Source organism: Tursiops truncatus, chromosome 15 (assembly GCF_011762595.2).
Source record: "Tursiops truncatus isolate mTurTru1 chromosome 15, mTurTru1.mat.Y, whole genome shotgun sequence".
NCBI classification, from domain to species: Eukaryota; Metazoa; Chordata; class Mammalia; order Artiodactyla; family Delphinidae; genus Tursiops; species Tursiops truncatus.
This window is the reverse complement of record NC_047048.1, coordinates 21,658,882-22,147,118: the sequence shown is the minus strand read 5'-3', so window position 1 is coordinate 22,147,118 and position 488,237 is coordinate 21,658,882. Positions and strand designations below refer to the sequence as shown.

General features: G+C 41.3%; 12 protein-coding genes and 1 pseudogene across 67 annotated transcripts; 7 read left to right on the top strand and 6 right to left on the bottom strand.

Moving 5' to 3' along the window:
* The first annotated feature begins 9,976 nt into the window (after positions 1 to 9,976).
* LOC117308160 (14-3-3 protein epsilon pseudogene) lies at positions 9,977 to 10,747 on the top strand (annotated as a pseudogene).
* Positions 10,748 to 12,355: 1,608 nt separating this feature from the next.
* LOC101321995 (acyl-coenzyme A synthetase ACSM4, mitochondrial-like) lies at positions 12,356 to 19,749 on the top strand. Its single transcript, XM_033840160.1, has 8 exons — positions 12,356 to 12,376; positions 12,529 to 12,794; positions 15,182 to 15,325; positions 15,724 to 15,816; positions 17,400 to 17,518; positions 18,168 to 18,214; positions 18,350 to 18,469; positions 19,669 to 19,749. Exons 1-8 carry the CDS (start codon positions 12,356 to 12,358, stop codon positions 19,747 to 19,749), a joined length of 891 nt encoding a protein of 296 aa, XP_033696051.1.
* Positions 19,750 to 20,468: 719 nt separating this feature from the next.
* On the bottom strand, positions 20,469 to 30,551 carry THUMPD1 (THUMP domain 1 NAT10 acetyltransferase adaptor). The gene is made up of 4 exons (XM_019921842.3): positions 27,848 to 30,551; positions 26,123 to 26,297; positions 24,893 to 25,141; positions 20,469 to 24,438 (listed from the first exon to the last, which is right to left on the bottom strand). Exons 1-4 carry the CDS (start codon positions 28,076 to 28,078, stop codon positions 24,017 to 24,019), a joined length of 1,077 nt encoding a protein of 358 aa, XP_019777401.1. The 5' UTR covers positions 28,079 to 30,551; the 3' UTR covers positions 20,469 to 24,016.
* On the top strand, positions 28,175 to 69,419 carry ACSM3 (acyl-CoA synthetase medium chain family member 3). Its single transcript, XM_004321305.4, is given in 17 exon segments — positions 28,175 to 28,256; positions 41,223 to 41,446; positions 42,028 to 42,098; positions 42,100 to 42,243; positions 53,245 to 53,445; positions 56,054 to 56,197; positions 56,316 to 56,472; positions 56,745 to 56,833; positions 58,768 to 58,894; positions 59,808 to 59,853; positions 59,856 to 59,887; positions 64,029 to 64,118; positions 65,106 to 65,160; positions 65,163 to 65,232; positions 65,337 to 65,436; positions 68,327 to 68,446; positions 69,336 to 69,419. Coding segments are annotated over 17 exon segments (1,836 nt in total).
* On the bottom strand, positions 68,300 to 81,588 carry ERI2 (ERI1 exoribonuclease family member 2). Of its 9 annotated transcripts, none has more exons than XM_073792229.1 (10): positions 81,474 to 81,588; positions 79,109 to 79,176; positions 78,939 to 79,022; positions 78,245 to 78,372; positions 77,460 to 77,616; positions 75,982 to 76,082; positions 75,435 to 75,516; positions 71,987 to 72,075; positions 71,681 to 71,786; positions 68,300 to 70,966 (listed from the first exon to the last, which is right to left on the bottom strand). In XM_073792229.1, the coding sequence occupies exons 1-10, from the start codon at positions 81,560 to 81,562 to the stop codon at positions 70,452 to 70,454; spliced, it is 1,419 nt and encodes a 472-aa protein (XP_073648330.1). In that variant the 5' UTR covers positions 81,563 to 81,588; the 3' UTR covers positions 68,300 to 70,451. The 9 variants fall into 9 exon arrangements, with proteins under 9 accessions (XP_073648330.1, XP_073648331.1, XP_019777395.2 ...); XM_073792230.1 differs by having other exon boundaries at positions 68,300 to 70,939; XM_073792231.1 differs by having other exon boundaries at positions 70,656 to 70,939; positions 71,604 to 71,786.
* An 88-nt stretch (positions 81,589 to 81,676) lies between these two features.
* On the top strand, positions 81,677 to 162,191 carry REXO5 (RNA exonuclease 5). 10 transcript variants are annotated; one of them, XM_073792221.1, is made up of 20 exons: positions 81,677 to 81,812; positions 82,028 to 82,172; positions 86,864 to 86,976; positions 87,943 to 88,069; positions 89,381 to 89,477; positions 92,664 to 92,807; positions 95,133 to 95,221; positions 96,176 to 96,291; positions 97,753 to 97,891; positions 98,034 to 98,128; positions 99,067 to 99,169; positions 101,778 to 101,881; positions 102,639 to 102,759; positions 115,239 to 115,343; positions 115,839 to 115,976; positions 119,154 to 119,246; positions 119,878 to 120,094; positions 120,328 to 120,512; positions 121,443 to 121,561; positions 161,760 to 162,175. In XM_073792221.1, the coding sequence occupies exons 2-20, from the start codon at positions 82,032 to 82,034 to the stop codon at positions 161,944 to 161,946; spliced, it is 2,433 nt and encodes an 810-aa protein (XP_073648322.1). In that variant the 5' UTR covers positions 81,677 to 81,812; positions 82,028 to 82,031; the 3' UTR covers positions 161,947 to 162,175. The 10 variants fall into 10 exon arrangements, with proteins under 10 accessions (XP_073648322.1, XP_073648323.1, XP_073648326.1 ...); XM_073792222.1 differs by having other exon boundaries at positions 81,699 to 81,816; positions 161,760 to 162,177; XM_073792225.1 differs by lacking the exons at positions 81,677 to 81,812; positions 161,760 to 162,175 and adding an exon at positions 154,321 to 154,339 and having other exon boundaries at positions 82,032 to 82,172.
* Positions 128,987 to 166,983, bottom strand: DCUN1D3 (defective in cullin neddylation 1 domain containing 3). Of its 7 annotated transcripts, XM_033839192.2 has the most exons (5): positions 166,733 to 166,983; positions 162,292 to 162,383; positions 161,228 to 161,398; positions 135,711 to 136,246; positions 128,987 to 134,420 (listed from the first exon to the last, which is right to left on the bottom strand). In XM_033839192.2, exons 4-5 carry the CDS (start codon positions 136,139 to 136,141, stop codon positions 133,937 to 133,939), a joined length of 915 nt encoding a protein of 304 aa, XP_033695083.1. In that variant the 5' UTR covers positions 136,142 to 136,246; positions 161,228 to 161,398; positions 162,292 to 162,383; positions 166,733 to 166,983; the 3' UTR covers positions 128,987 to 133,936. The 7 variants fall into 7 exon arrangements, with proteins under 7 accessions (XP_033695083.1, XP_033695082.1, XP_033695087.1 ...); XM_033839191.2 differs by lacking the exon at positions 161,228 to 161,398; XM_033839196.2 differs by lacking the exon at positions 161,228 to 161,398 and having other exon boundaries at positions 166,806 to 166,983.
* Positions 166,984 to 167,272: 289 nt separating this feature from the next.
* LYRM1 (LYR motif containing 1) lies at positions 167,273 to 193,900 on the top strand. 10 transcript variants are annotated; one of them, XM_033839202.2, is made up of 6 exons: positions 167,285 to 167,412; positions 169,690 to 169,792; positions 185,793 to 185,813; positions 187,088 to 187,246; positions 192,049 to 192,141; positions 193,269 to 193,900. In XM_033839202.2, the coding sequence occupies exons 4-6, from the start codon at positions 187,088 to 187,090 to the stop codon at positions 193,383 to 193,385; spliced, it is 369 nt and encodes a 122-aa protein (XP_033695093.1). In that variant the 5' UTR covers positions 167,285 to 167,412; positions 169,690 to 169,792; positions 185,793 to 185,813; the 3' UTR covers positions 193,386 to 193,900. The 10 variants fall into 10 exon arrangements, with proteins under 10 accessions (XP_033695094.1, XP_033695093.1, XP_033695092.1 ...); XM_033839201.2 differs by having other exon boundaries at positions 185,774 to 185,813; XM_073792247.1 differs by lacking the exon at positions 167,285 to 167,412 and adding an exon at positions 168,788 to 168,964.
* Positions 193,785 to 392,069, bottom strand: DNAH3 (dynein axonemal heavy chain 3). The gene is made up of 63 exons (XM_033839481.2): positions 391,873 to 392,069; positions 390,895 to 391,132; positions 386,395 to 386,444; positions 382,189 to 382,293; positions 381,424 to 381,646; positions 378,564 to 378,636; positions 378,122 to 378,296; positions 376,111 to 376,300; positions 374,442 to 374,637; positions 370,272 to 370,397; positions 368,892 to 369,087; positions 367,008 to 367,187; positions 362,668 to 362,804; positions 359,872 to 359,977; positions 359,502 to 359,680; positions 340,625 to 340,809; positions 339,298 to 339,421; positions 332,483 to 332,636; positions 331,549 to 331,693; positions 320,137 to 320,348; positions 316,046 to 316,137; positions 311,844 to 311,958; positions 308,517 to 308,633; positions 307,395 to 307,574; positions 306,580 to 306,716; positions 305,397 to 305,598; positions 303,672 to 303,764; positions 301,709 to 301,819; positions 298,223 to 298,337; positions 296,053 to 296,251; positions 294,671 to 294,779; positions 294,329 to 294,442; positions 293,386 to 293,562; positions 291,230 to 291,321; positions 289,218 to 289,437; positions 288,494 to 288,628; positions 285,530 to 285,641; positions 283,682 to 283,923; positions 280,577 to 280,677; positions 278,811 to 278,916; positions 276,447 to 276,576; positions 271,379 to 271,624; positions 256,902 to 257,005; positions 254,445 to 254,739; positions 252,708 to 252,887; positions 245,087 to 245,210; positions 244,849 to 245,005; positions 244,460 to 244,603; positions 242,606 to 243,272; positions 241,219 to 241,384; positions 239,095 to 239,311; positions 236,720 to 236,902; positions 232,615 to 232,813; positions 219,662 to 221,803; positions 214,426 to 214,651; positions 211,236 to 211,480; positions 209,547 to 209,663; positions 206,017 to 206,171; positions 204,986 to 205,153; positions 202,918 to 203,060; positions 200,344 to 200,548; positions 199,493 to 199,630; positions 193,785 to 198,069 (listed from the first exon to the last, which is right to left on the bottom strand). The coding sequence occupies exons 3-63, from the start codon at positions 386,431 to 386,433 to the stop codon at positions 197,716 to 197,718; spliced, it is 12,219 nt and encodes a 4,072-aa protein (XP_033695372.1). The 5' UTR covers positions 386,434 to 386,444; positions 390,895 to 391,132; positions 391,873 to 392,069; the 3' UTR covers positions 193,785 to 197,715.
* ANKS4B (ankyrin repeat and sterile alpha motif domain containing 4B) lies at positions 391,244 to 454,927 on the top strand. Of its 22 annotated transcripts, XR_012326088.1 has the most exons (11): positions 392,166 to 392,280; positions 393,796 to 393,987; positions 401,019 to 401,187; positions 403,457 to 403,595; positions 409,113 to 409,245; positions 409,570 to 409,814; positions 427,154 to 427,337; positions 428,503 to 429,428; positions 436,979 to 437,164; positions 444,716 to 444,785; positions 446,462 to 446,756. XR_012326088.1 is itself a non-coding variant. In XM_073792241.1 (9 exons), the coding sequence occupies exons 8-9, from the start codon at positions 446,763 to 446,765 to the stop codon at positions 453,536 to 453,538; spliced, it is 1,239 nt and encodes a 412-aa protein (XP_073648342.1). In that variant the 5' UTR covers positions 409,110 to 409,245; positions 409,570 to 409,814; positions 427,154 to 427,337; positions 428,503 to 429,073; positions 429,235 to 429,428; positions 436,979 to 437,164; positions 444,716 to 444,785; positions 446,462 to 446,762; the 3' UTR covers positions 453,539 to 454,927. The 22 variants fall into 22 exon arrangements, 15 of the variants coding, with proteins under 15 accessions (XP_073648334.1, XP_073648333.1, XP_033695371.1 ...); XR_012326085.1 differs by lacking the exon at positions 409,113 to 409,245 and having other exon boundaries at positions 392,164 to 392,280; XM_073792241.1 differs by lacking the exons at positions 392,166 to 392,280; positions 393,796 to 393,987; positions 401,019 to 401,187; positions 403,457 to 403,595 and adding an exon at positions 452,464 to 454,927 and having other exon boundaries at positions 409,110 to 409,245; positions 428,503 to 429,073; positions 429,235 to 429,428; positions 446,462 to 446,926.
* ZP2 (zona pellucida glycoprotein 2) lies at positions 417,556 to 428,801 on the bottom strand. Its single transcript, XM_004326587.4, has 18 exons — positions 428,740 to 428,801; positions 428,566 to 428,654; positions 427,638 to 427,721; positions 427,138 to 427,232; positions 425,459 to 425,611; positions 424,658 to 424,699; positions 424,341 to 424,505; positions 423,477 to 423,573; positions 423,203 to 423,384; positions 422,358 to 422,484; positions 421,331 to 421,518; positions 421,159 to 421,250; positions 420,935 to 421,059; positions 420,587 to 420,776; positions 419,299 to 419,434; positions 419,126 to 419,222; positions 418,615 to 418,698; positions 417,556 to 417,754 (listed from the first exon to the last, which is right to left on the bottom strand). The coding sequence occupies exons 1-18, from the start codon at positions 428,799 to 428,801 to the stop codon at positions 417,609 to 417,611; spliced, it is 2,154 nt and encodes a 717-aa protein (XP_004326635.1). The 3' UTR covers positions 417,556 to 417,608.
* Positions 454,928 to 458,186: 3,259 nt separating the features above from the next.
* Positions 458,187 to 475,438, bottom strand: CRYM (crystallin mu). Of its 2 annotated transcripts, XM_004325718.4 has the most exons (8): positions 475,169 to 475,437; positions 474,513 to 474,666; positions 472,546 to 472,608; positions 469,236 to 469,337; positions 464,871 to 465,054; positions 461,381 to 461,502; positions 460,584 to 460,668; positions 458,187 to 458,524 (listed from the first exon to the last, which is right to left on the bottom strand). In XM_004325718.4, the coding sequence occupies exons 1-8, from the start codon at positions 475,336 to 475,338 to the stop codon at positions 458,460 to 458,462; spliced, it is 945 nt and encodes a 314-aa protein (XP_004325766.2). In that variant the 5' UTR covers positions 475,339 to 475,437; the 3' UTR covers positions 458,187 to 458,459. The 2 variants fall into 2 exon arrangements, with proteins under 2 accessions (XP_004325766.2, XP_033696222.1); XM_033840331.2 differs by lacking the exon at positions 469,236 to 469,337 and having other exon boundaries at positions 475,169 to 475,438.
* An 11,174-nt stretch (positions 475,439 to 486,612) lies between these two features.
* Positions 486,613 to 487,906, top strand: LOC101322010 (apoptosis-associated speck-like protein containing a CARD). 2 transcript variants are annotated; one of them, XM_033839268.1, is made up of 2 exons: positions 486,613 to 486,915; positions 487,504 to 487,906. In XM_033839268.1, the coding sequence occupies exons 1-2, from the start codon at positions 486,638 to 486,640 to the stop codon at positions 487,904 to 487,906; spliced, it is 681 nt and encodes a 226-aa protein (XP_033695159.1). In that variant the 5' UTR covers positions 486,613 to 486,637. The 2 variants fall into 2 exon arrangements, with proteins under 2 accessions (XP_033695159.1, XP_033695158.1); XM_033839267.1 differs by having other exon boundaries at positions 486,613 to 486,968; positions 487,548 to 487,906.
* Positions 487,907 to 488,237: the final 331 nt, after the last annotated feature.

The following is a 488,237-nucleotide window of genomic DNA, read 5'->3' as shown; positions in this document are numbered from 1 at the left end:
AAGGTAAAGAGATCAAAGGATGGGCATTGAGTAAGGAGATGTGATCAAAATCATTCTCACTATAGGAGAAAGATAAAATGTCAGAATGATCAATCTGCTAGATTTAGAATTTTGGGGAGGGTGGGAGGGAGGCTCAAGAGGGAGGGGATATGGGGATATATGTATACATATAGCTGATTCACTTTGTTGTACAGCAGAAACTAACACAACATTGCAAAGCAATTATACTCCAATAAAGATGTAAATAAATAAATAATCTTCAAATACAAAAAAAAAATTTGGAATGTGTCAGTTAAAAATGATATTCCCTTCAACAGTGATAAATCCAGATTGTGAAAAAGTTTTGCTATTTGATTAGCAGATTATGTTTCTCGACTAGGACAAACATAAAACTCTGGTGAATTTTAGTGGACTCCAGGAGATGAGTATATCACAGTATATTCACATTCTGGTGGATATTTTATTTTATTTTATTATTGATTTGTAATTAACATACAATATTATATTAGTACCACAGTGAACTGATATTTTTATACATTATTAAAAAATCAGGATTTCCCTGGTGGTGCAGTGGTTAAGAATCCACCTGCCAGTGCAGGGGACACAGGTTCGAACCCTGGTCCGGGAAGATCCCACATGCCATGGAGCAACTAAGCCCATGGGCCACAACTACTGAGCCTGTGCTCTAGAGCCTGCGAGTCACAACTACTGAGTCCATGTGCCTAGAGCCCGTGCTCTGCAACAAGAGAAGCCACCGCGATGAGAAGTCCACACACCGCAACAAAGAGTAGCGCCCGCTCGCCCCAACTAGAGAAAGCCCGCGCGCAGCAATGAAGACCCAACGCAGCCAAATAAATAATTAATTTTAAAAAATGATAAGATGAAAAAAAAGATAAAATGATCAACATAATAAGACCAGTTAACATCATCACCATACAAAGTTGTTACAATATTTTGACTACATTTCCTATCTGTACATTACATCCCTGTGACTTATTTTATATCTGGAAGTTTGTACCTATAATTCTGTTCACCTGTTTTTTTCATCCCTCACCAACCCTCATCCCCTCTGGCAACCACCAGTTTGTTCTCTGTATCTATCAGTCTGTTTCTGTTTTGTTTGTGTGTTCACTTGTTTTGTTTTCAAGTTATTATATATTATTCTCAAGTTAATAAAGTCATTCAGCAGTGAAGTGATTCCCTAAGATAGTGGTATCCCGATTGAATACGTACACCCCTCAGTACAATATTTTTTAACACACTCCCCAATACACGTTTATTTATTTATAAATTATACATATGTATTTATGTGCATCATACAAATATCAAAAATAATTTTAAAGAATGAATAAAAAGTACAGATAATTTGAAGTTCTCCTATTTTCTTTCCCATCCCAGTTGCCCTTCTCACCCTCACTCCTAAGCCTCCTGTCCTTAAAAACTCAGCAACAACAACAACAAAAAAGAAAACTCTGCAACATTCTACAGAGTTCCCAAGAAACTATAAAGATGCCACAAAATTGACAAGAGACAGAGACTTTGAACTCATGTGATTTTCAAATTGAAATTTACACATTTGGGGTGACTTTTTCAAGATAAAGGGAATCCTCAATTTAAACAAACAATTTTTGAGGGTCATAACTCCAAAAATGCCATGGATTATTTCTCTAAAAGCTAAGTAAGTAGCTTGTAAGAAACATCTACATAAATATATGGTTCAGTCAAATCTTTAATGCAGAACTGGGGAAGATACATCCTTACCTGGTTTGAAAGCTAAGATTTTGAGCTTCAAAGCCATCTTGGAAACACTGGTGTTCTGGGCCTAACATTCACTGTATGCATGAAACTCTGAGTAAAAAAAGCTTTCCAGAAAAACCATACAATTATTTTTAAGCAGCTTATCACAAACAACTATTTATCTAATGTAGAAACAAAACTTTCCCTCTAACCAGAAAAGAAGGTACAGATTTTCCCTGCTGAAAAGTGAGGCTTTTTCAGGTCAATGGAGACTTAGAAAACCTAGTGCTACAACTCTGTTATAGAATTCACTACATGCATGACTCAGTGAAGATAATTTTCTTTCACTGGAAAAAAAATGTGCATCAAATTTCTCTCATGGAGCTAGTTAGAAAGATCTAAGTAAATGTAAGGTGAAATCAAGTCTTTAAAGTAGAATTTGGGGAAGATACAAAGTTACCTCATTTGAAAGCTAAGATTTTTGCCCCTTGAAAGCTGCCCAAGAAATACTATTTGTGGGTCTACCACTCACTGTATGCATGACTTACTGAGTCAAACTTATTTTTACTGTGAAATTTACCTCAAATTGTCTATTAATACATTATATTTTAGACCTGCCCTGAATGACAAGACTCTTTGTAGACACTTAAGCATGAAGAAATGGAGAACAAAGGAACTAGGCATCTTTTCACTATGTTCTCAGTGAGTGTACTGTTGTATTATATATATTCAAGTTTCTTTCCCCATAAAATTGCAGGTTCCATAAGAATGAAGGGCATATAAGAAATTATATGGACAAGACAAGATACCTAGGAAATCCTAAATATCTGTCTCCTTGAACTGAAAGCTCAGGGCAAGGCTTGACCAAGCCCCACCTTTCGGCTTTATACTGCAAATGTAATTTGGTTCATTTTTCAAATTAAACTTTTATTTATTTTTTTTATTGGAGTATAGTTGCTTTACACTGCTGTGTCAGTTTCTGCTGCACAGCAAAGTAAATCAGCCATACATATACATATATCTCCTCTCTTCTGGATTTCCTTCCCATTTAGGTCACCACAGACCACTGAGTAAAGTTCCCTGTGCTATACTATAGGTTCTTACTAGTTATCTGTTTTATAAATAGTAGTGTATGTATGTGAATCCCAATCTCCCAATTCATCCCAGGCCCCCCATTTCCTCCTTGGTATCCATACGTTTGTTCTCTACATCTGTCTCTATTTCTGCTTTGCAAATAAGATCATCTATACCATTTTTCTAGATTCCACATATATGTGTTAATATACAATATTTGTTTTTCTCTTTCTGACTTACTTCATTTTGTATGACAGTCTCTAGGTCCATCCACGTCTCTGCAAATGACACAATTTCATTCCTTTTTATGGCTGAGTAATATTCCATTGTATATATGTACCACATCTTCTTTATCCATTCCTCTGTCGATGGACATTTAGGTTGCTTCCATGTCCTGGCTATTGTAAATAGTGCTGCAATGAATATTGGGGTGCATGTATCTTTTTGAATAATGGTTTTCTCTGAGTGTATGCCCAGCAGTGGGATTGCTGGGTCATATGGTAGTTCTATTTGTAGTTTTTTAAGGAACTACCATACTGTTCTCCATAGTGGCTGTATCAGTTTAAATTCCCACCAACAGTGTAAGAGGGTTCCCTTGTCTCCACACCCTCTTATATGGAAAAGGCTAGGATCAGCCATACGGTAATAGGTTACAGGTGGAGTCATCTGTATGAATTCATGTTTGCCATCATATGCATTCAACTTGTTCCATACAGATAGTGGTTGTTACATGTATATACACAGATTAGTATATAGACACACTCTTCTTTGCACTGTCTGCTGAGATGGCGAAGAATCAAGAACACCTTAGTAGTGATGAGCAGACTGAACTCCCTGATTTAGGTTTTAAATACCATTCTCCAAAAGGAGAAACAAGGGCACTTTGAAGAACTGGCTGATACTAAGACTGAAGCAGGATATGCAAAGTGAGTGCACCGCAACTTTCCTTAGTGCCAGGAAATAAGGTAGTTCTCAAAAACCAATAAACAAAACAACAAAAAACAAAGACAGGGTGCACAAGCAGGACACTGGAGCTACCTGAAAGAGAACCCAATGGCTAAAGCTGGAACTATTTGAGCAAGAAAACATATAAAGAAGTACTGCACTATTCTAGAAAACATAAAAGAAATTTCAAGGAGTCCATATGGAGAGAAATAAACATTTTCCATAGAGAAAAAATCTGCACGATTACATAAATACTCAGTCCTCAAAGACAAGAAACATAACTTCCCACTCCTTACGATGTGCACATAGTGATTTAATCAAAGAGAAGGTACTCTGTGGACAGAGGAGAAACCAGACCAACACTGCCTCAGCCAGGTGATTAAAGGCAACATCAACAAGTCATCTCGAAAGTAAACACCCTAGAGATGAAGTGATAAGAATGACATTTTGCCTCGTGATCTTCACCCCTCCTTGCTCCAGAAAATAACCCCAGTCTAAACATCTGAAATATCATAAGATATATACCAACTAGGACTGTTATACAAAATACATGAACAATACTCCTCAAAACTTTCCAGATTATGAAAAATATGCCAAGTCTGAGAAACTGTCACAGCCAAGTGGAGCCTAAGGAGACATGATGACTAAATACAATGTGCCAGCTGGGCTGGGTCCTGGAACAGAAAAAGTTAAAACCCACCCAAGCAAATCTAAGTAAAATGTGGACTTTAGTTAATAATATTGTATCAATTTTGGATATTAATTGTGACAAGGTACCAAGTGTTATGACATTCACAATTAGGGCGAACTGAGTCTTAGGCATGTGGAAACTCTCAATACTGTCTTCACAATTTTCTTTTTTTCTCGCAAATCTAAACCTATTATAGGGAATTCCCTGACAGTCCAGTGGTTAGGACTCCACGCTTCCACAGCAGGGGGCACAGGTTTGATCCCTGATCAGGGAACTAAGATCCCACATGCCATGCAATGCGGCCAAAAAGAAAAATTTAATTTAATTTAAATTCAAAAAATAAATCTATTATAAAATTAAGTTTTTAATAATCATTGTTTTATCTTTTTACATGTGATTGCCTATTTACTCCTACTATTAGTTAGTAACTAGTAATTGACACAACTACTCTCATTGTACCCGTTTTATTTAAATACTAGCATTTATGCTGCCATTATGTATACATTAGATCAAGTACTACACAATAATATATAATTCACAGAAACATCCATTTTACCTATTTTATGTTAAAATAATACATATATGCATATAACATTATATTGTGTATTATACAATTATGTGGTTTTCTGGTTTTGAAGTGTCTCTGTAAAGTTGGTCACCATGGATGGTAGACAATATTGAGATTTTAGAGAGTGTATTTCACACCATGGCTGAACATTTTCAAAAAAGGAACAAATAGCCAAGTGATTCATTGTGACTGGCTCAGTTCTGAATAATCCTTGTTTTTATTTTGTCCCCATGAATACCTTTCAGCAGTAACAAACAGAATCAAATATTTCCAATTCAAAGAGATATTCAAAGATTGGCAGAATGTACAGTGAGTTTGAGGGGTTTCAGGCTGAAGGAGAAAGAAGTGACCATGAGGTGGCAGTAACATGCAACAAGCTTCATGTGGGCAACTCTGACAAGGTTTGCATGAAGAGAAGTCCACCACAGCAGGAGACCTTCCCATGGCTACTACCCAGAAGCAGAAGGCGGCCAGGCACCTCTCTGGGAAGAGGGGAACTGGAAAGGAAGCTGACGTGCCTAAATTAGGTCCCTGCGCAGCCAGGCTGGGAGTCTCAGAGCACTCAGAAGGGCAGCAGTAGCTTGGGGTCTTGCAGAGCTACAGGGTTGAACTTACCTACAATTAGCAGATGTTGGGCACAGTTTCACGGGATATGAAAATCAGGAACGTAAATGACTAAAACTCTCTTACTGAGGCTATGTTTTAAAAAACTCAGTGTATAAAAATTTGAGTTTAGCACCAGGAGGCTTTTGAGCTAACAGGGGATACCAGCCCGCCAATACACCAGAGCCATCTTTGGCTCACTGACAGAACATAAGTAGAATTGGTTACGCCAAAGATACAGTTTCACATCATGGTCTTTTCTAAAACAGAAGGGTTTAAAAGAATTATTCAAATTCATAATTTACTAGATGATGTTTTCCAGCAAGTGATAAAATCAATTTAAAGAATAAAAGAATATTTTATCTAAGTGACTTAGATTTTGATAAGTTTAATGCAATAACTAATTTACTTCTTAGGAGATCATAAGAGTATACTGAAAGCTCAGAATGTTTCTGAGTTAAGAGGAATTATAGGTTATTATACTGCTGATACACAACCATATAGCTAATGATGGATGGAGATATGGCCCTTATTTATGTAATAAAATTCAAAAGGAATTTTAAATGTTACTAGGAAGTTAGGTTAGACCCGGAAAATATTGAGAATATAAGAAGAAAAAATACCTCTCCTTTTTCAAATTCGATGAACTGGTGGGATAGTCTCATGTCTAATATACATATATTCAATAAGTACATACACATAAATATCAAATGAAGAAATACACTATGATGAAATCAAATCATCCTGATGCAATGAGATTAGATTATATATATTATAGATAATAACTTGTCATTACAGGATGATATTTTCAACTCAGTTGAAAGTTAATAAAGATATATAAAAACCAATTCTGATATTAAATAAAGCCACATGCTCAGTACAAGGCCTATCTCCTTTCTTACAGCAAATGAAACAAGCCTTGAATGTATGGGTGATGAATGTAAAATGTAGGAAGACATATGAATATAATATCTGAATTAGAAAATACGCAAAAAAGAGGGACTTCCCCGGTGGCACAGTGGTTAAGAATCCGCCTGCCAATGCAGGGAACACGGGTTCGAGCCCTGGTCCAGGAAGATCCCACATACTGCGGAGCAACTAAGCCCGTGCGCCACAACTACTGAGCCTGCGCTCTGAGCCACAACTACTGAGCCCACGTGCTGCAACTACTGAAGCCCACGTGCCTAGATCCCATGCTTCACAACAAGAGAAGCCACTGCAATGAGAGGCCCGCGCACTGCAACGAAGACCCAACGCAGCCAAAAATAAATAAAAATTAATTTAACCAAAAAAAAGAAAATACGCAAAAAAGAAAAATATAGAAATTGGAAATGTATGAAGGTAAGCATCAATGTTCACATATTTAAAAACACCATCATGCTGCTGCTTCTAAAACTCATGCGCAGATTTTGCTTAGTGCCATATTAACCAATTGTAATGTGGTCTTGATCATTTAATTAACAATAAGTAACAGTGGGGTCCTGTGTATGAGGTTTTAGTAAGCTGAAATCATTCAAAATTATTTAAGATCGTCATAGCATGAAAAATTATAAAACACAGCAAAGTCTCTCAACTGAAAAGGAGACAAGCTAACAAGTATATTCTTAAAACATTAGTGACCTTGCTTTTAATAAAGACAGTAAAGTAAAATTACAATAAATTCTGCTTGGGTATATATGAAATATTTAAGTTTAAAATAACGTAAGTTTTATTACACTTACTTGTCAGGTTCTCCATAGTTTTCAGCTACTTCAACGCTGTTGGAAAACTTGAGCCATTAAAAATTAGTGAAAGCATGTATGCACTGGAGTGCGTTTCCGCCTTTTACCTGGAGTTCTGGTTCCAACATGACTCGGAAAGCGGGTCCTCAGCTCATTCTCCTCGAAGGTCCCGATATTGAGTATTGAGTGTGTTCACGTCCCACTCAACGGAATCTCCCCTTCCTCTGAGCTCGTGCTGGGATTTCTCCCCGGAAACATCCTGGAATCTGTACAGAAACAAGGAAACAAGCCACTGCAGCTCCGATTTAGAGTCGTCAAGCCCTCAACCAACGGATACTTCAGTCAATAAGCCTTGTTCAGGGCTTCCCTGGTGGCGCAGTGGTTGAGAGTCCGCCTGCCGATGCAGGGGACATGGGTTCGTGCCCCGGTCCGGGAAGATCCCACATGCCGCGGAGCGGCTGGGCACGTGAGCCATGGCCGCTGAGCCTGCGCGTCTGGAGCCTGTGCTCCGCAACGCGAGAGGCCACAGCAGTGAGAGGCCTGCGTACCGCAAAAAAAAAAAAAGTAAAAAAATAAGCCTTGTTCAAACATTCTTAAAGAAAGTAAAGAATAAAACACCAGGAACAGCGCGGAAAACGCAAGGGTCCCGGGGAAGCCGCACAAACCTCCCCGCTCAGCGCTCAGCCAGCTGAGGAAGGTTTCTACGCACGGCGGTTGGTCCAGGGCCTCCGCAGTCGCTCCTTCAGACACGGAACCTTTGGAAAAGGAGCTGCGGTTCTCACTGCAGAAGCACCGCCAGAGGCCGTGGGGCGGGAACCGGGCCCGCCCTGCCCTGAGGCGCCTTTGGTCTGCGAAGACGCGTGCGCCCGTCCCCTGCCGGCTTTCGCTGCGCACTGCATGGAGGGAAACCGCCCCGTGCACGTTAGCCGTGACCGCGCGCCCCCTCCTGGCCGTTCTGGGAACGTCCTGGGAAATTCTCAGCGAGGTGGTCACTCAGCTGGTGCACCGCTCCAACAAAGACTTTCCTCTACCAGGCCGTGTCTTACCCAGGGACTGGAAAACAAAGAAATCTTTGGGGTTTTTTTTGTTTTGTTTTGTTTTGCGGTACGCGGGCCTCTCACCGCTGTGGCCTCTCTCGTCGCGGAGTACAGGTTCCGGACGCGCAGGCTCAGCGGCCATGGCTCACGGGCCCAGCCACTCCACAGCATGTGGGATCCTCCCGGACCGGGGCACGAACCCATGTCCCCTGCATCAGCAGGCGGACTCTCAACCACTGCGCCACCAGGGAAGCCCAGTCTTTGGGGTTTTTGAGTGTTGAATGAAGCGTAGAATTTATGCATGTATTTGCATAATTTGTACTGCTGTAAGCACTGGCCGCATAAATACAGACTACTACTTACACATGCTAAACGGCAGATGATTGTGTTTAACCATGAAAATATTTCGGTGAAACCAAATTTTCACATTCTTTACACTAGTTTTCCATTTCTCTTTCATCTTCTTCATTTAAAAAAAAGCATTTCTGGTCATTTTTAAATATGTGAAATTCAGTTTATACCAGACAATTTCTCTAGCATCACCATCTTGATTGTGAGAGCTTATTTTAAAAGTTGGCATTTGGTGACATACACATGACAGGGTAGAATGCAAACCTAGAGGAAGCTACATACCTGTTGTTAACTTACTGCGTGTATCCTTGGCTGCTGTTTTCCATGAAAAGTGCTTTAGAGATGGCAGATGGATGAAATAACTTCCATCAGTCCCACAAGTAACCAATTTTATTACCTTCAAATAATAACTTCCATCACTTCACAACCAGAGGAAGACTTGGTAAAGCAAGAATTTGCTGCTTTGATGTAAGAGAAGGCTGTGGTGTTTCAAACTGACCACCTACCATCCCCAGATTGGCGGTGGGCATGAGGATAGCAACCCAATACCCTGGTGCATGTTGCTGGTGTCAGAGAGAGCAGTATGGACCTTATTCTAAAATAATTTTGGTTGTGGGTCTCAACCAGTCTGTAGGCTCCCTCAAGGAGCAGTGGAAAGGCTTCCTTTGTTTTGCAGGGTTAAAAGTATTCTGTGGGCTGAGTCGACTTCACACGCACCTTTTCCCAAAAGCATTTAAAGGCATGCATATGTTCTGGCCTAAGAAGCCTGGACAATTTAAGGCTAATGGGTTGAGGTGCAATTTTTCATAAGGAAAATAGAGCATTTGATGCTGTCTGCAGCATGGTCACGTGTGTTTATGTCCACACTACTCTCAAGGAAAATGTGACCCACAATTGTTCAGGAATCACTGGTACAAATGTTTCACTGAGAGTAACAAAATGAATACACGTCCCTGTGTTCACTCATTCATGCATTCGCTCATTGACCAAATATGTTCCAGATCTTATTTTGGTTCTGGGAAGTAAATGGTAATTGACAAAATGTCCCTACCCAAAGAGCTCCTTTCTAGTGAAGAGGGCCGTGAAAAAAACAAGGAAAAGCCAAGGAAACAATCAAACAAAATAAAAGAAATTGTGGGAGAGTGTCGGAGAAGCTATCCCCTTCCATCCAAGGCCCGCAGACCCCGCGGGAGCCGCCGCCGCTGTGGATGATTGGGAGGTGCACCATGTGAAGCTAGCCGAGCAGGCTGGGCGACACAACACAATGGTGGAATCAATGAAGAAAGCAGCAGGGATGGATGTGGAGTTGACAACTGAAGAAAGAAACCTCCTATCTGTTGCATATAAAAATGTGATTGGACCTAGGAGAGCTTCCTGGGGAATAATCAGCAGCATTGAACAGAAAGAAAAAAAAAAGGGAGGAGAAGACAAACTAAAATGATGGGAGAATATTGGCAAATGGTTGAGACTGAGCTAAAGTTAATCTGTTTTCTGGACATTCTGGGCAAGGTTTTCTAATTATAAAATCAAAGAGGACTACCGCAGGTATCTGGCTGAATTTGCCACAGGAGACGACAGGAAGGAGGCTGCAGAGAACAGCCTAGTGGCTTACAAAGCTGCTAGTGATATTGCAATGGCAGAACTTCCAACACATCCCATTCACTTAGGTCTTGCTCTCAATTTTTCTGTATTCTATTATGAAATTCTTAATTCCCCTGACCATGCCTGCGGGTTGGCAAAAGCAGCTTTTGATGCTGCAGCTGCAGAACTGGATACACTGATTGAAGAAAGCTACAAGGACTCTACACGTATCATGCAATCGTTATGTGATAATCTGACACTATGGACTTCAGACATGAAGGGTGATGGTGAAGAGCAGGATAAAGAAGTGCTGCAGGATGTGGAAAATGAAAAATCAGTGAGACACAGAAGCCAACAAGAGAAACCACCTCTGACCACCCTGCACCATTTCACCCCTCTTGGAAATTCCCCCATTGTCACTGAGAACCACCAAATCTGACTTTTACCTTTGGTCTCAGAATTTAGGTTCCTGCCCTGCTGTTTTTTGTTTTTTAACAGTTTTCAAAAGTTCTTAAAGGCAAGAGTGAATTTCTGTGGATATTACTAGTCCTCTTGACCCCCAACCTATCCATTGAATACATTCACATCACAAATCCACCAAGAGTACTAATAATTTCTGAGCCACTAAGAACAAGCGGTTTGCAAAATAAATAATCTTATATTTTTATATTGAGCGAATGATAAGAGATGTTTTCTTGATTAACTTCCTTATCATCACATATTTATTCATTTTCTCAAGAGGGGATGACATGTAAGAGTTTTTAAAATATATGCAGTAGGGCTTCCCTGGTGGCGCACTGGTTGAGAGTCTGCCTGCCGATGCAGGGGACACGGGTTCATGTCCCGGTCCGGGAAGATCCCACATGCCGCGGAGCCGCTGGGCCTGTGAGCCATGGCCGCTTAGCCTGTGTGTCCGGAGCCTGTGCTCCGCAACGGGAGAGGCCACAACAGTGAAAGGCCCGTGTACCGCAAAATAAATAAATAAATAAAATAAAATATATGCGGTAATTAAAGTTTCCTTCCTAGGAATTCAATTCCACATCTCCCTATTTAGCTGGCTTTAGGAAACTCACCAAGAAATAAGGAGTCTGGTATATGACACAGGTCTTTGGAGTCTGGGAAGTGTATCTTTGAATCTTGGTTCTGCCACTTACTCACTTTGCAACCCTTGGGCTGGTTGTCGTCTACACACTGGGATTAATTTTAAGTGAGACAGCAGGCACTTATCAAGTACTCAATAAATGGTAGTGGTGGTTTGTAATGCTTTACATACATTCCACTTTCTTTCCATTGATTTGCTTTAGAAAGTGCAAACCGTCTTCCCTCTGTTTTTCATCTAATTCTGCCATATATGTTCTTCTCATAAGGAACTAGTACTTTAAAATCAGGCCCATCTCAGGCCAGTGTTTAGAATGAAGTGAGAAGGTGGGATAAATTAAGCATTGCTGAAGTAGTGTAGGCGAACTTTGATGATGCCAGACCACCGGGGAGACCCAGGTTTGAGGGCTGACTCTGCCACTTGCCAGCTACGACCCAATCTCATATTCCATCAAATGGCAACAACTACATGGACCTACATGGTTGCTTAGAACAGTGGTCTCCAAGCTTTTATGGTTACACAGTCTATCAATAAAAATATTTGGGACACATATACTCCCATCTGGATATAGTTATTTAAGTTGTTCTACTCTGCTAATATAGTATGTATATTATAAAATACATACGAAAATGAGATAAAGCCATAAACAGAATTCTAATATCTCAAATAATTTTTTTTTTAATTCTTATTTCTTCTCTCATCCCCAGTGGATTCTCTTGCCAAACTCACTTTGGAGACCACTGATTCAGAGGATTGAATGAGATGATGTTCATGAAGTGTGATATAACCTGTAAAATGCTATTTAAGTGTTACATAATAATGACTCAAATGTTCCACAAAAATGATACATAATAATAGGCCACCATTATAATGCCTACTTTATACCAGACACTATTATTTTCCCCATTTTACAGAGAAGGAAAGGAACACACAGAAAGATCAAGTAAGATGCTCAAGGTCACAAAGCTAGTAAGTGGCAAGGACAGGATCAGATCCAGGGACTGTCAGACTCTGAAGCCAGTGCTCTAAGGATCTCCCAGGGATCAGGGTCCTCTGGGATGTCCCTGGGGACCAAGGCAAGGGTAGCTGAAGGCTAGATTTCGTAGCTCCTTGCCACCCAGGCACGAAGTCCAAGTTTCCACAGTCCACAGTCTACTCAGGGCCCTCCCTCTTTCCCGGGGCTTGTCTTCACGCCAGGAACAACCCAGCTGACAGCAAAAGACATCCTCCATTGGCTGCAAGCATCCAAAGCCAGGTGCACTGTAGCCAGTGAGGAGGTGATCCCAGCAGTGGAGTCCATTGTTTCAGAGTGTCCCGGCTTGAAGACCAAATTCCTGTTGTCTCCACACAGCCAGAATCGGTGGCTCAGCTTCCAAGAGTTATTTCAGTGAGTATTTTCCCTGCCTCACCTGCAGTGCCAGGAATAACACCAGTCACAACTACATCTCAGAGTCTCCTTGATTCCAAGGACTCAGCATACTATGGGTTGATCTAGGCTTCTTCCCAGGAAAGAATCACCTAATAAAAGGTGTTTAAGGGACTTCCCTTGTGGCGCAGTGGTTAAGAATCCGCCTCCCAATGCAGGGGACATGGGTTCAAGCCCTGTTCCGGGAAGATCCCACATGCCGCAGAGCAACTAAGTCTGTGCACCACAACTCCTGAGCCTGTGCTCTAGAGCCCACGAGCCACAACTACTGAGCGACATGCTACAACTACTGAAGCCCCCATGCCTAGAGCCCGTGCTCCGCAACAAGAGAAGCCACCGCAGTGAGAAGCCCATGCACTGCAACGAAGGGTAGCCCCTGCTCGCTGCAACTAGAGAAAGCCCGCACGCAGCAACAAAGACCCAACACAGCCAAAATAAATAAATAATTTTTTTTTTTTTTAAGTGTTTAAGGACAGAAGGAAGGGATGTAGCTCTGCTTCCATTTCTATGCTTCCTACCAGGGCCTGAGATGAGTATCCTGCCTGGCTTGGCTCTTGCCTAACTCCCAACACTCTCACTGCCTTGACTGCCTCTGGCCACCATTTTATTCCTGGAACATGGCCCATCTCGGGGCCTTTGCACCTGCTGTTTCTTCCATCTGGAATGCTCTTCCTTAGTCCTTTTCACAGTTGACGCCTTCCTGTCAGATTTCAGCTCTAGTGTTTTATCCTCAGTGAGGGTGTCCATGACCAACCTGTCTAGAGTAGAGTTCCAAGCCACTCTATCACATCCTGTTGTTTTCTTCATGGTACTCATCACTATCCAAATATCATATCCATTCATTTGTTCCTTTATTTACTGTCTATTTTTCTCCTCTACAGTAGGGGTTGACAAATTAGGGCCCATGAGCCAATTCTGGCTTGGTACTCACTTTTATAAATAAAGTTTTATTGGAACACAGCCACACCCATTTGAGTACACATTGTCTATGGCTGCTCTCATCTTACAAGAGCAGAGTTGAGTAGCTACAGCAGAGACTCTATGACCCTCAAAGCCTAAGATATTTACTGTCTAGATCTTTACAGAAAAAAATTTGCCAACCCCTGTCCTAAATTGTAACCTCCCAGAAGGCAAAGGCACTGTTTGTCTGTTTGATTGATCACTCTATCCCCAGTTCCTACATTTAGTTGGTGCTTAAGAAATACTTACTGAGGAATGAATGAACAAACAGATCACTTAACCTCAGGTTTCCTCATATGTAGAATGGAGATAATTATACTGCACATATATCGTGTTGTTTTGACGATAAAATAAGCTAATATGTGAGAAAGTCCTTCCTAAACTGTAAAAAAAGGGAGTAAAATGTTAATTAATAGTATTATCCTTCAAAGAGCTGTTAAGTAGCTTACATTTAAAAAAAAATTCTTCCAGAGAAGCTTATAAAAGGAAGCCATCTAAACTCTGTTGAAGGAAGGCAGTTTCCTTTGTTGGAATAAAATTTTATCCTACTAGTTAATGTAAACCAAATCCTATTGGTCAATCCCAAAATTCTCTCCCAAGGCCTTGCCAGAGAATGCTGCTTGTGTCTTTCATAAACTGAGTACCTTTGGATAAGTCAAGTAACATCTCTAAAATTCTGTAACTTATCCGTAAAATAGGGATAGCATAGTATCTACACAACTGAGTTGTAGAAGAATCAAATGTGATGAAGCATGTGACGTTTTTAGCATAATGCCTGGCACAGAGTAATCACTCTGTAAGAATTATAGTAATTATGATTACTAGTATGATTATTCTCAAGTTAATAGTCATTCAGCAGTGTAGTAATTCCCTAAGGTAGTATTATTCAGATTGAATATGCACATCCCTCAGTAAAATATTTTTTACCACACTCCCCTAATACATGTTTATTTATTTATAAATTATATTCGTGTACTTTTGTGCATCACACAAATATCAAAAATAAACATTTTAAAGAATGAATTCTAAAATACATATAATTTGAAGTTCTCCTATTTTCTTCTCCATACCAGTTGTCTTGCACATCCCCTGGGTAGCAAGTTCCCCCACTTCTAAGACCCCTATCCTAAACAACTCTGCAACATTCAGCTGAGTCCCCAAGAAACCTTAAAGATGCCACAAAATTCACAGAAGACAGAGGACTTTGAACTCACATGAATTTCACATTGAAATTTACACATTTGGGGAGTATTTTTCAAGATAAAGGGAATCCCCACTTCAAACCAACAACTTTGGAGTGTCATAACTCCAAAAATACCATAGAAGAAATATCAGAGCTAGACTGGTCTGCCATGTTCAGCCACCATCTTGGGGCCCATACTTTGCAGGACCACCTCTGCAGAGCACAGCTGTGTGGAGACAGGAATTCAAGAACCAATGGCCATTTATTTCGCCAGTGGGACCACAGGCTCTCCCAAGATGGTCCAGCACTCTCAGAGCAGCCTCAGAATTGGGTATACCCTCTGTGGAAGGTAGGCAGGAAAACTGTTTTTTTAAATTCTCCCATGAACTACCAACATGTGTATCCAATTGCCTAGTTGGCACCTCTACTTAGATATCTCCAGTGAAACATCTACAAAATAGAACTCTTAATGTCTTAGCTCAGTAAATGATACCATCTAACCAACTGATCAAGCAAGAACTTAGGAACTCACCTTGATTCAATCCCCACAGCAGCATGTCTGGCTCCTTCTCCTTTTTGCCAAGTAAATTTACCCACCCAGAAAGGCCTAAAACTATCATATTACTGTATTTTCTTTCTTACTGAATGACCATGAGATGAGCACATGTTAATGGATGAGAATAAGAGGTTGTAGACATCACCTCCAGTCATGACCTTTAATTAACCACTGCTGACATCTGTGTCTTTCTCCATCATCCAGCCGCTTACCACTTATCCCATCACGACCCTGTGCAGCGCTCCCACTGTGTACTGGATGCTTGTGCTAAAAGACCTTAAGAGGTATTTGGGCAGAAATCTCCACTTGAACCACAAACAAAAGTTATAATCCAGCATCACAGATCTCCCCTTTTCGGCACAGGATAGCCCAGAGTTTCTCAGTCTCACCACTACTGACATTTTGAACCAAATAATTCTGTGTCATGGAGTGCTGTCCTGTGCTTTGTAGCATGTTGAGCAGCATTCTACCTGGCCTCTACCTACTATATACCAGTAGCACTTCCCTCTCCACCAGTGATGATGACCAAAAATGTCTCCAGACATTGCCTAGAGTCTCCTGGGGGGCAACCCACCCCCCACATCCCCAGTTTAAGAATCCCTGGGAAAGCCTCTAAGGGCAACTGAACATTTTTCCAGAGACAACCAGAGCTCTACAATCCCAGCACTCCCATCACCCCCACCCTAAAAGAACCCACAACTACATTTATACTGTCTTGAAGTTAATAAAGTCTTATGACTTGAAGCTTATATTCAACTTAGCCAAATCACCTGAACATTAGGTGAAGTTACGAAGTATATTTATTTAACTAATATGAATTCAATACATAAGAGAAAGGAAGAGAGAAACAATTTAAGTCATCACAGTCACCCCTTTCTCCCCTAAACGTGGATGCTTCAAAGCCAAAACAAAACAAACAGAAAAAGGACATCCTTTGTTTCCCCAAGGTGTAGACATCTAGGAGGGAGAATTCTATGAGAAACAGAATAAAGCAGATAGGAATCTTCTCTTTTCCTGATCAACTCCTTGTGGCCCTCAGAATGTGAACATCTTGCTCACACTTCAAGATTAATTCAAGGGCTATTCTATTTGGAATAGACACAATTCATGTCCTACCAAACCCTAATACCCATTTTGGGGCTCACTGTATCGGTCGGGCTGTTCCAAGCTTTCTCACCTGAGTCCTGTTGGGCAGCTGAGTAGTAAGACACTGGTTAAAAGCTCAACCTCCAAAGTCAAACAGGCAGGGCTCTGCTACTTTCTAACAGTGGACCTTGCTAAGCCTGCCTTACCTCCATCCATAAGAGATAGTTAAGAGCTACCTCACGAGGTTCTGGTAAGAATTCAATGTCAGCAGCATGCGTGGTGAGTGAGATACTTGACAAGTGATAAGTGCAGAGTACAGATTATTCAACTCTGTTCTTTATTATTTGGGAGGCCTTGGAAGAGTTCTTTAACTTTTTTCAGCCTCAATGTCTTCATTTAAAAAATAGGGTTTGTGAAGATTATGAGAGTGCTCCAAAAGCCTTTGGAACATAAAAAATGTTCAATTAATATTAGCTGCCATGTTTCTTGGCTCATAATAAGTGCTTAATATCCTTATTAGCATTTTCTCCAACCTTTTCCTCTCTTGAATAACCTGCTAAAGTGTAAACTCCACCAGGAATCTTTGTTTTAATCATAACATGCCCCACGTGCCTAGAACAATGTCTGGTTAGAGAGTAGGTGCTCAACAAATATTCACTGAATGAACTTTCCTAAGACTTGCCTCTCCTAGCTCTTTGCTTGTTGCTAATGTCCTAGTTATCTGGCAATGAAAGCCACTCATACTTCTCTCCCCAAAGACCCCATGCAACTCTCTCTTCAGATGTAAATTCAAGAAGCTTCCGCATTGCCTGATGGGAGGGGAGCCACTCAATCCAGAGGTGCTGGAACAGTGGAAAGTGCAAACTGGGCTAATGCTGTATGAGGGCTACGGACAGACAGGTGGTATGTTTAATGGACAAAGCTTAAGTTTAACCCTTCAACCCCAAGACTGCCAGCTGAGCCCCTGAAGTGCTCCCACCATGCTCTAAATTGTGATGGTGTTTCCCAAAACTTCTAAATTGCCCAATTACGTTTGATTGAAGGGGAATTATTATTACTCGGTGTTCCTGCCTCCTCCTCACACAGGATAAGTCTCAGAGGTGTTAGGGGTTGAAGAGGTTCAGAATTGAGTAGCTCATCTTTCCAGTGCACTGGGAAGGACCCCAGAGAGCCCCAGTGGGGAGTTACAAGGTGCACTTAATGGCACTCTTAGTCAAAAGGAGTGATTTTCAAAGTGTGGTCCTCAAACCAGCAGCATCAGTAGCACGCAGGAATTTGGCAGAAATACAAATTCTAATACCCCTGCCCCTTCCCTGACCTACAAATGAGAAACTGGGATGGGGCCCAGCCATCTGTGTTTTAACAATGCTCCAGGTGGCTCTGATGCACACTCGAGTTTGAGAACCACTAGTCTCAGATAATATATTTCAGAAGATGAGACTGAATACTGGGAAAATCAGTCAAAGCTGGGTCTTGGATTTCATTGTCATGATATAGCTACAGAAAATGAAATTTTACATAGTTATATAAAACATGTCCTCTTAATAAGGAATAATTTGTGCCAATCAAAAAGGGCAAGAAATTAAACCAGGCTCAGTGGGGAAAGGGTAGTCCGGGTGGGTAATATCTAACTGGTTCAATAAAGAACCAGTTAGTGTTCAGCATTGGTCCAAATTCTTGATGTGTCTGAAAAGCAAATCTATCAATATAAATTGATTTTTTTTCCTGCAGGTAGTGAAAGCTTTTGTTGTCTTATCTGCACCCTTTAAATCATCCAACCCAGAGAAATTAACTCTTGAACTTCAGGATCATGTAAAAAAATCAACTGCACCTTACAAATATCCAAGAAAGGCAAGTATTGTGCGCAAAAGTTAAGTGTGTGTTACCAAATAAGGATCTAAACTAGTAAGTATATAGATTTTATTAGCTTTTGACTTTATAGTAACTCATTATATAAGTAGAAGACAACTGTTTCAACTTTAGCCCTAAGAATTTTGCTTTAAAATATTTTATATTAGGACACTACAAATGTTTGAAGAACTAGAATCTTTGGTCAACTCTGCAATACTAAGTAAATACTAAGGATCCTTATCAGACTAATCAGTCCCATTCCATATGAGGGAAAAAAATTGTTTTTTTAAGACAGCAAATTGTTTTTAAAGACAGCACCTAACTTATCTATCATACTACTCTTGGGCCATTACACACTCATAAATTCAAAGCATGTGCCTTATCAAGTGACCAAATTTAAGGCTCCGGATGAAGATATTATCCAAAGAAACTGTGGAATCTTTCCTGAAACCTTCTTCTTCAAAGGAGGGATTTAAGCATAATTCTGTATAAAGACACACAGATGGCACTGCAATTTCCTTCTAGTCCTAGAATCCTATTAGTTGATACTGACTGATCCTCTACATGAGAATTCCATTTCCACTGGCATCATTTCAGCTAAAATGTAGTTAATTTCAACCTAAGAACTAGTTACATTTTCTCCATTCAATTCACTAAATTAGTGACTAGTTGCTTTTCAGAAATGTTTGAGGACATTTTAAAATACAGTAGTCATATCCTGAGGGAGAACAAAAATAGTTTACTGTCAAGTCAGGGCATAAGGGGAAAATTGTATAAACTCAAAATTATCTCTAAAAATCTCCTTGGTAACCTCCAGGACCCAGCTCTTTAAAAGGTCAAAAGCCAAGAATTAACTTGATGTTTCTCTTTGCATTTAGTTGTGGCCTCCATTTCACTGGGGCAGTAGAGACCCAGGTCTGGTTCGAACTGGAGGAAAGCAATAGAATAAAGGGATTGTTCTTCTGTCAAAGCATACAGGTGAATTTGCACTAAAAACCAGTATGATGGAGCTCCACTGTCATCTTTATATATAAGTGGAACAGTTTCTGGTGACCAAGACATCCAATTAGCTTCAGTTAAGACAACACCCAGACCCTGAAACTCAATAGAGTTTCATGAAAGCTCTCCCCTATTATACTGACAGCTGGGAGAGTAAAAATGGAATCAAGTGTCTCATAATATGTTTTTCCGTTGATTAGGTGGAATTTGTTAAAGAACTCCCAAAGATGATCACTGGGAAAATCAAACGCAACGTTTTAAGAGACCATGAATGGGGCTGAACATAGCCTAACAAGAACACTGTGTTATTAAGTAGTTAACAGGGCTGCTTTCTTTTAGTCCTTGTTTCCTGATAATTCAGTGACTACTCTCTTAAAATGCTTAAGATTTTTCCTGGTTGAAAAATTCAACTGAATTTTTGTTTTGTACTTTGCCAAAAAATAAATAAGTAAAAATCTAAAAATATTTGGGAAGAAAATTGTTACGCTGACCAAACAACAACTTGTAGTGTTTAAAACAGCAGGGCTCAAATGATTAATTAGAAAAGCACAATAGACAATGAATTTATCTACTACCTGATTAATTCAAAATAAAGATTAGAACTATTCTAACAGAAATGCTCAAGACAGAATTTCTTCTGCTTAAAATCTTTATATGCTACTAATTCTTTAAGGTGAATTAAAATATTACTGTTAAAGTGAGGAATGTACAGAATTCAAAAGCCAATTAAATGAACTTAATTAAGTACTGTACTATACATTTTGAAGCAAACTCACTGTAAAATATCTAATGCTTGAATAAGATACAAAACGCTTAAGAGTTTTTAGTTATTCAAGAGCAATTAATAAATTTTTGTATCTTTACTTTTTGGACAATGTACATGACTTTTGATACATAATTTGACATAAAAACATCTTTTATGATACATCTACTTTATGACAATAAGGCAAGAGATTTACTAAGAGGCAGAAAGAAAAAGGAGAGATAGAGAACACCAGTCTTTAGGGAACAAATTTATTTTGATTTTTCTGAAAACATCAGAAACTGAAAAACAAGCTGAATATCTGGCCATACCAAAAGCAAAATACAAGTAAAAATAACATTTAGAAACCATGTTTAACTAAAGGGAAACATGTTTTAAAATATCAAATTTAACACTCTTTCCTCCACAGAGCAAAACAAGTTTTACTAAACCACAACACTGGAGTTTAACTGACATAATTTTTTTTTTTTTTTTTGCGGTACACGGGCCTCTCACTGTTGTGGCCTCTCCTGTTGCGGAGCACAGGCTCTGGATGCGCAGGCTCAGTGGCCATGGCTCACGGGCCCAGCTGCTCCGCGGCATGTGGGATCTTCCTGGACCGGGGCACGAACCCGTGTCCCCTGCATCGGCAGGCAGACTCTCAACCACTGTGCCACCAGGTGAAGCCCTGACATAATTTTTTTAAATAAAAATTAAAAGGACAAAAAGCACTCAATTCCCACCCTGGAATCTTGTCATTTATAGAGTAACATGCTCAGATGTCAGTGAAAATAAACAGTTAGTAAACCTGAAAACAAATTTTTCAATGACTGAATTCAGATTCCAACAGAACACCGTACTACCTTACATTTGGGGAAGAATAGCTTTTGTCACACTAAGGTCTTACCAAATATTGATAAAAATAAATACAAAAGAGGATTAAAAACAAACTACTAAATCAAAATCTTTCTGTAGAGTAGCAGCTTTCACAAATAAAAGGAACCCAGTTCCACAGGGTTGTACGTTCTATAAGTACACAGCCAATTTTATTCCCAGAGTCTTGTACTATCAAAATAAAAGTATCTTTGTCTTGGAAAAAGTCTGATGAAGGCACCAAAATCCTATCATCCGTGTTCCCCCAATGATAGTTACAATGCTTCTATCATCCTTTCAAGATAACTTCAACTTATTAAGAGTTAACATTCTAAATATCTAAAGATATATAAGGAAGTTCCAGCCTCATCTGCATCAGCAAGGCCCTTTCTATTCTCTTTGCTCCTCCCAAATCCTTCGTTTTACCAGCAGGACCACTAGCTAGGAGGATAAAAATATATTTCCATGTTCACTAGCCAATAAACAAACATAGCCATTGGTGCAGGAAGACTTAACATTTACAATACTTCCGAACTTGTTAAAACTTAATAAAATCCAACTCCAAAAGCTAATTTCATGACCCCTTAGTATTCTCAATCCGGACATTTAATTTTGCAGCCCTCTTTGGTGTCTGTCTCTTCCATCTTTTTTCAGTTTTACCCTGGAGGAACCCTTGAAAAAACTTTCAAATTAAGGGGATCCTCAATGTATATGAGTGTGAGCACTAAGTTGAAAGATACTCTTGTTTCACAGAAATCCAGAACTGTCAGAAGAGGACTCTGAGTTCTTCCTCTTCTCTCAGTGAAGAAATCCCAGGCTGAGATTTTGGGAAAGGGTTCCTCACCCAGTCACACACCAGTGCTGGGAAAAGGAGGGGAAATGTTATTTAATTTGGTTTTGCAGTTCTGCAAGAGGAGTTTAAATAAGACCTGAGACTTGTTGCTTTCTTCATTCTCAAACCCAAGTGGCTGTGGGAACATTTCAAGAGTGCCTTATGCAACATAATTATTCCAAAGAGTCAGTTTCTTTTAATCTAAGACTCCTGTCACTTTTAAGAAGAAACATTTTTCTCCAGGCCCTTGCAGAAAACTGTTCATTTGTTCTTGCAATGAAAAAAATGTCTTCTAAATAGACTAGTTTCTGTAGCCATTCTTCGTCTTCAAAGCATTTAGCAAAATCTGGCCTAGTATTTTATTGTACTTATAATTTACTGGTAATTCACCTTTCAACTCACATATCCTGTAGAGAACTCTTCCTCTGGTAAGTACTGGATTTCTGTATGTAGGAGATTTATGTGCTCTTTGTTCAGGTTTTAGTTTGTTTTTTTTTTTTAAACATTCTTGCATAAAATGGATCTTTAATTAAGTTAACCATTTTTGCAGCATTATTTAAAACTTTCTTCATTTCATCTCCAAGTTTTTAATATCAGCACTTCTCTGTGAAGAAAGCAGTGTGCTGTAACATCAACGTCAGGATTTTCTTTTACTAAAATGAGGCAAAACTTGTCATGGAGCCAGCCACTGATGGGGCACCAGGAGTACAGATGGCAGACTGTTGTTTTTCAGATATGAGGACCTATTAAATTTATACTGACCATTGTTTTGGGAGGCTCCTAGCAGGCGAAAGTTTCCTTGAATTTCCTCATAATTTACAAATCTTGCTATAGCATGACAAATATTCATGAAATCTGTTGATTCATCAGCAACTGCTGCTTTTAAACAAAACCTCTTTAGTATCATGTGACATAAGTCAATTTATTACATTGAGAGAAAAGTCTTTTCAATTTCTTGTACTGCTTCTTGACCTAGCATTTTAATGTTAGTACTGTTAGATTCTTACCAACTATGTGAATTTTTCTTTCCTGGAAAAAGTTCTGCTACTACATAATTTGCTTCCTAAACCTTTTCACTGAACATGATTTTTTTGAACAAAAGCTTTACTGTCTTGATATTCCAAAGCCATTAAAATAATTGTCTTTATTTGTCAGGGAGCTATGATTTATAGTTACAACTGCTGAAGCAAATGTTCCGTTTGTAAGTTGCATTTCACAAAGGATATGGAATGGAACAGCCTGAATAAGTCCATTTACATTGTAAAGTAGCTTACACTGTAAAGAATTTGCATGCCTTGCTGCACTAGTATACTGTAATAGCTCAGAAGACTAATTCTTCATAACTAACCTCATCAGAAATATCTGTAATTTTATGCCTAGAATGAACACTTCTATCTCACACCTTGCCTCCAAAAATTGCAGCAATGCACCATCAGATTTGGTTGTAACAAATGTTACGAAAACATAAAAATGGGCATAGCTTCCACTGCAGGGAGCGCGGGTTCGATCCTTGGTTGTCGAACTAAGATCCCACATGCCTCGCGGAGCAGCCAAAGAAAAAGGCAGGCGGGGCATAAAAACTAAACAAGAAAATCACAAAAGGTACAAAAACTTCACAAAACAATACACTTCTAACCTATATGGCCCATGTTTCTGCAATGTTTACAACAAAGTGGCAGGGGACAGCTGAGCTGCAAAATGCAAAAATTCCTTCCTTAGAATGAAAATTTCCCTCTGAGTTTTGATTCACAGAGCTTGCTCACTCCCATAAGTCAGCTGGCAGTGCAGAAGTGGGGGAGTGGGGAAGGTAATCAAGAGGGAGAGGCCAACATCATCCTCCCGCCACCCTCCGCTCTGTGCAGTAGTGTTCACCAATTTATCCATAGCCTCTTCTAGCTCAACCAAATGCACACTGCCATATAGGGCTGAAAGATCTCTAACAAAGCTATTAACGGGGCTGCTCAATTATTATGAGTACAGCATTATGCAGCACACAAACTCAAAAACAATATTTTTAGTAACAATTTTATATAGAATCCCAGCAACATCTCACAGGACCGCAGTTGAGAAATCCACCTCCAACACCAAATGATCTCTTTTCCTATGAAAGGTCATTTCCATGTGACTCAGATCCTTCTGTGACTTGACTTCCAAGTTCAGGTTTAGCGGCCCCCTCACTCACCACATGTGTCTCAGATACTGGTTCTGTCTGACCCAGCTCCTCACTATCCTCTGGTACCACCTGCTGGTTATTTTTTCCTTCTGCTGCGTCCTTTTGATTTGATTTGTCACCAGATTCCAATTTAGCTTCTTTCCCATTTCCTGTTAGCGCTGCCTGCTTTGCATTAAGCTGTGACGAGTCCTTGGCACTCTTCACCACCTCCTGGAGATTGTATTTTCTGAACAACGTGTAATCTTTCACAACACTCAGGCAACAGACAGCTTTAATGATTTCTACTACCACTGTGTACTGTGGATTGGTAAGATCTACTTTATTTTCCGAATTGAGGCTGCCTACTATTCCTGTAACAAAAATAACAGGAAAACAGGCTAAGAAGGATACCTTTAAGCTTGGCGGATACAAAAACAATCTTTCATCTCCTCCTATTTAGAATTTGTTAAAACAATATGTATATACTAGTCCACTCATCAAATTCTACTCTTCTACATGGACTTCCATCAAATTCCCTGAATGCTTTCAATAAATAAATACAAATAAAATCCTGAGACATTTAACAACAGCACTTTTTTCCCCAAAGAAAATTCAATCTTGATTTGGAAAAGACTTTAGTATCTAACTACCAAAGAAAAATCTCATACCCAACATATTGAAAAGTTAGGTTTGATATTATTTAAGAGCATTTTAATATACTTGTTCTACACTCAAAAATGTAAGCCTTAAATCTCAAAAAAAAGAAATCTTATAAACAAGTATTTACCGTGGCACACCTATGTAAAATCACTAAGAGAAACATACCTGCCAATTCTTTGATAACTTCTTCTCTATTCATGTGACTGTTATTTCGAGATTTATATACAATCTGAAATGTCCCTTTGTTTGGAGCTTTAAACCAGGGTTCCAAAAATGTTTCTGCATATTTTTTCATATCTTCTAAGAAAGCCTTGCATGTGCCTGAGATGGGTAACATTCGTAGAATAACCCGAGTCTTCTTTTTCTTGGTTTTGTATATATCTTGGAGAATATGATGCACCAATTTCTCAGGTTCTAAAATAAAAAGAAAAAAATCAGCACAGAACAAACAGGTAAGTTTAAGAGTTCTCATTTTAAACTCTTCAAACTCTCTAAAATGAATTTTCATTGGCAGTGACATAAATTGACAGTAGAGTAGAAAAAATCATCATAATGAATTTTAAACAAGTTTAACCAACCATTTTTCCCAATTAATATTTCTTTGGTGCCTAGTATTAATACTGTATCTCATATTTTAACTCTGCTTTTATCAAAAACAATTGTTCTTGAAGACACTGGAGTTAACTTATTTGTGATGTCTAATTTATCTGATGGCAACACCATGCTGTTGTTTTCCTGTATCAGCAGCAACTATCGAAGTAATAAACATTAAATAGTACATGCTTTTTTTACAAAAACAAAACAAAAATCTGCAAGTCACTTAAAAAGATTTAATCAATCCATTAGCTAAGTTTGTACAGAAGTCTAGATTTCAGATCTCAGAGGAGCCCCAGAGCCATGAATGCACAAGATCATAATGTAGTACTCAGGAGGCATCCTGACTATATACGAGTCTATTTTGGGCTGCTCAGTGTTTTCAATATTTTTAAAGTAGTTAGCTACATTTAAAAACCTAGAAACTTCTCCAGATTTCCAACTTCTTTTGAAAAATCAGAAGATCTGCCTCCCCTAAGACTACATTCCCAAATGACTGGAGCCATTCCAAACTGCCTGGGGTTGAGTAGCAGCTGCTCCTTTTAGACAGAACCGTGTATTCTTGTTTTGCCTAAAGTTACATACAGATAAAGTGGCAAAGCCAGGTTTCTACTCCTAAGCCCTATGTCCACCACCCCATTCTACCTCTCCATATGCCTAGTGCTAACACAGTGTAGAGAGGATGCAATCAAATGATTAACTGAGCCATGCCCATCAAGCCATTTTGTAGGCAGTGTTCTCGGAGACAGGTGTCCAGATATTACAGGATCAATCATCTTAAAACGTATTAGTCAGACACACCTATCCCAAGTGTCCTGATGAAGACGACATTATTTGCTCCACTCTCCACTGACTGGAATCTTCTCAGCCTCATCTCTGTAGATGCCTTAATGTCACCAACTTCTTTCTTCAAGGCGGCCTCCACATCATCATCTTCTGCCTCACTTCCAGAGGGTTGCTGATCCTTGTCTGCAAACTGTTTGCGTAAAATTAATGAGCAGAAATGCCACAACAGCTTATGTTAAAAGCTCTTAATTAACTACTCATGTGAAACCCCCAGTGGCAGATGATTCAATATTGACAATAAAGCTTTTTATTCAGACACCATTCCCTCCAAAATGTGGAGGAAGAAGGAAGTTCACTCAGACTGTGGTACATATCATTTGAAAATGTTTTCTAAAGCATCTTGACAGTCTGGGGCAGAGGGAAATGTGCTCGTCAGATGAATCATTTCAGGGTGGACCTTAATCCTATCAATAGATATGACTGCACCTGATATGACACTCTCCTTTCATGAGACTGAACCGAATAGTTATGAAGTTAAAAATCCTTACTCCTGTTCTACTGAAATAGTTCAAGAACTTGCTCAAGCTGTCGGTGTAGACAAGACATGCACTTGTTGCCCACTCGGCTCCACTAATGGGATTGCCAATCAGGCACTAATGGTAATTTTACACATTTATGGAGATTTTATTGTATACCAGGATGTTATTTTATGTACATATGAAATTTTTTTTTTTTTTTTTGGCGGTACGCGGGCCTCTCACTGCTGTGGCCTCTCCCGTTGCAGAGCACAGGCTCCGGACGCGCAGGCTCAGCGGCCATGGCTCACTAGCTCAGCCACTCCGCGGCACGTGGGATCTTCCCGGACCGCGGCACGAACCCGTGTCCCCTGCATCGGCAGGCGGACTCTCAACCACTGCGCCACCTGGGAAGCCCCATATGCAATTATTTTAGCCAACCTTCTTAAGTCCTATCATTATTCTCTTTTTTACCTAGCTCAGCAGAATTAATAACATGCCTATCCCCTGAGCTAGTAAATGACAGTACGTGAATTTAAATGCCCTCTGTACTATGCTCCTCCACTTAATTCCTTGGGGTGTGCATGTGTGTACTGGTCCAAATCCTAAGCCAATAATATAATTATTTCCAAAATGGGACAATGAGACTTTATACGGTATTGTTTCAAAAAGTTCTTACTTCTTGAAATGTATTTTTATATGCATTTGAGAAGTAACTAGCACTAGTAAGTACTAAAAACACTATTTTAGAGATGTTATTGCTTAGGACAAACACAGTACTACGGCCATAATGTTCAAATGGTGGTAAGGTATGGCAAAAACCTTAAGGACGAATGAAGTGTGCCCTTGTGAACTTGGACCAGCTAGTACCTACCTAACCTACTTCAACCTCAGTGTCCCGGTGAGCAACACTTCACAAAGCTACGATGAGAAGTAAATGTTTCTGAAAGAGCTTCAGAAACAAGGCCTGAACCGCAGGAAGCAATCTATACATGGGAGCAACCGTGATTAATGATGGGGGAAAAAAGCCCAAAGTGCAAACATTTAAGCACAAGACCGGGTAGGGGTCGGGAGCCGAGACCTTGCGGGGGGGCGGAGAGGACACAGAGGCAAGGACACGCCCCCTCACCGCCACTCAAGCTGCCAACCTCGCGCATGCGTATACAAGGAGCCGGCCTGCCACCCTTCCCTCCTCCCTCAAGCCCGCCCTCCCCGGGGCTGGTACCTTTTCTGGACCATACATGTCGTCTCCGTATTCGTTGAGTAGGCTGTAGGCCTCCTCCACGCACTTGCGCTCGTTCATGTTACAGGTGATGAGAATGCCCTGTAGCCCGGGCTCCAGCTGCCGGGGCCCGCCGCCATCGCAGCGCCGAGCCCGTTTGGCCTGCACGTACTGAGCCTTGCCTTTGCGCTTCCCGCCGCCAGGCTGAGGAGACTGCTGCACGGGGGACGCCATGGTACGTGAGAGCTGAGGCAAGCAAGAAACGGGCTTTTCCACGGCCCTCGCGCCCTCACTTTTGCTGGCGCGGGCTGATTACGTCAGGTGTGCGCGATGACCTCACCTAGTCCCGCCTCCAAGCCTCATTTCCGGCTCCGCCGGGTCCTAAAGCCGGTGGGCGGCAGGCTGCCGAGAGGTGGCGTGAGGTCCGACCCTCGCCAGGATTGACAGGCACTCGCTTTCACCTCACCGCCGGAAAAAGGTGTTTCCCTAGGGAAGTGGCCTGCCTGCCGCAGGTGGAGGCGGCTTTGCGCGTCCAGTATCAGCGGCTTTGCAGCCATTCCAAAAGTGGCGGTAGTGGCACTTTCCAGAACGTTGATGCCGGTTCAAGCCTCCTAGATTCCGCAACCATCCTTGGCATCTGTTCCCCCAACCTCCCCTATAATTCTGTCAGCTTCCCAAAAGTTCCCAATAAATTCCTTTTCACCCTAAACTTGCCAGAATATGTTTCTATGTGACTTACAACCAAGAATGGTCGTTTGTCCCACTGCTTTCTCTGGGGGTTTATCCCTAGTCTCAGCAACTATCATGTTAATATATTATCTTTCAAATACCGTTGAAAAGATGCCACTCTTGAAGAATGTGTTCAGGAGGAGTAAGTGGTCCCCACACTCAGCCCCAACTACTACTCAGGTACAAAGTTGTTGCCAGATTTCAGTTACTACGAATCCTAGAGGAGGTGATCTGCAAAAGGGGCACTGACCTGAGAGTCAATAATCTTTGATTCTAACCCCAGATTTACCATTATTTCCAAAAATCTTATCACCATCTCATTTTGTCTTTCATCTTTGCTTCTGCCTTTACTTTTCAGAGTGTCATCTGTGGAGATTGCATAGCATATATTTCTGGAGGTCCTGAGTTGCTTGTGAAAGGCAGTCTCGTTACGCTGGCCTTGCTGTGGTGTCAGGAGGCATAGAGAGAGCTGGCTGGAAAACTTTTTTCTTTTCATCCTCAGTGCCTAGCATAATGCCTTGCCCATAGTAGGTGCTCGAAAATGTTTTTGAATTGAATTCCACCCAAAAAATGTTCAATAAACAAAAAAGGTTAAGACTCATGCTGTTGAAAGGGAAAGTACGCCCCAGTCCTGATCCCATTAAACCATGTCATAGAAGCTGGAAAACAGCATTGGTCTCCCCCAGAACCTCCCTTTCACTAGGTGAATTTCAGTTGCCCATACACTACCCTCTGTCGTTAGGATCTTAGAAGTTAGCATAAGATAAAAGTTAAGATATGTAGTTTGACCCCTAAGCATATTTGAGTCCTACATGCTGGAGGTGCAAATCAGGAGGCAAACTTGAAAACCAAACTCTGTTGTATTTCACGTTTGCTATATTGGGAGAAACCCTATTAGGTGAGAGAAATATGCAAACTTCCAACCCCCACTCTAGATATCAGAATTATATAAATTTCCCCCTCATCCAGTGGCAACTTTACATTGACACTTCCACTTTCTTCTGAACTAGGCCCTTAATCCAGCTCTAAATAACTCAGCCTGTGTTTATTCTTGATTTTTCTTTATTCTTTTTCATTTTTTTCTTCATGACTATGACTTCATTATTTCATTTAGAGAGAGATTTCCTTGGCAATGCTGGAAACACAATTGTACACAGTTTCTGCTTATGTGAACTTTCACCTCCTTAGGGCACCAATCATGGTCAGTGGACTAATATCTATCACTGGACACTACGGGCTCTATGATGTGCCTTGTAAACCCCTCTTCTGACTCCTGTATTTGTGTTTTTTAAAGAAGAAATGTTGACATTATAGAAAGTGGCACTTGACATCTTGTGGAGTGTATAATGGTGCTCTGAGGAATTTGCCTTTTATTCTAACTAACCTATTTGCTTCACATATTCAGGAGGGCTTACAGTCCAACAAGTGAGGGGTTGGTGTAAGACATTCTAAATTTCCTTTGCTTTATCTTCCTAACCTTCAAAGTTACTACCATTTAACTTATACTTGTATGTTCAGTACAGAATCCGTTCTGGCCCTGAGCACCACACTCTTAGATACCCTTCATGTTCTGACCTCGCTATCCATCCAGGGTTTCCTGCCTTATTCTCTTGATACCCAGCATCTTTAGATAATAGATGTTCTGATACTGAACCCCAGTATCCTCCTGACTTGATTGCTCAACACCTGCCACCTTCAGAGTCAGTATCATGTAAGATTTAAGAGCCCAAATTCTAAAGTCAAATCAAGTTCAAATCCCAGTTCTGCCATGCCCAGGCTGTGGAAGTCCAAGCAAGTTACCTAAGTCAAGTTTCTTCATTGACTTTAATGGAAAAACACTTTAATGGAAATGATAATACCCACATCATGGGCTACTGGGAAAATTCATTAAGGTCAGGCATGACAAGTGCTAAGTTCACAGTTACTGTTCAACCAATGTGGACTTGAAAACAGTTGTGGCTCATCAAAGCCTAGTTTTTTTTTTTTTTTTTGGCACTAGTATCCATTCCCCAATCCAGTCTCCTAAATTCATTATTTATTTCTTAATCTCTTATTTCAATGTTTCTTTTGTATGTGTAACGTATTGAAAGTTAAATTTAATCCTTTTAGGAAAGAAGCTAGAAGGGAAATAAATCAAAAAATAAAATAGTGCAAAGTAAAATAAGATAAAATACATAACATGCCCTTACCTCTGCCAATTGGCTCCTGCCAGTATTTTTTTTTTCCTGCCAATATTTGATTGAATGACACCCCAGGTGTTTCACTGGATTTGTCTCCTTAGCTGACAGCGCTTGTGTCATACTTGCACTTTCGTTACACCTGCAAGCTACTTAAGAAAGATGTCCAACAGACTCATCCCACAGGCTGGAACCTAAATTTGAACGCATGTGAACTTGGGTCTATCCCTGGAGAACCACATTTGGCCTGGCTCTTTGCTCCTATGTGTCTCTTCACTCAGCCCTACTGGGTGTTCAAAACTCCTGATCCTGGCCTCCCCCAGTTTGCTTCATCCCACCATTGCTGGAGTCTCAATTTTGACAGGTATGCTTCTCTAAGGCAAATTTTGCATTTTGTGGACCTAGGTTCTTAAAGGCAAAAGTGAATGAATCTTTTTTTTCCTCCAATTTTCTTCTCCAATTTTATACCCTATACATGTATGAATCTTTCTTAAAACTTTTCCTGACGTTTCATGGGTACTTTCTCCCTACTCATTTGAGATTTTGTTTAATAATCTACATTTAAATTTAGTTGTTTTATTATTTAGTTCTACTTCTTTGAGTATTTCTAGATCCCCCTCCTGCTTCTTACTTCCACTTTATTATTTAATTTATTTTTATTTTTGGCTGCATTGGGTCTTCGTTGCTGCACACGGGCTCTCTCTAGTTGCAGCGAGTGGGGACTACTCCTGGCTGTGGTACGTGGTGCTTCTCATTGTGGTGGCCTTTCCTATTGTGGAGCACAGGCTCAGTAGTTGTGGCACGTGGGCTCAGTAGTTGTGGCTCACAGGTTCTAGAGCGCAGGCTCAGTAGTTGTGGCGCACGGGCTTAGTTGCTCCGTGGTATGTGGGATCTTCCCGGACCAGGGCTTGAACCCGTGTCCCCTGCATTGGCAGGCGGATTCTTTTTCTTTTTTTTTTTTTTACATCTTTATTGGAGTATAATTGCTTTACAATGGTGTGTTAGTTTCTGCTTTATAACAAAGTGAATCAGTTATACATATACATATGTTCCCATATCTCTTGCATCTCCCTCCCTCCCACCCTCCCTATCCCACCCCCCAGGTAGTCACGAAGCACTGAGCTGATCTCCCTGTGTTATGCGGCTGTTTCCCACTAGCTATCTATTTTACGTTTGGTAGTGTATATATGTCCATGCCACTCTCTCACTTTGTCCCAGCTTACCCTTCCCCCTCCCCATATCCTCAAGTCCATTCTCCAGTAGGTCTGTGTCTTTATTCCTGTCTTGCCCCTAGGTTCTTTAGGTTCTTCATGACCTTTTTTTTTTTTTCTCAGATTCCATATACATGTGTTAGCATACAGTATTTGTTTTTCTCTTTCTGACTTACTTCACTCTGTATGACAGACTCTAGGTCCATCCACCTCACTACAAATAACTCAATTTCGTTTCTTTTTATGGTTGAGTAATATTCCATTGTATATATGTGCCACATCTTCTTTATCCATTCATCTGTTAATGGACACTTAGGTTGCTTCCATGTCCTGGCTATTGAAAATGGAGCTGACAGGCAGATTCTTAACCACTGCACCACCAGGGAAGCCCCTTACTTCCACTTTAATCAATGCTCCTAAGAATGAATCCCTAATGGTAGAATCTCAGGCAGTTTTATAACTTAGAAATGTTTCCATTGGCAATTCCGATCATACTATGAACTGCACATTCCACCAATACATAACACTAGTCTTGAATAATACACTAATGCAAGAAGTATAAATTCAGAGTAGGTATAGTATGTATTGGGTTGGCCAAAGTAAAATGTTACGGAAAACCCTGAACGAACTTGTTGGCCAGCCCAATATTTAGGAGCCCAGGGTAACTCGGGTATAGAGGATCTTTTAGCACAGATGAGGCCAAATAAGAATGATCTACATGAGTACTCAGTTTGAATAATTTGTATTTAAATTAAAAATTGGAGGGAAGTTGGAACTTCCTTGGTGGTCCAGCAGTTGACTCCATGCTCCCAATGCAGGGGGCCTGGGTTCAATCCCTGGTCAGGGAATTAGATCCTGCATACTGCAACTAAAGATCCCACGTGCTGCAACTAAAGATCCTGCATGCCACAACGAGGATCCCACATGCCACAACTAAGAACTGGCACAGCCAAATAAATATTTTTTTTAATTGAAGGGAAGTCAATTAGAATACAGCATTCAGTGTACAGATGAACAGAGAGACAAACTGATTGGGAACACACTTTGAAAGTCCAACAGTCTTGGGTTTAAATACTAACTCCACTACTTTGCTAGCCTTATGACCTTGGGAAAGTTAACTGCTCTGAACTTCATGTTCCTCATCTGTAAAATGGGAATAGCTATAATATACACCTTATAGGTCATTGTGAGTATTGACTAATTCATGCCAGTCTCAGATAAAAATATTCAATAAATGTTAGCTGCTGCTGTTTCATTGTAGCTGTTGCTAATTGGAAGGTTTGATGAGGGTAATTTTTATCAAACCAGAATTGAGTTTAAGGCCCAGGCTTTTTGTGTTGGTCAGTTGGCCCTGAAGTATCTCCAGTCACCATTTACTGATTCCCAGGACCTGAGAGATACCTTATTATATCTTAGTGTGTGAATATGGAAAGATTTACAAGATACATTGGAAACTGGGGATAAAAGTCAAAGTGAGGTATGTGTAGTATGAACCAATTCATGTTTTAAAAGGAAATATATATGTGCATATAAGATGAATGGATAAAGAAGATGTGGCACATATATACAGTAGAATATTACTCAGCCATAAAAAGAAACGAAATTGAGTTATTTGTAGTGAGGTGGATGGACCTAGAGTCTGTCATACAGAGTGAAGTAAGTCAGAAAGAGAAAGACAAATACCGTACGCTAACACATATATATGGAATTTAAGGGGAAAAAAATGTCATGAAGAACCTAGGGGTAAGACAGGAATAAAGACAGACCTACTAGAGAATGGACTTGAGGATATGGGGAGGGGGAAGGGTAAGCTGTGACAAAGTGAGAGAGTGGCATGGACATATATACACTACCAAACGTATAATAGCTAGTGGGAAGCAGCCGCATAGCACAGGGAGATCAGCTCGGTGCTTTGTGATCACCTAGAGGGGTGGGATAGGGAGGGTGGGAGGGAGGGAGACGCAAGAGGGAAGAGATATGGGAACATATGTATATGTATAACTGATTCACTTTGTTATAAAGCAGAAACTAACACACCATTGTAAAGCAATTATACTCCAATAAAGATGTAAAAAAAAAAAATAAATATATATATGTGTGTGTGTGTGTGTGTGTGTGTGTGTGTGTGTGTGTTTAAATGGAATACTACTCAGCCATAAAAAGGAATGAAATCCTGCGATTTGTGACAACATGGATTGACCTTGAGGGTATTATGCTAAGTAAAATAAGGCAGACAGAGAAAGACAAATACCATATGATTTCACTCATATGTGGAATATAAAACAAACAAATAAAATAAATGAAAAGAAACTCATAGATGCAGAGAACCAAATAGTGGTTACCAGAGGGTAAGGGGGTTTAGGGTGGGTGAAATGCAAAAGGAGTCAACTGTGTGCTGATGGATGGTAACTAGTCTTATGGTAGTGATCACTCTGTAGTGTACACAGATGTTGAACTATAATACTGTACACCTGAAAATTATATCATTAAAAAAATATCAGGGCCCCAGAGACCTGTGGGACTATCACCAAAAAAAAAAAAGAAAAAAATGTAACATTTGTATCATCAGAATCCCAGAAGTTGAGAAAGCTAGGGCAGGGCTGCAAAATTACTCCAAGAAAGAATGGTTAAAAAGTTCTAAACTTTGGCAAGAAAAATAACCTATAGAATTTAGCAATATATAAAAATAATTATACACCAGGACCAAGTGGGGTTTATTCCAAGGAAGCAAGGCTGTTCAATATTTGAAAATCAATCAATGTAATCTACCTTATTAACAGGCTAAAGAAGAAAAATCACATGATGGTATTAATTGGTGCAGAATAGGCATTTGCCAAAATTTAAGACTTACTCATGATAAAAACTCTCTGGAAAATAGGAATGGTGTAGGAGAACTTCCTACACTTGATCAAGTTTTTTGTACATGCTCTTTATCAAGTTGAACATGAAAGACTGAATGTTTTCCCACTAATATCGGGAACAAGGCAGGGATGTCTGCTCTCAACACACTTAATCAACATAGTGCTGGAAATTCTAGGCAGTCTAGTAAGGCAAGAAAAGGAAGTAAAAGGCATATAGATCTAAAAGGAAGAAGTAAGCCTGTCCCTATTTGCAGATGATATAATTATCTACATGGACAATCCCAAGGAATCAACAACAAAAAAACTCCTAGAACTAAAAAGGGGCCAATAAATTCCTCATTTTGTTTAAGTGAATTTGACTTGGGTTTTTGTCATTTGTAACTCAGTCATTTATTTATTTATTTACCCATCAAATATTTATTGAATGCCTAAAATTTGCCAACAACTGTTCTAGGCAATAGTGATACGTCCGCAAACAAAACAAACGCTTACTCATAAGGGTGGTAGTAAGAGATGTAAAAAGTTAAAACAGGTTAAAGAGACAAACATGAGGGATGCTATTTTAGAAAATGTGATAGGGAAGACCTCTTTGATTGGACATCTCATTCAATGAGGGATTTGGTAAAGGGGATATCCCAGGGAAGAGTGTTCTAGGCAGTGGGAACTGTAAGTTCAAAGATCCCAAGGCCGGGACATGTGTATGCTGCAGGAAAAGAAAGGGGGCTGTTGTGGCTGCAGCAGAGTAAGGGAGAAGAGGAGAGGGCAGTGGGTCAGAGGTGACATTGTGCCAGATCATGCAGTTTCTTGTAAGGACTTGAGTTTTTACCCGGAGTAAACTAGGAAGTGCTGAAGGATGTGAGCAGAAGAGCAACCTGATAGCATTTATGCTTTGTCCTGACCAGTTCAACAGGCCAAAAGATAAATACAGCAACTGGTTCACTGAGACCTAAAGCAACCTATACCTTACTTTCTTTCCTTTCCATTCAAAACAGCTTTATGTCTTCTTCCATCCCTTTTTCTTTCCTTCTTCTGAGAGAAAACTTCCTCAATCCCTTTACCGGACTAACCTCTCCAGCAACTTCACGGACACTTTTCCTCCTGTAAATACATTACTTTCCCAGCCCCCCAGAAGCTTATGGTGTATGTAAATCATTAACTATAAAAGGGATAACCTTGGGGGATTGTGTAAACTTCCAGCATAAATTTAGCCCAGAACTTCTGCTCCTCCCTCCAGAATGTCTCCACCAATCCGGACAAGGCACTCTGGGTATATCTTACTTCTTCCAACTGTCAGACTACTTTTCCCTCTTCTTTTGCTTACTACCAGGACCAAAGCAGATGTGAGAGGTCAAGTTTCAGGGATGCTCTCCTAGGAAGCAGATCTGCCATCATCTCCAGCTGTGTCGGAATCTGTCACTTTAGCGAGTATCACCTTATTTGTCTCCTATGTAAGGTTTTCTGGGCTGGCACATGTACTTTTGAGCAAAGATAACAAACAAGCAAACAAAACCAACAAATCGAATGCGCTCACTGAAATCTTGGGCGGCTGGGGTGTTGCTATCAGAATTTCTCAGTTGTTGTATAATACTATCTAGTAAGTAACCAGGAGTATGTACACACAAAAGCCTATAAACAGAGCAGCTGAGTTTTTTCATTTTAAGCTTTTTGTGCTATTTAATTGTTTAAAAACTATGTCCATATGTTAACTTGTTAAAATGTTTTAGAGGGGCTTCCCTGGTGGCGCAGTGGTTGAGAGTCCACCTGCCGATGCAAGGGACACGGGTTCGTGCCCCAGTCCGGGAAGATCCCACATGCCACGGAGCAGCTGGGCCCGTGAGCCATGGCCGCTGAGCCTGCGCGTCCGGAGCCTGTGCTCCGCAACGGGAGAGGCCACAGCAGTGAGAGGCCCGTGTACCGCAAAAAAAAAAAATGTTTTAGAAAAAAATTCATTTGAGTCCAAGTAGCAACTGAGTTTTTCACTGTACTGTCTACTTAACTCCCTACCCTGCTCAGTGGCAAATAGGAATCCATCTTCTGCATCATCCAGAAAGTATGCAAACTACCTCTAGGAAACTTTGAGAAACATATGCATGCAAACTCAGGGAAATAACCTGGGGGCAGCCACTTTTCTCCATTAGGTGGTCAAGCGTAGATCTAAAAACTCTGTATAGAAGTTTACATCAGGGTCTTGTTAGGTTGGGGAGAATAGTAGGGGCTTTGTCTTGCTTTGAGGCCATATATGCCAAGCCACTGTTATTACTTGGATTACTTGATGGGGAAAGTATTTATGGAGATGTGGGGAGGTGAACACCCCCTTGGCACTGCTGTTTAGATGGATGTAGAGGTTGCATTTCAGGTGAGACCTTAAATACATTCAAAAGCCCGTCTGACCAGTAGTGGTACTGTTTCTATTAGAAGAGTTTTCTGTGACTCAGTATAAAAATCTGGACTTACACTGGGAAACTTGTCTCAGCTCTTTCACCTACAAAGAATATTAGAAGCCTGGAAAATGTATGTTATGAAATGCTAAAATCACTGAAAAGACAGGAAAAGAACTTTGTTGGGAAAAAGGCAGTCTTAACAGTTTTGATGACAAGGATGTTGAGATTTTCTTTTCGGTGGAACAGAATGGTTAGGCTCGTTTTAAGCTCCAAATGACTGGTCAGTTTTCTTTTCAACGTATGTTTGAAGGATTCTGAATGCAGTGGAGAAAATAGTTTGAAATTTTCACTTTAATTGCAAAATAATGGAAATAATTCAAATGATGATTGATAGGGGACTGGCTTAAGATATTATGGTACAGCTGTTCAATGGAATGCCATGCAGCTGTTTAAAAAACAAAACAAGAAAGCAAAATGAGGACGATCTCTGTGTACTGATATGGAAAGCCATCCAAAGTTTTATTCTTAGAAAAAAAAAATTTAATGGACGAAACAGTGTATATTTTAGGCTACATGTTATATAAAAGTGGTGGAGAAAAAAGAAACTAACAGTCATTTACTTGAATACACATAAAGAAACCCTGAAACGATACATAGAAATAATAGTAGTTTTCTGAGGAAGTGAGGGTGGGATGAAACTGACCAGCTGTGAGACTGGGGGTGGGAGGCAGATTTTTCACTGTGTACCTTGTATGATTTTTGAAGCATTTGAAGATATTATGCCCCAAAATTAAAAACAAAGTTACAACACTAAAATCTTAGTGGTGACTACTTAACTTCTTCTTTCCCACTGAAGTAAGTTGTTAATTCTGTTAAGAAGGGAGAGACCTGCCGAATGTGCAGGATGTAACTTGCCATCAAAGAGCAGAGAAGGGTGGTCCCTCTTACTCAACCCCCACTGCCAAAAAGAATGATGCTTGAAGATTCAGGGGCTTATTTCTGTTCTAAAGAGCAGCCTCTTCTAGAGCCTGAGAGAACTGCCAAGGGATCTCTGGTTAACACTTTTCCTCCCACGGCCCTCAGATAAGAGAACAGTGACGCGTAATACTTTACTAAACCTGAACTTTTAGAAAAATCTTATCTTGGGAATGCTTCCTCTCAATTTTCCTGCATATTAATGTTTCATATCACTCCAGTTCTGAGCTGTTATCAATATAGATTAGCACTATCCACAAGAATTTTCTGCAATGATAGAAACGTTTTGTGACTGCAACTGACCTGTATATTGGTAGCCACTGGCCACATGTGGCTATTAAGCCCTTGAAATGTAGCTGGTGTGGCTGAAGAACTGATTTTTAAATAGTATTCAAATTAATCTAAATTAGCCACATATGAACAGTGCAAGTAGTCATACATTTCTGGTTAAAGCAGGAGAGGCACTTCTCAGGTCTGCTATAATTCTGAGTTATTGGAAAAAAACCCCAAAAACTGTGTGCAAAAGTTCTGCCTTCTGAAAAAGTCATTTACTGATTCAGCAAATATTTATTAAGCACTTACTATGGGCCAAATGCTATTATAATTCCCATGAACGTAACAAACAACGCCCATACCCTCAAAGACTTTACATTCTAGTGCAAAGATTAGCAAACTATGGCCCGTGGGCTAAATCCAGTCCTCCCCTTGCTTTCGTACAACCAGTGAAACAAGAATGATTTTTGCATTTTTAAATATTTGGAAAAAATCAAAAGAGGAATAACAATCCATGACACATGAAAAGTACCTGAAATTCAAGTCTCAGTAGCCATAATTCGTTTTTTTAGTAACACAGTTACGTTTATTTATTTATGTGTTGTCAGTGGCTGCTATCTCAACCAGAATGGAGCTGAGCTGTTGCAACAGAGATCAAAGGGCCCACAAAGCCTAAAATATTTATTATCTGGCCCTGTACAGAAAAAGTTTGCTGACTCCTGTTCTAAGGGATAGTAATATGCTAGGCACCATGATAAGCACTTTGCATGCATTATCTCATTTAATCTTTGGGATGACTCTCTGAGGGAGGTTCTATTAGTCTCTACGTTGGTAAAATGTAAAATTGGGGCCTGAAAATGGGTATTTCTAACAAGTTTCCAGGTGACGCTGTTGCTGCTTGTTCACGGATCACAACCTATAGATCAGTGATTCTCTGCCTTGGTTGCACATTAGAATCCTCCGAGGAAATTTTTTAAAATGTGATTCCCAGGCCCTAACCCCAGAGATTCTGATTTAATTGCTTCATGTCCCAAGCATCAGTACATTTATAAAGCTTTCCTCATGACTCAAATATATAACCAGGGTTGAGAATCACTACTCTAATGAAATCCTACTGAACTATAGTAAAGAGAAAATTCAAAGACCAACGGTCTAGTTCTAACTCTCATATCACATTAAAGCAAGTTGCTTCCCCTCTCTGGGGCCGTGTTTTCTTTGCAGGTGAAAAATGAGTAGGCTCAAATCAGATGATCTCAGAGGGCTCAATCTCACTGCCTTGTCAGGTCCTCACACAAATAGGTTGGAGAGTCAGAAGAAGTACCCAGGTCTCCCCATGCATTGGGTGCAACAGAATGCTGCCCAAATGCCAGGTCCATTTAGGCTAAAATTTATGGCTGGTGTCCATTATTAATTATTGTTTGGCAATTTATCAATACAGAAATGCTTCCACATAGATACTCTGCCTTACATACCATACAGTTAGAATTGCAGTTAAAAATGATGATTTAATGATTGTGAGAGTAGTGTTTCATTGTAGGAAATTCAGAAGATTACAGAAAGTATAAAAGAGAAAACCCTATAATCCCTAGAACAGTGTTTTTAAACAGCCTCATTTATGAGACCTCAGCCAACTAAATGCCATTGTGATCAAATGATTTCCCACAGAAGCCGGGAAGGCTGGGTGGCCCAGAGAGGCCTCCCCAACAAAAGTCCTGAAGGCTAAAGCCCTATTACTATATCTCTGGTAAAGAAACTCCAAGCCTGGACTCAAAGATAGCGTGGGCTCCTATTTGGAGTATGGGAACCGTACCCTATAAACTAGAGGATCTTTGACAGTGCTTTCATGCATAGTTGGTACTGAGCTACCTCAGTTTCTTCATCTATGGATTATCCACTGTGAAAAATTCTCCTAAACATTTCTGCACTCCTTTTGAAATCTGTAGGTGTAAGATATTAGATTAAAAGCTTAACCCTTTGCTTTCACTGAGAGTAACTGGGTAACCCAGATCTTTACTTCTTCAGAAATGTATATGGGAGGCAATAGCCTTAGTAGTCAGAAGAATGGGCTGGGACCAGACAGTTCTGGGTTCAAAGCCAACCAATGCCTCTGTTACAGACCGAATGCTTGTACCCCACTCCAAACCAGTTCTTATGTTGAAGCCTTAACCTCCAATGTGATGGTATTTGGGGATAGAGCCTTTGGAAGGTATTAGGTTTAGATGAGGTCATGACAGTGAGGCCCCTGATGGGATTAGTATCTTTCAAGAAGAAGAGAGACCAGAGCTCGCTCTCTCTCTACCATGTGAGGACACAGAGAGAAGGCAACAATCTGCAAGCCAGGAACAGAGCCCTCACCAGATAACTGAATCAGCCGGCAGCTTTATCTAGGACTTCCCAGCCTCCAAAACTGTGAGAAATAAATGTCTGTTGTTTAAACCACACAATGTATGTTATTTTGTTATGGCAGCCAGAGGTGACTGAGACAACCTCTTACTCATCATTTTCTCTATCTGCAAACAGACGATCTTATCCACTTCACAGGGTTACGCTGAAGATTTCATGATAAATTGTATGTAAGTAAGACACTGAGCAAAGTGTTTGGAACATAGTGAGTTCTCAGAAAATGGTACTTTTATGATGATTAACAATAATAAAACTTAGCTGTTTGGAGACATGGCTACCTTCAAGCCAGAAACAAATGCATGTCTTTCTGCTTGTCTTTCAGATGAGTTGGTCTCTGTAGAAATCCTGAGTGCTAAAACATTCAGCAGGACTGAGGCTAGCTCTTGTCACCATGCAGATATTACTTCGTGCCAAGTATTTTCAGTGCCTAGCAATTCCTTGTTCTTTGAGAGCATTGCATAAAGATTATAGAACAGTAATCCCTCAGGATTTCTCCAACTATGCATCCATGAAGCAGGACTTTAAACTAGAGATTCCAGAGTATTTCAACTTTGCTAAAGATGTCCTAGACCAATGGACCAATATGGAAAAGGTTGGAGCAAGGGCCAGTCAGACTGCAGTTTCTTAACTGTGAGTGATTTTACCCCAAGGGACAGTTGACAATGTCTGGAGACAATTTTGTTGCCATGACTTGGGGGAGGGTGTGTGCTAATGGGTAGAGGCCAGGGGTGCTGCTAAATATCCTGTAATGCACAGGACATCTGGTTCAACATGTTAAGAGTTCCATGGTCGAAAAAGCTTGGGTTACAAAAATGTACGATTATAGGTTAATTTTTTAAAAAACAAAAAGGAGTAGAGTGAAAAGTGAATCCAAGAGTAAGAAATGGTAGGAAATGAGGCATAGAAAGTGCATTGAGAGAAATACAGAGGGATGCAAGAATTCTAACTTTATGGAAAGAAAAAGGCTAAATGAGAAATGATGTATGCTGGAGGAAGTGACATGGCTCCCAACATCTAGAAATAAGGACTCCAGAGTTATTCCCAAATACTACAAGTATGTCCTAACTAATGACCTGTGAATTTTCTTCAGAGAAAATATACCACTAAGGCAGCTGAAACAGAATTTAGCTGCACAACCACCTTTAAATCTATGACTGATTTGTCTTTCCGCAGGCTGGAAAGAGACCTTCCAATCTAGCCTTCTGGTAGATAAATGGAAATGGAGAAGAAGTGAGATGGAGTTTGTAGAATGGGATCTTTTTCAAGGAAATTTGCAAATATACTTACAGAAGCCTGTGCCCTGCAAAGGGGAGATCGAGTAATTGTGATTCTGCCCAGGATCCCCGAATGGTAGCTTGCATATGTAGCCTGTCTGCAAACAGGCTAGTAGTGTTTGCGATCTGATCATATTTAAACTATGGTGGATGAGAGATTTTCCAAAACGTGTAAGTAATCACGAGACATTTGTTTTGGCAAATTATTTGAGGAACTATACAAAATATAGTAGTATTCTCATGAACCTTGGAAATGTGTTGGAAACATGCCATGTCTTTTAACCTAAACTATGAGTTGGGTTTTTCATAATGAAACAAGTTTAAGTGAATGCCAAGCAACAACTGAACACCCTTATACCTACTGCTTTTCTCCTCCCATAGGACCCAGGGTCATCTGTAACTCAATCAGTCCCAAACTCAAGGAACCCACCCTAGTTTTTGTTTCAAACCTTTATTTGTCTCCTGGTTAATTACCATTAATCTGGTGCCCTAAGCCAGGCATCTGCTACTCCTCCTTCCTAATCAGTTCCTACTTGTAAATTTGACTTCCTACATGCCTCCTCTTCTCCAACTTCATTGCCATTGCCTTACTTCATATCTTTACCGTCTCCTGAGTGCATTTTCCCAAAAGAATCCCTAATTCTGGTCTTGTGTGTGTCCACACCCCACCTCAATCCAATTCATAGCCAGTGTTCTTTCTAGAGCACATATTTTTATCCTTTTATTTTGCTGCTTGATATTATCTAATAACTCCCTGTTGCCCACCAGATAAAATCTGAACTTCCTTAGGTGTGTCATGGAAGGCTCTAGCTATCTTCCCTTTATTTTTCTCATTTCCCCACCCTCATACTCTTTGCTCCAACCACGTCAAATGGTTTCCTATAAAGTTTGTGATCTTTCTCATCTCCTTGATTTTGTGCACACTATTTCCTATGCTTAGAAAGCCTTTCATTCACACCTAACCACCTGGACAACTTCTATTAGACTTTAAAGTCTCAGCTCTAATGTCACCTCTCAGCAGCCCCACCCTGATGTCCCAGTCTAGATGCTTTCTTTTTTGGGATCCTCCAAAGAAATACACATGTGTTTCTATTTTAACCTGTACAGTATTGTCTGGCGATACTATTTGTTTATAAATCTGTCATTCTCATAGGACTATGAAAGCTCCTAAAACGCAATGACTGATATATTCATCTTTATGTATCCAAAGATTGGCATACAGTAAGTCTCAGTGAAATATCTGTTGAATTAACATCCTTATTATCATAATAAATCATTATGTTAAGTAACCATTCTTAATTTATTATAATCATTGGCATTTGAGGAGAGCTATATGCTCTAATCTCATGTGTACATATAAATTATACACTGGAGTTGCACAGTCCTCTTTTGCATGGTTTTTTAACAAAATGACTGCTTTCATGAATGCTGCTTAAGCTCACTGTCTTAGTAACAGACTACTTGATTGCCAGGACCAGAAATCCATTCATATTAATTCAATAATGAAGGAAAATTATCGAACATCTACTGGAGAATCTTACAGGGGAAAAAAGTGCAGAAAGAAAAACTGGCCTCTACAAGAGAATAGGCTATTTGTCAGGCAGCTTCTATCTGTCTCTTTCGCTCTGAAGCCACAGGGCCTCTTGCCTTGCCTCTGCCTTTCTCAAGCACCTGCTCCAAAAAAAAAAACAATCACCTGCTCCTTTGACCTCTTCTTTCTTGCTAACACATTGTTTCTCTTCATTTTGGTTGGTGCATGGCTTTGATTTTCCAGGCTAATGTCTCAGGCCTTAACACTGTAGGTCGTGTCCACTAATCCACTCAGTCTCTTAAAATTTAAGGCAGAATCTGATTGGCACAGCTTGGCTTAGGCCAGTCAGAAGTTATCAGAGGCAGCTTCAACTGATAAAGCTTGGTTACTGGGGCTGTGGGCAGAAGGAAGGCAGATTCTCTTAGAAGAGAGAATGAGAGGGAGGCAATAAATGGTAAATCTAATATACTAATAGTGCTAGTCTTCAGGGCAGAATAAGAAATGAGCTCATGGGCTTCCCTGGTGGCGCAGTGGTTGACAGTCCGCCTGCCGATGCAGGGGACTCGGGTTTGGGCCCTGGTCCGGGAGAATTCCACATGCCACAGAGCGGCTGGGCCCGTGAGCCATGGCCGCTGAGCCTGCGCATCCAGAGCCTGTGCTCCGCGACAGGAGAGGCCACAGCAGTGAGAGGCCCGTGTACCGCAAAAACAAAAACAAAACAAAACAAAAAAAGAAATGAGCTCATAGTTGGAATTTCCTAATAATTTTTCCCTTTTAATAAACCTTAGCTAATTTAAATATTTGCAAGTTGTTTATGTATTACATAGGGCTATATACATATGTGATAAAATGATAAAGAAAGGCAAAGGAATGGTTAACACAATATTCTGGATCATGGCTACCTGATAATTTGGGGTAGAGCACACAGAGGGCATCAAACATATTGTTAAATTCTCTTTTTTAAGCTAGATGGTGGATAATTCTTATTTTCATATTTTTTAAAGGAAATTGTAGATATACACTACATGAATTCTGTTGCACAGTTGGTATTTTTTGCAATAAAAAAAGAAAAATGTATAATTGAACAGTGTCTTAGGAGGAGTCTTAAAATGTTTGGAAATGCATTACTAAAGGGGAGAGTAGTGAGATAACTGTTACTGTGCTTTCAAAAAAGAAAAAGTACATAGTACTAAAAGGGATAATATTAAAATATAGCATTTGAAATCAGAATTACTGGGAACTTGGAGAAATGTAAGTTCTTCAGCTCTGCCCAAGATTTACTGGATCTAAAACTAGGGTAGAGATATACAAAACCCAGAGATCTATGTTTTAATAAGCCCTCCAGGTGATTCTGATACATGTTCAAGTTTGAGAACCACCGAGCTAGAGGAAGTGAGCCTCTATCTTACTGGGGGCCCGGAGACTGACGAGACCTTGGTAAACTGAGGAGATCTGGCCACTGGTCACTAATTGGCTTATGTTAGTGTGTGGAGAGTGGAGCTCTGCATCTTGAGGGAGGCCTCTCATTACCATGTTTATGATACAAGGTATATAAAATGATATTACCAACTTATTAATTTGCCTGAAGGGCCAAAAGACTGGCATGAGTAGCCCCCTCTCTCCCTGTTAACAGACCTACATGAGAAGAAAAAACTTAGCCAGAAGTTTGTTTAGTGGACAAAACAAGTAACTTTCATAATTCAATTTATTGGCACTGGGGTTTGAAAGCCCAGTTCATCCACCCATCTCTTTATACCCACAATCCTTTCAAGCAATAAGTGTTTACTGGGCACCTGCTATGTTTTAGGAGCTGCGGGGTTTAGGGTCCAGTGGGAAAGAGTCATGAGTCACGTAAACACATAGTGTGACAAGTGCTACAAAGAAAATAACACAGGAGCCATCAGAATGCATAAGAGCAGTATCACTATAGACTGAGAGAAGGTCAGGGGGATATTTAAGCTGAAACCTGAGGGATGAGTCAGCCAATGGGAGAAGGCATGGGTAATGGGAGCATTCTAGGCAAATGGAAAAGTTTCTACAAAGGTCCTAAGGCAAGAGAGAATTTGTAGATTTGAGAAAACCAAAACCGTCCAGTGTGAATGTAGGTACTGGCTAGGGGCCGCCTCATTCCAGGGACGATAGTAAGTGAAATCCCCTAACAGAGACTTCTCCTCCAGACAGGCTTGGATGAGTACTGTCGGGATTTGCCCTAGTAAGTCTCCTTTTTCTATGTTCTGTGGCTGCAATATCCCTTTCCGAGACCAATTCTATATTAATATATCATATATCAGGGTATGGTTTAATCTTGCTTCTCTGTGAATCATTACGTCTGTTTACACGGACTATGAATATCTCTGTTCTGATCTATTTTATGTTGAGTTTAAAGTTTAGCTCCTGGAAGTCAATCTATTTCCGTTATTTCCAAGTTCTCAAAGAGACATGCTCTATAGTCCGTCCCCAGTGCCAACAACAAGCTCATATCACATTTTAGTTTTCAAACTCTTTTGTATGTATCGTAGGCCAGATCCCTTTACAACGGAGCCCTCAGTATATAATTATTAAAAAATATTAATTGCCAAGAATTGGTTCCTTTAAGTAATATTTACCACAAAAAGCTAGTATAACACCCAATCTCAGCCTACAGGTCTTGAAGAAGTTTCTGTAATGTACGTGGTCCCTCTGGAATTATAATAAACGTTCACTCATTTGTTCATTTTATCTTCACAAGAGCCTTATGATTAGGAAGGGGAAGTCTCATTTTATAAACAGGGAAGGCAAAGCTTTCATAGATGGGGGAAAAGGAACATTGTCATTTGCCCAAAGGCATTCAGAAAGTCAGTGTAGAGCCCAGTGCACTCTCTAGAACTTTCTAGAAGTTTTACAAAATTTTGAAATAGGAACAGTTCTTAAAAATCAACTATACTCCAATAAAAAATTTTTAAAAGTCATCTAGGTGGGGGAAGTCAGCATCATGGCAATGTGAGATGTTTCCTTTGTTTCTCCCCTTCAATTTACAACTAGTAAAACATATATAACTCTACAAAGGTTCCTCTGCTCAGTACACCGGAACACCAGAGAGATCCACACATCTGTACATCTGAAGGTGGGTGGAATGGCACATAGGAGGTGGAATCGAGGGAACAGTGGAGGGGGTGCCATAACCCTGGCCCTCTGGCCCATCAGTGGATGAAGAACCCAGTGGTAGCAGGGGAGGTGGTGCACACAACTCCAGCTTCCCAGCTGAAGCAGCACATGCAGCCAAAGGGACCCAGGCAGCAGCAGCAGCAGCAGGGCCTGCGACCCTGGCCCCACCAGCCACAGTGGTGCCCAAGACTCCAGCTGCCCTGCCCAAGGCCGTAGTGCCCGCAAACCTGACAAGCCCAACAACCCCAGATGTGGCCAAGGTGCCTGCCATCCTGGTGCCCCAGGGGTGACCTGAGCAACAGCAGCAACACTGGCAGCAGCAAGGCACCAAGGACCCCAAAGGCACAAGCAGAGACAATGAGGGCTCCAGTGACACCTCTGGCAGGGGTGGTGAAGGGTGGAAAATACTGATTCGACAATACAGTCACGGGCAGGTCAGGTTAGGGAAACCAAAGACTTGTGCTATAGTGCCACCTACTGGAAAACAAAAGAAAGTCCTCTAATTACCAACCTGTTGAATCGTTAGAATCAAAGTAAACAAATCTTACCTAATAAGAAAGGTGTTCACGCCTTCAAATGGTTGGGCAGAGGAACAAGTCATCAGGCACTGTGAAAAAGCACAGTGGCAAGGTATCAGGAAAGAAAGTGACAGTTCTCTAGAAACCAAACTTAAACTCACGGAAGATTGCAATCTGATAGAGAACTAAAAATAGCTGTCATACAGAGTGAAGTAAGTCAGAAAGAGAAAAACAAATACCGTATGCTAACACATATATATGGAATCTAAAAAAAAAAAATTGTCATGAAGAGCCTAGGGGCAAGACGGGAATAAAGATGCAGACATACTAGAGAATGGACTTGAGGACACAGGGAGGGGGAAGGGTAAGCTGGGACAAAGTGAGAGAGTGACATGGACATCTATACACTACCAAACGTAAAATAGATAGCTAGTGGGAAGCAGCCACATAGCACAGGGAGATCAGCTCGGTGCTTTGTGACCACCTAGAGGGGTGGGATAGGGAGGGTGGGAGGGAGGGAGACGCAAGAGGGAAGAGATATGGGGACATATGTATACGTATAACTGATTCACTTTGTTATAAAGCAGAAACGAACACACCACTGTAAAGCAATTATACTCCAATAAAGATTTTTTTTAAAAAATGATCTATAAGAAAACTCAGAAAGTCATTTCAATGAGCTCAGGAATAAAATTAATGAGCAGGAGGAATATTTTACAAAAAGACTGAACCTCTAAAAAGGAAACAAATAGAAATTCTGGAGGCAAAGAACTCAATAAATGATATAAAGAATACAATAGAAAGCATTGAAAATAGAGCAGACAATATGGAAGAAAGAGTCAGCAAGCATGAGTACAGAAATCTAGAAATGACCCAGGATGGAGAAGAGAGAAAATTAAGTTTTTTGTTGTTGTTGTTTGTTTCTTTAATGAATAATTTCTAAGAGAACCATCTCATTCCATTAGGAAGGCAACATAAGGAGATGAGAGCGAGAAGCGAACAGAGAGTTTATTTAAAGAAATAATAGCTAGAACTTCCCAAACCTGGGGAAGGAACTGTATTACAAGTCCAGGAAGCTAATTACCTTAATTACGTACAAGTCCAGGAAGTTGATTACCAGGAAGCTACTTACCTCAATGCAAAAAAAAAACCTTATCCAAAACACATTATAGAAAACTGTCAAAAGTTAATGATAAAGAATTTTAAAGGCATCCAGGGAAAAAAGACAGTAACCTAAAAGGAACCCCCACTAGACTATCAGCAGATTTCTCAGCAGAAACTCTACAGGCCAGAGGAAAGTGAAATGACATACTCAAAATATTTAAAGATACAAGCTGTCAGCCAAGAATACTCTATCCAGCAAAGTTTTCCTTCAGATACAAAGGAGAAATAAAAGCTTTCCCAGGCAAACTAAAGCTGAGGGAACTCACCACTACACCTGCCTTAGAAGAAATGTTGAGAACTTCTTGAAGATGGTGGAGTAAGTGTACCCGGCACTAATCTCCCACCTGAACACATCAAAAATACATCTACCTGTGGAACAATTCTCACTGAAAACTAATTGGAAACTGACAGAAGGACTCCTATACAACTAAGGCTGTAAGAAAGACACACACACAGTTGGGTAGGATGGGAAAAAAAGGGATTGGGTTGGGACCTGTGCCCCTGGGAGGGAACTTAGAGGAAAAGGGAGATTCCTTGGGTGGACACCTGCCCTAGGGAGTGAGTAGGTCAAGCCACAGACTGGGCAGCTCAGCCCTGGGGACCTGTGGAGGAGACAAGACCCACTGGCTGCTTGGAGAGCCACTGGGACAGACAGAAAGCCTGGAGAAGCTTGGATTCCACTTGTGAGGAGCACACAGGGGCTGGTTGCCCGCAGGCAGGGCAGAGAGAGGTCTACCCTGGTGGCTATCAGGTTTTGGGAGACCACCTCACCGTGCACCCCAGCCCAAGCTGACCAGCTCCCCCTCACTCCACACCACAGCATGGCACTACATCTAGGGCAACCATAACAGGGAAAAGACACAGTGATGGGCTGCATCTGAATGAAGCCACAGACACCTACTTATATTAATGCATATATGTGGAATCTAGCAAAAATGGTATAGATGACCTTATTTGCAAAGCAGAAATAGAGACATAGAGAACAAATGTATGGATACCAAGGGAGAAAGGGGTGGGGTGGGAGGAATGGGGAGATCGGGACTGACACACATACACTATTGATAACTATGTATAAAAGAGCCAATGAGGGGAACATACGGTATAGCACAGGGAACTCTACTTAATGCACTGCGGTGTCCTAAATGGGAGGGAAATCCAAAAGGCAGAGGATATATGTATATGTATGGCTGATTCATTTTGCTGTGCAGTAGAAGCTAACACAACATTGTTAAGCAGCTATACTCCGATAAAATCTAATTTAAAAAATCAAAACAACAGTAAGACATCACTGTACACCTATTAGAATGACTATTATCAACAAGACAAGGAATAACAAATGTTGGAGAGGATGTGGAGAAAAAGGAACTCTCATACACTGTTGGTGATACTGTAAATTGGTGCAGTTACTATGGAAAACAGTATGGAGATTCCTTCAAAAAATTTAGAACTACCATATGACCCAACTATTCCACTTCTGGGTATTTACCTGAAGAACATAAAAACACTAATTTGAAAAGATATATGATGTCTATACATTTATACAAAATAACAACTGTGAAGCAGAAACGGGCATTTCATTTCTGGAAGTTTTGAACTTTTTTTTTTTTACATGAAACTTAAATATTAGTAGGTATCCTCCTCAGAGAAGCCATCCCCAGCCAACCTATCTAGAACAGCTCCTCCCCCACCTTCACCCAAAGTGCTCATTCTTTATTTTTTTTAACAAATTTATTATCATCTGATATTGTATATGTGTTTCCAGTCTGTCTAGAATGAGGGCAGGCACCTCTGTCCATTTTGTTTTCTACAGTATCCTTAGCACTTAGAAAAGTGTCCACCACATAGTAGGCTTCAATATACTTTTTTAATGAATAAAGGTATCCATTGTATTTATAATTGTTACTGAGTCCAAGCTCGCTCTGCTCACTGCAGGACAGGCCAATAAATCAGGAGACGAGGTGTTGAGGCAACTAATAGAGACTTTTTTCGGAAAGCTGGCAGATGGAGAATATGGCGGGCTATGGTCCCCAAAACACCATCTTATTGGGGTCTGGATGCCAGTTTCTTTTAAAGAACAGGGAGGGGGATGAGGTGAGGAAGTAAAGTAAAAAGGCCATTTATCTTGCAAAACATCTCCTCGAATGGCCTGCATTGGGGAGGGGATGTGTTAATTTCTTCTTTTCTGCAGCCATTCACAGGTGGGCAGGGTCAGAGTGTCTCTCTGTGCGCTGAACAAAGGCACTTTAGTTTAACAGTCAGGCAGGGGGGCAGGGTTCCCTGTGGCAGGCCATTATGTGTGCTTACAGCTATAGACAGTGATTATAATAACAAAAGCAACGAAAAGCAAAAGTTAAAGAAACAGATCCAACAAGGAGTCAGAATTGGCTCTTCCCTGTTACATAATCATCTGGGACATCACTTCAGAGCAATACCAGAAGATTGTTTTATATTTAAAGTAAACAGTGTAATGCTTCCCAAATGATAATTTGGATAGGAAGATGTTTAATAGGTAAGACTGATCACTGTTAATAGATTCCTTTAAAGATATTTTAGGAATTATGTATTGGCAGAACTTAATTATCTAAGGGTAATGTGTTTAAATAAAGTACTTCTCCTTGGTCATGAAATGTCAACAGTGGGTTTGTTGTAAGTGCCTTTAAATTATGGAAAAGTGTTGGCCATGGCAGGCTTACTACTTATCTCTAGGTGCAACATCTCTAAGGAATAACCTTGGAGTTAAAGCCTCATAAAAATTGCTGCATTGCTTTGATTAGAAAGGGAAGATATTCTAAAGAACCTTATGTTTTGGTCCTGGTTGTCTGTTTCTTGAAGGACTCCATGGGAGGGACTTGTCCTTTCCAAAATGGAAAGATGAGCCAGTGTCAAGAGTCCAAGAATGGGACTTCCCCAGTGGCTCAGTGGTTAAGAATCCTCCTGCCAGCGCAGGGGACATGAGTTTGATCCCTGGTCCGGGAAGATCCCACATGCCACACAGTAACAAAGCCCGTGCACCACAACTACCAAGCCTGCGCTCGAGAGCCCGCAAGCCACAACTACTGAGTCTGTGTACCACAACTACTGAGTCTGTGTACCACAACTACTGAAGCCCGAGGTGCCTAGAGCCTGTGCTCCGCAACAAGAGAAGCCACTGCAATGAGAGGCCCACGCACTGCAACGAAGAGTAGCCCCCGCTCACCGCAACTAGAGAAAGCCCGCACGCAGAAATGGAGACCCAACACAGCCAAAAATTTAAAAATAAATAAAAAGTTTTAAATAAATAAAGAGTCCAGGAATGACCAGATATATGTTCTTCAAAATTCCTTGCCTGCTGTGTCACTAGGAAGAGGAAAAATCATTATAAACTAAATGCCTTCCACCCCTACTTGAAGGTCTGGAATTTGAGTGGTGGAATCTGGAACACAGATAGAGACAGAGATAGAAATATGATACAGATATAGATATATTCTTGGAAGTCCATTAATCCTTAGAGAAAATAATAGCTAAATTTTATTCAGTACTGTTCTAAGCTCTACATGCATTTTAACTCATTTAGTCCTTAATAATCCTATAAAGAAGGTAGTGTTATTATAATCCCATTCTACAGATGCAGAACCTGAAAATCCCAGAGGTGAAGTAGTCTTGCTCAAGGCCAAGCACTAAGAGTGTCTGGCTCCAGGACACACTCTTAACCATTACAATACACCTTACAGTGTAATTTACAGCAGGTGGGGAGCAGAAGCACAGAAGAGATAAATGCCTCAATCTTTCTCTTTGGAAAGAAACCATAAAATATTCATGTATGTTTTAAGAGGCACTGAACCGAAGTGGTTAAATGTACAGCTCTGAAGTCAGGCTGCAGGGTTCAGTCCATGCACTGCCACTTGCTACTTCAGTGATCTTGGGCATATTATTTATAGGGTGGACTAAGAATGCCACCTGCTATATCAGCAAACAAAGGATGTTGTGGCCATCAAGCCATCAGCCACTGTAGCTGCCCCTGATGGTAATGCCCTGAGGGAACTCAGGATGGGAAAGAAGAGGATCTTGGCCCTAGACAGTTGAGGTGCCTATCAAAGGAATGATTTCAGTGAGCCCAGACTCTTGCATCTTCCCATACACAGAAAAGCACTAAATTCATTAACTTGAGATGTCAGGTTTTCTTTAATTAACAGTAATCTTTTGATGTTCCAACTACCTGGTTTTTGTTGTAAAAACCACCCCTATATATCCCGGCTTCTCCCTTCACTCTTCGGAGCAGTCCCTCAGAGCTATCTGAGACGCTGCTCCCAGGCTTACATCCTGAGAAAGTCCTCCCAATAAAACATAATTCTCAACTTTTATGTTGTGTATTTTCTTTTTAGTTGACAATAGCTTTTGAGTTTTGTGTTTTTGGGTAGGGATTAAATGTTAAAACATGCAAAACACGTAAACAGCACCTGGCACTCAAAGTACTAAATAAATGTTGGGTAATATTACTTTTCAATCAAAACCCTCTTCAAGCTGAATGTTATGAATGGTCTCCAGATAGAAGATAATTATCCAGGATTTAATACCCTTTCATGTTAGGTCAAAAGGGTCATAGACTTTGAGATCCCTTGAAAGGCAAAAGCATAATAATGAAAGGAAGACAGACACCTTGCCTAGAAAACCAACTAACTCACTCTGAGAAATACAGAATGTACATGAGTTATCTACACTACCCTAACATGGTGAAGGAAATCCTTTCTAAACATTTTCTTTTCTTCTCCTTTAGGGACAGTTTTAATCCAGGAACCACTCAGATGACCCAGAAAGACATCCTCTACCGACTACCATCTTCAAAATCAAAGTGCATTATTACCAATGATGTTTTAGCTCCAGCAGTAGATGGTGTTGCATCTAAATGTGAAAATCTGCACTCCAAGATAATTGTGTCTCAGAGCCCCAGAGAGGGATGGGAGAACCTCAAGGAGATGATGAAGTGAGTAGCCATAATTGTTGTAGAACAGCTTCCCAAGAAGAAACGCAACATTGATAAGACAGTCAATCCATGACTGACCAGAAAAATGAAAATTAAAACGATAGACAAAAATTTAATTAAATTCTTGGACTCTTGACAAAGGGAACAACTGGTGATTATTCCTGCACTTATAGTGCAAAGCTCTGAGGCAATAAGGAGCTGGCAGTGTTTTTCATAGGTTGGGATCTCAAGGAAGCACACCCTAAGACAGAGATTAGTTGTGTAAGAAGTTTGCTGAGGAGTTATCTTGCATTAAACACCTGAGAAAGAAAGGGAAAGATGTGGGATTGTACTTCCAAAAAAGCCCTCAGCCAGCCTACTGAGATCTGTGGAGTTTGGATAGCCCTTCAAAGCTCTGCCCAGCTAAAGCAAGAGGTCCTATGCTGATCAGTAACTGGGTATGGGCTGTCCTTAGGAGGCATGACCTTGAGCAAGGCAGCTGTCTTCAGTCAAGGTAGTATCTAAAGAAGGATCCTAGCTCCTGGAGGGAGTATGTTTTAAATCCTGAAGCAGGATCTAGGAGGTGCATCACAGCATCAACCACAGAGCTGTTATCTCCCAGGGAAATTGATCACAGTCAATCCTTCTTTGTAGGCTGCATCATTCCCTTGATGACAGTAACATTTCTATCAGGTTATAGTATGAAGAATATTTAATGGATGCAATTACAAAACTGAATTATACTGACGTTCAAGCCCGGCTCTGGGGTGCTTCCTGGGGTCACTTGGAAATCTCGCCAAGTATTGGTTATACTTTAGCTTTAGGGTGGCAGCAAATTCCCTTTCTGGAATGAGCTTTCTACCTTTACTCAGTGATTTTGGAGCATGCTGGCAACTATGGACTTGTTCCTACCTCTTCTAAAATAGTTAACATTTATTGAGTTATCAAAGGCCAAATTCTGTTCTAATAAAAATGTTATAATTGCACAATAGCTAACATTTATATGGCACTGATTATGTGCCAAAAACGAATCCAAGCACTTCAGATATATTAACTCATTTAAATATCACAACAACCTAGGGAGTAGGAACTATAATTATACAGATGAATAAGGTCAAATGCTAGGCTCTGGCAGAACTGGGTTTCAAACTTAGGCAGTCTGGTTTCTGAGCCCACATACCTAACTGCTATGTATAATGCTTCTGAGGGACTGGTACACTAAACCTGCCTTAGGTTTCAAGAGTAACCATATCTATGATAGAAGGATAGGTACACAGCTATAGTACTAACTTTTTTTAAAGAAAAAAATTATGGAATTATAGCCTAAACATTTGGTTTATCTTTGTTAGGATTTAAAAATAGCTTTTCTATATTTCTCATGGCTGGATATTTCTGATTCATTCATTCTCAGCTCAATATTCCCAAATAAAATTCTGTATGCTTCTTAGACACTCAAATGTGCAGAGTTTACCTCCTCTCAGCTGCCCTGATGTATGACATGTATCAAAGCCCAATTATCCTTTGGAACCAAAATTTTTTTTCTCTTTAACTGAGGCCCTTCCTTCCCTAGGTGGATACTTAGATCCTCTTCAGTCTTATTGTTTACTATATTCAGAACTATGTAGACTCTTTTTTGAGAAACAGAAAAACCATCCTTTTGAGGGGTCAGCAAATGTTTTTTATAAAAGGGATGGATAGTAAATATACAGGCTTTGCAGGCCATGCAGTCTCTTATCATACCTACTCACCCTTGCTGTCATAGTGTAGAAAGCAGTCACAGACAATATGTAAAAGAATGGACATGGTTGTGTTCCAATAAAACTTTATCTGCAAAAACAGAAGGCAGGCCATATTTGGCCTGTGGGCTATAGCTTGATTATCCCTGCCTTATACCATTAGCCATGACTTCTATTAACATACCCATTTTTTTTAAAATCACATTTTTCTTCACATATCCATGATGATAAGATTATAGAATCCTCTTTCTGTTGGAGGTATGATAAAATTCTTGAGTTTTTAAACTGCTTCAACTCTTCCTTATACAGTACAAAGCTATGAAGTCAACTTGTTATAAATGGGCTATTGACAACAAAGTTTAGTTTGCTTCTGGAAAGCACCTTAAAAGATGCAGAGAGAGATGGCTTATTTTTTTTTTTAATATTTATTTATTTGGTCATGCTGGGTCTTAGTTGCAGTGTGCTCCTTAGTTGTGGCATGTGAACTCTTAGTTGCAGCATGGATGTGGCATCTAGTTCCCTGACCAGGGATGAACCTGGGCCTCCTGCACTGGGAGCACAGGGTCTTAACCACTGTGTAACCAGGGAGGTCCTGAGAGAGATGGCTTTTACCTTGGAGTTCACCCTAAGTCACTGGGACCTGATCAATGAGATGAAGAGGTCTGAGTAAATCCTTCTCTGTGGTAACAGTCTGTGACGCTGTGTTTGGGACCTCCCTGGTGGTCCAGTGGTTAAGACTCTGCGCTTCTACTGCAGGGGGCATGGGTTCGATCCCTGGTCGGGGAACCAAGATCCCTCATGCTGTGTGGTGCAGCCAAGAAAAAATCAAAACTAAAACAAAAAATATGATGCTGTGTTTAATGTGCAGAATCATTGTAATTCTTTCTTCATAGACATGCCAGTGACAACAACACCTGTGTGAAGACAAAACACAATGAGACGATGGCCATTTTCTTCACCAGCGGAACAAGCGGATCTCCTAAAATGACCGGACACACCCACAGCAGTTTTGGTTTAGGATTATCTATAAACGGAAGGTACTCTCACAGGACTGTAGCTTGAAGTGTCAGTGCTACAAAGGTGATGATTCCTTTATTGGTATCTTAAATTTCTTTTCATATATATATATATAAAGTCTATTCTTTGTTTACCCAGGTTCTGGCTGGATTTGACCCCTTCGGATGTCATGTGGAATACCTCAGACACAGGCTGGGCAAAATCTGCATGGAGTAGTGTTTATTCTCCACGGATCCAGGGAGCATGTGTACTTGCACATTATTTGCCACGGTTTGAGCCAACTTCCATCTTACAAGTAAGGCAGAGCAAAAGAGGCCAACATTTAGAAATGCATTAGTACTGTCACTGACAGGACTGGTGAATAAAGTAACTTGCGGAAATCAGAGTAGACAACATGATTTAAAGTATTTCATGTCTGTAAAATCAATAAGCCTGAAAGGATATACAAAGCAAAGGTGTGAGCGAGTTTATGTTAGAATAAACAATGTTTTAAGTTGTGCTGTATCTACCACAGACATTTAGGCACTTACTAAAAATTGTGGTAAGACCACTTCTTCTAAATTGCAGACACTTCGCAAGTTTCCCATCACAGTCTTCTGTTCAGCACCAATTGCAGATAGAATACTTGTGCAGAATGATAAGACCAGATAAGAAAGGTTGGTGAATGGGCACTTAGTGGGAGGAGGGGAGAGGAAGAAGAAGAAATATTATAAGAAATATTATAAAATATTTTTATTTTATAAAATAAAAGATCTCTCTGCCTAAAAACATAGCTCCAGGCCAGTAGGTATGGGGTTTAGCAATCTCTTCTCCCCTTCCTTCTTGCTTACATTCTGTAAATGATAATTACTATATCCAGGGTGGTTTCCCTCAAGCAAGGAGAGGAAAGGGAGGGTTCAGCCCAGTGGTTATGGATAAGAAGGTGTTTATCCTTTGTATGATGACTGCTACCTGAGCTGAGAAAATATATGTCACCCCTATTTAAAACCCTATTCCAGCAAACAGGAAAGATGAATGTCCTTTATTACTGATTCCATTTGAAAGTGTGGATTGATCACTACTTTTAATTGACTTTATTTGATTTTTGAACAGGAAACAATTCACATGACATAAAATTCAATAGGTATATAAGAATATATTAGTGAAAGTCTTCCTCCATACCTTGTCCTCAGTCTCAGTTCTCCCTCTCCCTGAGATCTATGCATGCACAAGCCAATATGCATATGTTCTCCCCCTCTCTTTTATAATGGGAACATGATATGCACACAATTCTGACCTTCCTTTCTTCACCTACAATACATCCTGGAACTGTGCTGTCCAATTTGGTAACCACTAGCCACATGTAGGTATTTAAATTTTAATTAAATTAAAAATTCAGTTCCAGACTATAGCTAATAATACTGTACAGTAAGTCCCCCACATACACGAATGAATTCCGTTCCAAGAGCACATTCGTAAGTCCAATTTGTTTCTAAGTCCAATGAAGTTAGCCTAGGTACCCAACTAACACAATTGGCTATATAGCACTGTACTGTAATATGTTTATAATACTTTTCACACAAATAATATATAAAAAACAAACACAAAAAATACAGAAAACATTTTAAATCTTACAGTACAGTACCTTGAAAAGTACAGTAGTACCAGCTACATCACCACTGCTTTTACACTTGCTTCCAGACATCCTGAGCTTGAAATAAAGATACTGTACTACTGTCCTCTACACAGTACTGCACAGTAAAGTACACAAAAGCACAACCACTTGTAGAGGATGGCGCACGTGACAATGTATGCCAGACACATGAGCTAACTTATGTGACTGGACATGCAAACACACATTCACATCTTTGAAAGTTTGCAGTTTGAAGGTTCGTATGCAGGGGACTTACTGTGTTGCATATTTGAAGTTGCTAAGGGAGTAGATATTAAAAGTTCTCATCACAAGAAAAAACAGTCTTGTAAATACGTAGGGTAAGAGATGTTAACTAGACTTGCGCTGATCAGTTCACTATATACAAACATCAAATCATTAACGTTGTAAACCTAAAACTAATACAACATTATAAGTCAATTATACCTCAATGAAAAAAACTCGGGGCCTCAGTTGCACTAGTCATGCTTCAAGTGCTCAACAGCCACACAGGGCTAGAGGATACAATAGTGGACAGCTCAGCATAGAAATTTCTATCATAACAAAAAGTGCTATGGAAGAGTACAGTCCAGGAGCTTCTTCTTTTTTCTTAACAACTGTAGAGTGTTCTATTGTATAAATACTCCACAATTTAACCAGACAATTGGTAAACCTTTCATCACTGATTTAACATATTATGTGGTACCTTCCCTAGGGATGGCATGGCTTTTCTCTGCAACAAATCACGCCCCCGCCCCAAATAAAAGGGAGAAAAAGAAAAAAAAAAAAACTGGTGTTTCGGGAGTCCATTTATGGTAGAATGTTTTGTTTATTTTGTATTGGAGAAGGGAGTTGGGGGAAAAACGAAAACACTTTGTATGAAATTTCACTAGAAATAACCCTAATTTCCATTTTTTCTCCATTTTCCTCCTAAATTTAACTCGTTATCTGTCTTCTGAGAAACTATAAGTTCAAAAGCTTAAAGCACTGTGTAAGTGCTGGGGAGTCAGTCAACTCTGAAGTGACTGAACAATGGAGAAACAGGACAGGTCTGGCTATCCACGAAGGATATGGACAGACTGAAACGGTATACAGACTTCACTGAAAAGACAGGGCTGGACTCAATTCAGTCAGATGAATAAAAAACCAAAGTGTTTATTGTATCTTTGTGGTTGAGGGATAGGGAGGGAGTGGCGTGATTAGAAGAACAGTTAAAAAAAAAAAAACTTGAGGGAAGATAGTTGCAAAAAAGCTCTGTAACAGATACAGTTTAAATAGCCATTCATTGAGGAAAGCCACTATATAATTGATCAGGACCAGGGCATTAAAAATTTTTTTAATTAAAAAATACTAGATCTACAAAAAGATCTCCCCTTATGTAATGAGGAAATTTCTTAGGGCTACTTTAAAAATAGAAAATGCTGAGCTCCTTGTTACTTGAAATATTAAGTTTGCTGGAAAACTCCTTGATAAGCACACTCTAAAAAGGTTTATCTAAAGAGCTCGTAGAAATAAGAAGAAATTCTAGAGGAAATGAATGACATAATAACAAAAGTGGTTATTATGTAGGAAAGGGAGGGATAAAATGGAGCAGATAAGGGAAAGGCTGAAAGAAATTTTTCAGTGTGTCTTTTTATAATGCTTCAATTTATGAACCATGAGAAAGTAGTACCTGGTCAAAAATTAGAATACCAAAAATAAAATAAAAACAAAAATTGACGTATTAAATAGAAACAGCATAACAAGTATCATGCGAATATGAGTACAAATGTTTTCATAAATGTGGATATTTTAGCAATTATAAATTTACTTAGTGTTATAACTTTATTATATTTGTCTAGTGTCTATCTCTATACTTCATGAGAGCATAGAATTTGTTTTATTTTGAGCCTGATTCACAGTAAGTTCTGAATAAATATTTGTTGAATGAATGCATGGTGGATGAATGAATAATTTAAGTTATTTGCCATGTTACTTTACTCTTTCTTCTTCTTAACTAGGTACTAATCTGTGGAAATTTTAAGGGAATGAAAATTAAGCCTGGCTCAATGGGAAGCCTTCTCCTGCTTTTGATGTTAAGGTTTGTACATCCCTTCCCAGGAAAATATTTAACAACCCAATCTGTTTACCACCTACCCCGCTTCTACTCCCTTACATTCCTAGTTTTGGTGATGATCATGTTACTTCTATGATATCTTAACTTCCATATAAAGATGGAAATGGGTTAGAAATGTTAGTTTGTCTCTTTTTTCTCTCAAAAGCAGTTCTTATGCCAAATAGTTCTAAGCATTTTATAAATATTATTTTCCAGAAGGAACCTATGAGAGACATGGTAATATTAGAACCGTTTTACAGATGATGCCCAGAGATGTTAAAAGACTCACCCAAGGTCACACAGCTAGTAGCTGCTAGTGCTGAGATTCAATCCCAAAGAATCTGGTTCCAGTATCCATACTCTTAACTGTGACACCACACTGTCCCTTCTGGTTAGGGAGCTCCAGACCTCCTAAAAGGGTCAAGTAGGTCAAAAGAGGCTACAGTTTACAATGGTTGCAGCGTTCTCTCTCTCTTCCTAAGCCTGCCTGGCCAGTTCCTGGCTGTCATGTAACCACTGCCATTTTCATCACTTGATCCCTAGGGGGCATCTTATTATCCCATCAGCACATTTTGTACAGGGTTAGACTTGTTCTCGGATCAACCCAGCCAAAGCTAAGTATAGCCAAAGGAACTTACACTAATACCTAAAAGAAAACAATAGCAACAAAAACACAATATGGATGAGTTTACAGAGACCTCAGAATCAATCTTAACTGAGGGTTAGTCATAGATGAGACCAATGTTTCCCAAGTTTATCTGATCATAAAGAATTACATGGGTACTTGTCAAAAATACAAATTCTCAAAAAAAAAAAAAAAAATACAAATTCTCAGGCTCCTTCTCTAGAGAGCCTGATTCAATAAATTTAGGGTGGGATGCTGAACTCTGTGTTTTAATAACACCTCAGGTAATTCTTATAATCAGGTAAGTTTGAGAAAGTTTAGATGAGATTGGTTGCTGATGTCACTATTTATGGAATAAACCAGATGCTGGTTCCTTTCCCTCACTTTCACTTTGCTATGGAACCTTGTCTAAAGGTAGGATTGCCTGATGGTTTTGGTCTGGCTCTGCTATTCACTAGCTGAGTATCTTTGGTTAAGCTGTTAAAGTCTGTTTCTTTATTTGTAAAACAGGGACCAGGGTGAACAACTTGTCCCAGTTTGCCTGGGACTTATTTCGTTTTAGCCCTGAAAGTAGCACATCCTGAGGATACACCCCCTGCCTTAGTCACGGGCAAATCAAGATGGTTAGTAACCCTAATAATAACAGAACTGATTTCACAGGTTTCTAGTGAGGATTAATGAGGTAATATTTCTAAAGAGTATAGCAAAGCGCTTGGCACATAATAAAGGTCCAAAAGATAGGCACTGTTATTCACCTCTCCCTGGAATTCCTTTCCTCTGAAAAACTTTTCTAAGAAGAGATGGTAGAGCAGCATTGGTTACATTCTGTAAAAAGACGTAACAATAGTTCATTGGTTAATAGGCTGCCTTAGGTCAGAGAAAGAAATACTGATAATTAAGCATTATCATATATGCATTACGAGTAATCAAAAATTGGCATTTCACATAGATGTTTTCTCTTGATGACAATTCCCAACATGCATGGCTATCAGAGTCTCACGGGCATAGCTATACTCACAGCCATCCCAACTGCAGTGTACCACCAGTTCCCCACTCATTTAAGCCCAGTGATTTATTGGAGTAACTATCTTTGAATGCAAAAATCGTGTGGCCAAGAGGATTGGCCCCATGAGCCATGCATGGCCCCATGCATCCCCCATGAGCATCTCCACTTCCACTTATTTATCCAGATTTCTTTTTTTTGTGGTAAAAGACAGATAACTTAAAGTTTACCATTTTTACCATTTATAAGTACACAATTCAGTGGTATTAAATAATACCACATTAAATAATGTGCAGGTGTCACCACTATCCATCTCCATAATTCTTTTCATATTGTAAAACTGAAACTCTATATCCATTGAACAATGACTCCTTAATTCCTCTTCCCACCTGCCCCTCACAATCACCATTCTACTTTCTGCCTCTATGATTTTGACTACTCTTTAAGTACTATGTGTAAGTGGAATCATACAGTATTTGTCTTTTTGTAAATGGCTTATTACATTTAGCATAATGTCCACAAAGTTCATCAGTGTTGTAGCATGTGTCAGAATTTCCTTTCTTTTAAGGCTGAATATTCCATTGTATATATATATATATATATATATATATATATATATATATATATATATACATACACACACACCCCACATTTTGCTTGTTCATTCATCTGTTGATGAGTGCTTGGGTTGCTTCCATATTTTAGCTATTGTGAATAATGCTGTGATGAACATGAACATACAAATATCTCTTTGAGACCCTGCTTTTGAGTCTTTTGAGTACATACCCAGAAGTGGAGTTGCTGGATTATATGGTAATTTTATTTTATTTTATTTTTAATTTTTATTGGAGTACAGTTGATTTACGACGTCATGTTACTTTCAGGCGTACAGCAAAGTGAATCATTTATACATATAGTAATTTTAAGTTTCTGAGAAACTGCCATACTGTTTTCCACATTTTACATTCCCACCAATAGTGCACAAGGGTTCTAATTCCTCCACATCTTTGCCAACACTTGTTATTTTGGTTTTTTGATAGTAGCCATACTAATAGGTGTGAGATGGCATCTCATTGTAGTTTTGCTTTGCATTTCCCTCATGCAGCCACCTTCATTTTTAACTCTTTCCCATGGGCCCCTCCCTACCTAGCTAAGAGCATCTTTAGTGACATTCTGACATTCGGGGATGTACTCTATCCAGCTGGATATCAGATTTTTGCAACTTCAAAGATCAAAGCTCATAATTTTCATGTTTAAACGTTCTAGGACCCCCTTGAACAATGAGGAATTAGATTCTCCCCAGAGATAGAATATTTTATCTATTTTCCCATCTATTAAATAGTAGTCTGTGTTAAGTAATTGGAACTCTTAACATATCTCTTCTTGATACCTGAAACCAAATAATTCTTTAGATGACTGGGTGGGAATTTATACTTTTTATTTGCAAGAATTTAAAAATAAGTTCTTATCATTTAGAATGCCTTTCAAGTTTCTCGTTAGGGACATAAGCGCTTTTCCTTCTGGAAAGGGCCAGATAAATATCATACCCTTATTTTCCAACAAGCTACATCTCAGGTTTGAAGGGTGTGTATAAAAGCAGAGTAGAGTTTTCATATTTAGAAACAGCTAAAAGTAAGAGCAAAAACTGGTCTATGAGATGAGCAATCAATCTGAGAAATGCTTATTTGGATTTTTAGAAAATGGATTGAACTCCCTGGAGAGATTCCACAGAGAAGTATAATGATGAAAAGCATAGGATCTAGAGTGTGATTGCTGAGATTTGAATTCCAGCTCAATCATGCACTGCGGCGCTATGTAAACTCTCTGCGCCGCAGTTTCCTCATATACAAAATGAGAATAATACTCCTAACCAGATATGGCTGTTGTAAGGACAAAAGAAGATAGTACATATAAAGTAGTTAGAGCATTAGCATTTATTATTTAGGATGCTAGCTACTATTAGGTACCAGAGAACGAGAGGATAAGAGAGCAAGGCTTCGGATTACCCACCACTGTCTCAGCCAGAGAACATTCCCCTTTTCCTACTTACTCATATTGGGCTTCTGAAGTAAGATTTTGTTTGTTTCACAAAGTTTGAAAACCAGTAATGAAATATTTATTTGAAAGGAAAAGACAATTAAGATATATTGCTAAATGATAAAAGCAGGTTGCAAAACACTAATATTATAAAGTGATCCTATTTTTTTCTATGTCTATATCATCTCAAAGGATATTACCAAAATGTGATTATTGCTGGATGATAGAATTAAAGAAAAATTTTATTTTTCTTTCACATTTTGCTAACCTGCATTTTATAATATATTTTGCAGTAAGAATTTAAATAAATACATTTCTCTTAGGAATTTAAAGTATACTTAAAAATTTTCTGAAGTCTGCATTCTTAAATGGCAAAAACAAAACAAAACAAAACGTGCAAAGATTTCAGATGTGGCATTAAATAAAAATTCCCTTAAATAAATTATTCTGTTTCATTCTAGATTTTAGATGTAAATGGCCCACCTAGACAAGGAGATATTGGCATTTGAGTTCTACCTAACCGACCATTTCGCCTTTTTACACATTATGTGGTAAGAGACTTATTAAATAACATCTCATTTTCTATTTATTTCTCAAAAGTGCTTGGTAACGATCTCTATTTGCCACAAAATACACCTAGGATAGGTATTCGGCCTTTTCTTGAGAGATTCATTGTCCTGAACGGTAATCCCTCAGACAGGGAACGAAGAAATACTCAAGCGCTTATTAGAGAAGGGCACGCTGGTCCCCCCAGGCTAGATCACTGCTCCAAGCCCGTGAAGGTAAGAGGAAGGGGGCCCTAGAAAGAAGACAGCCCTCTTAATATCATTAATCCTCTCTGCTGTAAATCAGCACCCAATAATTTTCCTGAAATCTGATTAGTGGTTTCCCTTCATGCAAGGAGTGAGAGAGACAGAATGGTGCAGTGCGCTTAAGTAATTTTCTTTCTCCCAAGCTCCTTACTGTTTGCAAACAACTTTCATCTCTAATTACAGTATACAAATTACAGAAAAGTTTACATCAGTATAATCAAAGGCCCAGGTTCTAATTGTCAGTGGATTTTACATAATGTAAAAATACTTCCTTTTTCTTTCCTTCTACAGAATCAATTCTCTACTTTTGTGTAAAACGAAACCAAATACAAAACAAACACACAAAAAACCCCTCTCTGTTGACTCATTTGGTACTTTCTTTTAACGCTGAGTATTGACTTCTCTTTTTTCCTGCAAGTGTTTAGATATTAACCAATTAGCAAAAGACTTATTTAGCCTTCTCCTCTGAGCACCTGCAATATTTACTTTGTGACCAATCTAAGAAAATTCTCAGGATGGCAGCATGCCTAGTCTCTGTAATTACAGTTTACCTCTCTGATTATTGGGCTGGCTCAATGCTAGACTTTCATCCCTATTTCCCATGCTTGCTCCTCTTCATTCTAAGGATTCTCAAAAACACCAAACTTTTCTTTCTCCTTAAATATTTAAAAATCCAACTGAACAGAAGAGTCACATTCAAAATAATATTAATTATGAGTTTTATAGGATAATCCTACAGAAACAGCTTCAACTCTATGAGGCAATTTCTATATCACTGGGGACGGGGCTATATGGATGAGGATGGACATTTCTGGTTTGTTGCAAGAGTGGATGATATCATATTATCCTCTGGGTAATTTTCATCTGTGGATATGTTTGTGTTAACAGACTGTAGGTATTCTGGAGTTAACCTTTTGCTCACCTTTACAGAGTCCTGCCATATGTTTTGTTTCCCAGTTACTGAATTGGACCGTTTGAGATAGAAAGTGCCCTGACTGAGCATTCTGCACTTGCAGAGTTAGCTGTCGTCAGCAGTCCAGACCCCATCAGAGGAGAGGTAAGAGAACTGATTCGTCTCTATCTTATAGTTTGTTGGCAGTCTAACATACCTCTAAACAGTAGTTCATTGAAACAGAATTATCCAAATGATTCATTCACTATGTTACTAAATATGCAAGTCAGATAGAAATATGCTGATCAGAGAGAACTGCTACAGAATGAGACGGAAAATATATACTATAAAGAATTTGAATCCTTTCCATGGAGCGCTGGGGCAAAGATGGTGTGAATGCCGGCAACCCAGGCTCACACCAGGATAGGGCGCCAGAAGTCAGCTAGAAGGCTCACGTGTTTACCCAGAAGGTCTGGAAACCAACATGGACTTTGGTGTAGCTGAGGAGGATAGGCTGGCATCAGATATCAGGAGTGGGAACGAGGTCTGAGACAGGAACTAAGTAACCAGAAGTAGTCTGGCTCGGTCAGTAAGTAGAGGGTTCAGGAAATAAACTATGAATAAGACAGGAGTCCTCAAAGCTCACTTCTGTTGGGCTGATCACGTGGTAGTTTGGGTTTAAAGGTTCCATGCCACTCTTCAGGCCCCCTTTGCCAGGCAGGGCCTCCAGTATTCCGGGTAATGAGAGTAGGGAACAGATTCAATGATTATTGAAGTTTGTCCCTTTTCTCTGAACTCCACCAGTAGGGTTTCATGAGTCTCTCTCTCTCTCTCTATATATATATATAAAAAAATATGAATCACTTTGCTGTACACCTGAAACTAACACAACATTGTAAATCAACTACACTTCAATAAAAAATTTTTAAAAAAGAGAGAGAGAAGGATTCAAAGCTGTAATGTATAGCATGGTTCCATTTTTAAGTATAAATGTATTGGGAAAAAACAGGAATAATTTATACCACTTTACTGGTTTTCTCTGGAGAATAGAATTAAAAATGATTTTTAATTTCTTAAAATGAAAGCTTGTGAGGATTAAATAAGTTGACATAGGTATAGGCCTTATAACAACATCTGGAACATATTAAGTCATTAAAAATATTAGGTATTAGTTTCAGTAGTAGAAGTACAAGATTTTTTTTAACCTAAAATCCATAAGTGGGCTTCAAAGTTTTTCTGAAATTCTGTGCAAAAGAAATTACTACAACTAATACCTAATATTTTTAATGACTTAATATGTTCCAGATGTTGTTATAAGGCCTATACCTATGTCAACTTATTTAATCCTCACAAATTCCTTTTACAGAGAAGGAAACTGAGGCAGAGAGAGGTGTCCTAACTTGCCTGAGATTACACACAAAGTGTGACTTGAACCCAGGTTGTCTGACTTCAGAGTTCATGCTCTTAACCATGTTAGATTGTTCCTTAATAATTTATCATTTTCTGTAATGGTTTATAAAGACTTTTATAAAGATAAATTAGACTTTACCCAAGGTGTACAAGTCATCAATATGCAAACCAGTATTTAGACACTAGTTCTTAAAATAATTTGCCTTTGAACAATTCACTTATAGCAAGGATAATTTATTTTATTCATAAAAATGTTGATAAGAAATAGAGCAGGCATAAATACAAATAAATTCTACGAAATGTCAAAAAATGGATAGGATAAAATTATATACATGCATACACACACAACTGCTCCATGGCACATGTAATTTAGAAATTTTCAAGGTGTTTTGGTAAAGACAGAAATATTTGCTCATAAAATGTTGTAAAACTGCACACTTGTAAGCAATGACCAAAATGTGAAAATTTTATAACTGCAAGTCTTCACTTCTCACTAACTAGTTGTCCTGAGTGACTTAGTCTCTCAAATAATCCATTTTTGATCAACTATTTACTTCCAGACCAAGGTAGATAGGTAATGTTGCCAACTTATCTTCAAGCTATATACATGAATTTGTAAATTCAAAAAGATTTAAGCCTCTTAAGTGCTGAATATTTAATCATAAAATTTACAGGTGACTCTCCTGAACTATGCCCACAAGGCAGCATCATTCCATGGCAAACCCTAGGCTGGTATTCTGGATTTGGTGGTGCATACTAATTGACTCACCTAGAGTTCTGCCTCTGGGGAAGGCAGTAAATCGCAGTGCTGGCAGTGCCCCAGGAGAGAACATTTAGAATTCCAATACACTCTTGAAGGGGACTACACATGAGGAACGGCCTCTGTCTTCTCCGGTAAAGGTCCAAAATTTCTGGGCAGGATTTCCTAAAACATTTCAAGGAAGGGTGAACTTTGGGGAACAGGATTTGTGAGCATGAAGTGATGAATTCTTCCCTGTCTTCTGCCAATTATAGAGCAAGGACCATCACCACTTTTACCCTTATCACTGAAGGCCAGGTAAATGGGTCAGAGCAATAGCAAAGTGACTGCTGGAATCTTCATAGCCTCGCATCAGCAGAAATGTCTATGGAATAAAGAGTGGACGGTCTCACTCAGTGAACTATTCCCTTCAATAAGGATATGGCAAACCCATGAGAATACTGTTTATTAGGGCCACACTGAGGGTGGTGACCTATGAGCTAGACTATATCAGGCTGGGTTGTTATATAAAAGACTGTGCTTAGTGCATTACCAAGTTTCCAAAAGAAAACTTTTTTGAAGGAGATAAAAGATGAGGCACGAAGTCAAGAGCAGAGATGATCAGAAACAGGTCAGAAAGTAGAGTTTAAGATGTAGTTAGATGAGGTTCACGTATAGATCATAATCAAAGCAGGGGTTCCAGAAGCTCTCGTATTAGATACAAAATCTAGGTGTGGGAGTCAACTGGCTGGCTTAAGGGCATAGAGCTGGGATCAGACCCTAATAAACCCTGTGGCCCACTGCATCAGGTATTTAGATTAGATTCCCAAGTTAAGAGAAAGAAAAGACGCACTAAAACATAAGAATATACAACTCATCTTCCTGGTGTTCAAATATTTATTTTAGGTAGTAAAGGCTTTTATTGTTCTGAACCCTGATTAGAAGTCAAACGATCAAGAACAACTGAAGAAGGAGAATCAGGAGCATGTAAAAAGAGCTACAGCACCTTACAAACATCCCAGGAAGGTAGGTATTCTGATTATGAACAATATTTGCTTAGTATTCTGGAAATTTTCAGCTGTTTATTTTTTCCATTTTAATGAACATTCTCCTCAAACATGCTATACCAAATATTCCAAACTAAACTAATGACACGGATAAGAATCAGAATCTTTGAGATTAAAATGAAACCCTTAAACTAATTTGTTGGGTCATTTGGCTTACCTGACTTATAGTAAATACAGTAAGTCCCCTATATTCGAACAAGTTCTGTTTGGAGAGCATGTTCATTAAGTCTAGTTTTTTCGTTAAGTCTAACAAAGTTAGCCTAGGTACCCAACTAACACAATCGGCTATATAGTACTGTACTGTAATAGGTTTATAATACTTTTCACACAAATAATACATAAAAAACCAATACAAAAAATAAAGAAAACATTTTTAATCTTAAGTACAGTACCTTGAAAAGTACAGTAGTACAGTACAACAGCTGGCATACAGGGGCTGGCATCGAGTGAATAGGCAAAAAGAGTTACTGACTGGAGGAGGGAGAAGAGGTGGGAGATGGTAGAGTTGAAGGATTGTCAGCAATAGGAGGCAGAGGGCGAGCATCAATGTCACTCACGCCTGATGCTGATGGCACAGGTTCGGGTTCCTTGCTGGAACCAGATGCATGTTCGCATCTTTGAAAGTTCACAAATTGAAGGTTCGTGTGTAGGGGACTTACTGTACTAAATATCAAGAAAAATATCAACAATACCCCTCTCCCTTTTTTGGTTGTTACCAAAAACTCACCCCAATGGGTGTCCTGATTCTTCCACCTAGAGTTCATAATAGAACTTTTATATAATTGACTTTTACTAATTGTCTAAAGATGAAAACTTCTGGGCTAATTTTCTTCCCTTGATATCTACAGGTAGAATTTACTCAAGAGCTGCCAAAGACTATTAGTGGGAAGATAAGAAATGAACTGAGGAAGAAAGAATGGGAAACAATTTAAATTCATTACTTATCATGGTATCTATAAAATAAGGCTCTGTAAAACCACAAGATTATGAAAAGGTGATTTCAAAATGTGACAGTATGCTTATAAACTAATTGATTTAAAATATCTTGTGGTTATAACATCATAGGCTGAATTCTGAACTAAAATATTCAGTAAATTCCTCTGCATTAGTGTCAATGTTCTTATAATTTGGCAATATAAACAGAATACCATCAGCTGCCATGGAACTTTTAAACATACAGTACAGAAGCGTTTCTGAACCGAATCTCTGACCTGTTGGATTTCAAACCTTAGTTGAATAATTCTCCTGATATGTTGACATACAAATCAGAACCAATTTTCAAGGGTTGAAATAAAACTAAGTAAGTTATAAAAGTTTTTAGAAAAACTTAAAATGTTAGATTATCATAATTCTCAAAGTACAAAAGCATCTACCTGAAAACAGTCTAGTGATTTTTATTGGTCACATTTTTATTCAAATAATTAAAAATAGTTTAAAATTTGTTTCAAGGTCTAACTGCAAAAGAAGGGTATCATATGTTGTACACCTGAAACCAATATAATATTGCATGGCAATTATAATTCAATAAAAAGAAACAAGGATATCATATACTAGTATTGCTGCTTATTACATTTAATCTAATAAATACAGTTTACCAAGTATTTCATTTGTGGCTCTTCAAAAAAGTATGATAAATTTGGCATGGGTTAATATGTGAAATATAAATAAAATAGTATAAGACATTATCAGAATACTCATAATGTGTGGGAATTCAAGGGGCAATCAGGATTCATACATGAACAGAAGACAAATCAGATAAATGGTGAATGAAATTAGAAGCCTGTGAAATTCTTTTTTCTATTTTCAGTGTGTATATGTGTGAGAATGTGTTGAATAGCCCCAGTGTAGCTTACAGAGCTCAGATACACTATGTCCTCACAACTTGTAGCCCTATACAAATCTTTTTCTCTTTACTGTAGTAAAAGTCACATTGAGGTAAAAACATAGTTTACATGTAAAAAAAGTCAATTCCTCATTGAAGGTCTGAGTCTCAATGAATTTTTAGTAGAAAAATCTACATTTCTGTCACAAATATGGCTTGTTTCTGGAGAGTTAAAAGTGTGTCCCCCTGGGGAATGAGACAGAACTATGCTGTTGGCTGTCTCCTTTTGAAGTGTTTGTTCCCATTTGAAATAACCACAACATTTTCTCTTTTCTTGGTACTTCCCAATAGGACAACAATAGAAGACTTTTCCATGGTTCGGTCCATTATTAGAAGCAACAAGTCTCTTAGATCTTCGGCCACACTTGCATAAAGGAGGTGTTATTTTCCCACCCTTCCAAGGATCTTGTACATTAACTGTAGAAGTTAAGATAGAAGGGAGAACCTTCCTGGAAGAACTTCCCCCTGGGGAGCCATTAGATGATGTAGGCTTTTCTTCATGAATAGTGAAGGTCTGTTTTTTTGCTGGTGGGAAAGGTAGGGGACTGGATGGATTCCTCTTAGCACCACCTAAATGAAGAGGAAGTTTCCCCAAAACTAAAGGATGAGACATATTGGCACTAACACTGTTGAAGCTACTTGATTTACATTCAGGTAACTTAAAGTCAAAAGCATCTGAACCTGGATCTTTGGCTTCTTTTATATTATAAATAGTAGTATGTGGACTCTTATACACAATAGACTTAGAGGTATCAGATTTTTGAGGAGTTTCTTCTGTGCCTCCAAAATTTTCTTGACTTAACATTTCAGATTTTTCTAAAACCATTAATCTTTCTCCAGAATTAAATGAAGTGTCTAAGTTTGAGTCACTAATAGGAGGCATACAATACATATTCTGCTCAGGTTGAGATGATGGCAGTAAAGCTACATCCTCCCAATCAGCCAACATAGGTAAACTGTCAAGAGCAGAACTCATTTCCATATCAGAAACATTATTAACAGATGAAATGGTAGTTGAAACCAGTATCAATTCTGAACCAACTGTTGAAGACTCAGAATTGGTATTAAATGCAAGATGTTGGTTTATTTGCTTCTGCATAGGTGTATTCAAACTGGAAGACTGTAACTGCCCCAGAGAGGTCCAGGACTCAGTATTAAAAAGAGATAAACAGCTTTTGACATTCTGACAGCCTGCTTTTACATTGTCCTTTAGTTGTAAATGATCTTGCTGTACCTTTATAGGAAAATTCACATCAACTGACTTCATTTGCACTTTCTCGTAGGATTTTATTGTATTTTTAGGTTCCGTACCATATATGCTGGGATCATGAATGCTACTGTTGCAGGCTGATATTTCTTCAACTTGATCCATATTCAAATTTCTGGTGAAAATGTTAGGATTCCTCTTAGTGGGAACCTATGATTTCACAGACAAATCCAACAGCTTTAGACATTCTGCATTCATAATTTCTTTAGTACGCATTGTATGACAAAAAAGAAAAATGTCATCATTGATTGATTTATAAATGATAGCATACATGACATCTACATTTCAACTTGCCCATGATTACTTCTGGAGTTTGAAATAACAGAATAAAGAGGTAAGACACTACTAACCTTGTTCAAGGACCTTGTAATTTTCATTAAGCAACCATCCCTGATCATTTTCCAAGCAAGAAGGGCAGTATTCCTAGAATCATCCAACCCTGAGAAAAGAGATATCAAACACTGAATTTAGTGGTACCAGTGTAAAGAAATATAGCAAAAAAATACCACCACTTAAGCAGAAATTGGAACATACTGTTGGTTTTCTGATCATCTACTAATTTCATTGGTAAGGCTACTGGCAGCCTTACCAATGAAAGATTTCCCACATTTACAGGGGAGGAGGTGAAATTTTGTTAGACAGTTCGAAAATATATGACCGAGTCCTGCACACGCTGTCCTGGGAGTGCACGGAGAGCGGTTGCCCATAGGAGACCTACAAGCAGATGCCAGGCCCAGCCCCTTTTGTCCCAGGAGCGCGCGGATAGCCCTCACCCCTAGGAAATCCACAAGAAGCCACCAAACCTGCCCCTGCTGTCCCGGGAATGCGTGGAGACCACCTGCCCATACAAGATCCGAGAGCAGGCACCAAGCCCTGCCCCCACTGTCTCGGGAGTGTGTGAAGAGCAGTCACCCATAGGAGACCCACGAGCAGGTATTCACCACTGGTACTGGCCTGTAATTTTCTTTTTTTGTGGTATCTTTGTCTGGTTTTGGTATCAGGGTGATGGTGGCCTCACAGAATGAGTTTGGGAGTTTTCCTTCCTCTGCAATTTTTTGGAACAGTTTCAGAAGGATAGGTGTTAGCTCTTCTCTAAATGGTTTTTTTTTTTTTTTGCGGTACGCGGGCCCCTCACTGCTGTGGCTTCTCCCGTTGCAGAGCACAGGCTCCGGACGCGCAGGCTCAGCGGCCATGGCTCAAGGGCCCAGCCGCTCTGCGGCATGTGGGATCCTCCCGGACCGGGGCACGAACCCGTGTCTCCTGCATCGGCAGGCGGACTCTCAACCACTGCGCCACCAGGGAAGCCCTTCTCTAAATGTTTGATAGAATTTACCTGTGAAGCCATCTAGTCCTGGACTTTTGTTTGTTGGAACTTTTTTAATCACCGTTTCAATTTCATTACTTGTGATTGGTCTGTTCATATCTTCTATTTCTTCCTGGTTCAGTCTTGAGAAGTTGTACCTTCCTAAGAATTTGGCCATTTCTTACAGGTTGTCCATTTTATCAGCATACAGTTGCTAGTCTCTTATGATTCTTTGTATTTCTGTGGTGTCAGTTGTTAAGTTCTCCTTTTTCATTTCTAATTTTATTGATTTGAGTCCTCTCCCTTCTTTTCTTGATGAATCTGGCTAAACGTTTATCAATTTTGTCTATCTTCTCAGAGAACTAGCTTTTAGTTTCACTGATCTTTGCTATTGTTTTCTTCATCTCTATTTCACTTATTTCTGCTCTGATCTTTACGAATTCTTTCCTTCTACTAAGTTTAGGTTTTGTTTGTTCTTCTTTCTCTAGTTGCTTTAGGTTCCTGAGGTAAGATTGTATTGCTATAAACTTCCCTCTTAGAACTGCTTTTGCTGCATTCTGTAGGTTTTGGATCGTTGTGCTTTTGTTTTCATCTGTCTCTAGTATCATTCTTTAACACCATACACAAAAATAAACTCAAAATAGATTAAAGACCTAAATGTGAGACTGACACTATCAAACTGTTAGAGGAAAACACAGGCACAACACTCTTTGACATAAATCGCAGCAATATCTTTTTTGATCTGTCTCCCAGAATGATGGAAATAAAAACAAAAATAAACAAATGGGACCTAATTAAACTCAAAAGCTTTTTCACAGCAAAGGAAACCATAAACAAAACGAAAAGACAACCCACAGATTAGGAGAAAATATTTGCCAACAATGTGGCTGAGAAGGGATTAGTCTCCAAAATTTACAGACAGCTCATGTGGCTTAATATCAGCAAAACAAACAACCCAATCAAAAAAGGGGCAGAAGACCTAAACAGACATTTCCCCAAAGAAAACATACAGATGGCTAAAAGGCACATGAAAAGATGTTCAACATCATTAATTATTAGAGAAATGCCAAGTCAAAACTACGATGAGGGCTTCCCTGGTGGTGCAGTGGTTGAGAGTCTGCCTGCCGATGCGGGGGACAAGGGTTCATGCCCTGGTCCGGGAGGATCCCGCATGCCACGCAGCGGCTGGGCCCGTGAGCCATGGCCACTGGGCCTGCGCGTCCAGAGCCTGTGCTACGCAACGGGAGAGGCCGCAACAGTGAGAGGCCCACATACCGCAAAAAAAAAAAAAAAACTACGATGAGATATCACCTCACACCAGTTAGAATGGCTATCATCAAAAAATCCACAAACAATAAATGCTGGAGAGGGTGTGGAGAGAAGGGAAACCTCCTACACTGTTGGTGGGAATGTAAATTGGTGCAGCCACTGTGGAAAACAGTATGGAGGTTCCTTAAAAAACTAAAAATAGAACTACCATATGATCCAGCAATCCCACTCCTGGGCATATATCCAGAGAAAACCATAATCTGAAAAGATACATGCACCCCAATGTTCAGTGCAGCACTGTTTACAGTAACCAAGACATGGAAGCAACCTAAATGTCCATGAACATAGGAATACATAAAGAAGACGTGGTACATATATACAGTGGAACATTACTCAGTCATAAAAAAGAATGAAATAATGCCATTTGAAACAACATGGATGGACCTAGAGATTATCATACTAAGTGCAGTATGTCAGACAGAAAAATACAAAGTATCATATGATACTGGTCATATGTGGAATCTAATTTTTAAAAAAAGATACAAATGAACTTATTTACAAAATAGAAACAGTCTTACAGATACCGAAAAAACCTTATGGTTACCAAAGGGGAAACGTTGGGGGGAGGTATAAATCAGGAGCTTGGGATGAACATACACACACTACTATATATAAGATAGATAACCAACAAAGACCCACTGTATAGCACAGGGAACTCTACTCAATATTCTGTGATAACCTATATGAGAAAAGTATCTAAAAAAGAATGAATATATGTATATGTATATATGAATCACTTTGTTGTACACCTGAAACTAACACAACATTGTAAATCAACTATATTCCAATAAAATTAAAATTAAAAAATAATATATGACCAACATTCTGTAGGGACCATGTTTTATGAGTAATCTAATAGTCTTGCTCAGTTCTTTCCCTAGTCCACTGTATTATTTGGGCATTTGTTTATAATCTCCATTTGATTTGGCTAATTCTTTTCATTCTTTTTAGCAAGTAGAAAGCCACTACATGACAGTCTTTATCTTACAATATTTTATGAAAGTGGTAATTTGAAAATCTTGGAAACAATTTGAATTGTATAGATTAGGGCTTTTTTCAGGCTGAAGCATATTCCTTGTTAATGATATCATCAAAAAATGAGGTTCAAATGAAAGACTGTATAAAAATAGAATGACTTACATAATAAAAATTTAAATTATACTAACCAAAATGTTCTCGTCCCAAGAATTCTATTCCCACTTCCTGCAGGGCACCACTTAGTCCTTTTGGTTTTCTTCTGTAGAAAATCTAGTCAAATAAAAGACAATATGTCTTAAAAAATGATTACTATTTGAAAGGCTATGTATTTTTTTAAAACAGTTTTTTTTAATATTTATTTGGCTGCACAGGGTCTTAGTTGTGGGATCTTTGTTGCAGCACGTGAGATCTTTAGTTGTGGCGTGTGGGATCTAGCTCCCTGACCAGGGATCGAACCTGGGCCCTCTGCATTGGGAGTGTGGAGTCTTAACCACTGGACCACCAGGGAGGTCCCTTAGGGGCTAGGTATTAACCATTTACTTCTCATAATTTTTATTCTATTAGATTTGGAATGTGCTTATTTTTGTGTTGTTCTATATACTTTAAGAAAAGTATTTATGTGAATGTTTCAAAACAAAATATTTTGTTTGTAGAAACTCATACCCATGCGTGGGATAAAGTTTAATCATTTTTTAATAGAAAGAAAGTGAACATGCCCCCATCTTTGACCCTTACCTTGTAAGTTACTCTGAGATCAATCCAAGAATTAAGGAACACAGGTTTTAACAACTGTTTTCTTTTACACTCATACTCCAGGCAAACTCCCAAGTCCCAGTCTGCATTAAGTATATTAAAATAGAACAAAGTCAATGATGCCAGCAGTTTTTACTTATGCTATCATTTACAAATAAAATGGTGAAAGATGACATAAAACAGAATAGCAGGACTTAGAATAATATATGAAAGCATATATTATAATAGTATACTATATTTTAAATATAATATATACTACATATGGTATATATAACATACTATATAATATATAAAAGAAGAGTAAGATTTAATTGCCCTGGTAATATCTAACAATTATTCAAAACTTACTATTAAGAAATTAGGTTGGTAATTAAGTTTCAAAATGATTTCTTAAAAACACACTAAAACACAGATACTTCAGAAGAAGAGTAAGGTGTCACATTACAAGGTCTAGATGGAAAAGATTATCTGCTTTCAACATTCTAGAAAATATTAATGTAATGGAGAAACCAAACATCTTACAGGGACCCTTTTGGGCTATACCCCACAGGCCTGCAAGCCCTGTACTTGCCCAACCTCAAGACAGAATGAAGAGCCTGAATTGGTGACACAGACATCAAGGATTTAATGAACAGGGGGATCATACATGTCTGAAGCAAGGTCTTGGAGCGAAACTCCACCACGCGAAGCAGATGGCAGCAGTCTTCTGCTAAGTGTTACCGGGGGAATTGACATCAGGTTGGCTCATGAGTTCCCAGGGAAACCAGCTGAGGAGCAAGCCCTTATGCCCCTTTGATAAGCTATCATGGTGGAGATATTCTGATCTAAAGATTAGAACAATCACTAGCTGGGGCCAGGGGCAAGTATGTATTAAGAGGGGAGGTCAGTCATATGAGTAGGGTGTTAAGTAAAGCAGGGACTGGTCAATCAGGGGATGTACAGAGAACAAGAGAACAGCCATCTTGAGTGGCCTGATCATACAGACCCAAGACTATCAGTGCTATGCTATCAATGGCACAGCACTGCTATCAATGACTATTAACGGGAATGCTCTAACATGGGCATAGAAAAGGTCTACTTTAAATGGCCCATTTTTTCCTTGATGTCTACATTAGAAGTGTGAAAGTATAAAAGCAAAGGTTGTGAGTTGAATAAGGACTCTTTTTTTTCAAAGTTATAGAAAATAGCATGCTAAGAGTTTTCACCAGTCTTTGCCTGGATTCAGGAGAACAGAGAGGAGCAGTCTAGAAAGATTCTTTAAAGTTAGGGCTTAAATTTTTAAGGCATTTAAAAAATTTAAAATATGAATAAATTTACTTTTCTTGGTTAACATCTGCTAGACACTTAGATTTCTTTTCGTGGCCCAGGAAGCTAACAAGTATAATTCCTACCAGAGATAAAGAATTATACGGTGGCAACACTACTCATTTATGATTGATACAACTTTTTTTTTTTTTTACCTGACCAAGTAACAAATGCACATAATTTTACTTCAGAAGTAGAAATATCTGAAACCCTAGTAGCAAAAGTAATTTTCTTCTGTTGCTGAATCTTCTGAATCCATTTACAGAACTGAGATAAGCAAATCTTCAGAGGGACTCCTTCATCAACTTGAGCCTGAATAGAGTCATAAAATCTGAATTCAACAACTGAATTCCATAATTATTGAGCACATAAGTAGGCAGTGTGTGGGGGATATACAACAAAGAAGAAGAAATTCTAACTGGCAAAGAGTTCATCTAGTGAAAAGATGTTAAAACACATGGGAGAGAAATAATATAATGGTTAGAATTCTGCAAGGTAAGAAAAATTCGGTTGATCAATCTAAATCACACAGAAATACAATAAATATATCTTGATCAACAGAAATTTGATGTCACTTAATTTCCATAAAGTATGGAAATTGATATACATCTTTATAACACTATTCTTTCTTTCTTTCTTTTTTTTTTTTTTGGTCACACCACGTGGGATCTTAGTTCCCTGACCAGGGATCGAACCTGTGCCCTTGAAGTACAGCGTCTTAACCACGGGAAAGTCCAATTCTTTCTAATTTTTAAAGATTCCAAGATTCTGGAGGGGACATTATATCTCCTAACAGTGAATAAATCTAATTCCAAATGGCATATAGCTTTTATTTTCTTTTTGAAACTGATTTCTGAATTTTAATATATGCATCTCGCCTGCTTTTTTTTTGTTGGGGTGGGAGGAGGAGAAGAGAAATGAGGAAAAGAGAAGGGCATACCTGCTTTATGCCTGTTAGTTCCATGCAAAATTCAGAAAGAATTGGATGTTCCTGAGGATGAACATAAGCATGGAACTCAGATTCAATCTCTCCAGTTGATGTGTTTAGCAATATAGCTGGAAATTCAACTACATGAAAGAATCATCAATTGACACTTGAATATACAATTGATAAATTAATGCTGCAATCACTCTAAATTAAATATATATTACCATCATATAGCATTCATTATTAAACAATCATTGTTTTAGTAAAAGCATATTAAAATGACCAAAGCAGTGTAATGTAATGGTTAAAGTTATGCCAAAGAAGAAAAAAAAAAAAAGTTATGCCAAAGAATAAGTCAAACTATTCAAGTTACAGGTATATCTACTTAAAACTCTTGAATATATTTCCATAATTAAATATGAAGACCATATGAAAATTGAAACATACTTCTTTTTGCAAAGGCATTATGTTCTTTTCAGCTTCTATGCAATTGAGATTTTGTATATAATCCTAAAACAATTATTTTATATGATGACACAATTAGGTATTAGGTTTTTGGGTTTTTTTGTCAAGTCAGATTTTATAGTAAATTACCAATTCATAGATCATTTTGTTTTCTTTAACTGTTAACTGTTTTATATCTATAAACTTTAAAGTAACTTATCTAGTGTTACCTTTGGCCATTTGCAGTCAAGTTCAGACTTACTTATTTCCTGGCTACGGTGGCGTTTCCCATCATTCCAACAAGTCGACTCAAAATCAATGACAATTAAGTAGTCAAACAACTGCTCTGCAAAAGATCAGAGTGTCCTTATCTTTTACCAGTGTTAAAAATGCAAGGCTACAGAAAATAAAGAAATGAAGCACACTACTTACTAGATTTGCTTCTTCCTAGATTTCCATTTGGCGGTGCAATTGACTTTCTTCTAATTAATCCAAGCTGCCTAAAAATGTAAAATAATCCAGGTATGCTCAACAAATTCATTCATACTCCTGCCTATATAAGCTAACTGATGGTATAACCCTCATTATTAATGGTTTGAGGTATTGTGATTGAGAGGAAATTGAACTAGACTGGTTCTTTGCACTCTTGACTTTAGTAGTCATTCTACCTGCATGGGCCTCAAAGTGCATATTTGCAAACTTAGACCAATTCTTTGTGCTCCCCTTATTTTACAGTAATACTGAGGAACTCAAGTGATTTTAAAGATGCATTGAAAAGCTAAGTTATTTTTTCTTTTGCATTTTTCAAGCCCTTGCTATGTGTACAGCACAGCTGAGAGGAGACAGGGCAGGTCCAGTCTTCTAGGAGCTTAAAATATCTGGGTAAAGAAACTAGATATCCATAGCAAACTACTGAAAGGTAATATATGATAAAGGATCTTTAAGGGCAACATGCTGAGTCCACAGAAAGGGAAGAGCTTGTTACCTGAAAACTGTGCTCCCCTCTTGGTGGCTGTCAAGCCAAAAGACACAACCAAGGCAAAGAGTGGGAGAAGGGGGTCTTCCCTGGTGGCTCAGTGGTTAAGAATCCGCCTGCCAGCGCAGGGGACACAGGTTCGAACCCTGCTCCGGGAAGATCCCACATGCCGCGGAGCAACTAAGCCCATGCGCCACAACTACTGAGCCTGTGCTCTAGAGCCGGTGAGCCGCAACTACTGGGCCCGCGTGCCATAACTACTGAAGCCCACACGCCTAAAGCCTGTGCTCCGCAACCAAGGCAAGCCACAGCAATGAGAAGCCCGCGCACCGCAATGAAGAGTAGCAATCACTCTCTGAAACTAGAGAAAGCCCTCGTGCAGCAACGAAGACCCAACGCAGCCAAAAATAAATAATAAAATAAAATTAATTAATTAAAAAAAAGAGCAGGAGAGGGAAGGATTTATTACTTGCAGCAAGTAAGTAGAACAGCGGGGATCCTTTCCAAAGCAGTGTTTCTCCCAACTGCAAAATTGGGGAAGTTTTCAGCTAAGGGTACATGCATATTCATGAAAGATTCCAAGCTTTAGCTGATATAAGAGGGTCAAAAAAGGTCAACATTATCATCCCTTGGGTTCCAGCTGATCTGGTGGTTGAGCACCTCAGGCTCATCTTTACCACTGAAACAGAACTAGGAGTCTTTTTTTTTTTTTTGGTCGCACCACGTGTCTTGCAGGATCTTAGTTACTCAACAAGGGATCGAACTCGTGCCGGCTGCAGTGGAAGCGTGAAGCCCTAACCGCTGGACCACCAGGGAATTCCCAGAACCATTGGTCTTTACAACTAATACATTATCTTTGCCACTGTTGCTTCTCTTGCCTAACAGTCGTTCGTTTCTGCATTCTTTTGTTCCTTTAAGATCATTACTTACTGAGACCTCTTCAAGGACAAGCATTGTGTCCAGGCTTAGATTACAAAATGGCTTCGGCCAAAAATGGCTTCTCTTATGTTAAGAAAGCCATGCCTGGTTCTCTTTCTCCAGGGAACCCCTACCCTAACAGCTTACATGCTTACTGAGGTAAAACTGAGACAAAACTGTGCTAAGTAGAGTTTAACTAGGTAGACACCTCCTGTTCTAGTTTTTTGTTTGACCTGTGATGGGGAGTTGAGAATAATGGGTAACACCTACTGACTGCTCACTACATAGTAGGCACTGAACTAAGATGGTGATCTCCTTTCATCCTCAACAACTGTACAAAGTAGTCACTTTTGCTACCTATATTTAATGGATGAGAAAACGAACTCAGCAATTTGCCAGAAAACACGTATTTAGTCTGTGAACCAAGGATCATCCAACTGTGAAACCCATGCTATTCACTAATGCATTACACTGCTTCTATTAATCACAAACGTGAATAGCGTGTCCAAGAATCAGGAAAAAGGCCACAATGATTCACATTGTGAATTAAAGGGATCACGAGTAAGTCGTGGAGTGAACGGCTTGTTGAGTGCGGCCGGGGCTCCCTGCGACCTCCGAACGGCCCTCCAGGGTCGTTCTTAATAGTTTCCCGAGGCCTGGTATAGGCAGACTGTGGCTCAAGGGCACAGAGTCGAGAGCCTTGGTCCTTCCACGCTCGCGCAGAGGGCTGCCAGAGGCTCGAGACTGAGGTCCAGGCAGAGACCTTTCAGGCTAGGCTGGCCAGTACAGGTTGGCACGCCCGAGCTGCAGAGAACGGAGGCTGACACTGCGGACGCCAGCGCCGGACCAGGACCGACCCCCCCCCCCCCCCCCCCCCCCCGCCGCCCGGAGCCCCTAGCGTACCGTGCAAGCCTTTTGGTTGCCATTCCCGACGCTCCTTTCTCTTCACAGCCCAACTGCCGGAAGTCGCTGTACTTCCTCTTCCGGTCCATTCAAAAGCTGCGCGCCGCTGCGGAGGGCGTTACACCGTCGGCTCCGCCGGAGGCGCGGCGGCGTTTGTTGGTGTTCTCCGCCCTGCTTCTCTTCGGCGTCTTCGGGGAATCTGGGGCGTGGGGAGTGGTTTTGGCAGGGAAGCAGCTAGACAGCGCTCCCCCTTCCCTCTTTTCCAACAGGCGGAGGCGCGTTTGCGGTTGGGGAAGCGTATCGAATCCGGCCTCCGGCGTCAACTGTAAAACCGTTTGGGTTGGTGCGGCGTGGTTTTCTTTGCCGCGTTAACGGGGAAGACCGTTGGCACCCTCCCTTTCCGAGGGGGACGGGGAGCGCTTCGTAAACTGAATTAAGGAGAGGATCTGAGGAGGGTTGTAGGCTGTCGAAACCCTTGTGCTCCCCACTCAGGAGACGGCCCGGGCCATCTGCGCGTCGTAGTTTTCTCATCTCTAACCGATCTTTCTCCACAGGTTCATGGAGCCAGAGAAGGAAAGGACCGGGAGGACCCCCAAGAAGGGCAGGAAGAGGAGGCGGCTCCCGAATAAGCTGGTCGGGGCGTCAGAGGTGATGAGAGACCGTTGGGATCTTGAGGAGAGGCAGCAGCCCGAGGCCAAGGTGAGCAACGGGGGATCCCGAATGGGCGGCCCGAGGCAGTTTGTAGCTCCCAAATGATAATACAATACCACATACCTTAGGGCTGATGTTGGCGGTTTAAAACAGGTATTGTGCCTGGCACACGAGAAGAATGTTCGTTCAACAGATATTTATTGAAGTCTTCTGTATGCCAGGAATTGCTCTAGCTTCTGGAAGTATCCCAGTGCATAAAAGCACAAAATCCCCTGCACTCGTGCAGTTTACATTCCCATAGGAGAATAAGATTGATGATCATCTCTGTCATTTATTGAGAGCTAAATAATGCCTTTCATCCCTTTAGATTTCTATTGTCTTCCTAGGCACTTGGGATACATCAGTGAATAAACAGAGATCACTACTACCTTTACTAGTGGAGAGAGAAAGAAGATAAACAATAGATAATGATAAATCAGTTATATAGAAGGGAATTCGTGCTATGAAAACTTTTTTAAATGGGATTCCTTTTTCTTTTTTTTGGCCTATCCGATTGGCAAAGCAATTTTTTAAAGGTTAACGTGGTAGAAAGTCAAAAGAAGTTGACAGTCTCATCACTTTATTTTGAAACAAACTTAAAGAAAATTTGCAAGGACAGTATCAAAAACTACCCCCCAGCCAACATTTGAAAGTACTGTAGTTTCTAACAGAATGCCTCCCCCCACCCATATTTTAGTGTTTACATATTTCCTACAAACAATCTACATAACTAAAATGCAACCATCAAAATCAGGAAATAACATGGATATATTGCTACCATCTAATACTCAGACCCCATTCAAGTTTCTCCAGTTGTTCTAATAATGTCCTTTTTAGCATTAAGATCAAGTCTAGAATCACGTGTTACAGTTAGTTGTCATGTCTCCTTCAGTCCAAACAACTGTTCAGTCTTTTCTTTGACATTTGTGACATTACTACCTTTGAAGAATCCTGGACCAGTTATTTTGTAGAAGTTAGGTTTGTTTTTTTCCTCATTAATTAGATTCAGATTATACATCTTTGGCAGGAATATCACAGAAGTGATATTCTGTTCTCTTGTATTTTATCAGGTTGTACACAAGTTTGATTTGTCCCATTACTGGTGATGTTAACCTTGATAACTTGATTAAGAACGTGTGTGCTAAACTTCTCTAAAGTTACTCTTTTTCTCTGTTGTTTTGTGGGAAGATGCTTCCTCATTAAACTTGCAGTTTATTCATTTTTTTATTAGTATGAATTTGTGGATACCTATTTTATTCATTGAGTTATAATCCATTACTGTATTTTGCTGCTCAAAATATCCCAGATTTGGCCATTAAGCTAGCTTCTGTGTCCCTTTAACATGACCCCATCATGCTTGAGCATTTCCTTATTTTTCTGGCACAAAAAAATGTTCCAGACTCTTCTGTGCTTTCCCTGCCCCAGCCCTGGAATCGGCTACTTCTGCCAGGAGACTTAGTTCTTTTAGTGGAGAGTGACATTTAGAAATCAAGATCTGGGTGTTAGATGTGTTTATTGCTATTGGTATGTCACTACTCCCAAAAAGAGAGCTAGGTAATATGTGTGCATATGTTTATACACACATACGTATGTTTACATTTAAATATTTTTCTGTATACATATTGAAAAACTGAATTCATATCAGTATCTTTACTTCCAATCCAATTCCACAGGGTTCATTCTAGTTTTCTCCCTTTTCATATTTATAACTTCCTTATATAACAGTGAGAAACCTGACTCCCATTATCTTCAATATATTTGATCAGTCCCCCATTGCTGCCATTGCCCCACACCCTCACACCTTCCTTACCCTGCTTGGGCCCTTGTCATTCTGCGTCTTATACCAGGTCACTCTCCTATCTGAATGCCTTCATTGCTGCTGTGACAAGCTACTACCCTCATCCTTCTCACACGGACACCCGCACCCTTTTCAGGCTTTGAATTCGGTGACAGCCCTCTTTTTCCTTCAGCATTGATGCCCTCCTTACCGTAAACAATTTCTGACATCTGATGCCAGCCTAACTGCTCTCCAGTTGCCACTGCATGGATGCCCTCCTCATACCGCTCAGGCTTTGACACTTCACATTGGGCCACTGTCCTGCATATATATCCTGGGTTCCTACCCCTAGTCCTGGGCTTTCTCCCCTATAGGATGCCCTCCTCACCCTGCTCAGCCTCTGACATTGCATGTTTGGCAACCATGATTACTCACTGCCATATAGATTCCTTACTCATACATTATCAATATCATACAGTTTTGTTTGGTAAATATAAATTGGTATATTCTTTCAGGAGTTAGCAATATTATCAGAATATAAGATATACATGCTTATTTTGACCAGGAATTTATCCTGAGAAAATAGGTGTACAAGGATGCTTATCATAATACTGTTCATAATTTTTTAGAACAACAACAGTGTCATCAATAGGGAATTTTTTTCAAATAAATTATGTTTTAAGTAAATTGAAAGAGTGGACTATTATTAACATTGACTTTTGTTATGTTTAACAGATATGGAAAGATATTTACAGATTATTTTTTTTTTGGCCATGCTACGCAGCTTGTGGGATCTCTGTTCCCTGACTAGGGATTGAACCTGGGCCATGGCAGTGAAAGCGCCTAGTCCTAACCACTGGACTGCTAGGGAATGCCCCAGTTTTTTTTTTTTTCTCGGTGGCAGGAGTTGGTTACAAAACAATGTAATGTATAATCCCTTGGGAAACGTATAAAGTAGAGATGAAAAGAGTTTGGGCTTTGCAGCCTGCATTCTAGTCTTGGTTCTGCCATTTATCTGTTCCTCCATTTCTTTTTTCTAATTTTATTTTTTATTATTTATTTTATTTATTTTTGGCTGCGTTGGGTCTTCATTGCTGCGCACGGGCTTTCTCTAGTTGCATCGAGCGGGGGCTACTCTTTGTTATGGTGTGCAGGCTTCTCATTGCGGTGGCTTCTCTTGTTGCGGAGCATGGGCTCTAGGTGCATGGGCTCAGTAGTTGTGGTTCGCAGGCTTGGTAGTTGTGGTGCACGGGCTTAGTTGCTCCGCGGCACATGGGATCTTCCCGGACCAGGGCTCGAACCCGTGTCCCCTGCATTGGCAGGCGGATTCTTAACCACTGTGCCACCAGGGAAGTCCCTGTTCCTCCATTTCTTTATCTGTAGCTTGCATTCTGGTCTTGGTTCTGCCACTTATCTGTTCCTCCATTTCTTTATCTGTAAAATGGGGATAACAGTAGTGCCCACTTGAGAAGACTTAAGAATTAAATGATTTAATAGATATAAAGTGCTCAGAACTGTAAATGACTAATAATAAGTGTTCAACATTAGCTTTAAACAGTCACAGGGGAAAATAGCAATAATAATAATACCTGGTGTTTAAGTACTTATCTTAGGGTATGTCAGACACTGGCCTCAGTACATTGCACTTACAATGTACCTCATTGCTCTTCCCAGTAATCTCATGAGGTAGAATTGTAGTTATTCTATAAATGAAAAGACCTTAGTCTTAGAGAGATCAAGGCACTTGCCCCTAAGCTCTTAACACCTTAAGGCACTTAAGATGGTAGAGCTTTGGGGGACTTCCCTGGTGGTCCAGTGGTTAAGAATCCGCCTTCAAGTGCAGGGACGTGGGTTTGATACCTGGTCCAGGAACTAAGATCCCACATGCTGCAGGTAAACTAAGCCCACGCACTGCAGCTACTGAGCCTGCGCACTCTAGAGCCTGCCCGCCACTAGAGAGCCTGTGTGCCGCAACTACTGAGCCCGTGCGCCAAAGTGAAAGATCCCACATGCTGCAACGAAGATCCTGCATGTTGCAACTAAGACCCAACGCAGCCAAATAATTAAAAAAAAAATGGTAGAGCTTGGTATTTGAACTCAGGTAGCGTGACTCCAGGGCTTGAACTCCTAACCACTATTACTCTGCTGCCTCCCAGACCAAAATGAAAGTGGTATTACTTGAATTGTACAAATACAGGTGACTTATTTTCACTTATTTGTTGTGTTTTATCTGTTTTACCCTTCTCTATTATCTGACTTAACAAGCATGAATTACTTTAGTAACTATATCTAAGTACAAAGCTATTTTAAGGAGAGGCTTAAAGTCTGACTCCTTAGGTTAGACCACATTGATCATCTATGAACTGGCTCCCACTTCTCTCTTCTCTCATATCTCTATTGCTCTGCAACATGCAGTCTTGACTCCAGCCAAACCAAACTAAGTGTTTAGACACAGTGTTTCCTCCTACCTGGCTGACTCATTATTTTCAAGGTTCAACTCCATTATTTTCATCTCAGTGATGCTATCTCCAAAACTCTCCAATCCCCAAGGCAGTTAGTTAGCCTCTTTTGCTCCCTTACCTTTATAGTAGCACCCACATTATATTGGAATTACCTGTTTCTGCATTTTTCCCCCTAGTAGAATGGACTTCTTGAGAGCATGAGTCATGTTTTATTCATCCTGCTATCCCTAGCACATAACCAAGTGTCTATAATTAAGGTTCTGTATCGGTGTTTATTAAATATCCTATTAATAATGTCATATCACAGGTTGTTGTTTTAGACCTTCATTTCTAATTAGTAAGAACCCTCCTTATGTTTAGAGTATGCTAAAATAATAGAAACTAGAATATTTAAAAATTTGCCGTGTTTTTTTGATGTTCTTTATAATCATAATTTGTTATACTCTGATTTATCTTTGCAGAAAGCCTGCTTATCTACCATTTTACTTTCTGATACCCGTGAAATAACTCATGGCCAGCTATGTGAATTGCTGAAGTATGCAGTTCTGGGCAAATCCAGTGTTCCTAAACCTAGGTATGAGAAGAACATAAATGGTGGGTATAGACCTGAGGTTTCATATTGGTATCTAGAGGACCATGTCTACCTGACGTTTTTTATTTGCCACACGGAACGTCCTAAATTTTTTTTTTACAAAGTTGCCAACAATTTAAATTGGGAATCCCTTTATATCCATATTTTTTACTTCGAAAAACTCTGGCAGCTGTCCCTATGGCAACAATTTGTTGAAGCTGAATAGTGGCCTCCTATTATAGAGGTACACTTCAGTGTCCCACCTGGCCTGCTTCCCTTATTTACAGTATCTGTCTGGCTGCTATAGGTATTTTGTTTATAACCTCCAGTGGAGACCTGATTGAAATAACATAATCATGTATTAAGAATCCCAGTCTTTTTTCTTCTTTTACAAATCAAGGGCAAAGAGAATTTTACTGTTCTGATATCCTCAATGCCATTATTAAATGTCTAATGAAAATTGCATTTCTGTATGTACCAATACACAGTAGAGAGATTTTCATATGTACACTTCCATCTGGGGGTGGAGTGGCTACAAACCTCAAAAGCCCGCTTCTGCCTTAACAGATACTATCATTGCTCTGTCACTTTATCTGAACTGGCTTTCTGGAAGCCGGTCACGTTACTGGCTTAGGAAGGACTGTAGAGCAGATTTGGATCTTGAAGATATGCCTTTGTAAACTGAGCTTAATTAGTTCCAATTTAAAGCAAATCTTAATAGGATTTTGGATTTGAATGCATTTTGTTTCACTTGGTATTATACTTGATTTGAATGGAATAAATAATAATCTCAGGAGATCTTTATTTGAATTCTGTGCAGTAATAGCTGTTCTCCGTTTCCAGGCAGTCAGTGAGTGATGATAAACTCCAATATCTGTTGCTCAGTGCTTTTTTCATACTTCCCTTCTGTATGTCTGTAACTGACTTGACGGTATCAGTCTTAGCTTTGTTGGTTCTGTTTTTCAACAGCTGGTGCCAACTTTTTCACCAAAACCACCTGAACAACGTGGTGGTTGTTATACTGCAGGGAATGAGTCAGCTACACTTTTACAGGTTCTATTTGGAGTTTGGGCTTCTCCGAAAGGCATTCAGACACGTAAGTTAAGAAAACTTTGTATTCGGACCTGAGTCAGGTCCTCACACTCAGAGATTAGTGCACATGTCTCAAATTGTGCTCCTTGGCAACCTGATTGAACAAGCAATAGAAGTTTTAGAAAGCTAAAAAGATTACGCTTGATACCTGAGATTAGATTGTTGAAATTAGATTTCTCTCTCATTTTTTTCTTTGGTAATCTAGGCAAAACCCTTAATCCCAGATTGCAGTCTAGTTCCCAGATTGTAGTTGATATTGTCACATTTTATTTGGGCTTTGGTGTTTTCAAAAATTGTAAAATTTACATAAAACCTATATATTTTGGCTTCTCTTGACAACATCACAAGATTAGTTTCCCTTGAAACAGTATCTGGAGCTGAATAGCAGCTGTCTTTAGAAAGGCATGTGCTCTCCATTTTACCATAGCCTCTTCCATTCTTTATCAGACTGTTTCATCCATTTACCCCTGAGAGCATTTGAATTGGTGAGCCCTAACCTAACCCCCTTGGGTCTCCATTTTCTTTTTTTGCTTTCATTTATTGAACACTACCTATGTGCTAGGCCCTATATTAATCATACTGTATGCATCATCTTTAATTCTTACAATAGTCCTATAAGAGATACTTTTTTTTTTTTTTTTTTTTTTTTTTTTTGCGGTACGCGGGCCTCTCACTGTTGTGGCCTCTCCCGTTGCGGAGCACAGGCTCTGGACGCGCAGGCTCAGTGGCCATGGCTCATGGGCCCAGCCGCTCCGCGGCATGTGGGATCTTCCCGGACCGGGACACGAACCCGTGTGCCCTGCATCGGCAGGCGGACTCTCAACCACTGCACCAGGGAAGCCCCAAGAGATACTTTTTTATTCCCATTTTATACATAAGGAAACTGAGTAACGCACCGAAGTTACAGCTAGTAAGTGGAATTTACAGCTGGAATTGAAGCCCAGGTGAGCCTGAGACTTGAACTCTCAATCTCTTTGCTTTTCTGTGTCATCTACCTGGCATGTTATCCACTAAAGTAATAGATATGAAAGTGCTTTGAAAAATATAAGGAACTTTGCTTTTCTAAGTTATACATTTTTGTAATGTTTGTTTCTTTTGTATAGTGTGTAATTAGAGAAGCAAAGAAAACTGTGGTAGGATAAATATGGCTTCACTTATTTAGTCACTTTTACAACTTAAGGAAACAGTCCTCATTTTACAATGCAAACAATTAAGGTCCAGATCTTTCATAGCACTGAGCTGACAATAAAAGTCTAGGTGACAGTATTTTAACTGTTTTCAAGCATTTTTGTAAAAACCTATTATGTATTTGCAGAAGTTCTGCTTGCCTCCCCCATCATCTGATTTCCTAGCTGATATCATTGGGCTGCAAAAGAAACAAATAATTGGGGATCTGCCTAAAGGAATGGAAGGTATGACTATAAGTAACTTAAGCAGAAAAGCAATTTTGTGTGTGTGTGTGTGTGTGTGTTTTAAGGAAAAAATGGGTAAGTACCAAGGCGGATTAGATAGCAGGAAACATAACCAGGGTTCATGCCTCAGAAGTCATTTGGTTAGGTTAGATAGCTAAGTCTGCTCCCTGGATATCACTGACACTGGACTCAAACTGTCACTGGGTCTTTGTACCCACAAGTGTACACATAGGAAGGAAGATCTTGCCTTTGACTAATGTAGGGGATACTCACTAATACTACTCACAGTGGCAGATTAGGATGCTGGCCAGCTAAAGTATAAATATCCATGATAGCAGTGTTTTTCAAACTGGGTTGTGTCCTGTTAGCAAGTTATAGCTGACCTTCTCTTTTGGGGGGAGAGGAGGTGAGTGATGGAATAGACCTTAACAGTTCATTGCACATAGTAAGGTAAGTATTGTTCAATAATGCTTTTTGTATGTTTGTTCAGAAATAATTAAATTATTGAATAGTTGCACTGAGGGGACATGAAAAAGTGGTGAGGAATAACTAGTGATTCCTTTCCATATCCTCCATGACTGTGTTTCCTGTTATCTTCTGTCTCAAAAGCTTCTAACTTCCTACCTTTCCATTGTTCCCCTTTCCTTCTAATAGATGTCTATATCGGACCTGCAGCTTTGTTTAATTTGACATCCACTGTATTTTAAACATCTTTGAGTGAATTACAGAGTAGTCATTATGAGATTCAAAACTCAGGTAAAGACATTGAGCTGTAAAAGAAAGGATGTAATCAGAAAAAAGAAATTGATGTGACTGAAGAATATAGATTGTTGAGGGTGATTAGGGGGTGGAGATGGAATAAGAGGGCGGGTAGTGGTGAGAGATGAGGCTTAGGGGTAGGTTAAAGCTTTGTCTTGCAGGCTGTAAATGCTATGCTAAGGACTTTGGATTTTATCCTGTAAGCATTGAGGAGCTAGAGGGTTATAGCTACTTCTCTGTCCTCCTAAGGATTTTGCTTCATTTTCCCAACCTAAATAAATATCGAAGTCCCCAAGATATAGTCCATATACTTTGATCTTTCTTCAGTTCTCTTTTGAAATATTCATCTGTTCTTCCCCAGTTTATCCATCACTCTTCTGTGGATAACTCCTCTGTCTTTAGGTTTGATATCCCAAACTCCAGGCCTGCATTTTCAACTGCCTGCTGGATGTTGCTACCTGGATACTCCACTGTACCCTCAATCATAGCATATATAAAAGCATTTTTCTCATCCCTAAATAACAGACTCCCAACTTCAAATCCCCTTTTCTGTTGGTACTGTTTTTCTCTAAGCCACCAGTATTGAATTTTAGAATTACTTTTCTTTTGGCTCCCCATACCCAATCTTCATGGCTCATTCCCTTTGCTATTAAGAACCTATTCAAATGTTACTTTATCAGAGAGACCTTCCCTGGTTATAAAATATATGACATTAACCCTTTTCCTGCCCCAGCACTCCCTTTCCTCCTTTTTCTCCTTTACTTTTCTCCATAGTCCTTATCCTCACCTGCTATATTATGTATTTGTTTGTTTATTGTCCATTTTCCCAACTAGAATTTAAGATCACCTAGAATTTAAGAGAATTTTGTTGATTTTGTTCATTGGGGAATCTACTGGCTAGAGCAATACCAGGCATATAATAAGTACTCAGTAAATATTTTGTTGACTGAACTGAATTACTCTGTCACTATGCTCTACCAGTTTTTCCTTTTTTTAAAAAAAATATTTATTTGTTTGCGCTGGGTCTTAGTTGCGGTTTGTGGGCTCCTTAGTTGTGGCAGGTAGGCTCCTTTAGTTGTGGCTTGGGAGCTCCTTAGTTGTGGCATGAGAACTCTTAGTTGAGGCATGCATGTGGGATCTAGTTCCCTGACCAGGGATCGAACCCAGGCCCCCTACATTGGGAGTGCAGTCTTAACCTGCGCCCCCTGCATTGGGAGCCAACAGGGAAGTCCCTCTACCAGTTTTTCTTGTGTAATGTTTCTTTCTTATAACCTTTTTCCTCCCTCCATCATCTTAATCCAGACTCTTTTTTTTTTTTGCCATTTCTCATTTCTCTCTCTACTTCATTTTCCACATATCTTTGAGGTTGATCTTTCTTAAAGTACTGTTTGGTTATGCCACTTCCCTTCTCAGGAACTTTCTGTTGCTCCACCTTATATATGAAATGATGGACTAAAATTCAAACTCTTGAGCCTGGCATTCGCAGTGGTCTACAATTCACTTTTATCCTCCTCTTTCAACCTTGTTTCTTATACTGCTCTTCTACAAAGACCTTTTTTTCTCCCCGACTGGTCTAGTCACTACCATACCAAGTTTGCTTTGTACATTTCTATCTTACCTGGGATGCCCTCTTTCCTTACTTCTGATTCTTTGGCATTCTTGTTTGCAAGGACCAGGCACTCACTGAGGCCACCTTAAGTGAGAGGGTATTATTTGAAGGACATGTGGACTAGAAAGTCATCAAGAATCTAAATGCCTCTGGTGAAGAGCTGTTCTCCATCCCTTTCATGGCATCTTAGCTTCTTTGTTTTCTGTTCTAACCGGTGTGTTCTCCTTATTTCCTAGTTCAGTTCTGGAAGCAAGCAATCTGATCAGCTTAGCTAATTACCCTTGTCCCTTTTGAGCATGTCTTGACAAGGAATATCAAGTCACTGGTCAGTTTATAGATAGCTCCCTCTTTAGCCAAGTCCCCACTCTTAATCCAATCAGTAACGAGCCCTACTTAAAGAACCAGCACCCCTGCTGGTGCTTGAGCCAGGTGGTTAGGGGTGCAGTAGATTTAGCTAGAATGGGCTATTAGGAGTGGCAGACACTGTAACGGACTGGTCTAATACACCAAATATCTGAATTCTGCCTTTTCTTTAAGACTCAGCTAATCTTTTCTTCTCTTGAACCATCTCTAACCATCTCAGCCAGTATATTCTCCCTTTCCCTTTTATAGCTTTTATTATTATAACCCATTTGAGACTTATTTTCTCTTTGTGTTCTTTATAAGTGTATGAGAGTGCAAGCTCCTTTAAAGTTGGGGCTGGGTCTTAAAAATCTTTTGATCTTCATCATGCTTACCCTATACAACATTAAAAGGACATGTCCTCTGAGGGCTGTTAAACACAGATTCTAACATATGTATGATTGTCCTTGTTTCAGGGTCTTTACCTTCTTCCAGCTCAGAAGTCAGCATCAACCTGCAGAATGACCCCATCGTTAAAAAGTATGGCTCTAAGAAAGTAAGCTTGACCAGATGCCTTCTCACAAAGGAGGAAATGAAAACATATCACTTTCCGTTACAAGGTTGGTTTAGATTTAACCTGATGTTGGTAACAATGGAAGAATATCTATCAGTTTATTTAAAAATATTCCTGTTGAAAGTTCATTTTTATGGGCTGCTTTCCAAGTGATTTATTCCATCTTCTACTAAAGAGGAAATACTTTCAGGGCAATGTTTCCTAAAGTGTAGGATGTGTACCATTATTGATTTTAGGTAGTACATGAACATGACCTTAAATATTGTGGGAAAATTATTCCTTTTTCATTTTTCTTTCATTCCTTAGTATATTGAAAAGAAGTCAATATGTCTTTAAAACTTTAACACTTCTCTGGTACTTCTAATCCTCCTCCCACCCATCCCACCCCCATTTTCTTTAATAAATAGGACAAGTCTAGGCTCAGAGCCTTGGTCTGTTATGTAGCAAGAATTTAATAAAAATCCTTTGATTTATTACCTCTTAATCACAGCAGTCATGTTAAAATTCCTTAAAAAAAAAAAAGCCCTATTGAGTTATGATTAACCTACCATTCAGTTCATCCATTTAAAGTATACAATTTCAGTAGTTTCTAGCATGTTTACAGAGTTTTTCAACCATCACTACAATCAATTTAGAACATGTTCATCACCCCAAAAGAAACCCTGTACTATTGTTTCCCCCCAGTGCCCTTTAGCCCTAGGCAACTACTAATTACTTTCTGTTAATAGATTTACCTATTGTGAATATAAATGGAATCATACAATATGTGGTCTTTTGTAACTGGCTTCTTTCACTTAGCATCAAATTTTCAAGGGTCATCCGTGTTGTAGCATGTATCATTACTTCATTTATTTTCATTCTAATGATATTCCATGTATGGTTATACATTTTATTTATCCAGTCATCAGTTGATGACATTTGGGTTGTTTCCACCTCGGGGATGTTATGAATAATGCTACTTTGAATATTCAGATACAAGTTTTTGTGTGGACATATGTTTTCATTTTTCTTGAGTATATACCTAGGAGTAGAACTGCTAGATCCTATAGTAACTCTATGTTTAACCTTTAAGGAACTATCAGACTGTTTTACAAAGCAGGTGCACCATTTTACATTCCCCCCAGCAATGTATAAGGGTTCCAATTTCTGTACATCCTTACCAACACTTGCTATGCTCTGCCTTTTTGATTATACCCATCCTAGTGTGTGTGAAGTAGTATCTCATTGTGATTTTCGTTTGCATTTCTCTGATGGCTGATGATATTGAGCATCTTTTTATATGCTTATTGGCCATTTGTATATTTTTTCAGATCCTTTGTCTGTTTCTTAATTGGGCTGTCTTTGGGGAGTTAATAGTTCATATATCATAGTATTGCCATGAGGATTAATTGAGTTAATGTACAAAACGAGCTTAGCATGGGGCACATAGTGCTTTAAAAAGTTATTCTTTGTTATTATTGGTACTAATAATATAGATAAGGAGGGCAGCAAGTATAATGTCTCCAGGATTTGGGGGTACTCCTTTCTGGTCTAGACTGTATTTTGGTTCTTTTAATTGTAATCAGTTGGAAATTTCAGGGTACTGTGACATAGAAACTGGTCAAAGCTTTTCATACTCCCCTTAGTTTCTTGTCAAATAAGATCTAGGTATTACCTTTACTGTTTCAGCCTCTGTCTGAAGGTAGGAATCTTCAATGATTCAGACACTTTTGGGCCTCTGAACTGAATGTGCCTGGTTACTGACTTAGGGTACACAATGGAAGGGATACCTTAAGCCTATATCTGAGCCTCTGTAGGGAATTTTCAGGCTATGATTCCAGAAAATGAGGCACGTTTCTAAAGAGAGATCTTGGAGAAATTTTAAGGGTAGAGTTGAGTACAAGAGTGCATATGGTGAATGTTAAACATTCTGCCTACCATGAAATCCTTTTAGATCTCTGCTATGGTGGAATCTCATTCCTACTTTTTCTTGTTTTATTTAGGAAAGAAAGATGCCACATGCAGTCATTTGCATACTTTATTCATCCTTCCTTAGTGCCTATATGGGAAAGGTCCAGTGACTTTGGATTTAGCCACAATTTAATTATAATTTCTAATAAGGAGGAAAAAATTGTTACTTGGTAACTGCAAGGAAGTCTAGGCCCTAGTATCTCCACTAACAGCAGCCTACATTATTCTCCCAAAATGTAAAAATGAGTAGATGGAGAAAAAATTAAGGACAGAAATTGTCTTATTTAATTTTATATTTCAAGTGTCTAACATAGAGAAGGTCCCCACAAATGTGGTATCTCAGTTTCCCCTGGATAAATACAGGAGTAATTTTTACCATTTCTAGTTCTAAAGGCAAATATTTTATTCCTTTTCCTCCTAGGTTTTCCTGACTGTGAAAACTTTGTGCCTATAAAATGTTGTGGTTCTATAACCAACAATAGTCCTCTCTTTGGGCTTGACTGTGAAATGGTAAGTACTACTTTTGATTTTTCAGCTGGAGTGTTGCAAGCTAGGGTCTAGTTTTCTTGAGTGCGTTCAGTTCTAGTATTCAGTTTAAATAACTGAAAGTAGACCCATTTAATTACATTTTAGAAAAATTGGATCTTTACTCCAGGATGAGAAATAAATATCACATAAGTTTTCTAACTAGTTGATATATTTAATCTAATTTTTGAATATTACTAGAAGTTGATTGCTTCTGTCTTTTGAACAAGTGTTTTGTTGTTATTGCCTTGAAGACTTTGCCTGAATTACCATTGGTTTGGCTTAGTTTTACGCGTTTAAGATCAGAAGTAGGATTTTCCTGCTTAAGCTCCCCTTGTGTTTTACTTTGTCTAATTAGTAAGTCTCCTTTCAGAGGCAGTGTATCCCCTCTCACTTAGTACTCAAGTAACAGTTTCTCGACACTGAACAGAGTGGCTAAGAGCTAAGGATTTGGAGTCTGTCGTATCAGGTTGTGTATCCTGGCCTTGCCTGTCACCTTGGACAAATTCCCTAATTCTCCCTCTGGGAAGCAGGGATAATATTAGGGGCTACTTCATGGGGTTATTATGAGGTGGTATATAAAATGCTTAGTATTGTGTTAGATAATAGAGTGTGCTAATAAAAATTATTTTTTTGGTACTTAGCATAATACTGGGTTGTAGTACACAGTAAATAGTACAATTATAATTGATGTTATTATTTCTGTCCCTCTCGGGCACATCCTTCCCAGAGAAATTGTACTGTGTTGGTTACTTTAAGTGTAATGTTCAGCAGCCTGCTTAGCTTTAATTTCATTCATATTGGATTCTCTAGTCAGCAAAAGGCTGTGCCATTGTCGCAGAGTAGATTAGAGTAGGTGGCAGTTGATGTAGTCTTGAATAATGAGAGGAAGCAAGAGTTTCCACGGGTTAGCAGCCTATCTACATCCTGGTCTTTCAGTGCCTGACATCCAAGGGGCGAGAACTAACACGCATCTCACTGGTTGCTGAAGGAGGCTGCTGTGTTATGGATGAACTTGTTAAACCTGACAACAAGATTGTGGACTACCTCACCAGGTATTTTTCACCCTGCCTCCAGCTCGCTAGAGTGGAATGAGACTTAACAGGAATAGCCTGTAGCTTCTGTTTAGTTAGGTATTATCTACTTATTTATTATCAAAGAAAAGGCTGGGGTGCCACAACTAGAAATTTTAATACTGAAATTACACAATATTGGTGTATAATGCTCTTACCTTTCTTGCTCTCTAATCTTCCTGTGACCTAGGTCACCAGAATATTATCTTCCTTGTCATAGAATCTGACAGTTGTAATCGTTACCTAGTAACTGCCAAACAGCTTTGCTGTCTGATGAGACACCATCTGAAAAATCTGTAAATCATCTTCTGGCAGTCAGATGATTTTAGAGCTTAATCTGCCTTGACCTCAGAAACCAAAACAAAACTAAGTGTTTCCACAACAGAAATTGGAAGCTCAAAAAATTTTCTCTGTCTTTCCGAAGATTAGCAAGTCATTTCAGAATGTACACACTACAGTAATTAGGCAAAGAAAAGCCAGTGAAACATTACCGTTGCTGCCCATTGTAGTTGCACCTATCAATTCATGCTTACTTAGGCACAGAGAGGCCATGTTGGTGATAAAGACTCCTGTTGGCCGACATGACAATTAGACAGTATTTTTAAGGAACAGTCGTATGTCACAAAGATGTATGTATAAGGGTATTTGTCATACTGTTGCAGAAACATGGGAATATGAATGAAAGTAGGGGGTTGGTTAGAATGTTATATTCATCTAATGGAGTACTAACCATTTAAAAGGATGTACTGAAATAGATTTATTGATGTGAAAACTTGTTCATGATATATAGCACATGTTATGATCATATTATAAAGTAGTATAGGCATTATGATTCCTTTTTTTTGGGCCATACCATGTGGCTTGCGGGATCTTAGTTTCCTGACCAGGGATTGAACCCAGGCCCATGGCAGTGAAAGCATGGAGTCCTAACCACTGGACTGCCAGGGAATACCCATGATTATAAAAATGAAACATATACATGAATACATATGTATCAAAAAATATGATACAATATTTACTAAAGTGTAAAAAATGATCTCTGGGTGGTGGGATTATGGGCAGGTTATTTATTTTTATTTTTATTTATTTTTTTTGCGGTATGTGGGCCTCTCACTGTTGTGGCCTCTCCCGTTGCGGAGCACAGGCTACGGACGCGCAGGCTCAACGGCCATGGCTCACGGGCCCAGCCGCTCCACGGCATGTGGGATCTTCCCGGACCGGGGCATGAACCCGTCCCCTGCATTGGCAGGCGGACTCTCAACCACTGTGCCACCAGGGAAGCCTGGCAGTTTTTAATTTCTTCTTTGTTATTTGATTTTCAACCTTGTTACACTGAGCATTTATTAATTTTTTATTTTTTAAAATATTCTTTTTGAAATGACTTTCGGGGGAGGAAAGCTTATTAATATCCTGGTCTGTCCATTTCTCTTTTTTTATTGAAAGTTTCTCAGGAATCACAAAGAAGATTCTTAACCCAGTGACAACCAAACTCAAAGATGTACAGAGACAGTTAAAAGCACTGCTTCCTCCCAACGCTGTGTTAGTGGGCCACTCCTTAGACTTAGATCTCAGAGCACTGAAAGTGAGTATCTGATTTAGGACTTAGTTTATCTAGCATATGTGCCTGTTTCATTAATCTCAGATCTAAAGCCTTCTGTCCCCCAACCCACCTGTTTTTTCCTTCAGCATAGGATGCTACTCATTCTATTCTCTTTCCTTCTCAGATGATACATCCATATGTTATTGATACATCATTGCTTTATGTCAGAGAGCAGGGCAGAAGATTTAAGCTCAAGTTCTTAGCCAAAGTTATTTTGGGGTAGGTTTGTTTGCATATTATAATATTGTCCTGATAGACTGGACATAAGTTAGAATATTGTATCTTATTTAATGCATATTGCAACGTTCAGCCTCTCTCCTTTCCTTCTTAGTTTATAAATATTATTATGAATTCTGAGATCCTAACTTCAGAGAGAATTATGACTCAGAAATGAAAAAACTGTGGGAATACAAAAAGGAGTTGCATTCATAGCTGAAGGTTGATGGATAGAACTAGACAGAGAAGAGGCAGAAAAGTTACCCAAAATTTCAAAACAGCGTTCCTATATTGAATGTATCATGTACAAACACATATTGTACAAAGATATTCATTATAGTATGATTTAAAATAGCCCAAAAGAATTCAGATATTCTACAGGACTAGTTAAATAAATTATGGTTATCTGCGTGACTAATACTTTGTTAGATCTTTATGTGCTAATAAGGGGACCTCTAAGATGCTACTGAGAACAAAATGGAGATGCAGAACAAGATGCGTAGATACTGAGATATTGATTGATGTAGATTAGATTTAGATATATCTATAGACATAAACTTATGTATTTTTTAAGATTTTAAAGAACAAAGGATTTTTAAATATATAATAGACACTTGTATATAATAGAAAATTTCTGGAAGGTAACTTTAAAACAACAGCTACGTCTAAAAAGTGAGACAAGGGGTTGGTTGGGGAGTGGACCAGAGACTTTTTATTGAGTAGCCTTTGATGATATGCTCGCTGTAAACAAAGCCATTCCTGATCATTCTGTACCCTCAGTACCTTTCAGGTCCTGGCACTAAGTAATAAAGGAATCTTGATTGTGACTCAAATCTAATTACTAGAATGCTGAAATTCTACATGTAGCCAGAATATTTGGTATGAAAGACTCTATCATTAAAAATGCTCCCAGTTATGTCAATTTTACCTTGACTTTCCAGGAAGGATATACAGTGTCCAGATAGGTTTGGTCATGATGCCACAGAAGATGCTAGAACAGCCCTTGAATTGGCTCAGTATTTCCTCAAATATGGCCCAAAGAAGGTTAGTACCTTTGCTTTCCTTAAAATTATGAGACTAGAACAGAGTCACAGACCACCATATCCTGCTGTTACCTTTCTTTACAAAAATGGCAGTGTAATTCAAGGTGAACATGTATTTGAAATTAAGACCTGTATCACTAGCATCATGTAGTGGTTAAATATGTAGTCTCTGAAGTTGGACTTCCTTGTTTTTAAATAGGTCTGGCTGTATGCTATCTAGGGCAATTTCTCTGATCAACTTTAGTTTCCAGATCTGTAACATGGTAGCACACTTCTCTGGGATATTGGTGAGGGTAAATGAGATATTATGTAGTATAAAGCTCTTAGCACAGTGCCATGAATATATTAAGCACCATAATGTGGTGTTAATCATTGTAGCTGAGGGACTTCCCTGGTGGTCCAGTGGTGAAGACTCTGTACTTCCACTGCAGGGCACACGGGTTTGATCCCTGGTTGAGGAACTAAAGATCCCGCATGCCACTTTTAATTCATTGTAGCTGATGCTAATAATTGTGATAATTATAAAAATCTAGATAGATTTTTGCTCTCTTGGGGTGTGAGTAGCATATCATTGTTTCAAAAGCAGTTCAGTGGGCCTGGATTAAAACAGCACATAAAGGAGGCATTGAAGAGGATGTAGTTTCTGACAGACTGTGTTATAAAACACATTCTAACCTATTAGATTGTCCCATTGTGTGATATTTTCTAGCATGACCCCATTATGAAATAAATGGTAGTCCATATAGAATAATAAAAAGCCAGAATAGTATTTTGTGTCATGGTGATAGAAAGACATTGTAAAATATCTTATGCGGCTTGTGAGTAATGGCCAACATTCACTGAGATCTTACGAAGTGTACTATTCTAAAATGCTTTATATACATTATCTTATCCTTATAACAACTCTGTAAGTTAACTATTGATATTATTATATATATGATCATTCAGAGGTTTTGAAAGGTTAATAACTTATTGAGGGTCCTACAATTAGAGGCAGAACCAGGATTCAAACCAGGGTCTGTCAGATTCTAAAGCCTGTCTTTGCTTTACATGAGGAATTAGCAAACCTTTTCTGTAAAGGCCAAACAGTAAATATTTTAGGCTCTACAGACCATACTGTCTCTATCACAGCTACTCAACTTGCTGTTGGTAGTGCAAAAGCAGCTATAACAGTATGTCAGTAAAAGGACACAGCTGTGTGCCAGTAAAACTTTATTTACAAAAAACTGACATTGGGCTGGACTTGATCCAATGACTGTAATATGCCAACCCCTGCTCTAAACCACTGCACTGAGGTTCTAAAAACTTGGTCTCAGGATCCATTTATCCTCAAAGAGCTTTTGTTTTTGTGGGTCATATCTATCAATATTTACCATATTAGAAATTACATATGAGAAAAATTATATTTACTAATTTGTTGAAAATATTTTTAAAAATCATTACATGTTAACATAAAAAATGTACTTTTATGGAAAAAAGCATTTTCAAAAAAATTAATGGGAAGAGTGTCATTGTTTTACATATTTTGCAAATCTCTTTAATGTCTAGCTACTAAGCTCCTGTTAAGGAGACTAGTGACTCTCTCATATCTGCTTTTACGTCCAATCTGTTGTGTTATATAGTTGGAGAAGACAGGACCTTGCAAACTTCCCCCTGAAAGGGTCTCTGGAACCCCTAGGAGTTCTCAAGCCACACTTTGAGAACAGTCGCATTTTGTTATGCTGCCACTTGATTTCCAGGAAAAATTGCATCTCACTTGAGTAAAATCTCAGGAAATCTGAATTAAGGATGGACTTTAGTTAATAATAAGATACCAGAAAAGAATCTAAAAAAGAGTGGATATATGTATATGTATAACTGATTTGCTTTGCTGTACAGCAGAAACTAACACAACATTGTAAATCAACTATACTCCAATAAAAAATTTTAAAAAGAAAAAAAATAACATATCAATAGTGGTTCATTAATTGTGTCAAATACACCATACTAATTAAGATAGTAATAATAGTTGAAAATGGCAGTTGGATATATGTGGGAACTCTGTACTGTCTTTGTAGTTTTTCTGCAAATCTAAAATGATTCTAAGTAAAAAAAAATATCTGTATCTCTACACATCAGAACTCCCAAATGGGCTCCCACTTTATGGAAAGAGAATAAACTAGAATACTTTTCATGATTTTGTGTTAGTCCAATAAAGTCTTTTTTTCATATTGCCATGAAAGCCATTCTTTTATAATTTCCAAAAGTTGCATGTTTGCAGAGAAGTAAGTTTTAAGTGACTTTGGAATGAATCATGAGCCAAAATTGCCATTGCTTTTCACTTAGCCCTACTTGGCCCTTTCCCATATTCATGTCACAACATCAGCAGCTGGTAACAGATTGCCATTCTTGGCTAAGCAGCCAGAAACCATCTGGTAACTATTGAACCCAGCCTGGGACTGTGGCAACAGCAAAGTCACTGTCTACAGAAACAGAGCACACCACTTGAGTGGGTTTTTCTTGGATTTTGGGGGGGTTTGGGTGTTTTTTTGTTTGTTTGGTTTCTTTTTTTTTTAGCCTCAAATACTTTGCAAGATATTAAATGATTTTACCACTTTATTTTCCTTCAGATTGCAGAACTAAATCTGGAGGCACTAGCTAGTCACCAAGAACTAGAAGCAGCAGGCCTAGAGCCGAGAAATACAGCAGAAGTAGTGCAGCAGCTAAACACAAGGTAATATTTTTCAGTTCTAAATGGTCGCAAAGACAAATGGAGTATCTGGTTTCTTATTTAATAACAAAACCTGGAATATTTTTTTCCTCTTTTGAGTCTATTGAGAAATATTTACCAATAATATGAGTAACATTCTTCCATTAGAAAAACCATGGATGGAAAAATACCACGTACTGCCCTAAATAGCATCTGTTTTTCTAATTTTCTGAATCTATTGATTGGTCTTAAAATAACTCACTTTACAAAAAAAGTAAGACATTGAAATACATTGAACTAAGTGGCATTAGGGGAGATGATAGACTAGTGAGTATTTTGATTAGAAGAGTCGGCTATAGCCTTGATGTATTGCCCAGATTGGGAAAAAGACAAACAAAAAACAGACTCAGAAGAGGTTTGTCTCTATACCATAGTAAACGTTTCAGATCCTTAGAATCTAGCCTAAATTTTGGTAAAGAGTTTTGAGTATATTTTTTGTTTATCCTTCCTTTCCCTAAATGTAGAACAACAATGTTCAATATGATTTCTGTAATGGTGGAAATGTTCTATATCTTTGCTGTCCAAAAAGGTCCATACATGTAGACCTTATAGTACATGTGACTAGTGCAATTAAGGAACTGAATTTTTATTTTATTTTATTTTAATTTAAATAACCACACGTTGCTAATGGCTACCAGGTTAGACAGTGCAAGTATAGAGAAGTAATTCTTGGGTTAGGGAAAACTGTTGTTCCTACCTGATCTCTTCTCCTTCTGTACAGTGTTTTAGAATGCTTGGACTCAGTGGGCCAGAAGCTGCTTTTCTTGACTCGGGAGGCAGATGCTACTGAAATTTCTTCTTCCAAAAACTGTCAAACTATTAAGTGCTTGTCAAATAAAGAGGTGAGTGACCCAGTATCTCTTTGAAGGTTGCATTCAGAGTAGAGGGTAATGTAACCCTTTGCAACCCATACAAGTATCAAGCTTTTTTTCATCAGCAACTTTAGCTACCATTAGCCAGTCTGGCTTCTATCTCAAATTTTGTGTGGAGCACTTTTAGTCTCAATTACCCCATAGGAGCAGAACTGTCAGCTGCCAGTGTCTGTTTCCGGATTCCAGCAGGCCTGTGGCTTTGGCCTTGCACACCACTTTGAATTTCTATTCTTTTTTCTGGTTCATGGAGATGTTTATCTTGGTTTTTAGCCTGACTATATTTTTTTGGTTTTCCTATATATATATATATTTTATATTTTACCTCTCATTGCTATATGTGTATAGCAGAAGGGATGCATCAAAGCATGGACTTATGTCATCTTGTTCAGAGGCTCTGTAATTTTTTTTAAGCATTTTATTTGGAAATAATTTCAAACTTACAGGAAACTTGCATGAATGGTGGAATATCTGTATACCTTCTATCTAGATTCATCTTCTGTTAATACTCTGCCTCATTTGCTTTATTAGTTGTGTGTGTGCTGGGTTGCTCCTGCACTTTTTACACTTGCTCGCTCTCTCTTCCTATGTCTATATGACATTTCAGTTTTTAGTTTCCTTTAGTCTGGAACCATTCCTCAATCTTTCTTTGTCTCATGACATTGGTAATTTCATTTTGGGTTTCCTCATGATTAGATTCAGGTTATGCCACAACAAGAGGCATATGTTGTCCGTCTGTCCCTCTCTTCTGTTTATTTTGATGACCTTAACAAGGTGTTGTCTAGTTTCTCCACTGTAGAGTTACTGTTTTTTCCCCTTGCTTTGAATAATATGTGAGGATACACTTTAAGAACAGCAAATATCCTGCTTTTCATCAAAATCCCCACCTCCTCTTATATTTAGCAAAAACTGATGATTCTCATCTGAACCAGTTTTTACTGTGAGCCAGTTTTTATTGTACAATGATGGTTTTCCAACTCTCTATATTTCCTCCATATTAACTAGTTGTTACTCAGTAATGAGCAAGAGTCCTCCCTTTACCTTATTTGTTCATTCATTCATTCATTCCGTGTGGACTCACGGATTCCTGTTTATTTCAGTGGTTTATAATTTATAATTGTACTAAATTGTTTTGGTTTACACATTTCTCAGATTTGGTAAGCAGTAGCCCCTTCAAGCTGGCCCCTCTGTTCTTGTGACATGCACCCATAATTTTTTTTGAGCATTTTCTTCCTACTGGCACAATAAGAAAGTCAGGTTCATCTTGGTATTTGAAACCAAGATCTGGATGCTGGATGTGCATATTTTTACTGGGATGTCTTTGCTTCTAGACCCTCAAAGCAGACAGTTAGGAAATATATGCATGTAGGTAGGATATGCGCACACACACACACAAATTTGTATGTACACACAAATAAATATTTAAGAAATCAAGTGTCTATACCAGTACCTCTAATTTCAGCCCTTGCACAGGATTCTTCGTTGCTTTTCCTCATTTCATCTTTGTATCTCCCTTTATAAGTTACCTGGATTCCTTTTTTCCTCCTCTTCAGATTAGCTCTTATGCATTTAGAATACAGTTGGGTTCATTTGTTTCAATTTGCTTTTAGTTTTAGGGTTTTTTTCTCTCTTCCATCCTTGTTGATTTATTTTTTGGATCTATAGAACATTAACAAGCTTCCAAAGGCAAAACTACACAAACAAGTATACTAAAAGAAGTGTCATTCCTTCTCATATCTATTTCACCCAGTCCACCCTCCACCTATCTCATGTAAGTAAATAACATTGTTGTTTTCTGATTTATCCTTCCTTTGTTCCATTTTTTGTAAAGAAAAGTAGATATATATATGCTTTTTTATTTCGTTTTCTTTCTTACACAGAAGCTAACATACTATATAAATAAACTCCTTTGCAGTTGGCTTTTTTCCCTTAACAAGATGTCCTGGAAATCATTACCAGGACATAAGGTTCCAACTTCCCGTTTTTGCATATGGATATCCAGTCTTCCCAGTCTCATTTTTTGAAGAAACTATCCATTTCATATTGAATGTTCTTGGCACCCTTGTCAAAGATCACTTGACCATATATACAGAGCTTTATTTCTGAACTCTCTTTTGTTCCATTAGTCTATTTGTCTGTCTTTATGCCAGTACCACACTGTTTTGATTACTGTAGTTTTTAATATGTTTTGAAATCAAGAAGTTTGTGTCATCTGACTTCATTCTTTTTCAGGATTATTTTGGCTATTCAGAGTCCTTTGAGATTCCTTATGAATTTTAGGATGATTTTCTTCTATTTCTGCAAAAAATGACATTAGGATTTTAATAGGGATTGAATTGAATCCATAGGTTGCTTTGTATACTGTTGACAACAATAGTGTGTTCCAGTCCCTGAACATGGAATGTTTCCTTTTATTTGTGTCTTTTAAAATTTCTTTCAGCATTGTTTTGTAGGGTTTTATTTGTTTTTTGTTTTTTTGCGGTATGCGGGCCTCTCACTGTTGTGGCCTCTCCCGTTGCGGAGCACAGGCTACGGACGCGCAGGCTCAGTGGCCATGGCTCACGGGCCCAGCCACTCCGCGGCACGTGGGATCTTTCCGGACTGGGACACGAACCCATGTCCCCTGCATCGGCAGGTGGACTCTCAACCACTGCGCCACCAAGGAAGCCCTGTTTTGTAGTTTTTAGCGTAGAAATGTTTCACCTCCTTGGTTCGGTTTATTCCTAAGTATCTTATTCTTTTTTGATGCTATTGTACATGAGATTTTTTTTTTAATTTCCTTTTTTGATTGTTCATTGTTAGTATGTAGAAACACAACTGATTTTTTGTGTGTTGATTTTGAATCTTTCAAATTTGCTGAACTCATTGTTTAGTCCTGACATTGCTTTTGTAGAATTGTTAGGGTTTTCTACATGTCCTATGTGAACAGAGAGAGCTTTTCCAATTTGGATGGCTTTTGTTTCCTTTTCTTACCTAATTACTCTGGTTAGAACTCTCAATACTGTGTTGAATAGAGTGGCAAGAGCAGACATCCTTGTTCCTGATCTTACAGAAAGTTTTCAGTCTTTCACCTTTGAGTGTGATGTTAGCTGTGGGCTTTTCATATATGGCCTTTATTATGTTGGAGTAGTTTCCTTCTATTTCTAGTTTGTTGAGTGTTTTTATCTCGAAAGAGTTTGAATCTTGTCAAATGCTTTTTCTGCATCAGTTGATTGATCATGTGGTTTTGTCTTTCATTCTGTTAATGTGGTATATTACATGGAATTGTTTTCATACATTGAACCATCCTTGCATTCCAGGAATACATCTCACTTGGTCATGGTGTATAATACTTTTAATGTGCTGTTGAATTCAGTTTGCTGACATTTTGCTATTTAAAGTAATCACGAGATTGGAAGAACTATTTCCATTTTGTTGTTTTCTGTATGTCTTACAGCTTTTTGTCCCTCCTCTCCTTTCTACTGTCTTCCTTTGAGTTTTGATTTTTTTTTTTTTTTGGTAGAGACGTGCTTTGATACCCTTCTCATTTCCTTTTGTGTATGTTCTATAGATATTTCCTTTGCAGTTATCATTGCAGTTACATAAAACATCTTAAAATTATAACATTCCATTTTAAATGGATAGCAGTTTAATTGCATACAAAAACTGTACTCCTATAAGATCCACCCCCTCGACTTTGTTACTGATATCATAGATTGCATCTTTATATGTTATATGCCCATTAACATAGGCATATAGTTATTTTTTTCATGTTTTTGTCATTTAAGTTCTGAATAAGAATTAAAAGTGAATTTATGCACCAAAGTTACATTAATACAGGTTATTATATGTGTCCATGTATTACCTTAACTGGAAAACTTTTTCATGTTGTTGTCTAGTATCCTTTCGTCTTGAAGGACTCCCTTTAGCATTTCTTATAAGAGCAGGCCTAGTGATAATAAACTTTCTCAACTTTTTTTTCCCCTGCATTTTTGAAGCATAGTTTTGCTGGATACGGTTTTCTTGGTTGATGGTTGTTTTTTGTTTTTGTTTTCTTTTTTTTGGTTGATGGTTTTGTTGTTTTTTTTTTTTGCGGTACGCGGGCCTCTCACTGTTGTGGCCTCTCCTGTTGTGGAGCACAGGCTCCGGACGTGCAGGCTCAGGGACCATGGCTCACAGGCCCAGCCGCTCCGCGGCATGTGGGATCTTCCCGGACCGGGGAACGAACCCGTGTCCCCTGCATCAGCAGGCGGACTCTCAACCACTGCACCACCAGGGAAGCCCGGTTGATGGTTTTTTATTTTATCAGTTTGAATATCTCATGCCACTCTCTTCTGGCCTGCAAGGTTTCTGTTAAGAAATCCACTGATAATCTTATGAAAGCTTCCTTGTATGTGATGATTTGCTTTTCCCTTGCTGCTTCCAAGATTCTCTAATTTTGACTTTTAACAATTTGATTGTAATGTGTCTTTCTGTGGGTGTCTTTGGATTTATCTTTCTTGGAGTTCTTTCAGCTTATTGAATTTGTATGTTCATTTCTTTCCTCAGATATGGAGGGTTTTCAGCCATTATTTCTTCAAATAAGCTCTCTGCTCCTTTCTCTTTTCTTCTGGGACTCCTATAATTTGTAAATTGGTCCTAATGATGGTGTCCCAAGGGCTGTTAGACTCTGTTTCCTTTTCTTCTTCTTCTTTTTTTTTTTTTTTTTTTTGCTTTAACTTAATGACTTCAAAGATCTGTTTTCAAGTTTGCCTGATCAAGTCTGATGTTGAACCCCTTTAGTGAATTTTCCAACTCACTTAATGTATTTTTCAGCTGCAGAATTTGTTTGGTTCTTTTTTCTTTGAATTTTATTTTATTTTTTTATACAGCAGGTTCTTATATAAGTTACCTATTTTATACATATTACTGTATATATGTCAATCCCCAGCTCCCCCAATTCATCCCACCACCACATCCCCACCACCTGCTTTTCCCCCTTGGTGTCCATACGTTTGTTCTCTACACCTGTGCCTCTATTTCTGCCTTGCAAACTGCTTCATCTGTACCGTATTTCTAGATTCCACATACGTGCGTTAATATATGATACTTGTTTTTCTCTTTCAGACTTACTTCACTCTGTATGACAGTCTCTAGGTCCATCTGCGTCTCTACAAATGACCCAGTTTCGTTCCTTTTTATGGCTGAGTAACATTCCATTGTATATATGTACCACATCTTTATCCATTCGTCTGTTGATGGGCATTTAGGTTGCTTCCATGACCTGGCTATTGTAAAGAGTGCTGCAATGAACACTGGGTTGCATGTGTCTTTTTGAACTACGGTTTTCTCTGGGTATATGCCCAGTAGTGGGATTGCTGGGTCATATGGCAATTCTATTCATAGTTATTTAAGGAACCTCCATACTGTTCTCCATAGTGGCTGTATCAATTTACATTCCCACCAACAGTGCAAGAGGGTTCCCTTTTCTCCACACCCTCTCCAGCATTTGTTGTTTGTAGATTTTCTGATGATGCCCATTCTAACCAGTGTGAGGTGATAACCTCATTGTAGTTTTGATTTGCATTTCTCTAATAATTAGTGATGTTGAACATCTTTTCATGTGCCTCTTGGCCATCTGTATGTCTTCTTTGGAGAAGTGTCTATTTAGTTCTTCTGCCCATTTTTTGATTGAATTATTTGTTTTTTTAATATTGAGCTGCATGAGCTATTTATATATTTTGGAGATTAGTCCTTTGTCCATTGATTCATTTGCAAATATTTTCTCCCATTCTGAGGGCTGTCTTTTCATCCTGTTTCTAGTTCCCTTTGCTGTGCAAAAGCTTTTAAGTCTCATTAGGTCCCATTTGTTTATTTTTGTTTTTATTTTCATTACTCTAGGAGGTGGATCAAAAAAGATCTTGCTGTGATTTATGTCAAAGAGTGTTCTACCTATGTTTTCCTCTAAGAGTTTTATAGTGTCTGGTCTTACATTTAGGTCTCTAATTCATTTTGAGTTTATTTTTGTGTATGGTGTTAGGGAGTTTTCTAATTTATTCTTTTACATGTAGCTGTCCAGATTTCCCAGCACCACTTATTGAAGAGACTGTCTTTTCTCCATTGTATATCCTTGCCTCCTTTGCCATAGGTTAGTTCACCATAGGTGCATGGGTTTATCTCTGGGCTTTCTATCCTGTTCCATTGACCTGTATGTCTGTTTTTGTGCCACTACCATATTGTCTCGATGACTGTAGCTTTGTAGTATAGTCTGAAGTCACAGAGTCTGATTCCTCCAGCTCCGTTTTTTTCCCTCAAGACTACTTTGGCTATTTGGGATCTTTTGTGTCTCTGTACAAATTTTAAGGTTTTTTGCTCTAGTTCCATAAAAAATGCCATTGGTAATTTGATAGGGATTGCATTGAATCTGTAGATTGCTTTGGGTAGTATAGTCATTTTCACAATATTGATTGTTCCAGTGCAAGAACATGGTATATCTCTCCATCTGTTGGTATCATCTTTAATTTCTTTCATCAGTGTCTTATAGTTTTCTGCATACAGATCTTTTGTCTCCCTAGGTAGGTTTATTCCAAGATATTTTATTCTTTTTGTTGCAGTGGTGAATGGGATTGTTTCGTTAATTTCTCTTTCTGATTTTTCGTTGTTAGTGTATAGGAATGCAAGAGATTTCTGTGCATTAATTTTGTATCCTGCAACTTTACTAAATTCATTGATTAGCTCTAGAAGTTTTCTGGTGGCATCTTTAGGATTATCTATGTAGAGTGTCATGTCATCTGGAAACAGTGACAGTTTTACTTCTTCTTTTCCAATTTGTATTCCTTTTTTTTCTTTTTCTCCTCTGATTGCTGTGGCTAGGACTTCCAAAACTATGTTGAATAATAGTGGCGAGAGTGCACATCCTTATCTTGTTTCTGATCTTAGAGGAAATGCTTTCAGTTTTTCACCATTGAGAAAGATGTTTGCTGTGGGTTTGTTGTATGTGACCTTTATTATGCTGAGGTAGGTTCCCTCTGTGCCCACTTTCTGAAGAGTTTTTATCATAAATGGTGTTGAATTTTGTCAAAAGCTTTTTCTGCATCTATTGAGATGATCATATGGTTTTCATTCTTATGTTTTTCATTCTTTTCATTCTTCAATATGTTAATATGTTGTATCACATTGACTGAGTTGCATATATTGAAGAATCCTTGCATCCCTGGGATAAATCCCACTTGATCATGGTGTATGATCCTTTTAATGTATTGTTGCATTCAGTTTGTTAGTATTTTGTTAAGGATTTTTGCATCTATATTCATCAGTGATATTGGTCTGTAATTTTCTTTTTTTGTAGTATCTTTGTCTGGTTTTGGTATCAGGGTGATGGTTGGCCTTGTAGAATGAGTTTGGGAGTGTTCCTTCCTCTGCAATTCTTTGGAAGAGTTTGAGAAGGATAGGTCTTCTCTAAATATTTGATAGAATTCACCTGTGAAGCCATCTGGTCCTGGACTTTTGTTTGTTGGAAGATTTTTAATCACAGTTTCAGTTTCATTACTTGTGATCGGTCTGTTCATTTTTTCTATTTCTTCCTGGTTCAGTCTTGGAAGGCTACACGTTTCTAAGAATTTGTCCATTTCCTCCAGGTTGTCCATTTTATTGGCATAGAGTTGCTTGTAGTTGTCTCTTACGATGCTTTGTATGTCTGGGGTGTCCGTTGTAACTTCTCTTTTTTCCTTACTAATGTTATTGATTTGAGTCCTCTTCCTCTTTTTCTTGATGAGTCTGGCTAAAGGTTTATCAATTTTGTTTATCTTCTCAAAGAAACAGCTTTTAGTTTTATTGATTGTTGCTATTGTTTTCTTTGTTTCTCTTTCATTTATTTCTGCTCTGATCTTTACAATTTCTTTCCCTCTACTACCTTTAGGTTTTGTTTGTTCTTCTTTCTCTAGTTCCTTTAGGTGTAAGGTTAGATTGTTTATTTGAGGTTTTTCTTGTTTCTTGAGGTAGGCTTGTATTGCTATAAACTTACCTCTTAGATCTGCTTTTGCTGCATTCCATAGGTTTTGGATCGTCGTGTTTTTGTTGTCATTTGTTTCTAGGTATTTTTTTGATTTCCTCTGATTTCTTCAGTGATCTCTTGGTTATTTAGTAAGGCATTGTTTAGCCTCCACATGTTTGCGTTTTTTGCATTTTTTTCCCTGTAATTTATTTCTTAATCTCATAGCGTTGTGGTCGGAAAAGATGCTTGATATGATTTCAATTTTCTTAAATTTACCAAGGCTTGATTTGTGACCCAAAATGTGATCTATCCTGGAGAATGTCCCGTGTGCACTTGAATAAAGTGTAATCTCCTGTTTTCGGATGGAATGTCCCATAAATATCAATTAAATCTATCTGGTCTGTTGTGTCATTTAAAGATTGTGTTTCCTTACTAATCTTTTGTCTGGATGATCTGTCCATTGGTGTAAGTGAGGTGTTAAAGTCCCCCACTGTTATTGTGTTACTGTTCATTTCCTCTTTTATAGCTGTTAGCATTTGCCTTATGTATTGAGTTGCTCCTATGTTGGGTGCATATATGTTTATAACTGTTATATCTTCTTCTTGGATTGATCCCTTGATTATTATGTAGTGTCTTTTCTTGTCTCTTATAACATTCTTTATTTTAAAGTCTATTTTGTCTGATACGAATATTGCTACTCCGGCTTTCTTTTGATTTCCATTTGCATGGAATATCTTTTTCCATCCCTTCACTTTCAGTCTGTATGTGTCCCTAGGTCTGATGTGGGTCTCTTTAGACAGCATATACATGGGTCTTGTTTTTGTATCCATTCAGTGAGCCTGTGTCTTTTGGTTGGAGCATTTAATCCATTCACATGTAAGGTAATTATCGATATGTTCCTGTTACCATTTTCTGAATTATTTTGGGTTTGTTTTTGTATGTCCTTTTCTTCTGTGTTTCCCACTTAGAGAAGTTCCTTTAGCATTTGTTGTAGCGCTGGTTTGGTGGTGCTGAATTCTTTTAGCTTTTGCTTGTCTGTAAAGCTTTTGATTTCTCCGTCAATCTGAACGAGATCCTTGCTGAGTAGAGCAATCCTGGTTGTAGGTTCTTCCCTTTCATCACTTTAAATATATTATGCCATTCCCTTCTGGCTTGTAGAGTTTCTGCTAAGGAATCCGCTGTTAACCTTATGGGGATTCCTTTGTATGTTATTTGTTGGTTTTCCCTTGTTACTTTTAATAATTTTTCTCTGTCTTTAATTTTTGTCAATTTGATTACTATGTGTCTCGGCGTGTTTCTCCTTGGGTTTATCCTGCCTGGGACTCTTTGCACTTCCTGGACTTGGCTGGCTATTTCATTTCCCATGTTTGGGAAGTTTTCAACTATAATCTCTCCAAATATTTTCTTGGGTCCTTTCCCTCTCTCTTTTCCTTCTGGGTCCCCTAGAATGCTAATGTTGGTGCATTCAATGTTGTCCCAGAGGTCTCTTAGGCTGTCTTCATTTCTTTTCATTCTTTTTTCCTTTATTCTGTTCTGCAGCAGTGAATTCCACCTTTCTGTCTTCCAGGTCACTTATCCGTTCTTCTGCCTCAGTTGTTCTGCTATTGATTCCTTCTAGTGTATTTTTCATTTCAATTATTGTATTGTTCATCTCTGTTTGTTTGTTCTTTAATTCTTCTAGGTGTTTGTCCTTTAATTCTTCTAGGTCTTTGTTAAACATTTCTTGCATCTACTCTTCGCCTCCATTCTTTTTCCAAGGTTCTGAATCATCTTCACTATCACTATTCTGAATTCTTTTTTTGGAAGGTTGCCTATCTCTACTTCATTTAGTTGTTTTTCTGGGGTTTTATCTTGTTCCTTCATCTGGTAAAAAGTCCTCTGCCTTTTCATTTTGTCTGTCTTTCTGTGAGTGTGTTTTACATTCCACAGGCTGCAGGATTATACTTCTTCTTGCTTCTGCTGTCTGCCCCCTGGTAGATGAGGCTATCTAAGAGGCTTGTGCAAGCTTCCTGACAGGAGGGACTGGTGGTGGGTAGAGCTGGCTGTTGCTCTGGTGGGCAGAGCTCAGTAAAACTTTAATCCACTTGACTGCTGATGGGTGGGGCTGGGTTCCCTCCCTGTTGGTTGCTTGGCCTGAGGCAACCCAACACTGGAGCCTACCTGGGCTCTTTGGTGGGGCTAATGACTGACTCTTGGGAGGGCTAATGCCAACAAGTACTTCCCTGAACTTCTGCTGCCAGTGTCCTTGTCCCTGGGGTGAGCCACAGTCGCCCCCCACCTCTGCAGGAGACCCTTGAACACTAGCATGTAGGTCTGTTTCACTTTCCTATGGGGTCACTGCTCCTTTCCCCGGGTCCTGATGCACATACTACTTTGTGTGTGCCCTCCAAGAGGGGAGTCTCAGTTTCCCCCAGTCCTGTCGAAATCCTGCAGTCAAATCCTGCCAGCCTTCAAAGTCTAATTCTGTGGGAATTCCTTCTCCTGTTTCCAGACCCCCAGGTTAGGAAGCATGACATGGGGCTCAGAACCTTCACTCCCATGGGTGGGCTTCTGTGGTATAATTGTTCTCCATTTTGTGAGTCACTCACCCAGTGGTTATCGGATTTGATTTTATTGTGATTGGGCCACTCCTACCATCTCATTGTGGCTTCTCCTTTGTCTTTGGATGTGGGTTATCTTTTTTTGGTGAGTTCCAGTGTCTTCCTATCAATGATTGTTCAGCAGTTAGTTGTGATTCCGGTGCTCTTGCAAGAGGGATGAGTGCATGTCCTTCTACTCCACCATCTTCTCAGGAAATTTTTAGAAGACATCCATTTTACAACATATAATAGTAGCTGTTTCTTGCCTCCCCACCGCCACTCCACGAGGAGAGGGCAGGCAGGCGGATTGGTGGCACCGCACACTGGCAGCCCGTGGCCCTGCTGGCCCGGGCTCGGCCGGCCGCTGCACCCCACCGCCATTGCCTCCGCCACCGCAGTGTGTGTCTGGTTCTGTTTTATAGTTGCTGTCTCTTTAGTGAAATACTTATTTTGTTCATGCATAATTTTCCTGATTTCATTAGTTGTCTGTCTATCTTTGTTCTCTTTTAGTTCTTTTTTTTTTTTTTTGTCAACTACCTCTCCAATTGTTAGTGCCTGGCATGGTGGAAGGGAAGACTTTCACTAATCAGCTCAGCCTGAGGTTTCAGGACCTCTCGAACATACTTTGAGGATGTGTCTTCTCTGAGCTTGTGCAGGTGCTTTTAGTTGTCTCATATTCCCTGAGCAGCTTGTCCCTGTTTCTCCTCAGAGCTTGCAATCTGTTGCTCCTCCTGACATCTGCTTTTGTAACTGCAGCTCTAATGTGCTGTGGTGATTGCATATGTTTTCAGTGGCTTCCAGACAAGGCCGCCAGTCCTATCAGTGCTCTGAGTCAGGTGAGACAGAAACTAGTCCCTCAGGCAGTGCCCAGCCTAGCCATGACATTGGCTGCATGGTCCACTCTTGTTTCTGTCCAGAGGGAAGATCTCCAGTGTGGGAAACTTCCTCTGTGTTGAGCCCTGCTGGGTCAGATAGGGGAAGGGACGGATGGGAACACAAAACTACATATTTTCCTTTCCCTTTTGCTGGAATCCCTTCTGGTTGTTGTTGTTGTTTCTGGGTGCTGTAACTTCTCAACTGGTCTCTAGAGTTGTTGCAAAGGTATTCTGGTCTATATAGTGTTAACTCGGTGTCTATGGAAAACTGAGGGCTTAAAGCTGCCTTGTACTCTATCTTGCTGATGTCATGCTCTCTTTTTCTTTTTTTAAAGTGTTGGGGTTTTTTTGAGAAAGATGTGCTGGGAAAAATAAGTTTATAATGCTCTTGGGAGGGACTGGTATTTGTTTTATTTTTTTTTCCCCCCGCAGGATCCTTAATTTCCCTCCTGATTTCTTTATTTCCTTCTTTTCCTTCACTGCAGTGTCTCCAGCAGGGTATTGCCTCTTCTCTATATATCTGATTCTTCCCCAGAAGCACTGCTTCTCTGAGGCTGTCAAGTCTCTTCCTTGTAGTTAAGTGCCTGAACTATTAAAGTTGTGACCTGTGTTCATTATTTTGGCATTTTGTTGTACTTTCTTGCTGGGGCTGATTTTGTTTGTTTCATCCAAGTCTTCCATGCCCCTTGATTTTTTTTTTTTCCCCCAGAGTCTCTTGTGTCTCTTCTCCCTCTCTTTATTCATAGGCTTGCAGAATTTAACTTGTTTCTTTACTTAGAGGTAATTTGAAGCTTGTAGTAGCCTGCTTCTTAGTAATGCTGAAGATCTGGGTCATATGTGATTCTATTTATTCTCTTTCCTGATTATATGGTTTTTCTACAAGACTGTGTGGTGTCACCATTTTCTTCTGGACCTTGAAGTGAGCCTCATATTGCTTTTTAATATGGGTAAAAAGACAACCGTTGTTTATATTACTGTGGCTCACCTCCATGAGCCACAGTAGACTATTAGGTTCCTGCTTCATCCAGGCTGTGCTGTTTTCTGCAGGTTCTTGAGCAGGCTAGAGTGGAAGTCCCCCTGTTTACCTTCAGCATCGTGCAGTTCTCTCTTGAACCCTTTCCACCCAACCTCAGTGAGGAGATGAGCAAAAGAGTAAGTGAATGGGTTCTGCTAGATGATTTATTTGACCTATTATAATCTCTCCCCATTAAGGAAAGTAATACATGCTTCATTAAATTTACTGTATACTTCTCTAAATTTTTTCTATATGTATCAATATATTACCATTTTCATTTTTATAAAAATGGGAATCAGACTATATATACTGTTTTGCAACTTTATTTATTCCTTTAACAGTATATCTTACACATCTGTTCATAACACTATATAATCTTATTTCCCTTGTGCTGCATAGTTTTCCATTGTATGATATACCTATTTTCAGCATTTGCACTTTATAAATTTTTGCTATTCCAAATAATGATGCAATGAAATCCCTGTATACAAATCCTTGTACATTTGGCAAGTGTTTGTGTTAAGAAATTCCTTGAAAGGAATTATCCCATGTTTTGACTCATGATTTCTTTAGATTTGACTTAATTCTCTTTCCACATCCACCTCCTTACTATTCTGTTGTTTTTCTTATAGATGAAGATCAAGTGGATGGAGATGTCAACTGTCTATGCTGGGCCATTTAGCAAAAATTGTAACCTTAGAGCTCTGAATAGGCTGTTTGAGAGTTTTGGTCCAGTCCTGTCAGTGACTCTTACTCTTGAATCCCATCAGGTAATGAGACAAGAAAACTTAGATTTTGACCTTCTAATCTAGTGTGGGAAATTCAGATGCCTTCTAGGGTCCTTCAAGTATTAGTGATTTGAGCTTGATTGTCACCAACTGGAATGTGAGACATGCTCTGTCTCATGGGAACAGTGTTGACCCATAAGAATGTGTGCCCCATATTGCCAGATCTTCTGATTTTTTTGTTTTGAGAATCAAGAAATCTGCCAATTTTCATATTGTTGGCTCCAATTTTCTTAAATATTATGTAAGCCAGACAAAAAATATGTCTAGTGGTTTAATGTAGTTTATGGGCTTCATGCTTGTGACTTCAGCTTTAAATGATAAAATGCCCTTTCAAAAACAGCAGTAGCTTCCATGTGCCGGGAAGTCTGCAGGGCTTAAATCCAAAGTAGGCTCATAGCTGGGTTGAGATACTAGAGGAGTAGGGCTTTTTTTTGTTGTTGCTGTTAGCTCTCCAATCTCTTGGAGTAAGTTTTGTTTATTAGTTTGTTATTTACATAAAAACCCTATAAAGAGTTTAATTATTTTTACTTTTTAAGAAATAATACTTGTATATGGTTTAAAAAATTCATACTTTTTAAAAGGATGTATAGATACCTCCTTTTGTATAGATAGAGTAAGCCTCTATCTTCATGGTCATAGCAGGAAGTCAGATAAAGACTAAAGTTACTATATGAAGCAATAACAACATTATAAGCACTATGAGACAGGAAGCCATGAAAAGAATTGAAAATAAAAACTTAGAATATATGTAGAATGATATACAATAACTGGTAACAATGAAGGCCTCCAGGGAGAGAGGAACTAGGTGACTGGGAACAGGGGTTAGGGGAAGACTTTTCACTGTAAATTTTTTTATACCTTTAGAATTTTGATATAGGCAACTATTAATCTGGTGCATTAAACTATTATGTGTAATAGCTAATAATACAACTAATAACTATTAGGTTTAGTAACTATTAAAGTGAAGCAAAAATTAAAGTCTCTAAAGCGATCTAACTGCAGAATCCTAGATGTTTAAAATGTGCTTTCCCCAAATCTTTTATTGTCTTTCCTACACCTAAAAACAGAAATAAAAAGATCATCCCTGGGAACATAGACTGAGGGATGGGAAAGGGTATTCAAGGAACTGTCACTCCTTCCTGTAAGTCGTCTTGTCTTTTTTTTTCTTTCTTTCTTTTTGTAAAGTATACATAAAATTTGCCTTTTAAACCATTTTTATGTATAGTTCAGTGTTATTAAGTACATTCTCTCTAGAACTTTTTCATCATCCCATACTGAAACTCTGTACCCTTTAAACAGTAACTCCCCAGTCCCCTTTCTCCCAGGCTTATTAACTACTATTGTGTTTCCTGTCTTATAAATTTGACTACTCTATGTATATCATATAAGTGGAATCCTACAATATTTGTCCTTTTGTGTCTGGCTTATTTCACTTAGCATAATGTCTTCAGGGTTCACCCATGATGTAGTATGTATCAGAATTTCATTTCTTTTCAAGGCTGAATTATATTCCATTGCATGATTATACCACATTTTGTTTATCCATTCGTCCCTCGATGAACATTTGAATTGTTTCCACATTTTAGCCATTCTGAATAATGCTACTATGAAATGAACATGGATGTACAAGTATTTGTTTGAGTCCCTGTTTTCAGTTCTTTTGGGCGATATACACAGATGTGGAATTTCTGGGTTAAATGATAATTCATTTCATTTTTTGAGGAACTGCCATACTGTTTTCTATAGCAGCTGCACGATTTTACATTCCCACCCGCAATGCCAAGGGTTCCAACTTCTCCATATTCCAGCTGACACTTGGGGTTTTTTTTTTGGTCTTTTTTGTTGTTTGTTTGTTTTTGGCTGCGCCCCATGTGGGATCTTAGTTCCCCGACCAGGGAATGAACCCGTGCCCCGTGCATTGGAAGCTAGGGGGTCCTAACCACTGGACCGCCAGGAATTCCCCTGACACTTGGTTTTTTTTGTTTGTTTTTGGTTTGGGGGGGGAGGGTTGTTTAGATAGTAGCCATCCTAATGGGTGTGAAGTATCAATAGTATCTCATGGTTTTGACTTGCAGCTCCCTAATGATTAGTGATGTTGAGCATTTCTTTGTATGCTTATTGGCCATTGGTATATCTTCTTTGGAAAAATGTCTATGCAAGTCCTTTGCCTATTTTTTAATTGGGTTGATTTTTTTGTGTTGAGTTTTAGGAGTTCTCTGTATATTTTAGATATGAATCCTTCAGTAGATATGTGATTTGCAAATATTTTCTCCCATTTGTTCTGCTGCCTTTTGACATTGTTGATGGTTGTTCTTTGATACACTTTTTAATTTTGATAAAGTTTAACTTCTCATATTTTTTTTGTTGCCTGTGCCTTTGGTGTCATATTCAGGAATCATTGCCAAATCCAATAAAATGAAGCTTTTCTATGGGAGCACTTTAATCTCCATGATGATGCTGTGGCGCAGACCATCACATAGATTTAGATACTCTGGTGTTAATCAAGTGCAAAATAAGTCAATTTGAAGATGCAAATCCAGTGGAAGAACTTAACCTCCCCAAGCTTGTAGGAAAGCTGCTTGTCTAAAATTAAGCTAATAAGGCAAATGGGAATCTCTACCTGTGACTTGCAGCGGTAACTTTAGTGATTTATAATAAATGGTATGGGGGCTTCTCTGGTGGTGCAGTGGTTGAGAGTCCGCCTGCCGATGCAGGGGACACGGGTTCGTGCCCTGGTCCGGGAAGATCCCACATGCCGTGGAGTGGCTGGGCCCGTGAGCCATGGCTGCTGAGCCTGCGTGTCTGGAGCCTGTGCTCCGCAACGGGAGAGGCCACAACAGTGAGAGGCCTGCGTACCGCAAAATAATAATAATAATAAATGGTATGAACAGCAAGTTGGGTAGTAAAGAATTTGTTAGTGCTTTCCCCATACCACCTAGGGAGAGAAGGCTTCAATTTTAAGTGACAAGATTATTTTCTGAAAACCATGATGATTCCACTTAAAATTGATGGTCTGTGATCACTGTCTAGCCCAGCACAGCAAGAACATCCATTCTGGTGGCTCTGGCCACTGTAGTTTAGGTGGGCCCCGTTCCTAGCCCCGTCTCTGGCAGTTTGAGCCTGGAAAGCAAAAGTAAGGAAATCTTGATTTTTCTGCAGCCACATCTCTGTATACAATACGAAGTCCTGGAAGGTGCCCAGCTGGCCATAGAGTCTTTGGATGGCAGCCTGGTGGAAGGTACCTGCATCAAGGTAGGGTTCCAGAGAAAGCATAAAGTAGTACACTTCACTCAATCCTGTATTTTCAGTACTTGTATTTACTCAAGCCTGTATTTACAGCACCCTAAGACATAACAGCTTAGACAAGCACCCTCGAGAGGCTTAAGAAACAAGATTTTCTGTAATGGAAAGCCTTCAGCCAAGGCCGGCATTCTTATAGTGGTGACCTAAGACATGATAGCTTTTCATTTTTGTCAAAATCAGCCTGGGCTACATCTTCCATGTACTCTTTATCACTACTTAGACCCCAAATGGTTTTTCAGGGTGGTTTTTTTGTGGTTGCCCTTTAGCTTTCAGGGGAATCAAATGGTATTTTGATGTTTCTTATGCAATTAAACAGAATTTCATTGGTATAGAAGGCAGAGAACTGATGGCAGTTGGTGGGGGAGAGAAGGAAAGGGAAGAGAGTATTATTTACACAAAAATATTTACATTTTGTATTTATTTATCTATTAAGTTTCTACCATAGTCCTTTGGGGCAGTTATCATTAGGTTCCTTGTATAGATAAGGAAGCTGCAGAATTAAGCTACTTCCTAGTATGTAACAGGCCTGGGGTTTGAAGTGGTGACTTTTCTACCATTAATGCCATCTTTCCTTGGTTAGGTGCAGAGGCCTGTGACAGAGCTCACCCTTGATTGTGACATCCTTGTGAATGAGCTGGAACAAGATTCTGAGAACCGAGGTACTATATACCTGTCTGGAGTGAGTGAAACCTTCAAGGAACACCTGTTGCAACAGTCCAGCCTCTTCCTGGGCCTGGAAGCTCTGATCTTGCCTAAAGATCTTAAAAATGGAAAGCAGAAAAACTACTGTTTCTTGAGTAAGTCTATGCCATTGAATATAGCCTTGGGAAAGGAGATTAGACATGGTGGTAACATGAGGTCAGAGAAAGGAAATGTTCAACAAGTAATCCCTCCTGGGCTGGACCAGGTCAACATCTCCTGATTTTGTCCTTCTCCCTTGGCTCTGGATGGGCTCCAGCTTGGATGGTGATCAGGTTTTTTGGTTTTGGTTTTGGTCCTTAATAACAGAAGGGGGTATTCTTGTTTTCAGGATTCAAAACTTTTGGCAGTGCCCATAGGGCCCTTGGCATTCTCACAGGCAAGAACTGGAAGCTGAAAGGCAGGCATGCCCTAACCCCCAGGCACCTCCATTCATGGCTCAGGGGCTTACCTCCTGAATCGAGGCCCCCAGGGCTTCGTGTCATACCTCCTCCCTCGGAGCAGGAGGCCGTGCAGGTGAGTGATTAAATGTATCCTGGGGTTAGGGGGGAGAGGTAGCTAGCTACCTTGGTTTGCTGGCTCTGGTGGTTGGCCTTCTGATGTTTATGGAAATTAGACAGGATAGTCCTGCTCAAGTGACACTTAAGCCTTCAGTCTTTTTTTTCCTGCCCTGCCACTAGTCTTACTTCACTCTCCAGTGTCTTCCAGCCCTGGACACACCTTTCTTTCTCCAAGATCTCTCATACTTTTGCCCCCTCCAAACTTGCTAAAATCAGGTTTTCCAGGTGTCTCTCCAAGGGACTTTGAGAGGTTAATACAGGAAGTTGGAGAGCTGGACAAGTCTTTAGTGATCTAGGGTTTCCTGAAGTGTAGTACATACATACACAATATGATTTTTGGTGGTCACAGATGGACCTCTTTTTTTCACTTTTATTGTTATGAACTTGTTTTTCTAACATTCATTAAAGTATGCAACCACCACATTGAACGTGTGATTTCATGGATAGTATTACTTAGACGAAGCTAAGGAAGAAATTGACTCACTTTAAAGAAAACCATTAGGGAATATGCAACAGAAGGGTGAAGATGGAAGGTGAATGGTTTAAGTTTGGGAAGCCCTGCCGTGGTCTAATGTCCCACACTTAGCAGATGAGGAATAGACACCAGAGCTGGTGAGTGACTTTGCCCAGGTCACAGAGATACTTAATGTCAGAGGCCAGACTAGAGCTCTCCTTAGTGATTTGGTTTCCCTAACTCAGGACCCTAAACTGACTTGGAGGTCTGGGGATGCTGGAGTGGACAAGGAACCCTGCAGTATAGACTCTGGCTTCAGACTGAGGATTTGTACAGAGCCTTTCCCGGGAGCCTGAGGAGGAATGTTGCAGTCCCTCCAAAGGTCAGCGGTGGGTACTCTGACTGAGTGTCAACACCTGGCTTTGATTCTAGATGCTGAACTTGGACCACCCAAAGATAGCAGCCTGGCGCTGGGGCAGGAAGATAGGAAAGCTCTACCACAGCCTGTGCTCAGGCACCCTCTGCCTCATCCTGCTGCCAGGAACTGAGAGGTAAGGACTAAAGGGTTGCCCCTTCATGATTCTGACCTCTGGACTCTCTGGACTTAAGCTTTTCTTGGAGAAAAGCCTTTTGTTGACGTCCAGGCACATAAACGAAAACTGAAATGAATCATCTCTTAACTCTCACAGTTCTAAGAGAGAGGTATTGTATCCCCATGTTACTCGTATTTGCTTTTATAACTACACTTAGTGGTCCCTCAAGGAGACAGCTCATCCCAGTTTAAAGGCAGAGGTCTTAGGTTCTGCAGCCTCTCTGGAACAAGAGGCACTTGAGTAAAAATGGTCAAGAAGTTCTAGGGCAAGGCCCAGGCTTAGATGTGACTATAACCTACCTTTCCCACATATCAGGAGTGTGTTCCTGCCTTCCCTGCCCTTGCCCCCTTTACCATTTATGTTAACTTTTAAGAGATAGGGCCTGTTTTGCTGTTTCTAAGACTGAGGAATACTGGAGCAGGACTCTGGGTCCAGTCCCAGCTGTATCACCTGTCTCTGCTGACAAGTAGTGGCCAAGCCATTTTCCCACTGTGGATCTCAATTTCCCTTTGGTAAAATGAGGGATTTGGAGTAAATCAGTCATTTTCAAATGCTTGAAACTATAAAACCCTTTCTTTAAAAGAAAAATTGATGTTAAATCTTTACTAAGGCATAAAGATGAGCAATTCTGAAATGGATGAGTAGATATATGAATGAATGTGTATGCTGGGGGAGGAGAGAAAGAGGGAAAGAGGGCTTTTTTTGAAAAAAGCACAGTTTGAAAACCACTGGATTGTATTATTTCTAAAGTCCCTTAAAATTCTGACATTCTAGGATTCTTTCACAGGCCCAAGGTCCCAGGTGGCAAAACATGAATGCCTCAGGCCTTGAAGCCTGGATCAGAAGTTAACTTCCTGTCATAAAATTCTTGTAACATGTATTAGGGCCACTAGTGAAACAGGCTACCTGCTGGGCAGCTTGAGAGAATTACTGTCTCTGAGAAACAGAAATAAGTACTAGGTTTTACAGCAAAAAAAAAAATCTTAGACTGATATACTTCAAACAGGCTTATGGGTAGACTTAACAGCAAGAGGTTTAAAAGTGACCAAAACTTGCCAGAGAAAGAAAAAAGAAAGCTTTTGTTTAAGAGCTTGGACCCTGAGGGGCAAACTTGCCTGGATAAAACTTCTCAGAGCCAGTGTATGGAGGTAGGGGTAAAATAGGGGTTTCCGTGTACCAAGTGGAGTACTTAGCTTGTAGTCCCCATCGTGTGGGTAGACTAGCCAAGAGAGGGCCAAAGCTTTCTTCTCCCAGAAGTAGCTGGGGTGTTCTCAGGGGATGAGGGCTTAGAGGAGGGAGCATTGGGTCAGGGAGCAAAAAAGGCTTAGGTTCTGACTGAGGCAGAGGTCCTAAGGCATGTTTGACAAGTCAGGAGAAAACTCTGGAAATAGCAAATCCTGTAGTAACAAAACCTGCTGTTACTCCTTTGTTTTAAAAGTTGCACTCTGATTTCCATAGCCATAATGATCAAACCCAGCAGCAGGAGCACGTATTTCCCCAGACTATACGCTTGCTGTGTGACTGACTTCTCTGGGCCTCATCTGTGCAGCTGTCTCCATGACGCCAGCAGATAACACTTGGGAAAGGGTAAAAGTGGCTCAGGAAGAAGGAGTAGCAAGGAGAGTAGAAGGTTTCCTCGTGCTGGGAGCCTGACTCAGCTCTTAATCCTTATACTTCTGGTGACTGCTAAAATTAATACTGAAAATATTAATAATTGCTATAATTCATCAAACCCTTAATGTGTCAAGTACTGCTAAGTGCTTTTATATGCAGTTTTGGTTAAGGTTGTTGAATCTCCATTTAACAAGATGAGAAAAAGGCTCAGATTAAGCCACTTGCCTACGGTCACCCAGCTAGTAAGTGCACAATTAATATTTGAATTCTGATGGTCTCTAGGTCCAGAGCCACTCTCCAGCACTTAGAGCTCCAGTCCTCCATAGCCAAAAGGCCTGTGGCTTGTTAGCTTAAGTTCAGACATCGGGTGGAGACAGATTCTGTGTTTGTCTTTGCTCATTTCTGCCTCCTTTGCCTTGGAGAGCACCTCAGCGCTCTAACCCAATTCCAAGAATATTCACTACATGGTGGCAGGGAACTAATATGTACCAGATGACTCCTGAATTCTAAGCACTGTGCTAGGTGTTTTACAACATACATTATTAAAAGTTAACGTCTTGTAAAGTTTTTCAAACAGTGCCTGGCACATGATAGGTGCTACAAAAGTGTTTTAAATAAAGCAAACAAAATTCTAATAGCAGTTTAAAAGGATTCTGATGACAGACTGCCATTATTACCTGGTTTTGTCATCTAATGGTTGTGTGACTTGAGCAAGTTATATAATGCCTATAAGCCTGTTTTTATATTTGAAAAGTGGACATAACAATTGTATCTATATCAGTATCTATATAAGGTACACTAGCTGTTTGGAGGATTAAATGAGAACACATACAGAGTCCTAACTGCTTGACATGCAGTAAGTGCTCCATATATGTTAACATGTTAGCCATTATTGTCTGTAGTCCTCACAAAAGCCCTGTGAGATAGTAATTTTAATATTTCTTTATAGTTGAAGAAACTGAGTCTTAGTTTGAGATCATTCACCCTTAGTTGAGATGTGCCTCACATCTGTTAAGTGGCAGAGCTATGATTTGATTCTAGGCATCTGGAACTAGTCAATATTCTTTCCATTGGACCATTTTCAGCAGGCAGCTTTCCATAAGCTGTCTACCTGCCTGCCCCCTGCCCCATGGCACATACACATATCAAAAAAAAACACCTTTTTCCTCTACCTTAGTCTATAACCATTCATTCAACTCTGTCGACAAAAACTATCTTTATTCCTCGTCTGTTGCAGCACTCATGGATCGCTCTCTGGCCTAGGACTGATGGGAATAAAAGATGAAGAGGAAAGCAACATCCTAAACTAGTGTTTGTGAGTCTGCCCACCATTTTCCATGTGCCACATTTCTTAATCCCTTGTGGGCAATGGCAGAGAATTTGGTCAGGCTGCAGGCACTCCAGAGGCTGCCAGACCTCTATAGAGTAGACAGTTTGTGGAAACATTGTACCAGCTTAAGGAGTCTAGTCCATTTATATGACATGTACAAATTTTCAATAAATGCCTAAAATTCAGACATTTCTCATCTTAAGACAAGGTGAGGGGAGGAAACCAGTTTGTACTTTCTTTGTGTCAGTGGGTTTATACACAGGTATTACAGCAGGTGCTTATTTCATGTAGCGCTCCTATTAAATGGTATACTGTATATAGGTAAGGAAACCAGGAGGAGTGACTTCTCTGTGGAGAAAACCCAGGTATTATGTAGTTTGTCAAAGTGGTAACATCTGTGAAGCAAATTTCTGTAAGGCAAACTGTTTTCTATTAATGGCTTTTATAATATTGAAGGAAAAAGAGAGGCAGACTGCGAATCTGGCAGGTCCACCAGAGCAAAGTTGAAGACTGACTCTTTTAGCTTTTAACCAATTCAGGAAGCCCTCTTTCAATCTTCAGGGATGCTTCCTTCCTTTCGGAGTGAGACTGCAGTGCTACCCTTTACCAACAGGTGCCCCCATCACACCAGAGCCCCCCTTAGAAACTCTAATTTCAGTAAAAGCCTTTGTTTTGTTTTTAATCAACTCTCAAATTGTCAACATTCTTTGTTGGAAAGGACATGGGCACAGGCACACACAGTTCCAAAACTGATAGAGATATTAGCTGCCCATGTAGTATGTATCATTACAAAAAATCTTGTTAAATTTCCCTCTACCCTGCAATTCCACTCCTAGAGCAATATCCTCAAAAACATGTATGGAGGAGATGTCATGGGGTTATTCAATGGAATTCTAGGTAGCTATTTTTAAAAATTACGTGTGTGTAAATAAAATCTCTAGTGAAAGAGATCTACAAGAAGCAGCAGTAGACCTCTGGATCCAAACTGCTAGACTCTGAATTCCAGCTTTCCTACTTTTTAGTTAGGTGAGCGTGAATTACTGTAAATTATTTAACATCTCTGTGCTTGGTACATAATAATGGTATACATCTTATAGGATTGTTGTGAAGATGAGATAGTGCATTTATAGTATATTATAGGTTGTATAAAGCATGGAGAGTTACAGGATAATCTGTATAGTTTGAGTAGAAAAAACTATACAAAGATATGCACAGCCTTGGAACAAAACCTGGAAGGCTGTATACCAAAATATGAACAGTATTTGTCTCTGGCTAGTGGGATTGGCAGATTCGATTTTACCAAATGCTCTTCTGTATATAGGCCATTTTTTTTTTTTAAGTCAGCATATTATTGCTTTCACAGTTAGAAAAAAATAATTAAAATAACTCTCAAGGTTGGGCATTTGAGGCAGTGTTTAATCCTTTAAATGCAACTTCTATGTGATCTGGAAGTTGGTAACCTGGAGCCAGAACTGAAGCTCTTGATTTTGGATGAAGTTCCCCTGTAAAGAGCGAAGTTCCCCAGGTATACTGCTGACATCAGCTGCAAGGCCTTGAGAACATCTTGAAACAATGTTGCTGGATTCTTTCCCCCTGCAGCTGAGCTCCAAAGCTGTGGGAGTTTAGCTGCTGTTTACTTCTTGAGACTCCAGTCCTGAGACACAAAATAAGTGTCTGTCTAGGTTGGCACTTCAGCTGTGCTCCTGGGCCAGTCACTTAACCTTGTTTGAGTCCATTTCTACAGCTGTATAAAATGAGGATGTATCTACTTTTAAGGATTATTATGAATATTTAAAGATTCAGTTTGTGGAAAATGACCAAAGAGTGGGATACGTATGAATTATTTGCCCTCTCTCAGCCTGTTTCCTCATTTTATTTATTTAATTTTGGCCATACCACTCAGCTTGCCAGTTCCCCGACCAGGGATTGAACCCCGGCTACAGCAGTGAAAGCATGGAATCCTAACCACTAGACCACCAGGGAGCTCCCTTCAGTTTCCTCATTTTAAAGATGGCAACATTAGTACCTACTTCATAAGGTTGTTGTGAGAATTAAATTAGGGAAAGCCTACATTTTATTGAGGATCATCTTCCAACTGCATATTCACAGAGCAGATGAAGGTTCCCTGTGCCAAGAGCACTCCCTTTGCTCCTAGGAAAAGCCAAGGCCATTCCTTTTCCTGGATGGGTGGGGGTGGAAGTTTCCCCACGGGCCCCCAACTCTAGAACTCTACAGAGATAGGCCTGGACCATAAGGTCTCTGGGGCCCCGGTCTGCACACACTGTTCTTTCAGCTGATGCTCCCACCTTTTGGAAGCCAAAGCTGCCAACTTGGCCTCTTGCAAAACACACATTCCATTCATAAGTGCGTTTGTGCATTTTTCCTCCCACACCCTTCTAGGCAGCCAATGCAGAGCTGCCAAGGCAGCTGCAGGAGCAGCGTCTCATGTGGGGGGAAAGGCAACTTGAAGGGTTTTCAGAGAACACTTGGTTTAGGCTTTGAACACATTACTCCCCAACTTTCTGGCCTCCTCACCCATAGTGGGGTTGTTTAGTAGTACACTCAGCCATGTCATTTTCATTTCCTTTTGTCTCCCTTTTTGTAAATTCTCTTCCCTATTATAAAGGAAATCCATTAATGGAAACTTGAAAAATCTAGAAAAGTTAAAACCATATCTAATCCCACCACTCAGTCAATGACTGCCCCTGTTTTACAATCTTCTATCATACTTTTTCCATTATGCAAAAGCAGTTTTTAATAGCTGCATAATATTCCAACATGTTGATGTGTGCCATAATTTCTAAAACAGTCCCCTATGGTTGGCACTAAGTTGTTCCCAAATGATGCTGCCAATCATATCCTTGCACATACATCTTTGGCAGATAATTATTTCTTGAGGAAAAATTCCTAGAAGTGAAATTACTGGGCTTTTTTAAAAAGTATGAACACTGAAGGATTTTTTAATTCCAGGAAAGTTTTTACCTTGTGTTTGCTAGCATCGATTTGTTTCAAATCTTTGTTAATTTGATAGATTAAAAAAGTTTTTCATTATAGGTTTAATTTGTTTATTTGAATACCCTTTAGATTAATCTTCACTTTATTATTCCCCACACCTCTTAGATTGTCATCTGCTATTTTTTCCAGGTTTTGGCCAACTGTTTTTCCTTAGAGAGTTGTCCATATCCTTTGCTCATGTTTCTGTTGTCTTTTCCATAATGAATTTTCCATTCTGAATTTTTAAGGTCTCTTTACACATTAAGTATAGTGTCCATTTGTCAATTATTGCAAAATTTTGATGGCAGTCTCGTCCTCAAGGATGTTGCCCTCAGAAAGGGAAAGGACCTCCAAGATCTCATCTTCAGTTTCCTTTAGCTGCTTCTTGTTCTTGGCACTTTCCACAATCAACTTGTTCTTTTTCTCTTCCAGTTCTGGCTTCTTCTTGGTGGCCACGATGCCAAGGAGTTGATCTTGGAGGCCCAAGGGGGTGATCATAAAGTTGAGGAGACAGACTTTAACGGTGACTTCAGGGAGATAATGTGGGTTCCTCAAATGGGTTGTGATATATAACTTAAAATCCCTGGAATATTCAGTGATGTTTTCACCAAGCCTCATGTACTCAACCCCTTGCTTTCCTGAGCATGAACAATAACTAGACAGAAAATACAATGAAAGGAAGCTAAGATGTACCACAATTAGACTTCCAGAATGTAAGAGCCAGATGGAGCCATCAGGGATCGTGTTAGTCTAAGCCCCCCATCCTCCCAATTTGGCACAGGGGGAAGTTGAGCCCCCAAGAGGGGCAGTGACTTGTGAAGGGTTGTGTGTGACCATGCCAACCTTCTTCTCTGGATTCCCTGCATTACTCACCTAACAGCCTTTTGGAAACCTTAAACTTGTGTGTCTTAGGTGCTTTATAAATCACAGATGTTCTTCTAAATCCTAACACTGATAGAAATAAGTCTCTTGATTTTGCAGATGACTAAAAGGAAACGCAGAATTTAACTTTCCGAAGGTCACAGAGCAGTAGCACTTGACAGTTTTCAGTTTGCCTCCTTTGCCTTAATCACTGCCAACCTAATAGATGTAGGAGCCAACCATTTAGAACAGTGTTCACTTTTTGTTCTTTGAGGGAATCGATGTCAGTTGCTAAGGTAAGACTGTTTAGGTAGTGGCCCTGTGAGGACTCATTTGCTTCTTGCCTACAAGTCCTGGGACTCCAAAAGCCATTAAGCTTGGTGAGTGGGAGGTCAACGATCCATGTTTGTAGCTAGGGATCCTGTACCATCTGGATTACTTTACAAAGCACAGGATTTGCCATCCAGTATGTTGGTGGAAGAGGCTCCTGGTGGGTAAAGCTCACCCCAGAATGAAGTCACCGGTTTTTTTTGTTTGTTTGGGGGTTGGTTTTTTGTTTTTGTTTTTTGCAGAATTATCAATAGTCAAGTAAACAAATTTATTAAGTCCAACAGCAGGTTACCTTCCAAATAAAAAAGTGACAATAATGTGTGTAACAAGTTAATTAAAAAATTCAAGGAGCCATTTGGAGAGTGCAACAGTGCAGAGAATAAAAATCAAAGTATTGACTTTTGTCAACAAATTTGTACAACTTCAAGAAACAGACACATTGGTCACAAACCAAGAGGAATCCACAAAGGTGGAGGGTCACATGAGTAGTGGACTCATCACCTCAGCGGGTTAAGGCAGGGTGTCTTATTTGTAGGACCAATTTATCCACGCCCCATTTGCCTATTGCTTCAAATTCCCCCTTTGAAACCTAGAATCTTATTCATTAGTGCAACAGGTAAGAGCAATTAATAACAGACTCAGGGGGCTGGGACCAGGGTCAGAATAAATGTGTGTTGGGAATAAAACCACAGCAGCTGCTGAATGGCTTTGGCAATATCCAAGATTTGTGTTGAAAGTTTCTACTAGGGAAGGTGGGTGGTTGGAAGAGCAGGCTCAGTTTCCAAGAAGAGAAATAGGGAGGAGGATGTGATGCCCTAGTACCTGAATCAGAAGCAGAATCTGATGGTTACTCAATTTTGTCTTTCAATGAGGAAAAACACCTGCAGATCCTCACTGTAAGGCAGTGCCAGTCAAGGTGAACCTGGGTATGTGCTATAATTACAGCTTAGCAAAGGAGTAAACTCTGAAGGGGAAGTGGGTGGGAACCCCTCTATATGAATCAGAAAACAGACTGCATTCAGAGGAAGATCAATGTCATGTGTTCTCAAATGAGTCCCAATTAACACTTTAATGACTTAATAGTCCTTTTAAGTCCATCTTCTTTAAACAAGATACTGCTGGAGTCCCCCAAGGAAGACCTTGTCAATTACCAAGATGTTCAGGTCATCACTAACCAAACATAAGACAGAAATGGCAAAGCGGGCTACTACAGCAAAACAGCAGCTTTCTCCCAGCCCTTATAATTGTGAAATTGGGTCTACCTTTGGGCTTCACTGCAATGAAGACTTGACTTTAAATGCGGCAAGCCAAACACAGTCCTAAATACAGATCTTCTGTTTTTTTTAAACCTATACCAGGTCCTTATCCCAGTAATTTCCTACCGTTGTTTAAATTTGGCATGGTATAGTATATGAGGCCATCATGTGAACTGTGGAGTCCCACACCCTGCAGGCTCCAGCACTGAGGACTGAATTTTGCCACCAGTCCTTGGGAGATCCGTACCGTTTAAAAGACCGAAAATAATGTGTGGCTTAATCTTTCTTTCTTTCCAAAAAGGCTAGTTTGTGCCTTCCTTAGGGAGTTTAATATGGAAAACACTGTCTTGTACGTTTTCTATTGGATTTCCTTGGGGCTGAGGGCTTGGTTGAAATTTGGATCTTTACCCAGCTCTAGATTTTTTTTTCTTATCAGAAGGGTAGAAATGGGATCTTGGACCCAACTCACACATGTGAGCACATCTGGCAGGGAGAACTGCTGAGGCAACTAGCTGAAGCATAGCAAAGTGTCATTACAGGAGGCAGGGCTAAGAATGATACATTCAAATTTGGCAGGGAGAGGGGAAGAGCAATTCAATGAAGCACACTTCATCTCATACAGCTTTCTAATCAATTGCTAAAGAAATACCACAGAAGCTCACACACAAAAGAAGCCCACTGCCAAGGGCTTCCCTGGTGGCGCAGTGGTTGAGAGTCCGCCTGCCGATGCAGGGGACACGGGTTTGTGCCCCGGTCCGGGAAGATCCCACATGCCGCGGAGCGGCTGGGCCCGTGAGCCATGGCCGCTGAGCCTGCGCGTCCGGAGCCTGTTGCTCTGCAACAGGAGAGGCCACAACAGTGAGAGGCCCGCGTACCGCAAAAAAAAAAAAAAAAAAAAAAAAAAAAAAACCATTGCCAAAAATCAAGCAATTTCCCAACATATTCAGTTTGTTGTAGCCACTCTGATATTTGCCTATTTTCAAAATGGCATCCACATCCTGCCCCTCTCCACACCACCACACCACTCTGGTGTCATATTGTTAAAGTGAAGGGTGCACTGGCTTACTTGAGGGGCATGCATTGACCTCTTCAACTCATTGAGTGAGCAATTACAGCTCACTCATTAAGCAGCAAACCTATCTCTAGGTGAAGAGGAACAGGGACCTTTCATTTCCCACAAGTGCAACTGCAAACCCTACACACACACACTACCTTGGATCCCTTTGCAGAAAACTGCTTTTCATGAGAAAGTTAATGAGCATTGGCCCAGGCTACTGCAGAAGCTTGAATTCCTTGCATTAAAGACTCAAACCTGGAAGGAAACTCCCTCCCTGACCATTCCCTTTTCAGGCTTCTAATTTGCATTTTTGCAACAATAGACCATTAAATATATAACCCAAAATAATTTTTTTTAATGGTTCTTTTGTTGAGGAAGCTGAAGAGCTGAATTAAAACAAAAAACCACCCATCATAGCACACCTAATGCATGGAATCGTGCCTTCTTATAGGCTGGGGAAAGAATCCAGTTCCTCCAGAGTCCTCAGGATATTCAGCATCTACCTCTTTTGTGCCCTTCTCTCCATACACCCTTCTGATCTGAGACAGAAAAAGCCTTACCTGGCTAGGAGCAGCCTGCCTTTACCCTTATTCAACCTCTACCCAATCCAGATTTGGGAAAAACTGGGGGTTGCACACTGACTGGATGAAAAGGCAGTCTTGTTAACACCTCACTCTAGATGCCCTGACTACAGTTGAGACACAGAACCTGCTAGGACCTCTAGAAACTCTTCATATCAAGGATCTTGTGTCTTAGGCTAGAACAAAGCCAGACATCTGGACTGGGACCCCCGTCAGCTTTCCAGCAGTACTGCCAACCTACTGTGGCTGACTTTAAAGTTTCCCATCCATCCCTCTAAGAAGGGGCAACTGTCAGGGTTAGGATTCAAAAAAGAAAATCTAACTTCAAGTATGTTCCCTATTGTCAATACCAATTTTAGAAAAACATCGACTGCAGAAACTCCTTAAATCATTTGTAAATATGGGAGCCCAGAGCCATAGGCTACTAATAAAGGAACTCAAAATAAGTGATTCCTGCCCAGGCTGAGAAACATACCGGGGAGGGAGATGGGGGTAAGTTGGGGGAGAAAACTCCAAATGTTTAATAGACAAACTCTTCATTACCTCAAGAGTGTAAATATTTTTTTATTTAAAAGATTCCCTTTTCAATCTGTTCCAAAGTGTTGGAAGCTGAACAGTACGAGTTCCTGCCACCCACCCTTCCAGTACAGTTTTATGAGGACATTTTTTTTTTTTAATGGAAAAATAACAAGAGGACCCTCTACTGAAACCAGGTAGGACCAGAGTCAGCTCCTGTGTGGCAGTTTGGCCAAAGCTGGCCTTACGGAGCGAGCACGCAGAGGAGTCTGGGGAACTGGGACTCCCTCTTGTGAGGAAAAGGCTGAGAAAATTAATCTTCTCTTTAATGAAACTGGTCCAAATTCTGATTCAAAAGCCTCCATTATGATGTTCCCTGGCACTCTTCTTATACTATATATATTGAAGGCTCCCTTTTATAGCCAGTTTTAGCAGGCAAAGAAACAAAGAAATATAGATACATATATGTGTATATATATATATTTTATATAGGTAAAATATATACATATCTTATATATGTATATATACATATTGGGGGGTAGGAAAAGGAGAGGTGGGTCATGTAAACCTAAACAGTCATCACATTACCCCAAATGAGCCTGACATTAACAAAGAAGAAAATAAATAACTTCTGGGGGTTAAGTGACAACATGGGTGCAGCAAGAAGGGAAAGGGCACACGTTTTAACTATTAAATACATTTTTATATTTGTTTGGCAGAGTTCAAGCCAGTCCAGGCTTCTGCACTTGCCAGACAAGTAAGCTGATGATACTCAATTAAAAAAAAAAATTCAAGCAGAGCTCCATACCACAGTTTTCCTTCAAGTCAGTTGGCCGGCAGGCACAGTTTTCTGACCCCCAGGAACAGAAACTTTGGCTCCAAGGCAAATGAAAAAAAAAAAAAGTATTTCCACTTACAACGTGAAAATACAGAAAGTTCATCAAAGAAAGAAAACTATCAAAGTCTACTTCCAGCAAAACTGAGGTAGCACTGCTTTCTCTGCATTCAATGCTTAAGTGGTTCTCAGTACAATGTGTTCTAAAAAAACCCGCTCACTTGACTGACAGGTGCAGCATGTTGATGGATAAACTCAACATGAAATGCAATAGGTCAAAGAAGGAATGAGCAAGAAGTGAGGAAAATAAGGGTTCCAGATAAATTAGCTTAAAGGGGGGTTGTCACCAGACTACAAATGCTCTTGGCTGGCCTTGGCTCTCCAAGAGCTTTAAATCGCCTGGGAATTAATGCAATGTGGTTAACAGTTAACACTGTTATTCAACTCTGTGTAAATCTTTAAAAATAATTATTACAACCTAAATTCAACGATGTAAACAGCACTACACACAGTACAGACCTGCCCTGAAAAACAAGAATATGCAAAACTGAGATCTGGCACTGTATCGTTTTGTAATGATAATTCAACCTAACTGTCCCATTCCCCCCTCCCTGCTCTACACCCTCCCCCACCCCCCCAAAAAAATCTAATTTGTGCAAGAAGTGGCAGGCTTATTCTATCTGAAGGCTTCAAAAAAAAAAAAAAAGATACACAACATGTAGCCAGGTTCAGATATTTTGGGGGACCCTCCCCCCAAAAAAGAAATAACCAAAATATCCAAAAAGTGAAGAAAGTGCCTAAAACATGATACAGCATTTTAGAGCCCTTTCAGATACAAGGCAGAGAAAGGTGTAAAGTAGAAAATATCCGGATCTTCAGTAATTTCCAGAAAGGTCCAATTCCTTGGTTGGCTGCAGGGCAGCGGGCAGATCCTTGCTGCTGCTCCTGAGACAGAGCCACTAAGTCTGCTCCTCGGGACATAAGCCCTCGGGCCCTGAGCTGAGTGCACCTCTCCCTTCCCCTTCTCTTTTCCTTCGCTCCATTTCCCACTCCACAAAGGTATCAAAGAGACTTGGCCAGGCCTCATCTTCACTGTAGTTACTGAGGTCAGGGCCAATCACCTGAGTGAAGTTAAGGAACATGTTCCAAGTGTCCCTGGAGATGCCCTTGATCCCCGAGGGGTTCTCTGTTAGGAAGTTTAGCCACTGGTCCAATACTGGAGGATTGTTCTGGGTAAAGACTAGTTTCCACAGGGCAATGGCTATTTCCCGATGCAGTGACCGCTGCCCTTCTTCAGAGTCCAGGCCGAACTGAAATGTAAACCGGTAGAGATCCTTGAATTTATCCTCTTGTTTGGCTTCTGTTAAGAGGCTAGGGAACCGTGCACAGATCCCATCAATGCTGTCTGCACTTATTGCTTTGCAGCCATCAAAAAACTCCTTCCTGCAACAGGAAGGAGGGGGCACAATTAATAATTGTAAATGGTATAATTTACTGAGAGGCAATATAGTATCATAATTAAGAGGGTAGCTGTGAGGCTGTCTGGATTTGAATGCCAACTCCTCCGCTAACTGTAGTCCTATTTCTTCATCTGCCAAATGGTGAGAATCTACCTTACTTCATAGGGTTCTGGTGAGGACTAAACAAGTTAATATGTCAGCTGCTTCTAATAGTGCCTGGTATATGGTAGACAGCTGATAATGGTTCATTCACTCATCTATTCATCTTTCCAAAGCTAAACTCAAAGTCTCCTGCTCCATGTTCTGCTCCCCATTCTGCAACAGTGATTAAGCTGTAGACTCTCCTCCAAGATGGGGAGTCTCTTCCTGTTTTCCTTTTGATTCTCTAGGGGTTGTTTGTTTTTGGAATATTTTTGGTGACTGCCAAGAGAAGTTTTTGGAGCCAAAGATTCTGGATGAATCTGGGTAACTCTGCCACCAGAGATCAAAGTTCCGTTATTAAAAAACAAAAATTGAGTATGTATTTTTAACATCTATATAATAACACTTTTAGCTTACAACATGGTCTCACATTGACCACCATCTCAGAGATTTCTGCAACTGCTGAAGACAGAATGTCTGAGGTCTGTCGAGTAACCTACCCAGGAACTAAAAATCGTATCGAGGGGTTCTCAAAGTCAATTCTTACTTACTTATAACCCAGTGCTCTGGAAACCACACCTTGCAGTGACCCTGCCATGTTGTCTCCCACAAACAACCTCTATAGGGATGAACGACCATGACAATGTACACAACTACTAGTTGATAACTAGGGCCAGCTGTCCTTGTTGGCACATAGGCTGGCTAAGGGTAATGTGCAGAGAGCTAGAAGGGGCAACTGGCTTCATGCAGTTACTGAAGCACATCCCCAGAGGCACTCACTATACTGGCACTCAATGCCTAACACGTGATAGGTGTACAATAAACATCGAGTGAGGAAGTGAGTGAATTGACAAGTACAGGAGTGAAAGAAAAGATAAAAGTCAAACAGCAGCGGGGCGGGGCAGCAGCGTGGCAACATGGATTATTCCTCATTTAACTTCAGGCAAGGATGGTTGGTACCCAGTTCTTCAGAGGCTGAATAGCTTTAGAGAAATTGGTCAGAAAAAGAAAATAAGATTTACCCCAAACCCTATGAAGTCAACCCAGTTCTATCCTAGCTGGGCACCACTCCTCAATGGTGCTCTCTTTCCCTCCTCTGATCACCTGGTGACATGAAGTACTTGTGACTAACCTGGTGAATTTGCACATGGTAGCAGCCTGGAACTTCCAAGCCAAGAGCAGCACTCGAAATTCCGTGGGGTCCACACATAGGTCATTGCAAAAGCGCTCCATGCCTTCCTCCAAAATTGCATCCTCCCGCTCATCCTTATAGCGCCTGAACAGTTCTTCCAACCTCTGCAAGGAAGACTCCTCGGCATTTGACTTGGGCTCCCTCCCAGCATCTCCTGAGGATGTTGGCAGCTGGCAGGTCTCAGTAGCAGCCTCTGCCTTCTTGGTCCCATTGACAAGGATATCCCCACCTGGCTTGCCACAGGCTGGCAGCTGTTCCTCACGGTGGCCTGCACCCCGCCTCCCATGTGACTTGCTGCTGGGGTCACGGTCTCCATTCTTGCTACCCAGAGTTGATGAGGGATTCTTGCACTTGGTGACACACTGGCCCATGATGCTGGTGGCCTGGCCTCTAGAGTGGCCCCCTCTGGATTGGATGCCCTTGTTGCCACTGGCCCACGTGCCTCAACATGCCATCAGCCAGAGGAGCCAGCCAACCTAGAAGGAAATTAGAAAGCAATCACTGCTGGACAGGGAGACAGAGTATGCAAGCTTCCCTCCAGGGACTGCACACTGGAACACCACTCTGTTTCAATGAGCTAACCATGAACGAGGGGAAATACCCCAAGTTCATCATCACCTCCCTCGCAAGCCCATACCTTCACCTTGGAAATGCAGTGGTTAGAGCACATATGGAGAACCAATAAGGAGAATTCCTAAAATTCTTAAAGGTAACATAGATCACAAAGAAGTTGATTCATGTGCGGAACGCATCAAGGAAGACTACGGTTCTGCCAGAAATATTCCAAAGGAAACTTGTCTTGCCAACTTGCCGTCACATAAGAAAGTGATTTGGACCTGTATTAACCCAGAAGGTACAAATAAAAGGTTCATCTTCTAGTCTCTAATGTCAAAATTCTCGGATGTTCTTTTTAAGTAGGATGAGTAGGAAGAAGGGGTAGCCACATCCAAAACAACTATATAGTTTCATAATGGCCTAAAGATGAGATAAAGAATTTGCAGAGTCAAGACTAACGGCAGAGTCCTAGCCAAATAACAAAGTAAAATTTGTCTTGATTTCTTCAAATTCCTTTCTGGGACCCACCCGCACAGTAGGTGAAATGCCCTTTCTCCACCCTTCCTCTATCCACCTATGGGAGCCATCCACCAAGACTGTTCTCCATGCCAAGGGTCCCAATCGCTGAGCTTCTTTTCTAACCCCCACCCCCAGCAAGGTGGTATGTAGAGGAAAGTCAAGTTCACACTAAATGTGAATGTCCTGTAGGGCCTGCAGGCTTAGTCTTCCAAGATAGCATCTCCATTTTAAAAGAAGGGCTAATTTACCCAAATACAGTCTCTAAATGACAGAATAACTGCTAGATGAAAAAGAAAAGCCTGCACTGATACATAACAAACATCACAGTGATTTATTTATTACTTAAGTAACGAAAAAGTGGCTTTTAGAGAATTGCTAGAAATTTCTGGGCCAGGGATGAGGTGATTTCTCTGAAGACTCTATCTACTCAGACTCTTATTCTTACCTTCAACTAGCCCACTAGAAGATCCATCTAAAATTTAGTACTTATAAAAGTTTGCTACCTGCTATAATAACTGCAGCCTCTGAAATTATAATGTTAATAGAAATTTAGACCAGGAGCCAGAAGTACAGTCGGGAAAGCAGACCAAATCAATGTCAGTCCCATGGCTCTCCAGCTCTAGGGTCAGGGACCTCCACAGTCCAAATTCAAAGCTCTAAGGAGACTGGCAGTGGGGCAGAAGGGTGCTTTTAATGGAAGGCTGGAGCTTTAAACTTTACCTAAAGAATTTTAGCTTCCTCCAAATAGTGCTTGGATAAATTCAGAGTTATCTTCAAAAGGAATTCTAAGGGTATGTTCTGAGTGTATAAGTTTAAAATGACGACCAGAATCATTCCTGTAGTTACTGGAATCACATTGTATCGGGGTGTGTCCCATTGTCCACCTTCAAAGAGAATACATGACAGACATGATTATACATGCCCTGAAAAAAAGACTCGCAGTTTCACTTAGGTTTCAAAAACACGCTGAAACCCTTAGAAGGGTTTTGGTGTGGAAAATGACAGACCCAAGTAAGTTTTTTAAAGCCTTTTTATGCTTTTAGAATATAGCTAGTAAGCCATGAGCACAACTTGTTACAATTTTAAAAGGTAAGGGGTTAATTCTTAGAAGACCAGCATACAAGGGAAGCAACTGTTGAAGCTGAATTATCTCAAAACAAGCAGGACTATACCATGTGGAGGGTCTGGTTTCCAGATTTGTGTTTCTAAAGACTAAAATGCTGAAAGAAACAAAAGGCCCAAACTTACACAGATCCCACATGCTCACAGACTGGCAACTCTAATTCCCAGGCACGCTGACTCACCAGGCTTTGCTGCTCAGCTCCCGCTGCTGAGGGAAGCCCAGGTACCTGGCAGGGTAAGAGGATTTCCTGGTTTCCTACTGACCCACCTACCCCAGGCTACTCACCCCTGCCCCATTGGACAGATGCTGCATTATATCAGCTTCGTCCAAATACTGGCGCCAAGGCCTTCACATAGGGACAGAACAGATGGGCCTCCCAAGAGGCCCTAATCCATTTACCCAACCAGCCCTCCACGTGAGAGCATCTTTGATTACCTGGCACAGCAGTACCAGCTGAAACCTGAAGGCATTTTACATGCCCAGCAGATGAAAAAAAGGAGGGGGAGATCAATTTAGACAGATGGTCAATGAGCAGGTGCCAGGAGGCTGGACCCCTTTCCTCTACTCTGGTCCTTTTCTTTGAAGCAAGTTGTGGTCTCAAGCCAGAAAAAAGTATTTCCAGATCTGGTGGTAAGTGTGGTCCCCTGATTACTCAATGGGCTCCCTTCTTTTGTGTCTCCCCTTTCTTTGGGAAAATAGTTCTGTACCCAGAGATTTCTCAGGCTCAATCATGGTGCTCAGCCGTGTGTCCCAGGGTGGCAGCACTTCAAGTGTTCTAAAGCTGAAAGTTTCCCTGGACCCAGTAGCTGCTGGCTAATAGCTAATAATAGTAGTCATCAATTACTGAGCGCTTGATACCATGCCAGGCACTATGTTAAGCCCTTTATGGACAATAACACTCATACATCCTTACCACAACCCCGTTTAAAGACAGGGAAGCTGAGGCACAAAGAAAATTACCCAAGATCACAAGCAGAACCTGGTATGTCTGGCTTGAGAAACCATGACCTTTCACCACTAGGCTGGACTGCTGAGCCCACCTACATCAGATCACCTCGGGAAAGCCCACCAATGGATGGGTCCCAAGCTCAGCAGTGTCACCACATCAATCACAGAGCAGCAAGTTTTACAATTAGCCACTGGAAAAAAAAAAAAAAAAAACATGGTCTGTGCCCTGTGCTAAGAAGGGCATCCTAGCCAACTGCCCTCTCCCAGGCAAGCATTAAGACCGTGACGCAGGCAGGCAAGATGCCGTTAGGCTCAGTCTCACTAGAGGCGGGGACTAGCATTAGTCCAAAGTTCTTAAACCTGTGATGTTTCAGCCCACCAGCATGGTTAAAAGCTTCAGGTCTTAAAGTCCTACTCTGCCACCGGATGTTCGACCCTGATCAAAACCTGAATTTCCTCAACCTGCAAAACGGTATCTACTTCAAAGAGCAGTTGTAAGGATTCAGTCAGGAAACGCAGATAAAGGGTATCTGGCACACACTGTCCTCCACACAGAAAACACTTGATATGACAGCCATTATTAACAGCCGGGTAGTATCTGATTAGCCTGATGGAAGCCCCAGCTTGTCCCATCTGAACAATGGGCTCCAGGCTTTGGCTTCCCCAGGCCCAGACAGGCCGCCTATCCTTGCCTTGAGTCATGCAGTTGGGTCTTGCTCAAAAACAGTCTCTTGAACTACAGCACTGACCCTGCTCAAATGCACCATTGGTCAGAAATACCTGGGGGAATCAGATCCTCCACAGGATAAGACTTGTGAATGACGCTGAATAAAATCAAGCTGGGTATTTGCTGTGCGCTCTGGATACTCTGAATTGCTGGTCACTCCCTGTCCCTAACGTGGGACAGCCTTCCAGCCAGCTCCAGACTCCATTCCCTTTCCACTAGGTTCCAGCTCTGTAGATCTGCAAAACAGGATTTCCAACTTGCTACTTATTTATACGCATTTATACTTGCCAGTGGTCCTCCTGCCACCTCTCTGAAGTGGACAGCCTCAGCACAATCTGAGCACCCCAGAGCCAAATTTCACTAACAGAGTATCATTATTAATGAATACCACTTTGTACTTGTTAGTACATTGTAACAGCTACATATAAATGTAGCTCTATGAAATAATTACCCCCATTTCATAGGAAGAGAAATGGAGGTACACGGAGGTCAACGAGCTATCTAGGAAGGGAGAAACTGGAGCAGGGTCATTAAGAGGAAGAGCTCTGGGAGCAGACAAACCTGGATCTGAATCATGGTGATGGACCAACTTTGTGACCATCAGCATGTAACTTTAATGGGACAGTTGTACCTCATGGTCTGGCGGATAGAGTAAATGAGATAACCCATGTAAAATCCTCTGCCCAATATCTGGCTCATAAAAAGTATTCAGTAAGGGGGCTTCCCTGGTGGCGCAGCGGTTGAGAGTCTGCCTGCCGATGCAGGGGACGCGGGTTCATGCCCCGGTCCGGGGGGATCCCACGTGCCGCGGAGCGGCTGGGCCCGTGAGCCATGGCCGATGAGCCTGCGCGTCTGGAGCCTTTGCTCCACAACGGGAGAGGCCACAACAGTGAGAGGCCCACGTACCACAAAAAAAAAAAAAAAAAAAAAAAAAAAAAATATTCAGTAAGTGTTAGCCTTTATTACAGTTGTTATTATCACAAAGTTGGTGACAGAATCAAGTCTCCCTTCTAGAACAGTGCTCTTGTCAGCAGCCAGGCCAGGTCTCCTGGGGCAGTTCAGGTATGCTGACGCCCCAAATGCCCACAGCAGCTTTCCTGTTCTTGCAGTAAGTGATTCTGCTCTCCTATTTCAGCTAAAGTGGCATAAATGAGTGAAATGGAGTGAGAGACAAGGAGGGGTGGGAAGAAAGGAAAGGTAGGAAGAAGAATAAAAGGGGCAAAAAAGCCACAAACCTGGAAACCTACTTCTATGCACAGCCTTGGGGGTTTACTTGAAAGACAGTAACTGCTCAGCTTATGCTGGACTAAGACCAGCCTCCAGCTTTCCTCCTTCAGTCTCAGCTCTAACTTCGCCTCTCTCCCTCACTGCTTCCCTGCATCAGCTTCCAGCCTCCCTCCTCCCTGTGCCAGTCCCAGCTGCTGTTCCTGAGGATGGGCTTGGCTGCCTGCCTGGCCCCAGGCCTGGCGCTGGCACTGCTGGGCTGAGGGCAATCCCAGAGGTCGTGGTCCCAGTGGCTGCTCTGGCTCCAGAGAGCCAGAGAAGAAGAGACCAGGAAACTGTTTCCATCTCTTAGGCAGTTCCATGAAGTGACAATCAGGCAAGTCCCTGTCTTCTAGGACTTACTATCTACCTCTGAAACAGAGTCACCTCTTATGGAACAGAAGGACCAAGAAGGGCTAAACCACACAAAGACAAATGGAGACAGGAAAGGAGAGTGGAGTGTGGACCAGTGTTATGGAAAGAAAGGTGGAGGGACTGATGAAGAGAAATTGGTGTTTGTGGGACATGGGGCTATATGCTTCACATACATCACCTTCAAACCTCACAACAACCTAGGCTGTCAGGGCCCTTACAGATTAGGAAACTGAGGTTTCTTAACCACTAAGCAGTGGGACTAGGAAATAAAACCAGTCTGTCAAGACTCCAAAATCAACTCAATGGGAAAGTTTCACAGAGAAGATGAGTCTTGTTCTGGGTCTTCAATGACTGGAAGCATAAAGTGGAAAGGAAGAAGGCAAAGGACCAATCTGGTTGGTCCAAGTTGAGACAGGATTTAAAAATGTTTATTAATAGCAATACCTTTTAAGTTACATGTTTGTATTGAGGAGACTGACATGAATTATCACATTTAACCCACTACAACTCTATGAGGAAGATAATATAACCTTCACTTTACAGAAGGGGAAACTGAACAGAGTTTCAGGGATTTGGCCTGAGGTGATACAGGAAAACGGATTCAAACCCAGGCAGTGTAATTCTAAACTCACCATTCTACATCACTGGCCTCACTACACACTGTTCTTTGCTATGACGTATGCCAGGATATATCCTTCCCCTAAGGAGATGATGATGGCCCAAGAAGAAAAGATACATTATCAACACCTGATTGTACTCCAGAGGTACTGAGTCAACAGAGTAAACTCCCAGGAAGCCTTCAGTTCCGGTCTGGGATCTCCCTAAGCAATGTGTGTCCTTGAACAACTCCCTTAACCTCTCTGAGTTTGTGTTCCCATGATTAAAATCCTTCCAAGTCTAATACTCTAGGACTACCTTCACGTTTTGGTATCCAGAAAGGCTGAAGTTCTAGATTTGCAAGCCTTCTGAGGACAGGCATTTTGCCTCCTCAGTGAACAGCTCTCATACTTCTTGCCCAAGCCTGTTAGAGCCAAGGGAAAATGAGAAGTCCAAAAAGACACAGAAAGCAGAGCTACTCCAATCTGAACAAGAGGTAAAAGATTACACTGTTTTTGCAGGCTTCCCTGTCCTAATCATCTTAGTTTGAACTCTGCAGGGTCAGGAATAGGCCCTGATGTATGGAAAACAGAGCAAGCTGGCTCACTGTTATAGCTGGCTGGGAGCTAAAAAACAGGGGGCAAAGGCTGGCACCAAAATCCAGTGTCAGCAAGGCACTTGAGATCTACTCTGATGACTTCCTTGAGAGAAGGAACTGATCCAATCCACCCCTCCTATTCTGTTCCCATCTAGAGTCTGTTCAGAAGCAAGAAGCCACTGACGAATGTTGGTGCTTCTACATATTATAACAATAAGAAACCCATCTTTCCAACTTCCATCCAAACAGTCTGTATAGCTAGTTGGGCGCATGATTTTACTTCTTACTATATATGCCAGACATCCAGCTGCCAGGGGCTGAAGCAGCTGTACTAGCAGAAGCCATCCCCCTGGGGAGTCTCAAAGCAAGACCACAAGAGCCTCTTGATCCCAACTGGCAGCTGCAGATGCTGAATGACCTGAGAAAAAGTTGGGAAATGGGTGGTGTCCATTTATAAACTACTTCCTAGAAAGTAAACTTGCAAAAATAACAGAAGGAAAGACTGAGGGAGTACTTTAAAATGCAAAGTCTTCTGCTTGCTGTCATTTGGAACTTGGGACTTACAAGAGCACCTTTGGAGACTAGGTCTTACCTAGAGCTACTTGGGAGGAAAAGCTGTTTCCCCTGCCAAAGCAAATGAGACGCGTCTGCTATTTTCATGCTTTTAAAAGACTTTCTGTCCTAAAATGTACTGCAAGCAGCAAGCTAAAACAGCAGTTCCAGTTAGGGAGGGGTAGGAACACAAGACTTTCTACATCAACCAATCTCAAAAGTGCAGAAAGAGGGATGGAGGAAAAGTAAAATTTTTAAAAAAGAAAATAAACCAATTGGTTATATTTCTGTAAAATAATCTTAGGTCACAGGACTAAGACCAGTCAGCTTTGTACAAAAGAATTTTTCTTTTCTTTTTAAAGGGTTCTTACATTCCTTACCTTGCATACTTCAGATATACTAAGGATATATATATACAACTGAGGTCTGAGGACTGAAGTCAGTGTGGGCTCGCAAGAACAAATACTACTTGCCAAATACAACCAAGCCAACACACACGTATACTATAAAGTTTCCAAATACCAAAGAATCAAGCATTTTTGGCCTCTGGGTTCCAGAGCTGCTACATGTTTAATCCCACATGACTCAAAACAACCAAAAAAGAGCTGAATTATTCTACTGACCCACACTTGGAATAATTTTGCTGTCACTATTGATCTGGACAAGTCAGACTGTCCACTTATTTGCAAAGTACGCATCATTAACGGGCACCAGATTTCTAGGTTGGCCACTCTTTTTGTTTCTGCACCAGGTTTTTCATTAACTAACTTTCCCTGTTTAAAACCAGAGGGCTGTCTTGGATTTGTGCTCTGTGGTACCATAATAAAAATGGCGTGCCTGCTATATGCTATACTCTTTATCTCTGGTTTTAGCTTGGAGCTTATCTTCAGGACACAGCCTCATTAGGCCATACTGAAGGTAAAACCACTGGTTAGGCACCACTTCCCTGCTTCCAATTAGCATATGGATACCAGCCACCCTGGAGGTCTACCAGATTGTAGATAATTAGTCCTCAAACACCCAATTACCACATCAACTGTTCACCTTCCAGTCACCTGAGGAATTCAGTAGTCAATAACTGACTGAAAAATAGTTAACTGGAGTTGAGATTTGGTCTTTGCATCTAAGTAAAAGGAAGGCAAGAAAGGAAACTATGAAATGAGTCAAAAGATGAGAAAGGAACCCAATATAAAGATGATAAATGAGTGCATGCAGACGTCTTAGAGCGGCACCTGCATGACCACAAATGTACAGATGTGGTTTCTAGAGCCACATTTCTTCTAAATAGAGCTCAGGTTCATCACATGGTAACTAGTGTGATGTTTGCTAATTCTTTTAAAAAAAAAATCCAAATTCATTAAGGCCACATTTATCAGTTTTTTCCTAGAGGCCCATGATGGAAGCTGATTGCTAATGCATAGTAGATGGGAAGAGGAAAAGGGACAGAAAAAAGATCTGTATAATAAAAGAATATCCGTTTTCAACCACATCAGTAAGCTGGTCAGAGAACTAAGGCCACTAAGACTTTCTTACCCACTGCCAAATTCAAAAGCATTACATAGTTATTCTGTAAAGTTTAGAAAATACGAGAAGCATAAAGAGAAAAAAGTCCCGTAGTATCCCACCACCTACAATTAATATTTTGGAGTATATCCTTTCAGTGTTTTACATAAGCACATATGGACGGCACAGCTAAGTAAATACATGCATGTTCATACTACACACACTGAACTTTTAAACAAAACTGGGTTGTATTGTACATTCTATTTTGCAAATGTTTCCATTTTATACTTTTTCATATAAATCTTCTCTCATCAAATGCTTTTAAAAGAGCAGCATTCAATGGCAGTACTGGTATCACCACTGACACACCAGCTATTTCACACAACCCATAAACTATTTATAGCCTACTACTCAATCTGTCAAAAATTTGGTGCTGCACTGCAGAGGGGTTACAGAAAGGTTGAGACTCTCTGTTAAAACAGATTTAATAGCCAGATAGGTCTTTCATTGATAATTTGTCAATTTAAAATAAACTCTCATTGTTGGACATTTAGTTTGCTTCCAATAGCTCACTATTATAAATAATACTGGGATAATAAGCAGAATAGCAGCTAAAATTCAGCACATTTGTAATTATTTCCTGAGAATAAATTCCTAGAAGTGGAACAACAGATCAAAGACTGTGCAAAAAAATATTATATATATAATATTCAATGTGAATTCAAAAAACGTAGTGTCAACTTACACAATGGGAGTGTACTGGGAGTATTTACACCATCTTGTAATATGTGTCAACTAATTCAATTTCTTAAAAAAAAAGCCAAAAAAAAAACACCTTACCAAAAGCACTTTAAGACATATTTAAGAAAAAATATCAAACTGCCAAAGGAGGATGGAAAACAAGAGAGAGACCATTTGCTTCATTGTAAATCACATCAAAAGACTGACAAATCCAACAATTTTGGCTCCAAGGATTTCAAGACAGTGTTGTTAAATGATGGGGGTGGGGTACGGTGTGGGGGACAGGAAGAGATTAATCATAAGGGTATGTTTCAATTATACCTACATTTCCCCAATTTATTCTTTGAAAAGAAAATGAAACTTCCCCTATGTCACATACACACACAAAAAAGATAACGCCCATCCTAAGGTCTAATGAGGTCCTCTTATCATAGGTTTAGCGTTGGGGTAGAAGGGTCTGACCCATGGACTTGAAACTGAGTGAATCACATGCCCAGGGAGCAAGAGCCTCGTTCAAAATGGAACTGTGGCACCCTTGAGACGGTTAATAGGCTGGATTTAGACCACAGACTTATTATATGGCTTTCTAGCTTCAGACTGGACCAAAGGATATTATCGCTTACAGCACAGACTTGTCTGCTCCCCCAGCCTCCAGGTTCTTCATCAGGTGGCCACCAATTTTCACTAGAAGATTCCTCTCCCTCACTCTTGGTCATGTAAGTTGGGTGGGGCTCATAATGGACCATGTGACTCAAGCCCACCAAAGCCTCCTATGCCCTTGGCTTCAATGATTGGGCCAGGAATATGCAGGTAACCTAAGTCAGACAAAGTGAATCTTAGCACCGAAAGCAAAGGAGGTTGGAGCTGCTTTGGTCATCTTGCCAGAAAGAGCACCAGGGAAAATAATAATGCCTATCCAAGGGTCACTGTGAGAGTTAAACTGTCTCTTCTTATCAGATGGGTCTCACCTCAAATGCATGTAAGACACCAGAATAAAATCACTACCAAGAGACAAAGAGAAAATCAGTTTCAAAGGCATTATTTGCACCCAGAATCTAATTGTACCTAAGTCAGATCAAAGCCTGAACTTTACAGTTGTATGAGCCAATTAATTCTCCTTTTTCGTAAGCCAGAAGTCAGGTTTTCTGTCACAACAGAGAGTCCCTACCAAGACACAGCTGTCACTTAGACCTCTTCTACTCACAGAGCAAAGAAACAGAAGATCTGATACCATGGTCGAAGACCAACTTACTAGGCCACAATTTCAACCCAATGTATCAAGAGACCCCTGAGCTGAACCCTAAGACCAAAGATCCCAAACTCGAGCAAACTATAAAATTCCGTTACAACTGGGTGGACCATGATAATGCTATTCAAAAGAATTTGAAAGATGGTATGACTAATGAGAAAAAGAACCTTTCCAATTGCAATTCTTACAACCTTAAGCCTCCTTCAAGCAAATATGCCACAGAGCACTTACAGCTGCTTTTTTCTATTGTGTATACTTCTGTCATCTTCATGTTCCCAAGGAGGAACCTCCTCCCAGCATTCAGACACCACGTGAAAGGCCGTAAAGCAAAAGCTCTTGGAAGTCTTTCCCTATGCAATAACATGATCAATCTTCCCACTAAAATAGGTTATTTGATCTAAACCACATCCTATGAAACTGAAAGACCAGACCTGACCAGAACTTTGCTACCCTCTTGGTTTCAATGACTATTATTGAAACAATTTCTCTTTGGTTTCAAGTACTGAAGAGCCTATTTAGAAAGCATTCAGGTTTTGAAGACGGTGACAGGAAATGCCCATGTTAGTGTGTCTTTATTGGAAATACATTCCCTGTTGGTTGAAACTCGAGGCCCCAAGGTTTGAGCCTTTTTCTTCAAGTTACTTATTTCACAAATGTGCACTCATATGGCATGAGGCCAAAGGGTACATTAACATGGGTAAAGATAAGCAGATAATCATATAAAAAATAGAGCTTTATACCTGGTGGCTGGCATCATGGTATTACAGGCTTGGCAAAGTAAGACATCATATGATTCCAGCCCAGTTCCCACCCACTTCCCGCCCATACTGATCTGACAAAATTGCCACCACCTAATGGCCAATTGCAATGCTGTCTATTAAAACTCTGCCCTGGGACTTCCCTGGTGGCGCAGTGGTTAAGAATCCGCCTGCCAGTGCAGGGGACATGGGCTCGAGCCCTGGTCCGGGAAGATCCCACATGCCACGGAGCAACTAAGCCCGTGCACCATAACTACTGAGCCTGCGCTCTAGAGCCCGCGAGCCACAACTACTGAGCCCGTACTCTGCAACAAGAGAAGCTACTGCAATGAGAAGCCCGCGCACCGCAACAAAGAGTAGCCCCCACTCGCCGCAGCTAGAGAAAGCCCACGCTCAGCAACAAAGACCCAATGCAGCCATAAATAAATAACACACACACAAAACAATAAACTCTGCCTTAGCAGGTAGGCCCTATTTTCCAAAAAAACAATGTGAGAAAATCCTAAAATAAAGCAGCAATGCCACAAGCTCTTTTTGTCACCACCTTTTAAAATCGGAAGACAGCTTTGGATCCCAAAATAAGCTGTACATATGTACACACACTCATACTCAAATTTTGCACCCCATAACTGAGGGTCCATAAAATTGCAACTTTTTTGAACTGCATGAGGGTTTTACCTGCACTGCAACCACATTCATTTCCTTCACTCAAAACCAACTGCAGATACTGCAGCTCCTACAGCTACCTTTCTGGGAAGGATAGGACATGCTTTGGATGCAGAATGACTGGGTCTGTACAGCCCAGCTCTATTCACTTCCCAGCACATCCTTAGTCACCCTGCGCCTCTGTTTTCTCACCTGAAAATTGGGACAAAGGGTCACTGTGAAGAATAAATGGCTCCTTCTTATCAGATGCATCTCCTTCAAATGCTGAGATGCATTCCCTGTCCAACCAATCTAAAGTGCCCTCTCCCTCTGATCCAGCACACTATTTTATTTCTTCAGCACATACCACTCTCTGAAATTCTTGTTTGTTAACTTATTTGTTGTCCGCTCCCCCTACTAGAAGGTAACTTCCACAAAAGCAGGGATTTTATTTCATTCACCACTTTGGCTGTGCACCTAAGCTTTGTCATGTAAGCAAATGTTTTGGTAAATATCTCCTGAATAAATAATAATCACTGATATTTGTTGGGCACTTCTATCCAAGGCACTAGTCTATGCACATTTTAAATGTATTAACTCATGCTTGAATAAATGATGAGTATGGCATATTCAGCATTGTCCCTAGCACATAGTTCTCAATATCATCTGACAGCTATTCATACCAATTCTAATTATATGATGACGTTATCAAATACTCAACAGTAAAGGAAGTTGAGCCCTAAGAATATACAGTAGAACTTAATTTCACCACTCAAGAGCTGGTTCCTAAGGTCCAATTCCTCCTGAATGCCTTGCCTCTCAACACCCCACTACCTTCAAAGAGAAAGTAGAAAATTGTCTCATTGTTCCAATTACTCCCTACCTCATCAGTTACCATATAATGTGATACAAACACAGCTTCTCAGCAGTATCAGCTCCATCTCTCCTCACTCCACAAGCTAATTTTCACCTCAAACACAGCAAAAGTCAAAATCTGAAGCTGAAATTGGGAGATGTTCATCCTATAGTGCCTCTTTTTGACCTGTACCTTAGTCCCTGGGAAAAAATTCACATAATAATGGAAATCATTCCTGCCTCTCCCTTGAGCAAGGGTGAAAGTCCAGACAGTTTATTCAAGCCATAGCCATGCAGCACTCTAGGAAGTTCCAAGGATTTGCCAAGCAGGTGAAGTCAGTGCAAAACCTTCTGCTGCTGGTCTGAACTGCTTCTTCTCTACCGCAATAAACACAGAAATCACATTTAAGGTGTCTAGAGATGCAAGGGCAAAAGCCAGCAGCTTTTTCGCATCCTACATAGTGAACACAGAACTCACAGCCAGTTTTACACTTCTTAAGCCATCTTGTTCCACTGTAGTAATTTTTAAAATTCGCTTGATGACAGATTGGCTTTTAAGTCTGAGGGATGAAGCACGTACCTTGTCAAAGACGATAAGGGATGTGGACCATCGAGGTCCTCCATCTCTTTAGAACCACTGGAGACAATACACTACGTTTCATATAACAGCAAGAAAAGGACAAGACCTAAAATCCTAATCAGGGCCTTCAAAGCCAGACGTACTTGCCAAGAAGCAAAGGGCAGATTCCACCTCTGCTGGCTGGCAGGCCAGCCCACACATTCTGCCTAGGCATGTGAAACAGTCAGCTCTTTCTCTCCCCACCCCCAGGGGTAGCAACACCAGCAACTTTTCTAGGAGAGTATTTTATAAAAATAGAGCTTCCAACCTTAGGCTTAAAACTGAAAGGAAAAATAGCCAGAATTAGAAGTTTGTTTTAACACAATACAGTGAAAATTATAAGTTTAAGTGCTGGTAGCTGGGGACAGGGATCACACCACCACATGACTTCTCAGTGAGTCATTAAAAAATAGTACAGGCTTGTTTAACTAACAGTGGACGTCCACCAGTAATAGAGTTAAGAAGTCCATGTATCAGACGATGGAAAACTAAACTGACACTCCTTCTGCATTTGTTTCAGCAGTGGCAGGACTGACACAAATGAATTGCAGCAGCAATTTACAAGACAGAAACGCTAATAAACGTTTTTTGAGGCTAGTTGAAGAGGAAACGTTTGAAACCCTGAATTGACTCATTTTTCAGAAGTTAAATCAGTTTAACTGGGAAGAAAAGCCTCTAAACTATAATAAATCACTAACTGAAACATTTCCGGATTCCTAACACCCATTCTTGATTAACATACCTTTGTGTCAAAAGCAAAAGCCAAGTGCCAGCATTTAACAGCAAGTTGCTACCCTTTCAGTTATGAGAATCAGCCTGGCAGAACTAGATGAGAACAACAAAAATTAATCTCCAGGCCTAGATGGATGCTGTCAGGATAGTAATAAAGACCTCCCCAAAGGGCTTCTGGGTACCATAAATTATATAACAAATCTACTTCTGCCAGGCAGCCAGTATTGACTCCTATTCACCCAGGGTACTACTCAGTGTCACCAATGGGCTTATCAAAATGAAAGCGTTAACTATTATCCACCACTGCTCCAAAAAAGACACAGCATGTTGCTCACTGTACATCAGTTTGCTGACATCACTACTCATTACGAGAAGTCACTTAATCTTAAATACAACTTTGATACTTGTTTCTTCCAGGCCGAAAAAAATTTAAAAAAAAGAAAGGAAAATATTTCATTAACTCCTTCCTCAGTAAGTTCTTCTGACTGAATTTTTTTTATTGTCTATGATGACATTCTAGTATAACAGACAATTATTTCTACTATGCATTCAAGACTTGAATGCATTGTACATTATTTATTCCTATGGAACATAAACATTCATGGCTCTCAAGCAGATAGTCAGAAATGACAAGCACAGAAAAGATGTTACTGTTTTAGTGACCACATCTTGGATTAAAGTTCCAAGAAGGCAGGAAGTGTATATGGCAGCGTGAAAAGGGCTAACTGGCATCTAATAAACACTTTCTAAATTCAAACCATGTTCTACTCTTTCTCAAAATTAGGGATAATGCTTCTCAAGCCCACTTTTGAAAAATACAGAGTTTAAACTGCCTCTTTCAAAAAAACATACTACAGTAGAGTCATTTTTTTGTTTAGTATGCGTAAGTCTTTCAGACACTGCAAAATGAGAGCTTGAACTAAACCACTGTCTTTCCAACTTGAACTGCGACCTTCAGTAAGAAACACGTTACATGCTGACCAAATGCACATGTATATACACACACATACCACTCATTAAGCAGTATTTACTCTCACTTCAGTGATGAACTCTGATTTATGCTATTTCTTTTTTTTATTTGGTTTTTAATTGTTGGTTATAATCCACTAATTAGATACGACCCATAGTAAGAAAAGCTCAAGATGAAACTTAAAGGTTCCCTCCAATATAGTTATTGTGCCAGACACAATGCTAGGCATTTTATAGTCGTGACAGCAGTTAATCCCTACAGCTACCCTAGGAGGTTGGTACTTTTTTAAACTGAGAAATTTAAAAATATTGTATTACTTGGGCTTCCCTGGTGGTGCAGTGGTTGAGAGTCCGCCTGCCGATGCAGGGGACACGGGTTTGTGCCCCAGTCTGGGAAGATCCCACATGCTGCGGAGCGGCTGGGCCCATGAGCCATGGCCGCTGAGCCTGCACGTCCGGAGCCTGTGCTCCGCAATGCGAGAGGCCACAACAGTGAGAGGCCCGAGTACCGCAAAAAAAAAAAAAAAAAAAAATTGTATTACTTCATTTAAAATATCAATAATATACACACTGCTATGTTTAAAACAGATAACCAACAAGGACCTACTGTATAGCACAGGGAACTCTGTAATAACCTAAATGGGAAAAGAATTAGAAAAAGGATACATGTATATGTATAATCACTTTGCTGTACACCTGAAATTAACACAACATTGTTAATCAACTATACTCCAATATAAAATAAAAACTGGGGACTTCCCTGGCAGTCCAGTGGTTAAGACTTCACCTTCCAATGCAGGGGGTATGGGTTTGATCCCTGGTCAGGGAGCTAAGATCCCACATGCCTCTTGGCCAAAAAACCAAAACAGAAGCAATATTGTAACAAATGCAATAAAGACTTTAAAAATGGTCCACATAAAAAAAAAAATCTTAAAAAAATTAAATTAAAATATTAAAAAATACACACCATGTGTTACCATATGACATATGTATGCATTTTAAGCAAGGTTATCGAAGTATGTATAGTACAAAGAATAAAATATTGAAGACTTAGGAAAAGGGGAAGTCCGTATAGGAAAAAAAATAATAGCCTCTAAAAAATATAAATAAATAAAATATCAATAATAAACCATGGCATGTTAACATAAACAACATTTTTATGAAAAATAACTGTATTTCCAAAAACTTAATGAGAAGAGTGACACTGTTTTACACTTTTGCAAGTGTCCCTAAGGTCTGGCTTAAAAGAAGACAGCTCATTTCCCATATATGCTTCTCCATTCAATCTTTTGTGATATAACATGTCATGTAGCCTCTATAAAACTCATGGGAGAATGACAGTATAAAGGACAAATGATGTTAGTATTATTAAGAAGAGAATTTGATCTTCCAGATCCTATGAAAGTGTCTTGGGGATCCTACTAAAAGAGTCTCTGGGACTGAGGCCGGTACTCTTGATATTCCTATTTTACAGAAGAGGAAATAAGCTCAGAAATAAAGTACCTTACTCAAGTTCCTACACTGTAGCACAGACAGAGAAGCTCAGCCAACATTCCATCAGCTCCCCCAGTTTCCCAGCCTCTTCAGTTAGATGGGGAAATGTATCTATTTCTGGCCAAACAGCTGTAGGCAGAAATGACACAGTGAGCTGTAGACAGATGTGATACTTATTTCCCAGCCCAAGCACAGAGCTGGCATATGACATCCCAGCCATCTCTTCCCTTGCCATGGTGACCAAGACAGTTCAGCACACGATACAGCACACGAGAGTGGAACCCCTATCAGCTTGGGTCCCTGAGGGACTGTATGGAGCAGAGCACCCTTGAGCCTAAAACCCATGTGGGACATGCAAGCAGTAAACTTTCATCAGATTATGCCAAACTTTGTAAATTCTAACTCCCTAATTTTACAGTTCAGCCCTCTGCCACCTTTACTGCAGTATTCTCACAGTTTACCTACTTCTGGGATTGCTCCCTCCAGTGTCTTCCACACTGCCACTGGATTGATCTTTTTAACACACATATAGCCCGTGTGAATATGCCATGTCCCTGCTCAAAATTATTTAATAGCTCCCCTTCACCTACAAAATAAAATCCAAATTTAATAAGGCATACAAGGCTCTTCTGAATTTGGCCTCAATTACTGTCATTCTCCCGCTCTCATTCCACATCCCTCGGGCATACTGAAACATGTGCCATTCCCCAAGATGCCATGGCCTCTCATGCCTCTGTAGTTTTACACATACTGTTACCTGCGCTTGGAATGCTTCCTCTCTCTAGTCTTGGTCTTTTGAGCCCAGGTCAGATTTTACTTCTCACAGGACTCCTCTCCTGACTCCTTCAAGTTGACCTAGACCCTCTTTGTCCCTTCACACCTTCATTTATAGCACTAACATTTTGGGCACAGGTTTCACAACATTTTCTATTTGTTGTTCTATCTGTTTTCATACCATAAGGTCCTTAAGAACAAGGTCCACAAAAGGCACTCAAATTTACTGGAATGAAAAACTGGCAACATATAAACATATTTATTTTTCCTGAAGCAACATGCATCCAATCCTAGAGTTCGCCCTTAAGAAAAATTCAGATTACACATACTTCACTTTGAAGTCAGTGATGAGAGAATCAAGTTTGGAGGCCAAGATCTAGAAGACAAGTTTTGAGTTTCAGAAGTTCTCTGTGAATGATCCACATTCCATCTGGGAAAGCTGCTTCCTTGCTCATATGTCTAACTTGAAAACTACATAGTCTGGTTCTTCTTAGAAAATAGTTTGTATCTGTTTGGAAACCTTGAGTACCATTAAAGTGTGTTTTTAAAGGTTTTGTCCTGTTAAGCCTCTATTGAAATCTTTTGCTTAAGCAGCCTGAGTCAAAAGTACTAAATACTTGGAGATGTTCAGAACTTGGTGTTGAGTGAGTCAATTTAAGCATTGTATGCAAATAGTAAAGCTTCAAATCAGAAAAAGGAGGAGCTTAGGCCAAACTGCTTCAGAGGGAAGGAAAAACTGCTTCCAAATGGGGAAAAGGCTACAGGAAAAGATTTTTACCTGTTGCTTAACTTTTTATTATCTCTTTCTGCTACGCCACAGAATGGTTGTGAGCTGGAAACTTAGAAAAGCAAATGTTCTGATAAATTAAGCAATTCCGGTTCTTTGACAGGGAGGTTTAAAGTCAAGAGTTAATAAAGAAAGTGTTCGAGTACACCTTTTTTTTTGACTTGAAGGTAACCATGAAAGCTCAAGTTTCCAGCATCCTAAAAGGGCTTTACTTTAGAAGTGAAAAGACTCCAGATGAATTAAAAGGTTAGTCTGCCATAAGAAAACCAAAGTGGTGCTGGAAACATGTAAGAATGGTCTGAACTCTACCACTATGTTTGCACATCTTTCATTCTGACTCAAAATTATATTTATCTTTTTAAATGTATGGTCTTGAATGCTTATACTTCTATGGGGATTATACTACCACAGAGATAATTATTTGTATGATTGGGAAAGAATAGTTCTTTATGTGGCTTTCATCTTTAAAAGCCCAACTATTCAGCTGCCCTCAAGAAATCTTAACCAAGACTCATTGATCCAATGGCAATTTCCCAAGAAGAGAAGGTATTAAACAACCTCACTCTAGGTTTGCAAATCCTAGTCTATAGACCAAAGGTAAATGTCACAACCCCTGCATATCCCCTTTCAGAATATCTCCACACTCATCAGCAATTATCTATAAATAATGACTAGCCTCTGCACCAAGGGAAATGGACTCTGTCAGAAACCTGACATCTACCTTTAGTAAGGTGGGTCTTGTGAATTTGCGCAAAGGATGAATGTCATGCATGTCATGAAACAGATTTTAGTAAGAAAAGAGATTTTTAATCCTGCAAAATATAGCCCTGAGTACAGGCTTTTTCCCTTTTCCAATGTGCCAAATAACACAGGTCACTACTTCTCAGGAGAGAAGATAGTATGAATGACAAAACCAAAATTTCCAAAGTCTGAGAGTTTCTGGCTTGGAACATTAGATTCCACCTCAATCGGGAAACATCTTAGAGTTTCTCATCATGAAATCATGTCGAAACTTTGTATTAAATAAATGAAGGAAAAAAATGAAGGAGAAAAAAAATCTTGGGTTACATCACTGTCCCCATTTTGTTCTTTTTTAACCTAATCTTGACTAGATAACACAGAAAGATAACAGACTTGGAACCATCTTTATAGCAATTTTTAAAAACTACAATTTGAAACATTCAACAGTTTATGACAAGGAGCTATACCAGATGCATGGCCCTTTATGTTGAGGTAACTACAGAACAAAATCACTTGCAGAACAGAGGCTAACAACCAAATGTAGATAATGAAAGATGACAGCGTTAATATACACAGAAAGTGTCAAGGGAACACAGGTAATTAAGGCTTAAAAAAAAAAAAGAAAAGAAAAGAAAAACTCAAGGAACCATAGACTACATCTGAAAGCAGCTTCCTTGGCTCCTATTATGCAATCAAGATTTCATTCTTATTCTGGGTTTTTGCTTAAAAAGAAAGTACCTCCCACAAGTTTATTTCATTTCTACCACTGCTCATTTTACTTCTCAAGACCCCCAGTACACTGAGTTATGACCAAAACAACAAAAAGTGAAATGAAATTTTAAATAAACCTTGCCTCAGAGTTTATCTTCATTTTAGGGCACACATCACACTGCACCTTTAAAGTAGCTAACAGCAAGAAGTAACGTATAGATCATTAGAATGCGACAGAGTCTTGGCCTTCCAGAACCTAGAACACATGCACAGGCATGTGTTCAAGAGACAGGGATGGCCTTTTCTCCCTCCCCAACGAACAAATGGAACCCCTAACTCCTACAATGGGGAGTTCCAACAGCAAAGAGTGAAAGGAACTAAAGATCAATCCAGATTTCAAGGAAATTCCTAAAAGTGAAAGAGGAAGCAACATTATTCATTTTTTATTATTTAAGAAAAGCCACCCCCACTAATGTCTACGATAATTTAAACTCTACACAACCAACTTATAGGCATTTTCACCATGAATGCACAAATATAAATCTGTCAATTTGCTTGAGTTAGGCAAGTTTTTAAAGTCACTCATATTTGGACCTGTCCTATTGTGTCCATCACCACAAAGTCTTCATGAAGGTGCCACATCACTGCACTAGAATTAGAGTCTCAGAACTTATAAACTTCAGCCATTCCTACACAACCTTTATGATCTTACATATCCATTTACCATCCCAACTACTGCTCCCCTAAGATTTTTCTTAAAAGCTTAAAAAAAATCACATCCACTTTAAATATCACCCTAAGCGACATCATCCATGAAGTCATAGGTCTAATATGCTAGTTATGTTTTCATTAATACACATTAAAATATAGAATAAGCGAAAAGTATTCATCCAGCAAAAATCATCTCACGTACCATCAATAGTATAAAAAACACACCCTTGCATGCTCATTTCAGCAGCACATATACTAAGAATGTAACCAAAGCCACACTTCGGGAGAGTGATTTAGTCCCAAATCCTTTGTCGCAGCTAAGGAAACACTTAAAGAGGGGCTATAGCTTGCCCAAGGACACACAGAACTGGTGGCAGAGTCTAGACTAGAATCTAGTACTTAGTCCAATGGTGGTCCACTAGAATAGAATCTCCAGATGGGTAAGCTACAAGGAGAATTAGACCTGGCCTTCGGGGACTTCCCCAAAAAGTGAACCTCAAGCAGTTGGTAAGCCCTTTGCCAGTGGATCCGGGTTTTTCATTTTCTCCGAGAAGCAACTATAACATGACACTTGCCAGCTGACTCTCAAAGATTGTCTGGACCGACTGAAATAAATCTGTTGTTTCCTTCCCAAAGTCTCATGCGGTTTTGCCCAACTCATTGAACCTCAAGGCATACTGCCAATGATAAAAATGTCTCCTGGATCAGTTTCCCATTTTCTTTTTTTTTTTGCGGTACACGGGCCTCTCACTGTTGTGGCCTCTCCCGTTGCGGAGCACAGGCTCCGGACGCGCAGGCTCAGCGGCCATGGCTCACGGGCCCAGCCGCTCTGCTCCACAGCACGTGGGATCCTCCCGGACCGGGGCACGAACCCGCGTCCCCTGCATCGGCAGGCGGACTCTCAACCACTGCGCCACCAGGGAAGCCCAGTTTCCCATTTTTTGATCCAACAATATTCTAGCCACTGAGCCCCTGTCCCCGTTGCTAGATTCATGCATGCTCTATATGGTTTCAGGAGGAAGATTTTCCATCTCTGGGTTTTAGGCCAGCTTTGGAAACAGGCTGGAAGTTTCCATTACAGAGTTACTCCTGTATTTCCCAGATACCCAGAGCAGGTTTTATTTTCGAGTGATAGATAACTTGTGTCTACTGTGTGCCTAGCAATGTTTTATACACTGTCCCATACTTCCCATATAAGAGAAGGTAAAATGATATAGTTCCTGGCCCTTTGGGAGCTGCCAATCCCTGTCAGCTTAGCTATATATGCATGTAGCTAATAATAACTAATGTTATTAAATGTTTATCTATATGCCAGGCAATGTGCCATGTCCTGCAAATGTACTGTCTTACTGACTCCTCACAACTACTTACTGTTATTATCCTCTCTTAATACATGAAAGAAACAAGGCTTAGAGATGTTAAGTGGCTCATCCAAGGTCAAGTGGCAAGCCGATGGTAAAGTTCAAATGCAAACCTAGACTCCAGGCTGAAGCTCTTAACCAGCGCACTATGAACACCTGAATCTTTGAACTCACACTGAAAGGAAACGTGATTTCTGTATATCTGATTTCCTATAAGTGAGCTCCTTTCTTGCATTAGGGAGCTGTAGAGGTAGTGCACCTGTTAAATTCAATATATAACACATTCTAGGAGTGCCATTTCATACTGATTGAGGGAAGAGTTTGCTCCTTGTAATCTGAAGCTATGCAATTTGCACTCTCTTGACACACCCCCCAAAAAAACCTCCATCAAATTAACAGTAAATGCATAGTTACTTATCATCTAAATCAACTTTAGGTAACCTTATTCCTACTTATGGGATGCAAAACTGGAGTATTAATGTGATGTAATACAAAATATATTTGGTCTTTGTCCCCAGTTCCTACCAGAGCTCCTAAAACCCTTGAAATTTCCTTACTGATAGGCTCCTTTGTTTTTCATAAGGAGCAGGGTTTGGACCACATCTGAGTTTATGCTAAGAGGTGACTCAGGGTGGGCCCTTTTGATAGTTTTAAGAGAGATGCTGGCCACACTAGAAAGACCAGGCACATGACTGGAACTTTCAGGCCCACCTCCAGCCCATAAGGAAGGGAAGGGTAGTTGAAGTTTCATCACCAAAGGCCAATGCTTTTATCAATTTTGCCTACACAAAGGAACCTCAACTGAAATTGAAACAAGGCTAGGGGAGCTTCAGGGTTGGTGAACACATTGATGTGCTGGGAGGCTGGCATGCTCAGAGGGGACACGGAAGCTCTGTGCCCCCAATTCAAATCTTGCCCTATACATCTCTTCCATTTGGCTGTTCCTGAGTTATAACCTTTATAATGTAACTGTATTCATAAATATCAATGTTTTATCAGCTCTATGAGTCATATGTTCTAGCAAATTATCGAACCTGGGGGAGGGTGGTCGTGGGAAATTTGTACTCTGCCAGGCAGAAGTGCAGGTAGGTAACTTGAGACCTGATACTTGGGGCTGGCACCTGAAGTGGGGCAATCTTGTGAGACTGAGTCATTAGCCTATGGGGTCTGCACAAACTCCAGGCAGTTTGTGTCAGAAGTGAATTGTTGGACACTCAGTGATGTCAGAGAATTGTTGCAGGAATGTCATAATTAACCTCAGAAAAAGAGGTCCACATTACAACCAACTTAACTGACGCTTACAAGCCACCTCCGTACTTGATCTAATCATTAAATCTATAGCTGTCACCAATTCAGAGTAGTGCTTGCTGTTTTCAGCACTAGAAGGAAATTTGGGCTTCTGTCAGATCCACAAGTACCTGGTAGAATAAAATTTCTTATAAATGTCTAAAGAATTAATTTGACCTGCTAAAGAGACCAGGGAATGTTGTAGAAATATGGAGTCAAAACCTATTTTCTTTAATCATTTTAGTTGTGATTTATTTCCCATTTATTATAGTCCCTATAAAAGAATCATGAATTACCTCAATAGTTTATATGTAACTGTTCCCTTTGGATAACAGACATTGTTAAATGACAATCACCACCACCTAGTATTATGTACTTTAACTCAAACTCTAACAGACCAAGGGACATTACATTCCATCTTGTTTACCAACTTCTTGTTTGTCAAAAGCAAAAGTCAAAAGAGAGATCTCAAAAAAGTTAGGCCAGTACTCCATAAGCAGTCAATCATGACCAACTAGTCAATCTTGAAGATCAATCTGGTCAAACCAGATACTGCATCCCTGCACTCAACCCTCCCCATCAGGAATACACTTTCCAGTCAGGGGAGAGAGTACTGTGGTCAGGGTCCCAGTCAGGGCCAATGAATTACTCAACTCCATAGGTCCCCATCCCCCTCCCTGTGAATGGTGTTCCCTGGCACTGGGCAATCTTGTGGGCCTGCTCCTTCCTGACCCACTCTTCCCCCATCAAGTGCCATTGTCAGCAATTTCCACCCTTCCCCAGCTGGACCATCAATGGGCATTTCTCTTCACCCTGTACACACAGCCCACAATATCACCACCACCACCCTGCCCCGCAAAGGCCGGCTCCCTTACATGTTCTCCTCCCCACAATGGAACCCACCTATCTATATGTCTCTAGAAAGGTCTTTAGACTTTTCTCTTTCATAAAATGTTAGTAAACCCCCAAGCAAAATTCTCCTACCATAGACATCAGCTATAACCAACTGTTTTGAGTAAATGACTAGACAAGTGACTAGTTATTTCAAAGATAAACTAATTTACTAGGAGAAAAAGAACCACAGAAACATTCTTTAAAATGAACACAGAACATTCACTACACATCACTCCTCACTTTTGAATTACACTCACTTAGAATAAAGGAAATATCACTACAACTGGGGAAAATGCCTCCTTTGAGGACCTGGAACTTCTAGCATGTCCACAATCCTGCCACCTAGAACCCATGCTGCAGGGTCCCAGCACCCTCACTGCAGTGGTATTCCTCGCCTTCCCTTCCTATTTAAAGAGGAGCCACTAGGTAGTCATCAAGTAGATATAAAGTAAATGCTTAACTGAAAACAAATTTGCTTCACAGATTTTTTAGAAAAAAGAATATGGTGATTGTAGTTATTTCCACAGAGCCATTCTAAAGCTTTTCTGTCAGTGGGTATACCTGGATTTTCCTTTTCAGATTCCAGGGCAGGTCACTGGAAATGGGAATATTCAGGTCAGCACTTTTTTTTTTTTTTTTTTTTTTGGCGGTACGTGGGCCTCTCACTGTTGTGGCCTCTCCCGGTGCGCAGCACAGGCTCCAGACGCACAGGCTCAGCAGCCATGGCTCACAGGCCCAGCTGCTCCGCGGCATGTGGGATCCTCCCGGATCGGGGCACGAACCCATGTCCCCTGCATCTGCAGGCGGACTCTCAACCACTGCGCCACCAGGGAAGCCCGAGGTCAGCATTTTGCACAGGCATTCTGGACAGCATGCCACTAGCTTATCTTAAGAACTTAGAGTGATAAAGCCTCCACTTCTGTTTGAAAGTACTATCATCACTTTCAGAAATATTCTGAGGAGGAAAGGCCAGCTACTTACTAGTACTATTACCATCAATAACTTCACATATGTTTCAAAACTGGTTATAAGGATTTTTCTCTGAAAGAACAGTAGTGTGTGACAAAATGTTTGAGTAAAGAGCCAGTAATATAAAAGACCAAACACCAAGGATTCAATTAAACTCAAACTCCATTGAGTGCCTACAATGTCATATTTGAGGCAATGTAGTAAATATGAAAACAAAATTAGTGCAGAGAAAGTCCTATTCTAGTCCTGTAGCTGCCAGTACCTTGCTCTGTAACTTTAAGCAAGTTCACTAACCTTTCTAGATTTCCATTTACCTACTGCTTTTTGATCTGTTTTCAGCCTCAACACATTTTGACTGAAATCTTACGGGGAAACCCAATAGAACAGAATATCAAGGTACCTTCTGCAGAGTGAAGCATGGGGGGGGCAGTGAAGTAGAAGGAAGACAGTGAGATGAGGGGGCATATGCCAGAAATGATCCCTGAGAGGGCTCCGCATAGCCCCGTTTGAAAGACTATCATGCCAGATATTCTAAGGTTCTTTGAGGATCTTCTTCCTGCTTCTTCCTTAACTGGAGAAAGAATTAAATGCATTCAATATAGTAAATGCTATGACTTGAGTCTTATTCAGAATCAAAATTACAGGTCACACACCAACCCACTTTAGGCAAACACTGCAGAATCCAAACCCTTCATCAACCAACAAGAGCTAAAAGCTATAACCAAACCCTGCGGTCTTGATATGGTGGAAGCAATCTACTACTAAAATAAGGAAAGCAAGTTTTTCCAACACACTGTGTCCTAGACTGACCAGCAGAGATTAGGGCAAAAATGAGAAGTCCTACACTATGCAGTGATGCTATCCAAGATCCTTGATCAGTCATCATATATCTGGTCTGGATCTCCAGGCCTCAGTGACAGAATTATTTCCAGTCCCCAGGTCCTGAGGCTGAGCCCTCCAGCAGAGCAGGGAGAACAGGAACATGGATTATGCTTCCCAGCACTATGCAACCTAAGCTTCCACGATGCAATTCAGCCTGAAACCCACCAACACAGCACGGGTCAAAGGACACTCCTGAGCAAGGACAAGCCATCGGGAAGTCAGGAGTCGTCAACATGATGCCTACTTTTTCGTGTAATCAGGTTGGTATCAGGGCACTGGCCATAGATGGCTTACTTTGCTACAAGGGCTAATCACCACCTCAAGATTCCTGGACTGAGCTTCCCTACTCTGATGTATGGTATTTAAATAGTTTCATTTGCACACATCTTAAAGAAGAGGATTTGGCATTTCCCTCCTCCCATTTTCTCCTTTCTACATATCACAACTTCAAAGAATTAGAGTTTGAGCCACTTCCACTAAATTAATATGTTAAGTTCTTATTTGTAATCATTCACTAATCATTCACCTAGAAAAACAGATACAAGAACTAGTAAAACTAGATTTTAATTGAAAGACACTAACTCAATAAAACACCCTGGTCCATTGTGCAGAGAGCTTCAGAACACTGTTCCAACATTTAGGGAGAATTGATCCTGGTTCACTGGTATCAACATCTGTAAATAGACACAAAGAGGTAACTGTAAGTTATCAAGAACTGGGGAAATAGGAGTCACCACATAATTACCATTGTTTCAATCTGAGTTACCACATCTTCATCTTAAAACAACTGGCAGCCAGTGTACAATTAACTGTCCTTACTGTAAAGATATCAAAACAGTAGCAAAATCAGCTTAATTTTAAGTCATCTAATGCAATGCATAACACCCACAACTCCAAAAGTAAGTGGAATCAACTCTTCTTTAAGAAGAGTTTGTCCAAAAGCCCTGGGAGTTTGAGAAACAAATCCACTAGTACCCTAGATTAAAAGGCCAGTTCAGGGGACTTCCCTGGTGGCGCAGTGGTTAAGATGCCGTGCTCCCAATGCAGGGGGCCCGGGTTCAATTCCCTGATTAGGGAACTAGATCTCACATGTGTGTGACAACTAAGAGCTCGCATGCTGCAACGAAGGAGCCCGCGTGCCGTAACAAAGGAGCCCACCTGGCGCAACCAAATAAATAGATGAATATTTTTTAAATAAATAAATAAAAGGCCAGTTCAGCTCTGAGAATCTAAATTCATTTAGATTTGTGGATTCTTTCCCCAAACACAATTAGTGGCCAACGTAGGAGTTGATGGCTTCTCCCTGTATTCAAGTCCCCTCCTGCCCATCCGCCCCTTTCACAAATTAGAAAAGAGCCACCAGCCTCCAAACTGGCTGATGAAATTTCAGCCTACAGGATACTTTCATATTTGAGTTATAATAACTATTAAAATGAAGATGAACAGTGGACAGCTTAATAACAGCATTTAAAATCCAGTATTAGGATACAGAGGTCAAAATTCTTCAACCTAGGCCAAAACCATATATATATTATATATATATTTTTTCAATTCTCAGTTTCTTAGAGTTACTCTGCAGTATAAAGGGTGGAGTCTATTGTTTGCCTGGTCCTAGCTGTTCACTTGCTTGCTAACTAAAAGACTTCCTATTTGCACTCAAGTTGGGATTCAGTAAGTCAGTACAGGCTCAACTCCATCCCCTTCATTACCCCAGGACTGCCCAGGAAACTATTCAAGTTATTTTTGATAATCTATCTACCCATGCTAGTAAACTACTAGAACCTAAAATAGGTGACAAGTCCAAAATTTCTGATTCATTTTTCCCAAACACTAAAAGGTTTTACTTAGCATTTCTGATACTAACTTTACTACAAATAGCCTCAGCAATATTTTAAGTCTCTCAACTGCCTGGCTCAAAGGGCCAATTCACTCAAAGAACACACTAGTCACTGTTGTGGTGTTCAAAAGAAGAAAACAGCATATTCTTTCTGTTGGCCCACTGTGTCATGGCTCAAGAGGGCCAAATCAAAAAGGAGTCCTGATTGGGCCTCTCAAGTGGACAATCTGGTCAAGGTGAGGCTGAAAAGCAGCTGACTGCTGGAGATGAATGGCCCCGACAGAAGGCAAAAGTAGGTTACATCACTTGGTTACATGCCAGCCCAAAGATGTCCACAGAGTGGGATTATGCCCACAATGGTCATTTATCTAATGTAATCCACTGAGTGTGGATTACATTGGATAAATGTAAACTTTTAGCACCAACCTACACCTCAGCTGAGTGCTATTAGTCATCAGGTGGATCAGACAAGAGTGGAAATATTGCAACATAAAACCCGCCTCCCTACAAAAAATAACTTCAAACTTAGATCCTAATGGTCATCTTTGTAGACCAACAGGGGCATATTATTATCACTTGCCCAACCTTCAGCCCCAAATTCACAGCTGGAAGCAAAGGAGCATTCATATACTAGAACACATTTGGGGTACTCATTATGCAATTTTTAAAAGTGTATAAGGCAAAATCCTGTAAGGAAAAAGGCAATCTCTCAGTTGAACATCCTGCTGAATTCTTAACACATGGCTTGAGATTCATCTGCCAGAAAAGACCCAGATGACCATTGCCTCCTCCTCTCCCACTCTCAGCAGGGTGACTTTTTTTTTCCTATGACAGTCCAAGAGTACCCTCAAAGTAGCGTGTGGTGAGACTCTAGGAAAGGCAACAGAATTAAAAAGGAACATGATTTTCTATTTCCTTCTCCTTCTTCCTCTTATTTTGCCTACCTATTCTAAGCCTGGCCTCCACCTCTCTGACCTAGACTCTTCTCACTCTCCTCTTTGCTCACTAGACTCTGCTATTACTGCCTCCCTACACCCCAGCCTCCTCCAGCTCCCCTTTTTCCCTACTCCCTGGAACTTGCCAAACTCACTCTAGCCCAGTTTCTGCACTAGCTAGTCCCTAAACCTGGAAGGCTCCTCCCATACCTTTGCATGGCTGGCTCCTTTTTATTTAAAGCTCAGCTTACGTGTCACCTCCTCAGAAAGGTCTAGACCGAATCCCATCCAGACACTTTCTATCACAACACTCTTATTTTCTTCAGCACTTATCGAAGTCCGATTTGCTTATTTATCTGTCCTCACCCCACAGTCCGAGGTAAGCTCCATGAGAGCGTGGACCTTACTGCTATGTTCACCTTTGTATGCCCACTGCCCGAAATACTGGCTAGCAATTAGTAGCCAGTCAATAAATGTTTGTTGAATGAATGAATGAATTTTGGACTTTTTATTCAATGATTCCCAATCAGCTAAGGTGAGAACAGCAGTCATTTTTTTCTTTTGTTGCGTTTCTGTGAAACATCTAAACATGCTGTTACTTGTACAATCAAAGCATTAAATATTCTGTTTTATCAGGCTTGAAAGCCCTGATGAGTAGGATGGAACCCGTTGTGATAATTCTTCTAGCAATATGCACATAAACTCAGTTACAGAGGAACAGGATTTACGGACACTTTCTATTCAAAGGATCCCTAAAATTTGGGCACCATCTCTTAAAGTTCTTTAGAAAACACAGTGCCAGACTCAACAGAGGATTTCCAAAGAAAATATCAACACCAAACTAGGAATCATTACACTTCACTCTGAAATCTCTACAACAGGCTAAAGTAGCACTACTTTTTTTTTTTTCCTTAAACCAACAGAACATCAACAAAGAGACCTTCTTTTCCGATCATTCTTTGCTTTCTTCAAATAATTTTTTTCTCAAATAATTTTTTCATAGCCGTTACTGGTTTGTATTCTTCCTTAAAACAAAACTAAGCAAATCACATTGTCTCGTTTAAGACCACCTATACACAAAGAATAAACTAAATAAATAAGATGGGAATCAGCACAAGCCAAATGTGTTCACTGAAGACTTGTGTGCCAGACACGCAAATGGAGAAGATAAAAGAGCTATTGTCCAATTGGAGAAACAAAAAAGTAATATGGGGTTTTCTGTTCTCCAAAGTGCATCATGAAGTGTGGGTGGAGAGAAACACAGAAATCCAGAATTAGCCTAACATCAAATCACTTTGGAAAGAGTTGACAACATTTAAATTCCTCACACACAAAGTATTTAGAGCAAGAGACCTTGATTCCTAGGCTATGATGCCATTTAGGAATCCTTGCAAGGGCTTTGGAATTCCAGTATTCATAGAAGAAAACGCTCATCTTAATCGGGAGCGACCAGGCATTGAGAGGTACTCCCAAAGACACACAGCTTGTAACTGAAGTATTACAAAGCTTGCAGTTAAGATCTGGGATGGAGGTGGAACACCAAATTCAAAAGAGGTAACCAAGATACCAAGTGCAATAAAGAAAAAAAAAACAAACAACAGCAAAACCCACCACGATTACCACCTAGCCACGGAGAACTAAAGTGGAAAGGAGGGGTATGCAAGGGAGAGGATGGGGGGTGAGGGGGTAACGGAAAAACACAAAACATTTGTCACCCTGTCCCACTTCCTATACAGGATACAGGCAAAGCTTCCAGCCCCATTACCTCAGGCACAGATGGTTATCGTTTATAGCAAAGGTGCATAGGAAGGCCTCCAGGTCTGAGCCCCTTAATTCCAGGGCTGTTAATGATTAAAGAGAAAGATGGGGGTGGGGAGGGAAATGAGGGCGGAGGGAGCTGGAGATTCACCCACCACCTCTCGCTTGGGCTCCTACCTCACGGCGCTTACAAGGGGCAGAGGACCAGAGTCTGCACTCCCTTCAGGGCAGCTCCGGCCCCCAGAACCCCAGGCCCTGGATTGAGGGGTGCTGGCGGTAGGGAGGAGGGACAGTAGGTAAGTTTTCTGAGCCCTGCGGCTGACACGCCACAGGCTCCCCTCACAGCCTCCTCTCTTCCAGCGGGACCAGTCCAGACAAGGCGCCGATTTCCACTCCTCCCCTTCCACCCCCCCCTTTCTCGAAGGTACCCAACCCCCGCCCCTTCATCTCCCAATGCCTCCCCTTTTCCTCAACCCCCCCGCCTCAAACTCACAGCTGCTCCAGAGGTTCCTCCAGTCAAACCCTTTCTGGAAACGACGGCGGCCCGGCGGGTCCAAAACACCTACCATCCCCGCTCGCGTTTCCAGGCTCCCTACCCCCGCCGCCGCCGCCGCCGCCGCCCCCGCCGCCGCCGCCTCTTCTTCCACCACTGCCGCCGCCTCCTCTTCATCTGCGGCCCACCGGCGGGGGCCGCCCCGAAGCCCCGCCCTCTCCATCGCCTCCTGCATCATCACTTCCGGTAACCCCGCAAGCCGCCCGCTCCAGGACGCGGAATAGGAGGAGGGCGGGTAGGGAAAGAGTGGCAGTTTGCGTCACGACGTACGCAAAGACGTACGAAGCCGTCGCCAAGTAAGGGCAAAGACCTAGCGACGCGGAGGGAGAGCTAGGAGGAGATGGACTGGACCAATTTTTGGCTGGGATGGGGGGAGAGAGGAGAACTAAAGGGAGAAAAGGAAAATAAGGAAAGGATGAACTTGGATATATTATGGCTGTACGGCGGAGCGTGGTCTAGAGTTTGAAGTTTAAGGAAGGCTCGAGCCTACCCTCGACCTGGGATGATGCTCCCACAGAGGTCCGTCCGGTGGTTTGGTACGGCCTGGCCCACCGGACCTGCCAGAGCTCAGTCGGCCGCAGCTCAGCTGGGCTCCCGGCGCCGCCTCCTCCCAGCCTGCGGTAGGCTGCCGGGCTTCTGTGGGTGGGGGAAGGCTGGACTGATGCAGCGTGAGTGTAGAGAATGGAGACGCTGACTCCTGGCGCGGGAGACTGGGGGAAGGGGTTGGCTCCCCAGGGGCAGGGATGGGGTGGGGTGGGCGGGGTGCGACGTTGCTAGGAGACGAGCCTGTGTGACCCCCCCCCCGCCCCCCCAGCCTCGCGAGGGCGGCTCGGTGTCACCGCCGCTGGTCTCGGCAACTTGCTAAGGGAAGCGGCTCGAGGACCAGGAAGGGGAGCCCTGGTTTAGGAACGCTGAAATGCTGGTTTGGGGCCCATCTGAGACTTCTCAATCCTTTGGATTCCCGAATGTAAATGGGAGATTAGTAGGGGCAAATCCGGGGGCGAGAGGCGTCCAGCTGAGGAAGGTTGACACAGACGAGTCCCCTACACGATAGTGAGATTTTCTAAGATAATGAGAACCAGTTTCTTAAATCCCTCGGTCCGCCAAAGGCGTTGCTCCGTGACTTTTTATTCGAGTCCGGGAGAAAGTTAAAAAGTAAATCAGTAAGATATCAGCAAGTGAGAAATGCCCCAAAGGTAGTAGTATCAGGTGAAGTGGTAGAAGATGGGGGGAGGGCCACTCTAAATCGGATAAGTCTGTTCAGAGGAGGCCGGGTTTACAGAAATCGGAGAAAAGAGGGAAGCTAGGGAATGAGCTTTCTAGGTGGAGAAATGAACCAACGGGAAGGGATCTGAGGAAGGAAATGGCGAGAAGGCCATGTGCTTGCAGTAGAAAGGAAAGAGCCAGAGCCAGAGTGGTCTGTGATGGAGAAGTGGCAGGGCCTGATCAAGCATAGCCTTTTAGCTCAAGGTGAGGGTTTAGCTGTTTTTTAAATGGAGGGTTTTAAGAAGGAGTGACCAGATCTGATTTACATTTTTAGAAAATTATTCTTGGCTACTGGATAGAGAAGGGTAGACGTAGTCAGACCTGCTAGGAGGCTGTTGCAGTAGGGCCAAGGGGGAGGTGACAGTAGTGTTGTATTCACGGTGGAAATGGAGAGAATTAAATTTGAAATGTACTCGGAAAGTCGAGCTTGCAGGACTTGCTGCCAAATTGGATGTGAAGTGTATGGGAAAGGAAGGAACCAAGGATGACTCCGCAGAGAAAATAGTTTGGAAGGCACTACTATTATTTTGAACATACTAGTTTTGATAAGTCTATTAATGGTCCAAGTAAAGATGTTGAGAAGTTAAATATACAAGTCAAGGGAAAACTGAGAGAGAATAAATGTAGCAGTTTATTCCTGGATCACCTAAGAAGAGGGTGCAGATAAAGAGGAAGGCCTCTAAACTCCTTGGGGCTCTTTACATGTAGAGATGATCCAGAGAAGGAAAAGCCAGCAGAGGAGACTCTTCACACACACAAAGCCGCCAAGCTAGAAGGAGGCCCCGTAATATCCTTGAATAATGGGACCCACCCTCATAATCATCAAGACTCATCCTCAGAGGCCTGGCTCAGATCTCTTTCCTCCTTTCCTCTGCCAGCTGTCAGTGCTTTTGGACTCCTGCTTAGGTGATTTGTGTTCATTACAGCAAACCTTACTTTGCTTATTAATTGTTTATAGGTCTGACTACCCTGTGAACTATTTCTTCTTTGTGCCCTGCTGACTCCTATTTCAGAGCCTTGCCCATGAACCCAACATATAGGAACACTGTGTCCATAATGTATCAACCATGGACTTCAACAGCTTCTGACAAAGGGGCATTTGTCCCCGCTGTGGCTGCCACCTCCACCACGAGATATGGTTGATTTCATAAACTCTAGAAAGGGTATCAGAAGAATAATCAGAAGGCCTGGGTTTCAGTCTTGCATCTCTACTGACCAACAGAATGGCCTTGAATAAGACCCTTTTCTTTGAGTTTAGGGGTCGGCCTAGATTACAGATTACAAACTGGCAAGACAGATATTGCCTACAAATGTAGTTTGGCCCACAGATTGATTGAAATTATTTTTTAAAATTTACTTGCCAAATTTAAAAATCTGATTTTCGGCTTCATTTGAAAAATGAGACAATCTGGCAACACCAACTTGAGGTTCCTACAGAGCAACAGTCAGCTGGAGCCAATGAAATTCTTCTCCCTTCTTCTACCAGCCTAACCCCTGTGGGCATTTGATTTGCAATTTTTTGGTCTAGAGCTCTGCTGGCCATATGTAGCCACAAGCTACATGTAGCTATTTAAATTTAAATGAAATAAAATTTTAAATGCAGTTCCTCAGATGTACTAACCGTATTTCAGGTGCCCAGTGCCAGTGGCTACCCTGTTGGACAGCGAAGATATAGAATATTTCCATCATTGAAGAACATTCTGTTGGTCATTGTTGGACTGGAGAAACTCGAAGGTACTCTGGTTGCTAATCATTCTGCTCACTAAAGATGGACAGTCAGTGCTCCTACTCTAAAGGAACTTTGTCTAGTAAAGAGCTCCCGTGCTTCTGCAGGTGGGGAAAGTTGCTTATTCAATAGGTGGAGGGTACTTGGAAACTGTCGTGAAGGCGGAGACCCCCGGTGCAGGGTGAGGGTTATATATCAGGTGGTTGGATCAAGGGTTAGGTGTATCTAATGTTATAACCAGAGCCCTTTTGTCTGTTTCTTAATCCAGTTTCTTAGAAAATTATCACAAAGAAGGGGTTTGAATGTTTTAATTTAAATGTTTTGTGTTCTCTTGACTTCCCTAGTTCCTATGAAGGGTTCACATCCTGAGTAGTTACAAACGAATGACTGGGGTTGATCTTCAAGCATTGACCAAGTTTTCACCCATTGCCAGCACATACACACAACACTCCAAACACACACCTCCTACTTCTGGTAACTTGTTCTCACTGCCTCTTATTGACCCTTCCCTTGTCTTTGTCTCTTAAAATATGATGATAAGGAAACAGTTGCTTCCATTTCTTTTGAACTGAGAGACTGAAACTTGGTTTCCATTTGGAGTTTCTATCCCTGAGGGGGCAAATTGCTGTACATCTCTTGGATACAAGAGCCTGATTGGAGTTCCCCTTACAAGTGTGATCTTGTCTGTGCTCCTGTGCTGATATATTGAGGATGAATATATGTGCCTTACATGATCTTATTTGGGATAGTTTAGAAATCTTTCAGACATAAATATTTTTGGTTTTTCCCTGTCTTCTGAAGATTTCCCATGTTACGGGGCCTAACCTAATTTATTTTCCTTTAGATAAAAATATGATATACCCTTTCCTCCCTGACCCGTATCTCTGACATACCATATTGTCAATTTCTGTGTAAAAAGATGCTGTTTCAGAGAATAGCCGCCGTATGATTAAGTACACCACACAAGCATATCCTGAGATATACAAAACAGTGTGTGGCATTACACTTCCCCTTTTGGATTCTAGTAACCAAAAACTGAATCCAAGTCAGGAAACAAGTCCATGGGGCGTGTGTGGGGTGGGGAGATGGGGGCACTTGGTTTAGCTTGAAGGTTATTCAATTTAGGTAAGATGATACTGTATAGGATATGGGAATGCATCAGAAAGTAAGGAAGGATAACGGATCTAGGAGAAAAGTGCACCGAAGGATAAGCAAGGAGTAAGAGATAAAGGAAGAAAAATAGGAAGGGAAGCTTGCTCATGCCCTTGGTGTTGGCACCTGCATTGTATTTCCAGTAAGAAGTCTGCTCTGTGGTCTGAAGATAAGCGATGCCTCGGGCAGGGTTATTTACTCATACTGAAGAACAATAGCTCTTTACTGTGCAGGGATTATTAATGATCAGAGGGAAACAGCTTTAGGAAAATCCATTACTGCCACAAAGCGATAATTTCACCAGCAGGCAGCAAAGTTTAGCAGAGATAAAAGAGGCCTCACTGTTCCTCCTTTATTTCCTCCTTTTCAGGTAACATTTGCCTTTGTTAACTTCCAATGCTAAGTGATTTACATGGATTATTATGAACAATCCGTAAAACAACTCTTTGAAGAAGGTTCTGTTGTTTCCCCATTTTAAGAAGCCGAGGCTCAGGAAGATTAATATCTTGCCTGATGTGGTGAAGTCAGGATTCAAACCCAGATCATTCCAGAGCCCATTAGTTCATTGTATTATATCTCCTGTCCTTTACATCTGTGGAAAAATTTTGAATGCCTAAAATCAAGGTAGTCATTCTCTATTCTGCTATCTGGGGTAAGAAAATCTGTTTGCTTTGACATTATAAGAATGCTTCAGTTCCCTGGAGGTTTTCCAAATGACAAAAGCTTTAAATTATCATTTTTTAGGTTGGTTTTGAACCCTCATCACTTGGTTGCAATGGACCTTATTCCCCCAAAGGATTGTTTTTAAGAAAAAAAATATCAAAAACTCATTTTTCTATATGTTTGATTCTAAGCTTCCTGGAAATATAGTATATCATTTCAGTCCTGTGGACAAACCCTAAGTGGCCTTAAGAGAACTTAAGAGCGAGGGTTATGTAACAGCTGTGTATACTGCCCTAAATGGAAGTGAGAAGACTGCCTCGCTAAATAACACTTAATCTTCAATTCTCACCCTGACACCCACAGTGCCACTCTTGAAAACATCATTGTGAGGGTTAATTAGTAATTTTTAATGCTCTAGGGTCTTCTGTTGCGAAACCTGATGCAAATACCACTGCATATATCTCAGGATGAGAATGGTAATTACTGGTGATTATTCTGTGTGGGTAAATTTTTTCTTCTAACAAATGTATTTCAAGCTCCAACTCTGGGCCAGGCCTAGGAGTGTAATGGATGAGACAGGGTCCCAACCTGCTTCTCTCTCTCCCTCCCAAAACACACACAGTGGAGGAAGAACCATAAGTCAACAGAAAATTACAGTAGAGTAGAATGAACATTATGATAGGGGTATACACCAGAGCAGGGACGCTGACCCAGTGTGAAGAAGGCACCCCGTGAAAAGTGATGAAAGCCAAAGGATGAGAGTCAGCAGTTAAGCAAAAAAAGAATATTTCAGTTGTATAGGTTGGGGCCTTCCATTTGGCAAAAAGAAGGAGTCCCAGATCTAAGAAGATAGGGCAGCAGGACACGGGATAGGTCACCACTGGTACACGGTGAACACATACGATGGATTTCACTGGGTGAGTTTCATTATCATCCTCCCCCAAAATCATAAAGTAGTTGGGAGAGAAATTTGACTACATTATATTCATTGGTTATGATTTTATAAATTTACACCTAAGGACAGATCTTGAAAGAATGGAGTCGCCTTCCACCTGGGGTTTGAAAGTCAGTTAATTTCCCTTGCCTTTTCTGTCCCTTGTTTGTACTGCAACACTTTTTCTTCAGTAGAAGGCAAAGCCTCATGGGAGTGCAACATTTGGAATTTTGACATTCCTGAGACCAGAGTCATACTTCTATAAATTTCATCTGAGGAAAGGGAATTTTCATCTCTGCTTTTAAACTTCTAAGTGTTCATGCAGTGATGCTCTTTCCAAAGGTGAAAGAAACTGTTCCAAAGGTGGGGAAAAGGGTGAAGTGGATAAAGCCCCTGGTCCTGGCAAATCTTCCTGTAGGTCTCCTGCAAAACTAGATCTAGACATGCCAAGTATATAGACCCTTTCACTGTATTTTCATTCTCCACAGCAAGTGGAAGAGTGAGTGGGTGGTGCTTTTTTTTTTTTTTCCTAGGAAATTGATCACTGCCTGTTTGGAGTCCCCATTACTGACTCCAAAATAAAAACAGGGAAAAGCTTTCAGTCAGGGAAATAATCATTCAGCTTTTTTGGCTCTTAATCCCAGTTCTCCTGTCAGTTAAGTAGCATTAGGCAAGACTCTTCACCATCTGCAAGACTGGTAGAATCACAAGTACTTATGATACAGTTTGAAATCCAGCATGTTTTTAAAAATGTAAATCAGACCATGATACTCTTACTTGCTTAAAACCTACCAATGTCTTCCTTTTGCTCTTAGACTACAAATCAAACTCCTTTCCAAGGCCTACTCTCTCAGCCTGTGCTGGATCCTGTCCACCTGTGGTCCCACTTCCCCCATAAGCTCTCAACTGTATTAACACTGAGGTTGGTTCCCACCTCATAGCCTTTGTTCCTGCTGTTCTTTCTTCCTGCATCACCTTCCCCTGAACTCTTCCCATTAATAGGTTCCTGAACACCATTCAAGACTCAGCTCAGATGTCACTGACCACCCAAAATAAAATAACCCCCACCTCTGCTCATTCATATCATATTACTGTTTCATTCCTTGAGAGCACATATAACCAAAATTATACAAAAATTTTTCTTGTATATCATCTGCCTCTGCCACTAGGATATAAGCTCTAGGAGGACAGGGACCGTGGCTGCATGTTTATCACTGTATGCCTAGCCTGGCACATGGGCACTGAATAAATGTTGGATGGATGGATAGATGCTTGGGAGGAAAGAGTAAGACCTGCAGGGTAGTAGCACTGTAATGAGTGCTGGTATCTCTTATGTGATGTCAGCTCCTTTGGAGTGTCAGGGACAGGGTTGCTGCAGGGAACAGAAGAGCACAGCAGTCCAGTTAAGTGCACAGCCTCCTCTAAAGGTGCTGGTGTGTAACATCATTACTGAGGAAGGACAGTTGCAGGGGAGGGGCAGATGGTATATGGAAAACCTTATAAAAGGGTAATTGCAATTCAATCAGGGTGCAGAAAGATTGGTCTTTTGCTCTTTGTAGGAAAGGAATAGAATTTCGTTCCCATTGTCACAACTGGCTAAGCTCTTTAAAGCAATCAGCAGACATTCAACCACATTTACTGAGATTGAGCAGCCTATTTAGTGATTAAAAGTTGGGGCTCTGACTCCACACTATCTGGTTTTGAATCCTGGCTCCACCTCTTCCTCGCCACGTGACCTTGCTCAAGTTACTTAACCTCTTTTGGCATCAGGTACCTCCTTTGTAAAACAGGATAATGTAGTATTTACCTTATAGAACTGTGCCGATTATGGGAGTTAATATATGTATGTAAAGTACCTAGGAAGCCTAGCACAGAGGAAGTGGAAGATAAATGTAGCTGTTACTGTTATTATTATCATTCTTATCCTTATTATTATTCCTTTAATGAGCAAAATGCGGTCCCTGCCCTCCAGGAATTCAGAGACTCTGGGAAGAAAAAGACAGTGAAACTGCAAAAGAACAATAGCTGGATGTGATAGAAGCAGAGAAAAAGGTGCTCCAGAGAAGCCTGAGAATAAACTGGTGTCTACAAGTTGAGGTGGCCAGCAGAAGACAGGCATTCTAAGTGAAAGTTTCAGCAGAACAAACACCACAGCAGGGTGCCTTATAGCTACAGTTCCCAGACTCAGGTTTTTGGGGACTCCACATCACAATTTCTGCTATTATTTACCTATGTTGTTTTGTTTTGTTTTGTTTTGTTTTTTGGCCACACTGCGCAGCATGCCGGATCTTACCCCGACCAGGGATTGAACCCCGTGCCCCTGCAGTGGGAGCGCAGCCTTAAGCACTGGACACCAGGGAAGTCCTACCTATGTTTTAAACCAGCTTAAAAGTTTCCGTAATATGTTTAAAGGTAGCTCTATATCACTACAAAATAGAAATCACTTTAAATCATGTGTTTGTTGGGCTATTAAAACACATTAAGGGAATCACACTAAGAAAATAAATATTTTCTTGTACATCAAAAATTACCTCCCCAACCAGTCTTTGGGACACTTGCTTTAAGGGAAACTTCTGACTATGACCTGAAGCCAAAATGGACCAGCAGCAATATTTGTCAGCCCTTTTTTAATGGTAGGCTGCACATGGTAGGCGCTTGGTAATGAGTTCTATCCTGGCACTGTGTTTATGCATGAAATACGATTTGAAGAAAAGAGCCCAGTTTCCAGTCACAATTCCTCCTAGGCACACTTCCCATCTCTTATCTTTCCTCATTCTGGGATTTGAGGGTTAAGGAAGTGAAAAGCAGAATTTGAAGAAATCTCAGTCTCAGAATAAAAGTTAGAAAACCTTAACTGTAAAAATTCTATAAGAACTGACTTCACAGGCAGTTGAGACTGAAGTTCAGTTGTGGTCCTCTAAACAATTTCATATTCCTGATGTCGACCATGGGAGAATCCCAGCAGACGCCACTGCATCAGGTCAACCCCTGAGACTAGGGAAGAAGAAGAAGGGCTGACTCGGCCTTTCATCAATAGTGAGAGGTCATTGATAGTTTTAGAGGAATAAATGTTGGTTTCAAGCCATCATACCATAGGGAGGAAGACTCTCAGGGAAAAGTCACGTTTCCTAAACAAGTTGCTTCCTGGGAATAAAGATATAAACCAAAAAGAAGAGAGCTTTTTAACATTTTTTAAATTTATATGGCTGATTTTGTTTCTAGAATCACAAGCTTTGTAACAACCACTTGCGAATAGTACATAATGGAGAACACAGCATTAGACTGTGGAAATCTTTTGGACTGAAACACAGTCTGGGTCACCTGATGTTGGAGAGGAAGACATCACTTATTTCCCTTTCAGGATTAGTTTTCAAAACACTTAAACGTTAAAGGGCTTTGAAAATGGTCTTATTAAATACCAATTGTTAGTGCTGCTTGTTACCTTAAATACCATATTTGCAGGGCGTGTGTATCAGCTTGTGGTACGTGATCAGTTATAGTTTGAAGCTGTGGTTCAGACAGTGGTAAAAACAAAGAAATGAAAGTCAGACTTTGGAGAAGGCTGCTGCTGTTTTAATATGCCATACTGCCTTCACTTTCCTTCTTAAGTGTCATGCAGTCAAGGAAGTTGCATCTGTTAATGACAGGGAAGTGAAGCAGTCATTAATAGAGGTTAGTCGAAGACTCTGTTCCTCACAGGAACTGACTCATGTATTTTCACATGAAACCATGGAGTTTTAGGGAGAGCCAGAAACTCAGAAACCTGTTTCCTTACCAGGAAGAACATCATCAATTCATCCGAGTTTTCATTACAGTTATAGCCACAATGCATGATGATCTCTTCTGGTTTGTATGAATTCCTTTCAAGCATTTTTTTCCTGTGAGGTATAATGGATATCAGAATGGATATCAGGTATGTCCTTTTAACTTTTGAATTGGGTGAAGTAGTGATTTCAAGCTTTTCATCCAATGGTTAAGCCTTGGTTCATTCCTCATTGCTTAAGAAAGGTCACCAGGGTCAGGATAAGTAAGAGGTGCAATCATACTCAAAAGAGACATTCTCTCTAAGGTGAATTCCTTGCAATTACTTAGAATTTCTAGATAAACACAGCTCCTTCCAGCTCCCATCTGCTTTCTTTAGCTGCCTAAATTCTCATAAGCTCAGGACCACTCTAAAGCATGCAGTCTCCATGTATTACCCCTGCCCCTTGGGTTGGAAATGGGTCTGTTCTCAAAGGGCAATGAGCAGCCTACTTCTCAACAGATGACCTGTTTGAGGAAAGCCCAGGACTCATAATGAGGTGTCCCAGTGCCTGGTCCTGCTACTCACTTGCTAAATCTGTCTTCCTTGTCTTCCCAGCCTGGTAATTTGTTAAGGGCAGTACAGTATTCACTCTCCTAAATTTGACTAATCACAATCCTCTAGTAGTGGGATTTTTTTTCATATCTTCTCTGAATTTCCTTTTTTTTAAATCAAGGTATACTTGATTTACAACATTATATTAGTTTCAGGTGTACAACATAATAGATATATATCACATCTTCTTTATCCATTCATATGTTGATGGACGCTTAGGTTGCTTCCCTATCTTGTCTGTTGTAAATAATGCTGCTATGAACACTGGGTGCACTTATCTTTTTGAATTAGTGTTTTTTTTCAGATATGTACCCCAGGAGTGGAATTGCTAGATCATATGGTAATTCTATTTTTAGTTTTTTGAGGAACCTCCATACTGTTTTCCATAGTAGCTGCACCAAGTTGCATTCCCACCAACAGTTCCCTTTTCTCCACACCTCGCCAACATTTGTTATTTATGTTCTTTTTGATGATAGCCATCTGACAGGTGTGAGGTGATATGATGGTTTTGATTTGCATCTCTCTGATGATTAGCGATGTTGAGCATCTTTTCATGTGACTGTTGGCCATCTCTGTGCCTTCTTTGGAAAAATGTCTATTCAGGTCTTCTGCCCATTTTTTAATCAGGTTGTTTTTTTGATGTTTAGTTATATGAGCTGTTTATATATTTTGCATGTTACCCCCTTATTGGTCATATCAATTGCAAACATTTTCTCCGATTCAGTAGGTTGTCTTTTCATTTTGTCAATGGTGTCCTTTTCTGTGAAAAAGCTTATTAGTTTACTTAGGTCCCATTTGTTTAGTTTTGCTTTTGTTTCCTTTGTCTTAGAAGACAAGTCAAAAAAAACTTGCTACGATTTATGTCAAAGACTGTTCTGCCTATGATTTCTCCTAAGAGTGTTATGGTTTTCAGTTCTATATTTAGGTCTTTAATCCATTTTGAGTTTATTTTTATAAATGATATATGATGCTATTTTGATAACTGTAGCTTGGTAGTATAGTCTAAAGTCAAGGAGCATGAAGCCTCCAGCTCTGTTCTTTCTGAAGATGCTTTGGTTATTCAGAGTCTTTTGTGTTTCCATACAAATTTTAAAATTATTTGTTCTAGTTCTGTGAAAAATGCCATTGGTATTTTGACAGGGATTGCACTGAATCTGTAGATTGCCTTGGGTGGTATGGTCATTTTAACAATGTTAATTCTTCCAATCCAAGAACATGGTATATCTTTTCATCTGTTTGCATCCTCTTCAGTTTCTTTCATCAGTGCCTTATAGTTTTCTGAGTACAGGTCTTTTACCTCCTTGGTAGGTTTATTCTGAGATAGTTTATTCTTTTTGATATGATGCTAAATAGGATTGTTTCCTTGATTTCTCTTTCTGATAGTTTGTTGTTAGTATAGACAAGTGCAACAGATTTCTATATATTAATTTTGTATCCCACAACACTACTGAACTTATTGATGAGCTCCAGTAGTTTTCTGGTGGCATCTTTAGAATTTTTTATGTATGGTTTCATGCCATCTGCACACAGTGACAGTTGTACTTCTTCCTTTCCAATTTGGATTCCTTTTATTTCTTTTGCTTCTCTGATTGCTGTGGCTAGGACTTCCAAAACTAGGTTGAATTAAAAAATTGGTGAAAGTGGGCTGCTTTCTGCTTTTCATCACTGAGTATGTTACCTGTGGGTTTGTCATATATGACCCTTATTATTTTGAGGGATGTCCCCTCTATGCTCACTTTCTGGGGAGTTTTTATCATAAATGGATGTTGAATTTTATTTTATTTTATTTTTTTCACTTTTTTTGGCCATGCCATGCAGCATGCAGGATGTTAGTTCCCTGACCAGGGATCGAACCCATGCCCCCTGCAGTGGAAGCATGGAGTCTTAACCACTGGACCACGAGGGAAGTCCCAAATGCATGTTGAATTTTGTCAAAAGCTTTTTCTGCATCTATTGAGATGATCCTGTGATTTTTAATTTTTAATTTGTTGACATGGTGTATCACATTGACTGATTTGCAGATATTGAAATCCCACTTAGTCATGGTGTATGATCCTTTTGGTGTCTTGTTGGATTCGGTTTGCTAATAATTTGTTGAGGATTTTTGCATCTACGTTCATCAGTGACATTGGCCTGTAATTATCTTTTTTTGTGATATCTTTGTCTGTTTCTGATATCAGGGTGATGCTGGCCTCATAGAATAAGTTCAGAAGTGTTCCTTCCTGTGGAATTTTTTGGAATAGTTTGAGAAGGATGGGTGTTAACTCTTCTGTAAATGTTTGGTAGATTTCACCTGTGAAGCCCTCTGGTCCTGGATTTTTGTTTACTGGGAATTTTTAAATTACTGATTCAATTTCATTACTGGTAATTGGCCTGTTCATACTTTTTCTTTTTTTGAATTTTATTTATCTTTTTTATACAGCAGGTTCTTATTAGTTATCCATTTTATACGTATTAGTGTATAGATGTCAATCCCAATCTCCCAATTCATCCCACCACCACCACCCTCCTCTGCCGCTTTCGCCCCTTGGTGTCCACGTTTGTTCTCTACATATGTGTTTCTATTTCTGCCTTGCAAACTGGTTCATCTGTACTATTTTTCTGGATTCCACATATATGCGTTAATATACAACATTTGTTTTTCTTTTTCTGACTTACTTCACTCAATATCACGGTCTCTAGGTCCATCCACATCTCTACAAATGACCCAATTTCGTTCCTTTTTATGGCTGAGTAATATTCCATTGTATATATGTATGACATCTTCTTTATCCATTTGTCTGTCGATGGACATTTGGGTTGCTTCCATGACCTGGCTATTGTAAATAGGGCTGCAGTGAACACTGGAGTGCATGTGTCTTTTTGAATTATGGTTTTCTCTGGGTATATGCCCAGTAGTGGGATTGTTGGGTCATATGGTAATTCTATTTTTAGTGGGGGTTTTTTTGAAGAAACTACAATTATTTTTACTGAAAAATGTGAAAGTGAAATATTATATTTATTGCCTTATTTTTTTAACATCTTTATTGGAGTATAATTGCTTTACAATGTTGTGTTAGTTTCTGTTGTACAACACAGTGAATCAGCTATACGTATCCCCATATCCCCTCCCTCTTGTGTCTCCCTCCCACCCTCCCTATCCCACCCCTCTAGGTGGTCACAAAGCACCAAGCTGATCTTCCTGTACTATGCGGCTGCTTCCCACTAGCTATTTTACATTTGGTAGTGTATATATGTCAGTGCCACCCTCTCACTTCGTCCCAGCTTACCCTTCCCCCTCCCTGTGTCCTCAAGTCCATTCTCTACGTCTGCATCTTTATTCCTGTCCTGCCCCTATGTTCTTCAGAACCTTTTTTTTTTTTTTTAGATTCCATATATATATGTTAGCATACGGTATTTGTTTTTCTCTTTCTAACTTACTTCACTCTGTATGACAGACTCTAGGTCCATCCACCTCACTACAGATAATTCAATTTTGTTTCTTTTTATAGCCGAGTAATATTCCATTGTGTATATGTGCCATATCCATTCATCTGTCAATGGACACTTAGGTTCTTCCATGTCCTGGCTATTGTAAATAGTGCTGCAGTGAACATTGTGGTGCATGACTCTTTTTGAATTATGGTTTTCTAAAGGTATATGCCCAGTAGTGGGATTGCTGGGTCATATGGTAATTCTATTTTTAGTTTTCTAAGGAACCTCCATACTGTTCTCCATAGTGGCTGTATCAATTTACATTCCCACCAACAGTTCAAGAGGGTTCCCTTTTCTCCACATCCTCTGCAGCATTTGTTGTTTGTAGATTTTCTGATGATGCCCATTCTAACCAGTGTGAGGTGATACCTCATTGTAGTTTTGATTTGCATTTCCCTAATAATTAGCGATGTTCAGCAGCTTTTCATGTGCCTCTTGACTATCTGTATGTCTTCTTTGGAGAAATGTCTGTTTAGGTCTTCTGCCCATTTTTTGATTGGGTTATTTGCATTTTTAATATTGAGCTGCATGAGCTGTTTATATATTTTGGAGATTAATCCTTTGCAAATATTTTCTCCCATCCTGAGGGTTGTCTTTTTGTATTGTTTATAGTTTCCTTTGCTGTGCAAAAGCTTTTAAGTTTCATTAGGTCCCATTTGTTTATTTTTGGTTTTGTTCTCATTACTGTAGGAGGTGGGTCAAAAAAGATCTTGCCGTGATTTATGTCAGAGTGTTCTGACTGTTTTCCTCTAAGAGTTTTTAGCGTCTGGTCTTGTATTTAACTCTTTAATCCATTTTGAATTTATTTTTGTGTGTGGTGTTAGGGACTGTTCTAATTTCATTCTTTTACATGTAGCCATCCAGTTTTCCCAACACCACTTATTGAAGAGACTGTCTTCTCTCCATTGTATATCCTTGCCTCCTTCATCATAGATTAGTTTACCACAGGTGCGTGGGTTTATCTCTGGGCTTTCTATCCTGTTCCTGTTCTATATTTCTGTTTTTGTGCCAGTACCATATTGTCTCAATGACTGTAGCTTTGTAGTATAGTCTGAAGTCAGGGAGTCTGATTCCTACAACTCTGTTTTTTTCCCTTAAGATTCCTTTGTCTATTCAGGGTCTTTTGTGTCTCCACACAAATTTTAAGATTTTTTGTTCTAGTTCTGTAAAAAATGCCACTGGTAATTTCATAGGGATTGCATTGAAATCCTAGATTGCTTTGGGTAGCATATTCATTTTCTCAATATTGATTCTTCCAGTCCAAGAACATGGTATATCTCTTCATCTGTTTGTGTCATCTTTGATTTCTTTCATCAATGTCTTATAGTTTCCTGAATACAGGTCTTTTGCCTCCTTAGGTAGGTTTATTCCTAGGTATTTTATTCTTTTTGTTGCAATGGTTAATGGGATTGTTTTCTTAATTTCTCTTTCTGATTTTTCATTGTTAGTGTATAGGAATGCAAGAGATTTCTGTGCATTAAGTTTGTATGCTGCAACTTTACCAAATTCATTGATTAGCTCTAGAAGTTTTCTGGTGGCATCTTTAAGATTATATATGTATAGTATCATGTCATCTGCAAACAGTGACAGTTTTACTTCTTTACCAATTCATATTCCTTTTATTTCTTTTTCTTCTCTTATTGCCATGGCTGGGACTTCCAAAACTATGTTGAATAATAGTGGACATCCTTGACTTGTTTCCGATCTTAGAGGAAATGCTTTCAGTTTATCACCATTGAGAATGATGGTTGCTGTGGGTTTGTCATATACGGCCTTTATTATGTTGAGATAGGTTCCCTCTGTGCCCACTTTCTGGAGACTTTTATCATGAATCGGTGTTGAATTTTGTCAAATGCTTTTTCTGCATCTATTGAGATGATCATATGGTTTTTATTCTTCAATTTGTTAATATGGTGTATCACATTGATTGATTTGCATGTATTGAAGAATCCTTGCATCCCTGGGATAAATCCCACTTGATCATGGTGTATGATCCTTTTTTTTTTTTTTTTTTTTTTTTGCGGTACGTGGGCCTCTCACCGTTGTGGCCTCTTCCGTTGCGGAGCACAGGCTCCGGACGCGCAGGCTCAGCGGCCATGGCTCACGGGCCCAGCCTCTCCGGGGCATGTGGGATCCTCCCAGACCGGGGCACGAACCCGTGTCCCCTGCATCGGCAGGCGGACTCTCAATCACTGTGCCACCAGGGAAGCCCCTATGATCCTTTTAATCATTGTTGCATTCAGTTTGCTAGCATTTTGTTGAGGATATTTGCATCTATATTCATCAGTGATATTGGTCTGTAATTTTCTTTTTTTGTAGTATCTTTGACTGGTTTTGGTCTCAGGGTGATGGTGGCCTTGTAGAATGAGTTTGGGAGTGTTCCTTCCTCTGCAGTTTTTTGGAAGAGTTTGAGAAGGATGGGTGTGAGGTCTTCTCTAAATGTTTGATAAAATTCACCTGTGAAGCCATCTGGTCCTGGACTTTTGTTTGTTGGGAGATTTTTAATCACAGTTTCAATTTCATTACTTGTGATTGGTCTGTTCATTTTTTCTATTTCTTCCTGGTTCGGTCTTGGAAGGTATACCTTTCTAAGAATTTGTCCATTTCTTCCAGGTTGTCCACTTTATTTGCATAGAGTTGCTTGTAGTACTCTCTTATGATGCTTTGTATTTCTGTAGTGTCCATTGTAACTTCTCCTTTTTCATTTCTAATGTTATTGATTTGAGTCCTCTCCCTCATTTTCTTGATGAATCTGGCTAAAGGTTTATCAATTTTGTGTTTTTTCTCAGAGAACCAGCTTTTAGTTGTATTGATCTTTGCTGTTGTTTTCTTTGCTTCTATTTCATTTATTTCTGCTCTGATCTTTACAATTTCTTTCCTTCCACTAACTTTGGGCTTTGTTTGTTTTACTTTCTCTGGTTCCTTTAGGTGTAAGGTTAGATTGTTTATTTGAGATTTTTCTTGTTTCTTGAGGTAGGATTGTACTGCTATAAACTTTCCTCTTAGAACTGCTTTTGTTGCATCCCGTAAGTTTTGGATCATTGTGTTTCGTTGTCATTTGTTTCTAGGCATTGTTTTGATTTCCTCTATGATTTCTTCAGTGATCTCCTGGTTATTTAATAATGTATTGTTTAGCCTCCACGTGTTTGTGTTTTTTACGTTTTATTTCCCTGTAATTTATTTCTAATCTCATAGCATTGTGGTTGGAAAAGATGCTTGATATGATTTCAATTTTCTTAAATTTACCAAGACTTGATTTGTGACCCAAAATGTGATCTATCCTGGAGAATGTTCCATGTGCACTTGAGAAGAAAATGTTATCTGCTGTTTTTGGATGGAATGTCCTATAAGTATCAATTAAATCTATCTGGTCTATTGTGTCATTTAAAGCTTCTGTTTCCTTATTAATTTTCTGTCTGGATGATCTGTCCATTGGTGTAAGTGAGGTGTTAAAGCCCCCCACTATTGTGTTACTGTCGATTTCCTCTTTTATGGCTGTTAACACTCGTATTGAGGTGCTCCGATGTTGGGTGCGTGTGTATCTATAATTGTTTTATCTTCTTCTTGGATTGATCCCTTGATCATTATGTAGTGTCCTTCCTTGTCTCTTGTAAGACTCTTTATTTTAAAGTCTACTTTGTCTGATATGAGTATTGCTACTCCAGCTTTCTTTTGATTTCCATTTGCATGGAATGTCTTTTTCCATCCCCTCACTTTCAGTCTGTATGTGTCCCTAGGTCTGAAGTGGGTCTCTTGTAGACAGCATATATATGGATCTTCTTTTTGTACCCAATCAGTGAGCCTGTGTCTTTTTTTTTTTTTTTTTTGCGGTACGCAGGCCTCTCACCGTTGTGGCCTCTCCCGTTGCGGAGCAGAGGCTCCGGACACACAGGCTCAGCGGCCATGGCTCACAGGCCCAGCCGCTCCATGGCATGTGGGATCTTCCCGGACCGGGGCATGAACCCGTGTCCCCTGCATTGGCAGGCGGACTTTCAACCACAGTGCCACCAGGGAATCCCCAGCCTGTGTCTTTTTGTTGGAGCATTTAATCCATTCACATGTAAGGTAAATATCGATATGTATGTTCCTATTACCACTTTCTTAATTGTTTTAGGTTTTTTTTTGTAGGTCCTTTTCTTCCCTTGTGTTTCCCACTTAGAGAAGTTCCTTTAGCATTTGTTGTAGAGCTGGTTTGGTGGTGCTGAATTCTCTTAGCTTTTGCTTGTCTGTAAAGCTTTTGATTTCTCCATTGAATCTGAATGAGATCCTTGCCAGTAGAGTAATCTTGGTTGTATGTTCTTCCCTTTCATCACTTTAAATATATTGTGCCACTCCCTTCTGGCTTGTAGAGTTTCGTCTGAGTAATCAGCTGTTAACTTTATGGGAGTTCCCTTGTATGTTGTCATTTTTCCCTTGTTTTAATAATTTTTCTTTAATTTTTGTCTATTTGATTACTACATGTCTCGGCATGTTTCTCCTTGGGTTTATCCTGCCTGGGACTCTCTGCACTTCCTGGACTTGGGTGGCTATTTCCTTTCCCATGTTAGGGAAGTTTTCAACTATAATCTCTTCAAATATTTCCTCGGGTCCTTTCCCTCTCTCTTTTCCTTCTGGGACCTCTATAATGCTAATGTTAGTGTGTTTAATGTTGTCCCAGAGGTCTCTTATGCTGTCTTCAGTTCTTTTAATTCTTTTTTCTTTATTCTGTTCTGCGGCAGTGAATTCCACCATTCTGTCTTCCAGGTCACTTATCCGTTCTTCTGCCTCAGCTGTTCTGCTATTGATTCCTTTTAGTCTATTTTTTAAAATTTTTATTATTGTAATGTTCATCTCTGTTTGTTTGTTCTTTAATTCTTCTAGGTCTTTGTTAAACATTTCCTGCATCTTCTGGATCTCTGCCTCTATTCTGTTTCCGAGGTCCTGGATCATCTTCACTATCATTATTCTGAATTCTTTTTCTGGAAGGTTGCCTATCTCCACTTCATTTAGCTGTTTTTCTGGGGTTTTATCTTATTCCTTCATCTGGTATATAGTCCTCTGCCTTTTCATTTTGTCTGTCTTTCTGAGAATGTGGTTTACATCCTCCAGGCTGCAGGATTGCAGATCTTCTTGCTTCTGGTGGATGAGGCTATCTAAGAGGCTTGTGCAACCTTCCTGATGGGAGGGACTAGTGGTGGGTACAGCTGGGTGTTGCTCTGGTGGGCAGAGCTCAGTAAAACTTTAATCCGCTTGTCTGCTGATGAGTGGGGCTGAGTTCCCTCCCTGTTGGTTGTTTGGCCTGAGGAGACCCAGCACTGGAGCCTACAGGCTCTTTGATGGGGCTAATGGTGGACTCTGGGAGGGCTCACGCCAAGGAGTACTTCCCAGAACTTCTGCTGCTAATGTTCTTGTCCTTGGGGTGAGCCACAGCTGTCCCCCACCTCTGCAGGAGACCCTCCAACACAAGCAGGTAGGTTTGGTTCAGTCTCCTATTGGGTCACTGCTCCTTTCCCTAGGTCCTGATGCTGACACTACATTGTGTGTGCCCTCCAAGAGTGGAGTCTCTTTTTCCCCCAGTCCTGTTGAAGTCCTGCAGTCAAATCCCGGAGGGGCCACAAGATCTTCAGTCATCAGAGAGATTTTCAGTTGTACTTATTATACAGTTCTTATGTGGACAAGGAAGTAGACCAACAATTTTGAGAAATATTTTCGACAAGGTTATGATGAACTAAAAAACAGTTTGCAACCTGACAAACTCTGGGTGGAATTGAGCCTGCAGATTCATTTTATGTTTGGTACTCACATTTTCAAAAATAAGGAATTACTCGGGCTTCCCTGGTGGCGCAGTGGTTGAGGGTCCGCCTGCCGATGCAGGGGACGCGGGTTCGTGCCCCGGTTCGAGAAGATCCCACATGCCGCGGAGCTGCTGGGCCCGTGGGCCATGGCCGCTGAGCATGCGCGTCCGGAGCCTGTGCTCCGCACCGGCGGAGGCCACAACAGTGAGAGGCCGGCGTACCGCAAAAAAAAAAAAAAAAAAAAAAAAAAAAAAAAATAAGGAATTAAGGTCTTTTTTGAAGTTTCATATTTTAAAAATCTCGACTGCCACCTATTGTTAAGCTATCAGGAAATCTGGCACCCTTAGGCCCTCAATTCTACATGACAGCAGCTGGCTGGGGCAGAGTAGCAACTGTCCCCTTTCAAGGGGGTACATCTTCTCTAGTTGGCCACTGTCCCTACCCAGCCGGTTTTCCTCATTTTGTTACCTGCCAGGCTCCAGAGGCACTTGAGTTTGCAATCCCTGCATTAAACTCAAGTTCACATTTAACTAGAAAATTCAGTTACTCAAAATGTGGCTTCTCCTATGCACTCAGGTTAGTGATGTAATTTTACCAGAATATACACTAAAAGCATCATTCCTAAGATATTCTGGCAAAGAATATACTGGTTTAAAGAACACTAAATGTGCATTTTGGTTTTGTCATGGTCATAAAAGTGGCCATCATGGCAAACAGCAAGGCTGAGCGACCTTTAACCATGGGATGACGTACAAGGCCATCTCGGAGACGCTGGTATTCATAATAACACCGTTCTGGCAATGCCAGCAAACAGATCTGTTCAGAAAGAGCAGTTATTTCTAGACTAATTAAAGAGCTTGATTTTTAAAAATGTACAGCTGCCTCCCTGCCTACTGTCAAATTGAATTTTTATGCAAATTTTTCCTCTTCTATTTTGGTGGGTCGGAAGATGACAACGGCAACACGACAAGAAGTTCTTGGCCTCTACCGCAGAATTTTCAGGCTTGCGAGGAAATGGCAGGCTGCATCAGGGCAGATGGAAGACACCATTAAAGAGAAACAGTACATATTAAATGAAGCCAGAACACTGTTTCAGAAAAACAAAAATGTAAGTAGGTTCTAGCTGGAGACTGCAAGGAGGAGAGCAATTTCTTGTGGTGCTTGTTCATTTCTTCTCTGTCCTAAAGTTGAGAGGACTGAGCAGCACAAGTGACGGAGTGTGGAGCAGGAAGGGGCAGAGGCACAGCCTAGCGGGCTTGCCCAACCCGGGCTTCTCTCTTCGCTCTTGGCAGGTCTCAGTCCAGCGGGTAAGTGGCTCAGCATCTTCAGAAGAGCCCATGAGCCAGGTGACCTGAGTCAGGCCAGTGAGAATTTTCAGGGTAGGATAGGTTCCTCACACGCTGTGCCTATTGTCAGCCACTCCCACAGGAGGTGCGCAGTTAAATTTGGTTTTTTTTTCAATTCATAAGCTATTCAGAGCCTCCAAGTATAAACCCATTCAGAGGGAAGAGAACAGGTTTAAGATGGGGTTCCCTTCATAACTTGGCTTTGAACTCAAGCCTCTGGCTAGCAGAGAGACTTTGCTCTTTGGGACCTCAAAATTGGGTAAAATAGTGCCTCCATTTGCTAGTTGAACCCAGACACCAGGGAGCCAAAAACCATTCCAGGAGGCTTGACTCGACAAACCATAAAGCATCTAGCTGTCAGCTCCTTAGGAAGACTGCCTGGCCCTAAGCATGGAAGGCGGCTTTCAGCTCCTGACTTTTCTTGCCTCTTTCTCATTGATCTCATGGATTCAGCACTGTCACTGTTCACTTCGTGAAACTTCCTGACAATTTACTCTCTTTACTTTTCCCTCTCTGACCCCATCTCAGTCTCCTTTTCTGCCCTGTCTTCTTCACACACACTCCTACCAGCTGTAAGCGTCCTCTGAAGGTCAGCCCTCTGCCCTGAGAGGCCCAGGCACCATGGTTCCAGATCCCATATCTTGACCTGTCATCAGCCACCTGCAGGAACTCACCACAAGCATAGTAGCCCAAAGCAGAACTCATCTTTCCACAAGAACACCTCCCCTTCCCAGCTTTCCCATTTCTGTCATAGCTCCTGCCACTATTTTGTGACCCATTGCTCTCATTCTTTCATTCAGCAAGTAGCTGAGTGTCTACCATGTTCCAAACACCAGACTAGACATCAGGGATATAACTGAGCAAAACTGAGACAGGGTCCCTGAAAGATGTTTCAGAGTTAGATAGAAATGTAAAATTACAATTGGGGTAGTGCTATACAAGAAACCGTCTCGATCTACAATATCCTTCCCTTCTCATAATCCCTGAAGTCTCCCTGCTTTTAATACCAACCTGCTTGTGGACTTTTTCTGCTCTTACCATAGACCATGCATACCACATCAGAGTGTATGTACCCCCTAAGGTCCTGAAATAGTCCTTTGAGGAATAGAAGTAAAATATTGTAAGTGCTGTTTCTATTTATTTTTATCGCTCTTTTAATAATGTCTATTATATATATATTTATAATGGAATTATTACTATATTTAATAAACTTATAAATACACATATGGGGCTCAGAAATTTTTTTTTTTTTTGGCCACACTGTGTGGCTCGTGGGATCTTAGTTCCCTGACCAGGGATTGAACCCAGGCCACAGCAGTGAAAGTGCCAAGTCCTAACCACTGGACCACCAGGGAATTCTCAGGGCTCAGAAACTTTTTATTGAAAGAAGTATATGATCAAAAATTTTGCAGACCACTGAGCTATACCTACTCCTAATTAGTTGGTGATATTCTCTTTTTTTTTTCTTGTTTGTTTCATTTATGTTGGTATGGTCTCCGTAACCAGATTGTCAGTTCCTTGAGCACATAGACAGTTTCTTATCCTTTTCTAGTATATGTCATGGGCCCTGCCTTGTGGTTGTCACTAAATTACTGAGCATTTACAAATACTTTGATTCAGTTGATCTTCTCCAGGAAGTCTTCCTCAAGTTCTCTGCCCTCACCCGACCCCATGATGGCCAGCTACTCCGCTATATAGGAATCTAGATAGCAGTCTGTAGCAGTCATTGCCCTTGTTGATTATATACCATTGCGTCAGAGTTGTTCTGCCAAGGTAATATCCTTGATAGTTGAAGGCAGGGACCATGACCTCACAGTGTCTAGTCTGGTGCTGGGGATATCATAGTAGTATGTGCCCAGTAAACCTTTGCAGGTTCACTCACCTAACTACTGCCCAAGACCCTTTGGGTTTTCAGTTAAGGCAATAATAATCCTTCATTTGCCTCTGCTTGAATTGGCCCAATGTGTTGTGAGCCAGAGGGAGGTGGTGTATTTGCCAGTGGTGAAGCCCGCGTGCCTAGAGCCTGTGCGCCGCAACAAGAGAAGCCACCACAATGAGAAGCCTGCATGCCTGAACGAAGAGTGGCTGCTGCTTGCCGCAACTAGACAAAGCCCGTGTGCAGCAACGGAGACCCAACACAGCCAAAAATAAATAAAATAAATAAATTTATAAAATACTGGGACTTCCCTGGTGGCGCAGTGGTTGAGAGTCCACCTGCTGACGCAGGGGACACGGGTTCGTGCCCCGGTCCGGGAGGATCCCACATGCCGCGGAGCGGCTGGGCCCGTGAGCCATGGCCGCTGAGCCTGCGCGTCCGGAGCCTGTGCTCTGCAACGGGAGAGGCCACAACGGTGAGAGGCCCGCGTAACCAAAAAAAAAAAAAAAAAAAAAAAGCTGGTGGTGGTTATTATTATTGTTACTACTACTACTTTAGATAATCGGTGAAGATAACCACTTTTTTTTCCAAACATAATACCATAAGGATTAAAAATAAAACTTTTTTAGAGCAGTTTTAGGTTTACAACCAAATCAAGCGGGAGGTACAGAGATTTCCCAAACACCCCCTACCATCAAACATACTGAGCCTCCCCATCATCAACAGGATTAAAAAAATTTAACTCCATAAAGTTTCCCGGGGCTTCCCTGGTGGCGCAGTGGTTGAGAGTCCGCCTGCCGATGCAGGGGACGCGGGTTCGTGCCCTGGTCCGGGAGGATCCCACATGCCGCGGAGCGGCTGGGCCCGTGAGCCATGGCCGCTGAGCCTGCGCGTCCGGAGCCTGTGCTCCGCAACGGGAGAGGCCACAACGGTGAGAGGCCCGCGTACCACAAATAAATAAATAAATAAATAAAATAAAATACATACTTGTTTTACCATGTATTAGAAAGAAAACAGTATCAGATAATTTTGCAAGTACTGTGCTTAGAGAGTCCACTTAAAGAAAAAGTTTAATATTAGTATAGGTAGTTGTGGATATGGCAGAATCATGCAGGCAGCCTCTGAATGACTGATTTGGAGAACTCTACCCCAACTTGTTCAAATGGACAGCTGGAGCCCCAGAAGCCCTCAGCCCCCTTAACCACATCTTTATTAGGGGTTTCTTTCTTCCTAATCCCTCACGTAGACATAAGTAGTCTCTTGTAACCTCACTTGCTATAAGTGCTTAATAATAACCCAAAGGTATCTCATTAATTGGTCTAAATCCTAATGAGCAAATGAGAACATGGAAATCTACTCCCAAGGTGGACATCAGAGCAATAGCTTCTGAGAAATACAGAGGTCAGAAAGCTGAGCCTCTGTCCCAAGGGACTCAGCTGTGGTTCTTTCTATGTGTTGCAGTTTCTGGAACTTTACTCCAAGAGGTACCATAGGACAGAATGCCCTTGGAATTTCCAAGCCACGATGGCCCAGACTTCACTGTGGGTGTCATCTGGGGCTGATGCAATCCCAGCTCTGCTTTGAGGCCCACTTACAAACTCTTAGCAGAGGCATGTGTTGACTCATTTTCCATCCTCGGAATGAAACGGTTTCTCCCCTTCTCCTACCTGGCTTTCTGTTTTTCAGAATGAACTTTTCATTCCTTTACTTGAAATTGGACTACCACAATTTAACTGTTTTGAAATTTCAAATGTCATTTCTTTTCCTCACTAATGAGCAAGACAGTTTACAGTTCAAAATAGAAGGTGGATCATTCTCCAATGTCTTACTCGGGGTTTCTAGACAGCACTTGCTGATAATTGGGTTACTTGGAAGTAACTTGATCAACAAGGGGAGGATATGAAGAAGCACTGTTGTTCATTGTTGGTGGGAATATAATTTATGGATTGCTCTTAGGAATGTAAATCGGTACAGCCTCTTAGAGGGTAATTTGAATCTACAGGGAATATCTGTGAGAATTAAAAAAGCATGAACCCTTTAACCTAGCAGTTCTCTCTCTAGGAAATGATCTTTCAAATATATTTGCATGTGAGCCAAAAAAAGTTTTAGAGGGATCCACTGTTTATAATGGCAAAAGATTGGAAATAACCTAAATGTCCATCAGTAGAAGATTGGTTAAATTATAATACAGCCTTATGTTGGAATTTTGTGCAGCTGTTAAAAAGAATGAGGCAGCTCTGTATGTGTAAATACAGAAGGAGCTTCAAGTTGTTAGTGAAAAGGCAAGGTTCAGAACTTTCAGTTTTATAAGTAGAAATGCTAAGTTTACAGAGGTATACTTATATATGCATAGAATATCCCTGGAAGAACAAACAAGAAACTTCTGATAATTGTTGTCTCTGAGAAGGGGAACTGTGGAGACAGGAAGAAGAGGGAGACTTTGTTTTACATTATATCCTTTTGTATTATTTGAATTATTTTTACCATGTGCTTGTATTATCTACCTCAATAATTTTTAAAAGTTAAATCCATGGGAAATTTTATGCTAAATTGCTTTTGATTTTTTAAATTACCAATATTTAATTTAGTGGCTAATGAACTGAAAAAAGTTTAAGAAAATGTGTACCTATACTTTATGTAGCATTGGAAAGATGCTAACAATCTCACCTATTTTTTCCCTTTTAATAGCTTACAGACACAGACCTGATTAAACAGTGTATAGATGAGTGCACAGCCAGGATTGAAATTGGACTACATTACCAGATTCCTTATCCAAGGCCAGTAAGTGTGACTCCAGTTAACATGTGGTGTGTACTTATCCTTGTCAACCCAGTTATTTCCAAGAATGTGTACCAAGAGGGCTAGTGTTTGCTGAGAAGTCTAGAGCTACCGTAGCAGGCATGTTGGAAATAAGCTACCCTTGCGTGGCCACCAGCCCATCACAACAGACTAAAATGTCAATGAATGCCTGATTTCTCCTACTTGAACAACTTTCCCTTATATGGAAGGGAAAGCCAGCTCACATTTACATAGCTTTCTCTTCTGACTTTCACCTTTTTTATGGAAATATTTTTATTTTCCTTATTGTAAAACACAGGTTTATTGTTAAAGAAAGAATAAAATTCAAATATTAAAGGAATGCATAAGGTAGAAAGTGAAAATTGTCAAAAATTCTCACCCTGTGGAAATGACCGCTATAACTGTTGAGTTGGACCATATGAAATCGCCAGTATTCTACTCTTGACCTACAAAAACAGCAATTTTATATTGTATTTGCTCAGCCTAACAGTTTGGTAGTATATCCTTTTAGTCTTTTTTTCTATACTCACGTACGTACATGTTCTTAAAGTATATGGGACCCTAGGCATACTGTTTATCGCCTATTTATTTTATTTCCTCTCTTTTGGATATCTTTTAAAATGGATGCATTGTATCCTATTGTAAGAATATGCCATAATTTAACCAGCACCCACCCTTTCACTAGACATTTATGTTGGGCCCAGTTTTCCACTATGCAAAGAACATCTTTGTGTATACACTTTTTTCCTCACCTTCTTTGGACTCTCATCTCACTGTGTGATCTGTGGTTTTTTCCTCCATGCAGGAAATATGGCAAAGAAGAGCACAAGCTTTGGAATCATACAGATCTGGGTTCAAATCCTGGTTCTATCACTTAGTGTATAATCTTGAGCAAGTTATTTAACCTGAACCTCCATTTTCTCATCTGTGAATATTAGAATAATAATTCTCTATGAGATTATATTGAGGATTAATGTGTATAAGGACTATAAGGAATCATGAGCCAGTATAGAGTTAGCACTTAGCAGAGAGCATGGTACTTAGTAAATCTTCAGTGAATATAAGCTGCTGCAATGAATATAATTCTTAATATTATTATTATTATTCAGATTCATCTACCTCCTATGGGCCTTGCCCCACTACGAGGCCGGGGACTTCGAAGCCAGGAGAAATTGAGGAAATTTGCCAAACCAGTATATCTCAAGTCTCACGATGAAGTTTCCTAACCCAGAAAAAAAGTTTTTTTCTGAGAATGATGAGCCAACTAGGTCTTAAATGTAAACCAGACAACAAAGCTCTTCTTGATTGGGAGCAAAAATCCAAATATCTTCTTAAAACCTTCAAAATACTGGTACTCACCCCATGGCATGTGCTCACACATCACTACAGTTTGTCAGGATCTTGCTGCCTGAGTGGACAGCACTAACCCTAGAGGTCATGGACCTTATATCCTCACTGAAGCATCATCTGGAAACAAGACTAAGGCCTGTGGGCAGAAGACTGAAAGGTGACAAAGCTCTTCAAGGGAATGCCGATCACCACACGTGCCAGCTGATATGAAGAAATTAGCCAGTTGCTGGAAGTTCTCATGGCTACTATTAAACTATATACCACCCCTCAGAATATTTTTAGGCTTTTTTTTTTTCAAGTTATACATTTGCTTAAAAGTGGGTTTTTTGTGTGTGCTTTGTTGTCTTCTGACACTTCCAATTTCCACATAAACAACTCCCCTTAAAAAGCGCATCATTGGATCAATCGTGGTTTTTCACTGAAATTTTATATGAGACCCATCTCTGCCCCAGACATACACATACACAAAAGTTCATGTCTTAGGTAAATGCATATGTTTAGTTTGTCTTAAAGCCTATAATTACTTTGGATACACTTAGGATCTGAAAGGCTCACTAGAAACTCATACTGCATTCATTATGAGAATTTTACATTAACATAATTAGGAAGTACAAGAGCTAAGCTGGCTTTCAAATTATATCCAGACTGAAATGGGACAAGTAGAGATCAAAACATAAAGGACTTACACCCCTGCATGTGTGGATACAGGTGAGATTCCCATGGCAGTTCATTTGTATGTCAGCATCCTTCCCTCTTGCCTCCAAAGGGGCTGGGTAATCACCAATAAAGAAAAATCTCTAGTGATTTTGGTCTCTCTCTGCTGTTTTCCCAGAATGGCCTTGTGATCCTCAAAAGCAGCAGCTGATAACTTCCTGCCCATACCTAGATTTAGGATTCACACAGATTCTCTAATTTAAAACATGTATATTTCAATTTCAAAACCCGTTCCTGTGAGCAGGAACATACCTTTTCATGCTCAGGATAAGTAAGTATTACAGGGTTTGGCAGTGACATGGAGAGCAAATATCATACTGTGTCAGTAGAGATATAGCATGTACATATTTAACACAAATGCAGCTATAGGCCTTTGATGGAGAGAGAGAAATGTACATGTGCTGGCAGGCATGTCGGCCCCTCCATGGCCATTCGGTGAGCACATACCCCAGCCTCGCTTCAATTAGGAGACATCAGTCTGCTATTCCATCAGTCACTCTCCTATCTGATCTCATTGTGGAAGCATTTCCCTACCAAGAGGTGGTTCTGATGTTTAAAGGTAAGTATTTCTAAAGCAATATAAGGCCTGTGAACTCAAGCCAACTGCTTTATCTGGTGGTCAATCAATGAAACACTGACCTGTTCTTACATTGGAGGAAAAACTGGCTGTGCTGAACTGAGTGAAACATGACTTGCTGTCTCCATCATTGTCCCTTTCTAAGTAATTCAAGGTGATTTTGAATATGCAATTTTTGTTTTACGCTGTAGGGGTTAGAAACCATCCTTCCTACCCAGACTCTTCCAAAATGGAAGTCCATCTAATGCTAGCTAACCTCTAAGTACCTTCTGTGTGCCAGGAATCTTCCCTAAATGTGCATTTTATATGCCTAGCCTCCTTTGCAAAGATGCATATTCTATTACACAGAAACATAATTTCCTGCCAAACTTTCCATGAAACCTATTTGTTTATATTTTTTTCTTTTCATTTTCTCTCCAACCCTATAAAATCTCCTTCTTTGGTCTTTTAAAGGTATCCCCTACATCCCCTCTTTCAATGAAGTTTTCTTCCAATGCTGACAAGGACTGAAAACTATTTACTCAACAGCTAGATTTTTAAAGAGCAAGGACTAGCTTGGCGACAAGGTTTGTCTGATGTCATCTGCTGAGGTATTTCTAGGCAGGGCCTACAGCTTCTCTCGGAGCTGATCTCTGGCCATCTCTGCCCCAGGGCCCCAGCCTCTAATTCACCAGGACTCCTGAAGAACCTACTGCTCTCTCCTGGGGGTGAGGGGGAGAGACATTAATTAACACATGGACCCCAACAGAAAATGACCTTAAATTTAGGGGAATCTTTTGAATTGAGGGAAATTTTTTAAGTTACAAAAATTTAATCCATCGTACAGGAACATCCTGTCCCTTGACCCCTGAGGAACGAAACAGTCCCTGCCTCCCTCAGCTTTTGCCGCTGAAGGTGGAGTTAGATAACTGTAAGAGAAATTCAGTTCTCTTAGCAACCTTCTCACTGCCTCATAGCTTACAATCTGACTTACCTAGCCAGTCGAAGATTCAGGGATTTGGGATCCTGACCGTCTTTCCATCTCACATGGCTTAGCAATCTATTTGGAATAATAGAGAGTAAGGCAGTTCCAGCTATCTATTAATTCTGATTGTCTTTCCTCTATTGGAAAAAGTTATGTTTCTTCGAGAAACAGCTTTTAAGCTACCTACTTGGAGCTGGAAGAGAGTGGCTCCACCTCACTGTCTCTTTATCAGCCCCAGGCAAGATTTGGAGAACTCCCCTTTTGCACTTAGGATCAATTAGATGATTTGCTGATCTCAGAATTCAGAGTCCTCAATCAGAATTTGATTGGCTCCACATTCCCATGAAGAAACAAGTTTTCTGGAATATGTTTATGTGGTTCTCAGAAGCTTCATTTAAGAAAAATCAAAGACCCCAAGTCAGGACATTTCTTCTAGTGAAGAGGCAGGGAAGCCAGGCCAGACACATTAAGATTCCCAAAAAGCCTTATGTCTTTGCTCATCTATGGACTGACCAAGGGAATGCCCTAGAAGTAGCCATTTAGAGCCAAAGAGCCACAAGAGAGAGTTGGTTGAGAATATATCAAGGATTTGATTTTTATCTCCCTCAGGATTCTCTTCCAGCTGGCCCTGGGGAGAAACAGTGATAAACTAGAAATTTCTTGGACATGGTTGTTGGAACTACGCATCTCTTCTAAGATTCTACATCACAATATAGTGAAGTCCTCAGCAAGGAGGCAGCGTGAAGCAGTGAAAACTGCACAGGTTCTAGAGCCAGATAGACCTTGGCTCAAAACCTGGCTTTTCAATGTGAAAGAGCTGGATGATTGTAGGCAAGTTAGTCTCCTTGAACCTCTAGAGGGGGAGACAATCATATCCAACATAGGGACAAGCAAGATATCTAAAGGCCCAGGGACAAACCATGGCAAGCAACAAATAATGGTTCTCTCGCGTCTCCTTTCTTCCTGAAATTTCTGCCCACCTGTGTAGGCTAGTGGAGAAGAATTGGGGTCCCAGTTCTACCACTGGCTAGCTGTAAAATTGAGCTAGTTACTTTTCTAAGCCTCCATCTCTGCATCACTGAAATGGACATAACGATAATACCGCATAAGATTGTTGTGAGAAGTACATTTTAAATATATCAAGAGCCTTTAAAAAGTAAAAGTGGGCCAAGCATCTTTCAACCTATGAGAAGCCCTAATGTTAGCCCATGTGAATAGACTAGGAGAGAAGCACTTAAAGATCAGTGACAGTTACGGCAAAATAATAGGAAAAAAAAAAAACCAAAAAACCCACCAGGCAGCTTAGCCACATGACTAAAGGTCTAGGTTGAAGAGTCCCACTGCCTGTGTTCAAATCTAGGCTCCACTATTTTAGTAGCTATCTGATTTGGAAAATATTGCTTTCTCTATATCATGGTTTCTGCAGCCATAAAATAAGGATAATAACCCACTTTATAGGAATGCTCTAAAATACCTGGCTCATAGCAAGTGCTCCATTAATATAACGGTTATCATCATCATCGTCATCATCCCATGTGACTATCAAGAAAGGAAAGCTAGATTTCAGTCAAGAATGAAGTTCCTGGGCTTCCCTGGTGGTGCAGTGGTTGAGAATCTGCCTGCTAATGCAGGGGACACGGGTTCGAGCCCTGGTCTGGGAGGATCCCACATGCCGCGGAGCAACTAGGCCCGTGAGCCACAACTACTGAGCCTGCGCGTCTGGAGCCTGTGCTCCGCAACAAGAGAGGCCGCGATAGTGAGAGGCCCGCGCAACGCAATGAAGACTGGCCCCCGCTTGCCACAACTAGAGAAAGCCCTCGCGCAGAAACGAAGACCCAACACAGCAAAAATAAATAAATAAAGTACTAAACTTCTACCCCCAACACCTTCTTTAAAAAAAAAAAAAAAAAGAATGAAGTTCCTTTTATTTTCTCTGTTGAGACAGATGCCATCAGTTATCTAGCTGGCACAGTGAGGCTACTCCTCGGTTTACCCAGTGCTTCTGGGGCCTGTCGGTTGGGAGTTCAATGGATAGGACATAGTTGGTGGAGTGGCCTGTGGTGGAGAGGATACCTCTTCGGGCACTTGTTTTGTAGACTGGACACACATAAATGTTCTGATGCAGAAACATTGCATTTTCCCCAGGTTTCAGCCAAATAATGGGCAATGGGTCATAGAGGATTCTGGGGAGAGACTCCCCGATCTGCATCGTTTCCCTATCCCAACGGGCGCCTTCTAAGAAGAGTCCTTTTATGTAGGCCCCATCTTCTGGGTTATCCTCCATGACTGTTTCTTGTGTGGTTACCTAGAAGACAGGAAGCTGTGAGTTCCATTATCTGCCATTTTCCTAAATGAGGCAGCATTAAGAGATTGAAAAAGTACAAACTGGCTTTACTGTCTGCCTTTCCCAGGATGCATTTCCCAGGACACTGGGGCTTCTCTGATAATATTCCTGCCTGCTACATGGGCCAGGTCTGATTTCTAGTTAGCATGCTGCCCTTATATATGGCAGGCACAGAGGATGCACTAAAGTAAGAGCCAGGAGGCCACATTAACTGTTACCTAGCTTAGTGGCCTTGCACAATCTTTCCCCTTTCCGAACCTCGATCTGTAGTGAGGGGTTAGGTTCAGATGCATGTTGGTAAAACAGTTCTCTAGCAGGAGAAATGAAACCTTGATTTGTAGTTTCTGTCAATTTCTGTGGTGTAAAGACTCCCACCATGGTCAATTTCAGCCTATCAATTGTTTAACCACCAGCTTTAACAGGTTCTGGTGAGTTAGTATGAGCTCCAGCATACAACTGTTTAGATTCAGAGGTGATAAATTTCTTCTGGTAAATGCAGAAAATGGTCTAGGTGTAGGAGAATAGCGGGGTGGAGGGGATTATGGTGAAGCAGAGAGCACGAGCTCCATTTAAAATCATTCAAATTCTAATCTTTTTGTTATTGTTAATGGAATGTTTTTTCCCATTTCTAAGTATTTATTGCTAGAATAGGAAAAGGAGTTTTGTATATTTAACCAGTATCCAGTCATCTTACAAATTCTATTAATTCTGATAGGTGTGTTTTTAGGATTTCTAGGTATACAATCATTTCAACATCAAAAAAAGATAGTTTTATCTTTTTTCCAGGGTTTATTCCCGTTACTTTGCTTTCTTATTGCATTAATTTTGGCTTAACATTGTCTTCAAAGGCCAATCAAGGTAAGTTCATTTATAAACTAAATAAAGACCTAGGGCAATCAGTTTGTGACCTCCGGACTAGATGATTTCAAAGGATCTTTCTATAGAATTTAAAATTCTACAATGCTCTATAACAGTCCATCTTACTACTTTCTCTCCAAATATGGACTGGGTGATACTTGACTATTGGCCATTCCTTTGACTTTAAGCAAAGCACTACACAAGACCATTAACATCCTTCCAAATGAAGAGTCCATCGTGTTGAATAAACAATGTGGAAGGTGCTTTCATTTTTCTTGTACAACTGTGGCAGAGTTTTCCCCTGGAAAGATTCCTTTTTATACACGCAGAGACAAAGCCTTAGGAATCCTCTGATTCTGTTGGGAATAACTTTTAGAGCTACTTTAAGTCATGCTAAATACTTCATTTGTACCATCTCGGAAGTATTTGAGCCTTAACAGATCCAAATGTTTGGACTCAAGGAAAGGGACAGCACTGCTTTCTCTGGTTGGCCCTTTGAGTTGATCTAACCCAAGACGCCTCTTACCTCAAACTCAAATCCGATGTGGTCAATGGGGATGGCGTATTTCCGAGCGTAATTCTGAGAGACGCCTGTCAAAAAAGACTGTGTAAAGTAGAATCCAGAGATCCAAAAGACCACAGGAGGCCCGTTGTCAATCCATTCCTGGAGAGCCACAGAAATAAAAATGCAAAGTCAACAACACAACAAAGATTGTTCAAAGGCAGGTGATACAACAGGTCCCATAAAGAAATAGGCTTTTTCTCATCTTTCTTGAAACAGGCAGCCCTCTCAGTTTAGCTTATATTTTCCCCCTTTGAAACAAAAGTACAATGTAATATATCTCTACTTTAAGAAAAGCGCGGGTGCAGGCGGGTGTCAGGGATACGGTAGAGCGTGGTAGGGACTGTAGCAGTGGAGAGTGTGTGCCTTGTCTAAGCGGAGCCACAGCCACTCATCTCCAGCAATAGTTGCCATGCAGGAATGCAGGTCCATCGTTTCAGGTCTTCCTGTTTTTGCAGGACAAACATCTGTATTTTGATACGTAACAATCCAGTGTTCATATGCTAGCTCAAATTTTTAAATAACCAAGCAGCCAAACCAAATCTATCTACTAGCCCATGAGCTGTGGCCCATGAGACACCAGTTTGTGACATTTATTCTGGTTCCCACTCCTGCCTCTAGAGGCTATAATCTTTTCAAGGACTTTGAAAAGTCTCCCTCCTGCTCTCAACTCTGGTAAGACTGTTTCCAGTAGGTGCTCAGTCCAGGATGCTGTGAGACTACCCTACTCCCTCTGCCTCTAATCCGTCATTTCAGAATGTCCTCTCCACCTGAATGAGAATGCCAGGTGCCCAGTTACCCTGACTCCAAGGTACCTGGAAGAAGGCCAAGCGGGCTAGCAGGTCAGCCACGTAGCCTCCCAGGGGCTTCAGTGATGGGTAGGACTTGGCCATCCACATGGCCGGCACTTTACCCACAAGCATGCTACTGAATACATCCTCCAGCTCTGAGGACATCAAAACCTGCCCTTTAATTGCTCGGCCAAGGTCGATGAGGCTTATGCGAACCACTTTGGTCAATCTGCAAGAACAAAGGAGCAGACTCAGCCTGGCTCTCCAGTGACCTCATTCTACCCCAAGTACACTGACTCCAAGTCTCCTTTTACTTTTCCTCCCTTTAAAAAGTCAGATAATATACATTCATGATAGAAGAATTGTAAAGATGAGAAAAAATTAAATCACCCATTATCTCACCACCTAAAGATAACTTTGATGTATATCTTTCTAGATTTTTCTATATGTAAACACAAATTATTTTTTAATGGGATCATACTATATATGTGTTTTTTGTAATTTGTTTTTCTCTCTTAGCATATAAGGAACATCTTTCCAATTCAATAGAGACCAAATTAAAATCGTCCTTTTTAATGACTGCAAGGTGTTCCATTTAATTTAACTGTTCCTCTATCACTGAAACATATTATTTCCAGATTGTTGTCACTGTAAACAACATTACTAGGAACATCCATCTATATTAATCACTGCGGAAATTTATAATGATATTCTTACTAAAAGTAGAATTTCTGGGTCAAAGGGTAATGCAGTTTTAAGGCTTCTGATCTATAGTTGTTCTTTTTATAGACTATGAGGTGCATGCATACCTGAGAAAAGGCAGCTGAAGGGCAGCCTGAGAGATGCCAAGATCACCTGTCTCTCTCTCTGGCCTCTGTTATGAGGCCTCATCAAGTCCAGAGGGAATTCAGCTGAGAGTGCCAAAGACTCTGCTACCAGAGAGAGCTTGTCATGTCCAAAGACTTATGGAATCCCAGCCAAATGGACAAGAGAAGGCTCAAACGCAAGAAAGGGATTCCTGGATGTGTAACCACTAAACATTTCTATTAAGAGGAATTTAAGGTTCAAGCGTGTTATTGGTGTATGTGCTTGGCTGAGGAGTCAAGAGCAAAGCTACCCTCTGCGGGATTATACCACAGACCTCTATCATACCTGAAACCTACTGGGAAAAGGTTTCTTTCTATTCTTGAAACTATGAGCTCTGCTAGTTTCAAGATTTTTAGTACTCAAGGAAGGAATATTTGCCCTAGAAGACACAATAACGGTTCCCCTGAATTGGAAGCTGAACTGTCATTTTGGGCTTCTCATACCACTGGGTGAATAGGCAAAAAAAAGGTAGTGGGGAAGTACCTTACAATATTGCCCCAAGTAGTTAACCCTGAGCATCACTGGAATATAAGATTGCTGTTACCCTCTTCTCTTCTATCACAATGGCCAGTGGTAAAGGCTAGTGAAGGCCCCTGTAACCACCAAGAGCTCCAGTGACCTTGGCAGAGAATGAGTGGCAGAGGAGGAAAGCCATTGGCCTGGTGTCTGGATGAACGAGGACTACAACCCATCATCCCAAGGTATCTGACTCAAGTAGTCAGCATCCTTGACTCACACGCCATACTTGGCTTGGTCATCCACACAGCCAAATGCCTACTGACTATAGGGAGTAACCCTAAGACTAAGGGAGTCAACAAATTCTTAGTTGACATTCTTCAAGTCACCGGTCTTTCGGCATCAGGGCTGTCCCTAAAACCGAGCAATGACCAATGAAGCAAAATGGAGAGAGCAGCACTGAAGAGTATTTGGAGCAGCAAGAACCTTGACGTGGAGGCAGAAGTGATGAATTTCCTCATCTGGCCTAGATGGTGTTTGGGAACTCTTTCAGTTTTGACTATCTAGAAATCAGATCAAGGTGATCCTACTGGGCTCTATGCTCTAGTACCTGGAGGAGAAGTGAGGAGGGACTAGAATAGAAGGCCGGAGACCCTTAGCCCCATGGCCATCTTATAATAGCCCTTCCTTACCCCTGTGGTAGCGGCAATGGGATGAACTGTTCCTCACCCCTTTCTAAGTTTACCCTGATTTCACATACTGGCTAAGTGCATGGGCTCTGGAATCAGAGAGCCTGGATTCAAACTTAGTTCTGCCACTGAATGACTGTGTGACCTTGAGCAAGTTACTTAGCCCTTCTGTCTCAGTTTTCTCATTTGTAAAACAGTGGTAGAGGGATTACTAACTGAGCATATTTTTAAAGACTATGGTGTGGTTTGAATGCAAAGGCATGAGTGGTGCTTGGAGCCATTTCTAGCACTAAAGGCTCAATAAAAGTGGCTTTAATGATTACTTTTACTATTAGCCTGTGCTCGGTATTGGTTTTCACCCCAGTTTACAGATGTCATATGAATGAACGAGAGAGAATGAATAGAAGGAACTGATTTAACCCTGGGCCAACACATGCTGGGATGGCCCTATTTACAGCCCTTCCTACAAGGTAGGGCAAACCAACTCTGCACAGCAACCCTTATCAAGTGTCCATTCTAGTTACTGCCCATTAGATTCTACCCCTCACACCAACTCCCAGGATCCAAGTAAGACCATACAGCCCACCTGTTGAATCTGATGAGCTCTTGCCTTAGGACAGTGTTCATAGATTCACCATAGACCACAGGGTACGACTTCACGACCAACTCCAAGTCAAAGTCATTGGGAAGCTTGGAGAGTAGGTCCTGGGCCAGCTCCTCAACCACTTCCTTAAAGTGTAAGCATTAGAGAGGTGAATGAGACACAAGCCCAGCGGGCTGTGGCTTTGTCCAGTTAAACATGAAGCAGTGAGCCTTTGTCTTTTTAAACACAGTCTACAGGACCTTTCTGGGAACTCTCCTACAGAAGCCAATTCTGCCCTGAGGGAAAGGAGGATACCCATCCCACCCACTCCCAACCCCCACCCCTGCCCCCAGCCTTAGGGAGGACATCACCTCTAAGCTGAACAATGAAAGTCCTGAGCAAGGGCCTGAGGGCCAGGTGGGGAATTCGTGCTCAGCCAGCCACGTAGACTCAGGGCAGTGCTGAACCCTGCAGAACTGCTCAAATCTTCAAGGTCACCCCTGGGAGACAATCTCCCAAGGCTCTCATAGCCAGCCCCTTAGGACCAGCTCCAGGTGCAGGTGAGACTTTGCTCTGTCCCAGTGACATGGACACCTGGGAAGGCAGTAGGCCATTCCTCAGCATTAAGAATAGCCCATGGCAGTGAGTTTAGCCAAGTAGGGAGGGGACAGGCCTAGAGGAAGAGTAGGAAGAGGAGGTGTGGGAGAGAAACACAGCTCTGCCGTCCTTTGGCTCGAGGAGGCTGGAATGTACACTTCCTTCCCTCTTCCCACTGTGAGGGGAATTTCCATCCCTAAGCTGAGACACACAAACCAGGCTGCTTTATCTTCACACATATTACCACTTATGGTACTATGAACCAAATTGAGAAACCAAATACAATCATCCCTTGGTATCCACTAGGGATTGGCTGCAAGACCAAACTCCACAGATGGTCAAGTCCCTAATAGAAAATGGTGTAGTATTTGCATAGAACCAACACACATCACCCCTCCCCCCCATACTTTAAATCATTTCTAGATTACTCATAATACCTACTACAATGTAAATGCTATGTAAATAATTGTAAGTACAATGTAAATGCTTTTTAATAATTGCTGAAGTGGGGTGAATGCAAGTTTTGCCTTTTGGAAATTTCTGGAATTTTTTTTTCTGAATATTTCAATCTTTGGTCGAATTCAAGGATGCAGAACCTGTGGATATGCAAGGCCAACTGTATGCAAAGTCCACAGCTGAGCAGGGTTGAACATGGAGTAGCTCAGAAGCTGGAGAAGGGAAGAGAAGGAAAGGAGAGATCAGGGTGGAGGCAGGAGATGTGGTTCTGGGCCTGGCACTGCCTCTGTGTTTCTGAATGCCTTGAAGTGGGTCACTTCTTGCAGGGTTTGTTTTGCCCTCATCTGTAGACCAAGGAGGGTAGCCAGGATCAGTCCTTCACAATGTGTGGAATGATCACAAGAGATACCCAAAATGATTCCAGGTGTTTCCAGGACATAGAGCAAATAACGTTGAATCACATGATGAGAAAGTCACTCTCTTGTCAAGTTCTGGCCACCTTTTTCTTTTCATTCCCTTCAAGGAGAAAGTCTCAGGTCAGGGCTGACACTGCTCTGGAACACTTGCTGACCCTCCCCTTTTCCCAAGGAGCCAGAAAGACATCAGCAGCAGCATCTGGAAGAACCTAATAATGTTTAGCCTTTGTTTGCTTTTTGTGGCTGTCACGACATTACGGAAATGGTACTGGGTTTCCACTTATGGTCCTGATGTGCAGTTTTTTAAATAAATGTTTTTAAGCAAAAGAGATTTAGTTTTAACGATTATGTAAATGGAATACAGATAATATGTGGATATAGCAATGAATCATGAAGGTTATATAGGAACAGCTGACATTTTAGAAACACCGGTGCTCTTCCAGCTCAGTATTTAAAGACCTCAGCAGTAAGACCAGAGCACCCACATCTTCCCTCAAGGGTCTGCCAGGCCTCCACTTTTCTGCCTTCTTGGTCATCAGCCACAATCCTGCATGCCCACTAGATGAAAAATTGCCTGGGAAATTGAATTCAAGCCTGGTTACCTGAGGGGACTTGCCACTCCCTCCTGACTGCCTAGGGAGGGTCAGCAGCACCCCTTGAAACAGCTGGCTGGTTTCCTGGTTGTCTTTGGTGATATCGGCATTCTCGTGCAGGCCAAACACTTCTGGGTGGGCGGTGATAGGGAGGGTCCTGAGATATTCAATATAGGACTGGAAAGGAAATCTTCAGTTGACATAAGTTCAGGTTCCTTGGGGTCCCACAGATCACCCAAGGTTTTGCCAGAGCAGACCCATGCAGGAATCACACTCTTTCGGTAGCACAGGCCATAGACACACACACGCACACACCACCGGGGCCAAGACATCCCAAGCTTTCCCTCATGCAGGTTTCGGAGGAGTGAGTATGAGTATGAAGGTAGATGGACTGAGTATCTCCCCTCCCACCTCTGCTGGCTTCCTCCCTGCTCCCCCAGCAGTCTTAGCTTTGGAGACAAAAACTGGGTTTGGATTCAGGCAGAACAGGATTTGGATCCTAGCTCCATCTTAAACCAACTGTGTAACCTTGAGCTAGTCACCTGAAAGCCCAGTTTCCTTATCTGTAAGTGGGAAAATAAATGAGGTTATGAAGGAATAAGGCTTCAGCACATTAACAGGTACTCGATGAAAGTAAGCCCTTTTCATTCTTCCTTCAGATTTCTTGTTTTCTTCTTCCTTTTATCATTCTCCCATCCAGTTTTTCTGTTCCTCCCTTTGCCACCTTCTGAACCTTTGATTTCAAGTAGCAATTTCCATCCTGTTCACTACCAAGGCTTCATCTTAAACATCCCTGCCCCTTCTCCCCAGATGGACCCCATATTTTGAAAGATCTTGTCTACCAAATCACCAGCATTCATTAAACAGTAATAATGTGTATCTTGTAGGCTTTTGGGAAGATTTGAAATAGCTTATGGACCCGCGCCAGGAAGCCCAAGCTATCCCTGGGCCCTCCTTGGATACACTGTAACCCTAGCCACATGGAGACCGCCAAGCCCCTCTGGGGGGACAGAGGGACCTCTCCCTCCCCTGCCCCTCACCTGGTAGGAGCCATGAGGAGGGATGTAGTAAGTGTCTCCAGGAGCAAGACAGTAATGGTCCTGCTCAATTTCCTTACAGTAGAACGTGGACAGAAGGGATAGCAGGAGCCTTCTGTCTTTGTCATCTGTCACTCTGCCTCCATAATTACATTCCCCTGGGGACAACCAACAGAAGAAGGAGTTGAGCCCATAATGAACTTGGTCAATAACCTAAAATAGAGGATTCTTCCAGCCAAGGAGCTCTGCTGAGACACAGGGTTGCTAAAACCATGCTCAGCTTGGGATGAGACCAGGCCTTTTTGGTATTATGGTTGCCACAAAAATAATACATGTTCACCATATTAGAAATTAGAAAATAGTGATAAACTGAAAGAAAAGCAAAACAATCACCAATAATTCCAACAAAGGTAACTGTTAACATTTAGGCATCTTCCAGACATCTGTCTGGACATTTGTGTGTATGTGTACATAAATGTGAAAGGCATTATAGAAATGTGGTTCAGGGCAAGAACTCTGGCATGAGACAGTACTGAGCTCCAATTACAGCCAGTTTCTGGGCTCCAACTTTTGCCACTTATTAGCAGTTTCTCATCTGTCTAGAAGTAGAGATAACTGCATACCTACCTTACGTCGTTGTGGTTAACAACGCTTATAAAGCATTTAGTACAATGCTTAGCATATAGAAAGCATTCAACTACAGCTTTTACAAATACGTACAGTTTAGAAAATTAAGATTATCCTATATATACTTCTTTGGGATATGACTCTCCTACCCCCATCCCCATCATCAACATCATTCTCTGAGACTCAGGTTTCTACATGCAGATTTCTACAAAAAGAATTAGGCAATTTTTTGAGGGGCCATCAAATCCGTCTCACCAACACAGGATGCACTTTCTAGCTGGATCAGGTCCCACAGTATGTGGGTACCACCTGGTATTTGGAAGCTGGGGACAACACACTAGTGTGCAAGGAAAAGACATCTGTGTGTGTGTGTGTGTGTTTGCGTGTGTGTTTGCATGCAAGGGCTCCCCTGAAGGGTGGGCTCATTTCCAATTCTAATCATTCTAGGAAGGAGCAGGTCTACAGACATGAAACAGGAAGTATGACTCAAGTTGAGGAGGCCTCAGCCTCTCTTGGTATTGGAGGGGTCTAAATGTCTAGGAGGAGCATCCTGGTGGCTCATTAAGGAAGAAGTAAGAGACTAAGGGGAAGCTCATACCCACTGAGTAATTTGAGCCCTGCAAAAACTATTTGACCTTAAGCCAGACCATCTAGATCTCTCTCTGTTGACCTCTCAGGCCTTTAGCAAAGTTTAGTTGGAACATTATAGTTTGTCCCAGCTGTAAAGAGGTTTATGATAACACTAGAGCTACAATATTAAAGGGAGAGTAGTTCCCCCCTGAAGTCAGCATGGCAGTGCTAGAGAGTACCAAAGAGGGACTACCAGTGAAGGTAAACCTTAGGCACAGAGTCATGATTCAGGGTTCCACCTCCACTCTCTCATCAGCAAATTTTACTTCAGGGGATACCCTTATAGGCTCTGGGTTTTATGTTTATGAAGGAAGGTACATTTCTTTACTTATATGTCTCCTCTTTGTAGCAAGAGCATAAGTTCCTAAAGGGGCCAGGATGTGCCTTATATCTCTTCTAGATTCTCCATTGGCTCTGCCACAGGGTTGGGGGTACCAGATTAAGAATGTATTTGACTTTGGCCCATCTAATTCGATAACCACTCTCCAAATAAGACCTGTCTCTTTGGTTAGTCTGTCCCTTGTGGTCAGTACAGAGCTCTAATAATCATCTCTATCTGATCTTCTTTCCTTCCAGGTACATAGGAAGGTTATAACTCCCGGGGCCTCTGGCAGTGAGGTGGGGCCAGGTGACAAGTTCTTGCACATTTAACTCCTGGCATCAGCTCGTCAGTGCTACCCTGTGGCAGTGACCACACAAGTGTATGTTGAGATGGTGGCATCAAAATTTGGTGGAGCCTTTGCCAACTGCGCCCCTGATAGATAATTACAACGAGCAGACACCCTTGCCAATTCACACTGGACATGCAGAATGGGCAAGAAATGTCTCACACCCTTGAGATTTGGGGACTGCTTGTTATCTCAGACTAACTAGTCTATCCTGACTGGTGCAGTTGGAAAGTGACTATCCTCAAGCCAGCGGGCACAGTTGGAGCGGGTTGGTTTATGAGCTGCAGGCAGTCCAATACTAAGACCTCATCCCAGGGCAATTATGCACTCATTCTGTGATCTGAAGGGGAGCCCTGGGATGTGCTTCTGTGTGGTCTGGAATAATGGGAATATGGGTCATTTCTTTGGAAAAGTTCTCTCACCCAACTAAAATCCACTGAACTTATGTTGTGTGTCCCCTGGGGTTTTGGTTTAGGAGACACTGTGCTGAGTTAAGGTCTTGGTCACCTTTTACAAATGAATTCAATCACTCTAAAGCAGGATTTCTCAATCTTGGCACGACTAACATGTTGGACTGGGTAGCCCTGTGCTGTAGGGGGCTGTCCTGTGCATTGTAGGACGTTTAGCAGCACCCTTGGCCTCTACCCAGTAGCACATCCATTTAGCTGTGACAACAAAAAATGTCTCCTCAGTTTGCCAGATGTCCCCTAGGAGACAAAATCACCCTTGGTTGAGAACCACTGCTCTAAGGCCTTGGTCTTGTCAGTTGTAAAACAGGGTCACTAAAGTGAAGCTCATAAGATTGCTGTGAAGACTGAATGATGTAGGTAAAGTGCCTGCCGTATGATTGGGGAAAGGATCCAGAGTTGAGGGAGGAGCTTGTGTGTGACCTGGAAGATGCCCAGGTTTTTCTATTGAGCTGCATTTTGACTTTTGGCCATGGTAATCCACTCATTTAGCTCATCTATAGTTTATCTCCTATCTCTGGGATTACATGGTGTGCTTCTTGAGGGCAGTGACCAAGTCTTATATATTTACATTCTTCCATATTATGTACTAGTATATATTGGACGACTGATAAAAGATTGCTGATGAATTGCTTTAATACAAAACAGCAAGTATCATTTTCACCTCAGGGCACCTCTGCTGGGAGTGCTCTCCTTCCTTTTTCCCACCGCCTGCCCCCGCTTTCTTCTTCCACTTGTAAAACTCCTACTGATCCTTCAAAACCATCTTTCACACCTTCAGGAGGTTTTCCCTAATCATCCCCACCCCATGTCTGAAATTTAATCATTGTGCTATCTTATAAATGTTTCTCTTACTGAACTTATCACTGTACTGTTATTTATTTTGTTATATTTCCCTCCCTTTGTAGACTGTGCACCCCTTAAAGGGAGGGATTGATCTTGATTTTTCTGTGTGTGTTTTTTGTTTTTGTTGGTTTGTTTGTTTTACAATATACAGCATGGTGACCAGCATCATTAAGAGCTCCATGTCTGTTGAAAGCATGAGTGAGTAAGTAAACAAATGGAGATGGAAGCAGAGGAGCAGGAAGGTGGAGCATAATCATGGAGGTTTATGGTTGCCAAAGCCTCCTTCCGTAAATACCTGTCAGGTAGGTTAGAGCATCCAACGGCACCTCCTTGTAGTCATTCAGAAACATCTGGATCTGCTGCATACTAATCCTCAGGTCGGATTCGTTGAATTCATAAGGAATATTCCAACCTGCGTGAGGCAGAGATAAATTAGATGCTTCAGGGATGAGAGCTCTTAATTTCCACTCAGAGACTAAGCTGGTGGAATTAAGCATCATTATGGATCAAGAGCCTCTTCCAGCCCTGTGACTATCAAGCACCATGCCAACTATTAGCTTTGACCTTTACTGCCAACGTGGGAGACATCCTGCCTGAGAAAACATCCATTCTAAAGTCAGTTTCCTTATGGATCTCCCCCATTTGATAAGGAAGATGTTAACATCCTGGGATTTGTGGAATGAGAGTTATTCACCCTGGCTGGAATACTGTGGTAATGCACCGAACGCCAAAAATAACACCCAAGCATAGCCAGAGTGCACTGTCTGTGATTGGGCAATAGAACTAAGGTAGCTTTGAGAATGCCCCTCCTCCCACTCATGGGAGAACTAGATGGCAGGCCTTGAAGAAACTACTGCTTGTATTTTCAAGTGTTATAATGGTAAATGCCCAGTGGGGCTGCACAAGTGACATAAATGTATGAACCAGGCTGGATGTAAGACAGTAGGGTATGGTAGGACCTGTGCTCAATGGAGACGTTTAATTTCCTCCTAAACATTCACATTCAAATTAAAAATGTAATAAAATAACAAAAACTTCGGTTCTGGCAGAGAGAACACAACTGGGCAGTTGACTATAAGCCTAACTGCTCTATGGATGTTTGGAGGTCTGGCACGGCTGGGAGCATGGTGGTGGGAGAATGTGGTGTGTGAGATGCAGATGTAGAGGGAGTGTCCCCTTTGGCTGTCTCGTCTCTGAAACCCTCAGTTGAAGGGTCAGGTGGTCTGTGGAGCTAACTGGGGCAGGTAGAAGGAAAGAGGATGTTCTGAGAGAATCACCAAAAGGACAATTTGCCTCCTTTTGTAACCCGAAAGAATGGCTAAGAATACCTTCAGGTGGGTCATTTCAAGAAAAGAATTAGACTCAGCCCATGGGTGAGAGAAAAATAAGCCAACCTTAAAACCATGGTGATATGGGATCTGCATTTAGCAGATGATCTGCTCTAACAAGAATATTGAGTCACTTAAGTTAGGCCATGGATAAGTTACATTAATAAAGAAATTTATGTTTATTTTTTCAAGGAGAAGCACAAACAGATGTCCCAGCTGTATTTCTTTCATTGTTATGCACAGGTAAAGAGAGCAACCTAAAGTGTTATAAATCACCTGGTGACGATTCCCTGGAGAGTGGCCATGATAGCCAAGCTAGGCAAATACACCAAAGGGAAGGGCCTCCCCTCTTCTCATTACCATATTACTTCCGTAATTAGGGGGCCTCTGATTCTGGAGCATCACCTCTTTCCCTGACATTGATATTGACCTGGTTATAGGACTGCCAGACTTGATAAATAAAAATACAGAGACGCTCAGTGATATTTAATTTCAGATAAACAACGAATCATATTTAGTATAAATATGTCCCCAATATCGCGTGGAACATACTTAGACCCTATTTTACTGGCAACCCTGGGTACAAACTCGAACGCACCCCTGTATCTGCCTGTGATCTTTCCCCCAGGCAATCCAGGTATGCTGCCACCTCTCACCTAGGGCTCCGAAATTTCTCCTCTCTTGAACGACGGCGTGGAAGAAGCAAAGGCCGAACAACAGCTTCTGCCACATCACTGCTTTTGTACAACTTTGGAAGAACACGGGGTCTGAGATGGGGTCACTGAGGTAAGAGCGCAAAAGGTTGGCCCGGAGCCCTTTGGGGGGCTCATTGGTCATCTTAATCCCATTCTGGAGGAGGCTGACTGGAAACTTCTCTGATGGATAGCTGGTTAACCAGAGTCTGGAAGAACAACAGACCCGACTATTTACGGCAACGCAATACATTATATTGAAAAACAGTAACAGAAAATAATAACTACCATTTATTAAGCATCACTAGATGCTGAACCCCAAGCTAAGAATTTAATTTATGTCCCTTCATTTACTTTAATCCTCACAGCCACCCTATGATTTATTATCCCCTTTACCAGTGAGGAAACAGAGGCATGGAGAAGTCAAGTGGGGTTTTCAAGGACACACCACTTAGAAGCAGCAGAACCAAGATGAACTCAGGGCTCCCTGACTCCAAAGGCCCTGTCCTAATCACTACACCATGTTCCTGCCCTGCTGGACTTTCTGAGCGTCTATTATGGTCAAATACTACACCCGGCACTCCAGGAGTGGCCGAAATGAGAAAAGAATTGTTTCTTGCTTCTAGATACTCACAGCCTTGCTGCTAGGAGGGGAAATGGGAGCTGGGGAGGGGAGAAAAGACAAGCAAACAGAATGCCAAGGAGTTATAAAATCAAGACCACAGGGAGGGAGGGAAATAATGGGCCATGGGGGTCCATGGGAAGAAGAGATTTCCACGGGGTGGAGAGAGCAGAAGTCTGCAAACTACTGCCAGGGAGCCAAATCTAGCCTTAGCCTGTTTTTGTAAATAAAATATTATTGGAACATGGCCACACCTCTTCATTTACAAATTATTTATGGATGCTTTCATGCCACAACAGCAGAGCTGAACAGTTGCAACTGACAACATGTCGTGTAAAACCTAAAATATTTACTATCTGGGCCCTTACAGGAAAAGTCTGCTGATCCCTGCCATAGAGGCCGATGGCATTAGAAATGGGTCTTGAGAATATGGAAGATTTCTTTTCTTAAATAATAAAAGTATATCTATGCCCATAAGAAATGGGAACATAGGTAAAAGTATTTAGAAAGGAAAAAAATACATGATTTTACCATCTACAGGTTAACATTTTGGCATATTGTCTTCCAGGCTTTTATTCATTTGTTTTTCTTACTCAAGCTCAGGTTACATACACACTGTGGCATCCTGTTTTGTTTCATTTTTGTGGGTTTGTTTTTCTTTTTTGCTAGACATTAGAGAGGTTTCCAACAGGAGGATTTGGGGATGGAAGGTCATTAAAGACACAGGACACAGGCTGAGCAACTGCACGGAGGAGGAAAAGTTGGGGATGTGGTAAGGCCTACAGTGGGCAGCCTGCTGTGGTCCAGGCACAGGTCTCAGAGGGGAGGGAAGAGGCCATAACCTGGGGGCCTGTGGCCTGACTTCAGTCTGCAGATGGGTGATGTTGAACTCTCACCATGCAAACCGACACAATGCTGTAACATATTTTTGAAGTAGTTGCCAACTTTTAAAAATTTAGGGCTTTCTTTTAAAAGTTCTAGATTCCCGTCTTTCCTTTAAAATAGTCATAAAATCTGGATACAAGAGGCCTGTATTCCTGCTTGGCAACAGCTGGTAGTAGGCGGTAACTGCTCTTCTCTACAGGGCATGTGCCTCTAGTTCACCACAGTCCCCACCACTCTCTACCGGTATTCAACACTGAGGCTGCCCATCCATGGTGATAGCTATTGTACTGTGGAAAGTGGAATATTTCTTGTGCCCAGTCCTCTTCACTCATTTATGTTACATTCCTCGTTGTATAGGCACTTGAGTTTGTGACTTGGGTTAAGATCATATTACAGAAGACCTTAAATGTCAACATGAATAATTTTTCTTCATTGAGTATGTCCCTGATGGTCAATGAGTCAACTCAGGATCCAAAACCAAATAGAATTCTTGAAATTAATGGATTTCCTCTTAAACTCTTACATGAATCTCATATGAGTCTTACGTGAATACAATCAACTACGGCCTAATCTGGCTTTGTAAATAAACACCAAACGCTTTTCTATTTTCAGGCAGACATGACTAAAATAAAAATAACCGGCAAACTTTGTTGCCTAGAGCAGGAGTTGGCAAACTTTTCCTATGAAGGATCAAAGAGTAAATGTTTTAGACTTTGCATGCCATATGGTCTCTGTCACAACTACTTGAAGCATAAAAGCAGTCGTAGACAGTATATGAGTGAGCATGGCTGTATTTCAATAAAACTTTACTTATAGACACTGAAATTTGAATTTCATATAATTTTCACATGTCATGAAATAGTATACTTCTTTCAATTTTTTTCAACCATAAAAAATGTAAAAGCTATTCTCAGATTGCAAGCTGTACAAACACAGGCAGCAGACTGGATTTGGCCATAGTTTGCTGACCCCTGGCCCAGAATGAAAGAATCACTGAACATTTGAGTTAAAAGGGGCTTTGAAGTCTGTTTCATCTCATCATCCTCTAAATGCAAATACTTAGGCCCAGTCTTGCTGGGCTTTAAAGTTCACAGAAAATAAATAGCTGTTTCCAGTATTGATTAAAATTCCATGGATCTAAACAAGTATAGGATAGATCAAGTGCCTAGACTACGGGTGGATTTTTTTTTGTTTTTAGGCAAATAAGTTTTAAAACTCCGATTTGCTGGCATTTAATCTACCTTCCCAGGCACATCTCCTATCACCTCCCAAAAACAATTGCTCACAGTGTATACCCAGGAATCATAGGATAACTTCTTGGTCTTTCCTTTGCTTTTACAAATGCTGCCCTTTCTGCCTGGAATGTCCTTCCTGGAAAACTCCTATTCATCTTTCGGTACTCCAGGTCTTCCCCAAATTTTCCTTCCCTTTTCCATTCTTATTCAAACAAGTACAGCAGGTATTGCATGGTATCAACATTATTCATCTATGGTCTGCCTTCTACTAGACTGAGAGCTTCTTTAAGGGTAGAACTTGTGTCTACACAAGACCCTTGTGTCTTGCTCATCTTTGCATTCCCAGCCATTAGCATGACGTCTGGAACTTGAGGTTGGGGCTGAGGGACTCAGAGGTGGGGCAGCATCTCACCTGAATCCCATATTGGTGCTCTCAGGAACAATCACCTCCTCACAGATCTTCTCCAGCGCAGGCATCCAGCTCGTGGCCAGATGACAGTTCTGTAAGACCACCCAGGTCCCATCTTTGATGGCAGTGTTAATCATTTTGGCAGCAATAGGGCCTTGGCCTTGGCCAAGGGAGATGGTCTGTGTTTTGGCACCTCCCATGCCAAGATCATCAGCAAATTTCAGCAGGCCTGAGATCAGGAAGAAAAAAGGCTTTTGAAAGAGAACAGGCTATTTAAGACTGTATTAATAATAACAACACAGAAGAAGGGGTTACATTAAAATTCTGGACTCAGAAAGAAAGCCACTGGCTTTTGTTAATTATGAAATTAGCATCTTTCTGAGGAAGCTTTAGACTTCTGGTAAGATGGTGAACGAAGATACTACTGATTCCTCTTTTGCTCTAAATAGATAGACATTCTTCATAAAAAAAAAAAAAAAAAGACACAAACTGAAAAAAAAAAAATAAGAGTTTGAAAGGAAGAGAAATTCCCAGGTGCCAAAAATGAAGAGGGAACTCCAAACTAGAAAGGTTAGCACATAACCAAAGAACTAGGAACTGGGGTTTTCTTTTTAAAATTTTTATTGGAGTATAGTTGATTTACAATGTTGTGTTAGATTCAGGTGTACAGCAAACTGAATCAGTTATACATATACATATACCCACTCTTTTTTAGGTTATTTCCCATATAGGCCATTACAGAGTATTGAGTAGAGTTCCCTGTGCTATACAGTAGGTCCTTATTAGTTATCTATTTTATATATAGTAGTGTGTATATGTCAATCCCAATCTCTCAATTTATCCCTCCCCCGCTTACCCTCTGGTAACCATAAGCCTGTTTTCTACATCTGTGACTCTAATTCTGTTTTGCAAATAAGTTCATTTAGGAACTGGGTTTTTGTAAATTTATTTTACTAGGAAAACAGGTATTTGGACAGTGAAATTTCAAATAGATCTCTTTCACATCTCTTTTCCTCAGAGGCAGCCGATGTTACACCTTTTTGTGAGTCCTTCCAGAGATATTTCACGCATTTAAGTAAATGTGTATACACTATTATACTTACATGAATTGTAGAACACTATATTTGCTTTTTACACTTAGATCTTTTCCACATCAGTACCTATATAAAGGCCATATTCTTTTTCATGGTTATATAGTATTTCACCTTTGGAAAATACAATACTTTATTTCACCAGTCTAGTGGTTGGAGTTTGTCCACAGGGAATATAGCTTCGCACTTACAAGGGGTGGGACGCTAGAACTGAGACTTTTTTATAAAGTTAGGATCTTCAAACGACTGCACTCTCATGTAAGAAGGCCAGAAATCTGCTTTGTGTTCTTTCTTTAATGATTTTTAGATGCGTTTCTTTTATGATCTTTTTTAGAGACAATATTAATCTGCTAGGGCTGCCATAATAAACGACCAAAGATTGGGTGGCTTAAACAACAGAAATTTATTTTCTCTCAATTCTGGAGGCTAGAAATCCAAAATCAAGGTGCTGGCAGGGTTGGTTTCCTCTGCGGCTTCTCTCCCTGGCTTGTTTGTGGCCATTTTCTCATGTCATATTTTCACTGTGTCCTCACATGGTCTTCTTCCTGTCAGTGTGTCTGTGTTCTAATCTTCTCTTATAAGGACACCTGTCATATTGGATTAGGACCTACCCTAATGACCTCACAACTAACTCTTGAAGGACCTTATCTCCAAATACAGTCACATTCTGAGGTACTGGGAATTAGGTTTTAACATACAGATTTGGGAGGGACACAGTTCAGCCCATGATACCCCCAGAATACTGGGGGTTAATTCTTTTGATTGTTCTATGGGCTGATTATGCCTTTATAGTGATTATGCCTTATATATTTCCTCATGTAGTTTATAATTTTTTATTGTTGAGTTCACAATCAGCAAGTTTGTGTTATTTTGTGGGAGTCTGATACATCTTGGGTTTTAGGAGTGCCCTAACAGAACAATTTTGCATATGCAGACACTGGTGTCCCCAGCATCTTGCCATTCTGGATCAATTTTATGGGAAATTTCTGGATCAATTTTATGGGAAATTCCTCAGCTTGAGAATCCCATACCATAGGGTACTGTAAATCTACACCCCTGAGTTTTAATTTCTCACTGAAGAATTGTTTACTTTTTCCACGTTGCTTCTTGAGTCAGTAGCCTAAAATTCAGAGTTCTATGGAAAACAAAATTCTGAGTTCTATGGAAAACAAAGATACATGGATTTGGAACAAAACAAAACTTCTAGAAATGGAAAGCACCGTCATTGAAGATAAAAACTCAAAGCACTGATTAAAAAAGCAGGTTAGATACAGCCGAAAAGAGAATTAGTGGAAAGTAAGGTCTGCAATCAATGATGCATTCTGTAGTGATGGGAACCCCAGGTCTCCAAATACCATCACCTGCTAAAGGAATTGGAGTTCCTTGGAGAAACATTTGTTCAAGATAAGCCTGAAATATATATGGTAGTTCTACACAGCGAGGAAGTTATCAAAAACCACTGGGGTATGTGAAAAGGATATTGATACAGAGGTGCTACCACAGGCCAATGACTGAATAATCTGAGCATCAAAAAGAATAATGACAGCAGTGGAGTAAAATACCACTATATTGGAAACATCCAATATGTTAAAACTAATACATTAATAATCGTACCAAAACCCCCCATCTTACTGCTTAAGTAACTTTGGAGGTCACTAGGGCACCAATTCACTATTCTGAAAGCTGGTAAATAAAGAGTATGAACCAAGCATCTTTTCTGCCTGTCCTTTTTGAACTATATTTAGAGTAAACTAAAGAGTTGATAAAGAAAAATCCTTCTTTATAGAAGAGTTCCAGCTAATAAATGTGGGAGGAATGATAGAATTAAAATATCATCATTTTGCAGCCCCTAATGAAATCTGGGGAATGATTTTCTAAGGCTGATAAAACCATTAGGTCAGTGGTTCCCATTGGCTGCACACTGAAATTACCTGAAAAGCTTTATAAAACACAGTGCCTGGGTCTCACCTACAAAGATTTTAACTTAATTGGTTGAGGGTGAGGCCTGCACATGGAGATTTTTTTTTTCTTCTTTCTTTCAATTTTTAATTGAGATGCCCTCTTTATTTCACCCTCATTCTTGAAAGATAGATTTTACGTTTGCATACTTTCTTTTAGCACAATGATGGTATTATTCCACAAATTGCACTGTTGCTATTGAAACATTTGCTGTCAGTCTAACTGCTGTTCTTTAGAGGTAATCTTGTTTTTCTCACTGACTGCTTTTGATTTATTTTTTTACTGAAGTATATAGTTAATTTACAATGTTGTGTTAATTTCTGCTGTACAGCAAAGTGACTCAGTTATACACATATATACATTCATTTTTACATTCTTTTCCATTATATTCTGTCCCAGGATACTGAATATAGTCCCCTGCACTATACAATAGGACCTTATTGTTCATCCATTCTACATATAACAGTTTGCATCTACTAACCCCGAACTCCCAACTCATCCCTCTCCCACCCCCCACCCCCTAGGCAACCACCAGTCTGTTCCCTATGTCTGCGAGTCTGTTTCTGTTTCATAGATAGGTTCACTTGTGCCATATTTTAGATTCCACATATAAGCGGTATCATATGGTATTTGTCTTTCCATGGAGATTTTCTTAAAGCTCCCTAGGTGCTTTCAATGGGCAGCCAAGATTGAGAACCACCATATTAGGTGAAAGGCTGATGGGAAACTTTATACAGGAGGCGGTGGAGGAGTCGCGAGCTGAAGCACACTGACAATGCCTGAACCCACTGATCAATCTTAATGAAAAAAGATGACCAGACAGTATGTGCCTCCTAATACGGCACACTCTGAGGGACACAGTACCTGCAGTTTCCTGGGAAGTTATCCCAGCTGAATCTAATCAAGCCTCTAGCACAGAGGAACAGGAACAAGCTACATACACCGTTGGATTTTACAGGCCTGTCCTCTCCCAACACAGCATCATCATTTTACAGACCATATTCTGACCTTGTCCCCATTTCTCTTCTCTACTTTTCCTGGTTTCCCCTCATTTCTCTTGTATAAGCCTGCCACAGAAAGGACACAGGGGAAGGAGAAAAGATGCTAGAAAGGGGTCATGAATTGAGCTTTGACAACAACAATAATTTGGGTGTAGGAACCTGGAAAGGGTACCAGTTCATTTCAGCGCCTTCCTCTGATTGCCTTTGAGGAGAAGTGCTGGCTTTCTAACCGGGTCAGGATACATGTCAAATTCCTCAGCTTTCACAGAACTGCCAACTATGTCATTTGCATTTCTGGTATTCTTTCTTCATTCAGCAACAGAGAAAACTAAAGCTTTAAGATTCCCCAACAGAATAGAAAACGAATCTATTTCTGTCAACAACTCACACCCTTTTATAATGCACAAACACTTTCTGGAAACATACACAAACTGTTAGTAGTGGTTGTCTCTAAGAGGGTTAGGAGGAAGATGTACCTTTCACTTTATACCAGGGTTTCTCAACCCCAGTACTATTTACATTTTGGGCTGGATAATCTTTTGTTGTGGGGGACTGTCCTGGGCATTGTAGGACAGTTAGCAGCATCCTTTGCTTCTATCTGCTAGATGCCAGTAGCACCCCCTAGTTTTGACAACAAAAATGTTTCCCCAAATGTCCCTTGAGGGGACAAAATGGAGCCATAGTCCTACACTTTTTGCGTTGTTTGATTTTATTTTATTTTTTTACTACATGCAGCATTAATTACTCAAAATATTTAAAAATTGAAAGAAAAGAAAGAAGCGTAGCTGAGAGAAGCAACAGTCTGAGAAAATGGTCTAAGACAAAGGTGATAAACTAGCAGTCACTTGGCTCAATCTAGCCCTGGCTTTTTTTAAGAAAAAATCTGAATGAGATATCAGGATTTAAAAATGGGTGATTTCTACCTTTCTGGTTGCTCTTGAAAAAGCAGATGATCTGGTCATCCTGAGATCACATTATCAGACGGCACAATGCACAAGAGCTGAGTAGCAGCTGCCCGCTTTAGGCAGGAGAAGAAGTCTTCTGTTGCCCCAGCCCTGCCTTAGTCTGTTAACTGCTTGACGCTCAAAGCCATTTGAATTTGAGATTCCTGCTGTAAGGGACAAGCTATTGTCATCCATCCATGCATTCTGGGCTTTTAATATTCCTCACACAACATTCTGCCCTTACCTGCCATTGGGTCTGCACCCGGAGACAACACGAATATCAGTGGTATGCAGCAGCTGGAATCATTGTAGGACCCCTGGAGATCAAACGTAGGGGCTTCAGTGTATACGTTTCCCATGTGTTCAGCAACGAACCTCCGAATGGCTGGAATCATTTTGTCAGGCCGCAGACATCGGAGAATCGCCATCCTCTCCAAACCTGGAAGAAGTTTCCAAGATCCAGGGAACATCTCCTCATGGGGCCAGGCTGAGTCACAGATGAGCTTCCACTCATTAGCATTTTGTTCCAAATGTTCCATGAGGCCTTTCAGTTTTGGCAACGCGGATGCACGAACCACTTCTGCCCACGCCTTCTCAGACAGCCATTCGGAAACTGGGTTGGGGAAGGGGTTGTCCAGGGCAACGCCTCCAGTTAGAAGAAAGTACCAAATTTCCTCGTTAATTTGCTTTTTCTCTTTCATGATGCCTATCGTCAAGAGGAAGGAGAAAAGCAGCTTGTCCTTCTCAAACAGAGAGCGGCAGACATTGTTGTAGATGCTTAGAGTGAAATGTTCAATGATGTACTCAATTCGTAGCTCTAGTTCCTCGCTCCTCCTGCTATGGGCCAGGGAGTGCACGTAGAGGTTTATGAACCATGTCAGGGAGTACTGGTACATGGTTTCAATGTGGACCAGGTCAGAGATACAAAAGAAGATGGTGGCAGAGTGGACAGCCACTGGCTGGTAGCCCATCCGAGTCTCGTCGATCTGCATTTCTGTCACTGAAGCAATTTTCTGTTTCTCAGAGATTTCTTCGGAAAGCAGTTTGGAGGAGGACAAAATTTTGATGGCAGTCTCGTCCTCAAGGATGTTGCCCTCAGAAAGGGAAAGGACCTCCAAGATCTTATCTTCAATTTCCTTTAGCTGCTTCTTGTTCTTGGCACTTTCCACAATCAACTTGTTCTTTTTCTCTTCCAGTTCTGGCTTCTCCTTGGCAGCCACGATGCCAAGGAGTTGATCTTGGAGGCCCAAGGGGGTGATCATAAAGTTGAGGAGACAGACTTTCACGGCGACTTCAGGGAGATAATGTGGGTTCCTCAAACGGGTTGTGATATATAACTTAAAATCCCTGGAATATTCAATGATGTTTTCACCAAGCCTCATGTACTCAACCCCTTGCTGTCTGAATGTGGACTTGAGCAAGATGGGTTCAATAAAGGCATCCAGCTCTTCCCCAACATTTTCTAGTAAGACCGGGGTACCAAACTGCAGAGCGTTTTCCAGCATCCTCACGTAGTTGGTATCCGAGAACTTGATGACTGACAGCCTATTTGCTTTCTCCATATTCTTGATCCACTTATTGGCCTGCCCCTGAGGGTCAATCATTAAGGCCCAGCGCCTGGAATTGGATACAATGATGCCATTGTCAATGGAGAAGGAGTCAGTGGGCAGCCCAGCAATCTGCCAGGCACGAATTTTTACGGGGTCTCCTAATGTGTTGCTAAGACTAAAGTCACTGGAGCCGGGGATGACCTTGTCCTTACATTGGGCCAACCACCACTTTTGGCACTCAGCCCGATAATCCATGGTAAAGGCCCCCAGGTAAGCCACGGTCCCAGAGGACAACAACACATCCCCTGTCAGGTTAGTATAGCGGACACCCAGCTGCCGGGCAGCTTCTGTCCATCTGTCCTTCTCTCCCCCAAGACCACTGATCAGTTTTTCTGCTCTGATCAACTTTTGGGAACAGATTTCAATGTTTTCCTCCAACGCCTTTTTCTTGGTATTCATCTCTTCAAAGTCATCGTTCAGGGACTGGAGGCGGCCTTCCACCATCTTCAGCTCTGCTCGCTTCTGGTTCAGTTTTTGCATCTGTGTGTCCAGCTTCCCCTCAGCCTCCTTCAGCCGCTCCCGTTTAGGAGCTACCACTTTGGCCACACGATCATACACCTCCATGGCCCTCACCCACTTGCACAGACCCTCACACGCAGATGACACATTTTTAATCACAGCCGGCTGGAAATCCGGGTGATCGATAAACCTTTCCCGGATCCGCTTCATGATCATTGGTGGGATGTTGTCTTTGTCATATGTCTTAAGACTCTCCAAGAATTTCAGATCTCCGAGAATCTTTCTTGATACCCCCCAGTAATCTTCTGTCATTTTACCTGTTTGGGACAAAAAACAGAGATAAGACTATTATTAAGACATTCTGCCTGAAACTTACAGCCCTGCAGTGGCTACTTCTCATATTTGGCAAAGAAAAAAAAAAAAATCCAAGGTCTTACAGAGGATTTTTAGGCAGAAGATATGTTGTATGATACCATAATGATGGATACATGTCATTACATATTTGTGCAAACTTGTAAAATGTATAACACCAAGAATGAATACTAATGTAAACTATGGACTTTGGATATAATGATGTGTCCATGTAGGTTCATCAGTTGTAACAAATATACCACTCTGGTGGGGGATGTTGATAATGAGGGAGGCTAGGCATGTATGGGAATAGGGGGTATATGGGAAATCTCTGTATCTTCAACTCAATTTTGCTATGAACTTACAACTGTTCTGAAAAAATACAATCTTAATTTAAAAAAAAAGCCCAAGCTTCTTACCATGGTCTGGGTGGCCCACCAACCTTCCCCACCTCATCTTTGCCTTGCTCCCTGGTCTTCAGTCACAAGAATCTTGCTTCAATTCCTTGATGATCCCAAGTGCTTCGCTACCATGAGCTCTTAACCTAGGCTGTAAATGGCATCTAGATGGCTCCTGGCCAGACTTCAGGCTCATTTTAAAAGCCACCTCTCTGTGGAGCATTTTCTTTCATCTCAGAGGCTAGAACATCCATTCTCTTTATAGCATTGACGGCAATCTGTGATTTTTTTTGGTTTAGTTTTGATTGTCTGTCTCTCCCTCAAAGCTGTAAGCTTCTGGGGAGAACAAGATGGCGGAGTAGTATGACACTGAGCTCACTTCCCTCCATGAACATATCAAAAGTACATCTACATGTGGAGCAGATCTCACTGAAAACCAACTGTAGACTGGCAGAAAGACTCTTCTACAACCAAGGCTATAAACAGAGATCCGCATGGAGTTGGGTAGGAAGGGAGGAGAAGCAATGAGGTTGGGACCTGTGCCCCTAGGAGGAGATACAGAAGAGGAGGGGATATCACAGGCTTGGAGATCCTCCCTGGGAGTGAGGAGTTCAAACACATATTGGGCACGCTTGGGGTCTGGCACCAGGAAGATAAATTCCTTCAGCTGATTTGAAAACCAGTGGAACTTTTAGGACAAACTGAGACACCACTCATAAAGAGTGCACACAAGCTTGCCTACTCCCGGGAACACGATGAAGAAAGCAGATTGAAACTGCCTGGGGCACTGACCAGCTTCCCACCACTGCCCCAGTATGTGCCCGGCCTGCACCAAGTGCCTGCCCCAGCTCCTCTAGCTCTGGTGTAGCTCCCCACTAGGGTGAAGGCTTCCATTGCTGCGGAGAGTGTGCACTTGTGGGGGTGGGGTGGGGGTGGACCGAGCTGGTCCAGACCTGGCACTGCATCTTAATGGGATGAGGGTATCCATTGCTGGAGCTCATGGAGGCAGTGGATCAGGAGCTGTCTGAAGCTCCGACTGGTGCGCTGGGACCATCCCAGCACACACCTAGCCCACACAGGGTGCCTGCTCTGGCCTCCCTCGCTCCAGAACTGCTCCCCTCTGGGATAAAGGTGCCATTGATGGGAGGGGGAGAACACACATTTACAGAGAATGGAACCAGCTTGGACCCAACCCGCAGGGCTTCTGCTCCAGCACCATGGGACCTGCCCTGCCCCTGACGGGGTGGTGATGACCACTCAGCACAGGAGAAGGCTCATCTCACACCCAGCTCTGGCTCTAGCCCCTCCATCTCCAGCCCCCTTCCCACCAAGGTGATAGCTGCCAGCAGACCCTGGGGAAAGATGTGACCCATGCTCACTTCAAGATTCAGCTCTTCCACCAAAGCCACTGGGCACACATAGACTGCAAAGGGACACTCCCACACAAGAACACTCCTTTGAGACTGGGATAGGTAACTGTTTCATGTACTTTCATAGAGACAGAGACAGTTAAACAAAATGAGAAGACAGAGGAATATGTTTGAAACAAAAGAACAAGGAAAAAACCCTAAAAAACAACTAATGAAACAGGAATAAATAATTTACCAGATAAAGAGTTCAAAGCATTAGTAATAAGAATGCTAACTGAACTTGGGAAAAGAATAAATAAGCATAGTGAAAATTTTGACAAGGAACTAGAAAATATAAAAAAGAACCAGTCGGGGGCTTCCCTGGTGGCACAGTGGTTGAGAGTCTGCCTGTCGATGCAGGGGACGTGGGCTCGTGCCCCGGTCTGGGAAGATCCCACCTGCCGCGGAGCGGCTGGGCCCGTGAGCCATGGCCGCTGAGCCTGCACGTCTGGCCCCTCTGCTCCGCAACGGGAGAGGCCACAACAGTGAGAGGCTCGCGTACTGCAAAAAAAAAAAAAAAAAAAGAACCTGTCAGAGCTAAGAATACAATAACTGAAATGAAAAACACAATGGAAGGAATTAACACCAGACTAGATGATACAGAGGAACACATTAGTGATCTGGAAGATAGAATAACAGATATCACCCAATCAGAAGAGCAGAAAGAAAGACAAATAAGAAGAAAAATAGGAAGCAATGAATGAGATCTCTGGAATAACATTAAATGTGCCAACATTTGAATTATAGGGGTTCCAGAAGGAGAAGAAAGAGAGAGAAAAGGGGCGAAATGTATTGGATGAAATCATGGATGAAAACTTCTTGAACCTGAAGAAGGAAACAGATATCCAGGTCCAGGAATCACAGAGAGTCCCAAACAAGGTGAACCCAAAGAGACCCATGCCAAGACATATAATTAAAATAGCAAAAATTAACGAGAGGATTCTAAAGGCAGCAAGAGAAAAACAGAGTCACATACAAGGGAACCCCCATAAAGCTATCAGCTGATTTTCCTGCTGAAACTTTGCAAGCCAGAAGGCAGTGAAATTATATATTTAAAGTGCTTAAAGGAAAAACCCTACAACCTAGGATGCTCTACCAGCAAGATTATCATTCAGAATTGAAGGAGAGATAAAGAACTTCTCAGACAAGCAAAACCTAAGAGTTCAGCAATACTAGCCAAACCTAAAAGAAGTGTTAAAATGTCTTCTTTAAGTGGAAAAGAAAAGGCTATAACAAGAAGTAAGAATTTATAGGAAAGGGAAAATCCCACTAGTGAAGGCAAATATATAGAAAAGGCTGTGGATCAACCACTTAAATAAGCTTAAAAGCTTAAATAAGATTAAAAGACAAAAATTGTTTAATCAATTATAACTACAATAAACAGTTAAGGGATAAACATGAAGATGTAAAGTATGACATCAAAAACACAAAACATGGGGGAGGGGAGTAGAAAAACATAGCTCATTTAGAATGTGTTCAAGCTTAAATGACTATCAGTTTAAGACAAGTAGATACAATTTAGGTCAACATATATGACCCCCATGGTAACCACAAATCAAAAATCTACAATAGATACACAAAAAATAGAAAGGAACATAGCATAAGACTAAAGAAAATGATCAAACCACAAGAGACTAAAAGAAGAAAAGAACTGAGAACTACAAAAACAACCAGAAAAGAAGTAACAAAATGGCAATTAAGTACATACCTATCAATAATCACTTTAAATGTCAATGGACTAAATGCTCCAATCAAAAGACACAGAATGGCTGATTGGATAAAAAAACAAGACTGCTGCTTATAAGAGGCTCACTTTAGAGCTGCTTATAAGAGGCTCACTTTAGAGCTAAAGATCACTTTATGATCAAGTGGGATTTATTCCAAGAATGCAAGAATGGTTCAATACCCACAAATCAATCAATGTGATACACCACATTAACCAAAGGAAAGATGAAAATCACATGATCATCTCAATAGATGCAGAAAAGGCATCTGTCAAAATTCAATATTTATTCATGATTAAAAACGCTCATCTAAATTGGTATAGAGGGAACATATCTCAACATAACTAAGGTCATTTATGACAAACCCACAGCTAACATCATACTCAATGGTGAAAAGCTGAAAGCTTTTCCTCTAAAATCAGGAACAAGATAAGGATGCTCATTCTGGCCACTTCTATTTAACATATTATTGGAAGTCCTAGCCACAGCAATTGGACAAGGAAAAGAAATAAAAGGCACCCAGAAGGGAGTGGAAGGGAAGGGAAGAAGGAAAACTGTCACTATTTCCAGATGACATGGTACTATATATAGAAAACCCTAAAGTCTCCAAGAAAAATAATAATTTTAACTGATAAATTAAATTTAACCAATAAATAACTGATAAATGAATTCAATAATGTTGCAGGATACAAGATTAATATATAGAAAGCTGTTGTTTTTCTATACATTAATAATGAAAGAGAAAGCAAGAAAATAATCTCATTAAAATCATGTCAAAAAGAATAAAATACCTAGGAATAAACTTAACCAAGGAGGTGAAAGACCTGTACTCTGAAAACTATAAAACACTGATGAAGGAAACTGAAAACGACACAAATAAATGGAAAGATATCCCACGTTCTTGGATTGGAAGAATTAATGTTGTTAAAACGTCCATATTACCCAAAGGGATCTATAGATTTAATGCAAAAACCTATCAAAATACCAAAAACAGAACTAGAATAAATAATCCTAAAACATACATAGAACCACAAAAGACCCTGAATAGCCAAAGCAATCTTGAGAAAAAAGAACAAAGCTGAAGGTATCACAGTCCTTGACTCCTTGTATGGTGTTGATACAAAAAAAAAGATACAAAGATCAATGGAACAGAATAGAGAGTCCAGAAATAAACACACTCACAGTCCATTAATCTACAACATAGGCGACAAGAATATACAATGGGGAAAAGACAACCTCTTCAATAAGTGCTGCTGGGAAAACTGGACAGCTACATGTAAAGAATGACATTAGAACATTTTCTCACACCATATATAAAAATAAGCTCAAAATGGATTAAAAACTAAATATAAGACTGGAAACAGCAAAAGTCCTAGAAGGAAACATAGGCAGAACACTCTTTGACATAAATCATAGCAATATTTTTTTTGGATTCATCTCCTAATGCAAAGGAAACAGAAGCAAAACTAAACAAATGGGACCTTATGAAACTTAAAAGCTTTTGCACAGCAAAGGAAACTATGGATAAAACAAAAAGACAACCTACTGAATGGGGGAAAATATTTGCAAATGATATGACTGATAAGGGGTTAATATCCAATATATATAAACAGTTCATACAACTCTATATTAAAAAACAAACAATCCAACCAAAAAATGGGCAGAAGACTTGAAAAGACATTTTTCCCAAGTAGACATACAGATGGCTAACAGGCACTGAAAAGATACTCAACATCGCTAATTATTAGAGAAAGCAAATCAAAACCACAGTGAGGTATCACATCACATCTGTCAGAACAGTTATCATCAAACAGACCACAAATAACAAATGTTGGAGAGGATGTGGAGAAAAGGGAACCCTCAAATACACTGGTGGGAATGTAAATTGGTACAGCCACTATGGAAAACAGTATGGAGGTTCCTCAAAAGACTAAAAATTGATCCAGCAATTACACTCCTGGATATATATCTGGAAAAATCAAAAACAGTAATTCAAAAAGACACATGCACTCCCAAGGTTCATGGCAGCATTACTTACAATAGCCAAGATATGGAAACAACCCAAGTGCCCATCAAGAGACGATGGGATTAAGAAGATATGGTATATATATATACAATAGAATATTACTTAGTCATAAAAACGAATGAAATACTGCCACACAGCAATGTGGATGAATCTGGAGGCTATTATGCTTAGGGAAATAAGTCCAACAGAGAAAGACAAGTACTGTATGTTATCACTGGTATGTGGAATCTAAAAAACAAAACAAATTAATGAATATAACAAAACAAACAGACTCACAGATATAGAGAACAAAGTAGTGGTTACCAGTGGGGAGAGGGGAGGGAGAGGAGCAATATAGGGGAAGGGGATTATGAGGTACAAACGACTACGAATAAAGTAAATAAGCTACAAGGATATATTGTATAACATAGGGAATATAGTCACTATTTTATTATAACTTTATTTTTTTAGATTGGCATCATTTTATTTTTTTTAACATCTTTATTGGAGTATAGTTGCTTTACGATGTTGTGTTAGTTTCTGCTGTACAACACAGTGAATCAGCTATACGTATACATATATCCCCATATCCCCTCCCTCTTGAGTCTCCCTCCCACCCTCCCTATCCCACCCCTCTAGGTGGTCACAAAGCACCGAGCTGATCTCCCTGTGCTATGTGGCTGCTTCCCACTAGCTATTTTACATTTGGTAGTGCATATATGTCAATGCCACCCTCTCACTTCGTCCCAGCTTACCCTTCCCCCTCCCCGTGTCCTCAAGTCCATTCTCTACATCTGCATCTTTATTCCTGTCCTGCCTCTAGGTTCTTCAGAATTTTTTTTTTTTTAGATTCCATATATGTGTTAGCATATGGTACTTGTTTTTCTCTTTCTGACTTACTTCATTCTGTATGGCAGACTCTAGGTCTACCCACTTCACTACAAATAACTCAATTCCATTTCTTTTTCTTGCCAAGTAATATTTCATTGTATATATTTGCCACATCTTCTTTATCCATTCATCTGTCAATGGACACTTAGGTTGCTTCCATGTCCTGGCTATTGTAAATAGTGCTGTAATGAACATTGTGGTGCATGACTCTTTTTGAATTATGATTTTCTCAGGGTATATGCACAGTAGTGGGATTGCTGGATCATATGGTAATTCTATTTTTAGTTTTTTAAGGAACCTCCATACTGTTTTCCATAGTGACTGTATCAATTTACATTCCCACCAACAGTGCAAGAGGGTTCCCTTTTCTCCACATCCTCTCCAGCATTTATTGTTTGTAGATTTTTTGATGATGGCCATTCTGACCGGTGTGAGGTGATACCTCATTGTAGTTTTGAGTTGCATTTCTCTAATGACTAATGATGTTGAGCATCCTTTCATGTGTTTGTTGGCAATCTGTACATCTTCTTTGGAGAAATGTCTATTTAGGTCTTCTGCCCATTTTTGGATAGGGTTGTTTGTTTTTTTGATATTGAGCTGCATGAGTTGCCTGTATATTTTGGAGATTAATCCTTTGTCAGTTGCTTCACTTGCAAATATTTTCTCCCATTCTGAGGGTTGTCTTTTCCTCTTGTTTATGGTTTCCTTTGCTGTGCAAAAGATTTTAAGTTTCATTAGGTCCCATTTGTTTATTTTTGTTTTTATTTCCATTTCTCTAGGAGGTGGGTCAAAAAGGATCTTGCAGTGATTTATGTCATAGAGTGTCCTGCCCATGTTTTCCTCTAAGAGTTTTATAGTGTCTGGCCTTACATTTAAGTCTTTAAGCCGTTTCAAGTTTCTTTTTGTGTATGGTGTTAGAAGGTGTTCTAATTTCATTCTTTAACATGCAGCTTCCAGTTTTCCCAGCACCACTTATTGAAGAGGTTGTCTTTTCTCCATTGTACACTCTTGCCTCCTTTATCAAACATAAAGTGACCGTATGTGCATGGGTTCATCTCTGGGCTTTCTATCCTGTTCTATTGATCTATATTTCTGTTTTTGTGCCAGTACCATACTGTCTTGATTATTGTAGCTTTGTAGTATAGTCTGAAGTCAGGGAGCCTGATTCCTCCAGCTCCGTTTTTCATTCTCAAGATTGCTTTGGCTATTCAGGGTCTTCTGTGTTTCCATACAAATTGTGAAATTTTTTGTTCTAGTTCTGTGAAAAATGCCGTTGGTAGTTTGATAGGGATTGCATTGAATCTGTAGATTGCTTTGGGTAGTAGAGTCATTTTCACAATGTTGATTCTTCCAGTCCAAGAACATGGTATATCTCTCCATCTGTTTGTATCAGCTTTAATTTATTTCATCAGTGTCTTATAGTTTTCTGCATACAGGTCTTTTGTCTCCTTAGGTAGGTTTATTCCTATAATAACTTTATCTTTTTTTAAATTTTTTTTTAAAAATTTATATTTTATTTATTTATTTTTGGCTGCACTGAGTCTTTGTTGCTGCGCGCAGGTTTTCTCTAGTTGTGGCGAGCGGGTGCTACTCTTCGTTGTGGTGCATGGTCTCATTGTGGTGGCCTCTTGTTGTGGAGCATGGGCTTCAGGCATGTGGGCTTCGTTAATTGTGGCACACGGGCTCAGTAGTTGTGGCTCGCAGGCTCTAGAGCGCAGGCTCAGTAGTTGTGGCGCGCAGGCTTAGTTGCTCCGTGGCATGGGGGATCTTCCCAGACCAGGGCTCAAACCTGTGCACCCTGCATTGGCAAGCAGATTCTTAACCACTGCGCCACCAGGGAAGTCCCGTTATAATATCTTTAAATGGCATATAATCTAAAGTAATTTTGAGTCACTATGCTGTACACTCAAAAACTAACATAATATAATAAATCAAGTACACATTTAAAAAAATTTGTATGCTCCTTCTGTGTTTACTACAATCTGGCACAGTGCCTAATTATCAGTTTTCAGTATGTATTGAATGAATGTTGCCCCTTATCCCAGTCACAGATGAAGAGGGCAACCGGATCCATGGCTATGTGTTTTGATATTCTTTTTCAAATATGGGAAGTGGGTCAGATGGAGCGCATTAGGCTGTCCTTGTGATGAATCAGTCCTTCTAGTGAGTGAGTAAGTGAGTGAGGCTGTCTCCAGACAAAGAGTGAGGGTGGGGGAAGCAGCTTGCAGACTTGCAACAAAACAGAAGGCTGTCCTTGGTCTGCCCAGAAACAAAGCAGGGCCCTATTCACCTTAGCAGCCTTCATGCTGACTAATGAATGAGTGAGCCCAGATCCCATCCCAGGGCAGTGCTCCTTTTGTTAATGTGTTAGAAAAAAGTCAAACTCTTTGACTCAGGTAATTATAAACCCTTGCCAAGTTCAGGCTCATCAAAAAAAATTGTACTTGAGATATCATATTAGGTACAACAGGTCAAATATGTCCTATTCCTAAAGCAAGCTTAGACACCAAAGAAATATTTCCCATGAAAGTTTTTGTTTGCATTCTAGGAAATGATCTGCTTTGTTTAAATTCAAGGTACCCAAAACTAATTTAATTGCTCTTCTGCTCCGTCCCAATGTACTGGCTAAATTCTGTGCGTTACATGAATAGTACCCAAAATTCATTTCAATTTTAAAATAAGAAAGGTGAATGATGCATCCTGTGCCCACCATCAATGATACAGGAAGAGAACTGATTTTTTGTGACCTGGCCATGCTTTGCGTATCTCAGCAGTTCTCAATCCTGGCTGCACCTTAGAATCACCTGGGAGCTTTAAGAAAAATACTAATGCTCAGGCCACACCCTAGACCAAAGGAATAAGAATCTCTAGGAGTGGGGGCAGGGGCTTTAGCATTCTTTAAACTGCCAGGTGATTCCAGGGTGTAGCCAGATTATACCTCAGCTGCTTCCCTAGAGGAGTCTCCTGTAATGTCTGCTCCCTGCTTGTCAATCCTCATCACCTTTGCATTTCTTCATGTGTTATTTGGCCTGAAACCAGCCAAGGAAGAGGGAATGATAAACAATGGGAAGCAGAAGCCAGAGTCTCCCAAATGAGGGATCAGAAATTTCTAACACATCGGAAGGAATGGAGGAACAGCAGGACTGTTTGAAGGATACGAAGATTCAAAAGATAGGAAATATCACTGGAGATGTTTTATAAAGTCCTTGTTCAATTCTAAGACACTGGTTTTACTGCAAGATCCTGCATCTAATTTGGATTTTAAGAATGAATTTTCACCTATTCATGCTTCTAAGGCTTGATTATATAAGCTTTCCTCTTTCCCTCCCCTATTCCTTTCTCTCCTCTTCTAAGTTTCTGTTTCCTTGTCTTCCTCAGGCCCATCAGTTTCAGTCTTTCCCTCCCTTGCCCCTGTCTCTCTCCCTCTAATCCTTCACCAGCAGCTCTTGTTCCTCCTCACCCCGTCCCCAACCCAGACCTCTCCTGTTCTCTCTGTGTGTCTTTGTCTCCCTGTCTCTGTCTCTCGTCTTTCTGGTCTCTTTTCTTCCCACTCACTCTCTATTTTCGTATGTCTCTGTATCTCTGGGGGTCTCTGTCTCCATTTCTCACTTTCAGCTTTTCTGTCTCTCTGCCTGTTTTTGTTTGTTTCTCTCTCCCACCCATATCTTTCTCTCTCTGTCTCTCTATATCTGACATGGTTAAGAGTCTCTCCCTCCCTCATTCACCTCCCCACCTTTTGTCTTTCTCCCTCCTGATTTCTTTCCCTCCCAACCTCCCTCTCCCTGCTCAGGATCTCTTCGTGTCTATGTGCTTGCATATGAAGGCGTCTAGGTGTCTGGGTCTCTCCCCATTTATTTCTCAGTCTCTATCTCTTTCTCTCCATCTCTCTGTCTCTGTCTCTGTCTCATTCTCTTATCTGTTTTTCTTCTGGGTATCTCTTTCTGTGTCTGTCTCTTTTTCTGTTTCTCCTTTATCTTTCTCTCTCTAGCTCTTTCTGTTTCTCTCTCTTCCTTTCACCCACACACTACTCTGTGTGCTTGCTCTCTATCAGTTCTCTTGTCTCCATGACCTTCATTTTTGTAATGATTTGTAGGCAGGGGCCTTGACTGAGCTTGGCTTCACCCAAAGATGGCTGCATTTTCCTTACTGACTGAGAGGAGAGAGGATGGTGAAGAAACACAAGTGAGCGCACACGCATCCTGGTGCCTTTCTTATTTCCCCCAAGACACCACGATACTGCCTGCAGGCCTGGGGCCGGATGAGCGGGGGTGCTGGCAGCCTTCCTGCCAGGGGAGCACAGCCCGTGCAGGCCGCTGGGTCGGGAGGGGTGCGGGTTTGTGGGGTGGTTACCGCTGCCACTAGGGTCCGGCTTCCTCTCTGGCCTCAGCCCCTTCATCACACAGATGCTCTCCATGACCAGCTTGACAGGACCTGGTGGGTTCTGCATCGACTTCACCAGTGAGATGTCTGCCGGGTTCAGGGTGTCCAGTGCAGCGAGTGCAGCCTCCAGAGCCGGCATTGCCTCTGCCAGATCCCCTTCACATTCGTTCTGCAGGCGGTACAGAGACAGAAGGGGTGAGTGCCTGGCGCCCGGCACACCGGGCGTGAAGCAAGCTCTGCTCCTGGGGGAAGCAGCAGAAGGGAGAAGAGGTGCCTCCCGCCCCAGTGTCCTTCCAGGACACTGCTCCCTCCCGGAGGTTTGCATGGCGAGGGTGGCTCTCACAGGCAGCAGGGAAGCATGCACGCATTTGGGAGCTGTGGTTTGGATGCCTTGGACATTTGAGAATTTACCTGTTTTGCGATCTTAAAAAAATCATGCTTTTGGTTTTTAACGAATTCCCAAGAGATATATGCAGTCAGTGACCTCATACCCATTGATCAAGGATGGGTTGAGAAGATGAAATAAAGAATGAAGCCTAGGGGTGAGTGACAGATGGGAAGGGGATTAGGGCAAGTTTGGGGAAGAATAAGGCATGGGGGGTGGGAGAATGTCAGAGATGGGGTGAGGGTCTGGGATGCACTGTAGCTCAGAGATGGGGTAGGGGTGGAGCTGGGGACAGGGTGGAGTTTAAGGCAAGACTTTCAGGAGGAGGAATGGGGATAGAGATTAGAGCTGGGTAGTGAGTTCTGGGAAAAGGAGACCGTATATGTTTTGCCCATTATTTCTTTGTTTGAAAGCAAAGCTAACATAATGGAATATTATTCAGCCATAAAAAGAAATGAAGTGACAATTCATGCAACAACACGGATGAACCTTGAGAACATTATGCTAAGTGAAAGCAGCCAGACAGACACAAAATGCCACCCCCTCTATGATTCCATTCACATGAAATGTGCGTAAAAGGAAAATCCACAGAGGCAGAAGGTAGGTTAGTGGTTGCCAGGGGCTAGGCAGAGGGAGAAATGGCTAGCGACTGCTAATGGGTACAGGTTTCTTTTTGGGTAATGAAAATGTTCTAGAAGTAGATAGTGGTGATTGTTGTGCAACTTTGTGAATATACTAAAACCTCTGAATTGCATGATTTAAAAAGGTGAATATTCATGGTATGTGAATTATATCTCAATTTTTTTTAAAAAAGGGAAGATTAACATTATAAGATTTCAGAATTTCATAGATTACAGTTGGCCCTCTGTACCTGTAGATTTGGAACCACAGGTCCAGAGGGCAGACGGCAGGGGCTTGAGCATCTGCGGATTTTGGTATCTGTGGGGTGGGCCGGGGGGTGGGGTGGGGTGGGGAGGGCTGGACCCAATCCCCTGCAAATACAACTGCATTTAGCAGTTCAATTACCAAATCCTCCTCCAACAACAACAATGAAACGAGGACTCGAGAGGGAAAATGAGTTAGCCAAGGTCACAAAGCTGGTTAGTCAACGAGCCAAGCTCCAATCCTGGGCCCCCGGCTCCCCACTCAGTGAATTTTCTGTTAGCCTCCCAGCGCAGGGACTGATCACACAGCCATGACTGAAGTGAAACTTCAAAAGAGAATGTTAAAAGTAGCATGTGTCGAAGTCTATGTCCTGCACGTTTATTGTGATAAGCAAACAAAATAAAGGAGGTTCCACCTTCTTACATACAGGTGTGTGCACATGTGTATATATACACGCGTGTGTATATCATGGATTCTTTATTTTAGGTTTTCTGCTTTTCCTATACATTTATAGCAAGGTTTTATTTGGCTTCCTTATATTAACCCCCACCCCCAGATGAGCCACGTTAGATGTCCCCAGTATCAAAATGGAACGTCCTGCTTTGGATGGTAAGAATGGCTCAGTCCCAGGGGCAATTTAGTTTGCCCCTTCTTCAGCCCTAGGATATGTGTCAGAGTGCAAGACGAGGGGAAGGACCAGAGCTGCCCCCTGCTGCTTCTCATGACCAGCTTCAGAAAGGGTTTGGTGGCAGAGGAGGCTACGGGTATTGGTTCAGCTACATCTTTGGATCCTCAGTAGATTTCAACCATCCCAGGTGCCCCTGGTGTCCTATTATTGATAGTTCTGTGTCACTTTCTTATAATGTGCCAGACAACTAGTGGTCCGGTAGCTCTGCTTCTTTCCTAAGGTTGAGGCCTGGATTCTAGCAAGTTTGTTTGTTAAGTGACTCAAAAGGCCTCTAATTGTAACATTTAGAGTTACAAACTCTAGCAGTGATTCTCAACGCTGACTCTGCATCAGAGTCACTGAGGAGCATTTAGGGCATCCTCATGTCAGGCTCCACACCCAGAGATTCTGATTCATTCAGTCTGGGTGGGGTCTGGGCATGTGCATTTTTAAAACTCCAAAGCTCTGTTGAGAGATTCCAGTTGATACTCTGGAAACACTGAAAACAAGGCAGGAAGGAACAGACTTCAATGCCCAATAGGGGAATGGCCACTTGAGAGGTGAAGCACCTACTTAAAATGGTCATTAAAATGATTATATGACATTTTGGAAAAACATTTGTGATAAGCTGTTAAGGAAATTAAAAAGCATAAAGCAAATCACAATTATGCTATGATTGCAATACCAAAACTATCCACGTGTATAAACAGGAAGTAGAGGAAAACTTGGAAAATTGGAAAGGTGTTAAAGTTGAGCTCTTAAAAATTCTTTTGTATGTGTTATGACACCATTTGTTTCTATGATTAAAAAAATTATAATTAAAAATGACTTCTGTGGGGACTTCTCTGGTGATCCAGTTGTTGAGAATCCACCTTACAATGCAGGGGGTGCAGGTTCAATCCCTGGTCGGGAAGCTAAGATCTCACATGCCGCAGGGTGGGGCAACTAAGCCCGCACACCGCAGCTATTGAGCTCGCCAGGCACAACTAGAGAGAAGCCCGTGAGTCTGTACACTCTGGAGCCCACACGCTGCACAATGAAGATCCCACGTGTGGGCCACAACTAAGACCTGACACAGGCCCCCCCAAAAAAACACCCCAAAAAATAAAATAAAAATGACCTCTGTGGCTTAGCAGTGCACAGAGCAGCAGGGCTGTTTGAGGCGTGTGAAGCACAGTGCTTGCGGATGAAATGTAATCAACTCTGCAGTACGCCTGACATCATTTATTATCCTTGTTACGGGGGAAAGAAATGATCCATTAGCTTAAAAAGAATCGACCAATGTAAGCAAACCACTTTATTTGGAAGCAAGCTCTTGTTTGAAGAATGGTCAGAAGAAATTTCTAACTGCTAAGTGGAGACACAGGGACAAGCATCTTCAGCTAAGTGCCAAGAGCCTTGGAGTCTGATCCCACCAACTAGCTGTGCGGCTCTGCAAAGTCAATTCACCACTGAACCTCAGTGTTGTTGACTTCTAGACATTGATGGCTGTCATTAGTAAGTCCAAAGTCATTGTGATAATGGAACCGTATACTTGAGAGTGCTTGGGGAAATATATAACATGAACATTAATCAGATTTTCTTCTAATATCTGAATGTAGGCGAAGCCCTTCCCAGGACTATTCTTCTTTGGTATAAGAATTACCTTCAAATGGGGTCCTCTAGATTCAACAATCTGTCATTTGACAAATATTTACTCCACACGTATGACATGCCAGCCACATCTGAGCAAAAACATGATTGAGGTGAAGGAGATAGCCAGAGGGAAGAGCCAGTGCAAGGGCCCTGGGATGGGAACATGCCTTGTGTTTGTTTGGGGAATAGCTAGGAGGCTGGTGTGGCCAGAAGAGTCAACGAGGGGAAAGTAATGAGAGATAAGGTTAGATCTTGTTGGGGCTTATAGGACCTGACGCTGAGTGAGATGGAGAGTATTTGTAAAACAGTAATGCTTCCTGGAGAGAGCCAGGTGTCATTTACTAGCTGCGTGATGCCGGGAAAGCATCCTTTCAAGCCTCACATCTTTCCTCTGCAAGATGGGCATGACCATGCATATTCTGCAAGACTTTGTTAGGCTCTAGTGAGATAACAGATGAACCCTGAAAATGCGGATTCCCTTTCTTCTCTCTCACAGTTTATACCTTGATTCCTTGAGCAATGGCGGCAGCAGCATTGGCTTCTTCTTCATCGGCTTGCACCAGAAGTTTCTTGGCATCAGCTTCTCGCGTCTCCCCTTCAATTTTCACCATCATCTTAGCGGTCTCCTCAGAGGTCTGAATGAGTTGGGGTTGCAGGGCAGTCAGTTCTACTTGCATGACGGCCACCTAACAAGGAGAGGAAGGTGGGAGGGGTGCAGGGTCAGCTATGTCAATGCCGAAAATGGCATGGCTGGCAAAAGTTGAAACGATTCTCTCACCTATGACACACGCAGAAAATACTAATGATTTTCATGGTACTGGGTACATATTTGTTGGCTGGAGTTTCTCTCTTTGATCTTTCAATATTTCGTTACTGAGTTCATGCTATGTGTTGTAGTTACCAAGCTCTGTGGTAGGCACTATACATATAACAGTAAACAAAAAAAATTTTTAAAGATACAACACTTAAAAAAAGATATTCCTTGGGGCTTCCCTGGTGGCACAGTGGTTGAGAGTCCACCTGCCGATACAGGGGACACGGGTTCGTGCCCTGGTCCAGGAAGATCCCACATGCTGTGGAGCGGCTGGGACCGTGAGCCAGGCCGCTGAGCCTGCGTGTCCGGAGCCTGTGCTCCGCAATGGGAGAGGCCACAGCAGTGAAAGGCCCACGTACAGCAAAAAAATATATATATATATTCCTACTGCATTGAGCCTACACTCTAGTGTTGGGGGCACCGAAAGACAGAACAAAAGTAAGTTAGGAGGAAAAAATTTTTTAAGGTTGTGAAGGAATCATACATGACTGAGAGAGCTGGGATAGAGGGAACTTTCAAGGCCATTTTTTCCCAACAGTCTGATGCTCTCTAGAAAAGTAGTTTTCTGCCAAGTAGTTTTCTGGCCACTGTTTGAACACTCCTAACGGTGAGGAGCTCACCACCTCTCAGGGGAGCTGGGCCATTTTTCAGGCAGCAGAACACATTAGATTTCCTGATAAGGAGCTAGAATTTACCCCCGGGCAGTTTTTCCCCACTGGTCCTGATTCTGCCTTCCAAGGCAGCTCAGATGCTTACCTGAAGAGAGTTTCATGACCTTGAACCCACTGTCCACAGAAAGCCCACATGAGAGAAGAAGCATAGCATGCTGGCCTGATTAGGAACACAGACTCTGCAGTCACGCAGACCTAAGTTTCAGTTTTGGCCTCACAACTTGCACCAGCTACTCATGAAGCTGTGTGATCATGGGCAAGTTGCCTGGCCTCTCTGGGTCCTTGGTCTCTTTGTGCATAATGTGGTGATAACAGTACCTTCCTCATACAGCACCAGGCACGTGGTAGGGCTCAAGTAATGTTAACTGGCACCACATTCTCCTTACTGGTCTAGACTGTCTCAGGTCATTTTGCTGCTCAACACAGTCTGCTCACCCTTGGCTGGAGAGACTCCAATTTTCAACATCTCTCTGAAAGCTAAGGACCCTGAATTGGACCCAGCAACTGCAGGAGCAGAGCAACAGAGGCACCCCTGATGTTCTTTCCCATCCCTGTGCTGCATGTTGGTGGGTCTGCTATACTCACTGACAGGTCAACCTACTGCAAACCATTCAGTTGCCTGAGTTCTTTTTTTTTTTTTAACGTTTTTATCGGAGTATAAATGCTTTACAATGGTGTGTTACTTTCTGCTTTATAACGAAGTGAATCAGTTAGACATATACATATATCCCTTCCTTAGTTCTTTATTGGTGCTGAAAATCCATGCCTTAGTATGGTTGTGTCAAGTGGCTCAAGCACAAATCAATTACTAATTTATATGCCAGGCATTTTGCTAAGGGTTACACTTGTGTCAGCTCATTTAATCTTCATAATAGCCCTATGAAGTGAAGCCTGTTATTATCACTTCTTTTTATAGAAGAGGAAACTAGGCCCTAAGAGGTGAAATAACATCGTCAAGGTTCTATAGCTGATAAGTTATAAAGCTGGAATTTGAGTCCAGGCCCTGCTCTTAACCACTGTCTTATTCTGCCCAGCTCCCCACGAGAGTATCCAGGGCTGGGGCAAGGGTGAGGTGGGTAAGGTACTTGCCTTGGGCACAAAATTTAAGGGGGCTCCAAAGAACTCAGTATTCAAGATAAATAGTATTTTACTGTAATGTTGTAAAAAGTTAAAATTAGTTCAAAAAGATCCATGATGAACAAAACATCAAAATCTTAAAGACAGACAGGGCTGGGTTTAGGCCAAGCAAGTGAGGTGAGTTCTGCGAGCACAGGGTCAGAGGCTGTCTTCATTTTATTTGGTGCTCTCTTGACTTCTGCACCTGAACAAGTGCTTTACCGCATCCAATCGGTCTTGGACCCCTTTGTCCCTGTACTATTTTGGCAGCGCTCACCTGTGAAGCGGCAAATTCAAGTTTCTGCAGGCCTGTCAGGTAGCGGTTCCTCATCATATCCACCTCTTGCCTCTTCCTATTCAGGAGCGTCTTGAAGGTTAGGATCAATTCGAGGTAGGAGGTGGGGGTAACGTAGTTGTGTCTGCGAAGTGTGTTGTAATAATCAAGCGACAGCTTTTTCACACTCTCCTGGAAATATTTGCACATGGAGATGACCCTGCCGAGGACACAAAGGTGGTCAGGCAGGCCCAACGTGCTCCAGAGAGATCCAGTACAGCCTCGGTTCACAGATGTGAGGATGTGAGAAAGCCGCTCACTATGGCCTACTAGAATCCCAAATTCTGTGAAGCATGTCAACAGAGCCTCGAGAATGATTGGGGAAGTATATATTCTTCCTAGAATGATCTTTGATTAGGTAATTTCTATCTTTAATCACTTTTGTGACTCACCAGGGCTTAAGCTGGAGTTCTTAACCTTGGTCAGTCTGGTGAAGACTCTAGACTTTGCAGAATAATGTTTTAAAATGCATAATATAATATATAGAGGGTTACAAAGGAAACCAATTATGTTGAAAGAGTTTTCAAAATATTTTAAAAACCAAATTTATGATATAGTAATATGTGTGATTTTATTTATGCATTAAATCAGGGATCAGCAGATTCTTCCTGGTAAGGACCAGATAGTAAATATTTTAGGCTTTGTGGGACAACTTCCTGGTGGTCCAGTGGTAAAGAATCCACCTTCTGATGCAGGGGATGTGGGTTTGATCCCCGGTCAGGGAACTAAGATCCCACATGCCGCGGGGCAACTAAGCCCGCACCACAGCTACTGAGCTCACGTGCCTCACCTAGAGAGCCTGTGTGCCGCAAACTACAGAGCCCACGCACCCTGGAGCCTGTGCACCACAACTAGAGAGAGAAAACCCACATGCCACAACTAGAGAAAAGCCTGTGCGCCACAACAAAGAGCCCGTGCGCTGCAACGAAAGATCCCGCACGCCCCAACCAAGATCCCACGTGCCGCAACTAAGACCTGACGCAGCCAAAAATTAAAAAAAAAAAAAATTTACGCCTTGTGAGCCACATGGTCTCAAGAGCAACTATTCAACTCTGCCACTGTAGTGTGCATGGCTGTTTCCCAATAAAACATTATTTACGAAAACAGGCTGTGAACTAGACTTGGTCCACGGATCATCATTTGCCGACTGTGGCATTAAATAGTAAGACTGGACAGCAGATCTAACAACTACCATCATTTTCAAGGAAATGATATATTTGGGGCATCTGTAATGACTGAGTGAGTTATGAAAATAACTGTGATTCCTACTGGTAACAAAGTCACACAATCCTTCTGGGGTTTATTGCCTACATTCGTTGAAAGAAATACAAAGTATCAGTTAGATGTCAGCGAAAACGAAGATGTACTTTTTCCCCACTCACATTCACTGTCCCTCTGAATTCTGTTCATGAGCCTATGGACCCAGGTTAAGGGTCTTCTGACCTAGAGAACAAAGTTCAAAGTTCTTAAAAGCCATGAATATTCTGACTGCTACCTATTCCTTCATTTTCTATTCATTCATTTAATAAGCAGTAATTGAACCTACTATGTACCAGGCACTTGCTAGGCACTAAGGATACAGAAGTACACAAGAAGGTGATATGACCCCTGCCTTCATGGGACACCTAGAGTGGTCAACAGTCTTAACCCTTCTCTTACTGTAGCCAAAATTCAGTGCTTTTTTTTTTCGTTTGTATATCTGTGCTTTATACCAAAAAAAAGTTATTTTCATAACAAAAAATCCTCACAAGAACCAGTTTTCATCCCCTTGGCAGCAATATCACCCCTCTTGAGAATGCATGCTCTAAGACTATTGAAATAGCAATAGTATTATATCCAGGTTCTCATAGCTATGACAACAGTGCATCCCTAGGACAATTCTGAACAATGAAATGTTATTCTTTATCAGCAAAGGTGTTTTATTAAATATCTAAATGTGATTTAAAAATATAAGACTTTTTTTTTACATAAAATGATAAGTTTTGAAACAGCAACAAGAATAGAGCCAATATCTAGATTTTCATTTGAAATATTTGGTTGCCGTACTAAAATGCAGCTAACACTTACTCTATCCGAATATTGTCATCGAGCTCCACATCTTCTAGAAATGTGTTGGCTACCAATTCCAGGGCATCTGTGGGCCAAGACTGGAACCAGTCAATTGTGCAGCAATTGATCAGGGACGGGAACATCCGCAGGTGGTTCCGGAAGGCGTCCCCAATCGGACTCATGGCTAATGAAAAGTAGACTTCGTTAGTTCTCTTTCTCCAAGTCAAGGAGGCTGAAAGGGACAGGCAGGTCTTTCCAAGGATTCTGGTGGGGTAAGGGAGCAGTCATGTTTCCTATTGGCACTCCAGGCTGTGATTGGGAATAGTCAGGATGAGTGCCTGGGAAGCACAGGGGGAATCATGGGATATTTTCAGGACACTTTGTGATGGGAATTCCGTTTATTACAATACCTTCTGGCTCATCTCCAGTATCCACATTGTCCCTTCCAGATCCTTAGGGTCACATAGCCAGAGTGGTTTGAGCCCTTTGACCCACGTGCTCTGTTTGTCCTGACTCACAGACATAAGGGAGCTGTGGGGCCATCAGCTTGTTTCTGACCCCATCCCCATCCAACCACAGAGGTTGGATTCTATGCTCCAAATTCCCTTCACTGTTTATTTAGACCCAGTGTGGTGGGAGGAAGCATAATGCACAGGTGAAAGTGTGAGGAGGTCAGCGTGGCTAAAAAAGAGAGAAGGGGAAGCTTGGTTGGAGATGAGAGTGGAGAGGATGCAGGGGACAGCCTGGCAGGTTGCCTTATAAGACTATAGGTTAGGAATTTTGGTCTTTATCTGAATAGAAAGCAATTTAGGTGTTTTAATTTGTGTATGTGTGTAAATATACAACGATCACATTTGCAATACATGAAAAAAAAATCCCCATCCTGACTCAGTGGAACATAAAGGTCTGGAATGGACAGAGTAGACATAGAACAGTTAGAAGGCTGTAGAGGTGAGGTCTGGGTGAGATGATAGCAGCTTAGCTAATATGAAGGTGGCAGAGGTAGAGACAAGTGGGTAGATATGCAAGAGAGAAGGCGAAAACTGACAGGACATGGTAATAAGAGAGAAGTATTAAACACGACCCCTAAGTTTCTGGATAGACTGGAGATATCGTTCATAGAGAGAAGAACTCCAGGTGCTGTTCTGTGAGGTTGCCGGGTACTGTACTAAAAGGAAGGAGAGGGTTCAGAGGAGAATTCCGAGAACTGAGGAGAGTGGAACAGGTTTAAAACAGTTGTTCAGGACAGTGGAAGTTTCCAAAGGAATTCTAGGCACTGACCCGTGGGCGAGTGAGTGCCTTGGCTGGATCATTCCTGGTACCACGGTAAGAGGAATGGACTTAAGGCACAGGAGATCCTGAAATACCCAGAGGAAAAGGGCAAACTGAATTTGCTTCTTCTTACCAAGGACAATGTGAAGGTTGTTTTTTACTCTCTCAATAAAGAAGTTATACATAGAAAGAGGAGTGGCTTCAATCTTCTCGCCTTCTGTCCTTGCTGCCATTTGCATCTTCTCCACAAGGTCAGCCTTCTCGTCAGCGGGGAAGATGTTGGGCACGTCTCCCGTGTTCAGAAGCACATTGATGTCCTCAATGAATGACTCGTCCTTGATCTGGTTATCGGTGAGGAGGAACACAGTACTCTTGGAGGCCACACCGACCTGTAGCATGATCTTCTTCAGGTCCTCTCGCCAGTCATTGCCTGAGTAGCTCTTAGTGATCTCGATCTGGCACAGCTCATATGAGTTCATGAATGTGGACAGTTTGCTGGCACTTTGCCGCCCACTGCCCCCAATGCCCACCAGCAGCAAGTGGCCTTTGTTCTGCTTCAGGACCCTGCATATCCTGGAGATGTGCTCGATGGTGAACCTGAACATGACCAAGGACATGGGGGCCTTGCTGATGTTGTTGAACTCTTCCAGGTAATACTCCATGACCACTGTGAGCTGTTTTAAGTCAGTGATCTCATCATAGATTTTTTTGTCACTTTCTGGCTTGAAGAAATCTCCAAAGAAGAGGCTACGGATATTATCATCAACTATCTTTCCAGTGGGTGACAGGTGGACGAGGACCTGTGGGAAAGGTAAGTCTCAACTAGGCATTCAGCCAGTAGCCCCAGCCACCATGGTACTGAGAGATGTAGAGGGAGGGAGCAGGGGATGTATTTGTTTCCTCTGAGCATTCTTCAAAGTCATGGTTCATCAACATTTTTTTTTCTTTAAACAAAATATGTGGATCTCGTGGTTGTAAAGACTATGATGAAAGGACATTTGAGAAAAGAGTGTGAAAGCAAGGGTCAATCTGTTTGCTAAGTGATTAAAACATTGGTGGTCAGATTGTAAGATCCCAAGAGGAGGTAGTCGAAAGATGGCATCATTTTTAATGTATTTGCTCCTTCACCAAATAGAAGTGCGGGCATTTCCCTGGTCCCCACTCTGTACCTAGAGTAGAAATGTTTTAGATGCCTCTTCTTCCTGATATTAAAAACTGGCAGTGCTTCTGCACTTGGCCCCTGGATGCAACATGAAACACTTGTAATTTTTTCTTTGGAGAAATTGTAGCTTCTTAAGAATAGAGGTAGAACTAGATGATGCAAATACATAGGCTTAAAACTTTACTTATATCAAAATAGAAAAGAGAGGGCTTCCCTGGTGGCGCAGCAGTTGAGAGTCTGCCTGCCAATGCAGGGGACACGGGTTCGTGCCCCGGTCCAGGAAGATCCCACGTGCCGTGGAGCGGCTGGGCCTGTGAGCCATGGCCGCTGAGCCTGCGCGTCCGGAGCCTGTGCTCCGCAACGGGAGAGGCCACAACAGTGAGAGGCCTGCGTACCTCAAAAAAAAAAAAAAAAAAAAGAATAGAAAAGAGAAAATATTTACAAATGGGAAACCATGACAATCTTTCACTCGGGCTTTACCAAGGCATCAATCAAACCATGAAAACTCATGGTGTATTTATTTCTCAACTCACAAATTAACTGACCTTGCAAATGCATTTTACATTAATCATAAACAATAACATCATATCATAAACCATAAGTTTGAATGTATCCAAACTTATATGTTACCAGGGAAGTGAAGTGAAATTGGGCCAACTATTATATCAGCAAACTGAGTGATTAGTTGGCTCAATACACTGTTTCTTGAGATTCAGAAAGTGGAGCTCTAAGTCTCTAGTAGGAAGACAATCTGAAATCTGAGACTAGCATGGTCAAATATTTGGGGCAATTTCTGAGGCCAAATGATCACAGGGTCTGGCTTACCTTTTCCACAGACTGCTTGAAGCAATTGGAGGTGGTTTCCCTCACCGTGTTGAAAAAGACCTGTCTGTCCTCATGATCAATCAGACGGTCATAGAAAACCCGGTAAACCTCATGGATCCAAAGCCGGATAAGCTTTTCTACATCCTGAAAATCCAGTTAATTATTTGAATAAATGGCAGGTGGTGACTGAGGTGGTAGTTCTCAAATAGTTTCTAAATCCTGGGGTCGATATGGGGCTTTAATGAGACAATGCTTACAAAATACTTAGCACAATGCTTAGCATAGATTAAATGCTTGATAGAAGTTAGATATTACTCTTATCATTGTATATTCCATGTAGCCAAGGATATCACTGAATGAACTTGATAACAGAAATGATAGCGGCTGACCTGTAGGTGGGTGTGAGGGCAGAGCAATACCCCTTGGATCACCCGTGAGAAGTCCCGCAGGTTAAAGACATAGTGTGACTTGGAGGGAGTTGGCAAGAAATTCTCCATTGCAGCTTTATAAATTGTCATCGTAGCTTGTACCAGCAACTTTCCATACCTTGGGAGGAAGGAGAAGGCAGACCAGTTAAAGAGGGGCCAGAACTGAGGACCCCAGGCCAATAACACAGGAACCTCTTACCTTAAGAACATCACATCAAACCCTTTTCCAAAGTGCCAGTCAGCGATTGAACTGAAAATCTTGGTTAAAATGTCATCCTCAAAGGCACTGATGGAAATGATATTCAGATGGCGAGTGAATCGTCCTGGAAAACATGCACAGGTGTGAGTGTGCATATATTCTCACACTTACCTCCTGGGCCTAGAGATCCTGAGATATAGAAGAGTTTTCCCTCTGCCTTAATGTTCTAGAGCTGTGCTGTCCAATATGGCAGCCTTATGAAAATTAAATAACATTAAAATTTAGTTCCTCAGTCTCACTAGCCACATTTCAACTACTCAAGGATAACATGTGACTAGCGGCTGTTGTATTGCACAGTACAGATACAGAACGTCTCCATGATTGCAGAAGTTCTGGTAATAGTGCTAGTCCAGTGCTCAAGGTTGTTAAAAGGTAAAGGCAGGGCTTCCCTGGTGGCGCAGTGGTTGAGAGTCCGCCTGCCGATGCAGGGGACGCGAGTTCATGCCCCGGTCTGGGAAGATCCCACATGCCGCGGAGCGGCTAGGCCCATGAGCCATGGCCGCTGAGCCTGCGCGTCCGGAGCCTGTGCTCCGCAACGGGAGAGGCCACAGCAGTGAGAGGCCCGCGTACCGCAAAAAAAAAAAAAAAAAGGTAAAGGCAATATATGATCATTGTAAAATAATCAAACAATTCAGAAATACTTTTATAGAAAGTATCCCTTACCTCCCACACACGAAATCCATTCTCTCTCCCCTCCCCACTGTTAGTCTGACATTCTTACATCTCTGTATTTGTATCTATATACCCAATGTTAGATGCCTATATATTTATAGTTATACTAGGTATCAGCTTTACTGAGATGTAATTCACATACTATACAATTCATCCATTTAAAGTACACAATTCAATGATTTTTTTAGTATTTTAGTTGTGCAACCATTACCACAATCAATAGCAGAACATTTTAATCACCCCAAAAAGAAATCCTTTACCCACTAGCAGTCACTCCCCACTTCCTTGCAGCCCTTGGCAACTAATAATCTAATTTTTGTCTCTATAGATTTGCCTGCATATCTTCTTTTAAAAGTATTTTTCTATATAAAGTAAAGCACAGATATAGAAAACCACACAAAACAAATGTATAGTTTAGTGAATCATTATAAAGTTAACATCCTTACATCTACCATCCATGTCAAGAAATACAACTTTGCCAGCCCTCCATATATCCCATCCCAATCACAGACCTGTCCATTTCTCCCTCCAAAAGTTGTCACTATCCTGACTTTTAAAGTAATTGCTATCTTGCATCTTTATTGACCATGTGTTCGTTTCTAGATACCAGAGTTTAATCCCGCTAATTTAAAAAAATTGATATGTCTTTTAAGTCTCTTTTAATCTATAGGTTCCCCCCTCCATCCCTTTCTTTTATCTTCTGTCTATTGAATAGCTGGACTGTTTGATCTGTAGAAGTTTCCACAGTCAGGATTACATGGTGTAATTTACTTGGTTCCTCTGCCCTTCGTATTTCCCACCAATTTGCAGCTGTACCTAGAGACTTAATCAGATTCAGGTTCCACCTCTTTGGCCACACTATAGGTGGTGGTGTAGTCCTTCATCAGAGGGCACATGATGTTGTCTCTCCCTCTGCAATGTTGGTAGCTACTGATTCTCAATGGCTAGATCCATTAATTCACTGAAGTTTGCCAAATGATGATATTCTGATTATATAATTTCTTTTTCATTTACTATATAGTTTATTAAAATATTAGGACTATTTTCAGAAGGGACACTTTCCCTTCATCTATTTGCTTATACAGTGGTATACTTCATATAAGAAAGTTAAAATAAATGCTTGCTTCTTTCCATTTATTTATCAGTTTTCAAGATAATGAACTGGTGTTTTATCATCCTCTGAAGATGACCAGCTATGATTGTTATTACTGATTCATAGACTTAAATATCTTTTGATAAATTTCAATCCATTTAAATTACTATCATTGTTGAAGCTCAAATTTCCCTGTATTTGCCAGTTAGAGCCTCCTTGTGTTGTTAACTGAATGCTTTTGACAGGACTCTGTAGTCTCTGAAAGCTTTCTCATGATTGGATATATGAAAACGTTACAGGCATATATGAAGACATTACAGATACATCTTGTATATTTCCTGCCCCAGACATGCAATAAGCCATTTCTCCAAGAAGCCTTGTTTATTTTAGTAGGAAACTGGATTTCAAGACCACAGTCTGGGTGCTAAGAATTCTTATTGTTAATGAGTTGGTTATTACTTTTTAGGCCTGGAACATGAGTTAGTACTGATATTTCAAATTTAGGACTCCAGAGCTTTTTCTTAACTTCTTCTATAGTACGTCTTGATTTCCTTTTCTCCACACTGAGTCCTGGTTCTCAAGCACACAAGGGACAGTAGAAACAGAAAATACTATAGTTACTCATTCATATAATCCTACTTTTTACATACAACACACTCAGAATAAGAATATACTACCGCCACCAATTACAGTAACAGAAGAGTTTAAAACTTCTTGTATGTGCTATCCTCATCCCCCTCCATTTTCAACTGTTCAATATCTACATCATCAAATCATATAGGCTTTATATGTTACAATCTCTCCCATGTAGTCTTAGTTCAACAAATAACCACATTAAGTAATGCTCACTACCAGTTGTTATATTGATCTCTTTATAGCTATTTTGATCATGTGAAACCCATTTTCTAACAGATTCCTGAGAAAGGGCTTATGGAAATAAGTCTCTGAGTTCTTGCATGTTGATAATAGTTTTTATTTTATACTTGAAGGTCAGCTTTGCTGGCAACAAAAGCCTTGACTCTCATTGTATTCCCTCAAGTATCATAAATATGTTATTCCGTTTTCTCTAGCATAAAGATTGCAGTTGAAAATTCTTAAGATGATCTAGTTTTCTTTAAAGTCCAGTGATTTTACTAGTCTTGGTAATGATCATTTTTGAGTCTGTATTCTTAGGTACACAATGTACCTTTTCAATATGTAATTTTCAAAAATACTTTTTTGGGGGGCGCATTTTATTGGATTATAGCTTTTATTATTAGTTCTGTTTTCTTCTTTGAAGAAACTTCAGTTTTCTTCTTTAGACACTCCTGTTAGTTGTATGTTGGATTTCCTCTACCTAACTTTAATATTTGTTACTTTCTCTCAAACCTTTTAGTTCCTTTCTTCATTTCTAGAAAAAAATTTTATTGTGATAAAATATACATAACATAAAATTTACCATTTTTTAAGTGTACAGTTTAGTGGCATCAAGCACATTCACATTGTTGTGTGAACATCACCATCACCTATCTCCAGAATCTTTTCATCTTCTGCAACTGAAACTCATGAAGCCCTAACTTCCCATTTCCCTCTCCCTAGCCTCTGGTAACAACCATTTTACTTTTTGTCTCTGTGAACCTGAGTACCTCATATAAGTGGAATCATATAATATTTGTCCTTTTGTAACTGGCTTATTTCACTAACATAATGTCTTTAAGGTTCATCGATGCTGTAGTATGTCTTTATTTTTTTTCTGATGAAAAAATTCCTTCTAATTTTTTATTTCTTAAGGCATTACTGATTGTATTTATCCTATTTTTGCTCCTTTTAGTTTTGGCTTCATTTCTAAGGTAACTTTTTTTCCCTAATTCTTGAGTTCCATCATTCAATTTCTAAGTTTTTCTAATTCTGATTTATGTCATTCTTTCCTGCCTTGTATTATCTCATCAGTGTCTTTCAGATTATTTTGAAGTAATAGATTAAAGTTTTTAAAGTATGTCTTTCTGTTGTGCTTTTGAAGTAGGGGTGTTTTTCTCTACTCTCTTCCTTCCTACATTAATTTTTATGAAACATGACCTCAATACTTTTCTTTGCTCATTTTTATATATGCAATTAGAGAAGGCTTGACTCAGATGCCTTTTCTAACTCCACAAAGTTTCCTTTTCTGTTGATTTCTTAAGTGTTCAAAAATATAGTGACTTGCTTTCTGAACTTTCCTGCCTCTGTTCCTCTCTCTCACTCTCATTTTGACCTTCTCTTTCCTTTGTTTCTAGTAATCTTAACTTGCTAAATTCTGATTCAACTCCAGTTTCTCTTCAGTGTAGGGTCTCACCTTGTATGGAAGACCTGGGTTGTTAGTTTAGAGAAATCACAACTGGCTATAATGCTCTAGTCCCTCAGAGCTCACTGCACATTCACTGTGCTTACTTGTTATTTGAGAAGGTAAAAGTCCTGCCAACTTCAGCTCCTGTTCTCAGATTGGCTGCCATGCTTATCAGTGAATACCTGTTTGCTACTTTGGGGTTCAACCATTCTCAGGTCTGTTAGATGTCTCAATACTTCCCTCTGCTTTCTCCCGCACAGAGGCAGATAACATGTGGGTCTTGTAGCTGCCAGTGGTTTGTTCCCACCAATTATACTTTAGAATATGTGGGGAATACTCTGCCAACTAGTTTTGTTGTAAATGTTGTTTATAGGTTTTTGGTTTTGCTATCTAGTTGCTCTGTTTATGGGAATTTGGGAAGAGCCAAAAATGATGATTCTGGCACAGCTGCTGCCATTTTTCCCAAAACTCTTTTCAATATATATATATGGCATTTTTTTAAAAAAAGGAAAATATATATGTCAGTACATAAGTATTATATATATACACACACATATATATATATGTATATATATATACTCCACTATACTTATGTATTGACATATGTAGGTTTTTCATTTTTTAAAAAAAAAAGCCAGAATAATATTTTACACATTGATCTGGAACCATTTACAGTCGTGTGAACTTGAGAAATTCACTTACTCTTTTGTTTCTTTTTTTTTCTTTTCTTTTTTTTTTTTTTTTTTGCGGTACGCGGGCCTCGCACTGTTGTGGCCTCTCCCGTTGCGGAGCACAGGCTCCGGACGCGCAGGCTCAGCGGCCATGGCTCACGCGCCCAGCCGCTCCGCGGCATGTGGGATCTTCCCAGACCAGGGCACGAACCCGCATCCCCTGCATCGGCAGGCGGACTCTCAACCACTGCGCCACCAGGGAAGCCCCACTTACTCTTTTGATGATAAGGATACTAATAGTACTTAATGTTTGTTAATGTTACCTAAACCCAGATCAGTCTTCTGCCAAGCCATACTCTCAGCCACCACACTACACTGCCTTGAGCTTCAGGTTTCCCATCTCAGCCCTGAAAGCTGGCAGCTGGTCTGGCAAATATCAGCTAGGCTGTTAGTTCTCCACTGAACACAATTCCATTAAATATCAACATCAGACGAGGTCACTCCCTAGCTATGATGGAACAAGTCAGAAACAAGTTTGCTCTGAAACCATGAAAACTTCCCCCCTAGCTAATATGAATGACTCTACTTCTTTACCAAGCAGAGAAAAAAATTAAGATACCCACTCATCAAATTGTCCCCACTTCCTGAGATTACCCAATCCCAGAGTCCCTGGTTCCTTAAGCCTTTCCTCACATCACCCAGCACAAGTCCATTTAACTCTCTTACACCAGCCACTCTCACGGTTCTCCATGCTGTGCAGACACCCTTTCTGCAGCAAATTAATAAACCCAATTTCACTTGACTACAGATGTGTTCCTGGCAGACTTTGGGCACTGGTCTTTATTATAGGATCTTTTCAAATATCATATATGTGACATAGCCTGAAAACTGTCAACTGCTGCACAAATGTTAGTAATTACTATTTCCATGATATGTACTGGAAACAGATATTCCCTTTTGAATAGATCTCCACCCCCTGCCAGTTTTATTGAGATATAATTCACATATAACATACATAAGCTGAAGGTTTACAACATGATGATTTGATGCATATAGATATTGCAAAATGATTGCCACAATAAGGTCAAGTAACAATTCCATTGTTGCTGTTGTTGTTAACTAGAGTCACCATGCTATACATTAGATTCCCAAAACTTATTCATCTTATAACTGGAAATTTGTACCCTTTGACCAACATCTCCCCATTTCCCCCATCCCCTAAACCCCGGCAACCACCATTCTACTCCTGTTTCCATGAGTTTGGCTTTTTTAGATTCTACATGTAAGTGATATCATATAGTATTTGTTTTTCTCTGACTTATTTCACTTAGCATAATGTTCTCAAGGTCCATCCATGTTGTCACAAAGGGTAGGATTTCATTCTTTTTTATGGCTGAATAATATCCCATTGTGTGTGTGTGTGTGTGTGTGTGTGTGTGTGTGTGTGTGTACATCTTTATCCATTCATCCATCGATGGACCCTTTGGTTGTTTCCATGAGTTGACTATTGTGAATAATGTTGCAATGAACATGGAAGTGCAGATATTTCTTCAAGGAAGTGATTTCATTTCCTTCAGATATACCCAGAAGTGGCATTGCTGGATCATATGGTAGTGCTATTTTTAATTTCTTGAGGAACCTCCTACTGTTTTTCATAGTGGCTGCACCAATTTACATTTCCACCAACAGTGTACAAGGGCACTTGTTATCTCTTGACTTTTTGTTAATAGCCATTCTGTCAGGTGTGAGGTGATATCTCACTGTGATTCTGATTTTCATTTCTCTAATAATTAGCAATATTGAACATCTTTTCATGTGCCTGTTAGCCATTTGTATGTCTTCTTTAGAAAAATGTCTATTCGAATTCTCTATCCATTTTCAAATCAGATTGTTTGTTGTTTAGCTATTGAGTTGTATGAATTCCTTACATATTTCGTATATTAACTCCTTATCAGACAGATGGTTTGCAAATATTTTGTCCTATAGAATGACTAGGTCTTAGAGAAAAGTAATATACCAAGTTCCTCTCCCTCTCACTAGTGAGAGAAGTGTTGAATTTATAGATGCCAAGTGCCTGAGATCCTGTTATACTCAAACCCAAGGCAAGGTACCCCTGGACTCTATACTTGAAGTGGAAGGTGATGGGTTTGTATACCCAAGTAAAATCACCCTGCTTATCTTCCTTATTTTACAAATGAAAAAGACAAATGCCACAGGGGAGAGCAAGGCCACAGAATCTTAAGTCTGGAAATGGCATTAAGATTCTTAACCAAGGATGTATCTCAGAATAAAAGTATGAAAATCTGTAGACCTAGATGGATCAAGTTGCACCTGAAGCAAAATATATTCCTGAAGTGTTAGATGACAGGGGAAAAAATCTTCTTTATTTGTTTGTTTATTATCATTATGATTTTCCTTAGGCCACTTTGGGTTAGGTGTTCTGTCTCTGACAATCCAAAGAATTATGAGAAACACAACAGGTGAATCTGTCGTGCACCCTTAGTTGAGAACCTCTGATCTAGCCTCCCTCCTGGAACACATGCTGTCCACACTGAACTCCCTTCTTCATGGGACTCTCTGTTCCTCTAGCCAAAGACTCCGCAAATCCTCTTTTCATCTTCCCATCCTATTTCATACAACTACCAACATGAAATATTCAAATGACACTCCTGGAAGCTAACTCGAGTGTCTCTGGCTACAGCCTAAACACACCTTTCTCCACCTTCCATCAGGATGAGTGCCCTGCACCAACCCTCCATCCATGAAGGTGGTCTGGCTCTGCAGGGGGTGGGTGAAGAGTAATGAACTCTCTCCTTCACGTACCAGTAATGTCATTTCTTCCTCCACCAGGGGGGCCCATGGCTGTCACAAGCAGCACATCAACGATGTCCAGCTTGTTTGTGTCCTTCTTGTCAAACCAGTAACCGTGGTCAATCCACTGCCTCAGGAGCTCAATGGGGGGCTGGGCCCCATACACCTCTTTGGCTGGCATGTTGAGGTCATCTGGGGAAAGAAGCCGTGGCCACAGATTGTAAGTCTATGGGATCCTTTGCTCTCACAGGAGGTAGCAGATGATTATCCCTCCATGGGAGAGTCTGTGCCCAGTTGTTACATCCTCACTCTAGGCAGGGCTCAGCCAGTGGACATTCTTACCATAATGGAAGAGCTTTTCCTGGGTTCTGGGCTCTACTGCTTTATTGACAGATTGGCATTAACAAACAGACATTTAATTTTTTCCCATATTTCCTCCAGGGTAGGGATTGATTTTCTAAAATAGCATATTGCTCAGTCCTGGTACATAGAAGGCACTCAATAAACTCCAATGAACATTGATTAAATGCCCAGTTTTGTGTCACGTAAGATTTTAGGAGTTTTATACATATTATCTCATCTAATCAAAATAATAACTTTATAAGGAAGAGAGTATTACCTTTATGTTAGAGGTGAGGAACTGAAGGTCATGGAATAGTATGCTTAGGGTTAAAAAGTGAGATTTGGACCTAGGTCTGTTTGGCTGCAAAGCTTAATCTGTTTTTGGATATACCATAAAAATAGGAAGGGAGAAAAGACTGGAGGAAAGGAGAAAGGGGGAAAAGAAAGGGAAACAAAATAGGATCCCTGCCTTTAGGGAGCTGTTACTAATTGGCAAGGATATAAATACATGCAACATTTACTATCAATACATGAATTTTAAAGACAGGACATGAGATAACCCAGAAGGGCAGGGCATTACTATTACTAAATGAGAATTTTATGAGTCAGCAGTAAGAGAGTGGAAAAGATAATGTATTTGGCACCAAGAAACCTGGTTTTGGCTCGTGGTTCCAGAATTTTCTAGATGTTTGACCCTGAACAGGGAATGTAACCTCTGGAGCCTCAATTAACTGACTAGTAAAGTGATAATGGTGGCTAATAAACTGATGGGGCTGTGAGGCTCAAACAAAATAAATGAGGAAGTGCTTTGTAAACATAAAATCCTGGGAAAATTCAATGTGCTTATTTCACAAATATTTATTTAGCAACTATTATATTTCTTCATATACTGATAACATATTTATCTGGCACATAATGGAATAGAAGCTCATCACAAAGTGTGAGTTGCTTCTGGAGATGCAAGAGGGCAAACACCACAGTCCCCTTCTGGACCTAACTGCCTCTCACTATAAAGTAACTTTGCCTGATACACAGGCTCAACTTCATTCCAGGAGAAACTGGGATCCTCCCTCAGGCAAAAAGGCCTGGACTGTGCCTCACTTACTGAAAAGTTGGCTTATAGTACGTGGTTAACAAATACTTGGTAATGAATGAAGGAAAGGACAGGAAACAAAAAATGAAAGAAGGAAGAGAAGGAGGGAAGAGAAAGAAGAAGGGATGGAAAGATGGAAGGAAGGAAGGAAAATAGGAGGGGAGGGAAGGAATGCTGAATTATATTAACCAGAAATAGTTTATCTCCCAGAGAGAGTAAAAGGACTATACAGTGGCTGTACAAGGGGAGATTCTGTTTTGCTGAAGCTTAGAGTAGAAGAATTTGGTGTGTCCAGATGCAGGCCAATGCCTTACCCACAAATACCACTGCTTTCTTCCCTATGGGAGGCCCAAAAAGGCCCTTCCGCCGTCGATCCAGCTTGGACATGATGATATCCTGGGTCTGACTGGCTGAAGTTCTGGCAGAGAAATTGATGAAGTTGGGCAGATAAGTATTTTTGGGAAGGCGGAAAAGGAAGTTGTTGGTGATGACTGATTTGCCAGTGCCCGTGGGTCCTACGAACAGCATTGGAATCTCATGGTCCAGGTAGGTTTTCAAGAAGAAGGACTGCCGGGCTGTTTCCATTGTGGGGATGATGAGTTCTGAGACCTGTGCCACAAAGACATGGTGAGTCTTGGTACTGAGCCCAGGAGATTGGGTCTTGGAATTCAGGAGACTTGGGTTCTATCCTTACCATCCGTTCAGCTCCATCTCTTATTTATCTTTATGATTTTGAGTATTTTACCTCTCCAGGGGCCTTAGTTTCTTCATCTGTAAAATGGGGATAATAATGGCACCTAGTTCACTGAGCTGTTTTGAGGATTAAATTAAATCTTGCACGTAAATATGGGCATTTTAGAGATGAGGAAACTCTGTTTTAGAGATGAGGAAGCTGAGATCCAGAGCTCACTTACACACCAAGTAAGTGGAAATGCAAGGATTTTAATTCCAGCTTGTCTGATTCCAAGGTTTATATTCTTAACCACTGAAATGTCATATTATAAACACCAATTACAATAAGGATGGGTCTATAGCTACTGCCGTCTGAGACCACTGCTCTGAACCAAGCTGACTGCCTTGCCCCAGGAAAGGTCCACCTCCCATACGCCACCTATACTGCTTGTTCAGGAAGGGTTAGGTGTGACCCTTGACCCCCATTCCCTGTGCTTGTTCCTCATCTGCTTTTCCTAATGCTCAGATTCTTGGTTGTTCCTATTAACTCTTTTTCCAATATGGAAACTGCAATACTATTCCTGGTATTCAGGCTCCAATTGGGCTCTAAGGGCTTGGTCTTGAGCTCCTGGAATCCCTATTACTTATCTGTCTACTACTTAAATGTCTAGACTAGAAGGGGCTAGTGAACATGGAGCCACTGTTGTGCTGTTGTGCAACTCTAGGGAGCACCATTCACACTATGGTTTATGTAAATGGTGCCTCTAAAGCAAAACTAGACCATGATGCAAGTGGCACCAACAGGGACTGTGCAACATGGTGGCCTTGTGTATATTGGTAGACAAAAGTCTTGGCTTCTTTTGATAAATAATTTGATCAAAGTAAAAGGAGCAGATAGAACAAAGGAATTGAAGGGGTGAGGAAGAGAATTAACAGGTGTTGAGCTATGGATGTTTTGCCTCTGTTATCCCCTGCAGCTTTCCTAATAACCCTCTGAGGCAGGTATATTATTAGCTCACTTTTTCAGATGAAAAAATTGAGACTGGAGGATGGCTGGCTAACTTGTCTAAAGCCACATAGCCAGTAAGTGATACTGAATGCAGAACCAGGTACCAAGACTAGGAATGTAAAGCAGGTTTTGTTTCTTAGATTTTTATTTTCAGGGGCTAGAACAATTTTTTGACAAAGGAAAAATTCCCAGCAGAACTGAAATATTTTCTGCATTGGACTTTTATTTGTATGAATCCAGCAAGATTGCAAACCCCTGGAGCTCTGGTGATGAAGCTCTTTAAGGAGAATGAAAGTTTAGGGCCTCAGTGCTGTGGGGTTCTTTACAAGACAGCCTCCAGGGTGTGTCCTGAACTCAACACACATTCACTCCTGCTTACTGCACCCTTTTCACAAGCAGCTGTGCTCCTGTCTGCTGTCTGACTTTGTCATCAGTATTTCCACTTTCCCATCCACCTCCTACTACTCTATCTGGGGCCTGAACAATCTACAATCACCCCCAGAAAGATAAATTATGTCCACTAGATAACTGCAAATAGAGGCACGAAATCGCACATCTGGAAAAAATTTTCCACGAGGAAATGAGCAGGAGTTGTAGGTGAACTGTCTGCTAACCAGAAAATCTATTAATCAATACCCATTTTTCTGAGAATTCTGATTAAAGAAATCTTTCTCTGGGGATTTTAAAGAAAAGGCAAGGATCTTTTTGGCTGAGGTATCTGAGAGGTGGACTGATGACCGTCTGGCATTATAGACAGTGATAATAACCAGAATAGCAGCAGCATAATCTAGCACCCAGTGTGTGCCACAAATTCATGTATAATGTCTTCAATCCTTGCAGCCATCCTTTAGGTATTTTTTTCTGCTATTGTGTAGTTGAGTAAATTGAGGCAGAGAGAGTGAAGGCTGAGTAAGGAATCTGGGACTCTCTGATTCTAAAGTCCATGTTTTGAAGGCTCAGTCCAGCTCATGTTTGAACCTTTTCCTAAAGTAAGTTCTTGAAAATGCTAACACAGACCTGCTGTTAACCTCTCCACTTTGCTGAATATCAGGTCATTACCAAAGTTCCATGGCCAATAACTCTCTTTTACCTTTGCATTTGCTGGGATATTTTCCTCCTCTTTGGTGATATACTCTGTCCATGTGTACCAATGTCCACCACCTTGCTTGAGGAAATAAAAATCATAGATGCTTCCTGTACCCAAAGAAATAGAATAGGTTATTAGTACATCAGGGGTTTACATTTCATATTTGAGGTATTTAACTACCTCAGCCATAGGCATCTGAAATGTATAACTACCGGTACTGGCATAGTTGTGTAATGGTATAACCTGGAACAACACCTTTTAAAGGGTAATAACTTTATTATATGTATAAAAATAATAGGTGCTAATTATACAAATAATTATTCTTAATAATATAAAGAGGAAGTATTGAAAAGAACAAAAAAGGAAGAAAACAAATCGCTCCAAATCTCACACCTAGAGATAACTTTTGATGGGAACCCTTCCAGTCCTCTCTCAAGACACACAAACATATTAAAGATGGAAGTATAGGTAGATGAAAGAAAGGATTTTATTAGAATAGGATCATTTGATATTATATATCATACACTATGTATATATATATGATTTATATTAATACAACATAAAATATAATTATATTTTTATATATTACACTATTAAAAATAAAAACATTAAATCTAATTTTACTTAAATTAGAAGAAAAGGAGACTAAAATGAAACTGAAGGACCTGCTAAACTTCAGATAATCATTATTCACTACAAGAGATACTGGTTCCTAAAAGTGGTTTCTTTTTTTTTTTATTCAATTGAGGTATAACTGACAAATAACATTATATTAGTTTCAGGTATAGAATATAGTGATTCAATATTTATATATACAGTGAACTGATCACATTATAAAATTATATTAATAAAGATTGTATATATAATATATAATGCATGTAATGTCAAATGATTCTATTCTTATAAAATCTGTCACTATACATAGAATTTTTTTTCTTGTGAGGAAAACTTTTTTTTTTTTTTTTTTGTGGTACGCGGGCCTCTCACTGTTGTGGCCTCTCCCGTTGCGGAGCGCAGGCTCCGGACGCGCAGGCTCAGCGGCCATGGCTCACGGGCCCAGCCGCTCTGCGGCATGTGGGATCTTCCCGGACCGGGGCATGAACCCGTGTCCCCTGCATCGGCAGGCAGACTCTCAACCACTGCACCACCAGGGAAGCCCAAGAGTGGTATTCTTATGTCACATTTTCTTTCCTTCAGAATGTTGCAGACCATTGTTCCAGTGTGTTTTCTTGCATTCTAGGTTGCTGTGTGTAAGTCTGAGGCCCATCAGATATTTCCACTTTTATTGATTTTTCTTTCCTACACAGATGCGGATGGAATCTCTTTTATCCTGGAAGTCCAATAATTTAATCATATTATTTCTTTTGGTCAATTATTCTGGATCAGTTTTTCTTGGAATACAGCATACTCTTAAAATTTACAGAAGCAGTTCTTCATTTCAGGAAAAATTTCTGCATTTATATGTTAGTATATGTTGTCTACACTATTTATTGGGTTACCCACTAAAGGAATTAGCACTGTTTGGTCTCCATATCAGTCATATTCTTTATAATTGCTCTTAGACTTCATCTTCTGTAGCAAGTGTAGTTATCTGAAACCTTTCCTCTAAGCCATTTGTTAGCTGTCTAGACTTGTATGCTTTATTCCTTGCTGGTTCTCATTTATTAGATCATTAATAGCATTGTTTAGATCTCAATTTGTTTCTTTGGTTTCTCAACCCCTCTTTTTCTCTGATTCTGCGGTTTTATCACCTCATCTACAAACTTTAAAATGACAGATTTATTAAGATATAATTCACACATGATATAATTCACCCATTTCAATTGTACAATTCAATCGTTTACTAAAAAACATGTATATATGAATATACTAATATTCACAGAGTTGTACAGTCATTACCATAATCAATTTTAGAACATTTAATTGCACCAAAAAGAAACCTCATACCTCTTAGCTGTCACCTCCCAAATCCTCTTCTCGTCCCTCATCTCCCCACATGCCCACAACACTAGGCAACCACTAATGTACTTTCTGTCTTTATAGATTTACTATTCTGGACATTTCATATAATTGAAGTCATCCAATAGATGTTCTTTTGTGACTGGCTTCTTTTACTCATCATAATGTTTTTAAGGTTTATCCACATTGTATCATGTATTATTACTTCATTTCTTTTTATTGTTGAATAATGTTTAATTGTATGGATATACTATATTTTATTTATTCATTCATCAGTTGATGGGCATTTGGATTGTTTCCACTTTTTGGTCATTATGAATTATGCTGTTATGAACATTTGTGTACAAGTCTTTGTGTGGACATCTGTTTTTATTTCTCTTGGGCATATATCTAGGAGTGGAATTGCTTGGTCACATGGTAACTCTATGTTTAACTTTCTTTTGTTTAACTTTTGAGGAACTGCCAAATGCTATTTTCCAAAGCTGCTGTACTATTTTACATTTCCATTATAACATGTGAGGGTTCCAATTTTCCCACATTCTCACCAACACTTGTTGTTTTCCATCTTTTTTATTATTCTCATTGCAGTTGTGAGTTGGTATCCCATGGTTTTTTTTTTTTTTAATTAATTAATTTATTTTTTTGGTTGTGTTGGGTCTTCGTTTCTGTGTGTGGGCTTTCTCTAGTTGCGGCGAGCGGGGGCCACTCTTCATCGCAGTGCACGGGCCTCTCACTGTCGCAGCCTCTCTTGTTGCGGAGCACAGGCTCCAGACGCGCAGGCTCAGTAGTTGTGGCTCACGGGCCCAGCTGCTCCGCAGCATGTGGGATCCTCCCAGACCAGGGCTTGAATCCGTGTCCCCTGCATTGGCAGGCAGACTCTCAACCACTGTGCCACCAGGAAGCCCCGTATCTCGTGTTTTTGATTTGCATTTTCCTGATGGCTAATAATGCTAGTAATGTTGAGTTCTTGTCATGTGCTTGTTGGCCCTTTATATATCTTCTTTGGAGAAATGTTTATTCAGTTACTCTGCCCATTTAAAAATTGTGTTATTTATCTTTTTATCATTGAATTATAATACTTCTTTATACATTCTATATACAAGTCCCTTATCAGATATATGATTTGCAAAAGAAATCTCACCCGTTCTGTGAGTTGTCTTTTCACTTTCTTGATGTTGTCCTATGAAGCACAAAAGTTTTTAATTTTGATGAAGTTCACTTTAACTATTTTTTCTTTTGTTGCTTGTGCTTTTGTTGTCCTAAGACATTGTTGCCTGTCCAAGGTCATGATCATTTGCACCTATGTTTTCTTCTAAGCTTTCATAATTTTAACTTTTGAATTTAGATCTTTGATCCATTTGAGCTAATTTTTTACTATGGTGTAAAGTAGAGGCCCAGATTCATTATTTTACATGTATATATTCATTTATTCCAGCACCATGTGTTGAAAGGATTATTCTTTTTCCATAAAATTATCTTGGTACCCTTGTCAAAAATCAAGTCACTATAAATATGAGGGGCTTATTTCTGGACCCTCAATTCTATTCTATTGATCTATATATCTATCCCTTTGCCAGTAGCACATTGTTCATCTATAAATTTTAAAAATTAAATTTATATTATTACTAAGTTCTTGCAACACAAATAATTTATGTTTCTTAGGTCATGTTTTTCTTTTAGATCCTCATCCTCTGTCTCTCTTTCTTTCTGATGTTCTTACTCTGATATAATCAGGTAAAATCTTGACATTTTCCCCACCATTATCTAGGGTGAGTTTATTTCCCTCACTTTCTTGGCCACAATTCAAGGACTGGTGTGTGGATTTCTCTTCTGTAGCCTGAGGGTACAGGGGTTGGGTAAAAGGAAATACTCAGTTGCCCTTGCCAGGAAACCTGGGCTTTGAACTCTCTTTCTAAAATTTGGCCAATTTTCCAGAACCATGGGTCCATCCCACTCCCACCCCAGTTAGAGACATGATTCACTCCTGAAAAATTCAGCTCACTTCCCCCACTCAGCATGGAGCTCTGGAAGATGCAAACCCTGGTAGTTTCTCCCACTCCTAATAAGGTCCTACCAAATTATGGAGGGGTTTCATGCTCAAAGGTTTCTCTTAGACATTTTTTTTGCAGCTGCCCAGTCACCACTGCCATCTGCTTTTTCCACACTGGTGATTACCAATGAGAACTCTCAGAATTTTGTCAACTCACCCCCTTTCCTCTCAGCATCACTTTTAGAAGGACAGTGGGGTTGTGGGTTCTGGGTTGAGAGATACAACATGCAGGATCTTTTGTTTCTCTCCTTATCCTCTACCTCTCAATGTTTAAAGAATCAGGCTGTAACTGGGAAATTTTTAGGCTTAAACTGTTGTTATTGTTCATATCATTATGTATTATAGGAGAGAGTTTCTATTATCCTACGTCACTGTGCAGCTCTACCTAGAAGTCAATCTGGTACAACACTTTTAGAAAGCAATCTGGCACTATGCTTACAGAGCTACAAAAATGTCTCTAGTCCAAGTCAGAAATCACATTCTGGGAATTTATCATAAGGAAATAATTCATAATGAAAATAATCTCTCTACATGAGTACACAGCACCATCTGTGATAACAAAAATTTGAAAATAATTTACATGTCCCACATTAGAAGACCAGTCAAAATTATGTCTTATAAAATGAATGGAATACTTTGCAGTCATTAAAATGATAATTACATTATTTACAAAACAGAAATAGATGCACAGACATAGAAAACAAACTTATGGTTACCAAAGGGGAAAGGAGGGGGGAGGGTTAAATTAAGAATTTGGGATTAACAGATACCACTATATCTAAGATAGGTAAACAACAAGGACCTACTGTATAGCACAAGGAACTATATTCAATATCTTGTAAAAACCTGTAATGGAAAAGAATCTGAAAAAGAATAGCCATAGGCATATAATGTGTGTTTATATAAATATATTTATATATATATAAAACTGAATCAGTTTGCTGTACACCTGAAGCATTGTAAATCAACTATACTTCAGTTAAAAAAAGAGAGGGACTTCCCTTGTGGCACAGTGGTTAAGAATCCGCCAGCCAATGCAGGGGACACGGGTTCGAGCCCTGGTCTGGGAAGATCCCACATGCTGCGAAGCAACTAGGCCCGTGCGCCACAGCTACTGAGCCTGCGCTCTAGAGCCTGCGAGCCACAACTACTGAGCCTGCGTGCTGCAACTACTGAAGCCCACGCGCCTAGAGCCCGTGCTCTGCCACAAGAGAAACTACTGCAATGAGAGGCCTGCACACTGCAGCGAAGAGTAGCCCCCGCTTGCTGCAACTGGGGAAAGCCCGCGCGCAGCAACAAAGACCCAACGGATCCAAAATAAATAAATAAATAAATAAAATAAATTTATTAAAAAAAAAAGAGAGAGAACTAGGGGCAATGATGTAGATACACGTTCTAGAGAGATGAAGTGACCTTAAGAAGAGAATTCACATTATCTAGAACTAAGAGGAAGATAAGGAGATATATACCCAATTAATACTTAAGTAAAATAGAAAACTAAAAAATGAAGTTTTAAAATAAATTATCTATTAAATACTTTAAAATGATAGCTACAAAATCTAAGTATTAATAAAGAAAAATGCATTCAAGAAACAATGACAGATAAAATAGAAGAATAAAAAAGGGAATATATACCATTATGTCAACTATATAAAGAGATGAAAGCAGATGGACAAGATAGAGAAAGATATTTTGAAAACTGAAATACTTGTGATAGTGTGGTATGAACAAAAATATTTTTGATCATTTTTATTTAATAGAATTAAATTGCTTTTATAATAAAAAAAGAGATAGAAAAAGCATGATTCAGAAAAGCATTTATCCCCTTCTCTTGCTGATGTTATTAGCTAGAGTTAATTTGTGGCTTGATACAGGAACATTTCGGCCAAAGAGAAAAGGTCCAACTGAGTAAAAGTGGATTTACTGCTGTGTGATCTTGGCCGAGGTTACCATTTGCATATCTGTAAAATGGGCCTGATTTTATATAAAGCTTAGAGAATCCCTGTGGAAGGTGAATGAGATATATGTGTCAGACATTTAGCATAGCTGTGGGCACACAGAGAGGCACTTGAGAACATTTAGCTCTAGGTCTGTTTGGTCCTCATCAGAGTAGTGCTCCTGTTCGCTCTGCACTGTGATTTTTACTCAAACTCTGATGCAAGTGCAGGGGTAGAATGGGGAGAATAGTAGTAGAAATCCAGGAAGATAAATTAGTTCTATCACCTCGGACCACCCCCTGTCCCAACTGTTTTCCTCGCCTTCACTTGGGAGAACAAGATAAACTTCAACAGAGAGGTGAGTGGGTTTTCAAAAGACACACAATGGGGGACTTCCCTGGCAGGCCAGTGGTTAAGACTTCACCTTCAAACGCAGGGGGTACGGGTTCGATCCCTGGTCAGGGAGCTAAGATCCCACATGCCTCATGGCCAAAAAACCAAAACATAAAACAGAAGAAATATTGTAACAAATTCAATAAAGACTTTAAAAAAATGAAAAAACAAACAAACAAAAAGTAAAAGAATAAAGGGAAATTTAGCACTTCTGGACAAATAAAGATCAATGTTAGATGATGTTAACCCAACCTTGAGGGAATTCCCCAAAGGACTGCTGGCTTTCCTTAGTGTGCATTCCCCAACACAGTTCCTTCAGCACTTATTTGAGAGATCCATGTGCCCCCAGGCTCCTAGATCATGAAAAGCCCAGAAAACAACATCCCATGAGGTCAGAGAAGGCCTCCCTGGAGCTCTCACCATGAGAATTTTAAACACTGTGGAAAGGCTAGAAAGACATTTTAAGCTTTTTAAGATGGTAATAAGAAAGTAAAATCAAAGCCAGATCAAGAGGCCACATACTACATGATTCCATGCATTTGAAATGTCCAGAAAAGGCAAATCTATAGACAGCAGATGAATGGTTGCCTGGGGCTGAGGATGGGAACAGGGATTCACTGAAAATGGGCATGCAGGATCTTACTGGGGTGATCCATGTTCTAAATTTGTTCTAATGTTCAATATTCTAAAATTGGATTAGACAGTTGCACAACTAGGCAAATTTGCTAAAAACCACTGATTTGCTCACTTAAGTGAGTGAATTTTATGATATGTAAATTGTACCTCAATAAAGCTGTTATATTAGAAAGAATTCACACTTGGCAATTAAAACACATCTTTGGATTCAAATGGGTTCTGTCTAGGAGCTTTGTAATTTCCTATTGTAAAATACTTAGGAAGGCACAAGAGAAAGGAGTGGAATAATGTCACTGAAAACAAAGACTAAAAGAAGCTAGGCAGAATCTCCTCTAACTAAATAGTAGATGAGCTGGACTGAGAAATTTTACCTCAGGAGACTGCATGAGAAAGAGCAACAGGCCCACTGGGTATACTCCTAGTCCCCCCTCCCCCCACCCCTGGATGCAGAGATGCAGAGATGCAGGTGACATCGCACATAGAAAATTAGGCAGCTGTTGCTTTGCCCTGCCAGGTACTACTCTGGGAGAACTGGAAGAACTGTCTCCTTTTTTTCTCATCCTTGCCTTGCCAGGCCATCTTCCTACAGCTGATAGGGGTGGCAGGGTCGCAGACCACAATGAGGAAGGAGATAGTCGTGGCACTTTAAATTCAGTGAGGTATGGTCTTCCAAGGTAAAGAACCACAGTCGCTCCTCAGATCAAAAATGTCCTTTTTTAGAATGTTCACAGATGAAACAAATAAAAAGCCTGCTTCCAACAGATGGCATTAGTTGATCACATGTGGTCTTTGGATCTTGGCCATCCCATTGTTCCTGACTCTAGAGTTTACAGCATTTGGGTTTTTTTTTTAAGGGGGTTTATGAATACCATTTACCCTGATCATGTCCAAAAGTAGTGGAGAGTTTTGAAAACCAGCAAAAAGAGAGATGTATGATTACCATGGAGACAAAAGTAAAGCTTAACTTTCAATGGATATGTTCACATCGGTCACTTGTAAGGTGTCATTTTGCTCTTACAAACAGCTTTTTCAGAACCAAACCTACGTTTAAGTAGAGTAGTTGTTGCCAAAGAAGGTATACGAAGAAACTAGTCTGCAGTACATGCTGGAAATTATGGGGCCTTTTTAATACTGCATCAGTTGAATAGGACATGGAGGAAGGAGACGAGCCCATTACAGTAGGCAGGAGATGCTGTAGGGAACTTGGAAGCTGTGCACATAATTAGCTGCTCAGCTACAGAAGGAAAGGAAAGATGTTGTCACAAAGTGAACCAAGAATGGGGTCAAGGATACTTCATGTACCAATTTGCTGACACAGCATGAAGAGATTGATCTTGAAGCATGGGGAAGCAGACAACCACACATGGAACCTGTGAAAAAATGTTGCAATGTAAAGGAATATAACATGGAGATTAAACTTGAAGAGTATACCTCTGAACCTTGTTTAATGCAGGACTCACAACCAAATTTCAGAAAACTGTTTGATATCCTAAATAGGGTGCAAAAAGACATAATTTTTCCATGAAATAGGAACAGAAAACCATAAGGAGAAAACAGGGTTAGATGAAAAGGCAAAATGAGATTAAAAAAGGGAGATGAATGAGCTAACAGAGATGATGAGGAGGAGGACAGCAATAAAAGTTGCTAATATTTATTTAACACTTCCTGTGTACCACGCTTTATTCTAAATGCTTTTACATGTGTTAACCTGTTTAATTCTTACAAGAACACCATGAATACATAGTATTATCATTGCCCTCATTTCATAATTGAGGAAACTGAGTGGCATTAGGGAACTTGCTCAAAGTCATCCAACTAGTAAATACTGGAGCCAGGATTCAAGCTCTGACAATTTGACTTCATGGCCTGTGCTTTTATTTTATTTTATTTTTATTTATTTATTTATTTTGTGGTACGTGGGCTTCTCACTGTTGTGGCCTCTCCCGTTACGGAGCACAGGCTCCGGACGCGCAGGCTCAGCGGCCATGGCTCACGGGCCCAGCCACTCCGCGGCATGTGGGATCCTCCCAGACCGGGGCACAAACCCGCATCCCCTGCATCGGCAGGTGGACTCTCAACAACTGCACCACCAGCGAAACCCCTATGGCCTGTGCTTTTAATCATACACTAAGAAAGGATAGTGAGGAAACAAAAGACACACAGCAGAATTAAAATCACTCAAGGCAGTAAAAGCATAATTGAAGTTGTGGGTGAATCATATTAAAATGAATAATTGGTATAAAAAAAGGCAAAAACACAAAAATAAGGAAAGATGAGATGATAGATATGGAAGCCAGAGACTAAAACTTTCCCTTGATGACTGAAAGGACTCATCATGTTCTAGAAAAAATAAACAAAAGAATACCTACATCTAGACATAGTCTGTTAAAAATAAAACTATGATAGAACATTACAAAAAAGAACATCAACAGGCCAATAAGAACCTGTGAAAAGGGCTTCCCTGATGGTGCAGTGGTTAAAATCCACCTGCCAATGCAGGGGACACGGGTTCAAGCCCTGGTCCAGGAAGATCCCACATGCTGTGGAGCAACTAAACCTGTGCACCACAACTACTGAGCCTGTGCTCTAGAGCCTGCAAGCCACAACTACTGAAGCCCACGTGCCCAAACTACTGGAGCCCACGTGCCACAACTACCAGAGCCTACGTGCCTAGAGCCCGTGCTCCGCAACAAGAGCAGCCATCGCAATGAGAAGCCTGTGCACCTCAATGAAGAGTAGTTCCCGCTCGCCACAACTAGAGAAAGCCTATGCGCAGCAACAAAGACCCAACACAGCCAAAAATAAATAAATAAATAAGTTAATTAAATCTATTAAAAAAAAAGAACCTGGGCTTCCCTGGTGGTGCAGTGGTTGAGAGTCTGCCTGCCGATGCAGGGGACGCGGGTTCGTGCCCTGGTCCGGGAAGATCCCACATGCCGTGGAGCGGCTGGGCCCGTGAGCCATGGCGGCTGAGCCTGCACATCCGGAGCCTGTGCTCCGCAACAGGAGAGGCCACAACAGTGAGAGGCCCGCGTACCACAAACAAACAAACAAACAAAAAGACAAAAATTAAAGATAAAGAGAGAATATTAAAAGCAGTGAGGGAAAAGCAACAAGTAACATACAAGGGAACTCGCATAAGTCTATCAGCTGATTTTTCAGCAGAAACTCTGCAGGCCAGAAGGGAGTGGCACAGTATGTTTAAAGTGATGAAAGGTAAAAACCTACAATCAAAAATACTCTACTTGGCAAGGCTCTCATTCAGATTTGATGGAGCGATCAAAAGCTTTACAGACAAGCAAAAGCTAAAAAAGTTCAGCACCACGAAATGAGCTTTATAACAAATGTTAAAGGAACTTCTCTAGGAAAAAGGAAAGGCCACAACTAGAAACAAGAAAATTACAAAATGAAAAAGGTCACCAGTAAAGGCAAACCTACAGTAAAGGTAGGAAATCATCCACACACAAAGCTAGTAGGGAGGTTAAAAGTCAAAAGTAGTAAAATCATCTATACCCACAATAAGCAGTTAAGAGATACAGAAAACAATTAGATGTAAATATATGATATCAAAAATAGTAATTGGGAGCGGAGGAGAGTACAAATGCAGGGTTTTAAAAATGCATTTGAAATGAAGAGATCAGCAACTTATATACACACACACACCAATACACACACATATACAGACTGCCATATAAAATCCTCATAGTAACAACCACAAACCAAAAATCTAAACTAGACATACACAAAAAAAAGAAAAAGGGATCTGAACATAACACTAAAGATAGTCATCAAATCTTAAGAGAAGAGAAAAAAAGAAAAATAATAAAATGGCAATATGAACATAAATATCAATAATTACCTTAAATGTAAATGGATTAAATGCTCCAACCAAAAGACATAGATAGAGTGGCTGAATGGATACAAAAACAGGACCTGTATATATGCTGCCTACAAGAGACTCACTTCAGATATAGAGACACACACAGACTGATAGTGAAGGGATGCAAAGAGGTATTCTGTGCAAATGGAAATCAAAAGTAGCAATACTTATATGAGACAAAATAGACTTTAAAATAAAGTCTGTTACAAGAGACAAAGAAGGATACTATATAATGATCAAGGGATCAATCCAAGAAGCGATATAACAATTGTAAGCATATATGCATCCAACATAGGAGCACCTCAATATATAAGGCAAATATTAACAGACAGAAAAGAAGAAATTGACAGTAACACAATAATAGTGGGGGGCGGGGCTTTAACACCCCACTTACATCAATAGACAGATCATCTAGACAGAAAATTAATAAGGAAACACTGGTCTTAAATGACACCTTTGATCACATGGACTTAATTGATATACATAGAGCATTCCTTCTGAAAGCAGCAGAATATACATAATTTCAAGTGCACATGAAACATTCTCCAGGACAGATCACAGGCTAGGCCACAAAAAAGCCTCAGTAAATTTAAGAAAATTTAAATCATATCAAGTATCTTTTCCGACCATAGAACTATGAGGCTAGAAATCAACTATAAGAAAAAAACTGCAAAAATCACAAATACGTGGAGGCTAAACAACCAATGGATTACTGAAGAAATCAAAGAGGAAATAAAAAAATACCCAGACACAAATGAAAATGAAAAAACAATGATCCGAAACCTATGGGATACAGCAAGAGCAGTTCTTTTTTTTTTGCGGTACACGGGCCTCTCACCCCTGTGGCCTGTCCCGTTGCGGAGCACAGGCTCCAGACGCGCAGGCCCATCGGCCATGGCCCATGGGCCCAGCTGCTCCGCGGCATATGGGATCCTCCCAGACTGGGGCACGAACCCGTGTCCCCTGCATCAGCAGGCGGACTCTCAACCACTGCGCCACCAGGGAAGCCCAAGAGCAGTTCTAAGAGGGAAATTTATGGCAATACAATCTTACCTCAGGAAACAAGAAAAATCTCAAATAAGCAACCTAACCTTACAACTAAAGGAACTAGAGAAAGAAGAATAAGTGAACCCAAAGTTAGTAGAAGGAGAGAAATCATAAAGATCAGAGGAGAAATAAATGAAATAGAGACTAAAAAACAATAGAAAAGATCAATGAAACGAAAAGCTGGTTCTTTGAAAAGATAAAAAAAATTGATAAACCTGTAGCCAGACTCATCAAGAAAAATAAGGGAGAAGGCCCAAATCAATAAAATCAGAAATGAAAGAGGGGAAATTACAACCGACACTACAGAAATACAAATGATCATAAGAAGCTACTATGAACAGCTATATGCCAAAGAAATGAACAACCCAGAAGAAATGGTCAAATTCTTGGGAAGGTACAATCTCCCAAGAGTGGACCTTGAGGAAATAGAAAATATGAACAGACTAATTACCAGTAATAAAGTTGAATCAGTAATTTAAAAACCCCCAACAAACAAAAGTCCAGGACCAGAGGGCTTCACAGGTGAATTCTACCAAACATTTAGAGGAGAGTTAACATGTACCTTCTCAAACTATTCCAAAAAATTGCAGAGGCAGGAACACTTCTGAACTGATTCTGTGAGGCCTGCATCACCCTGATACCAAAACCAAAGTTATCACAAAAAAAGAAAATTACAGGCCAACATCACTGATGAACATAGATGCAAAAATCCTCAACAAAATATTAGCAAACCAAATCGAACAATACATTAAAAGTATCATAGGCTTTCCCTGGTGGTGCAGTGGTTGAGAGTCCACCTGCCGATGCAGGGGACGCGGGTTCGTGCCCTGGTCTGGGAAGATCCCACATGCCGCGGAGTGGCTAGGCCCGTGAGCCATGGCCGCTGAGCCTGTGCGTCCGGAGCCTGTGCTCCACGGCGGGAGAGGCCACAACAGTGAGAGGCCTGCATACTGCAAAAAAATAATAAATAAATAAAAATAAAAATGAAAATAAAAAAAATAGAAAAAGAAAATCTTCTGAATTAAAAAAACAGAGGGAAAAAAAAGAATGGGGCTTCCCTGGTGGCGCAGTGGTTGAAAGTCCGCCTGCCGATGCAGGGGACACGGGTTCGTGCCCCGGTCCAGGAAGATCCCACATGCTGCAGAGTGGCTGGGCTCGTGAGCCATGGCCGCTGAGCCTGCCCGTTCAGAGCCTGTGCTCCACGGCGGGACAGGCCACAACAGTGAGAGGCCCGTGTACCGCAAAAAAAAAAAAAAAAAAAGAATGGATGTACTACCATCTAACAAGGGGATTGGTACAAGGCCTCCATGCAGTTCATCTGACAGATAACCATGTATCACATATTTGAAGTGTGCCAGGTGTGCTGGGGAAAGTGTGTGTTTAGGGGGACAACGGCAACTACTTGCTCATTCATTTTTTTTTATTATTATGTAAAGTTTCAAACATAAAGAAACACTGAAAACCTTGTACAGTGAACATTTGTATACCCATCTCCTAGATTTTACCATTAGTTTTTCACTTGTTTTATCACATACCTGTTCATCCCTCTCTCCATCAATTAAGGCATCTTATTTTTTGACACATTTCAAAGAAAATATATACACTTCCTCATAAATACTTTGGCATGTATATCATTAACTGTTCAATAGTTATGTTTTTTCATTTGCTAAAAAATTTGCATACAATGAAATGCACAAGTCTTGTGTTCATTCACTGAGTTTTGAGAATTGCATGTATTTGTGTAACCCAAATCTCTCTCAACATATACAACATTACCATCACCCCAGGGAGTTCCCTCATGGGCCCATCATATACTTTTTCATAATTAAAAAAATGTAAAACTATTTGGAATGTATATAATATGATCCCATTTTTGCTATAGAAATACAGAAAAACACTGGAAGGAAAAATATAAAAAGTGATTATTTCTGGATAGTGGGATTACCATTGATACTTATTTTCTTCTATTCCTTTCTCTGTATTTTCTAAATTTGATGTAATGTATTACTTGGGTGGTAAGAAAAAAAGCAGTAAAAGCTACTTAAAAGAAAACAAACATCTTTCAATCTTTTTATGAATGATGTCACACATACAAGAATATTAATACATCGTTAAAGTAATCATTCTGAAGATAATGTATGTAGCAAACTTATAAATATTTTAATATTAGATTACAATGAAAAAATTAAAGGAAATGTTAATACCATAATCACCATGATATGATGTGTATACACACAGAACAGGACTAGAAGGGCGTAAGAAAAAAAAGTGGCTATATTTCTCATGCTGTTCCCTGGGGCCTGTTAGAGTGATGAGATTATGGGTAATTAAAAAAAAAGTTATATCGACTTTTTCTAAATTAAAAATTAGTAGTTAAAATAACCCATAAGACCCTGACTTCAGGGTCACCCATCTCTACATACATGGGCCAGCTCTGGAGAAGTGAACCCTCTCAGGCAAGCTACAAAATCTTTCCTGACTTTTGCAAAGGCCTCACGTGGGCCACACATTTTGGTTGGGTTTGGAACATATGCTCCAAACCACTACAGTAAGACAAAACAAACAGGTACTAAGTTACCTCTTTCTGGAAAGATGTTGTTTTTGGTGAGTTTGACACTTTTGGGTCTTGGGTTGTTATTATCCATACCCATGATGAGGTTGCGGAAAAACAGATCAAATTTCTTTCTGCTGTCTGCGTTGATGGTGCCGGCCACGGTCCACACCAAGGCAAAAAGGAAGAGACCTTGCAGCCAGAGGAAGATCTGTTGGCTTGTCAGGCTTTCAACTAATTCACTTTCCTTCTCTTCTATTTCCCTGATTTCATCTAAAAGCAAGAAAAGGAATCTCAGGAAAAGCTGCAGAGTGCAATAGATATGAATTGGGCAGTTTTGTCCGTGAGCGGCCTGGGAAGAGGATTGATACTGGTTGAATGGCATCACCTGCCAGATCCTTTATCCACATACATTAAAAAAAATTTTTTTATTGTGGTAAGATATGCATAACATAAAAATTACCATCTTAACCATTTTAAAGTTCAGTGTTATTAAATACATTCATGTTGTTGTGCAACCATCACCACTATTCATATCCAGCACTATTTTCATCTTGCAAAGCTGAAACTAATTCATTACCCTCTCCCCAACGGCCTGGCAAACAACATTCTACTTTCTGTCTTTATAAATTTGACTAACCTAGATATGTCTTAGAGGTAAAATCATATAGTCTTTTCTGACTGGCTTATTTCTCTTAGCATAATATCCTCAAGGTTCATCCATGTTGGCGCATGTATCAGAATTTCTTTTTTTTTATGTTGGCCGCACCATGCGGCTTGTGGAATCTCTGTTCCTGAACCAGGGATTGAACCCAGGCCACAGCAGTGAAAGCACCAAACACTAACCACTAGACCACTAGGGAACTCCCCAGAATTTCCTTCCTTTTTTAAGGCTGAATAATATTTCACCATATGTATATACTTGATCTATTTATCCATTCATTGGTTGATGGACACTTGGGTTGCTTCCACCTTTGGCTTCTGTGAATAATGCTGCTATGAACATGGGTGTACAAATATCTGTTTATGTCCCTACTTTCAATTCCTTTGTATATATACCAGAAGCAGAAGTGCTAAGTCATCTGGTAATTCTATTTTTAATTCTGAGAATCTGACAAACTATTTTCCATAGCAACTGTACCATTTTACATTTCCATCAACAGTGCACAAGGGTTCCAATTCCTCTACATCCTCATCAACACTTGTTCTTTTGGTTGTTGATGCTGTTGTTCTTGTTGTCAGTGCTTGCAGATGACATGATACTATATATAGAAAATCCTAAAGGCATCACCAAAAAACTACTACAGTTCACCAGTAAATTCAGTAAAGTTGCAGGATTCAAAATTAATAAAATTAATATGCAGAAGTTGGTTGCACTTCTATACACTGAAAACAAACTATTATAAAGAGAAATTAAGGAAAGAATCCCATTTAACATTGCATCAAAAAGAATAAAATATCTAGGAATAAATCTAAATAAGGAAGTAAGAGACCTATATTCGGAAAACTACGAGACACTGATGAAGAACTGAAAACGACACAAACAGATGGAAAGATATATTGTGTTCATGGATTGGAAGAATTAATATTGTTAAAATGACCATGCTACCCAAGGTAATCTACAGATTCAATGCAATCCTCATCAAAATATCAAAGGCATTTTTCACAGAACTAGAACAAATAATTCTAAAAGTTGTATGTAAACACATAAGACCCCCTAATAGCCAAAGCAATCTTAAGAAAGAAGAACAGAGCTGGAGGCATCATGCTCCCAGACTTCAGACTATACTACAAAGCTACAGTAATCAAGACAGTATGGTGCTGGTACCAAAGCAGAAATATAGATCGATGGAACAGAATAGGAAGGCCAGAAATAAACCCATACACTTATGGTCAATTAATCTATGACAAAGGAGGCAAGAATATATAATGGAGAAAGGACAGTCTCTTCAGTAAGTGGTGCTGGGACAATAGGACGGCTATATGTAAAAGAATAAAATCAGAACATTTTCTCACACCATATGCAAAAAATAAACTCAAAATGGATTAAAGACCTAAATGTAAGACCATAAACCATAAAACTCCTAGAAGAAAACATAGGCAGAACACTCTGACATAAATCGTAGCAATATTTTTTTGATTTGTCTAAGGCAAAGGAAACAAAATCAAAACTAAACAAGTGGGACCTGATTAAACTTAAAAACTTTTGCATATCAAAGGAAACCATGGACAAAATGGTAAGACAACCTACTGAATCAGAGAAAATATTTGCAAATGATATGACTGATAAGGGGTTAATATCTAAAATACAAAAGCAGGTCATATAAATCAACAACAAAAAAACAAACAACCTGATTAAAAATGGGCAGAAGATCTGAATAGACATTTTTCCAAAGAAGAGATACAGATGGCCAACAGGCACGTGAAAAGATGTTCAACATCTTTTTTTTTTTTTTGCAGTACGTGGGCCTCTCACTGTTGTGGCCTCTCCCGTTGCGGAGCACAGGCTCCAGACGCACAGGCTCCAGACGCGCAGGCTCAGCGGCCATGGCTTACGGGCCCAGCTGCTCCATGGCATGTGGGATCTTCCTGGACCGGGGCACGAACCTGTGTCCCCTGCATCGGCAGGCGGACTCTCAACCACTGCGCCACCAGGGAAGCCCTGTTCAACATCTTTAATCATCAGAGAAATGTAAATGAAAACCATAATGAGGTATCACCTCACATCTGTCAGAATAGTTATCATCAAAAAGACCACAAATATCTAATGTTGGTGAGGATGTGGAGAAAAAGCAACCCTCGTACACTGTTGGCAGGTATGTATATTGGTGCAGCCACTGTGGAAAACGGTATGGAGGTTCCTCAGAAAACTAAAAATAGAGTTGTCATATGATCCAGCAATCCCACTCCTGGGCACATATCTGAAAAAACAAAAACACTAATTCAAAAAGATACATGCATCCAATGTTCATAGCAGCATTATTTACAATAGCCAAGATATGGAAGCAACTTAAGTGTCCATCCACAGATGAATCATTAAAGAAGATGGACTACTCAGCCATAAAAATGAATGAAATTTTGCCATTTGCAAGAACATGGATGGGCTTGGAGGTTATTATGCTTAGTAAAATAAGTCAGACAGAAAAAGACAAATATTGCATGTTGTCACTTATACGTGGAATCTAAAAATTACAACACACTAGTGGATATAACAAAAAAGAAATGGACTTACAGATATAGAAAACAAACTAGTAGTTACCAGCGGGAAGAGGGACAGGGGAGGGGCAAGACAATGTTTGGAGATTAAGAAGTACCAACTACTATGTATGTAACAAGTAAGTTACAAGGATATATTGTACAACACAGGGAATATAGCCAGTATTTTATAATAACTTTAATGGAATATAATCTTTAAAAATTGTGAATCACTGCGTTTTACACCTGAAACATATAATATTGTAAATCAAATATACCTAAATTTTTTAATAAGCACAATCTCAATCTAATTATGCGAAAATATGAGGCAAACTTAAATTGAGAAGCATCCTATAACATAACTGGCCAGTCTTCATCATGTGAAAAGGTTATGAAATATAAGGAAAGACTGAAGAACTGTCATAGCTTGTAGGCAACCAAAGAGATAACAACAATTAAGTACAACGTGGCATCTTGAATTGGATCCTGGATCAGAAGAAGAACATTTGTGGAAAAATGTGAAATTCAAATAAAGTGTAGTTAACAGTATAGTATCAATGTTAACTTCCTTATTATGATAATTGTACCTTCATTATATAAGATGTTAACATTAAAGAAATCTCGGTAAAGGGTATATGTGACTCTACATTCTTTTAGCAATTTTTCTTTAAGTCTAAAATTATTTCAAAATAAAAGGCTAAAAATGTATTCGGTGTTCCTTATCTCAAGTCCTTGTTAATCACAGCTACCATGTTCTTGCATTTTAACACTGACAGAGTAAAAAGTTATAGCCCCAAAATCAAATATGTGTGCATTCAAACCCAGTCCCCCATTTTTAGTAGTTGTGTGTATTTGAGCACTCCTGAGAGGATTCATAGCTATAGATTCAGGAAGGCAAGAGATGAGGTTACTCAGGACTGTGGACAATAAGTTCACTTCTCATGCTGGTGCTTTCTTTCCTGGAGGAGATACTACACAAGGATAGTAAAAGGAGCTTGGGAAAGTATGTAAAATTTACAAATAAAAATACAAATATGTGATATTGTATGAATTAGTGTGCTTCTAAAAATATTGCCTGTAATTTTAATTTTAGAAAATCAAATAATATTTAGCTAGAGAAAGTCTCCACTCAAGTTTCCCATGTTACTTTTTTTTTTAATCTACATCTATAATGCCTTTGGAAGAAATGGGCTGAGAAAATATGTTCATGTAGCAGAAGCTGTAAGAAGATTCACCTTCAGTTTGAATTATGTATTATCTTGAGAAAGAAATGGCATCCAATAAAAGTTCTCCAAATTAACACATCTTTTGTCATTTCCAATAGAATCCTGTAAAATTTGATTTATGTGAAATGGTTATAGAGAACTTCTCCAGGACATTTAAACCAATGGTTCTCCATGTCCTGGAGAAGTTCCCTAGTTCTGGAGACTAATGTGATCAGTTTTTTTATAGTGCATCTATGTGTTTTATGAATTCAGATTTTTGTAATATAAGTTTTCTTAAAATGGAAAAACTTCCTATCTTATTCTTTTCAGAATCTTTTTTTTCCTGATATACATTTACATATGTCATCTAAATTCATTTTCCTCCAGGATATCCCTCCCTGTTAGGTAAAGAGGAACAGGAATTATTATTCCCATTGTGTGGATGAGGAATCTAATACTGAGGAAGAATGGGCTAATTTGCACAAGAATACCCAGGAAGTCAATGTAAGATCAAGCCAAACTATATGGACTCTTTCCACCAAACTCTACTATCTACACTCAAAAGACTTGCTGGTTCTAGACCAAAATGCTGGTCTCATTGTAACTCATGGAGGAATAATAGGGGTGGGAGCAGAAGAAATGGCCAAGGCACACCATACGCTCATTTGGCTTAAGAACTGTAGGGTAGTACTTACCTAGCAGAGAGGAGTACAGTCTCATCATTGAGAAGGCAAGGTGGATGGGAGATGTTTGGACCACAAATTTACACTGAAGCTGAATAAATTCCAGACAGGGCTGGATAAGCCACATGAACATGTCATTGACCTAAGAGTAGAAAGTGAGATTTGACATTATTAAAAAGTGTGTTTAAGACCAAGAGCTTGGTACACCTCGAGGAGGCTGGAAATGTTGGTAAGACTGCTGATTACTTTTGAGTCTAGGTGTACTGAGGAAAGTCCACAGGCACCCAGACAGATGCGCCCAGCTTCCTATTTAATGGACTGTGCAGCCCACTGGCCATTCCCCACGCCTCCCATTCCACTAAGCTGAAGCTTGGAGCCACTATGGGTCAGCTACAGGATGCATGAAATAGTTTTAGGTCCCAGCCACAGTATCTGCCTTTGTTTCTATAAAAAAAAAATGTTAGGAATTCTAAACAACTGATTTGCAAATGACTGACTGGCATTTATAAGGCAGGTCTCCTGTAGAAAGTGGCCACAGGGAATTTCAGGCTCATTTTCAGTGATTCCCCGTATGTATGTATGTACATACTTATTGGTGGGTATGTTAATTGTTGTCTCTTGGCTCTGCTCCCCACCCAATTTAAAACAACTAATGAGAACCTACTACATAGCACAGGGAGCTCTACTCAGCACTCTGTGGTGACATAAATGGGAAGGAAATCCAAAAAAGATGGCATATATGTATATGTATGGATGACTCACTTTGCCCTACAGCAGTGTAGAGCAACTATACTCTAATAAAAAATATATTAAAAAATTACTTGCCTCACTTTCTCCTCTTAGTGTTTTTTTCACTTTTGTTATACTTTGTGACTTTCGCTGTAAATTATCTTAAGTTATTTTTTTGTAAGTAGGTAGGTCATCACTAAATAAATATACAGATACTGATTATACACAGATATGTGTGCATATATGAATGTTTAGATGTCTTTATATGTATATATGACTATATATGAGTACATAGATATGTGGTTTTCAGTCAGTAAAATTTATTGTGCATCTACTAAATGCAGTGTGGTAGGTGCTAAGGATAAATGATGAACAAGATAGACAAGGTCCCTGTCCTCGTGGTCTGAGGGGAAGGGAAGACAAACAAAAAATAAATAAACAAGCAAGGAAATGAAAGTATTTACAAATCATGAATGTACTAGCAGGAAACAAATAAAGGTATTACAATGGGAAATAACAGGAAGTTTTTAATAGGGTGGTCAGGGAAGACTTCTTGGAGAAGGAGGCCTTTATGCTGACACCTGGATGACAAAAGTGAATCATCCCTTATGAGAATAAATGGGGCAAGATTTCCAGAAAGAGGAACAAAAAATGCAAAAGCTTTGAGGTAGTAAAACCTGGGGTTTTCTAGGAATGGAAACAAGACCCAAGGGCTGGAAGATAATGAGCTGAGGCTGAGAAGAGGGTAGGTGAGGTTGGAGAGGCAGGCTGGGTGGGATCACAGTCTCAGAGGCCTGATAAGAAGTTAGACCGTACTAAGGATACTGGGAAGTTTCTGAAGGCTTCCTGTGCATGTGTAGATTGGTTTCTCACTGTGCATGTGGATATGTGTCTATGTAAATAAACATGCTACATATATATTGTGCATGTATGTAAATGTGACAGGAGAGGGGCTGTCCTACACAGTTCCCCAGACTGTTTCCACAGTGGGAAGAGAATCCACCTCGGATCCTTCTTGGCTTCTTCAGTGGGAAACTTTCCTAGGGAATCAGAAACACCATAATAACTGGTTCTCCCTTCCTACTTCCCTTGTCTGAGTGTGTGCTAATGTAACCTGAACATTCACATCTCTTTTAGGAAGGGAAGAAGAAAATGGACACTCTTAGTAGCTGCACTAAGAGAATTTCTAACTGGTTCTGGCTCCCTAAATATAGAAGGTATGGAGTCTAGGTTACAGGGACGGGAAGTGGCAGTGAAGAGAGGAACACGGGTCTTCCTAACCTGGTCCATCTTTAGAGCAACTTCCAGAGGCATTTCTCCTAGTAGGCAAGGGGAAAGGGGTGACATTCCAGTCATCAAATAGAACGTTTCTCAAGCACCAGAATTCTCCACTGGGGAGCCAAGAAGTAATGGAGAAGGTGGAAGAGAAAGGAGAAATTGACTGCATCACCCCATCCCCACCACATGGAGTGAAAGTCAGAAAAATGGCAGGTAGCCAGGAAGCAAGATAATTAGGGACAGTCAGGGAATTTCCTGCTCCTTCTTGCCTTCTGTAATTATGAATGTGAAAATGATCCTAGAAGACCTTTGAGATGAGGAGTAGGGAGACAGGGAGGGACAGGAAGGAAAGGGACCAGAGGATCTCACCAATTCCTTGTGTTCCTCGGTGAGACTGGAAGGCAGGGTGTCCATGTATGAATCCTTCAGGGGCTTCCAACCTAGCTGATGGGGCTCCATGTAGATCATCCCACACCTGGCAAGCACAAACAGAGGACCAGCCCGGTCCACATCTGGCTCCCAAGCACGTAGGGGTGAAGTAAATGTAGGAGGTCATGGTGAGGTAAGAGGCTGGAGCTTGGGTCGGGGCATAGACCCTCACCAGCTCCAAGCCAAAGGAAAGATGCACAGATTTTGCCAGGAAAGGGTGGAGACCAGTGCTGAGAGTTGGGTCTTGAGAATCAGAGACCTGGATTCAAATCCCAGCCCCAGACCTTACTAATTGAGTGACCTTGGGCAAATTTCTTTACCGTCTCTGAACTTCTCTGTCCTTGTCTGTAAATTGAGGAATATAAAAAATATGTAGTTCATAAGGTTGTTGTAATGCTTAAATGAAAGGCCTAGAACACAGAAACCTCTTAATCAATGAAAGCTACTATTATCATTACCATAATGTTAGTACATTACCATGCACTGACATGTAACATTTTGTTTAGCACTTTTTTCCCCCATTCTGTTGTATCTAGGCACTCCCTCCTTTGTTACTAACACTGGCTACCATTTATTGAACACCTACTGCGTGTCAGCCATTATGCTAAGTCTTAATGGCCTTCATCTCTAAATATTCCGCTTTATGGTATACATTTTAGACATGAGGAGACTGTAGCTCAGAGAGGCTACGTGACTCAGAAGAGGTCACACAGCTAGCAAGTGGTGTGGCCAGGGTGGGAGCCCAAGTTGGTCTAACTTGCCATAGGGTCTTTCTCTTCCCTTACATTGCCTTTGGGAATGTGGGCTGATTTTATTTTATTTTATTTTTTATGGACTGAAGTTACACTATTGGATTAATTCTTATCCTTGGCACACTCATCATTAGCCCATGCATGGCCTTTCTCAGTTAATTGTTTTCAATAATGTACTAAGTGCCCATGAACCCAATACCGAGGCAGAAGCTAGGGTCTTGACAATAACCTTCATCTAACCATATAGTCTCCCTTATCCTATGCCCGTGGCTTTCCCCACCTGAGGTTATACAGCATCTTGAATCTCATGCTCACCTGTGCTTTGATTTCTTTTCTTCTTATAGAGTTTTATAGCATATATATATTTACTTGTTTTTAATAATTTAAAAGGGGACACTATGCTGTATGTAATATTACAGGCTTACTTTTATACATAATATTGTTAAGATTTTATCTTTAATTTTACTAAGATTTATCTTATATAGTTGCTTGTCAGTACAGTTCATTTATTTTGAATGACATACAAATACTACGATTTGTGATCTTATTATACTTTTTAATTCGCTCCTGTTAATGGGCATTTGGGTCGTTTCTAAGTGTTTGTTATTGTAAATTATGCTACTCTGAAAATTCTGGTACATGTCTCCTATTGTACATGGGCAAAAGTTTCCTTTGGGTATATATCAATACTTACAAGCAGAATTGCTGGGTCATGAGGCATAAGAAAGATCAACTTTAGGAGATGATATCAATCTCTTTTCCAAAGTGATTGCCTGACTTTAGATTCCTACCAGCACTGTGGATTGAGGACTAACTTTACGACAAATCTGACAACAAGTAGTGCAGGTGATCTGCTGGAGTTTAATCACATTTATGGATTTTTAGAGCTTTCCCTCCTGCGTAGGGTTAGTGAGGCCTCACACTCCCTCAGGGGGTCCCTGCAAGCTGACTGACCTGCTCACAGTGGCGGGGGAGGCCTGCTCCAGGTCAGCTGGCTCGAAGATCAGACTCATCTTGGAGCTCATCTGGATAATCTCTCCACTCATTAAACAAAGCTGAAAGTACAAAGCAGAGGGGTGGAGGGCAGCAAACGAATTAAATTCCATCTGCAAGTGAAAGGCATCAGTGGGGACAGAGATGGTTTGAATTCATTCAACAAATACTTCTTGAGCACCTATTCTGTGCCAGGCACTATGCTAGTTGTGCAGAATGAAACAGACAAAAATTCCTGTCCTCTTGAGGTTTGCATTCTGCTCGGAGGAGACAGATGATAAGCAAAATATATAGAATATACAGTGATGAAAGTGCTTTGGAGAAGAATAATGTCGAAGAGGGGCTGGAGAATGCTGTGTGTGGTGAGCTGTAATATTAAATAGGGAGGTCAGAGAACCACTGACTTAGATGAAGAAACCAGAAATTATCAGACTACAGCAAGTTTCATGGTTCCTTCCTCAGTGGAAGGAATTTAATAGCATACCCCCATCCAGTTTTATTTGCTCAAGTTTCCCACAAAGACTCCTTTTGGAATCCCTCATGGACTGGCCCAGGGTTAGAATGACAAGAATATCTCCACATCCTTTTTTGGAATGGAAGGAAAGACCATTACAAGTCCTAGTGTTTAGCAGGCATATCCCTGCTTTACAAGTCCGTGGTGCTGCTTCTCATTTGCCAACATGGGTTAAAGTGAGACGTTTAAGTCATAAGATGGCCTGAGGCCTTGGTCTCTCAGGGGAAAAGAGGAAACGCCATTGTTTCCTGCTTCTCATCCTAAATTGTGGTTTTCAAAGTTTCTGATATATTACCTGACCCACATCAAACATATCTGGAACAGGTCATTACGGGCAACCCTAGGAAGGTCACGGCTGTTATGGGACTAATACCATTAACAGTGTCATCTCTGAAAATCAAGAAAAGTGAAACAGACCCATACCTGTGACAGTAGTTTGATTTCATTCAGAGCTGTGAAGAGCCATCAGGAAATTCACTGATTATGACTCTTTATACTTCTGATCTCAAGACCAACCAATACATGTGTACAATTAGTTTATATAACATAGTCCATATCGTGTAATAAAACTTATTCTTTTTTTATATGTTATATAATCAAAATTACGAACACGATATTATTAGTGTATGTATATAATATGGATAATTAGGCCTTCCATTGTTGAGCATGACTTACTCTTAGTCTTGCAAAATTTAAATGCAGAAGGAAAATATATTTTGATTTGATAATGATGTATAGTCAGTGTAAGACCTATTCCTTGAAATGGTGATAAATATTATTTTATTTTATTTTAATATAGCACTTGCTACATGCCAGGTAATATTATAATCAGTTTTCAAATGTTAATTTATCTAACCTTCCTAACAACATTATGACATAGATACTGTTATTCTCATTTTACAGATGATGTAATTGAGGCATAGAGAGACTAAATAGCTTGCCTGAAGTTACATGACTGCTAAGTGGTTCAGGACAGGATCTGAACCCAGGCTGTCTGGCTCCAGAGCCTAAGCTCTTTAGCCACTACATTTACTGTGGCAGAATGTATTTTCCAAAGACTGCTGCAACAATATCTCCTATTCCACGTACACTTTTGCAGTGTGACCTCGCCCACCTCCATCAAGAGGTAGCGTCTATTTCTCCACCCCCTTGAATCTGAGCAGGCTCTGTGACTTCTTTGATTAATAGAATTCAGAGAAAGTGATGCTGTGCCAGTTCCAAGCATAACTCTTAATTTCCTGAAAACTTTCACTTCCTGCCTCTTGGAGATTAACCGTCACGTAAGAAGTGCCACTACTCCAAGGCCACCAGATGATAAGCCCAAGCCATGTGGAGAGGCCTGGAGGATAAGATTTTCTTTGAGAGAAAGGCAGAGAGACAGAGACACAGAGACACAGAGAGAGTTACGGAGAGATAGACAAGACGAGGAAGAATGAGCCCCCAGACGCTGAGTAAAGAATCTACCATGGATGTGGCTCCTCTAGCCCTAGCTGCCCCAGCTGACGTCATGAGGATTAGCTGAACCCACCTGAGCCCTTCCAAAGTTTATAATCCACAGTGTCATGAGCAAAGTTAGGCCACTAAGCATTAAGGTAGTTTGCAATACAGCAACGGATAACCAAAACACATCTCATATATTAGGCACTATGTATGGACTATCTTATTTAATTATCAACACTCTTATTTATTACTACCTCTTTACACATGAAGAAACTGGTGCAGAGAAGTTATGTGACTTGCCCTATATAACAGCTCAGTTGTAGAGCTAGTAGGCCAATTTGATGCCAGCACCAAGGCTTTTAACCACTATACAACAGTGTCTCTAAACACACATAACTTACCCACTACAAGTACAAACAAAAGCATAATTCATGAATTGATAACTGTTACTTTCTTGTGGGGCATTTATTCTTAGTGTAATAAATGTATATATTATATAGTTTTTTTTTAACGTTTTTATTGGCGTATTATTGCTTTACAATGGTGTGTTAGTTTCTGCTTTATAACAAAGTGAATCAGTTATACATATACATATATCCCCATATCTCTTCCCTCTTGCATCTCCCTCCTTCCCACCCTCCCTATCCCACCCTTCTAGGTGGTCACAAAGCACGGAGCTGATCTCCCTGTGCTATGCGACTGCTTCCCACTAGCTATCTATTTTACGTTTGGTAGTGTATATATGTCCATATATACACTACCACTCTCTCACTTTGTCCCAGCTTACCCTTCCCCCTCCCCATGTCCTCAAGTCCATTCTCTAATAGGTCTGCATCTTTATTCCCGTCTTACCCCTAGGTTCTTCATGACCATTTTTTTTTTTTAGATTCCATATATATGTGTTAGCATACGGTATTTGTTTTTCTCTTTCAGACTTACTTCACTCTGTATGACAGACTCTAGGTCCATCCACCTCACTACAAATAACTCAATTTCGTTTTTTTTTATGGCAGAGTAATATTCCATTGTTATATTATATAGTTTTGATCAATCACTAACTTCAGTAAAAGAGTTTATTGCACACCCATGTAAAAGTGATATCAGACAGGTACCTTTTTATTGTCATCCAGAACAGTGTTCATATTTTCAATCCAAACAGCATCCACTGGCCCATCAAATATAATCCACTTGCGGTCATCAGACGAAGTAGATGCTTGCTCCCGGAAAGCATTGGCAAGGACACCATCTGTCCACTCATGGCTCACTTGGTCAAAGCACCCATACAGCTGCCCCAAGGTGATAGCCTTGGGGTTAATGATCTTGTACTCCACAGCAAATTCCTCCATCTGGTTGGCTGGGCAAGAAGGTCCAACACAAGTTACAAAAGTTCTGGTGACACCAGAACATTAGGACAAGAAATAATGCCATCTAAAAGACCAAACAACTTTTATCAATATGCCATCCAAGGATAGTCCTTAAAATTTGTACTCAGTCTGTATAAAAATTGGGATAACTGGATAGGCAAAGCCTTAAGTTGTTAGGTTATTACAGCTATTAGTTTCTCACCATATTGTTTTCTGAGGCTCACTTCAAACAAGTCAAATGTGCCAGTCAGATCTAAAGAAGTCTGCCTGGGCCTAAAAGAACTCAGGCAGTAAAGGAGAGAGATGCCATATAATCAGGTCTCTTTACGTAACTGGCTACCCTAGAACCTTGGTTTTGACTTGAGATAAGGAAACAGCTGACAGGTAAAGGATTCTGGAAAATGACGGTTACTTTCCTTTTGTCTATCTGAAGGGCTAGCTTAGTCCTGAAACCTCTTTTTAGCTGCCCAATAAGTGTCCCCTGAGAAATGGAGCACCAGGACCCAACCAGAATACACAGGCTGATGGATGGCACATTGTATGTATTTAATAACAGAAAATAACCACACTTTTACATGATCCTTCAAAGTAAGGGAAAACTGGAGTGCCTGAGCCACGAACTAAATAAAGAATAATTTCTGCAGAATTCTGAGGCAAAGACAATGGGGTAACCTCCTTTCTCTTCATTTAGTTTCCTAAATTATATTCAATGACAAAATTATTACTTAAGTTTGAAATGCCCAAGTTATTAAATAACAATTTATTAAGGCCAAGTTAGTGCCCAAAACAAAAAACTCAAAAATTCCACAGTAACTCAATCAGCAGTAACTCAATGTTATTAGAAAAAAATATTAAAATGAAGCATACTGGAAGGGATCCTGTAAACACAGGCACAGCAAGGCATTGCTTTTCAAAACCACAGCCTTGTGATTTATAAAAGAAAAAACCCTCAAAACTGTTTCTCTGGCAATAAACATGGCTTTTATTTGTTGAGCTAGGTTATTTACCTGCATAATCTCATTTAATTATCACAACAATCCCATTTTACAGCTGGGAAAACAGAGGCAAAAAGAGGTTTAGTCATTTGCCCAAGGTCTGGGTTTCATTCAAGAGTCTGAGGTCTTATCTTTTACATTAAGTTGAAGGAAGGAAAGAAGGAAAGGAGGGAGGGAAGGAGGGAGGTAGGGTTGATGGGAGGGCGGGAGAATGGGAGGGAGAAAAAAAGGAAAGGAGAGGGAAAGAAGGGATGGAAAGAAAAAAAGGAAAAGAAAAGAAACCATGCAATGATCTCCTCTTAGGACAGTTTTGTTTAGGCAAGTGGCAGGAGTTTCCCTCTCATTGGGAAACCTTTGGAGAAGCCACTGTTCAGCATTTGAGAAAATTCCTCCAGCTTTAATGAAGCACATAAAATCCCCCGTTAGAAGCTCTCCTCCTCTTTATTCTCTGCCTGCAGACCGCTGTGTGCCATGTTCTATTCCTGGCTCTAATGTCACAAATCAGGGATGGTAAAGTTAACAGCCTGGCATCATCTCTATGGAGCCAGTCAACTGAGTGGGGATTCCTGTCCTCCCTGGAAGCCAGGGATACGAGTTTTACCTTCGTGTAAATCACCCAGAGCTGCAGCCAACACTTTATAAGCACAGGTCTTGCCACCCATGGGGTCTCCGACAATCATATAGCCATGTCTTACCAGCATCATCTCGTAGATCTGGGAGGAGACATCATATAAGAAGTTAATCATTGCAGACCTCCCAGAACTGCAATTAGTCAGATGTCTACAAGGAACAAGGACTGCAGTCCTTTATTTGTCATCTATTGTTTAAATATCTTTTGGATGAATAACTCTATGTGTGCATCTCAGATTATTTAAGGGATGGGAAATACTATTTGCTCTGCACCTATCTATGTGCTAAGCAGCACTGACTTACCTAAGTTATTTCATTTAATCCACTCAGGTATCATTAACTACTTTTAAATGGTGGGAACACTGAGCTCAAGAGAGGCTAACTAACTTGCCCAAGCTCATCAGTGGTGGAACCAGGATTTGACCACGGGGCTCTCTGACTTCAATGCCACTAATCTTTTCATTGCACCATTTCTGCTTGCTTTTAAAGAGGAAAAGGAAACAATGGTCATTTTAGCCAACTGCATTTCTGTTGGAAATTTCCTTTCTCAAGGCCTAAATGCTATTCTGACTTGATTGGAACTCTCAATAGATTAAAATGTATTTTCTGAGCCAGGGGCGATGCTGTAAAATATAAATGAACTTCCATGTAATTTTAGCCCCTACCCTTGAGAATCAACAGCTAAGTGGAAGCTCATTTTTTGAATTTTCTAATTGTTTTGTCTGTGACAAGTAGTCCATGACAGTTGAAATGCAAATGCTTTGGTCATTTATATTAACGTGAAATGTTTTCTCTCTCCTTTTAAACTGTGAGTCTCTCAGCAAGAGGGAATATGTGAAGCTTTTTATTTTAAGGATTGTTTGCATTATTTTTCACCTTGGAAGTGAGTTATACAGAGGGTGTAAATTAGGACAATGGGGGTGGTACAGGTACTGACAAAAGTGAGCCGGCAAATATTTGTTAAACACCTATTATGTGCCAGATACTGTTCTAAGTTCTACAGACAGAGAGGACAAAACAACAAAATCCCCAACCATCAAGTAAGGTTTACATTCAAGTAGACCGCAAAGACATTTCAGATTGAATAAAGATAAATGGAGTTGACTGTGCATTAGGAAAAAAGAGAGAAAGGCACTTATGATTCAATAGCCTCTCACCTTCCCCCTCACATAACTTTAAATGGATAATCAAGGTATCAATATACAAAAGGGAAGTTAGCGCCATATATTTTGCTTTGGAAAACTGGTACTAAACTATATAAAAGTTCATCTGTAGGTCTGTAAATTACTTTGGAATACATAAAAAAGTAAGATAAGTTGACGGATGGATGGATGGATGGATAGGTAAATGATAAAGCAAGTATTATAAAATGTTAATTATAAAATCTAGGTGGTGGGTACATGGGTATTCTCAGTAAAATTCTTTCAATTTTTCTGCATGTTTAAATCTTTTATTATAAAATATGGGAAATAAAAGCTCATGCCTAGTTTAAAAAAGTCCATCTATGAAATCCCAACGAATAGATTGGGATTCAATATTAAGTTAAATGAATTGTGTCAAGAGTAGCACATTTGATGAATAGTTGGGAAAAAATTTTTATTCCTAAAAATTTTTATTCTGATCTCAGAATCTGGAGACCTGGGTCCTACTTTGACCTTTAATTCTAAATAACAATATGATTTTGGAAAATGATGATATTTCTGATGTTTGTGGAGATGGTGAGGTTGATTTTGATATGGTAATCAGGCACTATATCTAGCATTTTATGTACTTCTTGTCTCAAAATTACTCTGTGGGGAAGGTTTTACTCCCTCCATTTTACAGTCGAAGAAACCAGGGCTCAGAATGGTGAACGAACTTGCCTAAAATCTCACAGCAAAAGACTGATGGGGGTGAGATTTGAAACTAGGTTTATGTGAGTCCAAATCTGTTCCCTCTCTGGATGCCAGTGTTCTTAAGGAGCCAGGAGCAGATGGAATTTAAGATCCCTTGTAGTTCTGTCCTGTGATTCTGTAGAAAAAGTGCATTTGGGGCTTATTTTATTCGACTTATGACTTTAAGTCAGTTTTACATAGAAAGTGATCCTAGGGAAGGATCCCTGAAATTAGTGTGGGGTTTCACTAAGGTTCTCCAGGGTCAAGACTGTGGAAACAGTTCTTTCACCTATTGGTAACAGCACCCTGATTTTCCCTGAGGAACCACCACTTCATGGTCCAGTCCACATGACTTGGGTGGCTCTGACTCCACCTCCACTTCTGGCAGAGGTGGGGCGGTTATAGTCTACTTCTTATCTCTGTAATTGGTTCAGGGATGGTCACGTGACTTTATGAGCACCATTCAAAGCTAATCCTGAGACTTTTGCTGAGGACACTCCAAGAACGATGCTCTTTTTCCTTCTGGGCTTGAACATGGGACAATCTAAGTGTGAGGCTACTGGGGGCCCAACTGAAAATGAATTTTTCATGCAGAGAGAGGCAGAATCCAGAAATGAGGACAGGCAGATTCCTAATGACATTATCTAAAAACATGTATCCCACTATGCCTGAAACCAACATATTTCTGTACTTTCCAAGTTAGGTAAGTGAGTAAATTCGCTTTGGTTGACTAAGAGAGTTTGAATTGGATATCTGTCACTGGGAACCAAAAAAGTTGGTTTTTGACTAATTCAAAGCCCAATGCCCTGAAAGGTTCTGTTTCATCCCCAAATGATGAAAAAGAAACCCCAGGGAAGATGGTCATAGGAAAAATATTGGATTTTAAAAGTCAGCTCCTGGAAATGAAAACTGAAGGCACAACAGATTGTTGAGTGTCTTCATCTCTAACCAGGCATCTCCAATTGCTGTCAGCTCAGTTCCAATCTACCATAGTTCTTTCTTATTCCTGACCTCAGCAAACAGTAAACAGGTACATTCCCACATGGGTACAAGGAATCAACCTGGATAATTTTTCCAATAAACCAAGGTACTGGCTGGAGTTTCATCTTTTTGATGTTCTCATTCAGCACTTCCATAAAAACTTCGTAGTCTGGCTTTGGAAGAACAACTCCAGGAAACAAATCTGATATAATTCCCTGTTAACAAAAATTCAAGATGTGAAAAAGATGAATTATCAGATACATAACCTCAACATTTTTCTAAAATGAGATCTACAGGTAGCAGGAATCCTTGGAAAATTCCAAACCTCATTTTTCCTGTACTGAAACTTATCTACAATTACAAATTCTAACAATATCTGTTAAACATGATTTTCCTTCCCCAGAATTTTAAAAGTCAGCAAATATTTAATAAGTCTGTGCTGTCTTTCAGTCATTATACTAGCAATGAACAAGACAGTCAAGATTTCTGTCTTAAAGAGCTTACAGCCTAGTTAGGAAGATAGGCATTAAAATAATTCCAAAAGAAAACTAATTACATTTGATATAAACAATTACTCACACTCAACAGCAAATATCCTAACAGTGAAACTGTTTTTATTAAAATCAGGAATTAGGGATATTGCTATTACCATTATTATTTAACATTTGGGGGAGGGTATCTGGCAATAGGTATGCTGGCTAGAGAATGGAGGGGGTGTCAGGAGATGGAAGAGGTGCCGAAAACATTTTTCATCTTTGGATGTCGAGTCTCAGTGCTTAGCCAAGGTCCCAAACCACTACATACCTGAAATAGAGGGACATCTTGAGCCAAGAACTTGGCCAGGTTGACATCAAGCAAGGCCCGGAGCAGCAGGACACTCTCATTCTCCTCTGGATACTTCAGCTTCAGGTTGCCAGCGGCAGTGAGCACAGACTTGACAGCACGCATGCCATAGTCATAGTGATGCTGGGAGGAAAGTTGCTCTGAACACAGGCGGTAGGTTGCAACAATCTTCTGGGCAAGACTGGGAGAGCAAAGACATGTCTGCAGACCCTCTAGAGAGGACCATGTCCTGCTCAGCAGACATTCCCAACATGCTTGTGCCCTGTCCCTGCAGAAGCCAGGCCTGCCCACGAACTTGATGGAGAAACCCTATCGTTTGAAGGCCTCTTCACAGAGTTACCATAATGAGCTAAGGAAGCACTGTGACTTTCTTTCAAAGGCAGGATGAAAAACAGCAAGCACATACATATGTATAACATATACTGTACAAGAAGCTACATGTGTCTATACTTTTATCTGTATATATGAATGTGTACGCCACACACATACACACACACACACACACACACACACACACACTTGGGAAGATTACGTCAAACGATTAACAATGTTAATGCCTAAAGAGTAGGACTAAGGGTCACAAAGGGGACACTCATTTTTGCATTTCTGTAACATTACAATTTTTTTCAATATCCATGTTTTACTTTTTTAATTCAAGAAAACCAATTCAAAATTTAATATACTCAGCACACAATACATGTATGCTCATGTGCACTGCCATATCTTATTTTTCCTGGGCACACGGGGGGGAACCACATTTCCTAGCCTCCCACACAGTTACGGGTGGCCGCATCACTGAGTCCTAGCCAGTGGCATATGAATGAAAGGGAAGTGTGCCACTTTGAGGGCTGGTCCATAAAAACCTCCTCCATAAGATCCTCTATGCTCGTGTGTTGTAGCTGTGAGATATAAGTAACCTGGGTCCCTGGGGAAGAACTCCTCTGATCACAAACACCCATTTTAGATTTCTAGGGAGTGAAAAATAAACTTTTGCTATGCTAGCCCATTGGAATTTGGAGGTCAGGTTTACCCTAACTAATGTACTTATGCACATTCCCCTTGCAGGGCTCCTCCCTAACAAGACTGATTTACTTTAAAAGCAAAGACTGTGTTGCTCATCAGCACCTGGCACAGGGCTGGGCATAAGGTAGGTGGTTTGCCAATTGAATAAATAAATGAATTGAACAGGCAAATCAATGTAACCCAAGTGTCCTATAGAAAAAATAAGCCTCTTATGACTGAGGCAGCCTCTTAGCCTAGGAGGGACGGCACATTCTGTCGAGAATATCTGCAGCCCCTTTTGCATTAACAGCAGGACCTCCAGGCCACCAAGACACTGTGGGCCTGTGGAGATAACTGCAGTAACAAAAAATCAATTGATTATGGGCAAGACAATGTAAAAAGACAAATGTAAAATTTGAAATAGATCAATAAAAGGCATTTTACAATAAATATTCACAACTCTGGGTGCATGTGATAAAGACACTGATGCTTGTGTATGTCTCCGTCTTAGAAAACTGGGTAATACTTGAATGAGAGATAACCAAGTTGATTTGAGTAAATAAATATTATATTGATAACAATGTTAATTCTAAATTATATTAATTTTTCCTCTTCAATCTTGGAATAACTTCATGTTTTTCAGTCTCGCCTTAAGTCATTTAGGAGTGTGTGTGTGTGTGTGTGTTAGAGTGAAGGGTAGAGAATAGATGAGCGATTCTTCCTTAGAAGAACTCCAGGTATATACAAAGAGAGTGGAGGCCCTTTCTTGGTAATCTGAGCCATTTCCTAGCCAGGGATGGGGTCAGAACCAAGACCAGGGCTATGTGCTTTCAGATCAACTTGTGAGTAAAAGCAGTTTCTCAAGTTTCTCTCTTTTTTTTTCCAATGGACAATTTACCTTGAATCCACCCCACAAAAAGTCACTCTGTCACTCTTTCTTTAGAACCCACTAGAAAGCCAATATAACATACCTTCTGGAGTCTAGAAACCCCATAGAGTAGAGGGAGATTTCTCCAATGAGGGCATAATCTGGCACCATCATGGCCACTGTCCGAAACAAGGCCTGGAAAAGAAACAGCCCTCTAAAAATAAGATTTCATGTAAAGAACCTAAACACATAAGGTGAAAATGGGGGAAGGTACATCTACAGAGGCAAAGAGAAGTAACATGATCATTCAGACCACCCAGTGACAATCAAGGAAAGGAGGGCTGGAGGACAAATCAGTGCAAAAGGACTGTCTTTACTGGACAGATCCACTGCTCCATGAACCTCCCCACTAGCCTTGTCCAGGTACATGTGTCACATTGGGTCCCTCAGTGGTTGTGTGGAAGGCCTTAGGTGCTGGTATCCTGGCAACACCTCATCCTCCTATGCCAAATGAGCATCATTCAACTATTGGAGCTTTCCGGTGTTCAGTGTAGACAGTAGAAGTCATTCAGGGATGCAGGATAATAATGTATCAGGAGAATCCTGAAGTCAGACAAATCTTGATTTGGGTCCTTGCTCTGCTAGCTACTAACTGTGGATAAGTTATGCAACCCCTCTAGACCTCAGGTCCTTCATCTCAAACTGTACTAACAACTGTGTCCTCTTCATAGTTCTCATGAGAACAAATGATCCTATGTAAGTGAAGTGCTTAAAAAGGTGTGTGGCACATAGTGAGGGCTCAATAAACATCAGCTATTGTTTCTAGTATCTTGGATCTAATATCTTAGATCTTAGAGGAGAAGTGACTTGCCCAAGTCATGCAGTTAGAGGTAGAGCCAGGGCTAGAACCCAGGCTTCCTGACACCAACCCTGGGTACCTTCTACTATGCCACACTGTCTCATGAAAGTTGTTTGTGCAGATCTAACGTGGTTGTTGGCTGGGAGGGGTGCAGGGGGGAGTTACGTCAACTGGGCACTCTAAAACGAGAAATGTGGGTCCAAATTCTACTTTGGTGTCCCTGGCCTATGCTGACCTAGAGAGGAAGAGTCACCCTTAGGGATCTCTCTGACTTCTTTTCCATTCCCAAGGAGGAGGAGGAGTGGCTTGTCTGAATTAGATTCCAGGGAACTAATCAAAATGTGCTTCTAGCAGCTGGAGCATCATGTACTAAAGTCAGCGAATGTCGGTTTTGTCCAGGTCTCTCTTACGTCTTTCACGCAAGGGAATGGAGCAATAACTTGAAAGGAAATCCATAAAGAAGCAGGCCTAGAATTTTCCCTCTGGTTGCTCTTTTCATGCAGTTGGGGTGCTAGGTGCTCTTCCCACAGGTGAAGACCCATTCATCTTGCACTTTGTGGTTTTTCCTTCCATGAGAGCAGCATGCTAAGGTCATCTAGTGCCTGTTCCCTTAAGATGGCCTGGTTGGAATTCTCTCTCTCCCCCTTCAGAGGCACTTGCCTCCTCCCACTAGCAGCAGGGCCAATGCTTATTGCCACAGCTGTAGCTCAGGCCAGCTCAGCAGTAGGTACCAGGGACATACAAGCTCTCTTGTTCTCTCTCTAGCTGGTTGGAACAGCCTGCTTTGGTGTGGACACCACTTAGGTCTAACCAGCTTAGCTCCACGTGCTCTAGTCTTGGTCTACCAGCGTTCTCTGTGTTGAACTTTGATGCTCTCTTATAAGCAGATCTGTTTTATTTGGCCTACAGTGATTTTTTTTTTTTTTTTTTTTTTTTGCATTGAGACAGGATCTAAAAATAAGATTTCATGTAAAAATCCAAATTTCTGGCTTTTCCTGAAAAATGAGAGGATCTGACAATTCCTGCTTGGCAACAGTAGGCTGGGGCTAAGTAGGGGCTGCTGCCTCTAGATGGGGCATTTGTCAGAGTCCCTACCAGGCCCAGCTGGCTTTTCTCATTTATATTAACTGTCTGACCCCTGTAGACAACAGAAATAGTGATACTTCTTCCAGTGATCATTGTTGCCTCTTTGCCATTGGTTACTATGTATATATTTCCTCCCATCTCATGAGACCTAGTTGGGAAGATGGTGGAGTTCTGAAGCCAAGTAACGTCTTTACTTCTCACAGCTGAAAAATGTCAACAGGTCCCGTCATTTGGCTTCTCTGTGAGACCCTCGGGTACTTCCGAAGGTTTCTATACCATAAAGTACACCCAGTAGTTACGCACTCAGTATTTACCTTGAGGTTATCTGGCAGCTCAGCCCTGCCAGCATACCCAGGGTTCATGGTGATGAAGACAGCACAGGTTGGGTTCAGAGAGAGCTCAGTGCCTTCAAAGATGAACGTCTTTAGCTTCCGGATAATGGCTTGTTGAATGCTGAGAATCTGCTGAGCTACCACAGAGAGCACTTCTACCTGGAGTGAGAATGGCTGGTTGATTTGAGCTCTTGCTTCTGACAGCCACCAACCCCACTATGCCAAAGTACCCTTCACTTAGCAAAGAAAGAACCCCATCACCTGAGAATAAGACCTTCACATTCAAAATTAGGAGCACAATTTAGGGTTTTGGTAAAGGAAAGGAAAATTGGTGTGTATAGGCATGCATACATGTGCACATGTGTGTGTGTGTGTGAGTAGTTTCCAGAGTATCTTATCTTTGTCTTACCTTTGTTCCAGCACCTAGCATAATGCTTCACCCACAGTATGTGTTTATTGGTTCAAGTTGCATGTTTACATTTCCTAATCTCGATTCCCTACCCAAATAGAATTAACCACCCCCTCTTTTGTGATGACTCCTCTGTACCACTGCTATAGACTTCTCTCATATTCTATTTGTATCGTTTAATTTTTATGTCCCTTTGCTAGACTGTAACAGTCTAGAGGGCAAAACCATTTTTTGCTCATCTTTGTATCATGAACACATGCAGAGTATCTGACATAGAGCAGCTGCTCAATAAATTTTTGAATGAGCGAGTGAGGGAATCAATTTGGTGAGAATGTTTATGTGTATAAAATATGCATTTTGTCTCCTTGGGGCTGTTTTTGTTTGGTTCATTGAGTACTTACTCTGTGCAAAGGGCCTTAGAGGAGACATAAGTCCCTGTCACTGAGGAACTGAGAGCCCAGAAAAAAGTCCCTGCATGTCCAAACCCTCCATTCAGTAGCCCAGTAGCAGAGTTACCTCAATCCTGTTGAACTCATCAAAGCAGGCCCATGCTCCAGCCTGGGCCAGCCCTTTGAAGAACTTCCCCATGGCTTTGTAATCTAGACCATCTGAGCAGTTGAAGACCACACACTAGAGAGAGGGAGGATGTGGGCACCATTCAGGATGGGTTTCCTCCCATCTGAACCACCCTGCACCATGAAACAGAGGTGGGGCTCCCCTCTTCCTGTTTCACTGAAGGAGGTGGAGCCCCACTCTGCCTGTTACTCTGAGCCATCTTGAACTTCATGCCAATTCCCCTGGACAGGGGTCCAGAGAGGGTTGGGAAAAAGAGTGTGCGGATGGACAGCATTTCCCTACCTGCTTGGCCAAAGCTCTGGCTAGATCTTTGGTGGTTTCTGTCTTGCCTGTCCCAGCTGGACCCTCTGGGGCTCCTCCAAGGTTCAGCTTCAAAGCCCCCATCAGTGTCCTAAGGAGAAGAGAATGCGAACTCAGTGCCAAGTCCTAAGGCACAGGAAAGAAATTTGCTTTTGGTTTATTTTGTTTTGACTCAGACAAGTAATTAAATATTTTTCCCTGATTAAATGAGCAACACATCATCATTGTAAAAAGTTCTATTTTACTCAGTGTTGTAATCTCGGCGCCTGGTACATGGGTGACACCTATAAGCATTTGTTTGAATGAATGATTGAATGGATAAATGAATATATACTTACTAAATGAATCAAAGAAAAGTAAAAAATCCTCATAAACTCCACATTCCAAAGATCACCAATGCCAATGGAATGATGGAAAATAAATATATTTCTCCCACTAGGTTATGAACTCTTGAGTTCAGGACCCATATTTGATTCAGTTCCATATGGCAGACACAAGATAAATGCTAGAAATGAATGATGTGTGAACTGTGGTTCCACAGCCCCTTGTATGAGCCTCTATAATTTCAGTTAACACACTTTCTTGTTATCACCTGAGGGTGTGTCTCTCCCCCACCCCATTAGGTTGAGGGTTCCTGGAGGTCATACATCATGCACAGGAAAGTTCAAGAAGTGGTTGTTGAACAATGAGTGGAATAGATAAATGAATGAAGAACAGAAATCATAGAACATAGAAAACACGTGACTGAGGACTCTGAAATTTAAAAAATACTCAGGTACTATTTTTATAAAAAAATTTTTATAAAAAATATTTTTATAAAAAAATTCCACTCTAAGGAATGTATAAAAATCAAAGAAAAATCTAAACATCACAAAATTGACAAGTTCACAAAGTCCAGATTTCTAAAGTTATAAATTCCAAGCAAAGTGGCAAAGCACTCTGCTGAGCACAGAATGGCCATACCTCTTCATCAGACTGGGTGGCAGAGCTCCGAGACTCCTTGCCTGGGTCCTTTACCTGGCCCCTTTTTTATCTCTGGCCATGGGATCTCCAGGCACCATCTTGATCCCTGCCACTGGAGACCTTTCTACTTAAGCACTGTGCCATTTTCAAGGAGAGACAACAACGTGCTAATTGTTGGTTTGAACACATTAATTTGCATTAGATTAGGACTCCTACTGGGTTCTCATTTCTGGCCTAAGGCCCAGTTTCCATGCCCATCTGTGGGACCATGGTGATGAAGGGAAAAATTCTAAAATCTGAGAAACTAAAATATAGACGGTGAAGGTAACAAACTCAAGATGCTCTAACCTTCTTCCCCAGGTTTTCCTTTTGGAATTCTCTATTCGCCCTTCAGAGTTTACCTGTAGCAGCGGTCAGTGAGGGGCGTAATCACCAGCCGGGAGGAGTTTCCCAGGTACTCATAGCCGTATAAGGCTTCTGTAGTGATCATCTTCACCTGTACATCCTTGGCATCCCAGTAGTAGCGCAGTTGGGAGATCCACTGGAAATCATTCAGGTCACAGACACTGTCTTCAGATAACTTGGCGACCACATCACGAGCTGTGGGGACACAGACGTGGAAACACACACTTGCAGAGCCATCAGCATCCTCCCGTCTTCATGGATTCCTCAGAAGGGTCTGACTGAGGATGTCATCAAGGCCATCCCTCACTATCTCGACAATTTTAGGCTCAACTATCCTCCTCGCCCATCCCCAAACTTCAAGCAACATCTGTATTTATGTATTATATAAATTTATAGTATTAGCTACTGTTATCATTCCCAAACTCTTGGGAGGCTGAACCAGAGGGGTTTGCAATATGTAGTTGCCCCAAATGCTATCTTATCCCCAGTGTGACCCTTTTGGCCCTGTTCCAGGCCTCTTAAGAGAACACGATCTGCCTTGCCTGATACAGTTAGCAAGGGCAGGGGTCCCATGAATCCTTGTTAGATGTATTCTTTCCATGAAGGGGGGTGTCTGAGAAACTAACTAGGAGATACATTTCTAGGTTTTCTCCTTTCTGTCATGGGATTGTGAGCCTAATTTACTTTTCTCACAGTGATGGGAGCCCTGAAGTTGATGAATGGACGTAAGTTTATGAGAATCATTCATTATTTTTTAGGTAACTCACAGGGCAAGTGCTATTGTGATCTTAGAACTAGTAGAGCAGCTTGAAATCAGGATTTCAGAAATATAACTTTGCAAAGGGACACTTCTGTAAGTCTACTGCCTCTCTGTGAGAGAAATCTTTATTACAGTAAAATCCAAAACCCTACAGAGAAGAGTCCTTGCAGAAGATTACACCAACAGCTCTTCCATTCACCCCAAGGAATTTAATTCCACACCAGATTCCTGGGAGAACCCAGAGAGTGGTGGCAGGAGCAGGGTATGTGTGAGAGATCCAGGAAGGTGAATCTCAAGGCACTTCATTGTGGATACCTTCCCTATGCAGTGCATGTTCATGTGTTTGTGCATGAATGTGTGTGTGTGTGTGTGTGTGTGTGTGTGTGTGTGTAAACCCAACCACTCTGAGGTATCCTGGGCAGTAACCATGCTTGCACTTGTTACTCCTACCAGTTAAATATGTAGCCAGATGAAGATCACCTTCTGCCTTGTCTCCTCCGGATTTTATGCTAGTCTATCCAAATGAAATCAGATTGAAATGAGCATCAGGGATTGAAATGAGCATCAGGGAGTTCCCTGGTGGCCTAGTGGTTAGGATTCCAGGCTTTCACTCCTGTGGCCCAGGTTCAATCCCTGGTCAGGGAACTGAGGTCCCACAAGCCGTGTGGCCAAAAAAGAAATGAGCATCAGCCTCACAGAGAGTGAGATGCATGAACTGCCAGTAGGAAGTTGGGTATGTAAGCAAAAGAGACACTGTTCCCAGGCAACAAGTTTGGTCCAGCCCTAGTTTCCTTGGTGATGAGGGCGTGACGGTGTGGGGGTTGTTTGCTCTACATAAAGACCCTGGTTCTTCTTCCTCCTTTCCTCCTTCTCTCCTTCTCTCTCTCTCTCTCTTTTCTAGGAAGAGCTGGAAGGCATCCTCTCTTACCCATTCCCTCCCTGCATCACTGCCCATTTCCAGTCTCTGGGTTTGGAATCAGACATAAGTTCAAATTACAAAAGCATCTCTGCTACTTACTAGCTGTGTGCCTCTCAGCAAGTTATTTGCCTCTATAAACCTCAGGCTCTTAATCTGTGAAATGTGTATGAAAACAAGACAATGTATGTCAAGCACTTAGCACAAAGCTTGGCACCAAGTAAGCATTCAAAAATGTTCATTAAGGTCAGTACAGGGAAATCGATCCGAGTTGGTAAGTCTCAGAAACGTTGGGGATGGGAGGGGAAAACATAAGATGGAGATACACAGAAGCACTGACTCCTCTCCTTACCCCCTCACTTACTTTCAGTTGGAGAAGCTTCTTCCTAATGAGAAAAGGGACCTGAGTCATTCCATCCAGAAGGGAGAGAGGCAAGCCTGGCAGCTCTTACTGGACAGTCAGTAACGCGAGGGAAACCTCCTTGCTTACCGTGGACATCAATGACTGTGAGGGCCCCAAGGGTGAGTCGAGCCCCACTGCTCAGTTTTCCTCGCACCAGCTGGACAATCTGTGCAATCTGATCATTGCTCTTTTTCAGAAAATCCTAGCAGGGGAGTAAGATGGAACAATGGGTTAAACTGGATTCTCTTCTGGTAATCTCTTTTCTGGAATGACACCATCCACAACCCCATGGTCCAAACCAGACTCCTGGATGTCATCCCTCAAGCTCCCTTTCCCTCACCCCTAGTCATTAACATTGAGACAAATTTCAAATGCATTACGCTAACTGAAAGAATTCAGATTTGAAAGCCTAGATACTATATGATTCCATTTTATAATATTGTGGAAAAGACAAAACTATAGGGACAGAAAACAAAATGGTAGTTGTCAGAGGCTGAGAACAGGGGAAAGGGTTGACTACAAAGGGTATGAGGAAAATTTTAGGGTGTTTGGAGCTATGTCTTGACTGTGATGGTGGTTACACGACTGTATGTGCTTGTCAAAATTCAGAGATGCACACTAAACGGCTTCCCTGGTGGCGCAGTGGTTGAGAGTCCACCTGCCGATGCAGGGGACACGGGTTTGTGCCCCGGTCTGGGAAGATCCCACATGCCGCGGAGCGGCTGGGCCCGTGAGCCATGGCCGCTGAGCCTGCGCGTCCGGAGCCTGTGCTCCGCAACGGGAGAGGCCACAAGAGTGAGAGGCCCGCGTACCGCAAAAAAAGAAAGAAATGCACACTAAAAAGGGTGAATTTTACTATATATAAATTAGGTAGTAAACCAGAATTAACAAAATACCTGAAACTCAGATTAAAATAGACAAAGGAGATATGAAAACTAAATGCATGTAAACATGTAATCCTGGATTGGATCCTGAACCAGGATGAGTATAAAAGGTTTATAGAATAGATAATAATATTGTATCAATGTTGATTTCCTGATTTGGATAATTGTACTGTGGTTATGTAAGATGTTAATATGTGGGGAATCTGGATGAAGAGTGTATGGGAATTCTTTGTATTATTTTTGCAATGTTATTTGCAGGTCTGACATTATTTCAAAATAAAGAGTTAAACAATAAAAATGAATTAAAAATGGGACTTCCCTGGTGGTGCAGTGGTTAAGAATCCGCCTGCCAATGTAGGGTACACAGGTTTGAGCCCTGGTCTGGGAAGATCCCACATGCCACAGAGCAACTAAGCCTGTGCGCCACAGCTACTGAGCCTGCGCTCTAGAGCCTACGAGCCACAACTACTGAGCCCATGTGCCTAGAGCCCGTGCTACGCAATAAGAGAAGCCACCACAAAAGTCCCTGCACTCCAACGAAGAGTAGCCTCTGCTCACCGCAACTAGAGAAAGCCCACATGCAGCAACAAAGACCCAACACAGCCAAAAATAAATAAATAAATAAATAAATAAAAACTGAAAAAAAAAAAAAAGAATTAAAAATAAGTGAGACCACCCTAGGCTCACCTCATTTTCCCCACTTTCCTGTTATGGTCTTCTTTGGCAAATGATTTTAACCCTCTGAGTCTCAGTCTCCTGATCTGTCAAATCCCAATAATTATAGCTATTCTTCAAGTGGTTTTGAGGATTAAATAAGATAGTGTATGTAAAGCACTTGGCACAATGTCTGGTGTGAATAAAGCACCCAGTAAATAGTGGTGGTTGTTATTAATTATAATATCCGTAGTACATAGCAAAAAAAAAGCCTTTTTGATGTGCCCCCATCACCCTCGGCGTGTCTGTAAAGCCGCTGGTGATGGAATTGCCCCCTGCATCTCTCTTAACCACATGCATTCCACAGCAATTCTGGACCAAACTGCCTTCAGTTGCTGGAATGCACCGTACTTTTCATCGTCAGACTTTTGCACATTCTGGTCTCTCTCTCCTCTCTCTCCTCTCTCTCTCTCTCTCTCTCTCTCTCTCTTTCTCTCGGGAGTGCTTTCTCTTGTCCCTATTCATATTTTATGTCTCCTCTTAGACACTGTTTTTCTGGGAAATCTTCCCCTCTCTTTTCTCCTTCCTTCCCATGCTTTCTGGATCCCTGTACTTTCAGTATCATAGTTCTATAAAAGAGCCTTTTTATCTCCCCCCACTAGACTGTAAATCCGTGAGGACAGGGACCATGACTGTCTCATTCACCTCTAATTCCCTTTGCCTAGCAGCAAAGTCCCAGTTGCAACGTCAAACAAATATTTGTTAAATGAACAACGGGTAGATGGATGGATGGATAGCAATTCTGTACCAACACCTTTAGGATGCCAAGGCACATCATTCAGCATTCATTGTACTCCAGGGCTTGAGTGTGTGATGGGAAGCACTCTCCTCTTTTACAGGTAGGAAAACTGGGGCACAGAGATACAGTCACAAAAGTCAGAATTTTTTAGTGTTTCTGAGGTTTGAAATGATGTACATGAAAGCAGTTTGCACGTGTAAAGTGCAACACATCTTTTAGGAATTATCAACAAGATATCTGTAAAAAGTGAAACTTGGTCAAATACTAATGTTCTAATTTTAATGTATAAAGCAAAATATAGTAAATTAAAATATATTCTAGCCACAGGCAATCATATTGTATATAGGGGGAATAACAGGAATTCTGATGAGATAATCATGGGAAACTATACCATGGTAAAAATGTTGGGAATGGAGTTACCATGTAGTCAGTCAAAAAATATTTATTGAGCAACTACTATGTGCTTGACACTGCAATAACCCTCTGAGATATAATAGTGAGGCAAGGAGACATGCCCCCTGCCCTGTGGGGTTTATAGCCTAGGATCTAAGTACTGAATAATTTACTAGCATCTCATTTAACCCTTCACAGTAGTAAGGTGTGGTGCTACAATTCCTTCCATTTTATAGACAAGGAGACTGAGGTTCAGGTTATGTAGCTTGACCATGGTCACATATCTAACAGTTGGAGGTGTCAGAATTTGAACTCAAATCCATCCAGGTCTTGAACCCTCAAGTACAGGCATTGGTGGCAGAGTTAGCTGGAAATACGTGTGTCCGGATCTGAAGACAAGCAGGACCCGAGCATTCTTGGTCTCAAGAGAAAGCTGAAGGAAAAGCTGGAGATGGGTTAGTGTTGGACTGGAGGTGGTAAGAAGGGATATGGTGCAGGAAGAGTAGAGGAAAACAGGACCAGGTGGCTTCTTGGCCCAGGAAGAAGATGAGCAGTCTCTGCTGGTAGAAATTCTGCCAGGTTGACAATTGGAAGCAAAGGCTGAAGAAACAGGATACTGCAGCCTAGAATTTCCGTCTGGGAAGAAATGTGAGAGTTCTTATACTACAGAACTCCAGGACAGCCCTAATTCCCAAATCTCTGTCCCAAAGAGAACCCTGCCTTCTGTGACACCATGGGGCTGTTTATTTTTTTGTTTAGAAAAATGGCTACTCTAATTATATGTCATTCAAATCATAATCAAGCTCAAATCTCCTCTACAAGCTTCAAGACAGGCTCACTTACCGGTAGGGTCTTTTCAACCAGGGCTTGGGAAACCTCCTGGGTCCAAAAGATGGAGGAGACACAGATAACCACCTGGCCAGGCCACTGCAAGACCCAGTGATTACGAGGGACCTGGGAAAGTGCAGTAGGGCACATTGTAGGGTCAGTTCATCTTATGTGAGTTAAACTGACTTCCTAAAAACATCTACCACCATTTTACCCCCTCAACAAAAACAAAATTCATCCCCAACCTCCGAGGCTACAAGGCTTGACATTTCTGGGATTACGGATTTATGTCTTCCTCCCTGAATTTTATGAAAAAGAAAAGGATCATCACCAACAATTTCATTAACTCTGTCGCCTGTAAGTTGTCACTTGCCAGCTACCTCTACAAGGATTAAGTTATGACCTGCTGCAGTTGCTGACCTTCAACACCCCCTGCAAGGAGTTCAGGGTGGAGATCAGGAATGAGGCACTCTGTGTGCTCTGGGAAAAACTGGCAGAACAGGTCTTCAGATAATTAGATATTTTCAGGAAACCATTTTATGAGCCCAATTCTTGCATCTCCTCGTATCTAGGAAAGCACTAAAACCCTTCATGGTGACATCTGCTCCTCGTGACTAGCAGCGACCTTCACGAGACCAGCAGCAACCTTTTGCAAAAAATATGTGATGATTGCATGTACTCCCCCTTCACCAAAATCCCAGGTACACTGACCTTCCCCCCTACATCTTTGGAGCATTTTCTGAGAGATATCTGAAATGCTGTCTCCCAGTCTATAGTCCTCATTTTGCCCCAAATAAAACGTAACTCACAACTCTCATGTCGTGCATTTTTTTTTCAGTCAACAACTCCTTTCTTTTTTTTCCTTTAATGCTCCCATCCAGGGATTTTACATAGTTATAATCAAGGTGTTGTTCAGAAGGTATTTATATAACTACTCCTTTTGATAGCTACATAACATTGCAGTACTGCCCCACGATTTTCTTAGCCATGACCGCCCTAACTTTTTTTAAACTATAGATAGGGAAATTATAGCCTGAGGGACAAATATGGCCATATCTGTTTTTGTAAATAAAGTTATACTGTAATACAGCCACGCCCCCTGCTGAATCCATCATCCAAGGCTGCTTTTCTATTAGAAAGGCAAGGATAAATAGTTGTGCCTGGTGTATATTGCCTGCACAGCTGAAAACATTTACTATCTGGTCTTTTACAGAAAAAGTTTGCTGTGTCTGGCTACAGATGCAATTGCATGAAATAACTTCATACAGGTAGCCGTTTTTCTTTAACTTAATTTTTGATTTGTAATATGTCATGGGACAAAGGACTGGTCTTTCATTTACAAGGCAAATACTACTGAGAGGGGCAGCAGGGTCAGTCCTTGGTACTTAGTGGGAAGGTGTTAATTGAATACCCCTTTTTTTGATGGAAAAAGTCCTGGGGATAGGGGTGGGGGCCCCAAAGTGAGGAGCACCTAAAGTAGAGGAGACTAAATATCTAGTCTGCCAACATTAACCTTGCTGGGAGCTGGCTAAAGAGTAATTGCAACAGGTTCTTTTCCCTTAGGCCTTCTGTTACACAGGTCACCTAAAGCTTTGGGAGCTTAATGAGTTGTGCCCTTCAGGGCATGTGTAATGTTAAAAAAGCCTGGGGGAGGGGATGCTTAATTGGGGAGGGGCTCTAAATAAACCGCTTGCCATCAATTATTTTCACAGAAAGGACTGCCCCACAGCAAACAAAGGGTTCTGGCTCACAGGCTATGCTAGTGTCTGCTGCTTCTAACTGCGAACGTTTTATATTCAGAAATACATAGACTGCCCCAGGATTTACAGGGAAAGGAGAAAGAGGCACAGAGGGGTCAGGTGTTACTCAGCAGGAGAGGGGTGGGTTTTAGCAGAAGACAGGCTTCCATTTAACCTTGTCCCCAAAGTTCTTGTTGGTGTACCAACACCCTGGCATGTGTACCCCAATTTTCATTTACCTGGACATATGCTTCAATCCCAAGTCTAATAACTTCCTTCATACTGGCAAGCATCATCTGTTCCACCTGCTGGAGCCATCTTTCCACCATGCCCTGTGGGTTGAGACAGACAAGAGAGGCAGTAACAGTTAGCCAAGCCTGGAGGGAGGGACCATGGGCAGAAGCCAGCTTTCTCTCTGGACAGAGCTGGAGGGAGGCCAAAGGTTTGCACACCTTTAAGCCAGTATTCTTTAACTATTGGTTTTACACTTATTTACTGTATTCTAAGAAGTGTATGTCTCAAAAAAGGGGCAATAGGGAGTTTTTAACATGCACTTCTTTCATATCATTTTCTGGAAGACAACTGTAAATAAAGTTATTTATGTCTCTCTCAGGAGACAAATGACACATTTACACTTCAGTTTGAGAAATAAAACATTGCCTCTGCCATATCAGTGATCAAAAGATGCTGCAGCCATCAGTGACTGCAGCCGCCACCTCCCAAAGTGAGCTGGTGAGCCCTGAGGGAACTCAGGATGAGAAAACACAGGATGCTGGCCCCAGACAGCTGACGCGCATATCAAAGGAATGATTTCAGTGAGCCTAGACTTCTGCATTTTCCCATCCATAGAAAAGCACTAAATTCCTTAACTTGAGATATCTGGTTTTCTTTAATTAACAAGAATCTTTTGAAGTTCGGACTACCTGCCCTTTGTTGCAAAACTCCTATATATCTCCCCTCCTTGCCTCCTCCAAGCCGTTTTCTCAGGGTTACTTGAGATGCTGCCTCTCCAGCTTGAAGTCCTAAGAATGTCCGCTGAACAAAACACACCTCTTAACGTTTAGGTTGTGCATTTTTTTTTTAGTTGACAAGTTCATAAAATAAGTTGCTCATTTCTAATTGAACAGTTCTAATTCTTGCATTATTCCAGTGGTCCCCAAACTTTGCTGTGCACTGGAATCATCTGGAGATCTTTAAAAATTATGGATGCCTGACTCCCACTCCCAGACATTCTGATTTAATTGGTATGGGATGCAAGCAGGGCATTTGGATTTTTTTAAAGCTCTACAGGTAATTTGAATGTGCAGCATATTATTCAGTGTTAGAATCTCAGGCAACTGTACCTGCTGACCTCAGGTGCTCGTGCGCTAGCTGGTGTCTGGTTTTAAGGTATGATCCCTGGTTGCTGCAACTTAAATGTGTGGGTGGCAAAAACGGCAAGGCAAGAGTACTTGTCTATTTCTACGCTGGGTGCTGTCCTATTCAGCAAGAGTGGAAGTAACTTACATTTTACTCATTCGATAAGGGCACATGTATGAAAAATCTGAGTTAAATGGCATTAATTCCATGAAATATTATTGAAACACCTGCCCTTTAAACACCTTTAAAAACACCTGCCCCATCTGACCAGATCTCTTTAAAGTGGGCTCTGCTCACGGGGATTTAAACAGCATTAGTTGTTGGATCTGATTCCTGCTGCTGCCTCCACATCAAGTTCGGTTGAAATCCTTCCACAAATTTAGGATGCCATGTGAATTGCAGTATAATCTCCATCTTAGAGATGAGCAAGTAGACTCAGAAAGATTAGTTCCCCAAAGTCACCCGTCATTAAGTTGTGTAATCTAAGTGTTCCACACCCAGGCAATCTGGAACCAGAGTTCAAATGTTTAACCAACATACAATCTGCCTCTCTCTGTTTCACTCTGTTATGACGATAAGAACCAAAAATGGGTAAGTGGAGTTACTTTGGCTTCAGCTGGGGAGATTTTCTGTTTGAATGGAACGATTTCTTTTTCTGAGCTGATCATGCCCACAATCTCCATGCTGTCTGTAAACTCCAGCTTGGCAATTCCTTCAAAGCACTTCTTCAAGTGTGGTTGAACTCGGAGGGGGTCCTTTGTCTCTGACAAGATCTCCAACAGCTCATCATTTGATAGGAAGAAGAACCTATTGCAAAGCAAAGGAAGATGGCTACTGGAATCTCTTCTAAGAGCTTCTTTTTCCAACAAGGTGATACTCCCCAACAGGTAGATGACACTCACGTGAATGCCAGCTACTTCTAGAGTCTTATCTAAGGCCCACTCCTCTTCACCATTTTTCATCTAGGGCATAGAAGGTGGAGATGGTTTTGACTCAGCAAAAGAAAGGAAGAAAGCTGGTATATGTGGATTTTATATGGCTGGGAGAGAGGGGTTGCTACCAGGTGAAAGAAACCTGGATAGAGCAGTGGTTCTTAACCTTGGCTGCACTTTAGAATCATCTGCAGAGGTTATAAAAAAAAATTCCAATGCCAAGGTTCCACTTCCCAGAGATTGTAATATAACTGATCTGGGATTGGGTCTGGGAATTTGTATTTTTAAAACTCCCAGGCGAGGGGGCTTCCCTGGTGGCGCAGTGGTTGAGAGTCCACCTGACGATGCAGGGGACGTGGGTTCGTGCCCTGGTCCGGGAAGATCCCACATGCCGTGGAGCAGCTGGGCCCGTGAGCCATGGCCGCTGGGCCTGTGCATCCGGAGCCTGTGCTCCGCAACGGGAGAGGCCACAACAGTGAGAGGCCCGTGCAAAAAAAAAAAAAAAAAAAAAAATTGCTTTCTAAGTTACACTAGCCACATTTCAAGCACTGGATAGCCACGTGTGGCTAAGGACTCAAACTGAGGTCTGTTTAACTCCAAAGTCCAGGCTCTTGAGTACTATACCCCTCTAATTGGGTATTTGACCATGCTGGTTCCATTGGTGTCTATTCAACCTCACTCTAAATAGTGACCGTGAAGACACACCTTACCCCCGAGAGCTGTCTTTTGGGGAATGGAAAACCTAGAAAGAATATAGAATAGATGAGTAGAAGCTAACTCTCAGTATGAAAAAATGTAACTCTACCTATATATGGGTCAAGAGCGCAACTTCAAGCAAGAGAATGATGCTGAATACCTGGGGAAAAATAGTCTCTTCTTCTCCAAGTAGTCATTCAGCCCCTTCTGGATGTCCTCCAACAGAAGGTTGGCTTCTTGAAGCCTCTCAGCCATCCGTGGTTGGTCTGCTGCCACCAGAACCCTGGTATCTTTCACCTAGGTTCCATAAAAAAAGGTGATAATCATCACGGGGTTCCCAGATCCTGAGACTGGTTATTGTAATGAGTGTGCGACCAGCCCATCAACTAATGACCCTCCTACCCTAATCGCCTCCTAATCCCCCAAGGTTGACTGCTCATATAACATGACCCTCTTCCTCTGGCCATGGTTGACTGGGCTGGGGTTGGGCACCTGAAACCGACGAAGCCAATTATATTTTAACTTCTGGGATTGTGGAATTCAGACCACGACATTCTATACTAGTCTGCGCTGGTCCCTTGAACATTTGTTAAACAAGTGAGTAACTGAATACAGAGAATTACCTGAATTCTAAAATTATTCTCAATCTATAAAAGCTTTATTGCATTATCGTGTAACAAATAAAATCTTATACCTCGGTAGGAATGAGAGCTAAATTATCCAAACTGCTAATAGTCACCTCCACGAAGTTGGGATTTCAAAAGGCCTCTACTTTTTATATTTCCTATTTCCATGTTTGAATTTTTAATAACAAATAACTTTCGAAATTAGAAAAAATTTATAGAGATACTGAATCTGCAAAAATCCAGTTTACTAAGAGGTTTCAAGGGACACGGCTGCATTGCACAATGAGGAACATCTGTACGGCATCCCACATTCCTGATGGTGAGATGTGCTAGGTAGTAAAAAACTCACGGCTTGGGACATGAGTGATTTCCAGTAACTATCAACGATGGCAAATTTCCTGCCCTCTTCTGGCATCTGGGCTATGATGTCCTCTGAACTGAAGATTGGTTCCAGGTATAGCCAGGTGGCTTGGCATTTTAACCAGGCATCCAAAATTTCCTGCACGCGAACCAGCTTTTCTTCCCAGTTCTGCAAATTGAGCATTTCATATCTGAGTCACTAACATGCCACTCTGCATCGTAGACCCACCGACAAATGGATGCATTCACTCATTCACTTGTTCCACAAAGACTTATTGAGTGCCCACTATGTCCTGGTCACTCTTCTAGGCAAAGTGGATACAGCACTGAGAAAAAAACAAGAGTCCTTGCCCTCATAGAGTTCTTCTCCTAGTGGAATAATCATCATAATAATAACAACAACAACAGTAATATTTATAAGGCTTACTCTGTGACAAGTGATGGTCTGAGTGCTTTATGTATGTGAAACCAATTTAATCCAACAGATTTATAAGGGAGATATTATTACAAAGCTCACTTCACAGGTGCAGAAACTGACATACAACTAATTCAAGTAACTTGTCCAAGGTCACACAACTGATAAGGGGCAGAGTCAGAATTTGAACCCAGGCAGTCTGGCTCAAGTTGGTGTCCTTAGCCTATCCCACTTCCACAGACAAAGAGCAAAGGAGGCCAAACCTCGTGTAATTTACATTCTAGATTACTATAGCCCAGAAGGTACTTTCCATATGTACTTTGGTTTGGTGCATTCAAATAATCTCACCTTCTCTTTTAGCAGACTGTTGCAAAAGCTCAGTCTGGCAGACTGTTACAAAGGCTTACTTGGATGGTTATTGCTTTCAGTCTTTTGTTGTTTTTTTTTCCTCATCAAGAGAAAGTGAGTTTCTTTGTTAATTGGACTTAAAAACCTTCTTCCGAGACTTCCCTGGTGGTCCAGTGGTTAAGCCTCCGCTCTTCCACTGCAGGGGGCACGAGTTGGATCCCTGGTCGGGGAACTGAGATCCCTCATGCCACACAGCCAGAAAAAAAAAAAAAAAAAAACCTTCTTGCTCCTCCAAGAAACCTGGAGCTAACAGGCCATCACAAAACATTCAACCTCATTTCCTCTTACCCGGCATTCTGTTTCTATTGGTTTGACAAATGGAGAGCCACACATGGTCTGGGTCTTTATCACGTGATCATCAAGTAGCAGTTGAATGTCATCAACTGCACACAAGATGCTTGTATCCTGTGAATAAAAATGAGCACCCCGTCAAAATCGCAAGACCTCTGCCCCACAGATTTTTATGCTGACCCTCAAAGTCCTCACAGCTCAGATCTTCACGCTTGTGGGACACTATGTCTTGTAGGAGGTGGAATTTTCTATTTTCTTCCTGGAAAATATTCTTAAAGACCTTTTTACCTCCTTTGCAGAAATCAAATACAGTCCAAGCCTAGATCTGCAACCAGCATCTGTTTAGAAGAGGAGGAGTTCTGTCTCCTTCCCTGTGTTCCTGCTTTTCTGTTCACTTGTTTTCCAGGCTCTCCCTCAGGTAGAATCAACTGCTAATCTGGTTAGGTCTAGACCTTTGGCTCCCAAACAGTGTGCCCCAGGGCACTGCAGCAAACTCACAGCAAATAACTGTGGTTATTTTAAAACAAAATACAAATGTTTTCCTTTTAATTTATATGCACTTTTTCCCAGACCTTTGTTCAGTTGATGGGACACAAATACTTAAGTTGTTTGAACCCAATTACTTCATAAATAAAGCTGTTACGTATTTTTTTTGGACTAGAGAAGGGAACCATTTAAAAAGTACTCAGATACCAACAGCACCGTGAACCAAGAAAGTTTGGGAACTTCTGACTAAATAATTATTTGGCCATATTTTCCTGGTAGTTAGGGTTACTGTGCCTTAAAGGTTAGCCCCTGTAGATGGACTTTTCCTTCTGGGCCATGTGGCAAGAAAGCTGATAAGGGTCTGTCCCTTTGTGGTAGGTCTGGTCTTTCTTGCCCTGTTTTCACTTCTTTCAAACCTACATCTGGGTGGTTAATTTGGAGCGAGGATATATTCTCTCATCCCCCTTTTACCAGCAGCTCTGCACTGACAGGTGTCCAGCTATTAATGAACTGGTACCTCGATTCCCATTTTACTGTTGACCCTTGTCTATAGCTACTTCAGTCAAAAACTCTGAAGAGTGGCCAGATGTAACTGAGCTGTTATCAGGTTCCCCGACTTAACTGCTCATCTCAGCCCCACAGCCTCTAGCAGTATCTAATCCAATCAGATTCTGTAACAGCAAGTTGCTGGGACACACGGTTGCCTGGTCTTGCTGGGAGAGGCCCCCAGTTCTCCTCCCTCCCACTGGCTTGTCTACAGTTCTTAGTCAAGAGAAATCAAGGCATCAAGACAAAAATGAAAAGAAGTCACAAAAGGATAACATGCAGCCTGGGGGAGGGAGGAGTATGGGAGCCTTTAGGGTTTTAGTCCTCAATCCACACTGCACTTCAGAAAAACCAGGGGTGCCTTAAAAATACAGATGCTCAGGCCAGAGTGATATTGTGATTTATAATAAGAAACGTATCTTTGGTCTTTGTTGCCGGCACAGCTCCTAAAACCCTTGGAATTTCCTAAGGGATGAGAGCAATAAAGGCATCTTTTGTTTTGTTATTGAGGTGGGTTTTTAGACCACACCGAAGGTTGGGGGCTGGTTGCCAGGAGAGCCAACCCTGTGATTAGAGGGTTGGAACTTTTAGTTCTACCATCCTGACCTTCTGGGAGGGGAACAGGGATAGAGATTGAGTTCAATCACCAGTGGCCAATGTTTTAATCAACTATGCCAAAGTAATGAAGCCTCTATAAAAACACAAAAGGAGGAAGAGATATGGGAACATATGTATATGTATAACTGATTCACTTTGTTATACAGCAGAAACTAACACACCATTGTAAGGCAATTATACTCCAATAAAGATGTTAAAAAAATTAAATTAAAAAAAAAGGAGAGGGTCCAGAGAGCTTCTGAGTTGGTGAACATGTAGAGATTTGGGGAGAGTGGCATGCTCAGAGAGAGCGTGGAAGCTCCACACCACTTCCCCGTAGGCATTCCATCTGGCTGTTCCTGGGTCCTATATCCTTTTATAACAATCCAGTGATCTAGTAAGTAAACTGTTTCTCTGAGTTCTAACAACTTAATTGAACCCAAGGAGGGTGTCGTTGGGACCTCCAATCTATAGCTGGTCGGTCAGAAGCACAGGTGATACCCTGGGCTTGAGACTGGCATCTGAAGGGGGGTGAGGGGGTTCGCAGTCTTGTAGGACTGAGCCCTTACCCTGTGGGATCTGATGCTGTCTCCAGGTAGATAGTGTCAGAGTTGAGTGGAGTTGGAAGACACCCAGCTGGTGTCAGAGAATTGCGTGGTAGGTAGTGTGGGAACTCCAGCCACCTACCCCAAACACACACACTTTGGAACTGAGTGACCAGAATTGTACCAGGGTTGAAATGCACTGGTTTAAGAGCTGACGGCCTGCAGTATGTGAGTTTCTGCCTGTTGCCTCCACGATGTACAGCTCACCCAAGCAGCAAGTCCTCCTACCCATGGCCCATCCCAAGAGCAAGCCAGACCCCAGAGATGGCTGAGCAAACCCTTCAGGTTTATGCACCTCCACAGGCACTCTGTGAACTTACAAGTTTTCTACAAGCACCAGTGATAAGAAAGTCTACAGCTTTGCTCTTCAAAATACGGTCCAGAGACCACAGCTTCAGTATTATCTGGGAGCTTGTTGGAACTGCAGAACCTCAGGCCCCAGCCGAAACCTGCTGACTCAGAACCTGCACTTTAGAAAGATTCTCAGGTGATTTCTGCACTTAATAACACTGGAGAAGTGCTAAGTATTGTCTACCTCAGGTATACTTCTGAGGGACCTGGGGTGCCCTCCCAGGGAGATGCTAATTCAGGAGGCTTGCTCAGCTCTTTTTCAACAGAAATCTTGTTGCTCTGAATCCAAAGGCCTTTCTCATTTGAAAATGCATCCCTCCATGGTGTCTGGGAAGAAGGCTGACTGGCACAGGAAGGCGGACAGGAGGAAACAATCTGACGCAAGGGCATAGTGATTATAGACAACAATACTGTATTAAAAACTTCTACGCTGCTAAGAGACTAGACCTTAATTATCCTACCACAAAAAAGGAAGGATAATTATGTGAGGTGATAGAGGTGTTAGCTAGGGTGGTAATCATACCGCAACACGTAAAACTATTACATCAACACACTGTACACTGTAAACTTACACAATGTTATACGTCAATTATATCTCAATAAAAAAATTTTAAAACAGATTAGTTAGAGATCCTTCTTCTTTGAGTTCTGTTGCAGTTCTGAAACGAATCCCTTCTGTAATTTACTACATAATAAATGGGCTGCTCTCAGGGGGCCGAACAGTTGGACTGAGACTCACGGTGTCCCTGTACTTCACGAAGTTGAACGTCATGTTAGCCCAGTCTAACTTCATTTTCTCCAAGTTTTTCTCCAGAGAGTATTCCTTACTGGCAGTTGCACCAATGGGCTCCAGTCTAAAGAGAGAACACAGCGACAGTAACATCAATGGAGGAGGCCTCAAAACACATCAAAGGAGGAATTTCAGCTCAGCCATTAGAGAAATTTAAAAAGCCTTTAATTTTACTAAAATGTTTACCATCCTACTCTAATATTTACCAGCTAGCTCCAGTGTTTTGCAGGGTTTCTTTACACTTGGCGCTAGTGACTTTTTGGGCTGTGTTATGCGCTGAATTGTATCCCTCCAAAAATCATATGTTGAAGTCCTAACCAGCAGTACCTCAGAATGTGAGGTACCCTGTTTGGACATAGGGTCTTTAAAGAGGTAGTTAAGTTAAAATGAGGTCATTAGGGTGGGTCCTAATCCAACATAACTGGTGTCCTTATAAGAAGAGGAGATTAAGACACAGATACGCACAGAGGGAGGACCATGTGAGCACACAGGGAGAAGGCAGCCATCTGCAAGTCAAGGAGAGAGGCCTCAGAAGAAATCAACCCCCTGAAAACCTTGACCTTGGACTTCCAACCTCCAGAATTGTGAGAAAATAAATTTCTGTTGCTTAAGCCTATGGTATTTGTTATAGCAGCCCTAGAAAACTATACAGGTTGGATAATTCTTTGGTGTGAAGAGCTGTCCTGTGCACTGCAGGAAGCTTAGCAGCATCCTTGGCCTCAATCCACTAGATGCCAGTAGCTGACAACCCCAGTCCCCACCTCTTGCCAGTTGTGCCAACCAAAAATGTCTCCAGATGTTGCCAAGTGTCCCCTGGGGGTGGATACCCCCAGTTGAGAACAACTGTTTTAAGGCCATTAAAACAAGACTTCCTTTTTCCATTTTCATTTACTCCTTATTATTCCTATTTACTTCAGAATTATTATTGACTTCTTATTCAGGTCTTAGACTTTCTGTTAATTTATATGATGGCTTTTTTCCCGCTCCCTGTCCCTACCTTTTAAAAAAACACTTGCTATCTTCCCGATGCACTGGGTCCATCCACCTACAGACCCTCTGTTCTATAGAAAGGGGGAGGGAGGGAGAGAAGGGGAAGATAAATTCCTTTCTTCTTGTTTCCACAGGAGAGCTGGGTACTAAATGCAGGCGTGGCTAAAAAATTGGGACGCAAAGGTTTTGGAAGGAAAAGGAGGGATTATTCTTTCTGCCTCAGCACTGCCTTTCACTGTATCCTTGACCATCTGGTCTTTACTTTCACATCAGGAAACTGAAGCCCAGAGGAAGCAAGTGACATGTCCAAAGCCACACACACAGCTGCGGAGTGCCAGAACCAGTTCCTCTGACTGCTAATCTGGTGTTTCTTCCTCCCCTACTATGTGCCTTCTCCTCTCTCTTTGTCAGAGGAGCAAAAGAATTGCTCACATGTGGTCAGCCAAACAGCTCAACTAAATAGAGCTGAAAACCCTCATCTGGCCTCATGTAGGGATGTAGAAGAGGCCCGGATAACGCCAGACAATGACTGATCAACACCTCAGCAGCATGGTCTTCATTCTAAATGTGACCTTCTTGGGAGACAACCAAAATGAGCGTGCATATAGAGAATAATAAAGGCAGGTGCCAATCCAGATGAGTATGAGACAAACAGGCTGGCGGTGTGGCCATGACCCAATCACTTGACAGGCTTTCGGTCCCCATCTGCTCATATCAAGCATTGTTGGTATAATTAAATAAGATAAAATGCTTGCAATGTGCCTTATAATTATGCAAATAATTGCACAGGGGAGGAATTAATGAGGTTGGGAGTCCATGAAGTATATCGAGTTGACCTTATCCAAATGTACTCAAGATGCTCACTAACTGTGGGCTGTGATAAAACTGCCTTAGCTATGGGATAGTGGGATACAAGGAACACCACACTTCACTAATAGGTAGTAGCTGAGAACTTAGATGCTAAATCAGTTCAGGTTAACTATGGGATAGTGGGATACAAGGAACACCACACTTCACTAATAGGCAGTAGCTGAGAACTTAGATGCTAAATCAGTTCAGGTTACACGCCTTCTCTCATAACCCTCACAATAACTCCAATCACCTAGCTACTATTATTATTTCCATTTTACAGATAAGGAGACTGGGCACATAGAGGTAAACAACTTGGCCAAGGAAACACCACTTCTAGATTTGTCACAGCTGAGCACATTGGCATGAAGCATGGCAGTGTGCTGTGTATCTGCTCAGTCTCTGTCTCCTTTGATGGGTTTATCTTTTCAGGCAGTAAAGGGTTATGGTTAAGCCTCTGAAGTTAGCTAGCCTGAGCTCGGGTCTTGGTTCTTGTGACCTCTGGATATTTGCTTAATCTCTCTAATCAATTTATTTCCTCATCTGTAAAATGTGAATAAAATTAGCTAGAATATTAGGGTGTTGTGATGGATAAGTTGGTTAATTCATATAAAATGCTCAGTGCAGCATAAGTGTTCTAGAGCTGGTATTTCTTGGGAACATCTTATTGGGGAAATTGAGGCCCTTTAATAAAATAGCATAAACCTGGTAAAAATGCATGTGTCTTGTATGATACCACTTACATGCGGAATTTTAAAAAATGGTACAAATGAACTTATTAAGAAAACAGAAATAGAGTCACAGATGTAGAAAACAACCTTATGGTTACGGGGGGGGAAGGGGAGGAGGGATAAATTGGGATATTGGGATTGACATATACACACTACTATATATAAAATAGATAACTAATAAGGACCTACTGTATAGCACAGGAAACTCTACTCAATATTCTGTAATGGCCTATGCAGAATCTAAAAAAGTATGGACACATGTATATGTATAACTGATTCACTTTGCTGTACAGCAGAAACACAACATTGTAAATCAGCTATACTCCAATAAAAATTTAAAAAAATAAAATAAAAGCCTGTGTCTGTAGACCTGCTCCTTAAAGAGGGACAGTAGTGGTGGTATTGGGGGTCATCAGAGTATTCAGGTGGCAGACAGATTTGGGGGCCTGGAAGGACCTTAGATTAGGTGCTTGCCCTGCCCCAGTATAAAGGAAGGGCTTTCAAACTCTAGCAGGCATCACTATCACCTACAGCAGTGCTGTCTATTCGAAATATAACCTGAGCCACATATGTCATTTCAAAGTTTCTGGTAGCCAATTTAACATAAGTAAAAAGAAACTATTTTATTTAACACAATAAATCCAAAATATTATCATTTCAACATACAATCAATATTTAAAATAATTAGATATTTTGCTTTTTTTCCCTCCTTAATAAGTCTTTGAAATCCAGCCTATAGTTTACACATTCAGCACATCAAATTCAGAATAGCTACATTTCAAAGGCTGAGTAGCCACACGTGGCTAGTGGCTCCCGCACTGAACAGCGCTGATATGGAGGATTTGTTTAAACCCAGATTTCAGCTTTCAATCCCCTGAATTTCTGATTCAGCAGATTGGGGTAGGGCCTGAGAATGTGCATTTCTAACAAGTTCTCAGGGGATGCTGATGCCTCTGGTCTGGGGTCACAGTCTGAGAATCTCACGTGTTGAGTGAGAACCAAACCCAGTTGCCTAACAGGGTCTCTAGTCTTAGCAATACATCTCCCTACGCATCACCCTGAAGGAAGTGTGGAAAAACAAACAGGGTCCTGAGAATCTCTGGTCCTAAAAACAGCAGATCAAATAGTACAAATTCTCACATATGAACTCCAGGGGCATTTGGAGAAGGAGAGAAAGCAAGTGAAGAGATCTCTCATTTGACCATATTTCATGAAATTTTAGAGCTCAGGGAGCCACTCCTGTTTGCTGCTGTTGTTTGTTTAAAGAGAAAGAAACTGAGGCCCAGGAAGGTGAAATGGTTTTGCCCAAAGTCACTGAGAGCTGGGCTTGAGGCTCAGGTTCAGAGAACTATTTAAAAAAATTTCTTTTTGAAATAAAATCTCTGACTCAATTTTCTAGTCATAATCTGACATCAACTCTGCAGCTGGAAATGAAAGCTTCACCAGCAGCTAGTCAGCTGAAGTAGAGGTTACCCTAAACCAGAATGAGAAAAGCAGCCTGCTATGCGGCCATTCAGTCATACAACTGTGAGAATTCATAGACACTTTGACGAAAAAACTTTCTGAAGGGAGAAGCCTTACTTTTCAATGAATTTGCCAAATCCAAATTCCAGCATATTTGAGAGGCAAGTCGTTTCAGTGGGCTTTACTTCATAGCCGACAATCTCACTAATCTGCAAAGAGAAAAACAAGGGTGTATTGTCCAAGGCAGTGTTGTCCAGTAGACTTTCTGTGATGACTGAAATGTTCTATATCTGTGCTCTCTCGTGCAGGAGCCACCAGTCACATTCAGCTGTTGAGCACTGGAAAGGTGGCTAGTGTGACTGAGGAACTGATTTTCAAATTTTATTTAATTTTACTTAATTTATATTTAAATAGCTACGTGTAGCTAGTGGCTGCTGAATTGGACAGCGCAGGTCTAAGGTTTTGGGCGGTGGCCTAGGGCCCACCCTGCATTGTGTCTGGTTTGCTGGGGGTTGTTCTCCCACCAGGAATTGGCATAATGCAAACTTGTGGGCACCTTAGAGGCTCACAACCAGGTCTGGTTTGTTTTTGTGCTCCCAGGGCTGACTGCAAAACCTGGTCCATGACAGAAGCTGCTGTAAGCATTTGCTGAATAAAAGGAGGAAGTCTATTAGCTAGATGACTCCCCCACCAAAATCTTCCTTTCCAACCCAGTGTACTAACTTGTTGGAAATGTTAGCACCTGTGCCCATTCCTTTGGTGTAAATATTACCCCAACCTTACCTTTTAAGTGAAAATATCCCTGTGAAAGTTCTTTGATGAAGTCTCTGATGGCTTTGAACATTTTTCTCAGGGACTGAGAGATCTGGGCAGTACGAGGGTTATGTGTGCTCAAGAAGAGCACAGGGGTTAACGGGAATGAGGCTCTGTAAAAAACCTCACCTACTGCCCAGTTTTGTCTCTGTCCAGCTCCAGCAGGACTAAAGAATGTCAGAGCAGGAAGAGACATGAAAATCACATCATGTTCTGTCTTATTCAGCCCTGTGTCCCTGGGGCCTGATAGGCAGTAGGCATCAATAAGCACTTGTGGAGTGAAAGCATGAGTGAACCAGCTAATTCAAACAGATTCCAATCTGGGTTCTGAGGTCACCTGGAGGACCACTGAGGTAATGGAAATAATAAAAGTAATTAACATTTATTGAGGGCTTATTATGCGGTAGGTTGGTTTTAAGAGCTTTATGTACTTATTTCATCCTCCCAACATGGTGAGGAAGGTACTGGTATATTATTACTCCCATTTTACATGCAAGGAAACTGAGACAAAGAAATTAAGTTTATGATCATCTAGCTAATGGACCATAACAGCCATTGCAGAATTGGGACTTGTATCTGATTCTGACTCCAAAGCTCTCATCCATCATATGCTAGTGTTTCCTGCAGGTCTTCTATGTATAATTGTGCAGATTATACACTGCATAACTCTAGAAAGTACAATTCCCACTGTCGTGCACAAAAATAGCATTCCCTAGAGCATAAACTGCACAATTATTCCTGGTGGCCCAGGGCTCTCATTTATTCTCTAATACCTGCAAGTATGGCTTAGGACAACACACTATCTCTAGGATTAAATGACATAACTGTGTAAAGCACTTGACACAGTAAATACTTGGCCTATGGAAGGACCCAGAGATCTGTAGTTTTATTTTTTAAATTGCTTTTGTCGAGTATAGAGATTAACAGGCATCTGATCTAATTCTAAGAAACTGAAGTTATGCTGTCCAATACGTAGCCACTAACCCCTTGTAGCTATTGAGAACTTGAAATGCAACTAGTCCATATCAAAATGTGCTGTATAAAAGCACACCATGTTTCAAAGACTTAGTATGAAAACTGTAATGTAAAAGGTCACATTAACATTTTTATACTGATTACTTATTGAACTGATAGTGATTTTGATATGTTTGGTTAAATCTAGTCATACGGTTTATTTCACCTTTTTTATACTTTAAAAAATGTGGCTACTAGAAACTTTAAAATTATACATATGTTCATAGTATATTTCCACTGGGCAGCAGTGTCCTAGAGGCCAGCTTTGGTGCATATCAGTACAGTGTTACCTTGTTCCATCTTGTTTTACACCACAGTAGCAATAAAGTCTATGTCTCAAATACGGAGACTAGCCTTTCCTGCTTAAGTTCTGGGAAACGGTCAGAAATCTCGACACAACCGCCTCATGACCCCAGAAGATCCATTTTGTAGTCTTGAGAGCTACAGGTGGTTTAGCCTACAGAGCCCCCCTGCCGGAGCCAAATCTGTGCACAAGGATCTCCTGAGTTAGGCATTAGAACTGAGAATGTTTCCCCAAGTCTGGGGCTGTCACTGGGCGGGCTTGTTGTGTGACCTACAGTACAGGCAGAAATGGGCTCTGAGTCGGGGCAACCCTGAGGGTACCTTGTGGCCTTTGTCCTTTCTGAGCTTATCTTCAACTATTTAGCCCATTGAGATTCCACTGTAGGTGCTCTTTACTCAGGAGCCACCTTACCTCTTGCCTATAGTAAGTGGAATATAGCACATTCCATTCTTATCTATAGCTCACTGCCCCCTACTGTCCACTCCCTCTCTCTGACCTGATATTTCTTGCCCCCTTTTCACACATCAAGGCTGAGTCAAAAACACCTAGATTCCAATTCTCTTCCCCACCCCTCACTGGCCACGTGACAATTTATTGTCCCTACTTCAAAGGGTTGTTGGGAGGATGAAATGAGAGAATCTGCATAAAGTATATAACAGTACCCAGTACAAAGTTGGTACTCCATACACTTTAGCTATTATTGTTATTATTATTTTAATTCCAGGGAATTTTTTCCCCCAATCTGTCCATCTAAGGGGCCTATAAATGAGAATTATTAATGTCTAGGAATGGTTGGGATTTTTAAAGTGCCCCTGTGTGAGAATGCTGTCATCACAGGGGGAGCACCAGATGGAGGGGATGGCTTTCTGAGCACCCCTAGAGCACTGCTTAAATGCCATTGATGAGGACACTTTCTAAAATGTCATCTCACGGAGAGACCTAGCACTGCTGGAGGGCACCTGTCTACCTAACTCTCTAAATGGTCAAAGCTCTAGTCAGGCTAGCTCCGCAGGGAGAGGCACCCTATGAGTACCAAGTGAGGGCAGCTGCCGCTGTGCAGATCCCTCTGCTGGGGCAGCTCAAGACCCAAAGTCTACCAGATGACCTTTGCTCTGACTTCTTTCCATCTTTGCTTAAATCTTTAAGCAAATTTCAAGGCTTTCTGGGAAATTGAAAGCAGCTCCTCTCTACAGAAAAATCTTGACTCTCTCATGTACCAAGATCTCTGCTGTCCCAGGGAGATCAAAATACTCCTAATGGTTATGCTCTCAGACTGAGTCCTTCTAGAGACAATGTCCTCAGTCTTGTGCATGGTTCCCAGGGAGAGAATTTCAGGCCCAGTCAGAGAGCAATTTGCCTACGGAGAGCCAGTCTCTTCTTCACCTCCACAAAGAGCAATTCCCTGGTAGAAGATGTTTCAAGGCCATTGCTAGCTCTTGAATGTGACAATTATTTTAGAAACACAGTGAGTTTTCTTTCTTCTGTTTAGTATCATACTACATTTATCACCCTCACATTTGGTTGCTTATAAAAATCCCATCATTTTTAGGGAGAATATTTATTATCCTCATTTATAGACCCAAAGGGCTGAAAAAAGAGGGCAAAATTACTTCTGAATATAGCCTGCTGGTTGAGGAAGCTGAAGTAGGAATCATCTGGCATTGTTAGGAGCCCCCAGGGATAAATGTGACTTTCTCTTTTGTGTAGCCTAGGTTAAGGAACAAATACAGGCCCCTCCCATTGTAATGTAACACCCTAATCACCTTTTAGGACACTGAACAGCCATTTGCTTAGGAAAGCAGATTAGGAGAGCCTTTGTGGCCACTGGCTGGAACAATACTCAACCACCAGCAATGGGGTCCCCAAAGAAAAGGATCGGCCTGTTTATGAGGCGAGGCAGGAAGTTATCCCCTTCCTTCAAAAGGCTATCACCCCCTTTACTACTCCCTTGGCCTCAAGTAGATTCTCCTTTTAGAAAGAAAAAGCTTGACCGGTTAATGGTTTCTGCCTTCCAAAGGGCTACCAGGACCAGGGCTGGGCTGGGCTGGGCTGGCTGGGGGTGGGCGGTGACAGGGACCTGCTGCCAGTGCCGGTCTTTCACTCCTGGGTTGCAGGAAATGCTGAGGATAGGGATGTGCTGCTTGAATTTATCAATCTTGATTTTCAAATTCTCTGCTAAGCGCCTGGGTGCAGGCACATCAACTAAGGTCTTGGTCAATTTATATATCGTCCTCCACATATTCCCTATTTGCTCCGCGATTTCCTCAGCATTCAGTAACAAGAGGGGTCCTGAAATAGAAAAGATGGGGTGAGGGAAAGGTCAGATCACCAAGTAGTGTTAGTCACATGTACCTTTAATTCCCTGAATTTAGAATTGTGTCTACGGTATGGATATTGGAACAAGCACAGGCTTTAGAGTTGGGTCTGAAACCTCTACTTAGCCAGTGAAGCCTTGGGGATACTGACTGAACTTTTCTAAGCCTCAGCAGTCTCACCTGTGACACAGGGGTAATACTGGATACCTTGGAGGGTGACTGTAAAAACTACATGAGATAAGGAAAGTGGCTAACATATTGCCTGGCATACAATGCAAGAGTAGTTAGGGAATCAATTGTTAGTATAAGTTATAGATGCTATTATAGAAGTACCAAAAGGTGCTTCACAAATGCTGTGAAATATTAACAACTGGGGAATGTGGATGAATAGGGACATAGGAGTTAACTGTACAGTTCTGACAGCTTTTATGTAAGTTTGAAATTATTTAAAAATAGATTATCTTTAAAACAGAAAATGACACCTCATTTATAAAAAAAAAAAAAAAACTTCACCAAAACATTAATTCTCTTCTCCTTTTCTTTTACAGGTATCTTTTAGCATTTGGGTTTTCACATTCAGTCTTTCCACGCTGCTGCTTCCTTCCACTTTGTTATTTCAAATTAGTATTAACTCTTGCATTATGATGTTGCTAATTAACTCAAAAACGCTTTTCTTTCAGGGCTGCCAAGACTAAAAATAGATTCACTCATATAGCTTCATTAATTAATAACATGCTTTACCAACCTAACATTTTTTGTTAAGTAATCAAATATTAAAATTTTTTAAAAAGAAAAGAAGGGCTTCCCTGGTGGCGCAGTGGTTGAGAGTCCACCTGCCGGTGCAGGGGACACGGGTTCGTGCCCCGGTCCGGGAGGATCCCATATGCTACGGAGCGGCTGGGCCCGTGAGCCATGGCCGCTGAGCCTGCGCGTCTGGAGCCTGTGCTCCGCAACGGGAGAGGCCACAGCAGTGAGGGGCCCGCATACCGCAAAAAAAAAAAAGAAGAAAAGAAATATGTATGACTTCCATACAATATATAAAAAGAATAATACACCATGTCCACGTGGGGTTTATTGGCGGAATGCAAGGTTGATTTAATATTTGAAAATCAAGCAATGTAATATAGTCGAAAGAAGGAAAATCACATAATGTAAATTGATGCAGCAAAAGCATCTGACGAAATCCAATACCCATTCATGATAAAAATCTATAAACAAACTAGGAATACAAGAGAACTTCCTCAGTCTGATAAAGGGCACCCTATAAAAACCTACACTGACATTACATTTTTGTATGTGTTAAATATGTACAGCTTTTTATATGCTAATCATACAAAGAAAGTGGTTTAAAAAAATAAAAGCAAAAAACCCATTATACTTAATGGTGAAAGATGGAATACTTTCTCCCTAAGATCAGAAACAAGGCAAGGATTTTTATTCTCATAACTCAATTAAGAGAAAGACAGCTGGAAAAATTCCAAAATACTTGGAAATTAAGCTACATACTTCTTAATAACACATGCGTCAAAGAAGAAATATCAAGAGAAATTAAAAAATATTTTGAGCTAAATGAAAACAAAAATTAACATCAAAAGCTGTGGGATGTCACAGCCAATATAATACTCAATGGTGAAAAGCTGAAAGCATTCCTGCTAAAATCCAGAAGACAAAGATGCCCACTCTCATCACTTCTATTCAACATAGTATTGGAAGTCCTAGGCACAGGAATCAGACAAGAAAAAGAAATAAAAGGTATCCAGACTGGAAGCAAAGAGGTAAAATTGTCATTGTATGCAGATGACATGATACTCTATATAGAAAACCCTGAGGATTCCACTCAAAAACTACTAGAACTGATAAACGAATTCAGCAAGGTAGCAGGATACAAGAATAACATACAGAAATTGGTTGCATTTCTTTACACTAACAATGAAATATCAGCAAGGGAATGTAAAAAAAAAAATCCCTTTTAAAGTCGCATCCAAAAAAATAAAATACAGTAAGTCCCCTACATACGAACCTTCAAGTTGCGAACTTTCAAAGATGCAAATGTGCATTTGCATGTCCAATCACGTAAGTCAGTTCATGTGTCTGGCATATATTGTCACGTGCGTGCATCTTCTATAAGTGGTTGTGCTTTTGTGTACCTTACTGTACAGTACTGTAGAGAGTACAGTATCACTGGATCATTTTTTCAAGTGGGTAGATAGAATTGAATCCAGCAAGGAACCAGAACCTGTGCCATCAGCGTCAGGCGTGAGTGACATTGCAGCTCGCCCTCCACCTCCTATTGCTGAGGATCCTTCAGCTCTACCATCTCCCACCTCCTCTCCCTCCTCCAGTCAGTAACTCTTCTTGCCTGTTCAGTCAGTGCCAGCGCCTGTGTGGCAGCTGTTGTACTGCACCGCTGTACTTTTCAAGGGACTGTACTGTAAGATTTAAAATGTTTTCTTTGTTTTTTGTGTTTGTTTGTTATGTATTATTTGTGTGAAAAGTATTATAAACCTAGTACAGTACAGTACTATGTAGGCGATTGTGTTAGTTGAGTACTTAGGCTAACTTTGTTGGACTTACGAACAAATTGGATTTACGAACGAGCTCTCAGAACACAGCTCGTTCATATGTAGGGGACTTACTGTATGTAGGAATAAACCTGAGCAAGGAGGTGAGAGACTGAGAACTATAAAACATTAATAAAGGAAACTGAAGATGATTCAAAGAAATGGAAAGATATCCCATGCTCTTAGACTGGGAGAATTAATACTGTTAAAATGGCCATACTACCCAAAGCAATCTATACATTTAATGTGATCCCTATCAAATTACCCATGACTTTTTTCACAGAACTAGAACAAATAATCCTAAAATTTATATAGAACCATAAAAGACCCAGAATTGCCAAAGCAATCCTGAGGAAAAGAACAAAGCAAGCGGCATAACCCTCCCAGACTTCAGACAATACTACAAAGCTGCAGTAATGAAAACAGCGTGATTATTGGCACAGAAACAGACATATGGAATGGAACAGAATCGATGGCCCAAAAATAAACCCGCACACCTACAGTTAATTAATCTTCAACAAAGGAGGCAAGAATATACAATGGAAAAAAAGACAGTCACTTCAGCAAGTGGTGTTGGGAAAGTTGCACAGCCACATGTAAATCAATGAAGTTAGAACACACCCTTACACCATACACAAAAATAAACTCAAAATGGATTAAAGGCTTAATATAAGACATGACACCATAAAACTCCTAGAAGAGAACATAGGCAAAACATTCTCTGACAGAAATCGTACCAATATTTTCTTAGGTCAGTCTCCAAAGGCAATAGAAATAAAAGCAAAAATAAACAAATGGGACCTAATCAAACTTATAAGTTTTTGTATAGCAAGGGAAACCATAAACAACATGAATGACTGACAAGGGCTTAATTTCCAAAACATACAAACAGCTCATACAACTCAAAAACAAAAAACCAGGGCTTCCCTGGTGGCTCAGTGGTTGAGAGTCCTCCTGCCGATGCAGGGGACGCGGGTTCGTGCCCCGGTCTGGGAGGATCCCACATGCTGCAGAGCGGCTGGGCCTGTGAGCCATGGCCGCTGAGCCTGCGTGTCCGGAGCCTGTGCTCCGCAACGGGAGAGGCCACAACAGTGAGAGGCCCGCGTACCGCAAAAAACAAACAAACAAAAAACCAAACAACCCAATCAAAAAATGGGCAGAAGCACTAAATAGATATTTCTCCAAAGAAGACATACAGATGGCCAAAAAGCACATGAAAAGATGCTCAATATAGCTAATTATTAGAGGACTGCAAATCAAAACTACGATAAGGTACCACCTCACCGGTCAGAATGGCCATCATTAAAAAATCTACAAATAATAAATGCTGGAGAAAAGGGAACCCTCCTACATTGTTGGTGGGAATGTAAACTGGGGCAGCCACTGTGGAAAACAATATGGAGACTCCTCAAAAAACTAAAAACAGAGTTGTCATATGATCCAGCAATCCCATTCCTGGGCATATATCCAGACAAAACTATAATTCAAAAAGATACATGCATGGCTTCCCTGGTGGCACAGTGGTTAAGAATCCACCTGCTGATGCAGGGGACACAGGTTCTAACCCTGGTCCAGGAAGATTTCACATGCTGTAGAGCAACAAAGCCTGTGCACCACAACTACTGAGCCTGCGCTCTAGAGGCCATGAGCCACAACTACTGAGCCTGCGCTCTAGAGGCCATGAGCCACAACTACTGAGCCCATGTGCCACAACTACTGAAGCCTGCGTGCCTAGAGCCCATGCTCCGCAACAACAGAAACCACTGCAATGAGAAAGCTGCACACCGCGACAAAGAGTAATCCCCACTTGCTGCAACTAGAGAAAGCCCATGCACAGCAACGAAGACCCAAAGCAGCCAAAATAATTAATTAATTGATTGATTGATTAATTAATTTTAAAAAAGATACAGGTACCCCCATGTTCATAGCAGCAGTATTCACAATAGCCAAGACATGGAAAAAACCTAAATGTCCATCAACAGATGAATGGATAAAGAAGATGTGGTACATATACACAATGCAATATTATTCAGCCATAAAAAAGAATGAAATAATGCAATTTGCAGCAATATGGATGGACCTAGAGATTATCATAGTAAATGAAGTAAGTCAGAAAGAGAAAGACAAATACCACATGATATCACTTTTATGTAGAATCTAAAATATGACACAAATGAACTTATCTACAAAACAGAAACAGACTCACAGACATAGGGAACAGACTTGTGGTTGCTATGGGGGAGGGTGGTGAGGGAGGGATGGATTGGGAGTTTGGGATTAACAGATGCAAACTATTATACATAGAATAGATAAACAACAAGGTCCTACTGTATAGCACAGGGAACTATATTCAATATCCTGTAATAAACCATAATGGAAAAGAATATGAAAAAGAATGTTATATATAACTGAATCACTTTGCTGTACAGCAGAAATTAATGTAACATTGTAAATCATCTATACACCAATAAAATAAATTTTTAAAAAGTTGTGGGATATAGGGAAAGAAGTATTTAGAGGGAAATTTATAGCATTGAATATATATATTAGAAAAGACCTAAAATCAATAATCTATGCTTCCATTTTAGGAAACTATTAAAAAAGAGCATATTAAATCCAAAGTAAGGGCTTCGCTGGTGGCACAGTGGTTAAGAATCTGTCTGCCAGTGCAGGGGACACGGGTTCAAGTCCTGGTCTGGGAAGATCCCACATGTTGCAGAGCAACTAAGCCCGTACGCCACAACTACTGAGCCTGCGCTCTAGAGCCCACGAGCCACAACTACTAAAGCCCACGCACCTAGAGCCTGTGCTCCACAACAAGAGAAGCCACCACAATAAGAAGCCTGTGTACCACAACGAAAGAGTAGCCCCCACTTGCCGCAACTACAGAAAGCCCGCACACAGCAACAAAGACCCAACGCAGCCAAAAATAAATAAATAAAAAAATTTATTTTTAAAAAATAATAATAAAAAAATAATAAATCCAAAGTAAGCAGAAGAAAAGAAATAATAAAACGAAAACCTGGTTCTTTTCAAATATCAATAAAATTGATAAATAGCTAGCTAGGCTAACAAAGAAAAAAGAAAAGACACAAATTACTGACATCAGAAATGAAAGAGGAGACATCATTGTACATCTCATGGACATTAAAAGGATAATAAAAGAAGACCATGAAATACTCTATGATCACAAAGTTGATAACCTAGATTAAACAGACCAATTCCTTGAAAGATACAATTTGCAAAATTCACACAAGGAGAAACAATCTGAATTGGCCTATATTTATTTAAGAAATTGAATCAATAATTAATAACTTTCCAAAACAGAAAGCATCAGTCCCAGATGATGGTGAATTCTGCCAAACATTTAAGAAAGGAAAAATACCAATTTTTGTACAATCTCTTCCAGGAGACAGAAGCAGAAATACTTCCTAACTCATTCTATGAGGCCAGCACTATCCTAATACCAAAACCAGACAAAGACATTACAAGAAAAGAAAACTAAAGACCAATATCTCTCATGAACATAGATGCAAGAATCCTCAACAAAATGTTAGCAAATTGAATCCACCTATATATATATTATATATTAACATATATATATATAATTATACACCACAGTCAATTGGGACTTATTCCTCGCATGTAAAGTTGTTTCAATGTTTGAAAATCAATTAATATAATTCATCACGTCAACAGGCAATTGAAGAAAAATCACATGATCATATCAATAGATTCAGAAAAAGCATCTGAAAAAATCCAGTACCCATTCATAATAAAAACTCTCAGCAACTAAAGGATAGAGGAGAAATCCCTCAACTTGATAAAGAACATCAGAGGAGAAATCCCTCAACTTGATAAAGAACATCTACAAAAACCTACAGCTAATATCATACTTAATGGTAAGAAACCAGAATCTTTCCTGCTAAGATGAGGAACACAGCAAGAATGTCCCCTCTCACCACTCCTTTTTCAACAGCATTCTGTGGTAGTCCTAGATAATGCAATATGACAAGAATAGAAAATAAAATGTATACAGACTGGGGAAGAAGACATAAAACTTTGTTTGCAGGTGACAGAATCACTTACATAGAAAATATGAAAGAACCAACAGCAAAAAGAAACCTCCTGAAACTAATTCACAGTTATAGCAAGGTTGCAGTATACATGGTTAATACACAAAAGTTAATTGCTTTCCTATATATTATTAATGAACAGTGGATTTGAAATTAAAAACATATCCATTTACATTAGCACCCCCAAAATTGAAATACTTAGGTGTAAATCTGACAAAATATGTACAATGTCTATATAAGGAAAACTATAAAACTCTAATGAAAGAAATCAAAGAAGAAAATAAATGGAGAAAAATTTAATGTTCATGGATAAGAAGATTCAATATTGTCAAGATGTCAGTTCTTTCCAACTTGATCTATAGATTCAACACAATCCCAACCAAAATCCCAACAAGTTTTTTTTTAGATACTGACAAAGTGATTCTAAAGTTTATATGGAGACATAAAAGACCCAGAATAGCCAATATAATATTAAAGGAGAAAAATAAAGTTGGGGGACTGACATTATCCAGCTTCAAGACTTACCACATAGCTACAATAATCAAATGTGGTATTGACAAAAGAATAGACATATAGGTCAATGGAACAGAAGAGAGAGCCCAGAAATAAGATCCACAATAGTCGACTGATCTTTCACAAAGGAGGAAAGGCAATACAATGGAGAAATGAAACTTTCCAACAAATAGTTTTAGAACAACTGGATATCCACATGCAAAAAAATGAATGTAGAGGGACTTCCCTGGTGTCGCAGTGGTTGAGAATCTGCCTGCCAATGCAGGGGACACGGGTTCGATCCCTGGTCCGGGAGGATCCCACATGCCATGGAGCAACAAAGCCCGTGTGCCACAACTACTGAGCCTGTGCTCTAGGGCCCGCATGCTGCACCTACTGAGCCTGCACACCACAACTACTGAAGCCCACATGCCTAGAGCCTGTGCTCCACAACAAGAGAAGCCACCGCAATGAGAAGCCCGCACACTGCGATGAAGAGTAGCCCCCACTCGCCACAACTAGAGAAAGCCCGCATGCAGCAACGAAGACCCAATGCAGCCAAAAAAAAAAAAAAAAGAATGTAGATGGAGACTGTACATCCTTGACAAAAGTTAATCAAAAATTAATCAAAATGGATCATGGACTTAAATGTAAAATGCAAAACTATAAAACTTCTAGAAGATAACATAGCAGAAAAATCTAGATGACCTTGGGTTTGGTGATAAATTTTTAGATACAATGCTAAATCTAGGAAAGAAATGACAAACTAGACTTTATTAAAATTAAAAACTTCTGCTTTGTGAAAGACACTGTCAAAAGACTGAAAAGACAGGCCAAAGACTAGTAGAAAAAATTGCAAAAGACATATCTGATAAAGGATTGCTGTCCAAAATATATAAAGAACTCTTAAAACTCAACAGTAAGAAAACAAACTTAATTTAAAAATGGGCAAACCCCCTCCCCCAACCCTAACTGTTTTAGTATACACTAGCAATGACCAATTAGAAACTGAAATTTAAAAACATATAGCTCTATAAAAAGAAATACATATAAATTTAACAAAACACATATAGGATCTGTACGCTAAAACCTACAAAACATTGACAAAAAGAAGTCAAAGAAGAGCAAAATAATTAGATATACAACGTCCATGGATTGGATGATTCAATTAAAGATGTCAGTTCTTTCCAAATTGATTTAACACATTTCCAATCAAAATTCCAGCAGGTTTCTTGTATATATAAATAAGCTGATTCACAAATTTTATGAAAAAGATATAAAGACAAAGGCACTGTAATAGTCATAATAAAACTTGAAAAAGAGATTGAAGTTATATGACAGTCTCAAAAAGACAAAACTATAGTAACAATGAAGAGATCAATAGTTGCCAGGTGTAGGGAGAGTGTGATTATGAAGTGGTACTACAAGGAAGTTTATGGAAGTCATGGAACTGTTCCATTTTCTGATTGTGGTGAATCAATATATATGTTAAAATTCATAGAACTGTATGTCAAAAATATCATTTTTACTGTATATGAATTTAAAAAATAAAATATAAAAAATTTAAAATACATTGTCTCTTTCCAACAAAAAAACTTGCTACATTATAAATACTTCCTTAACACCAGAACTATTTTGTGCCTGAACCAACAAAAAGCATCACGCTTAAAGGTGACACTCTGGGGACTTCCCTGGCGGTCCAGTGGTTAAGACTTTGCCTTCCAATGCAGGGGGTGAGGATTTGATCCCTGGTAGGGGAGATAAGATCCCACATCCCTCGGGGCCAAAAAACCAAAACATAAAACAGAAGGAATATTGTAACAAATTCAATAGAGACTTTAAAAATGGTCCACATCAACAAAATCCAAAATAAATAAAGGTGACACTCTGGATGAATTCCCATTAAAATCACGAATAAGACAAAGGTGCCATTATTACTACTGTTTAATTTGGAGGTGCTAGTCAACACAGAAAAGTGAATTTTAAAAGGGGTGTGAAAGTGATAAGGTAAAATATCTTAAATGTATAGATATGATCGAGTACTTCAAAAACTAAAAAGCATCAATAAAAATATTATTCAAGGGCTTCCCTGGTGGCGCAGTGGTTGAGTCCGCCTGCCGATGCAGGGGACACGGGTTCGTACCCCGGTCCGGGAAGATCCCACATGCCGCGGAGCAGCTAGGCCCGTGAGCCATGGCCGCTGAGCCTGCGCGTCCAGAGCCTGTGCTCCGCAATGGGAGAGGCCACAACAGTGAGAGGCCCGCGTACCGCAAAAAAATATAAATAAATAAAATAAAATAATAATAAAAAATAAATAAATAAAAATTATTCAAAACGGAAAATTATTTAAATAAGGTGGCTTAGTAATAGAGAAAAAGTGGGAGGGCAAATGAACAACCTTTTATAAAGTAAGGAATTCAACTGACCAATTTTTTTTTTGGTTTTTTTGGCGTTACGGCATGCAGGATCTTAGTTTCCCAGCCAGGGATGGAACCCCTGCAGTGGAAGTGCAGACTCTTAGCCACTGGGCCGCCAGGGAAGTCCCAAGAATGCTTTTTAATAATGAAAAAGCATACTTAAAAGTTGTGAAAAAGAAAATACCACTTTAAACATCAAATGAGCAAAAAAAGTTCTTAAAGCTATTACTTCCCAAGTTTGTTGAGGGTATGAGGAATGGGCCCTCAAATACTGCTAGAAGAATAATAAATTAAAACATGTAACTTTTCTGGAAGGCAATACCAATAACAAAAACATTTTCTAAAATCCTAATAATTTTTATTACATCCCTTTGATCTAGCCGTTTCACTTTTGGTAATTTATCCTAAGAAAATGATCATTATTGTATACTGAAAATTGGCAACAAAGATGTTCATCACAGTTGTTCTTATAATATCAAAGCACTGGAATTTTCCGGTGGCGCAGTGGTTAAGAATCCACCTGCAAATGCAGGGGACATGGGTTCGAGCCCTGATCCGGGGAGATTCCACATGCTGTGGAACAACTAAGCCTGAGCACCACAACTGCTGAGCCTGCACTCTAGAGCCCGCGAGCCACAACTACTGAGCCTGTGTGCCACAACTACTGAAGCCCGCGTACCGAGAGCCTGTGCTCCGCAACAAGAGAAGCCACCGCAATGAGAAGCCCATGCACTGTGACAAAGAGTAGCCCCCGCTTGCCGCAACTAGAGAAAAGCCCATGCGGAACAACGAAGACCCAATGCAGCCAAAAATAAATAAATTAATTAATTTTAAAAAATATTGAAGCACTGGAAATAAGCTAAAGGCTCAACCCTGGAGGTCTCAGATTTTGTCCTCTGCTCCTAAATACTCTACCCAGGTGATGTCATTGATGGTTTTTAATTGTACTCTTACATATCAATTATTCCCCAATATAAATCCCACCCCCACTATAACTTCAATCCAGACTGATATACTGAACCGCTGATTAATCTTCCCATTTGGATGTTTGCAGACACCTAACTCAGTGTATTGAAGCTGATGTTTTTTTCCCAACAAATCTGTCATTTCTCTTTTTCAGTGATGGCCTTATCCACCAGACTGCCTGAGCTAATAATCTGGAATTCACCCCAGGTGCTTTCCTCTCCCTCACTGCTCCCTGCCCCATATCAGATCAATCATTCAGTCCTGTTGACTCTACCGCCTCAATCTCTCTCTAGTGTCCAGGACCTATAGTAAAAGAGGTAGTTTACAGACATCTATGGCACTCTGGCCTTTCTTGCGTCAGCGTAATAGGGGAACTGCCATCTTATTCTCCCACCACCTGCCTCTCTGAGTCACTACCCAACCCATGGCTGTGGGTGGCCGCCTATTCTATTTCACCCTGGCAACAGATCTGGGGCTTTGATCCCCACCTTCCATCATTATCACATCAGAAAAATTTAACTATTGTTGCCTTAATCCAGACAATGAGAATATGATAAAAAGTCCAGCCAGAATCTGAGGTCCCAATCTTATTTCAGAACTGGCTGGGTTGAATCTGCTACCCCATCGCCATCCTGACCCAGCAGAGTGAGAATGCGGTATACCATTCATCCATTCCTCCGACTTGATGCTAAACTCGTAGGCTGTCGTCCACAGCTGCTCGTAAGGCACTTTGTTGGTCATCACGCTTTGTAGAAGAGGGAAGGTACTCTTCTCCTTTTCCAATAGCTCCTCCTCCTTATTGATCAACTGCAGGGCAAAAGGGGATGCTGTTTATTGGGTGGGTGGTTCTCCTGGACCCTAGAAGCCACCATGGCAAGTTCCCCAGTGCTTTGAAAACCAAGTTGAGGAAGATGCGTGTTCATCTGGAGAGTAAGACAGGGAAATAAGGCATGAACTCAAGCAAGAATGTCCCTGTGCTACCTCTGAGGGCCATGGCAGCTGAGATCTAGCTGGGGGAAACTTTATGATAATTTTCCACTTGCTCCATCACTTTGGCTCCAACTGTATCATATCCATATCCCCATTTTCCCAATTTTCATATGTACTTTAGTTAAAGTACATATGAAACTGTTAACACAATGTTGCCTTCTTGTGCTGAATTGCCTCAAAGGTAAGAACTTTAATGATTAAAGAACTTACTAGTGAACTTCAGGGCAAGTTACTTAGCTTCTCCAAGACTTAGTTCTCCCATTTTAAATAGGGATAAATGAAGATACAGTACCTACCACAAAGGTTTATTATGGATATTATTAAGTGATATATCACACATGAAGTCCTTTGCACATTGTGCACATAATACATGCTCAATAAACGTGAGCAATTATTCCATTATAATTCTTCTTTGTGTACTCAGTGACTAACAAAAAAGCTGGTATAATGTAGGGGTGTGGAAAAAGGTAGTCGAAAGCACCAATGAAAGAACTGGTCAATCAACTAATACTATCCACCTGACAGGTGATGTTAGGAAAACACAAAACCAAGGGCCGGAACCAACAGAGCAGTACAGTCATAAGTTCCCATCCCAAGACCCCAAACCTCAAATTCCACCAGTGCTTGATCTAGGTTCTTTGAAAGCTCATTAAGCTTTTCAACATTGCTCTTCATTTCTTCTGTGGTCATCACTTCACGTTTCCTAAAACCTTCCAGTTCCTTGTTGTAGCCCTCAAGTTTTGCCTCAAATTCTGAGCATCTGAAAGTAAAGACAGCCCAGTCACACTTGGACTTTCCATTTATCAGCATTGCTCACCCAATTCAAGCCTGGGGAGAATCTGATCTTCTGATACAATATATGTAAAACTTATAAATATACGTTATTATATATAATTTGTAATCCCACCTCCCAGAGACAGCTGCTTTGAACCTATGGTGGTTAAATATTTCCAGATGTTTCTCATATAGGTAAATATATATCAAAAATATATAATACATATGCTATATAATATATGCATGTATAAAATTTATGTATATACATATTATTCATTTATCCATTAGGTATTTACTATTAAGTGCCTAATATCAAGAACTGCTCTAGGCATCAGGAATATATTTGTGAAGTACACTATGAAGCTCCCTACCCTCATGGAGCTTGTATTTTAGTTTGGGGAAACCCAGACAGTAAACATATATGGATGGATGAATGAATGGATGAATGGAAGGACAGATGGATGGATGGATAAATCCATACATAGATAAAAATGAAATATTTCTGATAGTGATAAATGTTCTGAAGAAAACAGAACAGGGCAGAGTGCCTAGTGGATGCAAGTGAAGGGCTACTTTAGCCAGAGTGATCAGGGAAGACTTTTCCAGAGATTTATCTACTTCATCCATATTATCAACAAAGCAGTTCTCAAATTTACTTCTCCCTTTTCCTAACGAGGTAGATTAACACAGTGTTAAGTGGACAGGTTCTAGAGCTGGACAGGTTAGGTTCAAGTCCCTACATTGCAACACAGTAGCTACATGACCTTGGTCAAGTCCTTTAACCTCTGTATGCCTCAGCTAAAGAAAACAGGGATGGATAAAGTACCTACTTTAGTATTTAATAAGCTAACATATACAAAATGCTCAGAATTAAGCCTGGTACATAATGATCACTATAAAAATGTTTAGTCTCATTCACTAGAATTTAAACTTTATCAATGCAGTTTTAATCTCCTTAATGCCTTTTTGTATCTCCAGCACTTAGAAGAGTGTCTGGCATAAAACAATCAATACTCATTGAATGAATAAGGGGATTTGCCATTCAGAACAGCTATAGTAACACACCATAAATTTGGCTATTATCTTAAGAACACTTAATCCTGTTATGGCAGTTTTGATGTTCTTTTTTTCTTCAAGGTAATTTAAGAGAGTTAATTTTCAATGGTTTGATTTGGGTTTTATTTCTAATTACACTGTGTGGTAAGCAGCCTCTGGTAAGGTCCCCAAAGAGCCACACCTCCTGGTACTACATATCCTTCTGTAACTGTCTCCTTTTGAGCTGGGCTAGACCTAGTAACTCACTTCTAACAAAGAATATGGCAAAAGTTATGGGATGTTACTCTCAAGATTAGGTTACAAAAAGACTGTGACTTTCTCTCTCTCTGTCTCTCTCCCTCTCTCTCTCTCTTTCTCTCTCTCTGAAGGAAGCCAGCTGCCATGCTACGAGAGGTCCATATAGCAAGGAATAGAGGGAAGTTTCTGGCCAGCAGCTTATGAGGAGCTGAATCCTACTAACAATCCTGTGAGTGAGCCTGGATATAGATCCTCACCCAGTTGAGCCCTAAGATGAGACTGCAGCCTTGGCTGACATTCTGACTGCAACTTCGTAAGAGACCTTGAGCCAGAGGTATACTCTAAGCTGCACCTAGATTTCTGACCCACAGAAACTGTGAGATAATGAATGTTTGTTGTTTTAAGTTGCTATTTTTCAGAATGATTTGTCATGCAGAAATAGATAACTAATACACACTATTATAACAGAGTATGGCCAATATCGTTTCTGCTTCTTTAAATATTTTTTCTTGGGGAGGGGTTCCTAAAATACGGTCAATTTTTGTAAATGTTCTAAGGACATTTTAAAAAATATATTTATTTATTTGTTTATTTTTGGCTGTGTTGGGTCTTCGTTGCCGCATGCGGGCTTTCTCTAGCTGCGGCGAGCAGGGGCTACTCTTCGTCGCAGTGTGCAGGCTTCTCATTGCAGTGGCTTCTCTTGTGGCAAAGCACGGGTTCTAGGCATGCGGGCTCAGTAGTTGCAGCTTGCGGGCTCTAGAGCGCAGGCTCAGTAGCTGTGGTACACGGGCTTAGCTGTTCCACAGCACGTGGGATATCCCCAGATCAGGGGTGGAACCCGTGTTCCTGCATTGGCAGGCAGATTCTTAACCACTGTGCCACCAGGGAAGTCCCCTAAGGACATTTAAGAACAGTTTTTTCCATTGTAGAGTAGAAGGTTTGATACATATCCAACAAATTAAGTTTCTTAATTATTTACTTCCATTATCTCCTTATTCAAGTTTCACTTCATTTATTTTTAATTGAGTGATTATTTGATATAAAAGGGTTGATGACTGCTTTAACGTTATTCCACCCACCTAAGTAACCGTGTTTGAATCACTAATGTTTTTGCCTTGACTTTGACTCTATCTGATATTAATATGGCTGACTCCGTTTTCTTTTTCCTCATATTTGCATGCAGTACTCTTGCCCACGGACAAACTTAAATTTTCTTTGCTACCTATTAGCACAGGAGATCAGGGACAAAGATTAGTAACAGGATTTAAATCAGTTATTAAAATTTTATAGGAAATACAGAGGACAGAGGAACATATTAAATGACACCCCAGAGGTACAATCAGGAAAGTCTAGATCTGGGGACAAAAGACTTGGTTTCTTCAATAAATAAATTACAAGGAAAAAACCAAAGGAGATGGAGGGGGGACCTACAGATAAAAAGAAATCTAAGAGACATGTCAACCAACTGCAATGCTGTAGACATTTTTGAATTCTGATTCAAGTAAACAAACCATAAAAAGAAAAAATTAATTATATCATTTTGGTCCCCAGATTAAAAAACCATCAGTGACTTTCTACCATACTTAATAAGGAACCCAAACTCATTACCGCGACTTCAAGGACGTGCTCCTCTAACTCTTCAGCCTCCTTTTATAGCTACTCTCCTTCTTAGGCAAAGGTATTCCCATGGTGGAGCCATTGCTCACGCTATGCTCGATGCCTGGACAGGACCCCCTTCTACTCTCTCCCTCCCCACATCTTCCCTTGATGGGATCCTTCTCATCCTTCAAGTCTTATTTACATGAGACTTTCCCTGACTTGCCCATTGAATGCAATCACTGTGCTCTGTCACCCTGTTCTTTTCCTTCGTAGAGCTTCCATATTTATCTGCTTTATCTTCCATCTCCCATGCCCCTTTTGTTCTCTGTATCCTCAGAGAAGAGGAATGGAGACAGGAGCCCAAGAGGAAACTGGGCAAGGTGGCCATTGCCACCCTCTCCTTCCCCTGATGGTTTTTCACCAAAGTCTTAAGGATTCAAAGATAGAGAACATAAGTGCTATGAGAGACAGCCTGCTTCTTCTCAGATTTTTGTTTTGTTTTGTTTTGTAATAATCTCTGATTTTAGAGTCTGGTAGGTATTAATTTTAGAGAATATCCTTACTGGAAAAAAGTCTCATTCATTCACTCATTCATTCATTCATCTAAAGAGTAAGCACCTGCTATTTGCAAGGCACTGTGCTCTATCTGGATCCCAGAACACAATCTGGGTTCTCCCCCTAAGGCACCTTTCTTTCTTCCCAGAAGATGCACTCTTATGGCAAAGAGCAGCTCACATTCCTGAGATGTCCGTCATGTATATTCCAGGTCACTTCCAGGCCCGTGGAACCTACCACTGAGTGGAACAAAATGAGGGGAAAGCGGATTCTCCTGTTATCTACACAATTAGGTGCTGCTGGGTGCCTTTTCACATCGTTAAGATTCTTCTTGAGGCTCCAAACACAGACACACACACAAAGATAAATCTCTGATAAAAGCACTCTTGAATTCTTCCCAGAGGGAAACAGTAAACAAACTCAGTGATTATTGTAAAATATTATGATTATTATTGTTTTAAATTTCTTTTTTTAAATTTTATTGATGTATAGTTGACTAACAATATTATTGATATATTGGTCTCAGGTGTATAATGCAGTGATTTGATATTTTTATGGATTACACACCATACAAAGTTATTATAAAATATTGACTCTATTCCTTGTGCTGTGCATTACATCCCTGTAACATATTTTATATTTTATATATATATATATATATATATATTTTATAACTGACAGTTTGTACTGTTTTAAATTTTTTACAATTGCTTAGCACATTTCAGTTTCTAAAGTGCTTTCATGTCCATAATATATACATATATAAATGTATGTCATTAGTAAATAGTAGATACTCAGGAAATTCAGTTAAGTAAATTGAGTTCTATTCGTGGGACCACCTGGAGTCTATGGGAGAATAATGCAAGAATTTTTAAATGGTGGATTGGTCAGAATTCTGGCGGGAAATAGAATTCACTCTGATGTTTAAAGAAAGAGACTTTAATTAAGGGACTACTTACAGAGGTGAGATGTGGGTAGGGTTAAAGGAACAAAGAGGGGAGAGTGAAGCACCCAGAGACTAGCCTCAGAGGGAAGCCATTATGATCCCTAGGGATGAGGGGATAATGAGAACTGGAACCACGGAGGAGCAAGAATTGTCATCCAGGAAGGAGGCAGCTACTGGCCAGAGCCCCAGAAACAAGCAGGGAGGGAGAGGGGAAGAAGCCCAGCAGTCACTCTCTAACCTCCTGAGTGCTCTCCACTGGCCTGGCCCTGTCTGGATCCAACAGACACGGGAGCCAGAGGCTACAGACTGCAGGTATCAGCCAACCAGGCAGGGAGCGGACAGAGGAAAGGTGGAAAAGAAATTGGGAGAGGGAGTGGGGACAGCAAGTGGGGAAAAATAAGCATTGAAGCCAAAAAATTCTCGTGGGCTGGAAAAATATGGTCAAGTCTCTTAGAGAGGGAATGGGATTGTTTCCACAGAAGATGAATGTATAAATGAATATTGTTAAGCCCTCCTCAAAGGTTTTTCTCAGGATCTACGCAAAAATGATGGACAGCAAGTTTAAGACTTCACCAAAGAGAGGGCTGAGCCCAGGGCTGCAGGTAGCCCCTAGAGCTGCTCCTCTGCTGAGTTCTGTGGTTGAGAGCTCAGGGACCAGTTGATGGGGTCAAGCTAGAGTCGCCCTCCAAGAAGAAGAAGCTTGGCACTCTCCTCTCATCATAAATGACACCTGTTCCCATTTCTTCAGGAGACACCCCTCACTCCTCTTAACTTCAACAGTTACTGTAAATGGCCTTACAGTAATGTTCTAGAAGTACGCTCACAAGGTAGTGGTTTGGAAGTTAAGAAGCATTTTCTCCCCAAAGAAGTCATCGTTTAAGTGCAAAAGAAGCTGACCACTCTTGAATGCCTGTCACGCGCTGGACACCACCTAGGCGCCACTTCAGACCATTTCATTTCATCCTTCAATACAATGACACCTCTCATAAAATGAGATGATCTGAGATTGGTTCTACTATCCCATTTTCCAGATGAGGACACTGAGGCTCAAAAAGATGAAGAAATTTGCTCCTGTTCATCTAACTTACAAAATGGTTCTGCTTCTTGGTGAGGCATCAGAACTCAGTTCCATGGGGGAGGCTGTGTGTAAGGGGTGAGGGGGTATAGGGGGATCCTATACTTTGTGCTCGATTTTTTTGTGAACCTAAAACTGTTCTAAAAATAAAAATCTATTAGTTAAAAGAAATCAGTTCTACTCATTGGGCTAAATTCTGGGTTCTGGGGACAGTAGTCATTTAGGTAGAGGAAGAAGGCTGTAGGAAGAAACAAATACTCACACACACACATCTTTTGTTGTTGTTCTTCTTCTTCTTCTGGACAACAGACCTAAGTCATATTTTGAAGGTAGCAACTAAGTGGGTTTATCCTTCAGCCCAAACTCCCGTTCTGTGTAGAAATCCCTGCTTTTATCTACCCTATTCCTTTCTCCTGAGTATTTGCAGGGATTGTGGAACCTAAAGTTGGGTAGTGGGAGTTTCATGTGTGATGGGGATGGTAACTGGTATGAATCTGCAGTTCCTAAACAAAGTGTTACAAGCTGGGATGTGTGTGTTTGTGTGTGCGCACGCGCACATGCACACAGGTGTGTCTTTACCATGTATGTGGTACTTGGCCCACTTCACTTGATATTGTCTGATGTTTTCAGTGTGCGATATTTTCTTTGTCACTGCATTAAAATATTTATTTAGCAGTCAAACACACTTATGTGTCTAGAATAGAGCACAGCACACAGTAAAAATCCATGATAAATACTCAATGAATAAATGATTACAGGCACATTAGCACTGAACGAGACCAGCTGCAAAACAGGCAATTTCTCAGCCTCCAACCATGCCTTTATTATCCTATCTTGATATCTCACATATCTGTAGTCTCCAATGTAAGGCTGACAATTCTGCTATTATTATTGTGAGGCTATTATTACATGTTACTATTTTTGTGTTTTTCTCTCTGCACCACTAAATTCCAATTGTTCAAGGCAGGGAGAGAAGGCATTGGCCGGCGTCACTACAGTGAAGCAGGCTTAAAGAGAACATACTTCAATGGGAAACAAAAGGAAATTCCTTCTCCACCAATTGTCTTGCGACTTCACCCACGCACTGCTGGGTGGGGTGGCTCTAGACAGAACCAGGAGCATGTGGCATGTTATGAAGCTGGGTATCATGTCTAAAACAACCCCAGACTTTCCCTGTACCTTTTAATGAGGTCCGTCTCTGCCTGATCCCTCTTGCTAAGGAGAAGGTTTCGGCTGTTTTCAAAGATATCTTCAATCTGGTCTGGCCAGAGGAACAGAGTACTGTTCAGTTTGATATCCTCTTCTGCAAAACACACACAGTCTGTTCTAGGACAATGCTCAGCATAGGTCAACTCGCAGGGAATTAATTCGGCAGAACAAGAGGTCAACAGAAGTGAGTATGGGGGTGGCAATTAATGAATGGGCCCATTATTGATGAATGATAGCCAGCATTTATTGAACACTTCCCACAGGCCAGGCTAGAAGGTAGACGGTATTATCATCCCCGTTTTAACAGATGGGAAACAAAGTTAAGCCAAGTGGTCAAGGTCACACCAGTAGGAGACAGCAGAGCAGATTTCAAACCCAGGTCTAAGTCTAACCAACTCCAAAGCCTATGTTCTAACCATTGTGCTTCATTATCTTCCCAGGCTAGGTCTGAGTAGAAACCTAGGTTGAAGTTCAGTACTATTCTTTAAACTATTTCACCTCATCTGAGTTTCAGTCTCCCTTTTGGCTAAAGGTCAGAGATAATATCAATGCCACATGCCCTACCCATCTTATGGCTCTGGTCAGTTAAAATGCCCTGGGTTCCCTCTGTACCCTTGGGAATTTAGGAGGCAGAGACCACAATGAGAGAGTCCAGGTGGCTGGTTATGGTGGACCACTTTCCACTCCCAGTCCCTATATCTACCTTCCATAACCATGTCCCCTAAACACTGTGAACACCAGGTAATTCACAGGTATTTCCAGGTGAAAAAGGGCTCTGAAACTTGGCTTGTAGAGGGCATATTAGTTTTTCCTTCAGAACCCGGTCCTTACAAAGTTAGGTCCTTACGGAGTCCTAACTTGGCTCAGTAAGCCTTGAAGGGGCCCTGATCATTTCTTTCCTTTTAATATATGCAGGAGCATGAAGGAAAGTGCCCTGGCCTCCTCAAAGGTGGGATTGTATTTAGATTATAGATGAATGCAACCTACCCACTTATAAAAGGACTCTGCATTTGAAAGTGACTTTCCCAGGAACACCAGGCATAATATGCAAAGACAGGCATCTAAGAACCAGTCAAGTTCCTAGATATTTCTTCTTTTTGTCTAAAAATAAGATTCTCTTTGATTCAAATTCCGGTGTGGAATTAGTGCCTCTACTATATGGACACACTTGCAAAGTAGCTCTCCTGATACTGATATTTAGTGGTAGAATTGCTAACTCTCCTTCCCCTGGCTCCTTATCCTTAAAAATATAAATATACACATAGAGTTGCATGTACACACATGACATTGGACTTACGGGGCAAGTCTGCATAGTCCATCAGGAACTCTAACCGTTCAGCTGCATCTTTAAGTTGCCTCCTGAGTTTGAACACGGTGACATCGCTGGATTTCTTTAAGAATTCAATGAGGAATACCAGCTCCTCAGTGTTGACAGGAATCTCACTGACTTTGTCTGCAACGATGCTGTATTGATTACAGATGCTACAGAGAAAGAAATAGCCATCATCATTATCTAAAAATAGCTTTCTTATAAGACCCACTATACTAAACAAACATGGTTCCTATTTGGAGACTAGAACAATGTTTTCCAACTTTTCTCTACCAGAAAATTCTTGATGGATAATATTCATATACATACCATATTTTAGAAATAATAACAGTAGAAATGATAATAATATATGACATGTACTAGGCCCTTTACTATATGACATGCCCCATTCTAATCACTGAATATTAACTCATTTAATCTTCACGAAAATTCCAAGAGTTAGGAACTATTATTATCAACATTTTATAATGGAAGAAAGGGAGGCTGAGTAACTTTATCCAAAGCAACATGATGTGTAGATGTTAGAGCCAGGATTTGAACTAGTTTAATTGATTTCAAAGCTTGTACTCTGAACAGATATACCATGGGTAAAATACAGATTTAGACCAAAACAATAACCAATATCACCACTACCAACAGCAGCAACTCCTCAATTTTATGTTGAAGTAGAACACTAAATTAATTTGTAATCGCTCCTCTTAACAGTACACCAGCAAGTTTATCCTCATGTGCTGCAGGTAATTTCTGGTGGCATAGAGAAACTTACATTCATCTACTGGGACCACTAGATCTAACTGCCCACTTATCCTTGAACACAAGACTGTGAAAAAATATGTTATTATAGGGATAATTTGAATATGCTCTAATTTATACAAAAGCTAATGAATGACAGTCTTCAGCATTTTAACTACAATTAGGAACAAGTTATTTGCAATATATCCATGCCTAGCACATGCCTAGTAGCCCTCAAGAAATGTTACCAATAATAGCTATAATAGTTTTTGTTATTATTAATTGATCATTACATGTTGATGGTCATACACTATAGATAGATAAAAACCACTCCTCTCAATGTTTTCAGTCCTTGATATTCCTTCTTAATGTGTGGAGACCCCTCCACAATGAAGCTAATTGTATCAAACTGATGAGACAATGATTAAAACATCTTTACAGATGATGCTGGGATTTTAGAAATGAATTTTTATACAATTCAGAAACTTGCTATACAGAAAACTTATCTATTGTGCTACATGGATTCATAGTATTCTCCACTTTTGGACTCAGAGCTGGATTATATTTCCCAGCCTCCTCTGCATTTTTAGTTGAGTATTTTACCAGTCAGTTTGGACTACCATAACAAAATATTACGACTGGGTGGTTTAAACAACAAAAATGTATTTTCACATAGTTCTAGAGGCTGGGAAGTCCAAGATCAAGGTACTGACCTATTTGGTCCCTAGTGAAGGCTCTCTTCCTGGCTTGCAGATAGCCACCTTTTTGCTGTGTCCTCACACGGTGGAGAGGAAAGAAGCTCTGTCTGTTTCTCTTCTTGTAAGGGCACCAACCCTATTGGATTAGGGCCTCATCCTTTTACCTCCTTTAGTCCTATTATCTCCTTATAGGCCCTGTCTCCAAATACAGTCACATAGGGCATTAGTGCTTTGCTACAGACTGAATGTTTGTGTATTCCCAAAATTTGTATGTTGAAATTAATCCCTAATGTAACAGTATTTTAAAAAATTTTTTATCTTTATTGGAGTATAATTGCTTTACAATGTTGTGTTAGTTTCTGCTGTAAAACAACAAAGAGAATCAGCTATATGTATACATATATCCCCATATCCCCTCCCTCTTGAGCCTCTCTCTCACCCTCTCTTTCTCACCCCTTTAGGTCGTCACAAAGCATCGAGCTGATCTCCCTGTTTTATGCAACAGCTTCCCACTAGCCATCCATTTTACATTTGGTAGTGTATATATGTCAATGCTACTCTCTCACTTTGTCCCAGCTTCCCCTTCCCCGCTGTGTCCTCAAGCCTGTAACAGGTATTTTGAGGTGGCCTTTGGGAGATAATCAGGTCATGAGGGCTATGCTCTCATGAATGGGATTAGTGTTTTTATAAAAGAGACCCCAGAGACCCCTCACCCATTCTTTCATGTGAGGATACAATGAGAAGATGGTGGTCTGTGAACAAGGAAGCAGGCTCTCAACAAACAAATCTGCCAGAGCCTTGAGTTTGGACTTCCCAGCCACCAGAACTGTTAGAAATAGATTTCTATTATTTATAAGCTACTCAGCCAATGGTACTCTGTTATAGCAGCCTGAATGGACTAAGACAGGATTCAACATATGAATCTGGGGGAGACACAATGCAGTCCATAGTAGGTATGGTCATGTGATTGAGTTCCAGTCAGTGGGAAGTAGGAAGCAGTGATAAGTATCACTTTCGGGTACAGCACATGAAACTGTCCTTGCATATTCCTCCATGCTCTTTCTTCCTGCCAACAGTCTAGGATGTCAACACTTAGAATGACCTTGAAGGCTATATGTTAAGGATGTAAAGTCATCATCTCCTTGAGTCTCTGAATGCACACAATATGTCTCCCCACCAATCTGGAGCTATCCCGAGCAAGAATAAACTATTATTTTCAATCATGACATCTTGGGTCTCTTTGTTACAGCATGTAGCCTAGCCTAATATAGGTAGATCCTCTCGGTGTGATAGACTCCCTCTGATAAGAATCCATTCTTCTTCCCTTTTGCATGAGAAAGCATAGAGTAAATATCATGTGGCTAACCTATCCGCTTCTTGCAAGGGCCCAGAAGAGTGGTAGCAGACCCACTGTGAAATAAGGAAAAATATATGTTGATCTCTGCCCCAGGTTCCTAGCACAGAGCCCATGAAACCCCTGTAATTTCATGGATAATAAGAGTATCTTTTGTTCTAGTGAGGTGACTCAGGGTGGGCTCCTAGATGGCTCCTGGATGAGGAGTGGGTCACTGGAAACACCAAGCCATGATTAGAAGCTTGGAGCAAATTAATCAAACCCAAGAAAGGGGTCATTGGAACCTTCAATCTATAGCTGGCTGCTCAGAAGCAAGGCGACAACCTGGACTTGTGACTGGAGTCTGAAGTAATGGGGGGCAGTTTTATAGGACTGAGCCCTTAACCTGTGCAAGCTGATGCTATCTCTGGGTAGACAGTGTCAGAATTAAGTTGAATTGTAGGGCACCTGGCTGGTGTTACAGAATCGTGTGGTGTGGAGAAAATCCTCCACACATTTGGTGATCAGCAGAGGCAAGAATGAAGTGTTCTATATAAAAGTAAAGGGGGGGGAGTCAAGATGGCAGAGTAGGAGGACATAGAGTTCATGTGTCCTCACCACTAGGGCACCTACCAGGTGCTGATGGGGGGCCCTGGACACCTAAGGGGACAGGAGGGACCCCCAAGCGACTGGGATGTGGGGGGAGGAAGGGGGAAGGAGAAGTGGAGGCTGGACAGGACAGGTGCCCCTGAGGGGTGGCTGGGGGAGGGGAGGGGCTCCCATGCCTGGAGGGACACACTCACAGCGAGGGGATCAGTGGGGATGGGGAGAGACCCTCTGGGGATCAGAAGTTCAGAAGGGAACACAGCCAGCGTTTCCCCCGCCCACTTGGGCCCAGGGAGCCTGCTGAGGTCCAGGGTCTGATCCTCTGCCCTCCGAGGCCCCTTCCTGCTGCTGGGCCCTGGGGGCGTGGGAGGAAGGCAGGGGGAGGAAAAGTAGAGCGTAGACAGGGTCAGTGCCCCTAATGGGAAGCTGGGGGAAGGGAGGGGTTCCCACACTCGCTTGGGAGGGGCCCATCCAAGGTGAGATCAGCCAGCAGGAAGGGAGAGAGACACTCGGGGTAATAGGAGGATCAGAAGGAAACGCGCCAGTGTTTCCCCTGCCCACTCTGGCCCCAGGGGGCCTGCTGACGTCCGAGGCCTGAACCTCAGCACTCCAAGGCCCCCTCTGGTTGCACTGAGCCTAGGCACTACCCCTCCACCCCCTGCCTTTTACCTCCGCTCTGGTCCTGAGCCTAGGCCCTGCCCCCGCCTAAGCCCCAGCCGGACCTTAAGCGCCCCCACCTCTACACAGCTAAGGCCTTTTCCAGCTTTTTGTTTTGTTTTGTTTTGCTGTTGTGGTTGTTTTACCTTGCTTCTTCTTCTTCTTTTTTTTTTTTTTACAGTTGTTGATTACAACTTTATTTACAAAAGCTAAAAACTTTTTGATGATCCACACTCCAATGTCCTTCAGCATGGATTTTCAGGAATAAATTCACATAAAAGTCAATTCAGATTTCCATTTAAATATTGGAACCAATAAAAAATGTGGCTTTCAATCTGCCACTGTCAACAATACCATCCTTAGGGCAAAAATCTTACATTGTATTAAAAACACAGAAGGCTGTATACAAGAAATGTTATTTCTAATTCTGCCCACTCCATTTTCTACCATTCCACCTAAATTCTTTTTTTGTTGTTGTTGAATTTTATTTTTTTAATACATCAAATTCTTATTAGTTATCTATTTTATACATATTAGTGTATATATCTCAATCCCAATCTCCCAATTCATCACATCACCACCACCACCACCCCCGCCACTTTCCCCCTTTGGTGTCCATATGTCTGTTCTCTACATCTGTGTCTCTATTTCTGCCGTGCAAACTGGTTCATCTGTACCATTTTTCTAAATTCCACATATATGCGTTAACATATGATATTTGTTTTTCTCTTTCTGACTTACTTCACTCTGCATGACAGTCTCTAGGTCCATCCATGTCTCTACAAATGACCCAGTTCCGTTCCTTTTTATGGCTGAGTAATACTCCACTGTATATAGGTACCACATCTTCTTTATCCATTCGTCTGTCAATGGGCATTTAGGTTGCTTCCATGACCTGGTTATTGTAAAGAGTGCTGCAATGAACATTGGGGTGCGTGTGTCTTTTTGAATTATGGTTTTCTCTGGTTATATGCTCAGTAGTAGGATTGCTGGATCATATGATAATTCTATTTTTAGTTTTTTAAGGAACCTCCATACTGTTCTCCATGGTGGCTGTATCAATTTACATAACCATCAACAGTGCAAGAGGGTTCTCTTTTCTCCACACCCTCTCCAGCATCTGTTGTTTATAGATTTTCTGATGATGCCCATTCTAACCAGTGTGAGGTGATACTTCACTGTAGCTTTGATTTGCATTTCTCTAATAATTAGTGATGTTGAGCAGCTTTTCATATGCCTCTGGGCAATCTGTATGTCTTCTTGGAGAAATGTCTATTTAGATCTTCTGCCCATTTATTGATTGGGTTGTTTGTTTTTTTGATATTGAGCTGCATGAGCTGTTTATATATTTTGGAGATTAATCCTTTGTCTGTTGATTCGTTTTCAAATATTTTCGCCCATCCCGAGGGTTGTCTTTTTGTCTTGTTTATAGTTTCCTTTGCTGTGCAAAAGCTTTTAAGTTTCATTAGGTCCCATTTGTTTATTTTTGTTTTTATTTTCATTACTCTAGGAGGTGGGTCAAAAAAGATCTTGCTGTGATTTATGTCAAAGAGTGCTCTTTCTAAGTGTCCAGTCTTACATTTACATCTTTAAGCCATTTTGAGTTTATTTTTGTGCATGGTGTTCTAATTTCATTCTTTTACATGTAGCTGTCCAGTTTTCCCAGCACCACTTATTGAAAAGACTTTTTGCCATTGTATATCCTTGCCTCCTTTGTCATAGATTAGCTGACCATAGGTGCGTGGGTTTAACTCTGGGCTTTCTATCCTGTTCCATTGATCTATTATTTCTGTTTTTGTGCCAGTACCATACTGTCTTGATTACTGTAGCTTTGTGGTATAGTCTGAAGTCAGGGTGCCTGATTCCTCCAGCTCCATTTTTCTTTCTCAAGATTGCTTTGGCTATTCGGGGTCTTTTGTGGTTCCATGCAAATTGTGAATTTTTTTGTTCTAGTTCTGTGAAAAATGCCATTGGTACTTTGATAGGGATTGCATTGAGTCTGTAGATTGCTTTGGGTAGTACAGTCATTTTGACAATACTGAGTCTTCCAATCCAAGAACATGGTATATCTCTCTATCTGTTTGTGTCATCTTTGATTTCTTTCATCAGTGTCTTACTAGTTTTCTGAGTACAGTTCTTTTACCTCCTTAGGTAGGTTTATTCCTAGGTATTTTATTCTTTTTGTTGCAATGGTGAATGGTATTGTTTCCTTAACTTCTCTTTCTGATATTTCCTTGTTAGTGTATAGGAATGCAAGAGATTTCTGTGCATTAATTTTGTATTCTGCAACCTTACCAAATTCACTGATTAGCTCTAGAAGTTCTCTGGTGGCATTTTAGGAATATCTATGTATAGTATCATGTCATCTGTAAATAGTGGCAGTCTTACTTCTTCTTTTCCAATTTGTATTCCTTTCATTTCTTTTTCTTCTCTCATTGCCATGGCTAGGACTTCCAAAATTATGTTGAATAATAGTGGACATCCTTGTCTTGTTCCTGATCTTAGAGGAAATGCTTTCAGTCTTTCACCATTGAGAAACCCACCATTGCTGTGGGTTTGTCATATATGGCCTTTATTATGTTGAGGTAGGTTCCCTTTATGCCCACTTTCTGGAGAGTTTTTGATCATAAATGGGTGTTGAATTTTCTCAAAAGTTTTTCTGCATCTATTGAGATGATCATATGGTTTTTATTCTTCAATTTGTTAATATCGTGTATCACATTGATTGATTTGCATATATGGAAGAATCCTTGCATCCCTGGGATAAATCCCACTTGATCATGGTTTATGATCCTTTTAAGGTGCTGTTGGATTCTGTTTACTAGTTTTCTCTTGAGGATTTTTGCATCTATATTCATCAGTGATATTTGTCTGTAATTATATTTTTTTGTAGTATCTTTGTCTGGTTTTGGTATCAAGGTGATGGTGGCCTTGTAGAATGAGTTTGGGAGTGTTCCTTCCTCTGAAATTTTTTGGAAGAGTTTGAGAAGGATGGGTGTTAGCTCTCTCTAAATGTTTGGCAGAATTCACCTGTGAAGCCATCTGGTCCTGGACTTTTGTTTGTTGGAAGATTTTTTTTTTTTTTGTGGTACACGGGCCTCTCACTGTTGTGGCCTCTCCCGTTGCGGAGCACAGGCTCCGGACGCGCAGGCTCAGCGGCCATGGTTCACGGGCGCAGCTGCTCTGCGGCATGTCAGATCTTCCCAGACCGGGGCATGAACCCAAGTCCACTGCATCGGCAGGCAGACTCTCAACACTGTGCCACCAGGGAAGCCCTGTTTGTTGGAAGATTTTAATACAGTTTCAATTTCATTACTTGTGATTGGTCTGTTCATATTTTCTATTTCTTCCTGGTTCAGTCTTGGAAGATTATACATTTCTAAGAATTTGTCCGTTTCTTCCAGGTTGTCCATTTTATTGGCATAGATTTGCTTCTAGTAGTCTCAAGATGCTTTGTATTTCTGCGGTGTCCGCTGTAACTTCTCCTTTTTCATTTCTAATGTTATTGATTTGAGTCCTCTCCCTCTTTTTCTTGATGAGTCTGACTAAAGGTTTATCGATTTGTTTATCTTCTCAAACAACCAGCTTTTAGTTTTATTGATCTTTGCTATTGTTTTCTTTGTTTCTCTTTCATTTATTTCTGCTCTGATCTTTATGATTTCTTTCCTTCTACTAACTTTGGGTTTTGTTTGTTCTTGTTTCTCTAGTCACTTTAGGTGTAAGGTAAGATTGTTTGAGATGTTTCTTGTTTGTTGAGGTAGGATTGTATTGCTATAAACTTCCCTCTGAACTGCTTTTGCTGCATCCCATAAGTTGTGAGTCGTCATGTTTTGTCATTTGTTTCTAGGTATTTTTTGATTTCCCCTTTGATTTCTTCAGTGATTGCTTGGTTATTTAGTAACATATTGTTTAGCCTCCATGTGTTTGTGTTTTTTATGTTTTTTTGCCCTGTAATTCATTTCTAATCTCACAGAATTGTGATCGGAAAAGATGCTTGATATGATTTCAATTTTCTTAAATTTACTGAGGCTTGATTTGTGACCCAAGATGTGATCTATCCTGGAGAATGTTCTGTGTGCACTTGAGAAGAAAGTGTAGTCTGCTGTTTTCAGATGGAATGTCCTATAAATATCAATTAAATCTATCTGGTCTATTGTGTCATTTAAAGCTTATGTTTCCTTATTAATTTTCTGTCCAGATGATCTGTCCCTCGGTGTAAGTGAGGTGTTAAAATCCCCCACTATTAGTGTGTTACTGTCAGCTTCCTTTTATAGCTGTTAGCATTTGCCTTATGTATTGAGGTGCTCCTATGTTGGGTGCAAATATGATTCTTATATCTTCTTCTTGGATTGATCCCTTGATCATTAGTATCCTTCCTTGTCTCTTGTAGCATTATTTTAAAGTCTATTTTATCTGATATGAGTATTCCTACTCCAGATTTCTTTTGCTTTCCCTTTGCACGGAATATCTTTTTCCATCCCCTCACTTTCAGTCTGTATGAGTCCCTAGGTCTGAAGTGGGTCTCCTGTACACAGCATATATATGGGTCTTGTTTTTGTATACATTCAGCGAACCTCTGCCTTTTGGATGGATCATTTAATCCATTCACATTTAAGGTAATTATCAATATGTATGTTCCTATTACCATTTTCTGAATTGTTTTGGGTTTGTCTTTGTAGGTCATTCTCTTCTCTTGTGTTTCCCAGTTAGAGAAGTTCCTTTAGCCTTTGTTGTAGAGCTGGTTTGCTGGTGCTAAATTCTCTTAGCTTTTGCTTGTCTGTAAAGCTTTTGTTTTCTCCGTTAAATTTGACTGAGATCCTTACCGGGTAGAGTAATCTTGGTTGTATGTTCTTCCCTTTCATCACTTTAAATATATTGTGCCACTGCCTTCTGGCTTTAGAGATTCTGCTAAGAAATCAGATGTTAACCTTATGGGAGCTCTCTTGCATATTATTTGTCTTTTTTTCCTTGTTGCTTTTAATAATTTTTCTTTGTCTTTAATTTTTGTCAGTTTGATTACTATATGTCTCAGTGTGTGTCTCCTTGGGTTTATCCCTCCTGGGACTCTCTGTGCTTCCTGGACATGGGTGGCTATTTCCTTTCCCATGTTAGGGAACCTTTCGACTATAATCTCTTCAAATATTTTCTCGGGTCCTTTCTCTCTCTCTTCTCCTTCTGGGACCCCTATAATGTGAATGTGGGTGCATTTAATGTTGTCCCAGAGGTCTCTTAGGCTCTTTTCATTCTTTTTTCTTTATTTTGTTCCACAGCAGTGAACTGCACCATTCTGTCTTCCAGGTGACGTATCCATTCTTCTGCCTCAGTTATTCTGCTATTGATTCCTTCTAGTTTATTTTTCATTTCAGTTATTATATTGTTCATCTCTGTTTGTTTGTTCTTTAATTCTTCTAGGTGTTCATTCTTTAATTCTTCTAGGTCTTTGTTAAACAGGTCTTGCATCTACTTGATCTTTGCCTCTATTCTTTTTCCGAGGTCCTGGATCATCTTCACTATCATTATTCTGAATTCTTTTTCTGGAAGGTTGCCTATTTCTACTTCATTTAGTTGTTTTTCTGGGGTTTTATCTTGTTCCTTCATCTGGTAAAAAGTCCTCTGCCTTTTCATGTTGTCTATCTTTCTGTGAATGTGGTTTTCGTTCCACAGGCTGCAGGATTGTTGTTCTTCTTGCTTCTGCTGTCTGCCCTCTGGTGGATGAGGCTATCTAAGAGGCTTGTGCAAGCTTCCTGATGGGAGGGACTGGTGGTGGGCAGAGCTGGGTGTGGCTCTGGTGGGCAGAGCAGTAAAACTTTAATCCACTTGTCTGCTGATGGGTGGGGCTGAGTTTCCTCCCTCTTGGTTGTTTGGCCTGAGACAACCGGCACTGGAGTCTACAGGCTCTTGGTGGGGTTAATGGCTGACTCCAGGAGGGCTCACGCTAAGGAGTACTTCCCAGAACTTCTGCTGCCAGTGTCCTTGTCTCTGTGGTGAGCCACAGCCACCCCCCGCCTCTGCAGAAGACCCTCCAACACTAGCAGGTAGGTCTGGTTCAATCTCCTATGGGGTCACTGCACCTTCCCCCTGGGTATTGATGCGCACACTACTTTGTGTGTGTCCTCCAAGAGTGGAGTCTCTGTTTCCTCCAGTCCTGTCAAAGTCCTGCAATCAAATCCTGCTAGCCTTCAACATCTGATTCTTGGGAATTCCTCCTCCCATTGCTGGACCCTCAGGTTGGGTAGCCTGACGTTGGGCTCAGAACCTTCAATCCAGTGGGTGGACTTCTGTGGTATAATTGTTCTCTAGTTTGTGAGTCACCTATCCAGTGGTTATGGGATTTGATTTTATTGTGATTGCATACCTCCTGCCATCTCATGGCAGCTTCTGCTTTGTCTTTGGATGTGGGGTATCTTTTTTGGTGAGACCCAGTATCTTCCTGTTGATGATTGTTCAGCAGTGAGCTGTGATTCTGGTGCTCTCACAAGAGGGAGGGAGCGCACGTCCTTCTACTCCGCCATCTTGAACCCTGTTTTACATTGTTGTTGTTTCATTTACAGTTTTATTTTTTCTAATAGATTTTAAAATTTTTCTAATTTTATTTTCTTTTTTATTCTTTGTTATTGTTCTTCCTTGTTTTTTCTTTTTTCCTGTGCCACAGAGCTTGCAGGATCTTGGCTCCCAGTCCGAGGGTCGGGCCTGAGCTCCTGTGGTGGGAGTGCCAAGTCCAAACTGCTCGACTGATAGAGAACCTCAGACCCCAGGGAATATTCACCAGAGTGAGGTCTCCCAGAGGTCCTCATCTCAGCACCAAGACCCGGCTCCACCCAACTACCTGGAAACTCCAGTGCTGGAGGTCTCAGGCCAAACAACTAGTAAGACAGGAACACAGACCCACCCATCGAAAAAACATGAGATGACAAAAAAATATGTTAGAGATGAAGGAGCAAGGTAAAAACTCACAATCCCAGATAAATGAAAAGGAAATAAGCAACCTACCTGAAAAAGAATTCAGAGTAATGATAGTAAAGATAATCCAAAATTTTGGAAATAGAATGGAGGCACGGATCAAGAAAATACAAGAAATGTTTAACAAAGACCTAAAAGAACTAAAGAACAAACAAACAGTGATGAACAACACAATAACTGAAATTAAAAATACTCTAGAGGGAATCAATAGCAGAATAACTGAGGCAGAAGAATGGATAAGTGAGCTTCAAGGTAGAATGGTGGAAATAACTGCCAAGGAGCAGAATTAAGATAAAAGAATGAAAAGAATTGAGGACAGTCTCAGAGACCTCTGGGACAACATTTAACAATGCACCAACATTCAAATTAAAGGGGTCCCAGAAGCAGAAGAGAAAGAGAAACGGTCTGAAAAAATATTTGAAGAGATTATAGTCGAAAAGTTCCCTAACATGCGAAGGGAAATAGCCACCCAAGTCCAGGAAGCGCAGAGGGTCCCATATAGGATAAACCCAAGGAGAAACATAGCAAGACACATATTAATCAAACTAACAAAAAATAAATTCAAGGAAAAAATACTAAAAGCAGCAAGGAAAAAGCTAAATATAGCATACAAGGGAATCCCCATAAGGTTATCAGCTGATTTTTCAGCTGAAACTCTGCAGGTCAGAAGGGAGTGGCAGGATATATTTATATGAAAGGGAAAAACCTACAACAAAGATTACGCTAACCCACAAGGATCTCATTTAGATTTGACAGAGAAATCAGAAGTTTTACAGACAAGAAAAAGTTAAGAGAATTCAGCACCACCAAACCAGCTTTACAATAAATGCTAAAGGAACTTCTCTAGGCAGGAAACACAAGAAAAGAAAAAGATCCACAAAAACAAATGCAAAACAATTCAGAAAATGGTAATAGGAACATACATATTGATAATTATGTTGAATGTAAATGGATTAAATGCTCCAACCAAAAGACACAGACTGGCTGAATGTATACAAAAACAAGACCCATATATATGCTGTCCACAAGAGACCCCCTTCAGACCTAGGGACACATACAGACTGAAAGTGAGGGGATGAAAACAGATATTCCATGCAAATGGAAATCAAAAGAAAGCTGGAGTAGCAATAGTCATATCAGATAAAATGAAGACTGTTACAAGAGATAAGGAAGGACACTATATAATGATCAAGGGATCAATCCAAAAAGATATAACAATCATAAATACTTATGCACCTAACATAGGAGTACCTCAATACATAAGGCAAATGCTAACAGCCATAAAAGGGGAAATCGAAAGTAACACAAATATAGTGGGGGACTTTAAAACCCCACTTACACAAAGGGATAGATCATCCAGACAGAAAATAAATAAGGAAACAAGCTTTAAATGACACAATAGACCAGATAGATTTAATTGATATTTATAGGACATTCCACCCAAAAGTGGAAGAATGCACATTCTTCTCAAGTGTAAACGGAACATTCTCCAAGGTAGATCATATCTTGGGACACAAATCAAGCCTTGCTAAATTTAAGAAAATTGAAATTGTATCAAGCATCTTTTCTGACCACAATGCTATCAGATTTGAAATCAACTAAAGGAAAAAAACTGTAAAAAACACGAACACATGGAGGCTAAACAGTGTGCTGCTAAATAACCAAGAGGTCACTGAAGAAATCATAGAGAAAATAAATAATACATAGGAACAAATGACAATGAAAACACAATGACCCAAAACCTATGGGACGCAGCAAAAGCAGTTCTAAGAGGGAAGCTTATAGCAATTCAATCTCACCTCAAGAAACAAGAAACATCTCAAATAAACAATCTAAACTTACACCTAAAGCAACCAGACAAAAAAGAACAAAGAAAACCCAAAGTTAGTAGAAGGAAAGAAATCATAAAGATCAGAGCAGAAATAAATGAAAAGAAATGAAGAAAACAATAGCAAAGATCAATGAAACTAAAAGCTGGTTCTTTGAGAACATAAACAAAATTGATAAATCTTTCCCCAGACTTATCAATAAAAAAAGGGAGAGGACTCAAATCATTAAAATTAGAAATGAAAAAGGGGAAATTACAACTGACACTGCAGAAATACAAAGGATCATAAGAGACTAGTACAAGCAAATCTATGCCAATAAAATGGACAACCTGGAAGAAATGGACAAATGCTTGGAAAGATACAACATTCCAAGACTGAACCAGGAAGAAATAGAAAATATGAACAGACCAATCACAAGTAACGAAATAGAAACTGTGATTGAAAATCTTCCAACAAACAAAAGTCCAGGACCAGAAGGCTTCACAGGTGAATTCTATCAAACATTTAGAGAAGAGCTCACATCCATCTTTCTCAAACTCTTACAAAAAAATTGCAGAGGAAGGAACACGCCCAAACTTGTTTTACAAGGCCACCATCACCATGATAACAAAACCAGACAAAAATACCACAAAAATAGATAATTACAGACAAATATCACTGATGAATATACATGCAAAAGTCCTCAACAAAATACCAGCAAACCAAATGCAACAGCATATTAAAAGGATCATACACCATGATCAAGTGGGATTTGTCCCAGGAATGCAAGGATTCTTCAATATACGCAAATCAATCAATGTGATACACCATATTAACAAATTGAAGAATAAAAACCATATGATCATCTCAAAAGATGCAGAAAAAGCTTTTGACAAAATTCAACACCCATTTATGATTAAAAACTCTCCAGAAAGTGGGCACAGAGGGAACCTACCTCAACATAATGAAGGCCATATACGACAAACCCACAGCAAACGTCATTCTCAATGGTGAAAAACTGAAAGCATTTCCTCTAAGATCTGGCACAAGACAAGGATGTCCACTCTCACCACTATTATTCAACGTAGCTTTGGAAGTCTTAGCCATGGCATCCAGAGAACAAAAAGAAATAAAAGGAATACAGATTGGAAAAGAAGAAGTAAAACTGTCACTGTTTGCAGATGACATGATACTATACATAGAAAATCCTAAAGATGCCACCAGAAAACTACTAGAGCTAATCAATGAATTTGGTAAAGTTGCAGGATACAAAATTTATGGACAGAAATCTCTTGCATTCCTATACACTAACAACAAAAGATCAGAAAGAGAGATTAAGGAAACAATCCCATTTACCAATACATCAAAAAGAATATAAAAGAATAAAATACCTAGGAATAAACCTACTTAAGGAGGCAAAAGACCTGTACACCGAAAACTATAAAACACTGATGAAAGAAATCAAAGATGACACAAACAGATGGAGAGATATACCATGTTCTTGGATAGGAAGAATTAATATTGTGAAAATGAATATATTACCCAAAGCAATCTACAGACTCAATGCAATCCCTATCAAATTACCAATGGCATTTCTCACAGAATTAGTACAAAAAATCTTACAATTTGTATGGAAACACAAAAGACCCCGAATAGCCAAAGCAATTTTGAGAAAGAAAAACAGAGCTGGAGGAATCAGGTTCTCTGACTTTGGACTATACTACAAAGCTACAGTAATCAAGCCAGTATGGTACTGGTACAAAAACAGAAATACAGATCAATGGAACAGGATAGAAAGCCCAGAGATAAACCCATGCACATATGGTCAACTGATCTATGACAAAGGAGACAAGGATATACAATGAAGAAAAGAAAGTCTCTTCAATAAGTGGTGCCGGGAAAACTGGACAGCTACTTGTAAAAGAATGAAATTAGAACACTCACTAACACCATACACAAAAATAAATTCAAAATGGGTTAAAGACCTAAATGTAAGACCGGACACTATAAAACTCTTAGAGGAAAACATGAGAGGAACACTCTGACATAAATCACAGCAAGATCTTTTTTGACCCACCTCCTAAAGTAATAAAAATATAAACAAAAATAAACAAATGGGACCTAATGAAACTTAAAAGCTTTTGCTCAGCAAAGGAAGCCATAATCAAGATGAAAAGACAATCCTTAGAATGGGAGAAAATATCTGCAATCAAAGCAATGGTCAAAGGATTAATCTCCAAAATATACAAACAGTTCACTTAGCTCAATATCAAAAAAACAAACAACCCAATCAAAAAATGGGTGGAAGCCCTAAACAGACATTTCTCCAAAGAAGACATACAGATGGCCCAGAGGCACATGAAAAGCTGCTCAACATCACAAATTATTAGAGAAATGCAAATCAAAACTACAATGAGGTATCACCTCACACCAGTCAGAATGGCCATCATCAAAAAATCTACAAACAATAAATGCTGGAGATGGTGTGGAGAAAAAGGAACCCTCTTGCACTGTTGGTGGGAATGTAAATTGATACAGCCACTATGGAGAACAGTATGCAGGTTCCTTAAAACACTAAAAACAGAATTACCATATGACCCAGCAATCCCACTACTGGGCATATACCCAGAGAAAACCATAATTCAGAAAGACACATGTACCCCAATGTTCACTGCAGTACTATTTGCAATAGCCAGGTCATGGAAACAACCTAGATGTCCATTGACAGATGAATAGATAATGAAGATGTGGTACATATATACAATGGAATATCTCTCAGGCCTAAAAAGCAATGAAATTGGGTCATTTGTAGAGATATGAATGGACCTAGAGTCTGTCATACAGAGTGAAGTAAGTCACAAAGAGAAAGACAAATATCATGTATTAATGCATGTATGTGAAATCTAGAAAAATAGTACAGATGAACCTATTTCCACGGCAGGAATAGAGATGCAGATGTAGAGCATGGACATGTGGACACGGGGGGGCAGGGCAGGGTGGGATGAATTGGGAGATTAGGTTTGACATAAATACACTACCATGTGTAAAACAGATAGCTAGTGGGAACCTGCGGTATAGCATGGGGAGCTCAGCTCAGTGCTCTGTGATGACCTCGATGGGTGGGATGGGGGCGATGGAAGGCAGGTCCAAGAGGGAGGGGATATATGTGTACATACAGCCGATTCAATTTTTTGTACAGCAGAAACTAAGACAACATTGTAAAGCAATTATACTCCAATAAAAAAATATATAGGAGACACACAGAAAAGACACAGTAGAGAAGAACTGGATTTTCCGTACTCAGGAGGTAGACGGAATTGAGTTTTTCCTTTATACCCATTAACTACTAGACCCTCTAAAAAGTCCTGAATATGGGTTGACGACATTAACAATTGGACCAACATAACACCTTAGCAATATCTAGGAATAAACTAAGGACAAGAAATACTGTCTTCAGCCTGGAGGGGTGGGATAGGGAGGGTGGGAGGGAGGGAGACGCAAGAGGGAAGACATATGGGAACATATGTTTATGTATGACTGATTCACTTTGTTATAAAGCAGAAACTAACACACCATTGTAAAGCAATTATACCCCAATAAAGATGTTAAAAAAAAAAAAGAAATACTGTCTTCTACACGTACTTATAATATCATTTAAAATATAAAGGTCCAGGTGTCCTGTAAGCACAGGACCACTCTCTTTCTGGTGTAGGGGATGCCATAAGGGAGACCAATACATTTTGCATCAATCTACAGCCTCTCTCTACCTTGTTGTCACTGTTTGGACAAGATTTCCTACCCTGAAGGAAACAAACAGCTAGACCAGAGGGATAATTTCTTATATCTCTAACTCAGGGCCTTGTGTTTCTGGTCAATATTTCAGGTCATTGTTCTAGCAACTTTAGACCTTGTACCTGTAGTGGAAATGGATGGCATGCCCACTTTCTTACCAATGCACTCCAAGGTGCCCCCTGCCTATATGACCAGAGCACCCCTTTCTAGGGCACACCTAATCACTGGAAACAGGAAGGTACTCCACTCAGCAATTACAGGACAATGAAGTAGCAAGGGTTCAGAAGACTCAAACTCACCTAATCAGACAAGTTAGTTTTTCTCTCTCCATTCAGTAGGGTGTCTTATATATGTTTTACCTACCTCATGGGGTGGCTGAGAAGACCAAATGAGTCAGAATCACTATTTTTAAGGTAGAAAGAAACTTCAGAACTCAATTACTAACCTGGAGTTTCTGGGTCCTTAGAAATCCCCAGGTTTGTAATGGGACCCTAACTTTCATTTATATTAAAAAGGCCAAAGGAAATTGTACATTTATTTTGATGAGAGAGAAAGCACTGACCAACCAAGGCACTATGTTGCTTTGATTTGACAGGAACAAATGTTTAAGAAAAAAAAATTGCTTGATGCTCAAACTTTCCAAAGGAAAGTGTCCTAGTAGTCTGAAGGCTGAAAACATTTTACTGCCCTAGTCCCAAATGTTTATTCTATAGGCAAAGGAACTGAAGATCCAAGAGGTGAAGCCAGGGGACACAAGCTAGCAAACAGAAGGTCTTGGATTCAAAACCAAGCCTTCTGGCTCCCAAACCAGGAACCCCACCATTTCGTTACCCAGTGAGAGTTGAGTGCAGTGGTGGAAAGCATTAATTTGGAGTCAAAATGAACTAGGTTAAGCCCTGGATATGCCACTCGCTGACCTTTTGGAGTCTCAGTTTCTTCATCAACATAATGGAGAGAATAATGAACAACTTCTTACGGTTGGTGTAAAGACCTGATTAGATCCTGAATGTTCAGAACACTTACACAGTGCTTGGACTACAACATGTGCTGGAAAAATGGTAGCTATTATCATAATTAATTTCCTAATGAGTTTCTGATATGCAGTTTGTAAACCTTAAAAGAGCTATAAAATGCTAAACATATTTATCTACATGTATATGAATAATATACTATATAACAATTTAATAGTGGTTATTAGTACTAAATCATTTTAGTCTATAGTTTAAAGCTCTCTGAGGAAGAGAGCTAAAATAACACGGGCTAACCATTTTGTAACATTCAAATAGAAACAGAGTAGCAGATAGTTGCTGTCCCAGCCTCTTAGCATCATTCCCTTTTCTGTTAACCACAGCCTAAGCCTTCTTGGGGTACCCCATCCTTCTCTTTCTTGGTTCTCATGGTTTAGAGATGAGAACACTACCCAAATCTAAACCATCCGCTTGGCTATGGTGTTTGCCTTGCTGTTGCCCAAACAACCCAAGTCAGGCCAGTGCCAAACCAGCCAGTGCCACAGTGTTGGAAAAAAGGGAAACCATTTTTTCCCGTGGATGGAAACCTGGGAGGATGTACGTCTGGAGCTGCTGGGGCCCACAAACTGGAGAGAATCTCTCAGAGAACAGAGCTGACACAGAGGACAGTCAAGTAGAGGGAGGAAGACTGCATTCTAATTGTAGTGTTGAGGGCCTGAAGCTAGGAACTCCTAAACTTTCCAACATGTGAGCCCCAAATTCCTTGTTTTACATTAGCCTTGTTTTACATTAGTCTGGCCTCCTATCCCTTACAACCAAAAACGTCTTTAATAAATACTCATCAGTAAAATGAAGGCACAATATAGAGTTTCACATTGAATGACAGAATCCCCAGACCCAGACAGTAGAAGTCTGTATAGAAGAGATTCTAAGGGCTGCCTGTAATCACGCTGTGTCTTCACTGCTAGATGGCCAGTGAGAGAGCCTGTGACCTCAGACAGTCAAGTAATTTCTCTCTGAAGTTGCCTGCAAGAAAGCAAAGGCTGAAGGATCAGAGATGAACTGCCTCAGGATGCTTTCCACCTTCCTACTCCAAGACCCAGGTAGTTCTCTCCTAACTGTTCACCTTCTAGCCTGAACCTGGTTCCCTGCAACCGTCACTTTGTGCAGAAACAACGTGAAATGGAAGTTCAATCTGGTCATTGCTGGAAGGTGCAAGTTCTGTCCACTTTTCCATTCTCCCATTCATGCCAATTATCATTGCTATTTCTCTGCATGAAACAATAATACCTGGTGTTGGTGTCCCGGTTTACATCCACTTGGAATTGAATCAGATGGTCTTTAAGATTTTGGGCTCGCTCACAGAGATCATAATTTAGGGTCATGGTGTCAAGGCAGAACATGGCCAAAGGCACGGTAATGTGCATGGATGCAATTTCATTTCTCCGCTTTTTTATGCTATTGATCTTCTGTAGAAGAGAGTAGATTCAGTAGATTAATTTGCCTCTAGCCTCTATGCATTTGCCCCCAAGCCTCACCCTCCAGCCAATATAGTACAATGTTGAGCATAGTATATATACTAATGAAACACACTGACTACTCAAGGGATTGCCTGTAGCACATGTAACCAAGATACGAAATGTCAAGTGGCATCTCCTACCATCACAAAATCCTCAATTTCATGATTTTCTTTCAGGAACGCAGTGATGTTTTGCTCCGCAGTGTTATCCAATAAGTCATCATACTTCTTGTATTCATTTAAGTATCTTCCATATTGAAGAGCAAAAAATCAAACATACAAACACAGGTCACCAAATCAGATTAGTCAGAGTGGCAAATGAAGAGATAATATCATAAAAACCAGCCCAAATCACGAAAGAGGAATATAACGTGGCAAAGTAGAGTGAACTGGGAATTCAGAACTTTAGCTTCAAATTCCAATTTTGCCACTTCCTAGCTGCATGAACTTAGACAAGATATTTCTCTTTTTCAAAGATCAGTGTCCTTAATTTTAAGTGGAAATGATAACAGCTCACTGGATTGTTGTAAAGCTGTAATATTATATATTTAAAGCAATTAATACTACGTCTAACGTACAGTGAATGTGCAATAAACATTACTTCCCATCCCTCCTTCTGGTTCTAAAGTTCTACATCTAAATTTTAAGATGAAAATTTGTAACTAATGAACCTAAAGTCTATTGAATAGAATTAAGTTTCCCTCCGTCTGTTGTCAGATAAGGCAGAAATGGCTGGACAGATTTCCCCCAAATTGGAGGATGTTTGGGGGATGCTCTGACTTAAAATAAGTTTGAATTAAAATAAAGATGACATGGAGTAAACAGAATTAACTTTGTGGGGCCCAGGAGTATACTTCCAAGAGCTGGCTAACACTTCAGAGACTCTGAAACTGAGATACAAGGAGAAGCTCATGGAACTGTCAGTACAGAAAAACAAACTATATGTATAAGAATCAACAACAGGGTAAACAGGGGTTTCAAATAGATGACACCAGATTAAATTCACGAAGGCAGAGCTTTCAAATCTGAGGCCGTGGTTTTCAGAATAGATTAGCAGCAGTTCTCAGCTGGGGGTGATTTTGCCCCCAGGGGACATCTGGCCATGTCTGAAGACATTTTGGGTTGTCAGAACTGGGGAGCATCCTACTAACAGGTAGAAGCCGGGGATGCTGCTAAACATCCTACCATACACAGGACAGCCCCTCATAATGCAGAATTTTCTGGTCTAGTCTTCTTGCTTCCCTTCCTCTTTTGTTCTCTTCTTTTGTGATTTGATGACTATCTTTAGGGTTGTGTTTGGATTGCTTTTCCTTTTTTGTATCTATTGTACATTTTTGGTTTGCAGTGACCATGAGGTTTTGACATAGCAGTCTCTATATATATATATACACACACACATATATACATACAAGATTGTTTTAAGTTGCTGGTCTCTTAATTTCAAATGTATTTCCAATATTTTGCACTTGTAGTCTCCTCTTCTCACGATTGCTGGTTTTGACATCATATTTGTGACATCATATTTGTGTGTGGATGATTTCCTACCTTTATTGTATGTTTGCCTCTACCAGTGAGCTTTCCCTTTCGTAATTTTATTGTTTCTGGTTGTGGGCTTTTCTTTTCCACCTAGAGAAGTTCCTTTAGTATTTGTTGTAAAGCTGGTTTGGTGGTGCTGAATTCTCTCAGCTTTTGCTTGTCTGTAAAGCTTTTGATTTCTCCGTCGAGTCTCAACGAGAGCCTTGCTGGGTAGAGTATTCTTGGTTGTAGGTTTTTCCTTTTCAACACTTTAAATATATCATGCCACTCACTTCTGGCCTGCAAAGTTTCTGCTGAAAAATCAGCTGATAACTGTATGGGGTTCCCTTGTATGTTATTTGTTGCTTTTAATATTTTCTCTTTGTTTTAAATTTTTGTCAATTTGATTAATATGTGTTTCTCCTTGGGTTCGTCCTGTATGGGACTCTCTGCACTTCCTGGAATTGAGTGAGTGTTTCCTTTCCCATGTTAGGGAAGTTTTCAGCTATTATCTCTTCAAATATTTTCCCAGGCCCTTTTTCTCTCTCTTCTCCTTCTGGGACTCCTACAATGCAAATATGGGTGTATTTAATGTTGTCCCAGAGGTCTCTGAGACTGTCCTCATTTCTTTTCATTCTTTTTTCTTTATTCTGTTCCGCAGCAGTGATTTCCACCAATTGATCTGTCTTCCAGCTCACTTATTCATTCTTCTGCCTCATTTATTCTGCCATTGATTCCTTCTACTGTATTTTTCATTTCAGTTATTCTATTGTTCATCTCTGTTTGTTTGTTCTTTAAATCTTCTAGCTCCTTGTTAAAGATTTCTTGTATCTTCTCAGTCTGTACCTCCATTCTGTTTCTGAGACCTTGGATCATCTTCACTATCATTACTCTGAATTCTTTTCCAGGTAGATTGCTTATTTCTACTTCACTTAGTTGTTCTTCTGGGGTTTTATCTTCTTCCTTTGTCTGGAATATAGTCCTCTGCCATCTCATTTTGTCTAACTTTCTGTGTTTGTGGTCTCTGTTCTGCAGGCTGCAGGACTGTAGTTCCTCTTGTTTCTGGTGTCTGCGCCCTGGTGAGTCAGGTTGGTCCAGGGGCTTGTGCAGGCTTCCTGGTGGGAGGAACTGGTGCCTGCCCACTGGTTAAAATCCATGAATTTCTAAATGCCAGAACCTGTCTGGTGCCATGGCTTTCATATAATAGAGGTGAACCTGTTATCTGAATTGTGGCTCTCCTATCTATTTGCTGATAAGTTATGGTTTCCATATCTGCAAATAGGGCTAAATAGTAACACTGATGTAAGTAAACATTGGCTACTCTTATTCTTTCAGGTATGTGGGAACAGGGATTGTTTATTTGATGACAGTTAGGAACTCTAAACCAATGCCAATGGCTAAGTTACAACTAAACCAACTTACTTGTAGGGGCCAACTTGATTTTTCTGAAATACCTCGAAAGTTTGATCCACAAAGTCAGAAACCAGTTTTTCATCAGCATTAACAGTTCCAAGAATCAGATTATATCCTTTCAACTCTGGGAACAGGATAGATTCCACCTAAAGAGGAGAAACCACTTTTATTTATTTTTTTTAAAGATTTATTTTTTGATGTGGACCATTTTCAAAGTCTTTATTGAATTTGTTACAATATTGCTTCCGTTTATGTTTTTTGGCTTTTTGGCCATGAGGCATGTGGGAATCTTAGCTCCCTGACCAGGGATCAAACTCACACCCCCTGCACTGGAAGGCAAAGTCTTAACCACTGGACTGCCAGGGAAGTCCTGAAACGACGTTTAAATGTCACAAGACATCCACAAGACACAAGAAAGAAGATGACACCAAAATGTAAAGTCTCCTGCAATGCACTCATTTCCAGAGACATCAGCTGCATTTCAACTCTATCTCTTCTCGGATGGTGCTGGAATCACCCCACTGTTCCCTTTACCTCTATTCTCTCTCCTCTTCCTCTTGTTGGATTACTCATCTTTCAAATTCTTGCTCCTTTCAACTCTCATGTCCTTAGAGAGTCCCCCCTGGGCCCCCAGTGGATGTTAGGTTTCCCTGCTTAAAGTTCACATTCTAAATTTATCCCACTTGGCACTCAACATAATTGCAATTAAATGAATGTGTAATGAGCTATTCTAGGTTTGTCCTGGGATATAAATACCATGAGGGTCTGGATTGTATCTGACTTCTTCACTATTGTGAAGGGCCTAACCAGAGCTTGGCACATAGTAAGTGCACATAAACATCGTGTGAGTGAATAAATACTACAGTGGTACCCCTCCCCACCACCAAACACTTGCCTCTCTAATGAAAAGCTACTAGAGGCATGGGTTCCAACTCAAACTCTGCCACTAGCTGACTATGTGACCTTAGGTAAGCTACTTTCTCTGGACTTTAGTTTTCTCATCTGAAGAAAGGGAGAAATGTACTAGATTCTTCTCTCAGTTCAGGAGAAAAAGCTATGTCGTTATGATCTGAGGCACAAAAAGTATTTTTCCTGAGAATTCAACACTCCAACTTCTTAATGGCACATGTGTATCTCTGAGAATGTTCTCAGTTGCATGACTCATGCAAGCTGCAAGTCCTTGTTGGGGACCCATTGCCTTCCACTTCTCTCCCTACTAAGAAAGATTTTAGTGATCCGTCTAAGAAAAGACTCTTCAGAGGGCTTTACTGAGTTATGAGTTATATGCCGCTGATGAAAACGCACTGATTTAGAAAGGGGGAAAAGCAAGTGCAACTGATCTTTGTCTTCCCTCTTTGGACAATCCAAAGGTTTCTAAACCAGTGGAGAAGCAACTTCTTTGCTGTAGCCACACTGTAGGCAGTGTTTGAAAGCAGGATATGAGTGAAATGGCTTAGGGCAGCACAACTGGAGCATTCAGGCCTTGCAACAGATCATAGGTGGGCAGGATAAGGGATTATCTCTTGGGAAAAGTCTTCAATCGAAAGAACATTTTAAATGTGGCTGGTTCTCACTATGGAGAACAGTATGGAGGTTCCTTAAAAACTAAAAATATAGTTACCATATGATCCAGCGATCTCACTCCTGGGCATATACCCAGAGAAAAGTCTAATTCAAAAAGATACATGCACCCCAATGTTCATAGTAGCACTATTTATAATAGCCAAGACATGGAAGCAACCTAAATGTCCACTGACAGATGAATGTGGCCTACACACACAGACACACACAGGCACACACAGACACACACACACACACACACACACACAATGGAATATTGCTCAGCCATAAAAAAGAATGAAATAATGCCAGCTGCAGGAACATGAATGGATCTAGAGAATATTATTCTAAGTAAAGTAAATCAGAAAGAGAGAGACAAATACCATACGATATCACTTATATGTGGAACCTAAAATATAACACAAGTGAACTTATTTACGAAATATAAACAGACTCACAGATGTAGAAAACAAACTTATGGTTACCAAAGGGCAATGGAGAAGGAGGGATAAATTTGGAATTTGGGATTAACAGATACACACTACAATATACAAAAGAGATAAACAACAAGGACCCACTGTATAGCACAGGGAACTATATTCAATATCTTGTAATACGCTATAATGGAAAAGAATCTGAAAAAGAATACATACACATATATGTATAACTGAATCATTTTGCTGTACACCTGAAACACTGTAAATCAACTATACTTCAATTAAAAATTTTTTTAAATACACCTTTAAAAAAATGTGGCTGCTTCTCCTATGCCCCACAGAGCAGTCTGTAAAACCGAGCCAAGAACAATAGTGCTCTTTCCAGGTAATTATTGTTACTATCTGCTTATCTCCATGGCTCTCTGACCCCAGACTTCTTGGTTTTGTCATTACCTTCAGTGCTTTCTCCTGTATACTTCTCCAACTTTGGCATTTCCCTGGCACTTTGAGTTAGAAAATTCTCCCATCAGGAGAGAGACTGACCAAAACAACTCCATTCCATAGGGGGAATATATAATTACATATATATAATTTTACACACGTATATATATTTATGTATATTTAATGTGTTTTATATATCTATATAATGATTATGAAAGTAATGCATCCCCTGCTAATGCTGTTTTAAATTCTGCTTATTGCACTTTCAATTTTATAAAATCCTTATCTCATCCAGCTTCCTTTTATTTATGTCTCTCATTCACCTCTTTTCATTTCAGTCAGTATTACAGATCCATGTTTTTCTCAGTTTTTTGCTAAGGCAAATATTTTCTAATATTTACTTTGGTTTCCTTTAGTAACTTTCTCACAAATATGCTTTCCTTTTGCAACTTGAGTACTACTTTCAAACATCTCATGCTGACGTTTTTTCCAACTTTTAAAATTCATCTTTAACCATAAATAAGACAGGACTGATAGGGGATGGAGTACTGTCTATCTGTTGCTGTTCTTCTTAGATATTCAACCTGAGGGACTGTTCTTTTAAAATGTCACTACCCAGATCAGAGGTAATACAGTGTGAGGGGTTCAGGGGGGCAGACTGTGCTATGGGCATCTCGAGATGGAGAATTCAGATCCGGGGCTGCTTTTTCTCATAGTCTAGTAGAATCATCAGCATTTACTTGGGCCTAGCTTTCAAACCTGGCACAAACTATGACCTATGACTATGTCTTCTTGGCATTACAACCCACTAAATCTACTACCAGCCCCTGCCAGGCTGTTAGCAGCAGCAGCCACATAAGCCCTGGGCTCTCCCAGCCCAGCTGCTTGCAAACCTTGCTGATCAACAGCAGTGAAGGGGAACTTGAGTGGTATGTACTTTAACTGTCTCCAAGCCCCACACTTATCCTTCCAAATTACAGGGTCTTCTCTTTCACTTCCTTCCTAGGGATACTGCTTGTAGGAGAGCTGCCCACGTTTCTTCCCCCTCTGAACATCCAGTTTTCCTGTTAGCCTGACTTGGTTTGGTTCAAAACCCCCAATTTAGAGTTCTCTGGTGAAATCAACTGGAACATGTGGCTTCACATGCTTCCCTACAAAGTCTGACTCTAATCATGAGCTCTTAGAACCCTCTAAGCACAGGACTGCAAAGAGAAGAGTGCTTAAGAGCATCCAAGCATCATACATAATGCATGGGGAGGGAGGGAGGGGGAGGGATGGGGAGGGGAGAAACACCCCGCAAGTCCCTTCCCTATGTGGGGCTGGACACCGGCCCTCTTGCCACACCAACCACCCAGAGGGGGCAGAAGATGGAATGCCAAAGAGTCACACTCATGTGGGTGATCCTGCCCAGTTCTAAAAGTCTGCTAATAACTGTCTATAATCTGATAAGTGATGCCACCCTGGAAAGGAAACTTGGAAAAGGGCTTGGGCCAGGAAGGGAAGCTTTAATCTCTCCCCTAGAAGCCTACAGTGAGTTAAACAAACAAACACATGGAAATTCAAGAACTAAATTAGACACAGTCTTATGAAAATTCTTGGCAAAGTACACGGCAGTTGATCCATCATGAATTATTAACCCAGGATGGATATGGCTTGGGACACATCTGCCCTTTTGAGGTTGGCATCATGTGGGGAGCTCTACTTTCTCACAAAGTAACTCTTAGTGTCCTTGTTAATGGGATGTGTGGACATTTCTTGAAGGCCCAAATCCTCTTTCTGGGAGTCAAGTGGGTGTACTCAGGATGTATCTCCCAAAGTATCAATAAAACCCTACCTTGTACAAGCAGCCATTTTAACTATATTTTATTCAATATGTGAATAAAAATACAAATGAATAATTGAATACTATACCTTGGGAATCCCCCTAGAGTTCTTAATAATTTCCAAGAAAGAGTTGTGTATTAATTCCCAGCAGTCATCAAAAGATGGATTAAAGGCAATAATGGGCTCATTGACTTCAAGCTTGATCATGATCAGCTGAGGTATAAAGAACTCCATCTCCCGGTAGGGCTCCTCAAAATCATTCCCATCCTTCAGGAGACATAAGATATGGAAATTATTACAAAATGGAACCTTCTAGAATCAAGGGAGTGAATCTTACCCATTTATAGTACTACATGGGCACCAGAAAAGGAAATGAAAGGTACCATGCACTGTTCATATTTAAAATAAGGGCAAAGTATGGCTTAGCCCACCTGAGTTCACCCTCTCCCCCTTCTTCGAAGCTTTGATTCAGTATGTTTACTTTGCTTGGAAATTCCTTTGTCAGTATTTCCAAATCCTCCCCATCCTTTAAAATTCAGCTCAAAATCCCCTCCCCTGGGAAGCCTCCCTGTTCCCCAGCAAGAAATAATCTTCCACTTCTGAACTTCCATATTTCCACTTCCTTATGGTATTTTATCTTTCTCTCGTGAGATTTACATGCACATCTTCTCTACACTAAACTTAAGGGCAGGATCTGTCTCTGATCCATCTACGTCCTCCAAAATATCAAAAATATCATTTAGTACATTGTAGGTGCTCAATAAAAATTTGTTGACTGAATCCACAAGTATAAATACTTTATCTGTATACCTCACATGAAGTTGCTAATTAGCATATAGTATATTTTAGACACTAAAATTGTCAACCTTCCTGCAGTAGAAATATTGGTGTGGAGATATTTCTAATTCCCAACACAGGTTAGTAACACAAAATACCTTTCATAAACTACAGTGCCTAATGAAATTGGCATGGGGCAGCTGTAAAGTACTTGTCCAAGTAATTGATTCTAGAGATATCTAGATCGGTTTAAGGATTATTGATAAGCATTAGTTGAATGCCTACTATGTACCAAATACCCATAAATTTCTTTCTTTAAGATATATGAAGACATTAGTTTTCCCTTTGTGTGGAATTTTAGAGTGAGACTTGTTCCCACATCTGAGTTTCTTCTGCTTAGCCAGTAGGTGATTACAATGACATGTATAGATTAGTCCACTGTAGAGTGCTAACAGTGCAGTCTAAATTCAACAGCATTGGTTCTACATTCTTTTGAGCAAAAGGGCAATTGTTCATTTTTACTCTATTTGTAAAAATGCTTAGAACTTAACCTTTTCTAACAGGCAATTTTAAATTTTATAGCTCTTTTTAAGATAAAATGGCACATAATATAAAATCCAAAAGAATATTCCTTGATCTCCCAGGTTATCTAAATTTAAGGGATGCTTTGAAAACCAGGACTTAGTGTTTTAGTTTTTATCTAGACTTCACTGAAGTAGTTTCATGAGAGAAGTTATTAGGTCAATAAAGCCTTTTGTTTTTAGAGGTACCCTTTCAAAGACTGAAGAACAAAAGCCAATATCTGCAATGAACACACCCAACAGTCCCTAAATATCAAGCCGAAAATTGATAACAAACCGTTTTCAACCCCTTCTTTTAATAGAGAGGATGAAAAAGTGACCACTCCCTCTACTGTAGGAGGTATGCGTTCCATTTTATTCAACCTTTCTTTAAATTTTCTTAATTTCTCTAGTTCTATAGATTTTTACCAATATAGTAGGAGGTAATTATCTCAGGAAAGGTTGCTGTGTGTTTAAATAAATCATTTTTATAAGCTAATAATCACCTGATATGTGTTCAAATCAAGATCTTACTTTTTGGCTTGGCTAACAGCTGAGGACCTTACATGACTGAATCCTGAGTCTATCTCAGTTGATTCCACTCCAAAGGGTCTACTGCTGGTCCCCTACATACCTTGTGTACCAAGAAAAAGGAAACGAGGTCCTTCAGAGACTTAATGACCAACTCCCTGAGCTGGAGTGACATGAAGGATGCAACAGAAGCAAAATATTCCTCAATGCGACGAGAGGAGCCATAGTCACTCTTGGGAGCAAAAAGGATCCACTGCTCCTTCTGGGAGACAAAAAGCTGGGCACAGGTGGGGATCCATCTGTAAAGAAAGCAGGGCGTCTAACTAAGAATCTCTTCCAAGCTCCAAGAAGTCCTCTCAGCCACTCCCCACTCCCCACAACAAGGCAGATGGCTCCTTTCCCATTAAGCAGCTTTGCAAATTGGTACTTTCATATCCCTGGCCACTTCACCTGCCAACATCCCTTTCTGGGGAAGACAGTAATAAGATTTGGATTGAGAGGCTATTCTCCCATTAGCAGTACCCAAGTGAACAGTCCTGCTGAAAGACGAAAGTGTCTATAGTTTCTTCATTATATTCAGAGATTGGGGTAAAGGGGTATAAGGAACTGGAATGTTCTCTCCAACTTCTCTCCCTGGCGGATGTCTGTTTTCTGATTGAGACTTTATAGGGGGAAAGAGAAAGAGAAGAAAAGGAAGGAAACTTGGGAGGAGAAACTCCAGTGTGGCAGTGGCTGCTCAGAAGTTGAGAGCAGAAATTAGAAAACCGAAAGAAGAAATGGATGCCTCATTGTTCCTTTCATCCTACTTCCCCCAATTTCTAATTCCCAGTGGGAACCACGGGCATTTGCACCCTATCACTTCTCTTTTCTGACTGCTAGAAAAGTACTATTCTAACAGTCAGAGAAGTACTGGTAATAGTCATAGTTGTAGATGTAATCATTATATTTAATAGCTACTACATGCCAGCTATTGTATAAACATTTTCTCTGATAATAAAAACCCGTTGGTAGGTATTATCACCATCATCTCACATAAGGGAATTTCTCTGGCTCTGGACACAGTCCTGCATGCATTTGCAAAGGAAAAAAGAATTAAGTGACTAAAAACTCCCATCCTTGGAACCTTGCAGGTATTTATCTGGGCCACCTGAACACAAGTCATTTAAATGCACTGTCCTATCACCCAGCAAGGCCTACAGGATTTCAGAGGGAGGGAACGGAAGTGGTACTCTCAACGAGGAATGGTAATGAGAGAGTTTCAAAAAGGCAGAGGAAGACCAGGAGTGAGGGTCAAAGATCAGTGTACATGAGGAGGCACAGAGGCTGTCGGGGATGGGAACATGGGAGGAAGAGAACAGAGGAAGATGTCAGTGAGAAGTCAGCAAAATCTGTGCACCCCCCAGGTTGGATACGTTGTCACTTCACAGAGTTTTTGATCTTTATGATACTGTGATACAGCCCCATTCTGCGGCCAGATACTGACTTGTTGAGAAGAATTTGGCGTGCTTCCATGCAGTGTTTCTGGATGACATCCTGATATTCGTGAGGCAGCAGAGGTAATTTTCCCGCCAGTAATTCTGCTGTTCGAACAAACCTGAGGTCTTTAAATCTGCAGAAAGAGAGGGAAAAACTTCCTAAGCTAAGTAGATGCTGTATAACAAACTTTGTACGATGGGTTCAAAGGAAATATATTTTCATTTTTCAGTGAGAGGAGATATAAACATATTAAAACGAATTATATCTGAAAAATCTGGGAGTCTGAGGAGGGAGTGGATAGTTCACAAGAACTCTTGCAAGGAGTAGATAAACTCAGCAGGTATTACTGAGCCTTCCTATGTGTCCTGCTCCGGGTAATCCATCTGGGGAGTGGGATTTTGACACTGACCTGGAATTTGGCTGGCTGGGAACTGGGATATCAAATGGACAAATCAAAGCTCTTTCCAACAGTGAAGACACAGAGGACAGGGCAAGCAAAGCACCACCTTCATGATCAAGTGGGTTCCACTCAATCCTCAATGTGGCCCCTGGGTGAGCTACTCAAAACAACTTGGAGGTCCACTTTGGTCTGAGCCCAGAAAACCCTATAGACCTGCCCCCGACAGCTGACAGGCTCACCGAGACACCCACAGCATCCCTGGCACAGCACCTTACATAGTACGGGTACTCAATAAATATTTGTTAAATGAAGACATGAATCTCTTCCTGCCCTCTCTGATGATAATCTTACCTTCTATTTCTCTCAGATTAATGGAGGTTCTGCCCTTTACCACACTCCGCAAGGCCTTTTTTAGCTTACAGGGCCACCATTTCTCTTCCTGACACCTATTCATTCATTTATTAATCAGTCTTTTAAATCATCAGTGCCTACAACTTCCCAAACTAGATCTTTGCTCACTTTCTTAGCTTGCCTCAGTTCTCGCTTCTCATTTTCATCATCCACTGTAATGACCCATTAGGCACTTTCCCTCATCCTTCTAAAATCCCGCAGTCTACATTTCTATTCCTTTTTGGTGGAGGTGGTGAACTTAGTCTTCATCTTGTCTGGCCAGTCACAAAGCACTGCTAGGGGAGAGCAGAATTTGAGGACCTCACTCTCCACACACTTTGATATCCAACTCCAGCATGGCCCTGGTCACAACCCGATAACTATGTTACTCATCTTTAGTTCAATCCTAAAAAACTTCCCACACTGGCCAGAAAAATCTACTCTTTCTTCAGATCACGACCCTCATTCTGGCCCCTAAACCCCTCACCCTTCACTGATCACTAGGTGACCTCTTTAAATGTTTAAAGCTAAATGCTGCAGGTCATATAAGAATATTTTTCTGTAGCATTTCCTTAACAAATCTTTCTCCTTGATGATTTTTTGGTTCAGCTGACAAAAACCTACATGATTTTGGTTCACTTTTGTGCCTTTGTTGCCTATATAATCTTCTTCAGGGAACCATGAAAAGCAAGTGATAAGAATCCTTCTTATAGTAGAAGCTATATGTTCAATAATTTGTCATCTTCACTATATGATCAAATTAGATTCACATGTACATCCTCTTGGTACTGAACTTCTGGCAATTTTACCAGTCCTGTGACTGACTTTCTTGTTAATTTCTAGGTTAATTTATTTTTTGAGGCCTTAAACATGCTTGTAGTTAAAGCAGTATCTTCATTTATTGAACAACTACTGTATGCCAAGCACTGTTCTAAGCACTTCACCCAACAATCCCATGAGGGGAGTATTGTTATAATTCTCATTTTGCATATAAAGAAACAGGGGTCCAGAAAGATTAACTTCCCCAAATCACACAGTTCATCAGAAACAGAGCAAGAACCAGAACCTAGGCTGTCTGGTTTCAGAGCCCACTCTATAAATTATTACTCTTCTATAAATTATTATTATATACTTCTGCCTCATCAAAAAATTACTTTTTTCCCCCAATGTCCTTACTAGCACCTCCAATGCCTTAGAAAACTGAATTCAGTTCAAAGAGGGAATGTGTTTATTTCTTATCATTGGTGGGCTCTGTCCTAGGTTGACCCCACCTGCAATTCCTTTTTAAAAATAGGTAAAACTAAGAATGTGAAAAAACAAGTAAGTTATCCAAGTAACAAGGCTCTCCAAAGACTAAACACATTCACAGCTATAGATCCTCCCCAAACAAAATATCTGAGGTACTGATTAAGTTCACCCAATCAAAATTACATAAACATACCGGCCTCTAATTTTTCTAATAAAAAACCCAGATGGTGGCAGCTCATCATTTCATTAGCCTGCCTTTGGTGAACTCTGGTGGCCTCATTCTCCCACCAGGATTCACACCCCTTCTTGAGGGGTTCATAAAAAAAATCAGTCTTTCTTCCCAGTGCAATTGATGAATGGATAAACAAAATGTGGTATAGCCATAAAATGGAATATTATTCAGCCACAGAAAGGAATGAAGTACTGATACATGCTTCAATATGGATGAATCTTGAAAACACGATGCTAAGCGAAAGCAGCCAGACATGAAAGGCCACGTATTGTATGATTCCACTTATATGAAATATCCGAAGTAGGCCAATCCATGGAGACAGAAAGCAGATTAATATTGCCAGGGGCTGAGTGGAAGGGAGAAGAGAGGGTGACTGCTAATGGGTACAGGGTTTCTTTCAGGGATAATGAAAATATTCCCAATAGTTTCAGGAAAGTTGCCCAAATCTGTGAGTATACTCAAAATTACTGTATTGTACACTTCAAAAGGGTGAATTTTAAAGTATGTGAATAACAATTTAGAAAAATGAAAGAGAAAAAAAGTGGCTCCTGCCTCCTCTGGACTTCTACCACTACCTGTGGCAAATTTAGTCACTGATGAATATAACTGAGACTACTGTTTGCCAACCCTGTGCTGGCCCTGAGTTACATAAAGGAATAACCTCAAAAAACTAAAAATATACATATAGAGTTGCCATATGATCTAGCAATCCCACTCCTGGGCATGTATCCAGACAAAACTATAATTTGAAAACGTATCTGCACCCCTATGTTCACAGCAGCACTATTTACAATAGCCAAGATATGGAAACAAGCTAAATGTCCACTGACAGATGAATGGATAAAGAAGATGTGGTACACACACACACACACACACACACACACACACACACACAATGGAATATTACTCAGCCATAAAAAAGAATGAAATAATGCCTTTTGCAGCAACATGGATGGAACTAGAGATTATCATACTAAGTGAAGTAAGTCAGACAGAGAAAGACAAATATCAGATGATATCACTTATATGTGGAATCTAAAATATGACACAAATGAACTTATCTATGAAACAGAAACAGACTCACAGACATAGAGGACAGACTTGTGGTTGCCAAGGGGGAGGGAGAGGGGGAGAGGGACAGAGTGGGAGTTTGGGGTTAGTGGCTGCAAACTATTATATATAGAATGGATGAACAACAGGGTCCTACTATATAGCACGGGGAACTATGTTAGATAAACCTGTAATAAACCACAATGGAAAAGAATATGAAAAAGAATATATACATGTGTGACCGAATTCCTTTGCCATACAGTAGAAATTAACACAACATTGTAGATCAACTATACTTCAATAAAATAAATTTTTAAAAAGAATTTGGAAAGGAAAAAAACAAAAAGACTCAAGCCCCCATACATTTCATAGGCTAGAGAGAGTCAAAGTCGTAAACATATAATTATCATTCAGTGTGATACATTTCATAATGGAGGTCTAATTAACACCTACTGGATACTTACATCAGGCACTATTCTAAGTACTTTGCATGTGTTAAATTATTTATCCCTCCTACCAACACTATGAAGTAGGAAGTCTTATTATCCCAAATTTAGAGATAAGGATGTTGCTTACGAAGCAGCACAGCTAGAGGCGGACCTGAGTAGGCCGGCTCCATGTGAGTGCTCTTAACCAGTATGCTCCAGTGCCTACAGACAGGCACTGGGTGCTGTGAAGGCACAAAGGAGGGCCACTTAGCCCTGCATGGAGAGTTGTCACTTGCTGTTCGTACTGCACTCTGGGTCTGGGAAGTTTGTCATTTTACTTCAAGGGCAAGGCTACTCCCACATAAGATGATTTCTTATGTGTGGAAGCAATAAAGAAAGGGAAGAAGAGGGACGGGAAGCACTTCTTACTCGGTAAACCACAGCTGTTTCAGGCTGAGCATCATGGGGTTCACTGTGTGCAGATGGTCCTCGTTCCACTTCTTGGCATTCCTGTAGACACTGTGCCAGGGCACAGGGGCCCGGATCACTCTTTGAGGAAATGCTCGGGGGATGCTCTCGATGAACAGTCTTTTCCTCTCCATTGGATCCATGAGGATGTAATCAACTATAACCAACAGGGCAAACACTTGTTATGAAGCAGGGACCTTGAACGCTCTGTGCTCTTAGCGTCAACACTTTAAAGGTAAATGTGCCTCTGTCCATTTACACTTGGAAATGCTCCCTCATTTACAAGGTCAGTGGTAATCTCCTGGGTATAACTAAATTGGGGAGGTTCCACTCTGTTGGTATGTGAGATATTTCAGGGAAAGCGGAATATAACTTTACAGTCTGGAGTACTTCGAATCTGGAGTCGAGTCCTGTTAGGATATCTAGCATTATGCATATCAGTGAATTAGTATTTGCTGATACCTCATTACTCACTAACTGATTTCTCACACCAAAATAGTTACATAAAAAATAAACACAATGGATGACATCAGATACCTATGAATGGAAATTTAGTGGCCAAATATTTCACGTGCTAAGGATTGGCAAAAGCGTCACAGAGGAAGCACCATTTAAGCCGGGTCATAAAGAATGAGTAGGATTTTGTCTGAAGGATAAGAAGTGCGGTTCCATGACTTTTGTATAATATACTCAAGGTGCTGCGAGTCATTCTGTGGCAGAAATAACAGGTACAAGTGGTAGAGTTCAAGGTGGTAAGACTGGAGAAGTAGGTTGAGGCTGAAATTTGAAGGGCTTGACATGGTTATCCTTATAAGTTTGGTTCTAGCCTATAGCAGACAAGGCGCCATTACACTGACACCATTAGAAGGTTAATTAAGAAATTAAAAATAACAACTTGGTAAGTATAGCTGTGTTCCAGATAAAATGGGAAGCTGGGGAACTAATATGATCACCTCTCCCCTTTGATGTGTTTCTCACATTATTCACCATCATCATCAAACATTTCCCAACGACCTACTGTGTGCACGAGACATGGGGCTAAATATGAAGGGAGGGAGGATTGATGATACATCAGCTGATGTCTAATAAGAGAGCTGAGACCCATAAGAAAGACAATGCCAGTGTTAAATAGCCATAGAGAAACAGTGGCACGGGAGAAGTTCCAAAGTGGGATGAGCTGAAAGTAGAAACAAGAAGTGCTATGAATGCAGAGGATGGAGTCATCACTGAGGGTTGCAGAGATCAAAATACTTGAGGGAAGAGGCAGGTCTTGAACTAGATTTTAAATGTGAGTAGGCCCCTACTTCTTAGTGTTGCTACTTAGAGTAAGTAGCACCTGAGTAGCACCTGCATCACCTGGGAGCTTGTTAGAAGTGCAGAATCTTGGGCCTCTCCCAAACTCTACTGAATCAGAATCTGCACTTTAACAAGATCTTTAGGTTACATAGATGCACATTAAAGTGTGGTAAGTACTGGTGTGGACATGAGTGATGGTGGCGGGGAGCATTTGGATGAAAAGTTAAACGGTGTTTTTGGCATTTTCAGAGTAACCAGGGTGAAGGACTGACAGAGAGAGGAAAGAAGGTGCCCTCCACATAGGAACCCCTGTCCCATTTATGCCCAGCCTTACCAATGCTTTTCTTGAGGCTACTGTAATAGTCATTTTCCTTCTCCTCCACAAGGACAGTCATCAGGGGTTCCAGGAAGGGACTTGTCAGCAGTGTGTTAGAAATCAGCTTTGAAATCCGAACCATCACTTCATCCTCCTGGGGGGCAATCATGTCTTTCTGGACTCCATTGGTCAAATAGTAATAGTATCTCTTCCGTAAACAAACCACCAACAAGAAAATGATCAACATCAATTGGCTAACTGCGCCCACTTGCCCACACCTGTCAGCCACCAAGGGACCCTGTTCATACAGCACCTATCTCCATCCGTCACTCGCTCCTGGGCCTGTGACTTCACACTCATTGCAATACATCATTGGCGAGTATTCCCCATGACTCTGGAGGAGTCAAAGAAAGCCAGAGAGATCTCAGCATGGTATAAGGAAGGACTTGTCCAACGCCACGCAGATAGGAACAGTGGAAGGAGGACTGAGGCCAGGGATGGAGGTGGCATTATCTGGTGAGCTTTAAGAAGAGGAATGACAAGCTCCTCAAGTGGACTCAAATAATTCACCCTCCTCAACAACAATGCTCCTATACAAAGAAAGCACTTGATCCTGTGGCTTGTAGCTGTCCATGGGGAAAAACCCCCAAGCCTGAGTGAGACTTGGGAGTTAGCTCTTCTAATCCAACCATGGGACTTTTGAGTTTAGAAAAGCCACACAAACACAGGAACTGAACAAAAATGCCCAGTGGGACCTGGTGACGTTAGGAAGTTTGGTTTATTTAGGGCTTGCCTCTAAGCTGCTAGATGGCTGAGTGGCTCTGGAAATGAATAATTTCAGATGGATGAGAAGCACAAAGTATAGGAAAGGGTTTGAAATCAGATTTGACCTTCAGTGCCAATTGTCTGTGGTCAGAAGAGGCTGAGCTTACATCTCTTCAACCTTAATACAGGACAAATTCCAAACCTCCCTCATTATAAGAACTGCGTGGGGTGAGGAGAGAGGCTCCTGTTAAATGCAGATTCATAGGCCCCCTGCTAGGGCATTTGGGACTTGTTAGCAAGCACCCCAGGTGATTCTTATTTTCAGGCAAGTTTGAGAAATGCTGTGTAGCTCCTAAGAGCACAGAGATGTCAGTATCAGCCAGACCTGGTCTAAGTTCTAGTTTTGCCTCTTACTGACTGTATAACCTTGAGCAAGTTACTTAATCAGTTCCCACCCCAATTTCCACAACTGGACAATAGGAATAACCATAGTCCCTAGGTCTTGAATGGGGTCAAGCACCTAGAGGGTTTAGCATGGAATTTTGCTAATAGCACATGCTCAGTTGCTATGGGTTTTTGTTATTAATCATTTTACTATACACTATAAATTCGCAAGCTATTTGTTCTTTTAAGACAGGGGTTGGAAGCTCAAAAGTCTACCTGGGACCAGGCAGGTAACGTTAATAACTGAAAGTTGGCTGTACATAAGAAAATAATAAGGAATTGTGGAGACTGACAAACCAGAGAATGTATTTCTCATCTAAAGGAAGTGGCTACTGTTCTGCTTCAAATATTTTAATTTTTTCAAGAGAGGTAAGAAATCTAGCTTATGTGAGATTTCCTTTATTTTCAAAACACATCTATAGGCCAAATTCATCTTATGGTAGGGTTGCCGGATAAAATACAGGATGCACTAGGATATACTTATACTAAAAAATTATTCATTGTTTATCTGAAATTCAAATTTAACTGGTGTCTTGTTTTTGTTTTATTTTTGTTTTTCAAAATCTGGCAACCCCAGCCTATGGGTCACCATTCCGCAACCTACATTCTATGAGGACCCAAAGGCACTGATTCCTAAGACTTACTAGAGCAGAGAATTCAGGCACGCACACCTTCATTCAGTAGTCTGTCATGGGGTCTGGACTTCAGTATTTTTAAAACATTCCCTAGGTGACTCTGCTGTTTTTCTCCAGTTTAGAATCACTGAGATGCCAAGAGTAATACTTAGCAAATTGAGAGAAAGGAGGCAATAAGAATGTACCTCCAAGTCTGATTCAGTTGGTTTGGTTTCTTGACTTTCTATTTCCATCTCCTGCTGTAACATCACATCAATCTGTTCTTCTGGACTCATTGGTCTGCTTCCTGGGAGAGTCAAAGATGTCACCACCTCTGTCCTCATAGGTAAGGAGGTTGAGGTGCTGCGGGCCAACCTCGTCCTGAAAAGTAGACACAAGCTCAGTCCTTGGTTCCATGGAACACCTCATAGGTTTGTTAGCGTTGGTTTTGCTTAGTTGGCTAATTTATTTTTATTTAGAGCCTCAAAAAATTGGATTAAGAGGACTGTTGGGGAAAAAAAACATGAGTAACTAGGTATCCAGGAACGCTTTAAAGTCAAGAAGCAGAGCATGGCTTTCAAGAGACCACAGCCTTCTTCGGTTCAGCCCAGTGTCCTGCAATCCCCTGTGCCCATAGGGACACCTTACCCAGTGAGATCCTCTTTGTCTTTGGGGGAGAACTTCATTTTCTTCTTGTTAGGCTCTGATGAGCTTTTATTTGCTAGAACAGTAGAGAAGAAAGACATCAGTGATGAGCAGTGGCCTTGGGCGGTCCTCTGTCCACAGGGATGCCAGTCTCAGGGTGGTGCAGGAGAACACTAAGCGGGGTGGACTTGGTGGGGTGGGATGACGCAGGTGATGTGGGCCCTGTACCACTAATTACCTGTGTGACCCTGAAGAAGTGACCATCACTCCAAGCCTCAGCTTCCCCAACTGTGAAATGGGGATGAGCATACCTTCTGTTATCCCATACATTGGACAAGTATTAATAATTGCTCAATTCACTCCCCAATCCTATATGCTCTATTTTCTAAACATCAGGTGTATTACTGCTTAATATTTTTCTTTAAATAGATTCAGACTTTTAAATCTAATATATTTATTTTAAAGGAAATATTATGATTATCACAAGTAGAAAAACCAGTATCATTTGCAATAAATATAATTATTGCAAATAGAAAAACTGATGTCATTTGTAATAAACAGAAGGTATTGCAATAAATATCATTTGTGATAAATAAATTCAACAAGTAATATAAAACTCTACTATTATACTTTAACTGGATACTTGCTTAAGATTCTAGCCTAAGGAAACTAACATGTCATAGAGACATGTTAAAGACATACTAATATGAATTTGACATTTTGAGGGAATCAGAGGAGTGAAGACTCTTGGTTAAGATGTATTTTGAGTTCATACTTTAATTTCCTCAACCTACTCCAAATATAACAATAATAGAAAAAATATTCTTTAAAATTAAAAAGACAGTGCATTGTTCGAAAAGATGCTCTTCTGTGTGGACTAAAAATAAACACATTGTGAACTAAAAGTCTTAAACTTGGCTTCTGGCTCCAGAAGCAGGCAGAAGTAGTTAGGTGTTTGATACCTGGGGGGAATAACAGAACCCAAAACATACCGTGATTGTGGGGACTGCAGGTAGGCTCACAGCACGAAGCCAGGGCTGCCCTACCCAAGACACACCGAAAAGACAGTAACACTGTCATGCAGATAAAGCACTTGTTATCCTCAATTCACATGGTGGCCACAGAGAGCAAAGAAAGGCTGGGAATATCTAGGCCAAGCCTAACATCGCCTCAGGGACCAGATCTACAATCCCCAAACATCACCTTAGGACGGGAGTCCTAAGCCACCAATATAAGATCTGGTACTAATTTGGGGTCCAAGATGCCAGATGAAGGCATAAGGGAAAAAGGCAAGATTTTAAAAGGTATGTCAAAAGAATACACTGTTTGAGTACATTTATATGTGAGAGCAACCAAAACTAACCTATGGTGACAGAAATCAGAAAGTGGTTACCCTGGGGTGGGATGGTGTTGGGTAGAGGAAGGAACTGATGGGAAAGGAGCACAAGGGAACTTTCTCTAGTGATGGAAATACCCTGTATCTTATTTGGGTGGTGGCTATATGGTGTAAACAATTGTCAAAACTCATTGAACTGAACACTTAAGATCTGTGCATTTTATTGTATGTGTATTATACCTCAACCAATGGGGAATGCATGTAGCAAGAAAGGGAAAAACTCTCAATATAAGTCTGCAAACTAAAATCCCATAACACATGAGAAAAACCAATACTAAGAAAGATAGCAAATAAACTCAAAAATTGAGGGACATATTTATAAAATGGAAATGATACAGCAATACTAATAATTCTCTAAAATAAATGTTTAAGATCCTCCAAGTGATTGATATTGGAAGGGCTATGTCCATGAGAATAGAATAATAAATTGGCAAATGTGGTCCTCATAAATAGAACCAATTAGGAAATCTGAAAACAAAAAGATACTGTCATTAAAACAAAACCCATTCATTAGACACGTTAAACTCAAGACTGAACATAGCTGAAGAGCAAATTAGTGAGCTGGAAGATATATTTGAGGAATTCACCGAGACACAGCAGAGAGGATAAAGAAAAACATGATAATGAGTTTGAGACAGCAGGCAGATTGAAAGTCTCCAACACACCTCTAACAAGAACTACTAAGGGATATCCTTAAGCAGATATAGGTGTACCCAGCGGGACTAAACAAATTCATACATATAAAGTACTGTGGTAAGCAGCTTCCAAGATGGTCCCCAAGGATCCTCACTTCTTGGAATCATGCCCTTGTGTAATCCTCTTAAGTGTGGGCGGGACCTACCAACTCACTTCTAACAAAGAGAAGATGGCAAAAGTGATAGGATGTCACTTCCAAATTTAAGTTCTAAAAAGACAGTGGCTTCTATCTTGCTGGCACTCTTCTCTCTCTTGCTCTCTCCCTCATTCCCTCTAAGGGAAGCCAGAAGTCATATTGTGAACTATACTATGGATAGGCCCATATGGTAAGAAACTGATGTTTATGGCCAACAGGCAGTGGGGGATGTGAGTGAGATTGGAAGAGGACCCTTCCCTAGTTGCCTTTCAATGACTGTGGCCCTGGCTGACACCTTGATTGTACACTTGTGAGAGATTCTGAGCCAGTTAAGCCATGCCCAGATTCCTGACAGAAACTGTAAGACAACAAATGGTAGTTGTTTTAAACTATTAAGTTTGGGGGTAACTTGTTATGCAGCAATCAACAAGAAGCACATGGAGCAGTGCTTGGTGTATGGTAAATCTCATGCTAGCCATTACAGTCATTCCCATTTCAGAGATGAGGAGACTGAGGCTCCATGAGGTTACCCAAAGTTAGGTGCAGCAAAAGGTGGAGCCAGGACTAAAACCCAGGATTAGAAATCTCACTCCAAAGCCCTATTCTGAGTGGGTATGGCACACAGCCAGAAATACCTAATGGCAGCCCCTGAACAATCTTCTCCCTGGGGACGCTGATGGTGACGGGCTGGTAGACCTTCAGCAGGTCCTTCAGCTTCAGGTCCTGGGCCATCAAGGAGTAGTTGTTGGCAATGGAGTTGCTGGGTCCATTGTGGTGGTGCTGCTCTTTGAAGGGTGCAGCCAGGGTCCATGATGTGCGTTGCATCAAGGGTGGGTAAAGGCTGTGCGACATGACTGTCTACAAGGGAAGAAATGCACAGTGACACATGATGAGGGACATCACTAGGGGGGCCTGGGCTCCTTAGGGCCAGGCTCCACTCACACTGAGACTCATGGCATCCCACATGCCTTACACGGGGGCTCTACCTTCTGCACACTGAGTGCAAATACTTTCGGAATGGACACCAACTGTACTTCTCTGACCATTGTGAGCATGATTTCTGATGACAAGGATGACAGCTTGCTTTCAATATTCAGTAAATTTGTTATCAGATAATTTACATCTACTGTCTTTATGGCTATGGACGTGGCTATAAGGTAGAAATAACTGTTCTCATTTTACAGCTGAATATGGAGAAGTTCAGAGAGTTTAAATAATGCAGCAGGTAAGTGAGAAGGCCAGATTCTAACTCACCTTTGTGTTACTGCATAGCTTTCTCCCATGGTGCTGTAGCCTCTTCCAGTGGCAAAAATGACCAAGGCCTCTAATGCCACTTGTCAAGTCTGACTGTTTGCCCCCAAACTAGTACCAGCAGAAGAGTAGCAGCCAGGTGAACATACCTGATAGAGTTCAGATGGTTCCTCGTTAGAAGAAGCAGGCAGAGGCGGCAACTCTGGCCGCATCTGGGAGTGGCTCATGTGATGTATCGAGTCATTTTTGTGGATCTGTGGGAAACAGACACAAAGCCACTCTTCAGGAATTAGGAAAGATTTCCAAGCTTCTGAGGTTGATAAGGAGTAAAAAGGTCCTCAGGAAAGGTTTTAGGCACAAAGTTCTGCCATACAGCACCCTTCTCACCCCTATCCACTGTGTAGGTTTCATTTCTTACTTGTTAATGTCTCTCCTCTAGCATCTCCTCCTTGGCTACACTTCAGTGAGCAAATTCAGGTATTTTTTTTTTTCCCCCTGGGAAGAGCCCAAATCTGAGGGCACCTCCAGGTGCCCTACCCTGGGTTGTAATTAAAGGGGTTGACTTTAAAAAACTGACTCTTGCATTTCACATTGGCAAAATTCCAAATAGAAATTTGCTTATGCAGTGGCATAAGTAACTCTGTGCTTCCTGTGGAAAGAAAAAGTATCATTTAAAGAGTGTGGGCATGTAGGTCCACCATGCCATTCAGAGAGTGAGCCTCAGACAGAGGTGAACCCGTGGCTCCCACTGCCACTCTCAGTTCCCGGTGCCTTTTCACCTCAGAGTTGAAGGTGATTTCAGTGTTGAGCAATGCTGTGTGTGTTTCTGTCCTACACCCAGCCACTATAAGCAAGACAACTACTTCATCTGGGGCTGTGATGGAGGAAAACTTCTGGGCTGGACTTACTGAGAGGTGTTGCTACACAGCACTTTAAAGGTGGTTTAATGGATCTGCAAGTATAATTTTGGCTCTTTGTGATTTTTCACCTGAGGCAATGACTGTGTAAGATGACACATTATTGGACAGATTTGATTTATCTGGGTCAGCAAATTAAGTCATGCAGGGTAACTGAAGGTAGAGACGTAGGGGGTATATGAATCAGATATTAGCCATCCCATGCCCCAACCAATCCCTCACTGATGACTCAACCTCATAAAATAATAACATTAACAACAATGACATCTGCCATCATTCTAAACGTTATGCACCAGGCACTTAGGAGATTTTTTATACCCATGTTCTAGCTGAAACCAAGGCTCACAGAGGATAGGTAACACATACTAGCCACACAGAGGTGCTTTTATTTCTTTAAAGATTTTTTTTTTGATGTGGACCATTTTTAAACTCTTTATTGAATTTGTTACAATATTGCTTCCGTTTTATGCTTTGGTTTTTTGGCCATGAGCCACGTGGGATCTTAGCTCCCCGACCAGGGATTGAACCCGCACCCCCTGCATCGGAAGGCGAAGTCTTAACCACTGGACCGCCAGGGAAGTCCCCAGAGGTGCTTTTAAATACACATCACTCAGCATCCCAACACATTGGAAATGGCAAGTATCACTTACACGGCAAATTACTTTGGGAATGTGTTGATGTTAAAATTAAACAAAAACATGCAAACTCTTAAACAAAACGCATACTGAGCCTGGGAGTTTTAAAAACATAATAGGTTCACTGATCTAATGGCCTAATTCAGTGGTTTTCAAAAATTTCAGACCCACTAACAGAACTTTATTAAACATGGGGATGCTCAGGCTCCACCTTAAACAAGATGACCCTGTTGTTTTCAGCTTAGCACTGTGCCTGTCTCTCTGCTCTTGACCTCAATTTCAAGGATCTAAGAATCGATGAATCATCTCCAAGAGCTTTCTCTTTCACTAGCGAAATTAATATCAGATCTGCACTGATGAGGTGAACAAAACGAAAAACTCAGCATCAACTTGAAAGGAACCTGGCCATCCAAAATGGGTACTATACCATCCAAGGCAGATTCTGGCAGCAGTATTTTCAGGGAAATGAAGTCATTCATGGTTTCCTTCAGGATCCCAGATGTGACTGGGACATATACTGACATACACTGATTGATAAGTTAGGGCTGTCTGCATTTTGTCTTTGCAAGCAAGAAGGTTTTGTGGTCAGTGGAAATCTTTCCCTTGGCCTAGCTTTTAAATCTGTTTCAAATAAAACTATTCATTAAAAGAACAACAAGCAAACACCACAAATTTCAGACATCTTGAGTAAGTTACAGTTGAGGAGACTCTTTTGCAGTTGAGGAGAATATTAACATTATTCTGGAGGTGGCTTAGCATTCAGCTTCTGCTTATGGTTGGGGTAAACCTGATTTCAGCCCTGACATATACTGGGAAGTTACTCTTCCCAGCAAAACAGGCAGAATAGAGCCCTAGTGGACATAACTAGCTCTACTCCAATTTCTGTCCATGCTGTATAGTTTCCAGCCTGTGTCCAGGGTAGAGCATGTGATATAGGTCTGGTCAGTCAGAATACTCTCTCCTCCTAGACACTGTGATTGGTTCAGGGATAGGTATGTAACCCAAGCTGGGCTAATCACAATCATTCCTGACACTTTTGGTAGTGCCATTGAGAAAGAGGTACTCTCAACAGCCATCTTTGCCTTATGTGAAAAAAGTCTTCCTTAGATTAAAGCCAACATAAAAGAAAGCAAAGCACCAGAAGGACAAAGACAGACTCCCAATGACATCAACTGGACCCCAGGATCCAACTTGGACTTCTCAATTTCTTGAGCCCATAGATTCCTTTTTGGGTTTGAGCCAGACTGAATCATATGTAAGTCCCTCCATACTGAGAGATGGTCATCCAAGAGATAGACACAGAGGCAGCTGAGTCATCATATAAAGAGAAAAGCCATTCTTGGGATAATAAAGAAAGAAAACAACATTTTGCAAGAAAGCAAACTAGGCACTTTCCTGGTGGCACAGTGGTTAAGAACCCGCCTGCCAATGCAGGGGACATGGGTTCGAGCCCTGGTCCGGGAAGATCCCACATGCTGCAGAGCAACTCAGCCCGTGTGCTGCAACTACTGAGCTTGCGCTCTAGAGCCTGCAAGCCACAACTACTGAAGGCCGTATGCCTAGAGCCCATGCTCCGCAACAAGAGAAGCCACCACAATGAGAACCACACGCACCTAAACGAAGAGTAGTCCCCGCTCACTGCAATTAGACAAAGCCCGCACGCAGCAACGGAGACCCAATGCAGCCAAAAATAAATAAATAAAATAAAATAAATAAATTTATATTAAAAAAAGAAAGCAAACTAACATTGAGCATTTTGCAGAGCACAATGGAGAGAAGCAGAACCGCTGAAGAACAAATTAAACTTTAAGCTAGTTCATAGGCACAGACTAAGACTTATACACACAGAGCCATTAAACCATGATAGCAGAAAACAGCTCAGTTCATGGGACAGGGACACATGGGACACATACAAGATTAGCAGATCTAGAAATCAATTCATAAAACAAAGAGAGTTTTCTTGAACACACCTGGTTAAGAATCCTCTGTGGCACCTTCAAGGTGAAAGAGATGGAGATTTTTGTAAGAACTACCTGGCTACCCCAAAACGGTTTGTTAAAAATACTAATGCGTAAGTGTTCTCTCTGGTAAATTGCAGAGCATTTCCATTTCAGGGGGTGGGCTCAGTAATTATCAACAAATCCACTTTAATTTTACAAAGTTTTGGTTTAAAATGCTCCTCTGCAGTGTAAAATGCTCCATACACTTCAATGTATGGCAACGTAGTGGATCTTGGCTTCTCCACCAAGATTCTGGCACCTAGATGGGGTAGAACTGTTACTTTCAGGTGCTTATTTCTGACTACATGTGATGTTTGCAAGTCCTTCACGGAAGCAGTTTCCAAATGCTCACTTAAGGACCTGCAACAGCAGAGTCACTAGAGTCTTAGCTAAAAATACAGACTGCAGGGCTCCACTCCAGACCTTTGAGATCAGAATCTTTGGGAGTGAGGCCAAGTCTCTACATTTTCAAGATACTCCCCAGTATATTCTTATATATGTACCTCCAGTGCTGGGAACTGCTGGATGGAACATATGGTCTAATGGCCTTGAAAAGGAAGGGAAAGAAAGGTGTCTATTCCTGAAATTTTCTCAGCAAAACCTGAAGATGTCCAAAAGCCTAATTCAGAACAAAGCATAATTCAAGGACATTATTTGATTAACATATATTCCTGGTCAAGGAGATCTAACACGGCAATTGGTTTATGACTGAAACATCCCCTTCCCACCCACTTCCAATTTCCCTACATGTTGAAAATACTACAGGTATGAAAAAAGAAATACACCTTAAAATTCATACTTACCTTCTGAGATGAGCAATCCACATCACTCATGTTCTCCATTCTAACTGGACCTATAAAAATATTTAAAAAAGGAACAAAGAGCTCTCAGTTTCTTCCTCTCCTATCAGTGGCTCTGAAATTCCTTATAGCATAATGGGGATGACACAGATTACGGAACTTTCCAGATGTTCTGAAAGCTCTGTTCACAGGGCTGCCTCTCTGAGGTCATGGACTTCAGCCCCCTGAGGAGTTTCCAGGTAGAAGAGGAGAGAAAGGGAAGCTAGAGAATGAAGGAGCAGCCTTGGGGCTCTGCTGGGCTCTGTGCTGCAGCTTCCCTGTGATGGCCACTCTTCCCATCCCCTGAGCAGCACCTCCCTTGGAACTTTTCCAGGAATACACCGACTCCACTGTAGAGAAAAAACTGAAGCAGAGTTACATGCTAACACAGAGAAGAGGGAGGAAGCGCCCCACCAAGCATTCCCCCTGGCAGCCTGAACTCTTCTCTCTCCTCCTCTCAGGTTATTTTTAACACTGGAGGAGCTTGTACCCAGGTCCTGGGGCCAGTCACAAGGCTTCAGTGTCTGTTGCTAGGGAAGGAGGGGCCTCTGTTGTGCCCAGATACAAGACTGGTCTTGACTCAGCTTTGTGTCCAGGTCCCTTTGTGTCCCTTTGCTGTAGGTCAGCTGTCCAGCAGGAAGTTTCGGTGACAGGAGGGTGAATGGCAATGATCCAGGAGGTGAATGGCAACAAGAGGTTATGCCTTTGGAGGGGCCTAAATGCACACAGAGTGGTGGTTAAATTCTTGGGCCCTAGAGTCAGACAGGTCTGGGTTCAGATCCTGCCCTTCCCATTTAATTAGCTATGTGGCTTGAGCAAATTGCTTAATCTCTCCAAGTGTCCTTTACAATGTAAAATGCCAACAGTGTGTCAACCTACCTCATAGGTGGGCTTGAGAGTTAATGAGATAATACCTGTAAAGCAACCTGCACATAGTAGAAGGATGACCAACTTGTCCCAGTTTCCTGGGACTTTCTGGGTTTTAATACTGCAAGTCCTGCCCCCTGAGAACTCCCTCAGTCCTGGGCAAACTGAGACAGCTTGGTCACTCAACACAGTAGGCACTCTGTAAGTGTGGCTAACATCATTCTCATGATAAACACAGGAACACATGCACACATATGCTCACACACACAAGATACAATTAGCTGCTGCCCAGACATTCAAAGCACACGTTAAGTGGTCACTTTCAAAATTTTCTCAAAATCAAGTTAGACTTATTGAGCTCTTTTTGGGAGACAGCCTTCTATATATATATATATATATGTATGTTTTGTCATTCAATTTTCCCCCAAACTCCATGATGTTGCCATTTTATGATTGACGAAACCAAAACTGAGAAAGACACATAATTTTCCTAAACTGCCAGGACTTCTAAGTAGTGCTGATACAATGTGAACCCTGTCCTTATGACTCCAGAGTCCAGTGTTCTTTCCATAAAGTACCTGCCCATAAAACAAACATTTCTGAGATCTTACGATGAGCATTACATAGTACCAAGTACTTCCATTTCTCCTTTTTCTTACTTTTCCCTCAAAGTTTGGCTTTCCATACCTTCCAAATAACCTTGAGGCTCCTCATTCCTTACATTTGCACTCTCTACCATAAGGTATATATACGGTTTCAAATAGTGTTTGGAATAAATGAGCCAGTGACAGAGTTTGAGACTTTAGACGGAAATGGGGTTATTACCAGGTCTCCTATAATAGGATATGAAACCCCATGTCCCACAAAAAACCCAGCAACTGTATGTAACCCAACAAAGTAAAGAACTCTGGAAGGGGCCTGGTAGGGTGCCCATGAGCCCCATGACCTTGTGGGTGAGTAGGAGACACACCTCCCTTTAAAATTTTGTGTGCTTTAAGTCTACCTGTGTCCAAAAACATCAAAGCAATAATTACAGCTTTCATTTATTGATGTATATTAGCTGTTGGCACTGTGGTAAGCACTTAATGAGCATCATCTTCCCAAATCTTCTCAACAATGGAGAAGATGAATACAACTATCCCAAGTTTTATGACTGAGGAAACTGAGAAACAGGGAGGTTAAGTCATTTGCCCATAGTCACTCAGCTAGGTCAGTGGCAAAGTTAGAACTTCACCTGATTATGGAATCTGCTCCGTGGCTTTAACCAAAAGCCTACATGTAGTCTGAAGAAAGATAGAAAATAAAAAAAATATCTGCCAAAGAGAATGAAACGTCCATCATCTCCCCTCTGCCCCGGGCCACTTCACCGGCACCAGAATTGCTTGCTGACTTAATCTTCTGTTCAGCAATTTCCAAGTGAGGATGCAGTCCTCAAATCCCTTAATCAACTTCAAGTACATAGGGTTGCCAGATGAAACACAGGATGCCCAGACATACTCATCCTAAAAAGTTATCTGTTGCTCACCTGAAATTCAAATTGAACTGGCTGTCCTGTATTTTTATTTGTTAAATCTGGCAATATGGGGAGAAGAGGTCAGCTAGCCTCTAGGTTATCCCCATCTTTGTGGTGTTAACAGCTTAGAGTCTCAATCTGTTGCTGGAAGTTTTCACACGTTTGTAATTCAGAGCCCAGTGTTTCTGGCAGATCTTTTCTGAAGCTTGAAACAGTTGCTTATCCAGGGACTTATTTTATTGACCCATCCAATGGTCAGCAAGAGCCAAGTCCTTGTGCTACTGAGAGATGCTAAGATTCCCACCGTTGGGTAATGTATAGTGTGGTAGATAGAGAAGGCAGCCAACACACAAGGAAACCCAAAATCTGGCTGGTCCTACAACAATGCAAGTGAAAGGAACTAGAAGATTCACAGAGGTTCCCCTAGATGGCACCCTCGAACAAAATTTCCAGTGAAGGCCTCAATTCAGCTTCCCAAAGCAACACCCACCAGGGAAGGAGGGTTGCAGTTTTGTCCTAAAGAAAAAAACCCTCCAAACCCAAACAATAACCAACCCTTTCCTGGATGGGGCACCCATCACACTGCAGCTGAACAAAAGGCATGAAAACGGACAGGACTGCCTGAAACGTAAAAATTTAGGGACACTTCTCTGTCCATGTCCTCCTATCTTCACCATCAGCTCCCCCCTTCTTGGCTCTTGTGGAGTTAGAGCACGATCCCTTAGCTTATTATTATTATCCCCAAGCTTATTTCTCTATCCACCAGCCTGATTATTTCTAGAAATATTAGTTGGTAGAAGTAATACATCATTGGTGGGTGGGCAAAATCAGTGAAAGAAGTCAAAATAAAACTGTATCGCATATTTGAAAGTTGCTAAGAGAGCAAATCTTAAATGTTCTCGTCACAAGAAAAACAATTCTGTCACTGTGTATGGTGACAGATGTTAACTAGGTTTATCGTGGTGATTATTTTGCAATATACACAAACATCAAATCATTACGTTGTACAGCTGAAGCTAATATAATGTTATATGTTAACTATACCGCAATATAAAAATAAACAAAAAAGGGCTTCCCTGGTGGCACAGTGGTTGAGAGTCCGCCTGCCGATGCAGGGGACACGGGTTCGTGCCCCGGTCCGGGAAGACCCCACATGCCGTGGAGTGGCTGGGCCCATGAGCCATGGCCGCTGAGCCTGCACATCCAGAGCTTGTGCTCCGCAACAGGAGAGGACACAACAGTGAGAGGCCCGTGTACCGCAAAAAAAAATTAAAAATAAACAAAAAAGGAAAATAAACCAAGTAACCATGATCAGAAAAAGAAAAGCACAATACGTTAAATATTTTTGAGCTCCTCCTATGTTCCCGATAGGTGCTAAGGTCTTTACAGACATTACTGCACCAGTCCTCACTACAACCCTGTGATTGCTTTGATCTTTCCTAAAGAGTTATTTTTCAGGTGCCTACGGACACAAGTCACAGAGGAGAGACAGATCAGCAAAGGTCCCTGGATGGAAAGGGCATGAGAACTGTGCAGCAGCAGGCCAATGCTCAAGTCTTTCCCTCTCCATTTTACAGATGAAGCTGAAGCTCAGCGAGGTTAACTCATCCACACAGTAAGACTCTGCCCTGGGGTCAGAGTCCAGGACTGTTGGACCTCGGTTCATGGTCTTTACGAGTTTGTTCTATGGTAGTTGTTCTCAACCTAGACAACTGTGCCCCCCAGGGGACATCCGCCAAGGTTTGGGGGTCTGCAGGGAAGGAAAGTACTACTGGCATCTAGCGGTTGGAAGCCAGGGTTGCTGCTAAACATCCTACAATACACAGGACAGCCCACTCAACACAGAATTTTCCTGACCAAAAGGTCAATAGCGCTCGCTGCCCCTTGAGAAACCCTGCTGTATGGGCTGGATTTCAGGCCAAGGAACATGTGTTCTGGCTCTGACTTGAAACTGAAGGATTTGGGATTAGACTTTTTCATTTATAAAATGGAGATACTAATCGAACCGATCTTTAGGGATCTCACTGGCTCATGATATCTGCGTTTGAGAAGTAATGGTTAAAACCTTCCAGTCAAGGTCGTACCTCTTCACTTGTCTGTCCTGAGCTCCAGAGATGCTTCCAGAAGAGCTGGTTCAGGGTATTTAGGCAGGGGAAGCCCTGAGACCCTGGGAAAACCCGTTCTCAGCTGCCAGTCCACCTGTCTCAGAGATGGCCTGGGCGCCCTCACTCCAAGTCAAGAGTGTAGGAAGGGCAACTCTCTCTGAGCCTCAGTTTCCTCACGTGCTCCTCACTCGTGGCTTGTCCGGGAGGCTCCAAAAAGCTGAGGGAGACAGCGTCCTCTGCAAGAGCTGCAGGCGGGGAGAGCCAAGCGGAGGGGAGGGGAAGGGAGAGGAGGGACGGCGCGGGGCCGCGCGGCGGAGGAAGACTGCCAGCGGGGGTGGAGTGAGAAGGCAGGCTCCCGCTTCAGAGCCGCCGCTTGGGCGTGTCTCCTCTAGCTGCCCGCACACGCAGCTCGGCCTGCAGCGCGGCCGCCGGGACCAGGTGAGAGCTGGCAGCGTGGGCGCAGGGGACCCGGCTGGCTAGACAGCCCCCTCGCCGGGCGGGACAAATTTTGGAGGAGGGCGGGGGGGGGGGGTCGGTTGAGAGGATAGTCGGTGTCCCACGCCCGAAGCCTTCAGCACGACGTTTGGTAATAAGGGGAGTCTCATCCCTCCGAGCCCCTGCGAGACCCCCATACACACACACCCCCCCCTACACCTACTACTACATTTGGTAAAAGGGTTGCCATCCCCATCCCACCCGGGACCCTTCCCCTTCTTGGGAAACCCGGTTGAGAAGACTCCGAACTCCCTCTTTAGGATTAATGAAAATGGGTGCCCTCCTCCCTCCCGGGTTCTTCTCTACGGAGGGCCCCTCCCCCCTCACTGCAGAGAGGGGAACTCCAAGTACCACAGGTGGGATTCTCCTCCCCAAATTAATGACGGTGTACTCGACTCCCCGCCCCCAAGCTCCCATTTCTCAGCCTCGGTGCCCCCTCGGGCGCAGAGCCCCCCTGTGTACCTGTATCAGCCCCCTTTTCCCCTCTCCTTGGATCCCAAGAAACTGGCCGCCTGTCCCCTCTCGCGTTTAGGAAGGCTGAGAGACTGGAAACAGATGGGGAGGGGGAGGTCTGATAGGCCCGAGGCGCCCGGCAGTTCCCGGCCTCAAGCCGGAGATGCGACCCCTGCCCCGCCCGGCTGGAATGCTCAGGGTTTCCGTTTGCCCCGGGAGGGGCGGTAGTGGAAGAGCCGGGGGCTTTTGGAGGGGTGGGGCGTGGAAGGGGAAGGGCGGGTTGGCTCGTGTTCTCCTGGCTCAGCCCGGAAGGCGCGGAAAAGGCAGAAGGCGGGAAACTGCGCTGCGTCGGGTTAAGGGGTTGCCGTCTTCCCTCCTCCCGAGACCTCTCAGTGCCTGGGGAGGCACCTCCGAGGAGTGAGTGACTAGGGGGTCTGGGGATTGGTGGCCCGGTGGTTGCGTTCCACGGATGTGGCCGCTGGCATTTTACGCACGCTGGCCCCTGTTGGACTCCCCAGACCGGTCCGGGTGGCGCTTGGGTTTCCAAGGCCCTGGGAGACCAGTAGGGGAGCTGGGCTTGTTTCTGACCCTTGCAGATTGGAGCTTAGGGGAATTGAGTGCTGGGAACATCGCAAATTCAAATCTGTGCCAGCTGTAGCTTCAGAGACAGTATGGGAATGGGAGTTTAGTCCTGCCCTGTTCAGGGGATTCCTGTTTCACAAAAGGGATTGTAGCAGAGAATCTCTAGCTGGGGAGATTAAAATGTGCTTTAATTTGGTGCTAGACCCTATAGATATTAGGAGATACCTCTTCCCATCTCACATAATTAGCATGGGGGACGTTCAGTATGGTAAATAAATGTGAGCATCTCTCAGTTAATTTTGTCCACTGTGACAGAATCTTTTAGGCATTTGTGCTATAGGTCAGGAGATCAGTTGTAAGGGAGAAATGGAAAAGATATCTGTGTCCAGCCCTACAGTGTTATTCTGGGAAATATAAAATAACAATATATTAGTTTATATGAAAATGGGTTTAAAAGATAGATATCTAACTTAACAAAAAGCTTTTATTAAAAATAAATAATTATGTGAGATTGGGACAGTCCTGGAAATTCCAGCCTGTTGAGTCACAGGGTATAATTGTGGCAAAGTCTGTCCCTCAGGGGCCTCTCTTGTTACGGAGCTGAGACTTACAAGTAAATAGAGAATAATTTATGGCACAATGTAATTGGGAGCCAACCTGTTTAGTGTATTGGCCACTGTCACTTGTTTGAAAAAGTTTTTCTGGCCAAAAAAAGAAGGCAATAGGACTTGAAATAGTGTATTCAGCTTTCTTACTTTCTTCCACATTCTTTTCACAATTTTGTCAGGCTAAAAAAATAAACAGAAGCTCCCAGAGACAATACCATTAACATTTTCTTATATGTCCATCTAGATCTTTTATTTTACTATGGATATATACATAAAATACATAAATACATATATGTATTTTATATTATGGATATATGCATAAAATATGTAACAATATATAGTATTCTATAATTTTTTCACATCATAGATATATTTTTATTTCACTAAATATCAACATCATTTTAATGGCTATACAATACTCCATTCTATGAATTTATCATTATTTAACCTATTTCCTATTAGTAGACAGCTTCTTTCCACTGTTTTACTATTTATTATGTATTAGAAACAGGGGTACACTGCACATCCTTTTGGCATGTTTTGATATAACTGATTATTTCCTTGAAGTTCCTGGAAAGTAAATTGTTGGATCAAGGTGTGTGCAATTTGAAATTTGGATAGATATTGCCAAGTTACCCTCCATCTGCATGCCCACCATCAGTGTGTGAGGATAGTAGAATCTCTTGTTGGGTCAGTTGGGTGAAGACCACTAATGGTTTAAGATACTTTTCATTTCCTCCAGCAAGAGACAAGGTGACATGAGAGATTTGACTGTGCCCTGCACTGAAGAGCTTACTGGTAGAATTAATCCCTAAAGAGACCTGAAGTGGGTTTCAGGATGGTGAAAGAAGAGCCCCCAAGTACTTCAAAGGACTTTCAGGAGCTGCAGAGGAGGGTGTCTTTGCTGATAGCGTCTGTCCAGAGTAACTCAAAGGTCAGTTTCCAATCAGAGCATATAATGGAAGATCCCAAAATAATACTAGCTTAAACACCATAGAAAGTTATTTCTCTCTCAAGTAGAAGAAATTTGGAGGTAGGTAAGGAATCTTTCTAACTCACCACCTTGTCATGTCTGAGTTGTGACCTTCAAACTCACTGTCCAAGATGACTGCTAGAGTATCAGCCATTGTATCCATATTCTAGGCAATAAGATGTGGGGAGAGAAAGACTTGCATACCACCTCCAATTTAAGGAGACTTCCTGGAAGTCATACACACACAAAGCTTCCAGTTGCATCTCATAGACCAAAATTTAGTCTTATGATCACCCCTTGTAGCAAATGCAATTCTTTAGCTGGAAATAGAGGCAACTCTTAGTCTGTGCCACAGATACCATCCTTTTTTTTGTTTTGCTGTTAATTTTGACCTGTTACCCTGAAAATGAGAGGCTAACGTCTACTTTGAGCCCAGTGTTCCACTAGAAATTCAGTGTTAAATAGAAATACGACATAAGCCACATACGTAATTTAAAATTATCTAGTAGCCGCATTTAAAAAGTAAAAAGAAGCAGGTGAAATTAATTTTAATACGGTATTTTATTGAACCTATCTAAAATATATTTCAACATGTAATCATTATAAAAAATATTAATGAAAAGAGTTATTGAGATGTTTTACATTCTTTTTTGTACTAAGTCTTTGAAATCCAGTCTGTATTTTACACTTAACAGCACATTTCCATTTGAACTAGCCATTTTACAAGCGCTCAATAGCCATTCAATAGCAATGGGACTTGAGACAGTATATTCTGCTTTCTTGAACTTTTATCTTTATTGCTTTCTTCTATGTGCCTTGCAGCATTTTTTCAGGGAAAAAATAATAGCTCTCAGAGATAATATTATTAGCATTTTGTTGTATGTTCTTCTAGACTTTTTTTCTATGCAATATACCCATAGAATACATGTGTATATGTAAGAAAGTGAACTGGTTGGTGATCTGTTTTTTTGTATTGCACACCACTAGTGTCTATTTGAGGAGCCAGACCTTTGCAGTCTAGAGCAATATACTCTATAGAGATCTTTTCTGAACTCATCCCCAAATGCCTCTGGCACTCTTTGTGGATTTAGCAAGATATTTTTAGGTTGGACAAGCAGCTTTCTAGCCAGCAGGCTGAGACTCTTGTTATTAAAAGTTAGCTCCATGAGAAAGGTCCTCATACTCATCTACATGTTCAGTTGATTCTCGTTATATAATTTGTGTTAGTTCTGTTCTGTTGAGTCACCTCAAACACTGAATTAGCACATACTGAACAATTGCTCAAATGGGAAGTACAGGATTAGGTTCTGGCAAACTTCTGGTGGCAACATTTTCATCAACCAATCAAACCATCACCTGTTTTGTGTGTCTTTTTGTTTAAAGGCACCTTTATTCTGTAGGTATTATTGATTCATTAACACTGAACTCCAGGCCAGCAGCCTGTACTATACAGGCAGCTATAACTCTTGCCTGAACGAAGTTTATCTAATACACGTACGGTATTTTCTCTATAAGGCACGTCACAGCCTTCTTATGCTTAGGAACACTAGACAGTACTGCTACACATTTTAAATGTCAAAATCACCAACAGAAAACATAAAAATGCAGAAAAAGGTGGCACGAAATAAACCATGAAAAGGACAGTTGTATAAAGAGCTAAAACAAGAAGGCAGAGTGTTGCCTAGCTTGGCCTCAGCTGGGAACATGTGCGTCAGGTGGCTCACGTTTTTCACTGCCGTGTGCGCGTCCATGAAAGCAACTCAAAGTGTTGATTCTGGGGTTACAGATCAATTTTAGTGGGCAGGCAAATTCACAGATATGGAATCTGCAAATAATAGGGATTGACTGTCCATTAATTAACCTTGGTTGAGCACTTATCATATGCAAAGCACTGTGCTACGCACTGGCATATCTTAACTTAGTTAATATTCGTGTCTACCTCCTAAGGTAGGCATTTCAAAGCATGTGAACTCTGACTTCTTGACATTTCTTCATTTTTTCACCTTAGCTCCTCAGCCGTGGTCATTGGAATAGATGTGGACTAGATAACTTCCAGGGCAGTTGACCCCCGGGATGATGGGACAGATCATCAGCTGGCTAAGCCCTGATGTTCTTCAGATAGTCCTGAGGTAGTTTCTTTTAAATTTTTAAATTATATTAATTGAATTAATTATATTAATTGTGTTTACTGAATAGAGTAATATTGGCAGGAAAGGAAAGGAAATCACCTGTAAGCCCATCACTAACAAATCCAGTGGTGGTATCATCATTACTGTTGTTATTGTTATTAGGACCCTTTAGTATGTAATTTTTAGATCTAGTGGTTTTAATTGTGGCAGATGTAGTTCTGTATTTTTATTTTTGCTTGATATTGTATATTGGTGTTTTTCCATATTAAAGCATAGGTCTTCTGAACAATGGCTTTTCTTGGTGGTAGAACCTTCCCTCAGAGTGACATACCATAATTTACATAGTCATCCCCTTGCTTCTATGATATTTGGATGATTTCTTTCCCCCAAGTAATTTATAATCTTTTCTCAGAGTTAATAAACCCTTTGAGTTCCAGATAAGAATAGATGGCTTCCAGATGGAGTGTTTGTGAAACAACTCTGTCATCTCTTCTAGGAAACCTCTGGAATGTCAAGTCTTAATTGTCTTACTTTTAGACTGACAGAGTCAGAAACCTGTCCCAAATAGGTTAAACAAGCAAACAAACAGTGAGACCTGCCAGGGCTTTTGGGAAATGTAAGGCTATCATAGAAGCCAAGGCAGGAAGTAAACAGGGCAGAGCCTCAGGAGGGGTTAGAACCAGAGTCTGGCAGGTCACTGGGGTCAGAGATAACTCTCAGTGCCCTCTCTTGAGACATACTATTCCTCATTGTAACTCTTCCTTGTGTATCAGCTTCATTCTCCTCTCTTTGCAGCCTGGCTTCCTTTGCTCTTCCATTCACATGGGCAGACATGATCGCCCAGGATGGTACCTTCAGCTCCTCATGTCTCCTCCAGCTCCCAGCTGAAATCCTCTATGGGACCTGGTCTTGGGAGTGCTTGATTCCTAGGAGCAAGAATCTGCTTGACCAAGTCACCTATGGCCAGGGAGGTGGCAGTTGGGCTGGGGCTTTCCATTTCACTGGTATAAACATGGCTTCAGGGGCCCACCCCTGCTGTGAGAGGGGGCAGTTTTCACAGAGGAGGGAAGAGAGGTGGAGCATGGGCTGGGCAGATGCCCTCCCAATGGTATCTCCTTGTGTGGATTACCTAGGACAAAATAGTTTTGCTCTCATGCTGGCCCTTTCCTTCCACAAAGGATGTTTTATTTATTTATTTATTTATTTATTTATTATTATTTTTTGGGGACAAAGGATGTTTTTGAATTACCTCCTTGGCACCTGTATTCTAATCCTGAATCACAAGGACCAAAATCTGGGAGAAATTGTCACACAGCACCTTGGACTTGTCATTACCAGTGGTTTTAAATAATGCTGACCCCTCTGCCCTCCACCCCTCTGGTAGCAAAGACAGTGGATACTGATTATCTTTTGCATTCTAACACCGGGGAATTGGCCTCTCTTCTGAATAGTTCCAGATGGAGCCTTCATGTCCTTAAACACTGGCCATGTTGTCCCTATTTTGGAACCTCCCTTACTCATGTGTGCATTTTAAAATAAATCACCTGTGTTTGACCTTGGGCAAGTTGCTTGGGCTCATTGACTCTCCATCTCATCTTCTCTAAAATAAGCAATGCCAGGCTCATAGCTTTGTTGTGAGGATGATCTCAGATGTCGTTTGAGAAGGCCTTAGCACAGAGTGTGGAACATAATGGTGCCAGTCTGTCCCAGCCTGGCATTCCTGGGTTATTTAGCACCGCACCATGCCTGTAAAATCTAGGTTGGATAACCTGTGTCTGCTTCCAGGAGGGCGATGGAAGATGTTGCTGCATAATAAGCTCTCCCACTTTCCATCCTTCCATTGTGTCACCCTCTGTTGCCTGGGAGCATGAAAAGTTAATTGCTATAGTCTAATTCCCGGATTTAAATAATGTTAAATTTTGCCTTGTTATCTACCTCATAGCATTGTAGAGAGAAAAAAATAAGGAGGTTTATTGAAAGCTCTTAAAAGAGTGCTTGGCACTTGAGTGTTTAATGAATGTTCTCTCTTATCATTAGAAATAACTGAATCATATCTTCCTCTTCTGAGACAGACTGGTCGGAGCAGGGCCATCCTCCCTAGGGGAAGACAATTGCTGGGCTTAATTGTCTGCATCTTAAATTGGTCTCTCTGCATATCTGAATAACTTTCTATTTTTTCCTTGTAGGGCCCAGATTTAGAAGAGGCTAAGAAAAAATTAGATTTCTTAAGGACTACAAGTAGTCCCTTCCTGCTTTTCCCCTCTTGGATCCCTATGCCACACTGTCTCCTGGTCCTGTTGAATTTTCTTTTGTCGTTCCACTTTCATACTGCATCTCCTCCTCCTCCTTGTCCCTCCCTGCCATCAGCCTAGTTTTGGCCGTCATTATCTCTTGCTGGCTTCCCTGCAAATCTTCCTCATTGCCTCTTGCACAGGACCACCAGGTTCATCTTTTTAAAATTATTCCTTTGATTGCATCACAGTCCTGCTCAAATGCCAATAGTTCGCTTCTTGTTTTTTTTTCTAGGTAAAATTTGAGTGAGCGCTTTTCAACAGAAATATTATGTGAACCACATATATAGTTTTAAGTTTTCTAGTAGCCATATTAAAAAACATAAGGGTTTCCCTGGTGGCACAGTGGTTGAGAGTCCGCCTGCCAATGCAGGGGACGCGGGTTTGTGCTCCGGTCCGGGAGAATCCCACATGCCGCGGAGCCGCTGGGCCCGTGAGCCATGGCCGCTGAGCCTGCGTGTCCGGAGCCTGTGCTCTGCAACGGGAGAGGCCACAACAGTGAGAGGCCCGCGTACCGCAAAAGAAAAAAAAAACATAAAAAGAAACGTAAAATTAATTTTAATAATATATTTTATATAGCCCAATATATCCAAAACAATATAATTTCAACATGTAATCAATATTGAAAAATCATTGATGAGATATTTTACATTTTTTTAATACACTCAGTGCACATCTCAGTTCACATGCTGATTTTCCATTGGAAATACTTGGTCTCTATTTAGTTTTCATAAAATTGATAATTGAAAAACTTATTTGAAACATACCCACCTTATTTGAAATGTAATTAAAATTTTTTCAATGACTGAATCAAACATCAGTTTTTAAATTTAAATTAGATTAAAAATCCAACTCATCGGTCACGCTAGCCACATTTCAAGTGCTCAGTGGCCACATGTGGCTTCTGTGCTGGACAGTCTGGGTACAAAGTCATAAGCCTGGCATTCTGGTGTTCGAGCCTCATCTGCTCCCCCCGCCACTGTGGTTACTGGGTCTCTTGATTTTAAGGATCAGACAGAGCAGTTCGGACTGTCAGGTGACCCCTGGAGGTTTACTAAGGATACACGTGGACTAGAGCTGGAAAGCAATCGAGACCTGAGACAGCTCGAAGGACCATCCAGCCCCACTCCCGGGGCTCCTCTGCCTCTCTCTCACCTTCAGCCGCCCTAACAGGAAGATCTCACTGGGTTCTGATCCTAGAGTATCCAAGCTGGGTATTTCCAGCTCAGCGGTGATTGCTGGCACAGTCACCTCTGGCGAGAGAAGCTGAACAGCCAAGTCTTAGATAGCTTTTGTCAGAAAGGAGTAGCTGGAGGCAGTGTGGCCAGTAGGTGTTACGCCATTTGGGGCCGGGAAGTGAAGTTTGTCAATGCTGAAGCCCCAGGACTGAGAACGGTGGCCTTGTGGAACAGCCTTTTCTAGTTAAGCACAGTGAGTCCTGTGCTTTGTCACCATCAACTTGAGCTCCAAAATCCTCCTGCCTTCCAGCTTGCCCACAGTTTCCTCCATTTGAATCACTTGGGTGAAGAACTCTTTCTAGGAGAACGTGTGTTTTGGTTAGTGGCACCCACCATCACTGAAGCTTAAATTACGTCTTCAGTTCACCTGCTGGCCTACATGGCCCTAAGGAATGAGACACAGGAAGGACCAGTTTTGATGGGGAAAAGTTCTGGAATGATAGAAGCTTTCAAGGGAACGGGAACTAGCATGCCAGCACTGAGGAGAGAGATGGCGTGGACCCTAAGAAGAGGGGGAAGCCCATCCTTGTGAGGATGCCTAGGGCCAGCTCTGTATTAAAGCAGCGCCCCCCAACCCCCCACTGAGCCAGCTCCAGAACCCTTTTGCCTGGTGGAGGAAGATAACCTACTTATTAACACAGCATAAGCTTGCAGTAGTCATCAGGCTGTGGCCTGACTGTGGTATCCAGGTTGATGACATAAAAACATTTTCTCCTAATGAAGTGGCAGCCACTGCAGACATCTGAAGTGGAAAGATTTAGCTTTGAATGCCTAGATTTTGCCACTTGGAAGCCATGTGACTCTAGGTGAGTCATTTCGTCCCACTGTTTCTCAGACTTTAATGTGTGTACAAATCACCTGGTGATCTCATTAAAAAACAGAAGCTGATTTGGCAGGTCTGGGTCAGGGCCCAAGATAATTGCATTTCTAACAAGCTCCCAGGTGATGCCAAGTAGCTAGGACTTAACCTCTCTGTGCCTCAGTGGCCTCAACTGTGAAGTAAGCAGCCAACTGTACATATATCACATCAGAGCACACATATGCTGAGGATGCCTTCTGAGAGGGTGTGTGTGAAGCAGTAGAGCCATGCCTGGGTCTTTCCTCATTTCACAAGACTTGAGGTTGGGTGGGGCCCTCAAACTTGCCCCCTGTCCACAGCTGCCTTAAGTTGTTGCTGGGGCAACTCATGTCTTGGGAGGATTATAATTGTTGACTTCTTACCCATGGGCCTCCCAACTTTATAACCTTGGCTTATACTTCCTATAGCTCGGGTGAATTTATCAATCTGGGGTTCAGACATGGCATTCAGTCCTGCTCGTCTCCTTTGCCCACAGGTGGTCGCCTTCATGAAGTCTCCAGTGGGCCAGTACCTGGACAGGCATCCTTTTCTGACCCTCACCTTGCTGGTGTTTGCTTCTGTGTCAGCCGTTCCTGTTGGCTGCTTCCTGCTCCTCGTGGTGCTTACCTCCCTGGCTGCGTTTTTGGGAGTCATATTACTAGAAGGTATCCTACTCAGTTACTCTCCGCCTTGGAAAATGACTCACTTGGGATGACAGTATTTATTGGGCATCTGCCACTCTTGTCAAAGGTTCCTGTTCTTGTCAAAACCACATCGACCAAGGCAGGTTGTCAGAGTAGTTAAAACATGGGCTCTGGAGTCTATTAGAATCCCACCTCCCCCAGTGTGATTTTGGACACATTATTTACCCTCTCTGAGCCTCAAATTCCTCATATGTAAAATAGGGATATAATAATACTATCTCAGAGGGTTGTGAGCATTGAAACGTACAGTTGCATAAAGTACTTAGCACAGTCCTTGGCACAGAGTAGCTTCTCCATGAATGCTAACTATTGTCATTAAACAGAACATTAAAATTCACTCCACAGATAGTTACGGAGCACCTGTTGCATGCCAGGTGCTTGCTCTGTACTGAGGTTCCCCCTTCTCCACCTTTCCTCCTGAAGTCCCACTGCCAATTGTCAGCTTCTCCCTGAGTTGCTAAGTTAAAATTACTACGAAAGTAAAATCTAATTGGCTCAGTTTGCCTTTTCAACTCAGATCACAGTCCACAAAGAGGTGGTTGCCATCTGCTCAGGTGATCACCTCTGGCTCATTCTATGGCTTCCCAGAGCTAAGAGCACCCAGGGTTGCTTCCCTACCAAAGGGATTGTGGACAAGGCAGTTTACACTTGAAGAAGAAGACAGGCACGGTAGGTGGATGAGCCAAATACAGTATGGCAGAGTGGTTGTTCAGTAAATATTGATGGATAGATGGGCGAAAGATGAATCAATATCAAAACAAAGGTAAATTTAGAAAGAAATAAGAGAGCCACTACCCTTTTGTGGTATCATACCAAGCTTTACAGGAGAGAGCACTTTAAAGATGTATAACGACTTTGTCCCAGAGTAGACAAGGAAGGGCCTTCTAGGCAGGAGGCACAGCATATGCAAAGCTGTTCCACTTGAGAGCGGTGGTTCTGCAACTTGAGTCTGCATAAATCTTACCTCCTTTTTGAACATGTGGACTTTCATGTATCATCCAGAGATTGTTATTTAGTAGGTCTGGAGTGGGGGTCAGAAATGCAAATTTTCAACAAGATTCCCTAATGCATCTGATTCTGATACAGGTGGTTGTTAGCCATCCTTTGAAAAATACTGATCTAAGAGCTTGTAAATCTTTATGAAAAGGCAGCACGTCTGTTTACATTCTCTACTTTCCTTCCTTTCCAGAGTCCATCCCTGAAACTATCACTGTGGAGTACTGGGTGGGCTATTTGACAACTCGTGAGGCAAGGGAAAGGATGTCTGCCATGCAACATTTGCCATGTTATTAGTTCCGCTTTGGAAAGAGGGATTTGGTTATGAGGAAGGCAAGAAAAAGTGTGCTGGGCAGACAACAACTGCCACAGTGAGTCACATATATGATAGTCATTTAATTGTCATGTCAACACTTAGAGGTAGTTATTATTATATTCTTTTTACAGATGAGTTAAACTAAAGCTCCAGGCGGCCCAAAGTCTCACCATAAGTGACTTAACTAGGATCAAACTCAGGCATGTCAACTATGAAAATCCATCCTCTTTCCATGGTACCTTTTATTATTTTTCTCCCATAGACCCCATGTTATAAAAATGTATTTTCTCTGCACTTATTAGATGGTAATTCATTAATATTCCCATTAAAAACTTATTTAGTGGTGGGTAAAATGACCATTCAGACCTATGGTTACTGTGTGATAGTTGCCAGGCTGGGTTGTAAAGGATGTAATCAAAAGTTATGTTTAGATTTGACTTTATTTAGCCTGCATAGCCTTTATTTCCATAGGTTGTAGGTAAGTGTAAGTTATAGTATTTGGTAGGCAGTTTGAAACACTGGTCATGATTTACCACCCCCATTACTGTCTTGGCTAACTCCTTCCAGAGGATTCCATTAGGAGCCCATCCCTGACCTTGAGAATGAGGGAGTTTCAAATTCAGATTCTTGCCATGGGCAAGACAGGTAACAAAAGTGAGCAAAGCGGTCCAAGAATAGTACAGTTGGGAACAGTGGGGCCTGGAAGAACCTGGAAGGCCAGTAGTTGTTGCCATGCAGTGATGCTCACTTGGGTGTTGAGATTGCCTCCTTTTTAAGCGATACCAGATGTCTGGATTTTTGTGGAAAACCTCCTCACTTAAAACATCTGAGTTAACTGTTGTTTTAAACACAGTGGTGCAGGGTCTTGTGTTTTCAGTCTGTTTTAGATGAATGATTCTTTGACATGCTTTCTTCTAGGACTGGTCATCTCTGTGGGCAGCCTCTCACTGCTTTGTGTCCTCTGTGGCTTGGGCTTCGTGTCACTCATCATGTCAGGGACAATCATAGTGTCCTACATGGTAGTCTCCAGCCTCGTCAACTACTGGTTTTCTCCCAGGTAAATACATGTCAGTGCAATAATTTAATCTTTACTATTTGGGGAGATTTTCACAAGTAACACCCTAACCCTGGTCACGTCATACTCAGTCTCCCAAGATAGGAGGTGCCTAGCCTCTTCACATCTCTGCTTAAAAAGAGGTAAGGTTTCCTTCTCTCTTTTTTTTTTTTTTTTTTTAATTATCAGGTAGGAATGCTTTGGTGGCAAGTAATGGAAAACCTAAGTAGATACTAGCTGAAACAAATAGGGATTTATTTTTATTGCATAACAACAAGCTGGAGATAGCCCAGTCCTGGCACAGCCTCTCTAGTGTCATCAAGGTACCAGGCACCTTCTACCTTTCTGTGTTGCCATCCTTACCCCACTGGCTTGTCACCTCATGGCCACAAGAAAGCTGCTGCTGGCTACACCAGCTTCGTTCAAGGCAGGATGAAGAGAGGAAAAAAAAATGAGTCCTCACTCACCAATTGAGTCTGACCTTTTTTGTCAAGTAAATGAAATCTTTCCCAGAACCTACCCCCTTTCTTATCCCAACCAACCTCATTGGCTGGAATTTCGGCAGATAGCCACCGGAAGCTGGAAGGGAGGCTGGGAAATGGAGTATACACCCACAAGGAGAAGGGCCTTGGGAATGTGTGTTGGTCAGCCAAGCTCTGGTGTGTGCCATAGCTCCCCGGCTTGGGGTATAAGTGTTATTAGCAAGGCTACTTGACATTCAAAGAGAATCCATAGAGCCAGTTGAGTTAATATCAATAGTGCTACCTCCTCTCTCACTTACCTCTGAAACCTACCATCACTGGGCTGAAAAAAGGCAGACCTATTTCTCTCCCTGCCCCATCTCCCTTCTGTTAAAGATGTAAAGAAATGGTCAGTTGATTAGAATTAATTAGAATTTGAATCCCAGCTATGCCATTTTTTACCTGTGTGATCTTGAACAAGCTGTTCAACATCTCTGTTCTCAGTTTTCTTCCATTGGTAAAATAGGGCTACTCCTTGCTCTGCCTCTCTCACTGGATTGTCATGAGGACACAAACAATCGTTTGGAGAAAACGCAGTATCCAAATTAGAATGGGAAAAAGGATCATAACCCCTGCCCCTAATTCAGGTATTCTGACCTCTCGGGCCCCCAGTTTCCTCATCTGTAAAGTCAGTGTCGCCCAAAATCTGGTGTGGTTGCAAGAAGCAACCAAAACTAAACCAACAAAAAACGACATTCATTCCGCCATGTATACTCTCAGCATTGCTCTTTAAAGAGGCCTTAGAGCTGATCATTTCCTCTTGTTGCCAAACAGACTATGGACACAACACAACTCCAGTGGCGACTGTTAGCTGGCCATGAAGTCTACACACTTAGAGGGGCTCTACCAGGAATGACCAGCTGAACGGAACCAAAGCTTTTTTTCAAGCACCTCTGGAAAGCTGTTGGATCATCCTTGCCCCTTGGGATTATGACTCAGAAGGGACTGGGTAGTCAAGCTTTTCCTGGAGGTGTCCTCTAGCTTTTTCACTTATTTGTAGGGTCCTGCAATGGACAGTTTTGGGGATCTTGTTGCTCTTGGTCAGTTCCATCAGCTGACCGGCCCTCACATGGAGAATCAGCAGAGAATCTCGATGGCGTGGTGGCTCCTCGCGCCTCTCACCCCCTCCTCCCCAGAGATGCACACCTGAACTTGGCAGGGTTCTGAGCCTCTACAGGCCGGTGACTTGACCTCAAAGGCTCAGATCTTGTATCCGAGGCCCCAATTTGGGACAGCCACAGATTGTTTTTCCTTTTTCTTTCTTCCTTTTTTTTTTTTAAAATGAGAGCTGCTTATTTCTTCACTCATTTGAAAAAAGAGGTGGGGGGAAGAATCTAAAACAGAACAAGCTCTTCTGCCTTATTAGTCTTTTATCAGAAAGACAAACAACATTTAGGAATAATAGCTTCTCAGACAAAGTTAGAAAATAGAGTCCAAACTTAACCTTACGGCCAAGAGCATTTTTTTCTAAGTCTAAAGGTATGGTTTCCACTGTTGAGTATTGTTAAGTCATGTTACTCTTTAAAATATTTGCACTTGATACTTTTTTATTGTTTTAAGGACTTGTCTTGTTAAACCATTTCTTCAAAAAGTCCCATGAAAATGATAAAGGACTACAAAAATTTTTTAAATCCTATGGGATATCTACTTCAGTGGTTTATTCCCTGTGGTATTTTATTTAAAAATATTTATTTAGATGAGCTTTTTTTCTTCACTCTATTTCAAAATACCCCCTTTCTAGACATCAAACCCATTTTTTCCTTCTGTGTCAATTTCATGGCAGATCCTGGGTAATAAAGCTTTTTTAGTTGCTAGTGATAGACACTCAACTCAAAATGGATTTAAAAAGTGGGGGCAGAGGGGGACGGATTCGTTTCACTGAACTAAAAAGCCGAAAGGTAGGACTTTAGGCGCTGCTGGATCCAGGGGCTCAAGTGGTGTCATTAGGCATCTCTCTCCCTTCATCTCTCAGCGCTGCTTTTCTCAGTGTGAGCTGAGTTTTAGGCAGGCCCTCCCCATGTGGAGGTCCCAGCAGCTCTAATTTTACATCAGCCTTGTAGTTAGCACTCCCTATTGGACAAGGAAGCTGTTCTTTTCCAGTAGTATATTTAGATTTTTGGCTCCGATTAGACAGACTTGGGTCATGTGAGCAACCCCAAACCAAACACCGTGGCCAGGGTGGATGGAATATGCTGACAGGTCAGGGCTGGGACATGTGTGCATTCTGGAACCAGGGGAGGGGGTGGGCCAGCCCCACTGGTTCTGCATAGGTGGGAGTGCTAGCGTATGTAGAGATGGGAGGACAATCCGATCCCAAAGGAGTATCACAAGGAAAGAGAATGTATGCCAGGCAGACAGAAGCAAATACTTGCTCTTTGATTCAGGAGGGCATAAAGGCCTTCATTTGGTACGCAGACTTTTCTGTATCCCATGACAGTCAGCCACACCTGTCACTAAAGGGGCCGTCAACTCTATTAGAGAACAAGAACTGCCTTTTCCTGCCAATGCATGGGGGTGTTAGTAACAGTTACTATTTACTGAATGTTTCTTTCTGACCTGCAAGTGTCTGCTAGTAGCTGTCTAAACTAAATACCATGCTGGGTTCTGAGGCTTCAGAAAAGAAGAATGAAGAGGGCCCTGGCCTCCTGAAGTTTACTTTTTAATGCAGGAGTCAGCTAACAAGTGTATTAGTTATCTATTGTTGCGTAACGGTTTACAAAGAGCACTTTTGTCATCCTACATTTTCGGTGTGTTGGGAGTACAGGCCTGGCTTAGCTGAGTCCTTTGCAAGACTACAACAGCAGCGCTGCCACGTTGCTTCTCCTTTGAGGCTCGCCTGTGGAAGGATCCACATCCGAGTTCACATGGTCGTTGCCAACATCCATTTCTTTGTAGGCTTTGGGGCTGAGGCCCTCATTCCCTGTCATATGGCAGCTCACAGCCTGACAGCTTGCTTCTTCAAAACCACCCAGGGAGAACGTCTCTTAGCAGGATGGACATCACATTCTTATAACGCGTAATCATGTATGCATAATCACATACATCCCATCACTCTCACCACATTCTGTGGGTTAGAAGCAGTCAGGTCCCACTCACACGAAGAGGAGGGATCACACAAGGGAATGCATACCACAGTTGGGGATCATGGGCTCCACCTTAGATTCTACCTGCTACATCAAGTAAACAAAATACTAGATTATGATAAGTGCATTGAAGAAAGTAGAAGGGGCAGGCCATGTCAGCCACAGAAATCTTTTCTTTGAACCACATAATGAGAAGTTGCCACTGTGCTAAGAGCTGCGGGGGGCAGGTATTCCCAGCAGAGGGCGCAGCAAAACAAAGGCCCCAAGACTGGAAGGAGCTGAATGTGTTTTAGGAAAAGAAATATCAGTGTGACTGGGCTTGGTGAGTAAAGGGTAAATGGAGGAGAGAGAGGAGCCCATCAGGCAGGACCTCGTAGGGAAAGAAATTTACAGTAAAAAGCAAAGGGAAGATGATGAAGAATTTTACACTTTGCATTAAGAGGGACATAATTAGACTTGGATTTTTAAAGGTCACTTGTGGCCAATGGATTGGGAGTCAAAAGTCCAGTTAGCGGGTCTGTGGAGGTCCAGAGCAGAGGATGGTGTGGCTTGCACTAGAGTGGAAGTGATGGAGACCCTCCTCATTTGGAGAGCTAGCAGCAGTTGGTGATGGATTGTATGTGGGTAGTGAAGGAAAGGGAGACACAAGGATGGCACATGAACTTTTCATTTGAGCCAGTGGGTAGTCAGTGGCACTAGTTTCTGATACGGGGGCTGTGTGAGTAGTCAGAATCTGCTTTGCTCACGTTGAGTCAGATATGCCTTTTTGACACCAAGAGGATGTGACAGATGAGCAGTGGCTTAGAGAGTAGGTCTGGGCTGGGGATACAAGGTTTAGGAGTATTTTCAGTACTGAGAGCTTTACACAGCCTTCTTACGGAATGCTCTCCTGAGAGAAGCCAAGAGACCGTTTTAAAACATATTTCTGATCCCATAAACGGCCTTGCTTCAAACTGCAGAGTGCAAGTTGCCTTTCCACTGCACTTAAAAGTGCTAACTAACTCCTTCCCATCACAAGCTGCACCTGCCAGCTTCTCATTTTTCATATTCCCTTAGCCTCTGGATTTCAGAGGTGAATGAAACGAAGGTTCAGAGCGGAAATGATTCACCAATTCTGCCAGGAAACGGGGCATCTAAATCAGAGCTTTGCAATTCAGGCTGTCTGTCACACTGCCTGGAGCCTGAGGCCTTTGCCGATCAAACGAAGCAAAATACAGAACCCAGCACAGTGCTTGCCCATAAACAACAGTTGTCAAAGTGCGAGATGCACCATCGTTTGAAACTGAGTGGAATAGTTGTGAGGTTAACCATGGGGAAGATAGTAATGTTGAATTAGCTTTGTATGGTGACACGGTAACTAGACTTATTGTGATGACCATTTCATGATGTACAAAGACACGGACTCACTGATGTACACCTGAAACTAACATTGTGTGTCAATTATACTTAAGTAAAAAAAAGGTATTGTTGGCCTTTTAGGCACAGTTGAATGTGTTCCTTATTTGGAAAGGTAACTAAAAGCACGAAACTGACTCTATACAGTCGGAATGTTAATTTATCAGTATAACTATAGGTGTTTGTTTTTGCCATGAGTCGGGTGCTATATTAAGCCCTCTACACTTCAATACACGTTTTCAGTCAGTTCTCACTACCACTCATTTTAGAGATGAGGAAGCTGAAAGATTGAGATGTTAAATTGTTTAAGGGCACATAGAAGCAGAAGTGGGACTCAAGCCCAGTTCGCCTGGCTGAAGAGCCCACCCTTGTAACCAGCGTGCTATTAAATGTTAGTGCCTCCAACTGCCTTTAAGGCCTGGGATGTGGACCCATGCCCTAACAGACATTGTGTGCAGCAGTTCCTATAACCTTTGCTGCTGTGTCGAATAACTTCAGGGATCCCTGTTTTCCTAAAATAGGACGTGAACCGTTGGCTCCCCCTAGAGTTGTGCACATAGAAGTACTGTTTCAGCCACCGCCTCTGCATGGATTCTACTATCTGCTCCTCATAGAACAGGAGATTCAGCCTGGATGTTGTGACACCCCAGCAAGGTATGATCAGGTGTGAGTTGTCACAAGGTTGAGGATGACTAACTACTTCACATATTCTGCTGTGCTCCCTCGAGCAGGAGATAACAGGTGGAAGTAGAGGGGGGCGGAATTTGAGAATAACCTGCTTTTTCTTACCTATTCCACAGCATCCCCCAAAACACGTGTGTGTGTACAGGCACACACATACCCCGAGGGATTAAATCTGTGCGCGCACATCTACCTGAGTAATTAAGCATGTGTGCAAACACACACACACACACCCTGAGGGGTTGGTAAGAATTCTGATAATTACAAATGATTGAAGTGCTTTCTTTGCCTTCTTAGGGGAAAGATAGGAGGTGGGGATTACATCCAAATCTGGCATGCCTCTTGGATGTGTCTTTTTGGTGAATATTATCCATCGTGTGTGGAAGTTGAAAATCAATGACGTTGGAGCATCCCACTCCCCACCTCCTGTTTCCAAACATTTCCACCTTCCACGATCCAGCTCAAGGCTCATCCCTCAGTGAAGTCATGTCTCATTTAATGTACACTGTCTCTACACTTACAGCCCTCATGGACCAGGCATGGTAAGCAAATGACAACTTCTCTGGGCATTGGTTTCCTCAGTCAGTAACGAGAATGCCGCCCAACCTGTCAGTGGGAACTGAGGCAAGTGATCTCTAAATTATAAAAGTGCTACAAAACACTAGACGATTAAACCCTTGCTTGACTAGATTGTCTCTTGTTTGCCACTATTCCCTTATATTTGTCCTTCCTCCCACCTGCCCTGCCTGCCTCCTCTCTTCTAGTGCTCTGGGAATGGAAACAGTGTCTGTATCTTTCCTTTTGGGTAGCCCAGAAACTTAAATATAGAAACCCCTGCACAATATTTTGCATTGACTAGAAAGACTGAGGAAACTGAACCTAGAGGAGTTATCCATCGGGGGTGACGTTTCCCACCGCCACCCTGGGACATTTGGCAGTGTCTGGAGGCATTTTTGACTGTCATGACTGTGTTTGGGGGAGATGCTGCTGGCATCTAGTGGGTCAAGGTCATGGATGCTGCTCAACATTCTTCGATGCACAGGACAGCCCTTTACAACAAAGAACTAAGGGACCCAAACACCAGTGCCAAGGTTGAGAATCCCTGATCTAGACAAATAATGAGAATTTAGAGCATTAGACCACACAACAGCAGAGCTGGGCTTGAGACAGGCTGGGACCTGGGGTCCTTTGCTGCTGTGCTGCAGTTCTGCAGTGCTTGCACCTGGACACAGCTCTCCTCAAGCAACAAAATACAAAGAAACTATATGGAACTAAAAATAACTGCGTGATAATTTGGGGCAAATTCTGGACAAAAGATACAAAGAGACCAAAAAAACCCAACTGCCAATTTTGAAGAGCCCAGAGCAAAAACTGGGTGTGGGGAGCAAAAGCAGGGTACCGAGCATGCCCCCTGCACCCAACACCACCTAAGGGGTGGGCAAACCACCTAAGCCACGCCTCCAGCTTGACCCCTGGACACACCCCTACCCTCACCCCATGTAAGGAATAAACTCGACCCCCTCAGGGAGCGAGCAATCAAGGGAAACTGTTGTTTGTTCTCGCTCCCCTCTGCTGCAGCAGGGTCCCCAGTAAAGCCTTGCCTGAGTTTCTTGTCTTACCGCTAGTCAATTTCTATCGGTTGGGGAAGGCTAAGAACCCTGGTCGGTGTCAGGCTGAGGCGGGGCTGGGGTTGGCCAGGTCTGCACCAGAGCAGCTGGTTACACTAGCGGCTTCAGGGACACATACACCTTCACGTTTGTGAAACGTTTCAGGGTTTCAAAGAGCTTTCACATATGTTATCATCTCTGACCTTTCATAAGAGTCCTGAGAGGTCCTCCTCTTCTCATTTCCATGCCTTACTAGTCAACTGGCCTCAGAAGAAACTGGGCGAACAAGCAAGTCATTTTCTGAAGGTCTCAGAGTTAGCTAGTGATTAAGCCAGGGACCCACCGTCACTGGCCCACTCAGGTGCTCTTCCTCTGCTCCCTGCTTTTTGCTAAAGCAGAAGTGGCAAGGGTGAGACATTAGGAAGGTAGACTACTCGGTAATTGGGAGTCAGAGAGCCATCTGAGCTAGAGAGGGCATGGGCCCCTCTGCTCAGGCAGTAGACATTGATCGGCTTCCCAAAACTGCAGAGGAGACTCAAGCCCCATACATATGCTCTAGTCGTCCTTATGGCCCTATTTAGGAGCTTCAAGTCCCATTTGGAAACCTTAAAGAACCAGCAGAGGGAAATGGAACAGAAGTGTTTCCTAAAGAAAATGTTTCCTAAAGCCAGTAGAGGGCACTCACATCAGGTGATCTGAAGGTGACTCAACTGAGAGCTGGAAGAAGCTTTAGACTGTGCTTTTTATTTATTTATTTATTTTTGTGGTACGCGGGCCTCTCCCTGCCGTGGCCTCTCCCATTGCGGAGCACAGGCTCCGGACGCTCCACTGCACGTGGGATCTTCCCGGACCGGGGCACGAACCCGCGTCCCCTGCATCGGCAGGCGGACTCCCAACCACTGCACCACCAGGGAAGCCTTAGACTGTGCTTCTTAAACGTTAATGTGCATGTGTACAAGGGTTTAAAAGGAAGATTCTGAGTCTGTAGGTCTGGAGCAGGACCTGAGCTTCTACATGGCTCACCAGCTCCTGGCGAAGCTGTTACTGAACTAGTTTTGTTTGCCCGACCAGCGCTGAGACGCTGAGGTTTACAGCAGAGAAAGGGTTTATTCACAAGGCAGCCAAGCGAGGGGACAGGAGAATAGGTCTCAGGTTCTGCCTCCTCAAAGGCAAGAGGCTCGGGATATTTGTGGGTGGAGAGTATAGGGTGATCGAAGGTCCAGGGGAAGGTGATTGGAGTCAGGAAAAAGGTGAGGTAATCAGTGATCTGCACAAGCATATCTGAGTTACATGCTTCTTCATGGGACACATGCTTAGAAAATGGTGGCAGTAGCATGATCTGAGGGTGGAGTTTTTGGCCCTCTGACGTCAAAAAGTCACCCATGAGACACTTGTGCAGGCCCAGCTGAATGGTTGGTGGTCTCAACTGGTTTGAACTGGGTAAGACTAGCTCCATGTTCCTTAAAAACAACTTAAGCAAATATTACTCTCAGAGGTGTTTTCTATAAGGGGCTGTTAAAGGAGTCTTGATACAGTCCAAGTTACATGAAGTTTGGAGGGTATGCAATTCGCAAAAGAAAGTAAGCTTGGTCAGTGAAGGCAGTTTAAAGGATATTATTTATTAAGCACCTTATAGTCTAAGGGAATCTAACTGATGACTGCCCTTGGTTTCAAAGCCCACCACTGATCACACCCTGAGTGGCAAGGTGATAGATGCTCTCTCCAGTCTTCTCCTTCTACAGCTGGTACACCTGAGGCCCAGGGAGGAAGTGCACACTGTAAGTCTGCAGTGCCAGGGATAGAACCCATGTCTCCTGCATCCAATTCTTGCTTTATGACATCTTCCCTGCTCCTTTGACCCTGGAACAGAATTAAGGCAGGAGGATTCATCTCTGAGTAAGGGTGAGAAGTAAGTGACTATACTGTTTGCTTTGAATCAAGCTTCTTTGCATTGCATTTTTGGTCAAATCACTTCCCTCACAGAAGTATCAGTGGGAGTTCAAAGATGAACAGAATCAGACTCTGGACCTTTTTTTTTTTTTTTTTTTTTTGCGGTACGTGGGCCTCTCACTGTTGTGGCCTCTCCCGTTGCGGAGCACAGGCTCCAGACGCACAGGCTCAGCGGCCATGGCTCACGGGCCCAGCTGCTCCACGGCATGCGGGATCTTCCCAGACCGGGGCACCAGGGAAGCCCAGACTCTGGACCTCTTGAGCCTTGAGGGAGCCAAAGCAAAATAAATCTGTTAACAAAAGGTTTTCTTATTTTTCTGGTTTATACAAATTTGGCTGTTAACCCAAAGAAAAGCTTACATATAACTTGGTGTGTTCTTATAGATGCAAATTATAGTCATAAACTTTATTCTAAAAATAAGGGTTCTTTAAGCCTGAATGATTTGGAATGCTTTTACCTACAGGAAACAAAGTGCCTCCCTTAAAAAAATAAGAACTCTTAGCATCTCACTAAACATGAAATCCAGATACAAGTGGTTCTAGGGTTGATTTAGGAAACACAGTGACGTAATCAGGAATCTAGGCTTTCTGTGTCATTACTCCACCGTTCTCAGAGAGCATCTTTAGATCTGTTTCCTCACGGTCACAAGAAAGCTGGCACAGCTCAAGGAATCACAATTCACACAACCACAGCCAAAGACAGGGAGAAAAGGGGCTAGCCTTATATACCTTTTTTTTGAAATGAGGAAAAAGACAGAAGCCCCCTCCCAGTTTCTCGCTTAAATCTCATTGAACAGAACAGTATCATGTACCTACCACTACATAAATATCTGCAAGGGGAATTGAGGCTTTATCTTGATTATTTAGCCCAATCAGGATACTAGGGGCATGCTATGTCATTCCTGAACAAAGTCAAGTGTCGACTGAAAAAAAATGCTCAAGCCAGAAGTTGAGAATTATGTTTTATTCAAGGACATTACTGAGGACTTTAGCTCAGAAACAGCCTTTCAGATAGCTCTGAGGAACTGTTGCAAAGAGCTAAGGGAGGAGTCTGGACGTATAGGAGATTTGCTGAAAACAAACAAACGTGGTGGTCAAACATCAAAATATTGCTAATCACAAGAAACAGACATCTCGAGTTAATGATTTTAGTGCTTTTCTGTGTATGTGTAGATGCAAGAGTCTGGGCTCTTTGAAATTATTCCTCTGATATGCGTCTTAACTATCCAGGGCCAGTATCTTGTTTTTTTCCATCCTGAATTCCCCTCAGGGCGCACCTTGGGGGCAGCTGCAGTGGCTGAGGGCTTGATGGCAGGCAACATTCTTTGTCCACACAGCCTTTGCGTTTGTCTAGCGCAGTGATTCTTATCCAGGGTACATGTCAGAATCATCCGAGGAGCTTGTGTTCAGTTTCCTCTCCCTGCTGTAAGAAATTACCACAAGCTTAGTGGCTTAAAAATAACACAGATTTGCTGTCCTACAAATCTGGAGGTCTCTTACAGTTTCACTGGGCTGACGTCAAGGTGTCAGTGGGGCTGCTTCCTTCTGGAGGCTCTGGGGGAATTGTTTGCTTGACTTTTTCAGCTTCTTGTGTCCGCCTGTGTTCCTTGGCTGGAGCCCTTTCCTCCATCTTCAAAGTGCATCAGTCTCTATCTCCATCATCATATCGCCTGCTCCTCTCTGTAGGTGAATCTCATTCTGTCTCCCTTGTATAAGGATGCTTGTGATTACATTCAGGCCCACCTGGATAATCCAGATAATTTCTCGGTCCAAGATCCTTAGATTAATCATGTGTGCAAAGTCCCTTTTGCCATGAAAGGTAACAGTCACAGGTTCCTGGGATGAGGACACAGATATTTGGTGGCCATTATTCAGCCTCCCACAGAGCCTATACATGCTTAGACCCCACTCCTTAAAAGATTCTAGTTCAGTAGGTGACGTCAGGGCATCTATATTTTACAAAATATGTGCGTGATCAAGAACCTCTCATCTGTCACAGAATTTTATTCAACCTTCAGTTATTGTTTATAGTATTATGAGGTTTTATCTAGGTGGCTCCAATGCAAGTACACTAATACGTTGACTATCTCATTGAACCCTTGCATGCTTCCAAAATAGGTTTTATTCACATTTTCCAGATGTGGAAATAGGCTTGGAAATTGTTCCATCTGCCCCAGGTCACACAGTAAGGAAGACAGATCCAGAACCCAAGCCCAGCTCTTGTTCTAAAGCTGTACACGTTCCATAAAACAGCTTGAAGCAGCAGAACAGGGCAGGGAAGAGAAGTTCAGCATTAAAGGGGGCTTCCCAAGGCACACAAGTCTGCTCCCAGCCCCTGTAAACTGCACCAACAGAACTGTCCAGTAGAATATTAGAATCCCAAATGCCTTTCGTCTACCTCCTGCCACCTGAGTTACAATTACCGCCCATCCCTACCTGGTGAGGGAGATTGCAAACACAGGTTTGGATGAAGGAGCAGCTTCTTGGGATTTGAGCTCCCTCTCTGCCCACACAGCTCCTCTCCGCTTATTAGGCTGCCTCCCCCCCATGTATACAGTAGGATAGGTACCTTCAGAAGATGAGAACACGACTTTAAACAACTGCTCATTATATTTTTTCTAGGATACCATGGCAACTAGTGTTCATTCCAGCAGCTGCTCCACAGCCAGCTTGGCTTTCCTCTCTCAAATTTCTGCCTCGACATTTGCAAACGCATCAGAACCAACCTGCCGTGCGGCAGCCTTGGGGCCCAAGCCACTCTGATCCTGGCTTGTGACTCTACACAAACAGAGCAGATTGGGGATGAGAGGCTCCACCTTTGTAACCAAGATGCTCTGATACCTTAGACAAGCTTGCTAGGGCTCAAGCTGCTCATCTGTAACATGTGCATTTCTAGCAAAGTGTTTTTCAACTTGTGGGTAATGACTCATTAGAGGGTATATTAGTTTTCTGTTTCCACCGTAACAAATTAATACAAGCTAAATGGTTTGAAACAAGTTATTTTATATCTCTGGAATTCACAAGTCCAAAATGGGGCAGCAGAGCTGTTTTTCTGGAGGCTCTAGGGGAGAATCCATTTCTTTGCCATTACCAGCTATTATAGGCTGCCCACATTCCTTGGCTTGTGGACAATATCACTCTGACTTCTGCTTCCACTGGGACATCTTTTCTGACTCTCCTATTTCATAGGGAGCCTTATAATTGGGCCCATTTGGATAATCTTCCCATGTCAAGACCTTTAACCACATCTGCAAAGTCCATTTGGGGCCATGACTAGGTAACAATATTCAGTTTTTGGTGATTAGGATGTGGCCACGTTGGGGGTGGTCATTATTCAGCCTACCACATGAGATCAGGGAGCCATGTAAGTGGCCAACAGTTTTTTAAATGCTGTTTTAAGAAGTGCATGCAGCAATGCAATATTTCTGATTCTAATATGTAACGCTAATATGACGTAGTCACAGAAAAAGTTTGAATCCAAGACCATTTGTTTTATCAGTGACAGATTAATGCCTTATTCTCTTATAAAGAAATGTCTAAAGAATAGCCTTGATGAGAACTTGAAATTTTGGCCCTTATTACTATAGGAAGACCAGACCTTTTATACAATATGAATGCAGCTGTTTCCTTCCCCATACCAGGGCTGAGTTTTACCATATAACTCTTAAAAGGATTTAGAATCAAAGGTTGTGTTGAAGAAAAGGCAGAAGGATTCATTATTAAAGACCTACAGTATCATGAGATGACCAAGTATATATAATATCCTTTCAAGGTTTTGAAAAACCCAGGAGTGTAACAACTCACAATTGAGGGGTGAAGTCCAAACACTAAAGATGTTCATATTTCTGTTCACCTCCACCATGTACAGAGACTTAGAAGCTTTACAACTTTTTTCATAGCAAAAGTTCTTGTTTAGATCCAGACTTTTTCTATTGAAGTATACAAGTTAATGTCTATATTAGGTATCTTGAATGTGGTCTGTTAGAGCTACAGTGTGAGGCAGACTAGTCATTTTGACAGAATTACAGCCTAGTTAAGATGGGGCAGCCTCAGGAAGAAGATGGAGCAGCCTCAGGAGGAGGTCATAATTGAGTGCTAGGTAGTGGGAAAGCAGCTCTCCAGGCTCAGCTAAGAGGCTCGTGTCCAGCTGTGTAGTCTTAATGAGACCAGGAATGTTGTAATTGCACTTAATGAAGCTAGAATCTTTTATTATTCCTTTCCTTCCCCCAGAGGAGATTGCTGGCCTTTAATTGGAATGGGAGTACACGGGAGAATAAATCCCTTAAGTTCTCAGGGAAAGTTTTCTACTCATTGGAAAGACTAATTTGAATTAGGAAATATTACTTAAGTATGATACTAGATTACTTCCTTGGGAATACCTGGCTTCCCTTCCTCTGTAGAGAAGGGAAGTTATGCCAAGGATTAGGGGTGACTTCTTGCCCTCCTCATCTTGTATATAGGAATGGAGGGGGTAAAAGGCATTAAAGTCACCTAAATGCACCCCTAGAGGTGGGCTGTCACCAAGCCCCATTAGTGATTGAATTCTCTGGCACTGCCAGTTTTGGGGATGGAGTTCAGAAAAAGCTGAGTGACAGGAAGCACTTAAGTCAGAAATATCCGTATTCATGTCCACACAGAACAAGGCCTGCCCAGAGGATTGTGGAAAGGTACTATATTCTCTAAAGAAGAATGATTGCAAGAAACAGTCCTTGAATTCCATCAAAATTTAATAAGAAAGAAGCAAGAGGCTTCTGTTGACCACTTTGTTGGAATATCCAGTTAGTGACTTAGCATTATGGTTCTTTTCTTGTGCAGGTAGCTGATAAGGCTTAGAATTGCCACAATGCCTGCTAAGGCAACCACAGCAACCATAGTTTGAAAAGCAACATATCCAGCAGTCTCATGCCCTTTAGAGTCCACAGCGTCTGGAAAGGAAGCAGACATTCAAGTCTTAAGATCATTGAAACGAAGTGTAAGTTGAAGCTGAAGTTTTACACATTAAAGCTCCCCAGAGAAGGAAGTGAAATGAAGCTTCAAAGAGCTCATTTGGGAAGCTTGCAACAGGGTATAGTCTTATCTCTCAAGCCAACCTCCTCCTCTCCCTTCTCCACTCCCACAGCTGTTCCCACTTCCTACTTGCATTCACTCAGATCAGATAGGCTGACACCTGGAAAGGACCTTACAGTCCCAGCTCATTGTTTAACTTTCTGGCACTAACAGATACGATTAGTTGTCCCAAGTGCATGATTTCTTGCAGCTTATTAGCTAGGGATTTGAGAGCTTAATTTCAAGTTCTAGGCCTAAAATGAAGACTATCTGGGCTGAAGATATAAAATATTAACAGTAACATAATCCAGTAAAGACTTAAGTTTAATAGTAGCAAGCACATGTCTTCTGACCTATTAGTCCTTTTTTTTTTTTTTAGAAACATAGTCTGAAGTTCTTGTTTAGTAGGCCAAGATTTGAGGACCAAGATTTGAGGATCCTAATGTGGCATTAGTGACAAAACTGGAATCCTTTAGTTACAGTGAGAGGTCTCTGTACAGATATAAGATGGCTTAAACAAGTGAAAAACGTTACAGAACAGTAGGTAGAGTATATGATTCCACTTGTGTTCAATGGGGATTTTTGGAAGGGCACACAAGAGACTTAACAGAACCTATTGCTGGGAAGAGACTCCTCCTCTTCTTGTCTAATCCGGAGCATCTGTTATCTATGCACAGTTAAATCTGACATAAAACCAAGAACTTGAGTCCAAGAAGTACCCAAGGCTTTAAATCCATACCTCTGAGTGAAGAGCTGTCTGACAACAGGAGGATGGGACCCGGGAGACTCACTATCATTTTCTCTTCCTCAGTGGCTCCTGTGGCTGGAAACAGATAGTTTGACCTCTGGGATAATGAGTAGTGGTAAGAAGTGTGCTGAGGGATTACCTAGAGCAGCTCCGCATGGAGCCCCTACTCTAGGTGGTTTTGCCTGCCTTCACAGGAGAGGGCACTCACCTTACTGTAAAAGCAGGATGAACTATCAAAGAACATCGGAAGACAAAGTTCAGAGTCTACCTAGACTCAGGAAGAGTGACTCAGGGAGAGTAACTTTAAAGTCTACAGAGGATCAGGCTACAGCTCATGTGCAAAAAAAAAACGTGTCCCTAGGACTGATGGAGAACCTGTCTATCTCAGACTCAGGTTTCTTGTGCTCTTGGGACTAGGTGAAGGACAAGGGCACTCGTTCTTAAATTCTGAAAGGTTGAGGCTTGCTGTAAACTCACATTAATGAGGACTTGAAATTTTTACCTCGCCTGCTTCTGGATGACACAAGGCAGGTCACAGAACACAGAGGGAAGTCAGGAGAGAGTTGATTGCAGATTGAGGCACTGCAGTGGAAGTAGACCTGGAGATGGAACAAGAGTTGAGTAAAACTGATGTCTCACATTCGACCTGTCCCAGGTGACTTGTTAATCACTTACCAAGTGAGAGAACGCTTGGGCCTCTGACACGAAGGCAAAGGTCTTCACGTCAAACCTCTGATAGTGATTAGGATAGGTCACAGAGGAGCCAACCGGATGGAAGGTGGTTCTGTGGTTGTCCAGGTTGTATTCACAGCTGGAAGGTACATTTCAGGGAGGGACATCAGCTGAATTCACCCCAGAGTCTAACTCAGCATTTGCTCAAATTCAGTCACACGTAACACCTTCTACCTGTACCTTTTTTTTTTTTAATATACCTCTGATTTGGCCTATCCAACAATATTCATGGAGTTATAAGTTGTTCATGCTAGTTTTTCTTCTACTATGTGTTAATACAATTTCAGTACCAATTTGTTTGCCAGATAAATTCATCAAGAATTATGTAACTCTTCAGATGACACTGGCTTAATTCTTATTAGTCTGGGTATCTTTTTTGTCCCAGGCAGTTAGTATATGTTGCTGAAAAAACAAGGTGGAGAACTCCTGCCATTTTATATCTTAGATGCTAGCAGAGTATAGAAGCTATAAATTAGTATGTTAGGTAGCATGTAAGTACTAACAAAAGAAGAGTTAGACCAGGGTAAGGGTGCAGGAGGGTCAGGGTAGGCTTCAAGGAGAAGTGGGTACTCGAGCAAGCCTTGAATGGGGTGAAGGAATGAGCTGCATGAATGTGCTGGCTACCATGATCGTGGAGCAGGAGTGCACCTGGAGGATACAAGCTTAACAGATTACAACAGATTCAGAGAAAGATAAGGTGCAGTTCTACCTAGGTGCCAGCAGAGCCAAGAGGATAAACACCAACATACAAGTGGGTAGCCACAACTTCAGAGCACTGTGATATTCAGATCTAGAGTCAGATGGGCATTCATGTTCTACCATTTACTAAGTATTACTTTGGGCTAGTTATTTAAGTAGCAAGTTTGGGTTTCTTTATGAAGTGAGGTGGCTAGTGTCTCTCATAGAGTGATGAGGTTCAGGTAATGCATCTGGAGCACATAGCACCATGTTTCACCTATGGTAGGTATTCAATAAATGGATAGGAACTAGAAATCTCTTCTCTCCAGATATTGGCATATTAAAGCCAGATTCCCTTGGGAAGGATCTCATACTTTTAGATTCAAGGGTAATAGGAAAGCATGAGTCACCTTATTTGACCAAGGACTGGTTGCTAAGAAACAAGAACAAAAATCAGGGCCTTTGACACAGTGCTCCTCTCAAGCCCAAGATCATTTTATTCTTTTTACTGGCAGTTTGATTAGCTGGGATACCTTATATGGAGAATACATACCCATCCACGACAATATTCCACTGAGGGAGAGAGGCTGGGTCCATGGTGGATGTTGCCCAGCAGTCGTCTAAGACCAGCTTGATGTTGGGGTCAGTCCTGTTTATGACTCTCACTTCTAGGTAAATTGGTTGGCGGAGGTATCTCACCACAGGGTACTCCTTCTCCCCATATGGTTGCAGGTAGGAGTTATCTGAAATGGAGGAGAAGCCCCTCTGGTACTCAAGCAGTTGATGGTCACAACAGAAGCTTAAGCATCACTACTACTCTAGTCTGGTGGCATCAAAGTTCATTTTAGGGAAGAGTTCCCTGAAAGTATTTAAGCAGATTTTTTAGGTTATAATGTCTCACCTGGGTAGGTTTGCAGGGTCAAAGCAAGTGGACCCGGCTTCACTGAGGCCATTGGAGGAGGAAGGCTTTCAACACTGGTATTTATTAGCATGTTACTGCTGCTGTAATAGCACCTCACCGTCATTCTGTAAGAGTGGGTGGGTGGAGTTGTTAGAATTTTAGATTAAAAAACTGCTTGAGTTTAAGCTGGGGCTTAAAAAGTCAAGTAGCAATTGCGTTCACACCTGAACTCACTATCTCTGGAAACTGTGCGTGGAGGAAGATCTGCCCAGAAAGCATGGATTTCATTTTCATAGATGACTTTGTCATTCTTGAACTTAGAGTAAGGTTAGAGAAAGTGGTTAATTAGTTATCTCAAAAGTAAGTCTTAACCTCTTGCTATGGGCCAGTACTAACCTTGTGTCTTGTTCCACATCCATTCAGGGGTATGTGAAACTGCACCAGCCCCCGAGATGGAGCTTTAAAGATTGGCTGGCAGGATGAGTCTCCCACCCTGAGGGTATCCAAGTCGAGAGCCGGTTTTGTTTGATGGCTGTAGACCTCAATGTCCATAAACCCATCCTGAGTACATAGCTCCCCTGAAACTAGATAGTGGTGAGAGTTAAAAAAAAAAAAAAAAATCTGTCTGCCATGTGACTATTGTCATCTACCAATTTGAAGTGTGATGGAAGTTTGAATTTTTATCAGGAGGCAACAGAATTTGTCTTAAGTCTTTGTTTGGGAAAATACCTTGATAAGCAGCTTGAGTTACGAGGGGAGACCCTTAAGGTGCCAAGACGAGTGAGGCTGCTCTGTATGAGCAGAAGGATTTTTCATCCAAAGGAAGAGGCAACAGGAGACGTGGGGAGAAGCACCAGGTGAGGTAAGAGACCCATGAGAAAAACCTGATGAGGCTTAAAGTGCCGTCCCTTGTGTCATAATGTCCCTTCTTTCAAGGCTCACAAATCTTGGTGGTTTAAGGGGAAGTTGAAGAAGCAACTGATTTGTCCCATTTGGCTTTGACCTGATACAGGTCAGCGAATAAAAGGAGCAAAGGGGCAGAAGCAATACTACACAAGAGGAAAGACCTACTTCCATATTCTTTGAGGGATTTTTCAGGAGTTTGGGGAAATACTTGTAGTCCCTGTAGTTTCAGGTTTGAAGCAATCTTATTTAGATGGTAGGCCTAGGCTCCTAACATGAAGTATATCCAGGTTACTTAAAAACATGTAACAGTTGTGAAACCTACCTGTATGTGTATCTTAGAAGTGTTATCTTTCTTAGATCCCTATCACAGCAGCTTAGACTGACATTTCTGGTCTGACCAGCCTTTCGTTTCCTCAAAGTATAAGCAGTGCAGAGTCTGAACTTCTATACACTTTCCCACATGCAAGAGCTAAGAGAGAAAGAATGTAGGAAACCGTTTAAGAAAAATGGTCTTTACCGATGGAAACTGCTGACTCACAGAGACACTCCGGATAAATCACCATGGATACCATCTCCAGCTGGATGTAAAAGGTCAGCTTGAGTGACGACAAGTAGAACTGATAGGGTAGGCATTTTTCAGAGAACTGAAATGAAAGAATGTCATTTAGCAACCACAGCCTGTTGGGACCCAGAGCAGTCAAAGGAGGGAGGAAGGAAGTACACTGAAACCTTCAAGGCACACTCCAGACTTATTATGGTTTCCCTTTAAGCCAGAGCAAGAGACCCTATCACTTCTCCAGATCAGGATCCTTCCCTAGGAAGGAAATTTCTTTCTTTAAGCTCATGCCCTCCAGTACCCAGTACTGTATGCTCTTTGTACTAGACACTGGAATTTGATCTGTTAATTCAACCTCTAAAGGGCTGCCAATCCAGGAGTTATAAAATGTTATTGCAAAGTACACACCAACATAAAATTATTCTTTGTTGTCCCTGGCAATTGCCTCAGTCAAGACTGGCCCCAGTGAGGACAGCTGGGGACACTTGTTTGGCTCAAGCTGTCCTGTTTCAATAGGGCATGAGAGGCTCATCATTAGAAGCTTGATAGCAGTTTGTTCTATTCAGTGAACTAAGAAACTTAGGAAAACTTCCATTGCAGTTAAAGAGGCTTGGTGTTTGAGAGTAAATTTCAGTTACTTGAGAATTCACTTATGCAAGGTGTTCAAATGAGGCCTTCCAAATTTTGAATTTTTTACACCGGCAATTAGAATTTATGGACAAGTCAGCAGCTGTAGCAGGGTAGCCTAAAACGCTATGCTTCAAGTCAGGCTTCCATAAAGCTCAGTGACTGACAATGGAACGTACTTTTGTTTTGAGGAGGGTTTTGCTGAAATGCAGCCTCAAGCCATTTGTTGTTTCCGCATCAACCCCACTGTTGTTCAGCTGGCTCACAGCAATGTTCCTATTTTCAAAGCTCATGGATTTTAACGTCCCAGGAAACTCTGGTATGGTGAGAGTCATGTGTGTGGCATTACAAGTCACAGGATCTAGAAGGAATGACAGAACGATCAGTTTTCATTAAGCCCCTAGAACAACGTCTTCCACAACTGGAGTTGTCCCTTCCTAGGCACTTACTTACCTGACACACAAATGAGTCGTGATGATAAGACGATCGTCTGCCCAGGAGATACATGCGTAAGCTTCAGAGGCACCATGTAGAGGTGGCTGTTACCTTGCTGAGGAGAGGCATTTTCAAAGACATTGGTTTACCTGAATTACTTGAATTTCTAACCCATGCTGGAATAGTCAGGGCAAACATACTCAACTATTGGGCACTGTCTTGGCCCAAGCAGAGTTCAGGCATTTTGTCCCAATTGTTCTGCAGGTGCTCTAGTTTTAAAATCTTGTACTTCGTAACATCTGGCAAAGTAGTGTCTACTGATATGACCTGTAGCTGATCATTTCTAAGCAGATATGAGCTCTTGTTTTATGACTGTCTTACGGTATCAGCATTCAGAGAGAATGTTTAAGATTCAGCATATGCTCAGTGTATAACAGGACTGTTAACGTGGCTGACATTTGAGCACGTAGGTGCCAAGCCCTGTTCTGAGTATTTTGGCACATTAACTGATTTAATGTAGTGTCTTGATTGTTGGTCCCCAAAGTGCCGGTACCTACTGTAAACACAGTACAGGGCAATGATAAAACAGAACACCTTAATTCGTAAAAGGATTTAGTAGTACCCTAGCTCCGTATTATGTAGTTAATTTAGATCTATGGAGGAAGAGGGAGAACAGATTGAAGTCAGGACCATATCTCTCTTGTTCACCATTGTATCTCACCATTTTATCTTTAGTACTTAGTACAGTGCTTGGCACATGGTAAGCATTAAGATACCTGTTGAATGAGTTGTATTCTCCATTGAGGACATGGTTGAGATCATGCTTGGATTTGGAAATACTGGTTTGTGCCTGGATGGCGGTACAAAAAGATTCACACCTACCGAGTAGCGAGTCACTCCAGTGGCGTGGAATGACACTTGGACGCTTATCTTCTGGTTGTCAATCAGGAGATTATACCCTTGGGTCATAGCCTCCTGAAGGGTCAGAGTTTGGGCTCTTTCGCCGTCACCAACTGCAAAGGTCCATCCCATCTGAGGTTTGGGATCCTAAAGTCAGAAGTTTCATTTAGAGGGCTGGTGCTCACCTTCACCCCAAGACTATTGTCTATTTCATATTTTAACCAGGATGGAAGTTATGTCACCTTTAATATAGAACTAAAGGTTACTTAGGCTTGTAATTTAAAAAATAACTTTCATACCCCACTTTCATCAGCCATGCCAGGAAAAAAGTGAAAGGTAAACTGGAAGAAAAAAAAAAAGATGATGTGAGGCTTTGATTTGGAGATTTCTGAAAGCATGTTACCTGAGAGGATGTGGAAAACACCCAGAGCAACTGCTGTGCGATTCTGACACCACAACGCCTAGTTGTGGGATGAAGTAGAAGCACAGGCAGTCATGAATCCTAGCAGTGCCCTTAGATACCATTTCCTCTTTGAGCTTTTGATACCAAAAGGCAATTGGAAGGTCTAAGCTCCCTTTCAGTTGTAAGCTGAGATACTAAGTCCTTAAATGTACAGCTTCTTACTATGTGCATAGAAATCAAATACTCTGTCAGGCTGCAGTTCCATCACTGTTAATGAAGTGTGATTATTTTTGTCCACTGTTGATGTTTGCTGTTAGACTATAAAGTCCACGAGTATGTGATTGGTCTCTTTTGCTCATTTGCTATATCCTAGTATCTAGCGTAGGGCCTGGCCCATGATAAGTATCCAGTTTGTCAGACTACCAACTGAATCCTTTTTATGGCTAGATGTGTTGTGCTGAGTGCTGTATCTGCCTTCTCAGTCAATTCTTAAAGCCATCCTATGAGGTATTGCTGTCCCCCACTTCAGACTTAGAAACAAAGTCTCAGTGTGGTTAAGAAATCAATCCAAAGCTACACAGCAAGTCAGTAGTAAAATACAGATTGCAGTCCTGCTCTTGTTCTGCAGCCCAGCTCTGTCTAGACCACATCTCCCCCGCAGTAGCTGGGTGAGAAGCAGTCAGCCTGCTTCACTCACAGACATGAAATCCTTCAAGCAGACTGTGGATCCCAAATGCTGCTCGGGGCTTTCTGCTTGCATAACTGGACAGCTGATGTCATACATGAGAGCCTCTTGTCTTAAGGCAGCGTTGTCGTCCATGAGTTTGATGGTCATCTGATGCTGGCCAAGCTGTATGAAAACGGCATAGTAAGGACAGAGTGCTAGTACCTCGGTGGGAAAGGGGATTCCAGAGTACCATCTGACCCAGCTGATTGGTAAAACCCCTAACGTTGGCAAAACCCTTAAATTATCAGTACCACGGGTTCTAGAAGGTCCCTCATTCCTGTACCAGGAGATGCTATAGCCTCTTTAGATATCCCAGGAAAGACTCATACATCGGCAGAGAATAATAGTTCCTTGAGTTTCAGGGCTCAGAGTCCAGTTTTTATTTTCTTTTTACATTCACCCTATATCTGAATATCAAGGTCCTGTTTGGTTTGGGGCCTGTACCAAGATATTCAAATACACTTATTGAGCACCTATGTAGCAGCCATTGTGCTGGGTGCTGGACGGAGCCATCTTTGCCATTTCCCCTGGCCCAAGGAACTCACAGTCTAAAGCAGGAGTCAGCCAACAATTTTCTGTTAAGTGTTAGTAAATATATAGACTTTGTAGGCCACGTACGAGTGCTAACATGTTTTAAAAACTCTTGATAAAACAGAAAACATTCTTAGCTTGAGGACCATCACACAGATCATGGGCTGGATGTGGCCACCCACAGGTGATACTCTGTAGGCCTCTGGTCTAAAGGAATGCAACCCTAAGCTCCCTAAAGTTGGGAAAGGCCATTTCAGAAGGGAAAGTGTTAATTACTGGAGATCTTCACTATAGAATCAGATGAAGTAGACGGTTAAACTCGCAGACTTCTAGGATGCACCCCAGACCTATTAAGTCATCAACTAAATGAACTAATTCTGTACTTTCCAAGTTCCCTAAGTGATTGTTTGCACACTCAAACTTGGAAACGACTTAGGTCGCTTTTACTGCTCCTAATAACCCTGATTGGGCAGTACTATTGCTTAACAGTAGAAAAGCCTATTGTTCAGCTTCTGCTGGCCTTCCAACACATGTTTTTACAGCCTAGAGGTACCAGCACTCTATTTGCCAGCCCCCAAATAGCCTCCCCTTTTCCATGGGGGTTAGAGATCAAAATAGCTCATGTTTGATCATTTGTTGTGTCTAGATGCTATGCCAAGTCCTTCATCTGCATTATGTCGTTAATCTTTAGACACCTTATGGAGAGATATCATAATCCATTTCCCAGTGGGCAAGTGGAGGCTTAGAAAGAGTAGCTAACTTACCCCAAATCACATCTAGATAGTGGCAGAGCCAGAAATCAAGCCCAAATCCTCAACTCCAGGGTCTCTTAACCTCAGCGTTGGCATTTGGGTTCTAACATGTCTGTTACCGAGGGCTCCTCTGGGCAGTGGAGGCTATTGAGCAGTATCCTTGGCTTGTACCCACTAGACGGCCAGTAGCTGCCCTTTCCCACCCCACCCCTCAACCACCTGTGATAACCAGAACTGTCTCCAAACACTGCAGGATGTTCTCCGGGATGACAAAAGAAATCACCCTGATTGAGAACTACTGCTCTACTCCAAAGCCTTAACTCCTGGGTTACTACTTCCCAAATCACTCCTCAAACAATTACTTACTACTCTTTTGGTACAGGTTTCATATGGGGCCTTCAGGGTGAGCTTTTCTGGGTCCAGAACATAAGTGCAGTTCAGCATTTCAAGACCAAGGGGATCTACAGAAGCAAGAGCAATTTAGACAGGAGATGGCCAAGAAGTACATTTCAGTGACGTTGAGTCAACCAGAGGTACATAGCCAAGACTGCCAATCCATTTCTAAGGTACTTCAATCACTTCACCTTTTATTTTCCCACCTGAGTGATATAACCCAAGCTCTGGGAAATGCTGTGATTTGAAGATAGATGTTTCCTAGGGGATTCTGAGATAAGACAGATTTCCAAAGAAAGACAGGGTCTTCCACTCTCGGAGGCATCATGCAATTCAGGGCCCCTGTGTCATCATGGGTTTTGGGTGCCAGTTGCTCCAGGGTTTGTGTGCTCTGCTCACCAGGAAATGGAGATGGCCTTGAGCCAAGGGCTTCTATTAAGTAAGACTAAGATGAGATAATACACATTACTTACCCACCACAGATGCGTGCTGTATCTTGTTGGCAAGAATGCTTGGAAACGCCACTATCATTCTATTTTCATAGCAAGTGACAGTACCTGAAGAGCAAAGGAAACACATGGGGCATCTTTGAACACAAGAGGCATGATTCCTACAGAAGTGTATTGAGGGAACTCTCCTCTCCAACAGACAACAGGGAAGATGCCAGTTGGGAGAGGCAAAGCTTGCCTACCACCCTTGAGGAAATTACAGATTGGTGGGAAAGATATAACTACAATGCAAGATACCAAGAACTGTAGGGAAGGTATCAATTTGGTGCCTAGGGCTTTCTGAAGTACTCCAGGATAAGCCTGGATTTGGGTTAACACGCATGCATGCAGGAACCAGGCTGGAACCCTGATGGAGATGGGGATGGTAGGTCTGTGAAGAACTGGAGAAAAGTTTTGTCTAAGATTTTTCAATCTGAAGTTTAAAAAATGCCCTAAGTAAGCCCAAGGACACACTTTTTAAAGACAAACCAATCTGCCTATAACCTGACACTGTGCACCCTCTGGCTCAGATGAAAATTTTGAAAAACTCATTACAAGTGGAACGGCTCTGATTTTGTCTGTTATGTTGACGCTTTCCTTAAGCGTGAGCATGTGTTTGAAGACGACTGCTCCCAAAGATGGGGGCTTAGTGTGTGCTACTCTTTGGATGCCGTAAAGCTTGAGGCGGTGAGGGAATAGAAGGTAGTACAGGTGTTTTTGCACACTCCTCCATTTAGCTGGTAGAGCAAGCTCTAGGTAAGCAAGGGAAAAACTGTAGTGACTTGATCAAGCTTATAAAGGGAAGGAGTGGAGATTGTCTAACCTATGTTTGTGTTTCCTCGCCATCTAGGCACCCTAGGTGCAATCTGTTCAAAAGATGCTTAAGAGCACTTCCCTCACCCAAGAGGCCTACCTGGGAAGGCAGGATCCACCAACTGATGAACACGTATTGAGTTCACCGAAGTCAAAAGGGCGAAGAATAGAGGAAATGACCTGTAGGTGCTGGAGGGCATGGGGGAGAGAGTTAAAGAGGGACGAACTTCAGCAGACACGGACATTATGTCTTCTCCCTTCTGCCCCCAGTTACCTCCAGTCTGCACTGAACCAGCTTGAGGGTCTCCCACTGTCTCCTCTCTGCCTGTATGCCATGACCGAAGACACCAGCAAATCAGCCAGGCAGAGGGGTGTGCTGCTCTGTGCTTTTATAGCAGGAAGCAGGCCATGATCCCGCCCTCTCCCCACTGGAGACACCTGAATCTTCTCCAGCCCTCCCAGCTGAGAGGAGGGGACTTGGGAAGGGAGAGCCTTTCTGGAAGGCCTGAAATAAGTGGAGTTCTGCGCTTTCTGACACTTGCCTTGCTGTTCCACCAGCTGCTCTGCGGGCCAGCCATGAAACCAGAGTTCCCTGAAACTGGCTCCAGGTGAATGAATTGGTGCTTTTTTTCTGTAACACTGGGAAAAATTAGGATCTTTTGGACAAAATCTTTACAGCTCAAATGCACAGTGAAAGAATGTGGTGGGATTTTTTTGAGGAAAGAACGTCTCTTATTCACGCTATCTTTAAGTAAACCTTTCCTTTAAGTTACTCCTGGTCTCCTGGCTATTGTGGACACCATCCTGGCAATGTGCATGAAGAAGTACCTTTGAAAAAAATGGATGAAGCATTATTTTCCCCCAAGAATAGATTTTAAGCTTACTTCAAAAAATGTCGACAATTACAGAAGGATATGGAGAAAAGGAAAAAGTCATCCACATTTTACCACTGCTAATACTTAGGTATGTAACTCTATGGTCTTTTTCTACGAACACCACACACACTTAAAAACAACCTGAGATTGAAGTATAAATTATGTTTGTAACCTGCTTTTACTACTTTATATGTCATGTACATTTTCCATATCAAACATAAAGATCTCCATTACCATTTTTAGGGTTGCATAGTATTCAATGTCTAGATAAATCAGTGTTTAACTGTTCCCTAATGATGGACATTAATATAGCTTCCTATTTATCATCATTATAAACAATAATCTGATGGACATTCTTGTACATTTCCCTGGTTAACTCTCAGGATAAATTTCTGGAGGTAGAAATTCTGAGTCAAAGGGAATAGTGATCTAAATAAGAATGTCACTGTGTAGCAATTGGGAGTTTACAGGTGGAGAAACTGAGGAAAAGCAATTTGCCCAAGCTGGGTGTCAGGGCCAGGGCCAGACTGAGATACCTAGATGTCTGCAGTCCATGTTCCATAACAGGTGATAATGCTTAAATTCTGTGCAAGTAGTGGGGTGGCACTTGAAATATTTATTTATGTGTTGTTTTTTATGTCTTTATGTCTTTATGATATAACTTGAGGAGTAATCTTCATTCCCTGTCATAGGTGTCTGAAATATGGTTGGTTAGAGTAGTGGTTTCCCCAACTTCCTTGATCAAAACGATAACATGGGGCTCTTGTTAACATCACAGATTCCTGGGGCCCACCCAAAAGCTGCTGAATCAGGCTCTCTAGGGGAGAGGCCTGGGGTACTGTATGTTTAACAAGCCAGGTGAGTCTTATGATCAGGAAAACTTGGGAAATATCTGGAGGGAGGCAGGCAAGAAACTGAATGATTGCCAGTGATTAACTAACTTCTTTATGGGAATCAGTTGATTATATACTAGTGGAATGGGGGAGAGGGAGCAAAATCCAGGATAAGCAGGATTTTGTGGATAGAGATGGTGAAAGGATTTAGATTCTGAGCAGAAGCATGATAGCAATAGTTACTCCTAAGCATATTTTCCGAAAAGTGGGACCTTTTCTACAACTGTGAAGGTAATTTGCTACCACGATGGTTAAGGCTATGATAAGAAGACCATTGGAGAGATTAGAAGACCATTCCAGCCATTAGAGGATGGAATGCAGGAGCAAGATTCAGAGAGACCTGTTAAGAAGGTGGTCAGAGAGGTAATAGATTAATGTGTTGCTCCTGCTTCCCAGGCCCCACCCACAGGCTTGCTTCCCCCAATACTGTACCTTTTTTCCAGAGTGTGGGGTCTTGCCTTGGAAAAGGCAGCTCTGGTCAGAGCCCTAAACTGGGGGCTCTGGGAGACTAAGGGGCAGCACAAAGGCCCTGAGCAGGAGGCATGGAGAGAAGGAGGACCACTGTGAGAGCCGGTGAGGGTGGTGAGTGCACCAGAGATTAATTTCACTTGCCTTGCCTGACCCAACCAATGCTGTGCTTGGGACAGTCACTGAACAACTAGCTCCAGGCCCCTAAGAATCAATTCTGCATAAGGGCACAAGGATACAAATGTGTTCAGTGTAGCCAACTTTGAGAATGAGGAAGACATGGCTCTCTACAATAAGAAGGTGTCTCATATCACTAGTTAGGAAAACTAAAACCTTTACAAAAATAATAGATCCTTAATATTTTACTAAATAAACCGTAGGATCTCTTTCAGATGTATTTCTGTTTTCCACATTCTTTTCAATGAGACTTTTTAACTGTGTTTATAACTACAACATGTTCCCTCTCCTCTTCTGTGAATGCCCTGGTCTCTGCTTGACGTATGAGGCCTCTTCTCACCTGTTGCTAATCACCAGGCATTTCTTGAAGAGAGTTTTAGGTTTTAATGCATAACAACAATGCATATTTTTGCCTCCTTTGGGCAGGTGCCCTCCTCACTTTCTGAAATGCAGTTCTTTCAAACAATAGTTCATAATTCTTAATTTCCAATCCCGTTGCCTTACTTTCCACAACAACTGTAAAAGTATTAATTGAAGATGACCTAACTGTTACCAGCAGGAGATGGTTAGATAAACTCTGGAATACTGTTCAGATACTAAAATAAATCTGTGGATTCAACTGGATCTATAAATGCTGATATTAAAGACATCCACAATGAATTGGAGTATTCGAGCTGTATGATTAGTATGTTGTCATATTTTACTTAGAAAAAGAAAAATGAGAAACGTGTGTATTTTCTATCCATTTATGTGTCTATGTGTGGGTAAAGAAATGTGTGTTTGCATTTATATGCCGGGGAGCCAACACGTTACCTGAGGGAGGAGACAGTGAAGGCATCCAGGCAGTCCACACCCATCCATCTGTGCTGGACATTCACAACTGTCGTCTGTTCTGATTTGTTTGTGCTCTTGCTGTACTGGTTATAAATATATGTGATGCATCATTCCCAGAATAGGAATAGGGAGATGAGAGACTCATACTTTTTTTTTTTTTTGGCATCTTTATTGGAGTATAATTGCTTTACAATGGTGTGTTAGTTTCTGCTGTATAACAGAATGAATCAGCTATACATTTACATATATCCCCATATCCTCTCCCTCTTGCGTCTCCCTCCCACCCTCCCTATCCCACCCCTCTAGTTGGTCACAAAGCACTGAGCTGATCTCCCTGTGCTATGTGGCTGCTTCCCACTAGCTACTTTACATTTGGCATCATACTTTTTTTTTAAACTTCATTCACTTCTGTATTGATTGAGTTATCCTGGTGATAAATAACCAATTGAAGTAATTTAAAAGTGATAACAGTAAACCTGATTTGTATATAAGTGATCTATAGAAGCTATAGAATGAAAGGCCGATGAAGTCAAGCTTCATGGTATAAAGGTATATTGCCCGAGTGAGTAGATTTGGTTCATGAGGTTTTCAAAGTCCAACTCCCGAATATAAAATAAGGAAATTAAGCCTAAGAGGTTCTGTGACCTGCCCAAGGTCATTACAGAAAGTTAGTAGCAGAGCTCCAGGGAGAAACCAGATCTTCTGATATCTACTCCCAGGCTCATTCTAATTCATTATGATTTTCTGTGTGTGTGTGCTTGTGTGTGTATGAGTGGGTGTTTTAAAACTCAGTGCTTCTCTTGCAGTTCGCTTAGCTTTAAAAGTACAAGATGGCATTAATTAGAATTTAGCAGTATTAGATAAATAAGAAATACAGAATTTTCTATCAGGCTAACATAGCTTAAAATAGCTTTCAAATATGAAATATGAATGTAACTTGGAAAAATAAGATAGACTGTGTTAATAAGAATGTTCTTGAGCATCATATAGTAGTTCCTCTAACTATACAATGTAACTATACAAAGTTAATGTCATTTTCCGCCTTTGGATCTTTAGACAGATCAAAGTTGAATGAGCCTTGTAACGGTGATGGATTCAGAAAGAAATAGGACAAGGGCATAAAAAGGGTTCATTGATGTGTTAATGTAAAAATAGGGCAGCTTAGATAAATGAATGACAGAGAAGGCTCAGAAGTTCTAAATAAAAGCTCATTTACATACAAATATTAACACAGATTATAGGTAGTAGCTAGGGTAATGATTACCATAGAAATAAAGAAAATGCAATACAGCGTAGTCCTTTTAGTTGATAGAATATGAAATGTTAAAGTTCTTAAGGTGATATGGTAGGTTAATTGTAAAGGTGCCAATCTTCCACCCCTCCCTGGACTCCCATCCTTGGCAGCATGGTTTGCAGTTAGCCTGGTCCTCCTACCCACTGAATCTGACTGGCTTTGTAGCTTGCTTTGGCCAACAAATGTGGTGGAAGTGATGGTATGCCAGTTCTGAGACTAGGTCTCTTGAGGCCTGTACACATATGCACTGTCTCTTAGCATTCTGCATTCACTGTGACAACAAACCCAGGGTATCCTGCGGGATGATAAACAATCACAAGGAGCAGAGACAGGTCATCTAGGCTGAGGCCATCCTAGAGCAACTAGTTCCCAGCTGACCTGCCAGTTGACTGCTGATGAATGAGTGAGCCAAGCCGAGGTCAGCTGAGCACAGAGGAGTTGACTGTAGACTTGTGAGCTAAATCAATGCTTATTCTTTTAAGCCATTTAATTTTGGGTGTTTGTTAAGCAGCATGACTGTGGCAGTACTTGTCTGTGACTATTATTTAGAATTCCTGTTTCAAAATGAGCCCAATTTTACATTATGAAACTGTGGGTATTCTCCGAGGGAGCATTTACCGACCAGCTATAAAACTGTGAAGTCTCAAAAGAAGCAACACACACATTTGTCCAAGTGCAGACAAAGACTGTCTTTAAGGGGTTTGCTTTCTGATGGGAGAGACCAAATGACTACTTATGTAACAAATAAAACCTAAGCATAAATAAGTAAACTTAAATACACACAGGTATATTCTTTTCTGTCTGGTATCCTTTTCTCTTCTTTTGGTAGGAACTCTCTTTCCCATTAGATATAGTCTTGGTGAGACTTTCAGTCAAGCTGCCTCCATCACCCTTTGGACAAATGGTAGGCACATGACTAAAGCTAATCAAACAAGATCTATGGAATTTCAGTCTTGATCAGGGTAACCCAGGTTGAAACTCAGCCCATTTCCTGAAGGGTTGTCTCTTATTCAAGTAACTCCTAATTCTGTTAAATCTCCCTTCACTAAATCTCTGTAATCCACCCCTTTCCCTTTGGGTTTCCCTGCGGGTTTTATAAATCCATGCCTTTATAATTCACATTTCACACACAGTACTGGGAAAGAGTAGGTGGTCCTCAGAAACGCTGTGATTTGATGAGTCTCTGCAGGAAAGAGGGAAGGGAATTTTTGTTCAGGTCCATTGTGTATAGGTCCTGTGCTGGACACTGATGTATAAACCTTCAAGGTAGGAATAAGGAAAGGAAATTAAGGCCCCTCACGGTGAATTTCCCCCACAGTTGATAGCTACTAAGTAGAAAGCTGTTATGGAATGAATTTGTCCTCCTCAAAATTTTTTTATATTTTATTGAAGTATAGTTGACTTAAATGTTGTGTTAATTTCTGCTGTACATCAAAGTGATTCAGTTATACATAAGTATATATATTCTTTTTCATATTCTTTTCCATTACTGTTTATCACAAGATATTGAATATAGTTCCCTGTGCTATACAGTAGGACCTTGTTGTTTATCCATCCTATAAATACTAGTTTGCATCTGCTAAGTCCGAACTCCCAATCCTTCCCTCCCCAAACCGCCTTCCCCCTTGACAACCACATAGAGAAAGTCTGTTCTCTATGTCTGTGATTCTGCTTCTGTTTCATAGATATGTTTATTTGTGTCATTTTTAGATTCCACATATAGGTGATATCATATGGAATTTGTCTTCCTCTTTTTGACTTACTTTATTTAGTATGATAATCTAATCTAGTCCATCCATGTTGCTGCAAATGGCATTATTTCATTCTTTTTTATGGCTGAGTAATATTCCATTGTATATATGTACCACACCTTTTTTTTTAAGTAAATTTATTTATTTGTTTATTTTTGGCTGCATTTGGTCTTCGTTGCTGCATGAGGGCTTTCTCTAATTGCAGCGAGCAGGGACTACTCTTTGTTGTGGTGCGTGGGCTTCTCGTTGCGGTGGCTTCTCCTGTTGTGGAGCATGGGCTCTAGGTCCGCAGGTGTCAGTAGTTGTGGCTCGCAGGCTCTAGAGCGCAGGCTCAGTAGTTGTGGTGCACAGGCTTAGTTGCTCTGTGGCATGTGGGATCATCCTGGGTCGGCGCTTGAACCCATGTCCCCTACATTGGCAGGCGGATTCTTAACCACTGAGCCACCAGGGAAGTCGCTGTACTACATCTTCTTTATCCATTCCTCCGTTGATAGACATTTAGGTTGCTTCCATGTCTTGGCTATTGTAAATAGTGCTGCAATGAACATTGGGGTGCATGTATCTTTTCGAATTACGGTTTTCTCTGGATGTATGCCCGGGAGTGGGATTTCCGGATCATATGTTCATCAGTGATATTGGCCTATAGTTTTCTTTTTTTTGCAGTATCTTTGTCTGGTTTTGGTTTCAGGATAATTATGGCCACATAGAATGAGTTTGGGAGTGTTCCTTCCGCTGAAATTTTTTTGAAACAGTTTCAAAAGAATAGGTGTTAACTCTTCTCTAAATGTTTGATAGAACTCGCCTGTGAAGCCATCTGGTCCTGGACTTTTGTTTGTTGGAAGTTTTTTAATCACCATTTCAATTTTAGTACTTGTGATTGGTCTGTTTATATTTTCTATTTCTTCCTGGTTCAGTCTTGGAAGATCGTACCTTTCTAAGAATTTGTCCATTTCTTCCAGGTTGTCCATTTTATTGGCATATAGTTGCTTGTAGTAGTCTTTTATGATTCTTTGTATTTCTGTGTCCATTGTAACTTCTCCTTTTTCACTTTTAATTTTATTAATTTGAGCCCTCTCCCTTTTTTTCTTGATGAGTCTGGCTAAAGGTTTATCAATTTTGTTTATCTTCTCAGAGAACCAGCTTTTAGTTTCGTTGATCTTTGCTATTGTTTTCTTTGTTTCTATTTCATTTATTTCTGCTCTGATCTTTATGATTTCTTTCCTTCTACTAACTTTGGGTTTGTTTTGTTTTTTTATAAATTTATAAAAATTTATAAAATTCTACTAACTTTGTTCTTCTTTTTCTAGTTTCTTTAGGTGTAAGGTTAGTTTCTTTAGGTGTAAGGTTAGATTGTTTATTTGAGATTTTTCTTTTTTCTTGAGGTGGGATTGTATTGCTCTATACTTCCTTCTTAGAACTGCTTTTGCTGCATCCCACAGGTTTTGGGTTGTCGTGTTTTCAGTGTCAATTGTTTCTAGGTATTTTTTGATTTCCACTTTGATTTCTTCAGTGGTCCATTGGTTACTTAGTAGCATATTTATTTAGCCTCCATGTGTTTGTGTTTTTTACAGGTGTTTTTTTTTTCTGTAATTGATTTCTAATCTCATAGTGCTGTGGTCAGAAAAGATGCTTGGTACGATTTCAATGTTCTTAAATTTACCAAGGTTTTATTTATAACCCAAGATGTGATCTATCCTGGAGAATGTTCTGTGTGCACTTGAGAAGAAAGTGTATTCTGCTGCTTTTGGATGGAATGTCCTATAAATATCAATTAAGTCTATCTGATGTAAGGTGTCATTTAAGGCTTGTGTTTCCTTATTTATTTTCTGTCTAGATTATCTGTCCATTGGTGTAAGTGGGGTGTTAAAATGCTCCACTATAATTATGTTACTGTCGATTTCCCCTTTTATGGCTGTTAGCATTTGCCTCATGTATTGAGGTGCTCCTATGTTGGGTGCATATATATTTACAATTGTTGTATCTTCTTCCTGCGTTTATCCCCTGATCATTATGTAGTGTCCTTCCTTGTCTCTTGTAAGACTCTTTATTTTAAAGTCTATTTTGTCTGATATGAATATTGCTACTCCAGCTTTCTTTTGATTTCCATTTGCATGGAATATCTTTTTCCATCCCCTCACTTTCAGTCTGTATGTGTCCCTAAGTCTGAAGTGGGTCTCTTGTAGACAGCATACATACAGGTCTTGTTTTTGTATCCATTCAGCCAGTCTATATTTTTTGGTTGGAGCATTTAATCCATTTACATCAAGATGGCGGAGTAGAAGGATTTGGATCTCACCTCCTCCCACAAATACATCTACAAATGGAACAGTTCTCACAGAACACCTGCTGAACACTAGCAGAAGACCTCAAAAACCTGAAAGGACAAGAAAGATCTCCATGTAACCAGGTAGGATGAGAGGAAAAAAAAAAAGAGGAAGTGGGAGGGAACCCGCGGCCTTGGGAGGGAGCTGAAAAAGAGGAAACGTTCCTGCACACTGTGGGAAGCTGCCTCACTGGCAGGGAGACCAGCTGTGACAGAAAGTGAGCTTCAGAGGCTCAGAGGAGAGCACCACAACTGGTTGGTGGCAGGCAGAACAGAGAGAGACTTACACAGACATTTGTGCCACCACCCTGCTCATCGTGGCCTGAGACATGAGTCCGCTGTTATGGGTGGGGCTGGGAGCCAAAACTCGGCGTTTAGAGGACAGACCCCGGGAGAGGAGTGCTGTTGGCTGCATGGAGACAGCCTGAAGGAGCTGGAGCGTGCTACAGCCGCAACGGGGGTTGTTTGTGAAAGAAACCCGGGCCACCACAGAAGTGAAGCGCCGTTGTTAAGTGGCCACAAAGGGAGGGGTGGTGCTGCCTTGGTAGCTTTTTTCTCCATGCGCCACTCCCTGCCTACAGGGGCTCAGGGAGAGCGCATCCCAGCCGCCAGCTCAGCAGGCTTCTGTGCCCCAGCTGCCACCTCGGGGCCTCCCCCCTCGGTGGCCTCCCATGCCCCAGCCGCTGCCTCGGTAGGCTCTGGGAGCAGATGCCACCAGGTTGCCCACACGCAGAGACAGGGCTGGAATCACAGCTGAGTCCCAGGGCTGGGCGGCTTAGGCAGCAAGGCTGGATGAAATCTCTCCCCGCTGGCTGCACAAGCCACGGATTTACACCTCCACGGCCGGCTTTGTAAATTCAGCGCCTGCAGGACATCTGAGTGGACAACGGGTGCTCCTGTGGCTGGGCTGGTTCTGGCTTAGCAGCTGCGGGCTTTGTGGGCACCTGCACACGGGGCCTGGGCTGGGCCAGGGTGTGAGCTGGCTCCGTAGCACTCATAGCGGGTCCAGGGGCATGCCTACTGCAGTCCTCGGGCCTGATTTCAGTGGATCTGCACTGGTTGCCTTGTAAAAACAATACCTGATAGATACCAGGGCCAATTGCTGGCACTCCCAAGGTTGAGACCTGGCCAAGGCAGTGCCAACGACAGTATACTTTGTGAGCCTACACAGCGGGTGACAGGTGACACAACAGAGCACATTCACTGGTGAACATCTATGGTGGAGGAATACTCAGTGGCTCCTCTCCCAATGGGAGAGCTCCAATCCCACCTCCCTCACACGACAGCTCGGAACCACAGCTCAGAAATGGATCTGGGGGCCTCTATTCCAATAGCTAGGGAAGAGACCTGGCCCATGACAACCACATAGCAAAGAGGAGGCCCCGCTCAATGTCCAGTGCAGGCTCTGGTCACCGCAACACTAGTCACACCTCCTATCAAGGGGATAATGGCCAGCATACACCGAGGAAAGAGGTGGCAGCCAGCCACACTAAAAACAGCCCTCGCACCAAAAAATATTAAATCCACGCAGGCTACACAAGGACACTCCCACATAAAAATAGCCCTCCAAGACCATGGTATATAATTGTTTCTCCTAAACTTATGGAGCAAGAGACATAAGTAAAATGAAGAAGCAGAGGAACCACTCCTAATGAAAAGATCAAGAGAATTTCCCTGAAAGAACAATGTAATAGACCTCTTCAGTCTAATAGACACTGACTTTGAAAAAAGAGATAATGAAAATACTGAAGGAATTGCAAATGACTATTGATAGAAATGCTGATTACTATAAAAAGGAACTAGAAACTATAAAAAGAAACCAAGAAAAATTAGAGAACTCATTTGCCGATATGAAAGCTGAGCTAAAGGCAATGAATAGCAGAATGAAAAATGCAGAAGGATGGATAAATGATCTGAAAGATAGAATAATGGAAATCACCCAATCAGAACAGCAGATAGAAAGCCAAATGAAAAAAAAAATGAAAGCAATATAGGAGACCTATGGAATAACATAAAGCGTGCCAATCTATACATAATAGGGATCCCAGAAGGAGAAGAAAGAGAAAAGGATTGAAAATGTATTTGAAGAAATTATGACTGATAACTTCCCAAACCTAACAAAGGAAACAGATATCCAGGTACGGGAAGCATAGAGGGTTAATATACTTGAATAACAGGGTAACCACAAATCAAAAACATACAGTAGATTCACAAAAACCAAAAAGAAGAGAACATAAGCATAATACAAAAGAAAATCATCCAACCAAAAAAGGGAAAAGAAAAGGAAAGGGATAAAGAAGAAATATAAAATCAATAGGAAAACAACATTTAAAATGGCAATAAATATATATCTATCAATGATTACCTTAAATATTAATGGACTAAGTGCTCCAATCAAAAGACAGAGTGGCATATTGGATAAAAAACAAGAGCTTATAATATGCTGTTACAAGACACCCACTTTAGGGCAAAGGACACGCATCAGTTGAAAGTAAGGAGGTGGAAAAAGGTATTTCATGCAAGTGGAAATGACAAGAAAGTGGGAGTTGCAATACCCCTCAAAATTAATGTTGAAAAAAAAAAGAAAAAAAAATTAATGTTGAAGCCTCCCCCGCAAAAACCAAGGTACTTCAGAATGTGATTGTGTTTGGAGCTAGGGTCTTTACAGAGGTGATTAACTTAAAATGAGGTCATTAGGGTAGGCCCTAATGCAATATGACTGGTGTCCTTATAAGAAGAAGGAATTTGGGCATAGGCATGTACAGAGGGAAGACAATGTGAAGACGCAGGGAGAAGATGACCTTTTACAAGTCAAGGACAGAGGCCGGGAACAAATCTTTCCCTCATCACCCTCAGAAGAAACCAATTCTGCCGAAACTTGGATCTCAGACTTCTAGCTTGCAGAACTCTAAGCAAAAAAAAATCTGATGTTTAAGCCACCCACTTTGAGGTACTATTTATGGCAGCCTTAGAAAACCAGTATAAACTCCCAGATTGAAATACAGCTCTGTGTGACTATAAAATATATACTCTTTTTACTGTGTTGTAAGGTATAGGATGATAAAACCCCCAGGACCAAGTTGTTGTTCTTATTATCAAAAAGAAAAATGCAGAGGAAAGAGAAGAATGTTTAAGAAAATGCAGGGTCTAGTTTCTAACTTAAGAATCTATGTTCTTAGCCATACTGTACTCTGGCTTTATTTCAGTGCAATGCTTGACATTCACATTTTCCTGTCTTCTCAGTCCAACTATCAGCTTTGAGAAAGTTGAATGGTTTTGATGGTATTTGATGGTATCTGCTTAACAGTGCTATACCACACCTCCCTTGTGGTAAATTCTGCCATCTTGAAACAAAATGGCCACTGATGTAGGTTTCCCAGTGATCATTGTTCCTGAAGTTTTTATAGGACTTAAACTTTGTGTGAGGATTTAGGTCATATGATTATGTTGATTGAGGTCTTCAATTCATAAAACCATAATTAATTAGGAAGGGGAAAAGACATAAGATAAAAGGAAATTTGTCCAGCTAACAAAGTCAGTTAATTCAAGCGTGGAATTTAAATTCATAGCCCCTGCTTAGACTATCTAATATTCACATTTTAAAGAATTTGTTTTTGGAAACCTTTATAAAACTCTCCACTGTTAAAATGTACTGCCATCTGGGGTTTAGCATTTATAAAATGTGCAGTTAAGAGATGCCAAGAGATTCCTCATGCAAACCAGATGGTATAATAACAGCTCTATTTTTCTGGCAGAAAAAAATAGGACTTTGAGTGTCTTGAAACTTATGTGAATAAATTAAGCCCAATCAATACCTCAGGGACATTACAATTTCAATACTCAACTTATCCACCTAAATATTTTCATAAATGTTTTCATTTGGAGAAGAAAAAACAAAAGGGAAGACAATGGTTCTTTTGATAGCTTCATGTTTGTGTTTAAACAATGCTTCTAAGGAAAACAACACCAATGATCTTCAGTGTGGGAAAGAAAGTCTCTGTATTTTAAGAGTTATATATGAGTGTAAATGACAAGCAGGATTGTTGAAATCTCTTTGGAATAGAAAAAGTCCACATCAAATAGGTTGAACAGTTTTATTACAGTGATAAAGAGGAAAAAATACACATGTAAGTGACATTTCTTAATAATCCATATGAGAATGTCTTTACCTCAACAGATATATTTCTCATAAACCCATTCAGCACATGCAGTGGTGTGTTAACGATGCTCGGTTCTGCTCTTGCCTGATTCCTCTAAGTTTTCTGGGTAACAACAGGGCTTTTGTAATCCCCTTTATTGTCATTTACTTTCTGCTATTGTTTTTATTTTCAATAGAATTCATAATAAGATGCTCATTAGATGAAGTAATCTTGTTAAAAGCAAATGTTCTGCTTGGATATTTTGTTTTTCCTTATTACATAAAAATGTGCTTCCCTACCATACAAGTGAATTTCCTCTGTAATTAGATGTGAGTAGCTTTGAAGAACAAATAATGTCTGCTTTTGAAAGCCAGACCTCTTGCGGTGCAGGGGGCAATCCCATTAATAAAAATACAGGTTGCACAAGCTGTTGAATTTCTTTCCCAAATAGCAGTGAATGGTTTTTCAGAACAAGGGAGAAGTTTGTTTTTCACTTTGCTGGCATCGGTTTTTCGTGGGGTAGACTGGAATTATCAACCACCACTAGTCTTTGTCCCTTCTTTTCCTCTGCCGAAGCAAGGGAACATACAGGATTCTGTTTTATAGATAGGTCAAAGCCCTGGATAAATCGTCCATCCAAGGACTACTTGGCCAGGATTGCATTCATGGTATATGGGACTCCTGTTCAGACCACTCAGCTATCAGGTAGCTGCTATTAAAGCAGGAGAGGTCACAGAATTATAAACACAACAATGAAGAGTTGAAAATGGCATTGCTCTATGGGAAAGAGGAGACCCACTGGTGAGAGAATCTCTCCAAATGCTGTCCCTGGAAGCTCGTTAACCCCGTTTTCCTATGAGTTTTTGGCAAAAAGAAGTGGTGTCTAGGCAGAAGGGGTCTCAGAGTTACATTCTTGGGGATCCTGGTAATAGGCTGAGTTTCTAGAGTTTTAGAAAAACAAAGGAGGAAATAGAGTCTACCCCTCTGAACCTAAGTAGCAACCAGAACAACACAGAAGACACTTGCAGGATGTTTCTCTAAAGTTATACTAATATTGCAGGAGTGTAGTGAGTTGAGGGCAGCAGGGTTGATTCCAACAGGATGGTTGATGAGGGCCTTAACTTGCTAGCTAATAGAACAATACAAGGGAGGGTCATCACCACTTAAATCTAATCCTCAAAATCTCTGTGTATATGGCAGGTCTTCTCTGACCTTCCAAGCGTCCAGCAGCATACTGTTGGAACAGACTCAAATACTTATTTCCATAAGAAAAAAACAGTCAAAAGTCACAATTGCCCCACAATTATCCAACCCCTCATAAGGAATTCGTGTCTACATTATACGTAAATCTGTGTTAGTTATTTTCATTAATCTTGGCCCTTACCATCTTCTACCAATTTTGCTTTCTTTGGGCTTTGGGGAATAAGGAAGTAGACCAATTATTGAGCTATAGCGCTCTCTCCCTGTCCCCTAAGCCACAATCACACTACTTCCAGTTTGTAATACCATGCTTTATAGTCTATAAGGAATTTTTTAAATCTCATTTCACCCTTATTCCTGTAAGCTTAGGTGATGATGATAGGATCATGAGCAATTTCCTCCAATTTTATCCACAAAGAAATAGAGATTCAAATAGATAGTATAACTTGTCCCAGACCATATGGACTCTAGGCCTTCTAGCTCCAAGTTCAGCCCTCTTTCTCAACCTCATCTTGAAGGGATGAAGTAAGGAGGATCTTCAGATTCATAAAGATTTGTTTCTGCTTTCCCTCTCCCTCCCCATCCATTCTTCTCTCAAGGAAAAGCCAGAGGGTGCCAATATCTTCACCATAAAAAAAAAAAAAAGCTCAGTTTTTTAACATTTCATAGGAGAGTTTAAGTCCAAGTCGTAAGTACTACTGGAGTTGAGAAACTCTTCCTTCTCCTCTTTGTCTTGCATTTCCAATTCTTATTCCCCTCCTCTATAATTGTTCTGTCCTCCTTTTCCTTTGCTTCTACCCTAATTCTTATCATTCTGCTCTTCTCATCATTGGTATCATTATCATTAATATCACCATCATCATCTCTGTCTGGCAGCAGACTCCTTGTTTGATTGGCACTTAGCATTCTATTACTGTAGAATAGAATAGAATACTGTATAATAGAACAGAGTGTTCTCTTCTATTAATCCATCTTTGAGAAGCCCTTTCTCAGGTTACGTAAGATTTTCTATTTAGAGTACATTAGTGAATGCAATTGTGTCTAAATTAAAGTGGCTCATGCAAAAATGATAGAGCAACAGTGTTACATTGTTCTCAAAGTGCCCACAATCATGTTTGGATATTTCACTTTCTCTAGGCTAAAAAAATTCCTTTTTTTTTTAACAAACAAATAATGCTGCCTTCCAGGCTTTGCTTCTACAGCTTCCACTGTTGTTCTCATAGAAACCAAAAAAAGGAACACACATTGACCTTTAGAGCTAATTATTGTGAGGAATTTGCAGATGAAAGCTTTGTACTATTTCAGAGTGGGCAGATAATTTATCTTGGACTAAAGACTTGGACAAAAAGAGATAAGAGGAATAAACAGTCACAGACTTCAAATATATACCTTCCTCACATCGATTACATGGACTATTATCCAAGCATATTAAATATTTTATAACAATATGGGAAATATTTATGATGTATTAAAGAGAAGAAAAATTACAATGCAAAATGGTAAGTATTTGATGATGAAAATGATGTAAAAGTTATATCACAAGAGAACATGTGAACAGTTAATCAGTTGTATAAGGATGATGGTTTCTAATTTTATTGCAGTGTCTTCAGAGAACATGATCTACATGAAGCCTATTATCTGATGTTTGTTGAGCCCTGCACCGGTTCTATTAAGTGGGCAATTTTTATAAATATTCTCGTGTGCTTGAAAAGAACATGCATTTTCTATTGAGTGCAGTGTTCTATATAGGATTGTTAGATAAAACTTCTTAATTGTGTTCAATTTTTTTATACCTTTCCTAATCTTTAGTCTGACTGATATATAACATTAAGGAGTTACGTTAAAATCTCCCACTATGATTGCAGATTTGTTCTTTCTCATTAAATTCTACTACTGTTTGTTTTCTCTATTTTGAGGTTATGCTATTAGGTACATACAAGTTTAGGAGCATCATATTTTCTTGATGAATTGTTCCTTTTATCATTATGTATTATCTCTCTTTATCCCTGGTAATATTTTTGGCTTAAACTATTTTTTTGTCTGATATAAATATAGCTGTACCAATTTGTTGTTGGTATTTGCTTGATATAACTTTTACATTTTTTACTTTCAATTTTTTTTGCAATTTTATATTTTAGATGTCTGTTGTAAATAAGACATACCTCAGTCTTCTAACTGGTGAATTTGATCTGTTTACATTTATTTTGATTGCAGATAAATTTGGACCATGTTTTTGGTCTTATATTGTGCTCTTTATTTACACTAATTTTTCTGTGCTTTTCCTTCTTTCTGTAAGGTGGAAGTTTAAGTTAAGGATTTGAGATCTTCTTTTCTAACACAGGCATTAAAAACTGCAAATTTCCCACGTAAGTTTTGTTTTAACTGCATCCTGTAAATTTTGCAACGTTTGCTTTCATTTTCATTAAGTTCAAAATATATCTGATAAAAATTTGTATCTAGAATATATAAAGAACTCCTATATAACTCAATAATAATAAGACAACCTAATGAAAAAATGAGTAAAGAATTTTTTTAGAAGATGTAAGAATGGTTAAATAAGCACATAAAAAAACATGCTCAACATTGTTATTCATTAGGGAGATGAAAATTTAAACCACAATCATACCACATCACACCCACTAGGATGGCTGAAAATGAAAAGACAGATAACAAATGCTGCAAGGACATGGAGAAATTTGAAGCCTCATACATTGCTGATGGAAATGAAAATCGTACAGTCACTTCGGAGAGCAGTTTGGCAATTTCTTAAAAAGTTAAATACAAATCGTCATGTAATTCAGCAATTCCATTCCTCGGTATATACCCAAGAGACATGAAAATATATGTCCACACAAAGACTTGTATGTTCATAGCAGCATTATTCATAAAAACAAAATGTGGAAACAATTCAAATGTCCATAAACTGTTGAATGAATAAAGCCAATGTGGTATATTAGTATAGTAGACACTATTCAGAAACAAAAAGGAAGGAAATATTGTTACATGCTATAAAATGGATGAACCTTAAAAAATTATTTTAAGCTGAAAAAAAGCTAGACACAAAAGACTATACATTGTATGATTCTATTTATATGAAATGCCTACAAACAGCAAATCTGTAGAGACAGAAAGCAGATTAGTAGTTTCCTGGGGCTGGGAGTAGGAATGAGGATTGACTACAAATTAGCATGAGGGTTATTTGGGGGGTTATGGATATGTTATAAAATTGGATTATGGTTGTTACCAAACAGAAGTTGGGTCTGCTCACCCTCAGTGCAGCAAAGCCAATCTACTGAAAATACAGCATTTATTGCAGGGTGCCAAGCAAGAAGAATGGGCAGCTTCTGTTCAAAAGACCCAAACTCACCAATGGCTTTCAGGGAAAGGTTTTTAAACACAGTGTAAGGGAGAGGGTTGCAGGGTGTGCGATCAGCTCATCCACAATTCTCTTATTGGTTGATGGTGAGGTAACAGGGTGATATTTTGGGAATCTCAATCATCAACCTTCTGGTTCTAACTGGTCTGGGGTCTATGTGCTGGTGGTCAGCATGCAGTTAACTTTTTTCACCTGGTGAGGGTTTTAGTATCTGCCAAACAACTCAAGGATATGGTTCAGGATATTATCTATAGTCCTTGAGAAGGAACTAAAGGCCCTTGACTTTGTTTTATGGCTAAACTTATTATTTTGTTTTGCTTGATGGTTTTTCCTTTGTTTCTGTCTTTTCTCCCTTCTCTGATTAAGTTTGCTCTTTAGAACTCGGGGAAGGCCTAGGAGCCTACAGCTTTTCTATAAACAAGAGATGGGGGACTAGGTGAGGAGGGGGTCTGTCCCTGGGAAGGCCCCACAGGGTCCTGCTTGGTTTCATGGTGATACTTACAGAACTCTAAATTTAGTAATGATCATTGAATTGTACACTTAAAATGGGTGAATTTCATAGTTTGTGAACTATACCTCAATACAGCACTTTAAAAAATAGACCTCTCCAGGGAGCTAGACTAGTTCTGAGTTGTTTTGAAATTATTTTCTACGTTCTGTGCCTAGATGACCAATATTACATTCAGGACTTGTTAAAGGACAGAAAAAAAACAGTGCCTCAAAACATTCAAGATGAACACAGCAGTCCTCGGTATTCAATGTCATGGCTATTCCAGAAAGAAAAGGTCTAAGTTCAGTGCTGTGAACCTTTCTGGCTGCCTTCCATGGAGGGAGGTTGGAATGAGCTTTGCCCTGGGCTGACACTCTTCCTTGTCACTTATTAACAAGCTTCGTGGGAAGGCTGCTTCACTGACATCCTGCTCTGCCTGGAGAGTGATATTTGACAAAGCTTTGGTGAGCAGAAAAGATGTCCACTCGCTACCACCAAGCTGCTAGTGATAGCTACCTGGAACTTCTGAAAGAGGCCACCAAGAGAGATCTGAATCTTTCTGATGAAGATGGCATGACTCCCACACTCCTGGCAGCCTACCATGGGAACCTGGAAGCCCTAGAAATAATCTGCAGCAGAGGGTAATATCAACCTGGTGGTTTTGATTGGAAACTGTTTATGGTAGGGTTTTGCAGACAGCAGCAAGAGGCAGGGAAAAAGTGAAAATACTTTGCTTTCTTTCTAGTCTGTGTAAAAAATTGTCTTTTTAGAGAAAAGGAGAAAATTCTCCAGAGATGCCCTCTTTTCACTCTGAGAACTGGCACCATGTGTTGGCTGATCCTGTATGAGCCACACACACACAGATCCTGAACTCTAAGGCACTATTATTTGCCTTGGGGGAAGATATTTTAATTCTGTGTCTTTAAAAATCTTTTCCGGGCTTCCCTGGTGGCGCAGTGGTTGAGAGTCCGCCTGCCGATGCGGGGAACACGGGTTCGTGCCCCGGTCCGGGAAGATCCCACATGCCGCGGAGCGGCTGGGACCGTGAGCTATGGCCGCTGAGCCTGCGCGTCCGGAGCCTGCGCTGCGCAACGGGAGAGGCCACAGCAGTGAGAGGCCCGCGTACCAAAAAAAAAAAAAAAAGGGTGCCATGTTTTACAGGCTTTTGGCACATATTGTGCCAGGAAATTTGAACCACTTTATGCTTCCTCCAGCATTGTTCATTTCCTCCCACTCCTGCCAAAACTGAGTAGTAGTATTCTTTTTATTTGTTGCCTATCTGATAGGCAAATAGATGGTGGTGCGTTGTTTTCACTTGCATTTATTTGATTACTAGTGAGTCTAAATATTCCTTGCTATGTAGAAAAACATTTCTTGAAAGAGTGATTTATTTTCTGAGAACAACTCCAAAAAAAATCAAATCAACTTCAAAAGGAGGAACTGAAATGGAACAGATTCTCAGAGTAATTTAATATAAGCAAATTGCCTATTTTGTGACAGTAATAGCAATCCAGCTCTAAAAATTATTGCCCAAATGTACTAATCTACAAAAAAGCAAGGGCAAAATATGATTACTTAAAATCTTTTCATTGAGTTTATCTTTTGGGAAAAAAAGGATAGGAAAAATGTCAAATCAAAATTTTATGAATTTAGCTGAAGGAAACGATATATGGAATAACATCAGTATCGGACTCAGATCATCAGATGAGTTTGTGACTATCTGGACAGGTATGTGTAATGGTTCTATCAAGAAATGTGAAGGATATCAGGGATTGAAAGACAAAGACTGATTTTAGAAGGACCCCCAACTTGTCAATAGTAAACATTTTGATTTAAGTTGTACATTAATTTGGAAAGTTGTCTGTAAACAGAATTTATTTCAAGTGGAAATAGCTTAAATGCACCAGGGAAACTCATGAATCAGCTTACTGACAGTTTCATCTTTAAATTTGGAATTTTGTGTTTCTTAAGAGAAGAACAGTCTTTGGGGTCACCTCAGATTTTCTTCATGTTCTTCCTATCTTGAAGGATCATTTAAGGTCCCTCAGGATGAGAAAATTCCACTGTTTTATGACCTGAAGCATGTAGATTTAACCCAAACTTTTTAATACCTCTAACATCCTTACCACAGTTCACTCCTCTCAATAATTTCTCTTTTAACTTACCCAATCTAATTTCAGGCAAACTTAATCCATATGTTTATGTTTACAGTAATGTCTTAGATGTTTTACAATCCCTCTTTTATGTCTTTTGAGTGTGGTGTTTGGTTAAAATAAATAAGAAGTGAAACTCCATCTTTGGGGGTGAGGTACTGTGCTCCCCTAAGATATACAACTATTTTAAGGTTGAAAGAGGTTTCCTTTGATCCGAGACAATTAAATCAGGAAAAAGGCTGTGCAACAGAACTGTGTTATTTAATATATTTGCTTTCCTTAGATTCAATTTTATTTTCTTTCCTTCCTCTTTGAACTTATTTCCCTTCCCTTATCTCTGGTCACACTGAAGTATACTCCTGGTGCCACAAATATGTAACATCACCTATATGTGCATCTGCTTACACTGTTCTCTCTGCTCAGAAGGAAGTTGCCAACTGCCAGCTTATGGCTGGATCTAGCCCACAAATGTGTTTTATTTGGACTTCACTGTATTTTTCTCTTAAATTTGAGCCAACATTTAAAAATCAAAAAGCTTCACATGAAATTCTGGATTTCTGGCTTTGTTTGGAAAATGGAAACTCTGGCAATATTGTGTCTGCTTTTATTCAAGGTAGCAATCAGCCACAGCTGATCAATGTCTATTCTTTTAGATGGAACTTGCACTTAATTATGACTTTGTTGAAAGAACAAACCTGGCCCCATTAAGTTACTTACATTACATTCCTGGCTTCTTTAGGTTGAGTTTGAGACATCTCCTATGAGATATGGATGATATAAAGGACAAAAGACACAAAGGACAAAAGACACAGGTTTTGCCCTCTGAGACATATTATCTAGTTGGGGGGCAGGGCATATTTGACAAATTACGACTATAAGTGTTAAAAAGCCACAAGAGTCATCGCAGTGCTGCAGGAATTTACTAGATGGGTGTGAGAAAAAAATAAATATGTGAAATTAAGGATTTTGAGTTTAGAGACAAGGGAAATGGTAACAGGTAAAGTTTATTGAGTATTCATTCTGTACCAAGCACGTTTCTAATGCTGTATGTATGTTGACTGATTCACGTAATAGTTGTATGAGTAGGTGATATTATCCTAAATTTATAGATGAGGACACTGAGTCCTAGAAAAGTTGAACTTGAGGCCTCACAGCAGGTAAAAGGGAAAAGCTGAGGTGAGTTAACATAAGACCATATTGTGTTGGAGACCAGTAGACTTGGAGGCAGGCCTGATCCAAAGTGTATTGCCCGTGTACTGGTGGGAAAATCAATTACATGCTTGGAGTCTTATTTTACCCCTCTGATAATTATTCTTTTCTTCCTTCTCTAAGAGAAAGATTGTGCTTGTTGGTGGTGGGGTGGGGGGCAGAGAATGTGTAAGTGCTTTGTAACCAAAATGCATGAAGAAGCCAAGGATTCCCATGGAGGAATTACAAATCTGATTCACCAAATTATAGGACACTGGTTGGGTCACCTTAACTAGTACAGCTCTCAACCTGCAGTGAGCCTAACCTGGGGATCTTGTTAAACTTCAGTTTCTGATTCAGGAGGTCTGGGATGCGGTCCAAGATTCTGCAGTTCTAACAACTTGCAGGTGATGTTACTGCTGCTGCTGCTGCTGGTCCAGGGACCAAATTTAAGGGGCAAGGAATGGAAGGGCCACAGTGCATTAACATGCCAGTCGCAAGGGCATGGACCTTCTCTCCTGTTTCCACCTGATACTTACCAGGAATGTTAAGAGGCCTTCTCAGGCTCTCTCTCCTGCCATCCCATGGGGCCAGCCTGGCCAAAGTTTACTGAGATCCTGATTTTGGAGTCTAGACTAGGGCAAAGGAAGAGGCCCTTTAGTACCTGTATTATCAGAGTTCTCAACAGTGGCTTGGGGTCAGAGCCACAGTTGATAAGTTATTACTTTACTTTTCATTTGTGCCTATTTGTAACTCAAGGCCTTACAGGAGAAGGGCAAGGGGTGGGGGTTAGAGCCTGGGGCAGGATTCCAGTAGATATTCATTCCTCAAATCTTTTTTATCTACCATGTACCCGATTCTGTGTCAGGCATGGGGTCCCTGGCCATAATGCTATCTAATAATGCCCCCAATTCTACCTTAAACCATTGCAGAACTACTCATAATTATGTGGAAATAAACTGAGGAATCAGTAGACTCTTTGTACAAATATTAGTTGTATTAGACACTGTTTGCTTCCTGCCCAGTATCCATTCTTCTCTTCTTTTTTTTTTTTTTTTGGAATACATTTTTTTTTAATTAATTTATTTATTTTTGGCTGTGTTGGGTCTTCGTCGCGGGCTTTCTTTAGTTGCGGTGAGCGGGGCTACTCTTCGTTGCGGTGCGCAGGCTTCTCATTGTCGTGGCTTCTCTTGTTGTGGAGCACGGGCTCTAGGCATGCAGGCTTCAGTAGTTGTAGCACGCGGGCTCAGTAGTTGTGGCTTGCAGGCTCTAGAGCTCAGGCTCAGTAGTTGTGGCGCACGGGCTTAGTTGCTCCGCGGCCTGTGGGATCTTCCCAGGCCAGGGCTCAAATCCATGTCCCTTGCATTGGCAGGCAGATTCTTAACCACTGCACCACCAGGGAAGCCCCATTCTTCTCTTCTTTCTTGCTGATGGGGAACCAGTTTTGTTCAGTTTTCACTTCCCTACCTGTGACTCAGAGGAGGATAGCAGTGGTGTACTGGAACTGGAACTGAGCAAGTGGGCTCGTTGCCCACTGTGCAATGGAAAGACCAAGGCAATGGTCTTTTGCAGAGAGAAAAGGCTTTATTGCGGGGTTGAAAACAAGGAGACAAGAGGCACTGCTTTAGATCTGGCTCCTTGACTGGCATTTGAATGGAGTATTTATCTTGAAAGTAGGGAACAAGAGGGGGAGGGTGCTCAGAAATGATTGATGGAAAGTAAGTGCAAGTTTCAACGTAAGTTTCGAGAGTTCACGGGTTCCCTGCACAGGCCAGACAATCCTTCATGCCTCTTCATGCGTTGCATGTACAATTTCAGAGGTGGAGGAGTCCAGTACATAACATGCAGTGGATTTTCAGCCTGCGGCATTCAGAGTGTGCTCTCAGTCATTCTAGTCCCTCAGTGCGCCCGTGTGATGCTCATGCTCAATTGGAGGGGCTGTCAGCAAGTTGTTTGCATATCTGTGGTTTCCCTGATACTCTGCGAAACAAGCTTGGTGTCCTCCCTGTTACGATTTTTGTTTTATCTGTTTCTACCTTAGGGACCAAGATCCTTTAAGGTACAAGGTATAGTTTCAGAACCAGCTCTTACCAGCTCAGGAGAGACGACTGCTAAATTTTAGGAAGTTTGAATCAGATAAACAATCCATTATTAAAAATAAAATTATATAAACTTAAAATTTAATAAACTATATTAAAAAGGTAATACTCAAAACTTACTACTTTCTAATTATTTTACCACATTTTACTGTTATCTTTGCTCTTAAGATTACGCACATCTATTAAATATCTATGTGGTGGGAATAATTTATACTCAATTGACTGTGCACCTCTTCCAAATTCTGTGTCCACTAATGTCACATTAGGAGCTTGAAATGTGCTATGGTGGTGTGTTTACATCACAGAAATTGGCACATGCTGTATAAATCAGAGCTTGATTTTTTTCCTGGGTGAGCTGGTTGTTAACACTTACCAGCACACCACGGGGTAATCCTATACAGGGGAAAAATCTAATTGATTTAAGATAAACAAGGTAGCTCTATTTCCTTTCCCTTAGGCACGTGGCCCAATTCTGGCCAATGAGACAAGAAAGTTGCTCATGTTGGGAGTTTCTTAGAAAGCTTTTCTTGCTTCTAACGAGGAGATACAGGGTAGATATGGGCTCTTTCTGTTTCTGGCCATGTGATGTCTGGATGTGACATACGTGGACCTTCAGAAGTTATCTTGTAACAGTGTCAAGGCAGGATTAACATGCATTTTGTTCTTTTAGTTTTTATTTTTTAGACCTCATGTTCAGAGAAAAGAATTAGCATGTATTTTTTATATTTTCTCTTCTAGAGGGGATCCTGATAGATGTGACATCTGGGGAAATACTCCTTTACATTATGCAGCCTCCAATGGCCATGCCCACTGTGTCTCATTCCTGATCAACTTTGGAGCCAACATCTTTGCCCTGGACAACGATTTACAGTCTCCACTGGACGCTGCTGCCAGCAGAGAGCAGAGTGAATGTGTTGGTCTCTTGGATAATGCTGCCACCGCCCAGAACATCATGAACCCCAAGAAGGTCACCAGGCTGAAGGAGCAGGCTCAGAAGAATGCCAGGAGGCAGATCAAAGAGTGTGAGAGGCTCCAGGAGAAGCACCAACATAAGATGGCCCGCACCTACAACAAGGAGGAATCTGGGACTCTTTCTTCTTCCAAGGGCACTTTCTCCAGGTCATCCCTTTCCAATGTTTCTGCTTCCAACACATTTGGGTCACTGTCTAAGGGCATTAAAGACACCTTTAAATTAAAGTTCAAGAAGAACAAAGATACAGCAGAGCCGTTAGGGAAGGAGAGAACAAGTGGGCCAAAGAATGTGATGGAAGTGTTCAGAGAGGAGGACGAAGACCCCTTCTCAGGGGACTTCAAAGAGAAGCTCCAGTTCTCAGTAAAGGCGGACAGCTGTGTGCAACACGAATCCATTCTCAACCGTCCAGGTCTAGGAAATGTTGTTTTTAGAAGGAACAGAATATTGAGCCCTGAAGACATCTCAGACAGCAAGAGGGAGTTGGGGTTGAAAATGCCCAGTGAATTGTTTCAGAGACAAGGAGGACCTGAGGCTGATGAAGAGGGAGCGGAAAACCACCATGAAGATGATCTGCCTTGGGATGAGGATGAAGTGGAATGGGAGGAAGATGTGGTTGATGCTACTCCCCTGGAAGTGTTCTTGCAGTCCCACTACCTGGAAGAATTCCTTCCTATTTTCATGAGAGAGCAGATTGATCTGGAAGCTCTGCTGCTTTGCTCTGATGAGGACCTTCAGAGCATACAGATGCAGCTGGGTCCCAGGAAGAAAGTCCTTAGTGCCATAAACAGAAGGAAGCAGGTGCTACAACAGCCTGGGCAGTTGGTCGACACCAGCCTCTGATGGAGTGTTGGGTCAACTGGGTGAGTCTGCAGCAGTGGCGTGATGCTGTGGCCCACTGGAAACATTTCAGGCATTACCCACTCTCTACCCAGTACCAGACTACTGGGTTTCTAGGGTTTTGGAGGTGTCCATCTAAGAGGCCCAAATTCTACTCTGAGAAATACTCTATACCTGTCCACATAAACCGCTAATGAGAAACTCAAGGAGACCTGGGAATAAGAAAATGACATTTCTCTTCAATTATCTTTTTGATATTTTTGAATACAGAAAGGATTAAATGGATGACAGAGAAGGGAAAAAACTTTCTTCACTTTCCTAACTCTGGATTTAAAATTATAATCTCTCATCACATTAGCTGTTGCTTAATTTCTGATCCTCATAGCTAGGGATTCGAACTCCAGTTCTGTCCTTAGCTCTATGACTTTACCTGTTGGTGGAGACTAAAGTTCCTCCATTGGCCCGTGGCGTGATGCCCAACTTAAATGTGTCTAACCCTTCAACAGATGTTTACACGTTTACAAGTAATAGAAATGGGTCTATAGTACTCCTGCCTGGGAACAGAGAGAGGATGGCAGGTAGAGAGAGAGAAGAAAGAAACAGAATGTAGGGTACCTGTATGGACTGAATTTGCTCCCTCCAAAATTCTTATGTTGAAACCGTAATCCCTAATGTGACTGTATTTGAAGATATGACCTTTATTAAAGAGCTGATTAAGGTTAAATGAGGTCATAAAGGTGAGGCCCTAATTCCATATGACTGTTGTCCTTTGAAGAGGTAGAGACACTGGAGATGTGCACACACACAGAATAGGCTATGTGAAGACACAGCAAGAAGGCAGCCATCGGAAAGCCAAGGAGGAAAGCCTCAGGAGACATCAAACCTTCTATCACCTTGATCTTGGACTTCCAGCCTCCAGACCTATAAGAAAATAAATTTCTGTCGTTTAAGCCACACAGTCTGTGGTATTTTGTTATGGCAGCCCTAGCAGACTAATACAGTGCTTAAGCAAGAGAGTCAGGGAGGAGAGAAAGAAGGATACAGAAAAGAACTCTGGCTTGTTAGATGATGTTTCCTAAGGGTAAGTGCCTCCTGAAACTTAAAAAAAAAAAAAAAGGAAAAAGAAATCTAGGTTCTCTGTAGGGAAAATTCAATTGTAAAAGTAAATTTTACCTTTTATGCTTATTATATACATATCTTTTATTTACTGTTGTCTATCACCATTTCTGCACGTCTGAATACATGTAGGTTCTACAATATAAACTGTCAACACTAATACTGCTGCTGATGTTATTTAAATGGAAATCCCAAATTTAAGTTGAAACGCTACTTGAATAGCTAAGCTTCACTGGATTTTTATAGCCAGCCTTGCAATAAATGGAATTTACCATTGATTATGTGTATAATATAGAAAAAGCTTCAGCATGCTTCCTGATTCACAGCTGTCTGTGTTACTTTAAGAGGCACCATGGAGGATACAGATGCTTAAATCTGATGAACAACTGGCACATTCTTCCTCAATGAATGGATCAAAAAGGTTGTCAGTCATTGAATAAATATGCTACACTAGGGGATGATTATGTTCACAAATACTGCATTTCATTGTTCTGGAGTAAACTGCAGTTGTACATGAAATAATGTACATGAAAGCAGTAGTCACACAGAAGGCACTCAGAAAAAGTTTGTAGTGTCTCAGTCTTTCTCTATTAGTATGTCCTTATTGTAGATGCCAGGATCCTCTCTCCAAGTAACCCCCAGAATCTGCCTAATGAGACACTCATTGCTAGGATATAGGAGAAGTATAAGCCCCTAGGAAAGTACTACTGTTAATGAAAAGGATGCTTTCCAGCAGTGCTTTGTACATCATTGTCAGAGGTAAAAATAATATAGAAAGCCTGACAATGTATTCTAGCAAATGAGAGGTAGCATAAAGAATTTTGAACTGGCAACCAGCAATGCTACTTGGAAGATGATAGAATAGTAAATGGAAAGGTACTCTTAGGGAAAATAAGAAAAGACAGGCCAGCAAAAACGTTACTGGAATTCAGCATTATAGGATTTAGTCCTGCTTCATGGGATTTGATTATTTCTAGTTGGAATTTGTCCATGTTGCCCTACTGGAGGGGTAGCAATTTGCTCAGAAATATGGGAAGGCGATGTTTGCGCAGCAGGACTGGACGTTCTCACCAGGACCATCCCATTGGACTTTATGTCAGTTCTGTGATGAGATAAAGGGATATGAATTTGAAGAACACCTCAAGCGAGTACGTGTTCTGTGGGTTTTAAAACCTCACATAAAACTTCCTTAACATTGCTGGATTAAAAAGGAGAGAGCAAACATAATCCCTTTATATAATAACAGTGAATAACATAAAACACAGTGAGGCCAGAATGGGTTGTTAGAAGGTGTTGGGGTTTTTTTCTCCAATAGTTGCATTTTATTTTTATTAAGGTATCCCAGCTTATAGACTCCATAGGCTCATCTACCATTCTCTGAATAACTCCTGTTCCATTTAAAGGTAAATACTATATTGACGATTATTGCAAAGACTGGCTTAAAGTGTAAGAACCAAACAGGATTACCTTTGGTCTTACATATCAAGGAGCAAAGGAGGCAAATTAAACAGTTCCAGCTCCTGGGAATTCTCCTATGCCCACTTCCCTAGCAGAGAAGCTAGGTTCTGCCCTACTACAACGTAAGCTCCTTTAGGACAGGGAATTTGCTCTGTCCTGTATTCACTGATATATCCCTTGTACCAAGTGCCAAGCCATCACACAGCAGGTATTCAACAAATATTGCTGAACAACAGAATGTGATGCCTAGGCTGAAGGCGGGATGCAGATTACTCTGGTCTGTTGATTCCTGTGATTCTGACCGACTTCAGGGGTTCACACGGCATTTGAGGTGGGTGGGCGATGTGAAATGGAAAAGAGTTAACTTTGAAAGGCAAAAAACTTCTTATTGCAACACTACTCTCGATCCATTTCCTGCCCTAACTCTAATATAGTTGGAGAGAGTCATCTGTGCTCTTTGGTGTGAGGACTATTTCTTTTCTGTTAGCAGCCTAGCGTGAGTTATTGTAGGGACTCTTATGAATGAAAGAAGAAATCTATGAATAAATTAAGGTGCTTTTGATAATCTCATCGTCACACACCCTTCTCTACACATCCTTAGAGTTGTGACCATTAAGATCCCCAGAAAGACTCCATAGTCACTTGAGGTGTGCAGAGCAGATCACGTGGGTACTTTGTTCTAGCACAAAGGCTAGACAGTCTGGCAAACATGATCAACTTTTGGGTAAGCTACCTACAGCATGAAGAGGACCTGCCAGGAGGAATTTGGGTAAGAAAACAAAGCAAAATAATATGCATCTCTTTGCTGCTGACTTATAACCAGCCTAGGGATTGGAGAGAGAGTATTTGAATGGGTCTTTGACAGGACACGGACAACACAGCTCTGCTAGTAACCCAGGGGACCTGAGGAAAGCATTGCTGCAGCTCAGTTTTCCCACCTGTAAGTTGAAGAGGTTGGACTGGATGATTCCTAATGGCCCTTCAACACGGATACTGTAGGGCACACCTGAGATTTTGCCTACCCAACATACAGTCCTCCCCCTTTTTGGTAAGAGACCCCTTTCCTTTTGTTAGCTAATGTGGTCAGATGGGCTGATTGCACCACTGGCTTCAAGGGGGGGCATGTGACCCAGGCTTGGATAATAAGGGAATTAGATCCCCCTGGATGATGCAGTGGTTCAGGGATAATAAGCATATGGGCCTGACCTGGCCAAACAGCATATTCCATTGCCTTTAGCCACTATGTTAGTTATGCGTATGGGCACAGGCCCTAGATGGTCCGGTGTGTCTCCATTCTGAGACTTTTAACTGTTAAGGAAGAGAATGTCTCTTTCTGCCAAGGTTGCTGAAGAGGACAGACTATGATTCAAGAGCTGCTGGCACCCATCCTGCCACTATCAGGGGAGAGCTTACTTGATAATGCAGCCAACACCAAAGAAAACAGAGCCAAGGAACAGAGAGAGCAGGACTGGGTCCTGATGACACTTGGACCCCCTGGATCCAGCTATAGCTGAAACCAGTTACCTGTGTACTTCTTAATTATGAGCCAATGAATCCCATTCTTCACTCACTCATTCATTCAACTTAAGGTAGTTTGAGTTGTGGTCTCTACCGATTGTGACTGAAGGAGTTCTGACCCATAGAGAAGCTCTGCTGTTCCTTGAAATTTCAATTATAAGAAGCCAGAAACAAAAGGCTATGTAATATATGATTCCACTTATATGAATGTCCAGAAAAGGCAAATCCATAACAACAGAAAGTAGATTAGTGGTTGCCAGGGGCTGAGAAGAAGGGGGAATGGGGACTGACTGCTAATGGCTCCTGGGTTTCTTTTTGGAGTGATGAAGATGTTCTGAAATTAGACAGTGGTGATGGTTGCACAACCCTGTGACTATACTAGAAAACACTGAATTATATACTTTAAACTGGTGGATTTTATGATATGTAAATTGTATCTCAATTAATAAAATAGAAAAAATTTAACTATAGCCATCGGAGCTCCTGCAGGGAGTGAACGGGAGCATTTGATCCCCTCACTTTCCTTGCTGTGAGGGACAGAAGTTACCAAAGCAAGAACTGCAGAATGGGAAAAAGCTTTATTTCAAGGGATTACAAAAGGTAGTGAAATACAGGGGAAAGGGAGCGCTAATATAATCTGGCATACAGAGAATGGCCACTTAGTTTTGCTTTCTAACTACAAACACAAAAGGGGATCTCATTATTTAAGGTAAGACAGGATAAGCACGAAACTATAGATCACTGGGCTCCTTCATCTAATCTAGAGATTATGAGACAACTAGTTTAATACCCCTTGAGCTGTAGCATCCATTCAACACAAAGTTCCTTCGTTTTATTTACCAGATGACCAGGAATCGTACACAAGTTTGGCTGCAACCATGTCTTCCACCGCCATTCCTGGAATGGACAGAAATTTGGTTCACCTTTTGTCAGAACAACTTTTCCTCAAACAGCCCAGATCCCAGAACTGGCAGTCCCCTGATACAGTGTCCATCAGGGTAACAAGGACTGATGCCCAGAGGTGAGTTCAGGCTTGAAGTATTGGCAAAGGGCAGAACAAGGCAAGAAACGCCCACCAAAGAAATTTTACGTATCCTTCAGACGTTAGTTCGGGGGTCAGAACACTTTCTGTAAAGGGCCAGATGGTAAATATTTCAGGCTTTGCAGGCCAATTACTTGCAGTTACTCAACTCTGCCATTGGAGTGCCAGGGCAGCCACAGACAACAGGGAAACAGCTGAGCCTGACTGTGCTCCAAGGAAAGTTTCTTTATGGACACGCTAGTTGGAATTTCTTAAATTTTCACATGTCACAAAACATTCTTAATTTTTTCCCCAATCATTCGAAAATGTAAAAACCATTTCACTTGTGGGCTGTACAAAAACAGGTGGTAGGTTGGGTTTAGCCCGTGGTCTGCAGTTTGTTGGACCCTCTGGTCTAGTCCAAACCCTGAATCCTTCAGCAACGGACCCTTTGTCTTATAGTTTGGGGCACAAACCTTAAGCTTGAATGGACATATGTTCTTAAAGGCCAGGGGCCAGTTTTTATTAATTTTTGTAGATACCACTGCACCCAGTATGCAGCTTGACACATAGCAGGTATTTAATGTGCACCTGCTGGATGAACGGCTGTGCCGATAAACCAGTCCCCAGAAGTGAGAAAGGAAAAATTGCTCAGAGGTGTAGGGCAGGGCTATGCGGTGCTGTGTCTCCTGAAGGGAGCCGGCTGACCTCTGATCTGCTAGGAACAATGAGACTTTCAGACCCAACTAGACCAGTGTGATGTCTTTGAACCAGGCTCTAGATAAAGCTTATACTGTGTTTGCCTGTCTTTCTGTGCATGAGATTTAAAAAAAATATTTAACAGATGGCAAGGCATGGGTGCTGGGTGGTCAGAGTACTCTTAATACTCTGCCAGGCATTAAAGCTTTGGTTGCTTAATCATTAACAAATATGTAAGGTCTGGTGAGGCTGAGGGGCTCAGGGCAGCAAATATTTACCAACCATTTTGAGAGTAGTTCAATATTTTAGGTGTAGGAGCTGAGTATTAGCTCTGTTACCACGTGTGTCCATTTCCTTAAATCTGGTGGGATGGGAGAGCTGGGCTGAGGGGCAAACTAGCCGCTGGGAGCCCCTTCTTTGTTGGGCTTCTGCCTGTGCTAACTCAGGTAGTAATGGGGCTCCCCACTGAAGACCTTCTTAAATCAGCAAGAAGAAAGGTAGGGAAGGAGGGGAAAAAAGGTCTCAGGCTGTACTTCCTGTCTGGGTCTCCGTCAGGTTGGGGCTCCCTGCTATTTCTCTTAAGCTCCCTGTTTTTAAACATCTTTTTCTCCTGTCCTCCCATCTCTGAAGGATATCTTCTTCTGAGTGTCATTGTCTTAATGCTGACACTTGCTGTGTGCACATTGTTTTTTGTTTTTTTTGTTTGTTTGTTTGTTTTTTTGCAGTACACGGGCCTCTCACTGTTGTGGCCTCTCCCGTTGCGGAGCACAGGCTCCGGACGCACAGGCTCAGCAGCCATGGCTCACGGGCCCAGCCGCTCCGCGGCATATGGGATCTTCCCGGACCGGGGCACGAACCCACGTCCCCTGCATCGGCAGGCGGACTCTCAACCACTGCGCCACCAGGGAAGCCCTCACATTGTTTTATATACACATCTCACTTAATTCTCACAAAAACTCCAGGGAACAGGTGGTGAGAAAACTGTGGCTCAGAGAGGTGAGGTCACTTGCCCAAGGACGCGTGTCCAGGGAGTGGCAGAGAAAGGAATCCAACCCAGGACTGACCAGTTCCAGAGTTCATGGGCTTCACCACTATGCCGACGTAAATAATTGACCTGAGTCATAGATTTCACAATGCTTCAGCTGTGGAGCCTGCTGACCCATTCCTCTTCCCACCCGTGGGTAAACCTACCTTGTGCTCTGGTTAAGTTTGTGCCTTGGGAGCAATGGCTCTTACCCAAAGACTTGAACACCGTAGTCTTCTCACAGTGGGCTGGTTTCACTCCCTTTACCACTTCTCCGAGCTCAGCGAAGATCTCGGCCTGTGAAATGAACACACACTGACCCAGGCCATGGGGCTAATGTCTGCTCAGGGCCAGCTTCTGAAGCCAGGGCAGGGTGTCCCTGAACTGGATAAGGGATAAACTTGATAAAAGGACCTTCTGTAAACTGGATGATGTCAGGAAGGAAGCCTCCACCTTAAACCTTTTTTTTTGGGAGGAGGGGTGGCGGGCGCGGGTACCATCTGCCTCTGTGATACTGTGATTGCAGAGATACAAATTTGTAGCCAGGGGAATGTCCTGCCAGGATACTGTCAGTGAGGAAATAGGCCTGTTCTTATCTGAACACTCATTTTGGCAGCCCTTTTCTTGCCTCTATGCCCTGATTACAAAAAAAAAGGCCAGAAAGTGGCCAACCCTAGTCCTAATTTGTTGGCCACACTGGGAAAGTTTCCAGGCTGTAACAGGCTCCTATCTTCCAATCCTACTGCTCTATAGGACAGCCCAGTCCAACAGAAAAGTCCATCAAGCCGCTCTCTTCAGGCAAAGGGGACAGGAAAACACATCACCACATAATGGCCACATTATTCTGGGAGGGGATTAGAAAAGGTTGAGAGATGTTTGGGAGTTGTCATCCCACAAAGAGGTAAGGGTTACCGAGGTCTGAAGCAGGCCAGACAGAAGGGGGTGTTAATGAAACCCTGGGATCCAGGTGAGGCCATCCAGGCAACAGCCCACCAGAAAGGAGGCTCACCCCGGACAAGAGGACATCTCCAGACTCTTTCAGGGCGGCCTCCTGGGAATCCACATACAGCACAGCCTGTGTCATGAGCTCATCATCCAGCTCTCTCCAGTCAGGTCTGCTGGCGCCGATGGCTAAGAGACAGCAAAACAGACCCTGAGCCTAGAAATGGCCACAAGGGATACCAAACACTCCAAAGAAGGAAAGGGGTGGGGAAAAGGAGGTGACAGAGGACACATGGGAACAGATGTGGAATGCCCCATTTCCCCAGGCCAACTCCCTCCCCATCGACGAGACTGAATTCACTAATAAGAATGATACCTGGGCATTTTTTCCTTTCCATTTCATATCCATTCTCATTACTAAAAAAAGATTTCGAGGCAACTTAGCATTAATTTGCTGTGTGCCTACTATCTGTGGGATGTTTCACACATACCATTTATAGTCCTCCCAAGCACACTTCACATCTGATTCCCATTTAAAAAGCACACAGACTGAGGCTCAAAGAAGTGGTACATGCCAAGGTTAAGTATCTAATAAGTGCGTCTATAGCTCTGAGACAGTACATGCCTTTCATGCTTCTTCCACTTATCAGGAACAGAGACCTCCTTACAAAACCCCTAAAACAGAGACGTTACTTGGAGCTTATTCAGACCCCGCACTCCTCTATCTTCTGTCTGTCTGCTTGCTCTTCAATCATTCCCATCCCTCGCCCCCAACCACTTCTCTCTTAATTCACGAGAAAAGAGCCCAGTGTTAGGGTCAGAGAGAAGCCCCAATAAAGAGGAAACTGGCTGCACCCTGGCACCAAGGTTTCACATCCTCTGCAGAGCCCAGAACCATAATGATGAATCCAAGGAATCGTGACTCCTGGCGCTGGAACACAGGAATACGCAGAGGCTGCAACCAGATGCCTGCAGGGCCAGGAAGGTAATGAAAATGAGCAGAACTGGTCAGAGGAAGTGGATTGGAAATGGTGGAGACTGAGGTACAGAGAAGAAAGCAGACCCTTCTAAAGCGGACAGTTACTGTTCAGCTCAAGCTAATTGTTGCCATGTGAGAATGCAGGGCCACTGTTAGAAAGCCTCCCCTATCCCTGCTCCTTTTTTAAAAGAGAAGCAGGAAATCTCTTTGCATGTGTTAGTTCTTGATTTTCAGAACACTCTATGGTCTGAAAAAAACACATCTGCTGGCTGGATCCGGCCCATGCCAGCCAGTCTTTGGAAACTGCTATAAAGCTTTATACAAATATAAGGCAGCATTTACAAGCCTTCTCTCACTGCCATCCAGTTTTCTCTACTTGTTCCCTCTCCTGCTGTTCTCCCTCACTCTAATTTTCAAAGAGAGTGGTGTAAAAATGTCCATCTTGAAGGCTGTTTGTGTGAGAAGTTCTATAGAACAGAAGCACCAACTAATGAAGCTCATAAATAAATCATAAGCTGGTGGGAAAAACCCTAGCTTCTCAAGCCACCTCTTCTGATTGCTCTTGTTGCCCCCAATCTGGAGGCAGGGTGAGTTCTCGAAGGGCTGCATAAGGCCACTCAGGCTGATGGAGATGGTCCGGGTAGCAAAGGGAGGGGCTTGACTCGGGCTGGGCCTTGGCCTTCCTGCAGTGGGGCGAGAATGGGTGAGGGTCAGACGCTGGCTGTTGGGCTGCAGGGATAGGATGAGGGACGTGCAGGGGAGGTTGGAATTGGGCGTATCTTTAGCCAAGCTGTAAAGTAAGTAAAATCTGTGGTTGGTGTTTCCCTGTTGACTGCACTTACAACATACTTAAGTATATTTAATGCCTCTGTGAATACATAAACCAATTTCGTCTTTAGGCTAGGGAAAGATATGAGATGGCTTGACTCTCCTTCCTGGAGAGAGACTCAAAGTGTGACAGGGATCCAACATGAGGGATAGTCTCTGTTGTTGGCTTTGAAGGTGGAGCGTCCACATGAAAAGGAATGTGGACAGCCTCTAGGAGCTGAGAGCAGCCCCAAGGAAAAAGGCACCTTTGTCCTACAACACAAGGAACCTGCCATGACCATGTGGGCTGGGAAGAAGACTCCGGGCTCTGGATAAGACTGCCGCCTGAACAACACCTTGATTTCATCCTTGTGTGAGCAGAGGACTTAGCTAACCCATGCCCAGACTCCTAACCACAGAAACTGAGATAATAAATAATTGTGCTGTTTTAAGCTGGAAAAAAAAAAAGAAAAAGCTGAAAAAATATCAAGTCAGTCTTGCTGAAGATTCAGCTCTTGTCCATTTCACCAAGAACTGGTTTCTCTTGATTCCCTAAGTCGTTCCAGAAATGGTCTTACTGTTCGAGTCTGGCTTTATGAAGAGTAAGACCTACCCCCTGGACCCACATTCATAATACCAGTCCCACACAGGCTGAGACCTTCAATTTGCTATGGCCCATTCCTCAATCATACCACGTTTTGTTTCCTTTATAGAACTTATCTTCAGCTGGAACTATCTAACTCATCTATTTGTTTACTTGTTTGTTGTCTACCTCCCTTCTCTGGAATGTAACCAGCGGGAAAGCAGTGATCTTGATTGCTGGTTTACTGTGGCATCCTCAGCATCTAGAACAGTGCCTGACACATGGTAGGGATTCAATACATATTTGTGAATGAACTTGGCCCTTGCACGTGTGTGCAGACATTTTAGACTCTGAGTTCACACTATGTGCTTGTCACTAAAACATGGGGCACTGATACCAGGTTTAAATTCTTGAGTCTTCAATTGTTTGCTCATCAGAATCCAGTCTTCTTATTGAAAGATAACATAGGGTATCATTTAAGATCTTGGGCTCTGAGGGTGTACTACCTCAGTTCAAATCCCAGTTTTGCCTCTAAGAACCTCTGACTTTGGGCAAGTTTCTTAATCCTTCCATGCCTTGGTTTACCTACCTGTAAAATGGGGGTCATGATAATAATAGCTCCTACTTCATACGGTTGTTGTGAGGATTCAGTGATATAGTACATACAAAGAATCTAGAACAGCACCTGCAATAGTAAGTATTCAATATAGACCAGATCTTGTTATAACCCCCAGGGCCATTTGAGGATCTTCAGAGGCCCCAGGAACTCCTATGTTTAGAGTCCCAACCATCCTATCCCACATATTAAAAAGCACCCACATGTCACATTAAATGTCTTTGGTGTTGTAATTTTAAAAGATTTGTTTTTATAATTCCAAGTGTTGTTAAAGAACAAGTGAGTCATTTGGCTTTTGTAATTTAAATTTCATAACATTTAAGAACTGAGCTATAATTGATCATTTGCTATAATGATACACTTTATAAAACTTTAATTAAATTTATTAGTTTCAGGTTTGTGATTTTTGTTTCATATTTTGGAGTATCATTTTTTTCAGAACTCAAATGTTTCTGAGGCCATTAAAACGCTCAAGCATTTTGCATGAGTAAAACAGCTCTGCAGATGCAGCCCTCTTGGTCCAGCCAAGGGAGAGTCTGGCCACCCAAGGCTCATGGAGCCACTCTGCTTACCATTGATGTGAGCCCCGGGCTTCACCCATTCACCAAACAAAATGGGCTCCGTTGCCATGGTGACTGTGATGATCACATCTGCCCCAGTCACAGCCTCCTGAACCGATGAACAGACCCGTACCTCTCCTTGCACTGTGTTCGCAAACTTCTCTGCATTTTCTTTGGTGCGGTTCCATATCCTCACCTTCATTGGGGGTAACAAGAGGGACATTGGTGCCATGATTATCTGGCTGTTTATGTTTCATTAAGCCCAGGGGTGCAAGGAAAAGTTGAACCACTCTGGGGTTAGGACTGTAGTTATTTAAATCATTCCGTATGGCGAATGTACATTTGTCTGGGCCAGATATTTGAAAATGACCTTTCTCTATCCCATTCCCCTTTCAAGAAGGGGGGAAGTTTTTCACTTCTAGCTTGGGACACACAGCCTCAGTAGCTTAATAGCTACTATATAGCTTAATGATTAGCAGAGCAAGTTCTGGAGCTAAACAGGCTTAGAATCAATCCTTGCTGTCACTTACTGTTTCTGAAGTATATTTAACTTCATTCAGCCTAAGTTTTCATGTCTGTAAAATGCAAATGATAACAGGCAAAGTCAGCATCAAACTCACAGTTTATGTTTGGGAGTCTGTAAAGGAGTCATAACAGGGATGAGATTCACAAACAGGATGTGCAGGGCTGTGCTTGGAATAGTTGATCTCCGAAGGATATGTAGGGAATTAAAATCTGGAAGGGTTTCAGGAGTGAATGGTGCAGCAGAGTAGAAGGCCAAGAGTAATAGCTACAGTTAGATTCCTGGGAAGCGCTGGTGGGAGAGGGTGCGTCACTGGCATCACCAGGAGGTGGGGACTTGCTAGCTTGCTTAACAGATTTTGATGTCTGTGGTGGCAGCTGTCAGCCTTCAACTGAAAATAAGGCCTAAAGAATCTCTCATAAGGAAATATAATAAATATGGAAATAAATGTTATGTCTGAGTAAGTTCATTAACTAAGGTGAAAAACAATACAATATGTCCATTTATAAGAGAATGGTTAACTATACCATCTTGCTTGATAGAAAAATATGAAATACCATACAAAAATTAAGTAATGTGGAAAAGTGGTATTACAACATTCAGTGAAAATACAGTATATACAACTGTGTATATCTAACATGATTAAATCTTTAAGAGGTTAATATTCAAAATATACAAAGAAATTATAAAATTTAATATTAAAAAATAAAGCAACCTTATTTTAAAATGGGCAGAGGACCTGAATAAATATTTTTCCAAAGAAGGCATACCAATGGGCAACAGACACATGAAAAGATGCTCAACGCCACTGGAACATAGGGAAATGCAAATCAAAACCACAATAAGATATCACCTCCATTTCCCTCGGCATGATGACTATGCACAGACCTATGGTCAATTAATCTCTGACAAAGGAGGCAAGAATACACAATGGAGAAAAGACAGTCTCTTCAATAAGCGGTGCTGGGAAAACTGGGCAGCTACATGTAAAAAAATGAAATTAGAACATTCTCTAGCACCATACACAAAAATAAACTCAAAATGGATAAAGACCTAAATTTAAGACCAGATACTATAAAACTCTTAGAGGAAAACATAGGCAGAAAACTTTTTGATATAAATCACAGCAATAACTTTTTGAATCCACTTCCTAGAGTAATGAAAAAAACAAAAATAAACAAATGGTACCTAATTAAACTTAAAAGCTTTTGCACATGAAAGTAAACCATAAACAAAACGAAAAGACAACCCACAGAATGGGAGAAAATATTTGCAAACGAAGTGACCAGCATAGGATTAATCTCCAAAATATACAAGCAGCTCATGCAGCTCAATATCAAAAAAACAAACAACCCAATTAAAAAATGGGCAGAAGATCTAAATAGACATTTCCCCAGGAAGACATACAGATGGCCAAAAAGCACATGAAAAGATGCTCAACATCGCTAATTATTAGAGAAATGCAAATCAAAAGTACAATGAAGTATCACCTCACACCAGTCAGAATGGCCATCATCAAAAAGTCCACAAACAACAAATGCTAGAGAGGGTGTGGAGAAAAGGCAACCCTCTTGCACTGTTGGTGGGAATGTAAATTGATAAGCCACTATGGAAAACAGTATGGAGGTTCCCGTAAAAAACTCAAAATAGAGCTACCATATGACCCAGCAATCCACTACTGGGCACATACCCTGAGAAAACCATAATTCAAAAAGAGACATGTACCACAATGTTCACTGCAGCATTGTGTCCTGGCTATTAATTTACAATAGCCAGGACATGGAAGCAACCTAAGTGTCCATCAACAGATGAATAGATACAGAAGATGTGGCACATATATACAATGGAATATTACTCAGCCATAAAAAGAAACGAAATTGAGTTATTTGTAATGAGGTGGATGGACCTAGAGTCTGTCATACAGAGTGAAGTAAGTCAGACAGAGAAAGACAAATACTTTATGCTAAACCATATATATGGGATCTGAAAAAAAAAAAAAGGTTCTGAAGAACTTAGGGGCAGGACAGGAATAAAGACACAGATGTAGAGAATGGACTTGAGGACACGGGGAGGGGGAAGGGTAAGCTGGGACAAAGTGAAAGAGCAACATTGACATATATACAGTACCAAATGTAAAAGAGATAGCTAGGGAAGCACCTGCATAGCACAGAGAGATAAGCTCAGTGTTTTGTGTCCACCTAGAGGGGAGGGGGAGGGAGGGAGGGAGGGAGACGCAAGAGGGAGGGGATATGGGGATATATGTATACATATAGCTGATTCACTTTGTTATACAGCAGGAACTAACACACCATTGTAAAATAAATAAATAACCTCCAATAAAGATGTTAAAAAATATACCTCAATAAAGATGTTAAATAAATAAATAAGTTAAATAAATAAATAAACCACTTGTGGTGATTTCCGGAGGGGGGAGGGTTGGGGGATGGGTAAAACAGGTGAAGGGGATTAACAGGTACAAACTTCCAGTTTCAAAATAATTAAGTCATGGGGATATAATGTGCAGCATGGAGAATATAGTCAATAATATTGTAATAACTTTGTATGGTGACAGATGGTAACTAGACTTACATTGGTGACCATTTCGAAATGTATATAAATATCAAATCACTACAATGTACACCTGAAACTAATAAGATGTCATATGTCAATTATACTTTAATAAAAAAAGCAGAGAAAAACCATACAACTATGTTACAAGAAGCAGACGAGAGAGATTGGAAATGTTAACTACTTGTCTTTGAAAACAGATAAAAGGGAATTTTTCTTTTGTTTTCTTCATTACAGTCTTCATTTCTCAAAGCAGAAGTATTATTTTTATCACAAGAAATCATACCTCAAATATACCCCACCCCTCTCACACACATAGAAAAAAATAAAATAAAAGTAGCATCAAATGTATCAAAAATAATAGGAAGTGTGAGCCAGCCAGAATGGGGAAAAGTAGACTAACATCTAGGCTGCAGAAGGCATGCTGTGGCCTCCTGCTCTCTAGGCCTCATTCCCAGCTCCTGGATCCCTAAGCCTGAATACTTAAGGACCCCAGATTCTCCTAAGAGAAACAATAGAAAGGGCCAAAAGAACACCTGAATGTATGTAATGGATATGACACAATCCTTTAAGTAACCGAGTAGGCTCTCTGCGTACTTCAGCATACCCTGCAAACTGAGAAACTGGAGGGGGTGATTCAGGCCTTTCCCCCAACTCTTCACGTCCAGTGGGACTTCTGGGCAAATTGTTAAAAGAATGGTCTAGGGGGCTTCCCTGGTGGCGCAGTGGTTGAGGGTCCGCCTGCCGATGCAGGGGACGCGGGTTCGTGCCCCAGTCCGGGAGGATCCCACATGCCGCGGAGCGGCTGGGCCCGTGAGCCATGGCCGCTGGGCCTGCGCGTCCGGAGCCTGTGCTCCGCAACGGGAGAGGCCACAGCAGTGAGAGGCCCGTGTACAGCAAAAAAAAAAAAAAAAAAAAAGAATGGTCTAGGGACTTCCCTGGTGGTGCAGTGGTTAAGAATCCACCTGCCAATGCAGGGGACACGGGTTCGATCCCTGGTCTGGGAAGATCCCACATACCACAGAGCAACTAAGCCTGTGCGCCACAATGCTGAAGCCCGCGCACCTAGAGCCCGTGCTCTGCAACAAGAGACTCCACCACAATGAGAAGCCCGTGCACCACAACAAAGACCCAATGCAACCAATAATAAATAAATTTATATTAAAAAAAAGAATGGTCTAGATGGTGGGACTCTCAACCTGACAATTTCAGCATAACCCACACTGTAACAAAGGAGTACAGAGAAAGGTCACTGCTACTTCCTCCACAACCCTCCCTGGACCTACCTCCTTAAAGGAGAACTGCTCTGTGAAGACCTCATAATGGCTATAAGCCTGGACGCCAGCTCCAAGGATACACAACACTTCACTGCTGGGGGGTTTCAAAAACTATTTGAGAGAAATGAGATAGAAAAGGTCAAGGGAGACTCTAGTAGCCAGGAGAAGATCAAATACAGTTTGAGAATCAGGTGAACTTCAAGACCTCTCAGGCAATCAAGGAGATGTCATTGTGTATTTCCGTTTCCACAGAGTGGGGAGGGAGGGAGGGAAGGAGCCTTCACTGGGTACCTAACATATGCCAGTGCTTAAGCCTCATGATCTCATTTAGCCCAGACAATTGACCCTATGAGCTAGATACTCCCATTGTTATCCTCCTCTCACAGATAAAGAAATTGAGGTCCAGAGAGGTTAAGTAACTTGCTCAGGGCCCTATGACTACTGAATGGCACAGTGAGGCTCTAACACCACATCTTTCATTCTCCAAAGCCCACTTGCTTTCTGCTGTGCTACCCTATCTCAGGGGCATGATAAGCCACACCTACTTCTGAGAGCTGTTAGTTGCTTCTGGAATCCATGAATCCTTGCGAGCCTAGGTTCTCAGCTATATTTGCTGTGCCCACTCTCTGTTGATCCTGACTCAGCCTCCGTCTTCCTTTAAAGAGGGATGTAGAGCTGGCATTTGTGGCACCTGCTAAGGGTGTATGTGTGTCTTTATTTGTGAGTGAGGTTCTCTGATCAACTCTCCAGTAAAGTCTTTCTGACCACCCTGATAGATTTCACCACTTCATAGCACTTGTTTGTTTACAAATTTATTTTCCTGTACTGGTATGTAAGCCCCAGGAAAACAGAGACAGTCTTATTTGCACAGAATTGGCACATATCTACCATTACCTATGAGAAACAGAGCGGGGTTTCTTGACCTCAGCACTACTGATATTTGGGCTGGATAATTCTTTGTTGGCAGGTGGGTGGGCTGTCTTGTGCATTATAGGATGTTGAGAAGCATCCCTGGTTCTGTCCATTAGCACCCCCTATGTCCTCAGTTGCGACAACCAAAACTATCTCCAGACATTGCTAATTGTCTCTGGGGCAGCTGGCCAAATTGTTTTCAGTTAAGAACAACTGGCATTGAGGGATGACAACACTTGCTCCTCAAACCATCCATATTAAATAAGACCATCTTCTGCCTTTCCTCTATTTCATTTAATAAAAATTAGCTCCTTGGGGCTGCTCTTTCTTACAATGCTAATTATTGAGATTCTGGAGTGCAACCTTAAAAATGAAAGTATTCTTAATTATTAATCACTTGCAGAAAGGAGCCTCAAATATTGGCAGGTGATTAGAGATGATGTCTCCTGTAGCTGCAGAAGGAGAGATAGCATTTTGTGCCGTCAACTATAGTTCAAAGAACCTTGATTTGAAAAGTTTTCAAAATGACAATATCCACAAGACTAGTAATCTTATGCTCCTGTCCAATAAGGAGAATTATGTAATTTTTCCTTAACTAATTTTTTTTTGTTGTTCTCAGTTAATAGAATCTATTCTTGGAAGTACACGTGGGCTTCAGAAATTGTTGCAGTATCCTGTAAAGTAACCTTTAACCTCTGATAGAAGAATTAACCTGGTTGATCATCAGAATCAACCAGATACCATAAAAAACCAAAACACCTAGTTTCTTAGGCCCTACCCTCAGCGATTTCAATTCAGTGGTTTTGGGAATCTGAATTAAAAAAAAAAATTCCCCAGATGCTGCTGCTGCTGCGTAGCCTGGGTTGGAAACTACTGATCTGGGACGAGAAGACCCACAGCTACCTGGGTTGTCTGACTACAGGAAACCCTAGACTCCATTTCCTTCTGCACAAAATGAGGCCAGTAATACTTGCTCTGCCTTCCTCCCAGAAATCCAAAAATAAATCAAACAATGGTTTGGAAATTATTTTGGAAAAGATCAAAGTCCTTTTCAAATGTAGGGCAGTATGGTTAGAGTCCCTCTGTTCCTAAGTTACCAGGGAACATACTTCAGAGTCCCTTGATCATTTCAATCTGAACTGGGTCTGCATATAATTTTTCAAAGCCAGTTCATCAAGCTGCACACTGTAGTCTACTCCCTTCCTATATAATTACCAGATTTATCCCCACAGTCTTCCCTCCCCATCATGTGTTTAGAAGACCTTAACACACTCACAATTTGAACACCTGGTCTCTGCTCCTCCAACCCTCCGATAGACCCCACATTTCCTTTATGCTTAGGCCTCATAAACCAGCATTCCCAGACCTTTAATGTGAAAGGTTCCAGCCTTTAACTGTTCCTACAGATACCTCGTCTTCTTAGCCCTAGCCTCTAAAAATACTGTTCTTCTTGTAGGATGCCCTTGTAGGATGCTTAGAAATATCATCACCTCTATCACTTGCTTTTCCTTCTGCCTGGAGAGCTCCTCCCCTCTTCCTGTTTCACTCACTCACTTCTTTTTCAGTCTTTACTCAAATATCACCTTCCCAGTGAGGTCTTTCCTCTATAATTTAAAATATCACCCCTTCCCAGTGCTCTCAATTCTGCTTTATTTTCATCCTTCTAGCTGGTGGTGGGGGTGGGCGTGTTATTTTTTTAAAGCAAGTCCTAGCCTATTAGTAAACTCAAAAGGGGTTTGCTGTTGGTTAATTATTTTTTTTAGCAAATCATACTATGTATTTTACTTTTTATTTTATTTATTGTCTCACCTCCCCTCTGCATGTAACTCTGTTTCGTGCACTACCACATCTCTGACATTTAGAACAGTGCCTGATATGTGGTAGGATCTCAGTCAATACTTGCTGAATGGATACATCTGTGTGGCTTGGATCTGTTTATCTCCTCCTCTGCTTCTTATGCAGTACTGACTCTAGCCTATGGGGCAACCACACTGATGTGCCAGGAGCAGTGTGGTAGAGGGGAAAGAAAGCAGTCCTGGGAGTCAGAGAGGTCAAGTTTTAAATTCTTGCTCTGCCACTTGTTAGCTGTGTGACCCTGATCAACTCACACAACCTCTCTGAGCCATATTCCTTATACCTGGCAAATGGAGATAATCATATCTACTTTGCAAGGTTGGTGTGAAGATCAGGAATAGCACATGTGAGGTACCTGGAATCTTGGGCTTATTAAATGGTAGCCAATCATTTCGTGAATCACTGTGCTCAGCTGACATCCCATATTTGGCATATGAAGTTCCAGCTATGTCCAAAGAAGTTCCAAATGAGTTCCTCACTTCTACCTTAGACATTCAAACTTGAGACACTCAATCCCACCCACCAGCTCAGCACAGCCAGGCACTAATCTCACCTTGGTGGCGATGGCAGACACTGCAGCTGTTCTCTTTGCAGTTATGATATTTCCATCCATGACCTTGGAGGAAAGGAGAGACAGTGAACAAGGGGCACCCCTATCCACCACTTAAGCAGAGAGAAGACGCTCTAAAAGCGTTAGCCCTAGGAAGCATCATAATATTCTATAAAGAGAATGCTTTGCCTGGATACAATCCCTCCACTTATAAGAAATACAACTTTGAAAAAACATCTTAATCTTTAAGCACCGGTTTCCTACCTGTAAAAATAAAGATAATGGCAACCACTCAGAGGGTTTTTGTGAAGATTAAATGCACTGGCATACGTGAAAACATCTAGCATATGGCGAGCCCTCAAGAATTGCCCATTTGCTTTACTTGCCCTGGGATTCTCAAAACATCAAATTAAGGAGAAACTTCAGGAATAAGAGTAAGTCACTTGACATCCGTGCAAGGGCCCTGAAACTCTATCTCAGTGGCTCTCAACTCCTCCTGCACATGTGGGGAGGTTTGTGAAGATACAGATGCCCAGACATGACCCTTAGGTTGACTGAATCTGAACACTAGGGATGGGACCCAGACACTGTTGTTTTTAAAAGCTCCCCAGGTGATTCTGAATTACGCCTTGCCAGTAATAACTCCCATCCTTTGCACTGTTCTCTGTTTATATTAATCATCTCAATTGGTCCTTGCCAAGTAGTATGAGTATTCTCATTTTATGGACAAGGAAGTGAGTTGCTTGGCTACTGATCGAATTCAGGAAGAATCTCAGGCCTTGTCATTGAGTTCCAAAGCCTGAGGTGGTCCCGGTTTCCTGGGGAAGCACTGTTGGTAGGTAGTATGGATGCCATTTCCATTGGATGAGCAGAGACTGGGAAGAGCTACAGACTCTTTTCAGGGGAGGAATAAATGGGCAGCTTCCTTGGGGAACCAGAAATTCTGAGAAGGAGAGTCTAAGGATCCAGGGGCGGTTTGGATTAAGGAGTCCGTCCCTGATGAGGACTCAACCGGCTGGCCTCAGCGCCAGGCTGGAGGGCAAAAAGCACTTTCACTAACCAGTTGTGTGACCTCAAGCAAAGTGACTCTGATGCTCTGAGCCTCAGGAACCTCAAAAGAAAGCAGGTGGGGAGGTGAGGGTGTAATAAACACTCCCACAGAGGAGTGTTGTCAGGATTGAATGAGACCAATTTCTCCTGCCTGGTACATGATAAGTGCTCAGTCAACAGCAGTGAGAAAGGCAGTAGAGAGCATAGTCTTAAGACAGTATAGGCCTTGGACTTACACAGAGTAGGTGTGAAGTCCATCCATGCCACTATGAGCTATGGAAATTTTGGTAAGTTTGGCATAGCTGCTCTATGACTCAGTTTTCTCATCTGCAAAATGGAGGTGATAAATTTACTTACCTCAGAGTGGTTCTAAGTATTAAGAGAATTAACACATACAAAGTATTTAGAACAGTGCCTGACGCACACAAGGTGCTTAATACATTTGGACTACTACTATTTTTTGATATTACCATTAAATGTTAAAACAGGTCGTTGTGTATCCCTTAGAAAAAAACTCCCAGGTATTAGAGAGCACCCCTAGTCTGTAACTCACGTAACTCCACATTGCAGAGATTCACTAAATAAACGTTTCCTTGGCTACTGGGTTTGTGCAAGTATATCTGTATATCTGGAGTAACCGGTAGAGGACAAGAACATCACAAGAATGACGAGATTATTCCTTCCACACTGTCACACACTTAAAGCAGCAGTGGGCTCTGGTGCTGGGTTATGCATCCTTAGGCAGTTCTGGAATCAGATACACAGTCACAGATAACCTTCACTGTCACTGGCATCCAGTCACTCAGAGAGGGTCACGGGTGGTCACACTCAAAACTCCCCCTGGTCGACAGAGAACTAACTTCTGAGCCTAGCTCTGTGCACAGGGGCCCTGACCCACCCCTGGCCAGGGAGTTGCTCACCGCCAGAAGGGAGCCATCGCTCGGCTGGAAGAGTAGCACAGTGGCCTGATGGGAGGGGACAGTGGAGGTGGTGCTGTGGCCCTCATAGAAGGTGACCAACTTGGTGGTCAGGGCGTCCTCTGCTGCGCTGTAGGCGGGCATGACCCCCAGGAAACTACAAGAAGAGAGGGAGCAGCTTCAACCCCTTCCGATCAATGCTGAGGTATCCTATCAAGTCCTCATGTCCCTTCCTTTCTCTTTCCTCCCTCAATGCCCTACTGGCCTTCTCCCTCGCCCACCTCCCACCCCCATCCGTCTGCCATTCCCTTTGGCAGTATGCTGAGTACGTTCAAGAATCCGGCTCTGGATGAGAAAAGTCACCCCAGTTCTGCCACTTACTAGCTGCGTAACCCTGGGTACTTCACTTCACCTCTCTGAGTCTCGGTTTTCCCATCAGTAAATGTTGCATCAATACCTACCTATATATGGAGTGAATTAAACAAGGTAATTCCTGTAAAGCGCCCACTTGACACAGTGGGTTGCAAAAATCAGGTGGGAGCTGTTATTAGCAGTGGTTAGGTAAGCCCTCCCTTCCTTCCTCCCGCTGCTTCCATTCTCACCCCTCCTCTTCCTCCTTTCCAGTTTCTCCAGACCCTGGCCCGGCCTTCCTCACTCACCCACTGTGTTTGGCCACGGGCACCACGGTGCGCACCGGCTGCATGACCCCTCCTTCAGGGCCGCTGGAGAAGTTGGCCAGAGCCGCCTCCAGAGGCGGGATGAGTAGGCTAGAGCTGCGGAGGTGGTCCTGCACATCTGCCGCGCTCAGGAACGCTGGCACAGAGCTCATGTCGTCGCGGGCCTTCTACCTCCGCGAGCTCAAGGGGATCCGCGCTTCCAGCGCTGTGCCCTGTGCGAGAGCGCCCAGGGCGCGCTGCCGCCTACAGGTCACCGCCCAGCTCCGGGGGCGGAGCAAATCTGGTTTCCTCCAACCCCCATCCGCAGGGGTGGGCGAGCTGGGTCCGCTCCAGACACAGGTTCCCCGAGATTGGAGTTGACGCGGCGGGCTGGCTGGGAGTTAGTATTCTTGGCTCCACTTTCTCAATTCCTGTAGTTAGCTATAGTCACATTCCTTGCAAAACATGTTACTTTGGCGCCCTACCTTCTTCCCTCCCCCCAACGCCTCTATTTGCTGTCTAGGTCCTGCTGCCTGGGAAAGAGGAGACAGAGGGAGATGGGGGCAAACAATGATGGGCTCCCTTATTTCTTAAATTATTGCCTGCTTTTTAGGAGCTCTTAGATGAAAGGAGATAGAAGGTTATTAAAAAACATTTTCCTTTCAATTCTGTCCCCATCTGGAGTCTCTTATCCCAACCTCGCTCCCACCCCAACCCCATCCCCCCCCCCCCCCCCCCCCCCCAGATCCCGGGCTGTTGACCGCTTCGAGTGCACAGTATTCTCCTGGGCTAATTAATTGAACTAACCTTCACCTTTAGAAAAGGAGGAAGTTCCCAGGACAAGATATAATGGCCTTAGTCACAAATCGCCAAATGCATAAGATGTCATGTCAGCAGAGGAGTTGGGATCTGCCCTTGAAGTGAGACTCCAGAACTCTACTCCTAGCCATTAGGCTACATTGGCAGAAAGGGTGTAAGAGGGCATTTCGGGCCAGGTTAAACCCAGGGGTGGAAGGAATGTTGTCTCCTCCTTGAGGACAGAGTTGGACTGGAACCAGGGACTGATATCTAGGAGCACCAAGACGTAAAACTGGGATGCTTCTTGAAGTCAAGCAGCTAAGAGGGTGATTCTTTGGAAGGGAATTACATGGTTAAAGAGATTAAACATTTAGATAGAAGGGTCTTGTACCAATGCAGAGGGTGAAACAAAGGAGCAAGAGCGTAGCCTGGGAGACAGGTCAGGAGACTCCAGTGCGTAAGTTGTGCTCCCCTGATATTTTCACTGGGAGCTACATAGGGCACTTCTTAGGAAATGGTCACATCATAATGAAAGACAGTGTAGTAAGTGTCAAAATATGTACCAATGAAATAATAAATCACATGTAATGTACTTAGCACAGTGCTTGGCACAGAGTAGCCACATAATAAATGAAAACCTCTTGTATCATCAAAACACAGAGAAGATGTGGCGGTGGTTGGAAAAGCTTATTTCAATTACACAAATTTGTTTCTTCAGTTCACCATCCTTAGAAATGCAGGCCCAGGGCTGCTGGGATTACGGAAGTGTTTACGGCTCATTATTTGTGTTGTTATAATTATTATGATGTAACAATTACTGGGTTTAAAAAATGACAGAGGTATAAAGAAAACAGCAGTGTGTCTCATTATTCTTGAGGGAAAAAAAGCAAAACCAAATACTCACCAACTAAAAGAGAAATGAAATAGGAAAGCCAGATGGTTTTTTGTTTGTTTCCATTGTGTATTTAAAAATTGAGCCCTGGTCAAGTAGAAAGCTTTTGTATTTGTTTCTAGCAAATCCTGTAGGAACAGGACTAGTCTGTAAATCACCTCAAATCGTGTTCTTTATAAAGCTTTGCGTACCATCACCCAGGCCCTCACTAAAGTAGCGCTGGGAAAATTGGTCTTGACTGAATTAATTCTGTTGGGACTGGAGACCCAGGGAACTAACTGGTCCCAAGTAACTAGAGCCTTTCCAAAATGAAAGTTATGCAATATGCAATATCTGATTAGGGTCAGAAGTTGTACAACCTGGGCAGGTAGGAGGGAATTCTTAGGTGATCACATATGCTATGAGTCCAACTGCCATGTTCTGTTGAAGCTCTAATACCTCCTTGAGATCTTTTATTATTTACTTTAAATATATTGTGTTAAAATTTTTACTACTCTTTTTAGCTTCACTAGGAGCAAAATGAGCCTGCTATTGTAGTTTAATATGCTATTTCAATCATTTTGAATTTGCATCAAAATAAATGTATGATTATTCAAAAGACAGTAGGTCTGTGAGTCACCTCAAATCATCTTCCTCATATGGCTTTGGGTGATATCACCCAGGTCCTCAGCAAAGTTTTAGCTGCCAAACATGGTGGTCTGGTTTTAGCTCAAGGGTCTGGAAAGAAGTCATCATAAAAGGGGAGGGCAGCCTTCTTCCTCCTTCCCAGCCTGGTGGTAGCAGCAGTGGTTCTGGGGAGGCTGGTAGGAATTCCAGGGGAGCAGCACAGGTCTGGTGGCCAACTGAAGATCAATGATCTAGAATATAGGTTAGAAGCTGTTTTGCACTGTGGACTGACAGCAGATTAACCAGTGTACAACAAACATTGGCCCAAATTGTCCAGAGGGAAGGGGGTTGCTGGTGCTACACCACTTGGCTGGGCTATGGAGTTAGCATACTTTTGTATAACATGTAAATAAATACCTTTCTAGGCTTAGTTTACAAGGAGCTTCCATGGAAATTATCATATTGTTTTTTTTAACTCATTGATGTGATACATGTACGAGCAGATATCCTAACATCTCAATTTGTTTCTAAGGTTTTTATTGGAGTTCTAATGCTTTGGAGATGAAATCCCCAAGTCATTTCCAGGTAGAGGATTAGGAACTTTGTACTTTGTGATTCCCAAGTAAAGGCTCTCTGCTCAGCCAGTTTGGATTTGAATCCTAGTTCTGCCACTGTACATGCTGGATGACCTTAAACAAGATATTTAACCACTCTGATCCTGTTTCCTGCACTGTAAAATCAGATAGTATTAGTAATATTAGGACCAACCTCCCAGAGTTGTGGTGAGGCATAAATGAAATCATTTTGTGAAGTGTTTAGCTGGTAGGTGTTTAATAAGTATTATATTATATAAGTATTATTGATGCTTTTTAGTTTATATTATTAAAATAATGAAACTACTATTAGCAGTAATGACACGCCTAGAGGGTTTACAGGCCCCTGTGCCTGCACCTCTGGAAGTTCCTTGCTAAGCCTCCGTAGACTTTGGGGAGAAGGTGGCCACTTGCACTTCCCTACCCTTCCGTACTGCCACTACCACACTAAAGCTGACAGTAGGGCAGGGCTGTCACTAGGGTAAGCCAAGCACAGTGACTGAAGTACTCACTTCCAGCGCAAAATTTGGGGACATACTCAGAACTCAAGATACTCAGTACTGAAGATTTTTTTTTTTTTTTGCGATACGCGGGCCTCTCACTGCTGTGGCCTCTCCCGTTGCGGAGCACAGGCTCCGGACGCGCAGGCTCAGCGGCCATGGCTCATGGGCCCAGCCGCTCCGCGGCATGTGGGATCTTCCCGGACCAAGGCACGAACCCGTGTCCCCTGCATCGGCAGGCGGACTCTCAACCACTGCGCCACCAAGGAAGCCCCTAAAAAAATTTTTTTTAATGTAATATTGAAAAAACAAACACTAAAAAAATTCCATGATAACGAAACTACCAACATTTTAAATAAAGCTAGGATCAGGATTACTGATTTTTCCTTTTGTTTTAGCCTCCCATATAGCACCTCATGGTACTTTTAAGTTTTTTATTTTGAAAAAATTTCTAAATGTCATATTAAAGTATTTATCTTGCTTATTGAGTTGGTTTCCTCTTAAACAGGCAAGCAAGGCATCCTGGTTACATTACTAATAAGTTTATTAATATTCTTTCTATTAAGTCATTACTACTAATAGTAGTTTCATTATTTTAATAATGTCAAGGCAAGCGTCTCACTCCTCTCACTCCTAGTCTGTCTTCGGGAAGTGGGGGACTGTGTGGTGGGCCAGGAAGAGCAAGTGGTAAAATATTTGGGAAACCTGAGACAGGTGGGTTGGGCGAGCCAGGAGCCGGCAGGCTGCCCGGAAGGTAGGGGCTCCAGGGTCCGTGGGCGGGAAAGGGGCCGAGGCAGCGCTTGCTGGGTCCTCCCGCCCGCCTGGTACGGGGTCGGGCCTCGCCTTTGAGGGGTCCGTGCGGGGAAGAGGCTGCAAACCTGTCCGCGGGGCCGCCGGCGGGGCGCTCGGGTAAAGCGTTGGAAGGAGGTACCGCGCTCGGTCGACTGGCGCCCCTCAATGGCGGGGCGGAAGCAGTTACCAAGGCCTCGGCCGTGAGTGTACGGACCTCCTCGCCCTTCCTCCTCCTCCCTAAGCCCTCCAAATCGGGATGCTCCGCCTACCGCCGCCCCTCGTCCTCCTTCCAGGCCAAGAGCGTGCTTCCTCTCCTCCCCCCGCCCCTCCCCCCGCCCCAACTCCCTACAAACACGCAAAAACCCACTAGGGACTTAGAGTTAATTTTTAACTGTTTTTATTTTGGTTGTAACAGTGATTAGAAGGAAGGTTTTGGGAGGTTCAGTCAGCTTTAATTTTAATTTGACTTTTGACAAATGAGTTGACCTCTGAATCTCAGCTATTATGTAGGAATATCATTTTACCCATCCCATAGGATTTTTCTTTTTTAAAAAAATTGAGGTAAAATTCACCATTTTAAAGTATTAGAATTCAGTGGCTTTTATTACATTCACAATGCTGTGAAACTGTCACCACTCATTCCAGAACATTTTAATCTTCCCTAAGATAAACCCTGTACTCATGAGCAGTCATTCATCATTCCCCGTATTTCCACCCACTGGCAACCACAAATCGGCTTTCTGTCTGTATGGATTTGCCAATTCTGGGCATTTCTTATGTGGATGGAAATAATCAATAAGCCAATTAGAGCCAAATTGAGGATGATCGTCCGGGAGACCGTCTCTCAGATAACTCTGAGGAACTACTCCAGAGAAGCATGATTTTCTGCATAGTTTTATATCTCATCAGAACAAAGAACACCAAACAAGTCAGGAATACATTCCTTCAAGATTTCACAAAAAAAAAAAAAAAAAAAAAAAAACAGATCAGCATGTATACAGTGAGTCAGTATGGCCTTGGCACCTGGGAAGGGAGTCTTATCGAAGAAGTATGTAGCACTGACATCCCAGGAAGGGAGGCATTTAATCTTTATTTTTTAAAAGGACATTCTTTACTTCAGGTACCCTTTTCTTTAATGATTAAAGCAGATGTACAATGTATGTTTGATAGGCTACAAACAGGCGGTTTTAGCTAGCATAAAATTCAAGTTAAATCCTGTATAAGCTAGAATGACTGCCTCATAACTCAATATGTGAAAATTTCTTCCATCACATTTATATATAGAATCATTATAATATATGGTCTTTTGTGTTTGGCTTCTTCCACTTAGCATATTTTCAAGATTCATGAGTGTTGTGTCATGTATTACATTTTGGATAACACCACATTTTGTTCATCCATTCTCATGGACTTTCGGGTTGTTTCCACTTTTTGGGTATTATGAATAATGCTACTGTGTACAAGTTTTTGTGTTGACATATGCTTTCCATTCCTAGAAACCTTGTTTCATATTGTTACCAAGCCCAAGCTCCTTCTGCTCATCGCACAACAGGCCAATAAAGCGGGAGAGGAGTTGTTGCAACAAGGAATAACGATTTTAATGGGAAAGCTAACAGACCGAGAATACGGCAGACTAGCGTCTCAAAAATCCACCTTACCTCAGTCCGAATTCGGGCTCCTTTTATATAACAGAGGGGGTAGGGGGCGGGGCCACTGTGGCACCGACCAATGGCTGAGCGGGGCTGCTACAGCTCGCGCCTGCCTCTCAGGTCTCACACCCTGAGTAGAGAGGTGCGACCCCAGAAAGCCGCCAGGTCTGAAGAAGTACCAGGTTGCTCCAGCAACGTCGTCCTCCAGGTCTAGGTGAAGCGAGGCGCAGAAGCCGCTGAGACCCCGGTGGCCACGTGGAGGCTGTTGACACACCCTTTCCTGGGATCGCTGTCTGAGGCGGCGGGCCCCCTGGGCTCAACCCGCGGCTGGCCTCACCGGTCAGTTCACGACTGATGACGTGGCCTGGGAGCGGGTGTCCCCAGGGCGGAGCTCCCGCCCGCCTGCCCGCTTGCGCAGTGGGTGGCCGGCAGGTGCGGGGCCAGGCCGGTGGGCTAGGCCCAGCCGGAGCGCGGAGAGGAGCAGCGGAGCAGCCCCTGCCCCAACCGCGCAGCCGCCGGCGCCAGAGAGGGAGGAGGAGAGGGCCCGTCACAGTTTGGGTTCGGGCTGGGGAGGCCGCTATTACAATATGGTAATTATATGATTAACTTTTTGAGGAATGGCCAAACTTTACCACAGCTGCTATATACCACGTTACATTCCCACTAGCCGTGTGTGAGGGTTCCAGTTTTCTACATTCTTGCCAACACTTACTTTCCGTTTAAAAAATTAAAATGTTTTTAAAATTATAGCCCTCTTAGTGGGTAAATGGTTTCTCATTGTGGTTTTGGTTTAAATTTCCCTAACAGCTATGTTGAGCATCTTTTCATGTGCTTGTTGGCCATTTGTATAATTTCTTTGGAGAAATGTCTATAGATCCTTTTGCCCTTTATTTTATTGGTTTGTCATTTTGTTCTTGAGTTGTAAGAGTTCTTTGTTCGTTCATAACGTGAAATCCTTATCAGACATATGATTTGAAAATGTTTTCCATTCTATGACTTGTCTTTTCACATTTTTGTCCTTTGATGCTCAAAAGTTTTGATTTTGATGAAGCCCAATTAATGTATATTTTCTTCTGGTGTCATATCTAAGAATGCATTGCCGAATCCAGGTTATGAAGATTTACCTATGTTTTCTTCTAAGAGTTTATTGTTTTAGCTCTTACTTTTGGGTGTTTGATCCATTTTTAATTAATTTTTGTATATATTGTGAGGTAAGAGTCCAACTTTATTCTTTTGCATGTGCCTGCTACCAGACCCTCTCCAGATTCTTGGACAGCAATACCATAGAAATTTCACTCCCACAAGGCTCTTAGGTAAGCAAAGCTTTTTATTAAAAGGATAGTTTGTGCACAGGGGAGAAGGCAGAAAAGAGTGCCAACTCCCCAAGGACTTTCAGGGAACAGGTTTTAAAGCGAGTGTGAGGGAGGGGGCAGCAGGTGCCCGATCAGCTTGTGCTCGATTCTCAGATTGGTTGGCATCAGGATGAAGTTTCAAGAATCATCAACCGTCAACTGGTGTGGGGGTCTATGCACTTGCGGTCAGCAGTTTTCATCTGGTGGGGATCTGCCTCCTGCAAAAACAACTTGCGAATGTCTGCCAGGCCTTTATCTATATCTTTCAGGGAACTGGAAAGCTTTAGGCACTTTGTTTTAAGGGATCTGTGAAGCCTGCTTGCGAAAGGTCATTCCCTGGGTCCTTTTCAAAAATGGCTGTACTCTTGTCTTCCAGTCTCACGCCTATTTAGTTGTTTAAGCACTGTTTGTTCAAAAGACTGTTATTTATCGGTGAAAATCAATTGACCATAGATGTACGGGCTTATTTTTGGATTCTCAATTCTATTTCATTAGATTAAGATATACCTATGCTTATGCCAGTACCAAACTGCTTTGATTACTGTCACTTTTGTAGAAAGTATTGAAATCAGGAAGTGTGAGACCTCAAACTTTATTCTTCTTTTTAAAGAAATTTTTGGCTATCCAGGGTTCCCTGCAATTCTATATGAATTTTAGGGTCAGTGTGTGCATTTCTGCAAAAAAGGCAGCTGGGAATTGACTGACTCTGTAGATCAATTTCGGGAGTACTGCAATGCTAACAATATTGAATTTTTCATGAGCATGGGCTGTCTTCATTTATTTAGGTCTTCTTTAATTTCTCTTCCCCCAGTTTTATTGAGGTATAATTGACAAATAAAATTGTACTATATTTAAAGTGTACAACATGATGATTTGATATATGTATACCTTGTGAAAGAATTCCCACATTCAAGTTCATTAGCATATCAATCACTTCACAAAGTTGCCCCCTCTCCTTTTTTTGGTAAGAACACTTACAATTTACTCTCTTAGCAAATTGCAATTATACAATACAGTATTATCAACTATAGTCACCATGTTTTACATTAGATCCTCAGAACTTATTCATCTTATAACTGAAAGTTTGTACTTTTTTGCCAACCTCTCTCCATCTCCCTCACCCCTTAGCCATGGCAACCTAGAGATTACATTTAATGTATAGATGACTTTGGGCAGTAGGAACATTTTAACAATAACTCTTCTGATCCATGAACATGGGATAGCTTTCCATTTATTTGTGTATTCAATTTCTTTCATTAATATCTTGTTTTCAGTGAATACATCTTTCACTTCTTTAAATTTACCCCTTAAGTATTTTATTATTTTTGATGCTTTTGTGAATGGGATTGTTTTTTGTCTCCTTGTTGAACCTGTCGTTTTGTTCTTGTATTGTCTTCCTGATTTCATTAAATTGTTTATGTGTTCTCTTGAGCTCTCTGAACATCTTTTGAATAATTATTTTGAATCCTTTGCCAGGCAATTAAACTATCTCCATTTGTTTGGGGTCAGTTACTGGAAGTTTGCTATGTTCCTTTGGAGGTGTCATGTTTCCCCAATTCTTTGTGACCCTGGTAGTCTTGTGTAGGTGTCTGCACAACTGAAGAAATAGTCACCTCTTCCAGACTTTATGGACTGACTCTGGTAATGAAAGACCTTCTGTGGGTGGGAGCATGCTGGAGTCTGTTGTGACTCTGTATCTAGTGGCGCAGGCTGCCAAGGGCAGGGGCATGTGGCGGTTCTGGGTCCAGGGTGGGGGGTGGGGGCATGATGTCTCTCTCGGTCAGGCCACAGGGGTCCACAGCATTGACAACTATGTGGTCCTTGGTGAGCATAGTGGGGTATCTGCAATGGCTACAAGGGCTATTGGGGTCCTTGTGGTGCCTCCAGGTCCAGAGGCTACACACAAGGGCAGGCAGCAGTGGCATGGAGCTGGTGGTGGTGTGTACATACCACCAACTGGTGCCTAAGTAATAGCAGAGGCTGGTTGTGGATACACACACAGTGGTAGGGGCCAGGGCCAGGAACAAGGGCCAGGGCCACGTGAGGGTACACAGGCAGCTTCAGAGGCCCTGGATGTTGGTGTATGTACGTTCTGTGCCTGCAGGATCTCACATCAGACACGCATAGCAATGGAGGCTTAATGGGGATCTAGCTGGCTGGGTGCAGGTGCACAGTTTATGGGGACAGCTGCAGGTGAGCCTAGTGGTGCAGGCCAGTGACAGGAGATAAGGCCAGAGCTGAGCCCTCAGGCAGCTGTGGGGGCCCCAGCTGTCAGTGTGCAATTCCATGGCTGCAGGATATTGCTACAGGTATGCACACTGCCTTAGAGGCTGGTGATGGGAATCTACTATTATTGTATTGCTGTCTACTTCTCCCTTCAGTTCTTTAAATATTTGCTTTATATAGGTGCTCTGAGGTAGGGTACATAAATATTTATAAATGTTGTATCCTCTTAGTTAATTGATCCCTTTATCATTATTTTTTTGGAATTTTGTTTTTTTTATACACCAGGTTCTTATTTTATAAGAACTTATTTTATAAGTTCTTATTTTATAAGCTATCTATTTTATACTTATTAGTGTATATATGTCAATCCCAATCTCCCAGTTCATCCCACCACCACCCCTCCCCTGCTTTCCCCCCTTGGTGTCCATACGTTCGTTCTCTACATCTGTGTCTCTATTTCTGCCTTGCAAACCGGTTCATCTGTACCATTTTTCTAGATTTCACATATACGCGTTAATATACTTCCTCCCAGAGGAAGTAGCATTTAACTTAAGACCTAAAGTCTTGAGAGTTTGTCAGGCAAAGAGTGAGGGAAGAGAGCTCCAGGCTGAGGGAACAGCATGTGCAAAGGCTTGGAGAAGCAAAGGAGCCTGGCAGATTTGAGGAACTGAGAGGCCAGTGTGGTTGGAACTCAGAGGTGGAGTGGGGGGCAGGGTGTGGTGCAAGACAAGGCTGGTGAGGTCCACAGGGACAGACCAGCAGGGCCTTCCCAGCCATGTTAAGGGCAAGTTAATGATTCTGGGCACAGCTTGGCCTCCAATGCCATCCCACACCACCTTTCATCTGCTCTTCTGGGTCAAGCCCTCTGACCCCAGAATTGCTCTCTACCCACGACTTTCCCTCCAGTCAAGAATTTTCTCAACCATTGCACGGGTCTCTTGTCATCACTTCCCAAGAAATTCAATTCCTGGGGGACCAAATTCTGGCTCTCCCAGGAAGCATTTGTCAAGGTCTCAGGTACCATCAGGTAGCCCACGTTATGTTGGAATATTTACTAAGTGGAAGAGTGAGTGTTATTATCCCCATTTTATAGCTAACGAAACTGAGGTTTGGAGAGATAAAGCACACACAGTTATCTCTACACTCTTTTTTTAAAATTATTTTTTATATTTTGCGGTACGCAGGCCTCTCACTGTTGTGGCCTCTCCCATTGCGGAACACAGGCTCTGGACGTGCAGGCTCAGCGGCCATGGCTCATGGGCCCAGCCGCTCTGGCATGTGGGATCTTCCCGGACCGGGGCACGAACCCGTGTCCCCTGCATCGGCAGGTGGACTCAACCACTGCGCCACCAGGGAAGCCCTCTACACTCTTTTTTTTTTTTTGCCGTATGCGGGCCTCTCACTGTTGTGGCCTCTCCCATTGCAGAGCACAGGCTCCGGACACACAGGCTCAGCGGCCATAGCTCACAGGCCCAGCCGCTTCGCGGCATGTGAGATCCTCCCGGACCGGGGCACGAACCCGCATCCCCTGCATCGGCAGGCGGACTCTCAACCACTGCGCCACCAGGGAAGCCCTACACTCTTTTGACACCTCATTTCTCCCTAGTATTCCCCAGAATTTGGGAAGCTACATGGTCTGGCTGTTAGGATTCTATGACTCTGATTCTATGACATGTCAGAGAGGATGCTAAGGTTTAGAAAAACATGGAGATTTCAGGGTTCTAAAATTCCACAGTTCTAAGCCTTAGCACTCCAATAAACCAGGTTCCTGATGTGTGCTAGCTAGTCCAAGCCTGGAGAGGCAGGCACCACCCATGAGCCCTTTTCCACCCGGTCTCCTGGGTCCCACCTCACAGACCAGCCAAAGGATGCGATCTGGGCGCCCCCTGATGGCCAGGAGAGGATGGGAAGGAACGGGATAGTCGGGAGCCTTACACCCGAGGGCAATGTTCTGGGGCAGAGGCCGGAGTTGAGAGAAGGCGGAGAGTTCCAGGTCCCGCCGCAGAGCAGACCTCCTGCTTGGCAGACAGCCCAAGTGAGCTACAGTGGGGGACCCCGGGAGCCATGGGGTGCATACGTGATGCCATCCTGGATGTGCTGGAGACCCTGACTGCAGAGGAGTTCAAGAAGTTCAAGACGAAGCTGCTTTCAGTGCCGCTGCATGAAGGCTATGCACGCATCCCACGGGGGACGCTGCTACCCACGGATGCTGTGGACCTCACCGACAAGCTCGTCAGCTACTACCTGGAGGCGTACGGTGCCAACCTCACGGCGCTCGTGCTTCGCGACATGGGCATGCAGGAGGTGGCGGAGCAGCTGCAGGAGACCTGGGGCAAGGGGGAGCTCACCTCCTCCACCCTCCGTGCAGAGGTCCAGACCAGTATGCCCTCATCTGTACCCTCCTCCCAACCCGAACATTTGCCTCTCCCCGCGCTTTCGCTTCCTGTTCCTCCTACCCTTTAATAAAAGCTTCTCCTGCTGGGGAGGCTTGGTACTGACCTTGGCTTCCGGACCAGGAGATCCCTGACCCCAGAAAGACTTGGAGACACCACTTAACATTTTCTTACAGGCCCTGGAACCATACCAACCGAGATGAAGTCCCCCGCCAGACAGCAGCCAAGTAAAGCCTTCAACACCCAACCTCACCTACCTGGGCACCTCACCAGCCCCGCCCCACTGCACCCCTGCACAGCCTAAATCTGTTGTCCCAAGGCCAAGAGCACCCAGAGAGTGCAAAGCTAGGCCAACCCTCCCCACCCACCTACTCACACACCTCCAGGGCCCAAGCCTGGTTGGGAGGAGAAAGGGAGACAAAGTTAAACCCATCCCACTATAGGTAGAGTCCTGGTGGCATGCCCACCTTGAGCCTGACCGCTTAGGGTTGCATTCAGGGCAATTTCTGAAGAAAGCCTAGTGTTCAAGAGGGACAGGCTCCAGCACCCACCCTGGTCCCAGCTCATCCCCTCTCTCCCTCCCGCCCCAGCACTGCACTTTCTGGAGCAGCATCGGGCGGCCCTCATTGCGCGGGTCACAGACGTGGATGGGGTGCTGGACGCCCTGTACGGGAAGGTCCTGACAGAGGAGCAGTACCAGGCAGTGCGGGCGGAGCGCACCAATCCTACCAAGATGAGGAAGCTCTTCAGCTTTGCTCCAGCCTGGAACCCGACCTGCAAGGATCTGCTCCTCCAGGCCCTGAGGGACACCCAGCCCTACCTGGTGGTCGACCTGGAGCAGAGCCGAGGCATCTTCCCCAGCAGCGGTCCCACAGACAACCCCTGGCTGTTCCAGCCATCTTACCTGGAGTCTCTGATTTTTTTTATACACGATATATGAAAAACCAGCTTGTACTTGGTGTGTTTCCTACTTCCAGCCTGGAAGCACATGCGGAGCTGAGCTACACATCCAAGCCCCACAGAGGCTCAGGTGAAGCTCTAGTTTCCGCCTGTTCCTGGGGCAGCAGGCTCCCCAGACACTTCATCCTTCCTGCCTCAGTCACCATGGAATAGTCCCTCACCATTTTGTGGCTCCTTCAATGCCACCCCAGAGGGTCTGCCCTTGAGACCTGTGAATACAAGTTAGCCTTGTGGCCAAGGTCTAAAAATTAAAATAGAGGTATGTACAAGGGGCCTGGAACTGTGGGGGGCCATATCTGACAGATGCATTT

Excerpts from the sequence above, each read along its gene's own strand:
- LOC101321995 (XM_033840160.1), top strand. The coding sequence starts at position 12,356 with ATGCTCAAGGTCACAAAGCTA. Across the intron at positions 12,795-15,181 it reads AGCTTCCAAGAGTTATTTCA|GACCACCTCTGCAGAGCACA; the intron begins GTGAGTATTTTC and ends CATACTTTGCAG. Across the intron at positions 18,470-19,668 it reads CTTACAAATATCCAAGAAAG|GTGGAATTTGTTAAAGAACT; the intron begins GCAAGTATTGTG and ends TCCGTTGATTAG.
- THUMPD1 (XM_019921842.3), bottom strand. The coding sequence starts at position 28,078 with ATGGCGTCCCCCGTGCAGCAGTCTCCTCAGCCTGGCGGCGGGAAGCGC. Across the intron at positions 25,142-26,122 it reads CATCAGGACACTTGGGATAG|AACCTGAGAAATTGGTGCAT; the intron begins GTGTGTCTGACT and ends TTTTTATTTTAG. Across the intron at positions 24,439-24,892 it reads AGTTATCAAAGAATTGGCAG|GAATAGTAGGCAGCCTCAAT; the intron begins GTATGTTTCTCT and ends TTTTTGTTACAG.
- ERI2 (XM_004321304.4), bottom strand. The coding sequence starts at position 81,562 with ATGGACCGGAAGAGGAAGTACAGCGACTTCCGGCAGTTGGGCTGTGAA. Across the intron at positions 79,023-79,108 it reads TCTAGGAAGAAGCAAATCTA|AGCAGTTGTTTGACTACTTA; the intron begins GTAAGTAGTGTG and ends GATCTTTTGCAG. Across the intron at positions 76,083-77,459 it reads TGCATTTGTTACTTGGTCAG|ACTGGGACTTGGGAGTTTGC; the intron begins GTAAAAAAAAAA and ends TACTTAATGCAG.
- REXO5 (XM_073792222.1), top strand. The coding sequence starts at position 82,032 with ATGGAGCCAGAGAAGGAAAGGACCGGGAGGACCCCCAAGAAGGGCAGG. Across the intron at positions 86,977-87,942 it reads TCCAGTGTTCCTAAACCTAG|CTGGTGCCAACTTTTTCACC; the intron begins GTATGAGAAGAA and ends GTTTTTCAACAG. Across the intron at positions 115,344-115,838 it reads GTGAGGAGATGAGCAAAAGA|ATGAAGATCAAGTGGATGGA; the intron begins GTAAGTGAATGG and ends TTTTTCTTATAG.
- DCUN1D3 (XM_033839192.2), bottom strand. The coding sequence starts at position 136,141 with ATGGGCCAGTGTGTCACCAAGTGCAAGAATCCCTCATCAACTCTGGGT. Across the intron at positions 134,421-135,710 it reads ACCATGTGCAAATTCACCAG|GAAGGAGTTTTTTGATGGCT; the intron begins GTTAGTCACAAG and ends TTCCTGTTGCAG.
- LYRM1 (XM_019922040.3), top strand. The coding sequence starts at position 185,604 with ATGAGTGGGGCTGAGTTCCCTCCCTGTTGGTTGTTTGGCCTGAGGAGA. Across the intron at positions 185,814-187,087 it reads AGACCCTCCAACACAAGCAG|ATGACAACGGCAACACGACA; the intron begins GTAGGTTTGGTT and ends GTGGGTCGGAAG. Across the intron at positions 192,142-193,268 it reads AGATTCCTTATCCAAGGCCA|ATTCATCTACCTCCTATGGG; the intron begins GTAAGTGTGACT and ends ATTATTATTCAG.
- DNAH3 (XM_033839481.2), bottom strand. The coding sequence starts at position 386,433 with ATGGAGAACATGAGTGATGTGGATTGCTCATCTCAGAAG. Across the intron at positions 288,629-289,217 it reads AAGATGTCCCTCTATTTCAG|GGAATTATATCAGATTTGTT; the intron begins GTATGTAGTGGT and ends TTTTGTTAACAG. Across the intron at positions 221,804-232,614 it reads GCCGGACCCTAGTGGCAGCG|GTAAAATGACAGAAGATTAC; the intron begins GTAACCACCCCA and ends TGTCCCAAACAG.
- ANKS4B (XM_073792233.1), top strand. The coding sequence starts at position 393,892 with ATGGTGAAAGAAGAGCCCCCAAGTACTTCAAAGGACTTTCAGGAGCTG. Across the intron at positions 393,988-401,018 it reads CTGTCCAGAGTAACTCAAAG|GTGGTCGCCTTCATGAAGTC; the intron begins GTCAGTTTCCAA and ends CTTTGCCCACAG. Across the intron at positions 403,596-452,463 it reads AACTACTGGTTTTCTCCCAG|AGGGGATCCTGATAGATGTG; the intron begins GTAAATACATGT and ends TTTCTCTTCTAG.
- ZP2 (XM_004326587.4), bottom strand. The coding sequence starts at position 428,801 with ATGGCATACAGGCAGAGAGGAGACAGTGGGAGACCCTCAAGCTGGTTC. Across the intron at positions 421,060-421,158 it reads TCCAGAGATAGTGAGTTCAG|AATGACGGTGAGGTGCTATT; the intron begins GTGTGAACGCAA and ends CCACTCTTACAG. Across the intron at positions 419,223-419,298 it reads CCCAAGCGTTCTCTCACTTG|GTCTACTTCCACTGCAGTGC; the intron begins GTAAGTGATTAA and ends TTCCATCTCCAG.
- CRYM (XM_004325718.4), bottom strand. The coding sequence starts at position 475,338 with ATGAGCTCTGTGCCAGCGTTCCTGAGCGCGGCAGATGTGCAGGACCAC. Across the intron at positions 474,667-475,168 it reads CCCGTGGCCAAACACAGTGG|TTTCCTGGGGGTCATGCCCG; the intron begins GTGAGTGAGGAA and ends CTCTTCTTGTAG. Across the intron at positions 458,525-460,583 it reads TACGGTGTTCAAGTCTTTGG|GAATGGCGGTGGAAGACATG; the intron begins GTAAGAGCCATT and ends TGTCCATTCCAG.
- LOC101322010 (XM_033839267.1), top strand. The coding sequence starts at position 486,638 with ATGGGGTGCATACGTGATGCCATCCTGGATGTGCTGGAGACCCTGACT. Across the intron at positions 486,969-487,547 it reads GACCAGTATGCCCTCATCTG|CCGCCCCAGCACTGCACTTT; the intron begins TACCCTCCTCCC and ends CCTCTCTCCCTC.